Genomic DNA, 481,048 nt, shown 5'->3' with positions numbered 1-481,048 from the left:
AATCTGACTCCTCCTGCCACTTTACTTACTACTACACCAGTCAAAACTACCCTATTTTTCTCCTAATCTTGCTTCTGCTACCAACAGTCTGTTCTTACTCAATTGCCATAGTTAAATCGGGTCACTTCTTCAGTTAAAACTCCAGATGGCTTCCTTCTTTGTGCTGGTCAATAACGGAAGTCCTTTCTTTGACCTGCAAAACAACATACATTCTATCTCTCTCCCACCCCAACCTTCTTAACTCTCAAGCCTTATCTACTACTCTTCCTTTTTCACAACAGCCTCCTTGCTCATAGGAGTCCTACCTCAGGACCTTTGCATTTGCTATTTTCTCTGCATGGATTGTTCTTACCCTAGATACACCCACATGGCTCTCTTCCTCACATTCTGCATGTCTTGATGTACATATCACCTTTTTAAAAATTTTTTTTAGTTTATACATTTTTTACATCATTTTTCATTTTTACACAATGTATGCATTTTCATCTTGGTTATAGTCCCCATACAATTCCCACCCCCCTTGTTTTGATCCTACCCCCCCCCAGTGTGTCTGATTTATAGTTCCTTGTTGCTTTTGATTTTTACTTTATTATAATTAGGTTTCAGGTTTTTCTGCTATGAGTGAGACCATCTGGTATTTTTTTTTTTCTTTCTGGCTTATTTAGCTGAGCATGATCCCTTCCAGCTCCATCCATGTTGCTGCAAATTGCATGAGTTTATCTTTTTTGATTGCTGAGTAATATGGTATATATGTACCACATCTTCTTGATCCAGTCATTTATTTTTGGGCATTTGGGTTGTTTCCATAGCTTAGCTATTGTAAATAGTGCTGCTGTAAACATAGGGGTGCAGGTGCCCTTTTGAATTAATGTTTCTGTGTCCTTTGGGTAAATACCTTGGAATGGAATTGCTAGATCATATGAAAGCTCCATCTTTAGCAGGTTGAGGAGTCTCCACACAGCTTTCCATAGTGGTTGGACCAGTTTGCACTCCCACCAGCCATGCAGGAGAGTTCCTTTTTCTCCACATCCTCTCCAACATTTGTTATTGCTAGCTTTTTTAATATGTGCCATTCTCACTGTGTAAGATGGTATCTCATTGTAGTTTTGATTTGTATTTCCCTGATTACAAGTGATGTTGAACTTTTTTTCATATGCCTGTTGGTCATTTGCATTTCCTCTTTGGAGAAGTTTCATTTTAGCTCTTCTGCCCATTTTTTGACTGGATTACTTTGTTTTTGTTGAGTCTCATCAGCTCTTTGAGATTTTTGTGATGTCCTTTATCATTAGTGTTGTGTGCAAAAATTTTCTCCCAGCCGGTGGGGTGTCTCTTTGTTTTGGTAACTGTCTCTTTGGCTATACAGCAGCTCTTTAATTTGATGTAGCCCCAGCTGTTTATTTTTGCCTTCACTATCACTGCTTTGGGTGATGTGTCTTTAAAGATGTTACTGAGGTGTACGTCATGTAGTGTTTCGCCTATATTTCCTTCTATATATTTTATGGTTTCAGGTCTTATGTCTAGTTCTTTAATCCATTTTGAGCTGGGTTTTGTGAATGGTATGAGGTAGTAGTCAAGCTTCATTCTTTTGCATGTAGCGACCCAGTTTTCCCAGCACCATTTATTGAACAAACTTTCTTTGCTCCATTGCATATTCTTTGCTCCTTTGTCAAAGGTTAGTTGACCGTAAATCTGTGGGTTTATTTCTGGATTTTCTATTCGATTCCATTGGTCCGCATATCACCTTCTTGATATAACCTTTCCCTTAGCACTCTATTGAAAATTGCTGGCACTTACCACTAACATAGCACATGTTTTAATTCATTTGTCTGTCTACCTACTACATTACAATTTCATGAGTTTCATTCACTGCCATGTGCCTACACCTAAATAGTATCAGGCACACAGTATTCACTTTAATGTTTGAGTGAATAAATAGATTTTGAAGGCAAAATGGATTAAGTAGTAGAAATACAAATACTTTATATCTTTTGTGTCTCCTGCCTGTCTTGAGCCTCACTTGTTCACAACTTTGCTTTTCTACCTCTGTCCCCAAGACTGAGACAACAACCAGCATAGATGCCTATTGAAACACAAGTTTAAAAACAAGTATTGAATGCCTCCTTTGGTTAAGAATTCCCCTCTTTCAGTCTCTAATATAAGCCTGTGCATATAACACTCAAATATGTCAATTTTAAATTAAAAGAATATGATGAGGGCCTCCCCGGTGGCGCAGTGGTTGAGCGCTGGGTTGCGAAGCTGCCGGCGACCTCTGCGGCCCCGGTTCGATCCCAGGCTGCTCCCCAGCCACCAGAGGAGGGTCCCACATGGCGCGCAGAACTCTCCTGCCGCCCGCTGCTCCCCTCAGCAGTGTACTTCGGTCCTTCTGCCTGCTCTGCTCCCCGCTCTGGCTCTGGTGAATTCTCTCACCCTCCCGTGCTTCTGACTGTACCCAGTGCATGTATAAACAAAACAAACAAACAAACAAACAAATAAATAAAAAACATGCCTCTATTAAAAAAAAAAAAAAAGAATATGATGAGAGGGCCTCCCCAGTGGCGCAGCGGTTGAGCGCTGGGTTGCGAAGCTGCCCGCAGCCTCTGCAGCACCGGTTCAATCCCCGGCTGCTCCCGGCCACCAGAGGAGGGTCCCATATGGCGCGCAGACCTCTCCTGCCGCCCGCTGCTCCCCTCAGCAGTGTACTTCGGTCCTTCTGCCTGCTCTGCTCTCCGCTCTGGCTCTGGTGAATTCTCTCACCCTCCCGCGCTTCTGACTGTACCCAGTGCTTGAACAAATAAACAAACAAATTAATAAATAAATCTTTAAAAAAAAAGAATATGATGAGAATAGAGGATAAAAATAGTAACTTTCAAGTAGTTAAAACTTGCAGATATCATCCTAACCAAGTAACCAAGGCTAATATCACCTTTGATGTCATGATGCCATCATATACTCTGATATGATGCAACAAGAATGCACTTAACCTCTGTGGTCCTCTTCCCAAAACTCTAAACATGAGAAAAGACAAACCCAAACTGAGTTTCTACAAGGTACTCCTCAAAAGTGTTAAGGTCATAAAAAAAAAAGGGACTGTCACAGACCCAAGTAGATTAAGGAGACAGAATGACTAAATGTAATGTGGGAATCCTGGAACAGAAAAAGGACAGTAATGAAAAATAGGGGAAATTTGAATAAAGTCTGGGTTTAGTTAGTAATATACAAACTCTTAAATTTTCATATATGTATAATTATGTAAAATGCTAAGAGTGGGGAATCTGGGTGAAAGTACTATCCCTACTATCTTTGTAACTTTTCTGTTAATCTAAATTTATTCCAAAATAAAAGGACTTTTTTGAAAAAGTAAGTTGTGTTTTTCCACACCAGCAATATGTCATAAGCATTTTTCTCATGTTGCTTACTTTCCATTCATTTTTTTAAAAGGCTTTGAAGAGGTATGAACTGAAATGATCAGGGACCAAGCACTGCAAGTGACAGCAAAGTCTGCTCTCTTCTGTTTTGGAGGGAATGGGAAAGAATCGTGGGAACAATAGTGGCACTCATGCAGAAGCAGAGATGAGAGTTGAACGGGTTTTCATGAAGCACAAACTATGCCAGGTACTGTGGACGTTAGATGTTCTAGAATGAATGAATTCATTAATTTCAAATGCCATTCAATTTAATTTCTACATAATACATTTCCCTTCAGGAAGAGTGGTCTCGTGTACCTACAAATTACTTAAACTTTATACTTTTCCTCTTCTCATGGTTTAAACATATCTATATTACTTTCTTCACATTAACAAAACAGATCTCACTTTACTGCTTGCAAAGTATTTCAGCATCCTTTATCTGACTGAATTACCTTGTGCATCTTAGAACAGTATGGACTGTATGGACAGCTTACAGGGGATTGGAATAACACTCACTATATGTGATCTTGGACAAGACCTCTTGGTTTCCACAGCTTAAAAATAGGCCTAACTCATAGGGTATTATGAGATGATTAGGTAAGTGTGTTATGTGTGAAGTGCTTAGTCTAGGCCTTGGCACAAATAAATGGTGTGTTATATGTATTCTTTACTGTCTACATGAAGACTTAGAAAGTTCTAATTTTTCTCAATTATTCAACCAGCAATGCTAGTTCAAGAACTTAAACCATTTTTGTCTTTAAAACAAGGCTCTTTGTATTACACACGGTAGCATGGCAATAAATACCAAATAAAGAGAACAATTGGGAATCAGACAGAAAAATGCAAGAAGAAGAATAAAATTTCAGAATTCACGGACACTGACAAAATCACTAATAATCCTCTGCCCAATTCAAGACTTCTTTCCACATCTACCTAAGGAATTGACACACAGCCTCTGAATGTATTCAGCAAGACTCAACTGCCTCATGTGGTAATCACATTCCATTTTTTTGCCAACTCAGTTAAAAGTTTCCTCTTGTCTCCTGGTTACTAACACATTGTTTCTAGTTTTGTTTAAAAAGAGTAACTCTGATTCTAGTACTTTCTGCAATCAACTGCTCTTACCACTGAGCTACATAAGCAGTCTTGATTCTAGTACTTTCTGTTTAATATTTCACTTTATTTACGTTGGTGAATCATTCTGTTTGACGTTAAAATAGCAAAATTCCTGTCTAAGGAAATAGATGACACCTCAAAAGGATATGCAATGCCTCAAAAGAAAAATGCAGTAAGATCCCAGTCTTATTCTTCAGAATACATAGATCAGTATAAGTTAATTACCTGAGATAATATTTCAAAACGTGTTGTTCTTCTGATAAAGAATCCTCATGATCTGCAGAATGTATGCATTTCTTAAAGTTTTTAAGGCAAAGGCAAATCTTCCTTTGAATTTTGAATAATCACGTATTCACTTGACAAAGAACCATCTTATATGACAAATACTGGAAACACAAATATTGGCTAGATAGTTCTCGTCCAACTGTGTACAGAAGCCATTTTTTTTAGTATGGCTTAAATGGACCCAGTGTATAGATGCAGAAGTACTTTATTTTGTTGGCAGGTAAAATTGCTGAAATTTGCCTTTAACATAGTTAATTAAAAGTATCTTTTGGGTGAATGAATGCCTGTGATTTTTAAATGTAGCCTAGTGATACAATTCAGAATTTTATTCAAAGTTTCAAATTGTTGTTTCCTTCATTTTATAAATTTGGAAATTTAAAAGCATAAGAAATTAAAATTTTGGCTTTTGTCTCATAAAATTTTGGCTTTCATGTCATCTCTTAATACCATGTGTAAAGAAAGTTTACAAGATAGTGTCTTACCTCATGAATTACTTTCATTCAATACCTCATCATACACATTTTGAGAATAAAAATGTCCATCTTCATTTAGTGGAGTTTTAAATTTATATTTATTAGAGTATTGATTTTTATTTTGTATATTTTTATTCTTCCTTTAGGGGGCGAGTAGACAACTTTTAAGGTCCAACTTTAAATTATGCACTTGCATGAAAATAGAGTAAAATGAATCACTTTACAGTTAATAAATTCAGTATTTTGTTTGCAGACCAATTGTTAAAAATTACTGATATATTCTAGCAGAAGCAGTAAAGGTTATGTCAAATAACTACTAAAAAAATCATATTACATAATGTTAATGATGTTACCTTAACATACCAGCTTCAGGGGCTGCATAATTGTTTCTGCCAACCCATAAATTTTTGAGTAACAACAAAATTATTGTGATTTTTCTTACTAAATAATTCATACATTACAAAGCATGTATGTAACAAGGTCCATGAATCACTAAAGCACATAATGATCATATATCTAATGACATATCTCTTTTCATAAGATGAATTCAAATAGATTTATGTATTTAGGTTAACTAAAAAATACTGAGTTTATAAGGTTCATAATTCTATCATCAACAACAAAAAAACTTCAAATCTTCTTTAAGAAGTATAGCTTCCATGATTTGCTTTTAAAAACTGAAACCTTTTGTTTATCAAAATCCTTGTGTTTAAGCTACTTTTCATGAAGTTTTATAGCTTTTAAATTGATACTATAAATATCACTGAAGATAAATTAATAATATAATGGAGTAGTACAATGTTCATAAACTGTATTTAAAATGATATAAATGCAACTAAAATAGCTATAAGCAATACTATATAAAACCTCATACTAGTTGTAGCTGATATCCTTTATCCAGCAACTAGGATCTAAAAGAGGATATTTTCATTTACTAACACTTTACATGTTTTTCTATGGTTTTACCTTAAATAATCTAAAACCAAATATATCCTTTTTTAAATGCTACTGAAAATAATCCCAAATGAGATTTCATCTAATTAAAATTAGGTTTCATAACTAAAATTTCAAAACATTCTAAGACTGCAACATATAGAATGATGTTAATATGTTTTACCTATTTTAATCTCTAAAATGTTTTAAATTTAGTTGTATTCTATAAAAATCATGCACTTATATTTTATCAGTTATGTGGAATTCTTTACTTATAAAAAATGTATTTGTGGTGGAAGGTACATAATACCAAACTTACCATGTATACCATTTTTAAGTATATAGTTCAGTGGCATTAAGTACATTAATATTACTATATAATCAATACCACCCATCTCCAGAACTCTTTCCATCTTGCAAAACTGAAACTCAGCACGCATTGGACACTAAGTATCCATTCTCCCTCTCCTGTACTAATTTTTAAACAGCTTTATTGATAATTTACATGGCATATAGTTTTCCATTTAAAATGCACAATTCAGTGATTTGATTATAGTCACAGAGCTGTACAACCATCACAGTTAATTTCAGGACAGTTTCATCACCCCCAGAAAGAATCCTCATATCCATTAATAGTCATCCCCATTTTGTTCCAACTTCCCCAACTCTGGGCAATCAATCCACCACTGTCTCTAATTTGCCTATTCTGGACATTTGATATAAATAGAATCATACAATAAGTGGTCTTTTATGACTGGCTTCTTTAACTTAGCATGTTTCCAAACAATGTATCATTATTTCATTTCTTTTTTTTTCTGGGTACTATTTTATTGTGAAAATATATTTTATTTGTCCTTTCATCAATCCATGGGCATTTGTTTCTATTTTTTGTCTAGAATGAATATTACTATGAATATTTGTATATAAATATTCATGTGAACATGAATTTGTATACAAAAACATGTGAACATGTTTTCAATTCTCTAGGGTACATATATCCCTAGGAATAGAACACTAGATCATATGGTAACTCCATGTTTAACAGTCAGAGGAGCTGCCAAACCTTTCCAAAGTAGTCAATACCATCTTACAGCCCCACTCGCAATGTATGAGGGTTCTAATTTCTCCACATCGCCTGTCTTGTTATTACCTGTCTTTTTGAATATAGCTATCCTAGGGGATGTGAAGTGGTATCTCATTGTTTTAATTTTCATTTCACTAATGGTTAGTGCTGATCATCTTCTTGTGTGCATAGTAGTCATTTGTATACCTGACTTATTTGAAATGTCTGTTCAAATCTACTTAATGGGTTGTTAAGTTATAAGAGTTCTTTGTATATTCTGGCTTTAAGTTCCTTATCAGATACAGAATTTGAAAATATTTTCTCCTGTTGTATGGATTGTTTTTTCCATTTTAATGATAGTGTCCTTTGAAGTACAAAAATTTTTTTAACACTGATGAAGTGCAATTTATCTAATTTTTGTTGTTTGCCTTTACTAACTTTTATCTTACCTTTAAATAGAATTTTGTAGTAGATGCTATATGAAATCACAGTTTACATATTTAAAAGCTAACTAAACTTTTAGAAATCACTTACTAAAGACATGCGGAAAAAATGAAGCTAGACCAATCTCTCACACCATACATAAAAATTAACTCAAAATGGATTTGAAGACTTGAATGTTAATACGGCAAACCATAAAACACATAGAAGAAAACATAGGCAAGCTGCTTCATGACATTTGTTGTAGTAATATCTTTGAGGGCATGATTCCAACAGCAAGGAAAACAAAAGAAAAAATAAACAAATGGGGCTACATCAAATTAAGAAACTGTAAAGCAAAAGAAACTATCATTAAAATGAAAAGACAAACTACAAAGTGAGAGAAAATATTTGCACATCATATCTGACAAGGGGTTAATGTCCAAGATCTACTACGAACTTATATAACTCAACAAAAAGAAAGCAAAGAACCCAATTGAAAAAAATGGGCAGAACTAAATTGACATTTCTCTAAAGACATGGGAGGCCAACAGGCGCATGAAGAAATGTTTAACATCACTTATCAGGGATAGGCAAGTTAAAACCACAGTGTGAAGCCACCTCACTGCCATGAAAATGACCTGTAAAAAAACAAAAACTAAAACCCAGGCACAACAAATGTGGGCAAGGGTATGGGAAAAGGGGGCCCTCATGCACCATTGGTGCGAATGTCGGTGGTCTGACGCCTGTGGATAACAGTATGGAGGTTTTTAAAATACTAAAAATAGATCTGACATATTGATCCAGCAGTTCTACTCCTTGGTATCTACCCAAGGAATGTAAAAGTACTAATTCAATGGGATATATGCAGTCTTACGTTCATTGGTCATCCAGCTATTTCGCACATAACTGTTCTGTTAACTTAGCAACCTAAGTGCCCAATGACAGAGGAGTGGATTAAGAAGATGTGGTATATATAAACAATGGATTACTACTTAGCTATAAAAAAAAATTAGGGCAACTCTTGCCATTTGCAACAACATGGATGGAACGGGAAGTGATGATGCTCAGTGAAATAAATCAGAAGGAGGAAGACAAATACCAGATGACTTGACTCGTGTGGAATATAGAGAGACAAAACAAAGAAACTGACAAAACTGAAACAAACCCTAGATAGATGCCTGCAGAATTGAGACCACTAGGGTGGGGGGTGGGAGTGGGAACAGAGGGGAGGAGGGCCAGTGAACTATGGTAAAGGACTGTGGGTGCTCTGGGGGAGGGGGTGGGAGTGGGAACAGAGAGGAGGAGGGCTAGTGAACTATGGTAAAGGACTATGGGTGCTCTGGGGGTGGGCGTGGTGTGATATGCATTTGAGGTGTGAGTCTACTCTCCTAAATCATATAGTGTTATAAACCAGTGTAACGTTAATAAAAAAAATAATTTAAAAAAAAATCACAAAATAACCTATTTTTATCCCAGGTGTTTTAGTATTCTCAATTAGCAGAACAGAGATCTGAGAAATAGCTGGATGGCCATACTTGTGTCAGTGAAGACTCTTTTAGTCACATTTTCATTTAAGAAAAAAATCTCTCAATATCTGATCTCCACCTTATATTAGAGGAATACCCTGTAGATTGTGGTCACTACTAATAACACTTCTTATTGTTGGGAAAGCTCTTGTGAAACATTTGTCAAGCACATAAAATGGTATAAAAGTGAAATATAGTAATTAAGATTTGTGTTCTATTGATTGTGTAGCTAAAGTAATTTTTCATTACTAACATAAGATTTAATAAGTATAAGTAGTTAAAGATTCTGACTTGGCACTAGTCATTAGCATGTAATTGAACTAGTAAAAAAGATCAGTTAAAGCTGTGTTGATTACCACCTTATCTTTGAAAGGCAATTAAAGACCTCAATCATTGCAACAAGATTTGATTGTGCAGCCTTTATTGGACATTGATCTTTCAACAAAGTGCAGTTACATTTTCCATTAATTTACAGTAACACAGCTTAACTCTGATACCCTAGACTGTTGACCCAGGTAAGATGTAATGCTAAGTACTTGTTTAGGTTAAGATGCTCCAAACATCAGTACTATCTGAATAGTAAGTGTTGAAAAAAGTAGATACCCAATCCACTAGCTTTAGGATAAGGTTTCTGTTACCTGCATTAGCTTTTAAATGAAATGAAATCAAGAGCCTATCTTTATGTCATTCCACTCCTTTAAACATCATTCATTAACAGTTAAGAGATATATCATGAAGAATTATAGCTGTTCTGTCCTTAGTTTTGAATGAGTATAAATTTATAGCACAAAATAAAATTTTAAAAGAAATGCATACGGCTTTTAATAGTATCCATTTTTACTGATATCAAAACAGCAAAATTCTAGTGACCACATATGTATGATGAAAGAAACTGTAACAATTTGTACAATTTGCTATGTTAAGATTATTACCACTGAGAAACGAGGGATTTATGTATTTGCAACCTCTTTCATGCTCCCAAGTTACTGCATATTTATTATGGTGGTTCACAATTTACACAGGAACTCAGAATTCTGACTAGAAAATTCTTCAAGTACTTGGCAATTGATTTGTATAAAAATAAGAAAAGATGCAAAATTTATAGTAAAAACACTTTCATTTAAAAATGGTTTTTCCTGAATTAATTTAAAGACCAAGTTCCACTTGTCTCAACAGAAGTACAGGAAGAAAAGCTGCCATTGGTTGCTTCATCACCTAAGAAAATTCCTAATACCTGGAAGGGCAGGATCCACTTGGAATCATGCTTGCTGTGCTTGCTGGCATAGTGGGTATGTGCACAAACATTCACACAAGATGCCTTCAGTGTGTTTCTTTAAGGAATAAAGTATAAAAGCTTTATACTTTATTAGTCTTTAGAGTTCCAGCATTTATACTTTATTCCTCTTATGCCACAATGGAATATCCAACTTTAAAGAAAAGTCTTAAGCTATTATTGGTCAGTGGAGAGCACTTTTCAGACTAAAAGATTCACTACAAAATTTAATAAATCCAATGAATGATATTTTAATATGTGAACTATGCCCTCAGCCATCTTTGAGTTCATCCTTCATCATGATCAACTCTGTGAGAGCAAGAGGTCTATTGATTTTCATGTAATACAAGAAAATATTACATTTGCTTAATTGTTACACAGTGAGCACATCAGACAAGAAATCAAGGCTCTATTTAATGCTGCAAGCAGCAGAGAATTACAAAGATCAATAGGGTAGTTTGTCAAAGATGTTCTCCAAGGAGACTTACCTATCACCATATGGACAAGAAGTCACCCTGACTATAGCTATTGAAAAACAGGTAAGCAGAGTCAGCAGTACAAATTATCAGAAATCAAACAGACCAGTGTGAAAAGAAGTGCAACTCTACTGAAAAGCTGTATTTATAGTCTGGTAATTAAAACCCATTTTATCAGCCTTGTGTTGGGACCAAACCTTTACAGCAGATATTGACAAGAACGGCAGGAACGAATGAGCAGTATTTGACTTAAAACTTATGAGCTATAGTTATTTAACTTTGCCTATTACAGAGGAAATCAGTTCTAGCCTTCCTTGCAAAATGCTAATAGTCAGTTTTATTATTAATGAAGCTTAATGTAACACTATCTCCTTTGTGTAAGCCATTTATTTAACTAGTGTCAAGTATATTCTTCTGGACTAAATATATTGGCATAAGTACTTCTTTGATTAAAGTGTTATTTAGAATTGCTCTTAGACAAGTGAATACTACATATATTTGAAGAACAGTTCACTCTCTGTAGCTCATTTGAAATGACTACCTTTTAAGGAAGCCAGTTTGTCTTACTTCATTATTCTGGTGCTTTCACCTCAGTCACTTTCACTGACTTTCTCTATTGACTTACCAGAAGTAAGCAACCAAATGTTGGCTAGATTGAATTTTATAAAATATTTTGCTACAGAAATATGTAAACGTTGCAAGAGTATCACCAATACATTAACATAAGATGATATATAATGTATATTTGTAATTATGGAAGAGATCATAAATCTTAAACACCCATTGGTTTAGAAATTAAATAGTTCTACTTAGTTCTTTCTAAATTACTCTAAATTTCTGAAATTTAACATTCGTCTGGGTATTTTGTAACTACCCCCAAGGATAAATTTTTTTTAATGACTTTGCTTTCAAAAATGCAATTAACTTAATAAAATTCTAAAGCAAAACTGCCATCAGGTCTTTAAAATTTCAGCCCACTTCCCTTCTCCAATAAGTCTATGGATAGGACCATTTCAGCTAATTGCTTTTATAAACAGTTACTACATTCATTTTTCTCGGTCTTTCTGGATCTTAATTGTTCTTACAGCTTTATCAGCATGCTATTTTAACTTTTAATAAGTCTTAATTTCATTCATCTTGCCTTTTTTTAACATTAACCAGTTATTACATTTAAAAAACACACTATGATATTGGATTCTTAAGGCAATAAGAAGTTTCCACATTACATCAAACCTCTTATCCAGGTAAATAGCAAAAGGGTTTTAAAATATTACCATTTAAAATCCTGGCAGCTAAACAATTTAGATTTCAGATTGCAATTACAATTCTCATCAATTTTGGATTTGCCCATGATATATTTTCTCCATTAAAAAGCCTAAAAATGACTTTTTCCCCAATGTTATTTATTTTTCCCCTTTCCTTCTTTGTGTGGATAACTGTATTTTCTCTTCAAAGAGTTCATTTAAAGTAATAACTATAGAAACTATATAATGTATATACTTTATTATAATCACTTATATCTGTAGTTTAACTTAGTTCTCAGGAAAATTTGCATTAGGCTTCATATATTTGTAGTTCCTAATGGCTAAACATAGAGTATGAAATATATGTAACAATGTATGAAAAGCTTCCTCTCTTGAGGGCAATTATTCATCTTAACGAACCAGACACTATAGAAAGAAAAGAGTATTTGCAAAAGTTTTATTTTAAAGGTTCAAAAATAAATATTGCACTGTATACACACAAGAGAAAATTCATTGACATTTATATTCTCCAGTGCACACTTTCAATACATGGCACCTTCATCTTCTTTATTTAGAAAATAAACTGTTATTGGTCCATAACTGGTATGCACAGTCTCTGTGACTCTAGCAAATAACCAGGAGCCAAGTCCATATAATAAAGTTGGAATACCTAGAAAACAAACAAATATGTTATCTATGACCACCAGTACTTATTAATCAGGCACCCATATATGTGTCTTGGTACAATCACAAAGCATAATTCAGCAATGTTAACAAATCATAGTTATAAAAAATGTGAAAATAGGAATGAACACTAATTACCTAAGAGCTCAATTTCATCTATATTTTTGGAAATAGCAATAACTATGTGAGCCTAGAGATTTTTAAAACTATAGATAAGACTGGTATATTTAGTTCAAAGCATTTCACAAGCACTAATTTGTTACTGCCAAGAAATTATGAAGTAATTCTAAATACTTCTCACAAATAAGTAAACAAAATATTCATTAATTTACTTGTGGATGCTCCTGATTACTGGCTTTGAGCTTAAATTACTAGGTCAACTTTACTGTACTTTGAGTTAGACAGTAATGCTGATGGTTTTACAAGGAACTTTTTTGTACGACTTGAAAGTGGGTCAAGTAGTTGTCTTCAAAATGTAAAGCAAAATCTAACCATAAGAAAAATTTTTGTATAACAGGTGTAAAAAAGAAACACTCCCACTAGTATTTTTACAACTAATTTGAAAACAATCTTGTTTCAACCTATTTGAAGTAGATATGTAGTAGATTCCAACATGTTTCATCTTTGGAATATTTCCATTTAATAAGATTTTTCTGTTATATTTGAGATGAGTTGCCATTGGTGATACATGAAACTAAATGCATACCATACAGAGAGGTGAATTATGCATAGGACGCTATGTTGGACACAAAACAAACTTTTGCAATGCCTGTCTTTTTTGAAGGCACTTGTTTAACATCAGTGACTACTAACATATTAAAAACATGTATAAAGCCACAGGAACATGAATCAATAACAAATATTGTATACTGTACACAAGGATTAATTTTATTGCTCCCATATGGGAACCGGACAGAAAATAACAATTTAAAAGAAGAGCGGTACACCAGGAAAATCAGGTTCTAGTTAACAGGGAAATCAATACATGCTAAGGACTAATACTGCTATTCTTATTTTTCTACAAGAGTGTAATTGCTGTTATGCCCTTTTTGAGTGTAAAAGTGTGTCGGACTTCTTTATGCTTATTCTGGCCACTGTGATGCCCAAAATTAATTAGAAGGAGCATCACTAGCTGCTTCAGGTTGGCACTTCTCTATTTTTAGGAACATACTGGGTCACAGCTTGTCACTATCACAGGGTTGCCTTCTTTGCTTTGGTAATGCCCAAAAGAATCTCTAAATGCCTGGAGGGACTCACACAAAGCCTACAAATACAAGAACCACAAAGCTATTTATGAATCATTTAACCAAAAAATTAAAAATAGGAAGGCAAGTGGGGCATAAGTATGGGAGTGGACAAGAGAACAAAACGGGCAGAAGTGAGTGGAGAAGTAGAGGGAGCAAATCAAATAAAATTAAAATAGGGTATCAACTTTGAAAGTTCAGCAAGATAAAATAGGCATTAGAAATAATTACTGATTTTGTAAATATAATGAGAGTAAATAATGCCTTTTAAAGCAAAGCTAAGGATATGTAAACTTAAGGAATGCTGGTGACATTGAAAATTTTTTTTGTTTTATAATACTTATCAGATTTCAGTAAAATACTGACACTTTTTAAAAATTAAGTATATTTTTCAGTTAAAATGGAGGTCTAATCAAAGATTACTAGTTTAATACTACTACATTATCTGTTGCTGAGAAACAACTAGAAAATCATCATCAGTTATACTGTTTGATAAGAGGTGAAACTGTCATATTTTTTTTTATAGTCTGTTTAATGCAGTCAGTCCAATACACTAAATGGGAAGATTTGCCAGTTACATAATTTACAATTAAAAAGATCAAAATTATCTTTATCTGTAACATAGTATTTAAAGCCTATATGATTCCATGAAAAAAATGAAGTTTTTCCAGGCAGTCTGAAACATATAACATCAAAATGAATGTAAAAGTCAGTTCTTTGCATAATAATTCATTTTGAGTCAGCTGAACAGTAGGTAAACCACTGTCAAATTAAGCACTTTAAAAAAATTAGAACTTCATAGCAAGTCTCCGATTACCCATTCATTCCAATGGTAAGTTGCTTTTCTTAAATCTCAATCTACTTCCCAGCAGGATACCCACTCTGATAAACCATCAGTAAAATGTCAGCTTCTGCTGAAGGGAAGGCAGAGGAGAAAGGGAACAAATGGGTAAAAGAGAAATCTTTTTTATTTACAAAATGAAAAAAAAATTACTAATTTGGAAGGGGAAAAGAGAAATAAAATCCTAAGTAGTACTTTTATTAGAAGAGTATGTACTTGATGAACTATGGAGGCAATTGATGTACATCACAAAACTGAAAGAGCCCTGTTATCGAATTCACATTCCCTACCTTCAGACAAAAATACAAAATAAACCTTACCACGGTGAATATCCTGCTTCTTAAAAATTCACCAAAAAAAAAAATTTCCTTAATCAGTATAAGCTAATTTGCATTACAGCATGTAGTAGTTTTCCTTTTTGTTTAACTTAAAATTCTAATTTCCATTTAGGCAGGATTTTCAGAATTTCCGAGCCCATAAAGACTACAGAATCACTCCTAAAGTCATCTTTTCCACACTGTGAACTGTTTTCTTCCTCAAGAAGTTTTACTTTTCAATGGGAAGATATTCTTTGTATCTACTTTTCTTTGGATTTCTTTATACGTGGCAAAGAGAAGTCCCTAATTATTAGGGTATTCTTAAAGTGTTAGATTTTAAATGGTAAAGAACATTTTTAAAAAAGGTATACTGCTCAGAGTTTACTTATAACCCTCTGGTTATACTTTTCCTAACCTATTTCTCTTTACTGTTGGAAAGAATTACTTCTTATTCTAAAAATGCTAAAATAAACTTATTCTTCTTGAATCTAATCATCACTGCAGTGTTTCCAAATAATTTTCCAATGTATTTTTGAGGTCACTTCAGGCTCTAACTTTGCATCAACCTCAAAACTAGTGGCCATGCCAAATAAGACATATTTTTTTTAAGAATCACATATTGCTAAATAATTCTACTGGACTGAACCCATGACAGTCCCAGTAGAGCAATGGCTCAACAATCCCATGACTGCCACATGTGACATTATAAGCAAAAATATACAAACCATGTTTAAATTTAATGAGCTATCAAATTATATAATATTAGCACAGCTACCCAAGGGTTTAGCTTTCATTCTGGAATTTTAAAAACTGGTTGGGTAATGTGGTTTACGTCTGGATACGGAATTACTGAAATCTGGAATAATTTGGTATCAGCTAATAGGTTCAAAATATCTTGAGGCCTCTTTATTTTTCACTGGCCTATAAAAGATATACCTATATAATGTTCATGCTCCTTTTGTCATTAACTAATAGAAAAACATCCAGCAAGTGTAAATACTCTGAGAATTAGAATATTCCCATGAAATATTAAATACAAATATTTCTATATAAATATTAAAGCGGCATATCTCTTTTAGGCCTAGCACCCAAGAAGGCCAGTGTCACTGGTGAAAAACTCTAGTGCTCTTAGTAAAATAAACTTGCTAAGATTTCATGTAAAGAAAACAAACAAACTTAAAAAGTAGTTTTAGTTTTGATAGTACGAATGCACACCCGCAAGTAAGGTTCATGGCAATGAATCGGGACGCTTTCCAGTGGGGACGTTTCCTTTTACCATCCTTTTCAGGCCCAGGGTAGGGTCCCCTCAGTAGGATGGAATGAATGCCTCATCCCCAGGAGTGATGCAGGGTGATCCCCACTTTTTTTTCAGGGGCGGGGGGGGGGGGCATTCAGTAGTAACAACCTCGCCATGACAGGCACCTGCTGGGCGGGGAGGACAAAAGCCCGGAGTCAAGGCCTGTCCTAGACCGCTGCAGTGTGCCCGGGGAATGCGGGCAACGTGCGGGGACCCGACTGCAGGCGCGCGGCGTGGCGGGCGAGCGACTGCACCTGGGCAAGCCTGCGAGGGGCCGGTGCAGGGCATCCCCCGCGCCGCCTCGGTCTCACCCTGCGCCGGGGTCCCAACTTCGAGCGAGAACGTTTGTCAACGTGCTTTGCAAACTGTGGGGCCGTCGTCGGCGGGTAGTGCTTCACGGGCCCGGGCCACTCACCGAGGTTGACGACCTTGAGCGCAGTGAAGAAACGGTCCTGCCCGGCCAGGTCCTGCCAGGGGGCCTTGGAGCAGTGGTACTTGATGAAGGGGAAGCAGCCAGTGCGCAGGACGTGGTAGTTGGCGCCCTGCACCGGCCAGTTGAAGTGCGAGAGGCCGAACTGGTCGTTGTGGACGGCGCTGTAGGGCACGCAGAAGGAGGTCCAGTGCGGCAGGCGCCGCTGCAGCAGGTGCTGCGTCAGCACCTCCGAGGCGCGGGGCTTCGGGCGGGAGGCGGCGCCCGAGGCCCAGGGTCCGCACAGCACCAGCCGGAGCGCGGCCTCGTGGGCCCTCCGCAGGGCCTCCATGGCCGGCCTCGCCCGCGTCCCCCGCCCGGCGGTCGCCGGGGTGTGAGGTTGGAGGCGCGCGCCGCCGGGGGCGGGGCCGCCGGGGCTCGCGCGCGCGTCCCCTCCCCGGGCGCGTAGTGGGGACGCCGGAGCGGCGCCGCGCGGGTGCGCGAGAGCCCCGGGGAAGGGTGGCGCATGCGCACGGAGGGCCCGCGGCTTCCCGCCGAGCGAGCCGAAGGGAGAGCCCAGCGGGCAGGCTGAGTGGCCCGCGCGGGGTGAGAGACGTGGCGAAGAGAGGTAGTTAATCATTTCGTCGTGAGACTGTAGGGGTGGAATACGGGAGGTGTTATCAGTTTGGGTAAGAGGAAAACGAAGGCTTAAAATAAATAGTTTCACCACCCCAGAACTTCCACCACCATGACAGAACTGCAACCCCTCTCGCTCCCAGGCCTGGGGCTCCCGTGTCATTCATGGTGTTGAGGACGCCCCTGAGGTCGCTGTCCTGAGAGGAGTGAGTCAGAGACCAAACCCTAGATTTGCGTGGACTGTGTAAACTCGGGCAGCGCTTTTGTGTTTAAGTCCTGGCTTGTCTTATCAAAACAAGTCCCAGGTATTTAAACGTGTTGTTTTTTTTTTTCCATTTTTTTCATTGTATGTATTTTTTACATCATTTTTCATTTTTGCACAATGTATGCATTTTCATCTTGGTTATAGTCACCATAAAATTCCCACCCCCCCTTGTTTTGACCCTAATCCCTCCTCCCCCCCTCCCCGTAGTGTGTCTCTGGTTTATAGTTGCTTGCTGATTTTGATTTTTCCTTTATTATAATTAGTCTTTTTCCTGGTCCCTTATTTAGGTTTTCTAAATTCCTGCTATGAGTGAGACCATCCGGTATTTTTCTTTTTCTTTCTGGCTTATTTCGCTGCGCATGATCCCTTCCAGCTCCATCCATGTTTTGCTGCAAACTTCCTGAGTTTATCTTTTTTGATTGCTGAGTAATATTCCATTGTGTCACCTCTCTCCATGCGGTAGCCACTTACTGCAAAGAGGCACCATCACCTCCTCCCTGACAGCCCCGTGAGGAGGCTTTTAGTTGTAAACCTTTAAGATCCTTGCTTCCCCACCCCACCTTACCTATTTCTTCAGGAAAACCTTTCCAAACTTTGCAACCTTTTGAGGCAATAGTTTATATGCACCTCTTTCTAAAGAAGCTTTTCTTTTTATTTGGAGTAATGGTACATAAATCAGGTGATGTGTGAGGAAAGCACTGTATGTGAGGTCATTATGTGAAAGCGCCATATAACGGTTACTTTTATTGTCGAAAACTCAAGGCAACAAGGTTAGTTGTTACATTCTCCAGGGTTTTTTTGGATCATTCGACATATACTGAGCACCTGCTATCATGCGTTAAATCATGAGGGGTCTTGTAGTCGTGCAAATAATTTGAACTTTACCTTATTGGATTTCCTATTAGATAAGAAAAATTTTTAAGATTTTAGACGGAGCCGTGGTTAAATTTGCTCAGAAATAGTAGAAGGGAAGCTACAACAGAAATAAGTGAGGTGATTCTCTGTGATTTTCAAATTAAAATATAAAAAGTATTTTCAAACATCTGTCTCAGAATCCCAACATATAAAATAGATGGAAACTTAATTTTTTTTTAACTAAACATAAGTTCAGTTTTTTAAAACATTAACTTTATAGGTAAATAAAAAGGCAAATAATGAGGCTGTTTTGTTGTCTTAAGGGGAGAGGGGTGGTTATTTTGTTTTTAGCTGAAAAAGGAATTTACTGGACTGAAGTTGGGTAAAGCAACCAATAGGCAGTCTGGAGAACCAAGCTCAGGAATCAGGGAGAAACCAAGGGAATCTATATGGCAAAATACAGATAAGACCAATAACAACAAGTCTGGCTAGCATGCCTTGGTTCACCCCTGACCACTGAACTTGACTCTGCTATCTTATGTTAAATTTTGAGGGCCTCCCTGGTGGCACAGCTGTTGAGCGCTGGGTTGCGAGGCTGCCCACGGCCTCTGCGGTGCCGGTTCGATTCCCGGCTGCTCCCCGGCCACCGGAGGCGGGTCCCACATGGCACGCAGACCTCTCCTGCCGCCCGCTGCTCCCCTCAGCAGTGTACTTCGGTCCTTCTGCCTGCTCTGCTTCCTGCTCTGGCTCTGGTGAATTCTCTCACCCTCCCGCGCTTCTGACTGTACCCAGTGCTTGTATAAACAAAAACAAACAAACAAATAAATAAATAAACATGCCTCTAGAAAAAATTAAAAAAAAATTTTTTTGAAGTTGTATGTTATAGACAACAGTAGCAGTTAAAGCATCCTCAAGATGGTTGATTTCTTATTCTTCTGTTTTGGTTGTATACTATGTAGAAAATATGGGTGTTTTAAATGATTCACCTTGAAATCTTGGGCATGTGCTTTAATTACAAAAATAATAGGCAGAGATTAATTCTGAGATCTACACTGACGTGATTTAACCTCATATTAACTTTTAGCAGTTTGAGGTATGTTAAAATTTGGCATTATATCTTTTTTTGGCAATATAAAAGTATAATTAAAGGAATGAAATTTGAGTTAAACTTTTGTGAAACTCAGAAGTATGTCTGAGAAACCCAAAGTTCTGGAGCATATAGGTAAAAACCACTGATAAAGAGACCCAGATATTTAGGTACATTTCACTGATTTCTTTCATGAAGGCTGGGGAAATGAAGGACTTCTATTGGGAGATGCTCTCTTAGAGAAACCTCATCACCACCCAAGCTTCTTTGACTCTCTTTTTCTAAAGAAGGAAGTTCCTCCAGAGAGAGCTGATAGATGGTGGAGTACACCCATGTACTCAAGTGTCTGAATGAAATATTATTCAAAACTAAAGATTCAGGACTAGCAAATATGACATCTACATATCTCTTCTGACTTTAAAATTATAGAGTGCCACTTTCATAATTAAGATAATTTCTCAAACCCACAGCTTAGATGTTCGATTTTCTTTTCAGTTCCAATTTTTTTTTATTTATGTATTTATGCATATAAGAACTGAACCACAGGCCAGAGGTGTGGGTGGTGAGAGGATTCACTAGAGACATAGTGGGGAACAGAACAGGTAGATTGACTGAAATATACTCCTGAGGGGAGCAGCAGGCAAGTCAGGAGAGGTCTGAGCACCATACAAGTCAGGAGAGGCCAAGGAGAGGTCCTTGGCCAGGGATTGAACTCGTGTTGCAGTGGCTTCATAGGTTGCTTTTTAACCCCTTGCACCACCAGGGAGGCCCTCAGTTCCAATTCTTGATGGTCAGGAAACAAAGGGGTTTAGAAGTTGGCATTCAGAAGTATAAGCAGATATTTATAAAAACTTTATATCCAGTAATTAGAAATTAAATACAATTAGTACATGAATAGTTTTCTACCAACCATGGAAATGGCATATCCCTCAGAAGAAACCCCTTAAAAATTTTAAAATCAGTCAAACAAATGTTACTGATCTCTTCCTCCACCTCCCCTATGGAGGTGGCAGGGTTCTTCCCCTCAAACCCCATGTGACACTTGAGATGATCAAACCGAGGACCCATCCAATAGCATTCAAACCAGTATGTCAAAATTAAGCATAACTGGCAGAAACCTAGAGGCATTGACAGCAGGCCATGCCAGATCTGTAGACCCAACATTGGTTATGGGAGCAAGTAAACAAGGTACATACTGCCCAGTGATTTCTGGAAGTTCCTGATCCACAATGTCTAGGAGCTGGGAGTGCTGCTGATGTACAACAAATGTTGCTGTGTTGAGATTGCTCACAATATCTCCAAGAACTACAAAGCCATCAGGGAAAGAACAGCTCACCTGGCCATCACAATCACCAATACCAGTGTCAGGCTGCACAGCAGAGAAAATAAATAGACCTTTTGTATGCACATTTACTGTGTTAATGCAACCATGAAACTCTGAAGAAAAAAAAGAATGATACTGTGTGTAGCATTTAGCATGTGCATATCATGTTGCTCATAGAAAGAAGGGATTTATCTTCTTATCTTTCTTTTAAAGGCACCTGGGCCTACAGCTAACATCATTCTCAATGGTGAAAAACTGAAAGCCTTTCCAGTTAGATCTGAAATAAAACAAGAATATCCACTCTCGCTGTTTTTCAGTATAATACTAGAAGGCCTAACTAAAGCAATTAGGCAAGAGAAAGACATAAAAGGTATCAAAATAGATGATATGATAATAGAAAGAACCCTAAAAAATCTATGGAAAAATATATAGAAGAAAGAAAGAGGCAAAACACTACCTGACATAAATCTCAGAAACATCTTTGAGGACTCATCTCTACAAGCAAGGCAAACAAAGGAGAAGAAAAACAGCTGGGACTTTATAAAACTAAAAAGCTTCTTCATAGCAAAAGAGACAGCAACCAAAACAAAGAGACTCCCTACTGAATGGGAGAAAATATTTGCGCACCATATATCTTGGTATCAAAGATCTTCAAAGAGCTGACACAACTCAACAAAAACAAAGCATGTAACCCAATCAAAAAATGGGCAGCAGAACTAAAAATAACACTTCTCCGGGCCTCCCCGGTGGCGCAGCGGTTGAGCGCTGGGTTGCGAAGCTGCCCGCAGCCTCTGCAGCGCCGGTTCGATCCCCGGCTGCTCCCCGGCCACCAGAGGAGGGTCCCACATGGCACGCAGACCTCTCCTGCCGCCCGCTGCTCCCCTCAGCAGTGTGCTTCGGTCCTTCTGCCTGCTCTGCTCCCTGCTCTGGCTCTGGTGAATTCTCTCACCCTCCCGCGCTTCTGACTGTACCCAGTGCATGTATAAACGAACAAGCAAACAAACAAACAAATAAATAAATAAAACATGCCTCTATAAAAAAAATCTATAAAAAAAAATAAATAACACTTCTCCGAAATAGAAATGCAAATGGCCAACAGGCATATGAAAAAATGTTCAACATCACTTATTATCAGGGAAATGCAAATCAAAATCACAATGAGAGAAACCAGCTCACTCCATGGGAATGGCCCAAATTAAAATAAAATGAGAAACAACAAATGCTGGCAAGGATGTGGTAAAAAAGGAACCTTCTAACATTGCTGGTGGGAATATAAGCTGGTCCAGCTACTATGGAAAACTGTGTGGAGGTTCCTCAAAACAATAAAAATGGATCTACCATCTGATTCAGTGATTCCATGCCTAGGAATCTACCTAGAGTACACAAAAACACTAATTGGAAAGGAAATCTGCACTCTTGTGTTTATTGCACCACTATTTACAATAGCCAAGATATGAAAACAACCTAAATGCCCAAAATAGATGAATGGGTCAAGTAGATGTGGTATATATACACAGTGGAATGAAAAACTCAGCAATCAAAAGAAAGAAACTAATGACATTTGCAGCAACACGGATGGAGCTGGAAGGGATTATGCTAAGTGAATTAAGTCAGAAGGAAAAAGATAAATATTGGATAGTTTCACTTACATGGGGAATATAGAGAAACCAAACAAAGGGTCAGGAAAAAGACAAAACTTATAAGCTGACCATAGACCTGGGGCATATAGCAGGGAGGGAGAAGGGTAGAAGAGGGATCCAAACAGGTGAGAGAAGAGCACAGGGATGGTGGAGATGAATCGCGGGTGCTATGGTGGTGGGAGAAATATGGGAACTACACCTGAGGGGAGAAATCAAACCTTGTCCAAAAATGAACCCTGTAAGAAAATAAATTTAAGAAAAAAATTTAAAAAATAAAGTTACCTGGTATGTTGTAGGAGATCAAAACATCTTAAAATGAGTTTTACTAAATTGATACATATTTTTTAAAATATTTATTTATTCAAGAACTGGGGTACAGGTCAGAGGCGTGGGAGGGTGAGAGAATTCACCAGAGACAGAGCAGGGAGCAGAACAGGCAGACAGACCAAAGGCACTGCTGAGGGGAGCAGTGGGCGAGGCAGGAGAGATCTGCAGCACCATGTGGGTAGCTCCCTGGTCTGCCAAGAATCGAACCCGTGCTGCAGAGGCTGTGGACAGCTTCACAGAGTGGTGCTCAACCCGCTGCACCACTGGGGAGGCCCTGAATTGATATATTTTATATATTATAAATAAGAATTTCTGTTAATTAAAAATCACTATTAAGAGATTGAAAAGGTAATACACAGAGCAGGAGAAATATTTACAACACACGTATCTGACAAAGCATTTGCTATCCAGAAGAATCATTAAAGGCAATCCAGGGCCTCCCCGGTGGCACAGCAGTTGAGCGCTGGGTTGCGAAGCTGCCAGCAGCTTCTGCAGCGCCCCGTTTCCATCCCCGGCTGCTCCCCAGCTACCACAGGAGGGTCCCACATGGCGCGCAGACCTCTCCTGCCACCCGCTGCTCCCCTCAGCAGTGTACTTCGGTCCTTCTGCCTGCTCCTGCGCTTCTGACTGTAACCAATGCTTGTATAAATAAATAAATAAATCTTTAAAAAAAAAAAAAAAGGCAATCCAGTAGAAAGGTGGAAAAATACTTGCATGTATGTTTCATAAAGGAGAATATCCAATGTTCAAAAAATGTGAAAAGTGCTTAATTGCAATAATTTTTATCTGAGAAATGGAAATTAAAACTACAAGGTGATACCATTATACACCCAGCAGAGTGGCTAAAGTAGAGAAGGCTAATGTTGGTAGGATATAAAGCAATTAGAACTTTTATACTGTTGGCAACCACCTTGATCTTTATTTTTTTTGGTAGTATTTATTAGAACTGAATATACACATACTTTATGATCCAGCCATACCACTCCTAGGTATATATTTGTGTTAGAGTGCTCAGGCTGCCATAACAGAATACCACCCACTAGTGTCAGAACATAAATTTTTTTTCTCACAGTTCTAGAAACTGGGAAGTCCAAGATCAAGGTGCTTGCAAATTGTGTTCCTGATGAGAGTTCTCTTCCTGGCTTACAGAGAGCAAGCTCTGGTGTCTTATATCTTCCTCTTCTGGGAAAGATTCCAGTCCTATTCAGTTAGTGTCCCACCCTTATGACTTCATTTATTCTTCATCACCTCAAGATCCTAATTGAAGTCTTGTCATGCTGAGTATTAGGATTTCAACATAAGAATTTTGAGGGGGCACAAATGTTCAGTTCAAAGCAATAACCAACAGGAATTGTGTGCATATGTTGTTGTTTTTTTTGTTTTTTTTTTTTTTGTTTTGTGTGTGTGTGTGCATATGTTTTTGTTTTAAAGATTTATTCATTTATGCGTACAAGAACTGAAGCACAGGCCAAAGGTATAGAGGATGAGAGAATTCACCAGAGACAGAGTGGGGAACAGAACAGGCAGACTGACTGAAGTATACTGCTGAGGGGAGCAGCAAGGGAGTCAGGAGAGGTCTGCTGTGCCATGTGGGTAGCTTCCTGGCTGGGGATCGAACTCGTGCTGCAGTGGCTGCGGACAGCTTCATAGGCTGCATCTTAACCTCCTGCCCCACCAAAACCCTGTTCATATGTTTTCTAAAAAATATGTACTAGAGGGCCTCCCCGGTGGCGCAGCGGTTGAGCACTGGGTTGCGAAGCTGCCCGCAGCCTCTGCAGCGCCGGCTCGATCCCCGGCCACTGGGCAAGGGTCCCACATGGCACGCAGACCTCTCCTGCCGCCTGCTGCTCCCCTCAGCAGTGTACTTCGTCAGTCTGCCTGCTCTGCTCTCCACTCTGGCTCTGGTGAATTCTCTCACCCTCCTGCACTTCTGACTGTACCCAGTGCTTATATAAATAAACAAACAAACAAACAAATAAATAAATAAATAAATAAATAAATCTTTAAAAAAAAAATATGTACTAGAAAATCCATAGCAGCACTATCTCTGTAATACTCAATCTGGAAATTATTCAAATGCCTATCAGTAGACTAGATAGACAAATTTTGTCATATTCACATGATAGAAAGCCAGAAATGAGAAGGCATGATCTATAATCACATCACATCTATGAATTTCACAAACATAAGGTAAAGAGAAAGAAACCAAATGCTAAAGTGCTTACTGTAGGACTTTATTTATATAAGGTATAAAAACTGGCAAAAACTCATCCCTACTGATAGAAGGGGGATGGAAGGAAGGAGCCAGTAACTAGAAAGAGTATAAAGGGACTTACAGGGGACTGGGATTATTCTCCCTTTTAATTTTTTATCTCTATAGCTCTTATTTTTAAGACTGTTTTCAAAAGTAGTTTTAGGTTCACAGTAAAATTAAGATACAGAGATTTCCCATATACCTCCTTTCCCCATACATACACAGCCTCCCCCATTATCAGCATCCTGCACCAGAGTGATACTTTTGATAGAACCAATGATTCTATAAATTACTATCTTTCTTAATTAGGATACTAGTTAAATAGGTGCATTAAATGTGTGTAAATTATCTATTTATTTATTTATTTTAAAGATTTATTTATTTATTTATTTATACAAGCACTGGGTACAGTCAGAAGCACGGGAGGGTGAGAGAATTCACCAGAGCCAGAGCGGGGAGCAGAGCAGGCAGAAGGACTGAAGTACACTGCTGAGGGGAGCAGCGGGCGGCAGGAGAGGTCTGCGCGCCATGTGGGACCCTTGACCAGCGGGCGGGGATTGAACCGGCGCTACAGAGGCTGCAGGCAGCTTCGCAGCCCAGCGCTCAACCGCTGCGCCACCGGGGAGGCCCAAATGTGTGTAAATTATTTAAACAGACTACATGTGATAATGCACACGTCTCTCATTTCAACAAAAAAGTTTGAAAAAAAATGAGTTCTAGGGCTAGTATATATATTAACACTTCCTGTTATTCGTGCTACTGAGTAAGTGTATACAGAGAAATGTCATGGTGGATGTGACCTAAATGTGACCTTGTACACATATAGAATTTTAGCCTTACATTGTTTTTATAACTTCATAGATTTTGTTCTGCTTTACTCACATATTTCTAATAGTGTGATTTAAAAAAGTAGGGTAGACATGTAGATTGTAATTCACTGCTAATCTCAGAGGGAGAATTGTAGGCAAGATACTAGGTGCATAGGCCAGCCAGTTAGTAAAAGATAAAAGAAATATATAAAAGGGCTAGAAATGCTTACGTCTAGGATTTCATTTAAAATAAATCTTTAAAAAAAAATAAAATTACCAGTTTGGAACTTAAGGACTTTTGGTTCAGGGAAAGAAGGGCTGTTGAGATACTGCAGCCCGGATTGATAACTCCAATGTGCCTTGAAACTTAAAAACAGATACTCGGAAGAGCCAGTGACCCAGGTTTCCTAGGAGCCCAAATCTGCTTAATGGCTCAATGCCCTCTAAGCCAAGTTCAGCACCACAGGAGGTGGCAAGTTACCCCAACAGCTGGATAAATGCTAATTAATTCTCTCCTCACCTATCAAGGTGGCAAACATTGTTTGCTTCTCTATTCCCTCCTGTTTTTCCTTGTGTCTGTTATGGCAAGGACAATATCCATTGACTTGATGCAAAATTATCCTCATATAAGTACTGAGTTATGGCAGATATCCTTAGGAAAGGAAAGCACTCTTTCTAGATCTTCTTGAGTCCTGTGGAACTGATTGATGTTCTGAAAACCCTCAAGTTGATGGCAGCTTGGACGGCTGTTACCAATACTGGAAGAAGATTTAAACTCTGGTAAAACAGAGGTGCTTCCCAAAGCATCTCATGTCTAAACTACTCTCAAGTTCTCCCTTCACTGAAATGTAAACTTCCTAAAGTCAGGGATTTATGTCTTTTTTGTTACCTTTGTGATCCCAGCACCTAGGAGAGTACTTGGCATATAGTAGATACTCTGCTTATTGAGTAAATGGGGGTGGGGGGGTAGAGGGGGTAAAGTGAATACAATTATTATATTTGAGGGTGATAGAGAAAGGAAATTATGGCACATATGGTCAGTGGTTTTAATTAAATTTAAAATTTTGATGTAGTTAGAGAAATTAAACTACAGAATAGGTAAGAAACTAATCCAAGATCAGATATCAGAATCAAGAATCAAAATTCTGGCCTCCTAGTTTTCAGTGAACTTTTCATTAGGAAACATTTTTATTCCTGTCTCCTGCTGTGGGATGCTAATTTCTGGTGATAAAGAAATACAGTTGTGACTCTTTGAGACCTGATAAGGATTTATGCTGGTAGATAACACAATCCCTTTTATGGGCACGTCTCTAATAATACAAATCTTCATAATATGTAGTCAATGTTTGCAGAAGCATTTGAAAACATGGCCAAGTAAATTCACCTTGTCACATGAGTCATAGTTATTGTACCAGCTTGTTTCACTAACAGATACATTCGTGAGAAGCTTAGGACATTTTCGTAGCACAAATATTTTCATACTGAATTCCAAAGATGTTTTGGCTTTATTGCTGATCTTCAACAGACAGTGGCTTCTAGCACTTTAGCTGTAAGTCTCTAGGCCCCCTCCCCAGTCTCACTGTCAAGTAGTTAATGATCTATAAACAAATACTGAGATGCCCTAAGGGGGTTCTCCATTTAAAGGGGCCCTGAATCATTTTATAATAGAAATGCAGTGGTCCACCCACTGATTTATGATTTGTCAGTTTAGGTTTTTGAAGTGACAAGCTACTAGTATTTTTTATAAGGATCAGGTTTTAATTTACTGTATAATATAAAATTTAATCAGATTTTTCCCTTTAGGAAAAAAAATTTCAAAATTGCTAATCTATATTTGCAGTTTTCATGGTTTGAAATACCTTTTTATTTGCGTGCACATTTCAGTTTCTTCAGCTAAAAATGGCCACAAAGGGTATAATATAAACATATCTACCAGTTACTGAGAATTTATTATTTGTTGAGTAGTTTATACCTATTGTTTCATTTAAACAACACTACAAAATGGGGTTTCATTTTCAAGCTGAAGAAAATGAGTATCAGAAGTTAGAGAGGTTGAAATAGTTTCCTGCAGTCACAGAGTAGGCAGGTGGTGGAGCTGAGATTTGAACCTGCACTGGTAGGACTGAAAACTCTGTTTGACCACAGTTAAAAAGAGCCATGTGATGTCAGACTTCAGGAGTGAATGTAGCAAACATAATTAACATCGATTAGATGTTGCACTATCAGTATAGACACAGGAAATGTTGCCAAAAGTCTAACTCAAAGGAAATCTTAGGGCCTATAAAATGAATCCCCAAAATATTTTTTTTGCAGAATTTGATCAATTCAAAATCTGTTGTAAAACAAGTGTTTCTATGTATATTGAAAGTACCTTTAAAATATCTTTAAAACTGAGAGTCACATGCTAAGATTTTGGACACTCCCACCAAGTTCCCAACACTAAGCAAGCTCTCCAGTTCTAAAAGTTGGGTTTTATTTGGGGAACTTGAATGAAGAGTATATGGGAATTCTTTTGACTGTTCCTTACAGCTTTCTGTAAGTCTAAAATTTTATTCAAAGTAATAAGATAAGCTTTAAGAAGTTGAATTTTAATGGAGAGAGCATCTGGCCATGATTTGGGTGGGTATGAATAATACTGCTGCTGTGGATTATAGGCACATTCAGTCCAAACTAGAATTTCAGTGAACCACAACTTGTAGTTCAGCTCTTTCTTTTTATTCTTTATTGCTGTTTCTAATAAAGCAAGATGTTAAAGCTAACTACATGCTCTATTAATTATATGAAGGTGAACTTGAATCATATTTGTTACTGAAGATGATTAATAATTACCAGTTCTGCACACATTTCTGGTGCATTTCAGTAAATAAACAGGGTACATTGTTGGGTAGTAATTGATTAATTAGCACATTCATCCTACACAGCTCAATGGTCTAAGGATGCTGAGTTTGAGATATTGCTCATAATTATTACAAGAAACAAATCTGTTCTATTTCTCAGTTTATTCTTCTGTACGCTAAGTTTTTTTTTCTAAATCAAATGTTTAATGGTTCAAAACCATATAGGTTTTATTCAGATAAATCAACTCATGAAAAATTGCTAGTTATAATCTCAGAATCTTGTTTTTGTGTGAACGAGGGTGAAAACTTTTACAAGGCTAATTTTAACATTAGATCTTGCTGTTAAACTGGATCAAATACTGTAAATATAGGGCACTTCCCCACCATGCAGGAAATGCTCATTGAGCACCTATGCGCAACAGGGGCACTAGAATCTCATTTGCTTCCCAGCCACATCAAATAAGCTCAGGATTGCAAGTGTCATCAAGTTGGCACTTCGCAGCACCAAGCAAATACTGTGTAATCTTCAGAAAAGTATAATGGCATGGTTTTGTCGCCATTTTAACTATGCAGTAATTCAAGATATTTTTCTCCTAATTTATTGAGCCAGCATGTAGTTGAGACAGCTTTGGACAGAGTCAGAAGTCTTGGGTTCTACTCTATCTGTATTATTTCTTGAAGAACCAGGCACATCACTATCCCCTTCCCTAAGCATGGATCACTCATCTGTAAAATGAAGGTTCAGCCAGGGAGAATGAGTTACATGGAGGAGCCCAGGCTTCAGAGACAGATAAATCTAGGCTTACATCTCAACTTCCTATTACTGGTTTTATTATTTTAGGGAAATTATTTAAACTCTTTGAGTTTCTGCCCTGTTTACTTGAGTGTACTGTAAGAATCAAAGGAAATGTGAAAATACTTTGTTAAACTCTAAGGTACCATATGAATATAAGGTATTGCTAATATTAATTTTCTTACCTGGTTGATATTAATATAATATGTATTTGAAGGATATATAAAATGCCTATAGGGCCTCCCCGGTGGTGCAGCGGTTGAGCGCTGGGTTGCGAAGCTGCCCGCGGCCTCTGCAGCGCCGGTTCGATCCCCGGCTGCTCCCCGGCCACCGGAGGAGGGTCCCACATGGCGCGCAGACCTCTCCTGCCGCCCGCTGCTCCCCTCAGCAGTGTACTTCGGTCCTTCTGCCTGCTCTGCTCCCCGCTCTGGCTCTGGTGAATTCTCCCACCCTCCCGTGCTTCTGACTGTACCCAGTGCATGTATAAACAAAACAAACAAACAAATAAATAAATAAAAAAGCATGCCTCTATTAAAAAAAATAATAATAAAATAAAATAAAATGCCTATATACTGGTGTAGCAATGGGGGATTATTAATATTCTTTATGTTACTAAAATCACATTGGCTGTGAAATTTTATGTGTCTTCATAATTTATTGCTAATGGAAAAACACTCTGCAAACAGTATGTTTGGTATAATTCTATTAAGAGAGTTATATAAACAAAAGTAAAAGACTATATAGTAGAGGCACACTGTATATATGATAGAACAACAAATGCCATTGTATTAATTGAGCAACTCTTACTACTTATAAGAGTTCTATCCATAGAAGATGGGGACTGTATCTTTATAATTACAACCCATTGGGTGAGACAGATAATATAAAATCTCTTATGTAACATCTGATATTGTTAAGTGATTTTTTTTTTGCATTTTTTTTTTAAATAGAGGCATGTTTTATTTATTTATTTATTTGTTTGTTTGTTCATTTGTTTTGTTTATACATGCACTGGGTACAGTCAGAAGCGCGGGAGGGTGAGAGAATTCACCAGAGCCAGAGCGGGGAGCAGAGCAGGCAGAAGGACCGAAGTACACTGCTGAGGGGAGCAGCGGGCGGCAGGAGAGGTCTGCGCGCCATGTGGGACCCTCCTCTGGTGGCCGGGAGCAGCTGGGAATCGAACCGGTGCTGCAGAGGCTGTGGGCAGCTTCGCAACCCAGCGCTCAACCGCTGCGCCACCAGAGAGGCCCTATTGTTAAGTGATTTAAAGAAAAATAAAATTGGTTAAAGGAATAGAGAATAAGGATGGCCTTGCATTGGGGGGTGGAGGGGTCAGAGAGGGCCCTACTCTAGTGATGACTGAGCAGAGACTGAAAACACAAGAGTGTGAGTGAGTCATGCAAACTGCTGGGAGAAGCGTATGCCAGGCAGATGGAATGGCAAATGCAGGGCCCTAGGTCAGAATAGTAGCAGGCACACCTCAAGATCTTAACAGTATCTATCACCAGGTAATGAAATAATGATTTTTCTTTATATCTTCCTTGTACTTTCCTGTTTTTCAAGTTTTTGTTATTGCCCTCCCTGGTGGTGCAAGGGGTTAAGCACCACACTATGAAGCAATCTGCAGCCTCTGCAGCAGAGTTTGATCCATGGCCTGCCAGGGAGAAACCACATGGTGCAGCAGACCTCTCCTGGCTCCCCCACTGCTCCCCTCAGCAGTGTATTTCAGTCAGTCTCCCTGTTCTGTTCCCCACTCTGTCTCTGGTGAATCCTCTCACCCACCCCCATACCTCTGGCCTGTACCCTAGTTCTTGTATGCATAAATAAATAAATCTTTTTTAAAAAGTTTTATTTATTTATTTATTGAAGAAGCTATGTAATCCTGTTTCTTTTTTGTAATGAGCATGTTTTTGTAATTAGATTTTTTTTTAATTTACAGGAATACTGAAAAGCAATGTTAGCAAAAATATTCATAAGTAATTTTTGTTTTCATGGATTTAGTGCCAAGAATCTTTTCATTGATAATGAGAATAAAGGAAAGCAGAGAAATTTCTGCCTTGACAGTGAAGTTTGAAGAAGTGTTTGTTTTAGAAATAATATTTGGTCAATGTGAACAGTGTGGTTTTTATAATAGAGAGGTCTAGAAATATCCTACTTCCATGGAGCTCTCTGTTCAAGCCTTACCATAGGGTGGTCAAGAATGCTTCTTGGAAAGGCTGTGCCCACATACATGTAAATGTGGCTCAGGGAACAGTGCATTTTAGGAGGGCCTTAAAATATGGGATTAATGGTGCCAGATAAACTGTTTTCCTTGTTTTGTGTCTATTTATAGAGTTCACCAGGGGTGACATCTACTACATAGCAAAGTGAAATATTATAAAATACATCTTCCACACCTTTTCATCTTTTCTACTAGCCTTTTTGTTTTTTCTTGTCCAGGTACAAATGGAAGAAAAGCCCACAGAGGGCACTCAGCTCTTCAGGCTGTCCCTGCAAAGCAAATAGAAAAAGGATATATGCTTGGGTTTATAATGAAATTTTATTTTCATTATATCTCATTTATTTACACCACAAGCTTCTATTATTACTAGTAAACATTGTACTAGTTCAGATAAAAGTGCTTTCAAAATAAAATATTTCCATTACTTTAGATTATTAGCAATACCTAAGAACTCCCTGCAAGAAAGTGAAAACTCAAAAAATGAAACACATGATCCCTGTCTAAAGGATATATTTAGCTTGCTACTATCCTCCTTCAAAATGATTCCTTCCAAAAAAACTTTGCATAGCAATGAACTATTTTAAAAGGATAAAATATTTTGTAACCATTTACCTTTTGGTTAGTAGGTAGAGGGAGAATTTAAGAGGCAGTACAAAAGGCTGTATAAAATTGCAAAGTATTTTCATCCGTTATTCCCAATAAATGGAAAAGACAGCTAGAAAAAGAAATCACTTCTTTGTAAAGTATAAAATTTTTCCCTTTTGGTATTTTGATGACAATGATGGCATAGAATCATAGAACATTAGTACTAGGAAGGAGTTTAAATATCTGTTCAACTTTTTATTCCACACAGCAGAAAACTGAGGACTAAAGAGGAGAAATTGTCCTTTAAGGAAAGAGCTAGAACTAAAATTTAAATTTAAATCTAAAGCAGATCCTATATACATATTCACTGACCATTTAGAATAACTACAAATGCTACCTAATCTGTCCTTCCAAATGTTTGCATGTAAGCAGAAGCATATTCCCTTTTATATATTCTCTGCATGAGTAGGTATGGCACTAAAGTCATGATCTAGTGTGAATTCTAGAATATTCAGATTAAGGGTATTAAACTTAAAACATTCAATCTACTGTGCTAGGGGACATGCCATTAATGTCTAGTGGCTGCTTTGGGAGCTTAGAGAAGGTGGTTATAACATTACCAGTCCATGTCCTAAATTCATTATCACTTTGGATAGCAGAACTTATAATAAAGACATTCATATTTTTTTCACAACCTCCCCTAAATTAGATTTTTGTTTCATTTACCCCATTAATTAAAATAAGATCATTTAAAAAACCCGAAAATACAGAAAGAGAAAAAAACCCACCATTTAGAAGTAATAACTATTAAGGTTTTGGGGGTTATTTTTACAGGTGAGTGTGTGTACACATTTTTTTCAGATTCATATCTGGAGTCATAGTTTTTATGATGTTTCAGAGTATTTCCTTACTTGATAATAACCATATATTTCACTTTCTTCTTTTTAAAGAGATGGTAATTTGTTAATTTCGCTACTGATTAATGATATTGAGCTTATGGATTTATCAGCCATTCACATATAGTTGTTGTTTTTTTGTTTTTGTTTTTGTTTTTTGGTGGGACCCTAGCCGGTGGCCGGGGAACGAACCGGCGCTGCAGAAGCTGCGGGCAGCCTCACAGCCCAGGGCTCAACCGCGGCGCCACCAGGGGAGGCCCCATTCACATATAGTTTTTAGTGAGATAGCTATTTAAATCTTTTTTTTTTATTGAGATAAATTGACATACATTAGTTTCAGGTGTATAACATAATGATCCAATATTTGTATAGAAATGATCACTACAATGTACCTAGTTAACATTCATTATCATACATAAATTTTTTTTCTTGTGATGAAAACTTTTGATAGCTACTCTCTTAGAGATTTTTAGATATGCACTATAGTATTATTAACTATTGTCTTTGTGTTGTATATTACATCTCCAGACTTATAACTGGAAATCTGTACCGTTTGAACCGTTTCACACATTTGGTCTAGCCCCTTCATACCACACTCCTGATTCTGGCAACCACCAGTCTGTTCTCAGTATCTATGAGTTTGGTGTTTTTGTTTTTTAGATTCCACATACACATGAGATCACATAGTATTTCTTTTTTTCTGTCTGACTTATTTCACTAGCATAATGCTCACAAGATCTAAATTGTCACAAATGACAAATTTCCTTTTTAAATTTATGACTAAATAATATTCCCTTGTGTGTTTCTTTGCATGTATATTTCTTTATACATTTATATATATTAAAATTTATTTATCCATTTCTCCATTTATGGATACTTAGGTTATATCTTGCCTGTTATAAATATTACTGCAATCGACATGGGGATACATTTATCTTTTCAAGTTAGTGGTTTTGTTTTCTTTGATAAATACCCAGAAGTGGAACTGCTGGATCATATGCTAGTTTTATTTTTATTTTTTTTTGTAGTTTAAATAGTTTTTTATAGTAGTTTAATTTTTAATTTTTTGAAAATTTTTGAGGAACATCCATACTGTTTTCCACAGTATGCACCACATTCCACAGTATGCATTGGTTTACATTACTATTAATGCAACTGATCTAATATTTTGACTTAGGAATGTAGCTGTAGATATTTGACTTGAAAAATGTCCAAGAAAGTACAAAGTCACTGTAAAGGGAATCTGGAAATAAGAATGTATTATTAGATAATATTGAATTTTTGATTGCAAGGTAAATATTTTGTGTCCTCTGTTGGAAAGCAAAGTGACATGAATCTTTAATGAACAAAAATTTGATTTTGAAGTTTATTTTGTGACCCATGGAATGTCTGTTATCAAATTTATGAGACCATCATTTCACTATTACATTCCTTATAAATCTTTCAATAAATGTGTGTGTGGCCTTCTGGTTTTAGCTATCTGGTAAACTGTATTGTTAGTTTATTTTATACTTTAATATTTTGTTAAATAAAAAAATCCTAAAATGTACCATTTTACCCTTTTCTCCATAAATATACATACACATATGTGATACATATGTACATATTTGTATGTATATATAAATGATGACAATTGTGGAAGTAAAACAAAATGGTGAGAGAATGGTAAAGAAATACTTAGGCATAATAAATAATGCCACTGAGCACCAAAAGCACTATTTTATGCATAGATGTCAAAGCTATATTTTTCTGTGCTATGTTTAGGATCCTCTTATAACAAAACAAAAGTTGTTTTTACCAACAGATTTTTAAACAGCAGGGACATGCTTTTTATTTACTGTTTTGGTGTCTTTCCCTCATTTACATAAATACCCCAGAAACCAGCAGTTTAAAACTAATAAAAGCCGGGGCCCTCCATCAAGTGCAATAAAGTTTCACAACCATGAGTTAGACTGTTAGAGTGAAAAATAAACCTATATATGCAGTTATGAAGGGTTTTTTTTTGGAAAGTGTATAATCACATTTCAAAGTTAGAACTTCCATTTGAAGTAGCAGTGTAATAATAATACTTAAACATTTATGTAGAACTCTTCATCTTTTAAACACTCTCCCAACATTGGTCAATTAATCTCAACTGCTTCCCTAGGGAGCAGGTATTACTATCTGCTATTTTTCTAGTTAGAAAGTTAAGGAAGGTATACCAGCCCAGACAGAGGGAGGACTGGAGAGACAAATCTCTGGCTCTTATTATTGTGTGATTCCTTTGGGTGTAACCTTGAACAGAATGCATCAGGTTTCTGTTCCATGTTAATGCAATCATTAATAAAACAAAGATATAATTAGTAGCTTTTAGCTTTTAGAGATAGTCTTTACCTTCCCAGGCACACCTTCTGAAAAGGATGGGATACAGAAAAGATACAGATTTCATTTGCTCTGTGATAGATTGCACCAAACTTACAGTGAGAGAAGCAAAGTTAAATGCTTCCTCCCTCCCTGCAACCTCCACCCTCACATTATCTTGGCAACTTAATTTATAGTTTTCCAGATAAGATTTACTATGATTAGTACATTTAAAAATGAGTTGAACAAATTTGTTATGCACATTAAAGCCAGAGGAACAGTAAAATAAAACTAATGAACATTTACATTTTTGGAAATATAATTAATGTATGCTTGAGAAATTCTGAAAGATAAACATTTAAATGTTAAAATACTTATTACCTTCCCTACAGGGACAGTGTTGGGAATTAATGAGATAACAAATGTAAAGTGCTTTGAGCTCTTTAGAAGAAAGGTGCCAGATGAATACAAATTATTAATTGTTAAAGCTATCAGATGGTTACTAATATATTATTTATGATAAAATACATATTTTTATACTTGAAAAATAGGATTCTCAGAGTGATTTAGCTGAAATAATGCTCCCCAAAGTCCTCCATCTTATTGGAAGTCCTTCTGTAACCTTTCCCAAAATTCCTACTGTTTTCCTGACCTCAGAGGCATGACTCCCCAGCCTCCAAACTTTCCCCTGCCTTCCCATTGTCAGAAGTCCACCAAAGTCTTAGAGATTCATCACCATAGAAGAATTCCATGTTCTCTTCTGATTTTGATATATCATATAAATGTGATGCCTTACAATGCTGTCAATTGTACAGGTTTATTTTATTAGCAGGAAGTGTATGTATTTAAACTGTTCTTTGATACTTCAAGCAACATACTAGAATTTGTTTTAGTGAAACTGAACTTTCTACTTTACACAGTATGCTAGCATTTGTGTAAAAGAGTGTATGTCCCAAATTTCATTTAACTTGCACCTCACAAAATCTCAGTTTTCCCATACATAAAATGAGAACAGCAGTAGTATTTACCTGCATGGGGTTGTTGGAAAGATGCCATAAAATAATGTATTGAAAGCTTCTTACTATACACCTAACCCAAAATAAAAGGTAAATGTAAGTAGATAGTGGAAAGTAGGCAAGTAGATAATACACTTTGTCATTAAATATCATCCTTTTCATTTCCTTAAAATCAGTGTAAAGTGGGTAACACATAAAGGAAGATACTGATCATCATCCAAAAATGTATTTCTTACTGGTTAGAACAGTTTTCTCCTCAAACCTTGGCAAGTGTTCAATACTAAACAATGGGCCATTTTTCAAACAAAGATAGTTTTATTGTTAAGTGAGTGCTTCTCCCAACAACTTCCCGAAAAGTGGCACATCATTTACAAACACAAATAAATAAAAAAATCCTTATATCAACAAAGATTGATAGTCTCTATTTAGACTAGTAAAATCTCTGTAACCAATCGATTAATTTATATTTAGGAGACTTTCGACATTGGACACACACAAGTGATTTTTATTTTCAAGCTTACCTTTGTTTACCAACAGCACAGTACCTTTGCTACATAGATGTGCTAAACTAGATAGTGATAGTGGTCTGTGCTTCCTTGCAAATATCCTGTAATTAAAACATTTCATTAATTTAATCTGGTCCTCTGGCTTTTTCCATTTAATTAGTTGAAGTGATTTTTTTTTTATTAGAACAATTTTTTTCCTCTCCTTTTGGAACTAGGTAGGTTTTTAGGTAGAGAAACAGTCCAGTCACTTTCTAGTGAGACCCAAATGTGAATATAAGGCCTGGAATTAGAAATAGGTATTCTGTGGTGTACGCTAATGTAGATGCAAAGAAAGAAAGTGCATGTTTGAGAAGCCAATTGTGTGGATTAAAAAAACTAAAACAGGTACAGGAGAGTGAACTTGTTTTACTATTGCCAGCAGCTTGAGGCTCAAGCTAATCAAAATTCACATACAAAACTTCCTGTTAGATTTAACAGTTTTGTACTATTAAGAGGGGGTTCTCACCATGTGAAAGATCTACTGCTGTGCTGAACAAAACAGAGACAGTTTTCTTTTAAAGTCCAGAGCAGATGAGAGCCATAAGGAGACAGAGGGTTTCATTTACTCTCAGGACACGATTGTGCCAGTGAACTAATGAGTCTCTTGGACCTTATGTTGCTCTGGCTTCAATTGAGGCGCGACTCTAATGGGCATGTAGTACTTCCTATCCGTCAAGTGTCTGGACAATGGGCCTCTCATATGGATTAGAGCAATCTGGCAAGAAAAAGAGGTCATCCTAGTACCTAGCACAGGCAGGAAACCTGGCTAATTAGTGTATTTCCAACTATAGCAAAACAAAAGCTGACATACAAAAATGTTAATTTTATTGCAAAAACTCTTAGGTTGTGGCTGAGGCATAGTTTAAAAATTATTGCCATTCCATAGGTAAAAAATACCACTTCTGTGTGGTGTGATAACATACATCCGAAGAGGTGTGAATATATGCCCCTAAATCCTACACAGTGCTACAAACCAATGTTACCTCAATAAAAAAAAAAAAAAATACCAGTCCTTTCCCCAACACACTCAAATATTTTTAGAGATAAAGGTCTTTAAAACAACATGTGATTTGATATTGTGAGTTGCATATTTCACCCTTTGGTGAAGCTGCATGATGTAGAAATATTTTTGACAATTATAAAACAAATGCCGAGAATATCAGCTCTGCATAATTTTAACAGTTTGCCCTTTAAAAGGTACTGTTGGATTAAACTTGTAAAAATCCAACTGCTATATTAAATGGAGGACTAGACAATACAAAAGTTTATTCAAGCTAGAAAGCTCTAGTTACTTCTGAAACTAAGAGCAGATACTGCCACCTAGATAAATTCTGATGTTTTAGTTAACTAGATTTTGGCTTACCTTACTTTTTGAAAAATGGCAACAATAAACAATAATGACTTGGTACAATGAAAACACAATGAATGATAAAGAGCACTTAAAAATGTAATTTTATTGGGAAAAAAGAGGCAAATGTGTTTTGCTAAACAGCAGTTATTAAGCTTTTATTCAACTTTTTAAATGCAGAAGTAAATTACTATTGGAAATACAGGAAGAAAACTATAAAACAAAAACAAAAGCCTCATAATCCTGAAGTTTATGAAGAGGTAGATGCAGAAGTGATATCAGTGAGACATGTAACTTTCCTATTTTATCAGATTATTTCTTCTTGAGTTTGGGAACAGTAAGATTGTTCAGCATTCTCAGGTGAAAACATAAACAGTGTTTGGGATAGTAAGCAGAATTAATTAACAAGCATTTTTTTTTTAAAGAGCATTCATTACATTATAATATGTTCTGATATACTTCCTAGCAAGCAAAGCAAACTACCTTTCTTTCCCCACCTTTTATTTCTAACAGCATAAGGAATGTTGCCCCTTTTTGGCCTCAGATGGGCATCCAAAATCAGTAATGTATTCAGGAACATTCATTTATCAGGCTTAGAGAGGTTTTTATCATCTTTGGACTGAAGTTCTTCATATCTCATTTTGTTTTCCTCTGTTACTCCTAGAATGACTTCGATATCATTAATGATGGCCTGTAAGTGAACAATAAAAGCAGTGTTTATTATTTAAAGACCTCTTAGAACAGCCCATTTCAGTCCCTCAAGCCTTTGCTGCTTTTTGGAGTTAATTACGGTTTAGGCCAATTCTACTCAAAGTGTACTTTGTGAACCAGCACCCATTTGTAAATTGTTAGTTTTCAGTCTTGATAAAATAAGTGAACTGAAAGTAAGAGCTTGGGAAACTTTATAGAATTTTTAAGTCTGTTAAATCTAATAATGAAGCAAATAGGCTTCTATTTTGTATATCTTTAGGTTTTTCCATTTCACTCTATTAGTAGTTTATTTTGATATATTATACAACAGTATTGATTCATAGTAGGTCAGAAAAAACAAACATGTCCTTTACCATAAATAATTTGAGAAGTACTGGTGTAGTAACCCTAATGAGGGCTAAGAGGTTCTTGAGAATATTTCCATTGGTTTCTAGGAAGAAAAATTGTATTTTCCATTTTATGTTATCTAGTTATTTTTTATTCAGGTAGAATTCCCATATCATAATATTCACCCTTTATAGTGTACAATTCAGTGGTTTTCAGTATATTCACAAGCAACCATTACCTTTCTGTAATTACAGAACATTTTCAATCACCCCAAATGGAAACAGTACCCATTAGCAGCCATTCCACACTTCCCCTCTGCCTTAGTTCCTGGCAACCAATAATCAACTTTTTGGTCTATGGATTTCCTAAATCTGAAGATTTAATATGAGTGGAGTCATATAATATGGGCCTTTTGTGTCTGGCTTCTTTTGCTTAGCATGTTTTTGAGGTTCAATCCATGTTACAGCATGGATCATAACCTCATTTCCTTTCTATGACTAATACTCTGTTGTATCTCTTATCTGTGTTCACTTTGGTTGCTTGTGCTTTAGTTGACATATCTAGGATACCACTGCTAACCACAAAGTCATAAAGATTTGTACCTATGTATTCCATTGTATTGATTAATACCCATATAATGTAATTGAATTCATCCATTTATCAGTTGATGAACATTTGGGTTGCTTTTTTTTTTTTGATACTATGAAGACTACTTCTATAAACATTAATGTTTACATGTTTGTGTGCACATATATTTTCATATATACTCTTGGGTATATACCTAGATATAGATTTGCTGGATCATATGTCAATTTTATATTTAACTTCTTCAGGAGCTAACAAATTTTATACAGCAGTGATGCCAGCTTTACATTCATACCAGCAATGTTTCAGTTTCTCCATATCCTTGCTGACATGTGTTATCTGATTTTTTTTTTATTGCAGTTTTCTTCCTTACATGTGAAATGTAGATCATTGAGGTTTGATTTGCATTTTTCTGATGACTAAAGATGTTGAACATTTCTTCCTGTACTTACTGGCCATTTGTGTATATTCTTTGAAGAGATGTCTATTAAAATCCTTTTCTCACTTTTTAATTGGGTCATTTGTCTTTCTACTGTTGAGTTGTAAGAGTACTTTATATATTGTAGACAGTAGAGCCTTATCAGATACATGATTTGCAAATATTCCCCCCCATTATGAGGGTTGTCTTTTACTTTCTTGATAGCTTCCTTTGATGGACAAAGTTTTTTTAATTTTGATGAAGTTAGCTTACCTGTTTTAATTTGGTTGCTTGTACTTTTAGTATAACATCTATGAAACCATTGTTAACCACAAGGTCATAAAGACTGATAGGTATGTTTTCTTCTAAGAATTTTATGGTTTTATGTCTTACATTTAGATCTTTGATCCATTTTAACTTAATTTTTGTATATGGTGTGTGGTTGTGGTACAACTTCACTTTTTATGTGATGGATATCTAATCCATTCTCCCAACACCAGTTTTTTAAAAGATTATTCTTTTCCCATTGAATGTTTTGGTGTCTTTATTCTAAATCAATTGACTATAAATGGACTCTATTCTATTTTATTGGTCTTTATATTTGTTCATATACCACTACCACACTGTCTTGATTACTATAGCTGTGTAGTAAGTTTTAAAATTCAGAAGTTCTAGTTCTCTAATTTTATTCTTTTTTAGGGTAATTTTTGTCAATTTTTGCAAAAAAAAAAAATATCAGCTAGGAACTTGATATGAATTGCTGTGGATATTTAGATCAATTTGGGAAGTATTGTTAAATTAACAATATTAAGTCTCCCACTCCATGAACACAGATTATCTTTCCATTTATTTAGTTCTTCTTTCTCAAAATATTTTATAGTTTTCAGTGGACAGATCTTGCACTTCTGTTAATTTATTCCTAAGTATTTTATTCCTTTTGATGCTAATATTTTATTTTCTATTGTAATTTTGTTTTTGTTTTGTTTTTAAAGATTAATTAATTTATTTATTTATACAAGCACTGGGCACAGTCAGAAGTGCGGGAGGGCGAGAGAATTCACCAGAGTCAGAGCAGGGAACAGAACAGGCAGACTGACGAAGTACACTGCTGAGGGGAGCAGCGGGCGGCGGCAGGAGAGGTTTGTGCGCCATGTGGGAACCTCACCCAGTGGCCGGGGATCAAACCGGCACTGCAGAGGCTGTGTGCAGCTTTGCAACCAAGCACTCAACCGCTGTGCCACTGAGGAGGCCTGTAATTTTGTTTGTGAATTGTTCATTGCCAGTGTATAGAAATACAATTGATTTTCGTGTATTGATCTTGGGCCCTGCAAACTTGTTGAACTTATTATTAGTGCTAATATATGGCTTCTGGGTTCTTGAGGATTTTCTATGTACAAGATCATGTCTTCTATAATTAGAGATAGTTTTGCTTCTTTCTTTTCAAAGTGGCTACCTTTCATTTCTTTTTCTTGCTTGAATGCCCTGGCTAGAACCTCCTGTATGATAATAAATAGAACTGGTGAAGGTCAGCATCCTTGTCTTGCTCTTGATCTTAGGGACAAAGGCTTATAGTATAACTATGGTGTTAACTATGGGTTTTTCTTAAGTGCCTTTATCACGTTGAGGAAGTTACTTTCTATTCCTAGTTTGAGTACTTTTTATCAAGAAAGGGTGCAAATTTTGTTGAGTGCTTTTTTTCCATTTCTATACAAGCTGAATATAGTTATTAGTATGAGACTAGAGTAATAGAAAAGCTACAAAGATGAATCCATTCTACTTCTTTGTTTTTTTAAAATGAGTCTTGGTTGTTCTAAAGCTTTATTATTTATTTATTTATATATACATACAGGAACTGGGGTTCAGGTCAGAAGCATGGGAGGGTGAGAGGATTCACCAGAGACAGAGTGGGTAGCAGAACAGGCAGACGGACCAAAGACACTGCTGAGGGGAGCAGCAGGCGAGGCAGGAGAGTTCTGCTGCGCCATGTGGATTCCTCCCTGGCCTCCTCAGCACTGCAGAGGCTGCGGATAGCTTCACAGCGAGGCGCTCAACCGCTGTGCCACCTGGGAGGCCCCCATTCTACTTCTTGAGATTTATTATTATTTCTATTTTGTTAAGATCTAAAGTTTTTACTTTTATATCTTCCAATAGGAGTAAAAAATTCAAGACAATAATTCATCTGAGAAGACCTGAAATTTAAGAACTATTTTAAATTTAAAATATTTATAAACAATTCTAAAGCTACTTGAGAACATCTAACTTATGATAATTTTGAAAGTCAGCCTTTATCTTGTAGATGGTAATTGGCTCCGCCAACCTCAAGTCTAAGCTCAGAAACTACCAAACTAAGTCCATGTGATTTTTGGAATAAACCATTTCTCTTAGTTGCTTCAGTAGCTGAAACAAAATATCATTGATCTTGTAGCTTAAACAACAAAAATTTATTTCTCACAGTTCTAGAAGATAGGAAATCCAAGGGCAAGGTACTAGCTGATTCAGTTCCTTTTAAGAGTTCTCTTCTAGATTGCTGACAGCTGTCTTTCTTGCTATATTCATTTGGGAGGGGCGTTTGGAAGGAGGAGTGTAAGGGCATAATCCCCAGGGAAAGGGGAGGTTCCAGGTTACCTGCTCTATCCTAACGATGGGTGGAGTAGGCAGGAAGGAGAAGCTAGAGAAGATTGGGAGAAGTGGAGATGGGAATCAAGGAGACCAGGAGGTACATGGAACAGTAAGACATGTGAAGAAGCTGGTTGCTTCTAGGTCTTGGGTTTGTACCAGGAACTTGGGGAACATGGAAGGAAACACCTGAAGGAGACAAAGAGGTGGGAGAGAGACTCATGGGGAGGTTGGCAATGGCAGCCTTTACCTTGACTTGTATTTTGATTTTGCTCCATTGTCCCCAGACTTGCCTGGCCACTGCTGCCCCTTTCTTGTGGTTCCCCATCAGGAGGTGCCTTAGACATGTGGCAAGCTTTTGGTTCTTGGTGGCCCTGTTTTGGGTCAATCCTGTTTGACTGAGCATTTACCCACCAAAGGATAACTTTGGTGCTTCGTGGGGAAACTATTTTAACTATATTCTTTTTATTCTATAGATCACACACTAATTGTATTAAATACAATTTTCCATTGAAGGTCTTAACACTCTATGTTCTGTTTTGTCTTGATGTGGCAAATGGCAGAACCTATTTAGAGCCGGCAGGTTTGGGGATTCCAGGGTACCCCTCACCCTGCCCTGTAACAGGCAGAGAATGGAGAGGAGGAGGAAGCGGAGGAGGGAGGATAGTATGCACACTCTGGTCTCTTCTTACAAAGACACTACATACCATCATAAGGACCCGATCTCCATGACCTCATTTAAACATTACTCCCCATTTCCATATATCATTGAATTGGGGGTTAAGTTTTCAATACATGGATTTGGGGAGGGCACAATTCAACCCATAGTACTATCTGGTTCTGGGTATTAAGCTATTTTTGGACAGATTAAACTGATTACATGCAGGCAGGTTTAGAATTTTGTACATTATAGTAACAGGCAAAATGATGCTATCTGGCAGACATCTAGAAAATAAGTGATAAGCATAGAGCCTTTAGAACTAGTGAAATTTGATGTAACTGGGTAAATTTATTGTTGACTCTTTTCAGTCATGTAGGAAAAAAAATGGTCATCTTCCAACTCACAAAGTCACAATGAAGATTAAAGAATTGTCATTATTACGGTTACTAGAGAGACCAGGCTCTAGCTGAATGAAAAAAAAAGTATTAAAAAATTAATTTTTTATCAAGCTTTTGTTGGGCTTTCCATTTTTTTAAAAGATTTATTTATTTATATAAGCACTGGGCACAGTCAAAAGCATGGGAGGGTGAGAGAATTCACCAGAGCGGGGAACAGAAGAGGCAGACATGGCTGAGGGGAGCAGCAGGTGGCAGGAGAGGTCTGTTGCACCATGTGGGATCCTCTCTGGTGGCCGGGGATCGAACCAGCGCTGCAGAGGCTGCAGACAGCTTCACAACCCAGCACTCAACCGCTGCGCCACTGGGGGAGGCCAGGGCTTTCCGTTTTCTAAGAGAAAAATCACCTGTGGTTTGTGAGTCCTTTGAGCTACTTGAGCCATTCAAACACCATGAAGGCCCAGACTGGGAATCAGATGCAGATCTTGGGGGTCAATATGTTCTGTTTAGCTGGTGTTTTCAAATTTGTAGTACAGGTCTTGCTCCTGTCCAGAGTTTGGAGCCTTCTAGTCAATTACATATAACTGAATCTCTTGGACCAACATCTTTAAAGCCATTTTGTAAGCTCCAAAGGTTACTGGATGAAATATCTGCCCCATTTTGGTGAAACGAAGGCGTAGATGGCTCATACATATTCTGAGGTTTCTTTGCTTCTCTTTATCCCATATAGTTCTTGTGTTCTCAGAACTTCTCTGAATCTGAAAACATGTACTCCTCAGGATTCTCTAACCAGACATTATATTATCTGAAATAAGTAAAATATATTCAGGATTTTGCTTGTGACAGTCTTTCTGTTTTAGTTCCATTGTGATGTTTCAGTTTCACCTCCAACTTCAGAAAGCTCTTGTCTTGAAGCTTGGGTTCGGAATGGCAGCAACTTAAACAAGTCTGCTATATTTCAAAGAAAAAGTTTCAAGCTATTAAATTTAACTAACGGGTTCAGTGGGAACCTTACAATATTGACCCTGCACATTGTAAAATATGTACTGCTTACAATAAAAAAAAAAATGGTTTAGCACTTGTTTACAATACAGCATGAGGTATTTTCAGCCCTTGTATAGAAATTAACCAGGATCGTTAGTTAATTAACACCTCACCTTAAAATTGGTCTCGCCTTGCATATTAGGTGTTGATATTTCTTGATGGATGATGAAGAGATTGCGAGCAAAGGTCATGAGGACCCCCTGGAGATCCTCACCGATTGTTCTGTTAATGATATCCAAACAAATGAGTTTACCAACGATTCCCCTCACATGCTTAAAAACAATCACCCTCTCATTTGTGCCTGTCTGGTGATGGAATTTAATGAGTATTTTCAATCTCACAAGGTGGCAATCTTCAGGGAGATATGAAAGATGAGGCTCCATTTTAACTTGTCAACAAAAAGGATTTGTGTAATAAATATTTTTTATTAATCAACTTAGCAGAATATAGGAATAGGTTCAGTCATTCCTAGCAAAAGGCTACCACTGAGCTAGGGTAGTTGTATTAGCCCATTTAAAAAATTGTTTGAATTCATTTAAGATAATTGTCGCTAAGTATAATTCATGCCTAACAATTGCCTTGTCTATAGAGACATTTTAGCTCAGTATTCTGGAGACTCTTATCTAGGTTTATTTTCTATTTACATATATGAGTGATTTCTGCTACTTTTGGGTGCACCCTACCCTATTCATAAGTAAATATCCCCCCTTCAGGTACAGTTGTCTTTCATAAAGCTGAAGAAATACTTGAAGATTTCAGAGACATCTTGTAAACCAAAGATATAGAATTATATTGTGGTTGGTGAAAATTCCCACCAATTTTAACCTGGAAACAAAATTTCAGGGTATTTTTCTAGCTATTTTTGAACTTTTTTTTAATCAAAGGAAAAAATAGATTCAATGAATGGATTAATTAAAAAAATTGTTCTTTCCTGAGGGGGTAAAAGTAAAAGAGCTAGCTGCCCCTAGCTAGCTGTTAGCTGTGAAAAGCTTTGGGATTACTTTTTTCTCAGTTGTTACCTATAAAATAAGTCACCATAGAGCCTAAGGCTTAGACCTTTTTGGAATTACTGCCTCCTAGCCTGATGGGGTTTTCCCTTGGGTCAAGGTGGAAATGAAAGCTTCCCGAGTCAAAGACTGGAGACCAGGGCTCTTGTCCCTGCCGCTGACTTTGTAACTTCGAGTGTTACATATAAGCTTCCTGAGTCTTCATTTCTTAATCTCTGAAATGAAGGAAGTGAACTAGTTGTGTGTTTCCAAACCTTTTGATTTACATTCCCTAAATATATGCCGACCACATGCCTGCCACAATCATAACTACTTATAACTACTAAACATTATTATCTCTTCTATTAAGAGAATAAATAATAGCCATAGGCAACTTTAGAATCAATAATTTTAAAAAGTGATTTCTGTTTTATAACCACGTGGTCACTGTGTATCAGACCCTGGGTATTTTTTAAGAGGACAGATTCTTAGGCTCCACCCCAGATAACAAAATCAGAATCTTTGGGCCTGGGATCCAGGAATGTGTTGTTTCACCAACCCCCTACTCCATCCCCCCACCAGGTGATTCTTCTATATACTAAAGATTAAGACCCATACTTAAAAAAAAGTTATAGATGTATGTGCACATGTGTGCTTGTGTGTGTGTGTGTGTGTGTGTGTGAGTGTGTGTGATGCTGAGTCCACACATGAATTCATGCTCCTCATGCCATCCTTCCTCAGTCTCCTGGGGTCTTTGGTGCCCAGGCTGGGAATCAAGAGGCTACATGAATGATAAGTCCCCTTTCCTATTAATTAATTCACTTCTAGAATTTCCTTCATTTCCCCTTTTTTGATTTTTCTCAAATTTCAGTATTCCCAGAAATATCCCAGTATACATGTAGTCAGTATAATGTTATCCTTGCAAACCCTTGTCATGGTATTATCATCTGTAAGGTTATCCCCTCTTGTAGGTATCATCTCACCTCTTCTGAAGAGGTGACCAACTGGTGTTCTTCATCCAATGTGACCTGGTTGCAATAAATGCAAACAAAACCTAGCCATCTTGTGAAAAGTGTCTTTTTAAAGCTCCAGAGAAAATCAAGCAATACAAAGAAGAAAAGTTTATATTTGCTCATCTTTTCTATTTCAATATGAGTTATAGAAAATGTAGATTGTCTCCTGGTCATTTTCTATTAAATTATCTATTCTTCTTTTCTATTCTAACATTCTCTGGTTCTATGATTGCAGTAAGGTTTGAAAGTAAGATGGGATAGAAAGCAGTAGAAGGCTCTAGAGTTTGCAGGCAGCCATGTCAATATTGCCTTATCTGTAGGATATATGTGTAGCGATAACCCTCTAGAAGGTACACCAGTTGGACTATTTCTATATCACTGAAGCTAACCTGCAGGTCAAGACTTTCTTACCTGAAATCTCAGGTGAGGTGTAGACACAGCTGGGTGGTTCCTCTTGATTACAAATCTCATTACACATTCTGTAGGTTTCGGCATCAAATCAGCTAAATTCTTGGAGCATTTAATGATGGGGGTTTCCTTTTTTATATAACAGTTTATTTTTATATAACAGAATATTCTAAATTCTGTAATGATTTTCCTCTTGTTTGCTTACTCCATGCCTGAGCATCTTTCTGGATAAATCTTTCTGTGACCTATACCTCAGGAACTCTGCCTCTGCCCTGTTGACACTATCACTGTCTCATCTCATCAATTCTGTGATACAAGTCCTATCTCTGCATGTCAGCCTCTGCTGGGTTCTGTCACCTGCTGATGGGCTTTCTTCATGCCATCCTTTCTCTAGCTTGATAACCTCTGAGTTCCTATCATTCTGTGCCCCAACTTAGTCTTCAGGTTGTCCTTCTTTGTAACTAGAACTTTCCTGATGCTGTGAATTAGCTGCCTGTCAGAATGGCTCCAAGCACCTGAACTCCCAGTGTATGGGGCTTACTTGGCTACTCTTCTTTTCTTTCTGAAGGGCACATTCCCATCCATCCTCACCCCCCACACATGAGTGTTTGTCTAATACCAGTGCTGACCCAACTTCTCCTTCGTAGTTTACCCTTTATGTTAGCCAGTGTAAGGCGGAGTTTATCTCTTTGTGTATTGATTTCTAGTTCTTGTAGTTCATGTCTTTGAATTCCTGAGCTTAAAAATGTATTTCAGCCTTGAATCTTACCTGCTTAATTAGACTCATAACACTGGAAAATATAAATTTCTTATCCTTCAGCCTGCCAACTTAAAATCTATCTGACTGCTTGGTTCTCCTAGTTCCAGTAACTGCCTGATGGCCTCTGTCCTGCTACAAGCTGGACATCAAAGCGACATGTTAGGAGTGAGTGGAATAGGACATTGTTCATCTCTGGTGTTAATGGCTACCAAACTGCTGTTCCCCTCCCTGGATTGCCAGCAGTTGACATGCTAGTCCACATTTACTCATTTATATATTACTGACTATCCATCCCAACTCACTGTCAGTTTCATGAGGGCAGGGACTTGTCTTTTGGTTCACTGCTGTATATGTAACACTTAGTGCTGTCCCTGGCACAGTTGATTAAATGGCTTTGAATTTTCTGATAGATAAGGATAGGGTAGAGAGGCAGCTGAGAGATAGAAAGAACATCACAAGGGAGCAGAGGGCAGGTCCTTCCCTGAACATGCCAGAGGTGTCCCTGGCTGTTATCATTCTGGATATGAATCTGGGCAGAGAAGATGAATGTATTTTTATTGGAATGATATGAATTACAGTTTCATTTATGTTGCTATCACTGCTATATAACAAAAGGGTGGGCAGGAGAGAGCCTAAAATGAAGGGTGCAGCAATTCTCTTAACATGACCCATATTTATGGACTTTTGGGGAAAGGTTGGGACTGGACAGGACAGCTCAAATAGCCAGCTTCTCCTCCCAACTGATGAAAAGTGTTTAAGACTGTAAGTACTAGATTAAATTATAGCCACATGCTAATTCCAAAGGGAAGGAAACCAAAATATTTGCATAAATTTAAATGATCCATGAAGCTAAATATCACTGTGTTAATGATGGCCTGCTATAACTGATAATGCTTTGGTAAAACAAGGCATGTATTTTGGATAAGGGAGTTGAGACCTGTCCTGTGCACGTCTTTGCTACTTTAATATATACCTCTTGGGATCAGTGTCTAGGAGACTGACCACCTGGGGGGAAACTGAGGCTGCTTAGAAACATCAATACTTAGTAGAATAATTGACTCGTTCATTTTTCATGAGATTGATCTTAGTGCATATGTGTGTTCAATGAGAGGACATGATGTCTACACTGCTGTGGAAGTTGTAAGAAAAGGAAATATAGGGGACAATTTCCCAATATGTTAGAATTACTTAAAGGTACCAAATAGCCATATTCCAGGATATTAAATGGGACACAATTCAAAAGTTCTGAGTCCTAGATGGGGATACCACTTTGCTAGCTCTCCAAAATTCTCTGGAGAGAAATTTGCAGGAAACAAAGCACTGAGAAGCTTCCTGAGTATGGTCACTATGTCTCTTCTCAGCATACTCCTATCTTGAAAAGATTGCATCAGGGCTGAAACTAGAGCCAGAGATGGTCTACAGACCCTGCTTTTTAGGGGAGCATCTTACCAAGTTATGAGGACACATCTTAAGCATGCCCTAGTGGAAACTGCCTTCAACAACTGGGACATCTGAACTGGTTTTTCATCAGTCACATTTGCTGGGCTTTGTATGTGTATGTGTCAGAGTGTAATATGTTGTTAAAACTAGTCTCTTACCTATCCATTTTGGATAATTAATCAGTTATATTTATGAACCCCCATTGACATGTCTAAAGTCATTTTATGAAATACTTGAAGATCTAAATAAAACAAGATAGAGTTCCAATAAATCAGCATGCTGATTAAAATGCGTGAGAAGCACCATTCTTGTTGTTATAAGTCTGTTTTCTTAGCTTATTGCATCTCATAGACACATTTCATACTTACAGCATTCCCAGCTTATCTCTCTTCAGGTGTTCATATAATATAAAAACAGTTCCTTGTCTGCCCTATAAAATTTGAATGGGGAGAAAAAAAATAGTCTGTATCTTAGAAATGAAGTATAAGAAATGTGTTACGCTAAGACCGCAATTAGAAATCTGGAGCTACCTGCAACAATTGTGAGAAACCTGTTTAGAAAGACTACCTTTAGGAGAGGGTTTTGATTTGTTTGAGGATAGTGTTTTTTGAAGTGTGATTCTTAGAAGACCTGCATCAGAATCATCTTGTATGCTTAGTAAAAGGAATTTTCATGGGCATCATCAAAGCTCAGGCTCTGCCTTTTAAAGCTCACTTCCTGGGTGATTCTCATGCACATCAAAAATTGAAAACCACTATTTTAAATGGGTTGGGCAATGAGTAAAAAAATATACAGGGAAAGCAGTTTGTTGTGTAGAAACTAATTTGTAAATCAGTGGAAACCTGTGTTGTCTGCAGAATGTCTGATTGTCTTGATTTTATGGGAGATATTTTGCAACTCTACAAGTGGTAGGTGCTTCAGAAACAAGCAAGTTCTGATCAGTCTGTTTGAGGTTCCATAGATTTTCTTCCCTTTCACTCTTGTGGAGGAACCAGTTTTGCTTCTATTTGCATATTCATTTCAATATTCCTGACTTATATAGATATCTGGTGGGTATTTTTTTGGAGGGGGGAATTCTTTTTCGTACTGTTTGTGACATCTACCTAATTCTCTCATCAATACAATCTTTATCATTTATTTATTCTTTTTTCCTTATAAGAGGCATGGTTTTATTCTTTTTGGAAGATGATCTGTTAACACTTTTCTAATAACTAAAAATTAACACTGAAATTATACAGTAATGGAAATGGCTGCCTTGTGAAGTTGAGAAGTCCTTATCACTGAAAGTCCAAAAGAGAAAACCATATTTTTGAGATTGGGTGAAAGAATTTACATGTCAGCATTATGATTGTCCATTTTTATCAGAAAATGCAGGCATTAGGATAAACATTGCACTGGAACAGTGGCTCTCATTGCTGGCTGCATATTAGAGTCATCTGCATGCTTTAAAAAATATAATGCCTGGGCCTCCCTTGGTGGCGCAGCGGTTGAGCTCTGGGCTGCGAGGCTGCCCGCAGCCTCTGCAGCTCTGGTTCGTTCCCCAGCCACTGGCGAGGGTCCCACAAAAAAAAAAAAAAAAAAATAATGCCTGGTCCTTCCTCCAGAAATTCTGGTTTAATTGATCTGGAGTGGGCCCCAGATACAGGGCCACGCTGTGCTGTACTGGAGCTTGAGGCAAAGGGGAAAGATTCAGTATGTTTTTATTTAAAATTTTGATGTTTTGTTCTTCATGGGTTTATGCATAATATTTTTTAAATTATTTAAATTTTTTAAATATTGCATCATGATACTTATTTTACTGTTGAGTACTTTTTGTGCTCCTTTAAATTTTATGCTCTGAATAAGTGACTCACTTGATTCACCCTAATGCCTTTTAAAGCTCCTCTCTCAGGTCATTCTAATGCGTAGCCAGGGTTGAGAACTGACTGGTTGATCTGTAAGGTGTGTTGTATTTCCTCATGGCACTAATATGGTAGCTACTAACCATATGGGGCTACTGAGAACTTGAATTATAGGGAACTTAAATTGAAATTACCAAAAAATGAGAACATATCTCATTAATAATTTTTATATTGATTACATATTGAAATTATAATATTTTGGACCTACCATGTTAGGTAGAATATATCATTAAAATGAATTTCTCCTGTTTTGTTTACTTTTTCAAAATACCTCTCCCAGAAAAATTCTATCTGTGCCTCACATTTGTGATTTGCATTATATTTCTATCAGACCACTGTCTGGTATTCTAGGGCTCTATTGTTAATACAAGTATAGAAAGTAACTTTCAACAAGTAACTCCTATTTCAAAATTTTATATCTCCCTTTGTTAAAACAGTTCAGTATTGAAGGAGTGAATCATCTCCATAATCTCCATATCAGAACATGTTCATAGATATTTTATTCCTAGGTATCTGTGGACATTTATTGAATTTTTTTCCCTCTGGAACTAGAATTCTTGGCTGATAGGGTTGTAGTCATTGTTTTCTTATTTCAGTGCAGCAGGTCTATGGATAATGTTTCCTAATAATGTTGATGAGAACAAAACAATCCTGGCTGACCTTTAAGGAACCAACCAAAGTTATTCACTTTATGTTTCACTTAAGTTGCAGTTTCTGAGAACCTATCAATGATGTTAGGTGATACTACTTTAGTTTTTTTCTTTATAAATTATGTGTATTGAAGTAGATTTACATCTCTGTATCTGTTCCAGGGGTTACAGTTTCTATAAATGTGTACTTTCACACCCTGCCAACCACCAGTGCTCCAACAATCCTCCATCATGTTTCATTGCCCCCCTCCACCCGCTCCCACCTTGCCTGGGAGCCTAGTTGCCTCTATTTTGAGACACATATTGAGTTTATTTTATTTTTTTAAGATTTTATTTATTTATTTATACAAGAACCAGGGTACAGGCCAGATGTGTGGGAGGGTGAGAGGATTCACCAGAGACAGAGTGGGGAACAGAACAGGCAGTCTGACGAAATACACTGCTGAGGGGAGCAGCGGGTGAGACAGAAGAGGTCTGTTGTGCCTTGTGGGGCCCTCGCAGCCAGCTGGGATCAAACCCACGCTGCAGAGGCTGCAGACAGCTTCACAGCACGGCACTCAACCGCCTGCGCCACCAAGGGAGGACCATGTTGAGTTTATTATTGGTTTGGTTTTGACTGACCCTTTGTTATGTTTCTCTATATTCTACATATAAGTGAGATCATCCTGTATTTGTCTTTCCCCTTCTGGTTTATTTTGCTTAGCATTATCCTCTCCAGTTCTATCCATGTTGTATCAAACAGCAGGAGCTCATCCCTTTTTATAGTTGAGTAGGATTCCATTTTATATATATATATATATATATATATATATATATATATATGTATCACTTTTTTCAGATATACTCCTCTGTCCTTGGGCACTTCGGCTGTTTCCATAACATCTATTTTATGTGTAGGCTGCAAGGGATATAGGAGTACATATATCCCTTCAAATTTGTATTTTTATATTCTTCAAGAAGATACCTATGTGTGGAATTGCTGGGTAATATGGCAGATCCACTTTTAAGATTTTGAGAAACCTTCATTATATTTACTGCAGGGGCTGGACCAGTCTGCATTCCCACCAACAGTGTATGAGGGTTCCTTTCATTCCACAACCTCACCAACCTTTTGTTTCTGGTCTTTTTGATATGGGCCATATCATATGAGGTGGTATCTCTTAGTAGTTTTGATTCACATTTCTCTGATGATAAGTGATGATGAGCATTTTTTCATGTGCCTATCAGCCATCTGTATGTCTTCTTTGGAGAAATATCTGTTAGCTCTTCTGCCCATTTTTTGATTGAGTTAATTGTTTTCTTACTGTACTTTAAGATTGTGACCCCCATCTTCTAGTTTTCATAGATTCTGCTGAAAAATTGACTGTTAATGTTCCTGTGAAGGTGATGTGCCTTTTTTCCCCCTTGTAACTACTTTTAAGATTTTCCTTTTCTTTTTCGTATTTAGCTATATAACTATAGAATGTCCACATGTGATTTTACTTCTATATATCTTACCTGGGGTTTCTAGTACTTCTTGAGGCTATGTGTTTGTTGTCTTTTACCAATTTTAGAAAATTCTCAGCCAGTATTTATTTTAAAATGTCTTCTCTGTTCCTCCCAGGACAGTTTTTCCAATTATTTCTGGGACATCTTTACCAAATATTTCACGAATGTATAACATGGATCGTCACCCCTTAACAATTTCCATTAACAATTTCTTTGCCACTCATTGCCTGATCACTAAGCCAATACCAAAATTTAGGCTTCTGTTTTGGGAGCATCCTTTCCTTTGTACTAATTCCTGAATCAAGTAGGTAGGTTATGTTGCAGTAATTAAAAACAAAACAATTCTTAGTTGTTTATAACAACAAAAATATGCTTCTTGCTCATACTCCACTTCCCACATGGGTTGGCTGGTCACTGTTGGCTGGTTCACTCTGGAACTTAGGCTGAAGGAGGCTCTGTCTCAGAGTGCTTCGAGGATTTCCAAGCAGGAAAAAGGATGTGGTAACTCAAAAATGACTGTTTAAGGCTCCTGCATAGGAAGAACATATATCAGTACTGCTCATATTTCATTGGCCAAAGCAAGTTACATGGCCATGCCAAACTTCAGGGGAGTGCTGAGGGAGTATAATTCTGTTATGTGTCATGGCAATCCCCTGATCTGAGGAAATGAAGGCTGGTGGGGTGAAGCTATTTAGGAACATGGCACACTACCTATAAATATGTGAGACCAGCCTTGCCTCACACTGTTGTAGGCAATAAGCAAGACATCCTTCTCCATATGGCTTTCATTACAAGGTATTTCATTAGGAAATTAGTGGTATTTCTGGAGCATTACAGAAATACCAAGAATGAGACCCACCGAGTTGCTTACAAATTCAGCAATGTTTCCATCCAATATCCAGCAAGGAAATAATAAACTCATAGGGTGATCTCATTTCCCTATCTTTCCCATCTTCCCCCAAAATTTTGTATGAGAAATGTATTTTGAAATTTGGTAATGGCAATAGGAAAAAAAACTTCATATTGAGAATTAAAGACTTTTGAGGATTCTTTTTTAGGTCGCATTGATAATGATTTATTGTTAATGTTGCTTTATTCTGGAAGGAGCACTCACATTAAATTTGACCAAGAGTGGGATCATGTAGCAAGGTTACACTGGAATTAGGGTAAATAAGCTCCATTTTAGATGCAGCACAACTCAAGGAGGCAATAAAAGTTTAGGGAAATTAATTGTTAAGCAGATCTTTTTTTCCCCTATATAAGATAGTTGTGGGGGGGGGTGTTATGGAGAAGTTTATTTTCCTTCAGCTGTAAAATAGTTAAGGGATACCTAAATAGAATATTCTACTTGAAATCAATCTCAGAATTCTTGGGTTGGGTTGGTAATGTTTTAGAAATATGTGCAGTTAGTGGGAGATAGTTCTTAGATGGTGTCTGGGGAATGCCTTTGTATAAGAGAGAGAATCATGTTTGGCTTTATGGACAAATATGGATTCAAATGTCAGTTCTGCAAAGTGCCTGTGTGATCTTGGGAAACAGCTTTAACTCTTTGAGCCTAAGTCCCAGAAATAATAGCAGATATAATAGCTTCTTATAGGAGAGATATGAAGATTAAAGAGGAGAGGCAGTAACAGTGCTTAGCTCAGCACAGGCACATAGTAGGTATTCCATAAATGCTGGTTCATCAACCCCCTCTCCAAGAAAAGGCAATTTAAAGAACAACTGGAGTGTTATGTCCAGGGCTGGACCCCCAGGTTTGAAAAGATGAAAGCCCATCTCAACAAAAATAGAGTAAGGGTATTTTTGGAGAATTCCCAGTTTTCTTAAGTGATCACATGATTCCTGCTTCTGACCTCAGACTTTTATGATCCATTTTTTCTTCGATCTCTCTCTCTCATTCTATGCTTTTATTGCTTTTTTTCTTTGTTTATCCCCTCCTTTTTTTTTCAGGGTTCTTCCAGTCTCTGGATTTTAACCTCTTTCTCCTGTTCCTTTTTTTCATATTATTCCATCACTTCATTGCCACCCTAACCCATAATTGTCTTTCTCTGCCATTTTATCTCTCATCCTTTGTAAGTGGTGTAGCACAGGTGACCTGGAGGCAGTCTGGGAATCCATGCCGGCTCTCTTTGGTGCCTTTCCGTCTGCCCCTTTCTGTAGCCCTCCTCGTCCTCAGTGGAACCCCTCCTTTTACATCATCTGCTGTTTCCCTTGGGCAAGAGCAGTCTGTTGTCCATATTAAAATTTGTTTTTAGAAATGAATCCAATCAACCCTGAGCTACAAAGCTGTAAATAACTTAAAAATTCTGTGCTTTCTTTTCCCCAGAAATACTAGAACTTCAATGATGTACAGAACCTTTAGCCAAAGATTTTTAATAATTGTAGGCAAAAGAAAGTTATGAAGCAGGTTTTCTTTTGGGAAGGAAACTTTTCCCACCAATTATGCTGGTTCAGAGTTTTTTATGCTTTAATATTTTAGAATAAAATAAATAGATTTGGAAAAAAACTAGAGTTAGAGATAGCCACTTTCTGGTACATGGAAGTGTTTTAGCCTAATCAGTTTGGGGCTAAAAACTATTTAATTCTAAAGGGATTATGTCGAGCAGATGCAACAATTAATTTCTGGTAAATTGGTTTAATCTGTTTTTTTTTCAGTCTCTTTCTCTGTTTTACCAATTTTGATATAATTTGCAAGGGAATTTGAGCTCTATTATACATATTTGCAAACTGCATGAACCAATCTAACCAAAAGGCCTCATGTACCCTCACGGTGCCCTGCAGTGTGGTGGGGACTGCCAACTGTCAGTCAGGCCATTCTGTTCATTGTTGGCCCTGTACCCCGTACTATCTGCTTTTCAAGGGCCTCTAAAAAGATTTGATTCCTGAAAATTTCTTTTCTCAAGTGTGAAAAATAAAAATGAGCAAATGTAGAATCTGTTATCTACAAATCAAAATAGTCGGATTAATTGGTTATTGTTTAGTAGTTATGTTACTGCATATAAATTAAATTTAATGTGAGAGGTGAATATATTTTAATATATTTTTTTAAATATAGAAGCAATATTATTCACAACGGCCAAGATTATTATTATTATTATTATTATTTATTTATTTTATTTGTTTGTTTCTTTTGTTTATACAAGCACTGGGTACAGTCAGAAGCACGGGAGGGTGAGAGAATTCACCAGAGTGGGGAGCAGAGCAGGCAGAAGGACCGAAGTGCACTGCTGAGGGGAGCAGCGGGCGGCAGGAGAGGTCTGCACGCCATGTGGGACCCTCCTCTGGTGGCCGGGGAGCAGCTGGGGATCAAACCCCAGCTGCAGAGGCTGTGCGGGCAGCTTAGCAACCCAGCGCTCAACCGCTGTGCCACCCGGGAGGCCCTATTTTAATATTTTTGATGTGATGTGGATTGGGTCTTCCACAAGTAAGAATGCCTGGGGTCACTTCTTAAGATATCCCTGTAGGTCAGAGATTTGAGTAACTGAATCAAAGTGAAAAAAGACAAGAAACTATTTCCCTGAGTAACAATTCTCAAGGCACAATTAGAACTTCTAATTTAGGTAGGAGAAATTACACCCCAATTGTACTATTCAGCTACAGGGTGATCAATATTATTGGAAATAGACCAAAAATTGTGAAAACTTTTTACCAGAACTCCTGCTAGAAAGAGACTACTATATGTGGGTGGGAGGATGCTATGGACTGAATTGTGTTTTCCCAAATTCATATGTGGAAGCTCTAATGCCCCATGTGCATTGGGAATAGAGCCTTTAAGGTGATTAAGGTTAAATGGGGTCATAAATGTGGAGCCCTGCTTGGATAGAACTAATGTCTTTAGAAAAGATGTTACACAGACACCAGAGCTCTCTTTCTTTTCCCCTGCCCCTACCCCACATTAGGACATGGAGAAAAGGCAACTATCTGCAAGCCAGGAATAGCGCTCTCATCAGGAACTGAATTGACCGGCACCTTCACTTTGGACTTGCAGGTTCCAGAACTGTGAGAAACCACTATGGTATTTTGTTATGGCAGAATGAGACAGTTTGTTCACTGATAAGCAGCTCTGTGTGGGGTCAGTTGCTGAGGAAATGCTTAAGGATCAAGAGATGGGCCCCAAAATGTCCCCAAAGTTTGGTAGGGCTTTTGCTTTAACCAAGGTGGGGTGTGCAAGTTTGGGGACAGAGCTCAATTTCTGAGGAGTAAGTGCTATCTCCATGGAGCTGACTTTGTCCTTCCTCAAGCAGTACTCAGCTTTCCTCTAAATACATGTCAAGCTAATGTTTAACAAATATCTGTTTGAAAATCATTTTTTAGACTCTAAGACTAGTGGTTACCGTAAGGGAGGGGGGAATGGCTAAGTTGGGTAAAAGGGGTCCATTGTATGGTGAGGAAAAGAATTGAATTTTTAGTGGTGAACTTAATGTGCCATATATACATGTTGATTTTTAATGGTGCACCTGAAACTTGTATGTTACAGTGCAATGTTACTTCAATTAAAAAAATATTATCTTGAAGGGGCACCAAATTATTAGCTCCCTAGGTCACCCACATGCATATTTTTGGTCCATCCCTGACCAGCTGTCACTCTTCTTACCTCAATGTCATAGCCAATGCCATGCGCCTTACACATCTGGAGAAAAACATAGTGGAAAACCAGAGAGAGATTGCTGTGTTTCAGCTGGGTGGTCATCACTGCATAGCGACTGGTGGCCAACTAGAAAAGATTACAACTGAGTGTCAGACTTTTATCAAATGTTGAAATAACCTTAATATTAGAATAAAGTTGTGAAGATTATACAGTGAATTCCTGTATATCCCACCCAGTACCCCTATTGTCACAACTAAGGAACCAAGTTGCTACATTCTGATTAACTACAGTTCATAGTTTATTTGGATTTCGGTCGTTTTTCCCTAACTCCCCTTTTCTGTTCCAGGATCCTAGTCAGGATTATACATTATATTAGTCATCATGTTTCCTTAGTTTCTTTTAGGCTGCAAAAGATTCTCAGAATTTTATTTTTGATGATCTTGACAGTTTTGAGGAGTGCTGATTGGGTGTTTTGTAGAATGTCTCTCAGTTTCTTTTTCTCAGGATTAGACTGGGGTAGTGTTTTTGAGAGAAAGACTGTATAAGTAAATATTTCATAACCTGTGTCAAAAGTACATGTATTGGGTCTCCCCGGTGGCGCAGTGGTTGAGCGCTGGGTTGCGAAGCTGCCCGAAGCCTCCGCAGTGCCGGTTCGATCCCCGGTTGCTCCCCGGCCACCGGAGGAGGTTCCCACATGGCGCGCAGACCTCTCCTGCCACCCGCTGCTCCCCTCAGCAGTGTACCTCGGTCCCTCTGCCTGCTCTACTCCCTGCTCACCCTCCCGCGCTTCTGACTGTACTCAGTGCTTGTATAAATAAATAAATAAATCTTTAAAAAAAAAAAATACATGTATTAACATGACTTATCCCTGATGCCAAATGTGGTCCCCATGTTAAGATGACTTTACTGTAAAGATACTTTTCTTCCTTTCCATATTGTGCTTTTTTGAAGCAAGTAACTAAATATAGTCTACCTTCTTGAGGGGACCAATATCAGAATTTTTACTCTGTTTCTTCGTTTGAGAAATTGCTATTCTTTATCTTGCTTGCATATCAGTGGGAGTTATTCCAAAGGGATTCAGCATAGACCCAAAATATTTCAATTATAATATGTATATTAAAAAAAAACACCAAACACCATAACTTTAATGTGTACAAAAGAAAGCATTTGGATTCTAGCAGTTTTGTGACACATCCTTTGTGAGATGTGATATTTGTCTTGTTTGTCCTTGGATAACTAGAAATTTGGAGAATGCCATATAAGGTCATAGGGCATAGAAAACGAAGGTGCTTGACCCAGACTTTGAACTTTAGGGACCCTCAGGTGCTGGGCAACCTGGGGCCTGTACTTGTGAAGTCAGTTGGAACAGGAGGAGGACCAGAGCTGGTTGCAGGGATCAGAATGATCTGACATTATTGTCAGAGCTCAGACTCCATTTCTGCAATAACACAGGTGACCTAGGGCTGATTGAGTGAGGGCCTAGTGGGCAATGAACACCCTTTTTCTCCTGCATCACATATATGTACACACACACGCACACACACAGATAGACATGCACACATATACCCAGGCTTCATGTTCACCGTTTGTGAAATATGTTTTCTTTCAAGTACCAATTTGTATCAAGTACTATATCTGGTGGTCATGTTATCAGTATGATTAATTAAGCCTGCTTTTGCCACATGTAAGCAAGTCCACATCTACTAGAAATATTAGGCTCCCACAGGCCAATGTAGTTTGAGTTGTATATTTCCTAAGTGTTGTCTCATTTGTGGCATTGGGAATTTTGGTTTTGTAAAAGAAAAGCTATTGGACCCTCATCTGCCTCACAATTGTACTTAATCACCTTGGCCTATCAAGAGTTTTCCCTGGCTGCCTTTCTTACATGATTGGGGCTTTCTGAAAGCAGGTACTGTTTGGTTTCTGAATTCCCAGACTGGTCATTATGCTAGCACCAAACAGATATTCCAGTGTTTTTTGAATGAAAGAAAGAATGGATACATGAAATAGAGTAAGTGGATAACACTTGCCTCTGACTTAAATTAATTTTTAAAAATTCATGGGACTTCTAGTCAATTAATACTTTGAGGTAGAAATAAGTGTCTCATAAAGCACAGAGGATGGTCACACCATCTCTTGGGAATGACAACTCAAGGCAAACATTCCAGGCCTGGCCCCCTCATAGAGCACCTTTTGGAGCACAGTATGGTTCTGGTGGACTTGGCAGGAATTATTGGTGGGGTAACAGGAACAAGCTAAATGAAGTTCTGGCTCAGTTGATCAGTCAGTTTGGATGGACAAGGACACCAGCCTACTCATTCTGCCACACCAGACCATGCCATGTTCCAGCCTTTCCAACCAAGGCCGAGAAGCCTAAGCTTTGTATACAAAAGTGAACTGTAAATACTCTGGAATTACATTGTAGTTACTGAGCATCTAATTGCATGGTAATTACCATGAATTCACAAGATAATTCCAAGGTTATTTTTGTCCTCTAAACTTGTCTTATGCTGCTATCGTATATAAACAAGCAATACTAAGATCATGCTCCAGTCAGCGAGGGAAAGCAGAAGGCAGGCATTTGGCTCAATGCAGGATCTGGCTCAATGCTATGTAACTTGGCTTCAAAGCAAGGCAGAAGAGCTCACTCTCTATTCTTACTGGACAGCAAGTAAATGCAGGCTGCACTGAGGTTTATTCTTTTCTGTGGAGACAAACTGCATTTTCCCTCCTCCTAGACCTGGGCCTATGATTCATAAAGAATCTGAAAGAAAATCCAGAATATTTGTTAATATATCTCCAAACTGCCTCTTCTTTTCCATAACTATCACCATCCTAGTCCAGGCCTTTGTTGTCTAGATTTTTCTTTCCTACTTAGGAGGTGAGGAAGCAAGCAGAATTCAGCTGTGGAAAGCTTATATTGAGTCAGAAAGACTGAGATTCAAAACCTGACTGAGGCATTTACTATATGTAGGATTTTGAATATACTATTTAACTTCTCTGAAACTTCTGATTATTAAGAAAAATTAGCACAGCACCTGCACGTGAATAACCAGAAGCTACTATTTTTGTGATGGTTTCTTTGAAAGTATCTATAGGGCTGAAAAGCATCTGAAAGCATTTTTGGCCTACAACAGAATTTCCCATGCTGTTCCTTCCCCAACACCTTTCTGGGGTTCTGAACATTACCACCAGGTTAACTGTTTCTGGAACCCAGTTGGTCAATGCTTAGAACACTTCAATGATGTCTCCTTGCCCTCAGAATGATATTCAGACACATGGCATGGTGAGCAGATTTGCCTGAACTTGCTCAGTACACAGCTCCAACTCTTGTCCTACTCTCTCTCTCTCCCAGATTCTCTGCCCCAGCTCAATTGGTTCATTACATCACCTAATAGACCTGGGTTCTCTCCCTTCTGGTGGGGAAGAGCTCCCCCTCCTTGCTCTTTATTGACTGCCCGGATCTTTAAGACCAGACCAAACTCTGTGTTCTTGTTCAAGTCCCCTGGCTCTGCCAGCCACAGTTGTTTCTTCTAAGACTTTTAGCAGCAGGTTGAGGAGCTATCACTCAAATAACTGTGTGGTTTTTCCTTGTGAACATGCTGCTTATTTTATATTCCTTTTCAACTCCTTGAGGACAGGGACTTTATCAAATGTTTCTATATCCCTGATGCTTGGTGTTTTTCCTGACATACATGAAGTGTTTATTAAATGTGTTATAATAATGCTAATAAACATGAACCTGTAAGATACACCAACTTTTTTTTAGACTTAATTCTCATTTCTACAGGAAAAAAATCCTCACTATCTATGGTTGTCTTTCATCCAGTCCAACAGCACAGGTGATGATATTGTTGTGAGGATGACTACATAAAGATGTTGAAACAATGTCTAGCACAGAGTAAGTTCTTAAAAACGTTAGCTCTTATTAACATCTATTAAACTAAATAATTTCACAAATAAATATTTAAAATGAAAAATGATCAACCAACCATAAGTCATTACATCAGAAAGGGACAAAATCACAAGACCTGGGCCTTGCTGCTTAACTTTATGACCTTGGGCAGATCACCTTATTTTGCATTACCTCGGTTTCCTGATTTGTAAAATGGGTATGATAATCCCTATCTTATTTATTTCTTGAGGTTATCATAGGGATTAAATAATCTCATGCTTATTTTTTAAATGATTTATTCATTTATGCATTCAAGAATTGGGGTACAGTCCAGAGGTGCAGGGGTGAGAGGATTAACCAGGGACAGAGTGGGGAGCAGAACAGGTGGATGAGACAGGAGAGATCATCTCCCTGGCCGCTGGAGGATTGAACTCATGCTGCAGTGGCTGTAGATAGCTTCATAAATGCTGTAACTTAACCCCTTGTGCTACCAGTCAGGCTCTCTAATGCCTATTTAAAGTATTAATAGTATAAAGCATTATACAAATAGAAAATATCATTTTAAAAGGGTCGATTAGTGTAATTGACTCTTTTCTGATGCTGTAAAATCCATTTAATTTTCCCAAGGAAGTCATAACTGAAATGGGTTTTACATCATCAAAAGACTCCTCCACAACCATCTGGCCCATTCAGTGCTCACTGAGTCTCAGCCTAACACAGAGCAGATTCCATATGGTAATATGTCTGGAAACATATTAGGGCAAGGAGGCAGAGTCGTCACTGAAGTGTTCTGAGCATTGACCAACTGGGTTCCAGAAACAGTTAATCTGATGGACTTTCTCTGTGGCTTCAACTAGAGACTTTAGGTATGAGCCTAAGTTCCACTCTGGAGCTGGATCATTGATTTTCAGTCAACACAGACAGATTGGATAACACAGTGGCCAAACACAAGTTTTAAAGTTTGACACACCTAGGCTTAAATCCTGGCTTCCACACTTGCTTGCTGAGGGATTTCCTACAAGCTGCTTAACATTGCTTATCCTTTACCTAAAAATGAACATAATAACAGCACCTGCCTAATCTATTGGGATGTACAACAACAATATAAAGCACTTAGTGGAAGTGTCTGGCATGGAGAATAAATTTGATACATTTTGGGTATTCTTATCATATTATTATATGCATTATAGTAAGCGTCTGGCCTATCTGTGTCTGTTGATAAACTTGGAGTTCTTTGCTACTTATTCTTATACCTACTGTTCTTAGTAGAGTGCCTGACACAAAGTAGGTGTTGAGTAAATACTGCTGAATTTACTTCTAGTTGGCTATTATGGAAAGTATTATGATGGCAGATGAGGACTTGCTAAAAGAATCTATGAGCAAAAGATGTTCCCTTTCCTAGCACCCTACTGTACTTGAGGCTTCCTAGGCCAGGCTTGGTATAGAGTCCATTCTACGTCTCCATAAAATAAAATCCCTCAAGAGAACTTGAGGGTCATTTAGTACTCCCTCATTCTGCAAATGAGGAAACTGAGATCAACATTCACCACCTCTGATTTCTGGAACAATGCTCTTTACTCCAAATTCCTACTTGTCACATTTGGAATGTGTGGGAATCTCAAAAGTTATCCTTTTTTAGCAAAACAGAGGGGGAAAAAATAGAAGACAAAATATTATTGGGAGAAGTCTAGTCTTATTAAACTACCTTTCTAAATCACAATCTAACAAGAATGCTTCAAGTCAAATAAAGGAAGCTTGAAATACTCCTTTTCACTGGAGAATATAATTTTGCTTCTGCCACAATTTAAATTGATTTAGTTCTGAGCACCAGCACTTGAAGTGTGGAGCATATTCTATTTTCGCCATGATACTTGTTTTGACAGTGATGCATTTCAGTTGACATAGTTGAAATCCTTATGTAATAAATCTCTGCCTGAAAATTAATCATGTTTATAATATTCTGAGAATTAATAACACCCATTGCTCAAATCATTAACTTAAAAAAGGAGCTTCCAAAATCTGTTCTCGGCAGTAAGGGACCACAAATAAATGAATGTTTGATAAAATAATCCAAGTAGCAGTTTAACAAGCGTAAACTTGAATGTGGTTGCAATAACACAGAACTATTGTTTAAGGGTTGGCAGAGGCTGATGAGGTTCTTATTTCAGTTAGGAAGCAGGCATCCACATGCATAATGAACTGCTCTCTGAATTATTAATGTGTTGCTTATTTAGCCTCATCTGTCTAGAAGATAATGTATCCTAACTCTAATGAGTGATTGGTTTTGTACATAATTACAGTAGCAGCAGTAGCGGAAAAATGTGTGCCTTCAAAGAAGGAGTTCTAAAAATAAAGTCATCACATAAACTCTGTTGTTGCATTCTATCAAAATCAAACCCGAAGCATTTGAGAATTCATAATAAATTACAGGAGACAGAATCATTATTAACATCATAATTTAACACAAAAGGTTTTACTTAATCATTCATTACAGATCATGTGCTGTTAAAATGCTTATAAATTACTTGGGTTGTTGTAAGATGTTTGTGGAGATGTTCCTTTTTGGCCACTCACCAACCGTGATCGTGAGGGTCCATGAATAGAGATGAAGAGTAAAAATGAATAGAAAAGGGAACAATTTATGCCCATTCTGGTAGAATGTTAATTAAAAGTTAAAAAGTCATTAGGTGGCTCCTTTTTTGTCTTTAAAACATGCATGTTTGGGACTTAGTCCATCTTATTTCCACCTTCAAGTGGTTAATTGTGGAGGACACTGGGTCAGAAGCCCATGCATCTGGTATAACCAGGTAGAAATGATAGTTTGTTGCCACCTGTTTCTGACATGGGACAATAGCTCTCCTTACAGTTCACAAAAGTTTTTGCTTTCCTCCTTCATATCTTATTATTTAAAAGAATGGGCACTAACTGGGAGCATTTTATAGGGATTTGTTCTGAATGTGCCCTCATCACTGTGGTTTCATCTGTGCATTTCCTTTTTCTTTAGTCTTCAAAGGTACTGTCAACTGACTGATCATACATCTGCTGGCATCACAGTCTGTTCACACTTATTCAGGGAGCTTCAGTTTGGTTGAAAATTGTACTGTGTACAATGCTTCTTTTCAAAATTGCCTATCATGTGTACACATACATGGGAGCATGTGTGTGCACACACAGCAGCTTCAAATGAGAACATCCATTTGTCTTTCTAAAACCCAAAGCACTTTTAATTTATCCCTACATCAGAAATCCTGCCCAGCTTTTCCTCAGTGATTGTGGAGACATTTGAATTATTGAAGATTATAATGCTTCCCTTTTGTGTACAAGCAATTCCTAAAATTGTTTAAGACTCTTGATCACAGGAGAATTCCCATATGTTGCCTGCAGCTAGGATTGAAACCTATAGGCAAGATGAAGAAAAAATCTAATTCAAAGTACAACTTCTGCTTACAGCCTTCTGAAGCGACATACTTAAATGCAGCAAATTGTTTTTGTAAGTCTTGTGTTGAATACTAACTCAGCTTCTAGTTTCCTTTTAGAAATGGCATGAAGTTAGGGTCACTAAGCCAGAAGTTTTACCTCTGTTCCTACTCTAGCATCAAATGTAGGGTCCTATAGATCCCATTGGTGAGAGTGGAGGCCACGGGTGGGGGGGGGGGTTTGGACCTTGCAGATTCCCCGCAAGATCCTGGGACATAGTGAAAAGAAGTTTGTTTTTCCTGCCCAGTTCAAATCTGCTTCTCTTCTTAATGAATGAAGAGGTGGAAGGGATTCCTGTAAGAAAGGCCCTGTGCCACTACCTCATATTGTGTTGAGGAGGAGAATGAGGCCATTACCTGAGTCCCTCAAGACATCTGCCATCCTCTCCAGACTTCCAAGTTTACACCAAGTTCTTGTCAAGGAAGGTGACTAGGTGGACCTTTAGCTGAGTCAAACAAGGGTTCTTTAGATCCAGAGGCATCTCTTGGACCCAAAGAAGTTTAGCAAAGATGCAGAAGGTACTGCTTTGAAATGCATTAGGGCACCAATGTGGGGGTCCTGTCAACCACTGGAATTCCTGTTTTATTTGTCTGGTATAAGGCATCTCAAGTAGAACTTCATTAGCAAAAAGGGTATGAGAAGGAGAACATGGCAGCTATCGGGGCAGCTAGACAGAGGCCTGGTGTGCTGTCATATTCCACCTGTACTACAGACTATCTGGTCCTCTTGGTCTTTGTTCTCTTTCTCCATGACTGGTTTAGCCCACTGTCCCCACAGAAATTGACTTATCCTTTGTTACCCAGGGTTCTGAAGTTGGTAAACCTCATCCAGCCCCAGGATTCTGGCCCCAGCTGCCTTGGCTATATTGGGTTGTGATGGTTGGGGCTGTGGGGAGAGACAGATCATGATGAATATCATAAACCATGCTGGGAAAGTTGGGATTTTCCTGAAGATGACTGGAGTCACTTAAAAATAACCAGTAGGGGATCAACAAACTCAGATTTGCTTTTGCACCTTGACCATGTTGACTGTGTGTTTAGCTTGAGGGGAAAGAGAAAGGCAGAGAATCTTAGTGAGAAATGATGATACTAGTGTGAGATGATAAAAGCCAAAACGAAGGCAGTGTCTTCCAGAGGAAGTATAGGGGAAGAAAGATGATGAATGTAATTCTAGATAGTGATTGTACCTAGAAAAATAAGGATTTTATTTGAAAGAATTGAGAGGGGAACACCCAGACAGATGTACCCCAGGCATGTTCTTTCACCTGGCTACAGTCTCTTCCTATCTCTGGAATGCCCGCTACCCTTTCCTTTAACCAATATATCCATAAGCCAGAAGCCCACTTTGAATAATGTAAGTGAATTGCCCAAGATTCTTTCTCCTGCCTGTACCCAGAGAGCCTGGAATGTAACCAGGACTCAGTAAGTGGTGACTGAGTATTGCTGAACACTGGGGAGAAGTAGGATGTATCCACTGTTACCTGTGTGCAGCTCATTTTCTTCTTGTTCTCTGGAACAAAGAGGGGCACTCCAAAGGTGCTCAAACTGCAATCCAGATTGCCATTGGTCAGGTATAAGGCAAGCTGAGTCAGGGCCAGCTGGTCACTGTAGGAGAGGTTAAGACTTGTGGCCCACACCTGATAAAGACAGGAACAAAGAAATGATGATGGAAACAGTGACCTGGACAGAGAATGCAAACCACCCCTGGCCACCCTAATCGCAGCAGCCAACTAACCCTGTCAACACATGACTTAAGGGAATAGATATTTTGCTTCTGTTTCTATTTCATTTGACTGAAGGATAGAGCCTCCAGTCTGATCCTGTTCAGAAGAATCAAGGTTCTTGTGGGAAGTTACCACATGGAAACACCTGGCAAGATAACCTGATGGAGATGCCCAGTCCCTAGAAGTTCATGTGAATTTGGATTTTTCTGCCTGTGGTTTGCCTTTTCAATGTGATCAGTGCAATGTTTTCTACTGAGAAAATGAGGACAGAAGCTTCAGAGAATGGGGATTTAAAGAAGAGCAGACATAAGAGGTAGAGTGAGTAAATATTTTTTGCCTTGATTTTAGAAAAAGCAGAGCTGGCTTCTCTGGGAATGTCAATATTATATTTAAGTAAAACTTATGGTTTGCTTGTAAGCCTTGGCCCTACCACCATTTTATTAAGAGAGTGCAGTGATGTCACCATGATGTCACCATATCCTCTACTAGAAACCAGTGATGAACCCTACCCTTGACTCACAGGGTTGTTAGAAAAGCGCTGAGATGCAATAAAATTTCAAATGTTTTGAAAGACAGAAATATGTAGGCAATAGTTACTATAAACTGCTAGATAACTGAGTAATGTCCATAATTCCTTTAAGAGATATTTACTGAGCATCTACTATGTGCTTAAATTGGTGATGGCAAAGTGGGTGCTGTGCTACTTCTCTTGTGCCATAGAAGACCATCCTTAGTCACCCTGTCTTCTACCACCACTCTAAATCCAGAAGCACCCATAATCTTCCTCAGTTCAATGTCCAAGGCATATTATTTGTGCTAGTCAATGGCATGTAGGCACAGGTCCTGCCACTGAGAAGGGGGAGACAGGTACATGCATATTCAGTAAGTTTCAACACAATGTAATGTGTGCTATGATAAAGGGATGGGACAAAGTACCACTGAAGGGGACCTCCCTGGTGGCTCAGGGGTTTGGCTCAGCGCTATCACCTCCATGGCCTGAGTTCGATCCCCGGCCAGGGAGCTGACCCACATGGTGCAACAGACATCTCCTGCCTCTCCCGTTGCTCCCCTCAGCAGTATATTTCAGTAGATCTGCCTGTTCTGCTCCCCACTCTGTCTCTGGTGAATCCTCTCACCCCCCCCACACCTCTGGCCTGCACCCTAGTTCTTATATGCATAAATAAAAAAAAATAAATCTTTAAAAAACAAAAACAAAGTACCACTGAAGCAGAAATAAACTGAGTTTAATCTAGTTAAACTCAGGACTGCATCATTTGAAGGTGACATTTGAGCTTTAACAACACAGAACATGACTGTCTCCCATGTGTACCTATTGCATGCCAGTACCTATTGCATGCCAGGTACTTGATCTCAGATATTTATAGTAACTTAAAAAATTACAGCCCCCCGTCATAGATGAAGAAACAGGTTACAGCCCTCTGTCATGCATGAAGAAACCCACAGAGCAAGGTAGTGGTAGTGCTGAGATTTGAATCCAGTTCTGCTTGACTCCAAGTGTACCTCTTCCCATTGCCTGGGGAGAAGATGGCACCAATTCTGGCCCAGCCTGTCCTTCTCCTGTACCAGCTCCCAGTCAAATTAACAGCCGAAGTTGCAAAAGATCAAAACATGTTCTTGTTTAATATAATCCATGCCATGGAAATGTCTTGTGGAGAAAACATGAAGTATTATATTTCTGGAGTATACTGTAATTAGCAGTAATGCATTTTCACTGTAGGAAGTTGGAAACTAACACATTTTCATGAAGACTTGATTAAACATTTTTTCCTCTTAGAAAGCCTACATGTGCCCCACACACCAACTCGGTATGTTAAAATACATAATATATCTGCCCTAGAGTGGACTCCTCTCAAACAAATCTAGCAGTGAGTGACTTGAGTAAGCATTGAATGTAAATGGCATCATTATAAGGATATTAAGAGGTCAAGCTGTCAAGGCCCCTTGCTAAACTGAAGCTAATTTCAGGAGTCATATTCGCACAGTAATGCCCTTTTATAATAGCAGATAAATCACATTTGCAACAATTGTTAAAAACTAACTGCCAAGTATCTGTTGCAGTTGTAAATATCCTATTTGTCAACTTAAATATTTCCTGCTGTATGGCATAAAATGCAAATCAGATGGGGACAGCTACTTTTCCTTAATATGAGAAAGTGAACTTGCTGTTCTTGCATGTCAGACATTTTTAAATGCCTCTATTTTGAGGATTTAGTATCTGATCAAAGGGAAATGTATATAGAAAATACTACCAATATTTAATTATATTATTTATTTTAATAGTTATTAATTATATTAATGTTTTGGTGGCAGGGATTTTAATGGGAAGGCAGCCAGTGTAGAGGAGAGAGAGAACCAAGGTCAGAAAGCCTACATCTGGGACTCACAAATAGTGTAAACTTGAATGAGTTATTTAAGCTCTTTCAAACTCAGAGTCCTTAAGAAAAAAAGGAGCAAATACTAATACCAACACATGGGATTTTGAAAATTTTATAACTTTGTAAGTTCAATGCAAATGTATAGTTATGATTACTAAACATTTCCTTTTAAGAGGAGTAGGATCTTAGGAGACATATTTTTGGTTGTCTATATAGATGTGAGATTGCCCTATTCAATACTGTTTTCCCCATTCATAATCATTGTGTTCAACCTCAGCAATCCTGTAAGTACTGAGATTTGGGCAAGGTTGCTATTACCCTGTCTCCTTTTGACTTAGTATACTGAGATCAATAAACGGTTTCATGGTTTCTCTAAGATCGTAGAGGACAGACCAGAACTTTGGTCTTTCTGGAGCCAGAGTGCTTTTGCTTCCCCACGCTGCCCTAAATCCTTGGTTCACAGAGGAAATAGAACAAATTTCTTTAAGCCTTTTCCTCAACAGCAGGCTTGCCTGAATTGCTCAGATAATTGTTCTGTTCTCCATCTGGTTTTTCCATTGAAGACACCGCCTGAGGCATGCTTGTTTTGTGTACAGGGGTTCCTATCCCCCCCTCTAGACTGTCAGTCCTTTAGAGGAAGCTGCTGAAGCTTTGTCTTCTCACAACACCCCGTGTCGGGGCAGGGCTCAGCACGCAGCAGGGCATCAGCGCCTCAGTGATTCACTGACAACTCCTCTCCAACTTTTCAGGAACAGGGTCTAGGTGGCTATCTTGAAGCTGGTTTCAGATTCGAATGCAGCAAATACTCACCAAGCATGTCTGTGTCAGCTCTAAGCTTTCACACATACCTTATTTAATCCTAGCCTCGATTTTGGACTTCAGAACCTAATGTCTCTCTACATTAGTCTCAGCCCAGTTTAGATGTGCAATGCTGGTGGCCTATACAGAGGCATGGAGTGTGGATGGGGAGTAGACAGATTTTATTTTTTAATGTTTAGGAAGTGCTTTGACAGGACTTGCCTGCAATGGCCTGTAATGGCCAGCTAGACAGGTTAATTGATTGGGCATGAGGGTGAGGGAAAAGCATCATTCAAGTTTAGTGTTGGAAAGAACCTTGAAAAATCATCTACTACAGTGAGTTTACTGGTGTGAGAAGCCAGGTGGTGGTTTGCCCTAGGTTGTAGAGTCAGATAGCAAAGGTCTGGGATGAGAACCCAAGTTGTCTCAGCTCCCAGAGGAAATCACTTGTGGGTAGTTGTTGGATCAGTGAGCTTCAAATATCATTTTGTTAAAAATGGTTAGACTGCTAAGAGATTAACACTAAAGCCTTAAGCACAAGTAACAAAGCATTACTTCTAGTATTCAAAAATTGCAGCTGTCCAACTTTGGGCATTGGTGAAGAAGATTATGAAGATTATGATACATCCAAATGATGGGATATTATCATTAGAGATAATGATTGTGAATAACTTTTGATGATGTAGGAAGATATACAAAACAGCAAGAGGGGAATATTAAGTTGTGTAGGCAATATGACTTCAGCTTTGCAAAAATACTTTCCTGGAAATTCTAAATCAAATTATCTGGTAGCCACTGACACGAGCATCTGAAAAGTGATTGGTCATTGAGGTGTGCTATAAATGTACAGTACACATCAGATTTTGAAGACTGAGGAGATACAAAGGAATGTGAAGTGTCTCAGTAATATTTTATAATGATTACATGTTGAAATGATATTTTGGTTATCTTGGGTTAAATAACACTTGAAACTATTTTCATAGATTTTTTTGGTTATATTTTAAAATGAAAATTAATGTAACTTTCTATTTCTATTGGATTGGTTGTGAAAGAGCCCATTGCAAGGGGGAGGACTGTAAGGGTGGGGTGAAAGAGGGCTACAGAGGTCTCAGCTTCTACTGCCTTGACCTGGTGACCTGGGACGGAATGGGCAGAACAGAGGGCAGAAGGCAGCCAAGACACAGCAACAGCCTCATTGCTTTTAAACATGCATGTGAGAGCCAGAAGGCAGAGGTGAGCTTGCCCAGAGTTGTTCTGTTTTCAGGTTCTGGGTCCTGTTTGGACCACAAGCTTTGGAATGAAAAGAGAATAATATGCTTCTATGTGGGGAGGTATGGGAGAGAGGCCTGGTGTGGAGTCCTTTTTGCCTTAGGTGATCCAGGCAGATGGAGGCCGCCTGCTCACCCCTGCTGCTTCTGCCTCTTTCCTGTGACAGGCAGGATGGATGGGTGGTAGAGCATGCAGATGTGGGCAGATGTGCTCAGGCCCTGCATTCTGTGACTGTCTCCAACTGCAAAAAAAGTTCTTTGGTCTTGCCACCTCATGGAGAATTTTTTAAAAGGCAGATCCCCCAATGAAGGTGACTGAGAGATGCAGTGCTAGGAATCCACTCATCACAGAAATGCCATCAGGGCTTTTGAGCCATGCACAGCCCATCCTCCTTAGCAGCCTGTCTTGGCTGAGCATGTGTAGACTACCTCACTGCCCAGGTCTTAATTCACAGTCCCAATCTGACAGGAAATCCACCATTGGACTACTTGATTCTTCCTAGAATCAAGCCCTTAGTCAGACCGTGACTCCTTACAACTATGATTGAATTATGGAGGCCAGGCCACGTGCCCTGTGCCTCTGTTGCTGGCTGGGTAGCACAGCGACGGTAGGTCAAAGTACCCTCTGTCCTTGCAGAACCTAAGGCATATTTCCTACTTAACAATTGTGGAGGCCAGGAGTCCATTGGAGGGTGTTGAGCAGAGGATTAAAATGATCTAACTCATATTTTAAAATGGTACTCTGGTGGTGGTAAGAAGAACTGCTGGGGGCAAGGATGGAAATGGGGAGACTATTGCAGTGGACTGGCAATTAATTGCAGTGATCTGGGTGCGGGATGGTGGTATCTGGATGGCATGGTAATGGTTGGAAGGAGTGGTCATATTATAGATGTATTTCAAAACTAGAACTCTTGAAAGGTTGGATACAGGGTGTGAGAGTAAGAGAAATCAAGGGTGTCTTCAGAAATTTTGCCCTGAAAAATGGAAAGATGGAATTGATCATGTACTGAGTAGGCCAGACTGCTAGAGGAAGAGCTTTTTTCTTTTTTTTAAAGATTTATTTATGCATACAAGAATTGGGGTACAGGCCAGAGGTGTGGGGGGTGAGAAGATTCACTAGAGACAGAGTGAGGAACAGGACAGACAGACTGACTGAAATACACTGCTGAAGGGAGCAGTAGGTGAGTCAGGAGAGGTCTGCTGCACCATGTGGGTAGCTCCCTGGCCAGGGATCAAACTCATACTGCAATGGCTATGAATAGCTTCATAAGTTGTGTCTTAACCCCTTGCGCCACCAGGGAGGCCCTAGAGGAAGACTTTAAAGGGTGAAATCAAGAGCTTACATTTGGACACGTTAAGTGTGAGATGCCGTTGTTGAATGGTGGTCTAGAGAATGGGAGGAGATCTCCGACTCCTTTTCTCCTTTCTCAGTTGTAAACTCAGGAAGCTGAGCTTGGCTAGTTTGTAGGGATAAAGCAGAATCATTCCCTGGTAGGGAGGCATCTTTTTCTCTGGTCTCCTTAGTTGGAGACCTGAGGAATTCCTTAGAGGCAATGCCTCTCATTGTATATAGGCTAAGATGAAACAAGGTTGAGAGGATAAGAGCAGCTTGGCAGAGGAAAGGGAATATAGCAGTTTGAGGATAATGGGGACTGCAGAGGCCTGTGCCTTGATGGAGGCAGGTGGCCTGGCTGGATTGAGAAGAGCACTGGGCAGAGTTAGGACTTCACTGGGAGTGTTGGCTTTGCCATTTACCAAGTGTATGATCTTAATTTTCTCCTCCACTCTGAACTCAGCTTCCTTGTCTGTTGAAACAAGATATTGCTAATTGCTAATTCCTATTAACAGATCTGATGGTCTCTATTTCTGAGGGCTTACTTGACTACATGAGTAATCTAGTACTCAAGTGTGAATCTATTACTCAAGAGTGAATCTAGGACCTGGCAGATACAAATCTTTATGGTCCTGCCTACTTCCTGGTGTGATGACCAGGAGTAGAGTCAGGTCCAGGTGTAAGAACTCGCTTGTACTTACTTCAAGTACATATTTCTCCTTCTTAGAGTTGGGGAACACTTTTGCCTCATCTCAAATATTGTTTAAAAGTAGGCTCCAAAATCCCAGCCATCATGCAGAGAACATACTTTCTTAGGCAGCTACCAAATGACATCTCTTTCCATTTCGATCACTGAATCATACTGGGAAGTACTGAGCTTCATTGTGGTAAATATACTGATACTTAATATTATACTGATACTCAGTATTCAAGAAGTTGGCACACTGCATTGTAAGAATTTTTCAGTTAGTAAATTATTAATATGATTATGGTATTTGGAAAGAATCGTTTGTATTACATTAAAAAAAACACAATAGGCAGAGGAGACTGCAGCCTCTTATCATGTTGCCACCTAGTGGCTGCTTCTGGGATAGCCCAGTGTTTTGGAGAGGCGTAGGTGCTAGGTTATGGTTAGGAAGTTTCATGGTGAAGCAGTCATCTTGGGCCTTGATCAACACCTGAGACTCTCAACACTCATCTTGGAGGCCTTCTCTTCTGTCTTTATCAATCCAGTTTATTCTTTTGGGCACGATTTGAATTCATGAGGCCGTCTCTGAGCAACTAGTGCTTCCACTCTTTGTACTACCCACCCTGGATACCGCCTTATGTGGGTCTTTGGAGTCTGTAGGTACCCAAAGCAGCAAAAAAGTCTCCACCATTTCACTTAGCAGTCAGAGCTACCACCATGCCTAGGGCCTGAATGATTTCCTAAGGTTCTTGAAATATTTGGCTTCTGAAAAAGACATGACTCCCAAATATGAACAGAAAAATCTAAAACAATAATAAATGTTTTAAAAATATCAACACAATTGAGGTGTCTATTACATGCAACAGTTATTACACGTATTTGATTAATCATATCTCACAGGAGTGCATTTACTGCATTTGCTATAATGCAGGGGGATGGAATCTCTAAAACTGAAAATATTCAGAAGCCAGAGAGGCCCTAAACCCTGGCCCTGGCCAACCTAAATTGATGTTCAATTGTTCTCTCCTCTGAGAGGTGAACTTATTCGCTGAGGACCCTCCCTTGGGGAGAGAGCTGGAATAGAAACCCAGATTTCCTGATTCCTAGTCCAGCTCTTTCCATGACACCCAGTTACCAGTATTAATAGCTCAATTTCTTCATAGCACCAAAAGCATTTTTGTAAGTGGGAATTCTTTCAGGACATGCAGGAATTATATTCAAAATTAACTTGGGGATCCAAAATAAGAAGCATTGAAATTTAAAACTACATCATCAGCAATTGTGTTTTTCACTTTTGTAAAAAAAAAAAATCACAGATCTTTTAATAAACTCTTACCTTCTCTGCTTCCTTTTTCAATTCCATTTCTTCCACTATCTCTACAAATCTATGGTCTTCTCTATATTCCTTTCAAGAGTGATGGCCTAACTAAGATTATTTGTATTCTTAAGGTACAGAATTACATACTAGTTTCTTTTTAAGTATTTCCTCCTTCTTTTATTATTAATTTTTGGAAGACCACTTTATTTTGACATTAAGCACTATGCTATAATAAACACAAAAGCCCAATTTTTATAACCTATTACAGGTTCTAGGACTAGTAATTGTATATGCTTCTTCCATGGTAATTCAATACAATAATCACATGCTGTAGATAGTCATTCTTCTTTAATTTTCATGCTATAAATGTCAGGACTGGTGAATGATTTGCTGAGTTGAGAAGTGCTCTTTTTAAAGTTATAGAAATGAACTCCAAAAGGCTCTTACATAGATTTTCAAAGTGGGAAGCTCTTGTTCTATAGCTCAATGAGGGAGGGCTCCTGTGCCCAGTGAGATGAGGATGAACTTGCAGTACTGACCCTTCAGTGAGTTGGCAGCAGAGTTCACTTTCCCTTCTAGTTTTCTGGACATCTTCAGTAAGCCAGAATGTTTAAAAAGAACCACCTTAGTTGCAGAATATGTAGGTGAGAAACGGGAGCTATCAGAGCTATGGCCTTAGTGTTGGTCTTGTTCCCCTCCCCTCAAGCCCCAGACACGAGGGTCCAAGAAGGAAAAAGACCTGGTCAAAAGCACAGTTCAGACCAGAACTTAGAGCTCTGGATTTTAAGTCAAAGGTAAATTTGTTTATATTTGGAAAATTCACAGAGAGAATTGACCATGATCAGGGACTTCTATTACAATATGTTTTCAGCACCCTGCACAATACCTAGCAGAGCATATTAAATCTTTGTTGGATGATTCAATTAAGTAGCGCAAGTTAAAAATCTTTCCTTTAAAACAGAGACAGAAGAGATACTACTTTAAACCATAAGGATGGCTAAGAGAAAAAAAAATGTAACAAGTAGTGGCAAAGATATGGAGAACTGGAACCCTTACACATTGCAAGTGAAATTGTAAAATGGTAGAGCCACTTACAAAACCAGTGTGGCAGTTCCTCAAAGTGCTAAATTTTGACTTACCATATGATCCTTTGATTCTGCTCCTGAAGTATGTAACCAAGAGGAATGAAAATGTTTTCATACAAAAAGTTGTACGCAATGTTCACAGTAGAATCATTCACAACAGTCAAAATATGGAAGCAAACCAAATGTCCACCAACTGATGATTAAATAAACAAATTGTGGTCTATGCATATAATGTAGTATTATTCAGCCTGTTAAAGGAATGAAGCACTGATACATGCTACAACATGGTTGAACCTTGAAGACATTATTTTAACCTATTTTGTGATAAAACCTATCACAAAAAACTATCTATTATGATGCCATTTATATGAAATGTCCAGAATTGAGAAACCATAGAGGCAGCAATTGGTTTCCAATAGCTGGATGGAAGAGGGTATGGGGAGTGATTTCTGGTGGTACAGGGTTTCTTTTTGGGGTAAGGGAAATAGTCTAAAAATAGATAATGGTGATGACTGTATAATTATGAATATACTAAAAATCACTGAAGCATACTCTTTAAAAGGGTGAGTGTTATGTCATGTGGTATCTCAATAAAGATACACACACAGTCTCCAGGAGACCCATTCAAGGAAAGACAATACAATTTGTATGGCCACTTGTTTGGATCTAGTGGTGTGTATAACTACTGAATGAGGAAGCCTCATATAAGCCCCTTCAAATACCCCCACCCCTATACTGTTCTTTCAATTTATTCTAGGTACTTTCAAGTCTGTACTCTAAAAAGCTTTTCCATATTTGGTTAAAAAATATCTGCTACATACACTAAAGCAAATGAATGTCCAGCAAGAGTTAAAACCTGCAACTTAATAAGCAGTCCAGGGCTGGACAAAGGATAATGTATTAGCATCTGTCAAAAGATGCAATTAGTTGTGAAGATACAGTGTCACTTTTCTAAAAGCCAGTACAATTCCTCCTACTCCCTACCATAGGCCTTCATGTTATATCGGCAACTGGGCTGAGTGGGGCTGACATGGTCAAATCCAGAAGAGAGGCAGGACTGGTCAGGTAAGTAGGCATGTGACACAGGAAAGCTTATCCTAGACACTTCCACTTCCCTTCTTCTTTCCTGTTTGTTGCTCATTCTCCCCCTCCTCCAGCATCTCAGTTTGCCATCTATGCTTAGGGCACCCTACAAGCCTTATGCCTTCTCTAGGGACACTTCCTCATCTGCGTCAAGTTAACTTAGTACTCCATAAGTTTGGACTAATTTGGTGATGGTAAGAGTTGAGCCCTAGATAGTACATGTTTATCATAAAGGAAGCTTTGTTTTTGGTTATCTGAGAGATGGATCTAAATTTGTCTTTGTTGTCTATGGACTGGTATTTGATTCAGCACCTAACAATCCAATAGGGTCTTTTGAGATGGTAGCAATATCAAGAAAACTGCCTATTTGGCCACATGGAGGAAGGAAAAAGGAAGAGTAATTAATGTAAATCAAGGGTCTGTTATGTACAAGGTACCCTGGTATTTTTTCATGTCATCCTCCTAGCAATCTTGTGAGGTAGAGATTCACATCCCCATTTTATAGAAGTGGAAATGGAGACTGAAAGAACCCAGTAATGTGCCAGTTCCACAGCTAAGTTTTAGGCTAGAATGAAGATACAGGTTTGCCTAATACTGAAGTCTAGGTGTTTTCTGCTGTGTTTGAAAGCTCAGGGATGATTCTCTGCCTGGCCAGGAAGCAAATGCTTGGTAAAATGTGAGAGAGCACTGAGGTGCTGGCAGTAACATCCAGAAGCTCCACCAATTTCTCCATGGTTCTGAAGTCTATAATTTACTGAGGGACTTTTTTTTTTTTTAAGATTTATTTATTTATTCATACAAGCACTGGGTATAGTCAGAAGTGCGGGAGGGTGAGAGAATTCACCAGAGCCAGAGAGGGGAGCAGAACAGGCAGGCTGACAAAGAAATACACTGCTGAGGGGAGCAGTGGGCGGGGCAGGAGAAGTCTGCGCGCCATGTGGGACCCTCGCAGGTGGCAGGGGATGGAGCTTCGCAGCCCAGTGCTCAACCGCTGTGCCACCAGGGGAGGCCCCTGAAGGATTTTTGGCAAGTCACTGAACACCTTTCTACCATCTTCCCCCATTATTTGTAAAACACTTAGAGAGCCTATAATAAAATAGTTGTCTAAAAAGGAAGAAATATTGTCCTTTAGTGTAGGCAAAATGCCAAGGTTCCTACCTATGATCAATAAAAGTCCTGTGGCACTTTCCAGAAATGTATGGGTGGAGCTTTAAGGGCCCTTGGAAAAATTCCATTTGAGTAACTGCTGACTAAAATCATCCCTCAGTTTCACCTGAATAAGAGTTCTTCAGTTCTGGAAAACCTGTCAGACTCTGCTGCTATGTTAGGCCTCCCTTCTGTTGAGGTTTATTCCTTAGACTGCTTTTACTGACTGCCCTCTCTGATACCATTTGTCAGAAGGTCCAATTTCTAGTGAATGAAAGAATCAGCGTTAAAGAAGCTATTTTCTTTTTCCTTCCTTCCCCTTTTTCTCCCACTCTCTTCTAAAATTCAGTGCACTGTTTCTTTTTTTTTTTTAATAAATTTTATTGTTATATTCCCCATACAATTGCAGCCCCCCCATTCTGACCCCAATCCCTCCCCTCCCGCCCCCGCCCCCCTAAAAGTGTCTCTGGTTCATAGTTTTTTGTTGGTTTTGATTTTCACTTTCTTATATTCATTTTCCTGGTCCCTTATTTAAGTTTTCTAGATTCCTGCTATGAGTGAGACCATCCGGTATTTTTCTTTTTCTTTTTGGCTTATTTCGCTGAGCATGATCCCTTCCAGCGCCATCCATGTTGCTGCAAATTGCATGTGTTTATCTTTTTTGAATGCTGAGTAATATTCCATGGTATATATGTACCACATCTTCTTGATCCAGTCATCTATTTTTGGGCATTTGGGTTGTTTCCAAAGCTTAGCTATTGTAAACAGTGCTGCTATAAACATAGGGGTGCAGGTGCTCTTTGGAATTGATGTTTCTGTGTCCTTTGGGTAAATACCTAGGAGTGGAATTGCTGGATCATATGGAAGCTCTATGTTTAGTAGGTCCAGAAATCTCCACACAGCTTTCCACAGTGGTTGGACCAGTTTGCACTCCCACCAACAGAGTGCACTGTTTCTTAACATATAGTTTACTCTCAGGAGAACATACTAGGTGTTTTTTTTTTTTTTTAAGATTTATTTATTTATGCATACAAGAACCAGGGTACAGGCCAGAGGTAAGGGAGGATGAGAGGATTCACCAGAGACAGAGTGGGGAACAGAACAGGCACACTGACTGAAATACACTGCTGAGGGGAGCAGCAGGCGAGACAGGAGAGGTCTGCTGTGCCATGTGGGTATCTCCCTGGCTGGCAGGGATCAAACCCACACTGCAGAGGCTGCGGACAGCTTCACAGTGCTACGCTCAGCAGCCTGCACCACCAGGGAGGCCCTACTAGGTGGTTCTTAAGTGACAGCAGCACTACTTGTGTTTGATAAGCATTTAATGCAAATTCTTCATAGAAATTTGCAGAAAAGAATTGTGAAAATTCTTTATATTTCCTTCACCAACAAGTGAATAAAATACAAAATACATACAGTGATTTTCCTCCCTCCCCTAATCTGAGATAGCGTATTATTTGGTATGCCATAGGTCTTTAAGATGAATGGAAGTTTTATAGTTATTTCTTTGAAAGTTCTTGTTTATAGTGAGCCTCTTTAGAGATGTCCTCCTGTCTTACACACTTCTGTTTACAGAGGGCAAAGCACTTTGTGGCTGAGATGTGGGGTTCACGCCTGCTCCTTCCAGTTCAGGGAAGAGCTGAGGAGACTCTAAGTGTCCTCCTGGGTGGTAGCTGCCAATGTCAGAGGAACTCCGTGTTCCCATTGGAACCTCCTATAATGTCTCTGTAATTCCTCTCGATTTCCTGCCTGTGTTTCCCCTATGGGAGGTGTGTTTCCTTTTACTTGACCTTGTATATTGTATTGGTTTGTGGACTTAGCCATTGATCAAGTTTCAGTGGGTTGGTTTGATAACATTTACATATTAATACAGGTGTGAGGAAATTGAAAAAAGTTAAAAAAAAAGACATAAATAAGTAGGCTTTCTGGAGTGGACTAAGAAGGTGGTGTGGTAGCGGGAAATTGACTCCCTCCAGAAGCAAAACCATTTCATGTATTTATTTATAAGGACTTGGAATAATAGGCAGCAAAATGAATCTTATGTTTAAGAAAGCAAACTGTATGTTTGAAGGAATATACATATTGTTAAAACAGTTCTATTTATGCAAAAGATTCATGTAACTTTATAAAGGTTTTCAGGGATTTTAAAGGATTTTAAGTGCTGTGTTAGACTGTACTAGTAACAGATGTTCAACGGCATGTTTAAGTTTTTGTTTTACTGAAAAAGCAATGGATTACTTGATATTTTCTTTTTAAAAAATCATACCAAAGTCACAATATTGTAAGTATGGCTCAAATCCATTCTTTCTAAAATACACAAATGATTTAAAATAACATAAGGGCTTCTAAAAATAAATATAACTGTAGTGGTGCTAAAGATTTTGCTTGCTAAATATTTTCTTTAGAATCCCAGCCTTTTGTGTCACTTCTTGTTCTTTTTCTACGAAGACAGATGGTGTCAGTAATTGCCTATATATTTAATTAAGTTAAAAAGCTACATAGTAAGGTTTTGGCAAAAAGTAGGAAAATTTGTGCTATGAGCAAAGAAAGCAAAAGGAAGCAGAAATTAGCATAAGACACTATTCCTCATCAAACACACATTTTGATATCCATATGTGGTGGAATGTGCGATTATATTTCATCAATCTAATGATAAGAACAAAGGCATTTATACCAAAAGAGAAAGCCCCTCACAGAATCTAGACGGCACTTCTCTGCCACTTGTTACTGCTAGACAGGAATGAATGACTCTCCCTATTGTCCACATCACCTCCAACCTTGGCCCAATACTTAGTGGTTATTCTAAACTCCTCTGATAACCAGGTTTCCCCCAGGATTTCTCGCGAACAGGTTAATCATTGTGACATTATCTTGGGGGTGGGGGTAGGTGGGGAAGAGAAGTACTTGTAGAAAGAGAGTAGCTACTTGTAGAAAGTGGTTGGAAAACTGAGTCAAGCATTCTTGTGGTGTCTGTTTTCAATGTTCCCATCCCGTGAATCCACCTTCTGGCTTAATGGCAATATGGCACTCCCAGCTGTGGTGCTGTGTATGGGCTTGCTCATTTAAACTTTTAAAGCTTAAAAATGGCTACCACAACACTGATTTTATTCCATTTCGCTTAGTCATTAACATTTAATGATTACCTTATGTGCTGAGCACAAGGATAGAATATATTAAAAAAAATAGGAGATGTGTTTTCTGGCTTGAAGCTGTTCAGCTCAATTCAACAAGCATATTGGGGATATACAAAAGAAACATCGATTTTCTTTGGTGATGGTGGTTGAGGAGGGGGGAGAGACTTACAAAAAGAAGTCACCATAAATTCAGTGCTGTACCACAGTATCTGCTGTAAGAGAAAGAGCATAGGCTTGGTAGCTGACTAAGTCATGGCTGGATTCCTGGATTTGCCACTTCATAGCTATGTGACCTTGAACATGACATTCTAGCCTCAGTTTCTTCAAGAGGTTAATGATACCCTCTTTCCAGGGCATGTGGATTAGGAATACCACATGTAAAATATATATCATAGTTTCTGGTACTTGATAAAAATTCAATAAATAATATTATAATTAATAATTACTGTGGCCATCAATACTATATCTTAGCTCTGAGAGACTGAAATGAGGTGGGGGATTAATTTAGGTGGGTTTCCACAAAAAAATGGGATTTTGAAATATCTCAGAAGCAGGGAAATTGTATACTGACAGAAAAGAAAGGAAAGGAAATTTGTAGGAATGAAGATGGCATGTGGGAGGCAGGTTGTGAATGTGTTGTGGAATATGGGAGTCACCAGGCAGGCCAACTTGCTTGTCCTGAAGAGTACTTGGACATGATCAGTGTCACAAGCATTTGGTACCACATGATGGATGGGGCTGATTCAGGGCTGTTTTAAGAAGTAGGTAAGACCCAAAGAAAATTACCTGGTATTTTGTCACCCCAACATTATGGTACAGGAAAAATTACTGTAAAAATGAATGTTGACAACTTTGCTAGGGAAAATTTGTCACACAAAATGTCTTGACCACAGCTGAAAGCTAGAAGTAGGAAGGAGCCACTCAGTTATGTTTCTGTGGTGGTGGAGAATGAGCTATTAACCCAATGTATGCAGGGAATCGTCTGGCCTTTCTTTGCATTAGCGGGGAGTCTTTTCTTTCCCTCCTATCCACTGCCCTCCTTCGTCCTACAGAAATGTGGCACCTCCTGTAAAATAAAGGTTGTTGTGTGAGTGCCCAGATTTGCCCTATCCTGTTTATGGTGCTGGTGATGAAAGTTAAAGACCCCCAAAGTCCAGAGAGAAGTGCATGGGTTTCATTCAAGAGGAAGCAGTTATCTCCATGATGGGAGTGGGCATCTGAAGTCCTGTGTGGAATGACTGGATGTTAATAGAACTGGGTCTATTTTATGTAGACCAACTAAAGTTCTACCCAAGAGCTAATTAAGCTTGGACTTAATCTTTCTGAAGGTCAAGGTTTATAAGGTAAAGGGGGTTAACTGAACACTTAAGGACTGTCACATATGGTAACATGTAGAGGAAAGTTGCCCATTAGCTTACCTGCCCTTATCAGTGTTAAGAAACAGAACTGTAATTTTCACTGTAAAATTTATTGTCATCATTGCATTTGTGCTTATTCTAGAAGTCATCATCATCACTATCAACATTATTATTACTAGTATATTACCGGTCTCTTTCATTGACACAAAGATGTAGACCTTTTAAAGGGACAGGTCTTTTACTTTAATGCTCCAAAACCCTTTGGGATCTATTTTCCTTTCACTAGGTATTAACTTGTGATTAACAATGTGCCTATTGCAGCATTTAAAAACACTGAATAATAGGCACTTCTGTTTATACCAAAGACCTATTAAAGTTTAATTTAGATATACACTGTTAACCTTCTTATATATAAATAAAATACCTTCCCTAAAGAGAAAAAGCAAATCTCACTGAGCTCCTTTGGTGTTTTCCCTTGTATATCTTGAAAACAAAGATAGGGAGATCTTGCAAATGAGAGTACTAGAGGGGGACTCAGAACCAGTATTCATTCATTCATTTAATAAATATTTATTGTGGATCTATCCTATGCTAGACATGGTGCTAGGTGCTGAGAATATAGCAATGAATAAGAAGGAATTATGCTATTTTTGTAGATCATGTCCTTTTCCAGTCTCTGAAATAAATGTATTCATTTTTGAGGCTTATATCTCACTTTGAGATGATGATAATGTTCACTGACTTTTAAAAATAATGCTAATTCAATTCAGATTCCACTCACAGTTTGAGAACCTGCTGAGGGCTCGGGTGATAGTTTTACATGTGATTATGCCATTTGATTTAATAATAACAGTACCTTATTCCTGCTCAGCCTCTCAGAACATCCTCTGAGAAAGGACAGAATTCTACCATTTGTCAATGGAAAAACAAGGCACAGAGAGGTCCAGTGAATTGTCTGAAGATCACAGCTGGCTAGTGGAAAGATGGGTGCCAGAACCCGTTACCCAGCATGATGAACGTATTTTCACCTACCCCTTTCCTTCTGTTCTACCCAGATATATTTTGATTGAGAAACTCTTAGAAAAGGTTTTAGAACTGTTTCTTTTATATGCTCTGATATACATCAGGCTCTCCATTTTTGTCTTTCTCACAATTTGTACGTGTAACAAGTCTCATTTCCTTATGTATCTAGAGAGACCCATTGCTAGTTGTCTGCGGCCGTTTTTCATCTGCACTCTTTCCTTCCAGCTTGCATCTCCCTTTCTTAAAAAAAAAAAAAAATCATCTCTTGGTGCACGGGTGCATTGGGGAAGGAAATTCCATGGGGACTACACCTGATGGCGTGGGAGGAAGCAAATATTGTTTAAAAATGAACAACAATATAAAAATAAAAAAGTACATAAAAAAATCATCCATCAATGCTCATGACAGATACAGTTATTTCAAAAGTTCGCAACTGTGCTATCTAATAACAAAGACATTTTTAATTTGGGAACTGGGCAAAGACGGCCTCTTTGCCAAGATATTTATTTGGGGACTTTTATATAAAACATGATATATAAATGCATATTTATATGTGGCAAGTCAGATAGGATGTTTGCAAGACTTAATTTGCTGTTTTTATTGATAACTATTTCGCACTTTCTTACCACCATCCCTTCACTGCCTCTTTCCCACTTGAAATGTACTTTCTTACCTCCCTTAAAATCCTAATTATTTTTAAGTTCAAATCCCACCTACTCTGTAAAAATCTTTCTTGATTGCTCTAAGCAGAAGGGATCTCTCACTCATTTGAATTCACATAGCAAATCATTTGGAGGTTAAATTGATGTTACCTTTTTGATGTCTCTTTTATTGTTCTGTGTAGTTGCTACTTAAGCTTTTTCTTATAATTCATTTTCAAGTCTGTCTCTCCAAGGTCTCAAGTCTGTCTCTCTAAAGTCAGGCACTTCCATGTCTTTTGCATCTTTGGAACCTCTCTAGCATAATGACTTACACATAACAGCTATCCAATAAACATGTGCTTTCTTTTGGAATTTTCTAGAAGTAGATAAGTGCGCCATATCTGGATCATCCAGAAGTTCCAAAAGTCCATCAATTAATTGGCTGCCACGTGATTACCATTGTGCCAGACATCCCAAATGGGTAAAAGTTCAGTGTATTTTCTAGAGGATTTAAACATCTCACAGAGGTAGTATTTACATCTAAGAATAGTAAGTGTACAAAAACAAAGGTGTACGGGTGTATTAAGTAAAACTGGATGACAAATGTTAAATGAGCTTCTCATGACAGAGAATGTCAGCTTCTAACATAGGGCCAGCGTAGGCCCTTCAGAGGTATTTGGTCACTGAACATGTCAGTCTCTCTTTAAAGCCTCCGGTAGGTGCTTCTCGTTCACCCTGGAACCCACCTCACACTGTCCATGAAGGGTATGAGTCCAGGACCCATCTGGTTATGAAAATAGCTTCTGTTACTTTTTGTTTAAGGGCTAAATCCCTCCAGCACAATAGGAGGCAAAACTCCTCCCCTTACTGGGGAAAGACCAGATCTCCTGCATGGATGGATACCTGTTGCTTCATGTATCCTGCACGCAGAGTCTCTGCAAGCTTGGAATTTCCCCATTTCTAGGGTACTGGAATCTTGCACATAATTCCACTGGCAGGAGAGGTTTTGTACTATGCTTCTCCCAGTTCAGTTTCCTTGGGACTGACCCTTATCCATGTATTCTAAAGCAATCCTGTGTTCTTTTTGATATCCCCGATACTTATACTCTACATTTCCCAAACTGTTCCTCCATTCTGTTACCCTAGACCTCACTCTCATCTCCTTAAGTCTCATCTCCTTAAGTGTGGACAGGATATTCCACACTTATCTGGAGTTGATTCACAATTGTGGGCTTGTTCCTGGTGCACCACTCATATCTTTCTTTGGCTTTTGGTCCTCTTTGCTCTTACCATGCCAGCATGATTAGTAATGGGGGTCCCCTGGGACTAGAGAGCAAGAATTTGAGATTGATGCAGTCACCTCAGTTTTTTGCCTCCCATATCTATCATGAGACGTGTATGTGAGTTAGATCATGTATGTGAAAGTGCTTTTCACATCATAACATACTGTGTAAATTCATAATGATCATTAATCATATGCTTTCATTGCAAATATAATGTGTGCTTATTTTTGAAAATGCAAATGCAGAAAGCACAAAGCATTCTCTGTATTAACTTTCTATTACTTCTGTAATCAGTTGCTGTATACTTTGTGGCTTACTGGGTCGGAAGTGAGAAGTCTCACTGGGCTAAAATTAAGGTGTCAATAGGGCCTTTTTCCCCCTCCTGCAGGCCCCAGAGGAAATTTTGTTTCCTTGCCTTTTCTAGCTTCTAGAGGCTGTCCATATCCATTGGTTTGCCACTTCCTCCATTTTCAAAGCCAGCAGAACCCTTGTGATTACTTTAGACCACCTAGATAGTGTAGGATAATCTTCCCATCTAAAGATCCTTAAATTAATCACACATACATGTTGCCAATGTATGGGTTATATTCACAGGTTTCATGGATTAGGACATGGACATCTTTGGGGTGGTCATTACCCTGCCTATTACATCCTCAACCCTCCAATCCAGAAATAATGGTTATGATATTTTAGTATTTTTTAAGGTTCTTTTTGCTCTGAATATGAATATAAATAATTTTAAAATAAAATAGTCATCATAGTGCATATATTATCATATAATATATATTACCTTTCCACTGTTCTATGAACAGTTTCCTGTCAAATATTCTTCAGAAACTTGAGTTTTACTGTTTTCAAAGTATTTTATTCTTTGTATCTACCATAATTTGCTTTAAAAATTATATTATTGGAATTTAAGCTTTGTGAAATTTTTTTACTATTTTTGGTATTGTGATTAATATATGAGTACATAAATCTTTGTGACTATTTCCTTGTGATAATTGCTAAGAAGTAGATTCTTACTATTAAATTTTGAATAAAAAGTAAGCACTATGAAACTGTTATTGAAATAAAAAGTTTTTTAAATTGGAGATTTCCTCAGAAGTTAAGTAAGCTATGTTATCAGGGAAATGCAAATCAAAACCACAATGAGATTTCATGTCACAATGGTTCTAATGGATATTATCAAAAGTCAAGAAATAATAAATTTTGACAAGGACAGAATGGACAGAATGTAAACTCTTACAGCCACTCTGGAAAACAGTATTGAAATTCTGCAAATCACTGAAGATAGACTTTCCATGTGATCCAGTATCCTCATTTTTGGTATTTGCCCAAGCAATGTGAAAACACTAATTTAAAAAGATATGTGATGCACCCTATGTTCATTGCAGCACTCTTCACAGTAGCCAAGCTATACGAAAATGCCTAAAAATGGATGAATGGATTAAGAAGATGTGGTGTGTATATATACAAAGGAATGCTACTCAGTCGTAAAAAGCTGAAATATTGCTACTTGCAACAACTTGAATGGACCTTGAGGAGATTATGCTAAGTGAAATAGAAGGAGGAAGATAAATACTGTATGATTTCACTCATTTGTGAATTTTTTTTAAAAAAGAAGCAGTTGATCCAGCAAAACAAAAACAAATCCTTAGACTCTGGCAACATAATGGTGGTTACCAGAGTGGGTGCTGGAATAGGCAGAAGGAGGCAGATTGGGTGGTGTGGATGGTGACTGGACATTTGGTGGCAGGGGAGGTGTAACCAAATGCAGTTTCTGGGGTGAGAAACTGTACATTTGAAATCTATACAGTGTTGTGAACTCATGTTACTTCAATCAAAAGAAAAAGCTGGAGAGGGGGAGAAGTCAAGTAAGTTAATTTTGCAACTGGGAAAACTAAAGACAAGAAAGGAATAAGCTCCAGGTAATAGAGTAATTTAGAAAAAGACCTACATTTGACTATTTGAAAGTTCAGTATGATGAAGAGCATTACATATAGACTTAAAACACAAATGATAAGTTTCTGTCCAACTATCGGAGGCACAGGTGTGGCAGGTGTAGAAGAAGACTGCATGTAAGGAGATTGCTTACATTGAACAAATAAATAGATTAATCAAATAGGTAAATATGTTAAAGATAAAGAGACTAGGGTTTCTCACTGTTGGAGAAGGCATTTACTTTTAAGTGTGGAAAAGGGGAAATCTGGAAAGAATTTTGAGGTGTTAGGTTGGAATTAAGATATTGGCAGGAACTCATAGTTTCAAAATATACACATAGCTTCTTTCCATGCTGATAGTACTTTCGCAAACATGGTGAATGTTCCTAAAATCCACCAGACTTTCTGTAAGAAGGGTGGCAAGTACTAACCCCACAAAGTCCCACAGTACAAGAAGAGCAAGGAAAGCAATGTTAGGACAGGAAGCAGAGAGGCTAAGGTGGGCAGGTTAAGTAGATTTTCTGGAAAAAAGGATAAAACCACAAAGATTGTGAGACTTGAATATGTAGAGCCCAACTGCAAATCTAAGGAAATACTGGCTATAAAGAGATGCAAGCTCTTTGAACTTGGAGGCCATAAGGAAAAAAAGCACCAAGTAGGTAATCCAGTTCTGAGGTTATGCTCACTTCAGTCTCTCTCTCTCTCTCTCTCTCTCTCTCTCTCTCTCTCTCTCTCCCCCTTTCCCCCTCGCTCCCTCTTTCCCTCTCTCCCTTCCTTCCTTCCTCTCTCCCTCGCTTCCTCCCTCCCTCCATTCCTCCCTCCTTCTCTGTCTCTGATAGATATAGGAATAATTATAGATGCTTGCCTGTATAAGTTTATGTGGTTATTGTTCACATATAACACCCATATATCTAAGCTTTGTCCACTGAGAGAGACCAGAAGCAATGACACTCCAGCAACAATGTAGCAGTGGAACCCCCAGATCTTAATGCCATCCTTCACTAAAATGACCCAAGACTTCTGGGTTGATCCTAGGTGTGGGGCAGGAGAAGTGTAAGATGAACTTGGAACACCCTATGGTGGTAGAAAGTACATCAAAAGTACACAAAAGCCATTCTGAAGGGTCTCCATGCTACCCAAATAGGGACAACTTTAGCATCAAAACAATGAAATTATCAAACTATAACTTACTGAAATGAATAGAAACTTACAAATTCAAAGTGGCATACACACATGAATACATGCAAATAAACAATGGAGAAGAAAAAACTCTTCCTTGCCATAGACTGCCAGCTAATACATGTATAAAGAACAATGGTATAGAAAATGACACCTTGACAGGAAAGTTGGTAATGAGTGGTTTTGTGGTTAGAAATTGATGAGGGATAAGACATTGGTGTACTTTTGGAACACATTTCCACAAAATAGTACTAATCAATTACAAAGGAAAACATAGTAATTTTATAGTGAAAACAACAGCTATAAAAAAAGGAAAACTACCACAAATGATAATCTGGGAGAAGAAATTTGCAAAATGTATCAAATTGGTGTTACTTGCAAAATGGCTAAAAATTATGCCAGTGGTTTTTGCAAATAGTCTAATATAGTACAGAGAGCTAACAAACTTCTCTCCCAAAATATAGAAACACCCTTGATATGCTCACCAAGAACTTCTAATTTTTTAATTAAACATTGTGACACAAATGGCAGTATCCTCAAGTATTAACAGGAAGGGTCATAGTTTGATCCAATCAGAGAATCTTGGGTTAATATTTATCTCATCCATCCAATGTCTGAACTTCTCTAAAAGCTTTGGCACCGCCATCCAGCATCTACTGGAATATATCTATTGTTTTTTCACTACTTCTTACATCAAATATTTAAGGAATACTTTTGTGCCAGTGCAGAGATAGTGCTGAGAATTGAGTAGAGAGCAAAAAGAAACATAGTGCATCTCTTTGGGGAGGTTACAGACTATGGGGGGGGGGCAGCTTTAATCATATAATCACATAAATAAGTTTAAAACTAACTGAGATAAGTGAAGAAGTATATGATAATATGAGGACTGAACAGGGGGCAATTTGACTGTCAGGGAAGGCTTCCCTAAGAAAGTATAGCTTGAACTGAACTGTAATCAATGGGAATGGGGTTAACTTGGTAAAAAAGAAGAAGCAAGACCATTTTAGGCAGAGGGGCAGCATGTGAAAAGGCCCTGTGGCAGGAGATAGTAAAATGAGAAAGGGGGGGGTTTAGAGAAACCAAGGAGGTTGGAAATGATAGGAAAAAAGAGAGTGAGTTTGGATGAGGAAAGGCTGGTATGGCACATGGAACCAGTAAAGTGAAGGGTGGGACCTTTAGCCCAGGAGCCCGGAAGGGGGTAGGGATCAGACCGGTTCTGTTTGGAGAAGATCCCTGTCATTGCTGTGTGCAGTTCTTAGTTTGCCCAAACTCAAAGAAATAAAAACTACAAGGCAATAAAACACGGTCCCCATAGTGCCATCCTCCGTATTATCCCAGGGACAACAGATCTAATCCTTCTTTCTCATGACAAAACATTTGGGGAGGACGGCCTCCCCTGCGTTTACTCCCTCTACTTTTCTGCCACCTAGCTCTTTCACCAAAGGCCATTGTTTCTGTCCTCCCTCCACCCCAGGCATATTTTGGAATGCCATTCAGTTTGTCCTTTTCTCTCTCAACATGTGGGTCTGAAAAAGGAATGTAAAACTGATGGAGTGCCTAGGAAGACAAATGGAAAATGATTATTGAACAAGCTGAAAACTGCCCAAAACATAAACTCTCACTCTGAAACCATCATCTGACTGAAATGGAGAATCATAAAACTGAGAATAATGAATATCAAACAACTAAAGTATATTTTCAGCACTGGATGGCCAGAGAATATCAGGAGAGGGAAGGCAGGAGGCCATTTCATCCTTTAGACAGAGTTCTGGTGACCCAACACTAAATAGGAGGAAGTGAACATTTTAAAAATAAATCCTGTGAAGCAAATAGCGAGCTTAAACATTACACTTTGGGGGAGAAGAAGCAAAACAAAGAAAGGTTAAAAATTATTATCTAGCATATTGTGCATCAGAGCCACCTATGTGCCCATGTGTGCCCACAGATGAAGCATTGAATAAATGCAATTGTGGTTGAATAATAATATTTAGGATATTATAGTCTATAAAATGTTTAACAACATGCAAAAATAGAACTATATTTATTTATAGTTATTTAACTATATTTATTTATTAACTATATGTATTTGTTTATTTACTGCATCCATCTGCAGTAAAAGCATGAAGATATGGAAAGGAATAAAAGCCCCAAGTGTATGAAAAGAGCTACCTCTGGGAGGACGCTCATCCTAGAAGGCCTGGCAAGAAGTCCGTGGACTGGAGGCTGGATAGGCACCTCTGTACGTCCTCGGCTAGGTTTGGGCATGTGAAGTTCACTATATTATTATTTAGACCCTCTATTATTTATGAAATACTTCCCAGTACATCTTTTAGAAGAAAAAATTGACAACCTGAATTGCTGGTAAATACTAATAAGGAGCAGAAACAAAGACTCTTAACTTCTTTTTAGTTATTGACTTTCTACTTGAGGAACAGATTCTAGACAGGTTTGATGTCTGGATGGCATAAGATATTTTCACCATAAGACCTGGCAGAACACAAATGGGCAGAATTGAGCCCCATCCAACAGACTGATGAGAGATGAGGTGCAGTCACTTAAACTCCAACTGTACCCAAATTAGAAGACCCTAGTCCTGTATTATGTGTCTGGTCTTATGTGGCATGGAAGGTGTAAATGCTGAATTTACAGAGTCAGCTTGTCAGAGGAGCAGTGAATCTTAGAATCGTTCTCCTATTCCTTGTTGCACGGGCATGGACAGTATGGAATCTACATATTTCAGTAGTTTACAAGGCATGAAGTCAACTTACCTGCTGTTCCAAGGTGATTGGATCAATAAACGTCACTAGGTTTATAGAAAAGTAACCAATGACATTTCTCATTTTACAAGCTTTTCCAATTCGGAGGCATAAAGAACTGAGAACTTGGGGATCCACTGACGTCTGAGGCATGGTGGTACCAGAGGAGATGAAGGCATCTTTGGCATGAAACTGGTCCCCCGTGGACAGCACCCTTATTTCTCCATTGGGTTCTATCAGCATGTCCACCATCAAGCTGGTGATACTTTGTGCTGGCGGGTATGCTTCAATTACACCTCCTGGAGGGAGAAGCACAGAGAAGGTGAAAGGATGTGATCCCATGGGCTGCACCCAGTGAGAGAAGAAGGAAAGAGGCTGAGCTTTGGCAGATGGACTCAGGCCCAGATTCTGCATTGGCCATTTCTTGTAAGACTTTGAGCAAATAGCTTTAATTCTCTGAACTTCATTTTCCTTATCTGTAAAATGGGCCTAAAACCTCTACTTCACCAGATTTTTGTGAAGATTAGAGATACCACATGTATAGTATGTAGCCCAATACTTGGCAAATAGTGGAGATTAAGGAATGGTTGTTTTGATTCAGATCATAATTAGGTAGACACTGTGAAGACCATGAAAGCAATGCCCATTCATTACACAAACAATGAACTAAAGGACTAAAGGCAGATCCCTCAGGAGAAATTAACTGCCCATTGTCCAGAGTTTGTACCTTGATGACCCCTGTTCTTTCTTCTTGAACGGCTTTTTGAAGTTTTGACACATTAGGGTTTTTATCAGGCATGAGAGAATACTGACTATTGTGTCAGCAAAAGAATTCCTATACAAAGTCAGTAGTAAAACATTTGAACAAGTGTGCTACCTCCTTGTTAATAATGAGAGCTTTGTAATTGATCATATTTTCCTTTTATCCTGAAGGTCAAAAACTTTAGAGGCAAATTGCATGCTCAGTGACAGGGATGACATTAGTCCTGACTAATTTTGTGGGACAGCTCAGTGGTATCCACAAAAGTTACATGGCCTGGTTTTCTGTTTGTGGTTTAACATGTCTTACTGTCTATTCCTTTTATAGAAAAACATTCGAAGTATTACTTGTAAAGAATTTGATGATGTAATTTAAAAGTAAAAACAATTAAGTTTTCCCTAGATAAGATGCCTCTGGAATCTGACAATATATTGATAAACTTGGCATATTTTTTACACATTTGCTGGAAGGTGACCTTTGCCCATGGCTTTGAATGGCATAGATGGTGAAATCCTGGGATTTTAGCAATTCTCAAATGCAGCCATCAGTTTCTTTATACAAAAGGCACTTTCTTTAAATGTCTCTATATTTGGTTGGAGCAGGCCCCAAAGAAAACTGAGTTTTAGAAGGAAAACTGATTTATCTATTTGGTTGGTTTGAGATGTGCTTGTCTTCAAATGAGGCCTACTGGCATGTGCTACTCCTACTAAACACTAGTTGTTTGGATTTAGCAAGGTAAATGCAACAAAACAGCAGCAGCAAAATCCATCAAAAGCAAAAAAAACCTACTGAGTCTCTCTGATTCAGTTGACTTTGTGGTTTTAGCTGTCACCTACTTTTTGAAAGGTAGTGCTTCAGTGGAAACACATTATCTTTTATACTCAGAAGATTATTTTTACTTCAAAGTTTCTTATTTGTACCATTTTTCTCAGATTCATGACCATAATCTTTTCACTGTTATTTTCTTTCCTTTCAAAGCAATTAATTCCTTTTTTTTGAAAAAAAAAAAAAGTATTGCCTTTGAGACAACCCTATGACAATATAGGAATCAAATCTGTAGCACATTTTGTGGCTGTAAGCATACTTGGGAGAGGAGAAATGAAATGAAAGAGGCAATGGTGGGAGAGGGTGGAGAGAGTCAGGAAACCAGCTCAGGCAGGGAGCATTTCTGCACATTGTCCTGTACGCCCTGGGCTCTGTGCCAGGCAGAGGTTAGAGAACACATAACTTACTAGAACCCAACTGTTGATGTGCTAAAACTGTGGAAGGTAATTGTGTTCCCATTCACTACCTATGTGTCATGTGATTTTGCTCTAGTTACTTCCTCACTTTAAGCCTATTTTGCCCATTCATTATGAAATTGGCTTAATAAAGCTTCCTCTGCTTCCCAGATAAGAATTGAATTTACAATATGGTTGAAAGAAAGAATAGAGATGAACAGGAGGTCACAGCAAAGCCTACGCTGTGTTTATAGAACTCAGAGGAGATATGGCTGGGAAAGCCCTTCATAATTCACAAAGCTCACATGAAAATAGGTTAAAGGAAGGTTTATAGGCTGATCTTAGAGGATCTGGAAACTTCCTAACAGCCTATCTTGGATGAACCTGGAGATCTTCATGGTCTTTCTCTCATAACTTGAAAAAGCCCCTGTTGATGATTTTTTAATGTAGGTACCTTAGTTTCTTCCATTTAAGCATGGCATTGGTGCTTAGTTTTACTTTTCTATCAATGGGTGCATGTGGAATTTTGTAGAATCACAGAAATTTAGATTTAAGTGGACACTGGAGATCATGCAGCATAACTTCCCACCCCCTTCTCACTATGAAGAATCTCTTTTCAGCTTCTTGTTAGATGGCTCACCATCCAATCCCTTGATTAAACCATTGACAGAGTGTTTCCTCCACCCTCACCACACACCCTACCCACCCAGTATATCTCAACAATCAACAGCTCCTTCCTTTCTGACACTCTCTCATACACTGAGCTAAATATATGAGCCTTTTATTGACTCCACTGTGCATTAATGGAGTAATTTTTTGGGTCAAGTCACTTAATCTTCTGTACCTCAGTTTCCCCATCTATAAAACAGGTTGATAATGGCATTTACCTCATGGAATTGTTAGGAAGAGCAAATTAATTAATATCCATATACTTAGAATAGTGCCTGGTACAAAATTAACACTAGCTGTGCTTATGTCATACTCACTGTCATCTGTGTGCTGTTGCTGTCATCCAGCACAATATTAGTGTGATGTTATTATATGTTAATGTTAATAAAATAATATTATGACAACAGCAGGGGATAGAGTGGAAAGGCATCTTCTGTGGCCTGTTATCCTAACCTCATTGTATGGGTAAGCATACAAGGAGATCTGCCTTACACTGTAACCTTCTAGAGTGTGCAGGGCATGTATGAGTGTAGCCCTCTCACAGCGACCTCTACAACTGGAGACAAGTATCATCTTCTCTATTCATTCCCCTCATTTGCAGACCTCCTAACCTCCTTAGAAAATGAGAATGAGTTAGGAGGAGGAGGATGAAAAGAATGGAGCTTGGCTTTATTCCCAGGCAGTAAAGGATCCTTTTTAGGAACTACCTTTAAAATTAGAAATGAGGTCATTTCTGCTCTTCTAGAAAATGGCCGAGGAAACTAACATTTATTAAAGACCCATTTGAGTCAGGCTCTTTGGTGGAAACATATGTACCTATATTTCAGTGACTTCTCCCAACAACCCTGTAAAGTAGGCAAGTGGGGAAACTGAGCCTCTGAGGGTTTAAGAACCTCGCTCAAAGTCATGGATGAGATCCAGACCCACGTCATCTCATTCCAAAAGCAACCCTTCAGGAGAGGTTTTTGGTACAATAAAAGGGGGTTGGAGGTAGCCATAATCTTGAACTATGGATATCATGCTTGGTATGCTTGGTACCTATTTACTTAAGAGACTGAGTGCAAGATAAATATTTAGGCAAGGTTTAAAAGCAAATAAAATCTGCTTGTAAGAGAACTTTTCATAAACAACACAAGAGATGCAAGATATTTAAATTGGCCCCAAGTTGACCCAGAACTAAAATTCTAGGTTGTGTAGCCTAATCCTCAATAGAAACTTTACAGTCTTATTTACCTTGACTGAGAAATGTTTGGAGGAATTTCCTCCACGTCGGGAACCGTTTCTCATTGACTGGCTGTGCGTGCTGTGCTAAAATGCCCGCCAGCTCCTCGGAGATCTTCACCAAAGCTGGCTCCTGCAGAAACAAATTAAATAGAACCACAAGCAATTTTACTACAGAAATGAAAACTGCTTGTGGAGTGATTAAAAACCAGGCCTCCAACAGGCAAAAAAAATGTGGTTACTGTTTACCCAGAGTCAGAAAGCCATTTTCAAATTTTTCTCTATTTTTCCAGCCATATCAGTTTTCATATTTCAAAGTGATTTGGCCCCCGAAATATTGCTGACAATTGTGTTCTGTTGTCTCTGAAAGACAGCCTTTTGTGTGGGCATCAGGAAACCCCAGTTTCAGACCTACTGCCGCCTGACCAGCTGAGTGTCCTGGGGCAATGAGCCTTTCCACTCGGGACCTCAGTTTCCCTTTATGTAAAGAATAGGGCCATTGTATTCCTAAGATCCTTCAGACTTGAATATTTTTATCCTAATACCTTACTAGGGCTGACCATGGGAAAGATTATGGGGCTGGCAGTGTCTTTCTGTGGCACCTCCTTCTCTTTTATCTGTGCCCTTTTCCTCTTGTTGTTGGGCCCCTCCTACCCTATAATTTCATAAACTGTGGTTGACACTAAAGGTAGAATTTTAGGTGGGGCAGAATGCAAGATTTTAGGTGAGAAAGGGGTATTGGGCACCCTTAATCTACTTGACATACTCCTAGGATCATAGCCTCATCTGACTAGATATGAGGCTGATGCTCTATCATCATAAAACCACCTGAAACTTAGAGGCTCCATTTAAGATGAAAACAGTAGGAAACCCTTTAATGAACAAGAGACCTGGATTTTAGATAAAAAACAGCCTCGGTTTGCCAGGACAATTTTTTTGGTTAAAGTCTTAAAAATGTAGTCTCCAAAATTCTTTGGTTAAAGTTTTAAAGTCTTAAAAGTTTTCAAATAGAAGCCCCGCTCATTGGATCTTTTTCTGCCAGAGTTGGGCAGATGCAAGACCATTTGATAGACAGTATTTATATCTCCAATATGGGACATTGACAAAAAAAATTCAGGCTTGCTTTGGGCTGCTGGGAGACTTTCAAATCTGTGAGTGAGCACTCAGCAATTCAGAGAAATTGTAAAAAAATGGAAACTGTGAAAAATCTTAGAAATAATTTGTATACTCATTTATTTCCAGTTTCCCAACAAGGTAGGTCTGCCCTACCTCCCTTCCCCCCAGAACATCTGGTTCATTCTGGGTCCAGTGCCTTCTGAGGATTTACAATAGAAGGCAAATGTCTGGAAAGTATATTCTAGGCAGGTCCAAATAATCTGATTAATTTCTGAAATACCCAGAAAATCCTGGTAGGAGAGTTAGCTTAGTAAGTGCTTGACACACAAAACAAAAATGCCATGAGAAACAGAGAATGCCCCGGCCCTGCACTCAGTTCAGGATGACTCGCTGCACAGCTGGGGAGGTCTGCTAAGAAGGGCTGGGGAGGCAGCATGCAGCGAGCCTCTGCCTTGTGAGGTGGAGGCAGAGAAAACTGCTCTCAAAGCAGTGGGACTCTCCCCTGTCACATCCTGCACAGTGTACACATTTTTTCTGGTCTTTCCTATGCATTACCTCATCTCCCCAAAGCCCTGCATCTAAATCATCAACAAACACACAAAATTCCCAGTTCCAATAATGTGGACTCCTTTGTTCCTTCTGTGAGCACTGCGCTCCAAACCAATCTTTCTTCTTGCGTTGTACTTGTTTCAGTTAAAATCATTCTACGCTAGCACAGAAGACCAATTGTCTATGATTCATGAAGTGATTCTCATCTTGCTCTGGACAACCTAGTGTCGAGGCCACAAAACTTGAGGGCCAGCCCCTCAACCAGGATAGGGGAGGCTTCCTTGTTCTGCCTTGATTGAAGAGCCTTTTTTGCTCTGCTTCTGAAAGGCAGTAAACCATCTACTCAGTTATCTGCTATGTGGCCATTCATGGCAAGACAATATATTTCTCAAAAAGTACAGGTCCTCAGAATAGTTAAAATAGGGTCTCCCTGGTGGCTCAAGGGGTTAAGCACAGTACTGTGAAGCTATCTGCAGCCTCTGCAGCACAAGTTCGATCCCTGATCAGCTAGGGAGTTACCCACATGGTGCAGCAGACCTCTCCTGTCTCTCCTGCTGCTCCCCTCAGCAGTGTATATCAATCAGTCTGCCTGTTCTGCTCCTCACTCTGTCTCAGGTGAATCCTCTCACCCCCCCACCTCTGGCCTGTACCCCAGTTCTTGTGTGCCTAAATAAATAAATTTTTTTAAAGAATAGTTAAAATAACAGGGACCACAGGAAAGCAGAGGTTGGCAGGGGTTGGGGGAGGAAGGGGAGTTAGTGTTTACTGGGTACAGAGTTTCATATCCCAAGATGAAAAGAGGCATTGAGATGGGTGGTGGTGATGTCTGCACAACATTATGAAGGTATATAATACCATTGAAGTGTGCACTTAAAAATAGTTAAAAATAGTTAATAAACTAAATTTTACATTATGTATATTTTACCACAATTTAAAAAACAGGGAATAACTTACAGAATGTCAGGGCTTTTAAGTAGCCACACTAGCAAAACAAAACAAAAAAAAAAAACAATGTTTATGTATTTTGGAGGGTGAAGATGTGAAAGAGGTGAAAACCTTGCAACCCAAATCTTGAAGCTAAATCTCCATCAACTTGAGAATCAAGGAGAATGTCAGCATGACATGCAGAAGGCCATCTGCAACCTGATCTCTCTCCCTAGTGTAGCCTCATTTCTCTCTTTTTCAGTTCCCAGCCTTGCCCCAAACTGCCCTGGCTCAGTCTCTTTCCTCTGTCTTCCTTCTTCCTCTTTCTCCCTTTCTGAATTAGTTCCTGTCATTTTTTCCTCCAGGAAACCTTCCATGCACCCCTCATGGGATCTTATTTCAGCCAGAGTCAGGCAGATGCATCATCATTTCTTTGACCTCCTCAGTTCCTTGGGGGATTCTAAGTTCAGTAGCTTCGGGATCATTTCCCTGGTGCTTCCTCAGGGAATGTTTGTGAAATGCATCTTGGTAGTGGTAAACCCCAGGGTCCAGCCCTTAATAGCTAATATTATAGGAGAGAAAATGTGGAACTTGTCACCATGTTCCCTCCATGCTGTCAGGAGACACCTGGGGAAGGTGACCACTGAGGAACCACCAGTTCTTCTGGGGTGGATTTGATGGGATTGCCTCCTCCTGAGGGGCACTGGGAAGAAAAATGAGGTGGTACTTATGAAGCATCACTCAGTAGCAACTGCTTTGTGAGGACCAATAGTGATCTGTAAGACTGTGGCTCGTGTGAGGCATCCAGATGCTAGGCCAGGCCACTGCCACTGCCACTGCCTCTGCTTACAAAGCCAACCATTCTGTCTGACCCACAGCGTTTGTGCTGTGTATTAAGCCACAGCAAGGGGGGAGATTTCCTAGAGGAAAGTCTGCTGCAGGAATCTGGAGGCTGAATCATGTCCCATCATGAGAAGTACACAGCTGAAGGCATTGGCTGGATAATGCTGGGGCACACAGAGGCAGCTTGGGGCCACGATTAACTCCCTAAGAAAAAGACATGGAGAGGAATAATGGGAGGGGTGTTAATTGTTTGATTTATTTCTTTATTTTGCAAGTCTCTGATAGGAAATATAAGGATTATATTAAGAATGACCTTGCTATCATCCCTGCAAAAAGGGAACAGAGCAGAACCTGTAGCTCATATATTCAAAAAAGAGCAGAAAAATGACATTGTGTGTAAGAGCTTCATTTTATCGCTCCCCACCCCCAACCCCCATCACCCTCAACAGTTTCTGCTGGAGATTTGGAAGCTGCTTGTGAACTGATAGGTGAGGCCAGACCTCAGATCTTGGTGCAGAGGACTCCATCACAGCAGTGGAGTAACAAGCTAAGAACACTCTCTTCCTAATAAGGAACGAGGGCTTAGTTTCTCAGGGGGAGTTTCTGTTCTCTAGTGTTTGCCGGTGGCTTACTTCAAACATAAGTACCACAACTTTAAGGGCAGATGATAGAAAGGGACAATCTGTAGTTATTCAGGCTTATTCTGTCCAGAATAAACTTAGGTACACACATACACCACACACAGACATACAAAATTATGCCAGACAAATCCCTAAATTCATGTGAATCATCTTGCCATAGCAGGTTCACGTTCATGTTCTCATGTGGTCCTTTTAATACCACAAAGAGGTCAGCCTGTGCAGTGGTAATATTCTCCCACTTTATAGATGGGAAGTAGAGGCACCTAGAATGAAGAGGCATGTGTGAGATGACTTGCTGAGTGGTGAAATTCTTTTATTGGATGATTTTCCACATGTGACTGAAGACAGAAAAAAATGGAGTACGGGGAACCATTGCTAGTTTGCTTCCTTCACCTTTTCAACCTCTCTAATGTAGCCATAGCTGGAGATGGATAGCTGGCTAGCTGCCTGGCTGTCTATAATGTCCTTTATAAGCTGTCACCTGGGCACATCTTCTACTTACAAACTTGTGGAATGAACAGACAGAGAGTTCCTTGTCAGTGAGTCACAACAAGGTTATGGGCTATCAGTCAGTGCTTCTAAGATGCTATAATCTATATGGAGCAGAGAATTTAGAATGAAGGACTCTGGGGATAAGAAAAAGAAAGTATATATTTTGTGGATGGTAAATACATGTTAGAAAACTGCACTTTAATTTTTGAAAAAATTCAAAATTCCAGATTGTTATTCCATTGTGATCAGGCTGGCTCTGGCAATGCACATTAGCAGCTGGCCTTTGTGGCGCAGATACGCCCGAGCCCTTTCCATCCAGGTGAAACTTTGGCCCCATATGTGCCACTGCAAAGGCTTGTCATCTTTTCTTGGGTTCCTACATTTACCCCATAGTCTTAACCTTGGAAGCTTCCAAGACAGAAGGGGCCTCCATCAGCTCGACCAGTGCATCCTGGGATTCTTGCCTGTCACACATGGACATTGCCTCTCAGCTCTCTCTTTTTCTATCAAGAAAGCATAAATTTAAAGGAAGAGATATTTGACTGAAGGAAATTCAGGGTATCTCAGGGGAAACAGCTAGCATATCCAATTTAATACTGCCCTCAATGAGTAAGCTACTTCAAACTCCAGAGAGTTAACTTTCTCAAGTAAATTCTCTCTTTTTCTCTGTGTATGTGTGTGTTTGTGTGTTTGTGTGTGTGTGTGTGTGTGTACTGAGATGGAAGAGTAAGAAGGAATACAAATTAGAAAGCTCTAAATATCAATCCCATCAAAACTCATATTTTATTTTAGAAGCTCCTTTGCCAGATCTGCAGAGGTGAACTAAGTAAAATAACTCACTGAGCAAATTACCCCCAGTCTCCCACATCAGACATTGGTAGTGTTCAAAAGAGAAACCACGGTTCCTCCCTGGATGGTTCTGCTTTATAAAGACTTCTGATATTCCCAAACAGAGGAATGGAGAAATGAGGAAGATGGAGGTAGAGTGAAGACCTTGTGCTCACCTCCTCCAGGTGCTCACAACTAGATAGTAGCCAAACAATGCCAAAAGGCCCCTGAGGGAAGAAAGGGCAACTACAGCAAACACTAAGAGAAACAGTTGGGGGTTGGGGTGTAGAAAAAATTTTAAGTGAACTGTGTTTAAGTGACAGTGGGGCAGTACAACCCACAATAGGAGGACTACTGTGTGGAGACCCCCCGCAGGACTCTTAAGACTCAGCACTATAGGGGATGAGGGAGCATGAAGAGCTTGCGCCCAGGACAGAGAGTACACTGTTGGATGGCTGCCGGATTACAGCCAGAGCAAGAGCAGAATGCAGAGCAAGAAACGGAGGTTGGAATAAGGTCAAAAGGGCAAGATAATGACCTGAAAACTAAGCAAAACTGTGAGCAGTGAAAGGGACCATATGGACCATCTAAGACAAATGCCTCATGTAACAGAAGAGGGAATGGAACTTGTACAGTCATACGGTGAGACCGCAGGAGCGATCTGGCTGCCTTTTGACTCCTGGGGGAGCCTCTCACCACCCCTGCTGCCTCTTTCAGAGGGTAAAGTGTGGGGTGCCATGAATGGTGATCAGGATTTGAATTGCCTAGTGGCACAGAGATGGAGAGAAGGGGAGGGATTTCAAATATGCGAGTGAATTTAGACAGGTTTCTTTGCTGTGCCTGGGATACATTTTACATTGTCATTATTTTTTTTTTTTTTTGGTAAAATAATAACTCATTTCTTGGTAGCTTACCTTGGGCAGGCCTGTGGTGCTTGGGGGTTTATATATACATATTATATATATATATTTATGTATATATATATTTTAATCTCAGTTACTCTCCGATGTAACTATTATCATCTCCATTTCATGTCACAACACCATGAAGTAGCAAAAAGGACACAAATCCAGCAGCTACCAGTATACCACAGTGCAGTAGAGTCTGTGTCTGTAACTGCCATAGGGGTATCAATGGTCAGTCTGGGTCAGACTAGATGGTCCACGTGATGCTAAGTCTGTGCTGTCAAAGTTATGAGACATTGGTGGAGTGGACCTCTGTTGTTGACTGCTCAGCAACTTCAACCCCTCTTTCATGGTAATATTATGCCAAACTTCCTCTTAGGAACTGCCCCTACCCCATTACTAGCTGTGCAGATTAATTGAGAGTAACAGCAACCTCAGCACGAGGGTGGACTCTTGATTGGCAAAGCCATACCCTGACCACAGTGCTTGGTCCAGGACAGACACAGGATCCAATCAAACATCATGAAGCACTTGCTGGGGCCTTTTAAGAAAGAAGCTTTGTGCTTTTTCGAGAATGCTTCCTGGCAAGATAGTCTCTTTTCATATTGCTTGGCCCAGGACAAGCTCCAGGACCTCATGGCAGCCATACTGCCATCCTGAGGACAGCAACCTTAGGGTGGAATGAAGTACACACACTGAGAGGAGAGAGAAAGTCACTTCATCCTGGGAGATACTGAACCACTGGATTAAGGCTTTGTTGGAATCCAGATCAATCTTTGGATTTTCAGTTACCAAAGATAGTAAAATCTCTTTATTTTAAAGTCATTTTGAGTTGGATTTCCTGTTGCTTGAAGTTTAAACACTTTAAACTGATGCAAATGGGTGGGCCAAACCATGGACCCGCAATGCATGATGGACCTTAAGCCAGCAAATGCTCTGATCACTCTGTATGGTTACTCTCATTCTGCAGTCAGTCGTGAAGTTTTTGCTCCTTCTTTGCCATTTAGATCATTAGAAGTAGTCCCTTTTTAGAGTGCAAAAATATGCTGAAAGGGTGAAGAAAAAATGAAAATGTCTTCAGCAAGTCATAAACTACCTCCCACACCTACTTAAAGTTTAAGGACTGCTTTAATACTCCATGTTTAATTGTTAATTGAGAATTTAAAAATCAAAAATGCCAACTTTGCCTTCGATGAGATGGAAAATTATGCTGCTGTAGAAGGTAACATAATGTAAAACAGCCAACATTACCAAGGCACACAAATGTTTTTGGTATGTAAAATTGCTTTGTAAAATATTTGCTCCATCTGCTGAAAGCGGCAAAGACAATTTTCCCTTGATAGCTAATGGCCCATTTCGGCTGTGTGGCAAGTGATTCGCTGCGGTGGCGGCTCTCATTAAACAGAATGGTGAAAATGCGGTATATAATTCCATACTTATGTAGTATTATCCACTCGCTGCTTCTCAAGGAGTTGGTCCCTCATTATCCAGGCCTCCACCTTGCACCAACGTGCAGGCCTAGCAGTTGATTTGACTTGAGAAGCGTTTTGTCCAACTGAGGCACATATGTTGCAGCTCCATTCCAAAGCTCAGCACAACTGCTTCCCCCCCACCAGAAACAGTAGAGAGGTTCATTCCCTTTCAACTTTCCAGCACTTAAGCTGCTGTTTCTTTTTTCCCCTCACTGCAGGGGGTCATGGTTTTCTTTCTAGGCTCACCCTGTCGCACTGCATGCTGGGGGTTTCAATAGATAAAGATTAAGCGTTTCTTGGAAATGGGTAATGGGATTTTGCAGAAACACGAATGCAGGAAATATTTTCTCCAGGTCAAAACAGCCACCATCAAACCCTGACACTGTCCAGGGTTTGCAGTGTATGTGGCTGTCTACCGTCTCTCTCTTTAAAGGAGCTGTTTGCCCTGCACCCTGAATTGCTTCAACATCTGCTAAAGAAACAATTAAAAATAAATAATCATGGTGGTTTAAAAAAAGAAGAATATGTTCATGTTTGGGGAATGATATTAAAAAGTAGTTACAGCAGCAAGTGGCTGATTTTTACAAAATATTTTTAATGTAGAAGATGATCTTAAAGAAAACTATATTAAATATATGAGTGACATCAAGTAAATACATATGACTGTTTTAAAGATTACACAATATGTTAAAGCAGAAACCATGCAGTTTTAAAATCAACCATAAATGCAAGTAGCCATAATTATTATTATTGGTAATAGGTTTCTTTCCAGCTAGAGAAATATTACTATTTGAGAAAATTGCGTATGCTGACAAAGCTCTTTAACTAAAAATTAAATACAAAAGGAAACACATATGACCTTTGAACTTGTTTTTTCATTCAAGTAGTTGGTGAGAAGGATGGGTTTGTGGAATGAAATGAGAGACTATTAGGAGAATTTATGGTTTAATTTATACAAAAGAAATGGCTAGCATCTCCTCTTAAGCAAAGAGAAGAGCTGTGCCTTCTTTGGTATTTCCATATTTACAGATTCATGTACTTGATGAGGCTGTAATAGCATTATATATTTATTATTGTTTTTATTCTCGAGATCATGCTCATTAACATAACAGGCTAATAAATCAGTGAGTTCTAAAAGTGAGGATTTTGTTTGATCTAGCACCATTGTACCATTGTCCGCATCTTCTCAAGGGCATCCCTTTCTCATCAAGGGGCACAGAGGACAGATGACCAGAAGCAAATGGCAGAGTTGCCGGCAGAAGAGAGTAAAACTCATTCTGAATCTGTTCCAAATACCCAAGCCTGCTCTGTGGTTTTCAGCAGAGCGGACATTTCCAAAAGAACTCCAACAGGGACTTCCTGGATGTGAAAACACTAACCAATTCTCGTTCCTCTCATCTTTTGCTTTATTCCTTCCTTCCACGCTGTTATTGCGAAAAACTGGCAGTTAAATTCAATTGATTCAAAATATTCTGGATCCATATGGCTGCCAACCCTGGAGCTGAAGCGGCGATAGCGCCTCACTGCTGTTCTCAAGCATTTGCCTCTCCCCTAGTCCCCAGATGGTGGGAGTAACATTTAAACCTCCTTTTCTCTGCCTTGTACAATAGACCTTGGCACCATTTCAACTGTTTACTCCGGTAATTAACAGCTCTGATACCACAACAATTACAACTCCTACACTCTCACCACAATAATGCTATGAATTAGTGAGAGCTAATGGCTGGAAGGTAGAGTGTTTCCAGACTGTGAGATCTGTGCATTTTTAGAATAAAATAAAAGGTACAAACAGCACGCTTGCAGTAGACAATGATTACCTAGTAATTAGTTTACACAAAGCTTCCTATTTAATGGCAAAACGCTGTAATTAACGTGTGACAGAAAATCAAAGGGTACTTTGTAAGCATATGAAAAATTAACACTGCAGGCCCATAGCTTTATGTACTGATTAGAAGCATATTAAATCAATAGGACACACAAACCAACAGCTTGTATAGCTGATTATTATAGGTCCTCGGAAGGGGTACCCTGCTTTCATTTAACTTAGGGAGGCAATTTTCCTTCTCCTGTCATCTTCCTCTGGCACAGAGAAGCACCTCAAACCCTGGCAGCTTCATGAAAATAACCATTGAACTGGAAGAAAACATTCTAAGTCATTTTCAGAGATAAGAAAAAATATGTAAATGATTAAGACTTTCCAATGATTGTGGTGACGTGCTGTTACACTAATTAGAAAACACACCAACTGGAACCAGAAAATGAAGACACCCGGTCTCAATCTTTTGGTCAGAATGATCTCTACTTTATCAGGTCAGTGCCTCTTTACTCTACAGGCAGAAAGTTCAAATAACTGGAATTATTTTTCTGTTTTCAAATTGTAATAAACCAGGCTGCTCTTAAGATTTATTCTTTTAAAGGCATCTGGCTAAATCACTGCATCGACACAATTATGTCAGCATAAGGTATCGCCAACAATCATAATCATATATAGTGGTAATTGATGCGATATTGTGGAAGCCTACAAGGTCCTAAAGGACCAAAGAAAGATGAAATTATACCTGTATTTAATTGTAATGCAATTTTATGGTAATATTAATAAAAAAGGTAGAATTTCTGAGGATTTATTACATGCCAAGTACATTGTTAGACATTTCACCAGGGTTATCTCATTTAATTCTCACGTCTTCCCCACGAGGCAGGTACTAATATTGTCCCGATTTACAGATGAAGAGATGGAGATTTGGAGAGCTGAACTGATTTGTCCATGGTTCCCCACAGTAGCCTCTGTGTGCCTGCGCTATGGAATCCCACAAAGCCAGATCACCTCTGTTATCCCCAAATGTTCAATTATTCAGACTAGCCTATTCCAACACTCATTCTGCTTAAAAAGGCATTTAGCATGTCAAACCTGGAATAGGAGACTGAAAAAACAGAAACAAACTGAATACTTTGTTGCTTATCCAAAAAACGGGCTTTAAATGCTTGTCATCTTTTTAATGTTATCTGATTATGAGGACAGGCTATTCAAAGTTTGTAAGAATTTACAGATCAAAGGGTGCTATTTAAACTCATTCTCATCATCTATGCACATAAATAAGATGTGAGGAATGTGAGGCATTAGTTGTAAAGGCTAAATCCTAGGGAAGGGGACAAGGCTCCCGGTCCTCTGCTCTGCAGCTCTGAGGTGTAGATACAGACAGATGGTAGGTACCATCACCCTGCTCCCTGTCTTTCCGGAGGACAGCAGCACTGTCAACCAGGAAAGGGAAGAAATTTGAGGCCAGTGGCTGCTGAGTTACAGTGATGTTTACGTTTTCCACAAATCTGTGTAGGAAGCAGAAAACAAGGACAGAGGGTCACAGCAGCAGGGACCAAGGGGAAAACATTCAGGGATTTTTTAATAAGGGGTCTTTTAAATGGACTCAGCTCAGTGTGACAAGAACACTGGGCCAGGAGGAGTGGATGTGGTTCCAACTAGGCATGGTCATTTATTAATTATATGAACTTGGACAAGTCACTTGACTTCCCAAGCATGTTTCTCCATCTGTAAACAGAATAACAACAATACCTTCCTTAGCAAAGTGGTGTGAAAGTAATAAGAAGCTCAGGGATTTTCTAAGTGTGAATGAAACAGTTCACGTAAAATGTTTATCAGAAAGCCTGGCATCGAGCAGGTATTCTATCTTGCTATTTATTGTTGTTATTACTATTGAGAAATATGGGAAACTGTCAAGATGTAACAGTATATTAATGGATCTACAAAGTGCTTAATCTCTGGCCAATAGTCTGACAACTACTAAAATCATAAACCAAGAAGTCAAGACTTTAAGATAAAAAAACTCAAATATATATAAAAGAACAAATTAATAATCATTTATTTATATGTAGTTTAATGACTAGGGAAAATGATATCTTAGGTTTTCTAGATGCTGTGTTTTTTAGAGAAAAATATATAAAATATATATAATATAAAATATAAGCAATAAATGAAGACATGACAAAGGATATTACTTGCTAGTAATCAAATAACAATAATTATAAAATGCATGTTGACATCTAAATTAGAAGTGAAAACAGTTTATAACATCATGCCAGCAAGGTGGCAGTAAAGCTAGTATGTTTATTCTCTGCTAGTAGCTTTGAAAGTTGGGATGACTATAAGAGGATCCCTGTGGTGCCCAGAGGTCAAGGGGCAAGATGCCTCAGCCCACTGGCTGTGGATGTTCCACTACCCCTAGCCCCAGGATGGCTGACTCTGGCCCTGGCTCCCTGGAGCCAACAGGCGCACAAGCCTGCCCTGACCTGAGAGCAGACCAGGCTGGGCTTTTTCCTCTTTTATATCTGGCTCTAGGATTCTAAAATGGCCAATCAGGTGTGAGCTAAATAGACCAATCAAGTGTGAACTAAATAGGCCGATCAGGTTGAAGCTCACTTCTTTAGTTATTAGTATTAAAAAATGGAAAATGAATTGATTGGTGTTAAATGGCCCAGTCAGATGTTTAGAACTGAAAATAGTCTCATCAGGCTTGTCGGGTAGGGCACCCTGAAGTGGGGCAGAGCAAAAGCCATCTTGATTTATTCTGCTCCTGACCTTTGAAGAAGGAGTCTACAGCCAGCCTCCAAAGAGAGAAGGAGTTATTGGACCACCTTTGAAGAAAAATTCATTCTGCTCCTGACCTTTGAAGAACCAGCATTCTGCTCCCTGCCTCCAAAGAGAGAGGCCTTTCAGCAGATGGCCTCTGAAGAGAGAGAAGCATTGAGTTCCTTCATGGCATTCAGTGGACCTCTGTGGATTTCCAGAGTTCTAAACTTCCAGACCTCTGGATCGCCAGACCTCCATGGACCTTCCCAAAGATTCAGTTGCTGCACCTGCCTCTTACCCTACCTCTGACATTGCCTTCAAGGAGCACCACTGGGCTCTGCCCACTGTCGCAAAGGCTAATCACAGCCTCTGGTTCTCCAGCACACCTCCTGGTACTGTTGAGTCCATCACTGTCTGGTCTGGCATCCAGCTCAGCCTTTACGCTGCAGCTGTGGGCTACTGCCTTCTCACTTCATCTTCCATGAATGGCCTTTGTTTGGGACTTCTGGACACTGCAGACACTATTTGGGGTGAGATAGCTGACCACTTGTGTCCTAGGAAACTCTTTCCTTTTCCCCAATCTCCTGTTTGTTAAATAAACTCTGTTGTTGTTGGACCCTGAGCCTGAGTGCAATTGAATGGTCTTGCAATTGTGTGCATGGGTGAGACCCCACTGACAGTAACCTGATTCCCACCTTGGTCACTGTCCCTTAGCACTCTTTGGTACTTTTGAGCACTGTTTTTGTACTGTTTCACTAGTTATCTTCCTATGAAGTAATGTGGCAACATGGAACTAGAGACAAAATGCATTCCTGAGTGCCTCGCCCCACAAAAAATGGAGGAGGAAGAGAAAGCAGAAGAGAAAGAGAAGAAGGAGAAGGAGGAGGTGGAGGTATTAAGCAAGTTAGAAATAGCCTCCATTTCCAACTTAGTTGAAAGGTTTGCTATATTATAGTAAATCAGTGGGAAGGAATATGACACAGCCGTTAATTGTGAAGATGAAACATGGAGAATGCTTAAGATCTGATATTTAAATAGTATACACACTATTATGTAGGTATAAATATATCCCATATGGAAATTAATACATGAAAATGAAAACACCTATGTTTGGGAAAAGTGATTATGCATTTATTTGATTAAATACATCTTTAATCTTATAATATTCCATTTAAATTTTTCTAAAAATTTATGTGATTACAGGGCAATGTGCTTTGGGACCACATAAATTCCACATAAGGCACCAATCCTACAGTGGCTTTCATGACCTACTTATGAGGCCATCTGAATGGATGGGGGCTTCCCCATGGAGATGTGGTGTTCTAAGGCATTGATTGGGAGCTTCTCTTCTGTGATAGTGTGATTTGTTTGCTGACTCAGTTTTACAAGGAAGCAAAACAATGAATTTGGTTTATTTTTCTACTCTTGGGTACATTGAATTCATCTATCTATCTATCTATCTATCTATCTATCTATCTATCTATCTATCATCTTATCTATCTCCTTCCTACCTACCTATCATCTTATCTATCTTCCTTCCTACCTACCTCCTTCCCTGCCTGCCTACCTACCTATCTTCCCTTTGGTGATCCCCAAATTAATATCAAATGTCTAGCAAAATACACCAAAGAAGAAGCAAAAAAATGGCAATGTTATAATAGTAGCACTTAGGAGATACTTTTCTTTCCTTTCCAAAGTGGTAAAACTGACACCAAGATCTATACATCCTGTACTCTCCATCCAGAGTAACAAAGACCCAATGAAGGGCTGCATGACTCTTGTGAAGAAGTAAACTGGCTTAGATCTTTATGCAGAAAAGCTGTTTGACAAAGATCTTCTCTGGCAAAGCAGCGTCACAAATAGCATCACTGCTAACAAAACCAACAGTCCAGAATGGAGGAAGGAAGTTTTACCCATAAAACAGATAGAAAAAGCCACTAGGACAGGTAGACAGCAAATGTCTATCTAGCTCTCTCTACTCTGTCATTGGTGAGAATGTCCAGGAAGGTTGCTCCTCTCCAAATATGCCTTCCTTTGTGTGATCCTTTATTACTATTAAATGAAAAGAAATACCCCCACTGGGGAGTGAATAGTTTGGAGTGTGCACCAGTGTGGAGCTTCATTAAACTTCAATAAGTTGCTAAGTAAATGAGTTTATGGAAACTGTTGGGGGAAGTATGTTTTGTTAGTTGCTAGGATGAAGACGATAAGGTTGGTAACAACCCCCAAGAAAAAAATAAGAGTTTTGTTCAATTTTCACTATGGTCTTCGTGTAACATTCTGCTTCTCCTAAAATCACCTACATATCTATGCTGCTGATTTTCAAAATGTGATTATAGCTTTTCAGCATTTGCTCTCTCTATGGCTGTTTCAAGTCTCAACTGCAAGCAGTCAAATAAATTAGATAAGTAGAAAAAAAGATGATCCTTGAATCTACACGAATCACGCCTACATCTAAAACCAATATCTGTATAAGAATGCAGAAGAATCTCAAAACGGTTCAAACTCCCATAAACAGCACTGTTTTTAATCTGTTGCCTACTACATACCAATGAGAAAAATCATGGTATCGTGTCATAAACTGCTATGCAAATGATGCTATTTGTAAGTATTAACATAATTTAGTGCTTACAGTCATATTCTCATTTCTAATAATTCTCCCAGAATGGAGTCTTTCTCTGGACTCTTAGCCTGCAGGATAGTCTTTCATCAAGAAGCTGAAATTTTTAATAACCTGCCAGCATATGTTTTGTATGTGCCAGGCTAGGCTTGATGACACAACATCTTCATTATCAAAAGAAACAGGTCTACAAACTGTAATAGGACATTAAAACATGCCTGTGCTCATAAAGTAATGCTTTGATGTCTAAATGTGCACCATTATGATGGTCTTCTGGAACAAAGGAGAATTCTAATCCTAAATTCTCAATAGCTACATTCAATGGAGATTGCAGTTCACTTCCACTCTGAATATGATTTCACTTTGAAGGCAAAAGAATGTCAACAGTCTCTTACAAGAAATAAAAGCATCTCAGAAGTGCTTTTTAAATTTTATTTTTGGCTTCTAAGTATTCGTGGCCAAGCACAGGCCTCAGACTGGAAAAAAAATTCTGAATAATTATTTTTCCCTTGTTAAGTTTAAAAAAATGATTTAAGGTATTAATTATTCAAGAGTTTCACATTTAATAATATTAACAATAATGCCAAATGACAACTTAACACAGTATAGTTTAAAATAAATAATGTGCTGTCAAGCTTCTAAATGCAACACAGTCAAATGTCAATGTTTAAAATAGTTTTAAAATGTAAAGCCAAACATTTCAAATTTACTATAGTTTAAGTGTCAAGAGAATTCTTTAAAATTTTTTGCTTTGGAATATTGAAGCCAGCAAATACTTTGCACAATAACACTTATATTTTTTAAATTAAAAAATGTCATATTTTCATGGCTTAATCTAAATAGTTTTGCATTAAAAAGAAAATTTCATACAATATGAAATAAAACTAGTTCAAAGAGAACACAAGAGAAACCTCTAAGGGCCTCAAAATTAAATACATTTTCCTTGTTTTATTTTTTTCTAGAAGAGTAATTCATTTTGTTATCCTTTAAATAATATGTAAAAAGCTGGCCATGACAGGTACTGCAGTTAGTCTGTTCACTGATGGAGGGGGAAGAAAAGCCAAGAATAGATCATGGGGAGAACAGCAACATTTGTCAAAGGGAACTCTCTCTTCTGACTGTTCTCCAGATTTATTCATCATTTCACTTTCACAAGAATAATGTGGTTCCCTCTTGTGTGCCCCTCCTTTCTATCACTTGGGTCTTGATTCATCTACTTCTGTAGTGGGAAGCTCAAAGCAGATGCAAATCACTGCACAGCCCACCGCTAAGTACACTGGGAGGGAAGGAGTCAGTTAAGTGAATTTGCATCTGAATTTACCTAATCAGTTATGCTTTCACCAGGAGGTCAGCCAAAACAGAGATTTGGAATTAAGAGTAGACAGGCAAGTCTAAGGCTCTGAATGCAGTGAGGCCACTTTTAGAAGGACGGGTTTAATTTTTACATGAAACCATACTAAATTACTTTATTAAGTAAGTTTGAAATAGACAATAGTGTGCCATTTATCCTTCCACCAATATACGTAAAAAATCTATACACGTTCGTTCACTCAGATGCTAAGACGTCTTACCTATTGTGCAGCTTTTGCCAGGAGATTTTCTGGCTGAAATGTATTATTTTCTCAACATCTCACAGGGACCAGCAGTTACATAAATTTCCTTGAATTGTCTTCAAAAACATATGACTGCTGACAGAATGCTATTATACATTAGGTTCCAGGTGACAAGCATTCACTGATAGAAATTCTCTCTCATGATAAAATACAGCTAGCTTAATAACAACAGTTGTTAGAAGCATATGATCAAGACCTACCTGCAGCAAATGATGAGACTGCTGATGTTATTTGAATATGATAAAAACTGCTTCCTAATTATGATGATTATAATCACTATTATAATCAATGTGAAGACATGAATAAAGACTTTCAGGTTCCAAAGAAAGGACATTTAGAATAACCTGGTTAATTCCATTCACTTTATAAGCAAGAAGTAAGGCCCAAGAAAGTTAAATGACTTGCCTAGGGTCTCAGTACAGGCAGGTGATACAGCTGGGTCCAGAAGAAAATGCTTTCATCTCCTAACAGATCACACACTCACACTGGGTTTATGCCAACATTGAATACTCACATGTGCCCACTTCTTGCTCCAGCCTTCTCGGCCATATCTGCGACTTTCCTTTTGGATCCAGTGGTAGCACTTTAGGTGAGAAGGAACGTCACAAAATGCAGTCCCATTTCCTCCGCACTCAAAGTCCATTTTAAAGAGCCAGCGTTTGATTTCCAGGTGATCAACCACCAGCTGACTCAGCTGTTCTATCATCTGTGGGTACCAAGACACAGCAACACTTAATAATATAGCTAGCTCCCTGAATCCCTCCTTATTGTATTAATTTGCAGATGTACTTCTCATGTGTCTTTATTGCAAATGCTCTGTTCATCCATTTATCTTTTAGTTGTTGAGACAGATTAGAAGAAGTTTCAGGTAAAGTATATCTGATGGGAAGGAACCAATAAGATCAAAGACATATTGAAGTATAACCTTATTTATGAGTAATTCTGAAATGATCATTTTGCTGGCTTTGGAAGGCAAAAGAATCCTTGAATCTCTGTAATTGCATCGTTTCCTTTTTTTTTTCCAGAGTATTATGTGTTTACATATTGATTCTTCAAGTGATTTTTAAAAAGAGTTATCGTCTTGAAACTTGAAATATGGTGTTTTGCTAAACTTTCATTTATTGTTAACTAAACAACAACAACAAATATATCTCATTAATGTACCTGAGATATATTTATTTAGCTGGTCAACTGACCTAGTGTATTATATCGCATGTACTATGTGAACAAGAAAGATAAAGGAGATAAAGTGGTTATAGAAGCAACTTTTCTATAATACATACTGCCCTGTGTTTTACCAGAAACAATGTGCATTCCCTCATGAACTGGACATTACCACATGGAAGCTTAAGGGGTAGGAATACAAGCTTTAATATAAACATGATGATGACAGTGACAATGGTGATGATGGTGATGATGATGATGATGATGATGTTTAATATTGCTGAATTCTCAGTAGGAGCCACCAGGTCTTTAACTAAACTCTTTAAATGAGTTTTCACATATAATGCTCACAAAATGCCCTGTGGCAGGCACTATTATTTGCTCCATTTTATATATAAATAAAGGGAGACTCAGCAAATTTTAAGAACTTGCCCATGATCACACAGCATTGAGTGGCAGAGCAGTGACTCCACTCAGGTTGCTCTGACTCCAAAACTCATACTCATTCCCTCTCCACTGGGTTATCTATTTCAACCTGCAGAAAGATGGAGGAAAAGGGTGAGGCAGAGATAGGAGTCAGAAAAGAAGAAAGATATGCAACCTTCCTGATAGTCAATAAACCATTAGGGATAAGTCTGAGCAAAAGTCTATAGCAAGATTACTTCATTCTAAGTAGTATTGTCCTAGTAGAGCCTTGGAGAAAAAGAACTCGTCAGATTACAAAATGATTTTTTTTTGGTTTGGCCTTTTTATCAGACTTTCCAGTCTATACTTCCCCCAAAGAAATAAAACAATACTAAACATTCTCCCTTGGGGAGCCCACCCCATGTTCCTCCTGGCTATGGTCTTCTGTACTGAAGAAGGTCCCTGCAACACTCCTCTTCTGACAACCTTTTGCTCATCCAAGTAGATTTTTATTTATTTTTTGTTAACTAAACAGTATGAAAGGACTCAAGATTATAATTCTGCTGAAGTCTGGAGGTGGAAGATGAGAGTTTATTTTGATTAAAGGCACAATCTGCTCTCTTGAGTTGTGCCTTTCAGCAAATCTTTCTGGAGATGTTATAATATACAGCAGCATGGAAGTGATCTCAAAATGGGCACACTTGGGATTCCCAGCAGCCCCATGCAACCATGAGGTATTCAATTAGGGTGAAAATGGAATTGTCTTAGCTCCCTAATTATCAAGTGGTGTCTGGATAATTTGGGTGTTTAAATGACAAGTACTCTGGTCTATATACCATATGGCTATGAGCACAGCCTAGGAAGGTTTTTGAATGTGCCTTTTGACGTTACATGCATTTTCTTCTGAGGTTGTATTAAGAGCATAGATTCTATGCTTAATTGTATTTTACTGTGCTATGATCATATATTGCAGGAATAAAAATGCTCTTTGGCATGTTCATACCCAATAAAATTCTTTTTCCAATGTAAGGAAAGGTGTCTGGCATAACATTTTTCATTGTATATTTGGGTATATTGTATATTTGGAGGTTTCAACTGCTAACAGAATTATTATCAGTTTCTTCAAATCCTATTATTTGTTGCTTCTGAGAATCTTATAAATGGGTGTCTGTTGATGAATCCCCTACAGTAATGAAAAGGATCAATGCTATTATAAAGACTGCACCACTAGAAAGAATTATGTGCTATCTTTAAGTGAAAATTGAACAGTGCTTTAAAATAGCATTGCCATTTTTGATTATTTAACCAAAGCTGTCAATATTTCATATGGAGCACATGCCAGAAAAAGAACCTGTGTGGTTACTTTATGGCTCAAAACAGGAAATGCTCACTGCGCTCATGCTAGATTTTTTTAAAAAGTAAATTACTTAATCATAAACCTAATGACTTTATGCTATTTCCAAACATTTATCATTTTTTGTTTGAGTCTATTTGTTTAAAGATGTAATATATATTTTAATTGCCATTCATTTTATGTTGGTATAGAGCAGAAGTAGAAAAATGACTACTGCTAAAATCCAACTGATAGTCAGGAATATTTATTAACCTAAATTAAAATAATCACAGCTTTCTTTCACCAGCTTTAAGTTTATGATGCACATCGGTAAAAGTCAGTGTTATTGATTCATCACCATCTGCAAATTCAAAATGCTGACCCACTCAGATAGATTAGGTAGGGTAGTCACGATCTGGAGAAATCTCAGTGGAGTACTTCAATTCTTGATGACCGCAGATATATTTTTTCCAAACAGAGTAGTACTCGGTTATAACTTGGTTTATTGGGATGTAGTTTACACATGCCATAGGGGAAATGATATCCCTCAATTCTGATTTGTCTATAAGGAAGTTTTTAATCCTGCTTCTGAACACCAGCATTAGAGGGAGATTTGCTGCATTAAATGCTTCTGCATCTTTATATATACTAGTCCGATCAACATATATGCTCCTCATCAACATACAAAACTCTAAAATATCTCAAAGCAAAGACTGCCCGAGTTCTCATCATTGAAGATGAAAGCAAGATATAATATAAATACTGCACATACATTTTAAAGTTTTGAAGATTGTTTAATGCAATGTATACATGTGAAATTAACTGTATTTTAAAGAAATGCATTTCACTTGTATTAAGTCTTTGTATCTAGTGTTCTGCTGGGAAATAGAATCAAGCAATCTCCTTTGTTATCTTTAAATCCTGGTGGAGGCTAATGACAGAGAAGTGACACACCAACCCAGGGAGCTTCCTTCATCCACTCCTATTAAAATTGCCTGTGCCTTTTCAAAACCCTGCCACCTTTAAGATCTACTTCCTTCCTGAGCCCATGTATTGCCCAAGAACACTCTTTTAACAAGACTGAAACACGTTAGGGCAAGTGAATAAGCTAATTTTATCTTCCAACTAGTATCTAAAAAGTATGATTTGTTGAAAGGTTTGATTTGGGGTTTTAGTATCATTAACAGGCAACTGACAGAGAAGAGGATCCCTAAATATTGTCCCTCACAACTTGCTTCACATGCACTGTTCTTTAGATTCCAAAGTAGTGGGTAGCTGAGATTATTTGTATTTGGCTCAGAGTAATGGTCAAGAGATATACTGAAACAGAAGTTAGGATGTTAACAGCCATTTGTCTTTTTATTTTCTTTATTGTGAAAAAAGATAGCAGTTAAATGGGAGAACACCTGCCCAAGCTAACTCTAAGATCATTTCTACTATGTAAGGCCCTAACTATCTGCTAGAAGGATGCATAACCACAAACCTGGTGCAAGGCAAAATCCAGTTTTATGCCTGAAGCCATTTCACTTCCCTTTTCTAGGATTTCCCCCTTCCCTTTATGACTCCTTCCTGAGGAGCCAACACTCCTGGAGTTTTCTAAACCTGACTTGCACAATTCTTAGGGCCCTACAAAATGACTGGGTAGCTGGTATAATGAAGAACTGATCCATGTGAGTGCCATAAATATTGATAGCAGACTAGATATTCACAGGCTTTTCAATGACTTAATTCAAATCAGTAAATATTTTGAGAATTTCTATACAATAGGAAGATACTTTAAAACATGAAGTAGATTCCATCTACTTCAATTATTCTACATATTCTTCACTGTGTAGAGCTAGCTCCAGAAAGCCTGAAGTTCCTGTAAGGCGAAGAGAATGAAATATTTGAAGAGAGCCTTCTTTGTCTATCCAACATACCTGCTGTTGAGTATAGACGTCATATACTCCAGGAGGGACTGGCACGCTGGCACTTTCAAAGACCCGTTTACTTCCAGACTTGGTACTATAGAGATGAGCTAGTTCAGGCTCCGGACCCAGGATGGGTATATCTAACATATCTGCCACAGCCAAATCATCTCTGTGGAGGAGGCCGCTGACAATGTAGGCCTCTTTTCCGCAGATGAGATTTTTTATTCTTTTGATTGCCTTGGGACTGTACATCAGGAGAGTGGCCAGGCACATGTGCTGCTTCTGGAGGAAGATCATATTATTCTTGTTAAAAGGTGTTCTTTTTCTTGTCCATATACCTCATTTATAATGTTGTACACAATAAATGCATTATTAATAGCAGGCTGGGTTATGACCTATCCTGTTGTTTAGCAGTTTAAATTGATAAAAGCTGTTGGGGTGAGGCTCCATAATCGCTCACATCTTTAGTGTGTTGGAAATAGGCTCACTGGGAATAGAACTAATTACTACACATCTGTATTTATTTGATCCACGTGGAATTATCCTTCTGTCAGAAGGGAAAGAAGCTGGCGGCCTTTGGATAATAGTGATTCATCTCTGCAACACTTCTGGCATGGTTTAACACTAAAGCATCTGGAAAATCAATACAAAAAAATGAAGAAAAAAGTCCCATAGTATTTTTCACTGTACAGGACTCCTAATCTGGCAACTCTTTAAGTGAGTCCATGGAAAAAAGGGACTTGACTTGATGCCCTCTTTCCAAAGTTCTACCACAAAATCAGTTTCAGGGAACATATACTTTATAATGATTATTATGGTTCTTAACCAGCAACTCTGGACAGAATTCATGAATGAAAAATACTTGAAAATTTCATCAAGTCTGTAATTTACTTTCTAAGGAAAACTGTTTTATTTTTAAAATTTATTTATTTATACAAGGGCTGGGGTACAGGCCTGAGGCACGGGAGGGTGAGAGGATTCACCAGAGACAGAGTGGGGAGCTGAACAGGCTGATGGACCAAAAGCACTGCTGAGGGGAGCAGCGGGCGAAACAGGAAAGGTCTGCTGCACCACGTGGTCATCTCCCTGGTTGGGAATCGAACCAGCGCTGCAGAGGCTGTGGAGAGCTTCACAGCGCGGCGCTCTACCAGCTGTGCCACCGGGGAGGCCCTGTTTTTATTTTATACTATTTAGACCCAATTGGGCAATGCATTGCAACTGTCTCATTTAATGAGATAGGTAATTCTGGTGTGTCTAATAAAGGTAGAAGACAAAGTCAGATGGTCAGCACACAGCACAGTGAATACAACCATCTTTCAGCCTCCAAAATAGGGGGACACAGATGAGTACAGTTAACACATAACTAATACAAGGCAGAGAAGGGCCATAAAGAGCTACAGGGGGCCTCAGAGGCATGGAGGAGGGAGGCTGAGGTCACAGGCTGGTGGGGAGAGCTGAAAAAGCAAATGACTCATTTCCCTTTGGGACTCAGTCTCCTCATCTCTTAAATGAGTACAAGAGTACCCATCTCACAGGGTTGTTGTGAGGATTAAATGAGATAATACACATAAAGCTTTGGACATAAATAAGTACTTATGAATGTCAGTGAATATTATTATTATGAAAGAGATTATGGTTGAAGTGAATCTTGAAAGATATTTATCAGGTGAAAATGAGCATGGGAAAGACAGTGGCCAAAGACGGAGTATAAAAATTCCAAGCTTGTGTTCATTTCTACTGGAGAAGAGGACAGCATCATATATGAGAACATGCTGGGGCTTGGAAGTCAGTTCTGGCTTTGAATTCAACTTTATTGCTCACTCATATAAGCTGCCTGAACTTAGACAAATGACTTAGACATTTTGAGCCTAAGTTTCTCCATCTGTAGAATGGGAATAAAAATAGCCATTTGCTGGGTTGCTGTAAGGATGAAAAAAAGATCATGAATGTAAAACACCTATTAAATTGCATGACACTAAGGTGATATTCAATAATTATTACAGAGAAACCTTTTTAAAATAAAATCTTTTAGAAATATCATGGAAATAATATAATGCAAAGTGCCAGAGTCTTAAGGGAATGCAAAGGAATTTTCAGACTAGTGCCTCTTTTCCCAATTCTAGTCAAAATGGCATAAAAAATGTAGATAATGTTATGGGATTAAGTTGGCCCAGTCTGCAAACTGTTGGAGGGTGTGATTGCTGAATATGGGAGAAAGAGAGGGAGAAGAGCTCCTGGATTGCAATCCTACCTGAAACTGTAACTTGGAATGTGATTTAGAAAACTTGATCTTTCTGAAGCCCAGTTGCACATATTCAAATGAGAGGTTGGATTAGAAGTCTTAGGGTCCTTCCAGCTCTGAAATAATTTTCCCTTCAACACCAGAATTCTTTTGGACTTAGTGCATAATGGGTATAGAGTTTCTGCTTGGGATGTTGAAAAATTTTTGAAAGTAGAGATATTGTTGGAATATTTGCCCAACAATGTGAATGTAATTAATACCACTGAACTGTATACTTAAAATGGTTAAAATGGTAAATTCTATGTGATGCACATATTATCCCAACACAAATAGCTCCTCTAAGAATTTATATGATTTGTCCTACTGGGCCCTTTCTTCAGAGTAAGTGTTCTAGTCTTAGACTCCTGAGGTCATTGCAATATACCTTTTCTATCATATAATTTGAATCTATCTTTAAAACCTAGTCTAGGTTTCTAAAACCCCAGTGTCCTATTAGACAGTGGCCAGTAATAGCACCTCCTGAGTGTGTGTTCAGTGTGCTTGTTCACTGTCTTTCCTCCTTGTTTAGTTTACTCCTTTCCTCATAAATTATTACAGTAAGGAAATGGGAAAAAAAAATTAAATGTCTGGGCGACCTGGTGACTTGAGTGACAGCGTACATGGTGGGCTTTTCAAGGTACCTGAAAGAGGATTTCAAAGATGGTACTCTTCTGATGTTAAGTTTACAAGGTCAGAGCATTTTGGCATGCATTGTCCCATTTGATCCATTGAACACTGTACTAATGAACAGCCCCGTTTTTGCAGAGGAGGAAATGGGCCCAAGTGATTTGCCAAAAGTCACATAGGAGTAAAGAGCATAGGTTTCAGTATTTGTCCAGTAGGCACACTGCAGTTGCCACATTTTCTCTTATTTATAGATTGAGTTGTGAAGGTCTAGTGGGTTTAGGAGGTATGATGAGGGGACATCAGATGCTGCAGTAGGATCTATTGTTGAAGTTCTGAGTACATTTCCAGCTAGGATGGGTTACTTCCTTTGGAAGTACTCTACCTGACTCTTTAGCAATCTTGTGATACTTTATTTTCCAGGCAAGATGATATCATAGCACTTTGTCTAATAAAGATCAAATGTGAGTGAATGGTGGTAGAGGACATATTACTGACCACAGGTCTTGTATGATCATTTAGAGAAAATAAGTGTCATCAAATCCAAGCTTAACACAGATGACAAAAATCTAAAATGTTCCTAATTCCATAGCATTATAACTCCTTTTATAACCACAGGGTTTTTTTGTAGTTGTTGTTGATTTGAGACAAAAGGTAGTTACTTAGGATGTCTTCATAAACATTAAAGTATTCAAAAGTAGACAGGATGGCTTTATAACAGCACTTTTTACCATTACAAATTCAAGCATTCTATAGTAACTTGGAGAAATGTACCAAGAGATTTTTGGCATGCTTTAAAAAAATTTCCTCAAAGTCATCCATTTGAATGAAAATCAGCACTAATACAATCTCTCAATCATTAAAAAGAAATAAAGCAATAACTAAAAAGGAACAGGAACTGATTTGAAAGTGAGTTTATTTTTTATATTTTAAAAAGTTGATTGACTGGGAGTGATTAATTACTCAAATAATTTAAACTATGAGAAACATTAAATGCTTAAAATATTCCCTACTCGTTTCTACTCACAATGCAAACCTAAACTATGAATGTAATCCAGTGCTTCTATGAGTGCAAACCGCCTATCACTGCTTGAAAGTTGATGACTGGTAAGGGTACTTTTCTCAGGGAATAGGATTATACAGCTGGAAAGGACTTTGAAAGTACCATCACCTCATTTTAATGATGAAGAATAGAGGATCAGAGAGGTAAATGAACATGCCCGAGGTCACAAGGTCCTCCAAGAGCCAAGCAGTCATTCTGATTTATAATAATGTTCTGGGGTCAGACCTGTTTTGATACTCATTGTGGCCCCACTAGAAACTTTGGACTAGAATATGAGCCTTGATTTCCTGAACCATTGACGGAGATTGATAATTTCTGTTTTGTTGTGATGTGCTGAGGATCAAATGAGCAAATATTTGCCGAACATTTCATAAATGTTAGTCATTCACTTTTTTCCTCCCAATTTTAGGCCCCTCCCCCGATTCCATGCACCTCAGTGTATACGGGCATTTTGGGTGTGCAGAAACTCCTTATTAGAAGTTAGTAGAACTTCTGGGTAGAAGAAAGAAAAACCTAATTAATGACAATTCTCTGAGTAAAGTAGCAAAGTAAAAATGCTATAATAACCCTTCCCATTCCTGACAGACCTTTTCACAGTACCATCACTTCTCTCCACCTCTTTTTTTGGGGGGAGGGGTCAAATCATGGTGCATTTGAAGTGTTAATGGGTAGTGACACAGTACATCGATAATTCCTACTCCAGTGGGCAATCATTTTTCTGGCAACAGAGTTGACTTTGGTGTATCCCAGTTGTGAATGAAGAGGTGCTGTCTTTATCAGCAAATTCAGAACCAAAAAGTCTCTCTTAAAGCTGCATAGTCTATTGAGTTTTAAATGTTGATTGTTTAACATGGATAGTTTAAATTCTTGTTAAAATACAGAGAAATTCATTTCAAGTTATCCCTTGCACTGCCTTATTCAAGAACACTGTTGTCATGGATCCATGAATTTCCCAAACGTTCTTATCTCAGGATAGGATTCCACTCAGAATCGATCCCATTCATTAAAAATCACTACAGGTTAAAAAAAAAAAAAAGTGGAACCTTGTTGATGTTTTGAATGTGAGATGGAAAATTCTCCTGTGAGGGGAAAATCATGGAATAACAAAGAATACCAGAAACAGCAAAATCAGACAGGGGGCCCTGGGCTGGATTCTGTGCCTAACTAGCTTTGTGGCCAGAGGCAGAACCAGCCTTTTTCTGCTTTAGTGTCCTACACACAAAATTAAGAAAAAGGAGCCACAGATGTTATAAATCCACCTACTTGATGGTACCACCCAATAACTGCAATTAGGCTTCAGCTACAGAGAAACTGGGCAGGGGCAGCTCAACTAAGTCTGAAAGTTAAATTGGGATATTTATTTCCTACAGTCCAACTAGTAGTCTAATCAGTAAAGCTGTTAAACTTGCAATAATATTTCACTGATGTGTACTAGAGCATTGCAAGTTATAAAATTTCCAATTAAATTTTACTGCATCCCTGAAGCCATAGTAATTAGAAGACAAACTCACAGTGAAGAAGTTTACAGCTTCAGGGGTGATGATTTTGAACCTGTCCTGCAGGTCACTTCTGTCCTGAAGGTTTCCTGATTTGACAGCTGCCTGTAGACTCAAGATTTTATGGTAGTACAGCAGTAACTCTTCATTCATATGATGGGAACAGATGTAGATGACACTCACGTTGGCATCTAAAAACAACAGGCACAATGTTAATTACTGGTACAAAGGTAAATGACACTGTGAACTTAGGCACTGGATTAATGTTATGCAGTTTAAGATAAAAAGCATATCCAAAAAGTCACATCTGAAGTTAATTTAGATTGGTTTCATACAAATCTTAACAACTTAACCTGATTTTTGGCACTTTAGCATTTCTCTAAAGAAAAGACACCACCACCACTGAAAAAATAGACACAATGATTCCTTCAGAAGGAGGAATCATGTGAGGTACCATGAAGTGTACTTTCAAATAATACATAGGAATTTAGCCCCAGAACTCCCATTAACATCAATGGGAATTGCATACTGCTTTAAAAATTTATCCCATTAACTTCAGTAAATTATGAAACAGAGCTATTAACTTTAGAAAGCTGATGAAATTGCAATTTCTTATTCTGCCTGGACTTGGCGGGGCCAATTCAGAGAATGTCCTGTCCAAATAAATGGTCTGATTATGACCATAGTAATGTTTATTTCAAGAAACCAACCTTTTCCTTGCTCCATTCCCAAAGAAGACTATATCACTTAAATAGCACATCTAGTGACTCTTGGTTTAAAGGAAACACTGTCTTAATTTAACTGTTCTCTGTCTTAAGTTGTGCTTCTTATTATGTACATAGAAAGAAATCCTAATTAAATATCCCATCCAAAGGGAATAGTGAGATGAGATTACCCACTCCAGGCTGCAGAATATTTTAGCAAGTACCGACAGAAAATCAGCAGCCAATGGAGTCATTCATTCATTCATTCATTTGTGAAGTAACTAACTGATCAGTAGGGGCAAAACACTTGGCTAGACGTGGAGGGAAATACAGGCATCCAAGCAAATGAGAGCTGCCGGGAGGAGCAGCCGTTTCACATGCACAAATGGCCATAAAATGTGATGGTGAATAGTGGGCACCGTGAAGCATGCAGCCCAAGTGCCTTGGAAGGGTCAGAGGAGGGGGTCCTGTGAAATGTTGCTTCAGTCAGGTAGGGCTGAGAGCGGATTTTAAGACTCCTCTGTTCGGTTTGGCAGAGTATACAGAGCATAGACTTATTCAACTCTAGCTCAGCTGCCTCATGGCTCTGGGCACATTATTTTACCTTCCCAGGCATTAGTTTCTTCACCTATGTGATGGGGAGTAACTCACTTGGGGCACAGAATTTTGGGAGTAACTCACTTGGGGCACAGTATTAAATGAAAGAATATACATAAAGCAGTTTCTGGTACGTAGTAGGTGCTCAACAAATAGTACAGATCCACAAATATGCCCATGGCCCATCCTGATAAATGGTGACTCCCCTCCCAGCCACCCCCATTTGTGCTCCTTGTAACCAGTGCCTCAAGACTGAGCAGCATGAAACGTTGTCCTGAGTTGTTCCTGATCTTGTTTAGAATCTGTTATTCTTGTGCCTCCAAACTCCTTAAAGGCAAGGTGGATGCTCATTGTTATAGTCCCCCAAACCTCATATAACATAGAATATGCGGGGGCTACTCAATAATTACTTGTGGGTAGTTGGGAGGGAGGGAGTGATCTGAGAGAATGAATCCACCAGGGAAGTGGAAAGTCTCACAGAAGTAGTGAGATCCAGAAAGTGCAGGAGAACCCCTCCTCCCAAGACCAGCCTCTTGAGGCTAGAAGCAAGTACTCTGAGCTGGCTCAGAGTAGGTGCTCCAAAAATGCACACATTAAGTGCTTCCTTTTTAAAATTTTGAAATTAAATTGCCACCTTACAATAAATTAATGGGAGAGGCAGTAGTTAAATAACTTATGTTTGACTGCTGAATGATCAAATTAGCTATCGCAAGTCTTGTATTTTTAAGAAGAGACTAGTGTCTTACCAAACTAGTGGTTTTTAAGATCAAACTAATGTTTTTTAAATATAACAAAAAGGGACACATACACAAAACAATGAAAATAACTAAAGACTCCATAGTCAGGCCTCCCCTGGTGGTGCAGCGGTTGAGCGTTGGGCTGCGAGGCTGCCCGCAGCCTCTGCAGCGCCAGTTCATTTCCCAGCCGGAGAGTCCCACAAAAAAAAAAAAAAAAAAAGAAAGAAAGAAAACAAGACTCCATAGTCTTTACTATGGAGAAATAATATTTTTCTTGGGAGAAATTGCTAGGTTACAAATGGTAACAAATCATGTTAATTTTTCCCTTTCCTGTTCATTTTGGTAAACGGAACTTACATCACTGACATTAATATCCAGTTTCAGTGTGGTTTGGTCATGAATCTACAAAAGTTCAAAATTAATTGACAGGTATTTTTGGAAAGGAATTCATATCAAGATGAAGGTTGATTTGATTGCCAGTTAATAGTCAATGTCAGCTACTCTCCTTCTTCACTCATCTTGGAACTGAAAATCCTAGCCATGATGGTCTCCTCTGACACCCTGACTTCATTGTCAATATCTGGATGACAAGCCTCACCGACAAAATTGCATTCTCTTTGTTTTCTCTGGAAAAGTAGGAAAAGCAACAACTTTCCTACAAATTCAAGGGATTTAAAAAAAGACAATCATATATTCTTCCACAAGATAATTACTGGTTTTCCTAGTTTCTTCATGTATTTATTTTGTAAGTAAGTATTTTTCTGCTACTATTTCTAAACTTTCACCACTCCTCTTAAAGAATCTTTAGGATTGCATTGCTATATCCTGAGATATTGGACCAGGAAAAAGCATTTGATTCATAATTTCTGAGAGACATTCATGTTAGCAAAATTTTCCATTGCAGGTAGACATGCACTGAATTCTTGAATTATTTAAAATAGAAGGCTAACTCTTTCAAGTCTTTTCCAATAATGAGAATATTTTGTAAAAAAATTCTTTGGTGATGGTTTGTACTATATATAGAAGTGTATATAAAAAGCTGATGAAAAAAATTAATTCTAATAAATTAGAGCAAAGTCTGCCCTCTGCTGCACTTCAGTGGTTTCCACCCAGTCAGGTTTTTAGTTGAAATAGCTCAGCACTAACAAATCAATCTCAAGTCATTAAATTTTTTTTTGTAATGCTGAAAAACAATATTAGTGCCTAGATAATAGATTAAAGCAATTACACTATTATTATTTTAGGACACTGTAAATTTCTAGTACTGATGTATTTTTGTTACCAAATGGCATTTATAAAATAATAATGATGCTGAAATATATATGAATCATGTAAAGTATGTCATTCCAGGGATCCAGCTAAGTTGGTCATTGATAATTTAAAATTCTTCCTTGTTTAGCTTAAATAAGGGCCAAAGCAATTATATTTTAACAAAACAAAGATCTTCTTATTTGGTAACTAATAAAGATCTAGTTCTTGTTTAACCCTGAATATTTGGCCAGTTCCTCCCACATCAGTTTTGTATTATTGCTTAGCCTTTGCAACCTCCACTCTTTCAGCCTAACCTGACCCTTGCCTGAACAATAGCAACCCAAATTTTATTCTTGCATCTTTCTCTCCTGGCCCCAGAGGGGTGTCTGATTTGGAACTGACCAAAACAGTCCTAGAACGTGACTTTTATAAATCTCTATCGCTTAATGACTGGATTACTAAGAATTCTCTCCTGGCACCTCTTATTTCCTAATAACTAAATGATACATATTTGCATAAAAGCTTTTTAAAATCTTTTTTCATGAAAACTTGATGGTTTTCATTTTTAGCACTAAATTGTATTCATTCCTCAGAGAATAGACAATATTGACAAATAGAAAATGTTGACTTCACTCACGGCAAGAGTCAGTAAATTGAGAAGATTTGAGGCCATAGGAAAGAAATTCTTATTCAAACCTGCAGTAAGGAGAATTTAGAAAATGACCCAAATAAATTGGTTCAAAATGTCATTTAGAAAAATTGAAATTGACTTCACTATCAATCTCTCGTCTTTAAAACAAAGCATTCAATTGCCCTGCAAGTAGATTTAGAAATCCAGGCTTTTTCCTTGCAGAAGAAAAAAATTAGCATTTTAGCAACATCCTATTTCAAAAAGTCATTTGTGTGAAAGTGTTTACAGTACCTGAGATGTCACACAGTCTCCCCAGTTGCATGTTCTGCTGTGTGTTGAAGTCAGCAATATTTTTTCGCATTGGCTGGGCATATCCTAAAAGGTAAACAAGGTGTCAAGACCCCGAAAGAGCAAGTCAGTATGGCAAAATAGAACACTAGGATTTCAAAATGTCACAGTCCACCTTTCCAGGAAAGAATTTTCTCGGAAGCCTCTTGCAGAAACAATCTAACTCCTAAGAATGAGGTTCTTGCTTTGCAGGGGATTAATCATTATTCTGGAAGATGTGCTAAGCAGCATATTCTACAACAGAGAGGTTCATATCTTCAGCAGCCCTGCAACTGGGAATGAGGATCATGAAAACATGGGGAAATTTTCTGACACCTAACAGGTATGTTCACAAGCGCATATAAGAGAAAATTATGCTTAGGGTTAAAACAAACAAACAAACATGTTTTGGCCTTTTAACTTAAGTTTCCTATGTGGTATTTTGAAGATGTGTCTTAGAACCATTCTAAATTGACATACAGATTTCAAAGAAACCTCCTGTTGTCAGAAATATGTATTTAAATAATTTTGAATACTAAAGAAATATGCTTCCACTCACACAATCAAAAGAAGTTTTAGTTGTTAAAGAGCAATAAAGAGATTGCCGTGAATGCAGTACTTTATCGGTATTCACAAAAGCCCTGCCATTTGCCTTCATATCCTTTGGGAACAGAGCAGAAGGAAAACACACGTGGGTGACTATTGTCCAAAAATTTTCCACAAAAGAAATAACAGCAGCAACCCTTTCTGTTGATATTTCAGGGATTAACAATATATGTAAGTGGATTAAAGCATGAATTTAAAAGCCATACTCACAAGCAGGTACAATTGCTTATATGAAACTCAGCAACTGTAGATGCAACTTTTTTTTTTTAAATAAAATTGCTTTTCACATTTTGAAGAGATGCTTCAATGCCTCCTTGTGGTTAGTGAGCCCAAACACATGTTTCAAGTTAAACTGCTATAGACAAAGTGATTTTAAATACTACATCTTTGCAATGTGACACAGATTTCCTTTTCAGCAGAAGGAAAACTATAGCAATTCAGGCAACAGGGCTTCAGATCAAATGAACTCTGATAATTGGCTCTTTGCTTTGATGTCAGTGTTTAAACACTAGACAACGTCTGGAAATTAAATGAGTTTACAATTCATCTAAAAGTCTCCCCTTTGCTTTATGCAGATAAACTGAAGAACTAGAGATGCAGAAGGACAAATGGGTTGTTTAAATTATTTTTGAAAAACTATTGATTTCTAAAATAATTTGGGGAACCATTTCACATTGAAGGCTAATATAGACAGCAACAACAATCCCATCTTGATGTGGGGTTGCAATACTGTAACTCTTGGAATTTTTGCATATGTATATTTCTATTTTAGAAAGATGCATTGTGAATAACATATATCAAGACTACAAGAAGACAAGAAAAATGTCTAAAGGATAAAGTATGATTAAAAGTGCCTGAGAGCATTCCATGAACACATTTCCTTTCAAAAGTAAAGATAAAAGGCAGTGTGAGATGTCTCATTAAGATGATGTCCAATTTAAAATATAAAGGATGTCTGATCACTTTGTTGCCACATATGCAGCATGTGAGTGAATAAGTCTGTGTTTTAATCAAGTGCTTGAGATTGGTTTGCCAACAAATTACTTGGTACCTCTGTTACCACTGATCAAGAATGCATATGAAGTCTGTACAGAATTGTGATGAACTGTTTACTCAGTTAACCCTACAAATACACCCATTTTAAAGAACTGCATGTTAGCCATCTCAGGACACTGTTATAGAGGATCATATGAAATAACATACAAAAACATTTTGTAAACTCAAAAGTACTATATAAACATAAGGAATTTTAATGTTCTAAGGTATGTGTAATTCCAAAGCTCATACAACAACAACAAATTTTGTGATAAGTGACTGACCATGCTACATGGACAAGATGCAGTACCTTGCACATTGCCATCAGCTGGGAGACAGGTTTGTTTTTTTTTTAAGTCAGATTCCTTCATATGTTTTGTACATCCACAAAATAAATGTGTTGATACTGAGGTGAAAAGACCTCATCACTGCTGGCAGAATATGTTAAATACAAGAGTGACTTCCCCAATAAGGATATGTAGCTTTAGATTGCTCATTAGACATACCCAGTGTCAGTGAAATACCACACTTTGTAATATAATCTATAAGGACATGGATATTTCAAACATCAGAGTAGAAACACAGGGGACCTTCTAGTTTTTGTTTATTAGACTGTCTGCTTCAGCCCTGTCATGTTAAAAATAGGGAAGCTTGGGGTAAATGCCTTGTCTCTTGTCCAAGTTCACATAAAACTATTATTATATAGTTCAGATATTGCATATTTAACTCTTGTGACAAATATGATTACATAAAATAAGAACAAAGACAACATTCGAGTTGCAAAGTGTGATCAGAGAATTCCAGAAGGGGCAAAGAGCCTTCGCCTTTTTTCCCAGTTTTATTTTCAGTTGTGGTAGGCAGGATAATGGCCCTCCAAAGATGCTTGTGTCCTCATCCCTGAAGTCTGTGGACATATTAGTAACCTGAAAATATGGTAAAGGGAAAATAAAAATTGCAAATGAAATTAAAGTTGTTAATTGGCCAACTTTAAAACAAGGATATGATTCTGGACAATTTGGCTAGACCCAATGTCATCACAAGGGATGACATTCCCTTCAAAGTGGAGGGAAGAGGCAGGAGCATTGGTGAGAGGAGGAAAAGCAGAAGAAAAGTATAGAGAGATACAATGATGTGGCATACAAGATGGAGGAAGGGGCCAGGGCCTTTCCTCGCCCATTCCTAGAAGTGGGTGACTTCTAGAAGCTGCAAAGGGCAAGGAAATGGATTCTTCCCTAGAGCCTCCAGAAAAGAACACAGCCCTACTGACCCCTTGATAGTAGCCCCTTAGGGACTTCTGAACTACAGAACTGTAAAGTACATTTCTATGTCTAAGCCTGTGGCAACTTGTTACAGAGCTATAGAAAACAAATATGATTATCTACCTTCCCTTTGTCCCAGTGAGGACCACCCCTTTGAGACATTCTACTTTTTGATCTCTAACTGAAAGATGAGGGAGGGCCAACATCACTAAGCAGTCATGATAAGCACTCAATAAGTATTGTTACTATTATTATTTCTTTCTTAATCTCTGTTGAGCCAGTCCTTTCCTTATATTTAAAAGGAACTTCATTTAAATATGGGAAAATTGTTATTATTACATGCACAGAATTATTTGAGCTACCAAAGTATACACCTCTTCCAGCTTATACAGCTGATAGGCAGTAATCACTATCAGGAGTGTCTGCCGACTAGTCTAGAAAGGTTCTCATTCTCCCCACACTGTCATTCTCTTGCACCCTTTTCACACACTTTTCTCATTTTGTCATTACATTTTTTTGCATGCTTTTAAACTTATTTGTTGTCCATCTCTCCTTTCCCCTCTACTACTTTTGCTTTTGCAACCAATCTAAGTTCTGGCAATTCCCAGCCCAGTGAGTGAATGAAATGTGCCTGAAGACCCTACTCAAAGAATCTGTCTTTTAAATTCCTAGCCCTTTTTTCTGTGTGTTTTCACCATTCCTTCCTTTCAACTCGATAAAATTGGGCTCTCTGATCTGGAGAATTCAAAAAATTCAAAATAAATGGGATTTGTACCTTTTCCTATGTCCTCCCAGCAGAGACTAGAACAGCATTGGCCTAAAGGGGCACTCTTTCTTCTTCAGCACTGCAGAGGGGAACACAGCCTCTTTGCTCTGGCCATTTCCATTACCTACAAAATAGTCCTAGTTTCACAATGTTCCATCTGTTCTCAGTATATTATGCCTCTGCTGTACCTTAAGGAAAGGTATGTGAGAGTTGTCTCTCTGAAAATATCCAACCACTTTTGGTGCTCTATTGAACAAAGATGCTCATCAATGCTGACTGGTGATAATTTCTCCATCTTCATTTCTGCTGTCCTTTCTCATTGCCATCCCTGTTCACACTCAAACTTCAATCCAATGATGCCAGTTGCCTCTTTGCACCTCACTGACTCTGTTAGAACTGACTTTTGCCTTCAGAGCAACCACAGAAGCCCAAGAATATAAGCAAGGCATGTGCAGTGACTAGGCTTTCTCAGGACTGGAGTGGGCCTCTATGACAGACACCTACCATTGCCATAGACTCATGTGTTCTCAGACAGCCTGCATATAACTCTGTGATTGACTCCTACTTTCTTTTGTCTCCAAGTCCTATTCCTTACAATGCTATGCAAGAAAGAGAAGAGATTAGCAATAGACTTTCATTGATCAGGTAGTTGCCATTTATGTGATTACCAGGACCTAAGGTGATAGTCAAGCCCTCAGTTTGACAGACTGGAGCAATAGCTCTTAACCTTCCATTTTGAAACATATGATGGTGACATTCAAGCACATCATTTACTGCTGGTGGCATACATAGGGTTACAATAACAGTAGCAGATGCAAGCTGAGCAAGAATGACATTATTACAGAGATAATTCTGAATTGCTTCAATTTATAAAAAGTGAACCATTAGCCAACTTTGGTACTCTAATAGTAAAACTTTAGGGAAACATGTGACATACTTCACAAATGATTGCATACCAGCATATTGTAGTAATCTAGAGAAATGTGATCTAGACATGGTTATTACCCCCAGGTTTTAATTACTTGTGCAACTGTGAAAGCACAAGATACTGAGAGAAGAGATAACAAGAGAGAGGCCTATCTGGGCTCAGCATATGCAGTGCCAGTTTGATGAAAATAAAACTGAAATTTGTTTAGGGGTGGTTCCTAAGGGGCATTTGGGAATTTAGTCATGAAAACTTAGAAAACAGAGGAGGCAGGCAAATGTTTATTGTGTTTTGAAAACATTCTCAAACCAGACTGGTCATACGGATTTGTGTTCTGAAAGGCTTCCATTTGAAAGGGTGAGGTCTTTCTCTTTTTCAAACTTTTGTCAGCGGCTGGAACAGCATTGCATGCAACTAGAGTCAGAGATTCTCAAAGCAAGTTCCAGGGACCCTTTCAGGTGGTGTGGAATGTCAAAACTCTTTTCAAAAGAATACTAAGATGGATGATACTTACTTTTCAATCTTATTCTCTCAAGAAATACAAAAAATTAATTGATATGATTTCAGATTCCACATTGCAACTAACTCTAAAGAATTACCATTGTTGAATTTGGATAGAAAAATCAAAGATGAATATATACATTTATATGGAAAGGCTACAAAATATATAAAATATTCTTCCTTTCCTGTAAGGGACCAGGTTTTCTTCATATGCTTCAATTGAAACAATGTTGCAGCAGATTGAAGGCAGAAATAGATATGAGAATACAATTATGTTCTATTAAGAGATTGCAAATTTGTCAACCAGTATCACTTTTCCCATTACATTATTTTTCATTTTGAAAAATGAAAAATAACTTATTTATTTTAAATAATTTATTTAGGTTAACACTGGTAAAGGATTTATTATTTTTTTAAAAAATAAATAAAATATTTTGCAGTTTCTCAGTTTCTATTATCATAAATGTTGGTAGATAAAACGTGTTCTACCCAATGTTCTTTAGGGTCTTCAATAATCATTACAAGTGTAAGTGTGAGAATCACTGAACAAAATTTTTAACTTTTTTTTATGAGAGGAAGTGTGTTCATGACACACAGTTATGACAAAGATTATAGTGTATTTGTAGTTCATAATATCATTTATACTATAAATGCTCTTTTTAGAGCATATCCTAATGTTAATTTGTTTCCTGAAAAGACCAGGAACTGATGTCACTTGACATCCCATTCACTTCTATTACTGTAGTTCATGGTTCACCATCAGGTAGCTCAAGATCAATTGGAAAATGTAATATTGCAGGGTGATAGGCCAACTCTGATTTAACAGTGAATGAGTATTGATTTGGATCATTTTGGATGAACACAATATGGGTGAATCCAAATATGTTTTAATTTTAACTTGGGTGATAAATATCAAACTGTAAATGTATTTGGTTCCCACTTGCAAAAGATGTAGGTATTCTGGGAAATTCTGTCTGGGCGATCTTGGCAGTACATCTGTCACAAGCATCTAGTGTGGCAACACCATAGCTGAACTCTGGGTTCCATACTTCTTGCCATGTCAAAACCTGAAAATGTTATTGAAAGCCCTGATTTTCTAGCCGTAGGGAGGAAGGAACATCTTGACTGAGTGGTCGACTCAACAGTGAGAAAGTAGCAAAGTGCCATTGTGTTTGGAAGTACAGTAAAAATGTGATTTCAGATATAATACTCTTGACTGTGGCCCAGATGGGGATGAGCACAAATTTTATGTACTAGCGGAAGGAAGTGGAGTTAAAGAACAACTGTCTCAGGAACACTTGGGGCTATCTCACTTCAGTGTATGGGCAGTTGTGCGCAAAAATAAGTTTGTATCTTTGAGGCTTTTGTGACAATACAGTATAGCAGAAAAAATGTTTTTCATGGTAACAGGATCTACAATTTTATGGAATGGTGTATCTTCGAGAGAAGTAGTTTTGTTAGCCCCAAGGATAATTTGCCGAAACAATGCATAGAAGGGGGAAAATCAAGTTCAACAAGCATTCCTTCTAGACATTAACACAATTGACAATGAAATAAAAGATAACAGAGAAAAGAATATCCTACCTCAACATATTTCCTGTTTTTATTTTAAAGGAGGAAGAGATGCACGAGAGGAATCTTATCACAGGGGATGTAATTGGCTGTCAGTGGCCTCGTCTACCTGCTCACAGCATCAGAGCCCCATACTTGGCACATTTCTTTAATGTCAATATATTTAATAATGTAGCACCAAATAATACACTATAATAAAGCAGCATAAGGGTTAAATTAAAAGTGGAGGCAATAACTTGGCCAAAGAAATGGAAGCAATATTAGTTTGTTGGGTGTTTTAGGGCTCTGATTTTTCTAGAGGAATTAGGATTGTTTCAGTTCTTTCTTCTTTCTTGTTTGACTGATAATTTTACTTAAAATAGACCCTAGTATTCTATTCCTGCTATGAACCATAGTAGATTATTTTGTTATAATTATATTTCATTAATAAAAGTGATAAAAATAAGCAATATCCAATAAAGAGATCAGCCTATATAATCTGGAAAGGAAGACTTTCTTTTCATCATATTATAAAATTGCAAAGCTGATTGGTTTTTTTTTGATAATTAATCAACAGCATCCTACTTTTCCAGTTGGTTAAAAATAGCTAAAACTTTTTGTTATGTCTGGGAATGCTACCCAAAATATATAACCGTCAATCATGCTTTATTACTGCTTATTTCAGAGAAGTTACTCTGCAAGGTGTAATTGTCTTACGTTCATATTATCAAGCCATAGATTTAAAAATAGATGACAAATATTTTGTGGTCAAAAATGTTACTTGAAGGGCCATCCTCTCTGTGATTGTGAGTTTGGAGAATCCCATTATTCCTGTGTGTAAAACTACAGGAAGACATAAGCAAAGGCCTGCAATTACACTGTAGTATGCAGTCACCTGCTACTCAACTTGCATGTTTCGGGTTCAGACAAGTTAGTGCAGCCTACTGCACCTTATAACTAGTGGCCAATTGAGGCTGTGATAACTTGTAATTATTTCTAGGGCTAATTCTACACCAGAATTGATGGCAAATTTCCCACGGAAAGAGAAAAAGAAGACAAGATGTAAGTTGTGTTAATGCCTACCTGACCCTTACATGCCTACCAACTGGTTTTAATTAGTGAATTTCTCTCACCTCTGGAAGCAAAACTATAATACTACAGTCAATAGATTTTCCTTGCACATACTTAACAGAAGAAAAAAAAAAACTTGCTTCACTTTCATCTATTTCTGTTTTCATGAACTGTGTAGATAAGTCCCTGGTGCAGAAAACAAAGTAGCCATGTTGTGACTAGCAGAAATCTTTGAGAATTCCCAGGGGAAGTAGCACTCAAGAAAAAAGGTACTCCATACTTTTTTCCCCCTAAAGGGTAGGTTTGAAGATTATGCTGTTAGAATAGTACAATGATATTGTAGTGTTATTTAAATTTGACTGTCCACAAGTGATTTTATGAAACCTTAGGCATAGACTATAGAAACAAATACTATTTGATCAAAGAACAAATATTATTCTCTTGTGAAAATGTGTAATAGGGCTTTTAAAAGGCTCAGTTGAGAAAAATGTCTGAGCCTGTTCTTATTTCCTAGAAAATATCAAATTGACATTTTTTTTTCATTGAAATGGGTTATGTTGTTAAGAAAAATTACTTCAGTAGGGAAGACTTTCAGATTTGTTATGCATTGATTTAAACTGAATATGTATAATCTGGTACACATAGTATAAAATGGTAGAACTAGTTTTAATATTAGAATTCACACAATGTTTTCTAATTTTTGTTTTGACCAGGTTATTATTCTACTTAATTTCTATACAGCAAACCCTTTTGGAATTTTAAGACCCAGTTTAGATCAGTGACCACCACTTTCAAAATTTTAGTTCATTGGAAGCTCCTTTCATCATCCGGCCTCTCTCTAGGGCTGAGGGATGGGGGTGTTGTTGGGTCAGAGGGAGGGGAGAGGAGGGAAGAAGTTTGTGGAAAGTGTGTCGTCTATAATACCTTTGTATTTTTCAATAATGCAAACTGGGAGTATTGTTTCTTTCTGGTTTTGAATGGAGAACACAAAGCAAAACTTCCACATAATATCAGGCCAGGTCCACAATTAATTGCAGAAGCAAAAGGCTCCTTGTACCTTATTCTAAGGACTAATAATCAGTTGATTGGGTCTGCAATTAGCTTCTCTGGTCACAATCAATTACAAGTGCAATTTCTGTGTGTCAACTAATTTTGTGCAAAAGTAGTCCCACTGAAACAAAAGTCTGAGTTGGAATGAAATTCAGATCTTTCTTACCTCACTTACATCCTAAGAATTTCTTCTGTGCTGTTTGAGAAGACCGTGACTAAACAGTTTTGTCCAAAATTCCAGGTTTTTAAAACTTTTGTATAGGTTCTTAAGATGTAAGTACTTGAGAATCTAGGAAAGTTTGCTAAACTTTATTTACAATGAATATCTTACTAATTTAAAATAGAATCTTACTTATATGATAATTTTAATGATTTTAGTCTGCTTTTCATATTACTGTTGAAATGTGTTATGTTTCTACACTATACATAAATACACAAACACATGTACTCACACATGAGCCTAAATAAATTGCAATTTAGAATTCTGTTACAGTAGATAACCTAAGGCACCACTCTACTTACGAGGCCTTAACAAAGAGCTAATGTGTAATACAGAGATTCAGCGAGTTTTGCTCTTTGTCAAAACTCTACCAAATCAGCCTAGGAAATTTGGCATCGCCAAGGACATTTAACACAGTAGGTAGATAAATAGCAAAACAAAACAAGCAAGCCAGCCAACAAATCCCAAATATTTTGACAGCAGCACATGTTTTAAAAGAACTTCCAATGCAAATTTCTGAAATTCCCAATGTCATTTTGGCATACCTATTTTACCACTGTGTTGCAGACAACAGCTTTTAAGTTCCCCAATTCATAAATGTAATTAAATAATTACATTAGTGCTAATTAACATGAAACTGCAGATTATTTAAGCGCAAAAAACACTATTCAACTTCTTAATTATTCTTGTTCACACAGCATTTCCTTTTGCTCAGGCGCCCTAGGTGCAAATAAAGCATCCCATCTGCTCGTAATTAGAACTAAATAATTTCAGAGAATGTAGCTTATCATTTTGACTGCACATTTGATTAAAAACAGTGTACAAGCAATATCCTGGCTTATTGGCGTAACAGCAACAACACATACAAGCCTGTGTTCTTCTATCATTAAAGAAGATCGAAAACATTATCTGTTATTTCAGGGGGAAAAATACAACTTTTTAGTTCATTTCATACAGATGAAAGCGAATTACAGCAAATCACCTCTCCACTGAATAGCAGCCCCCACATAATGACTTTATTTGCTTAATCCCCAAATTAAACGCCGTTTCGAGCGAGGGCCCTGTGTTATTACTCTCATCATGTCGAGAACATTTTCCTGCCGAGACCAATTTGAATAAAACAAGGGGCCTTCCTTGAACTCAATCAAGGAGCCATAATGTGGTGGGTAATAGAGGTTGCTGATAGATTTGCAGGCAAAAGTGTTATACCTAATGATGGGATATGGATAATAGTCCTCCTGGAGGTCCTGATGCGATTCCAGTTGGCTGCCAGATGCTAAAAATCAAGAAGAGCATTGATCAGTGACAGGAAGCTGTAGTGGATTCATCTAGTCAAACTTCAGCTGTTTTTCCACTGTACAGTTAAGCCAGGCATAAATTATATTAATTGATTTAATTACATACTTAAAACATCTTCCCCAATTAATTTAATTAGGTGGCTACATGATGCTACTGGCAGGGGAAGATTAGAGGCAGCTCACTTAATTAACAGAATATGAATGAAAAAAAGAGAAAGCAAACATAAATGAAATTGTGAGCACTAATTAAAAGGCTGTCTGCAAACTTAAATACTTTCTGACAAAGTGGTGACAGCAATGTAGACGAGAGAGGATTTTTTTTTCCTAGCAAATTAAAGTGCCAGAAGGTATACATAAGGAGAAAAGGTAATGCAGTTAAAACATTGATTTTCTGACAGAACAACCATAGTCAAAGTGAAGGGACTTTTTTTCCATAGAAAAATTGCAACAGATTTTGCAGGCGCAAAAGTCAGTTTCCCTGTTAGGGGTAAAATATGACATACAAACAAATGGAGGGTTTGAACATCATATACTGAGGGGAGCGGAAGGCGAGGGAGGCTGAAAGGGGGGGGGTGATTGGAGAGATAAAAGGAAGATAAAGAGAGAATGTACTGGAATTGCTCAAGCAAGAAATGTTTAGAAAAAGAGGTCTGCCTTAACAGCTGGCAGCCTTGTGTACCTTGGCTCGAATGTGGAAATTCTCCAGGTGTCTCTGACGCGTTTCCATCAGGATCTTCTTCACTCGGGTCTTATGGCAATGTAAGAGCCACGAAATGGCAATCACACCGGACGCCCACTTTTGCTGGCGGTAAAGGAGGAAGAATTTCCTTGTCTTGTAGCATTTCCATGTCGCTTGGATCTTGTTGGCAGCCACTGACCTTCCGTCTTGGCCCTTGTACCTTTGCCCTGGAAGACTTAACAACTTTTGGATGGGCAGTGGGTTTTCTATCACTGAGAGGAGGTCGTATTTGGTAAGTTTATTCTTCAGCTCAAATTCTGGAAGGAGGGCTACCAATTGATTCCCTTTTATTTTGACTTCTGGTACTGCATAGTCCCTGAGAAACTTCTCGACATGTTCCAGGAGAGAAAAAATACTTCCCCAAGACAAACTAAAATGTTGCTTGAATGCTAAGAAATCTGGGGCTGTCTTGTCTATGATGCCATTACAAATTACAAAATCATGCTCCCATGGTAACTTCAAAGTTTTAGGTGTTGCAATTTTCATGCCCTGTGGAAGGAAAGTGTTGCCAGAGATGGAATATAATTGTGATCCATTTAAAATGACTCAAGACACACATGCTATCACTTTACCACGTATTCCTCAATAGTGGAAAGAAATGGATACTAGTTTTGATTCAATACTAGTTTTGACCAATTCAACGGTCTTAAAACACATTCCTAGAAGAATATTTTAGAGGTCACTCAGAGTTATTATCATTTTCATTAAAGTGTTCTAACATTTCTCAAGGGAACTGATCATATTAGAGATATGCATTTAATTCACTTTGATATGGTCTGCTCACCCTAGAATCTCTGTGATTTGCTTTTTACAATTGCATGGATAGAAGTATATTGCTACTTTCTTGCTCATAAGTCATCCACCAATCCCCAAAACAGGATGAAGCCTTTCTTTATGGTAACTTCAGATGTGCTCAAAGCCACCCTGTTTTGACATTCTGTCACTTGCTAAGATTTTAGAGTTCTTCTTCCACTTTCTCAACACCCAGGAGTGATTTTTACAAGGAGCATAATATTATCATGCTTGCCACTTTCTAGGCTCCCCTTGATGTGCGTTCTTTAATTCTCAAATCTGGTGTCTTCTGGGGACATTTCTGGAGCTGTGATGGATAGAATCTGAAATCTTATAATAACCATATTTGGTAAGTTTAAATAACTTTTTATTTGTTCTCACATGTACTGACTGAATTTTTTAATTCTTGAAAATCTACTGCTTTTATTTTTAAATGTCAAGAGGGGTTCTCTAAGAATGGGGTGATGGGCAGTTTTTTTTTTCCTTCTTTATATTTTTCTGTATAAAACAATCCCACAAATCCTAGGATAAGTGCCATTTTAAAAATAAAATCAGAAGAGGTTTGGATGACAATAGCAAGATGTGTCACACACATTTAAACAAAAGAAAAAACCAAAAGTTTGTTGTGTCTATGTCCAGTGTAAAAAGCACTACATTTCATTCTTGAAATCTGTTGCACTAGAAGAATAGATACTTGGCCCCCATGGTCTAAATGACACAGATAGATGTTTCAGGTCCTGCCTACTCCTCTCTTGCTTAGGGATTTGATGAACAGAGTTGTCTTTAATATGTCACTCTTTCTGATGTATAATCCCACCTTTATTAAATTATAGGATTATATTGTTCTCTGCATTTTAAAGAGTTTTCACAAAACTCAAGGAAAAAAAGACCCAGTTAATTTATTAATAACTATTATGTCTCAGCACTGTGTTGAATGTTACTAGGTTAGACTGTTCATGCTTTGTCTTTACTGAACAAATGTTAACTAACTTGTTAGTTAACAAATTTAAAGCAAAAAGCTATCTAGGAAAAAATTAAACCAAAAGTAAACAATGACAGCACATAAATAGACACATCTTTTAACAAACTTTCAAATTCTTTTTCTTCTTTTAGGTTCTGAACCATAAAATAACTAATTAGACTATGATCTCAAGTAAAAATGTTGAAATGCAATTGTGAAGTCCTACAGGAGTATCCCCTTGAACTTTAGACCTAAAATGACAGTGAACTTTGGTGTACTTTTTAACTTAAGAGTTGTTCTGGGTGTTAAAAATGATGGGGAAAGTCTTCTTGCCAAAACTCTAGCCCTTTCTGATCTAATTGAGGCACCAAGAGAGAATGCAAACTGTTTGGTAGGGGGAAATCAATTCCTTCTTCTTGGATGGGCAAGAGAGACTTGGAGAAGTCACGCCTCCTTTAGCAGACACCAGTGCTGGCAGGAGGAGCCGCAACTCCTGGAAGAAGACAAGTGGCACATGTTCCAACAGAAATGGCCCGTGGCTACATTTCTGCCTTCATTCAAGAATGGGCTCTGAGAGTGGGAGGGGAAGAATTCTGAGGAAAACGGCAGTGCTTTACAGTGGGAAACAGACACATAAAGCCACAGATGGACATGTATGGAACTGGTTGGTCTTGCCAGTCACATGTTCAATCCTGTCAACAAGACCCTGAGACTCTATAGAAACACAGCTATGAACGGGATATTTTCCAGGGAATCTGGTGTTCTCAGAAATGTTAAAATAGTTTGGTCCTTATCTTTGCAGAGAATTATGTGGCATTGGGACCATATATTAAAATGGAGCACCCGTGGGAGAATTTTAGAAAGAAAAAGACTCTTAAGTCTCTCTGGACAGTGCCTTTCCATGGGGTAAGCCTAGCATGTTTACATATATCAGCAAATGCATTTAAAACCTTTTGAAAAAATAGCTGTGGGATAGGAGAATTTACCAGTGGCTGTTTTAGAACAAAGGGATTATACCTCCTTACCTCCTTGGATGATATGCCAGTAAAGACCTGCTCTCAAAGGAAACATACTCTTGGACATCAAATAGACCACTCAGGCACAGGGAAGCTATGGGTTTGGAGTCAGCTAAAGCATAACTGTAGTACATCTGTCACAAGGAATGCCACACTTGGGAGCACTTTAGACTTAGAGCAAGAAAAGACATGTCTCTCAAGAGAAAGGCTTCCCAAATTAAAGCAGTGCATCAGCATTGTGAGATCCATTGAGCAGGTAAAGACAAAGCTGCTTCACAGCCTGCTAGGAATAAGAGCCCTGATTAAAGGTCATGCCGTGCTTTAGGTTCTGCTTCCTTCTGTTATTGTTCCTTTGCTATTTATCTCCATGAACTTGTCTCTTTCCTTCCTTCCTTCCTTCCTTCCTTCCTTCCTTCCTTCCTTCCTTCCTTCCTTCCTTCCTTCCTTCCTTCCTTCCTTCCTTCCTTCCCTTCTTTCTTCCCTCTTTTTTCTTCCTCCCACTCTTCCCCCTCCTACCCCTTTCCTTCTGTTCTACTATTTATTCTTCATTTACTATTTATCTCCATGAACTTGTCTACAATTCCTCAATCCTTCCTTCCTGCCTTCCTCCCTTCTTCTCTCCCTTCCCCCTCCCTCCCCCTTCCCTCCCTCCCTCTCTCTTGCTTTTTGTAGATGTACTATATTCCCAATGTGATGTTGCATACTCAATAGCCACATAATTTCTTTCTGGTGGAGGTGGCTTCTGTTGAGACATTCAAATTTTCACCTGGTCCTTCTTGAGACCCTGGCCACACTTTTTTGAGATGCCTGTGCTCCCTAATTGGCCCACACAGAGCCCAATCCTAGGGCCGTGGCCTAATTATTAGCATCCTGCTCTAACTAACCGAGTCAACTAGCTGGGAAATGCTTTTCTTCATTTGCAAAGTGTAATCACTAATTAGGTAACTTTGAGAGTTTCTGGAGCAGTTATTTAGGGAAAATTCTACGTCTGAAACAAAAAATAGGAAGACAAGATGGGAAACAGACACATAAAACCACAGATGGACATGTATGGAGCTGGCTTACAGACTCATTATATGTCTGTAAGTCACAGGCTTACACTGAGGCAGAAAAGACAAGCCCAGTATTATTTTCTAAAATTTTAAAACAACTGCCACAAAGAAAAATTCCCAAAAAGAAGCATGTATTTCTAAGATGACTGTCTTTATTAAAAAATTTCATTTCACACATGTGGATATAGGATTAAACTATAATTGAATATTCCTAAATTGGATGTAACAAAGATCTCTTGATGGTAAATGGTCACATATATGGGATAATCCAACATGGATACCATCTTCAGAGAATGCTATCTAGAAGGATACAGGAAAGTACTTTTGAACCTATGGTTAAATGTTCAGCTTCTCAAACACTGAAATATTTCAATTGGCCTAGGCAATTCTGTTGTGTTACAAAGAAAATTCTTCCTGCCATTATAGCTCTAAGTAAGAGCTTAGATTCAGAGTATGAGTGAAGTGACTCAGAGATTGAATCTTCATTATTTCCTGAAAATCAAGGATGCCATTTTTCCTACCTGTTCCTGTTAAAGGTCCACAGTGTGTTAAGTTCTATATGGAATAGACATCAAGATTTCAGTTTGCTAACGTTGTTTGAAATATATATACAATAATCAGAAAGAATAGCTGATCTAGTGTGGGTTCAGGGATTCAGCATAATCACAGTCCTGAATTTTAAAGTATGAGGGATCGTGAATGTCACCGATTTTGTTTTTCTACTTAGGAGGCTATTACAGGCCCAGAGAAATGAGTCTTGACCCTGAAGGTTGACCAACCTGGGTTCAAGTTCATGCTCTGCCACTATCTGCTATGTACTCCAAGTTACTATTTGCTATGAGTTGAATGTTTGCATTCATGAGGGTCATTAGGGCAGAGCCTTCATCATGAGATTAGTGCCCTTGTAAGAAGAGACAAAGGTGAAAATACAGCAAAAAGGTGGCCATCTGCAAACCAGGAAGAAGGTTATCACCAGAACTCAACCATACTGGTATCAGACTTCAGATTTCCAGACTGTGAAAATAAATGTTTGTTGTGTAAGCCACCCAGTCTATGGTATTCTGTTTTGCAGCCTGAGTAGATAAATATCTTCTCTGAACCTAAAGGCTTTCATCTGTAAAAGTGAGAAGTCCCTGTAGAGTTACTATGAAGATCATATGTGTAAAGAACCTTTCACAGGGCCTCACCTCTAATCTGTGTGGTTATTACCAAAGATGAGGAAAGAGGCTCAGAGAGCTTAAGTGATTTGCCCAAGATCACATAGCTAGTTTCTTTCCCTACCCCTATGCCACCATAGCCCTAGTTGTTCAGAACTGCCCATATGGCCCCTTACCTTGCCCATCCCTCCTTGGGCATCTCCTATATCTTTAAAGTAACCTTTAAAGTAACCATTAAAGTAATCTTTAAAGTAACCTCTAAAGTAACCATTAAAGTAATCTTTAAAGTAACCTCTATTAATGTGCTAATGAAAATATGGAATGTGGAAATGTGCTAGATTTGAATGAAAAGAACTGGAATCTAGCATGCGTCACCTTCCTCTGTGGCCTTGGGAAGTAACTTCTCCTGTGGGGTTTCAGTTTCCACTAGAGGATCACTCAGGGTACTTCTAATTTTGACACCTTTTGCCTCTTTGAAAGTATCACCCTATCAGATCAGAAGTACCTGCTTTCTAATAAATCCTGGAACTAGTAAAGCCATTATATCAAAAGCAAATATCTCTTCATAATGTCACTTTATCTTCCATGAAAAAGACTCAGGGATATTCTTTTCTGTTTTCTGAAGGGTTTTTGTTGTTGTTGTTGTTTTTGTATTTTTGGGTAGGAAGCTCTTTCTAGCAACTTACAACCATAACAGAGGAATAGCTGTCTATAACAAGTATGTGTTCAGGTCATCATAGGATGAGAATGACAGTGATATTCCAGGATTTCAAGTTCTGCAAATCAACGAAAGTTCTGAGTTCATGGGAGTGAGAAACTGTATAATTCTTAAGTGTCAATTAAAAGTGAGAGTAAAAGCCCTTAACCTTTATAAAGAGGATAAAAGGCAAAAATAAAGAACTCATTGAGTGGAGACATAAAAAGGAAGAGAATTGAGTATAAAGGCCACTCAGATCAGCAGCAATTTTCTAGGGATAATTTCTGCAATTGCTTTGAAAGGTATCTTTATTCAAATGAGTCTTCCTGAACAGAAAAAAAAAATCTCTGAGGTGCATCCTTACAGCATAAAAATTCACTGGATCCAGTTCTTGTTGAAGATCAAACAGAATAAGATCATTTGAAAATAGAAGGAATGTACTTTTTAGTCAAATGTAAACATCTCTCTTCCTATAGACACATTTCATTTTACTGCTGCATTGATTTCCTCTTTTCTGTTACCTTTCTAATATTCTAATTCTAATATGTAAGAATGTGACATCATTAAGGACCACTTGGGAAAATTATGATTGATGGGTGGAACCGCAGGGGTGTGCATGGGGAGCCTGGCAAAATGGGAATCAAAAGCATATGGATCCCCAGATCCTTGGGAAAAGACATAACCATTTTCTCTATAAGTAAATGGAAAACAAGAAGCCTCAAAAAAGATCTCTGTCTTCTATTAACACCAAAGTAAAACTCGACATTAGAATTTTCCTGAGGAGTAATGTGTGTATAGCCACTCCATTTATCACTAAAAAATCCTTGCAGAATTCTCATAATACTCCACCTTGGCACATTCTCTATACCTACATATGTCTTCTGCTTTATTTTAATTTGTATCACTTATCACTACCTGACATCATATTAACTGTCTTATTAACTATCTGTTTATCTTCTGCACCTCACTACAATAAAGTCCCAAGAGGGCAAAGGTGGTTTGTTTTATTCACTGCTGTGCCCCTAGTATCTGGTACACAGCCTGGTACATAGTAAAAGGTCAATAAAGTTTAGTTGAAGAAATGAGTAGTAAAATTTAAACTTGTAACCACATGGACTGGGTTTACATCATCACAAAGTTTTCTCTGATCACACAAGGTATTTGTAAACTCATGGCTTCAGTTTTACAGCACTACTAGAAAGGTTGGTTAGTTGGATCTGAAAATATCCATATCCTTTGACCAAGATTAAGATTTAACCCAAACACAAAGATTTATGTTTAAATATGGAAGAAGTCATGGAAGTTTTACTTGTAACAGAAAAACTGGAAGTGGTTTAATTATAATAAACAGTAATTATTAATAATTTGACACTTGTAATTTAATGTCAAACAATAGGATAATAGCTAAGAAAATTATGATATATATTATATAGAGTTTTAAATCATATATGTAAAAGCTTAGGATAAATTGCTAGGTAAAAAGAGTAAAATCACAGTTGACTCTATATAGAGTATGAAAACAACAGAGGAATATACCCAAGTTAAATAATACCAAAGTGTTGTAGTTTCCTGGAAAAAAAAAATTTTTTTTTTTTTTTGCCTACTTAGGCATTTTTTTTCTCCTTTCTGAACTCTCCGAATTTTCTGTGAATGATCTGGTGATAATTTTATAAATGACAGATAAGGAAAAAAAAACATTATGGTGAGGTTTACTGGTAATTTAACCTTTTTTCTGGTATATGTAAAATTGTTAATTATATGCAATGAAAACATACAGTTAGATGATACTATGAAGAGAAGTAAAAATTGTTTTATAAATTATTTTTCCCATCAATTACTTCTTTCAAGAAAAAAACTTTTCCGAATAAAACTCTATAAATTAAATTCACTTGAAATTCTTCATGACAAGCATGCATTTGTCAGCATGGCAATATCTAACATTAGAAAGCATGAAAAATGGTTTTAAAAGATTCCACAGCTTCTTGGACTTTGTAAAAATTTTCTTCTTCCTTTAACATGGCAAGTTAAGTGAGGTTTCATGAGAGAAAGAGAAAAATATAGCCTTGGACTTCTTTTGAATCTCATCTTATTTCCAGATTTCAGAGTTCTAATGCTTATCAAATACCAACTTGTTCTTTTTAACCCTTTAGGGCAAGACAAGAAAGAAAGTAAATACCCTGAAGTGCAGAACCGACCAGGAAGGCATGGATACTTCAAGAAGTAAGTTTATTCCCTGACTACATATGACAAGTTACAGCCAAAACTGTTGCTAGATGTCACCTAGAGATTTTATTTTATTTTTTTTTTAAGATAGATTTATTTATTTATTTATACAAGCACTGGGTACAGTCAGAAGTGCGGGAGGGCGAGAGAATTCACCAGAGCCAGAGCAGGGAGCAGAGCAGGCAGAAGGACCGAAGTACACTGCTGAGGGGAGCAGCGGGCGGCAGGAGAGGTCTGCGCGCCATGTGGGACCCTCCTCTGGTGGCCGGGGAGCAGCTGGGGATTGAACCGGTGCTGCAGAGGCTGCGGGCAGCTTCGCAACCCAGCGCTCAACCGCTGCGCCACCGGGGAGGCCCACATAGAGATTTTAAAAAAAGTGTTTTTTTATAAGCTTGGGACACTTTGTTCAAAAACGGTATAATTTGATGTTAAAACAGTTAATACAGCTTCTCTGGATGTGAGGGGCCTAGAGCCCCACCTATTGGGAAGTTAGTTTTTCTCCTTACCCTGGGGAAATGGATAGAGCTTTGTAGGGGATATAGAAACCCATTCAAACATGGATCTGGTCTTATCCCCACCTTAAACGGATCAGGGGAAATGTGACTAGATAGAAGTAGTGATACACTCAATGCCACACTTGTTGCTTTGTTAAAATATTTTAGCTCATAGTTTTCTAACAAGAAGATCAAAGGTAGGGAAAACACTAGAGAAAATAACAATAAAACAGAATAACTAAGAAGGGAGACCCCAAATTTGACAGTAAAATGTTCTCGCCCAAACTTTTTCTTTTTATATAAAAGGAAATTATGCAACAGAGATTTATTTATGGCTTAGGAAGTAGGATTTTCCTTGATTTTTGCTCCCTTAATTTAGAAAAAGTTGTGAAAATACAGAAAAGCTAGAATAATATAAAAACTACCAAGGGCACATGTTAATCTTTTATCTTCTTTGCTTCTTCTCTATCATATATATGTGTCTGTCAGTGGCTCATAATATCAATATAAGAAAGCAAGCTTCAAAGGTCTAACATCTTTAAACCAGGAGAATCTCCATGAGGGTGAACTGAATTATATTATACTGTGAGGTCCTAATGTTTTATAGTACAGAATCAATACATACATATACACACACATCTATGTCTGAAACAACAAAAACAACAAAAAATAAATGTTTATATTTGAAAAATGTAAAATAAAATATTTTGTCTTTATAGTTATTATCTATAATATAAAATTTAGTATTTAAATTTATATATATATATACACACATATATTTAAATAAAACAAACAACACATTAAGTGGAATTGAAGTCCTCACCATATTTCTTTTTGGCTCATTCCTCTCTCCTTGTCCTTTCCCAGAGGTGAACACATTCATATTTAGCCTGGACCCTTATATCCAATAAATATATTTGTTTGTTTGAACTCATAATAATAGATGTTTATTATCTAAATACTAGTTAACATTTAGTGGGTCTTAACATAGTGGTTATCATGCCTGTCTTGAAATAATACATTTATTTGCTGAGAGAGGCAATTTCAGCAACCTCAAACCTTTGAACAAGAGTCATGAAAATAAAGGCCTTGGATTTCTCAAAACAATTACTGTAAACTGTACTGTGGTTTATTATTTTATTCTTTGGATCCTTATGATCCTCACTGACTCAAACTCATTCAACTTCTTGAGTTTCAGTTATTTGGAAGACTGAAAAGGCTCTTAAAATCAGAGCCAGTAGAAGCAGACAGGATAGCAGAGGCAACAACTGCTGTCTTGAGTTTGAATGAATCCACAAGACCCCAGAAGTTGGTTACCCACATACATGACATTGCATAGAGAAATGTGAAGTTATATTAGGAAGGTACAGATACAGTGTCTTTTAGAAAGATTTCCTAAAAAATGATTGAGATTTTTAAAAATTGCTAATGCTCTGGGGCCTGACAGTCTGATTCTCTGTATCCCTGTAAAGTGGGAATAATAATACATGCATCTTCCACTTTTTGAAAGTTTGAGTCACACTACTTCAATTTTGCCAGACATCAGTACCTATTTTTGCTAACCAAAGGAAATCTAAAGAGTATTTTCATTTTTACAACAAAAGGTGAAAGTGAAATGGTGTTGAGCATTGAGTTTTGCAGCAGCTGTTATAGAGGCAAATGCACACTCTGAACAGAGTGCAGCCCCAGCAAGCTCCTTCCCAGGAAACTGCTTTCTATGGACTATGTATGTATCATCTCATTTATGCTTCTGCTGTGTGTTAGTGTGCTTTTTGGTTTTATTGGATATGATTTGGTAGGTTACTTTTTGGCTCTGGAATGTTCACAAAGTTCCATATGAATCAATGGTAGTTACTTCTTTGCTTTATGCCATTTCTACTCAAAAAAGATTTCATAGGAATGCTCTACTTTCAAATAGTGGCTGAAACCTGTAGTACCTACTGCATAAAATGCTGTGAAAATAAAATGAGAGGATCCGTGCTAAGCAGTAGAAATAGTACTAGCACAGAGTAAGCACACGGTAATGTTTGATACTAGTAGTAGTAGCAGCAGTTGTAGCAGTTGCAGCAGCAGTAACAGCAAGTAATAGTCTTAGCCACAGTAGTAAGTAATAGGTGTAGTAGTAGTTTTAGCAGCACTGGTAATATTTGGAAAACGAGCCGGTGTGGAAGAGTTCATAACCTCTGTATGTGGCTAGAGCACAAACTCTGGGGCCTCTCTTTACTATCTGGATCCTCTGCATCCCTTTGCCAGCTGTATAGACCTAGGGGCAATGACAGTACAAAGGACCCTGGGGGTGTGGTGAGCATTCAGTAGGGACTTAAAGTGCTAATGCATTGCTCTCAGAACACATTCAATGAACCTCAGCTATTATAAATACTCCAGATAAATACTATCTTGGTATTTTTAAAGCTCACCCAATTTTTAAAGTGCAAAAGCAAGCTCAGAATTTCCTTAGAGCAAGAAGTGAAGGGAATCCAGAGGGAGGATCTAATTACATTGATTAGTTTATCTAAGAGCAATTTGTTTGGGTTAAGAAGGACTATATGCAATCGTGGTTGTAAATACAGCCCTGTCTAGTCACAGCTCTGCAGGATTATAAGGAGACCAAAAGGTGAGTTCTTTTCTTCTGAAAAGGGGTTACTATCCTCCCTCTAAAATTCTTACTGAAAAAATCATTGTGAAAGAGAGCCCTAGAAGGGGCTCTAAAACCAGTGAATTACAATGACAAATGCTTTTTAGTTCCAAAGTACTTGCACACATACATAGTCAACTAATCTATGACAAAGGAGCAAATAATATGCACTGGAATAAGGACACTCTCTTCAATAAATGGTGCTGAGAAAACTGGACTGCCACTTGCAAAAGAATGAAACTGGTCTACTACATGACACCATACACAAAAACCAACTCAAAATGGATAAAAAGCCCCGAATATAAGACCTGAAACCATAAAATATATAAAGAAAACATAGGCAAAACACTCCATGACACACATCTCAGAAACATCTTTGAAGACTCATCACCCGAAGCAAAGAAAATGAAGGAAAAGATAAACAGCTGGGACTACATCAAACTGAAAAACTTTTGTACAGCAAAAGACACAAAATGAAGAGACACCCTGCAGACTGGGAGAAAATATATGCACTCTACACAACTGATAAGGGACTAATGTTAAAGATCTACAAAGTGCTTAACAGCTCAACAAAAACAAAATAAACAACCTAGTCAAAAAATGGGCAGAAGAGTTAAAGAGACACTTCTCCAAAGTGGAAATGCAGATGGCAAACAGGCATATGAAAAAATTGCTCAATATCACTTATAATCAGGGAAATGCAATTAACATCACAATGAAATACCACTGTACACCAGTAAGAATGGCCCATATTAAAAAAAAAAAAAAACTGATAACAACAAATGCCGGTGAGAAAGTGGAGAAAAAGGAACACTCTTACACTGCTGGTGGGAAAGCAACTGGTCCAACCACTATGGAAAGCTGTGTGGAGGACCCTCAAATTATTAAAAATGGGTCTACCATATGACACAGCAATTCCACTCCTAGGAATCTACCCAGGGGACTCAAAACATTAATTCAAAAGGAACATTAATTCAAATTAATTCACATTAATTCAAAAGGAACATTAATTCAAACATTAATTCAAAAACATTTAATTCATTTGTTTATTGTAGCACTATTTACAATAGCTAAGATACGGAAACAACCTAAATGCCCCAAAACAGATAAATGGATCAGAAGAAGATGTGAGATATATATATATATACAGTGTAATAATGCTCAGCAATCAAAAAAGATAAACTCATGCCATTCACGCAACATGGATGGGGTTGGAAGGTATTACGCTCAGTGAAATAAGTCAGAAGGAAAAAGAAAACTATTGAATGGTTTCACTTATAGGAAAATCAAACTTATGGGGAACAAGGGGTCAGGAAAAAAAAGACAAAATTAGCAGGCAAACTATAAATCTGAGACATATAGCAGGGAAGGGGCAGGGAGAGGGGTCAAAACAGGGGAGACTATGGTGACAATTTACGGTGATTTGGTGGTAGAAATTTTATGGGGATTACACCTGAGGGAAGAAATTAAACATTATACAAAAATGAACAGTGATGTAAAATAAATAAATTAATTAAATAATACAAATAATGATCTTAAAAAGACAGACAAACAAAAAACAACAAAGTACTTGCACACACATGAACCCGTCTAACCCTAATAGATATTTATGAGAAAGCCATTATTATCTCCATTTGTCAGAGGAGGAAAACTAGGTAGAGAGAACCGCTCAAAGTTTCTCAATTAGTAAAAGGAGAGTCCAGCTCTTTCCTGCTTCAAGTTCAGAACTTGCATTATCACGCATGGTGCCATGGAAGGTTCACTTGCTGGCATGTACTGCCACTGTGGGGACTGTTTCATTTCTCCAACTTTCTTGTTACCTTATTTATTTTATGCCTCTTGGCTCTAAATTCCATGCCCTTACCTTCTACATCATATATGCAGCGTGTGTGTGTGTGTGTGTGTGGCATGTGTGTACACACACACCCATGCACACACACACAAACAGATGCACACATGCTGGAGTAAAATTGATTTTTTTTCGCATTTTATTTTTTAAAATGTATACTTTTAAAAGATGAAAATATTAGATTGAAGCTAAAGACATGTGATTTCAGCCAAATTTTGAGTATAATTAACCACTTGTTTGGACTGAAGCTTGGGAGTAATTCATCTTCAACATGGGACCAAATGCTATTTTACTTTAAATGAACCCATTTTTTTTCCTTTCTGAAAACATAATCTAATTTCTTTTATTAAAAGAACAAAAAAACTTTTGTTGCCATCTCCAGCTGTCAATCCCGCCTCCCAGATTTTTGCCCTGAGGCAAAAGGAAGGGACATCAGGTGTCAGATCCCAAATTTCAACTAGTTACACAAATTACAGACCTTCCTGTCGTGATGTCCTCTTGACCTTCTGCTTTTCCCCTACAAAGAAGGATGCGACACAGTTTAAATCAAAATGACTCTCATGGGCAATTTTACAAAACAAATGAAAGGCATAGAATCTTGCCCCCTCCCTCCCTCTTTCCCCCACTTCCTCAGCTTCCCCTGCTGGGCCAGCCTGTTCCCTTTTTCCAGGCAGGCAGGAGCCAAAAATTAGAAAAGACCTCTCCTGCCCCAGACAATGATGCTCTGCTTGCCAAGAGCCCTGTTTGCTTTGAAGAAAGAGTTTGACAACGTAAATATTTACAAAAACAACTCTGGTCAACTGCCAAGTCCCATTTCTAGGGGAGACATGAAGTATTTAAAGAAAGGGTTTCTCTGTGTGGGACCACACTGCCCAGTGGTGGAGACTGATCCAAGGTCTGTCCTGGCCCTGTTATGTGGCCAGGCACATCACAGTCTTTCTCTCAGCCTTTAATTTCCATGCTAGGACACTTTTCACAGAGTTTATGAATAACTGTACTTACCACTGAAGAGTCAATTCAGAAATGTGCCGGTTTGGGATCACAAGAAAGAAGAATCTTTAAGTATTACTGCTACTAACAGTAGGAGAAAGCCTTGTGAAGTGGACGGAGAGGATATTAAAAGCAAGACCGACTAGCACTCAGAAAATATGTCATCAAAAAAAATTTGTTTTGAGGTAGACCACTTACTCCTTAAAACCTAGTCATATTGGTGTAACCTGTAGATCTGCTGTCTATAAAATGGTGGAACTTGAGAACTTAAACATGGTGAGAATCAAAACAGGTGCCCCTGCCTGTTCCCATTATGCACATTAGCGCGTGGCCTTCGCACAGTCTGTTAAACAGCTGAATTTGAAACAATAATGGTGCAGGCCAAACACTAGCCTGAAGGCCTGTCTGTCTTGGGATTTGGCCATTTACACTGATTTTTTTCTTACCCACATTTTTCATGAAACACAAATATTTGCCATGGCAACTGGGGTGTCACATGACCTGCTGCTACATAAACAGCCTGGCAATCTCTTAAGGGGAAATAGCCCACCAGTGCTGAAAATACAGTGACAACAGCTTGAAGATCTGGGCATTGAAAGGTCTGGGAAGAACAGGTAACAGTTTACTATGTAGATGCAGTAGGATTAATTTCTTCTCTGTCACTCTCCAATTTCTCTCTCTCTCTTTTTTAAATGGGAGCAGCTGTAAACATGACCACATAGTGTAAACCCAGAAAAAGATACTGCCAGCTGTCTCCTTTCTATGGTGAAAAGTTTCAATTATCAAGGCTGTCTGTGGCTCATAACCATGAGAAAGCAAACTGCAAACATCCAGCACCTTTCAACCAGGAGCATCTCCACAAGGGTGAATTATATTGTTTTGTGAGGTCCTAATGTTAGAGAATACAGAATTCCTTCCCCCATCCCATTGAGGTATCCTTGCCAAATTGGAAAACTTGCTTTTTTATCCTATGCTTAAAAACAAATGAAAGACAGTAATGCCCCACACTAGCATACCAATTACTACAATAATAGAGATTGAATCCCAGATTCCTGGACTCTAAACCAATTAGCTATATGGGTTGACCCAGTCATTTCATTAATCTTGAAATAATGAGAAATGATGAAGGTTTTTAGCTCTCACTTATAATGTCATGGTAAAGCTTACTTGTCTAACAACTCTTCCCCCTTTAATCAAAAGCATCCCAACAGCCGGTAAAACAGTATTTATTCCTATGTGAAAGGTACAACTCTATAGTGTTACCAAAAACCACACTGAAAATAGTGCAAATAAGAATGTTCTTGGTTAGTTATAGGAATACCTTTGATTTTCGTTTCTTGGAAGGGAACTTTTTCACTTCTTGGATCAGCTGTGGTTTCTGAGGTAAAGCGAAAGAAGCTGTGGATGGAAGTGATGAGTGTTACCTGGTTGTATCATTGGGTGGATGCTGTTGGGTTTACATCTTGAAATTCAAGTAGTTCTATCACTTACTGATTGTTCATTATCTTTTTTTTTCTGTACCAATTCAATGAAACATTTGTGATCATTGATTCCAAAAAGAAAGTCAAAAACTTAAGAGGGCAACAGATCAGCTCACCTTATGCAAACTGCCTGGATGAAAAGGCAAGATCTAAAAGCAGGCAATTTAGAGACTAACATTTGTCTTTTAAGATATTTCACTATAAGATTTCTATAGCCTTAGCTCCAAATTTATATAAAAGGTAAATTAATATAATACATATCATGGAACTATTTCATTGTATAGTCATTAAAAAGATGATTCTAAAGAACTTAAATGACTTGGGGGAAATAATATGAGTGAAAAACAGTCCATATTATTCTTGAAATTCATTCAGTCTTTAAGCAACAACTTATGGAGGACACATCTGACCCACTGGGGTGGGGGTAAGGCAGGCTGGTAGGCCTACATACTAGTCAAAACTTAGGAAAGAAATTACGTCTCTTCTTGTTTCCTGGTAGCAAAACTCAACTGCCCTTAACAAACAGCCCATGTCTGACATTCTCAGTGGGGGGGGGGGGGGGGACATTCCTTACACCACTCTTTCCAATAAAGAAAACAAATAATTTATTAAAATAGATGACTGAGTCAAGGAAGTGAGGTTTTTTGTTCCAACTTACCTTTTTAGTTCATCCCTTTCTGTCAATTCCATAACAACAGTCTTAGAAAGAATCAACAAATATGGATCAAATGCAGCAAACCTCAGCATACAATTTAGAATCCCACCTTAAGGTGTCAGTTTTCTTACATTACTTCAAGTGCCTACAAGGAGTATCTTAAGCCATCTCTGAAAAAGTTGTATCAGAGTCTTATTGCTAAAACATGCCTCCACAAAAAGGATTAGTATGTTGCATCTGACCAACCAAGACTGACCGCCATTTTAGTTTTCTTGCTTTCCAGCGAACCTTCCTGACTCTCCTCTCCCCTTCCCAAGCCTGGGCAGTTGGCAATAACCTATGAAGACTTCATTTTAAACCTATCGCAAGTTTTTGTTTTGACCTCTGTGCTCTTCTGGACCATTGCCTGCTTGGACTGTGCACTCCCACTGCTGAAGGCCAGTTCACACCCTGCATCCAGGCTGCTTTGAATCCACACATTCGTCCATTTCTGTTATCTGCAACTTTGGCACATTTTTTGTTTAACTTTTAGGTGTCTGCAGACAAGTAAGATTTACGACGAATTTCCATAGTAACCGAGAAGTTTTCAAGTGGTCATAGTTTTAAAAAAAATTTTGTAAAATTTTAAAGAAATTTGGCAGGCTAAAGATCTAAAAAATTTGTAATTTCACATGGATAATCCTGCTAATGGTATCTCTGAATTTTTTTAGTTTTTCTTAGTTACCTGCAGAAATTATGTCATTAAATTATAATTATGTATAGCCTTGGATTTTATGGCACACATCCATTTGAAGAATGTGTCTGCATCTTCAACAAAACTGTATCCTATGACACTTATTTGCTACTCAGGTTCCTGGAAAAATCTGTATGATAAATTTTTACAGAGTTTGTGTCGGGGGGAGAAAATCTTGCCTTTCTGGACCAACTCATATGCTTCTGTGGTAGTTACTGATAACATACTAGTGAGTAGCTATCTCCTTTTTCTTCTTTGCTAATTTTAGAACCACAATTATTTCACATTAATAATATACCCAGCTCCCAGGGCTGCCAGATTTAGCAGAAAACAAAAATAAAAAAGATATAAAAATATGCACCAAATATTAAATCTATTTAATATCCAAGAAAAGAGTAGAATTTTCATGAATTGATTGACCAAGCTTATTTGAAAAAGTATTAAAAGTATCACATCCCATCCTAACCCTAGCCTTATCCCTATCCCTGTCCGTGGGCATTCACTTTCCCAGTTTTGTAGCTAACAGTGGCCATGTGACCAGTGAGATGTAAGGGGTAGTCCATTCAAGGGCTTCTGTGAAGAGACTGGTACTTCTATTTTTCCCTCTTCCTGCCTAGAATGTAACATTAAGATCCAGATCTGCAGCAGCCATCTTAGAGCCATGAGGTGGCAAAGCTTGAAGATGAAATCAAACTTGCTAAAGAAGGTGAAGCAGCAGGAGCGCCATCGTGACCCTGAACAGCTTCACCAGCCCTAGACTACCTACTTCTTCATTTCTTTTGTTGAGACAAATGAACCTCATTTTTGAAGCCACTGGTAGGTAAGCTGCACTCATGTACATTCCTGACAGATAACTCTCTCTCCCTTCTTCTCACCATTCCTTCTTTGTCCTTTTGGGTTTGCTAAAGCATCAGGACAAAGTTTAATAGTGGTAGCAGTAATGGTTATCCTTGAATGATCTCCACTTTTAATGGAAAAAGAATGCTTCTAAAGTTTCACAAAAAGACATTGCTAGCTGTCTTCTTTCTATGGTGAAAAGTTTCAATTATCACAAGACTATTTTACTGTAGGGAAACTTTTCAAGGTGGCAATTTGGATAATTAACTGAAATCTTTCTTCTTTTCTAATGTAAGCATTTAATTTATAAATTTCCTTATAAACACTACTTTAGCAGCAGTCTACAATTTTTTTTTTTTTTTGTGAGACCCTCGCTGGTGGCCAGGGAAAGACCCGGCGCTGCAGAGGCTGCAGGCAGCCTCGAAGCCCAGCGCTCAAGCGCTGCGCCACCAGGGGAGGCCCAGCAGCCTACAAATTTTGACATATAATTTTCATTCAATTCAAAATATTTTTAAATATCTCTATGATTTCCTCTTTGACCCATGGGTTATTTAGAAGTGTGTTGTTTAATTAAAGTATCTGAGATCTTCAGATATTTTTCTATAATTGGTTTTCAATTTAGTTTTGTTATAGTCAAAGAACATACTTTGTATAGTTTCAATTCTTTTAAGCTTATTAAATGCAGAATATGGACTATCTTGGTCAATGGTCCATGTACATTTGAAATGAATGTGTGTTCTGCTATTGTGTTTTAATATTCTATAAATGTGTTAATGTTGGTTGATAGTGTTGATCAAGACTTCTATTTTGTTACTGGTTTTATTTGTCTCTTTGTTTACTAGTTCTATTGACTATTATGAGAAGATTGTTGAAATACCCAGCTAAAGTTGTGGATTTGTCTATTCTTTAAAGTTTTTTATGTTTGCTTTATGTTTTGAATCTGTTGTTAGGCACATAAACTTTCAGGATTATTATGTCTGATTACTGAATTGACCTTTTTATGATTGACATCTGTTTCTATCTGTGCTAATAATGTGTCTTGTTTGTTGATGTTGATGGATCCAATACATTTTTCTTTGATTATTTTTTGCATGGTATATAATTTTCACCCTTCTTCTTATTAATTTTTAATTTACATAAAAATATTATTGAGTGAAGCATGTGCATAAATGGAAGTGAGAAAATGTACCCCCAAAGTTATATAGATACATAAACAATTAATACATTAATTAAAAAATATTGTAGTATATTTGACATATAACAAGAAGTGTATTTCAGGCGTGCAACCTAATGATAGTTACAAAATCTTTTTCTTGTGATGATAACTTTTATGATTGTACTCTTAGCATTTCAAATATGAAATACAATATTGCCAACTAGATGGTCACAAAGCTATACATTATAATTCCTACCACTTATTTATTTATTGCAAATGTTTTCTCCCACTTTATTGGTTGACAAAAATAGACTTTTTAGAGCGGTTTTAAATTCACAGCAAAATCCATTAGAAAATACAATTTTTATACATCCATTGCCTTCCACCCCCACGTGCACACCCTCCCTATCAACATCCTTCTGTACCAGAGTGATATATTTGTTATAATTAATGAAACTATATTGACACATCATTGTCACAAACTCTATAGTTTACATTTGAGTTCACCCAATGTAGAGTTTTGTATATTCTATGGGTTTTGACAAATATTTAATGATAGGTAGCCCCCATTGTAGTACAATACAGAATAATTTCACTGCCCTAAAGATCCTCTGCACTCACCTTCCACCAATCTCTGGCAACCAGTGATCTTTTATTTATTTGTTTATTTTTATTTTTTTAAAGATGTATGTTTATTTATGCACCACTTATTTATTTTGTAACTGCCAAGCTTGTGCTTTTTGACTCCCTTTACCCATTTCGCCTACGTTCTTCAGCCCTCCACCTTTGGAAACTACATATTTGTTCTCTATACCAATGAGTCTGATTATTTTTTAAAATTCTGCATGTAAGTGGGATGATATGGTATTCATCTTTCTCTGACAAATTACTTTTAACTTACATTTAATTGATGACCTTTCCAATCATTTATTTTTGAGTTCCATCTCTGGCTCCAAAGTGATTGCCCATCACATCTGTATCCCAACTATCCAGAGAAGAAGGGAAAGAAAAGGGGAGGCCATGCTCCTTTCCTCTTAAGGACATAAACCAGAAGTTTCTCTTTCTACTCTGCTTTCATCCTCATTGTCCAAAACATGGTCGCATGGTCCACCTAGCTGAAAGGAAGCCTGGGAAATGTTGTCTTCAGTCTAGCTGACATGTGCCCAGCCACAACTCTATTACTGTGGAAGTAGGAAAGAATGAATATTGAGGACAACTTGCAGACTCTGTTCTAGCCCACATCATATGATCCTTGTCTACCTCTCCAGCCTTAATAGCCTAACCCTTCTACTCTCCCTTGCTCTTGGCCTCCCAGTCACAGTAACCTTCTTGCTCATTCCCTTCTTAGTCTTCAGAGTCTTTGTATCTGTGCTGTCCTATATTGGAATGCTCTTTGCTAGATATTTATATCACTGGCTCCTTTTCATCATTTGAATCATAACTCAAGCCTCATACATCTTCTGAAAGGCATTCCATGATCCTTCCCTTACAAAGTAACCATCTCCTATTTATATCTAATCCATTTTTAATAGTACTTATCACTAGCTTAAATTTTCATTTACTTACTTGTATATTATTCATGTCTTCTGCTAGAATATAAGCACCATGAGACCAGAAATGCTGTCTGATTTATTCTTTGTTGGATCCCAGCACTTAAATGCTATCTTAGATAAAGCAAGAATTCAACAAGTATTTGTTGAAAAGATGAATTAATTTAGCTAAAACCACTCGTAAGCAGGAAAGCTGGGGCCCAGAGAAAGTAAATGACTTGCCTGAGGTTCTACAACTAATTAGTAGATTCCCAGGTTGGTGCTTTTCTCAAACACCTTATTTCATCCAGATTCCTCTTTGAAACCTTCTATTATCTGATGCCCCATTAATCATTAGTCTGAACTCCTACAGCACTAAACTTTAATATCTATTTGGTTTTTAGTCCATTCTACTTTGTATTATTATTCATTTTTATTATATCTGTTTTGTTTGCCCAACTACACTGTACGTCCCTTGAAAATGCTGGCATGCCTTGTTTGCTGTACTTTGCTGCACTCAGTAGATACTGTACCTTTTACAAATTCAGACACCATGAATTGCACCTACATATATCATGGCAAACTTAATCTATAAATGGTGTGTGTATTCTCTCTGCTTCACTGGCCATTACCCAATCTCTCTCTCTCTTTCTCCCCCATACTCTTAAGCTTTCTTATTCCTTGAGACATAGCAATACTGACATTGGGTCATTTAATAATCCAACAATGGCCTCTAAGTGTACAAGTGAAAGGAAGAGTTACACATATATTACTTAAATCAAAAGCTACAAATGAGGAAGCAGAGTGAGGAAGACATGTCAAAACAAGGCAACACAGGTTGCATGGCCTTTTGCACTGAATAGTTAGCTAAGTTGTAAATGCAAAGAAAAATTTCTTGAAGTAAATTTAAAGTGTTACTTTAGTGAGCACATGAAATATAAAAAGTGAAACAGTCTTTTTGTTGATATGAATAAAGTTTTAGTGATCTGTATAGATCATATCAGTCACAGGATTTTCTTAAGCCAAAGTCTAATCCAGAACAAGACCCTAAATCTCTTCTACAAAGTCTGAGAAACTGTGGGGAAAAAAGTGAGGAAACTGTAGAAAAAAAAATTAAAGCCAGCAGAGGTTGGTTCATGTGGTTAAGGAAGGAAGCTATCTCCATAAAATCACCTGTGAAGCAGCAAGTGCTTATGTGGAAGTTGCAGCAAGTTGTCAAGATTTTTATTTTATAGAGGTATCTAAGTAACAGACTTTCATAGCTAGAGAGGAAAAGTCAGTGTACAACTTCAAAGCTTCAAAGGACAGGTTGATCCTTTTGCTAGGGGTTAATGGAGCTCGTGACTTTAGGTTGAAATCAATGATCATTTATCATTCTCAAATCCCAGACCCTGAAGAATCATGCTAAATCTACTTTGTGTTATGCAAATGAAACCATGAAGTCTGGATGATAACACATCTGTTAAAAACATGGCTTACAGAATATTTTAAGGCCACTTTTGAGAGGTACTGATCAGAAAAAAGAGAAAAAGATTTCTTTCAAAATATCACTGCTCATTGACTATGTACCTGGTCCCTCAAAAGCTCTAATGGAGTTGTACAAAGAACATAATGTTGTTTTCATGCCTGCTAACACAGCATCCATTCTGTGGTCTATAAGTCAAGGGGTCATTTCAAACTTCAAGCCTTATTATTTAAGAAATACATTTCATAAGGCTAAAGCTGCCATAGGTTATGATTCCTCTGGTGGGTCTGGGCAAAGTAAATTGAAAATGTTCTGGCAAGGGTTCACTATTCTAGATGCTATTAAATATATCAGTGATTCATGGGAGGAAGTCAAAGTATCAATATGCATGAACAGGAGTTTGGAATAAGTTGTTTCCAACTCTCATTGGATAACTCTGAGGGGTTTGAGACTTCAGTAGAAGTGATTGTAGATGTGGTAGAAAGAGAAAGGACTAGAAGAAAGAAATAGAATTAGATGTGGAATCTGAAGATGTGACTGAACTGCAGAAACCTCATGATCAGAGTTTAAGGAGTAAAAAGTTGCTTCTTATGGATGAGCAAGGAAATTGGTTTCTTGAAATAGAATCTACCCCTGGTGAAGATGCTGTGAACACTGTTGAAATGACAGCAAAGAATTTATAAATTACTTTTAAAACTAGTACAGGGTTTGAGAGGACTGACTTCAACTATAGTGCATAAAATGCTATGAAATGGCATTGTAAGCTATAGAGAAATCTTTTGTAAAAGGAAAAGACAAGAGTCATTGTTGTCTTACTTTAATAAATTACCATACCCACCCCAATCTTTAGCAACCACTATCCTGATCAGTCAGCACCTATTAATACTGAGGCCAGATCCTCCACCAGCAAATAGATTACAACTTGCCACTCAAATGATAGTTAACACTTTTTAGCAGTAAAATATTTTAAAATTAAAGTATGTACATTTTTGTAGACATAATGCTATTACACACTTGATAAACTGCAGTATATGTTAATGTAACTTTTACATATTCTGGGAAACAAAAAGCTAATTTGACTCACTTTGTTGTGATATTTGCTTTGTTTTGGTAGCCTGGAACTAAACTTGCAACATCTCTAGGTTTACCTGTACAACCTTTTAACATGGAAAAGTACAGACTCTAGAAAAATGTCTTATTAACTAATATTACTTTATTTGGTACAGTTAAATTCAGAATCATTACAACTTTCAATTTGTCCTGTTATTGAAGATAAAAGTTGAATACTAGAAGACTAAATTTTGGTGGGAAGTAATTTCTGTGTATCCCCAACCAACTTAGCATATAGTTGAGACTTGACTTACAGGAAGTTGGAATCGTAAGTGATTCATGAAAATTATGCAGAGGAGCAGCTCTGGGCAAAATGGGTGGATTTTGAAAGGTAATCTTTGCTGTTGGTGGAATCAATCCTCGTTCTATCATACTTAAAATCCCTAAAAAAGAAGGTTAGAAGAATATGAGTTTAACTCCAAACATTTCCATGAAGTCTGAGCTCTATGAATTTCGCAAGTGTAACTTACTCTATTTATCCTCGTATTTGTGAGAGTACATATAATGCCTTAATCCTTTGCCTGAAAAAATAGCTATAACACATGTTTATTTGAACCTCATATTCTAACCCAAGGGGAAAAAAAGGCATTTCAAATAGTGATATTATGAAATAACTTGTACCAAGATAGTTCATTTCATTGTAAGGTAGAAATATAATTTCAAGGCAAACTAAAATTTATTTATAATTATGATATTTTCAATTTCAATTATTGATCATATTCTTTTAAAAATTCAGAGAAATCAGGTGTGAAATCTTAACAATTAAGATCTTTTGTTCTTCAAGAAAGAAAATCAATGTGCTTGAAATCACTGTCCTATTGGTACAATGAATCATATTTTGTAGAGGAAAGTTATTTTTAGATGTTTCTCCTATCACAAGAAGATGTGAATGACCTAATAGGTTGTTTTAGTGTAACTGGACAATATGGTTAATTAATGCAACGATTTTACAATACTTAAAACTCATTCTGTGTCAGTATGGCAATAAGGTTTTGCCAATGCTTTTTAGGGACAGGATATACTGTTTTAAAAAAAGTAAACAAATGACTAAGTCAATGAATAATTGAACAAACTGCTGTCTGGACCAAAATCTTTCATTTAGGTAGATCTATTGTATTGAAACTAGAAACCCAGGAACTTGGGCAGTGCTTGACATAGCTTCTGATAGTGCTTTAGTTTCTTGGTGCTTTCATACAAAGAAGGAAAAGTAAAGAATTCTGGGTATACAAACTATGTGCCAAGACGGATTAAGTTTAAGAAGCTGGAAAACATTGTAACAGGGACAAATATTATTTCCATTTGCCTTCTGACCTCTAGTAAGTATATAATGTTATTAAGCAGGTTAGTCTAGTGTTCTAGGAATTCAGAGGAATGATCACTGAGGGATTAGAGAGCTGGCAGAGACCTCACTTGTAAAACAATGATTCCAAAAAGAAATCTTTAGTGTACTTACCACAGAATCATTTGGTGGGAGACTTTCTCATTAAAAATGGAGACTCCTGGGCCCCACACCAGGCTTTTGTGATTTCCTGAGGTCAGGATCTGGGAATCTGCATTATTCAGGCCTGACGAGATGCTTATACATGGTAAAGAACCTCTAGAATTGGAGCCTGCTAATCTATCTTTAAATAAGCATTCCATGTCAATCTTTGTTATTTTTTGACTTAGGAACTACTGATCCAGAGTATAACTCTTCAAAGCCTTTTTTTGAATTAATACTTCAGGTTTGATTTTTATAGTTACAGCTTTAAACTACTTTAAAATATTGACTAATTATTTGATCTCACAAATATTTCCACCTATAAATATCAAACCTCATTTCCAAGAATTACACATATTTTGCACTTGTGAGAAATAGAGCTCCTTCTAATTCAATATATTTCCATAATGTAATGGAAGAAAAATTTACTTCTACCCTTCTAGATTTTTTGGCTGGTCTAACAATTAGTTAGAGTCTCAGAGATTATCTGAAAGTAGTACTTGAGCAGTCAAAAGTAAAATCTTCACAACTCTGTAAAGATTAAGGTTGATTTATTTAAAAAACTGATTGTAATGAAAATAAGTCATTTGTAGATATGAAAATAATTTTTTCTGTTGAATGGACACTCTTCCTTCTCACAGAAAAGCCAATTTTGTATCAATTCACTGATTTATTTCAATATTCCTGATCTACAAGTATGTGTTCTTTGGATTTTCCTTTAAAACATTTGTAACATGTTTTGTATTTTTAACAGCTGTGACATCTTATAGACCCTCTCTTTCAACTGGCAGGTTAAATAAGCAAGATATTTTGACGTGTTCATTTTATATTGGCATGAGAGTCATGATTTTACCTGTTTTTGAAAATTATTTGTAATGCCATTGTGTCTTTAAATCTTCTGAACACTTATTTTCTTGTTGAATCAATTAGGAATTAGAAGTTTATTTATTCTGTCATTTCTTCAGCCTATATTTTTTAACTGCCTATTATGTGTCAGGAACTATGCTTGGATGCTGGGGATAGAGAGACATCAGGGACCCTCTAGTAGTATAGAGATGATATTAAATGAATTCACAAATAAATTATAATTACAAATTGTGATCATCTGTGAAGGAAAAACACAGATGCTTGAGAAGTGAGGCATTGTAAAAGCCTGATGTGTTTGCCCTAGTAAGGATAGAGAGAAGTGCCATTTGTCTGGAGTACAGAGAAAGCAGAGTGAGATGTCAATGGAGGTAAGGTCCAGGCCTTGTTTGTAAGTTTAGAGTCTATTCTATAATCAGAAAGAACAACTCTGAGGTCACATAAGGCCTGAACTGAAATTTAGTTTGTGTACTATAAGACTTATATTCATAACCATTGAAAAAGAATAGAATTGAAAGTTTTGGAGTTTTTTGAGAACTAGAAGGAGAAGAAAAAGCACTTGGAGTATGATCTACCTCCAATAGGAAAGGCAACATAAAAGATAATACATCTCCCAGAAGTGGAAAAGAGATGGGGAATAGAGAGCTTAAGAAATAGTAGAGGAAAACTTTCCCAAACTTGGGGAAAGAACTAAATATAGCCACCTAAATGTATATTTCCATGATGTAACGGAAGTCATTATAATAGTTACCGTAATGGTCACCTAAATGCATTGACGCCTAACCAAGACACATAGTAGTAAAACTACCAAGAGTTCAAGACAAAGAGGAATATTGAAGGTGGTTAAGAAAAATGTAGGTAATTTATAAAGGTGTTCACATCATGCTTTCATCAGATTTTCAGCAAATACTCTATAGACCAGGAGAAAATGGGATGATATATTCAAAATATTCAGAGATTAAAAATTGCCAGCCAAGAATACTATATTCTGCAAAACTCTCATTCAGATAGGAAGCATATGAAAAAAAAATAAATGCTTGCCAAGATAAACAAAGGACTTTGAAGGACATTGCCAACACTAGAGCTCCCCTACAAGGAATGTTGAAAGGAAGTTTCCTATATAAATCAACAAAAATGAAAGCAACAAAAAATTCAACAAGGAAATAAATAGAACCAGAAACTACACACAAAATGGCAGTAGTAAGCCCTCATATCAATGGTAAATAGACTTAACTCATCAATTAAAAGACACAGAGCAGCTAGTTGGATTAGAAAACAAAATGTAACTTTCTGCTATCTCCAGGACACTGTTTCTGAGCTCAAACAATAAACATAGGTTTGAAGTAAATGGTTTGAAAACATTCCTACAAGCAACTGGTGCCCCAAAAAAAGGGCAGGGTCAAACACACTTATATCAGATAAAATGGACTTCCAGCTGTAAAAGGTGACAAGAAATATGGATAAAGATTATCCAATGATTTATGGATCAATTATGATGAATCAGGAATGCATTCATCAACATATGAGGATCAAAATGTATAAAGCAACCATTAACAAACCTCAAAATAGAGATTGACAGCAAGATAATAGTAGGAGGAAACCTCAACAACCCTCTTACATCATGGACAGATGAACCAGTCAGAAAGTGAATAAAGAAACAGCAACTTAAAGCAAGGCATTAGATCAGATGGACTTAATAGACATCTACAGGGCATTGCATTCTGAGACAGCTGGCAACACATTCTTCTCAAATATGCATGGGACATTCTCGAGGATAGACCACATGTTGGGTCACATAGTAAATGTTAATAAATTAATGAAGAGTGAAATCACATTGTGACTTCTCTGACAACAATGGTATCAATCTAGAAATCAACCACAAAAATAAAGCAGGACAGGGCCTCCCTTGGTGGCGCAGCGGTTGAGCGCTGGGCTGCGAGGCTGCCCGCAGCCTTTGTAGCACTGGTTCGTTCCCTGGCCACCGGCGAGGGTCCCACCAAAAAAAAAAAAAAGGCAGGACAGACCTCAAACTTGTGGAAACCAAACATGCTACTGGTCAGAGTAGAATTTTAAAAATACCTGGAAACAAACAAAAATGAAAACACTAGCTAGTAGAACCTATTGGACACAGCAAAAGTAATACTAGGAGGGACATATATAGTAACACAGATCCATATCATGAAACAAGAAAGATCTCAAATAAATAATTTTCTACCTTAAGGAACTAGAAAAAGAAGAACAAGTGAAACCAAAAGCCACCAGAAATACAATAATAATAATAATTAGAGCACAAATAAATGAAATAGAAATTAAAAAAATGAATGTATGAGGCCAAATACTCGTTCTCTGAAAGATAAACAAAATAAACAAACCTCCAGGTTAGGCTCACTAAGAAAAAAAGGGAGAAAACTCTAATAGAATCAGAAACAAAAGAGAAGTTACCAGAGACAGCTCAGAAACAGGATCATAAGAAACTAGCATGAATTTCTTTATGCCAATATATTGGGCAACCAAGAAGAAATGGATAAATTTTTAGAGATATACAACCTTCAAAGAGTGAATCAAGAAGAAATAGAAAACCTGAACAGACCAGTTATAAGCAAGGAAATTGAAGCAGTGATCAAAAGTCTCCCAAAAAACAAAAGCCCAAGACCATATGCTTTCACTAATGTTTTCTACTACATGTTCAAAAATAAACTAGTATCTCTCCTTTTCAAACTCTTCCAAAAAAGCTGAGTGAGAAGAAATGCTTCAAACACATTTAATGAGGCCAACATTCCTCTGATATCAAAATCAGACAAAGACATTACAAAAAACCTCTAAACTAATACACTTGATGAATGTAGACACAAAAATCTTCAACAAAATCTTAATAAAACAAATTCAACAATACATTAAAAGGATCACATATCATGACAAAGTAGCATATTTATTCCAGAGATGCAATATGGTTCAACATATGCAAACTGGTCAATGCAAACTTATTACATCAACAAAAGAAAAAAAAAATCATATGACCATAGCAATAGATGTTAAGAAAACATTTGACAATAATGCACATCCTTTTATAATAAAAATTATCAGAAAAAGGAATAGAGAGGTACACCTGAAAATAATAAGGGCCATGTATGACAAATTCATAGCTAACATCACACTCAATGGTGAAAACTGAGTACTTTTCTTCAAAGATCAGGTACAAGATTATGATATCCACTTTCAACTCTATTTTTCAATATAGTACTGGAGGTCCTTGCTAGAGAAATATGGTAAGAGAAAGATATAAAAGGAAGCCCAAATTGTGAAAGAAGTAAAACTATTGCTCTTTGCAAACATGAGATATACATAGAAAACCCTAAAGAGTCCACAAAAAAAAAAAACTTTAAGAAATCATAAATCTGAAGTGGTAAGCCACAAAAATCTCTCACATTCCTAAACACAAACAACAGTCTCAAAGAGAAAGAAATGAAGAAAACAGTCCCATTTATAGTTGCATCAAAAAGAATTAAATACCTAGGAATAAATTTATCAAAGTGGATGAAAGACCTATACAATGAAAACTATAAGACATTATTAAAAGAAATAGATGACACCAAGAAATGAAAAGAGATTCCATGATGTCAGATTGGAAAAATTAACATTGTTAAAGTGGTCATCCTATCCAAAGCAAAACATAGATTCAATGGAATCCCTATCAAAGTTCCAATGTCATTCTTTAAAGTAATAGAGCAAATATTACTGAAATTTAGATGAAATCACAAAGGATCCCAAACAGTAAATCCTGATAAAAAAGAGCAGCGGTGTCACACTTCAGACTTCAAATTATACTATAAAGTATAGTAGCTGAAACAGTATGATAATTGGACTAAATATGGAGACACAAATGGTATTAAGTCCAGAAATATACTCACACTTATTTGGACAGTTAATTTATAACAAAGGAGCTAAGAATATACAATGCAGAAAGAAAATTCTCTTCCACAATTGGTGTTGGGAAAACTGGACAGTCACTTGCAAAAGAATGAAGGAGACCACTACCTCACACCATATAAAAAATTAAATAAAAATGAATTAAAGACTTTAATGTAAGACCTGAAACCATAAAATACTTAGAAGAAAACATAGACAAAACACTGTGATATCAGATTAAGAAGATGAAACTGACTCCAATGGCAAGGAAAACAAAAGCGAAAATATACAAATGGAACCACACATCAAATGAAAAAGATTTCTGCACAGCTAAAGAAACCATTATTAAAGTGAAAGGACACCCTACTGAATGGAAGAAAACATTTGCCCATCAAATATCTGACAAGGAGCTATATCCGAGATATACAAAAGAACTCATACAACTTAACAAAAAGAAAACCAGTGAAAAAGTGGGCAGAAGATCTGAGTGGACACTTCTCCAAAGAAGACATAGAGACGGCCATATGAAAAATGCTCATCATCACTTATCACGAGGAATTTTAAATCAAAACCACAATGAGATACTATCTAACATCCATGAGAATGATCCATATCAAAGAAGACCAGAAACAGAAAGTGTTGGTGAGGGTGTGGAGAAAAATGAACCTCTTACACTGTTGATGGGAATGCAGACTAGTCCAATCCCTGTGGAAAGCAGTATGGAAGTTTAAAAAAATATTTAAAATAGATCTACCAGATGATCCAGCAAATCCACTCTTATGTATTTATCTGAAGAATGCCAAAATATATGCACAACTATTTTCACTGCAGCACTATTTACAATAATCAAATTATGGAACAACAAAATGCCAAAGGACAGATGAGTAGGATAAGATGTGGTACATAATCACAATGGAAAACTACTCAACTTTAAAAAAAAAAAAAAGATTGAAACCTTGCCATCTGCAGCAACATAGTTTGAACTGGAGGGAATTAGCTAAGTGAAATAAGTCAGAAGGAAAAAGACAAATATTGGGTGACTCCACTCAGATGTGGAAATAAAAAGACATAACAAAGGAACAGACAAAAATCAAATATGACTGTAGAATTGAAGCTGCTAGCGGGGACTGGTGAAGGTACGGGTGAGGAGAAAAGGGCAGAGAGAATCCAATGGCCTCAGGTGGAGGATTATAGACATGATGTGGTAACATATATCTGATGAGGCGTGAAACTATACCCCTAAATGATACATGATGATATAAATCAGTGTTCCTTTGATAAAAATTAATTCAATTAAAAAAAAAAGCAAGAAATAGAAAACTTGCTGGAGTTACTTAATATTCCCAGGGAGTAAATATTATGTAAACTAACTGAAAGCATGTGTCATACAGATTTCTGAGCAACATTGGCTTATCAGTAGGAAAGTAATAGTTGTAGTTGTGGAAGCTTAACAGATTAAGAAACTTATATTGGGTTCTTTTGCATTTTGCCCTCTCTCTAACACCAGGTCAGCCGGCAAAGGATTACCCAAGTTGCAAGACGTAGATTTTGACTCTCCAGATGCCCAAAGAACCCTTGAGAACCAACTTTAAATTACTTCAGGCAAGAGATAGAAAGTGAGATAGGGATAATTAAAGACTATAACACTTGGTTATTTTTGCGATCCAAAAGAGGATCCACTTAAACATTCTTTAACACTTCAGACAGTTAAATTAAGCAGCAGGGATACATATGAGATTTACACTTAGGACTCTCAGTCCTTACTCATTCACTTTTCATTTATGTATTCATTCAACCAAATGTAGTATTTCCAAAATGTTTGATGTGGTTGTACACACTGGAGATACTGAAATAAAGATGATATGACCTTATCTTCTAGCTTTTAAAAACTAGAAATGCCTGATTTCTTTTTTTTAATTTTATGTTTATATTCCCCATACAATTGAGATCCCCTTATTTTGACCCCAATCTCTCCTCCCCCCCCCCATAGTGTATCTCTGGTTCATAGTTGTTTGGGGATTTTGATTTTTGATTTTTGATTTTGATTTTGATTTTTTCTTTCTTATAGTTATTCTTTTCCCTGGTCCCTTATTTAGGTTTCCTAGATTCCTGCTATGAGTGAGACCATCCGGTATTTTTCTTTTTCTTTCTGGCTTATTTCACTGAGCATGATCCCTTCCAGCTCCATCCATGTTGCTGCAAATTGCATATATTTATCTTTTTGAATGCTGAGTAATATTCCATTGTGTATATGTACCACATCTTCTTGATCCAGTCATCTATTTTTGGGCAAGAAATGCCAGATTTCTCAAAGACTGGAATTTACATGAAGATAAGCATGGTATAAATGCTAATTACATGAGTTCTGACTTTATATTTTTGCATAATAGCATATTGAAATAAAAATTTAAATGCTGCCAGAAATAGCATCAAACACTATCTTCTTAGATGCTTGAAAAATTCTAATATCACTTAAACACAATAATAATTTTAATATGTATCGCCAACATCTAAATCAATATTAAATCCATAGAATGATGGAAAGTAATGCTAGTTGGTCATCTAGTCCAAACTTCTGTTTTTCAAACGTGAGTCCTCAGGCAGACTGAGGATTTGACTTACCTGAGTTCACCAAGGAGAATTACTGGCTGAGCCAGAATTCAATTCTTCAGATTCAGGTCCCCAATCTCACTTTAATGCTCTTTCTCTTACATATTTAAACACACAAAATAAGTTATTGAATCACTAACCTTTATTGGCATCCACTCGTAGGACTGGTATGGGGCTGAAATAGGAATTTATTCGATGATAGGTTGGCGGAACTGTGAGTTTAGATATGGTGGACCCTTTGATTAACTTCTGAACCTTCACCTAGATTAGCAAAAAATTGTTTTCAGCAGACATTTTTGCCTTCACAATGAACACAGTTTCCTTCTTGTAAACAATAAATAAGATTATGAATGGTTTCATTAAGTTTTAATAAAGTAGCAATATCAGTTCCAATTTTATTGCTCATGAGTACCCGGTGCTATTGTCTACTGTCAGGAGTTGGTGTAATTTAAAATAGTTAATTAAATCCAATTAACATGTTGTGATTTCCACTATGCAGAATCCATATAGTAGTTCATAAAGGAACTATTAAGATTTTGTTCAATTTTAATGACTACAATATAAAAGTGCTAAATCTTGACAGAGGAGGTTTTGAATACAGTAAAGTTTTGTAAAGGCACATTTCCCAGGAAATAAATGTTATTTTTGAGGATAAAAACAAAACCTGAGAGAATTTAATGATAAATATACCAGTCAATATTAACAGGTTAAAGGTGAACTCTGAGTAGACTCTTGCAAATTCCAGAAATGGTTAAAGAATGATGTCTAGATCAGTTACAGTAGATGATTACTTTCTCTAAAGCCATAAAATACTTTTATTATAGTTGTGAAATATGAATTGTTTCTATTAAATGGTTTTAGATTTTAAAGATTATATGTATCGCACATAAATCACATTTAATTGTGTAGCCCAAGCACACTATTTTTACCTTTATTATATGAGGTTATGAATTACCTGGGCCCTCTCAGCAGGGAAGATGCAACTGTTTGGTATTTATAGACTGATTTAAATTCTCAAGTCATTTTCCAAACATTAATTAATTTGCATAACTTCCAAGGGAACTAGGTAATGGTGTGCTATTTAACTAATAAAGAAGCAAGACAGAAAGGTTTGTGGATTTGTTCCATGTCACATAGTAAACTCAGTCTACCCAGATTACTCAATTTTAAGGTTAATCTGATTTTACATTAGTGAAATTTGTCGCTGCACTTAGTTGTACCACATTTTATTGCTTATCAAGTTCATGGTAACCTTAAAGAAAAAGAAAGGGAAAGTGTCCTCAAGACTGGGAGGAGAAAATCACTTTGCAAAATAAATAGCTAAGAAAAGTCTGTCTGAACACTGTTACTGGGATCCCCACTACCAGGATGTGGTACTGAAGGGGAATTATAAACAGCTACCATCTCACCAACACGAACCCTTTGATGATATTTAGTGGAGTCAGTTTTACATGATTATAAGCAGGATTTTTACTGAGAAAGAGTAACTATAAGTGCAATCTGTGTTTCCTTCCAGATGAATGGGAAGGGGAAAAGGAAATGTGACTGGTCTTGTCTTAACAGGAACATCTCACACACATGGTATTTTCTGAAACTTGGGTCTCGTGCCTCCCCCAGGTCTCTTTTCCTCATCCTCAACTCTCCTTGCTCCACCTAAACTTCCAGCCATCAGTACCTTCAAGGACCTCCTCCTAGTCAGGGAGCTTGAGTTAATCACCCAAGGGACTATGCTCCAGAGAGGGCACAGACAAAGCTGAAGACATCCATTATCAAAAATGGTAGGTTCTCCTCCAGTGTGATTGATAGCAGGGACAGTGAGGCAAAAGTAAATTGGAGGAAGGAGGAAAGAAAGATTCAACTTAAATAAAATTGTCAAGTACTGTGAATGTATAAAATATAGGTTTGGCAGTTTCGCAGCACAGAGCATAATTTATCTGGATTTTCTGAAAGCCATTGACAAAGTACACCTGACAACCTGCTCTTGAAAGCCCAAGTAGTAGGATCAAACAGAAAAAACAATGTAAAGTGTGACACAGAGGAGAGGCCAGAAGGCAGATGATATCAGGATTCTGTTAGGCAGTCAACAGTTCATAAGGTTGGTTTATTTAATTCTTTAAATTGTACCAACCCCAATAATGTAAAAGCCAGACCCAAAGACTATGCTAAAAAGATAGTGAGGGTGTGTGTGTGTGTGTGTGTGTGTGTAGGGGACATGAAACATCAATCCATTCTGCTGCCACATTCCCATGGCAAGGCAGGCTAACCATTTCTGCACTCACAGATTGGTGAGAGGAGTATAACCCTCAGCATTTACTGAGCATTTACTATATAACACTAACTTTCATACAATAAGCATTAAATTTCATGAGCAATGGAAAAGCTAAAGGCTATGGGAATGCAGAAGAGGGAGTAATTAACTCTGCCTGCTGGTATCTCAGAAGGTTTTGCAATGACTTTCAACCCTGGCTGTATATTGGAATCACTCAGGGAGCTTTTTAAAAATACCGCTGCCTGGGCTCTGGCCCTGGGCAATTAAACCAGAATAACTGGACTGGAGCCTGGGCCTCAGTATTTTTATAAAACTCCCTAGGTGATTGTGATGTGCAGCCAAGGTTGAGATGGACTGCAGTAAGTGATATTTAAATTGCATCTTAAAGGAAGCATTGAATTATATCACGTGGAGAAGAGGATGCAATTATAGATGGAAAGAAGGGCGGCAGCAAAGTAAAATAGTTCCCCAATGCAGGAAGAGTTCATCAAAGGTAAGGGGCTCTTTATGGCTGGAGTATGAAGTGTGTATTGAAAGAGTAGGGTGAGGATGCACTGGAGAGGCAGGTTTAGGTTAATGCAAATTAAAGAAGCTTTCTGATTATGTTGATTGCCTAACAGAAGTCGAGTATTGCTCTTCTGATTTCTCCTTTATGTCATGCTTTATATTTTATGCTAGAAACATGCTTTGTAGCTTGTATAATATGATATGAAATATCATATTATAAATAAAGCAATATCCTTGATATCTGATACTTCATCGCTGTTTCCAAAACTGTTGCTTTATGCCTAAACTTTCTATAAGAGCTCAAAATTTTTTCAAATTAAAAAAAAAGGAAAAGCTTGAAGAAGAAAACAGCAATCATACTCCTGTCAGGCAGAATTAATCATTGTAAATGTATTGGTATATTTGCTTTCAGTGTTTTCCAATGGAAAAACCATTCTGTTTTAGTATTCTGGTAAAAATGTTATGTACTCATTATAAAGATTCCAAATAATGCAGAAAAACACATAGATGAAAGTTTAAGAAACCATACCAAATGTCATTAGGTTATTTATTATCCCTGACGTCTCTGGAATGATTGATATCTTGTTTTATAAAAATAAGATTTATATTACATTATTAAACCTAATTTGACATGAATCTAATAGGAGGGTAAAGGGAATTAAACTCAACAAATTATTAAACCTAAAATAAATAGTTCTTTGCCACAAGATTCTTGTGAGTTAAAAAAGATTATTCATCAAGGGTTGGTAAATATTTTCTTAAAGGCCCAGATACTAAATATTTTAGGCTGTTCAAGTCGGTTATTATAGCTGGTAAGTGATAAAAACAATATGTAAACAAATAAATGGGTGAAGCTGTGCTCCAAAGAAACTTTGTTTACAAAAGCATGCAGTTAGCCCTTGAGCAGTACTTTGTGGGCCCTGCTGCATAGTTAAATAAATGATTATGAAAAACATTAAGTTTTTTTAAAGCATGTTTTGTGTTGGATAACATATCCTAGCTTCAAAAGCCTAGAACATTAGAACTTACTTGCTACACCCATCTCCTGTCTCTTATTTCCCAATTTTTAAATTATATTATTATTTTTACATTGTCCAGATTTACAATATTCACATTCTATTTTGAAACAATAATTGCTATATTTAGTATCAATTCTACATGTAAACAGATCCAAAGTACATCAACAGTCCTTTTGTCATAATTTCTCTGTACCTGAGTTCTTTATTTTCATTGATTTCTTAATTGACTGGGTTTGGATATCAAGCATAATTTACTTCCCTCAGCCTTTATACTTAACTTACATCAGGATCATCCTCTCTTTTAACATTGTAGACTGTACTATTGTCTTCTACAATGAATGTTGTGAAATGTGAGCCAGTCAGACTTTTTGCCCCTGTAGGTGATTTTTCTTTCTGCCAGGGTGTCTGAAATAGTCTGCATCTTTAAGTTTGGTGTTTAACTAGGAAATACCTCTATGTTAAATTTTCTAAATCAAATTTTCCTAGAATTCAGTGTTTTCTTTCTACCTGCAGATATAGTTCTTTTTTACTCTATAGTGGGAAATGTTCATACATCATATCACTGAATATATCTTCTCTTTTAATTGCTGGATTCTCTGTTTCAGGGTTAACAAGTATCCTTAAAATTTAAATGTTGGTTCATCTTTATATTTCATATTGTGGTAGTTACTCATTTTCTCCTGATTTCTTTTAGAAAGGCACACCTTGAGTTTTAGCTGAACACATGGCTATCCAGCTAAAGACTACATTTCCCAGCATCTCCTTTGGCTAAACATGGACACGTGACTAAACTCAGGCCAGTAAGAGGTAAGTAGAAGTGGAATGTGTAACCACTGGGTCATCTTCTTAAGAGAGATTGCCCTGAATGATCTTTATCCCGATGGGCTGAAACGTGTATGGAGAAGAGTTAGCTTTGATCATAAGAATGGCAACATCCTAGGACCACAGGAATGAGAAGATGGAGTATCCAGATAGAAGGAAACATCTTAGATGACTTCATGGATCACAGCTGCCCTGCCAGCCTTGGACTTCTCCCCAGTGGACTGTTTTGTGAGTGGAAAATAATTTGTCTAAGGCATTATATTTTGGATTTATTTTTATAGCAGTTTAGCCTGTAACAAACTAATATGTATATTTACTAAATTCTAGTCAATTTCCTTTATCTTTTTCCTCTGCATTTACTTACTTACAGTCTTCTTCCATGGCAGTATTTCAGTATTCAGCAGTATCTATTCTTTCTATTTATAGTTTATTTATAGTTTCATAAAGTATTTTGGTATTTAGTTTGTTTACTTATGTCTGCAACCTCCTTTTTTAGCTCATCCTACGTTATCATCTCATGTTCCTGTAAAGCTTTACTATAACATGGAGAAACTTTGAGAAAATTCCTTATAATTTCTCTCTTCCTCTCTCCCTCCCCCTTTTGTTACCTGTAGGCAAAATACTGAATATGTATAATGAATTGTTATGGTGACCATAGTATTATTTTGTTTTCCCTTGCATGTACTTGGGCAGCTCTGTCCAGCTATTCTTCTTGCTCTGATATATCTCCTTGCCCATTATTCAGTACTAGGATGTTTTCTCTACCATGAAAATTGGGTATTCTGGCTTCCTTCATCTTTCTGTCACTGAAGGGCTAGGGTGGGACAAACCTCCATTTTAGGATGCATGCAGTCTTTGTTAAACTCTGTAGGTTCTCCTCTCCTGAGATTGGTGAATACCCTATATCAGGGTGAGGGTGAGGCTATCCCTCCCCAAGAGCTTTGGAACACTGCAGTGGAGTGCTAAAGACTTCACTTCTCCCAGACACATTATTTACTTCCAATTTTATTTGTTTCTTCCAAGTCTCCCTGCTAAAAGAGAAAAAAGATAAAGATGCTTGCTTGGTTGACTTCCTTCCAGATTTTGTAGTTCTTTTGAGAATCCCAGTATTTTGATAGTATATTGAAATGTTTCTGAGAGTTTAGAGGAGTTAGGATTAGAGCTAAGCTGCAGCCCTCTACTCTGCTCCAGAATCTTCTGATCCATGAATTTTTAAAAAATTTATGTGCATCCCACATGACCATATTCAGAAAACTTGACTCAATACTGTCCCACATATTATGGATGGAGAAAGTAAAGATCAGGAAGGAAAATTCTTAGAGTATAAATCTAATTAAAATGCAGGTCACTGATGGATGGACCTTGAATCTTTATAGCCAAACACAGCTCAAGTCATCAACTCTACCTTCATATCCTCAGACTAAAACCCTGTGTATCCCCTTTCTGCCTCCTTTCCAAGTATGATTTAATGTAGTTACAATAGGAGTCTTCCTTTCTCTCAGACTAAGGTTTACCAGTATTCTTTGGAATTGGAAGAAACAGTACCCCCACCCCGGACCCCCAGAGAGACATCTATAACATAAAAGCAAACATCCTGGAGTTGGAGCACTGGATTTTAGTTCTAGCTCTATCTTTAATTAGTAGTGTGCAGGGGCTAAGTCATTTAACTTCTCTAAGTCTCAATTTTATCCTTTGTAAAACAGGGCTATTATTATCTGTAGGACAGCTGAATTTTATGTAAAAATCTGTTCCTGAAAGCATTTCATTATTCTAAACTTACATAATTCAAGACAGGCAGACAAAGAATGGCAGGTATAGCATGGTATAGAATGGCAGGTATGGCTGGACTTTAATGTGCGAATGTCAGAAACTATGTTTCCCAGCCTTCCTTGTAGCTTCCTATGTCTTTGTGACAAGGTTTCTGGCCAGTGATATAGAAATCATAGTGATTCTACTTGGCTGAAATACAGACATAATGGTAAGAGCACAGCGGCCATCTTGGATCACAAGATTAAAAATTCTCTCTTCAAGAGGACAGATCAATAAGATACAAAGTGTGTAGGTACCTGACATTGTAGAATTGCCTTATCAGTCACAAAGAATTTATGCTCAAACTGTGATGTATAGGCTTCACAACAGAACAGTGTGCAGAAGAAAGGGTAGTGAACTTGGAGATCAACATATATTATCAAATCTGAAGAACATAAAGGAAAAATATTTTGAAAAGATTACATTTTCAGTGATTGTATAATTTATAATTGAAGTCCCAGAAGAGTGAGAGAAATATGGAAAAAGATATTTAAAGAAATAATGACCAAAATGTTACCCAATTTTATGCAAAATATAAATTTATAGATCCTAGAAGCTCAGTGAAGTCCAGGCAGGATAAACTTGAAGAAAACCACTCAGGATCATATCTTAAACAAATATCAGGTGGACAAAAACAATGAGAAAATATTGAAAACAATCATATAAAAAAAAGTCCCATTACATCCAGAAGATCAGTGAACTACATGATGACTGATTTCTCATCAGAAATATGGACCTTTAAAGCACGAATAAGAAGAAACCTAGTTACCTAAATTTCTTTATCAAGGCAATGTGAAGACTTTTTTTGACAAAAGAAGATAATGTATTGCCAACAGACGAATTACCAGAAATGCTTAAAGAAAATTCTTTAGGCTGACTGAAAATAATGCAAGATGAAAACTCAGATGTCAATGGTAAATATAAAAAACTACATATTTTTCTTAATTTTTCTCAAAGATAACTGATGGCTTAGTGCCAAAAAATTGTAACTTATTATATAGTTTATAATATATATAAATTGTAGACAACAATTATCACAGAGGTTGTGGAAGTAAATGGAGTTCTATAGTCTTAAGTTTCTTACATTTCTTGTGAACTGGTGCATTAACTCAATGAAATTCTAGTAAGTTAAGGATGCACATTGTAATCCCTAGAGCAACCATTAAAAATAATAAAAATGTGTAGCTTAAAATGGAATATTAAAATCTTTTTAAAATATCATGTAACCCTAGATGAGGCAGAAAAAAGAGAGAGAAATAGATGGGACAAATAGGAAACACAAAGAAAAAAAAAGTTGTCCTAAATCAAACCATGTCAACAATAAACATTAATGGAAGCGAACTAAACACTCTAATTAAAAAGCAGAGATAAATTAAAGGGTCAATTAGGCAAGAAAACGTAGCAATCATAAACATGAATGCCTTTAGCAACATTCTACGAAAAAAATTATCAGAACTAAAGGAAGAAATAGACAAATATTCCATCAGAATTGATTTTAAAACCCATCTCTAAGTAATTTGTAGAACAGCAGATTTTAAAAATTAGCAAGGATCTAGAAGATCTGAACAGCACCATCAACCACCTTAACCTAATAGGTATTTATAGAACACTATAACCAACTGTAAGATACATTTTCTTTTCAAATAACACATGTATCATTCACCAAAATATACCCTGAGTCATAAAATAAAGTCTCAATTGCAAAAGATTTAAATCTTACAGAGCATGTTCTGTGACCCCAGTGGAATTAAATTAGAATTCAATAACAAGAAAAAAATTAAAAACACAAATATTTAGAAATGACAACAAACTCCTAAGTAACCCATGAGTTAAAGAAATAAAATCACTAGGGGAATCTGAACTGAATGATTTGAACAGAATGATAATGAAAATACGAGTTGCAAAACTTTGTGGGATGCAGCTGAAACATTTCATAGAGGAGAATGTATTGGTCTAAATGCCTTATAGAAAATAATTGATCTAAATGTCTACCTTAATAAGCTTTTAAAAAGAGTAAAATAAACTTAAAATAGCTAGAATGAAGAGAATAAAGAATATAACCCCCCCCACCAGAGTGATCAAGAGAAAGAGAAATTATAAATTACCAACAGAAATAAAAGAAAATATTTAACTACATTTCAAGTAAATGTTAAAATGATAATAAGGGAATAATTTGACTGCATTTTTTGGCCAATAAATGCAACAACTTAGATGAAAAGAAAAAAAAAAACAACATATAGCCTACAAAAGGTCACAGAAGAAACAGAGAATCTGAAGAGCACTGTATCTTTTAAATGGAATGGCCAAGGCACAAAGTGGAATTACACAAAGATCAGTAAAGATGAGGCATTAGAAATAAGAAAGGAAATATGTTTATGAAAAGAAAGTCAAATGTAAAGCCTATAGGAATATCATTGTATAGAAACATAAATTAAAAAATGAGGATTTGAAAACTGTAAGTTAGAAATGCACCAGTATTTCCTAATTTTATGGAGCCACAAAACTCTCCTTTATAACATCCCAAGAAACAGACATGTTTTAGAATACATTCTAAATGTATTCTTTAGAATACATTCTTTAGAATACATTTTGGGAAAAAAAATTGATCTAAGGAGTAATACATAGCTAACAATTACATTATTATAATTTGTTAATATTAGACCATTCTGTAAAGTTAAAAGATACATGATAATTTGGGTTTACACAAAACTCTTCAATTCTGAACACAGTAGTCTCAGAAAGTTTTTGATGGAGTCAGGCTGACAAGTAGTAATCTAATTATTTCTTCTTACATTTTTTTCCCTCTGTATATTTACTTGTGGTATTCCAGTCAACATCTAAAAATTCTGGAAAAATAATCACTAGGGAATAATGAAGTACTGACCAATTTACCCACATCATTCCATCCCGGACAAGAAGGAAAAAAACAAGTTGTTTTCGCTTGTGATGTTTGAATACTGGTGAGTATCATAGCACATTCCCATTTAAACATCATCACAAGACATGGAAAAAGGAAAAGCAACTAGAGCACCTAGACTTTCTTGTGTAAACTTAGGGTTATATATTACAAACTGTTGCTTAGACAGAATCTACTGTCTTAACCTTTATTTAGGATACATGAGAGAAATGAGTTTAAATGGTACTTTCAGTTACAATCTCAGAAAGACTTTGTGAATGAGTTTATTGTTTATTATAATTATTTTTGCTATTGCTATTTATTCCCTTATTATAGAACAGCATGCCAGTCTCTAGGCATTTTTGCTTAAATACTGGCTAGGGTCACAAGTGAAATGAAGTTTGGTCCTCATTTACCTCATACCAGCAGTTGGGTTGGCATGCAGCAGCAGAACTGCTGGGGCTCTTTTTATTTAATTTGGCATCCCTTCCTGAGCAGTATTGAGACTTTTACTTCAATGGCTCCACTGGGCTTTGCCATAATTTCTATGCTGTATCAGTAAAGTCTACAGAAGGGATGCCTAAGCAACCTGAAAGAAAGCTAGGAGCACTGAGAGTTCAAGTATTTTTGCTTAATTTTATGAAGGAATTAACCCCAAATATAAATGAAGCCCATTTAAAAAAATACGCTACTCACTTAGTCAAGAAACTGATTTGTAAGCAACATTACATCATGTTACTATCATATGTGTGTGTAAGTGTTTTCGCCCTTTTGTACAATTTCTCTTGGAATAATTTTTCTACGCTAAATCAGACTATCAAAAGAAAATATAGGTCAAATTCTGTTTGAATTATATGACTTGGTCAAATTTCAGAACCTCTATGATCCTGAGTTTCCTATCTATAAATTAGGGGTGATAAACTCTCTGTCATGCTCTGAGTATTAAAAGTGATAACACACATAATAGGTACTCAACAAATGTGTACATGGAAAATAAAACTCATTCATACCAAATATGAATTGTATTTCCACAATCAGAGGAAAAAAACAGTTTCACCTGGTCTGCTTTTCTGTTTAACATGTCATGTGTTAGTGATCATAAATGGGAAAGGAAAGGAACCATGGGAAATGGGTTTTTCTCAGAATTATGAATTGTCAGAACTGGAAGAGCTCTTAGAGATGATTTTGATTCAATGCCTCAAATTTACGAATGTTCCAAGGCCCAAGCAATTTTTGATTTGCCCAAAAATTGCATAGAAGTTAATGACAGATCCAGGCATGAAGTCCAAGATAAACATGGACTTTTTTTGAAATGAGGAGTATTAGCATGTATGAAGTTACAGTGTTGTCAGTAAAGCTTCTTTAGAGTAATTTGAAAAATTGTTCTCTTTTTATGTTTTCTTTTTCTAACTTTTACCTTAATCCACCTGTAGTTTTCTTTGGTATAGAATGTTAGGTTAAGATCTGACTTAATCTGGGCCTCCCTGGTGGTGCAGCAGGTTGAGTGCAGCGCTGTGAAGCTGTCTGCAGCCTCTGCAGTGCGGGTTCGATTCCCAGCCGGCCAGGGAAAAACCCACGTGGCGTGGCAGACCTCTTCTGCCTCGCCCCTGCTCCCCTCAGCAGTGTTTTTGGTCCATCTGCCTGTTCTGCTCCCTGCTCTCTCTGGTGAATTCTCTCACCCTCCTGTACTCCAGTTCTTGTATAAATAAAATAAGTCTTAAAAAAAAAAAAAGATTTGACTTAATCTTCCCCCAAATGATCCAACAGCATTCATCTAACAAGGCTTCCCTTTCCGCCGACTTACAGTGCCACCTTTATTAATTCCAAGTTATTTTTTATACTAAGGTCAACATCAAAGCTCCATTTTTTTATTCCATTGATCTGTGTTAATTTTTCTACCTATAGAATGCCATTATAATGATTGTAATTATATGAAATTTTTTATATGAAATGTTTTAATGAATAGTAGGAATGAGTAGTAGGAAAGGTTAACCTTCATTAACCTTTAGGAAAACAATAAAGCCTTTGCCCATTTATTTTTCATGATAATGCATATTGGCAGATTGAAAAGAATTAATATTCCACACAAACCAAATAAAATCCATAAGAATTTTGATTGAAATTACAGTAGATATAAAAATTAGTTTGGGCCTTTTTATCAGTTTTGGTAAATTCTTCTTATCTCTATTAAGAATTTCTTGGAAAGTTACACCCTTCCTATTTAACTTAGGGAATGTTTACATAACTGACTCTAAATATTTCAAGAGAAAATCAATAGTGCTTACTATACATCTTTTCTCCAGGGGAAAAAATAGTGCTTTCTCAGTCCTTATTGTACTTTTTATTTTTGCACATCAATTTATTTTTATTTTTAATGATTTATTTTTATTTATTTATGCATACAAGAATTGGAGTGTAGGTCAGTGGTACGGGGGCAAAGGGAGTGAGAGATTCACAAGGGAAAGAGTGGGGAGCAGAACAGGAAGATTTAATGAAATACACTGTTAAGAGGTGCAGTGGGCAAGACAGGAGGGGTCTGATGCGCCATGTGTGGGTTAGTTCCCTGGCTGAGATGGAAAGCAGTCTGCAGCAGTGATAGTAGCACATCAATTTAAATATAAACTAGTATCAGTCTATATTGTCATGTACTTCAGTGTGTGGTGAGCTTATCTCCTTCACTCACTCTGAAAATCAAGATCTGTTCTAATTATTTCATATCTCACAAAAATGGAAATTACACTTAACAAATTTTTGTTAATGTTTATGCATCTGATGTGAGAATTTTCTCAATAGTCTTCTCTTTTAAGATTGATTAAAGTCTCTCTAAAAACAACAAAAAAGTTTAGTTTGGGAAAAAATGACATCCTTATTAGAATCAATTTTCCTATTCAGAAATGTCATTTTATTTGTTCAAGTGATCTTTAACATTGCTCAGTAAACTCAAGGCATAGCATGTAAAAGCTTTAAAAAACATACAATGATGTCTAGGAAAAGGGAAATTTATTCTACCTGAAGAGATCTGGAAAGGCATTTTTATGGCCAAAAAGAAGAATGTTTTGCAAATGTAGTCAAATGAGGTACAATAATATTTCATTATATAAATAAACTTGACATAGCTTAATTCAATTACTGAGATCCTTAATGAGTTGTTACTCAAAGTCATTAATCTCATGCACACAATCAACAGTACATTTATATTGGATTCTGACCAGTCTGGGCATTATGCTTGATGCTGGAGCTATGCCCTGGAAAAAAAGGGTTTACAGTCTAGCTAGGGAAATTTCCATCTTAAAAGTACTAGCTTTATGGTCCAACCACTATGGAGAGCTATGTGGGGATTTCTGGACCTACTAAACATAGAGCTTCCATATGACCCAGCAATTCCACTCCTAGGTATTTACCCAAAGGACACAGAAACATCAATTCCAAAGAGCACCTGCACCCCTATGATTATAGCAGCACTGTTTACAATAGCTAAGCTTTGGAAGCAACCCAAATGCCCAAAAATAGATGACTGGATCAAGAAGATGTGGTACATATACACCATGGAATATTACTCAGCATTCAAAAGAGATAAACACATGCAATTTGCAGCAACATGGATGGCGCTGGAAGGGATCATGCTCAGTGAAATAAGCCAGAAAGAAAAAGAAAAATACCGGATGGTCTCACTCATAGCAGGAATCTAGAAAACTTAAATAAGGGACCAGGAAAATGAATAACTATAAGAAAGTGAAAATCAAAATCAACAAAAAACTATGAACCAGAGACACTCTATGGGGAGTGAGGGGCGGGGGAGGGGAGGGATTGGGGTCAAAAATAAGGGGATTGTAATTGTATGGGGAATATAAAAATAAAATTTATTAAAAAAAAAGTACTAGCTTTAGAGTGTAGATAACAAATGTTCTTAAAATACAGCAAACAATTGTGTGAGGTGAGAGAAGTGTTAACCTAATTATGGCAATCATTGCACATTATATGCTGTGTATCAAATAACATTATACATTTTAAGCTTATACAATATTATGTGTCAATTATTTCTCAATAAAGTGGATGGGATGGGAGTGCCACCTTCTCTTATTGCTCTAATCCTTGAGTTAATGTAGCCTCTTACTAAGCAGTTTGATCTTTTACTTCTATTCCCAGACCAAGGCAGAGATATTTCTTCATCAAATTCCTTGGTCATCAAGAAAGCAATTTTTGGTTGGATCCCAAATCTACCTTTTGGATGTAAGTCAAAACTCTGAACCTCAAAGTCACTTGGAAGTTGTATAGAATAAGGATTAATAATGTTAACTTGGAAGTCAGACAGGCTGAGTTTGAATTATGACCCTTTGATCTCTAGTTGTGTTACTTAATCACTGTTGCCTCAGTTTCTCCAAATATAAACTAGAAGACTTAACTGGTAGGATTACTGTGAAGATTACCTGAAATAATGTATCACCCAAGAAATTCCCCAGGAATACTTTTCATTATGGACTGGTTTCCTCTCGCTTCTCTTTCTCCTGATGCATCTAGTTTCTTTTAGTCAAGGTTTCTTTCCTCCTCTGGGGAGTACAAGTACTTATATAAGAAGTACAGAGTGGTGACAAGAAAAAGACACCCCTGTTCCCATCTCTTCAGTATTAATCTGGAAAAGTAAATACATGATCAGTGTGATTGGCTCCGTGTAGAAGTTGATTTAAAAAAATGCAGCCCACATATTGGAATATCGTCTAATTAGTATTGTTAGAGAAACTAGATTTCAGCTGAAAGAAAGTGGTCTTTTGTAGGGGGAAATTAGTGTGAAGGAAGGCAGTGGTTCATAACACAGGCTCTCAGACCTGGGTTTGAAGTGGATGCTACCATTTACTGATTGTATGGCTTAATTTCTCTCAACTGCAATTTCTTTTTCAGTAAGATGGGGGTAACATCACTCATTTCACTGGGATGAATGTGATCATGATTAGAAAAAGCTCAATATCATACAACATAATCCACACAAACAACTCCAAGCAGATTGTACTACTTGTCATAAAAATTTGATTCAGAAAAGTCGAAATTTCTCAGTGTCTACAAAGCACTCATGTCAAGGGTGGTATTCATGTCTCTTTTGGCAGGAGAAGCTTCACAAATGGATGCATCCGACTATAAATATGTGACACTGCTCACCATGAAGATCATCCAACTAACTACCCATAGTCAGTTTTCTTGTTCACTAAGTAGTCTTCTAACTGGACATTCTACATGGCTTTCCAACAAGGATACAATATGCTCATCAGATCAGGCTGACTAGAACATCCAGGTCTGCTCGATCATTAATGTTCTCTTTAGAAAAAAGTGGCATTCCAGTTTATACATCAGTCTTTTGTGAGTTTGGCTGCATCCCACTCTCTTGTGAGAGGAGAAGGCCCAATTAACTTTGACAGAGTCAAATCCCTAATCCTATAAAGTCTAAGGTCATCCCCTGAGTTGCACTGAAGTGAGAGTACTGTAGGAACTTTTAGCTGCAAACTGCTGACCTTGGACTATACAGGGTTTATTAAATTATATAAGCAAACATTTAAAACAGGAGATTTCACCAAAATATGATTATAAGTTTCCAATTTCTTTGTAAAATTCAGACACAAGGCTAGAGCTAAGGCAGCTAGCTACCTCTTATGGGAGGGCTGTCTGTTCAGCATTTCACTGTAGACCTAGTCTTTCCACCCAGTTATTTCACTAAGTTATTGCAACAGGGTGGTCCCCAGGAAAGGGGGAGGTTCCCTGCCCCACCCAAGGGAGGGTGGAGCTGAGCAGGAAGAGGAGAAGCTGCAGAAGAGACTGAGGAAGGAAGCAGGATGGAGCCAGGAGACCTGGAGGAGGCGCATGGAGCCTAGAGACACGTGAAGAAACTGCACTTGTCTTTTGGTCGTGGACTGGGTGACACAGATGTGGGTGAGACCCGTGGGGAGGTGACAATGGCAGCTTTTATCTGGATGTTGATTTTGCTCTTTTCCTTCCGGGCTTGTCCGGTTGTTTGTGACCCTTTTCTGTGGGTCCCCACTGGAAGATGCTTTAGACTTGTGGCAGGCTTTGGGGCCTTGTTCTGGGCCGATCCCATTTGGATGGAGTTTTACCCACGAGGGGACGGGTAACTTTGGGTGCTTCATTTAGAAACTAGACTCTTTGCCTTACCTGTATTGTTTCCTAGTTTTATTAAAGTTCCTTCCCATTAAAGTCTCATATGTTTTGTGTTGATGCGGCGGATGACAGAACCCATTTAGAATAGGCAGGTTTGCGGGGTTTGGGCTGCCCCTCTCCCTGTCCTATAACATTATTACCAGCCCAATCCCAGCAGATTCACTTTCTTAATTCTTGTTCTAAATAAAAACACATTGGACATTTTAACTTCTTGCCATATGAAGGGGAAAGCCAGGAAGAAAAAAGCTTATCCCATAAATACCACTTTATTTTTCTCTCCCAATGATCTTAAATAGGTATGTTTGAAAAAGCACCCATATTTCAGGAATCTCATGGACTAAGGTAGTCTCCTGGCATTTATTTGTATGAGTAGATGGGATCACTGGGGGTTGGTGGGAAGTTGAGATTGGGGGAGGAGGCTGGTAACTGGCAATGAGGAAGGGGGTGATGTGGGGTGGGGAGGCAAGGAGAGGAGAAGGCTAAAAGTGTTAATGCCTCCTATTACCTACCCTTTGCTCTTGCATCCACACTCTTTGCCCTACAAGTCCTGCTTTTGACTAATGTTGGTGAGATGTGGGGCCTAGGGATAGAGTTACAGTAGACTCCTAGATGGCAGGGGTGTATTGAGCATGAGTACAGAAAGTAAGAGGGTTTAAGAGGAAATTACAGCCACCCAACTAGACTGACCAGTTCAGAGTGCCCATTCATATGCAAGGGACAGAGAGTCATATGTAAATGGTCAGGGACAGGTGCTGCCTCTAGCCAGTTTTAGTGAACATCTAACGAATTCAGGAGATAATGCCATTCAAGAAAACTTTATAGCTAAAGGAAAAGGAAATAAAGTTTAATAACCGGTGAGGATATCAAGGGAGAGAGGTCATTCAGAGAATTCTACAACTGCCCTTCAGTTAGAGCTTCTGAAGAAGTCATCTCATTTCAGAAACTGCCTGCCTTAAACCCTTCTTTTTATGCTCTGGACTGAGATGACACAATCAGATTTCAGTGACCCATTCAAGGCCATCCATCAATTGGCCCCTATACTTCCAACCACATCTTTCGGTTTTTCCCTTCATAAAAATTCGAGAGGATCAGGCAAAGCTCTAAGCCATCCTCCATTACTGTCATTATTCTTCACCTCTGTTTCTGCTTGTTTTGCTTTCAGTGCTTAAAGCATATGCTACTTCTCCTTTCAGCCATGTCCATCAGTTCCTCTAAGGCCTGTTTAAGGTTTGCCTCCATCCATCAGTTACACTGATCACAACTTCATCTCCACAAGTCTCCAAAAAGACATTAATCTGGGAGCCACACAATCAGGACTGTGGCCCAAAGGATGACTGAACAAGCCAATTTGTCTTCTTAGTGTATAGATGAGAAATCCCAGCCTGTAAGGACAGAGTGATGTGCCTATGATGACTTGACTTACTAGAGCAGCAGCAGACACAGGTGAGCACCCATGTCTTCTGACTCTTGTCTTGATCTATGGTTCTTTCCAATAAAGTGTGCATGGCTACTTTCAGATCCCTTAGTTGCCAACCACACAGATTCATTCTGGCTGTCACTGAAAGTAGAAGTGGAAACCAAAAGACTAGATAAATTGGGTATTTGGGGGCATATTGTTCCAACTTTATAGCCTAATGAATAAGATCTCCAAAAAAATATCTCCTGGGTTTATATTACACATTCTAATTCAGAGGTTATGCCTTTTTTTTTTAAGCATAGGGTAAACCACTTGAGTCTATGGGTACTTACTTCTAGTCTACCAAAGAGGTTTTAAAAGGTTAGGAATGTATTCTTGAATTCAAGTACAGTTTAAGGTACAATGGGTTAGGATATTGAAGAACACAGCAATAGTATTTATTCATCTCAAGTACCTCTCAGTAGATAATTAACCTAGGCTAAGAAGAAAACAACTCTATTAGACCCATTTCTCTTGTGGCTAATGCTATTGTGCTCTTTACTGTTGTATTTTCCTTTGCTTCATTTTAAACAGAACACTTAACTATAATATTGCAAGCATTACCACTTCTGTAGCTGTTTCATTTTCCTTCTTCTTCTTCTTTTTTTTTTTTTTTTTTTACTCAAGAAGATGTAATTCTTAGGAAAAATCTCATGTAAGTCTAGATATTTCCACTTTTTGGCAGGTTTCCTGGACCAACTACTAAGAGGGGATCTTTCCTCTATAAAGAATGAAGGATTTTTAGGCTACTACTCTATTCTAGTATATACTTTACCCAATACTGGATATTTGTGTGAAAGAATAGTTGTGTCATAGACTTCTAACTTTATGTGTGTATATGGGAGTTGGGGATGATCGTGGACTCCATTGACAGTGTGATGAAATCTATGGGCCACTTCTCAGAATAATTTGTTATAAATTCATAAAATAAAATACAGTGGAATCCGATTGTGTTGAAACGCAGTTCTAGTCACAGGCCTATTATACCATAAAGCTATCACAGAGCTCACTCAAGCTCCTCCATTTACCTAATTTTTGGCTCTCAGAGTGGAATTTTGAGATTAAAAACACATTCTTTTAGTATAGAGATAAAACAAACACCAAAACTCAAGTTCAAAACGCAAGTCACAAAGTGCAAAGGGTCTGGACCATATCAGGGAGTAGGCTAGCTAGTTAGCAAGTGGCTGCTGACCTGGGATGATTCCAGGGCAGTGCAAAACCTCTCTTCCTACATCGCCCAAATCCCTCTTCTCCTTGTCCACTCATGCTTGAAATCCCTTAATAGAGTCTAACTCCTTTGGTTTAATTAAATAGAGGATTTACTCTTGTTAAAAAGCAAAAACCCTAGGGAGAGGTAATACTCTATGCCAAAGATTTTCAAATTTATTTTCAGCAACCTAAAATATGCAACCTTAAATTGAATGCTGATATGTAAATAAATGTAAATTTTAAGACTTTAGTGTGGTTTAATATGTTGAATTATATATAAATAATACGAGTTTATATATATAACTTACATATACTTTCATGTATTTATATATAAATCAACACTGAAAATGATGAGACTATTTTGATGAAGGCAAATTATGAACTCCAGAATTATAGATAATAACTGCAGTCATACACCCATCACAGCATACAATTTATTTCTGTTATTTTGCCAACACAAGATGGAGAAAATTTTGATGTAAACAGATAATTTCAAATAGCTTACAACCTCAGGATTTCTTCAACTAAAAAGATCCAGAAGGCCTAAAGAATAGTACGACTTTTTTGTTTTGACTATAGAATCACTAACAGTATCTAAAACTGCTTTATGTTCCTTAGTAATTAAAGAATTGTCGGGTAAGTCCTCAATTTGGGGAAATTTGACAAGTAGATTCGATTTGTAAATAATTTGAATTCTAATTCTCTTACTTCATAACTTTAGGCATGTAGCTTAATCTTAGTTTCAGTTTCCTCCTGGGTAAATGGTTATAAAAACAGCATCTATTTTATAGGTATCAGAGTTGAATCAGAGAGTATTCATAAAGTACTGAACAGCGTCTGGTGCACTTAATAAACATGATTATTATTGATTAAAATTATTGATCAAAAGTACTTTTTTTTGGGCCTCCCACGTGGCGCAAGGGGTTAAGACACAGAACTATGAAGGTGACCGCAGCCACTGCAACACAAATTCGATCCCCAGCCAGGGAACAACCCACATGGCACAGCAGACCTCTCCTGACTTGCCCGCACACTGACTCGCCCACTGCTCCCCTCAGCAGTATATTTTAGTCAATCTGCCTGTTCTGCTCCCTACTCTGTCTCTGGTGGATCCTCTCACCCCCCACACCTCTGGCCTGTACCCCCATTCTTATATGCATAAATAAATCTTTTTTTTTTTAAAAGTACTTTTTAAGTGTGTCATGCAACATTTTAAGATGTTCCATCATCCCCATTTAAATTTCTTTTCAGAAACTCTTTTAGGCATTCACTCATAACTCAAAAAAGTTTCAAAAAAATCTAATATTTTTGTATGCTGAGTCTAAATATTAAGCTGATGATTCATTTTTTCTGCAGTTTTTTTTGTAAGCAAAGTAACATTGCAATCCTGCAATGCCAAATGAAGATTGCACAGCATATTCTGAATCAGGTAAGAACCAACCCCAACTTAAAATGAATAATGAAGCAATCTGTAATGTTATCAAAATGGAACATATATTATTATAATCATACAGTGGATGGGTATGTTCTGTGAAACATACGCACCAGAGAACTTGCCTGGCTTTGAATGGGTGGGAATACTCATGTGTTTTAATAGTAATACCACTTAACATTTATGAAATGCTTTACTAGAGGCCTGCACTGATTTAAAATCTTGACATGTATTAACTCATTTAATCTTCACTTACTTATTTTGTGTGATTATTATAGGAATGTGCATGGAAGAACTACATTTTGAAATATGACAGTACAAAGATACACCCTAACTAATAAAAACACCTTTATGAGAAATACAAATATGTGTACAAATACACACACACACACACACACACACACGCATGAGCACTCAGTTAACTTGATGTACAAATTAACCCATAGATGGTACCTACCCTGCCTTAAAATGTTGTATCTAACTTAGGAATGTATGTATTGTTCTTTATCACATTTTACAATAGCTTAATCATTTGTTGTAAAAATATAATATGAATTAATGCTAGAAACCTCCCTGAAACTCACTGAAAATCCTGTAACAATTTGAAAAACAGAGTATTAGGCCTTAACATTCATTTTACAGGAGTGTGAAAGGAGCCAAATCAGATCCTTTTCTGAAGCACAGGTATGAAAATGGAACAAAGGAGTATAAGATTTTTAATATTCATTGTTTTGAAAGACAAAAAAACTTATTAGGCTATTATTATCTAACTGTTAATTTTAAGTATTGTCTATAATCCTCAAAACACCCTTGCCTAGAAGACACCATTACCCTGATTTTATAGAAGAGGAAACTGAGGACCCAAACTGTTCATTTGTTATACCTTTTACAATTGTGCAGTTACAATTGTGTTGTAACTAAGGTTTTACAATTAGAAAATGGCAGATAGGACCCCAAACTCTGATCCACTCAACTCCAAACCCTTCTTTCCCTACCAGACTGCCTCCTATCTAGCCTCTCCAATTTATAAACCAGGTAAATGAGACTGAGCAAGGTAGAGTAACCTGCTCCTGGAAATAGCTAGTTAGTGGTAACAGGAATTCAGGAAAAAGGGTGTTTCACCAGGTAAATTCTATCAGATGCCCCAGTGGGAGGGTGCTCAATGCAAGAAGGCACCCCAGGGGCCAGAAAAATCATTACTTCACTTCTAGACTCAACACAGATTATGTAGCTTCAAGTGCAGAGACTGACTGGACTGATGAGAAGACAAATCAGTTGTCTCCTGGGTACCTATCACGTGAAAAGTATTGCTTGGTGCAGTGGAAGATTTGAAAAACAGGCAAGGTCCTTATCCTCATATCTGTGTGAGAAAGAAGATATAATCATATGAAATATTAAATAGAATCCCTGAAAGGGACCTAAGTAATAATCTGGCGCTCTCTTCTGACATCTGTGATAACTTAAGTTTTAGGTGACAGTTAAAACATGGCACAATACAACATATCAAAAACGGCCGATAATCATAGCTAAAATTTTCAGAGCGCTTCTTTGTATTCAAGACCTTTGCCAAGTGCTTTGGATTATCTCATGTAAATCTCAATACAATCCCATGAAATAATCTTATTATGGACATTTTTACACATGAGGAATTGGAGGCTGTTTCTTGGAGGCCCCTCATCTAGTAAGAATTCACACCAGGCAGTCTGACCCAGTATCCTCATGCTGAGAGCTGAAAGTTGCTTGAAGTGCAGCGTAGGGTTGGCTTGGGAATGCATACAGGATGTTAGCACAGAAACTCAAGTAACAGCTTCCTAAGGAAGTTAGAGAACTCTCTACAGCTAGGTTTTTTATGATGCCATGTAGCCACTCATCACTCCTACCCACTCCCAGAGGAGACAGCCAGATACTAACAGTGACCGTGGTCACATCACTTCTTTAGCTCTCTCTGTACTGCAAACCAACACAGAGCTGGAATTCTAAATAGCAACAACATACCAAGGCAGTGGACCACCACTCTGCCACCACCACCACTACCATATCAGTGGGCTACATTTTATAGGCAATGTATCAGGCAGAACATGAAAAGTGATTGTTTTCTTGAAAGCTCTTTGGAACAACCTGAAGAGAAAGTCTCTTTAGTGACAGGAGTGGGGATGAGACTTGCCATCGCAGTCCTTGGCTAATGACTGCGTGTCATAAATAGGATGTGGCGTTTCAGAATGTCTTTACAGCTATTTCCTTTTGTTCAACTAATTTAATTTACCAATGCTCCTGGGAAAAGGAGGGGGACCAAGATGCTGACTCCACATTTCCTGAAAAATCAACATTTTCTTTTTAAACTGCTCTCAAAGAAATTACATCTGATTGTTGTCTGCTGGCTCCCTCCAACTCTACCTCTGTCAAAATTCTGCCCTGGCAGGTGTGAGAAAGAATGGATGCAGAACTTGAGTGAATACCCACATCTGTTTTTGGAAAAAGGGAACAGAAGCAGCACAGAAGGAAGTAAAAGAGATAATTGCTGGCTTGAACTACGATACATTTTACTTGTGGGCAGAGGGCCAGCTTACAGCAGGCAGAATATGCAGGCCCATCTTATTGGAATTCAGGGGTGGGCCTCCATTCTTGTCCGGAGACAGCTGTAAACCAGCAGCCCATAGCATCACAATCAGGCACCGAGTTTTGTCAAGGAATGCTGATATGTACAGAAGCAGCTTTGTCTGCTTCCCCGGCACCCCTGCCTGGTGAAATGACAGTCAATCTCTGATTCCAGATGACAAGAACTGGATAAAAGCTTAAAACAAATGGCGACCTTTCAAAAGATTAATTTGTTTACCAACAAAATGTTCCCTCTTTGTCATCTGAGATGAGGGTGACCTTCACTTTCCCATATCTAGGCTGAAAGGATGCTGACTATAGTCATCTGTTAAGTTAACTCTATCTCAGCAATTATTCCCTTTTTTATTTTTAGTGACAAGAAGGGTTTATTAATTCACTCTGCTTCTTGTTATGGTTTATAAATGCAACAAGCTCATTCTGAATTACTGCAGTGTAACATCAATTTGTTTAAATCTAATTCTGCTACCGTTGCCAAATTATGTTGTGACTGTAATTGTGGCCATATGCATGGGCTTAAAACACAATCATGTTTTGAGATCGTCCTTCTTTTTCTCCCCCCTCCCTACCTCCACCCCTTACTTCTGGAGCTTCTTCTAATCATTTGACATTAACACAATTGCCTCACTTTCCATTACTTTATCATTTCAAAAATGAATGTGCTTTCAGTGGGAGAGATTACCATGTACACCCCAAGTGAAACAGTAAAGAATGAAACTATGATTTGTGAAGTGTGGTTGCTACCCAACTAAGTTAGTGAAAAACACTGCATAACATATGACTCATAAAATCTAGAAATCATAATAGTATTAAATTCAACCTCATGAATAAATAAAAGATTCTAAGTTTACATTGCATTATATATTTATTTATTTATTTGGAAAGTGGGACCAAAGAACTGGTATAATTCTACAGCAACTCATATCTTGCCAAAAAGAAAAATGTTTTTATGATTCTTTTCTAGGTCATAATAGTTATAATCAGAGTTATTTGTGTAGCAATTCAAAGCAATGTTTTGTTTGGCTATTTTGTTATGCATTCATAATCGTTCTTTTAAAATTCATGTTAACAGATACATGTTTCAGGCCTTTTAAGAAACCCTTTTTATTTAAAAAAAATAAATCAAAGTCAAATTTTCTGTAGAGCTTTGAAAGTGCTGCATAGAAAGTCTAACTGGAACTAAATGTCAGTAAGTTAATATGAATGTTGCCAGAGATTTCTCCTTGTCCCCCCATTCCCTATAAGATTCTACTCAAGAACATATTGGTTGGGGGGTTGTTTACTTGTTTGTTGCAGATTTAAGATCTTGCAATATTCATCAGTTTCACTTTTAATACTATTTTATAAATTGATTTTACATAACAGGATTACAGGATGTAAAACTCTCAGGGCAGTTTTGTGAGGGGGTAGGTGTATGTGGGGCATATGTGTTTTTGATGCAATAAAATCTTTGCATAAGACCCTTGTTATTAGGAGGAACACATCTCAATAAAATGGAGAAAATCCCAATTTTTAAAAACTAATAATGTAAATTAGCTACATATTCAAATTTGCTCTGTCAAAAATGTCTAAGATTATTTACAGGCTTTTGACAAGCTGTTCAACTTTCATAAGAAGTAAGGAAACACATGGCCCTCGGCAGCCAAATAATAATCCCCTTTGAGTGTTTAGAGTGGTTCTAAAAAGCGATTAGACTTGATGCTGCTTCTCTAATTAACGACACATCACAGCTTAGACACATCGCTTCAGTTTGGGTAAGTGCTTTCAAAAACCTTTTTATTAGTGGTAAATCACAACTGTGTTTATTCCCAAATGCTCTACATGAATGTTTAAAACCAAACATCTGAATATTTCTTTCACAGGATTTTTTTTGCATAATGCTTCTGTTTAATAAATCCAAACTGAAAATAATGTTTTTCAGTTAGCACTATCATACACATACATATAAAAACATATACATATATTATATATCAACATAAAATGATAGGGTCAACTGTTTGATTGAAATACCAATGGTCAGTTTGAGCAGAATGCACATGGTATACCTACACTTTAAAGTGTGATGGTGTTGCTTTTTATGGAGCAAGTTTCATGGGACGAAAAGGATTTTTAATACAATAAATGAATACACATGTATCTACATGTATATACACATGAATCTACATGTCATGCAAGCAAAGTGCTTTCCCAAATCCTCTGTGTTCAAAGTACATGGGCACAGTATCCAAGGCACTTAATCTATGTGCGAATTAGAAACAGATACAATAAGTGATTAATATCCTGTTCCCAATTTTGGATATAATTTAGAATTCCCTATTTACGTCTGCATCTTCCATCCAGATTCATTAAAACAAGGAATACTCCTTTCTAATTTGAGAGATGAGCCTTTTTAAACTTCAATACTCATCAGAAAAAAGTTTGCATGAAATGCAGCCGTTGCCTTGGGCTACAAAGCTCAGCACTTCACTAGCTAAGCCAATATTAATTCTAGATTGAAAGGGAAAACCAACAACAAAAGAGAAATCTGCTTCTGTCTGTACAGCCAGAGAAATAATATTTTTATTTCAAGGACTTTGGGCTCATGGGAAGCAGATAAAAACCCTTCGACATTATTCACAGTGACATTTTAAATAAAGTTTCAGCAGAAATAAAAATATCTAACTTTCTGGTTATTTCTTAGACTATAAAAGCATTTCTAAGATAAAGTGTTCTTAAGCAAAACCTGTTAGAATAACATAAAGCATACACAAAGAAACTAAATATTCATTCCAGGGTTACAGGAATGAAGTAGGCAGTTGAACATGGCTATGTAAGAAATTTGGAAGATTGAACAGATGGCACATTGTGCTAGTTAGAAATAATTTTTCAATTTAATTCTAAAATTAATATTGTTTTAAATTTTGATTTCACTAAAGTATACTTTTAAGAGCATTGGTGAGAAGACAACGGTTAAAAATGTATGTAAAAATGTATGGATGTCACCTCAGTAATTGCTTTCAGTACTAGAAATGATCTCAAATAAAATAATTTCCCAATTAAAATGAAACACTATTCTTAAATCTCCTGAGAAGACCCTCCAACACAGAAAGAGTACATTCTTTGCTTTGGGACCCTTAGCAGCAAGTCAATGGCAAAAATTAGGCACAGACTCTGAGATTCCCCTCATGCCAATATGATTATTGTTTCCTCTCATCATTTTGCTGCTTGCTTCAGATTTAGAGTAATAGTCTTAAATTTTTGTGTATTTTATGAGCGTACACCATTGAAGTTGATACCAGGCTGTTGCTTTTTTTAGATTTTCCAGGGGTAAGCCTACTGTCAAAGAAACAACATATTTAAAATGTCTCTATTAATTCTTTTTATTGTTGAGTTATTTTCCTTGTTAAAATTACAGCGGTGGATTATTTAGGAACATCAAATAAAACAGAGAAATTTGATTGTGCTATAAACAGACCTTTAAAAGATAGGTTTACATGTTTGTTCTTAAATGTTCCTAATTATAAACAGAATGAAAGTTACTCTAATTCATCTCTGAAAAATTCTAAGGACAAAGGATCGAAATCTTTGTGTAAAACATCATATCTTACACTACACTAAGAAATGACTTTTAATTCTCTAAAAATTAAGAGCTCATTAAAACAATTCATTACTTACACAAGCTTTTCTCTGATTAATACATGGCAAACTGATCCCATAGTTCGCATTTACAGCAGCTCTGTGGTGGATGTTTTCAGGATCCTGCATGATTTTTACATTCAACCCTATCTTTTCCTGAAACAAAGAAACAATGAAACTTTTATGCCAGATGAACAAAAATGCTTACTAACATTTTACATCCTCAGTGGAATACAAAGTTCTTTGAAAATAATTATTTTAATGTAATTCTCACTGGATACATATATATTTATATATATATTTAGCTGTTTTATTTAGTCTGCTAATTGGCCTCTTTCTTTCACAGAAAAGGAACTTTCTGCAGATTATCCTCCATGTATCCTATTGCTCATACAAATACATACTCGATCACCATTCACTTTATCAAAAATCATGTTGGAAGCCAATCAAAATAGACAAAGGACTACTAGAATACCTGGTCTCGATTTATTTTTAGCTTTCCAGGTCAAGGGTTTTTGCCAATGAAATCTATGCTACCAATACGCAGGTAGAGGGCTCCCTTGGTCTGTTAATGTGGCCACTTTTCTCAAGGGACATTTCCAGGTAAATCTCAGTTTGGACTTAGTAAATTTACCACAGATTCATCTACTCTTTCAAAGAGATTTTGCTATTTATAGGCAAAAGATATGCTTTCATCAAAACACGTTTAAAAAGCTTCTTGAGCCAGGTTTTCCTCATTTTAAATAATTTAATTTAGTTACAGCTGACCTGTTTAAATATAAAGCAGCAGAGCAGGCCACACAACGCTAGTAGAAAGGAATGCAGTGAGGCTTTCAGGGACCTACGTTGCAGTCTTGCTCCATCCTGGACATCCTGTGTGACACCCTGGGTAAGTCACTTCCCTTCTTTGGAAGTCAGTTTCTTTATTTGCAAAATGTGGCAGGCTTGATGGTCTCTTGAAGAACTAGTCACCTTTCCCTTCCCCTCCACTTCCCACCCTCCTTATAACTCCTCACCATACGTTCCTCCTCTGGGCCATTCTTTGGGCATTCTTTCATTTCACACTAAAGGTGAGTTGACCATTAAGGAATATGGTATTAACAACAGTTTCTGAAGTTTTATGACTCTACTTGTTGTGATAATTCACAACACAAAGGGTTAAATTCACCCTTTCAAAGGGCAGAATTTCGTGAGTTTTAGCAGATTCACACAGTTGTGCAACCATCAGCCCTACTCCCAGAACATTATCACCCCCAAAAGAAACCTCATACACACTAACAATCACTCCCCATTCCCTCCTCCAAATTCCTGGCGATTACTCATCTATTGATATTTTCTGTCTCTTGGATAGGGCCATTCTGGACATTTCATATAAATGGAATCATTCAATATGTGACCTTTGTGTCTTTTTAAAAAGGGAGTGTTGTAAGCAACTTAAACAACTGATTTCCTTTCAATTAAGTGTCTTTAGTTCTGAGCGTGATCTGATGCATTTGTTAAAATGGTTGTAAGAGCCAGGCAGATGAATTCATGATCCTGTTATTTCTTTGCTTGTAAACATTCAAAAATGGGTCTGTGCCTAAGGTCAAAGTGAAGGGGAAGGTTACAAAAATATCTATGGAATTCATGTTGTCTAGTTATGTTACTTCTTTCAAGTTCCAAACCATTCTTTAATGTTTTTTAATAGCAGTTTTTAAAACAAATCTCCAAATAACTGCACACAACTGTCCGTTTTATTTAACCCATGGAAGGACACAGGTTGCAAATAAGGCAGATTTGTTCTCTTTTCCTTACGGTACTGTGGTGACAAAAGTAATGAGTGTCTAATTATAAATGGCTTCCTTTCTGTGGATAACCCACACTCACAGCACTACTCCGTGTTTTTGCATGGAAGCTGAATGCCTCTGTTATTGAAATTAATACCTGAACATAATTTTTTCCTTCTTTAATTAAACTTTCAGAATAATTTCCACTCTACCAAGGATAGGGAAATTGCTAATATGTATTATATTGACTGGATGTGGTTTCTGTAATTAGGGTGTTTTAAAATGTGTATTCTGGATACAATTGATGGTAATAGCTTCATCTATCATGTCTAAGCTTTGTGAGAACTTTTTAATTCTGGGATCATTGGCTCAGTGGACCATAGCAGTTTTCTTAGTTTTATTATGCTTCATCAACTTGGTGTAGCTATAAGAATGGTGCAAGGGGGTGGAAGAAATGAGCAAATACAGAATCATTGTTAAAACTGGCATTAAAAAACAGTTGTTTTCTGCCCATTTTTACATTTCTGTGGCACTGCACATAAATATTTCTGGAAATAAATCAAAGCATAAATAAAAACATAACAGAAAATGATAGGTTGTAATAACAACTCTTGATCAGTTGACTTCTAAAGCAATGGGAAAAGTCCTTTTTAATGATCATTATTCTAATATTTACTATTTTGGCACCAAAGCGTATATATATATATATATATATATATACCAAAATAGCAATATATAACACACATGATTTAATATCCCATATAAAAACATATCAAGGATCTACCTTTAAATAATATCAACATATTAAATGGTTTCACTAAAAATTATGACCAGATACATTCAAACCCTAAATTTGTCTCACAAACTATCTACAGAGATGTATGAGAAAAATCCATATCTGCACAAGCTGTATTAGCAGATTCCATAATAAGAGTTCTCAAGAAAAACAATTATAGGTTTATAAAAAACAAAAATTAATTATTCCATTAAGCAGAAAAGCATGCTCTGGAAGATGATCATTTTTTACCAGCAGTAAGATAAATATCAGAAATAATTTCAGAAAATTTTCTTAAATTGTTCAAGAAAAGACAGCAATTTATTTAATCTATTTTGAGTCACTAAACAATCTAAACTTTGTATCCTCTCCTTTTGATAGTAATTACAAGCAGATATATCAAATGTGACTCTCATTTAGACTTTGGTTTGTAAGAACAAAAGTTATTATCAGAGCCAATTACTGTTTTACCTACATGGCTGCACAAAAGCAGGGAGCTCAATTTTCATCTCATCAGTGATTTTGTGGTATTTATTTTATTACTATGCCCACAAAGCTATATGAGGGAAATAGCTTATGCTATTAAAACTAGGGTTTGAATATAAGAGGCTAAGGTTTCTTTTAGAAGAAGTTCTGAATTAAAAACACTAGGCAGCATGTAATACCAACTCCCCAGACATGGGCAGACCATAAAATGACATACATCTGAGCAGTAGATCCCACACAGAGTAATCAAAATTGAAATGCTTCACAAACAAAGTTGAGACAAGCTATTTACCAAGTTACAGTATTATCAGTAGAACATTATTCTCCACAGTGTTTGCTACAAGTAATGCCTTCTAAAGTATATATTGCTTAATGTCATATTCCCACTGGTTAAAGACATCTGCTGTTTAATCTCAAAACCAGAAAAAAGGAAAAAATGTCCAGTTACCTTTAACGCTCTAATTCTTTCAGCCATTATTATATTTAATGGGAAAAACAATAGACACCAAGTCCTAGTTCAAGTCATATGACATAGATTTGTAAAACTGGGTTGCTTCTGAGGTTTAAATGACTCATATATGTTAAATATCTTGCAAATTACAAAGTGCTATTTAAGAGCCTACTGGCCAAAGAACAATGTCTACAAAGTATTGAAACACTTCAAATCTATAAAAGTCCACAAGTCCTTAGTAATATTTCCCCTTCCCCAAAAAAACCCTAATTGATAAATTAATATTTAAGTTGATAACTGAAAAATTAAGCATTTATCCTGCTTTTCCTGAAAATCTATTTTTCTCATTCAATATAGAGTTGCTAAGGGAAAGTTCTTCACAAAAGCTAATCAATGCAAAAGGAATAATGGAGTTATAGTTACCCCTTCTCAATCCCTAATGTATTAAGGTAAACATCAATGTTTGCTCTTACCAATAGGTGTAAATGATAAGTTGAGCTGGAAATAATTGGAATCACTGATCAATCTTAATGTCACTAAAAGAGAAAGAGGAACTTGCCTCTGATATGCTAAAAAAGGAAGTACACAGCACCACCTGTGAAATATTTCTGCCAAAAAGATGTTACCTGAATCTGGTCATGCTTCTACATGAAACTACCATTTTACGAGAACTACTAGGGACAGAGGAACAGGTAAAAATGACACCACTGGATTGCAATCCATCAAATCCAGGCTCTGGAAAAAGCCTCCATCATAAATGACCTGGTTTCTTCAACCAATAAATGTCATTATTATGATATTTATGACATTTATGAGGGAAAGTGGTAAAGAGCGAATGAGATATGACTACAATGTGTGAACCTTGTTTACATCCTCATTCAAGCAAAGCACATAGAAAGACAATTTTAAGGTATACAGGGGGAAATAAGCATGAACAGGGAATGAGATAACATTAATGCATTGTGGAAATTGTTAAATTCCTTATCAGAAGTATTTATAGGTAAGGTGACATGATGCCTGGGACTTTAAAAAACTTCAAAAAAATAGAGGGAATAAATGAATAAGCATAGTCTCTCAAAAGAGATGACAATTGTACTCAGATTTGAGTGAAAAAAAAATTAGCTAGTCATGCATAGACCTGGGAATGATTAAGGAGTGAGAAATTGATAATTAGTAAAAAGAAATAATGCAAAAGCTAACATCTTAGTAAGTGGCTGAACTTAACAAGGGGTGGGACTCTTCTTCCATTATGATAAGAAAAAAGAAATAAAATATAAATCCTAACATAGAAAAATTGATGAATTTGGTAATGAGATTGGGACTAAGTATGTATGTATATGACTGAAAACAGGAAGAATATTGCCTATGTAGGACAGAGTTTATTCCTCTCCTATATATGAAGTCTAAGGTAGGCTGTTCACCTTGCTTTGGAATTCCATGAAGTTGCTAGGAACCAGGTTCCTTCAAGGTTAGTGCTATCCCTAACACATGAGTCTCCTCATTCTGTTCTAAGAGGGCTGCTAGAGTTCCAGCTATCACAGTTTTCATGGTAGGCCACAGAATAGAGAAAGCTTAGGGAAGGGGTCGAAGGGCAATAAGACGGTTATCTTTCAAGGGCGTTTCCAGAAAACTGTCCACAATACTTCTCCTTACATTTCATTAGCCAGTATTTTAGTCATGTAACTATGTCCAACAGCAAACTGGGAAATGTAGTCTTCATAGTGGGTAACCATATTTCTAGCTAAAAATTAGTTGCTCAAAAAAAAATCTCACTAGAGCTCAATTTATTTCCCTCCTTCTGGTTCTGTCACCCTTGGTGTTGCCTTTTATCCTTATGCTGGCCATGGTTGCAAGATGATTGCTGTAGCTTCAGAAATTGTGTCTGTGTTCAAGGCAGAAAGAAAAGGGAAAGGGTAGAAGAGACATGCCAGTTATGACTCTATTCTTTTAACAGGAAAGAAAAACATTCCCTAGAACCAACCCCCACTAGACTGCTGGACAGAACTGGGACACATGGTCACACTTAGCAGCAAGAAAGGCTCAGAAAAGAGGAATCCTATTCTCTTGGCCTGACACCCTTCTGAACAAAGTTATAGTTCTGTAAACATTGCCAGTGGTGGGAATGGGATGTTGGGTAGAGAATTAACAATCTGCCATATAATCTAGCTAAGCAAGAAAAAGACAGTAAGACAATGATAAGTAGTAAAATCAGGAAAGACTGATGGATTGAAAGGCTTTACAGTGCTGAAAAACATACTCTGTGGGCTGACAAACTAGGGCATGGAGGTCAGAGATGGCTGTGCTTGATAACAGATTTTGGAGATGAAGCACTCACAGGTTGCAACAAAGCTGGGGCACTAGATATGCCCTACCAGGTCATTTTTTTTCCCCAAATGTCTATTATATCACTCCCTACTGTCTATAGAATGCCTGTCTACAGATTGTGAGCTCCTATAGATTTGCATCCCCACAAATGTGAGATTTGCATCTCACATTAAAATTAAAATATTTGAAGAAATGAACTAGCACACCAGTAATAAGACATTTATGAGTTTTGCTATATTTGTGTTATTCTTACAATATGCCATGGTGACACAATCATTGGCTTACAGTAACAGTGTGCCAAAGGTGACATTCTGTTCAATTTTGATGGCATATGGACCAATTATTAATTCCATGACCTCCCTTTGTTTGTTGCAACTATTTCTGAGAATTGGTGGCCAGGGAATGTTTTTTTTTCTGCATGCCCAGAATTTAGTTTCTCTGGGTAAGTCATTGAGAAAGGCATAAGAAATTTGGGATGCCACCTTTCAAATGTTTCTGAACCATGGAATGTCATATAGCAAAATTCAGGCAGTCTTTGCAGTTATAGTACATAGCTTATGTTTCTGGAAAAGGTGCTATGAATCAAAAATATGTAGCTAATTGAATCTTCCCACAGAAACAATGTTATTAGAAGACAAATCCTGAGGGCCTATTTTTGATGCCTATTTTTAATAGAAATAATCCCAGTGCTTAATCATCTGTTCCTTTAGCTATAACTTATATATACTATAAAGTGCAAACCTCTTTAAAATTAGATGTAAGCCAATTGAATAGTAACCATGAGAGTAAAACAGTATTGCATATTGTATTGTGATATAATCTATGTAATGGCCAAATTAGAAGTTAAAACATCATTTTTATCAGGAGTGTTGCATTGAGAAGTTTCTTTGGGCAAGTTTAGAGATATAAATCTGAGAAAAGTTCTGGTTATAGTTAGAGCCATTTATGGACAAAATCAGGAATTTTTTTCTTTCAATTGTAAATTTCCCTTTGGTAAACACAGGAAGAAGAGTTCAAGTTTTTCTGTTTTGAACAGAGGTGAGGAAAAGCCAGACTTTGAGGTTGAAAAAGACCTGTGTTGGAATCCCAGTTCTGCTATTTCTTAGTGGCTTTTTTCAGTATTGAAATATAATATTATTGTACTTTGAAGTATATAACATTGTTTAGTTTCATGTGTATGGCCTTTTAAATTAACATCTGTATATATTACACCTTATGTTCACCAGCAGAATTCTGGTTTCCATCCCTTACCATACAGCCATTTCTTAGCTCTAAATTTCTATCATCTCTCACCTGCAGTTTCCTCATCTGTAAAAAGGGTAATAATATTTCCTTTTCTCAAAATGTTGGGAGGCTGAGATATGATTGCTTCACAGCTGACAGAGGCTCCTAAGTGATACCTCCTCTGCCCTTGCTCTGTGACATCATATTCTCAACAAGACAGCCAGAATGACCCTTCAGATCACAAGTTAGCTCATGTCAATCCTGTGGTCAAAAACAAAGGGCTTCCCATTTTACTCAGGGTAATATACAAAATCCTCACAGTGGTCTACAAGATCTGGGCCCCTGACTGCTTTTCCTAGTTGTCACCACCTTAACTTCCTTCCACCTTACACATCCCTCTTCAGCTTCCTTGCTGGTCACATTCCTAATTTAGGGCCATTACATATTTTCTTCCCACTGCCTGGAATGATCTTTCTCCAAGTGGTCAAATGACTTGCTCTTTCAAGTCCATCGGATTTCTGCTCACTTATCAGCTTACCAGTAAAACATCCCAACTTTCTCGAGCTTTTCTGACCAACTAACAGACTGTACCAACTGAGAGTTGTTTAATGATGGGGCTACATCCTGAGAAATATATCATTAGATGATTTCTTCATTGTATTGAGTGTCATAGAGTGTAATGACATAAGCCTAGATGATTAGCCTATATACACCGAGACTGTGTATAGGGACCACTATGTCTGGGTGGTCTGCCATTGACCAGCATGTCATTACGTGCCGCAAGGCTGTATTTACTTTTCACAGCATTTTTTTTTTCTTAATGCCTACATCACACCAACTACAATGTAAGCGTCATAAGAGCTGAGAATTTTGCTTAGTGCCTAAAACAGTGCTTGGCACATATTAGGTACATTATAGGGATTGACCAGCATTTATCAACAAATAGTAAGAATTTACAATTATTTAACATTAACTCTACCCTGAGGCACTGTTTAGCATCTACTTATATTAACTCATTTACCCTTCCAACAGCGCTATGAGGCAGGTATTATCATTATGCCCATTTTGCAGAAGAGGAACTGAGAGGTTAAGTGATGTGCCAAGTTTCAACAGTTGATTGGTGGAGTCAGGATGTGAACCCATACTTCTAACCACTTGCTGTCATCTGGTAAGAGCCTGCTCTAGGCTGGGCAGTCTGTAGTCTCAGAGAGGAGTTGAGCTAGTGTTGATTTGGAGTGAAGATACACTGTAAAGGAAAGCCATCAGAATATGGCTCAGAAATGACAGAAGAAAGTGAAAGGAAAAGCAAAGGTCTGATTGAGCAGCCTGGGGAAGGCACAGCCCATGATTGGTAGTGAAGACCCAGGACTCAAGTCCAACTCTAGCTTAGTATCTGACTGACACTGGACGTACCACCTCCCATCTCTGGGCCATCATTTCTCGGTCCATCAAGGGAACTGAATCAGCTTTATCTAAGGTCCTAGGTGACCTTAGGAACCTTAGGTTTTGGGGACAAGTCCCAGAGTCTGAGAGGGAAGCTGATTTAAATGAATATTACTGCGATGTTATCTCCTAGTTCCATGATCTAAAACAAATGCAGATTATGTATCTCTTCTGTGACTAGAAGTAACCAGTGGTGCCTTAGCAATGAGCCTAAAAACTTCCCAGGTCTGAAAAGTGCACAGGGAAATCTGTTCCTTTTTAGTGACAGCTCTTTGTCATTAGTATCTACAACAAAGCCTTGCTGAAGATCAAATTGAAAGCATTCAAATATTAGATATTGGGTTGAATTAGATGACTTAAAGTTCCCTTACAAGTCTGAGGTTCTAAGAGATTCCAGAATTAGATTAATAATCATAATAATGCATGAAGATGAGCATTTTACTGCATGGTAGGTATGGTGCTATTGGGGAGACTAGGCATTTATTCCAACTTTCAGAACCCAACTTTTTGGACTGCTATCAGGGCCTATGTCACATTCTTTAGGAGAGCTTCATCCTTTGTCTTTTTCCTAAAAAGCATTCTGAGTGACATCTACTAATGAAGAAGGTAGGAGGTCAAGCAGAGCAATAGATATATATTGTCTAGCATGATACAGTAATGACAGAAATATTGTGTCCCTTCCTTGGTAGTTAGTCTAGTCATGAACAACTGTGTCTTCTACAATGTTGCTCGCTATGGATTCTATTGATATTCTGAGAGGTATGGTTTTTCCTGTATAGATTGCAGTAACTTTCGCATTCTGGCCCAATAAAGGCCAGCAGTACTCCCAAGGCATTGTGACAACCCCAGTGCCCCCCTCCCCCGCATTCCCCAGTGCTCCTGAGGAGGGCAATTTAATATCATCTAATATAATCCCATGCAAAAAGAGATCATGCCTGAATCAAGTCTCTCTGTATCCCAGAACCTGAAACTGTGAATAGCAAGCACATAAGCAGCACTCAATATTTGTTCAATAAACTGCATTAATGTCTTCTGAACTGCCCAATGAATTATAATACATAAGAAAATGTCCACAAATGCTTTATTTATACTCTAAATTATTTTAAATTTAAATCTATTTATGATTTTTGCTGTATTTTTTTCTATTCAAAGACACACGTGTTTTCAGTTTTCAGCATTTCTGAAATCAGTCTTTCTTATATTTGATATCTAAAGAACATTGCCAGTTACTGCTCACAGTGGTAAGCTGTGACACAATTGTGCAGCTCAAAATTAAGCCATGCATAAGAACCAGTCCATATGATCATTAGCAGAATTGAGTTTTGTGTTCTAGAACTGGTTTAATTTGCAGCTAAATTGGGTCACTAATTTTTGCTTAAAATGCTTTTTAAATAAGGACTTTTTTATTAGTGGATACCAAAAGGGAAGAAGAAGGAGGGTGCATGAATCAGGTAAAAGGGGTGAATTGTACGGTGAAAGGTAGAACTAGGCTTTTAGTAGATGTACAGATGTTTACTTATAATGATCATTCCTGAAATTTACAAAATATTATAATGTAATGTTCCATCAATTTTTTAATTTTAAAAAAGATTTCATTTTGATATAGCACTAAGACAAAGAGTGACTGCAGAGGTAGAATTTGTATGTTACAAACCAGCCTATCAAATCTTTGGGAAGAGATGCTAAGATTTCCCAAGAAATGGACACCAATGGTGTCCCTAGTCTGCACCACCACTCCGGTCCTGAATAGCTGGCTCTCTGATAGACATCTTACATTCACTTTTAAAGAGGTTGTGTTTAACTTTCAGGGATGGGTAATTCAAGTGTGAAAAAAAATATGAAACTATTAATGCAACCAAATAAGACATTGATAAGAAGCCCTACTATTTTTTTATTATGCCTCAAAATTATATTCTGAGTCTAAAGAGGAGGAAAGATTCAACTTCATAAGTCAGGGTTGTAAAAAACGGCTTGTTATCTCCATGCTGCTCAGAACATCAAACTACCAAAAGTGATTTGAAAGAATCTTTAGTCTACAAATAAAAAAAGTTTGCCTTACACTTTGCAATATGAAAGTGTGTTATGCATATTTTCAGGTTTTTTTAATTACACTGAATACATTTTTAACCTGAAAAGCTTACAATTTAATGTCAATTCATGATTTGTGGTATCTTAGACTCAAAGAAAAAGGAAATTGTCAATGACAACACTCTTGTCATTTCACCTGGTGATTTCTTCACACCTCTCCCTGGCTCTGGCTTGAACAACTTCATGAATATTGATCACAGAAAATCTATAGATTATTGTATTTATTATTCTTTATTATTCACATAATTCTTCTATACTCCATTTAAATAGGGGTACATCAGGCATTTCCTTTTAGAGATCCCATAAGTACCCCAGAATTAACATGGTCAGGAACTGAAATGAACCTTATACCCCAGGATGCTCTGGCCATCATCCCAACATGTCTGCCCTTCTCCTGTATCTCCCATCTCAATGAGTGTCATCACTAAATCCAACCCCCAAGCCAGATACTGGATTGCCTTTGAGTACCCCAGCTCTCTTTAATCCTCCAATCAATTGCCAAGTCCTGTCAGTTCTACCTCTTTAATCACAATGGACTTGAGAATCAGTCCTTTTCTCTTTAAACCACAATAATTTAACTCTTCATCATCTCTCATCCAGATTACCACAATGGTTGATGATGTTTCTAAACTCTGCCTCCAACTTCTATAATTTTTAAAACCCTAATGCCCATGTAATTAATGACCAGGCTTAATTGTTTATATGAAAACCCAATTTCCCCTATCTTGTATGATTTCATATAATAATAAGCCCAAATAGAAACAGAAGTATATAATATAGTCTACATTCCCTATTTTGGAAAATAACACAAGATTTTTTCTGGAGCCAAAATCTTCACATCATCCTTGAATTTTCCCTCTTATCCTCAAATACTTGTCTGATTCAACTTCTTGATTTCTCTTCATTCAATCTTATACCTTCCATCCGTTCACAAACACTCTTGCTAACACCATCATCTCTTGCTTATATTATTGCAGTTGCCTTCTAATTATTTTGATCCCTCTAATACTTTCATCACACCACAAAGTGATTTTAGAAAGTAAATATAAAAAGATAATTTTATATATTTGTTTAAATAAACTTTTCCTGCTGAAAAGGTAATTATGTCTATTACTTGGGACTTGATACAAGCTCAAACTCTTTATCTAAACCCACAGGAACATTTACCCATCTAAACCACATCCTTTAGTCTCCTTACTGACATAATGTTTCAAACTTAGGAACTCTCTGCTCATCCTCCCCAATCTTCCCACCATTATTCTGGCTAAGCCCACTGATTTTCTAGTTTCATCTAAGAAACCTCTTAATATTATTTCTAAATATGAGTTGAGTTGGGTGTCCTATATGTTCCAATAAGATCCTATACTTTTCCCATTATAGTATTTTTCACTATATTTACTAGCTATCTTTTAAGGTATTTTTCTATGTGTACATGCAAACCTATGTGCAGTTACAAAAATAGGAATTTACTATTTTAAATCTGTTTTCACTTAAGATATCATGAACCTTTTCCCATGTTATAGTCTAAGCTAAGTAGTATCATGATATATGGAGACAGCGTACATATTTTAACCATTTCTTATCAAGCATGTAGGTTGTTTCCATTTTTTTTTGGTTAATATAAACAAACTATAACAAATATTTGTACTATGCTTTCATAGTCTAATAATTTTTTAGGATATACTTTAGGATACATTTTTAGATCTTTTAAACATTTTGTCAAATTCACTTCCTAGTTAAGTGTCACCATTAGTGTATACAGGCCACCTTTCCCCCCACACACACTTCCACCAATTCTCTCATTATAGTATCTTTCTCAGTCGTATAATTGTGTGCTATTTGGCTATCTTCCACTAAATTGCCCCCAGTGAGTATAGGAATAGAATGTGCAACACACAGAAGGGCATCAATAGACATTTGATGAGTGAATAAATCAATGCTATACAATCCTCTGCTAGGAATATATGGTAGTGTGCTGGGGTCCTCTAACACACATAAACAATATGAGGCACATTCCTGGGGTATCAGTTTGACCTGAATATTTTGGTGGTAAAATCTGCTAATTCTATATTGAAGTGTGTGTGTGTGTGTATGTGTGTGTGTGCGCGCTTGCGCATGTGCACATGTTTGTGCATGCGCAGTAGAGGTCTCTATAATGGAGTGGAATGTAAAATTCATGTTTCATATATATTTCTTTGTGTGATAAATATGAGATATCAAAGATTTTCCCACTTCACCTTGGGTTCTCTCTTCAGACTCAATCCTAGCGTGTAAAGGGTTCACACTTTCCCTCCTTTATCGTCAGGGACATTCCATAGAAAAGGCTCTGAAATATATCACAATATCCTATGCTGTATTTTGTACCATAGTTGTTTAATTTTAAAATAGAAGATGTTTTGTGCAGATATTTGTATGAGCATAATTTTCATAAATAAAACATTTTAAAAGGCTTTTATTTTTCACAATTCAAAATGTCCTCTGTTTCAATAAAAACAAAAGAAGTTCCCAACTATCCGAAAGCTTAAAATATGTGCTCATATTGTATATGTGTTAGGAACAAAGAAAAATGTGTGGAAGGGTCTAAACCAGGCTATTACCATTGGCTAGTTCATGGGGGATTAGACAGTTGGTGTAGAGCAGGGGTGAACAGTTAGCTTTGTCTTTTACACCTTCATAGTGTGTTTTTCAGCTAGTTATAACAAGTACTTATTAACTTTAAATTTGGGGGGAAAAGTCAAACAAGTAAACACAGTCACTGTTAACTTTGTCCACAGTTATCTGCAAATCCCAAAGAAAGACTTTAGTCCACTTCTATCTGCTACTTTTAAAAAATAAAAATCCCTCAAAAAGTGAGACTAGTATAAATGTACTTGCTTAAATTATGGTTCTGAGTGTGCTTTTTGAAATACAAAAGATTAGTAAACAATAATTATGATTCTTATTTATAATTTATAATTGAACAGTTTCTAATTGTTTATCATCTAAGTTTCTTGTGAAATGGAATTTCAAAAACAGTTATCCACTTTTGGAGAAAGAGAACTTAAGGAAACAACTGGGGTTTTACCTTAGTTTAATATGTGGGAGTGAGCAATTAAAGGTGGTAGTATCCCAGTTGGATTTCACTACTGTTTAATAATACCAGCTTTTGAGTTGGTGTGGAAAGCTTTCAGAACAGCTGGCGAAACAGCACTGTTTATCATTGACTTTACAAAGCAAAATCAGGGCTATCTTTTGTGTCAGTGGTTATGTATTTTTAAACAGATATCACTGATATTAGAAATAAAACAGCTGTAGGGATCCAGGCCCTGGAGGTAAGTCAAGGTGGGAAATAGCCTATGCCCCTTTCTAAATGAAGCTCACCCACGCTCACAGCATTTGAAAGAACACAAAATTAGGCTGAGCACATATGATTTCTTATCTTTATAAGATAAGAATGTTGGGCCTCCCCGGTGGCACAATGGGTTGAGCGCAGTGCTGTGAAGCTGTCTGCAGCCTCTGCATCGCTGGTTCGATTCCAGGCTGGCCAGGGAGAATGCCACGTGGTGGGGCATACCTCTCCTGTCTCGCCTGCTGCTCCCTCAGTAGTGCTTTTGGTCCATCTGCCTTTTCTGCTCCCCACTCTGTCTCTGGTGAATCCTCTCACCCTCCTGTGACTCTGTCCTGTACCCCAGCTCTTGTATAAATAAAATAAATCTTTAAAAAAAAAAAGGAATTTTGAGGAAATTCATTTTAGCAAATACATTTCTGGCCATAGGTTTGTTTTTTTTTTTTTTTAATTTCTGGAATAAGAATAGTAACTGTATTTTCTACCATTGTCCTAATTTCACAGATTTTATTGTATTGTCCTTATAGAGCAGAGATCTATGATCTTCCATTGTAGACCAACAGTGGGCCTCCTAGAGTTTTGACAAAATTTTAAAATTTATCTGAAAGCAGATATTTAATAATAAAGAAGATGAGAAGTTTCAGCTTCCTTTATTACAGCGTTGTTTCATTTTCTTCAAAACCTTTCTTATTATCTGGTATTTCTTATCCATGGTCTGTCTTCCCCCCACTAGAACGTAAGCTCCCTGGGAGCAGGCAGCTCGTCTGAATTGTTAATGCCAAAATGCCGCCAGCAGGCCTTGGCACACAGTAAGAACCTATAGAGAGGGTCTGAACAAAGTATGATAACAGTATGATGACAAAAGGAGGAGTGGGCTGATTTGTGGGTGCAGAAGAGCCCAGATTGATATTTTACATGAGGATGAACACCTCCTGAGAGGTCACTGTAGTGGTTTCGTTTATTTATTCAGCAAACATTTATTGAGAGTCCTCTTATATAGCAATGCATAAACTGATGTGGATCCTGCCCTCGGTAGACTTATAATCCAGAGGGAAGATGGACATCAAAAAAAAAAAAGATTATATAACTCAGTATCTAAATACAAATTGTGGCAAGTGTGATGAAGGAAAAGTACAGGCTAATATAGTTGTGAGAGGGTATCAGGTGTTGGCTGCACAACACCTGAGTGATGTGAGTATACTAAAAACCACTGAATTAACACTTTAAAAAGGTGAATTTTATGGTATGCAAATTCTATCTCAATAAATCCATTTTATTAAAAAGGGGCACCACAGTGGCTCAGAGCCCAGCCCAGGATTCCTACATTTTGGGTTCATAATCCTGTAATCCTGGTTCTGACATTCACTAGCTGTGTTCTGAGCAATTTATTTATCATTTCTGTATCTTGGATTCTTCACCAATAAAATGAAGATTATATTAACACCTGCTTCTAAAATTGTTTTGAAGGCTAACAAGTCAGTCCCAAAGCACTGATGACAGTGCCTGATACCCTAACAAGGGATGCTACTATTACTTTGGGGGAGCTGGGGAGGGAACAGGAACCAAACTGAAAGAACATGTAGTAGAGGCAAAGTCAGAAACATCTTGATCTCCATCCCTTGTCAACTAGAAGCTTTGCTTCTAGGCCTGTGTTCAAAAATTTGAAAGCATTCTGTTTTGACTTACTTTTCTTTCTGGAAAAAGCTCTTTTGTCACAGAAATTGACCATGCCACGACCATAACTGACTGAACAATGGCATGTTTTCTCATTTATAACACAAAGCAAATTTCCTAACTTCACTCTTCATTTTTTTCCCTAACAGTTTTATTGAGATAGAGCTCACATACCTTAAAATTCCCCCTTTCAAAGCACGATTCAGAGTATTTAGTATATTCACAGGGTGATATAGTCATCACTCCTTATTTCAGAACATTTTCATCATCCTCAAAAGAAACTTGATGACCCTTCAAAGTGTTTGCCAACCTCCCTCCTCCCAGCCTCTGATAATCACTAACCCTCATTCTACTTCTAATGGTTTCTCTGTTCCTACCTTTATTCTTGAAAAGGCGTGTGGGAATGATTTGTGCTGTTTTGGTGGTTGCCAAAGTTTACCCTCAGATTCCATAGGGAAAATAAATGTCTTCTGATCAAGTACAGTTGGAAGGTACCTAAATTAAAAAAAAAAAAAACAAACAAACCCAAGTTTGCTGTCTTAAAAACTTGATAAATTATAATTAAAAAACAATGCTTTCTAGCTCAATTACATTTTGTAGGAAATATTCAATTGGTAATTGCAATAAATTAGACCAATCTTTAGCATTTTTACCACTATAAAATTGCAGTTGTTTATTAAGCAGAAGAACTTCCGAGTCTGATAAAGACCATTATAGCATGAATAAAAAGTGCTGTCTCTGGCTGAGTTTATATGATTCACAAATGACAGAATTACTACACTATAAAACATTTCTTGGTAAAGAAAAATACATAATGCTCTATTTTGTTTAATAAAATCAAATCACAGTATAGTGGTAAGTATATTCAAAATGCTGATCCCTAAGCAAGCTATACTTACATTCTTGAACCCTCTGCTATTTTACATAATTACAGACTTAAGGAGCAAAGGGGGTTATTAAGCAGTGGGCAGTTCCATGGGAGAACAATGTAAAAGCAAAATAAAGCCATAAGAATAAGCACGTGTGTGTAATATTATGTCTTAAAAATTCTAATTTCAAAGCCAGTTCCAGTTCCCTAAAATTGTCAGCATAATTAAGATCAATAAAACTCGACTACCAATGACTTGATTTTTTTGATTATACTGTGATGCCTACTTTTGTAAAATAATTTAAGAAGCAACTTTTGTATGTCTGATTTCATTCCAACATGTAAAGAAGTTATTGTTCCCAACCTCACAATAAGCAAAAAGCTGGATAAACGGAAAGACAACTCTTTTTAGATTCTTCGGAGAATTAGAATCTCTGGGTAAACTGTTGCCCAAAAAACTGGAGAGAGAGGTGGAAAAAGTCTGAGAGGGGAAGACTTCTGCTTGAGCTAGTGCTGGCATGGACACTTACATGCTGACAGTTGCAGGAGGCTCAATGTGGATTAGCTTGAGAATCAAAACTCTGAGGGGCCAAGTTTGAGGTGGGTAGCATGCTTTTGTGAATTTTACCTCTCCCCCCATGTCTCACTGTGAAGATCAGAAAAAAATTGTCCTCTGCATCTGGTAGGGGAAAGAAGAGATTCCTACAGAGATTTGTTCTTCTGTCCTCTGTATTGAAGGCCATCTCTCAAGGAAAATTATTTTACTGAAGCATTCTCTTACCGGAAGAAAGGCAATTAGCAAACTCTAGTTCCCTCTGTTTTTTTTTTTTTTTTTTTTTCTGTCTCACCTAAGGAGGGAAAACACTGAGAATGGCCTGTAAAGCTAACAGTCAAGGGGCACATCCCAACTAAAAAACTGATACTTAATCATAGGATTATTGAATGTTTCTTCCCAATACACACTTTACCACTGCATCTACAGAGCATATGGACAACTGAGGATTGCAGAGACTGCAAGGCTCAGACCCTGTTGGACAAAGAGTTTCTAGGGAAATCCAAAGATAACAGGGAAGATAAAAACAAAGACAGTGGAGGAACTTGAAGCCTCAGACACCTACAGTTACAGCAAATAGCAAACAAGTATAACTCTAGCTAAAACAAAGTTCTGCTTATCTCTGTTCCTATTACTCATTACATCATGTCCCATTTTTAACAAAAAGTTACAAGGTGGTTAAAAGGCAAGAAAAAGCAGTCTGATGAGACAAAGCAAAATTCAGAATTAGATTCAGACATAAAGGAGATGTGGTGATTATTAGACTAGGAAATTAAAATAACTGATTAATATGCTAAAGGCTCTAATGGAAAAAGTGGACAATATGCAAGAACAGATGGGTAAGCAGAGGTCAAAACTCTTAGAAAGAATCAAAATGAAGTGTTAGAAATCAATTACACTGAAAAAACAAATTCCTTTCATGGACTTATCAATAGACTGGACACAGCAAAAGAAAGAATGAGTGAGCTTGAAGAAATGTCCAAATAAACTCTGAAACTGAAATGCAAAGAGAAGGAACAGAATAGAATATCCAAGAACCATTGTACAATCACAAAAAGTGTAACATACACAAAATGAGATTGTCAGAAAAAGAAGAAAGAAAGGAACAGAAAAAATATTTGAGTAATAGGGACTGAAAAATTTCCAAAATGAATGGCAGACACCAAACCACAGATGCTGGAAGCTCTGAGAAAAACCAAGCAGAATGAATACCCAAAAAACTACTGCTAGGCCTATGGTATTCAAGCTATGGAAAACCAGTAACAAAGAGAAAATTGTGAAAGGAGGCAAAGAAAAAATATCTACAGAGAAAGAAGCATAAAAATTATACCAGATTTCTCTTCATAAACCATGCAAACATGAAGTGAATATTTGAAGTGTGGAAAGAAAAACCCCACCAACCAGGTATTGTACATCCTGTGAAGTTATTCATCAAAGTGAAGGAAAAATGAAGATATGCTCAGACAAAAATGAAGGGAATTGGTTGTAAAAGACCTGTCTTGCAATAAATGTTAAAAGAATTTTTCAGAGAAGGAAATTTATGCAGGTCAGATAGGTGATGTATGAGGAAAAAAGAAAATGCACAAATCTAGTCACCTTGTACTTCTTTTTGTCCCAAGGTCCCTAAAGGATTTGCCTGCCTCTCTTAACTGTTCAAATTCTTAAGTTCACTTATATATAATGGCCAGTGTTCTTAGATTGTACGTAGTAGAAGGAATAAGGGATAGTGTCTTGACACCATCTTCCTAGAATTGAAAGCCTCTTTGTGTATTTCTTATTAATCCTTTTACCTCAGTGAATTAGAACTGAATTTAAGTTGTGATGCATACTGTATTCTGCTTCTTTTCTGTTCAACATATAGTTTGAGAATTCTTTCACATAATTTCACTGTCATTTCTTAGACAATATCAATTTTAATAGCTATATATATACGTATAGATGTGTTACATATTTCATTATTCTACTATTAACATTTAAGGTATCTCTAAATTTATTGCTATTAACTATAACTCTGTTGAAATGAACAGAGATTTAGAGATTTACATATACATCTCCTTATTCCTAGGATACATTCCTAGAGGTTCCTATCAAATTAAAAAATAATAACTTTAAAATCTCACATATGTTGAAAAGATACCTCTAAGAACTCTGTGCTATTTATATAACCATCAGTGTAAAAGGATGCCCATCCTGTTGTCGCCTCACAGCACTGATGCAATCAGGGTGGTTTAAATAATCTGTTTTGGTAACTTTTAAAGAAAAATAGTAAAGTGTGTTCAATTGAATTTCTCCAGTTTACCAGTGAGATGAAACACTTTCCACATTTACTGGTTATTTGCATTTCTATCTCTGTGAGTAGTCTGTTCATGTCCTTTTGTCTATGTCAAGATTTGTTTGTTTTTTTAATTGGCAAGAGCTCTTTGTTTTAAGACTATTAGTAATTTTTGGTATAATATCTTGCAACTGTTTTTTCCAGTTTATTATTTTTTAATTTATGATGCTTTAAATATTTTTTGTTTTTAAATTTCAGACCCACAGAAAAATTGAAAGAACAGTGAACATCCACCTAGATTACCTAGTGTTAACATCTTCAGTTACCTGTGCTTCACTTTTCTCTCTGATTAAAACATAGTCATAGTATATAGAAGTGAGATTTGTGTATTTAAAAATCCAGAAAATTCAATATTCAAAGGATAATGTACCTCTTAATCTACACTCACCAATTAACAGAAGGCTCTTCTTTCCCTCTTGGTTTTTCACTGTTATTTATTTGCTTTGTTCTTGTCAAACCTCCCCTCCCCAACACTAACACAACAGAGTACAAAATGAAGATTTCTGTGCAGTTCTGATAATGCTGGTACAGATGGTAGTCACCCTCCTAGTGTCAATAAGCAAAGTGTGGTCATTAAGAACAGTGTGAGCAGATATCACAGGCAATAAAATTCGTGAAAGCCAGCAATGATAAGAGGAAAACCACACTTTGACATAGAAGAAGAAACATTGCCAAAGTGGGGATAATAGTGAAACCTATTTTGAACATAATACAAAAGCACTTTGAGCTCTTTGGAGAAAATATGCCACTTTGGATAATGTCCTTAATATTGTTTTCTGAATGACAGCTAGGAAAATCTTGCATTTGCTGGCACCCATTATTATTATTTTGTGTACCTACTGTTTTTTGCCTCTACTAGACAAAGCTACCAGATTTTCCTTTCAAAAATACTTGCTAAAAAGGACAATGATCTTTTGTGCAAATTGTAATTCTGGTTTTCAGGTGATTATAAAGTAGAACAGTACTACATTAAAGACATTTGGCTAGATTGAATCTGGACTTCACCAACCTGTGTGACCTGGAACTGGTATAAGTCTCAGTTTGCTCATCTTTAAAAGGAAAGCATAATTACCTATAGTTTTTTGGTAAAGCCCTTTGCAAACTGCCCAGTGTTAAGAAAATATTGATAAAATTCAAGAGAATGAGGACAATTATTGTATACCTGCCCTAAGCAATTGTTAAGAGTATACCAGGAATGAACTCCTGGTTTCCTGGGTTTCCATAGAAAGAATGAAGCCCAGATATCTGAACAATTGTTGGTTCTCAGTTACTTGTAGGAACTGTGCTCTACTGTCAAAGAAATGACAGAGATCTGTTATAATATGCCACGTCTATCAGAATAGGTTGTTGTCCTGAGATTTTGGCTTCTGACACTCCAACAGACTTATAGCTCGAGAGACAATGACTGTCCTACCAGCCTGACAGCCAGGCCCCACTCCTGGCTTAATCCCAGTGCATGGAGCTTACTCCAACCTTTATAGCAATAGGGTAACAGAATTTCTAGCACCAATTTCTTCACCAAACAAAGGCAGGTGCCCCCTGAGGCCCAAAGAATATCGACTCCAGAGAACCATGTGGATCCCAGGGATTACAAAAACAGTCTGCATTAGGAACACCAAGAAAATTTGTTATATGCAGATTCCTCTATCCGAGGAGCCAGTGAAAGGACTGTAAATTAAAGTTTGAGACTTGTGGTCTCTTAAATAGAATGCTCACATCCCAGGTGATACATAAGACAATGCCACTGGTCATGTGAAGAGAATCTAAAGACTTCTATTTACATAAGATAAGGAATCATTTATACTACTGTTTAATATTCAGTTTGTCACTGGATCCCCCACAAGGTCATGTCATCTGCAACTGTGGAGACCTCCTGCGAGTAGGAGTTGTACCGCACAAAGACATGGATACTGGAGCCAGCTTTGGCACATCTGCTTTCAGGGCTTTACAGTATACTGCAGTGGGTTTATGGATTCTGCTATTTAGTTTGAACTAAACCTGAAAAAATGGACAGGTATCTTCAAAAGACTGTAAAAATGTGGCATTGTAAACACACCTATACCCCCAAATTACATACAATGTTGTAAACCATTGCCAACAAGGATAATATAATAAAAAACAAAGTAAAACTAATGATTTAAGCATCAGTGCACAATAAGAAAGTAGAATTTTACTCCTAGTGTGAGCTTTTTAAGCCACATTTGAAAGTAAAAATGATGATAATCCAGTTGAATTTATAGTTAGCCAAAAAGCAAAAATAAAAAAACTTAAAAATTATCCAAAAGATGGGTAGAAATATGGATTTATATGCAAATATCCAACCAGCATCCATGCTGATTCTCACCTAAATATAGAGTATGTTTTAGAATATAAGCAACAGCAAGTACGAAGCATCATTATTAACAAGATTAAACAACAAAAACATTATAATTAACAAGCTTTTTTAAGCAAGAGAAGTTTTTTTTCAGGCCTCCCTGGTGGCACAAGGGGTTAAGCACCGCACTAGGAAGCAATCCACAACCTCTGCAGCATGAGTTTGATCCCTGGCCGGCCAAGGAGAAACCCACAAGGTGAAACAGACTTCTCCTGTCTCGCCCGCTGCTCCCCTCAGCAGTGTATTTCAGTCAGTCTGTCTGTTCTGTTCCCCACTCTGTCTCTGGTGGATCCTCTCATCCCCCGTGTCTCTGGCCTGTACCCCAGCTCATGTACGCATAAATAAATCAATCTTTAAGAAAAAGAGAGAGAGAAGTTTTTTCTATTAATAGAGAAGAAATTTTTAAATGCTTATTTCACCTTTATCTCATTTAAAATTCTGTTCATATATTGGGTTGCCAGAAAAGTCATGATACATTTTTGCATAGTAAAATAGAAAAAATATGTCATGACTGTTCCAACAACCCACTGTTTTAGAATATATTTACTCTGTGATAATAAGCATATAATTTATTACTAAATAAACATACCTATATTGTGGGTACATGCCCATATTCTTTGGCTGATAACCATGTGGTTATCATAAAAAGTTCTGTCCCAACTCAAAACTTTCATGACTAAGTCTTCCTTCTGACCTGAATCAATGTTGACACTAGTAGCCTGTTCCTCCATGAGTTTTACCATCAATAATGAAAAAGCACCCTATCTTATCAGGGAACATCAGAAGAAAAATGCAATGAATTGGCCAGTCTGACTTCTTCTAGGTATGAGAACCCAAAGGAATTCTGGGTTTTGCAACCTGCTTTGCATAAAAGTCCCTGTAGGCCACAGGACAGTCTGAAGTCAAGTCTATTCATGGGGTATTCCTGCAAGGGCAGGACCCTCTGTGATATTCTACCAGGGGTCCTTATCCCCTGGGTATCCCATTTTCTATTTATGGCTGATGATTTTCTTCTCCCTTGAGCCACTTCCTGGGACTCACACTTTGACTCCCAGGGCTTGCTTAATTTTGAAGACCCACTTTAGACTTTACTCCAGTTTTTGCCCTTGGCTCACCTCACTTCCTTTTCAAATTGCATGCCACTTTAGCACCACCCACAGCTATGACTGAGATGCTGCTGCATCCTTCCCATGCTTGTGTGCTCAAACAAACCAAAAGGCTCCCATCTCTTAACAGGAAGCCAGTGATTATAATTTTTTTTTAAACTTTTTTTTTATAGAGGCATGTTTTATTTATTTGTTTGTTTGTTTTATTTACAAGCACTGGGTACAGTCAGAAGCGCGGGAGGGTGAGAGAATTCACCAGAGCCAGAGCGGGGAGCAGAGCAGGCAGAAGGACTGAAGTACACTGCTGAGGGGAGCAGCGGGCGGCAGGAGAGGTCTGCGCGCCATGTGGGACCCTCCTTCGGTGGCCAGGGAGCAACTGGGTATCGAACCGGCACCACAGAGGCTGCGGGCAGCTTCGCAACCCAGCGCTCAACCGCTGCGCCACCGGGGAGGCCCCAGTGATTATAATTTTAGGTTGAATAGGAAAGAAAGTATCCAAGGGCCACATTTGGGAACCAAATCCATGCCCCAACATCTTCCTTCACTTTTCTGGGCTCTGATAGAGGGTCAGGACACTGCTTGTCAAGGGAGAAGAACTGTAAGAAAAGGTCTCTACCAGAAACTTACTGCTTGGTTCTTTGTGGCTGCCATTGCTACCATGTTTGCTCTTTTCAGTTATCCTACCCTGCAAATCTACAGCCCAGACTGTCCTTTTTCAAGATAAGGGGACAATTAGAAAGCTGGAAAGAGGAGACAGAACTTTCATTAGAGATGGAGACAAAATCTCTTCTCTAGTTTGCTTCCTCACCTCTTCTGTCTGAGGCTCTCTTCTTTGCCGTATGTATGCTCAGTCATAGGCCACATATTTTGGCCACCTATACAGATCCCCTAGCTGCCATCTCTACTGGCTTCCCTCTCCAGGGTTCCCTTGATTTTGAGCAAGGAGTCAATGTAAGTTGGTCATGTAACTTCCAATATTTTCTTCTCCAAGAATTCCTTTTATTGTTTTCCCTACAGATTTCTTGTTTTTAAAGATTGTGTATATTAACTTATTTGCATATCATATTTGTATTCCTTAATTAAAAATCAAAGATATAAATGACAGAAGGGTTGGCTCTATCAAGGGATGATGGATGCCTATGGCACCACCACCTTCAAGTCAGGGACAGGGAGACAGGTACAACAGACACCCAGAGGCTCCACTGCTCATTACCCAGAGCTGGAACTTGCCTCTGTCTATAGGTTTCCATGATTCCTTGGGCTTTTTCTGAAACTTGACCTCACTGTCTGGTATTATTCACTTATGCTTGGTATATTTGCAATGCAAATAAGGGCCACAGGGTTTAAAAGCTGAGTGCAAAACCTTAAACTACATTCACTCAAATTCAGGAGGTCTATAATAAGAAGGTCCAAGGTAAGGCAAGGTCAATTCTCTTCAACTCAATTCTAATTTTAACAAATCATCTCTTGGGATGTATAACATAATGAATATTTCAAGCAAGTTTTTATTTTTGTTTTGCTTACCCAATAAAATACCTATGCTAGGTTAAAAGTTGCAAAGAAAATACCAAGAGATTGGAATAATTTAAAAATTGATTTTCAGTAAGATAATTCCTCTAGTAGTTGAATATTCAATACTTTTCAATAAAACTTAAAAAGAGTGAAAACTATGACCCTGAAGTAATTGTCATGGGATCAAGCATTTTAACTCAATAAAAGTAACCCAGAATAAACTTTATTAAAGTACAAATTCTGTCATTTATTTCTTATACAAAACTTATACTGAAATTAGTAGAAGGTATATGAACAAAAACAAGAAAATTTTATCTTTACAGTCATCTGACCTGAGTGAGAAAAGTTTTTTTTGTTTGTTTGTTTTTATTGTACTTACTTAGAACCCTGAAATACCTATTTTACTTACCATTTGGAAGGCTGAGAAGAATACAAGTGGCCATCCTCAAGAGGAGTCATTAACACGTGATGGTTTACAACATTTAAATACTTCTCAATGTGAATCTGTTACAGAAAAGTTAAAGTTTAGGCCATTATGGTGGACTTAAGATACTCAGCTAATTAACTCCATTTCATTAGGTTAACACTCTGAATCGTGTAATTAAGCCAAAAGACACAACATGCTATTCATTTATTACACGCCTAAGGTACCATTAGGCATCTCAAGACCAAATTACTTTCACTATTCCAAAAAGCATCATAAACAACTGAGACTCAAAGCTTGAGTGACCGGTAGCACTCTCCACACATGAAACTATGCACAATAGTTAGGAAATTGCTTAGCCAGATAAATTTACTAGGCAATATGGACATGGAGTAATGGCTTTCTCTTAAGAGATTTCAAGCCAGCATCAAGGAAAGAATTTGGCCTTTAGGTAACAGATTATTTAAAATGGCCAACCCAAGACTCCAGCTGGGTCCAGCCCTCTCACCATCAGGTAATATAGGACAATGGTGTGCTAGTTTGATGAGGTTACAATGTATACTTCATCTCCCACAGCCTCAGGAGCTGAGAAACAAAGCGGATAACAAGTAAGTAAAGTCTGAAGCAAGAGCTGAGACTGACAATTATAGGTCTAGAAGATGGAGATGATCCTCATTTGGATCCATGTGCTAATTTATAAAAATTTAAATTAAATTTAGGATCAAACCACATTTGAGGGGTAATCACTGCATGGTCTTACATTAGTACCATCATTTCTTTGTGCAATGTGAATGGTTGTAAATCGATCACTTATTAATCATTATTTAAAAAATAAAGGAAAATGTTGAGAAAGTTGATATCTATCCCACATCTATCTCTGTTACAGATTTACATAAGGGTTATGTGAGGACAGGAATTCTGTTCTAGAGGAATCTTTGTCTCATTACAGTATTTTATTTAATATCTAAAGCTCTATTACTCTTAATCCCATTTCAGTCCTTTTGATTGCTGCTTCGAGATCCTGAATGTCTAGAGTCCTTCCATTTTCTTCATGTGGGAAATTTGTTAATTTCTCCTTTAGTTCATAAAGGTCATCATGAACCTGATGGTACAAAAATACAAAATATTGAAGAGTACATATGTAGGTCATTAAAGTAGTTATCTATGTTAAAAGCTTGCAGTTTGCTTAAAATATTAAAGACAATAAAATTGACTTCATGGTGTTTATTGACAAGAACTGTGTTTATGGTTCTAGGATATACCTTATGACAATGTACCATCATTGCTTTTCAATTTTCCTTCAATTTTCTATTTTTCTTCCTTCATTAGAAGCAGATCCAAGACAAAGCTACAACTCAAGAGTTTTGCCTTCTTGGGTAAGAAAACAATTGAGCCTGACCAAGATGATGCCAGACAAATTTCAACTAATTGGTTAAGAGGTAAGCTCAGATGGTCTCACTCATAGCAGGAATCTAGAAAACTTAAATAAGGGACCAGGAAAATGAATAACTATAAGAAAGTGAAAATCAAAATCAACAAAAAACTATGAACCAGAGACACCTTTAGGGGGGCGGGGGCGGGAGGGGAGGGATTGGGGTCAGAATGGGGGGCTGCAATTGTATGGGGAATATAACAATAAAATTTATAAAAAAAAAAAAAAAGAAAAAAAAAAAGGAAAAAAAAAAAAATAAAACTATAGCGCAATAAAAAAAAAAAAAAAAAAAAAAAAAAAAAGAGGTAAGCTCAGGAAAATCCCAGTGAAGCGAGGTTCTGGTGGAAGCAGTGCCTTTCAAAAGAGTATTGTAAATATGTTATCAGGGCCTGTTGGTTTTCATTTCTAGCTGGATCTTCCCCACCTACTCTGAAGAAGCAGTTCCGTAGGTGTGGCCTTGATTTTGTTTTATGTAGTCAGAAAATGACCCATAAGGAAAAAGCAACATATGTTATTACTTTTTACATTTTCCTTCCATTTGGATTTTCCTTGGAAATGAACTTCTCTCCAATGTCAAGCACCCGTGGACTAAAATGGTGGCTATGAAATTATTCTCTGCATTCATCTTAGAAACCAAACTCGAACAGATAAATACAGATGGCACCAATTATTGTATGGGCTGCTGCCACAAGAAAAACATTTTGTTATGCAAATTTATGAATCCAACACCTGTTTCAGCAAGAGTCACACCAATAACAATCTGCAGACTGGGTTGCTAAAGGCATTTTGAAACGGTTACCTTTTCTCTGTTAGCTTAACTGAACTTATACATTGATCCAGGCTATGTTATCAATTACTCTTGAATATCCCCATGGAGCCCAGTATTCAAAGGCTCAGGCTTTGTCTCTTTTCACTGATGGGCATCACAGTCTGGCAGGCACATCTGGTCATTTGTACTCAGCACAAATTGTCATGTAAAGCCTTCAGGGCTCACAGATTGAAATTTGAACACACCTACTGTTTCCTTGTAGGAACTAAAGATGAAGATGTACTTCTTTTGATTGTTTTGTCCAAATTACTGCTGTAAGCTAATTTATAGTCTACTGTCTAAGGAGAGTTGGCAAGTATAAAGAGGCAGTTCAAGGGCAAGACCACTTCCAGGCCCATGTTTTTTGGTTCATACGTTGAATGCACTGGGTTCCCTTCTTGTAGCACCAGTATTTGTACTATTTGTGGCCTCATATATCATTCAGTAATTATGCCTGTCAGTTGCTGGAGGGATACTTACTGGGAATTAAAGGTCTGGTTTCTTCATCTGCCTTGTGTGGACAATTGTACTTCTTTATTAAGTTGTGAGATAATATGTAATAGACCAAGTACATAGGAAGAACTCAGTAAAATGCAGGTGAACATAATTCCTAGTCCTATCATTTGCTAGTCATGCGATCCCCATACCATCCCAATTGTCACCAAAAAAAAGTTACTCTATTTCATTAAATTTTTAAAAAAGATTTATTTATTTATACAAGAACTGGGGTACAGGCCAGATGTGCAAGAGTGTGAGAGGATTCACCAGAGACAGAGCAGGGAACAGAACAGGCAGCTGACGAAATACACTGCTGAGGGGAGCAGTGGGCGAGACAGGAGAGGTCTGTCGCACCATGTGGGCATCTCCGCGGCCAGCCAGGAACCAACCAGCACTGCAGAGGCTGCGGACAGCTTCGCAGCGCTGCGCTCAACCATCTGCGCCACTATGGAGACCCCTGTTTCATTAAATATTTGACTGAAAATGAGAAATTGTGTGAAAATGAATGAAGATAGGCTTTGGAACCAGACAGATATGTACTGGAATCCTAGTTCCTCTACTAAATTGAGCTTGACAAATTGACTTGGTCTCTTAGTGCCTTAGTGTTCTCATCTGTACAGTGGTGATAAATAGCTATCTCTCAGAATAGTGACAAGAATAAAATTCGTTAATGTATGTACAGTGCTTTGTATAGGACTATCTACATAGGAGGGGATGGAACAAATGTTATTTCTCTCCTGAAATGTAAAATCTAGTGAAATCTTCATACACAACTGGCACTTAGTAAGTGTTCCTAGATTTGAATTGTTTTCAATCTTGCTTAAGAACTTTTTACTTTTCTTTTCAGATATTTTCTTCTCCCCTCATAATAACCACACATCTGTTTGTATAATTGTAATAGAGACAAGTACTGTAGGAAATGTTTCACCAGACATGGGTAGGCAAAGAGATTAAATTCTAACTCTCTGTTCCTTCTTCAAATAAATCCAATCTACCATGGTTAAATTATGCCTGTCACTGATCATCTCTGTGATCATCAAATGCATGGCTTTGCACAAATTTCCTACTTGGAGGGAGATGATTATTTTGATAGTTTAGGGTTAAAATAAGGGCTTGAATAGAAAGCCCTTGAAAGCACTAATGCAGCAAAGATTTACCTTAGAATTTTAAAGAGCCATGCAATTAGAGTCCATATTGTCAAAAGCAGTCTCATAATTCCATTTTATTTATTTCTGATATAGTTTGGCTAAGTTGTTCTCTTCCCTTCCCCATTCATTTTTTGTTGTTGTTGTATGCTCTTGGCAAGCCAGACACAGGAAATGAAATGAGACAGTGATCAAGCTGTCAAATAACTAATATTTCCAAGGTTGGTATCAACATGCAGCTGTTGGGTCTTTGAAATATGATTTCCAAACTAATTAAAAAGATAATTTTGATTGCAAGATTAGGTGGTCCTTGTTGCATAAACATTAGGTCAAACCAGCATTTATATATGTTAAAAAGATACCACATATCACATTATCATTAGTCAAATATAAAAACAAAACTTCTAAAGTACCCAGTAGAAGAAAGCATGTATGACACATTCCAGAGTCTCCCCCACACTTCTTCAAGGTTGTGCTATAATCTTTGAAGAATGGATACACACTGGATTTATCTTTATCTCTGAGCAAGTTATTTTACCTTTTTGTACCTTAGTTTCTTCTTTTGAAAACTGGTAAAAATAAGATCTCCCTAATAGAACTTTTTTGATAGGATTTGAAATAATCAAAAGCTCTCAGCATAGTGTCTGGCTCTCAGTGAGTGTTGGCCACTATTTTAATTGTAATAGTCATAATTATCACTATAGTAAAACACCACTATTCTGATTATTTGAGGGAAACATTGTACAAAGTCTGAATCTATAATTCAGAGTTGATTGGAAGTGACAGAAGTTAAGTAGTTAACAAAACACTGCCTAGTAGAAGTCTATATGGAAGTGATAATCACATTTTCTGGACCTCAAAAAATGAAAACAGACTTTGACACATGATCTGATGATGGGACAGAATATTCACAACCAAAACTCTCCTGGAAAATCCAAACACTAAAGCACATGTTTTCATTAAAATTCATACAGAGTTTAGACCACTAATTATTTCTATATTAATATTTTCTCTTATTTCAGACATTTAATCACAATATTACTTTTGCTATTTTACCTTTTTATTTAGTAATTAATACTTTCTATGATTTACTATTTATACCTTTTATTATCTTTTCTAGAGAGTAGAAAATGTTAGTCCAACTTTACTGATATTTGAATAGTTCATAAATTATTGGAGACTGAATAAAAGAGTAAATCATAACAGTCACCCAGGATCTGTTGACCTAGTCCTGTACTAGGTAAAATGGGATAGCCAAAAACCAGCCTGTAACAGAGAAATAAGGTTTGTTTGCCAAATAGCAGCACCCAGAAAGTTCTAGTTAAGAATGGAGTAGTCCTGGTTAGAAAAACAGGTTAAAATTAATTTTTCTTTCTCCTTTAGGAACTTTGAGTAAAAGGCAAACTAATACACACAAAACTAAATAATATTAAAGGCAAGAGACCAGCTCTAATAATAATACCTACTGAATGGTATGCCTTATGTATTATCCTATACTTTAATCCTTACAAGAATCCTAAGAGGGAATTCATATTATTATCTTCATTTTATACTTGAGGGAATGTGACGTACGAAGAGGCTGTTACCTGTGCAAGGTAAACAGCTACTTAATTGGTGTAAGTCATTAACAGTATATACCTAATATCTATAAATATACAATTATGTATTTGTAAATATGTAGAGCTAGAGATTGGTGAAAATTTTGTGGATAAGACAGGATTTAAATATCTAGACCAGCAAAATGAGGCAAGGGAAAACTTTTTTTTTTATAACCAAGAGTGATGGATTGAAAAGATTTAAGAATGCTTTTATTTTCTAAATACAACGTATGAGTCTGCCATAACACTCATCTTTGGTCAATTTCTTTTTCATAATGTGAAGATAATAGTAATACTTACTGGATAGCTTTGTTGTAAGGTTTAAATGAGTTAAAATAGCCACAGTATTTAGAATTATGCATGAGACCTGGTAAATACTATGTGAGCTATGATTATTGTGATTTTTTTCCTTTGAAATTATGTTACAGTTGATATTTCACAATATGATCTATAGTAACTTAGATCTACTATAGCTAAAGTAGTAACTTTCAAACTTTAATGTGCCTCAGTATTATTTGAAAGCCTTGATTTAATAGGTTTGGACTGATAATTTACATTTCTTACAAGTTCGCAACTGGTGTTCATGATGCCAGTCCTGGAACCATTGTCAGAACCACTGGTCTAAAGAGTTACTTAATGTATCTGATTGAGATGCAAACCCAATATCCATATTAGAATGAAGTTACTGAGATTTGAAGTAACTCTACTTTTTTGTCCTCTCTCTCACTGTCTCTCTCTTACACACACACACACACACACACACACACGGAGTTATTTATAAATTGATAGAAAGAATTTAATTGCTTAGGATAACAGACAAGGAAGTCTACTTTATAATAAAAAGAAATCTAAATACATGTAGCTGTGGGCAAATTGGGTTAATTTAGAGTCAGAAGTAGAGCTAATCCAAGCTGTGCATATTACAGAAAACTCAGGCCCAGAAATGTAAAGTGACTAACACAAAGTCAGTCACCTGGAAGAATATCACTACCAGGGTCAGACTTTAGTATCATGACTCCCATCAAGAGTTCTTTCCATTAGATCTGTTGCTTATTGGTCGCCTGTTTGAAGGAAATAAATCACAGCCTCAGGCAGAAGTGGAATTGATGTTGCATGTCTGGAAGTGCTGCTGTATGCTCACAAATGCTTAGGACTCAGTGGGAAAGTAGGGAAGATCTTCTCATATATCTCTGTATATCTCTAGGGATAATTTTAACTCTATTTAGCTATCAGCCTCAATAATAAGGTTAACACGAAGGCTTTCTTTCTCTGCAAAGCCCTGACCACTTTGTGTTCCAGGATAACCTTTTTAAGCAAGTGGGGATGCTGATCAGCAAGGATATGACATTCTTAGTTGTTCTGTTCATTTTTAAAAATTCATTGTTACCGATACTGATACTGTAATGTTGTATCCTGAATTGATACACCATAAAGATCAGTCTGTATCTCAATCAGATACATTAAGCTACCTTGTCATCCCACTTTGAAGTGAAAAGTCTTTTCAGTCAACACACTATTCTACAATATTCTAAACCATAAAGTGAGTAGCTCTGAGAAATAGAATTATCTCCAGGGAAAGTGTGAAATTATAGGTGAGAATTATTTCTGGTCTCTTTTCTAGAGATATTCCATGTCTGGAGAAATAGAAAAAACCAAAGATAAATTTAATTGTCCTGTTGTCAACATGAAGCATACCATGGGGTAGAATTAGCTGTTTCCGTGTAGGATTCACTGTTAGTGTTCGTGTGTAGTGAACCTTGCCCAAAGAGATGCCCTTTGCGCTTGGATATAGGGAGGTGACTTCCAGATCCTTCAAGTGTCCTGCTTGGTAAGAGTGTCTTTGGGGGCTTTGACTACCAGCAGCCTAATGGAGTGACTTTTTATGGGGTTTTGAACAATGCTGTATCAGTTCAAAACAGTTCAAAACAATGCTGTATCAGTTCAAAAAAATATTAGTCTGACTTCCAGGAAGAACTGAAGATAAATGGTCAGTATGTGATCAAGTCCCAGTAAAAATTCTGAACATTGAAGTGTTTGGTATGCTTCCTTAGTTAGCAGTAGTCTGCCTAGTGTCACGTGTGGAAGGTGGGAGAAATGCCATCCATGGCTTCCTGGGGAGAGGATGGCTTGAAGCTCCATTTGGAACCCTGCTGGAGTCTGCCCTATGCATCTCTTCCCTTGGCTGATTTAATTTGTATCCTGTCCCTAAAACAACACCATAATGGAAAGCAGAGCATTTTCCTGAGATATGTGAGCTCTAGCAAATTAGGCAATGTGAGGGTGGCCAATCTGTAGACAGCTGGCCTGAGTGATGGTGGTTATGGGGACTCCTGAACTGGCGGTTGGTGTAAAGTCTTCTGGGGACTGATCCCTCAGAATTTGCAGTTTGGCCAAACTCATTCTATGGTGATGACGAAAGAGAGGTTAAAAAATGTAAACTAAAAAGATTTAGGTATGAGTCATAATGTGCAATCCTATGAAATAGATGAGTTTAGGGGGTTGTATTTTGGAAAATGTAAATTTAAAGAAGTATCTCCCAGATAGGAGTAAGAGACCAAAATCCTGGCAGAAAGAAAAATATGACCCATTGCAGATCTGAGTGAGATTCTTATAGAGTGACTTTAAGTAAATTACTTCAAGTCTTAGTCAGGTGGAGCTAAATATAGGCGCTAAAAAGTGCCAATATATGTGGAAACGTTTTAAAATTACCACATATAAATAAGAAAAAAAAAAAAACCACAAACTGCTTTTGCCATTTCAGAAAAATCTGAGGGTAACTGTCACAAACTGGGTTATACTGGAGAAGTTAAACCTTTTTTGATATATTTCCCCCCTCAGACTTGAAAAGGTTATTTTTCTGATTTTTTGAATTTGTCACATTACTATATTAAAAAATTTAAGTTGATTTGAATTCCAAGTTATTTTATATATTTTCTTATCTGTGTATTCCCAAACAGGGGACTTATTTTATTTAATTATTTTTTATTTTATTGAGATATAACATTATACTAGTTTCAGGTATATAACATTACAACATGACTCAGTGTTTGTGTACAATGATATGATCACCAAATAGCTACAATTTTTTTTTTCTTGTAAGGGGAACTTTTACTATCTACTCCTTAGTAACTTTTAAATATACAATATAATATTATTAACTTTAATCACCATGCTGCACATTACATCACCAGGACTTATTTTATTTGCAAGGGGCTTTTAAAGCTAGAGAATTGGGGTGCTTAAGAAAAGCGATTCACATGTATCAATTTCTCCCCACATCTTTTATCATCTCCTCAATGTGTCTGATTTGTATCTACCCTACTCTCCCACAACGTTGGTTCACATTTTCCAGAAACATTTTAAATGTGCTCCCCACCTCCCTCGCCCTCCCACACCCCCCAAGTAAAAGTTCTCAGCTGAGGTGTGCGGTCTTGGAGTGTTACCAGAGGCAGAACAGTCATGCTACTGGAGGTGTGTCAGGTGTGTCAGGCTCGGGGGTTAGGTCTGGGTGGGTATATCTGAGAATTCTCTGCGGGCCGTGCCCCTCGCAGGTTGGAGGCTATGTGGGGTCCCTTCTCCAAATGGGTGGGCGCGAGGGGGATCAGCACAGCTAGGTCTCGCTTAGAAGTCTTAGCTGGGCAGGGCCGGGAGAGCCCATTTCCCACCTGGATTAAGATGGTTCCAATGGGGTCGTAGCTCTCGGCCGGCTGTGCCATGGTTAGGCCTGGGAGAGCTACCACCAGCACCACGGCGCGGAAAGCTTAGGTGAAGGCGCTGTCTCCATGGCAACACCACGCAGTCCGGCCGGTCCTACGCCGGAAGCGGAAGAGGGGGGAGAAGGGCGGAGTCAGGGCAGCGGGTATATACAGACAATGCGCCCTTCCGAGTGCGGCCCCCCCGCGCGTGGTTAGCATTGGTACAGCCCGAGGCGGAAGCGGCGCCCGGGAAGAAGCGGCTGGACAGCGCAGCTATGGCTGCCGGGGTTCCCAGCGCGCTGGTCACTAGCTGCTCTCCCACCTTCAGCGGAGACCGGCTAGTTCAACGTGAGTAGTATGGTCGGCGGCCGCCCTCCAAGTTTCCCGAGCCTCGGGGGGCGACGGCCTCAGGACCCCGCCTGCCCGCTGGGCCTTGGTCCCCGGGCTTTGCCTCCCCAACTTGGTGGTCCGAGATCCCTCCCGGGCCCACTCGGTCGAAGTCCCCAGCCCTCTCTGGTGTCTGCCCCCACCTCTGACACGGCTTGATTTTCTGGTGACCCGGCTTTTGCGTTGCTTCCAGCTTTTTCTGTAAAGAGGGACTAATCCTTGCGCCGCCCAGCCCATGGGCTCTTGTGGGACATTCTTGTTGAGCAGAAAGGCTCTCTGGAAATGGGGCTGAGTTACGGCGAGTGTGGGGTGCAGGGGTGGTGATTTTTGTTGCTCGCCCTGCTCCTGAGTAGTATGTTCCCTCTGTGCTACCTTCATGTGTGCTGTGTAAGACTTGTGCGCCTTCTCCTCTCCACTCTTCAGTTACTCACTGCCCTGCCTTCCTTCTCAGCCAGCAGTCCTTGGTGGCTGTTACCGGGTCTAGTCCCTTTGCCTCTGGACCTTCATAGTGGCTTTCAAACTTAATCAACTCTTAAAAGAAGCCATAGGCAAGAGACAGGTGGGGGGGGGGGAGAGAGAGAGAGAGAGAGAGAGAGAGTAATTCCATCATATATTTACAAGATTGTTAAGATTTTTGGTGTATTTAACTTTCCGAAAGAATTATATGCATTTGGGTTTCTTTTGCTGATATATAAACGTCCTTTCAAAGCCAGTCTCAAATATTTTGTGAAGTATTCTGATGATTAGTATTTTCATGTGCTTTAAGGATCAGAATTGGCAGGTGTGGTCATTTTCTTGGAACTGATTACCTCTAGTTAGTGAACAGAACATGGCACTTCTTTAAAATAGGTTAGTATCATTGAGAGTAAGTTAATTTTGTAAAGTAATGCACTTTATTTCTGTATGTAAAATACTTCTTTGATAATTCAAAAGCCAACCTTTATGTTGCTTAAACTTAGGTGGCCTTTACTTTGTGATTATAATAATGTTATGTAGTAAAAATACAAACAGCTAAGTGAAGCAATTGATTGAAGTACAGAAAAGGGTAACTGTGGAGAACATTAGAATGAAGTATTTGATGAGCATTCACTGTTTTGGGATAAGATAGAGACTACTATAATGAAATAATTTTTTAGGTGTTCAGTGATATTAGGCCATACATAATATGATTATGGATTGCTCTGACTCAAAGCCAGGCACTTAAAACAGGTGTCTTGAGTTATAATCAACTGCATAGCATGGAACTTTAAGTAGAAAGTTGAGTCTCTCACCCAGACCTATGCTCTCTCTATTCCACTGGTCTCGCTGCCTGTGGTTTCTTTTAAGAGTTAAGTTTGAAGGCCACTGTGAAGGTCCAGATGCAAAGGGACTAGCCCCAGTAATAGTCACCAATGAATGCTGGAGGACAGCTGACGCTTGAGGAGGAAGCTGAGGCAGTGAATATAGAGTGGAGGAGATTGATTTTGGATCTGAGTTATTTTGGACAGGTCTGGTTTCATTTCACCAGGAAGAGGAACCTTTAGGGTTTCTCCAGTTTCTCTTTCCTTCCACATTTGATCTATTTTTACCGATTTTAACCAATAAATGGGAAATATTTCATGGCCAAATAGCCAAGTTTGTTATAAAAACAGGAAATAAAAATCACTAGATCTCTGCTATAGTAAAGTGCATAGATCAACTTTGTGAGAAACTTTGTTTTGATTTGTCCCTCAAGGGCCTTTTTTTGTGCAATATTCTGGCTGGTTGTCTGATGTGGGATTAAAACAGCATTATAGACTGACAAATAGACCTTTAAAATGTACTGAAGGCTCTAGGGGCTTGATAGACTTCTGCAAGACTGTATGTGGTGTGCTGGCAGTCATTGGTGTAGGGTCAGACCTTTCTATCTTGTGTATTTATGTGAACATTTTATTTTTTTTGGAAAAGCTTATTCTGATACAAAACTGAGAGCTAGTCTGCTAATTACTGTACCTAAAATGATGACTAAGATACTGTTCCTGCACTTAAGAGGGACATAGTGAAAGGGTGTGCTCTGCCTGTGAAAATATTAAAATGTAGATTATATATCTGTTTTAACATCTTGCTCTATTTTCTTAAAAGGAACTTTAGATAGAAGAGTTCCCAGAGACTGACTTAAAGTATGTCATGCCAACTTAGCAACTATTAATATAAGCCACTCAGATTTTACATTTGAGTATTTGGAGCAAAAAAAAATTTTAGTGAAATGTGGGCATTTGAAGATGTTGTAATCACAATAACCACTTATTATATGTATATTAGTAGTCTTCCCAAACATGTTTTCACATAATTTGTTTTTTGTGTTCCTGTGAAGTCATAAAGTCAGGGTCTGCATTTTAGAAGTGAAGAAACAGTGTCTTGGGGGCACTTGTCCAAGACCCTTGGGGTGACTTGTCCAAAATGCTGTGGTAGTACTAGAGCATATATTCACAGTCAGGATTTTTATGCCTAGAATTTGTGAATGAAATGTCTTAGAAGTCCTTAGCAGTCAGAACCATTTAAGTTTAAGATGGTAGGCGTTGGTGTAAGAAATGTTAGAGAAGACTAACCCCTAAAAGAAGGTTTAGATAGGCTCGCATTTCCACTTAAGATGGTTGAAATCTTAACACTGGGTAGAGAATAAAAATCTTTGCTCAGTGGAACTGTTTTTAAAAGGAGCATTATGCATGCCTGATAGTCGTTAACAGTATCTGAATTTTTGTTTTCTCAATTGAGTGAACCTAAAGTAGAGACATTATGAATTAGTCACGCCTATGTAGAATTAGCATTGAAAAAGAAATCCCAGAAGTGGGGTTACTAGGTCATATTTTTAATTTTCTGAGGAACCTCCATACTGTTTTCTGTATGGCTGTACCAGTATATATTCCCACCATTGGAAAAGGATTCCTTTTCCTCCATATCCTCCAGCATTTATTGTTTGACTTTTTAAAAAATATATAATTCTTACATCATTTTTCATTTTTGCATAATGTATGCATTTTCATTTTGTTTATATTCCCCATACAATTGCACCCCCCCCCTTATTTTGACCTTAGTCCTTCCTCTTCCCCGCCCCCAGCCCCACCCAGTGTGTCTCTGCTTTATAGTTGCTTGTTGATTTTGATTTTTTACTTTGTATTAATTAGTCTTTTTCCTGGTCTCTTATTTAGGTTTTCTAAATTCCTGCTATGAGTGAGACCATCCGGTATTTTTCTTTTTCTTTCTCACTTGTTTCGCTGAGCATGATCCCTTCTCGCTCCATCCATGTTGCTACAAACTGCATGTGTTTATCTTTTTTGATTGCTGAGTAATATTCCATTGTATGTATAGATGTACCACATTTTCTTGATCCAGTCATCTATTTTTGTGCATTTGGGTTGTTTCCATAGCTTAGCTATTGTAAATAGTGATGCTATAAACATAGGGATGCAGGTGTCCTTTGGAATTAATGTTTCTGTGTCATTTGGGTAAATACCTGTTTCTTGACTTTTTAATAATAGCATCATTCCAACTGATGGGTGAAATCTCACTGTGGCTTTGATTTGCATTTCCCTAATGATAAACTATGTGGAACATCTTTTCATATATCAGTTGGCCATCTGTATGTCTTTTCTGAAATACCTGTGCCCATTTTTTAATCAGGTTATATGTTTTTTTGTTGAGGTGTATATGTATTTTGGACATTAACCCCTTGTCTCATATATGGTATGCAAATATCTACTCCCATTCAGCAGGCTGCCTTTTCATTTTAATGATGTGCAGAAGCTTCTTAGTTTGATGTAATCCCATTTGCTTATATTCTCTTTCTTTGCTGTTGGCGGTGTATCCATAAAGACATCACCAAGGAAATGTCAAATTGCTTATTACCTATGTTTTTGTCTATATGTTATATGGTTTCAGAGATTAAATTCCATTTTGAATTAATTTTAGTATATGGTGTAAGATAATCTTCTAGTTTCATACTTTTGCTTATGACTGTCCAGTTTTCCCAAGACCATTTACTGAAGAGACTTTTATTTCGCCACTTTATGCTTTTGGCTTCTTTGTCTTAAATTAGTTGTCCATATATATGAGTTTATTTCTTAGCTCATAATTCCATTCCATTGCTCTGTGAGCTTATTTTTGTGCCAGTACCATACTGTTTTGATTATTGTAGTTTTGTAGTATAGCTTGAAGCCAGGAAGCATGATCTTCCCCCTAACCATCCCCCTCTTTCTTCTTTTTTTTCTTTGGCTTATTTTGGCTCTTTGTTAATGCTAGCATTCTTAAATTTTGTGTGTTTGTGTCTTGATAAATGAAGAATCAAACCCCATTTTAGAGTTGAATAAACATCCCACTTGTGGCATACAGAATTTGACTCTTGGTATCAGGAAATCAGATACATTTACCCATAGAAACAATCCTCTGGGCCTCAAGTTTCCAAAAGTTCAGATAGCTCAACTATATGATAAACTAGATTTCGGGGGCTTTTACACAGGTAAAACCAGCTATCTATGGCATCACTTCTTTAGAAACCATTCATTCTTCTGCAAGACTGGGGTATTTGTAGTAGGGAATTTGTAAGTATAGGTCTATCCCTATACTTACAAAAGGATTTTGTAGTGGTTTACTAAGGACAACATTCTTGTTTTAAAGATAGGGGCCATTGTACAGTTTAACCAACATTATTCAATAACAGAATAGGAATAAGAGCTTGGATCTTCTAATTTGCTTTTTTCCTGTAGTTACCTGAGGTATTCTGAGTAGAGCATTTTGGTTTACTCCAGGAATTTCACTTTTGTAAATTTGTTTATTTTGTTCTGGGAGGAGGATCCTGCCTTTAATTGGATTGTATAGTTCTCTTTCTTTTCTTCAAAGAAAGATTGGGACAGCAAGATCTACCACAGGGCCTATTGTTGTCATCACAGAGTGATTTCATTAGGTGGGAATTTAAAATTTTTATTTTATTTTAAAGATTTATTTATGCATACAAGAACTGGGGTAAAGGCCAGAGGCACGGGGGTGGGGGTGGGGTGGATGAGAGGATTCACCAGAGACAAGAGTGGGGAATAGAACAGGCAGACTGACTGAAATACACTGCTTAGGGGAGTAGTGGGCGAGAGACAAGAGAGGTCCACTGCACCATGTGGGCTAACTCCCTGGCTGGGGATGGAACTTGTGCAGCAGTGGCTGTGGATAGCTTCATAGCACTGAGACTTAAGCCCCTTGCGCTAGCCGGGAGGCCCAGTGGTCAATTTTTTAAAGCCGTGATTTCAGCTGGTATTGAGGGTAGGGGAACTTTACTATGTTTTAGCTATGATACTTAATATAGTTAAAAATTTTCAATTACCGTTAAAATAGCTTCCATGAATTTTTAGCATTTTAATTGGGGGCATGATTTAAAATCCACCTGTTTTAAATGTAGAACATTTCCATCATCCTAGAAGGAAACCTATTTGCAGTCACTCCTTATTCACACTCCCAGCTCTATGCAACCACTAATGTACTGTCTTTCTATGAGAGGAATCATATGAGGTCTCTTGTATCTGGTTTCTTTTACTTAGCTTAATGTTTTTGAGATTCATCTGTGTTAAAGCCATACTTCTTATTCCATAGTATGGATAGACCACATTCTTGATAAATGTTTACTCATCAGCTTGTTTACTCATCAGCTGATGTACATTTGGATTTCCAATTTTTGGCTATTATGAATAATGTTACAGTGGATATTTTAAGAAACAGTTGTACTATTTTATGAACTCCTAGATGTCTCCATAGTGGCTGCACCACTTTACATTTCCATCATGTTTTTGACCACATTTGTTATTATCTATATTTTTTATAATTGCCATTCTGGTGTGTGTGAGGTAGTATCTCACTATGGTTTTGATTTGCATTTCTCTAATTAATGGTATTGAGAATCTTTTCATGAGCATATAGACCATTCTTTTGTCTTTTTAAAATCATTTATTGGTTTATTTTGTCTCTACAAAATACATTAGTTTTTCATCATTTTAAATATTTGACTTCATAAGAAAGTATTTTAACACTTTGTGCTCTTCCTGCCAGAGAAATACAGTAAGTAATTTGCTTAGAAAAAAACCCCCAAAACCCAAACTATCAAACAGTGTTCTGGTTTCCTCTTACCCACCTAATATGTACCTCAGTGATAACAGTTTATGAATCAGTAAGACTGAGTTTCAAATGAGCTTTCACTTAAGGAAGCTGATCCCTGTCTCCATCTCCACATCCTATGTATGCACAGCTGATACCACTGATCTAGAACTCATTTGATGGTGCTGGACACTATTATTAATTGAAATAAATGCAAATAAAATACTTTTCACATTTTATTCAGAAAAATACGTAAGCCTCGGGGCCCCCAGTAATTTGGAGTATTGAACTAGATAACCACTCTAAAGACACTGCTGGCAAAAATGACACATGACTTAGAGAGGTTTCCAAAGTTGCTGTTAGAACCAAAGTTTCTGTGGACAACACTGGTATCAGTCATTGCTCACAGTTTTGCTCTTCAGACAGTCTTTTGCCATTGGTCGGCTTGAACTATGCCGGAGTCCAGCAGGAAAGTGCACGGTGCACCCGGAATCACCAGCTCTTATGTTGCTGTTGTTTCCTTTACTGAAAGATTGTACTGAGCCAGGTTTTACCCATGATAACCAACAACATGAACACTTTTATTGTGCTGTTCTTCAGGCTTCCTTTTTTTGTTGTTGTTGTTGAAGATTTATTTATTTATGCATACAAGAGCTGGGGCACAGGCCAGAGATACGGGGTGTGAGAGGATTCACCAGAGACAGAGTGGGGAGCAGAACAGGCAGACTAACTGAAAAACACTGCTGAGGGGAGCAGCGGGCGAGTCAGGAGAAGTCTGCTGCGCCATGTGGGTTGCTCCCTGGCTGGCTGGGGATCGAACTCATGCTGCAGAGGCTTCGGATTGCTTCATAGTGTGGTGTTTAACCCCTTGCACGACCACAGAGACTCATTCAGCCTTCTTTTTCGGAGTCAGCATCTCCTCTCTGGATTCAAGTCCTGAAGGATTCCAGGGGTGTTCAATTTTAGGTTGGTCAGACAGATGAACAGTTCATATCTTAAGACTGTTAACCACTTTACTTTTAAAAAGCTGAACATCTTTTTCATATAGTGCTGCATCATCTGTGTTTAAGGGGTTTGCTGTATCAATCTTGTAGAAAGCTCTCCTTACATTAATACTTGGGAAAAGTGATTATGGGTCTGCCTTCACTTTGCAAATGCTCTCTTCACATCCAGTTCCCCTGAGGTAGGATCATCTAGCGGGTGGAAAGTGGGAATATCAAACACCAAGCATGGACAGTCACCATCTGGGTAGTTGTCAGAGATGTAAATCTAAACTTAAGTACACCATCTTGATGAAGTCCATGCTGTATGAACATTGCTCCAAACCACAATGCTGAAAGATAAGTGGCTGCACAAAGATGCCCTAACTTCTGCTCACAAAGTAAATTCAGAAGAGGGTGTTCCAGGTAGATAGGTCCATAAGAAGCACGTGTGCCATTTGTTGGCTGTGGTGCTGGAGCAGGAGATGTAGCTAAGTTATGGGCAAAGCATTTTTGGGAATAGAAGGCAGCCGTTTTCTTTGGAACGGTGCGCAGAAGCCTGGTTTTGGCGTCCCCTGTTAATGGCTTCTCTTCACCGTCAGATCATTTGTGTCCAGAGCTTGTAGACCTGTTCCAGAATGGCTTCATAACTTTTGCTCCAAAGAAATTCAGTAGTCTGTGTCATCAAATTCTTCTGTCCTCAGTATTCACTTTACCTTGGTGCCTTCAATGCAGTGCTCCTGGCTACTTAGTGCCCTCACGGCCTGACAGCATCTGCAGCCACAGCACCAGGCCAGCCTGCCAGTCTTTTATCATCTTAGGTGAAATGTCTGTTAGAATCTTTTGCCCATTTTTATTTTTTAAAATTTTTAAAAAGATTTATTTATGCATACAAGAGCTGGGTGCAGGCTAGAGGTGCAGGGGTAGGGGTGGGGGCAGGTGGTGGTGAGAGGATCACCAGAGACAGAGAAGGGAGCAGAACAGCTGGTCTGTTGAGGATCTGCTGAGGGGAGCAGTGGTGAGACAGGAGAGGTCTGCTGTGCCATGTGGGTAACTCCCTGCCTGGGGATTGAACTCGTGCTGCAGTGGCTGTGGATAGCTTCAAAGTGCTGAGACTTAACTCTTTGCGCCACCAGGAGTCCCCCTTTTGCTCATTTTTAAATTGACTTTTTTGTCTTCTTATTCATGGGCTTTAAGAGTATACTGGATATAAGTCACTTATCACTTCTTATAAATATTTTCTCCCACTCTGTGGATTGTCTTTTGTTTTAATGATGGTATCTTTTGAAATACGAAAGTTTTAAATTTTGATGAAGTCCAACTTATTCCTCCCCCACGTCCCTTGATTCTTTGTGTGTTGCCAGATCTTGATTTTACCCTTCTTGTGGAATATTTGGATACTGGGATTTTGGATCTGTTAGCTTTATGTTTTTCAATAGACTGAGCTTATTTTCAATATTTAAATACAGAGGCTACAGAGTTAATGCTCTTCATTAAATATATTCTGTTTTGAAAAATTCATCTCAGAGACATTACCTCCTTTTAGAGTAAGTTAGCATCTGCTGCACACTCTGTTGTCATCCTGAGCAGACATTGACTTTTTTTTTTTGTGAAATTTTATTGCTTGATGCTGATTTGTTTATGAAAAATTGCCATATGAATATAAAAATGATTCTCATCTTGTAACTGTTTTATTTCAGATTGCATATCCTTTCTTGCAGGAAAATCTCCATTCATAAATTATTTTCAGAGCATCTAAGATTAATTGCCAGATAACTTTTATGGTTAAAATCATTAAAGAAGACACTTGGGATAGATTTTATTAAAGATAGAGTTTATTGGATACAAAGGAAAGACATTTGTATTTGTGGTGGCAGCTTTTGATGCCTGGCTGTAAAAACTAGCTTCAGCTTTTTAAGAAAGAATAGGCCAGCTTTGCATTCCAGAACCTTTATTTTGTTTCAATTACACATGTTCCTTTGCTTTAGATCAGGATGTTTCAACCTTAGTGTTGTTCACATTCTGGGCCAGGTTGTTTTGTAGGGTGTTTAGTATTCTTGGTGCCTGTTGTTTAGATGCCAGTAGTATCTCCCACTTGTGACAACCAGAAATGTCTCCAGATGTTGCTATCTGCCCCCTAAGGAATAAAACCTCTGCCCTCCCTCTGCAAAAAACAAGTACTTTATACGTATATCTAGAACTATGATTTTGGATGTCATAGTAATGTAATTCAAAGAAAACCTCTTCCCCATACAACTCACCTTCCTGCTAGCTTCTTTACTTCTCGTGTGTATGTTTGTCCTCAGTGATTTGTGAGGTCTTCTAAGGGCAAGCAGAGACCATGTGATCCCTGCCCCCCACAATCAATTTAAGATGAAGCTGTGGTGGTGACCAATTCCATTGAGCTATTGGGAGAAAACTTGTGAAAGAGAAGGACTGAGTTGGATTTTCTCTACTACAACGTTTAAAACTTTCCCTCCGTGTTATAAAAAGCTCCAAAGCATGTGGAACTATGAATTTAGAGTGTGACCAAAGAGGACCGTGTGAGGAAAGGTAGTTGTGTTGTAAGCAAATCTAAAGTGCGGCACTATTGGTAAAGCAGTGGTGTGTTGCTTCAACTCAATCTAGTTATTCTCCCTCAGCAATTTTATACTGTTTCGGTGATTGATCTGTCATATAGACTGAAACAGATATTGCATAGACTTGCACCAGGAGGCTCCAGTATGATGATTCAGATTGTCACAGATATAAATTTCCTAATGTTTGTGTGATGTCCCAATTCTAACTGCACACAGTTTTAACTTTAAAATGCCACATGGCATCAGAGCAGTATGAGCTACTGCTAAAACTTAGGGAATAATTCAGTAATAATGCCACAAAATATTTGGCGGCGGCACCTGCCTTGTGTGACATTCTTGTGAAATTATAGCTGGTTGCAACAATATAGAGCTGTTATGACTTTTAGAGGTCTTTCTTTGCCTTGCTTGCTGATTAAGGAAAACTCTGACTTTCATATTTTCCCCCAATCATCTTTTGCTCAATTCTTTTCTTTCATAATGGCTACTTTCCCTTTCAATTGATGTCACACTGTGCTGCAGCTTATAATTTTCCTAATTCCTTTTCTTCTGTCTCATTCTGTGCCTTAACAATGGAAAAGAAACATTTAGAAGGCTTGTTTTGGCAAGGGAGGGTCCAGAACAGCTTAAAGGAGATGTTTATTTCCCAGTTGCAATGTTTCTTACTAATTGTCTCTAATAACCATCCTCTTGTCAGGAGTGCTGTCATAATCACAAAACCAGAACTGGGAAGGAGGACATGGACCTTTAAGTAGGGCCTACTCTGTGCCTAGCACTGCGTATATATTCTTAATATGTTGTATCATTTAATCTTCAAGAAGCCATTTTGAGGATTGTTTTTGTCCCCACGTTCAGAAGAGGAAATGAGGTGAATTGACTATTCTCACAGCACCGACATTCAAATGCAGATCTCTCTGACTAGGTCTCTGCTGTCTCTACTTTTTGGCCTTTTTAGTCTGGTGGTTATTACTGCCACTTCAAATGGGAGGGAGAGGAACTGTGGATCCGCAGGAAAGAGGATACCATGAAAGACATTTGCTTCTGGGGGTGAGAGGTTATAATGTCTGGCTGTAAGGTCAGTTTCAGTTCCATGAGAGAGACTAAAACAAACTGTATTCTCAGAAGAGTGCTGATTTCTGGAAGGATCATCTTGATTTGAGGTGGCAGCTGTCACTTTTCTCAGGACGTAGACAATATGGTTTAACCACTGGGTAAACTTTTTACCACAAAGAATGTCATGGTTAGTTAAGCATACATTTTACACTGATATAAAAAAAATAGTCCTTAATTATACCACTGAAGGAGATCTGATTAGTTCAAAATAGTATCAGTGCACTTAGTTTAGAATGTACTTATTTTGTCTTTTTTCACTGGAGTAGATAGTTGAGGGGGGGGTGTGAGAGAGAGAGGGGGTAGGGAGGGGGAGAGGGAGTTACCTTAGAACTTTAGTTGACTTCCTAAATTGTGCTCAAGAGAGTAGCACCTCTTTCTGATTCTGAACTGTGGAAGGCTAGCTGCCTCCTTTCATTTGATCACTTACCAAATTTACACCCTTTCTAGGGGCAAGAACATTAGAATAGGCAAGGAGCGATATAAAGCAGGGCTAGAAGAAGAGAGAGTTGTGCAGTTACTGAACTGAAAAGCTTCCTTAGCATACAGCTGTCTTAGTTGAATCTTTTGAATAACTTGTCATGTGGGACTGTAGAGGAAGTAAGTTCAAGAAGTGAGAAAGTAGACAGGAGTTTGTGAACACTGATGGCTATGTAAAACAGTTTCTCAAATAGGGAAAGACACTGGAAACTGGGGGAAAGGTTTATACTTGCTGCTGGAACTGGGTTGACATTTAACATGCCATCTGCAGACAATCCAGATAATTTCAAGTTATGAAACCAAGTTTGTAGTAGTGGAATCAGCTAGAGTTCATCTCTTTAAAAATGATGTATTACAGCTCCACCAGGTGGCTGCCAACAGTGTGGATGAGACAGGCTTACATCCACCCGGAGGAGGGGGAAGCTACTCTTGATTTTATTTGTGTATCATTTTGAGTACATCAAAATTTATTTTAGTAAAGGGCAAAGAAGGGAGACCATTGCAGGTTTTTCTAGGAAGTTTGGTGAAAAAAACTCCACTGGATCACTATGACTCACTTTTGACATATAAATACCACAACCCCTAGACAGTTTCCTGATGGGTTAATTTTGCTGTGGGCTCCTATTCTGGTTCCCTCTTTGTTATTTTTGACATTACTAAAAGGGCAGAAGGTACTTGTGATGGTTAGACACTTGAGTGAGCTAGCTCAGATGCTAATAAGTACCGTAATGTGTAATGCATCGCATTACATAAAGATTGCTGATGACCTGGATTCTGTTTTAGGCTCTGCTCCTGGTAGGCAAGTGGCGTCTTTTGGCTGGCCCTCAATTTTCTCAACAATGAAATAAGTGAATTGTACTGAACTCCAGAAACTCCTAGCCAAGTGCACAATTGAGTGATTTTTTTTTTTTTGCTTTAATTTGGGAAAGAATAAGCGGTTACACATTTAAAACAAAAGAAAAGATGAGGGAGAAAAATCTATGTTTAGTCTAGACACTTACATTTTAAAAATTAAACTCTATGATGCTGGATAGGAAGAACTAGAATGAGGTCATTTTCACTATGTTCTCCGTAGTTCCAACTACTGTACAGATGTGATAATAAAGTTCATGGGCAGTCACACTGAAAATATCTGGTTAGATATTTTAAAGGAAAAAAAAAAAACATGAGAAATAAATTGAGCCATCAAATTCTTTTAGGCAACACAAAATATTTTTTTTTAAAAAAGCACCCAGCTGCAGTAACATTGAAAGGTGAAATTCATTTTTCCATCTTATTGCTTCTGTTCTTTTCCAGGTTTAGGAAAAGAGGAAGAAATAGCTTCTTGAGTGTGTACTAAGGAAATAAATATCTTAATCATTGAAAATCAAAGGGAGGATAAAATTGAATTTTTAAGAACTGAGAGTAACACACATTGGTTTGTTCTCTTGTATTCCAAACATTGATTAATAAAGTGAACCAACCATAATGAATCTAAGTATTCTGAATTATATGGATAGTAAGTATTTGGTATTTTAATTTGATTTTATTTCTTCATGTTAGTTGAAGACACTGATCGGAAAAAAAGCATAACCCAAATTCCATTTCAGTTTTTAATCATGCAGCCAGTTAGGAAAAGAGCTGTGGTGATGGTGGTAGTATATCCTGTGCTCCTTGTACTTCCTCCCTTACCAAATGGATTCATTATTTTACTCTTTGGGCTTACCCCTTTAAAAATATTGTTAATACTTCTCTGTTTAAAAAAAATTACCCAGTAAGGAAGACTGAATCTCTTTGATGACTCTTCATTCCCTTTAAAAATATGAACTTTTTGCTCTTTGGTTTAGTTTGCTGTCTTCCACGTGTGTTTCGTCCACGTATTCAGTTGTGTGTTGACTGTGCAGTATTCAGCTTTTCCAAACAGCTACATATTGCTGTTTCACCTGGTTGAAGGAGGGAGTATTAGCTTTGAATGTTTTGAATAATAATAGAGGCTTTGATGTAGTTTTTTTCCCCCCACTGAGACATTTACATGATAACAGAATCTTTGATTTTAATAACTTACCTATTCTTCCTGGTTATTTCCTACCCTGAATTTGTCTTAATGCTCCATCAGGGATATTGCAGCTGGTTTCTATGGAACTTGATTGGTATTTACTAAGGTATTATGACTTTTGCTAGAAATTAAGCAGAAAGAACTCTGATTTCTTAAAGAGACAAGGTAAACTCAGATTTTTATATTTTGGCATAGGTCTTCTGTTAATTTAAAAGTAACAGTTTTGGTTTTGGTAAAAGAGATTCAATTAAGGATAGTTTTATAGTGTTTATGTCAAAGGTAAAGTCTTAAATTTATTAAAGAGTTTCCCTTTTCAGCAGACCAGTCCTCCTAATAACCACATGACAAAAGTTTACAAACAAAAAGAGTACATGTGCACCTTTTATATGGTACATTATCTTTTGGACTGAATTATTTCCTGTCTTTTTGTTTAGCAAAAAATATGGCAATACTCCAAATACATAATCTTAGCTCTAGAATATAAAATTAACCTCTGGTTTTCTGGATCCAGCTAATTGTGTTTGAGGAGTATTTCGTATGTACCGAGAAAGAGTTTGTGGCTATTTTATGTATATTCTTATAATAACTGGTTGGTGGACTGTGATTTTACTTCTCTAAGCTCATTTCCCACATCTATAAAATGGAGGTTGAGGGTGTGGACATGAAAGATGAGTTCGGGTTAGAACAATTTCTAATGTTTCTAAATAATTGTATTACATGGAAGCCTGTAGTTCCATGACCATATCTTTACTTGTTCATTTTTCAAGTTATACTCATGTTGCATGTGGGTTTCTGAAAGATTTAGTTATAATCTAGGTCATATAACTTGCTTAGCTATTCTGTATTTAAAATTTACCGGAAGTGTCTTTGTCTAAGAGGAAATGGAATTGGGATCATTCATCAGTATCATTTCTTTTATTTCATTAATTGATAATGTAAGGTTTTGGCCCAAAGCATATGTGTGGCTCCTCTATTCCATTAATGGTTTAGCCTTAGTGCTCTCTTCCTGTTAGCTTGCAATAAGTACAAATAAGTTATAGATTTTTAAAATTATTATAATCTCTCTCTCATGAAGTATGTAAGCTTTGAAATAAATGAAGTGGTCATTTTCTCTTCTACTTGCTCTCTTCTGGGTATTTGGTTAGGTGACAGTTTTACTGTGTACTATTATCTAATTTAGCCACAAATATTTTTTTGTGTTCTGAAAGAAGCCAATTAGTTATACTATGTCATATGCTCAAAGAACAAAATTTCCTAGTGAGGCTCTTTGAAATCTTTGCATAAGGTGACTCTGTCAAAATACCATGTTGATATGGTATCCTCCTGAGAAATTGACCAGTGTATATTGGTTTTGCTTTTTTGTGGTAATGATATGTCATTTATTTAGATATCCTTGGAACAGAAGATGTTATTGTGGAAGCGACTGCCAGTGATGCTGTGAGATATTATCCTTGGACCATTGATAATAAATACTATTCAGCAGATATCAATCTATGTGTGGTACCAAACAAATACCTCGTCACTGCAGAAATTGCGGAATCTGTCCAAGCATTTGTGGTTTATTTTGACAGCACACAGGTAAGATTTATTTTTCATGGAGGCTTGAGTAAGAAATTACCTTGTATTCCTCGCCCTTCCCCCCGACCCCCTCAACATTTTCTGGGAATTTTCTTGATGTCTCTTTTCCAGCTTTTGTTTATTTTTTCTCCCTTCTAGAAATCTGGTCTTGATAGTGTCTCCTCTTGGCTTCCACTCGCAGAAGCATGGTTACCTGAGGTGATGATCCTGGTTTGTGACCGAGTGTCTGAAAGTGGTAAGGCACCCCCATGGGCTGGTAGTTGGTACATACATTTGCATTCCTTGGTAAACAATTTTCATCTCTTGCATTTTTTGCTTTTTATTTTTTTAAGAATGGACACTTAAGTATGAGAAATCATTCTTTTTATACTACGTTATAAGTTGGATGTATTTAGATTAATGCTGACAGGGTAACACTGAGATTTGTGAAAAGTGTTACAGCAATATTCCAGTTTTATTTTTACTTTTCAAGATTCTTTTGCATTTGATTTTAGGTGTTAACAGACAAAAAGCTCAAGAATGGTGTATCAAACATGGCTTTGAATTGGTAGAACTTAGTCCAGAAGAGTTGCCTGAGGAGGATGGTAAGTATTTTATGTGTCGGGAGGAAACATAGTGCTTAGGTTCGGATATGAGAGATTATATCATTCAAGGAAGAAGAATCAAAGCATTTCCTCCTAGTTGTTTGAAAAGATTTGTGCAAAATCCACGGATGTGGTTGTTTATTTATTAAATAAACCATGAGCTTGATTTCACCAGCATTTTAGGACTTTTGGAATGTTGTCTTTCTTTTGGATAAAGGTAGAGGATTTCTACCTTAAGTCTTAGTTATTTCCCCACTCTATATTACTCCATTGCCAAAGGAGGAGGGTTTGACTTGTATGCAAAAATTGTTTTTTGTTTTTTTTTTAAATTCCTAGTAACTTGGGATCAGGAACCTTAGGTTGCATATCAGCCCCTGTCTTTTGGACATTTGAAACCAAAAATCAACCCAGAATGCACTCCTCGAGGCTAGCTCTCATTCAGCTGCTTCCTGCTACATTCTGCACCTTCTATTTTCCCCTTCTCCATTGTCTTCTCGTTTTTCTCCTTCTGAGTTTACCTTTGCTGCCTGTGGTGGGATCAACCAACCAAGATAAGATGGTTTTGACCTGTCAAAGACTTGTAATCTGGTATAAGATTAAAACATATTATTCCTCCCTGGTGGCACAAGGGGTTAGGCGCAGCGCTGTGAAGCAATCCACAGCCTCTGCAGCAGAGTTCCATCGCCGGCTGGTCAGGGAGCCGCCCACATGGCACAGCAGACCTCTCCTGTCTTGTCCGCTGCTCCCCTCAGCAGTGTATTTCGGTCAATCTGCCTGTTCTGTTCTCCAGTGTGTCTCTGGTGAATCCTTTCACACCCCCCCCTACCCCCATCCCATGTGCCTCTGGCCTGTGCCCCAGCTCTTGTATGCATAAATAAATAAATCTTTAAAAAATATATATATATATACAAATATTTGAATTACCAAGCTGAATGTCACAATGTTATAAAAAATAATTGACATTGTGATACTCAGTGATGGGAGAGTATTTCTCTTTAGAAGTCCTAGGCATGCATTAGTACCATGGACTCTTACATATCAGCTGTTCCATGGGGACAGAAATGGAAACCATATTGGACTTGTTAGAGGACTGGTTGGGAGGTGGCATTGAGAAGATGCCAGTCATTCTAAAAGATGAACTAAGCAGGAACAGTGAAATTGAATTAAAGTAGATAGATAGGATATAAGTTATTACTGCAAATCTATATACTTTTAGGGATTCAGAAATATCTTTTTATTTTCTGGCATATTTAGAAATTTTCCAAAATGTTACTACATTTGGGAAACTAACCCTGCCAGAAAGGAAGACATAGATGAATTAAAAAGGCTGTTTTCTTCCTGTACATTTTTAAGAATATTGAAAATTAGCAACTAGTTTCTCTTGCCATGTTTTTCTAGGTTCCCTGAAACTTGTGCCCTGCTTTGTGTGTGCAGTCATCTCGTGTGGTTGGCTTCTTTCTGGCACTAGAATTTTCTTTTCCTGCTTCCCTTAAGAGTCAACAATAGAGTCTATTTCATTTTGGAGTCTTTGTTCCCTTATACCAATATACTGCTCCTTGCCCCTTGTCTGTGCTGTTCTTGTATTAATTCAGCTTTATCTTCAAATAGGTTCTTGATATTTTTAGGTAAAGTAACTAAAACCTTCCTTGAATTATTTTATAGTTTCCAAACCATGTACCCTTATGCTTTATTTCAATGTATTATTCAAATATCAATCACTATGACATTTTATGCTTGTTTCTATTTTCGTTTTACTGGTTCTACCTCTTTATTTCAGACCATATTTTGGTTCCTGTTTATATTATCTGATCTGTTAGTTATTCTTCTAAAAATTGAGTCATTTACAGCGAAGATGAACATTTCTTCATTTAAACATTGATGGTGATAAACTCATTAGAGTATTTTCAGTTTAATCTTCACCATATTTATATTAGGTTGGTATTTAAATGATTCATCAATCCTTGAGTGCCTGCTGTGTTTCAGGCACCATGTTAGGCTGTGGGAATACCTAACATGATTCCTGAACATGATTCCTACCTCAAAGAGTTTGCAGTCTATATAGGACGTTTATACCAGTAAATCATCAGTTCCAGTGCATCTTTCTGTTAAGAGTGGGTTTCACAGAGTAGTATCATCCCACATCCCAAGGGCATAAATTATTTGCTCTTGATCAAATAGCAAAGAAGTTACAGAGGCTGGATTCAAATTCAGATCTTTTGACTTCTAATTCTGTCCTTCTTAAACCAGGATCACAAAAGCCACTAGAGATAGGTTCTATGTGGAATGTGCATTATAAACTCTTAAGAGACTTTTCTCTTTCAATTACATGAAAGTTATTTCTGCCACTTTCCATGTCCAGATTTACAGTATTCATTGTCTTAGGATATCCATTTCCTTTGAGCACACTCATACCTACATTGCAGCTGAGAATACCGCCTTACTATTGGTATACTAGCTAGGATACTGCCCTGTTACTTGGAACAGTACCAGTTAAATTTCAGAAGCAGGATAGTACCAATGCTGAAATAAATTTTTTTTTTTGCTTTTTATGATTCCTTGCCTGTCTTATAGTAATTTATTTCTCATTCTTAATCTTTGTTTCTCTGATGAAGTGATTCTCTAGGTATCTACCATGGGGAATCATTATTCTATGGCTTGTGAAAGAAAATAGGGCATTTTATAGGATTTTATAGCATACTAAGATGACCGTTCTTGCCTTCAGGAAACTCATTCACTATAAGTAACCAAGATTGTTATTGCTAGTCCTATCCCAGGGTTGTGTAATTAATAGACACTAACATTTTCAGGAAAATATGAGTGGTTTCCATTGACAAGGCAGTAGGGGTGGCTTTATAATCCTCTTACATTGTGTGTTTATTTCATTTGTTTCTAGAATATTCTTCTCAGGAGTTTTAATTTTTTTCTTACTGCATGACTAATGTGACTAACAATGTGAAATAACAAATAGGCAAATGAATTGAGTCAGTTTTTTAAAAATATGACTTGGGATATATATAAAAATAAATGTGTATGTAAGTGTATATAAATATATATACACACACACATATCTTTCCACCTCTCTGATTAGATGACTTCCCAGAATCTACAGGAGTAAAGCGAATTGTTCAAGCCTTGAATGCCAATGTCTGGTCCAATGTCGTGATGAAGAATGGTAAGTAAGTTGGGACTAAAAGTCATTTATTTTTTTCTTGTTCCATGTGAACTTTAAATTATCCGGATATATGTGAAACCTTTAGGAGTATATGACATTTGTAGGGTTTTTTTTTTTTTTTTTCAATTTTAAGTCTTTATTGAAGAAAAAGCTATGTATAATAGTTAATTCAGTAAAAATTTAGAGCTTCCCTGTACTGTGTCTATCACTGTCCTTGGCATTGAGAAATAACCTCCAGATTTGATTCCAGCTGTGAAATCAGTGGGCACATTTAAAAGGCCAGGTAACCATGCCAGGCAGTCTGAGATGAATGTAGAGTGACTGATAGCAGGATTGCATAGAGGTCAGAGATAGAGCCTTGTCTGTGAACTTTAGTATATAGAGAGGGCTAAGAGGAGGAAAGGAGACTAAGCAGTAGTTTTCATGGATCAAGATTTAGATTGGTGAAGGACAAGGGTGACAAGCAGGGGAGGAGGCATGGCATCAAGAATAATGATTGTATGTTCTAAGATGTTGCACAGCAGTTGGAAATAGCTTAGAAAAGAGAGGCCTGAATGCTAGACAGGAGAATCTGGACTTTTTCCTATGAGAATTGGTGAGCTACTAGAAATTGTTTTTTAACAAGAGAGCAATGCAAAGAGGTTGGCATCTCTTAAAGGTTGATGTCATGGTGGTGTGCAGGTGGGTTTGGCAGCTGAGGAAGGTAAGAAAGAGTCTGAAGTGAGGAAGACCAGACAGCTTTTGCAGATTAAGAGTAAGGTGTTGGTGCCTGGACTAATGTGACAGTAGTCATGGGGTGCAGGATTGGATCTGATATGCTATTTAAAGAGCATAGGCTAGTTGGTACACGTTGGCCTCTTATTTTCTGCATTAGTTTTCTGGGGATGCAGTAACAATGTGCCACATACTGGATGGCTTAGAACAACAGGAGTTTATTGTCTCCTAGTTGTAAGTGCCAGAAGTTTGAAATCAAGATGTCAGCAGGGCCATGCCTCCTCGGAAGGTCCTAGTGAAGGCTGTCTTCCACTCTCCAGCTTTGGGTACTTCCTTGACTTATGCAGCATAACTCCAATCTTCATAGTCTCCCTGAGTACCTGTCTGTATTCCAATTTCTTATATTTGTAAGGACAATAATCATTCAGTTAAAGACCCACCTTACTCAAGTAATTACCCCATCATAACCAATCACATCATCAAAGACCCTGTTTTCAATTAAGGTCATATTCTGAAGTTTTGGGGGCCAGTGCATAGTCCAATTGTCCGATAACAGCCCATCACATGGTCCTTAGGAATTGCTCCTGTGTATTGTTTTTCTCTCTTGTAGTACCGGACTGTCTCAAAAAGGGTGTTAAACGAACGTGCAAAACTGCAGAAGGGAATGAAAAAGTCATATTTACAATGAGCTTACCTCATCTTTCTTAAGATAGAGGGTCAAGTAGATCAGTTTTATTGAAGTAGATAGACTATTTCATTTTAATTTTTGATTGAAACTTGTGTTAAAGTGAGATTGGGACCCTTTAGCTTGCTTGAGCTCTGATGTAATCTTTGTCACCATTGGAGAAGCTCTGTCTGGCATAGTCAGGTACTCCTTCCTCCCCTTTCTTCTCTTCTCACTTTCCTGCTTCCCACTCTATTCTTCCTAGGGGGAGTCTAATGTGTCTGTTGTATTGAATTGCAAAGATACTAGATTTTATTCTATAGTAGTAACAATCAAAATAAGACCCTGTTAGATCTAGAAGGAATAAGGAGATTTTATCCTATGTTATCATCTCCCTGTTACCAAAACAAACTCAAGTGGAGGTCTGGTACTTATTCATTCAGCAAATCCTTTCTGAGCACTTACAATGAAGCATTGTTGTAGTCTGTCATGATAAAAAATGTTTAAGGTATAGTAAATAAACTGGATCCGTTTGGATTAACACTATTTGGTATTTGTTATGTTTATGAGAAGTATTTTTAGAAGAGCTTAATTGACTTCAATCGCTTTTTGAAAAATCTCTCTCCTAAGCTATACAATAAGGAAATCCTGTTTTGTAATTTACATTCATGACTATAAAGTTAGAAGCTGGACTGAATTCAAAGGTATTTTCTGGGGGAAAAAAGCCATTCTGCTTGTTTTAGACACTAAACAATAATTTTAAGAGAACTGCAAAGTAGAGAGGTACTCAGGACATTTCATGGTTCTTTGCACTGAGGTCTCTTTGTTTTCTTTTTTCTACAATATTGGTACACTAGTTTGCCATTAACCAAAACCCAAAATAGTGCCATCACCTTAATTCGATGTTTAAGAGGATTCTGGCCTCTGTGGTGGGAAGGAAACTTAACTTTTTTCTCTAGGAGGAGCCCTGGCTCTGGAAATACAGTGACATTTGCCCCACATCTTAGATTTGAGATAAAACTCTGTATGAATATATAGTAGGTCATATTACTCTTCAGGGTCACCTACCTCCTGTGCTTTCTTGCAGAGCTTTGCTTTGCTGGTGATCTGGCTGAAGGCCCAGGGAAATGTACCTTTCTCTTAGTAGGCTTTTCTGGAATATTGTCTGCCAAGCAGCTGCTCTGATTTACTTGTTTTGGGAGTCTCTATCTTCTGCACTTCTTTTTCTCTTTAATTTCTTCCCCCTTTTTTCTCTTTTCCTTCTCTTCTATTCTCTGTCTTCTTTTCCTCTTAAGACTTTAAAAAGTTGGGCCTCCCTGGTGGCGCAGTGGTTGAACACTGGGTTGTGAAGCTGCCCGCAGCCTCTGTAGCGCTGGTTCGATTCCTGCGCTGCTCCCCGGCTACCGGAGGAGGTTCCCACATGGCGCACAGACGTCTCCTGCCACCCTCCTGCCACACGCAGCTCCCCTCAGCAGTGTACTTTGGTCCTTCTGCCTGTTCTGCTCCCTGCTCTGGCTCTGGTGAATTCTCTCCCACCCTCCCGCACTTTTGACTGTACCCAGTGCTTGCATAAATAAATAAATCTTTAAAAAAAAAATAATTGTTTCAGGAGTGAAACACTTTAAAAAAAAAAAGACTTTCAAAAGTTGTGGTTAAATATACATAATGTAAAGTTTCTCTTTTTAACCATTTTCTTTTAAAGATTTATTTATATAAGAACTGGAGTACAGTCAGAGGCGCAGGAGGGTGAGAGAATTCACCAGAGACAGAGCCAGGAGCAGAACAGGCAGATGCACTGAAAACACTGCTGAGAGGAGCAGCGGGCAAGACAGGATAGGTCTGCCAGGATAGGTCTGCCGTGCCATGTAGATATCTCCCTCGCCGGCTGGGAATTGAACCCGTGCTGCGAGGCTGCAGACAGCCTCACAGCACTGTGCTCAACCCGATGTGCCACCGGGGAGGTCCTTTTTTAACCATTTTTATGAAATTCAATTCAGAAGTAAATGAAGTAAATTCACATTTTAAGCTTTATAAACTTGTTTTTATCAAAAAGCTGGTTGATAAAGATATTAGAGCAGTATTAGATATCTTTTCAGGACCCTAATTACTAGGGGTTTTTTGTTAGAAAAATTACTGTAATCATGATGGATTCTTTGGGATAGTATATTTAGTAATTATTGAGCAGTTATAAAGCATTGAGGTTATATCATGCTACTCTAATTTTGTGCAGTTTTAGAAAAATTATTAGTTTGAAGCTTTTAAAGATGCATTGGAATGTGCTCAGTTTGAAAAAACAATTCCAAGACTATAAGGACTATGGAAATTTAGCTTTTGCAACAAATACCACTAAAAATATATAGATCTGATAGGGATTTTATTTCTTTGCAATTTGTTGGCCATTTGGCATCCAAAGTCAAGTACTTAGTCTAAATAATCAGTTTATCAAGAACTTAGAAATAAGTAATTTCCTTCCTACTTTCCATCAAAATAAAATAGATGTGTTTCCTAAGTGGAAATTTATGATTTAAATGAGTGGCCAATTCAGTTCTCTGCTTATTACAAATCTGAATCATTTGTCTTTAATATAGGATATTCTCACAACATTTTATCTCTAATTTCTTCCTTAAAAAATTAATACACCACCAACCAAAGAAAAGACAGACTGCTGAATTTCACCAAAATGAAAAATGTTTATACCCAAATGACATACTCAAGAAGGTAAAGAAAGAGATAACCCTCAGAATGGAAGAAAATATTTGTAAACTGTATATCTATAAGGGTCTAGTATCTAGAAAGTGTTAGGAACTCCTACAACTCAATAATAAAAAGACAACCCAATTTTAAAATGGTAAGGGAATCGAATAGACATTTTCAAAGAAGCTACAAAACTGGCCACTATGCACATCACAAGATACTCTTCAGGGAAATGGAAGTCATGACCACAGGGAGACACAACCAGGATCATCTGTATACACATTGAACTAAGAATTCAGATAGTAGTATTTGAGAAAATGCCAGTATAGTTAAAAGTATGACTATATCAGGGGGAATGACTGGGCGTGGGGAGCCAGAGGTGGTCTGTTGGATGGTCGCAGCAAAGTGTCACAGACATTTGCCTTCAAATAGATATTGTGTGTATGAAAATATGAATAGGCTTTTATGTTCAGAGGAGATTTTAGGAGTAACTTAGTGATTCTTTCCTGAGACCCACTGAGGATGAGTGTGTGCATATCAAATGCTTCATACATCTTTCAAGATAGTTGCCTGGCTCGCACTGGCAACCACTTTAGTAAACCAGATATTACTAATGGGTGGATGGGATATCATATCTTGCAACTGCATAAAAAAACTGTTAGGAACTTTTGTGCTAATCTATCCAGTACAGGAATGACTTTTATAGCATAGAGGATCACCCCTCCTCTTTGGTTGGTTGCTTCAAAGAACAGCTGCCTCAGTACTTTGTGAAGCAGTCCTAGAAGCAATTCATTACATAGAGCTATCAAAGAACTGTCGTGTTCATTCTCAGCAAATAGAATATCTTTTAATGCTGGTAGTTTGAGTGAAAGGATATTTATTTTACTTGGTGTCATAGAGCTAAGAACAGTGGGAAAATTTTCTCTCAGTGATTACTTTCAAACCTTGCTTCTCCCTGTCACTGGCTTTCATCTGGCTTTGATCACTCTATCTCTGTGAGGGGTGAAGAAAGTTCCAGCAGAACTGGAAAAGATTTAACTCAGTGCTACTGAAGGGGTCAAGGGGATAGGGAGAATGGAGATTGTCTGATATAATAATACATTTGGAAAAACAAAACTGAGAAAGGATTTAATTGAAATCTGTAGTATAGAGTATATATAGGATAAAGATAGGCTTAATTCCTAAACCCCGACTGCTATATGTCTCAGGGACGGTCCCTGAAGCTTAAAATGTTTTAAAATGTTATAAATAAAATGAAGGCCTTATCGTACACAGCAGTAAGTAATTTGTGGAGTACATTACCCTAAGATGATCCTGGCAGAAAGTAGATAAAATTGAAAAGGGAGTTATAATGAATTTCCATGAATGACAATTTTCCCTAATTCAAGTTAGGAAGGTATTTGGCCTGAACTTCTTCTAGGCTGTTGTCTTGGTGAGCAGTCACGTTTTTCATCCAGTATTTTCTGTGCAGTGTTTTCGCTACCAAGTCTTGTAGTGGCCAGGTTGACCCAGTTTACTTGTTCTTGGATTTTACAGAATTTAATAAGGGGCTTTGTTTTGCTTGATAGTATGTGTGAATTAGCCAGGTGAAGGCATTTAGAAAAGAATTGACATGTCTGCAGCTTTTTACTAATGGGGATAATGAGGCCCCAGGAAGGAGAGGGGACTTGTCCATGTTCATAGTGAGTTAGTAGCTAAGATGGATCTCCTGGTCAGAAGTATTGTGTTTTACCATTACCGTGAGTTGATTTACATTATTGACTGGGTAGGAAATGAACACAGACCAGTTATATAATTTACCCACACTGCATGGGAAATTATTGGCAGAGCCAAGATGTGTTCATTCCCTTTAAGATTCCCTTAGCCTAGGTGGTCTGGCATGAGTAAGATTTTAGTGACTGATTGGAAGTCATGGTAATATCTGAAATTTTGCACTTTTTTGCTTCTTGTCTATAATTAATTTTCAAGATTGTCAGAATAGTGTTGATACTGACTATCCCATTGTTTTGTACTTCATCCAAAGTATACATAAGGTTCTTGCCTAGTTGATACTTAAGCTTTTAAGTGATAGTTTACTTAAAATTATTTTACTTAGATTCATAGCAGGTTATTTGCTTTGGTTTAAAACTCTTATTTATATAATGTTTTATTTATGTCTTATTTATATAAATATTTTAGTATATATAAAGTAGTTATATACAGTAGTCCTTGTGTTAATTAATTTCAGATTACAGAAGCAAACAGGTTGTATAGTATCACAGTTGTTTATAAATCTTCCTAATATAGAGATATAACTTGCAATAACCTAGTTTTGTATTCTTGGCTTTACTAATGTCTTATACAAATTAAAGCATCAGTTCTTAATGGGGCATTGCCCAGATGGGTGGGAATGAATTCTTGGGGGTGAAAAAATTACTTTTCATGTATAGAACACAGATTCACATGTAGTACATAAATATATATAGTATATATGTGATATTAATATTCTAATGCGGATGGTGTGCCATGATTAGGAAAAAAAGTCTGAAAATACCCTCGGGGGAGTATGTCCCCAATTCTTGGCACAGAGTTTCTACAGCGATACAAAAGATTAATATTTGGTTTTAGTTTGGCCTCCTGAAATAGCTCCAGAGCAATAAGGTAAATGAAACCTCTGTTATTATTCATAAGGAGCCCCTCCCCCACCTTTTTTTTTTTTTTAAAACCATCCCCAGGTTTATGTTAATGAAATGACTACTGGAAAGCCCTTAAGGGTGTGGGGACCCAGGTTGCCAGAGGCAGCAACTATGTGATTACTTTCAGTCCCATTGTTCTCTTCTCCAGGGAGGGAAGAGGGACTGGAGGTCCAGCTAATCACCAGTGGCCAATGATTTAATCACTCATGCTTAGTGGTGGACCCTCCATAAGAGCCTTAAACCATAAGGTACAGAGTTTCCAAATTGGTGAACACATCGAGGCGCTGGGAGGATGACGTGCTCTGATACTCACCATACACGTTTCCTCCATCCAGCTCTTTTTTGTACTACATTGGTAATCTAGTAAGTAGATTGTTTTACTAAGTTTTGTGAACTGTTCTAGTGAATTATTGACCTTGAAGAAGTTATGTGGGTACCCTCATTTTATAATCAATTGGTCAGAAGTATTGTGACGTTTCTGGGCTTGCAGTTGATATCTGAAGTAGGGGTTGGGCAGCCTTGTGGGACTGAGCTGTTACCTGCTGAGCCAGCACTAACTCTGGGCAATTAGTATCAGAATTAAGTTAAATTGTAGTTGATGTCCTCCAAGAATCAGAATTGTTGGGCCTCCCCGGTGGCACAGAGGTTGAGCACTGGGCTACGAAGCTGCCTGCAGCCTCTGCAGTGCTGGTTCGATCCCCGGCTGCTCCAGGCCCCCGGAGGAGGGTCCCACATGGCGCGCAGACCTCTCCTGCCGCCCGCTGCTCCCCTCAGCAGTGTACTTCAGTCCTTCTGCCTGCTCTGCTCCCCGCTCTGGCTCTGGTGATTCTCTCACCCTCCTGCGCTTCTGACTGTACCCAGTGCATGTATAAACAAAACAAACAAACAAACAAATAAATAAATAAAAACATGCCTCTATAAAAAAAAAATCTTTAAAAAAAAAAAAAAGAATCAGAATTGTTTGGTGTGGAAAAACCCACACATTGAATATCAAAAGTATTGATTATGAATAGGGAGCAAAATGGAAATTTTTCCTGTAGGTGCCGTGATAAAAACAGTCTAGAAACATTGAGTTGAAGGATCTGGTGTATATATACGAAGTTCTACCTTAGAGGAAATCCCCCAGTGAATATCACTGTATTCATTGCAAAGGTCAAGCTTCTGTGCATTAAATGTGACTCCACATGGTCCAGGAAATGAGTGGTTAGAACTACTTTTATAATTGTGCTGTGCTTTTTACATATCTCTATCCACATCAGTTTGCTCATTGTATGTAAATTTGAAAGTGATGTAAGAAAAGGGATGTGGATAAAATCTCAGCTGCCTACTTGAGTTCCCCTCAGTCTTAGCCAGGTTTATGACTGTGGCACCTACCCCTTGGGTCTCTAATAATTTGGTAATGTCTCTTTATCACCATCATGAGAGGAGAGACTGGATCAGTGCTTTACACCAAATGTAACAAATTTTAGTGGTTGATTGGCAACTCCCAAACACTTTTTTGGTCTTCAGTGAGATTTCCTTCTCTTTCCATTGGTCTGGTATATCAAAAAGCCAAGTTGCAATGCACTTTGTTGTCTGTAAATGATCTAGGCATCATGCACTACCAAGAACTTGAGAGATTCTTGGTAAATAAGACTTGTTTTTAAGGTTTAAGGGAAACATGATGGTTAGTTGAAGCCTGGTGATTTTGCTTAGCTTTTCATATGAGGTTGTCACTGATCATTTCACATAGGAAGGTAGTATTTGTAAGTAGGGTCCTTGCTTAAACTGCCAGTCTCATGTTACCGCAAGGCTCTGATGAGTGCCCTCATGGTTTAAAAATGTTTGTACTTGTGGTATTTGGGTGTTCAGTGGGTCTTTTTACAAACACCAACACTGAGTGAAGGGCAAGAAACAGAAATTTTGTGATATTTCTAGTTGGTGACAGAGGTGGGATTGTGATGCCAGTGTGCGGTCTTACTGTCAACATAGCTGCTGTTGCTGCCTCTTTTCACTCTGGTGATCCCCACAAGTTCTTGTCTGGTAGAGCTGTAACAACGAATTCACGTAAGACTTTTCAGATAAGTATGCAGAGAGAAGCAAGCTTTGTCTCAGAGAGTAAAGAAAGGTTTATTTAGGGAAAAAGGACAAAGATCAAAGGCTCCCAGATATAAAGTACCTGGGAGGGGCAAAGAAAGCTGTTATGGAGTCTTGCTTCAGGAATATATACGTCCTTTCGTTATTATTCTAAAGTTCCATTAGTCTCTCTGTGATGGTTAGTTTTCTGTGGTCTCAGTCTGCTACTGTATTTGGGATCTTCCTACATCACACCCCTTGTCTTTTATCTTCCTTCATCCAGAATGTCCTTGTTGCCCTGATCTCTGGGTCTTCCCTTATTCCTCTTGTTGCCCTAATCTCCGGAGCTTCTTTAACTCCCCTGAAGTCCCTACCTACACTGTCCCTAAAGCTACCTGATTATCCTAACTTGCCCTTACTCAGTTGGACAAAGCAAATGGTAGATTTGTGACATTGATTCCCCAGTATAAGCAATAATTGTAGAGATTGGATTTCAGAAATCCAGAGTTTATTTTTTAGTTTATCTGTTATAGTATAAACTCAGTGTTGCAGGTAGGTAAGGATTAAGTGGAATTTTCATGGTAGAAATGAGAGTTTTTTTATATGGTAGTTTTCTCATTATAAATGAAGCGAGTTGAACATCTACAAATGTATGTCCCCCCGAATTTACTTGATAATAAGATACCAGATTCCATCTTAAGGAATTATTTACAACTGATATATAGAGAAGTGGAAAGAAATAAGTATTAAAAACACGAGGTCTACAGGCTACCTGTTAACTGAGCAGACCACTCTCCTGATAAAGTAGATTGTTTTAGCCTGTAATATAAAATTTGAGAGAGAGAGAAAAAAAAGGATGATTAAATAAAAAGTCCAATATTACAGAAAATACAAACAACATCAGCCTAGTCAGAGGAAGGAACTGTTAATGAAGAGGGTATTTGTGGGATGTTTCCACCTGTGTATGGGGAAAAGACTTGGACCCCAAGTTTCCTAATCTCTAGGATAGAGTAGAATTATAATATTGGAGTTTGTGGAACTCAATTCAGTGAGGCACCACGAGTTGCTTTTTATCCCAGCACTTCTAATATTGTGTAAATGACACACACAGGCTTAATTTGGTGGAGGAGATTGTGTTGTTAAGAGCAAAGGGAAGTGGGAGTTATGAAAAATCAGAGAGAGAGAGTAAATGTATAAATAAAATAGTGAGACTTTCTTTTAAAAAATCACCCCTGGATTATCCATAAGCATATGAATGATGGGCAATCTCTTTGAATTAGTTACTGTGGAGGCATTGAAGACCACCTTCTGTGACCACCTTGCAAAAACATTTTTGGAATTATTTTTAGAGTTACTTATGAACCACACAAGAAAAACCATCTTTTTCTTCAGTGGGAAAAACTGTTTCATTGCTGTCATTATTCCTAACACTTAGTTCTGAATGATTTTTGACTTGATCTTAAACATTCCTTTGAGGATTTTTAAGAGTATGCTTCAGGCTCTGGAGGAAGGACTTAACAGCAGAACCATTATCAGAGTTCGTGTAAAACCTTCTTTTTCAACTTTGGAAGATAATGCTCGTTCTCATGTTCAGTTTATTAAGAATTTATGTGTAAATGCATTAAAAAAAAAGGATATATACCAGAGTATTCATTGGCATCTTTGTTCAGTGATTTCATTTTCATTTTTACTTCTGTTTTCCACAGTGAATATATAGTTTGCATGCAGGAGAAAGAAGACATATAGTCTGATTACTTTGTGGTCATGTGCATTAAATGTTCAAGTGTTAGCAGAAGCTGTTGACTTGTGAGCAGGTGACTTGGGTGTCATAGGTAGAGCATAGACTCCTGAATGCAAAGCCAGTCATGTGGCCAGATTTGATGCAGAAGTCTCTCTGTAAGCACAGTTTTTAATACTGTTACTTAAAACTTTTGCCCTTTTCAAGTAGTAATTTTAGTAAAAGTAATCAATTTTTGTAATTCTTTCCTGATTTCAAAACATTTCAATTTGTCAGATAGAAGTGGAATATGATATAAAAGTGGCAGTTTATTTCTGTAATAATTAGTGATTTCTGATGGAGTACTTGTTTAAATAGTTTTTCATGCAAATAGTGTGATTGATTTAAAAATATTAAAAATAGGTACACCTGTGTAAATTGAAATATCTTAGTTATGATTATGATTTTATCTTATGGGTGAAAGTATTTTGTGAGGAGAGGATATGAATAATTAAGAAAACTTAAAATATGAGGCAGTTTGAACTTCTTTAGATGATACCAAATAATTGTTGCTTTAAAGGAATGAAAGCTGAAATATGAACACACAAAATATGTAACAGGTAATCTACAGCATTTTGGGGGTGCAGTCATGAAAATTCTTAACATTGTGAGCAGTATATATAAATTTGAAGTAGCATCATCTGTTTAATGTTTACAGCTTCTGTCTGACAGTTGTAATAGACTGTCAGTGAATGTATCAGCATGTCCCTTGTACACTCAGTAGTAGGAGCTGTGGAAGGCAGGAACCATTAGTGCTTGTCTACATCTGCAAGGAGTTTAAAATACAGTTGAGGGTGACAGACTCCAGATAGTTATTAATTCTAGCATGTTCTTTAAAGGGCTAATTGGACAGTAAGGACAACAAAGGGAAATGTCACTGAGGCAGCTAAAGATTATGAGCTGAATTCATCCAGAGAAGTTTCCCAGGAGTAAGAGGAGGGTATTTTGAATTCTAATAGGAGGTAGAGATGGTAAGTATTTTTACTCTTCATTGAAAGTCTTTTCAAGAAATTGGGCCTCCCCGGTGGCGCAGCGGTTGAGCGCTGGGTTGCGAAGCTGCTCTGCGGCCTCTGCGGCGCCGGTTCGATCCCCGGCTGCTCCCCGGCCAGCGGAGGAGGATCCCACATGGTGCGCAGACCTCTCCTGCCACCCGCTGCTCCCCTCAGCAGTGTACTTCGGTCCTTCTGCCTGCTCTGCTCCCCACTCTGGCTCTGGTGAATTCTCTCACCCTCCCGCGCTTCTGACTATACCCAGTGCATGTATAAACAAAACAAACAAACAAATATAATAAATAAATAAATAAAAACATGCCTCTATAAAAAAAAAAAAAAAAAAAAAAAAGAAATGACTTAAAACTTGAGACATATTCCTGTCCAGGTTATTAACTCTGTATCAGCAGCTGTTTTTTATTTATTTAAATTTATTTTTAACTAAGGTAACATTTGATACCCCCATCAGATATTGCTGCCATAGTGCACCCACCACCAAATCCCCCCTAGTCCACCACCATAGTCCATTGTGCTTCCTTCCCTCTTTCTCTCACCCCCATGCTTACCTCCTCCGCCCTCTGGAAGCTTCAGACCTGCAGTCAGCTTTCAAGGATTAGTTTTAAGTTTGTCTTTATTTGACTTAGTTTAGTTACTCTGTATTCATCATATTAGTGTTACCCTCTGGTATTTCTCTCTCCTCCTGATTTATTTCATTTAGCATTATCCCTTCCAGCTCCGTCAATATTGCCATATGGCATGAGTTTATCTTTTTGATAAACTGAGTAGTATTCCATTGTGTATCTATACCACATCTTCTTGATCCACTTATCTGTTTGGGGGCGTTTCAGTTGATTCCATAATTCAGCTATAGTAAATAACACTGCAATAAACATAAGAGTGCAAGTTTCCTTTCAAATGAGTGTTTTTTAATTTTTTAGTTAGGTGCCTCGCAGTGAAATTACTGGGTCATATGACAGGTCCATTCTGAATGTTTTGAGACACCTCCTTACAGCTTTCCACTAGGGCTGGGCCAATCTATATTCCCACCAGCAGTGGAGGGGCGTTCCCTTTCCTCCACATCCTCCTTGTGCCTGTTGTTTCTGGCCTTTTGGATATGCCCCATTCTTGCAGGTGTGAGGTGGTATTTCATCCTAGTTTTCATTTGCATTTCCGTAATGATAAGTAATGATGAACAGTTTTTTCATGTGCCTCTTTGCAGTCTGTCTCTGGAGAACTGTTTAGTTCTCATTTTTTGAGCGAGTCATTTGTTTTGTATGAGTTATTTCTTTGCAGATCTTTTCAAAGTGTTTCTTTTCTTACTAGTTTTTTTTCTTCTCTACCCCGATTCTTTGTACATTTGCATCTTTGAGTACACTGACTTGCTTTTCTATTTGATCTAGTCTACTTCCATTTCTCCTGAGTTTTTCATCTCCTGTATTTCTTTTTATATCCTTAAAACCCCGTTGTCCACTTATTTAGAGGTTCATTTCCTATCTTAAGTTCATTGATTTTATTTCAAAGGACATTCATTTGTTTTTCTGAGTTTTCTTTCATTTCTTTGAATTTCTTTATCATTGCAACTTTATGCTTTGTATCTAATTGGAAGAACATATCTTTCACGTCTTAAATATTGGGTTCTGGAGATTTTTCTCTCTCTGTGTTGTACTATTTCCTTGAGGACTCTGTTAGGTGTTGTTGGGTTTTTCCTTGTCCCCATTACTTGCTTGAGGACCCAGCTGCTGTAGGTGGGGCTTCCTCTGGGCATGCCTCCTCCCTTCTCCATGGTCAGGGGTCTCACCACTGTGGGTGGCTGTAGTGAAGTTTTGTGGATGTCATGGGGCTCCAGACCACTCTGTCACCTCCCCTGGCATGGGTGTGGCATCTCACCAGTGAGGGCAGGCACTGGTGGTGTCTCATAGAAGGTTATGAGGTGTCTGGCCACTCTGGCACCTCCCCTGGCCATTAGCACTTCTGGCTTTTGTCTCCCAGAGGATATTGTGCAGTGCTGGAGGCATTGGGTAGATAGAGGCTAGGTAGATGGCAGAATGCACAGGGCCATCTCCTAAACACCCACCCTCCATTGCCCCTGCCCTGTCCCATACACAGCAAAGATTTATCTAGCCTTATCTGTCCATAGCACTGAGACTGAGAAAGCCTTGTCTACATGTACTTGAGGGACATTGAAGAACAGCGGGGCCTAGCTGCCTTTCTGCCACTACTTTTGGGGACCAGTGCCCTCAGGATTTACGAGACTGGGATCAGTTAATAGTGGCATGTGATTAATGTTTCAGTTCTGACCTGTTTAGTGTCATTTAATCAGTCTAAGTCAGTGCTATTAAGAAGGATTAGTGACAAAGTGGAGCTATATGTGAATAAAAAGACATCTTTTTGCATTTGACCCAAGTTTGTGTCATAGCCAGTGTTTGTATATCAAGCATTGACTGAACTGTACATATTACCTCTGGGCTTAATGGACAAAGTATGGAATTTAGATTCACAGCATTCAGGTTCCAGTTATGTGACTTTGGACAATCTGAGTTTTTGTTTGCTGTGTAAAGGAGAATAGTAAAATAAATTGTTTGTAAAAGAAGATAAGCTATATGTTGATTTCTGTGTATGTGTAGAAGTCATACTTTGGTTGCTGTGAGGATAAAAGAAGCATTGTGTGTTCAGTGCTTAGAATGTTACCAGGCACATATTTGGCATCCAGTAAATGTTAGCTTTTAGTATTAACCTTTACAGTAGCTCTGTAAAGCTACTGAAGAAACTGTGGTAAAGAGGGGCCATAACCTGTATAAGATCACACAGTAAGTAGTAGAACTGGATTCAAATCCATCCCTTGATCTGTCTTAAGATTCATATGCTTATCCTGTTACTACCAGAAGTAGGAGAAGAGCAGGAAAACTAGAAGGGGAAAAAATACTGTATTTTGTTTCTATATTAGCACATGCCTTTAGTTTGTAAAGAAGTATCCAAAATGTTTTCATATATTTCAACTTTTCTTATAACTTATCACAGATGTATAAATACATAAAAGCTTATCCCCAAGGTGACACTTTTCTCTTTCATGTTATTCTGTAGCCTATAGTTTTGTTTCATACACTTGCTAGGTTCTAGAATACTATGCTGCTCACTGGTACCACTAGAGTTTTTTCATGATACTATCATTTTTATCTTTTCCACTGGTGCTAACTTATTAATTAACCAAAACTGCACTAGATGTTTTTAGGACCAGAGCTTGATATACTTACGCCTTCCATAGTAATTTATTTTGTATTATCACTTAATTTCCCCTTTCTGCGGTTCTAAAATTCCGGAAGAATCAGTTGAGTGGGTTGATTGATTTATTCCTTCCTAGTCTAGTGTTTTGTGGCATCCATAAAACCAGATATGCGAAAGCCAATTTCAACAACTACCTACTGAAAGAATAAATCCTCCGATAGGAATGACATTTCCATGTCCTAAATCCTGGGGAGAAAAATCTGGCAAACATGGAAAGATTAATCCTTTTCTGTGAAGGGAATAGTTTCGCAGTGGGTGACCATGGGCAAAATTTTGCTGAACATTGAACTGGGTACAACCGAGTTTCTTTAAAATCATGGGTGTGCAATATAATCATTTAAGCTTTTTCAGGAACATAAATGTACAAGTAATCTGCCTTAGGTAAACAAAAATGAAATTTTTTTGATGGTGTAATTTGTTTCTAACTTCTGAACATATAAGCAATAGTAAACAAACTTGCTTACTAGTTGACTAAATTCTCCACTGTTACAATATTGAGCAAAAGTCTTTCCAACTTAGTTGATCAGCTTGAAACCTCATCATAAACTCATAGTCATCTATGAATGTTAAGATTCTGAAATTTAAGGTTCTTATTTTTCTATTAAGTGATTTTTAAAAATACTTCAACCCAGCTAATTCATTTACTGTCAAGATGCCAAAGAATTCCTTTTTACTTCATGAAATCACAAATTTAACCAATCAGAAAATTGACGCACAGAAAGGAGGATTAATTTTCTAAGATTATTGGTAACCAGAGTCAGGAATAAAATCCAGGCTTTCTCATTACTAGCCAGTTCTCTTTCACTATTCTGATTTTTTTCACAATTTTATCCACTTTTAGAATTGAGGTTTTCAGTTTATCCACTTTTACCCAAATTTTTAATTGGGTAAAATATGCATAGCATATAATCATAAAATCTCTTACTAGAGAAACACTTGAGCAGGGATAAAAATCAAAGGTATACAGAGGCTTGTAGTATACAGTATGGTTCTCTGTAACTTCTGTCCATCCCATGTCCCTGCTTTGGGGGCAACCACTGCAAAGAATGAGGCATTTAAAACAGACTCTTTTGGTCTGACAGCATGCAGTGTTCTGTTTTCCAATTTCCCTGGTCCTAAGAATTTTCTGAAGTGCTTGCTTAAAGTTCAGGTTACTTGACCTCTAAAGTCCCAGAGTTTCAGCCTCAATCTGAGGTCAGTTTCCTGAATACTGGGGTGGTTATACGTAAGTGCCTGGTGACTTGGTAGACACCGTTGGATCAGGGCTGGTGTTTGTACTTTCCTTAGTTCTAGATATTCTGTTTCAGGTTTGTCCTTTATTGTGAATAGAAATATCAAGAGTATTGGGCACCTTAACTGCAGATGACCCATTTATATAACAATTAGGGCATGCATGATCCTTTTTACCTGATAATAAAGTAGTAGTGTTGAATTTTCAAAATGTTTTTGATTGTTTAAGACAGAATATTAGTTCATAGTGACTATAAAAATCAGTGTTAATTTATGCAAACAAAACTGCTGAGCACCCTTTTGTTTATTGTTGTAGTCTTGTCACTGTATTTGACTTGGTCTAATATTTTACGATTTTTAAGAATTGAGGCAGTATGATAATTGAATAGTAACTGTTTCTTACAGTTAAGACTTACTGTGATGATGAAATAGCCATTATTTTTTCATAGTCATTTCAGCAATTTAAAATGTAAATTAAAAAATTCAGTAGTTGTATTTTTTCTTTTCAGATAGGAACCAAGGCTTTAACCTTCTCAGCTCACTGACTGGGGCAAACCATAGCATTGCGTTAGCAGAGAACTGTCACTCAGAGGTAACAATTTTCTTTGGTTTGGCTTTAATCTCTCCTTTTTACACCATTTATCATTTTTTCCTTTTAAGATCTGGTAGAGAATATTAGAAGTAGATAAAAGGAAAATCTAAACCCTCCTTTTCACTTTACCTACAACATTGCAGAATAGGGAGGTTTTGCTAAGCCTCTCCCCTAAATACAACTATAGGAAAACTAAATTTTGCTCTCAGGAAAGTTCACCAGTTATTTCTCAGCAACAGGGACTTGAGTATATACCTCTAAGGTTGGTGACTCCTTTTTGGGTTGGAGACCGTAAGGGAGATGTGATTAGTGCAGCAATTATAGCAGTCAGGCTAACACGCAGGGGACCTGGCACAGGCTGAGCTGGTACATAGACTGTATGCGGGGAATTTTTTTTCCTCAGGGATGGGGAGTGCAAACTAGCTTGTGCATGGGTCCTGGGACTGTTGATTCCCTTGCAAAACACCTAACTGCCTGTAGGGAGGGCAGCAGAGACCCCTCCCATCTCCTTGCTGATAGAGCTGAGAGACTGGCTGTATGCTGCACACAGAGAGGAGAGGCTTAGAGGCAGGGCGTTGGGATTTGGGGTTCATGAAGCACTGAATAGGATTTGCTTTGCAAAGCAAAGGAATAAGCAGCAGTATAAGCCTCTCTGTCTGGAATAACCCTCGCTCCCCATCAAAACTAATACCAACTCTTTGGATTCCAGCATTCCTTCTCTCCCTCACCTGCTGCCAAGTTAAACAAAGAACATAAACAAAATTATAGCCACAGTGCCCCAAGTGGTAGAAAGCAATAAGGCAACACACATGCCTAGAAGGCAAGGACATCTGAACACAAGATGGAAAAGCTGAAGAGGATAGAAATCCAGAAATCTACATAAAGGTCACAGAATTCTAGGACCTAACAAAGATGTTAGAATAACAATATTTTAAAAACTCAAAATGAGTTCTAGTAGTTCAATCACATAGGAAGGCAGGTGCAGGATATTAGAAAAGAGATCCAGGAACAAAGAGTCCTTCACTGAAGAGATTGAAGATATTTAAAAAAAACAACACATACACAAAAAGAGATGCTGAATGAAATGAGGCCAGACATGGAAAGCATAGTAAATAAGCATAAGCTTACAGAAGAAAGAAATTGTCAGTTGAAGATAGAAATGTCCCAGTGACCCAGGTGAAAGAAGATTTAGAAAAAATGAACCTCTACAAAAATAGAGACTGCATTAGAAGAGGAAGCATGAGGGTATAATGGTTTTCCAGAAAGGAGAGCGAGAGAACGTGAGTGAACGTGAGGGCAAGAGCGAAGGGAGCAGAGACACCATTCAAAGACATGATAGCTCAGAACTTAGGAAAGAATTAAACATATTGATGTCCTGGGAGCTAAAAGAACACCCAGATTTCTAAATGCAAATGGTCATCACCAAGCTACATCATTGTTTAGTTATCAAAAGTCAACAATAAAGAAAAATATTACAGGCTGTTGGGGGGAAAAATGTAGCATACATAGGCACCTCAGTCAGACTTTATCGGGTTTCTCAGCAGATACACTCAAGGCTAGAAGAATGTGGAATAACATATTTACAATTCTAAAAGGTAAAATCTGCCAGCCAAGAATACTCTATTCTGCAAAATCATCGTTCAAATGTGATGGCAAAATAAAGGCTTTCTCAGACAAAAGCTAATGGGGTTTTCTACCATCGGACTTTCCTACAAGAAATGTTGAGTTCTTACACATGAAAGAAAAAAAAACCAAAACACACAAACCTTGAGCAAGGTGATAAGTAGTAACATGACATCAGAGTTGCAAACAAGAATAATTTGAGACATTGGAACATTAAAAGGGAGGAAGGAAAGGACAGAATTTGTATACTCAAATGATTACAAGTTGATACCAGCATAAAACAGATAGTTTTAGATACAGAATGTTTGATGCAATACTCATGGTAACCACAAAACAAAAACCTGGAATAGAGACACTTAAAAGAATAAATGAATAATATCAGAGAAGAACCTGGGAAAGCCATCCAAATGAAAAAGCAGATAGAAACATAAGGACCGAAAAAAAACCCACAGAAAGATGAAACAACGAAAAGAAAAAATGGCAGTAACAAGATTCATCTAGCACTAATCACCTTAAAAGTGAATGGTCTGAATTCATCAATTAAGACATAGAATGACCCAGATATTGTATTCAAGACTCTTCCCATCTAAAGACAAATACAGACTTAAAGTGAAAGACTTGAATATTTCAAACCAATAATAGAAAAAACAGAAACTACTATTCTGATACCTGATAAATTAGCCTTCAGCCAAAAAAAAAGGTAATTAGGGACAAAGGAGAGCACTACATAATGATGAAGGGGACAATTCATCTAGAAAATATAATTGTCATAAATATTTACATACCCAACAGTTTTACCATACAGAGAACAACTATTTTTTTTAATATATAAGATATATAATTCTTAGCATCATTTTTCATTTTTGCACAATGTATATATTTTCATTTTGGTTATATTCCCCATACAATTGCACTCCCCCTTATTTTGACCCTAATCCTTCCTCTCTCTGCCTCCTCCTTCCCCCTCAGTGTGTCTCTGATCCATAGTTGCTTGTTGATTTGTTGATTTTGATTTTTACTTTGTATTAATTAGTCTTTTTCCTGGTCCCTTATTTAGGTTTTCTAAATTCCTGCTATGAGTGAGACCATCCGGTATTTTTCTTTTTCTTTCTGACTTATTTCGCTAAGCGTGATCCCTTCTAGCTTCATCCATGTTGCTGCAAACTGCATGTGTTTATATTTTTTGATTGCTGAGTAATATTCCATTGTGTATATGTACCACATCTTCTTGATCCAGTCATCTATTTTTGGGCATTTGGGCTGTTTCCATAGCTTAGCTATTGTAAATAGTGCTGCCATAAACATAGGGGTGCAGGTGTCCTTTGGAATTGATGTTTCTGTGTCCTTTGGGTAAATACCTAGGAGTGGAATTGCTGGATCATATGGAAGCTCTATGTTTAGTTGGTCAAGAAATCTCCACACAGCTCTCCATGGTGGTTGGACCAGTTTGCACTCCCACCAGCAATGCAGGAGAGTTCCTTTTTCTCCACAACCTCGCCAACGTTTGTTGTTACTAGTTTTTTTACAACTATTAACAGAACTAAAATAACACATTGACAGCAACACAATATTAGTAGGAAAGCACAATACATTCTTTACACCATGTATCATCAAACAAAAATTAGACAAGGAAATAATGCCCTTCAATGAACCCATGGATCAGATGGACTTATTGGAATAGAGGTAAAATTAAAACAGATGCCACAGAAATAGAGAGGTTCCTAAGAGACTACTATGAGCATCTATATGTGTACAAACTGGACAATCTAGAATAAATGGACAGACTTTTATAATCATACAACCTTTTAGCACTGACCAGGATGAAATAGATTAAATAGACCAAACACATACACGAAAATCACAAGTGTAATCAAAAGTGCCCCAAAAATGAAAGCTCAGGACCAGATGGCTTCACTAGTGAATTCCACCCAAACTTTCAAGAGTGTCTAATACCTATCTTTAAATGCTTCAAAAAAATTGAAAACGAGGGAAAGCTTCCAAACACGTATCACTTCAAGATCCACCCATTTTTTCCCAAGAGGCACTGTTTCATCTTTTTAAGTAGCTGCATAGTATTCCATTGAGTATATATTCCATAATTTCTTTATTCATTCATCTGTCAGTGGGTATTTTAGGTTGGGTCCATGACTTGACTATTGTTACTGTTGTTATGACCATAGGAGTGCATAAATCTTTTCATATTAGTGTTTTTATATTCTTTGGGCAAAGACCTAGCAGTGATATTGCTGGATCATATGGTATTTCTATTTTTATTTTTTTTTAAAGGAAACTCCATACTGTTTTCCATAGAGGTTGCACCAAACTGTTTGCCCACCAACAAGGAATCTTCCTTTTTCTCCACATCCTTGCCAAAATTGCTTCCAGTCTTTTTGATTTAGGCCATTCTCACATAGGTGAGGTATATCTCACTGTGTTTTAATTTGCATTTTTCTTATTATAGGTGATACTGAGCTTTCCCTCCCCCATGTACCTGCAGGCAATCTGCATGTCTTGAGAAATGTCTAAGTCTGTTTTTTTTTTTTTTAGAGTGAGGTGTTTTTTTTTGTTTCGTTCTTTATGTGTTTTGGAAATTAACTCCTTGTAGAATGTGTGATGTGCAGATATCTTCTGCCACTCTATAGGTTGCTTTTTTGTTTTTGTGGTGGTTTATTTTGTGATACAAAAGCTTTTTAGTTTGATGTAGTTCCCCCTTGTTTAATTTTGTTTTTACTTCCCTTGCCATTGGAGTTATATCCCTAGACACATCTCTGTGGTTGATGTCCAGGAGTGTCTTCTATGATTTCTTTAATGTATTTTATGGTTTCAGGTCTTATGTCCAAGTCTTTAATCCAAATTGATTTAGATTTTATGTCTGGAGTCAAGTAAGGATTTAGTTTCATTTTGTTTTTTATGAAGCAAGTTCCCCAACACCATTTGTTAGAAGCTTTTCTTTATTACTGTGGCTTCTTTTGTCAAAGATTAACTGGCGGTGTTTGGGTAGTTTTACTTCTGGGTTCTTCACTTTATGTTCCATTTTTATTCCAATACCATAATGTTTTAATTACTATCCCTATATAGTATAGCAAATGTGATACCTCCATCTTTCCTCCTTTCCCTCAGGATTGCTTTGGCTGTCTAGGGTCTTTTGTGTTTCCATAGAAATTTTACAGTTGTTCTATTTCCTTGAAGAATGTCATCAGGATTTTGATAGCTCATACACTGAATCTGTAAATCGCTTCAGGTAATATAGCCATTCTAAAAACTGTTTTTCTTATAATCCATGAACATGGGCTGTCTTTCCATTTTTTTTTTTTGGTATCTTCTTTTATATCTTTTGACAGTGTTTATAGTTTTCAGTGTATAGCTCCTTCATCTTCTTTGTTAGGTTTAGTCCCAGGCAATTCATTGCATATAGAAATGCAACCGACTTTTGTGTATTGATGTGATCTAGCACTATCACTACTAGGTATTTGTCTAAAGAATATGAAAACACTAATATGAAAAGATTTATGTACTCCTATGGTCAAAGCAATATTAGTCACAATAGTGAAGTTGTGGAGCCAATCTAAAATCTAAAATACCCATTGACAGCTGATAAAGAAATTATGGACTATATATTCAATGGAATACTACTCAGCTATTTAAAAAGATGAAACAGTACCTCTTGGAACAAAATGAATGGATCTTGAGGTGACTGTGTTAAGTGAAATAAGAAAGTGAAGGGTAGTTGCCAGATGGTTTCACTCATTTTTGGAATATAAATAATTAAAGAAAACAACTGGGAAAGCACCAGGAATAGTGTCTGGGGTCTATAAAAAATAAGCTGTTTACCAGAGAGCATGGGAGGAGGAGGAGAGGAAGGGGGTAGAAAGGGAAGGTGACAGGGTTGTGGCACTGAAGACTTGGAGGGTGAGTGAGTCATGTATACATGAAGTGTAAATTGTATTCTCAGAATTACATAGTCCTGTAAACTAGTGGCAATCAATAAAATGTGAAGAGGAAAAAAACCCAACAGCCTGGTACCCATCGAGAAAAGGCTAGTTTAGCACTAAAGCAGGAAGCTCTTTTAGGATGCTTGCCATTTGGTCTATTCCATGGTTTTTTGGTTTTTTGTGTGTTGTTTTTTTTTTTTTGCTAGAGTGGTTTTAAAAAAATGCTAGAATTTCCTTGAGGTTTAAACTTGCCTCCAGATCCAGTTGATGGTTCTTTTCGGTATTTCTGGTGTACAATGCCCTGTACAAATCTGAAGTACAAAAATAAGCTGAGTGGGTTCACATCAACCTTCTATCCTCACTGACTTTGGTCCAAGTTTACCTTGATCAGCATGCTGGAACCAAGCAAATTGTACAGAGACACACTGTCTTTCCAGGCAGCTTTTTCTCTGAACTGTTGTGATACAGTTGTATTCATTTTCACATTTTAATAAAACATGGATCTTAAACCAACCACAAACTATTTGTTTTAATAGTAAAATCACAGCTCTTTCAAATTTTCGCAAGGGAGAGTATTCTTGAGTCAGTGAATTGTTAGCCTTTTATTTTTCAATGTGGCATTGATCCTTCTCTCTCTCCCCTTGTCTCTAGTCCCTATTACTGCTTCTCTAAAGCCAACCAGGGAGTGAAAGTGTCAGCCTTCTTGGATTTAGTTCTGAAATAGCCTACTGTTAAATTATTGCTTGTGTGTATTTTCTTCAACAGCAGCCTTGTTTGCCAGCAGCAGATAGGACTGAATCCCTCTTGGATCATCAAGGAGGTGCATCTAATACAACAGACACTCAGGTTGATAGTACTGTGGGTAAGTTCCTCCTTTGATTGCCGAGGGACAACTCTGTGCTACTTGGAGTAGGCATCAGGATATAAATCATGGACAGGAAAATTGACTTTATACATGAGTGAGGGAAGAAAATAGTGTGCCCCAAATGAATATGAGCCATGTGGATGGCTGTCAGGAAAAAGGAGAATAAATACATAACAAGTTTGGGTTTTCTCTCTGATCCTCTTGGCAGGATCTTGCTTCAGATCATCTTAGTTAAAACAGACAGAACCAGGTGGTGAAACAGCTTTAAATCTCCATATTCCACAGTTTTTCATAGTATTTAACAGTAGTCAGAATTGATGGTGACAAGAATAATACAATTTTATAAGTCCTTTAACGACCTTTAAGTCCACTTTTTCATTTGGTAATGAAGTTTGGCAGAGAAGCTATTTTACAGACATGAAACTAAGGCCCAGAGCAATTTAATAACTTGCCCATGGGCATCTAACAAGAAGGTCCTGGAGCTGAAACCAGAATTGAATCTGTTGTCCAAAAGCCAGCAGGCCATGGAGCTTAGTTGACAATAACTGTAGATGTTCTTTTGTTGGGGAACTACTGCTGTCTCTTTGTGCCACAGAAATTCTCTGTGCGGTAATAAATTTTAAAAAATTTCTTTATGATTCAAGTAGAAAACTCAAGTGATTTGATTGTAGGAACATAGTAAGAAAAAATAGCATAACCTTTTTTCTCTAGTTTATTCAGCCTTATTCTCTCAACTGAATCCTCCTTATTGATTTTTTAAACCTGCAAATATTTCTGCCTTGAAAACAAACCATTCACCACACTGAAGAAGGACGTTGAGGGATGGGGGAACAAGAGCTTATAACCTAAGTAACTTGGGAAAACTGACCAGATACCACTAGGCTAAAAACAAAGAGAACTGAACATAATTATTGAACTCTACTTAATAAATTTGGTTCTCAAAGGGCTATAGGTTAGAAACTCTGAAATTTTATATATATTCATATGTATACAGTTTAAGAAAATAGAGTTGATAGCTAGGTTTCTCACTGTTGGGAGTTGCAAAGGACAGGAACAGAGGAGGCTGGGGTGAACTCTGGTATTAATCTGGAATTGAGGGTATCAGTGTATAGCATGATTTTTAACTATGTAGAGTGATAGAGAAATAAATATAGCTATATGTATGCATGTGTAGTATGTATTTTTGACTCTTGAAATACTGAGAGGGCCTAGAAGCACCAGCACTCCATAGCAGTGGATACATGTAATGCTTAGATCTGGGATTCTGAATACTGTTCCCCAATAAAAGGAACTAGGGCTACTTGGAGAAGTGATTGATTCCAGGAATGGAGCAGAAAAAATGCAGGATGAACCTGGAGCATCTCATGATGCCAAACAATAGAAGTGCTAAAAGGTACTTACTGAAAGGGCATAGGAATCAAGCCGAAAGAGCTTCCAGTAGCTAACGCTGGAACAGTTTGATCAGGAAAATAATATAGCATTGATTGGGCTCTCATTCATAGAATAAAATAAATATCCATGAATCCATATTAATCTAACTAGGAAAGAAAGGGCTGTTACTCCTTAAGAATTCCAGTGAATAAATACAGAGGGACTGTTCAAGGGCAATAGAAAACTCAGCATTATCCTCACAGCACAGTAATAGTTACATAGGGAAGATCCACTGATAGACATTAAAATTAGAAGGTTTGAGAAGATGCATGGCATTTGAATGGTCTAAAGGTATCTTTCCCAAGATACTTAATTATTACAAAGGGGAAAATAGTAACTTTATACTGGAGAAACCCAACAGATGCTACTTTAGGTTAACACCAGCAATAAGACATATTAACACTGACCCCCACCCTACCCAATATAATGCACCAAGGCCATAGCACTTCTGTGGTGTTCTTGCCAAAGGCATGTAACCTCATTCTACTAATACGAGAACATCAGAAAATCCAGATTGAGGAACTTCATACAAAAATTACGAAATCATTCTTGTCTTCAAGGAACTTAGTGTTTACAACCCAGTAATATAATAATTAATGTGGATGGGCTTGGAGACCTGGACAACTGGGTTCAAGTGATGCCTCTACTTGAAGTGAGAGTGCCTTGAGTATGTCATTTAACCTGCGTGGGTAACAAATCTTTCCTCAGGATTGTTGCAGAAATAGAATCCTGTAAATTAAAGGTCTTAGTGCTGCAGACACAAAGTAAACTCCTGCTGAAGTAGTAGTTGCGATGTTACTAGGAGAAATGTCAATACAAAGTGGCATTCCAGTGCCAAGACAGTTCTGTAAACACCAAGATGGAATGAATTCTAAGGAAGGAGACCAACCCAGGATGGTCAGAGAGGATACCCTAGAGGTAGATGTTCAGTGGAGCATGAATAAAAATTTTGATTAAAAGCAAACTTAGATAAAGAGGCCACGTGCTGAGATAAAAGTAAAGAATTTGTAATATGGTAGGAACTTAACTCTACCTCTCAATAGCTGTAATTTTAGGTGAATTCGATTTTAAACCTGGATTGCTTCATGAAGTGGTATCTGTCCTAACCTTTTCAAATTGTTGTTAGTAATAGATGTAAAAATATATGTTGTACAATAGAATATGGTATAAATGTCAAGCATTTATTATTGAATCAATACCTTAGTGGAGAGTGTGGCCTGAAAGAGTTGGAAACATAAGTCTGAGTCTAAAGTCACATTTACTAGTCATTTTAGCTCAGTTTTAATTTCCTCATCTCAAAAACAAAATAATATTCCTTGTCTCATTACAACATTTTAAAGATAAATTACTGTTCATTGGTGAGGTCTGCTAGCAGCCAAGCAGAGTTGAAGCACTGAGCTGTGAAGCTGATACACACTGGGGCCTCGATCAGTGGTGACTTTCATCAAAGCTAAAAATGATAGCCTTTGGATGCTGTATATTTAGCACATACATAATGTGTGACAAGCAATGCGACATATGCTTTTTTCAGATCCCATGTTAGATCTGGATATTCAAGAACTAGCCAGTCTTACTACTGGTGGAGGAGATTTGGAGAATTTTGAAAGACTATTTTCCAAGTTAAAGGAAATGAAAGGTAATCTGATCCATTATGTCTAATGTGTTCCCATACTGATGCTCATCTGTTTTATGTAGTAGGGTTTTATTTTGTAACTGCTCATTGGATTCCATCTTCTGCTTTCAGCTGTCTTGAGAAACTTAGCTGCTGGGGAACTGTGCTGTCCTTTGTGGGTAAAAATACCCTGGGGAAAATTTTCCATTTCTCTTTCCTCTTCCTTTCCCTCCTTCTCTTGCCTCCCTCTGTTTCTCTCAATGTGTCCCATTAACATGGAAACTATAAGGTACCTACCACATTACTCACATCACTCTTATCTGGAAAATGTGAAGACTTAAACTTTCTGACAGCTGTAATATCGGCACCATAAACGTGATTTTGAACTCCATCTCCCATCTTCGAGTGTTAAAATAATCATACTCCAGAATTTCCTGTACTAATTAGATGAATTTCTTAAACAATTATTTTCCCCCTAGACAAAGCTGCGACGCTTCCTCATGAACAAAGAAAAGTTCATGCAGAAAAGGTGAGCCACCTGCCAGGTATTTATTAAATAACCTATAAAAGGCCAGTGCTACTAGAATTATGTGTCATCCTTGTTTATTTCTGTAGTCTTAATGTGTGAGCTTTGCACTGGATATTAACTTAAACTAGTTGAGTATTTAATATAGTTGGTGCAGTCAATGCAGTGTTTCCAAATGTATATTGAGTGACATGAAACCTTCATTGTGACTCTAGATGTTTGTCTTCCTTACTGTTGGGCCGGGCAACTTACTTTTTGTTGTTAATACCAATGCAACACATGTTTGTTCTTGGCAGGAAATGTACATGGTTTAAGGTATTCCATTGTATGAGTGTTTTTTACTTTATTTGATTTCCTTTTGAACATTTAGGACATGCATTTTTTGCTTCAGTAAAAAGTTAAGTTGTGGATAGCCATACATATCACCTTTGTTTACAGTTCTGATTGTATCCTGAGTATAAATTTTTAGAAGTTGAGATCCTGAGTCAGGGTATTCAAAGATTTTGATATATTGCCAGACGGCTGGGGGAGAGCAATGTAGACTCTAGATCTTAATTCAAAATATGACATGAACTGAGCTGAAAAGAAGCTGTTGCTGAAATTTTTTCTTTTTTTTAAATTTTAATTTTGGAGTTACATTTTTGCTTTTTCATGTGTACACATGTTCACTCACCCTCCACCAACTATCCATGCCAATACCCCATCTGCCACCCTCCCCTGGTCCCTCCTCCCTCTCTCCTATTCCCTCTGGTTATCATTAAATTCTTTTACTAAGTCCAAGATTTATTCCTGCTGTATTTTGCCTGTATATATTTTCTGGATGTTTATATTCCGAGAGAAGTCAAACCATTCAACATCTGTCTTTCGCACTTATTTCACTTAACATCATCACCTTGAGCTCTACCCATTTTGTTTCAGAAAAACCCACTGTTTCATCTTTTTAACAGCTGTGTAATATTCCATGGTCTCTCTATCCATTGTCTGTTGGAAGGCACATAGGTTGGTTCCATGACTTGGCAATTGAGGACAATGTTGCTGTGTACATAGTGTTGCCTAAAATTTGTTACTTGCATCTTTCTACAGGTGGCCAAAGCATTCTGGATGGCAATTGGGGGAGACAGAGATGAAATTGAAGGCCTTTCATCTGATGAAGAACACTAAATTATTCATACTAGGCTTTGACTAACAGATTCTCACTCTCTCTACGTGAGCTGCTACCCTGTTCACCTTGTTATAGTTTGCTGAAATTTCCATTATGTTGGGCGCCTGACTTATTTATAGGGTTCCCTTAATTTTTGTTGTTAGTGGGGTGATGATGGAGAAATCTTTTCTCTCTTCATACATTGTGAGGGAGTAAGGAATATAAAAGACAATACAGAGTGAGAATATTTCAAATACACTTTTTTGTTCTTGGAACAGGAGTCAAATGAACAGGAGTCTGTGTGATTTTCCCAAGTGAGAGAAGAAGAAGAGCACCAAGCCATTCCTTGTCAGTCATTTAAATAGCATTTCCTGCATCCACGCTTGATTACTACACATCAGGAGTTTGTGTCCCCTTTCTGTATGTCCTGGATTTTTTTTTTTTCAAGGCGCTTGCTGCGCTGCACTCTGATGTGCTTCACGGGAAGAAAGGTCAGATGCGGATTTGGTTTGTGCTGTAGTGTGGGGGTGAAAGGAGTCAAATCAGTGGTCCGCTAGTTAATCTCTAGCTAAACAACTGCTTTGCAGCATTTTATTGAAAATACAGTGTCTGAGCTCATGCTAGAGAGCATTAAGAAACCAGTGTGAATTTTTAGACTACAATATGATGCAAAGGTTTCCTGCTCTGGTAGGGATAATTTGCAAGTTGTGGGGGGTTTTGTGTGTGTAAGAGGGAGATCCTTAAGGAATTCCCTTTGTGGGCCATGGCAGCAGCAGAATGTGATGACATACTGAGATAGGTGGGTAATATTACCATGAAGAGACTCTTTAGTCACTAGAGTCCCCTCCTGCTACTTGCGATGTCACAGCTGTGTTGTCACACTTTATTCCCTCAGAACTATGCCCCCTCTTTGCTCTGAAAGCCAAACTGAGGTCACTGCTTAAATAGTAATACCAGGAGTAGCCGAGGTGAGAAGGGATGTCAAACATTAGGCAATGAATCCCTGAGTGACTGGTGATAACTCCAGGGTTGGTAGCTCCTCCAAGGCCGAGTGGGTCAACTCCAGGGGAACTGATCACCACAGGGAAAATTTTCGAAGGAAGCATGGAAAATACAGCAAATAAAAATCCTTATTTCTGTTTTTATAGACACTTTGTAATGCATGTCATTAACCTTCACTGCGGCAAGTCGTCACCATTGCTCTCAGTTGGCACAGGGCACCGGGTTGCTTGGACTGTCCTAGCACGCAGACTGCTTCTGAGCTGTGAGCCCCTTTGGTTCCCCGGCAGAAACACATTCCAGGCCCCTTTGTGCACCACCTTCTAAACACTGAAAAGCCAGCAGAGGAATGAAATGCCCCGGGTGCTGGGTCAGAGCCACTCTGGGAGGGAAGGGGTCAGCGACTAGAACATTCAGGAAGTGCCATTCAGGGCATGTTGGAGGTTATCTTGCTTGATGGTATTTTTTCCCTCCCTCCTCACCTTTTTCAAAGCTATTCTAAAGGTCTTTAAGACTTTTGAGACTCCATCAGTATTTCCTTGAGGTGATGTCGTTCACTTTGATTAGGAATGTAGGAAAACTGGCTCTGGGGTTGCAAAATGGAAGGTGGAGCACATTTTTCTTAAAATATGAAAGGTTTTAGAAAATATATGAGGTCACATGGTTAGGGAAAACAGACTAGAAAAGACTGAACTTGATTGTGTGTATTAAAAAACATGATTAAAATATGATTGATTTATAAATTTGGAGTATCCATATGATGATTTGTTTTTTAATAGGGGATGTGGGAAGCCTTAGATCTTTCACTGGATTAGGCATAAATAGTGAATAATCTAAGAGTTCGTCACACTCTGTTTTGGACTCCATCCTGCAGATGTATAATATCAACTGTTTTCAAGACCTCAGCTCTCTGGGGGTCTCGGCCCTTTGTAGGGGACGTGTGGGATAAAGTATCCACTGATATGTGCTAAAGACCCTGTTGAGAACAGTGATCCCAATACTAATACTGGAGTAAAGGCTGCAGTTTAGAGTGACCTTCATGCTGCCACAAGGTTTCGTGAACTGTCCATCTGGGATTTAAAATGTGAGATGGTTTTTTTGTCTTCTTGAACATTTCTTTGTGTGATACAGTGTCTGGCACATAACAGGCTCTTAATTGTGGTTTGGGCCTATATGTTTAATAATTTGCTGAATATGATCACATAGTTTGAAAGTCTGTAAGTGTTGGAAGGTAGGGAGAGATAAGAATAAACTTATCCCTGAGAAAATCATGTTATGTAATAATTTTAGAGTGATGAGGACATCGCGATTTTTATAATTTTAAAATATGTTTTCCTGCCAGAGTATAAGATTGACAGAACCAGTTTGTTCTCTATTTATAGAACTTGGCCACATCTAATTGAAAGAAGCTAGAGATTCAGGGGAGCTAGACTAGATGGCTGAGTAATATGGGATGTGGTTCAAACACCATAGAGCATGTCAGGCCATCACTGCAAACTACTTTTAACAGGTGAAATGTGATATATGGATAATTTCATGTTCCCACGGTGGAGAGATGGGGCTAAACATTTTTACCATGACTGATCCCCTTAACCTTCAGCCAGTGTCTTGACAATGGCCATCGAGAGAACACGTGGAATGCTCCTTGCCCTTCCTTGGCCTGTGTGGAAAAACAGTCTTAGAAGAATCACTGTCTAAGGGTAAGATGAGAGCTCACAAACTATTCTGAGCTTGAGTGTTTGCTGATGCGGAGCTAAACTTAGCAAACATGTGTCTAGTGTGGTCAGAGGTTCTGATTCATTGAACGTTCTGATTGATGGAGACAGATTTCCAGAGACTGCTATAATGAGTTAGTTGCCCTTCACTCCCCGAAATTTTAAAGTAGATAGTTCAGCTATCGCGTTCTATCATTTAATGCCAACTCTTATTAGAGGACTGTAGGTAAAGAAAGTGCAAAAAAATCCAGTCACATGGACTCAACTCAGGAGCTCCTTACTACAGGATCATTTTACAAACAACACCCTATTAACTTTCCCATAATTTGTGTGACTTCTAAAGGTAGAATGCTGACTTGGGCAGGGCATATTCCAGTTTATTTAGATTCCCCTTGGGGCTTAGTGTAGTGATCCATCCTGGCACTTCTTATATGTAAGTTCTTGAAGAAAGGGTCTTAGAAATTTCCAGTGTTTCACATTTGGGGGATTACTTATGCCTGTTATTAACATCTTAATTCATGCAGATCCCTGTATTCTGAATTACCTGTGCTGCATTATGGTTCCTCCTGCATCAGAGTGTCTTTCTCGATTTCTGAGGTGTTTCTCTGATTTGCCGAATGAAGAATTAAGAAGAGGGGTAATAGCAACAGCGTGGGCTTTTTGTTGAAACCCCGCAGAGCCCCACTCCAGCTGTTAATATTTACAGTTCTACTTAGTTTCCTGTTGGAAAAGTATTGATTCAAAATCTGGACCTAATGGTTATTATTGCATCTTTGGAACACAGGTTTGGAAAGAAATTTTCCTTTGAGACCTTTTTCTCTCTGTCCATCTGTTTATAGGCTCAGACCCCCTCCACAACTACACACACAACTGTTTGACCAGCCCCGCTCATTTTCTCCTTTGAAGGATGTGACCAATCATTTGCTTTTTCCCCTTTCTTTTTAGCAACCAGGTGGCTTTATGCTACAAAAATGTGGGCTAACGCAGCCTCTGCAGTGCCAGTTCGATCCCCGGCCACCAGCGAGGGTCCCACCAAAAAAAAAAAAAAAAAAAAAAAATGTGGGCTAAGTGAGGCCTGGGGTAGGAATTTTATGGAAACAGCAATGCAATTTAGCAGAGAGAAGATTCTCTTCACCTGAAGCTCAAGGCTGTGGTCTAAACCAATCCCCAGGATGCCGTTAATGGTGTTAGAAGTCCTCAAATGAAATTGAGAAAATGCAGCTGTAATCACTTCCATTACCTTGGTGAGAGCTGAAGCAAGGATTCAGGGTCCAACCAACACTGACTGAACCCTCATGGTGCCAGACTGTGCCAGGTGTGGCAGAGGCTGCAGACTTGGGTAAGGATGTGGGTTCTGTTCTCTAGTTTCTCAGCCAACTCATGTGGGAATAGGGGGTGAGCAGGACAGGGCCACAAAAGGTAGTGGGCTAAGCAGAATGTCAAGAGTGCTGTGCCCAAGTTTAATGGCTATGGGAAGGAGAGAACAGAATGGGTTGGGCAGGGCAAAAAGTGCGTCTTGGAATACTTTCTCAACCCAGAGTCCACCCCAGAGTTTTCTGACTCAGTAGGTCTGGGTGCTGCCCCAGGAAATGTATTTCTAGTCTCAGATGATCCTGATGCTGCTGGCCAGGGACCACACTTTGGGATCCACTGACTTAGAGGAAGTAATACTTGAACTAGAAGGGGAAAAACATGGGCAGGTGGGTGGAGGCAGCAAAATTCATAGTAGAAGTTACAGTATGAGCAAAGGCAGGAGGTCAGAGAGCAAGGGGTTATATAGGAAACGGCGGTAGAGAAGGGTGATGTTGAAGAGAACCTCAAAGTACTATTCTGTGGAGGCTGTGTTTACTCTGGAGGTAATTGGGAGGCAAAGGGTTTTACAGCAGAAGACATCTAACCATAGTTACATTCCAGGAGACTCTGGCAGCAGCATTAGCCAGCACTATCTGCCTGGACATCGAGTACGAGGCTGAGAATGGACCCAGTACTGCGGTTAGTGGTTTTCACCGTGTATAGATAATAGTGGTAACTTGGCCTTATAGTGCCATCTCTGGACCACAGGAAGACCAATATTGGAAAAGCTGTGATAAAAGGTAATGAGGATCTGCCTTTTGGCGGCTTTCCTTCAGCCATATGTAAGGACTCACTGCGGGAGAGCACAGGATCAGCTGCAGTGGAAATGGATGCAAATGATATTAAGGTAGAATCTTCTAGACACGGGCACTTGTTGATTTACTTAGTAAAACTATGTGGCAGCAAAAGAAGCCAGGGATACAAGAATGCGATGTAAATATTGCTCTCAAGGAGCACACAGGCTAGACGGGGAAGACAGACACAGTTCACGCGTTGCCGAGACTGTGGTGATAAATGCACGAAGGCTCCCTGGAGATGGAGGTGTCTAAACCGAGTCAAAGTGTTAGCCAGGTGAACTGTGGCGTGTTAGAAGGCACCAGGGCCAGGTATGTCGACTAGGGAAGAGGGTCCACATTGTAAGCAGAGAGGTCATTGGAGACAGGTCTATGGGTTACAAAGTGGAAAGCAGCCTGCCGGGGAGCTAGGTTAGGGCCAGACGATGTGGGTAAGTGTTCCATGTTAAAGACCTTTGAGTATGCCACGGACTGGGAGAGCCATAGGTCACACGAGCAGTGTGCGTGATGTGTTTATGGGAAGGCAGGCTGGAGGCTAGGGGGGTAGAGGAGAGTAGTTTGGAAGCTGGGGTGCTTGTCCAGATACTAAAGAGTCTGAAGTATGGATAATGAGGGGAGAAACAGGACTGGCCGGCTGTGGGAGGGAATGGTAGATGACTGACAAGCGCCGATTTTCATGGCTACAGGGTGGTACGGGTCATAAAGGCAATGATGAATTCTGTTTTTAAATTGAGCTCGAAGTACTTGTGGCACCTCCACATACCAATAGCCAGCAGGCTGCGAGATAGGAGTCTGAAGCTCAGGATTGATGTCTGGGTTATAAATACTGATTTGGGAGTTGTTAGCATTTATGTGGCTTGAAATCATGCCGGTGGATGAGATCACTAGGGGAAGAATGTCAAGAACACCAGCATGGAGGGAGCAGGCAGAAGGAAGCGCATGCCCAGGAAAGAGATGACAAGGCTGAGGAGAATTGGCATGTTCAGGGGTGGGCCTTTCCAAAAGGGAGGTTCGGTCAGCAGGATCAGCTGCAGCAGAGCTGATGGAGACCCAAGAAGACATGCACTTACCTCAGGACTTGAAGAATAGGGGAGTCAGAAAGGAGAGAATGCTTGAGTGAGGTGGAAGGTGATTTAGTTTTTTTTTTTTTTTTTGAAGCATGTTAACAGGCAGCAAGAGTTTGAAGATGTGGAGCTTAAGAAATGGGTTAGAGGTGTGGATTGGAGAGTCATTTGCTGAGGAATACAGACTAGATAAAACCTGGGGAAGTTTAAGTGTCCTAAGGAGAGGAAACTGGCCAAAGAATGACAAAAGTAAGAATTTGATGCCATTCATGGAGGCAAATCCATAGGCCCAGCGGTGCCTGGATTGTGGTGATGTCCTCAAGTAGGAATACTGCTTGTAGAAATGGCCCCGTTAAAGGATTACATTCCTGCACATTTTGCCTTCCTCCTCCCCCAAACCAAATAGCATTTTGCATTTTAATCCTGTTTCTTAATCCACATCTGGGGTCAATGTAAGATTCAGCCAAGGAAGCAACTCTGAAGTCTTTTGCTCCGTGGGAGCTAACAAAGCAATGTGAGCTGCAAAGTGTGAAAGCCCTCTTATCTATGACTCTAAAACAACCTTGGCCTGTGGACGGGTGAATTTGGTGGCACTTAGGACTCGGTGACAGTATGGAAGAGACAGGCCTGGAAAGGACGGTGATGGTCCATCATTCGCTAACAGCCATCAAGGGCAGAGGAGGTGAGGGCCACACGACAGCGCAGAGACATCAGCAGCGGGACTTGTGCAGTGGCTGGACATGGTGAGCAAGCAACACACCATTTAGGAGACCAGGACCCCTGCTCTCGTGTAAGGACTGGCTGGCACTGCGTGTTGCCCTTGGTGAGTAAATAAGGGCAGCAGGGCATCCTAGGAGGTTGTGGGGCCTGGCATGTGCTGGGTTTGTAGACATTTTCCTCTGGGCGCCCTTTCAAATGTTTTCCCCAACCAGATGTGGCAGCAAGAATGAGACTGAGCTCCTGGCACAGGAGCTTTTCAATGAAAAGTTTATTAGAAGGGCACTTACAGTGGGAAGAGGAGAGGACACAGATTCTTAACAATAGGGGGTACAATGCTTAAACAGGTGCTCTTAAGATACAAAAGTTAGAAAAATCTAAAACACTATAAATACATGCTTTTTACAAAGGTATTAAAAGGTCAGGCTGGCTGAGAAGTGAAGGTCATCGACCTCCTCCACCGTCTATCCCCCACCCAAACACACCAGAACGAGTCCAGAGCAGCCCTCTTGTGACAGCAGCAGTGGCGGTGAATGACCGCCGGGGTGAAGGTAGGTCCCTCCCTCTGTAAAGTTCTCACCTGAGGCAGGGGCTTGGGTCAGAGGACGGGCCTACCTTGCGCTGCCTGTTCTTACATGCTCTACCTGGTTGTAGCCAGTCTGGGTTGGGGGTTTCTAGATGTTGAGTCAAAAAGCCAAGGTCCCCTCAACCAATATTCAGAACTGGCATGCCCCCCAACTCCTCCTAGCCTCTGTCTGTGGGAGGAGAGAACTTTCCAGCTTTCTGCAAAAAAATTTAAATATCTGTCTTGAATGGTTTTAAGAAATTATTACATAAATATAAAAACACCAGAATGCTAGAGTATACATTACTTCAGCATAAAAAAAAAAAAGTCACAGAATGTCTCAATCCAGTTTACACGACAGGCAAATTATTTGATAGCTGTGTTTCTGAAAAGTTGCCCATGTATCAAGTCAGCTCATTGACTCCCTTCCACCGACAGGCCTCACCTGATCCGGATCTTTCTGTGCACATTTGTCTGCTCTTCTCACCCACTGGCGAAGCAGCTGAGCTTACAAGGGTGAGGTACATTGTGAAGGGAACACTTATGCCACACAAAGGAAAAGGAAAAGGGTTGCCACTGAGCCGTGTTGGGCTTTTCTTGTAGTAGAGCAAGGACATGTGTAGATGGTGAGAAAACTCCCAACTCTGCCATCTACAGTCACCCACCAGAAACAGGCTCCAGAACGTAAACTGCCCTCTCTTGCTACTGGTCACCCCTCCTGAAATCCCACAAGCTGCCTGCAGGTTCCTTTTCTTCCTCCTCCTCCTCCTCCTCTTAATGACACGGGAGCCTGGCCTAACGTGGCTCTGCAGGGCACCTCAGAAATGGCAGCCAGGCTAAGAATGAAATCAGGTATTTGCTTTCACCCCAGCCTACTCACATACATGCGTGACATGCACACTACCCAGAACTCCTCTTTTGTGGTTTCAGTAAAAGCATTTAGCCCTGGAATATTCCAAAACTCGAGGAAAGATGGAGAAAAATGAAAACTAAGCACAAGACCTGTGCTATAGCTCATTCCAATACATTTACAACGATTTAAAAAAAAATCACCACCATCAATGAAAGGCTGGAACCAGGCAACGTGAGGATAATGGAGACGTCTGCCAGCGGCCATGCCTGCGTGTGCTCCTCCTCAGGTAAGCGTCATCAAGGCCCAGCTCCTGGCCCTAGGCCTCTTTTAAAATGTCAGGTCTCCAGCAGCCTGCCAGGAAGGTGGCCAACTGAGATGATGTTCCAGCACAGGCCTGTAACCCGAACCTGCTGGGGGCAGCTACCTACCTTTTATGCTGGAAGGATCTGAGTTTCTAAATAAAGTCAGGAAGGAGGAGGGTAGGGAGGAGCGAAAAAGGGAATGAAAGTTGGCTCCTGGGGGAGGTGCTGAGGTGAAGGCCCTGCCTGGCAGGGAGCCTGGAACAACGCACGCATGGAGCGTTGCCTGGTCAGCACACCATTCAAATCCTGCTGTCCTCTTGCCCCTTTCGACTAGCCTTTTTAAAAGTTTTTAATGTATAAATGCCATCCAGACAAGAGGCTTTTGTAACTAAAAGGAAGGACACTACTATTAATGTGGCCGAAGCACCTACCTACGCAGCCTCTATGGTTGCAGTGGCCCCAACCTTCAGGTTTGAGCGCATTTATTTTCATTGGCACCAGAGGTGGGCTTGCCTACAATTCCTCACGCATCCTCCTCCAGCAGTCTAGTCCGTAAAGAAAAAAAGAAAAAAAGGCCAAGCTTTTGGAAAAACCCAAAACTAAAATTTCACTCCCCTTGGAAGTAGCCTTCAGCTCTGAGCCTTGAGGGGGCTTAGAAGCCATCCAGCTATAACCAAGCAGGACTCCTGGCGCAGCTGCACCTGGAGGACGGCTGTGTGCAGGGCACGTGCCTATTGGGGATCATGTGGCAGGTGACTAGGCCCTCAAGACCACTGCCCAGGAGGCCCTGTATTGCTCATTAGTCGGAGCTGAAATTCATAGCTGATGTCAGACCTGACCTCGAGCATGATGAACACATGTCCCGAAGGTTCAGGTAGCTTCCTGCAGCTACGAGAAGCTGCCCACAGAGTGCACCAGGCCCCAGCTTCAGACCTGCCATGTAGTGTCCCTCTCAGGTGGCGTAAGGGGTTTCTGTGTTGTCTGTGGGTTCTGTGCCAAGATCCCGTGTGAGAAGACCTAGCTCTGGTCTGAAAGTGCTCCTCTGTCTCTTCCTGTGTCCTCAGGATGCCTGGAGAACAGCCCTCCTACCTGGAAAGCTCAAGGCTAGAGCTTCAGAAGCACAGGATCCTGCAGGTGAGGCACCAGGGAGCTCCCCAAATCTCCACGTAGCATCAGAAATGTCCTCACATTTGAGATTTATACCTGCCAAAAGTATACTCTGTCCTCTCCACCTGGAATAAGACAGGACTTCCATAGGAAATCCCTTTCTTTTTCCTCATAGAAATTCCATGCAAAAATACGGGATAACTCATACAAACACAGCAGCAAAGAATAAAGTACCAATTACAATTGGCAATTTTGTCTGCTGTGTTCTGCAAAAGGCCAGTCTAAGAAAAGGGCTTTTTTCCAGTTGAAATAATTTATAATAGTTTTTCTCACTAATTGCTACTGGGAGCAGTACTTACTATATTATACAATATAACTGCCAGAGCTGTCACTGATGCTCCTCTGCCGTGAGCTAGATAATCATATATCCCAGGGGAAAGATGACAGACCTCTTTGCACCAAGCCTGTAATTTTCAAAGGTGTAAAAAAATTTTAATAGCCCTTTTCACTTGCCTGTGTTGGCCTGAGATTTTTCCCTTCTGGTGAATTTGTCTCTGTTAATTCCAGCTTCTGAAAACTGCTGGCAGGTGTCTTCTCAACAAAACCTGGAAAAGCTTCACCTTGGGAGAGACGTTGCTGGGTCCCAACTCTGGTTTCCCAGTCAATGTGCCAACCAGGGATTTTTAAAAATATATAAAACAAACATTTAAAAGAGCATATGATAAAGTTCATTTAATTAATGCAACTGACTACATAAACCAATATAGCCGAATGCATGAGAATATGGAGAATGACCGGAGACCCTCGCAGTGTAGTGCTGCCTTGGCCCAGACCCCCGTCACGGCCGCGTGCTCCCGGGAGCACTTCAGAGTTCAAATCTGAGATTAACGTGGGAATGGAAACCATACCATGCGTATGTACCGAGCCTCAGCAGGTCTCTCCTACCGTTCAGCGTGAGAAAGGACAAACATAATCAGGTTTTTAAAGAGGTGTCTGTCACCAACTTTTCCTACTGTCCTCCCCTGCACACCAGGCAGCATGCTCCGTGAGGGGAGGGGGACACGCCCCCACCTCAATCCAGGATCTGCAGAGCGCTGGGCCCAGGAAAGCTCAATCGAGGAGGTGTCAAAGCGCTGGAGGGCTGAGTGCGAGGTTTGCTAGAGACCCTGTAGGCGTTTCCCTACAGAGAATAGCCTTCCACGGTGACTTCCACGCTCCAGCTGAACAGAGGGTCATTTCCTGTTGGGCAGTGACAACCCAGGTGCTGCTGTTAAGGAAGAGGCTGGGGTGAGGGGGCGGATGGTGAAATACTACCTGTGTGCTCAGGGCATCAGAGCAGTAGCCAAGGGGCAACTATGTCCAGCAGACGTGGCTGTTCATAAAATCCGTCTCTGGTTTTGCTTCTGTTTCCGAAACCAGGTTGGAGCCACTTTGGTGGAGAACAGTTTCTTCTTGGTAACGGTGAGCTGAGTTCCAATTTTCTTCTCCACCTCCTCCAAGGCCATTTTCCCCAAGCCCACTCTCCCTGCCCTCACCCACTGTCTCTAAGACACGCTGGAACAGCGGATGCTTGGGGATCCCATCTGGGTGAGCACCTTGTCAAGCCACTGCAAGGGCCCATTCAGGTGCAGCTCGATCCAGCAGGGGGTGCTGGTCACTGTCTGTCTCCTGTAAGACAGGGAGAGAAGATGGCATAGGAACTTAAAAGATGTCCGAAAAGACCCACAGGTCAGAATACCAATCCCTGCGCGGGTGATGGTCCTCCTCCCAGAGCCGGCCTGCTAGTCCCTGCCTCGAGGAGATAACTTGCCGGAGAACTTTTGACTAAATCAGGTTCTCTTGACGGGGAAGGAGGTGGCCCTTGAAAAGTTAAAGGCAAGGTGCAAGGCACCCCACAGGCCCATCCGTTGCTATGACAGGCCCCCAACAGCGCTCCTCCAGCCTGGGCAAAGGTCTCTGGATTCCATATGTCCGGAGTGGGCACCACAACTCCCCCGTCTCCAGGCCCCAGAGGCCTTGATGACGCGTGTCTGTCTGATTGAGGGGTGTTTTTTACAAAGTGCCGACAGAGTCCACATGCCGCTGGTTCCCAGTGTGCTGATATAATTCCCATCTACGGCCTTATTTTGGAAAATCTTACAAGCAGAGCAAGCCATGGAACAATTACTGGAAAAAAACAAGGCACACCACACGTTTCTTTTCCCCAAAGCACTTTGTCTAAATTCAGGCTGGTCGATGACGTAGCTTGCAGGCGAGCTCCCAAAGGCCTCCCCTGAGCAAAGGCTATCTGCTGAGGCCGAAGGCACCGGTGCCAGCTGTGGGTGAGAGGCCCGGGCCCTGCTCACAGCCACCTCACAGAAGGGATGAAACCTTACTCTCCTTGGCCCAGGAGTGGGAGGAGGGCAGACTGTTCTGGGAAGGGGCCGCGCCCGCCCGTTAGGCCACGCAGCACTGCCAGGTGGCAGTGACATGCTGGGCCGCACAGGACTAGGCAGTGTGTCCTGCATGGTGATGCGGTGGGCCAGGGGAAGGCTTCTGCCACCATGACCCTCTTCACACCCCTCCGAGCTGCAGGGGTCTGGTGCAGAGCCAGGCAGAGGGGTGCTGGCTCGAGGGCACCACCCTCTGTGCTTGGTCTATGCTTTAAAAATAGACATGCACACTCAGTCTTGGGGTGGCTGCCTGATCTGGGGTGCTGGAAGGTGGCCCCCTGGACTGAACTCCAAGTATATAGCAAGTGAATCTCTCCCGGTTCATCTTTAAATGTTTTCCTTCCCCACTGAAAGAAAATTCATCTTCTAACCTTTCAAGTCTTCTCCTAAATGATTGCAGCCAGGCCCAAGAGGTGAGCTGAAACGTCTGTGGGGCTGGACCTTTGGGCCTGGGCTGATTTCCTCAGGTGAGAATAACTGGGTTTACAGTCTCCTGAGGGCTGACCACTTTGTGTGCACTAATGGCTCACTCATCCTGGATTTCAGAAAGACCCCCGAGACCAAGGTGCTGTGTTCTGTGGCACTGGGAGAGACAGGGGGAACAGCAGCTAAAATACGGTAAATGGAAGAGGATTTTACGGACCGAAATCCTCTAATGAGAATCTGACTTTCCATAAGTCATGCTCATCTGGATTTCATTATAAACAGTGGCCCAGCGCCAATATTGAAATGGGTTTGGCCTGGGTGCAGAATGACTGCAAAACAAAATGGATTCCAAACATCTGGAAAAATGAAGAGAAGGGGAGAGTAACTTGCAAGGCGCTGGCTCCAGCTGACGTGTGGGTACCTCCGTCTGCTGCAGGAGCTGCGGCTGGGAAGGGGGAGCAGAAAAGGCCACACAGCCCTGCCTCATGCCTGTCCATGTGTGGAAAGAAAAGGGACTGGAATCTCTAAACCCAACCCAGAGTGGTCAGAGAATGAAGAGCAGGCCACGTTTAAACCAATATCTGAAATTCTGGAAAAGCTGTTTCATTCCTGAGCAAGTAAATTTCGTTCCTTCATGACTACCCAACTCTCTTCCCTGTTTCTCAGGTTTAATAACCCACATCTTCAGGGCCATTGGAGTCCCCAAGACAGAGACGGCGCCTCACAGGGGATAGGAAGGATGAGATGAAGACAACTCCCTGGCAAGGGCTGACCCAAATCGTCTGCCCAGAGGAAGGGGAAGCAGCTGAGGGCACAGGTCTAGACAGTCCCTACAGGCTGCTTCCCCTCTGTGGGCCTGCCTTCTCTCAGCCACACAGCACCCTCGCCCAGGGTTGTGGGGAGCAGTGTGTGTTTACAACACTTGAGAAACTGAAGTGCCGGCGAACACTATTCCATATCTTGCCGGACTCGGCCTTTCCCATGAAGCTGCATGTCCCTGCTCACAAGGGTGAGGGCAGGCCTGGCTCATCTCTACACTCTGCTCTGGCCATGGGGCCCCAGACCTGACCTGTATTCCGCGCCCCAGCCTTTGACGAAGCTCATGCGGATGGTGCACATTCGTGTCAGCTGGTAGACGGCCTCGAAGCCCTGGTTGACAGACTGAGCCAGGAGGGCGGCAAACTCCTGGTTGTTGAAGATCTTCAGGTTGCATCCTGCCAACAAAACAAAAAGTGCTCTTGTGGGGATGGAAGGATGGACAAGTCAGATGCTACCCTTCTGGCTAAAGGCATCCCTGGACCACCCGGAACGTGACGATGCGCACGGCTGGGGTGACACGGTGGTGGGCTACGCTGGCCACAAACTGCATCCCCAGCACCATGATGAGGATGGGGAGATGGGGGTGTTAAATGCTGGCCTGTAGGCACCAACTCCTAGAGCGGTCGAGTGCTGAAAAGACTAAAGTGGTTCCTGAGAACAAAGAGGCCAAGGCACGATATGAGGGGACAGGGAGAAGGGCCCCCCCCCCAGCACCATCCACCCAGGCTCTGCCAGAAGTGTGCTGGGGCCAGGAGGAGGGAGAGCTGGGCCACATTTTGGCCTCTGGGCACAAAGCTGGGTCGGTATGACTTTCAGCGCAAACTGAAGGTGTGTCTAATTCTCTAGGCAGTAAAACTGGAGACAGGCACAAATAAAGTTTAGAATAAATCCCATATGAAGCTCTACCACCTGAGTGCCAGGAATGTGTCAACCAGAAAAATAAAGACAAAAGCACATGCCAGAAATGCCCCAAAGGTGAGCTGAGGTGACACAGACCCACACTGGGATCTGCTCTTGCTGTACGATTCTGGCGTGGTTGGCCACTTCCTCTTCATAAGCCTCTGTCTCCATAAAAATGAGAGGCTGGCCTCCCAGGTCCTCCTGGCTCTGACTTTGAGCTCAAACCACCACAGCCAGCTCGGTCCTCACCAGAAAGATGGGGGAGGGTCAGGAAAGGAGCAGGCAGAATGCCAAGGTGGCAACTGAGTTTCTGCTTCTCGTTTTCTCTAAGGGGAAGTGTGGTGAGGCTGGGCCACAGTGGGTTTGGCCCCCAGCAGAACCAAAAAGCAGAGGCGCACTCGATTCCAGGGTTTCAGTCAGGCCTAGTGGCTTACCCTGGCTCAGCCACTTGCCACTTATTAGCTATGTGTCTGTGGGCAGGTGGCTTACCCTCTCAACTTGTCTCAGCATGCCCCCTCACCTGGAGAGCCAGAATAAGAGAAGAGGACTGAGTGAGCAGAGCTATAAATGTACTCTGAATGCAACCCTGCCATGCTCTGAAAGGTCAAGCACTATTACTTCAGACTTCTGCACTCTAAGTTGACTGCGCCGTGGACCATTGTTCCACCATCCTCTGCGAGGGCAGGAAAGGACATGTCTCACGGGTTCACTGGCTTGACCCGAGCGCCCCTCTATCAGCCAGTCTCAGTTCATGTTCTGGACTGCACACCCGGTGGCTGCAGGCCACGTGAGCAGGCTGTGGCTGGGACATTCTGCCTCGTTTTTTTTTAAAATATTAAATTTTTATTGGTCTCCTTGGACTACACCTGTGTATTCTGTAGGGTTATAGGTCCAGTATAGGTCACGGGGCTCCCTCGCTTTGGTCTCTACACCCCCCCCCACCCCACCCCCGTCATTGTATGTACATTCAAGGAAAGTTCATGTTTGCCAATTTCAAGTTATGGCAATTCAAAGAGGTGTCTCGGATTCATGGAAAATACTTCACGGGACGTGGAGACTGTATTTCCCAAACTAGGCCTCAGCAAGTATTTGGAAAGCGTTATGCACCCGGTGCTGTGATCTACGGCCCGAAGTAGCCTAAAGTGGGAGTGACGGGTCAGTGAAATGCGCTCATGGGTCCGTTTAGCTGATTCGGTACAGGTGGGCTTGAAGACCTTGTTTCAGGTCCTGCCCATCTTTCTCCTCTTGCTTCAGCTGCAAGCTCCTTAATAGGCAGCCTGAACCACTCCAGGTTAGCGGCCTCCCTGGTGGCGCAGGGGCGTAAGGCTCAGTGCAGTCAATGCACGGGCCTAGAATTCGTGCACCGGCCGGGGAGCCTAGCGCAGGTATTAGGTGCAGCAGCCCTGTAGTGTATCCGCTGCCGCGCGTGCGCGTGTGCATGTGCATTGGCGGGGGGGGGGGGGGGAGAGGGGGTGGTCGTCGTCAATATGAAACTGAAACAAAAGGTTTATTGCTCACTAATCCCGAGTCTCATTTCCAGAGACTCTATTCTGACACATCAGTGGGAAGTGTGGTCAACTCATCATCTCTGATGCGCTCCCAAATTCTTCTGGTCTTGTCACATGACCAGATCTGAGCAGTCGGGAGCTTCCTGTGCAGTGTGAATGAGGATTTGGACTCCAGTAGAAACTAAGGGGGGGGGGAGGAGAGGGGAGTGTAAATGTTCACAGTTCTGCCTAGATCTTCAGGCCAAAATGTCTCAAGACACTGAAAAGGGAGAGGGGGGTTTTAGACATTTTTCAAACTCTGAAGTGGTCATGTTTTTCTGAGCTAAACACGGGACCCAGAGCTCGCTCCGAGCATCGTAGGTGCGTAGGTGCTCAGGTGCTCGTGCCCTGCGGGGAAGCCACTCCCGAGGCCCTGTGAGCTGCCTCGGTTTTTTAAGAAGCCTGAGCTGGGATCAGCCTCCAACCTTCTGCCCAGCCTCACCCTGTCCAAACCAGGTACACGTGGGATTCACCAGCTCTGCTCTGAAAACCCTCAGCATGTCCCCAGAATGAGAGCAATGCTTTTTCATGTCCTTCCATGGCCTGACCCTCCACCACCTCTGGGCCTCTTTGCCTGAAATGCTGCCTCAGTCCCCACCACTCTGTACATAATACCTACCCATCCTTCAAGGCCCAGGTACCCTTCCCTCCATGCCAGGTCCTGATCCATCCCCAAAGACACATACTTCTCCCCTGCATCCCAAGCACCTCATCTGTGCTGCTCATGGGTACTTAGCGCTCTCCCTTCCAAGTCCTGTCTGTACACTGCCGGTCTATGAGATCTGAGGGCGCAGGAGCGGAGCCTTCTGCATCCCTTCATCCCCAAGAGCACCTCGCACAGACAGTGCCCTACATCTTTGTGTTTATGGAATGAAGGAAGCAGGCACACGCCTGAGTATCCATGCACATCGGGCAACAAGCAGGTGCTCATGGTCAAAGGAATTCCTGCCAGGTTCTGCTCCCTGGGGGTCCTGGGAGGGCGCATTAAGATAGTAAGGCACAGAGAAACCTACGCAAAGCACCTCCAGGTTGGCGATGCAAACACCGAGGAGGAGGAGGAGGAGAAAAAGCGACAGGAGAAATGTCTCCAGCATCCCAGGCATGCCCTGGGGGATGCGCGGGACCTCAGGGCAGGGTGGGGATGGCTTTACCTGGGGGGATCTTGCAGACGGTAGCGGGGTGCCAGCCATAGCGCTGGTTGCAGTTGGGGGACTGGACGAAGATGGCGCTGTCGCTGAGGCACTCCGCGAAGACCTCCCCACCGATGTAGTAGAGCCGCACGCCTCGCCCTACGGAGATGAGTGTCAGACTGGACCAGGGTGCCTTGACCCCACACAGGCCACGTGGCCACGATGCCTAGGAAGGGGCAGAGCTGCTCCAAGTGACTGGCTCTTTGCCAGCCGCACCGGGCAGACAGGCCCCAAGCTTAAACCCACACACGAAATGATGGGTGTTGCTGGGATGGTAGAAATCTGGGGAGGCAGAGGACAGGAGGAGAGCACGAGATAAGCTTCTGTGACAGCCTCTGCCACTGACTGGCCAAGGGCCCGGGTCAAGTTACTCATTTCCCAGGGCCTGGGTTTGTAAACCGGGGTGGCCACGCCCACCTGAGGGGAGTGGCGAGTCAGCTGCTGCTCTAGGCCCCTCCCACTCCACCACGCAGGAATTCATTCAGGAAACCCGCAGGGACAGCTCAGTGCCACCCCCCCAGACCTTTACGTTCTGTAGCTTGTATCATTTACATTCCCTTCACCTCGTAAATCTACTCCAGATGGACAGAAATCATTTTTAAGTTGGCTCTGCAATTCAGCAGTTTTGTAAACACTCCGGCCGTGAGCTCTCTCTTGCCCAGGGGATGTTCCCCTTTCCTGCCCGGAAAAGTCTGCCCCTGGTCCTGCTCCTGGGGTAGCTGCCCAGAGGCCCGGAAAACAGCCAGATTTTACAGGCACGAGTCAGGTGGGATGGAAACCAGGTGACCATCTGAGCTCTGCGGGCCAGCGGGGACCAGCTGCTGCCTCCCCCCACTGTCTGCTTGCCGCGGGGCTGGGGTCTGGCAGAGGGGCCGCACCGTCAGTCACGAGCTGGAGGCAGAGGGGAAGATGCAGACCAAAGGGACTAACCCATTTGTCTTGCTTGAGAGGACAAGCAGACACTGTATGTGCCACCTAGAATCAGTCGCTTACACCAGAGCCGGTCTGGGAAGGACACGGGCTCAGTGCAGGGGCCGTTAAGTCACCGACTAACAGTGGCGGCAGGGCTCACCCCTCCGGACAGCAGGTTATTCCCTGGAGAATGAGCACACCAGCCTTGACTCCTAGCTTCCAGGTTTCTCTTTACTATAAAATCCTCGAATCACCTGTGAACAGCCAAGATAAAGCGCAGACAAGAGCAGGGGCGCTCAGGTTCCCCTGGGGTCAGACCCGCTGCTCTCCCCAGCGCCCGAGTTCACCAGGAGCTCCTTACAGCCCTGGGGCTCCAGGATGATGTGGGGTCACAGCCCTTCCAAGGCACCCTGCGCTGCAAGGTTGTGACTATCCCTAGCAGGACAATGTGAGCCAAAGCAAGTGACACATGCCACGGTTTCCTCTCCTCTCAACCAACAAAGCGTTTGGTTGCTACATTCTGGGAGCAGGACATTAGCAAGTGGTGCTCCCACAGCGGGCAGCGCGCATCTTCCTGAGTCTTTCCTAGAATCGTGAAATTAACGAATAAAAGATCACTCAAGGCTGACTCCCTGCTTACCCTCCGATCTGTACTCAGAGCATATTGTTACTAGGATTGCTCGTGTGGCTTTCCTCACAGATTGCCCTTTCTCGTGCAGTATTCGCCTCTGTGGCTCTCCAGTGTTGAGATGATCCGTGGCACTGAATGAGAATGGCCGAGCAACACAAACTCTACCATCTGCCCCTGACCCCTGAGCAAGGAGTACAGAATTTGGGGTGAGGATGAGGTGTGAGTCCTCTCCCCAGTTCTCAGCAGGAGGTGCCACATGGGGGTGGGGTCGGGGTGGGGGGGGGATGCAGAGGCTGCCCGGGTGGGTGGGGTAGGTCCCTCACCTATGTGCCTCCTGGTGAGCTCCACGGCAGCATTCCTGTTGACGTTTGAGAGCAGCCCCAGGCAGAAGCGCTCCGAGTTGGAGGGGTCGGTGAAGCCATCCACCGTCATGGAGGGCTGCGAGGCATGGAACGTCTCCCCGACGCGCTGGTTCAGCTCGTAGTAGGAGATGGAGCACCAGAAGGCCGGCTCGCAGTAGGTGACAGGCTGCAGGTCTGAAGAGACAGGCCAGGGTCAGTGGAATATATATGATGGGATCCCCTGGATGCTCTGGGAGACTCCCCACCTTTCAGAGGGTATTACTAATCCTGCTGCCCTCACAGCTTTTAGTGTATAAAACATGTCGGATCCAAGAGGGCAAAAGGCTTAGGTGAGTGCAGAAGCATTCCACCTGCCCCTGCCACATGGGTGTGAAGAACCATGGGTTTCACTTGGTTTTAGCCCAGAAAAGCCCCGCCTGGCCTGGGATTGAAGCTGCCTTTAATGAGTGCGGGGCCAAACCAGGAGCAGGCAGCCCCTGGGCAAAGCTGCTGGATGCCCTTGCTGTGGTGGGGCTGCACCACCGCGGCGATCCCCTCCCTGCCTCTCTCCCAAGGCCTCCAAAGTCATCTGTGCTGATGGCTCCCCAGCCCTGGGCTCTGCTTGGTCTTTGCTAAAGCCACTGAACTGCAGCGTCCAAGCCTATTAAATGACCAGGCTGACCAGCCGAGGTTCCATGCTGTGCCCCAGGTCACAAACCCCACAGGTAGCAGGTGCTGTCTGCAGAGTGACCCAGGCCCATGTCTCTTATAACAAACTTCTCCCACAGGTATCCAGATGCCGTCCGTCTGTTGGGATGGCTGACCCAACCCCCCCCCCCCGCCCCAAAAGAAACTGAATTTGTCTTGGTTGTTAGTCTGAAGCAACCCAAAGCAAAACTGCCACTTCACTGGTTTTCTTAGAAGAGCCAGGGGACCCCTGAGATAGAGCCTGCCCCTCACACGACTGCCTGTCATCTTTCCTGTGGCTCCTCAGCCCTCCCGGTCACCTCCGGGGATTCTGAGTTCCACCCTGCTATGCGCCTGCCCTCCTGCCCCTCCCTGCGTTCTCACGGGGGCAGGACCAGCCTCCCAGCCCTCACCTGCGCCAGGGCCACAGCATTCCAACCCCCAGCGCTCCAGTCTAGCCCCTCCAGCTGCAGAGTTCTCTGCTCTGTGCGTGCCCCTAAGCTGGGAGCACCACATCCTGCTCCCCGCCTGCTGGAATTCTGCCCGTTAGCTGGAGCATCACCAAGTGTCCAGCTCATTCCCCCTCCTCCATTCGGGGCCCCCATTCTGGATCACGAACGCTGGTTATTAAGTGTATATGGAGCTGTTTGGTGACTTGGTGCATTTTTGGGGAGCTGGGGAGAGGGACAGGAAGTCATGCCAAGCCAAGTCTCAGCCCTGCTCTGAGACCCCTGCTTGCTGTCTACCAGGTAACTTAGAGGGGTAAGAAGCCACCAGGAACCCCAGCTCACCAGGCCTCTGACGGTGGATGAAGCCAGGCATGCGCATGTGGAGGGGCACACGTGCAGTGGCAGGTGAGGTGCGTGCCAAAGAGCAATGTCAGAAGCTTGGGGGGAGAGCACTGGGTGCCCCCTCAGGGCCAAATGGCCCTGATCTTCTTTTAGGGTTTAAGTTCTCTAAGGATAGGAAGTGGCCACCAGGAGATGCAGAGAGCGACCATCCTGCCCTCAACATATGTCCAGAAAGGCTCCCTGGACACCTAAATCCAGTTTCTCAATCTTGGAAATATTGGCATTTGGAGCCAGATAATTCTTTGTTCAGAGAGGGGAGGACATTCAGGAGCACCCCTGGTCTCTACCTACTAGATGCCAGTAGCACCCTCCAGCTCCCCCCCCGGCTGTGACAGCAGACAGTGTCTCTAGATGTCTTTTGGGGGCAAAACAGCCCCCAGCTGAACACCACCGCGCTAGATGTTTAGCCAGGCACAGAACGCGAGCTCTAGAACTACGTGGCCCAGCAGTGCACTCCGCTGTGTGGCTGCGAGCAAAGCCGAGGCCCGCCCCGCGGGAGTGCGCGCTCTGCGGATGGACTGAGATGAAGCAACACCGTGCAGGGCGTGCATCAAGCACCCACGAAATGGTGTTTCTAGCAATTAGAACAACTTGATTATATGAAGTCGAGAACCGCCTGGGCCTGGCCTGGCCTGCACTGTGAAGGGGCAGGGTGTCCCTTCTCGCCTCTTCCCAGGTGGTGCAAGGGAAGAAGAGGAAAAGAGGGGGCCTCAGCTCCTGAATGGGGAGCAGGGAGACAGGGCAGGAGTGCCTGCAGCCTATGCTCCCGAAGTTGGGGTGAGCCGTGTCAGCCACATCAGCTCTGGCTTACTTGATGGTTTGACATTCCAGCGAGATAAGCTGTATTCTAGACAATGTGGTCACTAAAACGTGAGCTATGTTGCTTTGGAAACCTAAAAAAAAAAGCCCAATGCAATGCAAGCATTCGAAGTGGTCAGACGACATGTCAAGCCAAGAGGTGCTGGGCAGGGCTGCTGGCCGTCACTGCCAGGGGCAGGCACTACTGACCTTGCCGTGTGACCTTCAGGACACGACTCGTCTCTGGTCTGGTGGTGACTGCAGTATACCGAAGACATCTAAAGCTGACCCCTGGGTCACTGCTGCATGCATGGGTCCGCGTGAGAGGCAGCCCCGATGTTCTTCTCAAAGTGCAGAACAGAATCCTCACCCCCAAATTACAAAGCTTTGTGCACTGCTGGGGCTCATTCCAGATAGGAGAGAACAAGCTAGGCTCCAGGGAACACTGACATAGTCCACCCATCAAAAGAAGAAAAGCTGGCAAGCTACCCATTGGGTAGCAAGATGCCAGGATCATACTCTGGCTAAGTGGGGGTTTCAAGGCATCTTAGAATCAGAGAGGGGCTTGGGGTCCACCCCCAGGAGGCCCTCCCAAGCTGATCTGAGCCCTTATCCAAACATTGTGGCAAACTCGCAGACACACTGGACAGTGTTGTGGAAAACACTGGATGCAGGAGCCTGACACGTAATTAAAATGATGCTGCCTTAGGGGAGCAGAGCGATCAGGCCAAGGCAGAGTCTGAAGGCTGCCATTTCAGACAGTGCTGCTTGGACGAGCTGAAGCAGAGCAGCAGCACTAGCCGTGCATTTACAATTCCCTGCAGACTACTGCAAGCCAGCCCTGCCTCTCACCTCCCTCTCTGCCATCACCTCAGCTGCTTCCTCTAGGTACTATAACAGAAGCTGCAGACCAAAGAATAAGGTCCCCACCTGCGGGCTCTGCTTTGAACGGCACTCAGATAGTAAAACTTCATCTATGACCTCATTTCTTTTCCACCAAAGGGCTTACCCACATCATGGTGAAGTACAAGAGAAACCTAAAGGACGCTGGCAAGGAGAAAACTTAATGGGATAATAAGAGGTTATAGTTACTGAAAGAACACTCGGTTTGGCTCTGAGCTTCCTAGCAGACAAGGCAAAAAGGGAGCATAATATGCTACCTGGTCTGGTTGAAGCGCAGACAATGCTTTCTAGTTCCACAGGGGAAAGAAAGCTGGTCCTGGCACTAAATCTTAAAAGAAATCTGGCAGGAGGCAACCTTGCCCCATATCAATCAAGACAGCCAGCCAGCCAGCCGTGCTATGTTGGGTTCCGAACAAATGCAAAAATGATTGTACATATGTTTGTTTCTTAACATGCCATTCAAAGGCTCCCCTGGGAGGACGACGCTACAGGGGTAAGGTGACTCCCCCCACTGAAGACTGGTTTGGCTTCTACAGATCCAGGACACACACTAATGGAATGGTGGACTGTGGCCCATGCCCAAGGCCTTCTCTTCGCACAGCCCAGCTGTGGGCCAGACTGCTGAGTCTGTGCTAATCTCTCTCCCTGGAGCAGAGGTGTTAGAGACGCAGGAACCTCCAGCTCCAGCCGTTCTTGGGCCCCCGCCCCCACCAGTGCAGTGTCGGCCAGACTTCTCGAGTGGCATGGGGCACTTAATTCATGACTGGCTCTCTGCCAGCCTACGCATTGGCTGGCTTCAGTTTCAAGCGCTATTCCAAGCTGGCATAGTCTTTCTGTTTTGTTTAAGGAAAAGAAAACAGAATAAAACCCAGAAGGCAACACTTGGATTAAGGGAAGCCTATTAAAAACATGTGCAAGGGATCCAAATCCGGTAAAGGAAAATGGGAGAGGCCCAAGGGGGGGGCAAATTAACGTTCTACTATAAACTGAAAGCAAGGGGCGGGCAAAAGCCAGGAACACTGATGCTGCAAGGCTAAAGGTCAAAACTGAAAAGGACTGGCTTCCTTTGGGCCCTCCTCCCTGGGGAGGGCAGGTAGTTCCCGCTCATTCCAGCCCGCCTGCACCCACACACCGCTGCAGCCCAGTCCCTGCTCTGCCTGGGCCACCGCCCTGCTCACCTGTGCACTCGACCTTAAGGCCCAGCTCACGTGGCTGTGGAGCACTCTCTCACTGCTCCATGCGGTGTCACCCCCGTACTCAAGGCCCCTGCACTAATGGGTAGTGCCTAGGGTCCGGGCCAGCTGTGTCCCAACATCTGGGGCACTAATTCCAGCCTAAAAATCAGAGCAACAAGCCAGGAGGTACAAGAAAGCACCCTAGGGCCTCAGCCTCAGGCCAGTTTACTGCGAGCAAGAATGGTGGCCACTTCTAACAGCAGACCCCGGGGGGTGTGAGGCACCGGGGCAGACAGCTGATTTCCTGTCATTAGGATGCCTGCCTGCGATTTTCCAGGCTTGTTGAAGATGAGAGTTTGTCAAGTTTTTAAAGAGCCTGGTGCAGTCTCCTGAGGACACCTGGAACCTGGGCCCCATCCTCTCTGGGGCACGGCCTTCCCGGCCGGCCCTGTCCCTCTTGCCTGGCAGGAGAGGAAGGCTCCCTCCACAGAGGTGGCGCGCTGGGAAACGGGCTTCCGTGAACCCCAGGGGCACTCCCTGTCACCTGGTCTCCCTTAGCCAAGGCTGCTCCCTACGGGCGCACCGCATGGCTTACTCAGCACGGGCTCCAGCCCTTATCTTTGCCTCTCTCCACCTTCTGCCTCCTTTAACCCCAATCCTGGCTTCCGTGCTTAGGAAATTCCAGGTGACTCAGCCAGCACCATGTGTCATAACAGGAACATCACCTGCTCCCTTCTCTGCAAAACAAGGCCCCGGGGTTGCCCGAGAGCCAGCCCCTGGCAAGAAGCTGGGCCCAGGCTCAGTCACTCTTGGGGCTCCTCCTCAGGTACCAGAAGTGGCTTCACTGCGGCAGGAGGGGCCATCTCCTCACCGGGAGTGGGGAAGAAGTGAAGCAGGAGCTAGATGTCCTAAGCTCTGTTTCCGCCTGGGGAAGCATTCCTTCACAAGAAGTGTCTCCACGGCCTGAGACTGCCTATCTTTCTCCTGTGAGGGCTCGCCGTGTGCCAGCCGCCGCCGCCCCTGGGGCCCCGCCCTCTGCCTGCATCGCCCGCTGCTCAGCGACCTCACCCCCACCGCTCCCCACAGCTGCTCTCCGAAGGATGTTCCTCAACTCCTCATGTCAAGCCCCGGGTCTCCCCGACCACTCACCGTGCATCCTGCCCCCTGCCCACGCCTGCCGTCCTGCACCCTCCCCTCTGGCTGCGGGCCAGCCTCTACCTGACCTCAGCCTCTTCCCAACCCTCCTGGGGGAGGCCCCGCAGTGTGGCTTCGGCCCTCTTTCCTTCCTGGGCTGGGTCTCCCTCTTTACCGAGTTTATCCGCTCCCACAACTTTGGCCTGACTTTCCTGGGTGCTTCCACGGTGAGATCTAGGGGGTGACTGATGGGGATGTAAGAAGCTGTGCCCTGCAGTGCTCAGATCTGGGAGAGAAATGCTGACTCCACACGCCGCTTTTCTGCAGGTCTGTGCCGGTGCCCTGCGCCCAGGCCCAAGTACAGGACAGGCTTCCCAAGCTCATTCACCAATAAACGCCAACCCCATCTGGGAAAGGCTGCCCACCTGCTAACAGCTTCCAAATCCGCAGAGGCCCGCAGAAGGGGTGACAGGGAGGGAGAACTGTGTCAGCAGGACACTGTCTCGGGACCAATTTCAGAACCTGCCCGGCCCCCCTCCTGATTGTCCTACTTCTTCCAGGCCGCAGTGAAGCACTGGTCATCTTCCAACCCTAATCCATCCCACTGAGGTGTCCCGCCCCCATTAGAGGCCTCAACACCTTCCCAGCTAAGGCTGCCTGAGGAAACTTGCTGGGCTAGGCCTATGAATCTCCAATGCCCTCTCTAGCCCCACCAGTGCTCTAAAGTGTCAGCCTGCTTCAGTGTATCAGCATCCTAAGTGGGTTTTTGTGGTTTGGGGGGCGGGGGAGGGAGGGTGGCTACCAATAATTTCCCCTAGAATTTAAATCCCATAGTGGGCAGATGAATCTTTAAGGAGCTGTCATCAGATACCAATCCCTCCCCCCAAAAAACCCACTGACCTTTCTCTGCAGACGAGAGGGACTACTCATCAAGGCACTCAGGGCGCTTCTCCGCGCCCCCACGGTCCTCCTGACTTGCCAACCATGCCAGCTGTGCTCATGGCCAACTCTAGAAGGGCTCTTCTGGCCCCTGCAGACCACTCCTCATCTGAATGTCCATCCGACCATCTCTGCCTCATAGGAGCCCCGCTTGGCTTTCAGGGTCCAGCTCACGCAAGTCACAACTTGGGCTCTACCTCCCTGCCCACCACTCTCCTCCTCAGCAGGTGCCGATTCCTCTGGGCCTGCTCCCTGGGCACCTGCACAGTGTATGGCAGGTAGGCACCCTGTGGGAGGCCACCAGCTGCTCCAGACTGAGGATGCCCAAGCGCCCCCCGCTGCTCTGCACCACCCATCAGCACAGACCAGGAACTCAGCAAAGCTGGCTGAATGCACACAGTCCCTGGCAGTCTCGGGACACTGCTGTCCCCACTGGAATGCCATCTTGCCTCCTTCAAAGGCTCAGGGTATTGTACCTGCTTCTTGCTCTCTTCTGAAATATAGCCCTGCCTTATCTAGCCCAACAGAGCATAAGCTCCTTGATTTGCGTGGGGGTCTGGGGGACAGGATTCCTCTTTTAATCACCCCATCTGGACCAGACTGGCCACCACTGGCCAGGCAGGAAATGATGATAAAGAAGCACAGAAAGCAGGCAGGGCTCCCAACGGGGACCACACAGGACACCAGGGTCCTCAACCTGACTAAAGGCTAGCAGGTGCCCTCCTTGAGCCTGGCCTGAGTGAGGAGGGGGAGTTGTTGTAAATGACCCAGCAGGCAGGGCCCTGCTGCAGCTGGAGTACGTGGTCTGAGTTCAAAGCCAATGCTCCCGTTCACTAGTTGTGCGACCCGGGATGAGTTAGTTCCTCAGTTTCCAAATGTGTAAAACTGAAACTCACAACAGTGCCACCTTGTACACTTGGCATAAAGGCTGAGTGAACACACTCGAAGCCTGTGAACAACATTCATAAGTTCTCTCAAGAAATGTTGGCTGTCGTCACCACCATCATGCCGGGAGCACATGAGATTTTATGGATAGGGGTGAGGCTGGTGAGCTGGGAAAGGTGTGGGTGCAAGGGCTTGTCACGCAGAGAGGAAGCCGGGCCTGTCACGGTCATATCTCATCGTGAATGTGGAGCTGACTCGTCCCCCCACTCAGATCTTCCCAGCAGAGAAGGCCCCCCAACTCTGCCCGCAAGGCTCAAGCACTGTGCCCTCTTTTGAAAGAAATGCCCCCAGGGTTCCTGAGCCTTAGATTAGAGCCTGGGAAGGAGTCAAGAGGATGCTGTGCCTCAGGTTCACATTCAAGCACCAGCCTGTCCTCCCAGTTCACGCGATCCGGAGGGGAACTCACAGGAAACCACCATGGGGACAATTCCAGCCACATCCACTAGTCAGGCAGCACGTGTGTCCAGATCGCCACTGACTCTATCAACTTCAAGTGCCACCTTGGCCCTGGTGGGGTAAAGTGACTCAGAAATTAAACCTAAGTCAGCCACCCTCAAAAACTGAAAGTAAGAGTCAAGTTCACGATGAGGGCCTTTAGTTTCTCAAGTGCTGACCGAGCTTCCAGCCACCAGAGTTTGTTTTCAACAACTCAATCAGTCCTTTCACAGCAGGAATTTGACCTTCCCCTGCAAAAGTCCAACACGCACAGGGCTATTTTACAATGGTGAAAGGGATCCCCCAGTCTCGTGTCCCATGCCCACTGGCCAGCCACTACCACGGGGTTCCCGTCATCCTTCCAACGTTGCGAAGGATGACTTTCTTCACCGGGTGCCACCACCCAAGGGCCGGAAACAGACGGGAACCAAAGCCAGGCCAATCCACTCTGCCTCCCCAAGAACGGACATTAACTATTTCTTCCTTGAGCGACAGGGTGAGTCCCAGCGAGAAAGGCCAAAACATAAGCTAACGCCTGTTGTTTGAAAACCACCAGACCAGGACATCAAAAAGTCCCTTCAATAAAAGCAGGGCGAGTATTCCATTTGTTTTGAGCCCTTCGGCGGCCCCACGCTGGAGCTGAAGGACACGCCTGGGGCAGGAAAGCAAATCTTGGAAAAACAAACCCAGAAGTGCAACCACCATGGGGAGGCCACGTTGCTGATGGCCCAACTGCTCTAAGACATTCTCAGATAATGTAGGGTGATCACCGAGGCATCTGTGGAGGGAAATGTGTTTCCAGAATAATGGAAGAACGAGCAAGTGGACACGCACCCGCTCTTTGGCAAGGCACACGCACGGGCCTGATCCACACACAGGACTGTGCGGGAACAGAGCAGCGCGCCGGCGGCGGCCATCACGGGCAATTCCTTTCCTCACATTTCTTATATGTTGTTGCTTTAAACAAAGAGCACGCAGCTGTAAGATGAAACGCTCAGAGAAGTAAGTGCACTGGGATGAGGCTATGAGGGCGGGGGGCCGAGTCTGCACTGCTGCCCGTGGCTTTGCAGCAAACCACACACATATGCGCGCCGACCACAGGCCCTCATCTTTTGAGCACAAGGTTTGGGGGATTTTCATTCACTCACGACTAACCGCCACCCCAGGGAAAATTAAAAACTCGGCATGTGGCTGCCTTTCCTGCCACCACTGTTCTCAGTTTCCGGGTTCTGTGGGTGACCCTGACATCATGGTAACCAGAAACCCCACAGGTGGGGGTGGGAAGAGAGCCTCACTCTCAGGGCCCCTCTTCACGATGGCCCCCAGCCAGGGTGGCAGCTCAAGGGGTGACAATCACAGGGAGGAGTTACTTACCCAGGGTACTGTGTGCTGGGGACATCGGATTCGGGGACAGGTTTGGAGAACCTGCGAGGTGAGACACAGTTGTGAGACTTCATCGACATTCTCGGTCTGGAGAGCCAAGGTATTAAATGGGGTAGCTCAACGCAGCAGGAAGAAAACCTGGGGTTGAGGCTCCAAGGCCCAGGAGAAGGGCTAATCCCATGTCCTTGCCAGGCTTCCCTCCCTGATCCTAACTGCTTCATCTCTGGACTGAACGGAGGCGTGAATGATCCCAGAGGTTCTTTCACAACCAGACAGTTTGAGGATCCCAATCAAGACCCACAGCACAAGGCTGCCAAGTTCTTTTGTTAACTCTGCCCCCAGGAAATAAGGGGCAAGGCCTTTGCCCTTGTTGCTCAAAGAATCAAGCAGCAAAAGCAAGTCTGGCAGAGGTGGGGCCCGTGGCTGACGAGACATCATTGATCACGGTTCTCAGTGGCTCAGGCACCTAGTCCTATCCCCAGGTTCAAGACACTCGGCAAGCTGCCTCAGAAATCCCCCGGCTCAGAGACCAGACTGACATTCATGCAAGACGTGACATCACATGTGGGAAGAGTCCAAACCTTCCCAGCTCTTATGTTATCACCTTCCCTCCATCCTCACTCTCAGGTAAAAAAAAAACAACCAAAAAAACCACCAGCCACATGGCAGCAGCCTTCCAAAACACCAAGTGACGGCTTTTCCAGAGCAACAGACACACCGGCCACCCACCTGTCCCCGCGGCCCAGCAGCTAGGGAGAGGTACTCATTCATTAACAGCCCTGCGGCGCCGGCCCCACCCCTGCAATCTGCATCCTTGCGGCAGTTACAGCTGCACTGGGGGTCTATCCCTGCTCCCCAATGCAGCTGAAACTGCTGTAAGGACAAGGGTTGAGGCCTGGGTTTCTTACCCTTCCTGCTTCAATTCATGAAGGGGTGAGGAAGAGTCAAGGAAGAAGCAAGAGGCCGCGAGTCAGTCGTGGGATCGAACGTGCCGTCACCCATCAGTGGTGGGACTTTGGCAAGGGGGTTTAATCTTTCTGAGTCTTGATGTTTCCCATGAGGTATGAAATGGGGATAATACCACCGATCGCGTGATTTGTGGAAACAGATGGTGCGTGTAGCCAGGCCCCCACCGTGACTGGCACGGAGTAGGCGCTACACAGATGTGGTTTCCTATTCTGGGGTGACCTAAATCATGGAAATCCAGGAAGGACACGGGCCTCCACACAGGTCTGAAGGGCCTGAGTGGGTATCAGGGAGACACAGGGTCCCAGCTGAAGCTCAACCACACCTCAGCTGGCAGAGAAGCTCCATGAGTAGCTGGACTGGTTTCAAAGTGGGTAACTGTGAGCACAGAACAGGAAATCAATAGGAGATAGCAGCGTCCGTTTTCAATAAACCACTCATGCTGACGGCAGGCCGTGAGGGCACACTTCTGGGAGGGGAGAACAGGGGCTGCAAGGAGAGAGGGCGGGGAAGGAGAGCCGGGGGTGAAAAGGCCTCTGCTCGTCCCACATCCAGAGCCTCTCCTGTGGTCCATTTTCTTTTGTGACAGCAGTCCACGGAGAGGAAGAACAGCAAAGAGGGGCGAGAGGCGGGAGAGGGAGAGACACGCAGCATCTGAGAGACGCTGCTCGCTGGCCTGCTTCCCGGGCCAGCATGTAATAGCTGCAAGTGTGCATCTCCGTCCCTTGGCACTGAACCCAGGAAGGTCTGCCACGCATTCCAGCTGGGTTCACACTCTCAGCCGCTCATGGGGGTGGGGGGCTTGTGGGGTTATAAACCCCCAAGTGCCAGGGTGTCCAGGCTAGATATTAAGTAACTTGGTTTACAAGGAACATGCCAGTTCTCTTTTGTCCTTTCAGGAACGCCACACTCCTTTGGCGGGGGTGGGGGGTGGGGGGGGTGGGGGGGGCTCCCTGCGCCTGGCAGCTCCGCGTGCACCAGGCAGGTCAGAGTGGAGTCCGCTTGGCTCCCTCCTCCTCGCCAACCACACACAACATGGCACACTTTCTAGGTGGCAGCTGAGGTTCAATTCAAGAAGTGACTGGTTTAGGGCCAATTTGGTCGTGTGACAAATGATGTGGGAACATCTGGAGATGCGGTTGGAGACAAGCCAGGTCCTCATGGCAGGAGCACACAGCTCACATGTGGCCACCACCCCAGAGCAGATGCTCCAGGGGTCTCCTCTAGCTCGTGGCAAAGCCCCAGCCTCCGCGCAGGCTGCCCCGAGCTCCCTCCGGTGACCGAGCCCACGCTACCTACCATAAGCAACACTCCCTTACTCCCTTAAGGATAGACCCTACTGAGGCCTGCAGCAGCACCCCATGAGCTCCCCGAGTGAGCCCTCCCCACCACTGTTTCTTTTCCCTTTGCACTGAGGCCTCACTGTCCTCCAGAAGCACCAGGCTCGCCTGCCCATGCCCCTACAACTCCACTTGGCACACGCTTTGCCCACCGCGACAGCTTGGCCAACACCCACAAGCTCCAAGATTCAACTTAAGAAAAACCCACACCGTGGTGAAGTACTGCCTGCCCCAACACCTCCTTCCCAGGCTGGGTCAGGTGGCCCCTGATGTCCAGCAGGGTCTTCGTCAGGTGGACCTGCGGCAGCAGGGCAACCACCAGAGGTCTTCAGTCTCCCTCCAAACTGACAAGGTGGGGGTTCCTCTTCTGCCCCCAACACCTGGTATAGTACCTGGCACCCACTGGTCGCTCTAGAAATACTGGATAGAAGGTGGAGGGCAGGCCCCCCATTAGGGTTGAGAGCACATCACCAGAGGTTCTGACCTGCATCCATACTGTGGTTCATCTGGTGGTCACTGGTCTCTCCATCTTCACTCAGGTAGCCAGGGGGTGGGGTTTCTGGGAATCAGAAAGAAGGTGGGTCATTAAATTGCCGCCAGGGTTTGGCACCCTTGAAACACCATCTGCAAACTCATCACATGTGCACACAGTGAGGCCAGGAGCAGGTGCTGGAGGAACCCTTGCCTGGAGTGAGGGCACCTGCTCCTGGCTCCTGTGGATCTCACACCCACCCCCTCCTGGCAGCCTATCTGAATGGCTACCACCTTTGTAGTGTCTGACTGCCAAATCTGAAATATCTGTTTCAAGGGCCTCTGCCAGGCTAACTTCTCCCCAGGCTTCCTGCTCAGGTTTGAGTTCACCCTTGTCTCAGCCTGGCCCATCTCTGTCCTCTGAAGGGTGCTCTTCTTTTGGCTCTACTACCTATTGTGTCAATCCTGTACTGTTATTATTTGTTCTCTCTTTAGGAGATGTCTCAGCTTCCCAAGTAGCCTGCAAGTTCAGTGATGCCAGAGCTTGATTTTGTCCTCCGAATTCCCTCAGACCCTGATGTGGCTAAGGTCTGTGAATGAACAGCGTGGGTAACATGTCCTTGAGACCAGCACTACCCAGGAAGGATCTGCAAGTCGGTCTCTCCTTCCTCCTGGGACCCAAGCGCACATGCCTGGGTCACCTCAGCATAGTAAACTCACTGGGAGCAGAAGCTCAATCAAACAACACCATTTACAGCTCCCAAAAGAAAGGCAGGGGGACCACAGCCCTGTGCCCACAGTTGTCTGACCAGCCCAAGTGCTGCCAGGTGTTTCTTCTGGACACAGAAGGGGATGGGGATCCATATTATTTACATACAATGAGGCCTTCTCAAAATACCGGCACCTCTGACACAGGAGCCCACTTTTCCCTTTAGAGTGAAAACTCTGGTTCTGATCTCAATTCCCACCCGGACGGTAACCCCTCATCGGCTCGCTCCCAGGGCCGTGCTCTGCTCTCCCTGCCTCTACCTTCGCCAGGCCCTCGGGATGCTGCCTGCACTCCGCGGGCCCCAGGGGCGGCTAGAGAAACACAGGGCCGCTATTTCCGCTTCCAAAATAAATGACTGCATCGAGTCCGAGCGGAAGGGTCACGAAGCCGGTCCCCCGTGCCAAGAAAAGCATCATTAGCGAGTGGGGAGCCAAGGCCACAGGGCCTCTCCCAATAGGGAGGGGGTTCTCTGAGTCTGGGCCTGCAGGCCGGCGCTGGAGTGAGTGGATGGGGGTGACAGGGACGGAGAAGGGGGGCTGAAAGCGAGGCACTGTCCTGGGCCCCTACCCCTGAGTAGCCCTGTGCCTACCTGGAATATTGCTCTGGGGCTCGATGCCCGCAGGGAAGTTAGTGTTCTCGGGGATGGAATGGCTGTAGTCGTCCAGCGGGGGGAACTCGGCCGGGATCTCTGTGTGGCGCGGCACCAATACAGGAGGTAGAACTGTGCAGGGGAGGCAGAGCAGAGTGGATCAGCAGTGGGTTCAGGCTGGCCCCAAAGCCCCCATACCCTCCCCTGGGGGAGGGGAGCACCACAGAGCCCTAGATGGTGGCCTACCTGGGGTTTCTACCCTCTGATAGTGGTAGGGGTTCACGCAGACCTCGTCCTTCTTCATGTTGAAGGCGAACTCACACAGCTCCATGGCCCGCAGCTCGTGGTGGCTGTGCAGGTCGGGCCATCGCCACAGGCGGCAGTAGATGACGTGGGGCAGCCCTTTCCGATGAGACACCTGCAACCGGCCATCCAGGGACCTGCCAGGACACCAAGAGACAGGGAGAGGATTTAGTGGGCCTTCTCCAAAGCCAGCCTCCTGTAGGCCCTGATGAGCAGGCAAGGACTCCAAGCTCTCCCCGCCCCTCATTTCTCTCCAGGCAAAGGGCAGGAGATCAGAGAATCCCTGTTAGTGCTGGCAGGGATCCCAGAAGAACACACAGGCCTCCAGGGAAGGCCGGGCCCCCTGGCTGGCAGAGCGGACCTTCACACCAGCAGGACCTGGGGCGAGCCGGCCAATGTTGCCCCCATCCCCACAGAGCCACAAGCCACGACCTGGTCCTTGCCTGGGGGGAGGGGCGGAGGGGGACAGGAACCAGGAAGCAAACCAGATCCTAGGTATGATGTGCGGCCCACAGTGACACTGGACACCAGTGGCTGGCGGCGTGTAGACCTTCTCTAATCCCCGCAAACTCCTCCCGTTCCTGCCATACCCAACGGCACACGAGAAAGGGCCCCTTTCCCTTTTATAGTTGGTGTCTGTGATGAGGCAAGAAGGGGAACTTAAAATGGTTAAAGTCTATACTACAGGCCTCTCAGGGGCCCCATTCTGGTTTGAGGGTTGTTTGCAGCTGGCGTACCAGGGCCTCTACCCTCTGGTAGTAGTTGGGGTGCCCCAGGTGCCACCATGCACAAGGCTGTCCTAATACAGAGTGAGGGTGTGAGAGCGAGCAGCAGCGGGACGTGGGGCTCCACACTAGGTTCAGTTCTGCAATTGCCTCGGCCTGGCTGGGCCACACCCGCCCCCGGTGGCACCCGGTCCCTGTACAAGCAACATCTGCTGGGCCTGGGCCTCCAAGCAGCTGTGACTCAGGCCAGGCCTGTGTGGTCCCTGGACGTGCTGGACCAGGGTCCAGGAGCTTGCTAAAAATGTGGAACCTCAGTACCTACCCCAACTTATTATTGGGTTGTTGGAAAAGTCATGACATATTTCTTCTATATTTTTCAAGCGAAAATGCATCATGACTTTTCTGACAACCCAATAAATCAGAGCCTTCTCTATAAAATCCCCAGGCAGTCTGCATGACGGGAACATGCCAGCAGGGCAGCCAGGATGCTCAGGCAGCAGAGGTGTGCCAGCCAGGCACAGGAAGAAGGACGTGAAATTGAGCATGATGGCCAGTATTAGGTGAAGAGATTCTTATTCACGCAGAGAGCTTTATTTAACCAACGCCGGACGAGCCCCTGCAGCACGTGGCACTGGGGATTCCGGGTAAGGAAAGAGACGGCCCAGCGATCCCTAAACCTGGGAGCGTCCTGTCCAGCGGGCCAGACCAACGTGAATAAACACAGACAGAGACAAGCTGTGATGTATTCTGACGGAGAAGTGCCGGGCACCACAGAGTGCATGACCTGGAGTCCCTTCTTGGCTGCAGGCCTGGACGGGGCAGCCTTGAGGAGGTGATGAAAGGGAAGCGAGAACGAAGCAGACAAAGGGGCGAGAGAGGAGCCTCTTCCTCATGGAGGGGAGGGCCAGTGCCAAGGCGCCAAGAAGAGTGGAGAGTAATGAGGGGAGAAGAGGGGGCAGGCTGGAATGACTAGAGAGCAGAGACGGGGCCCTGGGGATAGGACGAGCAAGCAGGGCATGACTGCAAGGCCTGGGAGCCTTTTTTTCTAAAAGCCATAGACCTCCAAGATATTGACGCCGGCTGTGTGAGCATGTACAAGAGACAGGCCCCTGACAATTCTGGCTGCAAGGGACAAGCAAATGGGGGGCCGCAGGGGGTATGGAGAGTTGCAGTGGGTGGGATGGGTGCTCCTGAATGAAGAAGACGGCAGCACTGCTGTCTACAGGAAGACCGCCCCAGGGCCTCACAGCCTGTGGGCACCACTCTTTTAACAGCTGGGTGTGGTTGGTGAGAGGCTTTTGCAAGTTCTCCTTCCCTGCCCCCTATGACTAAGGGCACCTATTTGCCCGAATAAACAGAATTTATGGGCATTCTGTGAGGGAGGGGCTCGCTGGAAGCCACAGAAAGCATCAACCAAAGAAAGAAATAGAGAAGTCTGATCAGACACTCCAGGCCCCTCACCTGAAAATGGGGCAGGACAGACAAAGGTCAGGGCTTGGCCGGGTCCCAGAAATTGACCAGGAACTGCTGACTGAGGACATCTCCCTCCTGTGGGGCCCCAAATCAAGGAACCCCTATAGCCCCCAAGTAGTAATTACCAGGCAGAGAGGATGGCTGGGACTCGCCTGGGAAACAGAAGGAAGACACCAGATGTGCAGCCACACGTCCTGGGGTCAAGATGGGCCTCTGCTCTCCTAGCTGTGAGACACGGGACACATCATGAGATCTCTGGGCCTCCTGTCACTTCATCTGTAAAATGGGAACATTCTGCCCCCCTCAACCCTGGATAAATGGGGGTGGTTATGGGATTGAGAAAGAGAGAAAGGGAGTGGCGATAGCTGAATGGGGAGGGTGCTGAGTTATACAGTTGTCCCGATTCTCTTGCAAAGCCATCCAAGTGCCCACGGGTCAGGGAAGTGCCTTCTTCACCCTTTGACGCTGGACAAGCCCCAGGAGAAAGCCAGCTGGATATTCCTAGCTGTCTCTGTCAGTGCACCCCCAACCTACCTTGCTGATAGAATGGGGTGGCCCTCTTGTTTTAGGATAATACAGGGCAGGAGGAGGGGCGGTGGACAACACAAGGGAAGAGCCTCAGCCTCATGGGGTACAGAGCTGAAGACAGTGGGTGAAGAAAGGTGAAGCTCCTATAAGCCCTCCAAACAGGCCTGAGCCTTCAGAAAGAGAAGGTGGGGGGACAGGATGTGCTGAGCCTCCTGATGGGGAGGGATGCTCCACACAGTCCTGACACCCCCAGAACCTGACACCAGAGCCTGCCAGGGCCCTCTTGCTCAGGGGCCTGCAAGGCAAAAAGACACAGGGAACAGGCCAACATGGGACACCCAGGTGAGGTTCGGGGCTCTGGCGGGATGCATGGGGCTGAGGTTGCACAAACCCCGCATAAGGGGGTTTGTGACGTGGGCATTCTGGGCTGAGGAATGCTGAGGAGTGGGAAGGCGTCAAGCAGGACTGAAGGCGTATCACATCTGCAGGTACTTCAGTTTCCCAGCTCTTCATCCAATCCCTTCTAGATCACCTGGGCTGCTCCCTCTCAGGCCTGAAGAGGATTATGGCACCAAAACTTCCAGGCAAAGGAGGTGGGCGAGAAAGGGGAGTAAGTGGGGAGGGGCTCTGAGGAGCAGGGGAGCGGGTCAGGAATGCACGGGTGTGGGAGTGGGAAGAAGAGGCGGGGAGAGAAGGGGGGAGGCTGGGGAGGGCACGGGAAGGGAAGGGAATAGAGCAAACTGAATGGACGCATTTATCTCCGTTTTACCCAACACAAGGGGCGGGAAGGAAAGAGCAGACACACGTGGAAAGAAGATGGCCAAATGGGAACAGACTTAGAGTGAGGCGGAACCAAGCCCCTTTCACAGAAAGCCAACAGAAATGATTCCATTTGTGCCCCAGCACCTGGGCAAGACTCAGGAACTGGAGGGACCACACACTTCTCAAGATGAAGCCAAAAACAGCAGGACGGGTTATGAGTCTATAAAAGAGGCGGTCAGACCCAGCTCCTCTCCCCAAGCCCCTGCAAACAGGCCCTGCCCGTCTTGTGACAGACAGGTTTGTTCTCACAGAAAAGGAAGCAGAGAACAGGGCTCTGGACTGGGCCACCAGGGCACAGCCTGGGGAGAAGGTCAGACAAGGGCTGGGGCAGGATTTCATAAAGGCTCCCTAGATCACTCAGTACCTGGGACAGGGACAGCCAGGCCCTTGGCCCAGCCCATTGCGTGGTAAAATTGAACCCATAATACTGCATCTGTGGATCCCCCAACAAAATGACCACATACCTGCCAATTAACCCTACAGGTTAGTCCCCTGCCCACAAACCCCTGCATCACCATACGCAGAGCACTTAATCAGCTAGTTGCTCCTTAGATATGTACACTCTCCAGAATACCCAGCTATTAAAAAAAAAAAAAATCTAACAAGACTAACAGGAGGCATGCAGAGCCCCAAGGGGGAAAGGGAAGTCTGAGATGATGCAGGGAACAGAAGAAAACAGCCACACAAAAGAAAAGAATAACTTATCAGGGAGAGAAACTAACACACTCTTAAAATAGGAACTTCTACTATTAAAAAAATCTGGAAATTAAAAGAACTAAAAATTTGAGAGAGAATGAAGTCAAGACTTGAGTTTTTAAACTATGCACGTGAGTTATTTTGATAATATAATCACATTTTTAAAAAGCAAGGGAGTCACAGAATCAAGGCTGTCTGGTAATAGCAAAAAGATGAATAAACTGGTGGTAGGACGTGAGAGTGAGTCCAGAAACAGTCACACATAAATGAACACTGATTTTCAGCAAAGGTCCAAAGATAAATTAGTGGTGCCTGGACAAGTGATATCCATAAGCCCCCCAAAACAGAACTTCAATTCACACTTTGCACCCATACAAAAAATTGAAGTGACTCATAAAACCTAAGCCTATAAACTTCTAGAATAAAACAAAGGAGAGAACCTTTCTGAGAACGTTGGGCTAGGCAAAGATTGCTTACTACCAAACCAGAAGCATATTCCATTGAAAAAAATTAATAAATTAGACTTCATCGATTGTTTTTGGTCTTTGAAAAACACTGTTAAGAGAATAGAAAGACAAGTCACCAACGAGGGGGAAATACTTGCAAAGCATGTATCTGATGAAGTCCCTAGTTCCACAGCATATAAAGAGCTCTCAAGATTCAATATTAAAAAAACAAACATGTCCACTTCTTAAAAAAAAAAAAAGTAAACGATTTGAGCAGACATTACACAAAAAGATGGCACATAAGCACAGGCAAACAAACCTGTCATGATGAGCCATTAGAGAAGCTCATATTACAGCGAGATACCTCTACATAATTATTCGAGTGGTTAAAATTAAAAAGATTGCACCCCATCTTGGCAAATATGTGGAGCAACTAAAACTTGATACATTGCTGATGGAAAACATAAAATGGTATAAATACTTTGGAAAGCAGTTGGAAGTTTCGTAAGTTAAAATCAAAGCTACCTCAAGATGCGCTCACTCCTAACGAAAGCAGCTGTCCACGTGAAGATTTGTACACGAACATGCGTAGCAGCCGCTTTATTTGCAATTGCCCCAAATTGGAAATGACCCAATGTTTATCGACAGGTGAATGGATACAGAGATGTGACACAGCCAAACCAAGGGCCAATAAAAAGACACGGACTGTGTAAACACACAACACGTAAGAATCTACACTGCTGAGTGAAAGAAGCCAGACCTGAGTGTTTATGTACAATTACAGAGCAAAGGAAAAACGCAAACTAGTGTGGAGAGAGCACTGCAGATGTTGCCTGGGGATGGAGAGGTGGGAGGGGGCTTCAAGGGCACATTAATCATCTTGACTGTGGTGGTGGTTTCCAAAGTGTACACATATATCAAAATGTATCAAATGTACACTTTAAATATGTGAAGTGTGGATGTGTCTATTTTACTGCAACTCAAAGAAGAAAATACAGGCGGGAGTTATGGGGATACAGACTTTGGCCATGGATGTATGGACGTGGCTTCAAATACTAACTCTGGGTTCAGTGACTGTATAAAGTTGATCAAATTGTTCAGTGTCTCGGTGTAAAATGTTTCCATGTGAAATATAAGCCCCTTTATTGGATTGCTAGGAGGGCAAACTGACATTCTGTGCAGAAAGTTTTTGGCATGTAATTAAAGACAATAAATAACAAGAATCTACTGCTATTACTATCTATTACTATCATAATCAGGACAGTGCCTGGCAAAGTAGGGTACACAGCAGATGCCCCAAAGCCCCAGTCCTTTCCCATCCTTTGACCATTTAGGTGCACAATCAGGCTGGTCACAAAGAGGGCTCAGTCCACCTAGTGCTTTCAATTTTTTAAGGCTTATGTGTTCCATATCTCAGAACAGCCCCCCACTCCGCCCTCCCCAAGCTGTGTGGGTAACCAGGCATGTCCCACCTCACTGAGCACCCACTATGTCCAAAAGGGAAAGCTCCGGTCCTGGGATCAACCAGAATTCTCCACCCGGCCAGCTCAAAGCATGTGACTGCCAGTCTGCCTCGGCAGCCTTTTCCAGGAGTCAGCCAGCCCGTGGCCCTGCTTCCGGGCCATACAATTTCCAAAGTCACAACAGGGAGGACATCTCATATACTCCTTATACTTCAGCAACAACTCCTTTTGGTTTGGAGTGTGGGCTGCCCAGAGCCAGGCTTGGTAATATTCTGTCTTTCTCCATCTGTCCCACTCAAAACACTCAAAACATTGCTTCTATAAAGCAATAATAGTGGATTGGGAGTTTCAGCTGCTGGATTTAATTTAGTGGATGTGTCCAGTACACACCCTCCTAAGCCTTACAGGGCACCAGGCCCATTTTGAGAAATCCAATAAATAGGTCTTAGTTCCGAGTTGATGTGACCATAGGCATGCTTGGTTGCAGAAAAGGGTTTGTTTATGACCACTCCTCTCTGACCCAGCCCTTCCTTGTAGCCCAAGACCAGCTTCAGGGTTTGAGAGTAGCAGCCCAGTACCCTGCCTTTGGGCCTCCACCCAATTGATGACTGCAATCTCTTCCCATGCCCAATGGCTTCCTGGTGAGAGACCCTCAAAAGTCTTTCTCCCGCAACCCTCTCGAACTCCTTTGACAGAGATTTTAATCCTTAAATATATTCTTCACCAGCCGAACCATTTCCTGTGGCAGGAAATTAGGTTTCCTCCCATTGGCTCCAAGTGGGACCCATAAAGTGTCTCAAAATGGTGGTGGGAGCCACAGCCAAGGACGCGAATATGCCAGAGTCCAGAGCCCATGTGCTCCTGGGGCATGGGCGGGGCACCTCCTGCCACACACCACTGTGCCCTCTGCTGCCAGGGGTGGCCTGCCCATAGCCATCTTGGAGCCAGTGTGAACACCAGTGGTTTTGGACATGGGGGTTGGAGAGAAGACGGAGCAGAACACATATTCCAAAAACCTGCCAGCAGCCATTCAGTCAGCACAGACTCTGTGCCAGGCACGTGACTGCTACCTGAAAATATGAAAAGGGCAAAACCCGAGTAGAAGTTGCCTTCCCCTAGCTCAGGAATCACGGGCAAGCTCAGGGTCATGTGTACAAGGCAGAGTCAGAATTCAGACCCAGAACCAACACAAGTGGGGAAGACTGAGCCCCAACCTGCAGCCAGAAGCTGAGCCCAGGTGGCTCAGACACCCAAGAAAACGACCATCAACTATGGTTGTTTGGTTTGTTACTCAGCGCTAGCTGGCTGGTACAGAGCCCACTGCTGGCTCACGACAACTTTGCAGTAAACTTGCAAGTACCATGTCTTCATAGACTAAGGGAGAATCAGGGTGCGGGGAAGGGAACACAGTTAGGACGCAGAGTTAATAAAAGCACAGCCAGCGTGACTCACTTTTCCTTCACTCTAAATGGGGCGCGACACTTTCCTGGCCCCGAATGCGATGCAAAGATAGGATTTAACCATTTCAGAAGGCTTTAGTTTTTGTTTATGGAGACCAGCCTACTTAGAGGTTTGCAGAATTGGCATAAAATATGAACTTACCCAAAATACTCAATGAAGGTTAATTTTTAAGATTATTTATTTATACAAGCACTGGGCACAGTCAGAAGCGCGGGAGGGTGAGAGAATTCACCAGAGCCAGAGCGGGGAACAGAATAGGCAGACTGACAAAGTACCCTGGTGAGGGGTGCAGCGGGCGTGGCAGGAGAGATCTGCGTGGCATGTGGGACCCTCGCTGGCGACCGGGGATCAAACCGGTGCTGCAGAGGCTATGTGCCCGCAGCCCAGTGCTCAACTGCTGTGCCACCAGGAGAGGCCCTGAAGGTTACTTTTTGAAGCGGCCCAAGCAGCACATGAGTAACTCAAAAACCAAACCTCTGCCACTCTTTTCAAACCATTTTTTTTTTTTTTTTTTGTATCTTTGCATTTCCCGCCTAATATCTGCTGTGCTGGAGTGTAAGAAAGAGGGTTTATTTCCCATCTTGAAATTGCCAATTAAAACCACAAACCCAACCTGATACACTTATTTCCTCAAACATACATGCTGCAGCCACAAGGCCATCTGCTGAGTGCATACCACATGCCGCCCCACCCCACAGGGAATCACCTCTCTCCCTTTAACAGTCCATTCACCCCACTAGCCCGTGTTCGTTCACCTACAAGAAAAGTCTTTACACTCCCCTCTTTCTGAGCACTGTGTAGCAGGTTTGAGCAAAAGCAAGGTCTGAGTGGCTTCAAGTTTGAGCTAGGTTCTCACTCATCAGACCTTCTAGGAAGGTACAAAAATCTGTGCTGGAGACTTTGCAAGGCCCCTGGCATGTGTTCCATTTGGCTTTCTGAAGCCGAGATTTCTCCTTTTCTGCTTCCCCTTAATGAACATGCACGTGTCAGATTCAGAGCTCTCTCCCCCATTCCACCGATAGCCCAGGAAAACTAATGGTATAGCAAATATGAATATGAAGGCCCTAAAAACACTACTGCTGAAAGGGCCATCTGATTTTGGGGTTCACCCTGCTTCCACTCCCTTTGGTAAACACAGCCAAACCCACTGCACACATGGTTCACAGCAGGTCCCCTGGGTAAGGGTGAAAACAATCACAAGAGCATAAAGTTCAGAGGACAAAGTATCCTGGGCAGTGATGTTCTGGCTAACCAAATGCCCACCTGGGCCTTCACTCCGGAGATGCAGACAGCTGGCACCTGGGAACTGTGACAGCATCTTGTCTAATCCCTTGATTCTGTGGTCGAGGAAACTGAGATTGATTCAGTAGTGCCTTGCTCAAGGTCATCCAGCCAATCAGAGAACAAGGCGGCAGCCCCCCAACTGCCATTTAACTCCAGCCAGACTGACATCATAAACCTCACTGCTGACAAAAGTCTACAAACTGTCTGAGTCCCCCTTGAGTACAATGAAACCTGATTTCTTCTTTGTTGTACTGAATTATTTTTTCTTTGTTGTAGCAAGCTGCCTGAGGCCTTACTCTTCAGGATGACAAACGTTTTTGAAAAAATGGGACCAAAAAGTGGCAGCTTGGGGTGAAAGCCACGTACTGTAATTCCTGTCCTATCAATACAACTTTCTGAAGCTTCAAATTATATTAAAAAATTTTAAATGGAGCTGAAAACTAAATACACTATTCCCATATACTTTCTAAGTTTTTTTTTTTTTTAAATCTTGGTGGTTGTATTTGAACTCCATTTCCAATAACAGCCTGTTTTTTGTCACTTAGCACCAAGGAGGAGAAATCTGGCTAGGTGACACTCGCTGGGAGTGGGTGAGGTGAGGGGTGGTGCAGGTTCTGGATGACTGAGATTTCATTGTCAATTCTGCCCAAGTGACATATGCGCTACCCTAGTTTCCTAAGTGTTCTCAGCAAGTGCTCTAAGTATGCTTAGCATATATTTCTTTTCAATGTTTAGATTCACGGGCCTACGAATCACTGAAACACTGAAACACTTCCATCAAGAACAGCTCCCTTTCTACATGAACTTGCAAAAGGACAGTAACCATTGCACCAGGCTGCTAAATTTAAGGAATCACCCAATAAAATGCCAGGCAACAGCCCCCTGTGCTGGTCCAGAGCATGAGCTAATTCATTCCCTACTCGGCCACCCTGCCCCTACTCTTTCTGTCTCCGCCTCCCCTGCTGGTTTACCAGAGCACCCACTCAGGTCCAGGACAAGTGCCCAGGCAGAGGGGGCCGGAGGACAAGTCACAAAGGTTGCAGGAGCCTCCTCGCTAGACCCTCAAAGGAGGAAATCAAGGAACACCTTGTCCTGCCCTCTGCTGGCCTAGAACCCACAAAGACTAAAACACACAAAGACTGTCTGGACCTTGGGGGCTTCCATCGTCCCAAGAGGCCAGGAGTGGGCAGAGTGTGTATTTTCTAGAAAAGGAGACTGATTTATTGAGACAGTTCAGCTTAATTATAATCATCTGTAAAGTACACGTACACTGAGAACTTCGCAACACCGGCAATGAGTAAGGCAAGCCCCACTGTTTCTCAACCTCAGCTGTCCTGATGTTTGGGGTCAGAGAGCCCTTTGTCAGTTGTGGGGTTTGTCCCACACACTGTAGGATGTTTAGTAGCATCTCTTTCCCCCGCACAATAGATGTCAGTAGCACTGTTAACACCCGAAAAGTCTCCAGAAATGCCAAGTGTCCCCTGAAGGGGACATCTGCTCCCCTGGGGGCACTGAGAGCCCATGGGGCAAAGAGATGCTCCGGGTGGGCACAGGTCCTGGAAAACAGATGCAATTCACACCTCCCAGCGGATGTTTACCTGCTCGCTGTGAGGAGACTGGGGCCCGACTGGGGCCCTGCAGGATGGGGGGCATCACTCTCACTTTGCAGATGAAACATTCACAGAACATTGGGTGACTTGCCCAAAGCCACCCAGAACAGCAAGAAGCAGGGTCTGGTCTCGAACCTGGGTGTTACACCCCGGACACCTTCCTGTGCCTACGAACCACACAGCGGGCACTGTGCCAGAACCAGCAGGTTCTCTGCCCTTGTCCCCTGCCCTTCCGCATGCAAAGTGGATGAATGTTGAAGGAGAAAGGGGGGAAGAGAGTGTTTCATTTGAAAACTTTCTATTCCACAGCTTTGGTTTTTGCAAACTTTTGGTTTTTGTTCTCCAAGCAGAACCTGATGGGGTTTCAAGTCACAAACGGAAGATGCCAGAGAGATCTGCGTTGGTCTCCGGTTACTGGAAAGGAGAAAGAAGAGTCAACAGACTTCACAGAACTTTCTGGATGGCAACTTTACTCTGCCAGTTAACATTCACTGGGAGTGGAATTAAGCCTGAAGATCACTTATTTGTTTAAGAGATCTGCGGTGGAAATTCAAGATACTCAGCCTTCAGCAATGTTCTGATGGGCTTAAGGCAAAAAGCCCACTTGACAACCCAGCTTTTATTACAGCTCCTACCCACAAAGCTCACATCAAATACAGGGAGTTGGAGATGGACCCATGAATCCAGCTGTGCCAGTTACTGCTTCTCATTCAACTAGATGATTCAGGGGTCTGGCTGGGCGGCGGGGCTGTTCACATACCTGCCACTTAGAGGCCCTGTTTCCAAACCACTTTTGGGAAGTGGATAAATGGATTAATCTGTTTTTTCAATTTGGAAGGGAAACAAAATAAAAAGCCAGGCAGAAGCCCACAGGACAGAGAGGATTCCTTCTATGACAGGGTGGTGACGCTCCATGTGGGAAAACAAAAATGAGCAGTCAGAGAAAGATATCAGCCTCAAAAATTGGAACTTTGGGGGAAAAAAAGGTAAGAGTAAGAGAAGAGAGGGAGAGAGTGATTGGAGACCATTACCTAATGATCTCCCCTTTGACCCTGAGGCTTAGAGAGGATGAAGGGGCTAGAAATACAGATCCCCACCTTCCACTAATAAATGCCTCAGACTGAGAAATTATCTTTGTTAGCTTAAAAAATAAAAAAGGCAAGGCCCCGAAAAGTCACCTCCCCATAACAACTGCAATTTTTCATGTCTTATCTGCCAGAGAACTTCAAATATTAGCTCACTTCACTAAACAAACAATTCTTATTACAGGACTCTTAGTCATTCTGTTTTTCACTTTCTTCCACAAAGCAGAAACCATTAAGGTCTGAGTATCCTCCCCCGGCGTCTTTTCCCAGGCCCGGTTCCCAGCCTCCCACCTCCTGCCCCCGGCAGGTTTGCATGCACTGAGCACCGTGAATCACTTCCTGTGGACAGAAGGCACGTTTGGGGTGGGATTTTCTTTCTTCTTTTTTCTGAAGAAGATTCTCACGGACTTTGGGGGTGAAACAAGTGGAATCTGGCAATGACGATAAACTGGCTGCCTTGTCCTATCAAAACAAATCTTCAAGTTTCCAAAGACTCACGGAACATGGGGCATTCATGACTCGGGGAGTGGGGGGGCGGGGGAGAGGTAAAGAGGGCAAATGAGGAGGTTTTGTGTTAATGGCACAGTTGTGACTTCCTTAATTATGAGTCACTGGCAAGAGAGATAAAACAGTGTCACAAGTGCTATATAGACATGCAAGGGCAAACAGGGCAGCACTGGGACACTTGGGGGGCAGGGGGTGCTTCTCAACAAGTGTTCCCTCCACTCCAATTTTACAATTGCTAGCAAAACACCACACACAATGGGCTGGGGAAGAGACATGCCTGCATTTCAGCCTTAACCACATTTACAACTTTTTCCCTATTTTAAAAAGTGGCCCCAAAGCCTTTAGGATCCTCAAACCTTTCAGTTTGGCCTCTGGTGGGCGGGGGTTGGGGGAGCTGGAAGGAAGGGAGGGTGGGAAAGAACCACATTTCTAGAAAAAGTTAGTTTAAGGCCCATGAAGTTAAATAGCCTACCTTTGTCGGCAGAAAATACCGCCTTCGCAGGACACCAAGCTCTAACATTCCACACACACTCTGTTTCTTTCTGGACCAAGGTTTTACAAGCTTACATAAGCCGCTTCCATCTACAGGGTAACAAAGAATGGACGTCCTGTGTATTCTGGGCATTGGTGTGAGGACACTTAAGCAGCCAATTAACATTCCTTTCAGTCTAAGGGGACAGACCTCCTATTGTCCTAAACAAAGGGTTCTGGTTCATTGGGGGCAATTTCACCTAAGACAGCAGCGAACCCCTATGGGCAGGAAGACGGGAATTCCAAATAAACAAGAAGGGAGAACCTGAGAGAAAGAAGTCAGGGGCCCTCACTCTGCTGCCTTCATCAGCTAAATGGCTCTGGGCTAAAAGCTGTACCCCAAAGCAGCCCCAACCAGCAGCCAGACAGGCTTCCAGGTGAGGTTCCCTCCCACTGGGTCCAGGACACTTACAGTGCCCTCGTACCCAGCCCAGATTCACACAGTACCCACCTCCCCACCACCTTCCCAGACAGCAAACAGATGTTTCAAGACCTGATTTATGGGGACAGAAATTGCAGGCGCTTAGCTTGCTGGGGCAGAAGAGAGCGCACGCTGCGGCCGTGACATCTGAAGTGGAGCTTCTGCACCTCTAGTCAGAGAGTCAGCTCGGGGCGAGATGCTGAGATGACACATAGGTACCCAGGCTCTGGTCAGCCCTGTGACAGGCCCAATTATGCCTCCAGCTCAAAGGTCTCCCATTCTGTGGCTCTTCCTCCTAGAATGACCTCTCCCTGCCCTCCCCTTTCTCAAAGCCCCCAGTGTCCTGCACCTGCCAAACTCATCACTTAGCACCAAGGCCTGGTAGGGTGTATGTGTCTTCCCTTCCAAACTAAGACAGGCACTCCCTAGAGCAAGGATGTTCCCTGGGCCCTGGATGGAGGAGTGTGGGATTAGAATGTCACATTTGGTCACAAATAGGTGAGAAAATGGAATTATTCCTCTATGCACCAATAATCAGAGGATGCAGAAGACAGACAAAACCTCAGGCTGCACCCCAGCCTTGTGAACCCAACTTAAGAGGCCAAGTCTTGCAGCAAAGGCGGGTAGAGGCACACATTTCTGCCAGATACGCCACCCCCCAGAAAGTTTTTTTTTTTTTTTTTTCAAACAACCAGCTGGTCTTGAGAGGTGCAATTAAAAACAGCAGGGGCCTGACAACCAGGGTACCAGGTAGTTTTGCTAAAGCAGCCAGTAGGGAAGTGAGTGCTGGAAGCCAAGATGCTTCTCAATGAGGAAGTTCCCCCCACTTCACCTGCCATACCAAGAGAGACAGTCATCAGAGGCTATGGTTGTCCAGCAGACACTAGATAAAAGGCTTTGCAATAAATCTGCTCCACAAATATTTGTTGAGTGGAGATTTTATCAGGGTTGGATTTACCAGAAGAAAAGGCATGTAGACACCTGGGGCTCCAGGGGGAGTGACCGTCTGTGTCCTCATCCTGGCTGTGAATAAAACGGTCGGAGGGACTCATATGGGTCATCGTCCCAGCTACAAAATGACCAGTTCAGCCCCTCTCTCATGCCCCCTCCCCCATCTACCTCTAGCACGACATCCCACGGACCCCTGAAACACACTAATGGGCAGTGAAAAGTAGCTTGAAGTTGGCTATCTCTGCACTTCCCACTCCTTTATTGCCTTTGGGTCTCTAGAGCCTTGGGGAAAACAACCCTGAATTATCAACAGCAGGAGAGCAAATCCAAGAGTGTGGACTACCAGCACAATTCCCTCCTCTGCTCTAAACGAACAACAGACAGGGTGAGAGAGAGGACTTGAGAATGTTGACTCTTGCTGCAGGTTCGAATATTCGTGAACAAACAAAAGCCCTAAGCCTAAGAGTAGCAAGCAAAACAGTGGCAGTCACAGCTGGGATGTGACCCGCAGGCATGAATGGATATCAAAGAACTTCCTCAGGGTGAAGCTGCATCCTAACCCGAGAGGGAGGGAAGCGGCAGAAGGGCTGACTCCAGACCAGAGGGCTCGAGGCCCTCTGCACAGAGTGCTCCCAGGCAGGGGAAGTGGACACAGAGGCCCTCCTGTGGCACTTTCTAGGTTCAGACTCCCAGGACTCTGGAGCTGGAGGCGCGGGGCTCTAAACATCAGCCATTTCACTGGCCCCTGTTTGATCCTCACACACAGGCCGGGCAGGGAGGAGTTGCATTACCCAAACATCATCTGCATGAACTGTAGCACTCCCTTTCCTACTCCAGGAATCCATGATCCCCAAGCTACCTGGGGTCCACAACAGAGAATCCAGCTGGCAGCTGACAAAGAAGTGACCACCACCACAGAGGGCAGGGGCTGCCACCACCGCAGAATACCAGCTCCGCTGCTGGGCAGAGTGGCTGCCTTCTGGAATCTACCAGCTTCCACACACCCTGCTGCTGGGCTCCAGTGCCCTTTCAAAAAGCCCTGCTCTGTAACAGCTGGGCTGCCTCCTCCTTGCTTCACCAGAACTCCCAGGAGCCAGGGCCTGGGCTGTTTGGGAACAATGAAGGGGACATCAAACCAGGGCCGAAGGAGGGAAGTTTTATCACTGAATTCTCACACAGGATCCTTGGAAGTGGCAGAGAGTTGGGGGGAAGGGACCATGCAGGCTGCCTACAGGCCTGGTATGGTGGGAGGGTGGGTTTCTGGGTGCTCCCTTCTCACCCCACAGTAGGATGCCCTTCAAATCCTGCCTAGCTGTGAGTAGGGAGCCACTTCATGCATTCGGCAAGATCAAGTTCCTGAATGACCTGCCACTTCTCGGGTTATTCTGAGAGTGTTCACTGTTCCCTGCATCAAGCAGGACGAGGGGGAGGTGGAGGAGCACTTCTTCTCCAAACTCTTGCCCAACTTTGTCCGAATACCCCTTAAAAAGTCTGAACCTGGGGCCTCCCCCGGTGGCGCAGTGGTTGAGCGCTGGGCTGCGAGGCTGCCCGCAGCCTCTGAAGCACTGGTTTGTTCCCCGGCCATGGGCGAGGGTCCCACCAAAAAAAAAAAAAAAAAAGTCTGAACCTGAAACAACGCGGCTACTGGTTGTCCTGCCAGAAGAATGAGCTCAGTCTCCCATCTCTTTGTCTAAAGCATCAATTACTTAAATGGAGATGGCCTAGAAAACACACGCGCGCACACAGAAGCGTGCATGCAGGGACAATGGCTGGCCATCACTGGTGATTGCATCAAAGTATCAGAAAGGAAGCCCCTTCCTTGCCCACCCTCACTCTGCACTGAACCCCCTGCCCCCAGTCCTGGTGTCACGGAACAGCCACCTCCAGCCCCAGCTCTCCCCTCTACCGACTGACCACCTGCCCTGGACCTGAATATCACCTGCAACATCTGGGCTCCACCAGGACTTGGTCCTGTTTGCGTGTTGGGGGCAGGGGAGGGAAAGCAGGCAACATGCTCTGCTGCTCGAAGTACCTGTGGGGAGAGCACCTGCTCAGACAGGTATTCACCGAGGACTACTATGTGCAAAGCACCTGGTGAGCACCTCAGTTTCTTAACTTTGCACAGGGTCAAGGGCAAATGGATCAAACCAGGAAACACTTAACATTCTGTGTGCAAGAAGAGCAGGGCCACGGGCACCCAGAGTCTGCATATCTATTCTAATTTTTGCTTCACAGGCTCTCTTTCCAGAACGAGCTTTTCCCATACCTGCCTCACCTTTATTAAAGAGATAACATCAACCAGTTGCTTTCTATAAGCAAAGTTTTTGCTAAGCACTGTAGATACTCTAATCCTGCCTTTTCCAAAGGCCAAGGAAGCTCAGAGAGGTTAAGAGTCTTCCATGAGGTCACATGGTGGACAGGAGAGCAGAATACAACCCTGAACTGCAAACACAAAGCCCAGGCTCTCCCCCGTGTCATGCTTTTCTCTCCACACCCACCAACTCAGGGAAAACACAGTGGAAATTAGATGAGACTGAACTGGGACCTGGATTCCAACTCTTACTCCCCTCTCCTTGCTACTTAGTGACCTGAGGGGCGATGTCCAATCTCCAGGGATTCTCTGGGAACATGGTCAAGGGTTCAAGGGAACAAGTCCAGGAAAGGCCCTCGTACACTAAGAAGCAGGACACCAACATCAAGTGTCACCTCTCACCTTTCACTCAAGTGCCAGAAAACAGTGGCCAACCAAGTGGATCATCCACCCCTGAATTTCTGAGTTATTTTTGGAACAAGTCAGTGACAAGGTCAGGAGACGGATATGTGAGAACATTCTAGAAACATCATCTGAGGACGAAGTTCCTTCTGTTTTTCTTAATGTAAAGCAAGGGTTGAGAGCTGAATCATTTTCTTCTGAAGTTTATCAAGCCGAAATTTGCTGTGCTTCTGTGTGCCGCCCTCACAGATGATAAGAGCCACCGCTGAAACCCCGCCCAGCATTCCTAAGTCATCCTAACTGCACGAGTTACTTTCACTCTCCCAGTCTCAGCTTCCTCAGCTGTGAAATCGGCAGACTGGACCAGATATGTCCAAACCCCCTTCTCCAACAACCTGTGGCTATTATCCAGGGGCTCCTGGTTTCTCCCTCACACAGACTTCTTTCAGGAGAATTTCACTGAACAATGGAAAGGGGCACATTTCCAGGCCCCCAGAAACACCATTCCTTGCTGGCGTCTGCCAGGGAATGCCCAAATACGGGTACAAAATCCTCATGGTAAACTGGATTTACCATGCTCGCTGTGCACATGGCTCGGTGAGGGTGAGGGTGAGGGTATCCATGAGGCCAGCTTCCTGGTGCACTCCAGCCCCTGTCACGCCGGCTCCAAGCAGGAATCACAGAACTCGCACCACAATGCTGAGAGGTCATCCCCAGGCCCAGCCACAGGAGACTCAAGGGCAGAGAAGGCACATGTGTTGACATTCCGCAGAGGGGATAACAGCGCCAGGCCCAAGAAGGCTTTTGCAAAGAAGACACAGATCTGTGTAAAAGGCATGGCGGCTCCGCCACCGGGAGGGCGTATGGGGGAGGGGGCGTCGCCTCTAACCACTGAGGGAACCTCAGCAGCGAATCAATTGCTGGTTGCAAAGTGTAGTCCCACCAAGTAGACACTGAGTGCTTCCTGGCTGAATCCATAATTATGTGAAAATTTGGGGTTCCATGAGTTCTAAACAAATGGTCATTCAAAGCCTATTTTCCAAAGAAAGCAATCCTCTTAAAAACTTTGAAAACAAAAGAAAACACAAGTGTGTAAGTTCCCCACTAACATAATATTTTACATGGATCACTGACTTCTGATAGTCTCAGCTAAAATTCCTTGATTAAAACCTTAAGATCAAAACTCCTGTGTTTATAGCCATATAATGAAATAGTACCCAGCCATAAAAAGGATTTCATGATTGAAATCTGCAAAAACATGGAGGAATCTGAAAATAATTATGCTATGTAAAAGAAACCAGACCAGCAAAAATAAATAAATGTATGATTCCATTCATATAAAACTTGAGGAAATTCAAGCTAATGTGCAGTGGCAGAAAGCAGATAGCAGCTGCCTGGAAACTGGGGGACAGCAGGTAAACAAACTGCAGGAGGAATTACAGAGGGACAGGAGGAAACGTGGGGGTGATGGACACTCTCACTGTGGTGACAGCCTCGTGAATGTGCGCATATGTCAAACTCAAATTGTACATTTATTTATACCTCAAATGTGTGTTTCCTTTTTGAAACAACTCCCTAAACTCATGGGGAAGTTATCAAAAGTCTGATTTTAAAATGCAGCCAAGCAAGCCCAGGCTCAGATAGACATCGCTGCAACAGGCTGAGTCAAAGGCACCCTCCTTTGCCCGCTGCAGATGAACTCTGGCATGAGCCAATACTGACACAGGAATGGCTCCTTGTGTTCTAGAAAGTGTGGCAGATACACATACTAAAGATTTTGCTGAAGAAGTAGTCGCAACCTATCTGTTACATTAAAGGCCGAGCTGCTGAGTTAGTCACGTAAAAACATGCCAAGCATTTCACGCAGAGCACCACCCCAGGCCCATGCTGCTCACACAGCTGTTCATCAAGGGAGTCCTGAGGGAGCTTTGCAAAGCACCCTAAGTGGCCACCAAATTTCAAGATGGCATTAGGGGACAAATTATGCAAAGACCCCCACCCCACTGGCATGAGTGGGCTGGGGCACAGGACTCTGGCTGTCCTGCCGCAGGTCTGGCCTGGCTGGGGAGGACTAGGAGCAAAGAGCCATGCTGGGGTGAGCTAGGGGCTGCCCGGGCACTGGACAGAGTGATGGGTGCACCAGGCTCACTCTTGCATGTGGGTTCATGGCCCTGAGTCCAACAGCATCGCGGCCCCACCGACGAACGACGTGGGCCCTGTCATGAGCATCCCAAGGCTGTTTCATAAGGTCTTCTCTTAGCTCCCTTCAGTTCCGAGGTCACGATAGCATCACCGTTATTTAACACACTCGTTTGCAAATTATCTTAAGATGCCGGCAGCATCTACAGATCCCCCCACCATCCCTACTCTGCCTATGTGTGCCCCTATTCTAGCCTCTAATTCAAAACAAACCTGAAGCCAATTCTCTGTCCAGCAAGAAGCCTGAGATTTTTGGGGTGGGGGGGGACATATCTGGGGACATCACTCAAAACCTCGGGTCTCAGACACCGAGCAGAAAAAGCACCTCATACACTTAAGATTGACACTGGGAGAAGAAAGGTGGGGCAGCTCAGATAAGGTGAAAAATTATTTCACCATTCCTTAAGGAAATTATTTCCAACCCGTTGGTGATTTGTCCTCAAAAGTTCTGTGGAAAGACCGAGTTTATTGCCAAGCCAGCCCCGGGGTCGAGTGTTTCTAGTACAATTCCACGCAAACCATGGAGGTTCAGTGAACATTCACAGATGGTGATGAATTCCTACTTCTGGCCAAGTGTACAGGGGAAAAAACCCAACCCAGTAAATAAACATTTGCATGCTGGTAGCCCTGAAACAATGGGGAGGTGCAGAAGACGCATGGAAGAATGAACACACTAAAGGAAAGGAAAACTCCAAAAGTCAGCAGAGCGGTAAGAAGGGAGGAGGCAAAACTACCTGGCCCAGAACCTGGCTGGCTCCTAATGCCGGCTCCAGGGCTTGAGCAAGTGACTTAAGCTCTCTGTGCCTCAGTTGCCTCCAACCATCTGTGGGTGGGCATTCTTATCTTCCGCTTTTAGTTCATACTGCAGGGGCCAGAAACTGTAAGTGACACTTCACAGCCTCAAGAGCAGACTATTAAAGAGCTATTCCCACCCCACCTCACCCCCGGGTAAACTGAGTCTGTTATAATCAGACTCTTTACTGGGGTACCTGACCCCTAAGTTCAGCCCCCAGAGGGTTATAAATAAGTCCATGCCAGCTGGGAGCCCATCAGAAACAAGAGCCATGAACCAGAGAGGGTTTGAGGCCCAGGGGTCTAGTGGGGGCACAGGAGTCTGACTCCAGGTACAGACCTTCTGGATAATAAGACCAGCTTAGAGATCATTAACCCAACTATAGAGGCACACAAAACAGTGTTAGAAAGTTCCTCCATTGACCGAGCTGAAGACAGTCTGTTCATCAGTGACCTTTGCCTCCAGGACCTAGAATGACCTTCAGGGACCTCACAAAACAAGTGTCCTGGCTGGGCACCCTCTGTCCCAGCTCCCACATCCTCAGGTACTTCCTCAGACGAGGACCATCTCCTAGGGACTTCTACTGTATTAAGCAGATGTCCTGTAACTTTTCAGGGCCTGAGCATGACTCTAGGTCCTCCCTTCTTGTGTCCCCTCTTTGATTCCTTCCTCTGCATCCCTTCTCATGATGATCCCAGGGGATGGGCATGAACCCACACAGCCCCTGATATAAAGGGTCCATTGGCATGAGTGAGACACAGCACATCCCCAGAGGGTAAACAGAAAACAAAGCTCAACAGAGAAAGCGCTTTGAACATAACAGGTGCTCAATAAATATTTATTGGGCAAACGAACACTTCCTCGAAGCCAAGTCAAGCTTCTCTTTCCTCTTCCCACCTCACTCATGGTCAATCTGGGCAATTTCCATAAGAAACTTCCCGTGGCCGGAATTCGGAGACACAGAAGACAGCCATCAATTAATAGGTCTGGGCCAGAGGTCGAAAACAGGCAGCGGCCCACAGATGTTATGCTTGGCCCACACAGTGTTTTTTGAATTTTTAAATTATTTGCCAAATTTTAAAAGCTGGGAGATCTCATACGTAAATCTAGATTGTTGACTTCTTTTGAAAAAAGTTCAGATCTGGCAAGACAGGGTCAGTGGCTGATGCCGAGTGGCTGGTGTCCCTTCACTGGATCTTCCCTCACGCCAGGCCCCATCCAGCATTGCGCCCATCCCCATGAGCACAGAGTCTGCTACTCTAGCCTCGCTTCCAACAAGGAGGGACCGAGTCTCTACTCATAAAACAAAAAGGACCCTGGAGGGACAGGAAACTCATCTTTGTCAGACAACCACCCACCTGTTTGTTTAGGACAGTGTGATTCATACCTATTGTCCTTCTGTCATTGCTTTAAAAAAAAAAAAAAGATTTTTTATTTATTTATGCATACAAGAACTTGGGTACAGGCCAGAGGTGTGGAGGGGGGTGTGAGAAAGATTCACCAGAGACAGAGCGGGGAACAGAACAGGTAGATCTCCTGAAATACACTGCTGAGGGGGGCAGCGGGCAAGACAGGAGAGGTCTGCTGCGCCATGTGGGTCAGCTCCCTGGCCAGGATGGAACTCATGTCGCAGTAGCTGGTGATAGCGCTGAGATCTTAATCCCAGCGCCACCAGGGAGGTCCTCCTTCTGTCATTGTTAATGGCAGCCCCCCTCGCTCCAAGGATCCCGGTTTGGTTAACAGAAGTATGGCTGCCCTAGCCTCTGCCAACTCTAGACCTGCCAGGCTCACCCCAAGGACTCTGCATCAGAACCCTCACGAGAGGACCACTGTTCCCTGCACAGCCTCCCTCCCCACCAGAAGAGCTCAGACTCCCAGCAGAGTTCACTCCAGGAAGAGCTCTTCACACACCTACAGAGTCTAGGGGGGCTTTCTGAAGGCCGTTGCAATGGCCAGCCCCAGACGGCCTGAAGGGCTGAGAGCCGAGAGAGGCTGGGAAGGGATGCCCAGGACTACAGAGTGCACTTGTGGGAGAGAGAGGTCTAGAGAGAAAGAACAAAATAAGACTGAGAGAAAAAGCAATCTAATTGCCCCACCTCCTGCTGCTGCCATTTCTCTTGCCTGAAGCCAAAGAGGGAACTAAGGTCACTCCACCCATCATCCCCACTTTCACTGGGGACTAGGGAAGAAGAGAGCAGCAGCTTTTAAGAGAAGACAAGTCATCAATTTGTACTACTTTCTCTTCCAGAACCTTGCACCCTCTTGGATCAAACACATTCACTTGTCCGGGCCAGAGGCACAGTTTCCATCCAAGCCTTCCGACAGACTTACCAAAGCTTTAAGTGAGGGAAGCTGGGTCAAGTTAAAAAATAAAATCTAGTTAGTGAACATTTGGGGCTGAGGGGCTTTCAGCTTAGCCAGGGCAGTATCTTGCTTTAGAGGGGGTGCTGGGAGGAGAAGGCACAGCTCTGGGGAAGGAGAGCAGTAATGCGAGCCGCTTCTCACACCAAACATAACTCGAGGGCAGCCCCAGGCCCCATCAGGGCTGCTGCCTGCAACAAAGTCCTCATACGCCGATTCCAGACAAGGCCAGTAGGGAAGCTTTCTAGTTAAGAAGAAACAATCCCCTTCCCTTCTTTAAAGGGTTAAAGGCCAGGGAGAGAATAATTTCACTGAGGGAGCAGGGTAGGCCTCCTCACCCAATAAAAATCCTGGGAAGAACAGGGGAATGGTCTCTTGACATTTTATAAGAAAAACCGACGTCACTGGGTATCCTAGGGCATCTGAGACTTATTTGTTCTCCTAACGTGAGCAAACAAAAAAATTCCACATCTTCAATCCTCCAAGTCCAAGTGTACTTAAATCCCTCACCCTGGCCTTTTCCAGAGCGAGCACGCGGTGCGAGAATCACTGCTGTCAGATTCGGGTTTAAGTTTCCTTTGGTGGCTGCTTCGAATACACCCAAGCCCACTTGATTGGGCATCGGAGAGTTAACATCAAGAACAGTCTGTGTCTAAATGGGTTTCCAACACTTCAGTCTCTCCAAGGTAATTTTGCAAATAGGCACAGTGAAGAGTTTCTGCTTTGAAGTGGGCAAGGAATCAGCTACAGTTGCTTAAACACTGATCAAATTCCACAGAAAGGATAAAGAAAAACACATCAAAAGAAGTTATATTTTACATCTCCCCTGATCCAGTCACCCAACAGCTTTGGGTTTGGAGGGTTCATGGAATGGAGTTTTAGCATCTGGTGGGGAGGCGGGGAGTTGGAGGGTATTCATACATGTCAGCTGGCCTTTGGCCAGGGCTGCTTTTATTGATCTAGACATACACAAATTATGATGCGTGACATGACTTGTATATACAAATAGCCATCTGAAAACAGTCACAGGCTTAATTGAAGGAGACAGCAAGAAATCAAAGGCAGGAGGATGGAGGAACAAACACTGCCCAGACCCACAGAGCCCAGAGCAGAGTCCCAGCTGCCTGGAGAGGCTGAGCAGGGGCTTTCCTTTGAGGGAGGTGGATGTTTACTTACACAGATGAGTTTGGCTCCCCCTGGGTGCAATTGTCCCGGGGAGTCACTAAGTGCAACTGATGACTGGGGAGAAGGACCAGCCACCCCTGCCAGGAGGCTGTGCCGAGGTCCTGCGGGGGAGCAGGGTCCCAGCACCGGAACTGAGCAGAGGACCATGAGTAACCCCTCTGCTTCACCCACGCAGGGAGTTTCCTACAGGAACAGTGGTTTCCTGACACCCGAAGTGTCCACATCCTCCCCAGAGGAGAAGAAAGCCCAAGGAACTTCGACAGCCCTATGGCCAGCAACCATGTAGATCAGTGCGGTGACCAGCCCAAAGAGGAGAGGGGATCTGCCACCATGGGGGGTTCTGACCCTCCAGCCACTGCTTCCTCACCCACCAGCCTGGAACTGCCTCTTTGGACATCTGCCCGGGATGGGGGCTCCAAGAGTTCATGGACTTCAAGGTCCCAGGGCCTCTGATGGTAGAGACAACACAGCCTTTCTTTCTTAGAGGACTGCTACCTGCCTCATTTCTCTGTTGCTAAGACACCCAGGTGACATTCTGGGTGTCCTGGTGTCACCCAGGAAGGAGAAATCCAAAGAGAATGCCACTTCACAACTCCTTCCAAATTCCTCTGGGCCTGTCACGCTGACCTGATGGGTGTTCTGATCAGATTACCAGGAGAAATCAGACATGAGAGACCTACCAACCCAAACAACGCTGCAGTGGTTAACCCCCACTTGCAAATGTGAAGAAAAAAGGGGACCAACGACTCCCCTCAGGGTAACACTGAAAAACTGCAAAGGGAAAAAAACCTCAGAAAAAAAGTCAACACAAAATAAACACAAAATCAAAAAGCAGCTACAACAGCAGCAATGAAAGCCTCACCAACTCAAAATTGCTGAAAGAATCCAGTAACTCAGATATGCAGAATTTTACCCAGGAAAACTGGTGTGGTAGAAATAAAGGCACAAAAGAAAATTCCAAAATGACAGAAGGCAAAATCAGTACCAAGAGACACAAACAAAATCAGAAGCAAACTTTGTTGTAAAAGGTACATAGAAAAGAACTGATCTGAATGAAAATAATTTCAGTCCAAAAAGCAAAAATCACGCAGGAAATGGCTGAGGTGTGAAACTGACTGGCAGCGCTGACAGAATTTGGTTCAAGCGTTTTTTATTAATGAATCAAACAAGGACATCTACTGGGTCAAAATGGTAAAAATGAAAATGGTGGACTTTTCCAGACAAGTGATCAAAGATCGAGCCGGGGACTCCACAGAAGCAGACTGGTCTGTCAATAGACCTCACAGCTTCTCTGAAGAGGGAGGGGACCCCTCCCCTGGAGACACTCGTGCCTAGATCAGGACTGGGTGCCTAGATCAGGACAGGGCACCACAGAAGGTGGTGGCGAGAACAGACCTGGTGGGGCACAAAGGAGATGGGGGTGAGGAGCAGGAAATACCCTGTGGGGAAGGAGGCCCTGGGAGGGCAGTGAGTGATTCCAATCTTCACTGCTCTGCATGTTCCAAGTTCTCGACAATAAGCATGCATTACAGTTATGATCAAGGGGAAGAAAGCACTGAAGAAAGAAGCCCAAACACCTGCTCTCGGAATAACTGGCTCCGGAATGTATTTACTCACATGAAAGGTCCAGATGACCCTGGGGGCTCAGATGGCACAATCTCGAATTTATTTTGCAATTAAGCCTAGGGGCAGAGTCAGGTTTGAAGTCAAAGGCAATGGATTTATAATTCTGGAATTTCAATTTGGGAGTGGGAGGGTTTGCTTTCTCTCTGAAGTCACTCCCCTGGCCTTGGGTATTCAGGCCTCTGCCCCCAACGGCTGATCATTTGCTTTGATGGTTCAAACACATTCCAGCAGGGTTGGCTGGCTTTGCAAACAATACAGCACAAAATCCAGGCTGGGAGGGACACACACACACACCAATGTCAAGAGACAAAGTACCTGTGGAGAGGGAGGGAGAAGAATGGGAAGTGGGTGGAGCTAACAGAAGGCCTTCAACAGAATATTTCTATTTTTTGAAGCAAAGAAATAAGACATGACCAATACGTAAAGTGAACATGGGACAATGGTCCCATTCGATAAATCCGGTGGAAGGCACACAGGCAAGTTACAATTTACCTACAACACACAACAGCACGCAGGCCCGGCAGGGACTTGCTCCTGGTGTGCAGGAGAGGGCATCTGAGTCAGCACAGAGCCATCTGAGAAACCGGAGTTCAAAGTCCTTTGGTATGTAAACACTTGGGGAATTCTTGGCCTGAGAGTATATACAACGATATGTTAACTTGTCTCTCTTCTAAACTTTTTGTTATGGGGGTGGGGGGGCGGGGAGGTTTTTAAACAAATGAGTGGGAAGGAGAATGAGAACTATCATTTTGAGAGGGCGGACTTGGGACCAGGTACTTTGTAAGAAGTTTCAGGTATCAGCTCATTTAACCTTCCTGATGAAGGAGGGTGTTATGACCCCATCCTTCCCCCTGGAGAGAAAAGTCCAAGGAGCAGAGCCACTAGCCCAAGGTTCACAGCTGGAGGGGGTGGGGGCAGTGAGAGGAACTGGTTAGGCTGCGGTGTCTCCTGAATTTCCGGCACAGGGAGGGGCCAGGGACTCACTGGTCCATCCTTATTACTCCCTGTTGGGGTTACCCTGGGTGGAGCCACCCTCTCTCCCCTACCAACCCATCTTTCACCCTCTGCCCAGAACCCAGATTGCCAACTCCTAAGACACACAAGAAACCTCAAAACACAGCCCTCCCTACCATCCCATGTCCTGGCACTCCCAAACCAGGCCAGCCCCAGCCCCAGCCCTGCCCAGCACCCTCACAGCTCTCCTGCGATAGCGGCCAGGACACGTCTCCCCCAACAGGACACCGGGAGGAGCGAAGGGTGGGCGGCTGGCATCCCTCCCAGGCTCATTAAACGTCACCTCTTTAGACCTCAGTTTCCTTTTCTGTAAAATAAAGGTCTCGGTGGTGGCCGGACATCTTTGGTGCAATAAGACATCTACAGTTTTTAGGGCCAGGCCTGGCACTGGTCGCACGCAAATATTTGTCAACCCGATAATGGTGTCTTATCACCCTCAACAATCCATGCAGTTTCTCTCAGTACCTGGACTTCAGATCCTTTGAGAGCAGGAGTCGTGTCTGTAGTAATTTCATACCCCACAGCAGCTGGTATGTTGTGGGGGCTGTGGGGGACCCAAGAGGCTAGGTGGGGTCGCGTTCACCCAGGGAGAAGAGCTATGACACAGGAAGGAGGGGTCTCTCTGAGCCCTTTAAGGTACCCCGTTAGTAAGGAGAATAGGGACGGAACTCTCAGCAGTGGCTATCCTTGGGGCTATTCTGCCAACCTGTGGTCTGTGTGTCTGCCCACGCGGGATGGAGGTGGGGTAGGGTATGACATCACAGGGCCTCACCCCCAAGGGTGGGAGGAACAGCAGTGCTGAAGGCCTCTGAGGGTTCAGTGACCTCGCAAGCCCCAGTTCATGTGAGTGGAGGAAGTCCCAGGGAGCGCTCCTTCTGCAAACAGCTAAACACTGACACACTTCCACTGCTAAGTGACCACAGGCTGACTTCACTCAGCCAACAGCCACTCTAACACGCAGTGCGGGACGTGGCTTGGGATGAGGTCTGGAAAGAACCGAACTTCAAGGGAGGGAGAAACACCGTTTTCTCCTTCTAACCAGCTTGACACACAGTGTGCACCAGCTGCTGACCAGTGTGCACGCAGGCGTGTGCAGAAGAGGGTGACTGACCGGATGCTTCCATGCTTCCAGGCTAAGCCAGAGCATATTACAGGCGTAAGTCAGTGTCGAGTGCTAAACAGGGGCATGGGCAGAGAGCACCCGTAGGCAGGGGCTGTGCTGGCTGCGGAGCTGGAGGGCGGGCCTAGGTCCCAGCGCTGCCCTACCTGGCTGTGTGACTTCGGGCAAGTGGCTTGCCCCCCTAGAATCTGTTGCCTCATTCAAAAAGTAATAAGGTTAGAACAGATCATTCCAAAGATCCCTGCCAGTTTTTAAATAGATGGGAAAGTGCTCTCTTCTTGGGAATCTGTTTTCCCAAAGTCAGACTTGAGTGAAAACCGAAGCAACTCTTGGGTGCACCCCCACCACCACCCATCTGCTTCCACTAGAGTTTTGTGTGTCGGTCCCTGAAAATCCCTCCCAACCCTTTTCTAATTTGTAGTTAATTACAAGGAACTGCACTTACATTCATTTTTGGGCTCACAAATGGAAAATACTAATGACTTTGTAAATTAATTTCAGATTTGGCTCCATAATTTCTGGCAATAAGATCCTACTTTGTTTTCCTTCTCATTGTTTTTACAGGCAAATGGAAACACAGCCCACCCCCCAAAAAATGCATTAAAATTCCAATTAAGTTTTCTAAAAAACCCAGCAATGTAATATTGGCATCTGGGGCAAGCTTATGTGACAGTGAGGAGTATCTAGGCTCGAGGCCTGAACGTGCCCAAATGGGCCCAAGGGACATGGCTTTCCTCTGACAAGAAGAGAGATAAGAGGTCTGGGAGGGCTGCCCCCCACCTCCAGCAGCTCTGCAAGAGCCACTGAGCTCACCCTACCATCCAGTCAGATGGTCACAGCGCCTGCCTGGAGAGGAGGCACAGACCCCACGCCAGGGAGGCCATGATCCGAGTGACTTGGGCTGGGCAAGCACATCCTGTCCTGGGTGTGACTGGATGGGCCATTAAACCTCCTTGTCCAACTTGTCTAGGAGGAGCGACCAGGAGAGTGAGGGGCGCAAACATGGGTGAGAGGGGGGTGAGCAGAGATGGCTCCACAGGCAGGAGAGAGCGCAAAGACTACGCAGAATGTCCCAAAGCACAGAAGGCTGCCCTAAGGGGTGGAGACATTAGAGGCGACCCTTGTCTGCTCAACTTGAGAATGAGTTTATGAGGGGAGGAAAAATGACGGCAATCTCAGGGTGACGAGCGGAGAGGGTCATAGCTCGCTGACCGTGGAAGAGCCAGTCTCACAATGAAGCTTTCTTTCCGGGTATCCGGTACCGCATCCAGCGCCACCCCATGTGGTGCACGCCCCTGTGCTGCCCGGGCAGCGGCCCAAGCCTGTCTGTGAGTTCATCCTCCTCGGTAGGGGACCCGGGAGAGAGAAGTGCTGCTGGGCCCCAAGTCAGGAGCGGGGACCTGAGCCCAGTGCTCTATTGAGTGCTCTCCCCCCCTCCCCCAAGTCATCCAGAGCCCTGGCCCCTTAGGGTCCAGCCTGGACCAGCTCCGTCTTGCCCATGGAGGGGCAAGCAGATTCACAAGGGGCCCAAACACTGTGCCATGAGAACACCCCTTCATTTTCCAACTCAGTAAGGTTGTTCCTCTCCCAGCCCTGGTAGGGACAGTGGGGACAGAATCACTCCCCCAGCCCATGTTCAATTCTCAGCCTCTACGTCTGGTAACACGCTGTGAGGGGCAGGCCGAGGAGCCAGCATGCAAGCTTGCAGACCACACAGCGAGATGAGACGTACTCTTGAATATTACAAGGCAAAGTCTAGGACTCGGCTCCCCCTCTAGAAAGTGGACCATTCGCCATTATGCTGCAGGATACCTTCCTGTCATGAAGCACCGTGTCTCCACAGCAGGGGCCTCTCAGATGGCCCGCAGTGTGGACTAGGATCCCTGCAAGTGAGCATGGGCTGTCGTTTCCTTGGGAGATGACAACCCAGGGTGCTCCCGACCTTGGCAGGACCACCCCGCGCCTGCCCTGGGTAATGAGGGAAGAGGGGCAGGAGGGAGGAACAAAGAAATGACTTGACAGCACACGCACACTCCATGTCTCTCGTAATGGACTCTAAGCCAGGCAGTATTTGAAAGCAGCATCAGCTCCCGGGAAGCTGTTTCTAAAGAAGGTGGACTGGCTGCCTCTGTCCTCTTTTACATGTGGCTGGGCTTCCTTTTCGAGCTAGATCCTGGTCACAGCTCAGTCGGGGCTCTGGAGATACCAGTCAGGATGGAAATCCACATGCCACTGAGTTGTGTGACCTCAATGACATGTCCCTGCGCCTCATTTCCTCCTCTTTACAACAGGACAGGGAGGAATCTACAGGAAGCAGGCAGCGAACAGCACCCCTGCAGTGCTAGGCACGCAACAAAATGTCAGCCACTACTCAACATCCGACAGCATTGTGATTGCTCTTAAAATATAAAATTAATATACTGAAAACAAAAACAAAAAACCAGATCATAGCTCAACACCAAGCAGGCAAGCTCAAAGGAAAGTAGAAGGAGCTCAAGGACGGACTGCTGGCTAGACAGACAGACAAATGAGACAAAACCCCTCAGTCTGAGTTCCTAATCTCCCATTTTTTACAAGTCATTGACCTCTTGCAAGAGGCACCCACGCTGAGTGTGAGCTTCCTGTGCGGCACTGAGGAAAAGGCGAGACCTGGGGAGGGTCACGGTGAGGGCTGACCAAGCACATGAGCAGGCTCCACAGAGTCAACAGGCAACCTCACACAGGACAGAATAACACCCAATAACTCTTTCCCAAAGCACGTAGTCAATAAATATTTGGTGAGTGAGTGAGTGCATGAATGCACGCATGCGTTCGAGAACTTGCTCAATCCCAGCTGCCTCGAATTCTTGGGGGTTCCCCAAGCAGACAGTCTCAGCTGCAGGGGTCCTGGGATGTGTACAGCATTCTCCCCCATGCAGGGGGAGCAGGGCCTAGCTCACTGGCCTCTAGAATTGCTCCCCATCCCCTGCTCCCCACAACCACCTAGTCACATCCCCCAATGTGATAAGCTGTGTTTCTGATGCTGTTTAGAAGGAATGCTGCTAGAACACAGACATCACCTCAACCCAGGCAGGTCCCGACCTTCTGGATTGGTGTCCTGAAGCCCTTGCTGAAAGGCCCAGTCACAGTGCCCCTTCTGTGCCCTGCAGCTTTTCCTGAGTACTCGACTTAAGCATCGTGTTGTGTGCAAATTTTCTTTCTCTGTGTAGGAAGAAGAGGAGAGGGGAATATTAGACTCTAAAGTCAGCAGGCCCTGGTCCAAATTCCAAGCCTACCTCTGAATGTGTGGCCTTGGGTAAACTGCTTGACCCTTCGGAGCCTCCGTTCCCTCATAAGTGAAATGTACATGATGTTCATCTACCTCACAAGGCTGCTGTGAGAATTCAATGGAAAAAACAGTTTAGGTCTAGCACAGCACCTGGGAAACGGTAGACACTCATCAAGGAAAGCTTCCCTCCCTTGCCCCTTAGTGGAGAGAAGACCCCGTCTCCATCCCCCTTCTGCTCCTTCCTGGCTGTGGAATCCAAGCAAGTCAGAGTCACTTGAGGCAATGATTCCCCTTCAAGACGCAGGCATTAGTTTGCCTAACATAAATAAGTTCCAGAGCTATGTTGTCCTCAATGACATGTCCAGCACTGTGTAGCTATGGAGCACTTGACATCTGGCCAGTTCAAAACTGAGATGTGCTGGAAATGTAAAGATTTCAAAGATTCGGGATGATTAAAAACAGAAAAAAAAAACTTTTACGCTTAGAGCATCCTAAAATGATTGTGTTTCTGGATATATTCTGTTAAATAAAATACATTATTTAAAATAAATTTCACCTCTTTCTTTTTAAATTTTAATCTGGCCAGATTTCAAATTATATACATGGCTCATATTATATTTCTATCAGACAGCACTGCTCTAGGATACCTAACAATGATTCATTATTGCTATGGGTAAAAGCCTCTCCCCATAGAGCCCGCAGATCCTTCTGCAGAGAAGGACCCTATTAGTTCTTACATTATTTTCCCCATAGCACTTAACCCACAGTGCACACCAAAATACTCCTAGGGAGCCCATAAATAAAATCTTAGACTTTAGAAATGACATAACATTTCCATGTTGGTAGATAAAAACAAAGCTGACTTTGTTTTTACTTAATCCAGTAAAGTAACCCTAGCTTACTTAATCCTTACGAGAAAAGAAGAGGGTAAATTTCACTCCCCAGATTTCATAGCTAAGGAAACAAACTCAGAAAGGTTGAACAACTTGCCCAAGGTAACAAGACGGTCAGGGGCAATAGCTGGGATCCAAACCCAGGCTGTTCTGACTCCAAGTCCAGGCTCCTCCCCACTGCCTATAAGACAAAGCACACCGCCCACATGCCTTGTTTTCATAAAGCCTCCCAACCATATATCCTAGGACACCAGCCCCAGCGATACTCTGCTTCCTGCCCCAACCCCACCAACACTACATCAAAGGGATTCCCAGAAAGTCAGAAATGATACACTGAAAACAGAGTACGTGCTTAAGGGTAGGATCCATGCGGGCTCTGCCCCGTCAGCTCACAGTTAGTCACATTTTAAAAGGCATGAGTGATAGGAAAGGTGGATTCCACTTTGTTGCCCATAAACTTCCTGGCCAGGGTGCAGGCAGGAATCTGGAAATAAATAACCATTGGACAGCAAAGGGTCTGATGAGATAATTTCTCAGAGGCGCTCACTAGCCAGGCTGAGCAAGCCCAAATTCAGTTCCTGCTGACTCCATTAAAAAGTGCCACCCCTAGCCCATGATGTCCTCTGGGTACCGGCTGTTCACTCTGGTCTTACACATGGACGTCACAGTAACTTTTGGGAAAGGCCTGAGCTGGACACAGGCTAACCAAAAATGAGTGTGTGTGTGTTGGATGGGTGGGCAAGGAGATGGATGAACAAATAAATCCATAAAGGAACAGAAAACATAGGTTTGGATCCTAAGGAACTCGCAAGAGATTGACAAAGGATATATAATATGAAAGGACAACAAGAAGTGCACATATTTAGCTGCCAAATGACTACTGTCTGCAAAGGGGAGGAAGAGATAGAGGTTGAGTCACGGATCCCCCCTTTTGTCTACCTAACCCATCCACAGTGGTGGACAAAAGTCTGCCTGTAGGTTGCAGCTCAGTGAAGCATAAGGTCAGGGTGAGCCAGTCAATCTGAGAAGGCATCCAGGAGGAGGAGGACGTGACTGCAGGAGGAGCAAGATTCAGACAGAACTGGAGAAGCTTCAGATGATTTGCATGTCAAGTCAGTTACTTAACTTCTCATCCTTTTGGTTTCCTTTTTTTAAAAGGAGGAGGGACTGCAGGCATAGAGGGAGGAGAAAAACAAAACACCTGGCAGACAGTTCACATTCGACCTCAGACAGGGTAAATATTTATTCATCCATTCGTGAGCCTGGCTCTGGTGTGCACCCTAAGTTTGGGTCACCTGGGTTTATGCCGGTGTCTGGTCTTGATTTGAGACCCAAGGCAGTCCATGTTTAGCCCATGGCACAGAGTCCAGCCCTATACCTTGTCTGGCTGCAAGCTAAATAGATCCCACTTGATGGCAGTGTTAAAAATGACTGTCACATTGACCCCACTGCTCATGCCAAGACACCAGGGTATTGCAGTTCCAGGTGCTTCTACCAAGTGCCCACCACCTGAGGTGGAACATCCCATGTATGTGCCAGTGTGGAGATGATTTCACCAGAAGGGTTAAGAGTGGAAGTTGGCTCCATGCCACAGATGAGGAAACTGAGACCCAGCAAGGTCACAATTTATACAAAGTTCTACATAAGAGGATCCTAAACAAGACCTGCTGGTTCTATCATCTGAGCTATTCCACTCTCACCATGAGGGTGAGGAAAGTGACCATTCATCCAACAATCATTTACTGATGCCCTACTGTGCACCAGGCACTGTCCAAGGTGCTGGAGAGACATCCATGGACAGGACCAGGAAGGTCCTGTCCTCCAGGAACAAGCGTTCCATGGCAGAAGACTGGCAATAAACACAGAATACAAAATCGACGTAAGTTCAGTGGGAGATACAGATACACTGGGCCGCTTTAAAGTGAAGGTCTGTAAGAACCACCTTGAAGCATGTTTGAAATGCATGTTCCCCAGGGAGCCTATTAGAAGTCTAGGAAGATGCCAAGAAATCCACATCTTTTAGCAGAAGACTAGGAGAATGGAGGCATGCATTCCCAGACTGGCAGTCCGGGGCCTGGCACAGTGCTCTGGTCGCCAGTGAGTGACCCCACACTCACAAAGGGATGTCTCCATTTCCTCATCTGTAAAATGAGCATCAGAAACCCCTAGCCTGACCTACTTTGCAAAGGGGTGCTGAGACACAGAGGCAACCATGCCGGCAAACTGTCAAGGGCCAGAAAATAGGAGTTATGTACATCCTTAAACCAGACTGAGGAAAAAAAGAAAAAAAAGAAAGAAAACCAAGCAACCCCCTTGGGACCCAGTGGCTGTCCATCAAAGACACAGCTGCTCAGTGACAAACGCCCCCACACGTCACCCACTCTGCCAGATAAGAGAACGCTTACTCAAGCGCGGTTGCTCAATGCGGGCCATGTGTGGGTTTCCATGCAGTTGCCCCATCCTGTGGGAACCCAGCGTGTGGGGCTCCTGGTTAGGCGAGTGGTTGCAATAAATTTCCCCATTGCTGGCGGCTCCAGCCCACATGTTGCTCTTATGGTCAGTGCGCTGCAGGTCCACAGTGACCTTACCCCAGTGCTCGGTCCATCCCCAGCAGCCTCTGCCGATACCCTCCTCCAGCAAGTTACAGCTCACTTTTCAGGCCATTTGCTCCCCTGGGCATGACTCAGACAGTCAGTTGTCTTTAAAAAAAAAAAAATGCTTTTCATATTTCAAATCAAAAATAAATACCACGCACTCTGGATACAAGCCATCACAGATGTCTCTGTTGAGCTATTAAAGTAAAAAGGCCTGAGGAAGTCAGAAAAATGGTTAACTCCTATCATCCTGTCCCTCTCACCTTAATCTATGTTGGGTTGGAAGCGTGGGCCTGAGGCCAAGTCACAGGACCGATTTCTGGCTTGTGCTGTAGGAGGTCAGGAGTGCACACATTCATTGGGATCAGAGGAGGTGGAAAGTAAACGCGCTGCAGGGCAATCCCAGTGGAAGACCTCGGGGAGCTAGGTGGAGAGAGGCCATCAAATACACTCCCTGGACACAGACCGAAGCGGGTCTTAATACCTACAGAAAGGAAGCAGGGGGTCAGCAACAGCAGCTGCAAGGGTGAGAGGGCAGCAGCCACAAGCAGTCAGCTGTCCAGTAGGGCCAGCAGCAGGAGGACAGCCCACAGCACAGGGGTCACCCAGCCATCAGAGCTGCAAGCTATTCAACTCATTTGCGTCCTACGATTTCCTCCTCCCCTTCTCCTGACCCACCCACGCCTCTGACCATTCAGCTTCCTGGGTGGGGTGCCCACATGGAGAGAACGCCCTGGTTATAACCTCACAGTGGTTATACTTTTCAAATAAACGGATGGCTTGATTTGTGCTTAGCTTCTTGCTAGTTAGTGGGAGTCAGCAGTTTGGCTCCGGGCAGGTCTGACAAAACGAGGTTTCTGAATTAGGAAGGCCAGGTCCAGCTTCGAGGTAAATTCACCAAGGTCAGGGTCATCTTCTGGCCAATAGCCTTCCCCTGGCTGCCTTGTGTCCCATTTTGTCTCCCACCCCTCCAAACTGTGCCCTCATTTGTGGCCAAAGCTGCAAGGTGTTGCAATGTGCTCCAAGGTCACACCTAGAGGCACACCTCTGAAAGCTAAAACTTCACCTTCAGCCATCCTTACACCTATTCAAATGTGGAATCAGGAGAGACCCTAATCAAATGATGTTTGTAATGAGGCCCTTTGATTCACAAATATTCTCATTAACCAAAGATCACCAGATGTTTTTCTTTTTCCAATTTCCTTTGAAAATATTTCCAGAAAGTGTTTACTTATCCAGGCCTCTTCTTCAATGAGCCCATTTTCTCCAAAAGATAGTACTCTTTTTCCAAAGACTGAGGATCCCTGCATTCCCTCAGACCCAGACTATGCAGCGAATTCTCACTGTAGACATACATCTGTGTAAGTCTGCAGAGGTGCACAGTCAGTGGGTCACCTAGACACCCCAGGCTAGCCACCAACGATGTCTTCTTTCAAGGGAGCAAAAGTCTTCAAATCAACCACCACCTATATTCTAGTGGTTTGTTTCAGTGCTATTCTACAGACTATCCGAAAAGTTGGAAAATGGGATTATGCTGTTTCTCCACTTTATGGACACTCTAGAATGTAATACCATGCTTTTCCAAATTAGCAGCTGGACCCACCACCTTAAATTGAAAGGGTCTCCACCTGAAATGAAGTCCAAGGGTTACAGAAAACCATTGAGCATATTTTGGAATATAACTAGAAGATAATTTCAAAATAAGTTATGAACCTTTTTCCTTAACTTTGGAGCCTCCTGTATGTGAGCAACTTAGAGGCCGGACCTTGTGCAACATAACTGCAGCGCAGGGAGGGGTGAAAATGCCATCACAGTATTAATGGCTACATCTAAGGAGCCTTTACAATATGCCAGGAAATATAAATCTTATACTGTCACAAAAAACAAGTCTGGTAAGTGATTTTATCCCTATTTTACAGATGAAGAAACCAACGCTGAGAAAGATTAAGTGAGTCCTCATCTGAAATTTCATAACTTCCAAGTGGTAGGGTCAGGACTTGAACCCTGGTCTGCATGACTCCACCGCCCCATTCTCCCCATCCACTGTGCCGCATCCCAGACCACAACGAACGTCACTGCAGCGGTTTTCTCTCCATGAGAAAACTACCCTCGTCCATGGAATGATTACTTTAAGACTATCAGAAAAGTCCTGACTTGAAAACAAACACGTAGGAACCAGCTTGGTTCAGCTCCTAGCTGGCTCTGTGACCAAGTCCCCCTCTTTTCTGGACCTCAGTTTCTTTGGTTATGAAATTAAGACATACTTCCTAAGAGGTCCTTTGGTTCTAACAAAAGGAAGGGGAAAAAATCCTGAAGGGATCACCAAAATCCCTAAATCCCCAGAGGAAAAAGGCCAAGGAGTAAGTTTGCCACTCTAGTGGCAGCACTCTGACCCCCAGCCACCCAGCTGGGTGGCGCCCATGGCAAGGGCCCAGGAGCAGACCCTCACTGCACCCCAGGCTACCCAGAGAGTCCCCCAAGCTCACAGATGGAGTTCTCTAAGGAAAAAAAACAAACATCTGTAGCCTTCTGTTTCCTTATTTGTAAAATAAAAGTGTCTCATTTGCATATGCAACAAAGCATTGGGATGTGAATCCACAATAATACTTATCATAAACATTGTTTGAGGAAAAAAAAGAGTATGGAGATTTTGGAATAAAGCAGGGTTTGGAATAAGGTTCTGCCGATTACTAACTGGTCAGCTGAACTTCAACGGGACTCAGCTTCCACCTCTATAAATTCAGACCTTAGGCCAGTGCTGGAAGTTTCTGTAATGGTGAAAATGTGCTTTGTGTTGTCTGCTGTGGGGCCACAAGTGGCTATTGAGAACCTGTAATGTGGCTTGTGCGACTGAGGAACAGAATTCTAAGTTTTATCTAATTTTAGTTACCTGAAATTTACACAACTGCAGGAGGGCAGTTTCTATTACGTAACACAACCTTCGCCTGTGGAGATAAGAACTAAGTAAGAGAACACTTGTGAGCCGGCTGGTGCAGCACTACACAGCAAGTTCTGGAGGGAAAATGCATGAATATGTGGAGGTCCTCTCAGTGGAGAAGTTTCTTTTAAAACTATAACAATTCTCAGATGGACAAATGGAGGCCTGAGAAGCAGATAAAGACAGGTATTTGAGAAAGCAGATAATATTACAGGAATCATTCCCTAAAGTGTGTCCACGGAGTGGGTGAAAGTCAGCTCTTGTTTTCTTCACAAATGTTCTCGTCAGCAGATAATAACGAGTGACATTTTAGGTGACCCCAGGTTTTTATAACCCTGAAGTTGGCCCAGTACATGCTGCCCCCAGAGCAAGCTCTCAGACCTCAACAAAGTCCTCCAACCTGTTAAGCAGCCACCCCTGGCCTCAGGCAGCACCCAGCTGAGAGTGATGGCAGACACCCCCACCCTGCCCCTGGGGACACACCCACAGTGGCCTGAGAGCCACCCACAGTACCTCAGGGTTCACCAGGTGGTGGGCTGGTAACCTGGGTCGGGAGTGCCCAGGCCGCCTGCTGGCAGCCAGCCTGAGTCAGCGCCTGACAGGAAACGAGGAGAAGACAACACGGGCCTCGTGGAAATCCCCACTGGGCTCCATGCCAGAGGGTGATTCAGTGGGACCGACCAGCAACCAGCCCTCCCACCCCACAGCCAGGACTCAGAGGGCTGGGCTGCACAGCACAGCCCCTCCACATGGACCAGGACACCAGAGTTCTTAAATAATATTATTAACAACCTTACAGACACAATGGTGTCCTGCCTGAAAATATGCCAGAGTCCCAACAGAGCGTGTGGGGATTACAGGCCCTTTAACAGCAGCAAAATGTACTTTCTCTAAGTCTGGACGCTACCACTAAGCCTGAGAAACCCATTTGGCATTTCCAGGCCCAACTCCTTAACTGGAAGATAAAGGGGTACACCCAGATCCCTTCTTGTCCAGGCAGTACTCCCAGCCTACCCCATTCTATAGCACCTCTTTCAGTCCAGCTACCTGCCCTTTCTACCCGCTGCCCGGTGACTAGTCTTAGCCCTGCTACATGACTCATCCCGAACATGGACATTTGCCAGGCCTTCCCTGCAGATACTAATGGCACCCGGACAGAGACCATGCCTCATACCTGCAAAATAAGTATGATACATATAGGAGTCTCCAAAGCTCACTCTGGCACTGTTCCAAGGAGAAAGTGTGGAAGGCTCATAAGCCTTGATAACCTGGCAACCCCGTCTAACTGTCCAGGTGATGGCAGGTGTAACAGAGGCTCGGCCACCTCCCATCTTCATTTTCACATTAAGCAGCTCAGGGTAATGCCTTTTTCTTTTTCTTGCTCCTTTTTCATTTTCCTATAAAGCATCCAGAGTACTCCACAGGCTCAGGATTAGTACTAAGCAAAAGGAAGCAACTAAGTGAAAACAAAGCATTCCTAATGACATGCCAGAGGCTTACTAAATCCAAAGTCCTTTGCCCTTTGGAGTGACTAGGAAAATTCAACCTGTGTTATTTCACTTTAATAATAACAACTTGCCCTGATTTTTTACTTTCAGAAGCTCTCTTAAGTGATTTTACCTTTGGTCTATAAACTCCTTACAAAATCCTCTGTTTTTCCCATTCATTCCCGTGTGTGTTGGTTTGAATTTTATGGACGCCTTTGGCAAGTCTGAGAAAGACCCAGCCAGTTGGCCCAGGGAGTGCTCAAGCCCCTCCACAAGGCATGGGTCACTCTTACCATGTCCCTCTCTGGCTGCTCCCTGCACAGACGGGCCACCAGCGGGAATAACTCAGGCCTTCTCTTTCCACTCCCCCCATCCACTGTGGGGCTCACTACACGGGCTCTGGCCCCCAGCACTGCATGGGGACCACTCTGACTGAGGTCACTAGACCTCAAGGTTACAAAACCCAAAACAGGTGCTTTTCACACCAGATCATTCTGGATTCTTTGTTTTGTCCAGCACTGATGTTCACTTCCTATTGCTTGCCACGCCTGAGGTCAGCATAAGTGTGTGCTCCCTGCTTCTCTCTCCTCTCCCATCCTCCAGATGTGGCTGTTCCAGAACTGCCTGTCCACCCTCACATGCACCCAACCTGGCCTCACATGCGTGATTATAAAACACTCCAATGTAGGTTTCAGCTCAGACCCCAGCCCCCACATGCATCTACCCAGCTGCCTGTGTGCGCTGGGCACTGAACAAGGACCTACTGTGTGCAGGCTCTGTGGTAGGCACAACAGATTTGGGTGGGCTCTAGGGGACACAAAGATGAAATGCTACAGAATCTCAGAGAAGGGTCAGAAGACCATCTGTCCAGGGCTGCTGAAGAAGTTAGCACTGAAACAGGAGCAGCCAGGTTGTCTTGAAAGACGGTCAGGAAAGCAGCACGTACCCCACGCAATGAGGCTTGGAGTCAGTGTGTCACACTGAGAACACGCAGCCTTACCCGGCTATTTTCAAAGAGTGTTTTACACCCCCCCAAGATGTTCCACTTCCCCTCCCAAATTCTAATCTAGTATAAAAGTGACACACCTTTGAAGCAGAGCTTTCTGGGCTCAGTTCCAACAACAGGATGTGATGGTTTTGGCAAATATCAAAGACCATCAGAAATCAAACAGATAAGGATTGCCATTTTGAACAGAAAATACATGAGGTTCGTTTTACTTTAATCCTGATAAGGCGCATGCCAAAGAGGACAGCTCGATCTACATTGTCACTCGCGCTCCTAACCTTTGCAGGTCCCCTCACTGGGTAGGACAGCCTCTCACCGGTTTTCCCCAGGCTATTTCCATACTGGACAAATGACACAGGATTCTCCCAGGCCTGGGGCTACAAGGCATCAGGCACATGCGGGCCTGTGCCCAGCACCCACCATGAGCGTGCGGAAAGAATGACTTTCAGCCTCTTGATCGGGAGTTCTGAGTCTAAATCATCCCGGTTATGCTTTGCTTTCTATTGTTCACCAAACCTCACCGATTGCTCGTGTTTCTAGGCATTTTCAACTAAAAAAACTCTAAAACATCCAAAAGCCTGTGCTTGAGAAGCCACCTCTCTTTTATGCAGGGGTTCCCAGCAGGAAGGGAAACATCCTCACATCCACCCAAGTCTCCAGCCCCCTACCCGCTACCTGCACAAACCCCGCTTGTGGACCTGGGAAGTTCCTAATGATCTGTGTGGTGAGGGCAGCACGGACTGGGCCTTGGGGGCTGGAACCAGAGGGCCAGCTGCACCACCTTTCTGTTCTGGGGCGTGTGGCCTCCTCCTCTGGAGAAGGAGTTGGACTTGAGAGCTGAGCCCCTCACACTGGCTCTCTCTCCCTCCCTGGTCTGACTGAACAGAAGCATACAACCTAGTTCCTGGGGGCAGAATCCAGGGCCGGCACCTGCGTGAGGCCAGCGCAGTGGGCAAGCACCTGGATTTGACCTGCGTTTGTGTCCTAATCAGCATCTGCAGCCTGTGAACCTCCACAAACTGTATGTGTTCAAAATGGGGTACTCCTCTTCCCAAGAGCTCCACTGCACAGACAAGGCCGTGGTGCCCCAGGCTTCAACAAGCCACCCCCCCCAAAGGGGAGGCAAAGACGTCCACATGGGTGTTTGCTGGATAGATGGAGGGCCCAGGAGTCCTGGGTAAAGTAGCCCAGAACAAGCTACTTTCTCAAGTAGCTTGAGAAAGCGAGCTTGCGAATTTCCAAGTAGTTGACAACTTTGTTCAACAAAAAGTATTTATGGGCCTCCCCCGGTGGCGCAGCAGTTGAGCACTGGGCTGCGAGGCTGTCCACAGCCTCTGCAGCGCCGGTTGTTCCCTGGCCGCCAGCGAGGGTCCCACAAAAAAAAAAAAAAAAAGTATTTATTTGCTTTCTCACCTCCTGACCACCTTCCAAATCAGACATGCCATGCGCTCTAGTCACAAGACTGTCTTATAACCATCAAGTAGGACATTGGCTGGGTCGTTTCGCCATGGCTAAGTCACCTGTCCAGCAACCTGAGCACGCGTCCATTTCTCCCATGCTTCATGGATACCTCGACACCAAAGGTCTTCCTCATTACCTGCTGCTTGGCTCTTCTGACTCCACCCGGGAGCCTCTACCTAGAAGCCCTCTTCCCAGCATTCCAGCCTGAGGGGATCGGAGAGCACTCCCAGCGCCAGCTATCTCTCCTCCTTCAACTTCCCTAGGCACTTACTTTCAAGCTAATAGCAGGACTTCTATGAGTACTGACCAGCTTTTAATTGTGCACTTTTCCATCCAGGCACTTGGCCAACACACCACATCTATGTTCCCAGCAATGTCTGGGAAGATGGGTGCCACACTGATCCCCACTGGACCAGGAGTGAGCCAAGATACAAAAACTGAAGCCCCCTGCCTGAGTGAGGCTGCATGCTGTGAGGCTCTCTAAGACACCTTGCAGAGCTAGGTATGGGTCTGCACCAAAGAACAGTGATGCCCAGGGGGCCTTTCTCCCCATTCTGAGCCAGGCCCCATGGATGTGGAGATATGGACTAGGCCTCCCAGGTTTTCACTTTGCCCACCTTGACCTGATTTATCAAGGAGCTACGCTGCACTTGCCTTCCCCTCTGCCCAGGGTGCTCATTACCCATTTATCCCTTGGAACTTCAGCTCAACTGTCACTTCCTTAGGGAAGCCTTCCCTGACCACCACTCCCTTCCCCAAGCAGAATAAAGTCTCTCTGCTCTCAGGCTCCCTGGCCTCATTCATGGCCTTATTCATGAGGCCTCAGTCATCCACAGCCTGCAATGAGACATTTATCACTGGTCAGTTCCCAAGACTGCAGCATTTTGCTTCAAGGCAGGCACTGGTTTAGTTGACCATTGAATCCAGAGCCTGGCAGAATGTGAGCTGTCATAAGATGTGTTGAGTGAATGGACAAATGTGTTCCTGTTGTCAGTCTTATTTCAGCCACACCATCCCTCTGGGAAGGAGGCTAACCAGACCTCATCACCTCCACCTTACTCATGAGGAAATCATGACTCAAGAGGTCATGACTCTCACCTGGGGTCAGGGGCATGGTCCAGACTATGACAAAAGTGCCCCCAAAGGGGCCATGACTTTTCTTGTTGGACTCTTTGGCCATGAGCACACTGTATCGCAAGCAAATGACCACCAGGGTGGAGCCAATCAACTTCTTGTTTAGCATCAAATTTCCATGAGAGCAGAGTCTGGAGGGAGCCCACATTCTGTTTGCAAGTAGATTCTACCCCGCCTGCTCCATTCTGAGAACATAGCTCAGTGCTGGAGTGATGCAAATAAACCTGCAGTGTGGGTGAGAGCTCACTTCCGTGGGAGAAAAGAAGACTTTCCTATTGTCTCATCGCGTAGGTTCTGAAGTGGGAAGGTGCCCCTGCATGCACTCACTGGTGTTTCAGGAATTCAGGTTTGTTGGTGGAACTAAGCTGCCTCTTTGTTCAAGGGTTGGGGCAGATGACTAGGCCAGGAGTGGAGACCTGGCTTCTCAGCCTGCCTCTGACCCGGACCATCAGGGCAGTTCTATGTCCCTGTGGGCATAGGGGGTTGGTTAACAGCACCCACTGTGCCCCTTTCCAGGGCTGTGCAGGCTTAAATGAGGTAGCAGGTATGAAATGTTCTTCGTAAGCTACAGGCAGATCAGACTTCTCTAATTATCATTTTTACTACAAGGTCATTCCTAGCCCAGGGCCACTGGCAGAAGGTCATCCCTAATTATGGACAGCACCCTCCCTCAGGAGGTAAACGTAACTTTAAGGGTCCAAAGGCGCTCACTGCAAAAAGCATGCTGGCTTCCCACACCACCTGAATTAGATAAAGACTGGGACCACCAGGGAGAAAGGAAGGCAGGGATGACGTCAAAGCCAGGATCCCCTGAATTAGAGTCTTATTTTCACATGTCACTAAGTGTGTGACTTAGAGTAAGTGGCTTATATACTCTGAGTCTCCATTTCCTCCTCTCTAAATTGTGAAGCTATAATAACCTCCTCTAGAGGCTGGTGTTCAGATCTCCTCTTCAAAAAAAGGCCAGCACCAAAAAATAGGAAAGCCCTTTACTGGGGATGGGATTGATGGGGCCACCCAACATGACACATGTAGTCAGCTAAAGGTAGCTTGCTCCTGACCCCTGGAAGGGAGCCTGTCTGGGCTCCCTTGTAGTGTCCTTTGTAGAGTGCCCATCCCTGTGCCAAACACAACCATAGGTGGCAGTTGTCCTAATTCTCTGAGAAGCTATCCAGTTTGGACCAGGACCTCCCTCACAAATGCTGGATTTTTCCATCAGGCAGGAAAGCTGGAAGGTAAGTCTGAGAAAGGGCCCTCCAGCCCTGGGGACATGAAAAGGTGGATGGGCTCCAAGGTGGTACTTAAAAGGCTCCAAGGTGGGAGAAGCAATGCTGTCTCCCTTCTCTTCAAAGAAACTGCCATCTCTCCAAGCAAAGACATACACACCCCCGTCTGCCCGATGTTTACCGCTGCTCAGCCAGCTCACAAGTTGCTGAACACAAGAAACAGCTTATAAAATGCAGCCAGAGGGACAACCACTGCTACTTCTCTGCCTCCAAATTAGTCCCAACTAACCTCAACTTAGTGGTAGAAATGTTATCAAAGGTTGCGATAACATTCTGAATTTTAGAAAGAATTCACTCAAGATTTTTTTTTAAGTACCTCCATGGGGTGTGGGAGGGGTTGAAAACAAGGCAGTTCCCAACTTCAAATAGTTATTAGTTGGAGACAGAACCAACAAAAAAGAAATAATCATATGCTTGAGTGGCTCTAGATCCCAGGACCCACAGAAGAACTTCTCTCACTTATGGTTCAGTCCCTGAAAACAGTGGGTTTTGCCCTAAAAAATGTTGAGTTTTTTTTTTTTATCTGTTTATCTTACGGACATAGGATAACCTTGTAAAAGGTCATATTTCCATCTTACCTTTGGCTGCTAGGAAGCCCAGAGCCAAAATTTCAAGCTACATCTAATAATCCCACAAAACTTTATAATATGCAATACTGTGCACTAACATTACCCTGAATCTTATTGTCTTATTCTCCTTTTCTCTCCCAGTTTCCTTGTCTCTATCCTTTTTTGTTCTCTGTAGTTCTGAGATATCTCAAGTTCTTTCTTTGGAACAAGTTAAATTAGAAAAAAAATTAATTAATTCTACAAAGTTAGAGTAATCAGGACTGGCACAAGGATGTAAATGAATATCTATCTATCTATCTATATCAGTGGAATAGACTTAATGCCCAGAAGTGTACCATTGCATTTATAATAATTTATTTTGACAAGGGTAGCAAGACAATTCAGTAGGGAAAGAACAGTCTCCAAACAGGGCTTGAAGAACTAGATATCCATATATAAAGGAATGAAGTTGGATCCCTATCTCATATCATATATAAAAATTAAATCAAAATGGATCAAAGACCTAAATATAAGAGCTAAAATTTTAAAACTCTCAGAAGAAAACAAGGGAATGCATTTTTGTGACCTCAGGCTAGGCAATGGTTTCTTAGCTGTGGCACCAAAAGCTAGAGCAACAAAAATTTTCAAGTAGCTTCCATCAAAATTTAAAACTTCTAAATAAAGAGCTTAAACTAAATGATGAAACAACCAACTCAATCAAAAAGTGGGCAACAGACCTAAAAAAACACTTCCCAAAGATATTTAGAAGGCCTATAGGCACATGAAAAAAAAAAAAACCAGTTAACATCACTTATCAAAAGGGAGATGTAACTAAAAACCACAATGAAGTATCACCTTACCCTGTGAGAATGGCCCATATCAAAAAGCATGGAAACAACAGATGTTGGTGAGGATGCAGAGAAAAAGAAACACCCACAGTAATTTGGTGTAGTTCTATAGAAAATGGTGTGGAGACACCTTAACGAAATAAAAATACCATATGATCCGGAAATATCACTGCTAGGTATTTACTGAAAGAAAATGAAAACCCTAATAGTCAAAGATTTACTCACAGCAGCATTATTTACCATGGCCAAGTCATGGAAGCAATGACAGACGACTAGATAAAGAATTGTGCACAACAGACTCAATGGAATACTTCTCAGCCATTAAGAAAGAGGAATTAGGACCTTCTGGGACAAAGTGGATGAATCTTGAAGTGATTATGCTAAGTGAAATGTCAGAAAGTGAAGGGCAGGAACCGGTTGGTTTCACTTGTTTTGTGACTACAAAAAACCAAAGGAAACAAGCTGACAAGGCACTGCAAAAATAATTCTTAGACTCTGTGGAAAATATACTGGTTGTAAGAAGAAAAAGAGCACGGGGGAGGGGTCAGGGGAAGGGAGGGGATGGACATCGACACTGGAGGTTTGGTGGAGGCTGAGTGAAGCATTCGCTCATATGGAGGTATGAAAATGTACCCAAAAATGATACTGCTATATAAATGACTGACAAATTAATAAATTGAGAGGGGAAATTAAACTTTCGTGTTTCAAAGGACACCATTAAGAAAGTGAAAAGACAATTCACAGAATGAGAAAATCTTTGCAAATCATATCTGACAAGGGAACTATCTCTGGAATATAGAAGGATCGCTTTCTATCGTGGAACTGAAAGACAAACCAATTAAAAAATGGGCAAAGCTCTGAAGAGGCATTTCTCTAAAGGAGATACATAAATGGTCAACAAGCACAGGAACAGAGTGCTCAAAATCCTTAACCATTAGGAAATGCAAATCAAAACCACAATGAGGTATCACTTCACACCTACCAGGACAACTAAAATAAGAGACAGGCAATAACAAGTATTAGCAAGTGTGTGGAGAAGCTGGAACCCTCATACATCACTGGAGGGATGTACCACAGAGGTATCAAATGATCTAGCAAGTCTACCCGTAGCTATCTACCCAAGAGAAATGAAAAGATATGACCACATAAAATCTTGTCCTCAAAAGCTCACAGCAGCATTATTACAGTAGAATATTCCTATTATAGCCAAAATTGGAAACAAATCCAAATGTCCGTCAATCGATGAAAGGATAAATAAAACGCGATCTCCGCGTACAATGCCCTGTTATTTGCCCATGTGGAGGGATGGAGTTCTGACACATCTGCAACACTAACCTCGAAAACATTATGTTAAGTGAAAGGAGCCAGTCATAACAGGACCTCTATTGTATGACTCCATTTATAGGACAGTCCGAAAGAGGCAAATCCATTGAGACAAAGTAGATTAGGTTTCCAGGGCTAGGGGAGATGGACAGGGAATGGCTGCTGATGGGGATGAGGTTTCTTTTTGGGAGTGATGAGTATGTTCTAAAATTAGATAGTAGTAAGGGTTGCAGATCTCTGTTAATATGCTAAAATCCACTAACATCTATGCCTTAAAAAATGACAGTTATTGGCCTCCCTGGTGGCGCAGGCAGTCGAGCACAGTGCGGTGAAGCTGTTCACACGCAGCCTCTGCAGTGTGGGTTCAATCCCGGCCAGCCGGGGAGCTACCCACATGGCATGGCAGACCTCTCCTGTCTTGCCCACTGCTCCCCTCAGCAGTGTATTTCAGTCGATCTGCCTGTTCTGTTTCCCGCTCTGTCTCTGGTGAATCTTCTCACCCTGCCACACATCTGGCCTGTACCCCGGTTCTTGTATACATGAATAAATCTTTTTTTAAAAAAGTGACTGTTATGGTTTATGAATTATATGCCAAGAAAGCTACTATACATTAAAAGGTTGCTTAAGTTGAGTCTGGGGCCGTATTAACAGCAATATATGATGTGTTTCTTAATTTTAACAACATACTGTGGTAACAAAAGATGTTAGCCTTAGGGAAATCTGGGTGAGAGGTACACTAGAACTATGTTATCTGAAATTTTCTGAAAATCTGCTATTATTTCAGGATAAAGTTGATGTAAGGAAAAGGCTGGTCATACAGAATTAATTATCCTGCAATTATTTAGTAGACTCGTGTGACTGTAGAGTACCTCCCCTCTGGACAGCACTGCTTGAGGGCAGGCAGCCACTCAGATCTGTTCACCAGACCCTGGCTGAGGGACTGAACTAAAAATAATGAACCTGGGCCTTTGTTCTCTTGCTACCTCCTGCAGCCTTACTACACTGTGAGGACAGCCCGCGGTGCTGCAGCATCCTATTACCTGACCACCACCTCGCTGTACAGACACACTTTCATTTTGCCAAAACCATCTTCCTCTAAACACAAACCTTTGGACTTAACCAAACTATGAGCTGGGGTCCTGGGAAACTTAGCCAGGCCTTTCTTGGCCATCCCTCAGGAGTCGGAGGTGGTAACATTCATTCCCATTCTCTCTCTGCCTCTCTCTGCCTCTCTCTGCCTTTCTCTGCCTCTCTCGTGTTCCCGGATTCCACACATACCTTACTTGGAGCCCCAAGGCTGCATGTTTGTGAGTCTTGTGTGCACAAAACTCCAAGGACAGAGATAATATTTATTTCTATAGCCTCCAGGTCTTATACACATATACCCAGGCAATGAATGAGGGCATCCAATTCATTCATTACCTAATGACCTAGAAGAGTTTAGAAGCACAAGCTTCAAGGAAATCTGCTGGTTTCAGAAAATGCTTTAAGAGCAAAACTCCTCCTTGGCCTTTTCTTACACAAACATCACTAATGGGTGGGGGTTTTGTTGTCTGAGAAACACTGGTTTTCCACTGACTAGCCTGGGAGCGATAACTTGTATCAGGAGACACGGGTGGGTGGCAACTGGGCCACAAGGGCAAGAGGTTTCCCATGATCCACCACACCAATGGCCCTGCTTCCTGTGGGGCCTCGGCCGCTGACATCACAGAGAGACCGGCCATGTGCAGGGGCCATGCAGTGTCGCAACTGCAGGCGGCACACAGGGTCATGTGGAGTTCAGCTCTGGGCTGTCTCAGCCCATTGGGTTTTACTCATCCCCTGTCCATTAAGCGTGTTTCTCCCCGCCTCGCTTTTCTTTGTGTGCGTGTGTGTGTTAATTATCCCATGGCTCTTGGCTTGCTTTCCTAACCCCACATTAACATTTCTCTCTGCTACTGAGACACTAGGCATCCCACCCACTGGAGAGCAGTCAAAGAGGCCAGGAAGAATTCCAGCTCTGTGCGGAGCCCTTGGGGAGACGTCGTGTCCAATCGCAGAAGAGGACATGAGAATTACACATGGCCCGAGGGATGAAGGCTCTCAGAAGCCACACGGCTCTCTCCGACCTCCACTCATTTTGCACACGAGGGCCACCGTCCCGGAGGATCCTGACTTGCCCAAGGTCACCCAACCTCACTCAGCCAGAGCAAGATGACTCCATCTTTCAAAAGTACTACCACAAAACATTTTTCAATCCAGGCAAGCACCACCCACAACGCGCACACACACAATCCCCCACACAAAGAATTTACAATGGAAATCATGCCCTAAAAAAATAACAAGCCATGGGAATTTTCTAATCACCAAGCACTAAAAATACCACAATGCATATTCATCCCATGCATTCATTCAGCATTTCTTCAGTGACCACTGCCAGCACCGTGCTAGCATCAGAGGACATGAAGGTGAATCAGCCTTCAAGGAGAACTCAAATGTGGGAAAAAAGACCAGCAGCCATTTCCAACTTGCCTTGATTTATACAACACTCATGAGTAACATCTCTCTGACGGTGATTTTTATCTTAACCTCGAGATCAGTGAAAATTCTAGATATCCACTGTTTTTCTTTCTAACCCAATGAAAATAAAGCACAACTATCTATTTCAATGCATTAAGTCATAAACCACAAGACAGACCCAGGGGCCAAAACTCAGTTTAAATGCAGCCCAGCCCAGAGAACAGAGCTCACACAAGGCAGGGACTGCCCTTGGTGGCCTAGTGTCACACCCTGCCAGCCTCTGACCTGGGGCTCGGCCCCACAGAGCTCACTGTGGGACTCAGACCCAGAAACAGATGGTATTCACATCTCAGAGTATGTGAGACAACCTCGGGGTGCTCTGCAGTTGTAGGGGCACAAGAAACAGACACCTGGGACATGTTGAGGTGCTGGGAGGAAGGAAGTGTAGAAAGGCTGCTTCCTGGATGAGGGAGCATGTTAAATGGGCCTGGGATATCCAGGCTGGGGATGAGGTAAAGCAAGGGGGCAAGCAATGGCCAGGGTGGGGGGGGGCAGTAGGCTAGGGAAGTCTTGTGGGAGATTTAAAGCAGGGAGGTGCCAGGGCAAGATGTGTCCGTTAGAGAGTCAACCATGGTCATGTGGGGGAGCAGATCCAAGTTGGCAGGAGGGGAGGCTACAGGGAAAGTGCTAGGGTCTTAGTCTTCCAGGCGACAGAGGTGACTTTTCATACCTGATATCAATGTCATGGAAGCCTCACACCCCAGACAATCCTCCCTTCCAAAAATTAAACTAAATCCAAGTCATCCACTCATTTTCAGCTACAGTTGCCATGTCTTTGTATCCAACATGAAAAAAAAAAAAATCAAAAAGGATTTTCTTAAAACAAAACCTAATGGTGTAGCTTTCTCAGACCACACCCCTGCTGGGGGAAAGGGGACATGATAGTGGGGCAGGGGTTGGAGCAGAGGGACCAGGGCCCTGTCAATGTTATAACCACAGCCAGATGGGCAATGATGAGGCTGAGCACACCAAAGTGGTCTTGGCAGGCCTGGGAGGCTGCTCTCCCATGAGGGGTACCTGCAGCCTCTGCATCTTAATTGTCCTCGGAGTCCCACAGTGCTCACAAACCACACACAGTAGGTGAGGGGGGTGTGGTGACATGACTCCCCCCTCCTCTGGCACTTAGGAAAGCAGAGTGACAGCATCCTGGGCAGGACAGATTGCTTAAGTGATGTGATCAGTGGAGTATCTGGGTAGAGATCTGGAATTAGGGGCTCTGAAGGGTCATCCTCCCCTCTATGCAGACAAAGCAGTCTCTCCTGGTCTCCCTGCATACTGCAGGTCACTATGCTGGAAGGCCCACCATTTGCCATGCCTCTGGCATCCAAGGTCCAGACTCACTGGGCTAAAACTCTGGCTAAAGCCCAGGTCTTTTAAATTCACATAGAAAAATTTACTGAGGGTCTGCCCATGTCAGGTACAGGCTGTGTGCTGGGAGGGAGAGAGGTAGATGACTAAGGTTTGGGCACCCAACGCTGGATAAGTAGAGAGAAGTCAAGTCCTGCTGATGGGGCCCTGTAAACCTGGCTAAGAAGATGAGGTTCTACTTGGACTCACTGGGAAGTTACCACCACCAGGGAATGATATGTTTTGATACCATCATTTTGCATCCCCTAGGGTAATAAACACTATGTCATTAGCACCATTAACACCTTAGTGTGAATTAGGTAATCAGAGGAAGTGTCACCTTGCAAAAGACTGAGATGTGGAACTGATAAGTTTTGGTGCCAGAGGAAGTGAAGCCAGGAGAACAGTGCCTGTGAGGCCACTGAGTGGGGTTCAAGAGCCGGGGACAGACCCCAACGGAACCAGAACAGCAGCACAGGCAAACACATCCTCCTGTTATGATTCATGCCAGCAAATATTTACTGATTCCTCAGTCCTGGGCCCTGGGCAGAGTGGTGAACAAAAGAAATGGCTGCTGCCCTGGAAGGGAAGACAGTCGGGAAACAAATAATTGCTTAGATGTGCAACTACAAGCTGGGGACAGGGCTCTGCAGACACAGAATGTGTCAAGGCATAGAATTTAGATGGAAAGGGCAGCCAGGGAGGCCTCTCTTGAGAGATATCTAAGCTGAGACCTGATTCATATTAGCCAGCTGAGAACTATAGGCAGAAGCAGCAGCATGTACAAAGGCCCTAAGGAAGGAAATATAAGAAACCAGAGTGGGGCTAGGGCCCAGCTGGGGGTGGAGGCTGGACAGGCAGACCAGGCAGATCCCATGGGCTCATCAGAGATTTGGACCTTTACCCTCAAGGCCACAGGACGCCCCTGAACAATTTTCAGTAGATGTGCCAGATGGACATTTTTTACTGATCACTCTGGTAGTTGGCAGTGAACGGGCCCCTGTGCAGGGAGAGAGCAGTTGGGAAGGCAGCTTGGCCAGAGAGGTCCCGATTTGGATGAGGGAGCTACAGTCCAGGTAGGGGAGCAGATGAAGAAGATATTGTAGAAGCAGAACTGGCAGGATTTGTTGACAGGCTGGATGACCAGGGAGGGGGGAGAAGGTGACAGGGATGGCTTCCTGAAGTCTGGCTCAGGCATCTGGGGGTTTGGTGGTGCCTTGCACTGGCAGGGAAGACTGAGGAGACTGAAAAACACCAGAAGGGTGGGGGGAGAGGAGGGCAGATCAAGGCTTAGATTTGGGACAAGTTTAATAAGGCTCAGAGGGAGGCCAGCAGAGCCGTCTGCAGGGGGCATTAACAGGCCCTATGCAGCGTCAGGAAATCCCACGGGACCTCCAGCCAGGGAATCGGGGTAAGAGAATTTCTTGGCACCTGAGCCCATAGAGACACATTCCGATTTTCCCTCCTGGGCCCTGTCAGGGAGGAAGGCCTTCCCTTTTCTGGAAGTGTCAAAAATGCAGCACAGGAAACTCCTTCAGCTGCCAGGGTGACTAATATTTATCACTTGTATATACAGTAGCCATTCTTCAAGGCCATGAAATTCTGCCCACAGTTACAGCCACAAACCTCTCTGCTGCCCTGCCCAAGCTCAGCCATGCCTCTGCATTCCACAGGGCTGAGTAATACCACTCACCCATGCTTCCTGTAGGGGCTCTGCCTACCAGACACCCCAGTCTAGTGACTTCTCAGCATTCAGGGTGTCCTCTATGACCCAACATGGCCCTCCAACCTGAGTTGCCAGGGCAGGGCAGAGAAGCAGTGACTCCTCGAGGAAGGACACAGAAGGCAGGGACACTGGAGAGCGACCCAGTCAATCTTCACTTTTTGAGGAGCAAATAGGCTCAGAGAGATCAAGCATCTTGCCCAAGGTCAACCAGCGTTGCTGAGCCAAAAGCTCCAGGCCAGGGTCCTGACCACAGGGTAAAGACGGTAAGGCTGGGGTCATGAAATGGAGCCTCAGGCAGCTTTTGATGCGGAGACCCCTGGGGAAAGGCAGGAAGCAAATCAGGAAGAGCAGCCACCGGGACACGCGCAAGGTCAAATGTGCCAAGAATTTTGCAAAGGCGATGCACAGAATCTGTCCTGCCTGTCTCCCAAGTGAGGAACAAGTCCCAGTACTAAAAGGGGGGAGGGGAAAACTGGACTTGAGATGACAGAGGAAAGGTTCCTGTGGACTTGGGGGCTTCTCAGAGGTGGCGTTACACAAGACCTCAGTTCTTAACAGAAATGGCTTCATTCATACATTGTAGTTGATGAATTGATCTGTGCCCAAAGGTCTCTGTGAAGGGAAGCCCACAGAGGAAGTACTTTCTCGTGTGACAACGATCATCGAGGAAACGAGATAACAAGATAGCAGAGACTATGGCAATCCAATCCGAGCGCTGCCAGTTGTGCCAGGGCCTGTGCCAAGGTTATATCCCTACAGCCACCTGCCAGAGCAGAGGGGGCTGGTTGAAAATCAACAGGAAAAGGGTTCCGCCCATAGTTAGCAAGAGTACTTATTACTCACTGGGTGCAGAGCATAACCACGTCCCTACTGGGCGCTAGGTAAAGAAGATACCTATTCCCTTCCAATCATAGATGTTCCTGAATTCAAGAGTGATGAAGGGGGACCACAGCATGCAGGACAGGGAACAGAGAAGATAGTTTCAAAAGGCAGCCCTTCCTCCTTGGAAGCTCCGTCTTCTACAATCAGACATGAGCAGACACAATCAGTATTTAACCCATCAAATCTGTTACGAACCATAACTTTATGTATACATTGACACCCCACTGTTGTGATGAGAACTGTGAGCCCATCCACTCTTCATTCAGCATGCTGAAATTCTAGACACGGGGGTTATAAAAGCTGGAAAAAAAAAAAAAAAAAAAAAAAAAAAAACCTCAGTCTCTACCCACCTGCCCTGAAAGAGCTCTTAGCCATCGCTGGGATAGGGAGGATATGTTAAAATGCTGAAACCTGATTCCAGATTTCTTCATACCTTTGAACACACCACAACAGAACCAGGGAAGCAGGCACTTTTGAAAGTAGGGGCCTGTTACATATATCTTCGCAGCTACTGGCCCCTGCCTTTCCTCCAGGCTTCCTGCCTCCCCTTCTGGACATCATTCCCAACCACTCTTAAATGTCAAAACCTCCAGAAAAGAGAAAATAAAGATGCCGCTTTAAACAGCATAGCCACTGCCATCAAGCAAGTGTTTGTGGAGATGTAGCAATAAGTTATACACAAAGAAAGATCTGGGAGAGCTGGTCAAAGCTGCAGAGGCCAACCTGAAGGCACTAACTGCTGCAAGAGTGGGGAGTCCACACCCACCATCCCCTCCCCATGCAGCACCACAACCACCAGGGTCAGAGCTGAAAGGGTAAATTGAAGAAACTGAGGCTGAGCAAGGCAGAGCCTTGCCCAGGAGTCCTGGACTGGAGGTCAGTGGCATAGCCATCTCTCCTTCCTACCTGAGGGGGACCCAGCATTGATGTCAGGTCATAGTCAATGATAGCCTATACCCAAGACCATTCATTGCTCAGGTCTGACAATACTGTGAGGTTTCCAGAACTCTCCTCCATCCCATACTCTCTTCTGACCATCAGGTAGCCTTCCATATAGGAAGAGTAGCTCCTATCATCCCCACTGTGATACAGAGTAAGCTTCTGGGAGGGCTGTGCCTTGTCTGAAGCCACATGCAACCGGGAGAAGCACCCAGGCCTTGCAAGACCTTGCCTTCCCCTCTTCCACTAGGGTGGTGAGAGGCTGGGTGAGTGTTAAAACAAGCCTCAGACATAACTCCTGCACAAGGGAAGTCGGTGATTCAGTGATCATCCTTGGGTGGATGAATGACACACAGACAAGTTACCTGTTCTGGAGAAGGGCCAAATACATACACTGAAAAAATATTCATTGGGTATATACTATGTGCCAGACCCAGGATGTGATTCAGGAGACCATTCAGAGAAAAGTAGAGGTGGGTCAGAATGAGCTGGGATAATCAAGAAAAACTCGTCAAGGAAGTGGGACTCACTCCGGGTTTTTAAGACAGAAAGGTACAGAAAATACCCAGAACAGCTTCCCAGCATGAACATATGGGCGAGTGGGTGTGGAGCGAGCAGGCTGAGGCGGAGCCGTGACGCGGTTTGTCTGGCAGGAGCAGAGGGTCCCTACAGAAGGCAAATCCACAAAGTGGTCAGGTCTGGAGGATTTTAAATACCAAGTTAAGGAGCAGTGCGCCTAGCCTAGAAAAATGGGGTGTGTCCAGTCTCCCTAGCCTGTCATTGTCTGCTACAGATCAACCAGGACACCAAGAGGGTCTGAATTCTACCTGTTTGACAGAATTCCTGGGCTCTTGCTCCCAGCACACGCAGCCCACATCCAGGCCCTCACACAAGTCAGCCTGGGCTGGCCCTGAACTAGCAGCTCCTGCAGACCAGGAGAGAAAGGCACAGTCACATACCCATTCCTGCTCAAGGAATGTGGGTGTAAGGCACACTTTCAAAAGGGCCGCATTTCACACATTTGAAGTAGTTTTCACACATTTCTGAGCAAGTGCCTGTCTGCTCTGTGTATGTGTGCGTATGTGCACATAACGAGTTGCAAAAGGGGGAAAAACAGTGGATAAATCTGACTCATCCTACTCTGCTGGTTTTTTCTCCCTCTTGACACAAATTCACACATGCACACACCCCTTCCCCCAATGTACGTATGTGTACGCGCGCGCATACACACACACACACACACACACACACACACACACACACACACACACACACACACACACACACCTACCTCTGCCCCCCCCCTCCCCCCCAGCATTTCCTCCAGGACTCTGATTTAAATAGCATGGTGCCTGGGGCCATAGGATTCAGGGGCTGGATGGCTCGTTATCAAGTGCTTCTTCCAGGTGATCCGTGGAAACACAATTAAACTGTGAACTCCTGGAGGGTAGGAGCTGGGTTTTCCTCACATGGACACACAGAGCAGGTGCCTCCAGACCTGCTGACTTCATGGCCGAAATCAATATCCCTGCATTCCTGGTTGTGCGCCCCACAGCTAAGACTCCTGTGAAAATGAAGTCAAACCAGCGCAAACCGGTTTTCTTTCTTTCTTCTTTCTTTCTTAAATCACCTCAGCAAGAGCCTTACAGCTAATGAATCACTTGACTGTTCAGCCCTCACTCAAATGCTCACACCAGGAGAGACCAGGGGTATCACTCACACCTAAAAGAGGAGGAAAGGCCTCCCTGGTGGCGCAAGGGGTTAAGTCTCAGCACTATGAAGCTATCCGCAGCCTCTGCAGCACAAGCTGGATCCCAGGCCTGCCAGGGAGCTACTCACATGGCACAGCAAACCTCTCCTGTCTCGCCCTCTGCTCCCCTCAGCAGTGTATTTCAGCCAGTCTGCCTGTTCTGTTCCCCGCTCTGTCTCTGGTGAATCCTCACCCCCCCCCCAACACCTCTGGCCTGTACCCCAGTTCTTGTATGCATAAATAAATAAATCTTTTAAAAATTAAAAAAAAAATTAAAGGAGGAGGAAGCCAGGGCTTAGAAATTTTTGGCCACTTTGCTAAGAAAACCAAATCCTGTCATTCCCTGTCCATGGAGCTTACCTCAGTTACCAAGAATATAAGTAAACTTCCAAGATCCTAAAAGCATTTGCCTTCTCCTAAGGATTAAATGTAAGTGTGATCCACTTAGATTTAGACACCATTGTCATCATCGCTGTCACTACATGGCCGCCCGTGGACAGCATGCTAGAGAGAAGACAGGCCTAGCGACTACAGACCAGAGCAGGGGAGAGCCGGGGGGCTTGCTGAATTTGAAAGCTTTTCTGACATCCAAGCATTTAGACAGCTCATTGACTCCCATACATAAATATTACTATAAGCTACAGTTTCATTTACACTGTGCTGGGGCCAAGATGGTTTGAAAGTAGAATGAGCACAAATTAGGTACTGGAAAGTTTCTTGTTTCCTGTAGTGTCAGATGTTCATAGTCAAAAAGAAAAGAAGAAGCAGTGTCACATGATAAGCCTTCCATCAAACACCAAACGTATGTGTTTATACAAAATCGGTTCCTTTTGCTAAAAGAGAAATTGAGAAGCATAACTGGAACTGTTCTAGATGCTTGCACAGGGACACAGCCCAGCTCCTCGGCCTTCGCTACCAAGTCTCCTGACAACTGAGTTAACCGGGGCTGTTTCAGCAGCCTTGGACAGATGGTCCCCAGGTACCCAACATGGGCACAAAACACCAAATGGGACAGACTGACTTGGAACTCAGAGTTTACCCAGGGACATGAAGGAGCCAAAGAACTCCACTTTTCCACTGATGTTCCCAATGGAAAGTGAGGTTAGAAACCAAATCCCAACTCTGACCCCACGCTCTGTGTCCTTGGGCAAGCCTTCTCTGGGTCTGATTCCTGATAAAGGTTGAGTCTGAATCTGAAACTCCAGGCTTGCTCAGTCACACAATGATCCCTCCCTTCTCTCCACTCAGCACAACATTCTAGAAGCTAAGCCAGTGAGAGGGGTGCCAAGAGAGATCACTTCTTGTGTCGTGACTAAATACACCTAACATAAAAGTTTACCATCTTAACCACTTTTCATGGCACCATGTGGTGCATCCATCACATTTATTTCGTTCCAGAACATTTTCTTCTTTCCTAAAGGAAACCCTGTGCCCACTAATTATCAGGCCTCATTTCCCCCTCCTTCCTCAACTCCTCGCAACCACTAATCTGCTTCCTGTCTCTATGAATCTGCCTTTTCTGGACATTTCATGTAAATGGAATCATACAATTCATGGCCTTCTGTGCTTGGTTCTTTCATTGAGCATGATGTTTGTAAGGTTCATCCATGTTGGGGCATTTTTCTTGGCCAAAAATTATTCCATTATATAGAGGAATATATAATGGGATATAGAGAATTAACTGGCAAATAAATCATTCACGAACTTCTGTGATTTACTAGTACTCCTTACATAAAGATCATCTCTTAGATCTCAGGCACCTTAGATCTAACTAACTAGATCATCACTAACATTCTATCATCACACTAAGTTTCTCATATCACCCCTCACTGGTAAATCACTGGCCTGGTGCCCCCCAAGGCCACACTAAGGCCCACCTTCTCCGAATATGTGATCAAAACATTCTGCACGCACACAGTATATCATCCCCTGTTTCTCCAGCATGGGTAAACCCCTTCTGAGCACCTAAGGAGTAAACCATCCTTATGCAGTAAAAATCATAAGCTAGCAAAACAGTGGGACCCCTCTTTTAAGCAATCTTGCCACATGAAATTTACCAAAATAGCAAGTTGTTGGGGAGATAGTGTAATTCTTCATTTTTCAAAATGACTCACAACAGGATTCCTTTAAATGGTTTTCCTGGTATGCTGAAAGCATAATTCAATTTACACGATCAATGTTTCAGCAATGTACCTTCTCCATAAAACAGTATGGGGCTGCTGGAGTTGGACTGCCATCCTGGAGGCCGGGATGGCTGTAAGACAGTAGGAATTGATGTTTGCCTTCCCCTCCACGTAATTAGCATGCTTGGTCTGGAGACAAAGGTCCCAAGTCCTTTTCCCACTTTCCAAGCCCAAAACCCTGAACCAGAACAGTCACCTCTCGGAGTGGAGGTTAACTCCTAGGGAAGATAGAAGACACACCACTTCCCTAAGGCTGGCGCAAGAATCACAAATGCACCATTACAGCGCTAACTCTCAGGATATGTGCTCTGTGATGACAGAGCAACTACGGACAAAGTCCCACATTTTGAAGCATTTCAAAACACCATTCCAATCCCTCGCAAACAGATCACCCTCCCAGCCTACATCAGCCCACCCTATCCAGGCCTCCCAGCTAGGAAATAGGGGTCTCAGAACTCTCATGGGGGATGTGTGGGGCCCCCAAGGCCACTTCCACCTGTCTTTCAGGGGCTCTAGGGGCCTCCACAGCCCAAGCAATTCTCCCAAGTGCTCTGTGGCCAGCTTACTCTCTCTCCAACTCCCAAAGCTTGTTTTCTTTAATTAGTTCACTGTGGCAGGAGAAAAACGCAGCCCCACCCTTGAAATGAGCAGATCTGGGCCTCCGATGTACTCTGTGGTTTGCCTCTGTGCTGCCAAGCTGTTAGCCAGGGTTATGAGCTACCAGGGCTTAGGAGGCAGGGGGTGACAAGAAACCCCTGTGACATTGGGACAGGCCCTGTCGTTTCTCAACCCCAAGGCAGGGCTGTACCTCTTCCTGAGTCCTGAAATCTGCGATGTGGTTCCATTTGGGGAAAGTCCCAAATTGTGCTGCTTTTCTTTTCTTTCTCTCCCTTTCCTTTCTTCCCTCTCTTTCCTGCTTCCTTCTTTCCTAACCTGCTCGTGGGGCAGTTTATGTCCGGTCCTCTAATCTTACAGATGAAGAACCAAGTTCCAAGCAAAGGAACTGCTTCTCAGCCTCTCTAACAATAGGGAGCAAGAGCTCAATACTAAAGATTAACCATAGAATACTTGCTAGCACCAGCACCGTGAATGTAAGGAAATGAGAGATTTCTCCAAGGCAAGCAGACCCAGCGACACTCCATTTCATAGAGGAAGAGAAGGGTAAGGAAGAGCCTGTCAAAGGTCACACAACTGAGGGTGGCGGTGGATGTGAGGCCAAGGACCTAGATCTTCAAACTGAAGCACTGTGATTTTTGTTCCAGTAACTTCTGAAGCACTGAGAAGGCTTAGTGATTGCTTAGCGGCCCGAGGCCGAGGCTCCCCAAGCACTCACAGTCGTAGTCTCTGTAAAGTGAGGCTGGGGTGCCCAGATGATAACACTTTAGCCCTAACCCCCCTAGTGATTGTTTCTCTACCAGCATGACTGTTGCTACCATCTATTCAACACCATGCACCATACACTATGTTAACTCCTTCCCCTGGATTTCCCTAATACCCTAAGAGGTAGTTACCAACATTCCCATGTTACAGATGGGGAAACCCAGGTTCCCACAACATGCCAAGGTCCAATAACTTAGGGGTGTAAATGGGATTTGACCCAAGAATCTGCTTCCAACTTGTTCACACTCTTAACATTACAACTTGAGGATCACCTGGCGAGGAAACCCATCCAGGCAGAAACGACTTGCCTGAGGAAACCAAGCCAGAGCTAGGAATCAAACCAAAGCCTTTCTCTCAGCCCACTGCTAGCTCATACCCCTACACTAGGCTGTTCCAACATGCACATGGGGAATGCACAGGAGACCCCCAAAATACCTCCAACAAGGGTATGTTTTTAGCCTCTGAAATTCCTTGACTCTGATCTCTATCAACAGCCCAGTGTCCTCTGGGACTGCCAGGGATCTTCACAGCAAGTGCCAATGCTCACTTGTCTGTATGTTGTTACTTGGCTTTGCAACCCAGAAGACAGCATTAGAAGTTCAGGGATCTGGCAAAGGACCTGCCTGTGCAGACCAGCCTGAGACCACCATCCTAGGATGCCAGCCGGGGCCGGGTACATATTCTGTGGAGCCCAGTGCAAATGAAAATGTGGGACCCTTTCAGCAAAAAAGCAGGAGGGAAAGGTATTTAAATGTAAAACACTTCCACTTTCTTCAGTCTCTTGATTTCTTACAGTGGTTTTATTTGCTGTTTAATCTCATTCTAGGAAAAATTTAGATTTTTAAATCATTAGCATAAATTTCACCATTCATGTTTATGTTGAGCAATACTGGTTTTAAATAAACATGAGAGCATTCTACTAGTATATGAAGTGCTGAAATTACACAATTTGAATTGTGTAGCATGTTCACACACATACATTGTGCGACTTATCAGAACAGGAGCAATACTACATTTTCACTTGACTTATTGGTATGAGCACATTCTACCAACCCTCCCTACCTTCTGCTTGCCGATGAATAACAAAGGCCTGAAAGGCAAAGGTACTATGGGTCGCTTTATCACACCTTCGCCTTGTATGTCATCATATGCAGTGAGTGGTTGGCCACACCCGGAAATAACAGGAATAAGGAAGGATGTGAGATTCCTGGGTCATGATATTTCTTAGAATACTTTCTGCATCCCCAACAAATTCTGTCAAATACAAAGTGTCAGGATGGTCAGGGCCCTCCTACTCAGTTGTAGATGTCTTACCTTACCTTCTCTTCGACTCTCTCTCAATGCCCACTCACTGTGAGTCTACTAGAATTCTCTGCTCAGGGGCATTGCAAACACGGCATGTGTACAAGGCAGGAAGGTACAGGGTGGGTATTCTCCCCTGTGCATGCTCCAACGTCTCATCAGACTCTACTTACAAAACTCTAGCTCCAAGAAAATCAAGAATTTCAAGATGGCGACAATAGATGCTAAACTAAGGACAGGGCCCTCCTGAGCCAGAAGCTCTGTATGACCACACATGTCCATGCTCATGAAACTGGCCTTGATACCAAGCCACACCTGCATCAAAGACAGACTCAACACACCTCCCACAGCTGTCCTCTCCTTTGCTGACTGGGAGGTCTAAAACTAAACTAGCGCAAGTTCCCACAGTGTAGAGGCCCTGGATCCCAGATATTTTGGCTCAAGTCTCCAGTGCTGAAATGTTAGCAGGATATGCATTAAGATGCTTACCCACCTCAGCACCTGATGAAATGGAAGGCTTTGCTGGCACTTTTTTAGCTTTTCAGAAGCTGCCCTGCTGTGTGAGTGGTTTCTTTATCAACACAGTAAAAGCAGATTAAGTGAGCAGCCATTCATTTTTGGCTAACACTAAGAGGAGAGAGGAAGGGGTCAACCACACTTGCCAGCAAAGTGACAAGACAAGCTTTGAACGTGCACTGATTCAACCTTACAACAACCCCAAGAGGCAGCTTTTTCCCCCATTTTACTACTGGAGAAACTGAGGCAACTTGACCAAGACTGACCCAGTTAGCCGAGGTTGGCTTCTCTGAACTTATCACCACTCCCATGGAGGCCACTTGTGAGCTTGTAATTTATAATAAGAAATATGTATTTGGTCTCTTTCCATGGTTTCTGGCACATAACTCCTAAAACCCTTGTCATTTCCTATATAAAAGCCATAGGGGCATCTTCTGTTACATTTAGTTTTACTCCTGGCTCCTGAAATAGCTCCAGAACAATAAAGGTGAAATGGGTATTATTCATAACAAGTTTCTTTTTTTTTTTTTTTAAAGAGTAAATTAATTTTATTGACTGATGAAAAACTAAAGTGATAAGAAGTATGGACGGCAAACAATAATCATTTAGTTCTGCTGGAATTCTATTTCTCTTTTCACTTCAAGCCAAAATAACATAAAATTATAGACTGTTAGTGAGCCAAATGTTTTAAATTTCTTCAACAAAAACTGCATAGTTTAGCAGTTGCACAGCATTTTATATATACATTTTTGCAAAACCCTGAAAATTTAGAATTTTCAGGCGAATGTAATCACCTACACTGGTCAGATTCAGAGTTTCTTTTCCCTTTTCTGCCACCCTGGTATTTGGCTAACTCGGCTTGTAATACTTTCACTTTAGATCTTTCTTGTTCTAATGCAGCATGAAGTGAGGACACCTGTATAGTTAGCTCATTTTTGATACTCTGTGATTCATCAACTTGTAGAAGTATTTCTGCTTTATCTTTCATTTCACCTTCTTGAAGCATTTTCAGTAACTGTGCATTTCTTGCTTTTACTTCTTTATATTTTGCCTCCCATTGAGTGATCACATTTTTCAGCTTCTGGATTTCAGCATCTTTCCTTTCAAGTTCTAACTTTAATCTTTCAATTCTTCCATCTTTCAGAACTACTTCCTGGTTGTGTTCGTGAGGTGCACAATTATCTGTTCCATTATATTCTGAAAGCTGTTCTCTTCTTTTTTCTCTAATAAGTATTTTATGAACATCATCTTCCAGTCTATTGAAGAATCCTCCATCAGATGATAAAGTCTGGGAAGAACTCAAGTCCTCAGTCTTTTTACTAATGTGATCTTCCGATTGAAAATCTTTTAGAGATACTGTAAGAGGTCTGTCTTTTCCCTGATGGTTCTTTCTTTTATCTTTTTTATTCATAACCTTTGACTGAGTTGAAGCATTTTCAATATGTTCATACTCCTTCTTGTGTTCTTCATATTCTAATTTACTTAGCAACAATGCCTTCTCAAGATCTGCTTCGAACATTTCGGATGTAAGCTGCTCATCTCTTTGCCTCCACTCTTGCCAATTTTCTTCTCGTGAATCCTTCTGTACTGGGTTTGACAATGAAAGTTCGTGTTGCGTGTTGCAAATTGCATGGGAGGACTTCTGGGGTATTTTCTTAAAAGCAAGATTCCTAAGCTCATTTGCTTCACTCTGTTGTTGTTCTTTCTTTTTTCTCCTTTTCTCTCTCTTTTTCTCATTTGTAGTTGATTTGCTTGTTTGAGACTTTCCAGTATTCTGACCTTTGCCTTTTCCAGGCTCAGAATCAGAACCACTGCCACTATCCACTTGCAACAGGGCAAAACGAGAAGCAGTAGTGGGAACAGAACTAAGCACTGCTGAAGCCATTGTTAAGAATTCTCTTTTACAAGACTTCTTTCAAGAATAATCCCTTGTTCATGAATGAAAGCAGAATTTCACCCAGAGGCTGGGAACCGAATCTCCAAAACTTATCCGCACAAAGTACACCGAGCAAGAAATCGGGCCGGACAAGACCCAACTCGGGCGGCGAAGCGGCTTCCAGACCTGTCACCGGCGGCCCGGCGCCCCCGGGAGCCCCCAGCCCTCTCCGGGTGTCAGGGGGCGCCGCGGGGCCCGGGCGCCGGGGCCTGGGGCGGGCGCAGGGCTCTCTCCCCTCAGCCCCGCAGCGAGCGCCGGGCGTCCGGGCCGCGGCCCGGCCCGAGGAGCGTCTCGCCCGCGCCCTCTGCCCCGCGGCTCCGGCCCGCGGGGCCCGTCGCCTCCGGCCCATAACAAGTTTCTATCAACCACACCTGAGCTCATGTTACTAAGGGGACCTCTGAAAAGCCTCTAAGGATGGAGGACTGGTTGTCAGGGCAACCATCCGAGTGAGCCTAACATTGGAACTTTCAGCTGCATGTCCCCCAACACACACCTCCTGTAAGGGGAGAGGAACTGAAGGTTGAATCTAATCAGCAATGACCAATGATTTAATCAATAGTGCCTACGTAATGAAGCCTCAAAAAAAAAAAAAAAAAAAAAAAGCCAGGACAGGATTAGAGAGCCTCTGGGTTGGTGAACGAGTAGATTCTTGGAGCTATTGCTCAGAGTACAGAACCTTGCCACCCCTTTCCATATACCTCGCCCCACATCTTTTTTCTGGCCGTCCCTGAGTTATATGCTTTTATAACAAACTGTCCATCTAGTAAGAAAACTGCTTTCCTGAGTTCTAGGAACCTCTGATTTCTAGCTCATGGGTCAAAAGCACAGGGTACAATCTGGACTTTTGGGGACATGTGAAGTGGCGTGGGGAGGAGTCCTACAGGGCTGACCGCTAACCTGTGGGGTCCAATGCACTCTCGGGATACTGTCAGAACTGACTTCAATTATGTCTAGGACCCCCAGCTGTCTTCCAGAGACTCACAGAATTGCTCGGTGTGGGATATTCTGTCCCTCTGCCCCACCCCCACCCCCCCACACACACTTGATGACCAGAAGTTTGAAAGAGAAATACTCTGTAAGGATTGAGAGTTGAGGAGACACGGGCAATAGTTTGCTCCACACCCTTCCACACAGTGTGCCATGACCTACAGCTATGGTTGAGCTGGGTTAAAACTCAGGCTAATTTAAGCCCAGGAAAGAAAAAGGACTCCAAAAGTTCTGGCACATCAAATCAGTTGCAACCTGCAGGGCTGAAGTAAAGGATAAATCGAGGGCTTCTCCGAGACACCTGTTAGATGTACGTGACCATATCCTCACCTGCTAAGTGCAGCCCCTCATGTTTCCTTAAATGCCTGTAAAGCAGATCTTGGCAATTATGACACTCAGATCACGCCTGGCTGCATTAGAAATAATGTATATTTATTGAGTTAAAAGCTGGGGTCCTGCCTCCAACACAGTTATTTACTATCATTAGGACCTGCCCCAGCAGGCCCTGAGCTCCATGTCAAGACACCCTGCCCTGTCCTGCCACGGCCTTCTCCCCAGGGTAGCAATTTTGAGCAGAGCTTCAACAATAAGATTATTTTGTGCTGAGTCTACCTTAGAAGGCGCCAGGAAACGCCCTCACCTCAGCCCTGCCCAAGAGGAACCACTGAGTGGGATGATGGCCTCCAAACCCCAGGGGGTTAAAGGAGCAGCTGGTGCTCTGGTCCTAGAAGCTTTGCCCTGTCTCATGTCTCTTCGAGCTGCAGCCCAAGTAGGAGGATAATGTGCGTTGGCAAGAGGGTGACACCTTGTGACTGGGCCGAGGCTCAGGTTGACTTCACTGGACTTGTCCCACCTCAGACAGTCCTACTGCCCACGCTGAGGACTCCCACGGGATGGGCGGAGGGCTTGGAAAACCTGTGTAACCTCAGGTAAACCAAGTGACTTCTGGAGTCTCTGCTTCCACAGCCATGAAACGGGGAGGGGTGGCGATTACTCTTCCCACTGGCCCCAGAGGCTTCTCTCAGGCACTGGCCAGAGGCAGGAAGACTGGAGCCAGAGGCTGCCTTTGTTTCTTTCAGGTAACCAGCCTCCTCATCAGCTTCAACCGGCTCCTCTAGTCCGCCCACAGGACTCGGGGCTCAATCTATCACCCTAAGCCAGCAAGGGCATTCATCCAGTTCCTCTTCCCATCTCAGTGGTGGCAACCTAGGGGATGGCGCTCAGGCAAAGTGAGCCTCTGCCTGTGCCCTCGGCACTGGGTCTGCTCACCTCCTTCCCCTTCAGCAGCTGAGCCTCAGTCTCTTCTTGTTAGACCCCCTATTTGATAGGATTGCTGGGAAGTTTTTTTTTTCAAAGATTTAAAAGAACTAGGGTACAGGTCAGAGGCGCTGGAGGGTGAGAGAATTCACCAGAGACAGAGTGGGGAGCAGAACAGGCAGACGGACTGAAGACACTACTGAGGGTAGCAGCGGGCAAGACAGGAGAGGTCTGCCGCACCATGTGGGTATTGCCCTGGCCGATCGGGAATCAAACCAGCACTGCAGAGGCTGCGAACAGCTTCACAGTGTGGTGCTCAACCAGCTGTGCCATCGGGAAGGCCCACTAGGAAGATTTAAGGAGACAGAAGTGAGGAAGCCCCCCAGCCGGTCCCCTCCTGTAGTCGCCATTAATGACAATCATAAGGCCAGGTTGGTGGCTCTACTCAAAAGAGGGTGGTGAGGGGAAGCTTGCTGCCAACATCCAACTCTCAGTCCAAGATTCCTGGTGACTTCAAACACATTCATCCGCCTCCTAAACCTTTATCACTGAATTTCTGAGCATGCCCCTCAGGTACTGGCACCAAGGCCAATTTCCCAGGACCAGAAACTGGCAGAAACTGCCACCCTTCCTTCCCCAAAGCACCACATATGGGGACATCATCTTCACACCATCAACAGGGTTTGATATTTTCAGCTGTTTAACAAAAAGGGAAAGAATTCCAGGAGATTAAGGGTCAAGGGCAGGACCTACCCTAGAGCATCCAGCCCTGGAGTCAAGGCCTTCTCCGCTCCACCACACTGCTGAGTGGACTCCTGCCCCCCAGCCTCAGTGAGGTGCAGCACCACCTGGGCAGTGGTCCTCAGACTTTAAGAATGTACATCATCATGCCTCAGAGGGGTGTGCAAACACAGCGGGCCCAACTCCCAGGATTTCTGATTCAGGCGACCTGGGGTGGGGCCTGGGACTCTGCATTTTTAACAAATTTCCCCGTGATGCTGATGCTGCTGGTTGGGGCCACCAGCAGCACTGAGAACTGGTGATTTATCATTTTAAGCCTTCGCCCGGCAGCTAAGGAACGGTTTGGTTAACTGTGATACGTCCATTGAGATAACACATGTGAATCTACAGACCATGTGAAAACATGGGGAAATGCTCAAAGTGGAACTGCAGGCGTGTAGCCTGTGCTGGTCTGGGCCCTTCTTGCCCTCCTGCCCATCCTCGTCTTCCTGTGCTCTGCTCTGTCCCTCCACCTCCACCTGCCGGAGCTGACCGTAATTTTCTAGCTGTACATCAGGGGGTACTTGGCAGGGCCTGGATGAGCAGGAACTCCCCAGAAAGCAGATGGCAGGAGGAAGAGGCCAGGTTGCTCCTCTCCTCACTCCTGTTCTGCCCATCACCGGCATTTTAACAAGCAGCTGCATCTACTCTAAATAGGCCCACCAGTGACCCTGCCCCTGGGCCATGGGCACACCACTTCGTCCCTTTGCACCTCCAGCCCAAAGGTGCAATAGCTTCCTGCCACTAAGTCTGGGTCACCGTGCCTTCCCATGTTTGGTTTCTGGGCTCCTTTACTGCCTGTGTCACCAAGGCCCCGTATTAAATTCCCTTTGTGGTAAATAAAGCGGTTCCTGCCTTCCTGGTTAGACTGATGCACTCTGATTACAGCTATATGAAAAGGCATATGCAAACAGACAATTCTAGAAAACAATACGGAAAAGTCACACGAGATAAAAATGTAGTTTTCCCCCCAAAATGTTAGATGTGTTGTTTGTTTATTCGTAATATGTAAAACAAGCAGAAGACTTAAGAGCAAACAAGGTGAGTCTTTCTGAGGTAAATGTTGGGGATTCATGAGTCCATGACAACAAATCGAAGGAAATCATCCCTGTACTTTCGTTTCTAAAAACACCTTATTTTGGAGGAACCATGGTCATAGCCACAATGATACCAGCAGTTCCCCCTGAAAGTACCAGTGGTTATCTGGGGGTGAGTGGTGACTCACTGGTTGAAGAGGTTATGCAGTATGTCACCACAAGGCTAGATGGCCAGCCTCTGGGGCAGGGCAGGCCCCTGGGTGACCCTCAGCTTACTTAGGAGGCAGCTCCCATCTCAGCTTAGGTGCTGGCCTAGACCCCATCCAGAAAATCCCCTTCGAGCAAACAGTGCCCTGGAGAGTGCAGGGAAGTAGGAATAATGTTCAAAACCAGGGAGGGTTCCAAGCAGCAGTGTGTGTGCCTGGGGTACTGGGGGGGGGGGGTCAAGGGGGATCTTATTTTTCCACCATTTTTAGGGTTTTTCCTTTCCAGGGGGCACAATTAAAATCAAAAGAAACAGACTCCATGAAACCAGATGGTAACAATACAGAAATTAGGCTGGATTCCTGTGCTGGGACTTGAAAGTCTCCTCCACTGAACTCAAGACTGAACACTGGGCAGATAATCAAGTGCTCAAGTGGGGAAGGAGGTGCTTGGTCTTGGGCCAAACACAGTTTGGTGGTCTGTTTATAGTATTTTAGCCTGACAATGTTGTACGAAGTGGATAGGGAGGCTTACCAGTGTCCTGGGTTACTTTCAACCCCCAAGCCAAAGATGATTTAAAGCTCTAGAGGTATGCGGGTTAGGGAATGCAGTGGAGAGAAACATTGAGGGCTCTAAGAAATACGGGTCTACTTTCCAAAATCTGGAGTTCGGATCTCAGCATCTGAACCACGGCTTACTATACCTGCCAGGATATTTGGAAAACTAGATTTAGGATGCAAGCACCAGAAAGTGTTTACAGTCCACCCCCAAATCTTACCCACTTTCCTCTCCCCAAGCATTTGAATTCAGAAGTCTCAAAATTTCACTCCTGGATGCTAGCTGACTTGACCTCAAGAGACAGCTAACTTTGTGGGGAGATGGCAATGTGCCAGGGTGTGGACTAATTCATGCAAAGCATGAAAACCAACAGAACACCCAAGCATGGCATCAAAAGACCAGGTCGTCCTCACTCTTGCTCACTGCCACTGATTCACATGACCCTGAGCAAGTCACTGTATCTCTAAGGGACTCAGCTTTCCGTGTCAATAAGAGGGCAGGATTAGAAGAACTGTCAAATCACTTCTGACCAGAAGAGTGACTGTTACAGGCCCAGACTGCAGCAAGGACCCCATTTACTGCTCATAGTTCCTGAAGGGCATACAGAGTACCCTCAATTGGAGGTCCAACCACCCCAAGAGCCCACAGTGACTAAGTGGTAGAGGGCTACCTGGTCTGCCCCTACACCAGGAGCGGCGCCATGAGTGAAGTACACACTCCTTCTTTCAAAATGAGCGGGGCATACCCCGATTCTAGCCACTCTCACCCAGTTTTCCAGCACACCTTTGGGGTGGCCCACCCCTTGACCTGGCTGTGTGGCTTCCTCACACACTGATCAACTTCAACTCAGGGCATAAGAAGGCCCCATGGGGGATGGTCACCCTCAGGAATGGGAACCCACATGGCTTCAGAGGCAAGAACAGCAAAACCCAACACCTCTGGCCGAGTCACCGGGTCTCCATTCCCAACCATGGCATCCAGGGTGTTTCCCACCTACCAGCCATCACTTCCCAGCTGGGGCCAAGTCACTCAGCATCTGCAGGTCTCCATCTGTTCATCTAAACTAGCATCCACTTGCAGGGATTGTCACGGAGATGAAACGAATCACGTGCTTTGTAAGCCACAAACTACCGCGCGTAGGAAAGGGCACAATGACAATTCCTTCCCGGTGACAGCAGCAGAAAAGAATCTGTAATCTTCTGAGGATTATAGTGAGGACACACGTGTATGTGCACACGCATACACATGCCAAGTGTTTATTTTTGAGGCAATATAGCATAGTAAAAAGATATTCCGTCAAAGTGTTGGAATAGCCTCCCTCCCTACATCCCATAAACATATTCATTGTCCTGGCCACCGACAAAGTAGGGGTAAAGACCACTTAACCCTGCCTGTACCCAGAGCTGCTGTAAAAATAGAACAATGGGAAACTGCCCTACACTCCCTGGCAAAAAAATTAAGCTGCCAAATGCTCACCTCAGGATGGTTTGCTGTCAAAGGTTTATTATCTGGGGTCTCCCAGGACATCTGCAGGTCAGAGTGCAAAGGGCCCAGGAAAGGGCTCTTCCTCAGCTCACTGGGCTCTCTTTGCCCAGAGAAACATCAACCCTGACAAAGGGACAAGGTCAGTCCTGCCCCTACACATGCTCCTGGGCACTGAGGGACTCCCGGCATCAATTGCTGCAGGAAGCGCCCCACTCAGAGCCCCGCACCCCTCTTCCAGCACCCACTCAGAGCCCCGCACCCCTCTTCCAGCAGCTGCTGCCTGTGTTCAGTGAGGGAATTCTGAAATAGCCTTCGAGCAGCACTGAACTAAAAGCAGTTAAAAAAGCAGCAAAATACGGCCGTGTTTCCTCCACCACCGCCCCCACTGCACGGGCCTGGACAGCTTGGTTGCTTTTGCGGGTTTTCCTCCCCCAGCTTTTCCTGCTGGCCTCCCTCCCCTCCAGTTTTCACCCTCACGGACACACTCCACTTGGCTGGGCCCCAGCGTTCCTACCGTAGCGTTCCCCAGCCCCTGCCCAGCCCATCGTGGCAACAAGTGAAGCTAATAAAGAACAGGGCCAGCACCCAACTCCACCAGGAGAGACCACTTAACCCAGTATGTGCCTAGGATCCAAGCCACAGTTACGGGGAATCAGGTTCAGGTTAGAGGCTCCAGGCAGCTGTGACCCCCAGAGCAGAGGCATCAACACAGGCAGATGGGGAGACAGAAAACCAACCCAGACCAGAACGACACACAGATGATTCCTCCTGAGACAAAGTGACAAATGGGGAACGCACTGAGACATGTTATGTCCCCTCCCCCCTTCAAGCTCAAGGTTTTTATTTTTATTCTCCTGGTGAAGGTCCAGTAATCATGTCTGAGTTGTCACTCAGCCCGGCCAGAGTAGCCCTAAGAACTCTGATCTAACCATGGCCTCCAAAGGGCCGAGCTGGCTCCGCCTTTTTCAGGCTGGGCTGGCATCACAGCAAAGCAATTTCAAAGCACAGAGACCATAAACACAAAATTAAAAGGTAAAGTAAAAAGGGAGGAGATGTTTACTGGAAACTTAAGGTCTGCTGCCCAGAAACTATAGGTCTTTTTTTAAAAACACACACACACACACACACACACAAATATGCCTCTGGCCGCCCACCTTAAGAAATACGTACTTTGCTCTATATATGGCTTTCTTATCTGCCCCTGATTACACTCAGCTCGTGACCGTGAAGCCTGGAATAATTACCCACAGAGAAATAACAGCCTTGGCCACAGTCAGGGCCTAACAAAGCCAGTCCTGCATTTAGTGATGATCACACAACTTGCTCGCAGGACAAACCTGAGTTTTCTGATGCACAGATAATCATTCCCATCCATACCTGAAATGCAGCCACTGCTGAGAGGATGCCAGGTGGCTACTGGCACCAAGAAGAATCCTATTATGTATTTCTGGGTCCAGGAAGAAAAGACGTTCCAACTGAAACTATGCAGGAAATTAAGGTGGGCAGATGGTAATCTTCAAAGCAGGGGTCTGGCAGAGACCACCCGCCCTCGTAAGAAAAGGAAAAAGCTAGAGGGAAATTTGCTCCTGAAAGCAGAGAACTGCGATGGGGACAAGAACATAAGGTCACTCCTGCAGCAATGGGGTATGCCCCGGGACTGCTGTCCACAGACAGCCAACAGCAGGATAGAAGGGAGAAGAGTGGCACAATCCCACGGCGGGGCCACGGATCTCCCTCTCACCAGCTCAGGGCCACGGTCCTTCATGCATCAGTCCCAGACTGCCTCTTTCCTGGCCCCTAGGTACTCACCATGTGATAGCAGCACAGAAGGCCTTTGCTACTCTCTTGCCATACTTGTGTGTTCAAACCCCTGTTAGCTCTTTGAGGGCAGGGGCCATAGTTTCTACCTGAGTGCCTTGCTCAGCTTCATAAATACTTGTTGACTAATAGATTCTTCATTCCTCTCCAAAACACCACCTACCTCTGGCATGTGCCTCTACACCTGCAACTGTTTTAAAAGCTCCCTAAACCCCTTCCACCTGTGAAACCCTTGGGATAGATCAGGATTAACGAGCTCTGTCCTACCCCAGCTCATTTCATACCATCAGAGTATTTGCCTTCACCTGCCTCCACCTCTACAGTAAGCCTCTGCCCTCCACTCTACTAGAAAGATGTGGTGGATGGGGTCGCCCTCTCCTGTAACAGCTGATCCCAGCAGCTGCACCCCATCAGATTCCTCACTGTAGGGATGAAGCCCCACAGAGAACCACGAACAACTGGGCACAAACCAGCAATGTCCAGATGCTACAGCCGAAGAAGTGGGGGGCGGCTCTCCACTAAAGGCAGGGGCACTTTCACCCGGGCACAGTGAACGGTATGTGTATTTTCACAGCCCCTTCAGCCCCGTGGGCACTGCCAAGGATCTGACACTAAGGTATCCAGCACTGGCTGAGACCTCTTAGTTCCATGAAAAAAGTGTGGGTGTGTGCAATGGCCTGTTTAATTCATTCCTGTCCCAACCCTACCCTTGCTCCACCCCATCTCCCCACTTAAACTCTTGAGTTTCCTGAGCAGAAATAACCAACTACAGATGGTTCCACTACTTCAGAGATGTTGAGAAACCAATGACCCAGAGATAGGGGCTCCAAACCTCAGGGCAACTATTTGCCAGCAACAGCTGCAATTACCAAGTCAACACGCTTCTAGGATCTGCAACTGGTTTCTTTCTGTGTGCGCACACTTTTTATTTTTATTATTTTTTAATCCAGTGTAGGGTAAAGAAAATGCCAGGCTTTTCTGCCCTTCCGCCATCAGGATATATGATGGATCCTTGTCCTGAATGCATGCCTGATGGCGGGCACCTGGAGTAGGGTGTGGGCATAGGTAGATGGGATTCAGCTGAGCTAAGACTGTGCTTTTTAAGGGCGGCATCACGGGGACGCCAGTAGCAGCAGTAGAAGCCGAAGCAGAAGCCTAAAGAGAAGCCGAGAAGTAGCAGAACGAACGCTAGAGAGCCCAGATAGAGTGAAGACTTGCTGGGGGCTGGGAGGCTGGCAGGCCTGCCAGCCTCCCAGCCCCCCAGCCAGCACCCCTGCCTGCCATATGCCTGGTGAACCCCAATAAAAAAAACCTGCAAAACTACTGAGGACTCTGACTCCTCCTTTACCCGGTCTGCATGGGATCAGAAAACCTGCACTGTGTCCAGTCCTGGCCTTTACATCCAGCCACTATTACTTTTCTCCCAGAACAGATGCCCATAAGACTGAACCACAGCATATATAAGATCTAAGGCTGTGGTTCTCAGTCTTGGCTGTACACCAGAATCACCTGGAGAACTTTAAAAAATACTATTTCCCCACCTCAAACCCCTGAAACTGAATTATTTGGTCTGAGGTATGATCGGGACATTAGCATTTTTATAAGCAGCCAAGGTTGAGAACCTTCTATGGTGAGCCCGACAAGTAAATGTGAATCATTAGAAGGTTAAGAGTTCCATCTACTACCCATTACCTTGTACCTCAAACCTCCTTCCATCCTGTCTTCAACTGTGGGCCCCAACTTCTAACCCCCGGAGTGATTTACAGTGATCCTGAAACTATCTGAATGAGCAACACAGTTAGCCATTTCTTTGAATGCAACTAACTCAAGAATTAGATTTTCAAAGTGGAAGAAACTTTAAAATGCTGCCGAGCAAACACATTTGGGTTTGTAGAGGAGGAAACCAGGACAAAATGACTCACCCAAGATTGCAAAGCTGCTTCCCAATGACCCCAGCCTGGCACCCAGGGCTTTCACCTCTGCTTCTCTCCCCTGCACCCACTCAGGTGCCCCTTTGGTGACAACTCCCGACAACAGCAGTGCAAAAGGCAGGGCCGCTGGGTACCTGCAGTGTGATTTCAAAATCCAGCCTGCCATGCCTTCACCCCCTCGAGGCTCCTCTCCTCCCAGGCTGTAGAAGAGCTGAAGGCAAAGATGGTGTTTCTCTTTAAAGCAGCCTGAGCACACAGGTCAAATGGGAATCCTCGAAGAACATACTTGCTGCTGGCTGAAGTTCATGGAGAATGCCATTAGCAAACGGAGTCTACTCAGCTTTGAAAGGGAGCTCTGTTGTGCCTCGGGTTTGAGAGACGGAAAGCTAGCAGCGGATTCTGGTTTCTTGTGGATAAGAGAGAGGCGATTGTTGGTTTCAAAATCTCTAACCAACCTGTGAACACGTTTCTCTTCCTTCCTGCATTTTAATGGCACCACGTTACTGAAAGCAGCTGCAGCTGAGAAGCATGAGAAACCTGTGCTGTGGCTAAATGAGAATTCTTCTTGGCCTGCAGGCTGATTTCCCCAAGCCAGGGAACAGGGGCCAGAGTCGCATCAGGTAAGCATCCTTTCCACACGCGCCTGGAAGCTCCAGGAAGGCACACAGAACTTCCAAATCAGCGGGGTGTTTACAGCTCCCGGAGGACCCAACGTCTGCGGCAGCTCCCCCAGCAACCCAAAATCCCCAGTAAATATCTGTGAAGAGTTGAACAATGGCTTTAACAGACTGACCTCTACCAGAGGACGAGCCACCTCTGAAAGTAGAGCATCAGGTGAAAATGCAGTTGGAGCCCCAGGAAAACATGTGCCTCAAGAACACAGCGAGAAAAGGCAGGAAGTCAAGGATGACAGGAGTCCTGACGTATGAGAGCTGCTATAGACCTGATACTCTCTCGAGATTAGTCCCAAAGTCAAGCAACCGGTCTCCGCCAGCGTGGCCAGGCGCCTCAGTCTCAGCGAGAACGGGAAGCAGGGACAGCAGCTGCTTGGTGTGTGTATCTGTCCGCTCACTTGCTGACTCAACCCTTTACTCAGCCCGGGGGCTCTGGCCATGATGAAGATGAAGACCCATGTAGGGCGGGGGAGGAGGGTAGGAAGAAATGGCACAAGATCAGCTCCAGGTGTTGCTGGGCTGCTCAGGCGCAATGGCCGGAACGCAGGCCACGCCGCGGGGCCCCCGCTGTGAGAGCCACAGAGCTGGGAGGCGCTCACTGCTAAGCCCGGCGAGAGGAAAAGTGGTTTGAACTACAATTTTGATTCAGCCCAGCAGGGCAGAAAGAGGTCTAGCATGTGGTTCAATTTTCTCATCACTGAAGTTTAGGCCGACGGGCAAAAAAATAAAAATAAAAAACACAGAGGCCAAAAGATGACATTCGAAAAGGCCCTTGGATCAAAGTCCCTTTGTGAGTGCTGTTATTTCACCCTCCTCCTAACGGTAACCACTTCCCACATGAGCCCCGGCAGGCAACCGTGCAGCCCACAAAAGAGATAGAAATATGACCACACTTCCCTCTTATAAACAGGCGAAGGTAAACATCTGAGGCCACTGGTCCACAGCCGTGGTTAAACAAAGAGTCAGGGGCACCCTCGCCCCACGCGCTGACTCCTCTGTGAGTGGTGAAGCTGGGCCATTAACTCCAGACCCGGAGCTGATCGAGCAGAGCCAGCCTCACCACCAGGACCGCTTAGCTGGGTTTCACACCCAGGCTCCCCTGGTCACTGCTGCTGGAAACAAGCATTTTCAACAAGTATTTTCAAGGAATGTAGCTGCCTGGGTTTCAAGCCTCACTTGCTCAGAGGAGCCTCTCTGTGGGGGACCATTCAGCAGGGCAAGAGGACAAATCAGAGTTTACTGGAGAGTGTCAAACCCTCAGCCCTCACTTCTGGTGAGAGATTCCTTTTTTTTTTTTTTTTTTTTAATAATTAAAACAAAAACTACAACTCTTTTCAATTAAGTGAGAAAAACAGATAAAATATCTTTAGTTAGCTCTGAGATGTTCTGGGGTCCCAAGTTATCCCTGTTCCTGGATCAATAAGAAAATAAATTAGTGGGGTTGGGACAGGCTCTGTTTTTCCTGAAACGGAGTGAAGAAGCCACAGACCTGAAGTCAGTGATGAGCTAGCTGACTGCCACAGGAAGATTCCAGGGTATTCTGTCTGCAGAAAGTTCCATCAGAAAACAACAAAAAAGTTATAGGAATCGGCCAACACTTTGTTTTTAACCACTAAACATTTATAGAATTCTTATTTCTTCATCTATATGCTTTCAGAGAAAGTTTCCAGCAGTTTCAAAGCAAGTGAGACACACAAAGACACTAAACATGCAATTAAATTGCATATGGTTTTGAAGCCAGTACACCGCAAAAACCTTCTGAAAATTTCCCCTGGGGGCAGGAGGCGCTTAGCCCCATACCCTGCCCCCACTCCATACTCAGAGCAAGTTTTTATCTTCATTTTGTCAACAGGAAAACAAGACTGGTGGAGGGGTGGAGACAGAAATCTGAACAGCCTGAAAAGACCTAACTTAGGTCACAAAATCTTTCATCCTCCTGCACAGATTTCAGAGGCCCCAAGAGCATCCTCTGTGAGTCTGACTTCCATGTGTCCTCCTGCACCCCGGCTGTACACTTCTTCCGAAGCTACCCCACAGCAGAGAGCTACAATCTACCCCAAGAGATGCTCCAAACACAGTTACATGGTCACTTTATCTCTCTCGACTTCAAGCTCCATGAGGGCAGGAACATGTCTCTAACTGATTTACAGCCATAACCTCCTGAATTAGCAAGACATCAGACAAATGTTCAGGAGAATACTCGGAAGAGAAGGGAAACGGCAGGCAACGGTATTAATTAAAAAGCACAAAGTGCCTGGCACTGAACTAAGTACCATAACGAGTCAGAGGAACGACCTGGGTACCTGACTTATTCGATTCCATTATTTCTGCCACCTGAAATACCAGGGAGCTTCTGAAAAAGTTTTTTTCCTGGATAAAGAGATCCACAAGGAGAAGCAGGCCTTACTGCCCCTGGATGCAACTGGGTAAAGGGAGTAACAACTGCAGCAGCTGTGGCTACCAAGAACCAGGAGGGCTCAAGCTTGATGCTAAAAACTGTCAGGCTGAAGACGGCAGCAGAGCTCTGGAGTCTGCAGTACCTGCCACCTCCCTGCCTCCAGGGAGGGCAGTGATCAGCCCCCACACTGTTGAAGTTGGCAGTTGAGTTTCAAGTTACTTGCATCCTAACACAATGAGTTTATGGGATGGAGTAGAGAGAAGAAACCAACTGGCCTACTGCAGTGTCCAGGCATTAGAACCCAGCGCCTCCACAAAGAGGACAGAGGGACAGCGGTGAGGAGAGCTGGAACTCCAGAGACACCAAAGCAGATTCCAGCCCTACCCCTAAATGGTGGCGTCATTTTCATGAAGGGCCCAGCTCCCACGATGACTAGCTGATGAACTGGAACATAAATAATTAAAACTCCCCGCCCATACTCACCCACACACATGCTTCCTTGTGTCTGTGGGGTAAAAAAGAAAGGGGAAATGCATCTTGTTCTATTTATAGGACACATCATAGTCACAAAGGATGAGGACCAGGGCCCTGCCGTAGCAGCTGAAGTTCTCCAACCACATGCCAAGTTTGCTTTGAATTTACATTTGGCTTTTCTCAGCCTGTAAGTGGCCCTGTCACTCCAGCTGCTCTCCCTGGAGCTCAGCAAACAGGGCTCTGCCCCAGCAAAGGTCGGGTTGTATAGCAGACTCAAGTCCCTCTCCCAGATTCCAACAAATTATTTGGTGCAAAAGGAGGACAAGGCTAGGATGATGCCAGAAACAGGGGGTGAGAACACTAAGCAGGAGGGAAACAGGGCAGTCTTTCCATGTTCGCCACAGAATTCCATTGGCACAGGGGGTTATTAGGGTCTACAGGCCCCATGGCAGCCTGGAGCATTCTGTGCATTTACCACAATCAAAGAGAGAGAAAAGGCACACTGGCTGTTATTTTTAATTCCTTCCTCAATCACTTTCAAAATTCTTCAGCTAAAGGATTATCCACTGAACTCTCACTAGCTCCCAGGCAATAGTGTCTTTGAGGCCTCAGCTAAAATGAAACAGAGCAGCAGGAGAGGCCTGCTAACAGAGTCTCTGCTCCTGGTCACTAAATGGCATCCAAGTTGCTTTTGGGTGTCCTGGCTTTCAAAGGGACATGGCCTAGGCAATGCCCCTCTACTCCCTCCACCCCCTGAAACACCACACCACACCTTCCATTTCTGTCCCCTTCCCCTTGAGAGTAGCCATTAGCAGAGCCAAAAGTACGCTGACTCTGGCTCCAGTTAAGTAAGCACCAGCACTAACCTGGCTGGGTTTGATAATCTCCACGGTCTCATTCAGCTTACAGGTGTTATGTTACCAGTTTGTGTGAACTTGGGCAAGTCACTTTACTTAGAATAGCAGGAAATAATTCAGGCAGTACCTGACACATAGGCGGTAGCATATGCTGGCTGATCCAGTCCTCCCACTTACCTTGCTCAAGTATTGTGACCACTGGCACAGAGGACAGGTAACTCAGTGACTATTTTCTTAGGTCTGCCTGGACAGTCCGGAGATATGCCCACTTTCTGGCCATAATTAATAATAGCACTGTCTCCTTTCACTCTTTGAAATGTCCTGATTTTCTCAATAAATTATATATAGTCATCCTAGATTCTAGACGAGGTAGAGCTTCAGAGGCCAACCCACCTCCATCTCTTATCACAAGGCCTACAACAACTTACCAGTGTCATGGATTTTCTCATGAGGGTGAGAATGGTAGCCCTCTGTGGGTGAGAGGGTGGGGAGTGGAGGGAGCACATGGGGCAAAGAAACCAAGGTCAAGAACCAGAGACCTAAACTCAGATTATTCTCCTGACCTCATCCCTCAAAGCCTTGGCCTCCTCTGTAAATATGGACACCCATCCATCCCAGAGTACTGCAGATGGGGAAAGAAGTTCAACCAGTTGGTGGATGGCCCACCTGGTGCCTGGCATACAACTGGCACTGGATCACAGGTGCCAGGATCACTCAAATGAGAGCGCCCAGGTGACCTGCTAAAGGCGATCAGCCAAATCCCCACGCAAGGCCAAGCCTAAGCTTCAAGCACCAGCCCTGGCGCGTGCATGCCCAGACTCACACTCCTGTAGGAAGGTGTGTATTATTTATGCTTTTCTCCAAGACCTCTGAATATCTGAGTGTGACCCTCGAAACCCTTACATATCCCTGTCAGAAGGGTTTTTAGCAATGCCAGAGAGCTAGCTGTGCCTCATAAACAAATAGGAAGTGTAGGAAATAGGATGCTGTGTAATATTTTATAGTCTGCAAAGCACCTTTAATGCATAACTCATAAATAAATAATTTCAATAATCCTCTGGAGGGAAGGGTTCTTTTTCCCATGTTTACTTCTGAGAAAATGGAAGCCCAAAGAAGCTAATTGACCCAAATACAGTATCACCAAAACAGTGCATGGAGGAGCAGGGGTTTGAACTCAGGTCTCCTGAATGCAGGTCTGGGCTCCCCAAGCTGGCGCACAGTCCCCTTGTCTCACCTTCAGCTGCAGGTCTCTATCGATAGTTTCAAAAATGGTCTGTGAACTAGAATCAGTGCGTGGACATAAAACCTGATATTCTAAAAACCTAGAAACTTAACAGCAACAACAAAAGCTCACTTGAAACTGATAAGGTAAATGGCATCTAATCTCTAATGGTCAACAGGATTTGTTTGCTCTCCTAAACTCAGGGATAGAATACATGAACAACATGGATTTAAGTAAATGCTTTTACTCTCCTATTAAGAGTCATAATCTGTTTTTAATACATGCTGTGAGTCTGCAGTAGAGAATGTAGGTATTTCTGCTGACTGCAGGAAGCCCGGCCTAGATGACCATCAATGAAGAAAGTGAAAACAGCAACCAGAGACATTCCACATAAAGGCTGTGGGCCAGGCCCAGGGGAGACCCAGAAAGGCCGAGGGCTGCTCCCAAGGCCTTTGCATGGGGAGACCAGGCCTCTGTAAATATGACATAACATTCCTATTAATTTCCCAAGGAGCCCGTGTCAAGAGGCGGCATGACTCACTGGCTAATTACCTGAACACTTGGGCTCCCAGAGCTCTCCTGGCTGTACAACTCGTCTTCACTCCTGACGGTGAACAAAACACTATTTTCACCCTAGTCCAGACATAGCCTAAAGCTGTCCACATGGTGGTGTAAGGGATTATGACTCTGACCTGGATAACTCAGGCAGAAAACCTGCTGTTACTGGCCACGGCGAGGGAGGAAATGAAAGCCAACAGAAGGGTGGCTTTAGCCATGCCACACCCCTAAATTTAAAACCTCCTGGGTGCTTAAAGAGCAAGGTCTAAATGCCGAGCCTGGCAGACCAAAGCCCTTGGCAACATCCTCCGACTCCCCTCTCCAGCCACTCCTCCTTCATGCTCTGGCCACCCTGACTGTCTGCCCAGATGTTGGGCCGTCCACGCGCTGTCTCGCCAGGATCCACGTAGCCTTCACCTCACTCCCACGCTCCTACCCATCCTTCAAGGACCTGCGGGAGCACCACTTCCTCTGTGAAGCCCTCTGGCTCCCTCAGAAAGAGAGGTGGTCTTCCTCTGGGCTCACTTTTCCCAGAGCAGCTCTCGCATGAGCTTGCCGTACCTGTGGTTGCTGTTCCTTTATGCCCTGCACAGACAGGACTTCATCTGTACAGCCCTGTAGCCCTGAGCCCATCTCAAAGTCAGTGCCCAAAAAATGTATACAACAAATGGATGCACTCAGTGGGCCAGCTCCCTGCTCCACCCCCTGGATGAGCAGTCATAATATGTTATCACCTTTGCCCCATCAGTATTTAATTCACTCTGATCTGGGTTCAAAGTGAGGGAAATTGTTCCCTATGGATGTCCCCACAGTCCTGTGCATATACTGGTGCCACCTGGGCTGGGCCTCACTGTGGCCACACACTGAGAGGTTGGTGCTGAAAACAGGGCCCACCAGGCCCCTAGCACTAGTGGGTCCTGGAATAAGAGAGCAAGGAAGGCCCACCTGCCATGTGTCAGTTTACAAGAGAGAAATCAAGGTAACAAGCTGTTAAGCAGAACGTGTGCCATCCTCCTTCCTCCACAAACACCTTCATACAAACTGAAAGACCAAGTTTGAATTTACAAGTTCTCTGATGCCTTGGTCACAACACAAATGTGGACGCTCAGAAAGAACAGGTCCCGAATCCCATCCCATACTCAGAGGGGCTTCATGCTCTCCCTGTACCTCTTGCCAGCCCTGGGGCCTATGGGTGCACACCCCACGGTTGATGTAGTCTGCCCTCAGGCAGATGGGCAAGGAAGAGGCCCACACAGGGTGAGACAGCAGACTCGAGAGTACTGGAGTATGGTCTGGAAAGAGGGGGTGAGGGTCCCAGATGGGCACCCAGTGGGCCTACCATTGTGCATATGTAAATGGACATAACCTGCAGAGAGGACCCAGAGAAGGCCAGCGCCTGGCCCGCTCATGCACATGTCTCAGGGCTCCAGGGTGCCACCACCACATCCAGGTCATCCTGAAACCTCGAGTTTCCTGCACTGACTCTTCTCACTTGACAGCCAAGCCAACTGCGGAGATGGGACTTCAGGGAGAGCCGGAACTGCCTTCCAACTGGGCTCCAAAAACCCCAGCAACAATAAACACCACACACTTCTACACACTTCTGAGCAGCTACGGGTGACAAATGCATGAGTCACCAAGTTTCTTCTTCAGGACCTTACCCATCCCCCGCCCCAGAAGCACTGATTCATCAAAGTTTGTTTTCTATATTATTATTTTTAGTCAGCCAAACAGTTTTTTAAAAGATGATAGGGAAGCGGAGGGAGAGGGCAGAACCACCTAGAAATATGAATTCTTTCTTTTTAATCTCCTGCCAAGCTCTACATTGACAAGAGGCATGGCTGTGCGCTCTTGGCCAACGTGTGTTGGAAGCAGAATTTTTCACTACATAAACCGGGGTTCTTCAAATGGTGAATTCTGAAAGCACAAGATGGGGTCCCCTACTGGAATCAATGGACACATCAATGCCCCTGCCCTTGAAAGGGAAATAAGTGTTTACTGAGTACTCACTGTGTGCTGGGAACTTACTAGCCGAGGGCTTGATCTGTCTTACCTCATTTGGGTTCATTTACCCAATTGGTGGTCCGATTTCCATTTTACAGATGAAGAAATTGAAGGTCAAATAAACTGAAGCAAATGTACCCAAGGTTGCCATGGCCCTTTTCGGCTTTGGTCCTACTATGCTCTTTCTGCACATCCTGATTCCCCGGAGAATATTTTAGCAATCTATCTGGGTAGAGATAAATGGCTTCATGTAAAGGGGCAGCAGAACAAACTAATTCATCCTGCCATGCCAAGCACCCAGAGAAATAAAGATTCACCTTTAGCCTGAATCCCATGAGGGTGAGAGAAAGCTTACAATGGGATGATCTGAACCAAAAGGAAATGCCAATTTCCCTCATCAGCGCCTGCTTTCAGCCACTTGTAACTACTCAAAAAGTCCTTTCTGGATCCATTACCCCACATTTGGGTCTAGCCCAGAGGTGATTTTTTAAGGAAAAAATGCCTTTTGGCATTTTTGAGTTGTGACAGCGTAAAAACAGACCTTTAAAAAAAAACACACCCAAAAAGCATTACTATTTTCGAAAGTCCAGTCTAAAGGAAAGAAAAAAAAAAAAAAGAAGAAGAAATGGTGACACCTCAGAGCTACAACTTGGCTTAGCAGTTTGTGATGCAACATTTAGCAGCAAAAATGACCAGATTTATAACTCTGTAGATTTCAACGGCAAAGCCTTCCACAGTGTTTCCTAAACATTACTCTACTCCTAAACTCCCACAAAGCATTCAGAAGAAAAGGTTGCCAGATGTAAGCAGGCAGAGTCATGGGATACAGAAAAAGTGCTATTTTGGGGGAAATTCACTTTTCCTTTCCTAGCTGGGGTTTAAACTCGTAACCACCAAGCGCATGCTTACACAATCAAGTATAGCCTTTCTTTATATAGATGCTTGAAAATAAATAAAGGAAGCTTCCCGGGTAAACTCTGACATATGAGCAAACATTTTCCACAGGTATCCTGTATAATGCCTACCTCTTAAATTTAACCATTTTTAGGCATTTGTGGTCATTAGTTTAAGTAAACTTCCTGCTCTGAGAATAGCCAAAAATAGGAACAAAGGAAGAAAAATTGCTGAAAACACGCAGTCTCCATGTCCTTATCCTAGCATTCAGTTCTTTTTATACTCCTTTGTAGTTAAATTTCACTGATTTAGACTCATGGGGGTAAAGGAAAGGCAGGGAGAAGAAGGAAGAAATTACCAAAATTAATATTCATTACTTTCACTTAGACAAACTGACACCGGTCTTCAGGTATTAATAATTACGAAAGATGTGTGATTCATTGATCAACTGGATGCTTGCAAACAAAAGCTTCTAAAATGTTTGCATGCACACCACTACAGCTATAGAATGGCCTTCTAGTAGAGCTTAGCTATCCTACTTTCCAGTTGAGAACATCTGAGGCCCAGAAATGTTTAGCGATTTGCCTGGGGTCACACAGCTAATCAGAGACAGAGCTAAGTCTAGAACCTACTCAGCTCTCTTGACTCCTGCCTCCAAAGTGACCCCCAAAACTTTGTTTATAACTGTTTTATTTGACAGCATTTACAGGGAGAGAAATCCTGCTAAACAAATGTTAGCTAATTCAGAATTAGCCAAACTTCTTAATTAATAGGCTTCCACCATGTTTTGATTTTAAACTGAGTCTCTGTGTCAAAACGTTCTGCAGTAGTGTGCCACTGTGGCGGGCTGCTGCGTACAGCAGAGGCCTCATATACCCAACAGTGGAGAGTATAACTTGGTCTACAGATTTGTTATTTCTAAAACTGTTAATTAAGTCAAAACAAAGAAGAATGTTACGCACACACTCAGTTACCCTTGTCAGGAGTCAAACTGTGGAACTTAGGGGATTTGATCCTCTGGCCTCAAGAAAACAGTATTTACAAATAAATGAGAGTGAGCACTTAGACCATTACTACAAATTTCAAAAAACACACCCTTGGCACCTACTGGACTAGCAGCTCCAGGAGGGCAGGGACAGTGTCTGCCTTGCTTACTATTTTGTCCCTAATAACAGCACAGGCTTTGGTGCCTGAATAGCCAGAGCGCTGAAGGAAAGCATGGAAATGAATTGGGCTGGACAAGTTCTTTTAAGATCTTTATTCTAAAACTTGGAATAGAGTAAAATGAGAATTCGCATTTCTGCAGGGTGAGGTTCATATGACAACTTCCAAGTGTTTCCAGGAACCATTATGCTTAAAGATGGGAAGACGGGTAAATGGGAGGCTCCATTGCTCAGGAACCTGCCCAGTGGTCAAAAGCTATTCCCAGCCCTTCCGGGGAGCAGCTAGTCCCATTCAACACCCCACCAGTCATTTGTGTCTGCAAAAGGCAGGTAACCCTCCCAGCTTCCTGCAGTAGGCTGCCTTCACCTGTGGGGACAGTTCTCTTCCCAGCCAAACAATACTATCAGATGTGGACTGGAGAGGGGGGGTGGTATTGGGTAGGGAATTTTTTTACTAGGTGAATACATCAAAAGAGACAAGGACAAAAGTTAATTGGGACTATTCATAAGCCTTGTTAAGCTGCATTCTACCTTAGAGAACTTAATTGCACTTATAGGAGGCTGGGGGAGTGGTGGATAAACAAGGTGGGAGAATCAGGTCATAGGGAAAAAGTCTGACTTCAATTTAAAGCAAGCCCTGCTTGGCCCTATTTATTTCATGAAGGAGCTTACGCAGAATAATGGCTGCATTGTACATTAAATGGCATTAAAATTTCCTAATAAATTAATAAGTGAAAATTAATGGTCGCTCAGTCCATTAAATCATGTTAATTTTATTTCCATTATAATAATTCAGCAATTACAAGTTTACATTATTAAACCAATATTTATTTTTTTAAAAGTCATTTTAATTGGAACCCTGATGTGATAAGCTTGAGCCAAATTCTTTCAGTTTCATCAACTTCTTGCATTTCTCATCAGAACTAAAATAACTACTGTATTCATTGACTTTTTTTCTATTATTAGACTTGCCATTTAAAACTTCATGCTCTTGCAAAGACTTAAGTATATATTACTAACAGCTCTTATGTCCATTCAGAAACTTGGGTTTAAGGGATTTATTGTTAGCCTTGATAAGCATTAACCAGAGAAATTAAAAGGTAGGTCAGTCCACAACTCTGAAATTCTAAGCATCCACAGCCACCTTCAAGTTATCGTCCACTTTTTATCAATTCTGTTATATTCTGAGCTAATATATCTAAAGTCCTTGTTCCCACCAATGAAACCTGAATTTCAGGTTTGCAATCCTAAATTACTTTTTACTTCAAAGAGAACATTTTACAGTGGAGTAAAATAAGGCACACAGGTTCACAAGCCCTTTGCAGCAAGCTATAAAATAACACGTTCATTGCCGCACTCAGCTTAGTAGAAGGTAAAAGATAAAGATGTCCTCACTTTTGTACCAATGATCACCCCATGAAAGCTGGCCATGGGGTGGGAGGAAGGAAGGGTAAGTGGGCAGGAAGAGCACAGTGGCTACTGTGGAGGATTCTGGGTGCTTAGGAGGTAGGAGAGTTCCAGGGACTACACCTGAGGGGGGACTCCTACACTGTTAAAACCCTGACAAGAATGTGAAACGATGATACTTCAGCTAAAAAACAAAGTTCACATGATCTTACACCAGGCCCAAAAACTTCCTTCAAATGAAGACTGCTCACCCACCTTGGTTTTCCACCTCACACTGGTCCGTGTCCTCCAATACCCACCTCCTCCCATGTAATGGTCTGCTCCCCCATGTCCCTGGGCACTTCGTAAGTCCTGATTTCATGCCCTGTGACTTTGCGCAAGTCTGTCTCCCACTCTAGACAGAGCGCTCCTTGAGAACCAGTGCCTGGCTAGCTCACCTCGGAGATAATTATTAAGTGGCTACATAAATCAATAATAAATGAACAATACAGACAGAGGGCTACACAGCATTTAACATCTGTCAAACTCTGGTTTCAAAACCCCTCCCCAGGTCTTATTTTGTCCTGATTTTACAGGTGCAGACATGAAGACTTCTAGACACACATCCAGGAGGAAAATGGCAAGATGTACAACCCGAATGCTGTGCTTTTTCTGGAGAAAACCAGGCAGCTGTCATTCTTCTGTTTTCTAACATAGTGACTTCTACAATATTTAAATGACAAGTCTAGCCCCCCCCACACACAAAAAAATCACCCCATATGATATCTCAAGTCTTCTTACAGATAGGAATAAGAAACCAACATCAGTTAGACCCTCGAATATTGCCCGGTTCATGTTACCCGTATTCAAGCGTAAGCTCCTTACAGGCAGGAACCATCTCAAACTGATCTCTGCATTCTTCCCCATTGCCTGGAACACTGACTCACATGGGAGGGTACCAATAAACATCAGTGAGTCAAACAAACAGAACCCTGTGATACCGATAAGGGACTGGGAACAGGGGTTGTCTGCAAGGTACATTGACCCCCAACATTCAATTCCTGGGTACAAGTGGCAATTTCCAAGGTACCAAACAAGGGGACATCAAGTGGCTCCCAGGTTCGGCCACAACTCAATTCAAGCACCCAGTCAACTCCCTGCTGTCCAATGGGGACCCCTCTTCTTCCCAGCCCCTCCATGGTGCTCCCCTCATCAAGGTCAATGAGAGAGAGGGGAGGGTGGGTTTCCTTCCTGGCAGCTGGAAGTAAGCTTGCTTCCAAGGAGTCACAAAGAAAGGTGTGCTGAGCAGCCACTGGGAGAAGAGGGAGGACAGGCGTGTGGAGCTGCAGAGGGTATAAAAGAGGCCATTCCTGCAGCCAGGTAACATCTCTGTCCCCAGAAGTCTGTGAAAGGACTGTCCAAGATGAGGATCTTTTTCCTTTCTCCCTTGGGTGAGAGTGGGCTGGCAAAGTCCAGGCAGATAACAGGAGGCCATGGGGTAAGAACAGATGCACAGAGAGGAAGGAGACGGTGTGGGTCAGACCTGGCGTTTCCTTCAACTCCCATTTTCCTCTGGATTTGGTTCAGTGACACAAGCAAGCCCAGACCCCCTTCCAAACAAACTAGGCCTCAAGCTGGATCCAGTTTTCAGGAACCTGGACCAAGACACCAGTCCCACCTGCGGAAGCCCAAGTGCTCGGTGGCAATGTGAACAGTCATTTCTAGGCGCGCCTGTGTCTTATTAGTGACATAAACACACACCTCTCCGACTCTTGGTGGCCAGTGCTATGATTCCGTTCTTATAAACTGGCCAGAAAGATACCTGCAGCTCTATTCAGGTCTCAAGTAGGTGAAGAGTGAGCTGCTGTTATACAATCTGTCTAAACTGCCCACCGTGCCAGACCTCAGAGTACCCTGATAGCTTGCCTGTCGGTGTATCTAAATCAGGCTCTTACCACTTCCTTGGCACCAGTCTCTCTTACATTCTTGATATCAGTGAGCCTGTATCACTCCTGATCATTGAGACGGGTCAGAGCTGGTGAAACCGAGAAGCAGGCATGCGGTCTGGAAGGCCCTGGCATACAGCTATTATTGCCAAGAGTTGCTGGTACTGTTCATGATAACATATCAGCCAAGACATGCTTGTCAAAACCTCCTGAGACTGAGGGCTCCTCAAATTCCAGGGTCCAGATCTCACCAAGAACCATTAAGTGCCCAGGACCCCACCCTGCACACACAATATGAAACTAGGTTCAACATTTCCCTAGTTATAAAAGGCAGAGTAGAGAGAGAAATTTGACAAGCAACACCACAATCTAGGGGCTTGATGGTCAAGTTGCTATCCCTAGTGTAAGGCCACCTCCCCCTCCCCAAGACCTGGCCTTTAGTTTTCTGCCCATAACCAACACAGCAGTAGCTGTTACCGAAGGAGACGAGGAGACCCAGAGGCGTGGGCACAAAATCTAGGAATGGAAATCTATTTTGTGGTCTGGATCCACCCAAGCAAGTGGGTTTCCTAAAGATGAAAAAATAATCTGCTTGGCATTAGGTCCTTGCCAGGCAGGTAGATGATGCTCCAATCCCAACAGAGTCAAGAGAAGGCCAGGGGACAAGAGAACTTGACATCTCAGAAGATTCCAGATGGTCCATGTGCCTCAGATTGCGGAAGATATGAAAAGAGGAAAAGGCAAGCTGTAGCTACACTCTCCAGAGGACAAGCTTTTACCAAGGCCAGGGAAGCAAGGCCTCTCCTTCACCAGCCCAAAGACTGGACATTAGCAACAGCCAGCACAAGGTCCATATTGCCTACTCCTCCCCATGCCAACTCATCGTCAACTAACAGCACTTTTTCAGTCAGCAAAGAACTTTCAAAGTGAAGAGCAGCCTGGGACAGAAGGAGCTTATTTGGTCAGAATTCCATGTCTACTCTGTCAAGCCTTTTCCCCTCTCCTCCAAAGTCCTCTCACCTTGAAAAATGAGATGTCGTAAGCCTAACTACCTTATCTATTTTACATGAATTTCTTTCTTGATCTCATAAAACCATGTGAAAGTGGTTTGAAAGCTAAAACCATTTATACAGCTGCCTGTTTTATAGCTGGTATCCCCTCCACCCCCTTTCAAGGCACAAAGGCTTGATGAACCAGGCAGGTTAGAAGGCAAGTTTTATAAACCCATCCCTGGGCAGAAGTACACCACTCACTCACCCCTTTCACCACCACCCCTCAAAGGAATAAGGAAAAATTAAGAACCTCAGCTAGGACCAGTACCCAGGGTAAGTGACTGTCACATCACACCACCTCCTCTGAAGTCAATTCTGGCTCCCGATCACATGCCCAGAGCACGCTTCCCAGACAGCACAACGCCTTCCCTCCCTTTTATTGACTGGATCCACCCATTTTAAAAAAATTATTATTTTTCAAGTCAGTGCTCCCACCATATGTGGCATTTATTTCCAGAGGAGGCCTGCCCTGATTCCCGTGGACAGATGTTGCTTTGTGCCTGCCTGACACGGCTGGCAGCCCTGTACAGCTGCCCTGAGCAGGTGGCCAAGGATGAAGTTCACTCCATCCAGGCCTTGGGGACCCTCTGTTGTAGGGGAACCCTCTACTCATTCCTCTGCAGCCTCAGGCCTAAGACTGTTCCCCCATCATATACACACACAAGCACATGTGCACGCAGGCGCGCACACACACACACACACACACACTCTCTTGGTGCAGAATCAGACTTTAAATGGGGCTGAGAGGGAGGTACAGGAGGGAGGTCAAGGTGTGCCCCCCATACCCCAATTCCCAACCAGACGCCATTAAATTAAGCGAAGGCCCTGGGGAGTGGAGAGAAGTCACTGACCCCTTCTATCAGCCATCTGTGAGCTCCTGCCTGACCTAGCTAAGCGATGTGGAGCATAAAGGAGGTCCAGACAGATGGCAAAGCGCTTTGGAAGGAGGGCTCTGCAGGAATGCAAGCGCCGATGCGAGGCCCACATTGGGGTGCGTTTGTGATCTGATGGGTTCTAAACCTTCACTATTCTGCATCAACCTGAAATCTGACTGAAAGGATGGCCAAAAAAAAAAAAAAAAAACCCACAAAAAACAAAACACCAAAAACAAACAACAAAAAAAGCAGAAGACCCTGCTCTCTGCCACTTGTCTCATTTGAAAGTCAGAGCGTTGCACTGCAACTAAAGTGCGTGTGTGCGGAGGGGGCGGGAGGCTGGCACAACCGAGTCTAAAAATACTCGATAAAAATGCTAATCCCCAAGGCAAAGAGAGAACGAAGAAGAAGGAATCTGTCAATCACGAGGCTCCCGCTCCTCACCCACAGCCCCAGCTGTACGGACTGCATTCCTGTCGAGGAGGGAAGTGGGGGGACAGGACTGAAGCAAAGAAAGGGAAAGACACCACCACCTCCACGAGCGCGGGCCGCGGGGGCGGGAGCCGGCGGCGGAGGAGGGGCTCCAGCCCGCGGAGCGAACAAAGCGGGCCTCAACTTCTAGCCCGCAGCAGCCCGGGGTGGGGAGGCGGTCAGCTCCAGCAGCACCCCCACTTCTGGGGCATGAAAAGCGAGCGTGAGGTCCGGCGGCAAGAGAGCCGCGTGGAAGCCTCAGGCTCTGAATCTTTGCAAACCCAGAGGTTTTATTTGGGGTCCCCCCACTTCTCAGACACACACACACACACACACACACACCCCGCCTCCCGCTCCCGTCGCGTGGTCTCCGGGCCTGGGCAGGAGCCCCCGCCCCGGCTCCGGCCCCCACCTGGGGATGGTGATGCACTTGGTGTTGACGTTCTGCGTGGTGATGGCCTTCTCCAGCTCGTCCAGCTGCCCCGTCTTCTTGAGCTTCTTGACCAAACTCTTGACCGCCTTCTCGCACCACTTCTCCTCCTGCCCGTTCTGCTCGCCCTTCTTCCAGCCCAGCAGGCGCTTCACGATCGGGGGAGTGAAGGGCAGGATGGACGACATGGCTGGGGCCGGCGCGCGCGCGGCGAGGGGCGCCCCCGGCGGGGCTGGGCTCGGAGGAACGCCGGGGGCGCAGAAGGGCGCTCGGCCGGGGCTGGCCGGGCCGCCCAAACTTCGCCCAACTCTCAGCGAACTTGCCGGTGCTCCGGGCCGGGCCGCGGCGCTGCGGCCGGCCGGGCTCGGCGCGCGGCCCTGCGCCCCAGCGGCGCCCACGGCGCGGAGAAGGGCAGCGGGGCGCGCGGGCGGGCGCGCAGACGGGCCGGAGCGGCGCGGCTCGGGCAGGCCCGGACCGCGGGGCGGAGGCGCTGGCCGCGAGACTCGGAGTGGCAGAAGAAAGTTTGGGTTTCCGCACCGGGTAGCTGCTCTGTTTGGGTGCCGCCTCCAGGAAGGAAAGGCCAGCCCCCAGCCAAACTTTGCTCGCTCGCTCGCTTTGAAGCGCAGATCCCTCCGCCTCGGCGGCCTCGCCTCCCCGCGGCCCTCCTCCTCCTCCCCGGCGCGCTCGCCCGCTCCCTCGGCCGGCCCGGGGCGTGCGCCGCGCTCCCGCCCGCTCCTCGTCTGCGTTTCATGCAAATCCGCGTGCAGCCTCCTTCCCAAGCGCTGTCACCGCCCCCCGGCCGCCGGGGCTCCCCGCCTCCTCCCCCGCGCCCCGCCGCCGCCTCCCGCGGGCGCCCTGCCCGCCCCCCGCCTCCGGGAGGGCGCCCGGCCTTCCCCCCGCCCGGCTCGGCGCGCGCCCACGTGGGCGCCCGGCCCCGCGGCGGCCCCGGCGGAGCGCGCAGGACCCCGCGCGGCCCCGGCCTGAAGCCGGCGGGCGCCGGGAGGAAGTCGTGGGAAAGGAGCCGCGAGAGGGGCCCGAGCGGGAGGGCTGGGCTGGGCTCGGGCCGGGGCGTAGCTCCCGGAACCCACACTCGGGCCGCCGAGTTGGAGCTGCGGCCTGGAGAGAGTCAGGCTCGCGGTGAGGGGGCGCCGTCAGGACGAAAGCTGGCGGTGCACCCCTAGAAGAACCCCGGTCCGAGGGAGGGCGCACGGAAGGCTGGCGCCCAGGAAGTCCGGGCCACACTTGAATGCGCCTCCGGATCCCGGTCAGGGGCCTCGATCCGCGCCGGCGCTCGGGGAACTGCTTTTATTCTCTCAACCGTGAGGTCACCCCGGCTGAGAGCCCTGAAGCTATGTGCGGAGGGAAACAGGAGGCGGGAGAAGCGGGCTCTCTGAAGCGGAGATTTGGGGACCCCAGTGACTCCCGGGGCTGAAGCCAGACACGCTCGGGCCTTGTGAACTAAGTGCAGGGACTCAAGGACATCCGTCCAGTTCATGACGGAATGGATGAGGGGCGCTTTAGAATTTGAGGGGGATGATTCACTGCAGTGTGTTGTGGGATCTTATAACACAGAAAGACCCGAAATCCCATACTCAGTAGATAGGAGAGAGAACTTTGTTTCCAAAACTGTGCACTAGCAGAAAGTGGGACAAACGGGAATATGCTGGAGGTTTATGTATTCAGTAAGCCTTGGTGGGAAGCAAAGAAACACTGGGATATTGGGGAGCTCTGGGGCTTTTCTCCCCAGCAGCAGATCTGGGGCACCCGCTCACAAGTCCTCTCAGCTGCTTTCAGGACTTACCCGGGCGCTCTGCTGCTGCCTCCCCTTCCAGGCCTCTAGCCTGGTGTCTAAGGCCTTTGTTTGTTTTTAACAGCAGGAATCCCCCCTCCCCCCATGGTGAGAAAGAAGTTATCTGCAAACCCTCCAGGGTGGGGAGTTACAGAGCCCTGTGAGGGGTGGTGGAATCCACAAAATCAGCCCAGAAGCTGCAGGGGTCCCTGCCTAATAGGAGAGAATGGCCTCCAACAGGCCTGTCAGCTGCTGCTGAACTCTTTCTCTCCTCTCGGAACTGCCCTATTTGGACCTTAAAGGAGAAGCCCTGAACCCTAACTGGGATTTCATGTTCCTGGCTGGTCCTCCAGCCACTGTAGTCTTTAGGTTTCTCTCCTTTCTTCCTAGTCTCCATCAAAACACACACCCACCAGTTACTGATTGCTTTCTTCATTCCAGGTCACCTAAGTGCTGCCTCTGGTTTAGTCTTCACAGCGCCCTTGAGGTAGATGTCCCTTCGTCTTCCACTTACAGAAGAGCAGCAGAACTGGGGTCTGAACCAAGTACTGAGCCCACATCCTTGCCACTACACCCAGCTGCAGCTATGGAAGGCAGGGATGAATCATGATGGGGCTCTCGACAAAACAAAAGTTCCTTACATGGGTACACTGTTGGGCACTACAAGAAATGTTTGCTTACCTGTAAAACGGGGCTGGAAACAGCTTTCCTCTCAACCTCCTAGGGTGGTTGTGTGACTCTAATGTGAAAGGCTTTGCCGGCAGGCAAGTACTGTCAAAGGAAAGGCGCAGAACCTACCTCAGGCCTTGCCAGCGCCCCAGAGAGTGGTGGGGCTGAAGGAACCCAGTTCAGGTGAGACACACGGTGGAGCGCCTCTGTGTTGCAGTCCCCTACTTGGTTTTGGGGGTGACGAAATAAGAGATGAAAGTCCCTGACCTCAAAGAGTTCACAGCCTAGAGACTAGCCAAGGGGTGGGAGGTAGGTGCCTGGGAGAAAGGGCCCTGAAGTCCTTATCTCCTTCATTTTAACCTAGACATCAAATCAAGCAGGTCCAACTGTTGAGAGGCAGCTAGATATGCTAAAAGGACCTCAAGCTCCATCAGTGACTGATAGGCTCTCACCCCTGGCTCTCGCTCTCCCTTTACCTCACTGAGCACCTGTTCTCTCAGTTGTAAGAATGGCAGACAGTTCTTACAGGGAGTGGTTACTCTCCTGCAATACAGGCCCTTCATTTTACACAGACAGAAAGCAATGTTTGGTGTAGGGAGGGGATTTGCACTATAATGTAAGGGATGTAAGGATTAGACTGGGGGGGAGGGAGGCTCTAAACTCCTGGCTTTGGAAGGGGTCCTTGTTCAACCTTCTCGTTTCCCAGTCAGTCAGCACAGCTGAGCCATGCTGTCCCGGGCTTCCTTCACTGCCGACAGCCCCGTGATAGAACAGCTGGGCCTGCACAAGGACAGTGCCGGGCACATGTGTGAGTCCAGCAGTGGCCATATCTGGGCTAGTTCTTTCTCCTTTGGCCTTAGTTTCTCCATGACAAGAGTGGAGGAAATAGGCCCAGTTCCACAAAGGAGTGAGGAGGGGTGTGGGACGGCTTGCTGAGAGGTCCTGGAGTGCTCCCTTCACTCTGGGAGGTGAATGGGCAGGTGCTCCAGATGGCTAAGAACTCTGTTCTGGGGTCTCACCTCCTGGGGCCCAGCCAGCCTGTTTGTACAGAGGCTGTCCTTGGAAGGAAACATTAGCCCAGTTAATTTTTCATCACAGTAAGTACAAAGTTCAGGAGACAGGCGGGGGCCAGAGGCAGCCACTGTGTTTCCCTGGGAATAGTTAGTCCTGTCAGGGAGGCCCTTGCATTTCCATGTATTTGGAGCAGCTCCCAGGTGGAATACTGGAAAGAAATAAACACCTGACTTCAAGTCTGATTATTTTTCCATGCGCTAAAGGGTATTTAATCAACAAGTGGTGGATTTAGAAAAGGCATCAAAGTTGTTCTGCCTTCATTTTTACACAGACAGGAAGTGACGTGGGTGAAGGGAGGTGACCTGCAATGGAGACAAGGCAGGACTAGAACTCACCTAAAAAGAGGCTCTGTCTCTCGGGTCGTGTGACGCCCTCTAACATGTGAGTTCCCCCATGGCACCAGATACAGCAAGCAGGTTAAATTTCTGGTTGTGTGACTTTGGGCAAATTACTTAACTCTCTGTATCAGTTTCCTCATTTATATGATGGGACTAATAATAACGCCTACCTCTTAGGATTACTGTAGGGATCAATAAGCCACACAGAGAGCATAGCACAAGCACACAGTAGGGTCTCCATATACACAGATATGTTCCCCATAGACTACCATGCAAAGGTTAGAAGTGGGGAATTCTGTGTGCAGAACACAAATGGATGATCTTAAAGAGTCCAAGTGAAAATGGTAACATACAGAATGAAATAAATAACATAACGCTATTTGTGTAAAAAAAATTACATATACATAAAATAACTGTATCCATGTGGAAAGCAGTCATGCGAACAAAGAGATGCATATTGAACCACTTTACACCCATGAGGATGGCTATTATCCAAAATACAGAACACTGCAAGTGTTGGAGAGTATGTAGAGAAATTGGAACCCTGTGCATTCCTGGTGAGAATGTAAAATAGTACAGCCACTGTGGACAACCGTATGGTAGTTCCTTGAAAAATGAAACACAGAACTACGACTTGATAAAAAAAAAAAAATTCCACTTCTGGGTATATACACAAAAGAAGCGACAACAGGACTTGAACAAATATTTGCACACCCATGTTTAGTGCAGCATTATTCCAGATAGGCAAAAGGTAGAAGCAATTCTAATGTCTATTGATAGATGAATGGATTTTTTAAATGTGGTTTATAGAAACAAGACTATCACTCAGCCTTGAAAAGGAGCTATACAGCAGGGGAGGGGGAGGGAGAGGAGCCAAAACAGGAGGGAAGAACACAAGGGACTGTGGTGATGGAGTACGGGTATGTGGTGGTGGGAGAACTATCGGGACTACACTGGGAGGAAGAAACTCAAATACTGTATAAAAATGAACAATGTGAGAAAATAAAAAATAAAAAGAATGAATTCTGATCAGCTACAACAAGAATGAGGCTTGAAGACACTACTAAGTAAAGTAAGTCAGTCACAAAGAAGAAATACTAATCGGCTCCACTCTATGATATGCCTAAAATAGTCAAATTCTTTTTTTAAAAGGTTTATTTTATTTATTTATTTATTTATTTATTTATTTATTTATTTATGCATCCAAGAATTGGGTGTAGGGCAGAGGTGCGAGGGTGGGGGTTGAGAGGATTCACCAGAGACAGAGCGGGGAGCAGAACAGGTGGATTGACTGAAATACTTTGCTGAGGGGAGCAGCGGGAGAGAGAGGAGAGGTCTGCTGCGCCATGTGGGTCAGCTCCCTGGCTGGGGATCAAACTCATGCTGCAGTGGCTGAAGAGGTTTCATAGTGCTGAGACTTAACCCCTTGTGCCACCAGGGAGGCGCCCTAAGATAGTCAAATTCTTAAAGACAGAAAGTAGACTGGTAGCCGGGGGAGGGAAGAATGGGGAGCTAGTGGTTAATAGAGTTTCAGGTAGAGAAGGTGAAAAAAGTTCTGCAGATGGATGGTGGGAGGGCTGTACAACCGGGTAAATGTACTTAATGCCATCGAACTAATTGTACACTTAAAAACTGTTCAAATGGTAAATTTTATGTGATACCTATTTTATCACAATAAAAATATACATGGGGGAAATACACATAGAACACAACAGAGCAGGTGTTTGAGGGTGGGCATATGGGGCTGGGGAAAAGGGTAGGATAAACATATGAGTTCATGGGCCTATAATGAAGAACTGTGTACTGAGAAGTATGACTACCTCATCCTCTGCTCCAGATCCAGAGACCTCACATTTAGGGAACTTAGGCAACACTTTTGTTAATGCCTGCCTCATGGCAACCCCTGGGGACATGCAGGTTTAGGGGGTGACCCCAATGGACAGCTTGGGGACCTAAGAGCCAGGAGATTAATGTCATTTGTGGATCTGCTCTCTGCCAGGCGCTAGACCAAGGACAGGGGCTTGTTTTGAAGTTGTCACGGTGCCCACCAGATGCTGCTGGTGTCATTGTTTTTTTTTTAAGATTTGTTTTATTTATGCATACAAGAACTAGGGAATAGGCCAGAGGTGTGGCGGTGAGAGGAATCACCAGAGACAGAGTGGGGAACAGAACAGGCAGACTGACTGAAATACACTACTGAGGGGAGCAGCAGGCAAGACAGGAGAGGTCTGCTGTGCCATGTGGGTAGCAACCTGGCCGGCCAGGGATTGAACCTGTGTTGTAGTGACCGGCAGTAGCTTGATAATGCTGTCTTTAACCCCTGTGCCACCAGGGAGGCCCCTGGTGTCATTGTTTTACAGAGCAGGGGGCACAGAAGGGAGCTGTTGTCCAAACTGTACTGGCCATGGACTATTGACCCCTGATTGTCAGGCCAGTGTGAGGAACCTCTGTCCCCAGAATCCCCCAGCAGGGTTTCTCTTATAGACTACAGAACGTCCCTAGGAGAAGGGTGCTATCGCACAAGTTGCTGGGTGTGTGCACTGTCCAACAAAAGCATTAAGGGAGCCCATAGCTAATTCACAAGGTTTGAGACAGGGGACTGGACCTGGGGCCACACGAAGCCACCCATGACTGTGTGCAGGCCTGGACTTTGTGGGGAGGGCAGGATGGGCCTGTGAACAGGCAGTTATAACCCAGGGCAGGAATCATAGAGCTATTCTGAGCTCTCAGGCAGGAGGTCCTTCCCAGCATTCAGAAGTTGCAGGTCTTATAGTCAGGGACCAGGAGAGGATCTTAGTAGGGATCTCCAACCCCCTACTAGGATGTGTGTGTTTGTGTGGGGGCGGGGGGAGGGAGGGGGAGAAGGGGGGGGGGAGAGAGAGAGAGAGAGAGAGAGAGAGAGAGAGAATGCATATCTGGTTGCTAATGCCGCTAAGATTTGGCTTGTTCAGATTTCATTACTTCACAGAATCTAGCCCTATGTGTTTAACTAAAGTGGGTACAAGTTGTGCGAGTTGTGAGTTTTCTCCTTGGGCTTATGGGGTTTCTTCCCCTTTGTTTTTTGTCTTTGCCTCTTGTGGGGAGGTACAAACATTTGTAGAAGTCACTGCGTTTTGCCTTTCTGTTTTCTGCAATTGTAAGAGTCACAAACACAGCTGCGGCTCAGGCCCAGGATCTCCCTCAGTCCAGGGTTCAGTTTGTGATGTGGACCTAAAAAGGAGGAGTTGCAAAATTGTTGTTCCTTATAATTGCACTTATTTTTAAAAGCACGTGTGCATATGGACAGCAACCAAAGAATGCTGTGCTGAAATGTAAATATAATTCTATGAAGGCTGCAAGTTATTATGCCTTGAGGTTATTTTTAAAGTTGGCAATCTGCTTTTACATTAAAAATGAACAGTGTATTATATATAAGAGTAAACCTCAATTAAAAATATATTTTAAAGCAACAGAGAAAACAATGTGCAGAGTGCAAGTAGAGGTGGGTCTCCTCAGGGCCAGGCACAGGGCTTTTGGGGCAGGAGAGGGTGAAGCAGCAGGCAGTGGCTATATGGGCCGTCTGGTCAGTTCTGGGAGTTGCTGATGCTCCTGGGCCCCATGAGTGCCCCTGTGCAGCCAGACACTGGGTGTGTGAAGGAGAAGAGGGAGTTCTCACCTCTCAGAAAAACATACCCATCTAGAATACTCTGCACCTCATATTCCAACCAGCATCTGGAAACAAACATCCTGAGGTTGACTCAGACTTAGAAGGACTGAAATAAAAGTTAAACAAGGGAAAGCTGTCCCTCTCGTAAGTGATTCAACCTGACCATCAGGAAGGGGAGAAGCCAGCTCAAAGACATATGAGTTTTCAAGTTGTTATTTTGTTATAAAAATAAAAAGTTTTCAGGCCTCCCTGGTGGCACAAGGGGTTAAGTCTCAGCACTATGAAGCTATCAGCAGCATTGCAGCATGAGTTCAATCCCCGGTCAGGGAGCTACCCACATGGCACAGCAGACCTCTCCTGTCTTGCCTGCTGCTCCCCTCAGCAGTTTATTTCAGTAGATCTGCCTGTTGTGCTCCCCACACTGTCTCTGGTAAATCCTTTCACCCTCCCGCACCCCTGGCCTACACCCCAACTCTTCTATGCATAAATAAATCTTAAAAAAATTTAAAAAAATTAAAAATTAAACATAATATTTTCACTGAAGGGACATTTTTTAAAGGCTATAATGATCATGATGATAAAGGTTATTTGTAATAAAAAAGAAATGAAGTGCAGTTGACCCTTAAATAACATGATTTGAGCTTCTTGGGTCCACTTATATGCAGATTTATAAAAATAGAGTACACTACTCTAAATGCATTTTCTCTTTCTTGTGACTTTCTTAAGAACATTTTTTTTCTCTGGCTTACTTTAACAACACAGTATATAATACAGATAACATACAAAATATGTGTCCATGGCTTTTTCTCAGTAAGACTTTCTTTCAAGAACAGGCTACTAAGAGTTATGTTTTGGGAGCATCAAAAGTTATACATTCCCTTAATCCCCACAGCCAACCCTCCCACTGGAAGACACCTCCTCAGCCAGGACAGGGTCAGGGCATCACCCCCTTCGTGAAGTATTTCTTCTCTGACTCCCAGGGTAGAACATCCCTACTCCACCTGCTCAGACCTCACTGCTAACACCGAAAGCCCATCATGACTTTATCTGCTTGCTTAACTGAGCCACTAAACAGCCTTTAGGCCCCTGAAGTCCAAGCACCTTGTCTTGATTTTCTGTCCCCAACACCTGTGTCCAAGCTCATTGCAGGGGCTTAATAAAGGTTTGGTAGATGAATGAGTGAATAATTTGCAAAGTGGAGCCCAGAAAGGTTAAGTAAGCCACTCAAGATCTCATGATGAAAGCATCCTGCCTTCTTCTGCAGGTTCTCAGCCCACTGGGGTGCTGGGAGAGAGGGTGTCAGGAAGCCTGACCTTCAATGTATGGTGGAAGGGCTGGTGTGATGATTGGTTTGCGGTGCTGATGGCTAAAATCCAGGCAACCTGGACACCAGCCTGTTTCTTGCTATGAATCAGCTTTAGCTGCTCTGTGTTTACTGCCCTCAAATAATCACCAGGAAACAACAGAGACCAAAAGAAACATGGGTGCCTGCCTGGTCCTCACTGACACACAGGTCTCCATCAGGCTGACCTCACTCACATGTAAAGAGGAGACAGCAGCTGTGACTTGGGGAGGAATTTCCTCTGAAGTGCTTGAAGGCTGATTAAATGTCAGAAGTCACCAAACAGAGTGGGGGGAGCAATCAATAGACCTGCTTCTATCAATAGACCTGTTCCTACTTGCGCGTTATTTACACTCCCAGTCTTAGTTTCCTCATCTGTAAAATTAAGAGACTGAACTGACCTTGGAAACTACAAATCTAACTGTGGAGTCCCCTCCTTTGCATTTGTGGTGGCAGACAGCCCAAGTGGATAACCGAACTCTCCCCTGCCTTGGAATCTTTCAAACTCTGCCTCAGATTTGTCATTCTTCCAGTCAGAGCCTGTTTGCCTTTGTACTTCTTCTAGCTCTGTCAGAACCTTCTCATTCCATTGATAGAGACTCATATCCCCCCCCCCCCCCCCCCCAGCGCTCTCTCTGGGAATCCCCTAACTAGATGCAAATGCCTGTGGGAGAGTAACACCTTTAGTCTTGTCAGCTTTTATCAACAGCTAAACTCTCAGGGCTGATCCTGCCAAGGCCACCCAGGAGGCCTCGGACAGACGATGAGGCCAGGAGGTGGTGGAAGGAAAGGGAGAGCAGCGCCCACCGGGGAATGGGGACACACCATTCAGTGTCATTTGTGAGCACGTTGGGCCCACTGCCTGAGCATCCTTTGTGGGCACACTTGTTCAGAAAAGCCAGAGAAGAGGCTGGCCTCCTGCCCTGGGGTAGCGCGCAGTTTAATTCAGGAGCCAGAAAATAAGAGCTCTGTTCCCACTGACTTGAATAAACAGAGCAGGAACTCATCTGTCTAATTAATGGATATGTCACCAAGTGTCCAGGACAGTGCCTGGCACAAAGCAGTCTCTCCAAAAATATTTGAATAAATGAATGAAAAACGAACATCCACACGCACCAAAAGAGGAACACTCCACCCTTGGAGCTTAGTGGGGTGGGGTGGAATTGAGCTCCCAGACAGCATGGACTCATATTTTCAAAGTCCCCTTTTTCTTCCCCTCAGATTTTTCCAAGGGAGGCCATGTTAGCTTAACTTAGTGTCTAAAACACACACAATGATTAAACTCAAACCCCACTTTCCTGTTTGCCTTTGTGGTCGGTTTTTTTTTTTTTTTTTTTTTTTGCCAATGTTGTTATTTTTTAAGTAGATTTGAAGCAGGGTGGTTTTAGGGAGGAAGGCATTACCCATACAATGCATGTGCTTGAGCTGCATCAGGAAATCCTAAATTCCTTCATGGAATTGCATCTTCTGTGAAGTGGTGGGTTCCAGGTCCAGCCCTCCAGATATTTGGCTCAGGGCTAGGAGCCAATCCTTCTGTGGGAAATTTGTCCACAGGGTCGGTCAACATCAGGGGTCAATCCACACCTGGCCAGATGTGGAAACTCCAAACATGGATATTAATTATGAGAGGAAATAACATGTTTTTATTTTGCTGTCCATTAAATTGGAACTGAGGAAGGTTGCCGAGCCCCAAACCCATGCATGTGTGTATGTGTGTGTGTGTGTGTGTGCGCACGCACTCGCACATTAGCACATGTGCTAGGTTGGGCCACACACCTCCCCACCCCATAGCACTTTTAGATTTCATTCTCTTACAGAAAGTAGGTACCCCTCATTCAATTTAGCTGATGCGAGCTGAGCCCCCATTATGTGTAAGGCCCCCTTGGCAGACCTGGTCACCCAGGGAGCAAAGCAAGAAGGAGTGAGGCCAAAGGTAAAGTCACTTCCCCCTTCTGCCCTACTCTCAGTCCAAGGGGAAAAAAATTCAGCTTCTTTGCACTCCTCCAGGTTTTTCGATCAGAATCTCGAAAAGGAGGCTATTTCAAGTTCAGCACACATGGATGGGGAGTGCTCTTCAGGTCTGGAGCAGTTTTTATCTGGATTTCCTGAGGAGATAGCTCAGGGTCTTGTAGGGTCTTATCCCAGCCCTGTCCTAGTGCCTGTCTCTGCAGGAATTCAGAAATGACTCAGATAAGGTCTCCAAGGGAGACGGATGCCATGCAGTCCCCACAGCTGTTCCAAGCACCACTGCCTCACTCTAAAGCTGTAAAGAGGAGTAAGCTAGGTGAGCCCTATGAGCACCCAGCCCTGGCACAGCAGCTCCAGAGCCTTGGACAGAAGCCACATGCTATACCCGTGTCCCAGGGACCACCAAAGTGCCCAGGGACTAGAGGCGAACATCCTGGAAACATTCTGTGGAGACCTGAGTCCGTGGTGCCAGAGCGGGGACTCTGCCAGGCGCTGGACTCTTGCGTCCGGGAGTCCTTTGTGAATGCAAACCCACTTTCCATGGTTTATGATCAACTCCCCACTGCCCCCTCGAGGGCACACAGAGCTTCTCCGTGAGTCAGGCCCTCACCATAAAACTAGGCAGTAAACACACCTGAGCAGTTCGACGCGCCAGCATTTGAGAAGCGACGTGGTGGTGGGCCAGGATAAACTGCTTTCAACATCATCTCTCTTTCCCACCACATACCTAACTCAGTAACAATAACAACTGTAATAACAACCACATGAAGCCAAACACTGAGCTACGTATACGTAGCCTCATTTATATAACAGCTCCTTAGCCACTCCCATGATCCCAGCACCTCCTTGAAGGACCCAACTCCAGAAGCTGGGGGACTTTAGTTAAATGGGAAAGGACCAGGTGCTGATTCATTCTACAAAAGGTTCGAGGGCGAAGCAGAAGCCCGTCCTCCATGGGTGTGTCCTCCTCTTTTCTCAAGAGGACCACTGGGGAGACAGAGGTCATAGAAAAGCAAGTCCTGCTCACCCTCTCCCCAGGTACAGGTGGGCTCTGTGACCGAGGCAAAATGCTCCTGAGGTATGAGATGGACAGTTGGGTGTCAAGAAAAGAAATTTGGGGTGTTGCTGAGCCAGGTTAAAATTTCTCCTTCCCCGTTTGTTTGACCAGGTTGAAACACGGTGCACCAGAGTGAACTAATTTCCCCATCTCTGGGCTCTGCTGTGGCAAATAGCTTACACATGAGTAATGTGGCCATGTTTGTGCAGAGTTTATTTAGATAAGGAAAACAACCCCAGGCCTTATGGGAGGGGCTGCTCAGCACTGGGGAGCCAACCCCATTTCCTGGACCGAAGAGAGGTGGACTTGGAGGACTGCAAAAAGCCTCCCTGCCCCCAGACCTCTGAAGCCCAGCTAGTAGTGGGGAGGGGTGTAGAGAGGGGGACACTGGGAGTAGGATGATGAGTGCAGCTGTCACTCCTCAGCTGTGTGACCTTGCGAAAGACACTCCCACCCCCTAAGCACTAGTTTCCCCTCTTTGAAAAGTGGTGAGTTGGGGGATGATGATAGTAACATCTACCCCACACAAGGGTTGCGGAGAGTGAAAGGATCTTGTGAGGGGAGGCCCTTTGTGGGCTGCAGAGGGCACACACAGGTTATGCGTTCGTGTCTGGATGCAGGCCATCCATTGGGCCATACGTACCAGTGGAAGGGACAAAGTGCTGGGTGGGTCCAGGTCCCGAATCCCCCACCTATCAGCCACATGACCTGGATTCTCTTCCTCTCTCTGAGCCTCCATAACCTCCTCTGAAGTGGAAATAGTCAATCCTCCTCTGGATAGCCCTCAAGGCTCTGACTGGGCTGGACTGAAGAGCAAGAAAGATAGGAAAGTGGTTTGTGAAATGCATAACCTGCACATGTGTGATGACTACAGGGCCAAGTTATTCAAAAGGTTATAATCGATCATTCCATCAACAAAAGCTTATTGAGCCAGACACTGAGGATACAGAAATAAAGGGTCTAGCTGGAGAAAATCAGAAGGAGCTCTGCACGTGAAGGATTTGCTACCACACACAGGAGCGAGATGAGCAGATGGGGCTGGGGCTGAGGGTGAGTCACTCACTGCCTCCCAGTCCTATTTTACCTATAACACTTTGTGAGCAATGCCTTGACTCAGTTGTTTTCAAGAAAAAAACAAAAACAAAACAGTAGTACCCATTTTTCAAACAAAGAGTTAAACAAAACCCCAGGTCTTAACGTGCAGAAGCAAATCTACTGGGGCTAAAGTAGGTAGGGGGCTGAGTCAGGGCTACCCAGCACCTGCACCCTCAACTGTCTGTTTCTCTCCCCAATCCTGCTTCTCAGCAGCCCTGAGGCGCCTCCTCCCAGTGCTGAGTTTCTGCAGTTCTAAAACCACAGCCTAGTCTGGGAGGCAAGCACCCACAGACTCTCACAAGGAGCTACCTGCCTGGTATGCAGAGAAGTATTATCTGTAAAGATGAAAACTGGAGACAGCCTAATGTCCATCAGCAGGGGAAAGGATAAATAGGTGGTGTTACATGTATACTGTGTAATTAACTTGCTCCAGTGAAAGTGAGTAAACCAGAGCTGCACATCAAAAATTACAATCTCATAAATTACTAGTGAGCACCAAAGCAAGTAGAACACTGTTATTATGTTACTATACTATGAATGTTAGTGTGTATTATTTGTACAAAATCTAAAAATATACAAAATGATATTCTATATGCTATATGATACATGTAGTTAGACTATGCAGATGTACATGAGAAATAATAAAGCTTCTACAGGACAATAGAATAGCTTCAAGACTGGGGGTAAGCAAGAGATTTCTTCAACAGGGCACACAAAATAATTTACCATTAGAAACTGGTAAATTAGGCTCATTAAAATGAAAAACTGCTCATAAAAGAGATAATGGAAAGATATCTAAAAGCAACACAGATAGTAGGAAAAGACATTTGCAACATATACACACACACACACACACACACACACACACACACACACAGAGACTTATCTGAAACATGCAACAAACTCCTACAGAGAAAAAGATGGTTCAATTTTCTTTAAATCATACTTGAACATTTTATAAAAGAGCATATCCAAAGTCATTAAGCATATAAAAAGGTGTTCGACATCATAGATGATCAGGAAAATGCAAATTAAAACATAATGCCATTATAGTGACTAAAATTTTAAAGACTGACACCACCCAATACTAACAAGAATGTAGATCAATCAGCAATCCCATACTTTGCTGGTGGGAACATAAACTGGTGATGCCACTCTGGAAATGTATTCGATAGAGCTATTAACTATATCTAAACATCCCCTAGAAATTCCATTCCTGGTGATACACCCAACAGAAATGAGTGATTAAGTCCATTCAAAGACATGTACAGAAATGTTTATTTACTCATGTTATCCTCAAACTGGAAAGAATCCAACGTCCATCATCAGTGGAATAAAATATGGTGTACCCACATAGTGGACTACTACACAACAATGAAAAAGAATGAACTACTATTACACAGAACAATCTAATAAGTGAATCCCATGGGTGAAATAAAACAGATACATAACAGAACACTACATGACATTAGTCACCTGAAGGCTAAAGCCAGCAAAACCTGTAACAGAAGTCAGACTAGTGATACTTTGGGAAGGTATTGAATACAAAGAAGCATGAAACTGTCATCAGGATTCTAGAAATGTTCTGTATCTTGATCCAAGTGTTGGTTGCTGGTATATTCATTTGTAAAATTCATCAAGCTGTTTGCTTAAGAGCTGTTCACCTAAAGCAAGTGATACACTGACTAACAACTTACAGAACCAAGAGATGTGTATGGGAATGAAATGACTAAATTCAGGGTAAGGGCTATATTCACAAGTGTTTACCAGGCAGGAAGAGATAAATCACCCTGTACAGCTTTTAATACAAAATACAGATTGGGGTGCAGTTATTCTGGGAACACAGACTGGGCAGAAAGCAAGCACAAGGAATACTTAGGGGACAGAGAAAAAGCACTGTGGTTAAAGCAGAGCACTCAACCAAGTTGGAGAGGAGGCAGAACAACAACACTGCATGATGGGAAGAGGTCAGGCTTGGGTTTGGGTTCAAATCCTAACTCTATTTCCAAAAAGCTCATGATCTTGGAGATAGTCACTTAACCTCTCTGAATCTCAGTTTCTCCTTTTACACAGTGGGAATTGCTATGAAATTACGCATGTAAGCTGCCCTGTAGAGTGACGGACGTATAGTACTCCAGTCATTACACAAGGGAACTCTTCCTAAGATGCTACTTTGGGGTGCTTGCTATCTTTATCTCAGCTGACATCCCCAAGGCATGAAATAATACAACAGATGCCAAGAACTCCCATATCATATAGCAAGGGCCTGGGCCATTTGTGTGGAATAAACTAAAAGACTCAAACATTCTACCAGGAGCTCCAGGGTAACAAAGAGTAGAATTAAAAGGGGACAGTTGTGAGAAATTATTTGAAGAGAGTTATATATCACATGTTCCCCAGATGTGCAAGAAGAGGGAAGAGGGATTTCAAGATTGATATGTGCCCTCCAGAGTTTGCGGGACACAGAGACTTATGTCTGACATATGTGCAAGAGAGCTAAAGATGAGAAACTGGTAAGACAGACTGGAGCAGGGAGAGAGCAGGTGCTTTGGAAGGAAGCCTCCCAGTCCAGGAAGCCCACCAGGATCTCCTCAATCCATTTCATTGCAGATGACACCAGGAAGAGGGAGGAGCAGAGGGGTCATAAGCAGCAGAGGAGAGAGAAGCATGGTCCACAGTGGGGGTCACCACACCAGCACGTGAGGCCTTTTCTGCCCTTACCTCTCCACTCCTGTGCCAGAAATTTGGCCCTGCAGGGGCCAAAGCAGCAATCTTGGGACAGAGGTAGAGTCAAGAAAGGCGAAGAGTGGGCAAGGTTTCTACTGCCATATGTTAAACCTAGAGTGGGCTTGAGCTAGAGGAGGAAAAATGCTTTAATTAGACAAGAGCTTGGCATTTTGATATTAAACTAGATTAGATTTTCTATTTATTGAAGTGAGACTGTCTTGAAGACTGAAAGGGCCCAGAAAAGCTACCAGACCTGCCTGGGATTTAATTTAGGGATGGGAAAAAGAGAGCAGTCTAGAAAGAAAGGATAGGGGAAAAATAGAAAAAAGTTGACTTCTGTGTGCATGTTGAACCCAGCAGGAATCATAAAATGGTTTGTAGGTCTGTGAAAAGTGCTTACAACGTGTGAGGGGCACCTATTGTTGCCCTGAGCCCAGGGAGAAACTGCTCCCCAGGTCCTCTTGGCCCTGCTCCAAGCCCCAGAAGTGCTGCCCACTCCCAGGAAGACCTGGCCTGAGGTTGGAGGCTGTAGGAGTGGGGGTGGGGGGAGCTCCTCTGCAAAATGTTGCTTCAGCCTCTGGAATTTACACTTGTCCCACTGCCCTCTGCTGAACATTCCTGCCTGAAATTCCAGGAATCTTGAAACAACTGCTCCATGAAGGCCTGGGACTGGTAGGGGCTGGCAGGCCTCTCCTAACTTCCGAATTGCCGGTGGAGGCTGTGACCTCACTTCCTTAGCCTGTTCCAGCATGGGGCTCCCAGGGGCCTGAGTGCTGTGTGGACAGGAGGGCTCAGACTACCATGGGCCAACAGGCAGGGCTTGCTTAGGCCACTGCGTTGCTCATTCACTGCTTTGGAGAGTCAAACGCCTGTGTCCTTCAGAGTAAAAGGTGAAGAGAAAACTCCCTTTCCAGGGAGTTGGGGGAAGTGGGTTTTCTTCTGTTCAGCCTCCTGATTAAGTAAAAGAAAGGAAAGGAGCTTCATTTATTGAGTGCTCACTGTATACCTGGCCCTGTGCTAGGCCTTTGCATGGATTTCTTAGATTCCTGAGAACATCACATTTTACAGATGGGAGTGAGGGACACCTAAGGAGTTAGAAAGCTAGCACTGGTGTGGGGCAGAACTTTCTATGTGTCTTTTCCTCAACACTGTACTACTCTGGGTATGGTAACATTCTTACATTAATAGCCCCTCAGCAGTTATAAGCCCAGCCTTTTCTTTTCTTTTCTTTTTTTTCCTGGCATATGCTACTGAATGGAGTACTACAGACAAGGGCTGGGGCTGGCCTGTCTGGGTTCCGCTTATGATCTTTGTGCCCACAGAAGTGATTTGACTTCTCTGAACCTCAGTTTCCCTATCTGCAAGGAATGATGATAATGATGGCAATGACAATAATAATATCATCATCCTTTCCACAGCTTTGTGAGATGACCTGATCATGCGTAGGAAGCATTAAGTCCAGAACTCGGAGTGCGTCTATGCTTATAAATTAATCCTCATGATTACCCTGATCATAACCTAGTGAAGGGATGGGACAGACTATGGCTACCCCATGTTCACAGATGATTTAGATTCTGAGGTTCAAGTTTAGATGATATCCAAGATCACACAAGGTCACTGAAATGTCCCCAGTCTGCAGCTCATGTCCCCACAGCTGGCAGGGTGCAGGCAGCAGCTCTCAGGGTCCCCTCTCACTGCTGGTGTCCTCCCATGGGTCTCTGAGCACCTGCCAACACACTGTCCCCTGACAGCCCACATCTAGAGGGGAGCATTGAGCCCTTTGCAAAGATGGAGAAGGATGTGTAGGTGGCTAGTGCTATGGGCTAGCAGAGAATGCTGGTTCTATGTACTCAACTCTGGGAAGCAGTTTGCAGGGGTGGGAAGAGGTGGCTGCTTGGAATAGACAAAAAGTACAGAAGGTTCCTTAGGCAAAAGTTCTCCCCCACTTCTCTGCTCCAAGCCCTGGGAGCTTCTCTCTGCCCAAAGTATCAAGTCCTCAGCATAGCTTGCTGTCATGTTAAATTTTTTCCTCACTCCTTCCCAATTTGATCCTTTCAAGCATCACACCGAGCTTCTCCATCCTTTTTCATTTTTTTAAAAGATTTATTTATTGAATCATACAAGAGCTGGGGCACAGGCCAGAGATGTGCGGGGTGAGCAGATTCACCAGAGACAGAACAGGGAACAGAACAGGCAGATTGACTGAAATACACTGCTGAGGGGAACAGCAGGCGAGTCAGGAGAGGTCTGCTGTGCCATGTGGGTCACCTCCCTGGCCAGGGATCGAACTCATGCTGCAGTGGCTGCAGGTTGCTTCATAGGTTACATCTTAACCCCTTGAGCCACCAAGGAGGCCCCCTTTTTTCATTTTCTTAAAGATTTATTTATTTATGCATACAAGAACTGGGGTATAGGCCAGAGATGTGTGGGGTGAGAGGATTCACCAGAGACAGAGTGGGGAGCAGAACAGGTAGATTGACTGAAATACACTGCTGAGGGGAGCAGTGGGAGAGACAGGAGAGGTCTGCTGTGCCACGTGGGTAGCTCTCTGGTGGGGGAATCAAACTCGTGCTGCAGTGGCTGCAGATAGCTTCATAGTGCTGTGACTTAACCCACTGCACCAACAGGGAGGCCCTCCCCATCCTTTTTTCTCTGACCACCCCCTAAACAGACTCATAAGTACTCCTACTTGCATGCTGCAAGCTCAGTCCTCCCAGGTTAGGCTGGGGGCCCTCCTCTTAACCTCAAATGGAAACCAGCACATCTCTGGGCATCTGGACAATTGCTGGCCTGAGAACAATAGCAAATCTACAAGCCAGCAAAGGAATCTGGCTCATTCTGAGTAAAAATAACCTGTCAAATCAATTACAGTGGCAGAACCAATTAGGGTGACCGCAGGGGAATAAATATGCAGTGTTTAACTTAATCATCTTTCTGTTCCAACGGCACTCCGGCAGGGCTGCATGACTAAGGCAAATGACAATTATATAACTGATATTTTTATTCTTTGCCCCTGCTCTTTAGAAAGAGAAGCCGTTAAATTTCATTTTTCTTCACAGTGGAACAAAAGACAGAGGAACAACAATTATCTCTGAACATGCACAAGTGCCCCCTCCAGGTAAATAATTACATGTAAAGCTATTCATGAGTTATGTGACCTTAGGCAAGTCACACTTGTTCCATGGCTCCCTATCTGTGAAGGAAAGGATCTGCACTTAGACCATCCTGACAAATTCCGACTTCTTATTACCTGTGGTCACTCTGACTCTCAAAGTCACACGGCCACAATGACAGCTTATTTTAGAATAACAATTTTCTCTGTAGACCCAGGTGCTAATACTTGGTGTCCTGAATCAATCAGGCTTTATTTCAACATCTCCTGTCCCTTGGACACTTGCCAGGTGCTTCAGGACAGCCAGTCAAATGGTGGAAAGAAGAATGTCTCCCTTTGAGGGAGGCTAGGTGTGTCTCTGAGAAATGCTAGTCATGTGTGATAGGGTTACAGGTGGGTCATAGGCAATGGATGCTCAGAGAAGAGGGAGATTTCTAACCCAAGGCTGGTCATGAAGCACTTCCAGGAGAAGGTGAAATTTGGGTTGGGCCTTGAATTCTGACAGATTAATGAAAGACACTCCAAAGGTATCTGTAGGAATGGCTTGCATACAAGTAGGGAGGCAGAAAGCCTAACAGTCAAAGAGGTTTGGGATGGAAAGCAAAAGGAAAATAGGATATTTGGAAATCAGACTCTGTAAAGTTTTGGGAGCTGTATGAGGAAGGGTATTTTAATATCCTGGCTTCAGTGGTGTAGGTAGGTGGGATGGGTATATAAGAATGTCTCCATCTCTGGCCAGGGAGGGCTCTCCCCATTCTGAATGGATATGAACTCTGGTACCCACTTCTGGGAATAGTCTAGAGGCCTGGGAGCATGGGGAAGAGAGTGGGGGGGGGGGTCATCGTTGATTATAGAAGATGCAGTCTGTTTACTGTGCATGTCATACCAAAGCCCTAAATTTACCTACTTCACTCAAGTGGACACTCAAAGCATTTCAGAGTTGGAGGAGATTTAAAGGTTAATTATGAAAACAGAGTCTGTCAGTGCCTTCTCTTTCTCTCCTCAGCACTCACCCCATTTTCAATCCCCATGAGCATGGCGGGCCAGAGCAGGGCAAAGCCCCAAGTGCCCAAGAGTTAATACTTCTGGAATCAGCTCTCTAGTAATGAGGGATTTGGTGGATATAGCTCCAGCTTCCCTACTCATTGGGCAGGATAATTCTGAGGTGTGCTCTCGCTCTATCTCCTGGAGTACCCCCATGAGACTGAACTCCAGTTGTCCACAGTAGCAAACTGATCTAAAACATACCTTGTATTGGCTTCCTTCCCTGTTTCTCTTCCACACTCCCTGACATGGCTTTCACTCTCAAATGAACTACTTACACTTGAAACCTTTGATTCAAGATCGCTTTTGCAGAAACCCAAACCAAGACAATTAATGAACCCTCCTTGTTGTATAGCTGGGTAAACTGAGGCCCAGAGAGAAGGTGATTTGCCTATGGTCATCAAATAGCTGGTTGAGTCCAGGTACACAACTGGGCCTGCAGGTCCTCCCTACTTAGATCTGATGGGTCTTAGATTCGTGCTCTTTCCACTTGGCTCTGCCAAGTCAGAAGTCAGCAGCAGAAACCATTCTTCTTCCACTTCTATTTGAACAGAAAGCAAGAGGCCTCGGCAAGGGGGAAGGGGTGAGGGTCTGAGACTCCCAGATGTGGCTCTCATTATCTCGAAAAGCCCGCTTTTGTCTGTGTGGTAACCAGGGCAGCCACCCCATTTATCTGATTTCAGCAAAGCAGCCCCATCCTTTGCTTCCAACTGCTAGGGCTTAAATGGCATGTTTGCAAAATGGAGTTATTAGCCCTTAAAAAAAAAGGGAGGGTGGGGTTTTATTTTTCCAGTAAAGGGGCATAAAGCTTGGGATCTTTCCATAACATTAAAGAAATTCACAAAAGCAACTTTAAGAGCGCCAAGAACAATTTCACATCAAGACAGCAACCAGAAATGGAGTTTAGATGGATGGAGGGATGTACTTTTAAAAGCAAGCAAATAGTCTTATGATGGTGAAGCTGTTTACTGTCAGTGAAAGGAATCCAAGGGGAATATCACTGAGGAACAAAGACATTTTCTGTCTCTTTAAATAACTCAAGGCAGCTTGACATCTTAGTCAACAGAGGGAACAAAGATATTGTGTGTTCAAGAAAAGGAAACTATTTTTCTCTTGAAAAGAAAGCAGATGTTATCACCTAGCTTTGGAGAAGTTTGAGGAACCTAAGCACAATTTAACACTTTTTCAGGTTCAATAAACACTGCTTTGATGTGCTAACCACCCCTAATGAAGCTGGTCAGTTAAATAAGCCAAACTAGGCTAGTAATAGATTGTTTTGACACTTTTCCTTTCTCTGTATGAAATGTTATAAACTGTGGACCCTTTGAGCAAAACATTCTGTTCCTGCTTTTCCATGTAGTATTTGTGAGGGGCTAATTTCACATTCCCTCATTCATTCATGTATCCATTCTTTCATTCATAAAATTCATTCTTTGTGGCAACTTTCTGCCTGCCTGTGACTATATAGGTGCCTCTTTTTTCTTCCTCTTCTTATTAATAAACTTACTTTTAAAATGTAAGAAAAAAATCATTCTTCTGATCATATGATTAAAGAAAGATGCAGATGATAAGTAGGTTGGCCACACATAATTATTGAAGGTCAAAAAAGTGCCCTTGAGCATCTGTGCTGCGGGCAGGGCAGTATCACTAGAGCAGAGGGAAGAAATGGAAGGGTTTCAGTGAGACTGACAATCTAGTTCTCTGGCTCTCATAGGTTTGAGGAAGAATCTGAATAAATAGGTGGCAAGGTAGCCAAGGTCAAAGCCAAGGCAGCTCAGCTGGGTCAGATTGTATATTATGTGAAGTCACTGAAGATGAAGCTGGTCCCAATTTGTAGGACCTAGACTTTATGAATAAGTGTAAACTTTTTCCTAAATGCATCAGGGAGCTACTGAATACTCACGGTCTTATTGGGGAGGAAAACTGAGCTCCAGATGGTTGCCTACTTACTGCAAAGGGCCACAGATGATATCCCTGCTATGGTGTTGATGTTTGGGTTAGTTCTGAAGTGCAAATATATGGGTAGTTTTGGGACAAGAGGCAAGAGAGAGGAAAGGAGTCTTAGAGATTTCAAATTACAAAGTGAAAAAAGATTTCTCAATTAGGTCAGACAGCAAGGATACTCTTGCCTTGCTGGGAACCAAAACTTAGCTGCTACCCAGGTTTGACACAAACCTTGGAATTATACCAGTTGTAAGCTGCTTGTTAACATTCTGCTGGGTTTCCCACGCTAAACCCCTTCCACACTTAACATATAGATAGCTCATCCACAAACTTGCTTCAGGCTGGACTTCAGCCTGTTATTTGCTTAATTAATTGGTTTTTCCAACATTCCTCCAAAACCTATCATAGGGAATAAAACTTTAACAAAGTCTCCTGCATTTCTGCAAGAGGTCTCTGCATTTCTGAATTATTAGGGTTTTCCCCCTTCCACTCCTCTGAGACCAGAATTTGGAAAGGTATGTTTCAATCAATACTCTATTAAGCAGAAAGCTCAGGGAGTGGGGAAGCAGGTTAATGAAATTTTCTGGGTAATGGAGCGATCTGTTGGTAAAACTCAATTTGTTTCAGTCTTTTTTTGTGGCTGCTAGTTATTAAAAAAATGTCTGAGTCCACTTTTCCTGCCCTCCGATTGTGAATAAATAGATCCCTGCTGAAGAGCGTTCGTGCAGGCCACAGAGGAGGTGCGGTCATCAATAACCTCAGGCCAGGGATAGAGAAGGGAATGGAAAGGAGTGGGACACAGGTCAACCTCCACAACCCATGTGGCTGCGGGCACCGCAGGCACTGGGGCCTGCTGCCGCCACCTCTTCTCTCCTCCCACCATGCACCTCCTCCCCTCACATAACCCAGCAGAGGAAGCAGGGTCAGAATGGTGACACAATCTTTTGCTCTTGCCTAATCTTCACTGACTTTCACAAGGAAAAGACAGATGTTGGAGGAAACCCCATTAAGGGGATTTGTTTTAAATGGCAAGTTCCAGGGAAGGTCCTAAGGGTCTGGACACCCTGGGTCAAATAGAGTATTAGGGAGAACACCAGAAGCTTTCATTTCATGTCCTGGCTCTGCTATTCATTACCTGTGTGGCCTTGGGCAAGTGGCTTCTCCTCTCTGGGCCTCATTATCTGCCTCTCTAAAGGGAGGGGGTTGGGTTGTGGTCTGCAGGGTCCCTTCCCTGCAGCTGCAAAATTGGGATAACAAGGCTCTTTCCTGCTCACCTCAAGGAGGTGCAAAGAGATTTAAATTTTAAATGTGATTGGAAAATGGGGTAAGTCGGGTAAGTCGGTAAGTCGTAAAGCCCTATGTAAGTGGGAGAAGTAAGTTTCTATGACAGGCTCCCCTAAGCAATCAGAAACTTCTTGATTCAAACCATGTGTTGGTGTGATCAGATTAGAAGGAAGGGGGCCAGGGAGACCCATGGCTTGAGGGAAGGCGGGGGAAGGGCGTAAAGTGGGCAGTCTGGCCTCCCAGGTCAACAGGTCTCCCTTCAGGCAGGCTCCCCATTCCACTCTCTGTACCTCCTCCTGTCTTTGGCCCTGGGCATGCTCTGTTAGGCCATTATGCTCCACTACCCTCTGTGCATACAAGGTGCCCACTGCTCCAGTGATTCTTTCTCCTGGAGCCTCAGAACATCCCCATCAAGGAAACAACAGGTACCTCCTGGTGCCCCTGCCCAGATAAGAAACTGAGCCATCTCCAAGAGAGACTTTAGGCGATGGCACCTAGTCCCCTGGCAAATCAGAGTCCTAAATAGACCCTGGGCTATAGGCCAGCAGGGAAAGGAGGGGTTCTGAAGGCTGGGCTTGGAATCCCTGCTGGGCCAGACCCCTCTCATTGGCTGTGTGACCTATTTAACTTCTCTGAACCTCATTTCCATACAAATCTGGGAATTGTTAGCTCCCTGGCCAGGACCGAACTCATGTTGCAGTGACTGGCTGCAGTGGCTGGCAATCCATCACTTGATAGCACTGTGTCTACAACCCTTGTGCCACTAGGGAGGCCTTGGACTTCTGTAATTTCTTAGGAAGTTCAAGCTAAATTGAGGCCCTTCTTTGCCCACAACAGTGAATTCAACACTACCCCCTTATATTGGAGAATGCCTAGTACCGGAGAGGCACTTTCTAATGCCAGATATAGCTGAAGCTGTGAAGTGGTACACTGTTTTCTAGATGGCTTCCTTCTAAGCTCTGGAAAAAACTCTTCCTCCCCCTCACCCACACCAGCAGATCCTTTCTGTAAAACCCAGGCCTCGCACAAGTCCACTCCGACTTCCACACAGTTTCTCTTCACTTCCCAGGTTTGACCTTAAGGCTCAGGGGTTCTCATGAGAGGCCTGGGGCAGATCCACAACTCTGGGACACCAACCTTGCTCAAAGGTGCAAGGAAGTAGACTAGGAGAGAGCTTTAATTTGGCCAAGAGGGTTGTGGTTTGGTCCCTTGAGTTTGGGGTTTAACTGAACCTTAAGACACACTTGGCATCTGTGTGAAATCTCTGCTCTGTGTTCCCAGCTGCAGGACAATGGGGGCCATTTATAACTTTACACATGGAATGAGAACATCTGGTTCAAATCACACACACACACACACACACACACACACACACCCCACCCCCAACAGGAATATATTACAATGCAGACAATCATTCCTAATCTGAATCAATTCAGAGACCATGGGAAACAATAAGACATAATCCCTATCCTGAATGAAAGGTTGTGATCATTTTATCTACAATGCTCACTCCAAGTTAGGAAATCTGAGATGGTGAGTAATTGCTCTAAGGTCACACAACTAGTGAGTGACGACAATGGGACAGGAATCCGAGTGGCTCAACTTCCAGATTAGAGCTTTGCCGGGGTTCTGTATGCTTGTACTTCCCCGCCCCAGGGAGAAGCAAGAGGCACCTCTGCCCTTTTGAATCTTGTGTATAGAGGGAGGTGCCCTCTCCCACCAAGAGGTCAGCGGGTTCATGGCCCCTAGCCAACAAACGGCCTTCTGTCACATACATCAAGGGCATCTAAGCTACCAGTACTAACACTGCAGCCAAAAGTGAGATTGCACAGTCACGGAATCTGCAGCTGGCTTTATGACCTATCAGGTGGGGGGTCACAAAACCCAAGGTGCTCACTGTCCTCCCAGGGCAGTGCCGGCGAGTATAGTGGGGACGGGGCTCCCAGATTCACATGCCCAATGCTGGTCTCCCCTCGGCACCACACAGCCTCTTTCTGGACTGCGTGCTTCCTCCTGTGGAAAACACTGCAGAAGTCAGATTGCTTTTCTCCCGCTATTTTGTCTTCCTTCTTGATTTCTCTGGTTCTCCCTGTGTTTGGGGTCCCTCCATTAGGATTCTATGGCCTTGGATTCTCCCCCACGACTGCACAAGCCAAGGTGTGAGACCTCAACTCACTGAGGAATCAGTGATTTCCGAGGCCCTGATGGGAGAGAAATACCCCTCCATATACCCTTTTCCTGTCTTCTGGATGACTGCCTGTGATCTCATGGAGGACACCTTTAAAACTGAGCACACTGCAGCAAGCAGAGGAAGGCTGGAGATGGGCTATGTGAGCTCCAGAGGAACCAAGACCTATGCCTCCACTGACTGGGACTGGTGGTGGGGCGCAGTGTTGCCATTAACTTGTGATGGGGAAGATGTGGGTGGCACAGGTTGGGGTGGCAAAGATCAGGAGATATATTTTGGACATATTTTGTTTGTGCTCCCAATTTGCCATTCAAGTGAGACTTTTCAGAAGGCAGCTGGAACTGGATGAGACCAGTCAGGGACTGTTGTTTTCCCTCTTCTCTGACATGGGGTAACGAGAGAATTTTCCTCATAGGATTGTTGTGGGGACAGAATGGATTAATGAATGTTAGGTGTTTAACCTGACAGGTTTAGGTGCCTGTGGCCCAATGTTTAGCTATTACAAATGGTTACAGGTTGTTCAGGGAGGGCAGTGTGAGAAGCAGGAAAGACCTTGAGGAAGAGATTTCACTTAGATTATTAATGGTAGAACCTAGCCCAAGCCTTGTAGACCAGGTTCACGCGCTCTACAGAGATCAGATTCCCAGGTCACCCTCTGGTCCCTGAGCCTTTAATCCAGGCTTTCTTTAATCCATGCAGCCAGCACCCAGCTGGAGGGAGGTCTGGACTTCACAGCCCTGTCAAGAGAAAACCCAGGCCCTACTAGCCTCATGCTCACCTTGCTCCAGTTACACTCTGATGGACCCCTTGTTCCTGAGCACTTGGAGTTTTCTGTTTCCCCACCTGACATGCTCCCATTGGACCTGGCCCTAGGTCTGATCTGTCTTCCTGCCCCCTGTAGCACCCCATTCTATCCCTACAACAATCCTATGAAGATGATTCTCTTGTTACCCCACTTCAGAGGACAGGGAAAATGACAACACTTACTCCTAGGTCATCTCATTCAGTCCCATGGCTTTGAGCATCACCAAAACCAAACTAAACTCCTTCATGTTTCTCTTCTGTGAGCCCTACGCTTCAACTCTTAATGCATATCTAACTCCTTTCTTGGTTCTGTAGGAAAAAAAATCTGGTTACCTCATTGTCTCCCCTGGAGGCATTATTTTTTTCCCCATTAGAATGTAAGAACTGGAAAAGATCCCAGCGGCCATCTGGTCAACTTCTTCCGTTTTTTTACAGATGAGGAAACTGAGTCCCAGGAGAGGAAGCGACTTGCCTAAAGTCACACTGAGGATTAAGCATCAGGTTCCATGTGCTGTCCACAATGTCACAGCTGCTTTTTGGAAAATAAGGGAGAACAGTACTCAACTCAGACACTCCATCTCTATGTTGTGAGTCTGACCTCACTGCCCTCCTGTTTGAAATCTTTCAGTCACTCCCACTGGCCTCAGCATGCTAAAGTCTCAATTCCTTAAAAGGACAGAAAAGGACCTTCACCAGCTGCATCTCCAACACTGCCACTCCTACCACACCCACACCATGTCACTAGCGGGACCCCGAAAAGGCCCTGGTATTCCACACTTCCACACCCTCACTCAGGTTCTTATCTCTGCCTAAATACTTTTCCGCTTTCTTTACTTGAGAAAGTACAGTTCTTACTCATCCTCCACTTCCGCTTATATGTTCCATTTTTCAAGAAGCTGCCCCTCAGTCTAGATTAGGTATCCCCCTCAGACTACCCTCTCAATGCCACAGGGCATGGGCGTGCCTATTTTTTTTTAACTTCTCTCTAGATTTGATAAAGTTCATGGCATAAAGAACAAAGGCTAAGACAGGACAAATAAGTGTTTTAGGATCAAACCTGTAAAGACAGTGCCCCACTCCACCCTCACCCCGACTCTCACAGAGGACTTTGGAGAAACAAGTTTGGAATCAAGTGGGCCTGGCCTCCAATCCCAGTTCAGCCAGTGTGATTCATCATTTGTTAGTGGTCAAAGGAGTTAATCATCATACCATTTCATGGGATTATTGTGAGAATTAGTTCAGGCCAATCCTAGAACAGAGTGAGGTTTAAAAGATGATAGAATGAGTTGCTGTTATTTGTGATCAACCCGTTTCTCTTTGGGAAAAAAAACAAAAATTACAGCAGCAATTGTAGAGCAAATATAATGGAATGCAGGGGTGCTGGAAGAGAGGGAAGAGCGAGTGGGAAGGTCAGGCTTTGTTTGCACAAGGTTCAAATTACCAAGCATTTCCTCCGAAGGGCAGTGACATTACTTTCCAGCACACAACCCAAACCCGAACCAGTAAAGCTTTGACGAGCAGGGTCTGGAGAACAGACTTGAGGAAGAAGTGATACTGACTTCTCAGAGAGACTCGATTGCAAATAAACAACTGCTTCCAATATGCCTTTCTGCATCCATTTTTTGAACTCTCTTTTGGTCACTGTGCCTCCATCTTTCACATACATCTTGACTCACCTTTAGCTTTTGGCTCCCTGAAATGTTTATTTTTTTAAAGATTTATTTATGTATGCATACAAGAACTGAAGTACAGGCTAGAGGTGGGTGTATGTGTGAGAGAATCCACCAGAGACAGAGTGGGGAGCAGAACAGGCAGACTGACTGAAATACACTGCTGAGGGGAGCAGCAGGTGAGACAGGAGAGGTCTGCTGAGCCATGTGGGTCAGCTCCCTGGCCAGAGATCAAGCTTATGCTGCGGTGGCTGTGGACTGATTCAAAGTGCTGAGACTTAACCCCTGTGCCACCAGGGAGGCCCCCTGGAATATTTCTCTTTACCTCACCTGGAGACTTGAGTTATCATAAAGGCTGGTGAGGGCCACCCACTCCTGCAGGGGTGGGGCCTTTCCTTTCAGGGAAGAGGCCTGTGGCTATGGGAGGGAGGTGCCCTCAGGGATCTTCCCACATTCCCAGGTCCCCACACCTGGCCTTCAGGCTTAACACTTGCTGAGTAGGGGACCTCTGGATCAGACCCAATGTCTTCCTCACTCTAATTTGGCATCTCTTGGTTGGAGCTCAACTTTAACACTAGCTATCTCTAGTTGGACCTGGGTCTTCAGCCTCTTCTCCTGCATAAATAACCCAAACCCAACACCACTCCTTCTTCCGTAGTCTGAACTGGGAGCTGATGCAGGGACCCAAACTGTCATCGCTGGCCTGAAGTAGGACAGGTCTCCTCCACCAGTCACTTCTTCTGTGAAGACTTATCAGACTCTTGAATCCTCATTGAACCCCCTTCTTTGAACTCTTAAAATCTTGCCCTTTTCTGTCCAAACTACAATTGGCACTCATCATTTCAGTCTTTCGTTATAGACTTTAGAAATCAATCACTTGTGCATAGTGTGGTGAAAAAGGCGGCGTTCTTTAGCATCGCCACATCCTGGCTATGCTGAGGGTCTGGGGCAAATGACTTCACTTCTCTGTGCCACAGTTTCTGCATCTGTAAGATGGGATAATAATAACCTTTTGTATGTGGATCAGGATGGTAAGGATTCAACCGATGATCACTTCAATTCCCTTGCTCAGAACTGGCCACACAGTAAGTGACTAATAATTGGCAGTGTGGTTTTCAGGGAGGCAGAGGTACAGTGTGTAAGTGCCAAGGCCAGACTGCTTCCTTTCAGTGTGCTCCACAACTTACTAGCCCTGACATTTGGGACAAATTTCTTAACCTCGTTGAACTTTCCTCATCTGTAAAATGGGACTACTGATGTGTGTTTTTAAAGGTGAGGAAACCAAGGCACAGCTAACCCAGATTACATAGCTACCAGATGTAAATACAGGATATGAAAGCTCAAGAGGCTTCTACTTGACCGCTACCGCAAGATGACATGAGTGACACACAGAGCCCCACAAGGAGGAAGTGGAGGGGTTGGACCCATCATTTTTGCTGGGGGTGTGGTGGTGGGAGGTGGGGAGTGGGGTGGGTATAGTTTTAAGCGGAAGGTGAGAACTGCTCTATACTAGAATGACAGAAGTGTGTGGCTAAGAATGAGGTTAGAAAGTTATCCCAGATGGTTACAACAATGTGAATGTGCTAACTAACACCAACTATACAGTTGAAGTGGTCACAAATTTAAAATTTTAAGTTAAAAATAAAACTTAGGACTATCTTTAGAAGAAAACTTGCGATATATATTATTTGTGAACATTCGGGAAATAGAACTCACCAAGAAAAAACCAAAACAAAATTATTAAGTAGTCCGCCATTTTGATAAGTTATTTTAACAGGTAACTCTCTGGGGTTGTTTTTCATTTATTTGTTTCATTTACTAGAGATAGAAGCGTATTGTATTTCTATACATGTAGCTTTGTAACTGATTTTCCCACTCACTAAATTATAAGAATTCTATGCCATGAAATTTTTTAAAAATTACGAAAATTTCCATGTCATGAAGTTTTAAAACAAGGAAAAGAAAGTCACCCCAGGCTAGAGGACTGAAATGAGCAAAGGCATAGCAGGATAACAATGCAAAGCAAGTATAAAAGAAAAGTGAAAAATCGAATCAAAGCAAAAATTACAATGGGAAGAAAACCCAGATTGGTTGCTTGGATCCAGAGACTAGAGGACCTTAAATGAAAACAATTATTATGCCAGATAACCTGGGCTGAAGCATGATCACAAAACACAGTGAGGCTCATCACAAACACAGTGAGGCTCCTAGTAGCCGAAGCAAAAAGAGAAACACAAAGAGGAAATGAACTTTCCTTGCACAAAGGAATTAAAAGCAGACTCTCTACAGCCTGACTCCCAGGATTAGAGTCCTTGCTCTGCCACAGATGAGCTATTTTGCTTTGGCAAATTAGTTTGCTTCACTGTGATTCAGTTCTTCTGCTTATAAAACAGGATGAACAGTGTGTAACTTCATATGGTGGCTGTGAGAATTAAATGAGCCAGTACTGTAAAGCACTTAGAAAGGAGCCTGACACATTATAAACTCTCAATGAAAGCCAGAAATAATTGTTATTAGTATTATTTGACTGAATTCTAAGATGAATTTATTTTGAGGTCACCTTATGCACAGACCTCTGAATAGCCTGGCTGCATCCTTAGCAAGGCTGTGTCTCATATCTCCAAGGAAGAAGCTAAGAGCAAGCAAAGGATGTAAGGTAAAGCCAGCACTCACATCCAGTCCTAGAGTTTCCGGACTGCGTGACATGCGCCAGGAGAGTGCTCGGGAAACACTGGAAAGGAAGGATTTTCACTCTTCCCACTTGCCTTCCCTCCCTCTGCTCAGGTCATCCTCTCAGCCTAGTTTGCTGTCCAAGCTGTTTCCTGTTTCCTGAACATTTATCTCCTGCATATTCATACTTTTTTTTTTTTTTCATATCATCCCCTTGCCTGGGATACTTCTTCCTTCCAGAATTCTTCTGGCAAACAGCTACATGTTGCTCAAAACTCACTTCAGGAATAATCTTTCCTTTCTCTTGTATTACCTGACTTTGCAAGTTCTCTGCTCCTGGAAGACTCTGCCTCCCTCTCTCATTCGTGATGTCTAATGATGGTGACAAATATGAGGATAAAGGTGCTGGTGGTGATGGTGAATGAGGATGGTGGTGGTGGTGATGAGGATGGTGGTGGCAAGGATGGTGATGGCGGCAATTAGCATGATAGTATGAGGGAGAGTAGTGAGGAGGATGAGATGGTGTGATGGCACTTAGGCGATATCTGCCTCTGTTCAGCCTGGCATTTCAGTTTCTCTGAAATAGTCAAGGCTTGCTTGAAAGGCCCTGTCTTCCTATGGGCCCTCCCAAGCGCCTAGTCAGATGAGGGTGCTCCTTTCATTGAGCCCCCTATGTCTTTGTGCTTCTCCAAGGTCTTGGTTCTGCACACACACATGCACACACACATGCACACACACAGAGAATTATTCCAGAGTGTGCAGGAGTGGCAGTCATGATAAAGTCTTACTATGTGCTAACCAGCATGTAGTGTGTGCATGTGCGGGGGAGAGGTTTGCAGCTTTTACATCACTTAAGCCTCTTGCATTTAATGAAGTGGACATTGCCATCCCCACTCCACAGACAAGGAAACTGAAGTTCTGAGCTGGTAAAGGACCATCCGAGGGTTTGACTCCATTGCTCTCTGGCTCCAAAACCCAGTCATGCTTCCTTCCACACTTTCTCATAGTGTTTCTCTGGCCTTCCCACTCCCAAATTCCTAGCACAGAACATGGCACACAGTAGGCCTCCAAGGAATGTTTGCTGAATTGAAATGAACTGAATGAGGGTGGCCAAGAAAAATGTGCCACGACTCAGGCATTTCAAGTGAAGAGCATAGTTTCCAAACCCAAGTATGGAGGAGCCCGCTATTTTTGGATGGCCTTGCACAAATGTTGTGTGGGCTTCCTTTTTGCTACTAAATGTCACTGCATTAGTTTCCTAGTTTCATCCTCCTGCCTGGGCTGGGGAGGATTATGCAACCAGAGCCTAGGAATGAGTCATCGCTGGCTCAGCTGCCAAACTGTCCACAATTGCCATGATATGGTACAGTCGGTTTTTTTTTTTCCCCAAGCTATTTGTGGGTGGTTTTATTGAACTTTTACAGACTCTCTTTCCTTCTAATTTTGCTTCTCCCCATCTTTTTCTTTGAGGGATTGGACTAGGGGTACTAAAGGCCTTCAAAACTCTGGCCCCTCTGTCAGCAAGTTCAAGTCATCTATCCTCTATGAAATCCACATGGGGAAGAACACCCTTCCGGTGGTGACATTACGGGGCGCTGACCTGCAAAGAGGGTGGACGATCTCTTCAGGGCAGATGGAGATTTCCCTTTCCTGAGCCTGCTGGGAAACAAGCAGAATTGGGCTTCAGCACCCCCAAAATGTGACGGTGCCCTTCACACTGCTTATGCAAGTCTGTTTCGGGATTTGTGGAGGTCGGCTGTTTACATGCAGCAGGACCCAGTGGCCTTGAGCCAGGCAGCTCTGGGGCCAGCCCCCTGTCCTCACAGGACAAGTCAGGCTGACCTGCTTCGAGGGCCAGTGCTGTGAGCCAAACAAGAGGGCCAGGCCAGTGCTCAAGGCAGCTAATAGGTACATGGCACTTCCTGTGTCAGGTACAGTGCTGAGCATAAAGGGTGAGCTGGTAACGGCGCTTCCTTATACAGGCTGATTGGTCTGTGAACTGGAGCAATCTTGGACCTGTTGGCAAACCCAGTGGGTGCCCTGCAAGGTGGGCAAGGCAGAAGCAGGAGCTGATGCTGGAACCTTCTGAGATGAGAAACAGCTGCCAAGGGTGCTCACCCCAACTCAAATGGAGGACTACCAGGGAATAAGGACCTGGGTTCGGGAGCAATCAACAGGTGCTTCTTAATTAGTCCCCATGACGTGCAATCCTTGACCATTTTCAGGGTGTTTTCCCTGTGTGCTCTCAAAGGCTGCTGTAGAACAGGTACCCAGCACTCCCAACTGAAGCAGAACCAGCCCTATCTGCCCCTTCCCCAGCCCTCACAGGCAGGAGCAAAGGGAACTGGATTAGAGAGCCCAAGATTAGAAAGTAGGGGAGTGGGGCTTAGGGTCCTCCAGCTCAAGCTGTGGGCACACAGGCAACTCCTCTTAACCTTGCTGAACCTGTTTGTCATCTTTAAGAATGTGATAATAATACAGTTGAAAATGACATAGTGGTAGATTACAACATTTGTGGTGCATTCTTCTGCCTAACATTCTCTGGCTTCCCAAAGGGTTTGCCCTGCTCCAGGAGACCTTGTGTGATCTGTCCCGCTCCCCACTATTCTGACTGGTTTCCCACCCCTGCCCTGCTCCAACCTTGGCTTTCCAAATGCACTAGGCTCAGCAAGTCTTTCCTTGCAAGTCTTCCTCAGTCATCAACATCTCAGCCAGGACTCTCCTTCCCACACACTATGCCTCTCCTCTATTTTATTTTTATTGCCCAGTCTTACTACCACCACAGACTATCTCTCCTGTGTTACTTAATGTCTCCTCCCACTAAAAATATTTGCTCTATGAGGGCAAGAATTCTCTTTTGTTCCTTCCTGCAACCCCAGGGCCCAGAATAGAGCCTGGGGGCACATCACAGATGCTCAGTAAATATTCCCTAAGTAGATGCAGTAGCACATGAAAGGAGTCTTTAGTGCTATGTCCTAGCATCATGACCCCATGAAGACCAAGGTCTTCCGGGCCTTCAAAGTCGTGAATTCATAGGAGAAGCTGCCACCTTTTCTTTCTCACAGGCATTCTGAAACCTCAGTGTGATGAAGCAGAGCACCAGGCTGTCATGGCGGATGGCTGCATCTTGAACATCATGTTAATAGCTTGCTAGTGAGAAAACAGGCACTTAACCTGTCATAGAATCAAACAGGGTGAGAGAAGCTTCCCAATTTCCTAAAGAGAGGAACAATCAGTTTGCAAGAAACAGATGGGTCTTTTATGACAGGTGGGGGTGGCAAGCCCAGTCAGCCTTCTGTCTGTCTGTCGAATGGAGGTGCAGGTTTGGAGCAGGATGACGCCTCACTCCTTAAGACTGACCACCAAGCACTCCCTAACGCAGCACGCTGGGAGAAGGCTGCTGGCCCCTCTGATTGATGGTGAGCCGCCCCCCCCCCATTCTTTTTAAAGCCAATTGCTCTCTAAATGATAGTGCATTTTCACCTTTCCCTTTGAAGACAGCTCTTTTTCCTTAAAAGGAAGGTTAGTTAATTCTCCCATGAAAGTATTGGTTTTCCTCTTACATAAATTCTAGATTTTTAAATTTTCTCTCTCCCTGCCTCCCCTATGAACCCTGCTACCTAAGTGATTCAAGCACATTTCAGGGGGTGGGGTGACAAGGAGTGTATTTTGATAACCAATACATTTCATCACAGGGCCTCCCCAGTGGCGCGGTGGGTTGAGCACAGCACTGTGAAGCAGTCCACAGCCTCTGCAGCACCGGTTCGATTCCCGGCCGGCCAGGGAGCGACCCACATGGCATGGCAGACTTCTTCTGCCTCACCCGCTGCTCCCCTCAGCAGTGTTTTTAGTCCGTCTGCCTGTTCTGCTCCCCACTCTGTCTCTGGTGAGTTCTCTCACCCTCCTGCGCTTCTGGCCTGTACCCCAGTTCTTGTATAAATAAATAAATCTTAAAAAAATTTTTTCACCACAATGCTTTTTCATATACCTAGAAAGCTGAATATATTTTTAATTCATACATTTTAAAATGCCTGTCATCGTTCTTCTCATCCTCACAAATTTCCATCACTGCTATCTTTGTTGGATATTTTCAAGATTCCAGATCTAACTCAGTTATCCCTAAAAACTAAAAAAAAAAAAAGGTACTACTTCCCAATGTTTACTAGTGCCCTCGCTGGACAGAAAGCCAGCTGAGGCCCCACAGGCTGCCAGCATCAATACTGGGGTGAGCTGAGGCCGGAGCGCCAGCCGGAGTGGGCAGGGAGCCCAGACCTAGTCCTCCAGCAAAAGTTAAGTTGGAGCAGCCTGGGACTTGGCCAGGAGGGAGGGGGAGCTCAGGCAGATTTGGGATCTGAATCTGGAGAGGTGGCGGACGCCAGCCCAGAAGGTGAGGTGCTGCTGCCCAGGTGGAGGGCTTGCTTCACCAGCTGAGGCTCAGCTCTGTGACCCCTAGAATCAGCAATTGGGATCCAGAGAGAGAGTTGGCAGCTGTGAGAGGCCAAGCTCACAGGGTGGCACAGGACTTCCTGGCCGTGCACTTGTGTGTATATTGTGGGTCAGCAGCCGTGCTGTTTGGAAAAGCAGCACAGTTAAGACCCCTAATGATTGCACCATTGGTAACAGGAAAAACACTTTCTTGAATGCTTTACTGTGTATCAAGCACACCCAGGTACTTCACTTGAATTAGATCATGTATTCTTTACAAATGCCCCATAGGCATAAACACTAAACCCATTTAGAGCAAATAGGAGGTGAGGGCTTTGCTCCAGGTAGAGCTGGGCTATGAAGCCAAACAGACTGACTTAACAGTGAGGGTTCTCATCTTGGCACCATTGACTCTTTGGGACAGGTTATTCAGACCACGCCTTGTGGGAAGGCTGTCCTGGGCATTGAAGGAGGTTTATCGGCACCCCTGACCTCTGCCCACTAAATAATGGTGCTACCTCCACCCCTATCCACGATGTGACAACCCAAAGTGTCCTCAGATACTGCCAGGAGCTCCCCATTGAGGCCAGTGAGGTAGGTGGGTCTGGTGATTGGTTTGGCCCAAGACAAAAAGGACTGCTGGTCCCTAATTCTGCCATGTTCCTCCCATCCCATGCTACCCTATGAGCAGCCTGCACCCCTTGTTTCAAAACAGACTGGGCAGGAATTGGTCTTTCCTAAGTCACACAGATGACAAAACAAGGACAAAATCCTGGGTTTCTGGATCACCCTCTTCCACCCCATCATGGTGGTTCTTCTTGGACTGTTGAAGAAAGGGGTCTCCAGAACCTGATTCTAACCTCCCTGAAGGGTCAAGTCACACATACTTATTGAAGGCCCACTCTCTGTCAGGCCCTGTGAGGGATGATGATAGGTACAATTCATAAATGCTGCCTTTGGGGATACCACTGTCTAGTTAGGGAGAAGAGGCTGAATGTAATGAATTAGTCTCCAGATAAAATGAGGGTTGGATGGAAGGGAGGGCGGTGCCATGGGCGGTCCCAATGGGTTTGGTGCTTTGTGCACAGGTAGATGGGGGCCAGGAGGTGATGACTCCATGTGACAGGCCCATGGGATGTCCTAGAGAAGGCCAGGTGGCCTGACTTGAAACTGATAAAGTTCTGGACCTGAGGGAGAGACTGGGGGCTGTTTTCGTGGTAGAGGGTAAGATGGTGCAGAAGGATGAGTTGCCAGGGAAGGAGAAGCTGCAGGGATAACTGACCTGGACAAGACGTAGCAAAGACAAAGTGGGCAGTGAGCCCAAAGTCAGAGTGTCTTCCCAGGAGGCTTGGCATGGTGGTGAGAGGACTAACTGCCATTAACAAGGAGACACTCAAGACCTCTCAAAAACAAGTTTAGTGGGTACAGGGGGCAGAAGCTAGAATGTGCAGGTGGGGGGAGGTGCATAAGGACACCCCCCCACCAAGAAGCTCAACTATGAAGGAAAGGTTGGCACTTGAGGGAAAGGCAGACTCTCCCTTTCAAATTCCTGCCATTTTGACCTTCAGAGGAACTGGAAGATGGGGAAGCCCCAAGACATTTCCCCACAGAGCTGCCAGAGGCTGCTTCCTCCAGTGGTGACTTCCACTCTGCTGCTACTGTGGCCACCATTTATGCACACAGGGCCCCTAATTTGGTGCCCACCTCTCGCCTGGCTTGGCTGTCCTATGCACAGTGAAGAGGTGGATCCAATAAGAAATGAAAGATGTCCTGGGGTCTCTGGAGGACACACGGATCCAAAGCTCTGTGGTCTCAGAACTGGAACATTTTGCCAAAACTTAGTCCAAAGCATCTCAAATCTTTCCAATAAAGAATCCAGACTGGCACATGGGAACCAGAGCACATGGGAGCCCAGAGGTCAGGGGTCAAAATGAGTCCTGAGCTACCTCAGGCCCAGTGTTTCTTGAGTTTTGCTAAAGCCTCATGTTTTAGTTTAAAAATTCATGCAATTTTGCATTTTTCTCTGATATACTTGTGCTTTGGAATTTTACAACTTCTACATTGCTTCTCTTCACGTGAAACTGATACTCAGCATAGATGAGCCAGTTTTGTCCTATGGGTGGGGTACCTGATAGAGGGGCAGTCTGACCCCCTGCCTCCACCGCCCCACATCTGAGCCGCACACCCAGAGACAGACTCACACATTTATTAGTTGAAGACACTGAGGCTCAGAGAGGGCAGGACACATGCCCAGGGTTGCACAGCAAGTGCATAAACTAGAACTGAAATACATTAACTCCCTAGCCACCTACGTCTATTGTCAAGAGAAAGCGCAGTTTTATTGGGAGATCTGGGATTTCAACTTTGATGTTGGCAGATGAAATCAGAAATGGGGAGCAAAGATTTATAGTTGAAAATAAGCAATGTAATTATTTGCACTACACAACTAGAATCTGATGCTTTTAAGATGTGACACTATTGTTCGAATTAACAGCCACGCTCCAGGGAGGGCCTGACAGGTTCTAAGAAGGCTTTTCTGCTCCAAATTATCTTCTATACTTTGGCTGTCTTTTCTTGAGTTGATGTTAAAAGATTTGAAATCTACCTTTCACCTGCAGCACTTGCCTTCTCCCCACAGGACTGAATTGTGCTCCCCCCCCCCCAACCAATAGATTGAAGTCCTAAGCCCCCCACCTCAGAACATGATCCTAATTGAAAATGGGGTCTTTGTAGGGATAATCAAGTTAAAATGAGGTGGTTGGGGTGGGCTCTAAGCCTGTATCACCCAAGTCCTGATTTGGAGCAGAGATGCACTTAGCAGTCAAGTGCATCAAGGTCAGTCAAGCAGAGAGGCCTGGAACAGACTGACCCTCACAGCCCTCAGTGAGAAGCAGCACTGCCCACACCTAGATAGCGCATTTCTAGCCACCAGTCTGGGAAACAATACATATCTCTTGTTTAAGCCAGTAGGAGGGTCCTGACATTGGAAGGAAAGCACAGCTGGATTCCATCAGCGGAAAAGCATGATACTCCTCTAGCAAAGGGAAGCTTCTGTTTTGGAGTGAGACCCTTGCTAGGTGCCTCATATAGGCATTTAATTTCCTTTGTCACTGGAGACGTACTAGTCATCTTTGCTGAGCATCTACTATGTATGGAAGCAGTTTTTACTGCTTTACATTTAACACCCCCTGCCTTCCATGAGGAGGTGGGAGGCACTAGTATGCCCAGTTAGTAAATCAGGACTTGAAGTCACAGTGAGGTCTGCTGCCTATCCCAGGGGGATCAGCTAACAATCAGTGGCTGAACCAGAATTAGAATCCACTTTCCACTCACTTTTCTATCTACTTTCAGGATGAATGAGCTTTTCCAGAGCTTGCCTCCTGAGTGGAGGGATGGAGAGCAGACCCCAGATGCAGCTGGTTAATGGGGGAAGAAGTCGAAGGAGGGGACTGCCACCTGGTGCTGAGATCCTGCACTTCCTGACCCGCGGGCGGTCCTCCCTTAGGCCCCCTGCAGGTCTGATGGGCTTGGCAGGAGCGAGCTGACGTCAGCCTGCTGGAAATTCCTCTGCCTTTCATCAAGGCTTGCAGAACAAAAGCTCTCACTGCAGGAAAAAACTTCCTGCTCAGCCCCCAGTGACAGGACTCAGGTTTCAACCACACAGCTGGTGAAGTCATGGGTCTCAGGCAGCCAGCGGAGGGGCTCGGGAGGGCCTGGCAGCACCGGGTGGGAGGCCTTGAGTTCGCTTTCCCCCCTTCCCTCACCTCGCCCCCCCTCTACAGGGGCCTGCCCAGCAGGATGACTGTGCTTCCAGTCCTTGCGTCACACTCATATCCATATCCATTTGTCAAGGAAGAAACTGAGGCCCAGAGAGGTGAAATCAACGGTTTAATACTATTCAGCAAATTAGACTTGGAGTGGAAGGTCTTGAACCCAGTCCTTGATCCTGACCTGAAATTCTTAACAGGAGCTGAGCTCCTGGGCCTTTGGATACTTAGCAAAGGGGAAGATAAAGGTCCTCTAATGAAGATCTGGGAGAGAAGACAAATTCCAAAAAATGTCCTTCTCCAGCCATCCATGGTGCCCCCAGAGGTGGGTTGAGGGCTGGGTGGAGGATATCCCTCATTCATTGATTTACTCATTCAGCATGTCTGGTGCCCACCATGTGTGGGCCGGGCAGTGAGTGGTGGCAAGCCAGTCCAAGCACCACATGAGCCCAACTAACTTACTGAAGTCAACTCAACAAGGTGAGGCCGAAGTAACCGAGAAAAGGGATAGACATAAGTAACTGGAGACACTAGACATTTACAATGTGCTCCCTTACAGTCAAGCAGTGGCTGTGAATAGTGAAGTGCAGGGCTCCGTCTTCATTTACGAGGCTCTATTCCAGCTACTGCCCAGGGAATTTCATTTAATCTTCATGAGCACCCTATGAGGCTGTGAACACTGATATCCCCAAGACCCCTCTCTTTGAGACCTGGGCTCCTCCAGCATCCACCCTGCGAGGCCCTGAGGCCATGTTTATATCTCTGCCCCATGGCATAAGTGATTGGATTAGGAGTGGACATGTGACCCAAGTCAGGCCAATCATATTCTCTTTCTTGAGAATACATAATTAGGAGATTAAATCAACTGAGACTCCTAGGAATAGGTCTGGGAGGAAAGAGTAGAGAGAGAAAATGAATAATTCAGCTGGTATGCTGAGGCAGTAGCTTACTTGGTGATTTTGCAGTCTGACTGCTTTCTACCCTGGGTCCCCAAACTCGCCTGCCTCCTTATAATGCATCTGTTCATGCCTAAACTGGTTTCAGCAGTTTCTGTCACTGGCTTCCACCAAGGAGTCCCAAGCAGATGGCGAGTTCCACGGTGGTGAGGACCAGGTTTGTTCACCAGTGTGGCCCTGGGGTCCAGCATGAATAAAGAGCTCTGTAAGTATTTATTTGTTGAATTGATGAAAAGTGGAAGTTCAGAGAAGTTAATTGATTTGGACCCAACTCACACAGTTAAGTACCAGCTGGCATTAGAACTGGGTCCTCCAGCTTTTGAGCATGTTCTTTTTCTACTATGCTACTGCCTGTTACAAATAATTATTATTGTTGCTATACTAAAACCACAGGCAGGCAAAGCTAAAGTAGATCTGAAGGAGTAGTAAGTCTGACTTCTTTGTTTTGTAGATGGAAAAGGAGGGCCAACACAGGGAGAGAAAGTGGTAGAAGTCTCTTGATCTCCTGATCTCCTTGCAACCTCCTAACGGTGCTGGTTGTTGAAATATTGAACTTCCTTTCATACCTGGCTGCCTGAAGCCCCCAGGAACCCTTCTCTCCATACTCCTTTCTTTCAGGGTCTTCCATTAACCACAAGCAAAGAGGCGATGCATCCCCCTGAATAGGTCTTCAGGCCCATGGTCATGACTCACACTGTCAGTTAAATATTTTTAATATCAGCCCTGCATGGTCCTAGTGCGATCAGGGGAATTCTGGTCACTCTGTCTCTCCATCAAAGAGATCCTCCCCCACTGCCTCCATCACAGTCAGAGATTGTTGCTATATCCATTCACTCTCTCATTCACAAATATTTACTGAGTGCCCTTCTGTGCCAGGCTTTCAGTCCCCAGGAGCTCTTGCGCCCCACTACCTAAAATGCAAACATCCCTGTGGAGGGAGAAATCTGAAGTCATTACAGCCCCATGTCACAGGGATGATTTGGCAGCAGGCCAGGATCACCCGATAGGCTGGCTAAGCCTCCCCCAAAAAGGCCAGCAAAAAAGGGGCACCAAAAAAAACAAGCAAGAATGAAAGACTAAATACAGGAATAAATTATTGTAGGTGCGACCCACATATAAGTTTTGGGGCACACTGAAACACTGATTTTTATTTTATAGGTTGGTGATGTTATTTTGATTTACATATTTGGAGGCAAGGTGAGTTTCAGGGTTTGGGGCCCTAATGATCCTGACCTGGTCAAGCTGGAGGGCAGCTAAGAGCCAACTCCATGACCACAGATGTGGGCTGGGCACCAGGCGAGGCTGAAGTGGAAGAGGAGGAAGAGCAAGAGATATAGTACGAAGGACTTCTACCTGCCAGGCTCCAGCCTGGGTGCTTATTGCGCAGTATTTCATTACACTTCAAGCCACATTAAGCAGTGGATTTGGTTATTTTGTTTTACAGATGAAGGAAACTGAGATTCAGTATTGCAAAGCAGTTTTCTCAAGGTGACATCACTAATAATTCATGGAACTGGGGTTTTCTCCTGGATCTGTAAATATCTGTTGAAGGAATGACCTTTGGGTTCCAAAGTCCATTTTCTTTCTCATATATTTGAGAGAAAGTAATGGGAAAGATACCCCTTCACTAAATAATAACAGCTAAGATTTCTGCAGCACTTCCTAAGTGCTAGGCACAACTGATGGACTCATTGAAGCCTTGTTTGATAGGAAACCCAGGCACAGAGAAAATAAGTGGCTTGCTGAAGGTCTCAGAAGTGGCATGTGGTGAAGCCAATGTTCCATCCAGCAGCCTGGCTCCAGAGTCCCCATATTATCCTGCTATTTCCCACAGCTCCACCAATAGAGGGTTTTGCAACTTTATGTTGACTAGTTCGATAAGCATGTACTGATACCTCAGAGCTGGTTGGTTTGCATCTCTCTCGTTGCTGGTACAGTTATGTACTTTCTCGTGTTTTGATTAACCATCTGTACTTCCTGTGTAAACTGTTCATCTCCTTTGCTGCCTTACTAAGTGGAATATGGGCCCTGATTTTTAACTTTTCATAAACAAGCAAAAATTAATATATTTTACCTGTATTGTGGTTTATTTTTTCTAGGTTATTTTCATCTTGTGATAGTCCTATATTTTATTCAATAAAAGATGATTACTATCCTTTAACTTGAAAATCTCTTTTGCTTCCAGGGAAGGATTCTCTTCCACTATGATAAATGTGGAATTGCAAGTTCTTTTCTTTTTTATGGTTTGCTTTTCAGATAGGCACAAAATCTCATCTGATAACTTATGCAGAAAAAAGTAAAGAGTATAACTTTTCTCTGTATTAATTATAGTTGTCTCCAAATATTTATAACAGTTCTTTCCTCTTTGTTGGATTGTTTCTAGTTTTACTATATATTAAATTAATTTTGGATTGTTTAATCTCTTCCGCTGATCACTTTTTTCATTGTTACCATATGGCTTGGATAATTGTCACTTTGTAATATGTTACAAAATCTGGTAGGTTAAATTTACTATCATACCCTTTAAAAAGGCAGCTTTGGTCTTTTTAACCATTTCATCTGGTAACTGAACATTATCATTCATTTATCAAGCTCCTATAAAGTACCTCTTGGGAGCCTTAACAGGGAGTACATTGAATCTACATAAAAACTCAAAAACAGTGTTGCCTTTGCTATTTCTAATCTTCTATAGCCTGGAGTGGATGGATTTCTCCATTTATTTTCATCTTCCTTTATTCTTCCCACTAGGGTTCTATAACCTTCTCTGAAGAAATCTTATAACTAAAGTAAATGAATGTCCACGTCCAGAATGTTTGATGTCACATGAAGGTAACACCCTCCCCTGGGTATTTTCTATCTGTGTACTGTGTCTCTGTGTGTGTGTGTGTCTGTTAGAATGGGGGCTCTGGTTCATGTGGGGGTTTCAATGACTTAGCAAGTAGGCACCCACCTTGGAGTATGGCAGGAGCCTGATACCTGCAGGCAATGGAGGGAAGTTCCGTGGGTGTGGGAACTGAGGTTAGGCAGATCCTTGGGGTGTGTGGGAGTCCTGGAAGAGGGAGGTACACACTGAGAAGTGAGACCATATGTATGGGCATAGCCAGTCTCATGGGGCCCACACAGAGAAATGGGGTGGGGAGCTGAAAGGCTATTTGGTTCAGGCTTCGAATTTAAAATCTTGACACTAACTCTAGAGGATATTATTTACAGTCAGTGGATCCTTCCAAGAAGGGACGGTTATAACATCCTCTAGATCTCTATTATGCTCGCCAGTGTCTGAAAGATTGCTTCAGGAGGAGGCAGGCATCTATAACTACATTCTGTAAATGTCTAGCATACATACCAAAACCTGTGTTTGATACACATAAAGACAGAATCACTATCTTGTTTAATCCTCAGTGAAGCCCAATGAAGTAAATATCATTATAGCCATTTTGATATGAGGAAACTAAAGCAGCAAAAGCTTAAGTGTGAAGCCCAAAGGCATGCAAACAAGTAAGTTTCAGACTTTGCATTTGAACTGTTTGCCTTCAAAGCCCATAGTCTTTCCATTTACTACTCTGTTTTTTCATTGTGCAGGGGCTCAATGAGTGGCTTTGTCACTTGGGAAGGACCGAAACACACGCAAATCCCAAATCTAGGCCAGGTCATTCATTAATTCGCTCATTAATCCAGCAAGTGTTTGTCAAGTGTCAATTATGCACTCCACTTCTCCCAGGGTGAGATCATCCACACCATGGTTTCAAACACCAACTTGCTGAAGACTCTCATATCTATCCTTCCAGGCTTGACTTCTTTCATAAATTTCACACTTAAAAACCACCAACTTCCTGTTGGTAAATCGAGCAGGATGTCTTGTGTCTCAACATGTCAGAACAGAACTAGCCGTTTCTCCATCTCCCAAATCCGTTCTCCTGTTTTCTTTCTCAGTGAAGACCATCTACCCTCTTTCTTAAGCATTCTGTAGAGCCAGTGCTTCACAGATTTTCTTCTTCAGTATACCTGAATCTGCCTTTCTGCCATAGCAGCCACCTCCAGATTGAATTCTGCCCATTTAGTGTGAGTCTGCCCCTTGGCTTCTTCCCCAGAGCTGGACCTTGGCTTTGACACCTTGCTAGGCTAAGCAATGCAAATCCAATTGCGGTGCAAAACCTCTGAATCGAGCTTTTGTGTCAGTTATATCAACCAGGGCACTTTCCTCTTAGTTTTAGGTCCCTTCCAAAGGGAACTGGCCCACTGTTAGCCCCTCTCAAAGCACAGTTGCATTTTGGTCCATGACAGCTGACTGACTGAAGCAGCAGGAGCCACCTGGTCCAAAGGCAGTAGGGTGATTGGCCAGCCAGGAAAATGTGATGTGGTGTGAAAGCATGTCAGGGTGATCAGATTCTCTGATGGAAATGCGAGCAAAGAAATATTGAGATGATGCAGCTGTTAGGAGCAGAAATTGAGACTGAAAAGTCACAAAACAGGGCTGGGACTGAGAAGCCACTGCTAGAGCTTTGTGCAGTAGAGTCAGTACTGAAGAGGAAGCTGGTGAATGCAGAGAGGAGGATGGAGCTAACACCACACAGGGGCCAGGAAAAGGAAGCTGAACATCAGAAACAGATTATAGCTTTAGGGTTTTAGCTCTAGGAAGACAGTTCCACATTGTCCTTCTTTTCTTGTTTTGCTACAGACCAGTAAAGAGCAGTGGAGTGTTTGGGGTCCCCCAGTCTGGCTCACATCAAACAAGTCCTCTGTCAGACAGGGGGCTTGACAGAGGCGGCAGAAGCAGAGAAACAGCCTCAGATCTTCCCCCGGGGGAATCCAGACAATAGCAACTGTCGGCATTTTTTTCCACTGAAATATCAGCACTGCGTGGTAAGGCACGGATGCCCCACTTCAATATTTAGACTTCAGTGCTGTGGAAGTCAGTGGTGTTTGTTATTCTGGTGGCTGGTGTTTGGAGAAGCACATTGTCTCCACCACATTGCCTGGTGCTCACAAGTTCGGCCATTGTCCTGAAGCCTCACCAGCAGGAGATCACAGGGCTGGTCTGGCACATGCTCTTTTTGATAAAGCCCCAGGAGGTTTGGGGTTGTTCTAATACCCTGAGGGAACCCGGTTTTCTGACTCTGGGAGGTCAGCTCCTCTGACTCTGCAGGGGTCAGGATGGGATGCAGGGCCTGGGTGAAGGCCGGGTCCTCAGACTTTGGGCACAGCCATGCTGGTGTCTAGAGAAGAAGTCCAGACATGGGCTTTGGAGTCAGACCTTCTAGATTTGCAAACTGGGTCCCTCACAACAGCTATGTGACCTTTTGATAAGTCACTTAATCTCTCTGTGCCTCAGTTTCCATGTGTAAAATAAAGATAACAATAGTGTGTACTTTACAGAGTTTTGTCATGATTAAATAATGTATTAGGTTCACCTACATGAAATGGTCATTTTTATTGGTCAAAAATGCTTTAATACATGCTTTTAAAATGCTAGCTTAATAAATGCTAGCAAAAAGTATAAAAAGTTCTAGTAGCATTCATTATGCCCTTCTCTGATGGGCACACGGGATATTTGTGACCAGGCCTTGCCCAGACTGGTAAGGACAGGGATGCAGTGGTGTCCTTCTGTGTGCAGACACCAGAAAACTGTGGGGTCCTGAGTCTTTGGCCCAGGTCTGCCACTAATAGTGTGTGGCTTCCCCTCCATACTTCTTCCTCTGACAAAACTGATATTGGATGAGCTCGTAAAAATCCCTCCTGGCTCTGATTTTGTTCTAAATATTCTCAGATCCTGCCAATCTCTTTCCTTTTCACTTCTTAGCTCTCTCTGTGTGCCACTCATTGGCCACTTGCAAATAAACAGCTCTAGGACCTAGTCTCATCTTGCTCCTGTTTAGATAACTAAGATGGTCTTTATTGTGGGGGACAATGAATTAAGGTTATGGCTTCCTTTGTTACCCAAATTATAGCTTAAGTCACATTCAGCTTTACTATAAAAATACAGGTTTTTTTTTTCCTTTTTTTTCTCAATTAGTTTTTTATTTTTTATATCATTGTTCATTTTTAAACAATATTTGCTTTCTCCTACCCCCACAGGTGTAATCCCTATAAAGTTTCCTTCCCCAATGCACCTGTGCACCATCATCTCAGTGCCCTGTGCTCCTCCCTCCCTCCCTCTGATCCCTCTCCCTCCTCCTCCCCTGCAGCATGTCTCTGATTTATAATTGTCTGTTTTTGCTTTGTTGTGTTTTTACACTGATGTTGTACTTGGTTGGTTCCCCTAAAAAAAAAAATACAGGTTTTTTTCATGTCACCTTCCTACATCATAACAACAACAACATAACAACAACAACAGTTCCCGCCTAGTTATCACAGTCTATATATGAGGTATTGTTTTAACTGCTTACATGTATTAAGCCATTTACCCTCACAACTTCATAAGGTATGTGTTAATGATCCCATTGTACTGGGGAGGAAATTGAGGAATAAAGTACCTTGGCCAAGGCAACGCAGCCATCGAGTGGCAGAACTGATTTCCAAATCTATAAAATTATAATAATCAAGACAGTGTGACAAGATAGACAATGGTGACAAGATAGACAAATAGCACAATGGAACAGAATGGAATGGAATTATATAACATGTGGTCACTTGTGACTGACTTGTTTCACTTTATGTAATTTTTTAAATGTTCATCCATCTTACAGTACATATCAGTACTTCATTGCTTTTTATTGCCTAGTAATGTTCCATCACATGGATATACTACATTTTACTTATCAGTTCGTCCCTGATGGATATTTGGATTATTTCTACTTTGGGGCTATTATGAATAATGCTACTGTGAACATTCAGGTACATATTTTTGTATGGATATGTTTTCCTTTAATACTAGGAATATACCTAGGAATAGAATTGCTGGGTCATATGGTAACTCTATAGTAAAGCATAGGGAACAAAAAATCTTAGCAACCTTGTGCTAAGGAAAGTACAAACTATAAAAGTAAAAACTGATAAGCTGAACTTCATATATATCTCTAAGTATCAACTACCACATTGCGTATCTTAAATATTCAGTTGACTTGAACAAAACAGGTTTGAATCGTGTGGGTTCATTTATATGTGATTTTTGTGTAAAGAGATGGCATAACCTTATGGTATAAATACAGTCTAGTACTATAAACCTTTTTTTCCTCAGGATTTTCTTAACATCTTCTTTACTTACTTTATTCTAAGAATACAACACATAATACATATGACACTGAAACTGTGTGTTAACTGACTGTTGATGTCATCAATAAAATTCCAGGTCAACAGCAGCTGTTAATAAAGTATTTGGGGGAGTCAAAAGTTACATGCAGATTTTTGACTGCTCAGGGGATCATTACCCTAAACCTCCACATGTTCAAGATCCAACAGTAAACAACTGCTATTTAAAAACAAAAGAAAATAATTTTAAAAACTAGTTCACAGTGAAATGGTGCAGGGGTAGCTAAACCCACAACTACTATCTAGTCCATTTAGTCCACTCCTGGGTGTCTACCCAAGGAAAACCAAACATGTATCTACACATAAAATATTACAAACATAAGTTATGTCATGGAATATATTTGAAAAGCACTTAGTAAGGTTGTTCAAAAATAATATCCTTTCTAGGCATTTGTGCTTCAATGGCTCCTTAACGTAATATGACTGTTTTATTCAACCTATGATTGCTAGATGAGACTCACAGTGGCATTGAAGTATTATTTGAACAAAACAATATAACCACACTAAGAGAAATCGAAATGAAATGAAAAATTCAATCATGATCCACTTTTTTTTTTTGACAAATCATTTGTTTTTCCTTGTTCCCATCTGGAACTCGTCTGCATGCATAAAACATTCCTACATAGTTGTTAAACTCTAGTTTTGCATACAGTTTTTGTAAAACAATTGTAATGCTGTAAACTGTTTTCCATGTTGCTACTTAGCCTCCACAATTGTTTTTAATGACTATATTGTTTATTTTGAGGATCTAGCACTTTAACACTTTCCCTATTGCTGGACATCTACACATTTAAGGAAAAATGTTCTACTGCAAAATATGTCGTGGTTTTACACCAAGTGTAATATATGTTTCATACCAAGTGTAAAACATTTTCTTTCTTTTGTACTACTTGCATGGGATAGATTCCTAGAAGTGGAATTATTGGATCAAAATAATAGAACACTTTCATAACTTTCAAAATTTATTGCTAACGGATTTCTGTCCATTCATTCATTCATTCACCAACTATTTATTCTTTCAGCACTTTCTTCTCGCCAGGCATTAAGCGATGGGGTTACAATGGTGAGGAAGAGCATACAATCTAGGCACATAGGCCCAACCATCTTGTTGACGGAAGACATGATCAGGTCATCACACAGATGGATAACATTACTGCCGTGCTAAGCATTACTAAGGAGAAAGACATGGAACTATAAAAAGTATTTCTTGGTGGAGCCCTGCTTTCCCTGATGGTTAATGGGAGGATTTCCTAAGGAAAAAGTGATTGAGCTGGGGACTTAAGGATGACTAGGAGCTGATTATAAGAGAGAGGGAAAGAACAGCACTGTGGACTTGGGGAGCAGCATACACAAATGTCTTCTGTCAGAGCTCAGAAGGCCACAATAGCTAGAGTACAAAGAGCTGGAGAACCTCTGGTAACACCAGGCAGGGACTGTGTCAAGATGGGCTTTGGTTTTCATCCTGAGAACAGTGGGTTCTACTCACCAGATATGTACTTTGAAACACTCACTCTGGCTACACTATGTAGAGGAAGGGAGTTGGAGCAGGAGTACAGGGGACCAATGGCAGCTGTCGCAGTGGTCCAGATCAATGATGATAGTAGGGAGGCATCTGGGTGCCTTTAGGAAATACTAAGGAGGTAAAATTGGGAAGACTTGGTGTGGATTTAAGATGTGGTGAGGAAGGAGAGGAGGGAGAAGGAAATATAAAAGATAGTTGATAGACTTCTGGTGTAAGAAACAGGATGAATGGTAGCGCCATTCACAAAGATAGGAAATGCTGACAGAGGACTGGGGTGAGGTGTGTCAGGTGGGCACTGTGGGACTGAACCACAGAGCAGAGTTTGGGTTAGAGTCATGAACTTATGAGTCATCAGTGTACAGATGGTAGCAAAAGCCATATGCATTAGGAGCTTGTCTAAGGACAGAAGTTGGGTGAATAGAGTCTAGACCAGGAAGACACCTGGCCAAAGAGACTGGGAAGAAAACCAGGAGGATATGCTTTCATGGAAGGGAAGAGTGTTCACAGGAAGGAGAGAGTGGTCGCCAGTGTGGAATGTGGTCAAGAGGTCCCAGCAAATAGATTTAGATCAATAGTGACCTTAGTGAGACTTAATGATATAGAGGCAGGCAGCATGGAGAAATGAATGAGAAATAAGGACACAGAGATGGCATGTCTATACTGTCCATTCCAGAAGAAAGGCTGAGATGGGGAAGTAGGAAGATATGGAGAAGGTGGGGTGAGAGCTTGAGGGAAAGTTTTTGACTTTTTCAAAAAGGACAACTGACATAAATGTTAAATGCTGATGGGAAGAAAACTAGGGTCAAAATGAGAACATCAAAGAAAAGTGATAATCAAAATAAGGTCCTTCTTGAAATTCTCGGGATACAAGGAACATACCTCAACATCATAAAGGCCATATATGACAAGCCCACAGCCAATATCATTCTCAATGGTGAAAAGTTGAAAGAATTTCCATTAAGATCTGGAACAAGACAAGGATAAGGATGTCCACTCTCACCACCGCTTTTCAATATAATACTGGAAATCCTAGCCAGAGCAATAAGACAAGAGAAAGACATACAAGGAATCCAAATAGGGAAGGAAGAAGTAAAACTATCAATATTCGCAGATGATAATATACATAGAGAACCCCAAAAACTCCACAGAAAAACTAATCAAGCTAATCAATCAGTTTAGTAAAGTAGCAGGATACAAAATCAACACAAAAATCAGTAGCCTTCCTATACACAAACAATAAATCTGAAGAAGAAGAAATCAAGAAAACCATCCCTTTCATTGTTGAAACAAACAAAAAAAAAATCAAATACTTGGGAATAAACCTAACAAAAGAGGTAAAGGACCTGTACAAAGAAAACTATAAATTTATTTTTATTTTTTTTATAGAGGCATGTTTTATTTATTTATTTATTTGTTTGTTTGATGGTTTGTTTATACATGCACTGGGTACAGTCAGAAGCACGGGAGGGTGAGAGAATTCACCAGAGCCAGAGCAGGGAGCAGAGCAGGCAGAAGGACCGAAGTACACTGCTTGATTACTGCCTCACACCATGCACAAAAACCAATTCAAAATGGATTAAAGAACTAGACTTAAGACCTGAAACCATAAAATATATAGAAGGAAATATAGGCGAAACACTACATGACATACACCTCAGTAACATCTTTAAAGACACATCACCCAAAGCAGTGATAGTGAAGGCAAAGATAAACAGCTAGGACTACATTAAATTAAAGAGCTTCTGTACAACCACTATGGAGACAGTAACCAAAACAAAGAGACATCCCACTGATAGGGAGAAAATTTTTGCACACAACACTGATGATAAAGGAATGGTCACAAAAATCTACAAAGGGCTGATGAGACTCAACAAAAACAAAGTAAATAACCCAGTCAAAAAATGGGCAGAAGAGCTAAAAAGAAACATCTCCAAAGAGGAAATGCAAATAGCCAACAGGCATATGAAAACATGTTCAGCATCACTTGTAATCAGGGAAATGCAAATCAAAACTACAATGAGATACCATCTTACACCAGTGAGAATGGCACATATTAAAAAAACTAACAACAACAAATGTTGGCGAGGTTGTGGAGAAGGAGGAACTCTCCTGCATTGTTGGTGGGAGTGCAAACTGGTCCAACCACTATGGAGAGCTGTGTGGAGATTTCTGGAACTACTAAACATAGAGCTTCCATATGATCCAGCAATTCCACTCCTAGGTATTTACACAAAGGACACAGAAACATTAATTCAAAAGGGCACCAGCACCCCTATGTTTATAGCAGCACTATTTACAATAGCTAAGCTATGGAAACAACCCAAATGCCCAAAAATAGATGACTGGATCAAGAAGATGTGGTACATATATACCATGGAATATTACTCAGCATTCAAAAAAGATAAACACATGCAATTTGCAGCAACATGGATGGAGCAAGAAGGGATCATGCTCAGTGAAATAAGCCAAAAAGAAAAAGAAGAATACCGGATGGTCTCACTCATAGCAGGAATTTAGAAGACCTTAGTAAGGGGCCAGGAAAAAGACTAATTATAATACAGTAAAAATCAAAATCAACAAACAACTATAAACCAGAGACAACTACGGGGTGGGGTGGGGGGAGAAGGGAGCAGGATCAAAACAAGGGGGAGTAGGAATTATTTGGAGACTATAACCAAGATGAAAATGCATACATTGTGCAAAAGTAAGAAATGATGTAAAAATATATAAAATAAATTTTAAAAAATAAAGAAAAACATTAAAAAGAAATAAGGTTCTTGAGCAGGTGGGCAGGGATGATGTGAGAAACATAGGTAAAGGGATCAACTTTGGGTAGAAGGCTTACCTCCTCTCCTTTAACAGGGCTATGTTCATTTATATGACCTCCAATGAGGACACTGACGAGCCCAGCATTTGGTCTAATGCTTTGCTTCTGGTGTCTTGAAATTCTTAATAATGTTGAAACAAGAGACCCCACATTTTCAGTTTGCACTGAGCCCTGCAGATAATGTAGCTGGTCCTGCCTTCAGTGCTGGAACTGTTACTTTCCCCCAGACCTCACCAGGATGGAATACAATCATCTAGACCTTTTTGCTATGGTTGTTAATTTAATAGGTGGAAATGTGCACCTCAGTTATTTTAATTTGCATTTCTTTGATTACTGGCCAGGCTGGCTGTGCTTCCTCATGTCTGTTTACTAACTGCATTTCCTTTTGTACGAACTGCCTGTATCCTTAGCCCATTTACGTTTTCAAGTGCCCCAAACCAGTTTCCTCTGAGGGAATGAATCACCAAGTTGTTGAAATGTATAGTGTTTTCTGCAGAAAAAGTATGGGGTTCCAGGAAGGAAGTCCCAGACGGGGGGTGCCGAGGGAAGCAGAGAACTTTCACATGGTTGGAGCCCCACTGGCACACGTGCATGTGCCTGACACCTTCACCTCAAGGTGGGCCTTTAATCCTCCTTCCAAAGTGAGACTCACCTGTCTGTGCTTTGCCTCAGCTACTCTTCCTTCCTGCCTTTCCCCCTTGACTTGACTTCCCTGTGACCAGACTCACAGCATTCTAGTCATGCTCAGACTTAAGTTAAAGATGTGATTTATAAGACATAACATATAAGTCTTATAACACACATGTACAATTATATGCACACATACAGATGCCTATAACGTTTCACTGTCATTGATTTCACATGTTTCCCCACATACTGCTGACTATATCCTTTCCCTCTCACTCGTTTTTCCCCCTCTCTCACTCACTTTTGCTCTTGCTCTTTCTCTCTCCATCCTCAGTGCCTCACGTGGTCTCTGCACATACCAAGTGCTCAACCTCTGTTGACGAGCAAATGAAATCAACTGAGGAGGGATTCTCACATGAGGCTCTGCTACACCTCCCACGTAATTCTTTGACCCTTGACCACATTTGAGTGGCAACGTCCTGTTTGGGATGCTAACTTTAGGGCATCAGGTCCTTAGAGAGCAAAGGAGCTGAGACACTGTCATCTGATATTTGAAAGGCGGTTGTTCCTCCTCATGGTGGAGGACAGGTGGGGAGAGCCAGTGGGGCCAGATCTGTGCTCAAATCCTGCTCTCCCACAAGCTGCGTAACTGGTGCAAGTGGCTTAACTCCCAAGTTTCTGTAGCCATTGAAAGGGACTTATTTCACAAGATGTGGGAATGAAATGGGGTAAACCACGCAAATGCATACAGCCCAGTGCTGGATACATAGTAGGTGCAGTCAGTTTGGAAAATTGCCCTATAGATACCTCTACTTAGCACCAGAAGCAATGAGTGGAATATATGAGGAAAAAATGTTAGCTAGAACATTCCAACAGTCAGGGTTGACCAGTGATGGAATGAGCTTCTTGGAAGCTCCTGAAATTGACACTTCTGAAATTGACTGAAAATTTCAGAAGTGTCAGCTTCAGGCAAGGCTTGATCTAGTGGCTCATTTATGTTACTGAGAATCCAACTTGGAAAGTTCCCTGTCAGTAGAGGTTTAAATGTATAAACTGGGATATTATAAGGGGATTCAAGCAGATTGGACTAAGTGAACTTTAGGGTCCCGTCCAGCTTTAGATTCAGTGACCGACAGTAGAAAATCTACTCTAGTAGACATTCTCCTTCTTCTTTCCCAAAAGACTGGTCTCATTACCAAGCCTATTAGTTTATCTTATTCTTCAGTCACAGAAATTGCTTTAGAAACAGACATTTCAGACCAAGAAGATACAAAAAGGTGTTTGCTGAAGATCTGGGGAAAGAACAGGCCTCTCTCATCTGTAGGAGCTGCCAAATAAAGAGAAAGGTAAGGTAGAAAGAAGAGTAAGATAGAAAGCACTAGTCTTAAGACAGGGTTGTCAGAAAACACAAGACACCCTGTAAAACTTGAATTTCATAGACAATTATTAGTATAAATATGTCCAAAACTTAGCATGTAGTATGAGACTTATTTATACTAAAATAAATTACATTGTTAACCTGAAATTTCAATTTAACTAGACATCCTCTATGTCTTTCTTGCTACATCTGACAATTCAATCAGTCCATGGAGGTCAGAGAGAGACAGAAAGAAACTGGATTCTCAGTAACATAAATGAGCCACTAGATCAAGCCTTGCCTGAAGCTGACACTTCTGAAATTTTCAGTCAATTTCAGAAGTGTCAGCTTCAATTCTCCTTATTGATCAATCTAGAATTAAGGCTAGTTTTCAGCTCCTCACAACCTTCCTTATCCTAACATATTTTTCAGAAACTGAAGGTTTTGATCTTATTGGAATGCAGACCTCGTTAGAAGGCTCCCTTTGCACTCTTTTCTTAATCTGGCTTCCCTTGTCAGGAACCTTTGCCTGGTTCTATCACTTCTTGTGACGAATGATTTGTCAATTTGACTAGGCCATGGGGTACTCAAACATTTTGTTAACATTATTCTGGGTGTGTCTGTGAGGCTGTTTCTAAAGGAGATAAACCTTTGAATCAGTAGACTAAGGGAAGAAGATCACCCTCCCCTATGGATGGACCTCATCTAATCCACTGGAGGCCTAAAAAGAACAAAAAGGTAGAGTCAAGGAAATTTTGCTCTCTTTGTCCATCTTGAAGTTGGACACAGGTCTTCTCCTGTATTTGGACTTGGACTCAGAATGGTGCTTACACCGTAGGCTCTCCTGGGTTCCAACTTGCTGACTGCAGATTGTGGGACTTTGCAGCTTCCACACTGCATGAACCAATTCCTTAGTGTGTGTGTGTGTGTGTGTGTGTGTGTGTGTGTGTGTGTGTGTGTATTGCTTGATCTATCTGTATACATCTGCATCTATACACGTATGTGCACATCTATGCATACCTACATAGTACATACAAATATCTCTGATTGGATGTTTCTCTGGAGAACTCAAAATAAAACACTTCTCTACTCGGACAAGCATCCCTTCAGGCTCACTAGGCTAACTCTGTCTCTATTTTTAGAATGAGGCCTTTACGAGAAGGGCAGTTTTGTCTTCAGCTTCCTCTCCCCTCACCTGGAGCGGTCTGAGCCCAGGCCAGCTCCCTCCGAGAAGTCATTACCGCACAGTGGGTGCCGTGGCCTCAGCCCTGCATACAGACTGGCCAGTGTCTGTTGGCTCCAGGGCACTGGGTAGTTGCTTGGGACCAACAGAAAATTGACTGGCTTGTTTTTCCTTGGGACCAGAGGAAACCAGCTCCTTTTAATTCTCAGTGGCCAGGCGTGGACATCTAGCTTGCCAGAGGAGCAGGAGAGAAGCAGTCTTGTAGGCAGGCTCTCTCTGGCCGGAGCCCTGAAAAGGCAGGATTTGCTGGAAATTGTGTTCCCTGGCCAAGACCAGGTGGAAAGATCAATGTGGGCTTTATGAATTAGTCCCTTCATTTTTCTGGGTCTGCTTTTCTTCATTTGTAAAACAGGTTGGGCCATCAGGCTGTGAGCAGATATCAATCAGAGCCCCGAGTCCAGTGGGATGGCATGGAATCCCAGTTCCTGAGCCCAGGCATGAGGCAGGGGCTGGGTCCAAGTCAAGTGGTAAAAGCCAGATGTAAGGCAGGCCTGAGGGCAAGTGCAATGGCCCCCACCTTGGAGTCAGCTCAACTCATGAAAACAGGCTGGCAATGCTGCACCGCTTTCAACAGCCCCGGCAATCCAGTTCCCTCTACTTCTGACCTTACTTTGCCCAGATCGAAATCCTCAACTCTGTTTGCACCCCACAGATCTTGCCTTTTCTGTTTAGGCAACACATCTTGGACACTGATTTAGAACTGCTTTTCTGGCTCTTCCTGCTCTGGTCCCCCTGAGTCAGGACCCCTCTCTGTGTGTAGTACTGCTGCTGAGAAAAGGAGACCCAACATACAATGGATTAACATGATGGAAGATTATTTTTGGCCTCAACTACCAGTCCAGGGCCATTCTAGATAGGGACTCAAGGGTGGCAAATGTGAGGGCCTCCTTCTCCATGCAGGCAGCCAGACACTGGGCTGATGGCAGCCATCCTATCTTTAAAATGGTTTCCAAAGTCACATGGTGAGGATCACCATGAGTTAACCAGGAGAAAGTGTATGGAAGGGGCTCTGGCCTGGAAAGTTCTTCTATCTATCACTTCTCATTTATTAGAACCATGTTGCAGGGCCATGCTAGCTATATGCCCAGGAAGAAGCAGCAGCAGGTTGGGAGAACAACTCACCTCTGCTAAGACCGACTTCAGCCCAGCAGCCTTTCTGGCAGTTGAGGCTCATGGGTCACCCTAGCTAGGATGCCAGGCCACATAACTAGGGTTCCTGAAAGTCCTCTGACTGGGAATGGGAGTGGTCTGGGATTTGAATAAGTGCCATTTTTAACTCCGATGAATTCAGTGAAAGGGTGCAAAGCAGTGAGCCAAGGCAGACATGGCACCGCCAGCCCCACCGTCACTAATCACAATCATTAACTATGTGCCCTGCAGGAGGAGTGAATCTGCCGTTGCATCACCAAGGGAGAAGAGCAGTGAAGACCAGTGAGGATCAGTTAGGGAGCTGATCAGGACCTCAGGAGGTGGTCTCAGCCCCATGGCTCTGACAGTTCCCAGGAAATGCGTGTGCGTGTGTGTGTAGACAGCCACACAAAATAATCACAGCAGTGCTGAGAGATAGTAATATATTACTGTCCCTACTTTAGATGAGAAAACTGGGGCTCAGAGAAACTGTGACTTGTCTTGGTGTAAACTAAGCCAGGGCTTCGAAACAGGTCTGACCTCTGTCCTATCTGGTTCATTCCTCCTTCTTTCATCTGTCATTCAGTCAATTCAAATGTCACATCCCCAAAAAGCCCACTGCTCCTGCCTCAGAGTGCCCATTGTCCTCTGGTCTTTGTTAAGTCAGCCTGTGATAGGATTTTGTCTGTCTCGTTCCCCTGTAAGCCTCTTGAGGGCAGAGACCATGCTGAATTTCCCTCTGAGCCTCTCCCTCCTAAAAGCAACTTACATATAAATATCCATTCAGTGAATGAATACCTTAGTCAGAGAATTCTTGAATTCAGTTAAATGGAAAATCTAAGCCAACCATGAAAGAAAGATCAAAGAACAATTTATAGTAAGCTACCCACTCAGTCCGGTATTTTTTCTTCACACCCTGTTCCCTTCTCTCGTCTCCTGGTTTTCCCAGGCAGGCTTCCATGGGGCTTGGCTTATTCACTCCGGCTAGAGAACTTCCTAATATTTTGTTTATTATTAGTAGTAGTAGCAATAGTACTATTACTATCATGAATTACTGTCATTTAGAGAGCCCCTAAGTGGTAACCCCTTGACGTGCAGGGCCTGTGTAGCCCTTAAACTACAGCAGAGATCTGACCTACTGTATATTTTCAATGTGTATTTTTTGGATAAATGAATATCTCTGTTTGGTGCTAGGCATTAGGCCAGACTCTCCAAATACATTACCTTTGATTTTCAAAACTACCTGGGAGGAACTCATTATAATCATTACTTTACAGATGAGGAAACTGAGGCTCAGTGAGGTTAAGTGATTTGTCCAAAGCCACCAGCCCAGATATAAATTAAGGACTTCAAGTTTAGGGTGCGCCATCTTGTAATCAAAAAACATTACTTCCTGGCCTCTTTGCCTATTGCATCTCTCCCCTCACTTTTCTTTACCTATTCACTCACTTTTAACTTCTACTTGGATAATGCCGCATAGGGATGAACAGAGCAACAGATGAATAGTTTTTGCCCTAATGGAGCACATGGCCCAGTGGTCAGGACAATTATTAAACAAGCGAATGTCTAATTAAATAGTCACTAACAAAAATGCGAAGTGCCATGAGGGGGATAAGGAGAATGACATGGGGACTGTCAGCTCCAGTGGTCAGCGAAGGCCTCTCTGAAGCTTGGACTTGAAGATAAAGAGTCAGACCAGAGAGATGAGGATACTGTAGAAGAGGAAACTATGTGGGGGTAGGTTCTGAGGCGGGAGGGAGGTAGGAACCGAGAGGCATGGAGAAAGCCAGTGTGTACTTTGCAGAGAGGCTGTGAATGTAGGTGAGCCATAGGCAGTGGGCAGATGGCAGGGTCACTGGGTAAGGAGCCCAGATTTTATTCTGAGTGCAGTGGTAGACCAGTTGCAATTGGCTAGAGACCAGCATGGAATGAGGAAGCAGGCAAGGAGAAGAGGTGACTTGAACCAGGAAGAGGCAGTGAGGTGGAGAGTAAGGGACAGATTGGCAATGGAATTAACAGGGCTCAGCAGTGGAGCCTTTCTTTACAGAAGACTCGAGATTCCCACACACTGCTGGGGTTGAGCCTAATCTAATCCATTTAAACAGGGAGGCCATGTTTTAGGTTTTTCAAGAACTTCTGGTGGAGAGGCTCAAGTTTATCCCATCAAGTCAAAGCAGCTAAGTCTTTGTTTTGAGTCTACTCATCTATGACCAATCAGTATTTGAGTGGTTCTGCTATGAAGTGTTACTGAGTGAAGGCATGACTCTGAGATGGGTAAGGCCACCATGTCCCATGACAAGAAAAGACAAGTTGGTGGGCCAGACCCCACAGAGCTACTTGGCTTAGGATGAGCTGGATCAAGATGAAGCATTGGAAGAAGGTATTTTTTTTCCCCTGACTGAGGCAAGGGGTCCAGATGTCCAAGTAGCTTGGCCATGTATCAGAAAGCAAGCTGTGCCACGATGTGGAGTTAGGTAGAGCAGGGACAGATAGTTCAGCCTAGGGTGAAGGACGGAATGTGGTGCAGATGGTACTGACTAGAACCTAAGGAAAGAGGACGGGTTCCAGGATTCATTTCACAACTTGAGAAAGACTGAAGGCTACTCTCCCCTCTGCCTTCTTTCCCAGAAATTCTCCAGTGGATTCCCCAAATGCCAGATATATTTATGGAAGGACTTGTTTGGAAAGCCTCCATTTATTTTCTGGGGTAAGCCAATTAACTGGATTTGCCTGGTTGCTGGGTAAGGTTGGCTTTCTGTGGCTTGGTAGTCAACTTGGGTTCCAGTTCAATGAAAATACTGGGAGCCCTTTAATTAAAGTCTGCCTTCAACCTTCCTCTGCTCCTCACCACTATGCTGCACTCTGACTGGCTACACCCACCATCCCAGCTCTAGGGGTTCTCCCTGCTAAGTTCCTTCCCAACCCAGCCCTGCCCCACCATCCCACCAGAGGAAGGTCTGGATACCCACCACACCATTCTGAATCCTCCAAGGTCCAGATGGCAGGTCCCACCACCCACACCCTCTCTCCTGAGGAAGCCAGGCCCTTTGAGCAAACCAGCAATGGGCCACATATTTCCCTCTCCTTTTAAAAATAAGCACTCTTGTGGCCCAAGTTGGCCCTCACCCTGACTAGATGAGTCCCTTCCAAAAACCTATGTCAGAGCATCCTTTGTAACACTTGGGGAAGAGAGAAGGTGGGAAAAAAGCCTCTATTTATCCGGATGTTTGACATCCAGAGAAGGAATATTATTGTTTTTCCAGTCAAATACTGGGGTTCCACTGAAAAATATTTTCAATCTGCCAGGCTCTAGTCCAGTGTCTTTGTGAACCTTGCCAACACATGCAGGCCCAGGCTGCCACATTACTGCCAAGTGCTGTGAATATGGCGTAACTGGTCTTGGCCATGGAGGCCACAGAGGCTACTGCGACACCCTCCTCTCCTATCAGGGAGTAGTTGGGCAATTCTCTCCCTCTCTCTGCCACCACAAGCCCAGCATCCTGGAGGCTGCCTGGGTAGGGATAAAACAATGCCAAGGAAGGGCCATGACCTAGAAGTCACAAAGTGATGTGGCTGAAATCTCCCTCCCATTAGGCAGTATCCCCCCCAGATGAGGGGGAAGCCTGCCTGGATGGGGGCTGCAGAACTCAGTCTCTCTCTCTCCATTAAAAACATGGGCTTGTGTGGGACTTTACTTTTTTTTTAACAGTCAAAATGCAGTATGTAGCCATTAAAACAAATACGTACAAACAAAAGGAGAAAATGAAAATCACCCAATTTCCATTTCCCAGAGAGAATAGCTATTATTATCTGATCAAGATAATAATAATTATTGTTATTTTTGTAAAAAAAAAATGCTAGCAATTGGTATCCTTGATTAAGCAGTAAGTGAATATAGTTACACTGTATTTGATGTCATTCAAGCACTAGTTTTATGCATAATGTATATTGTTTAAAAAGACTAAAATGACATGTTATCGTATATAGTGTTACATAATTTGCTTTCTTCATCTAAGAGTGTGGCATGAATTTCTCTATTTTATTAAATATTCTTGTAAGACATTAATAGCCACATAGCATTTTTTTAAACCGATGCATCATGAGTTTTAGACAATACTCAAACTGGTTAGTTTAGCTAGTTTCTAATTTTTTACTATTATAAACAACACTATCATGAACATCCATGTAGTCTACTTTTGGGGATACCTGTAATTATTTATCAAGAGTGATAATAGCTACCATATTTCTAGCACGCATTATATTTGATGTGGAAACACAGATCCAGCTTGCCCAATGTCCACAACTGTATGTGTGAGAGGCAAAATTCATGGCCAGGTTTGTCTGGCTATAAATCCAGATCTCCAAATGGCCATTCCCTGGTTCTATCAGGTTGATGCTTTAGAAGAGCAGGAAGCATGGTAGGACCAGAGAATCCCATAAGTAGCCCACTGATGCGCTTCATTAGCTGTAAAACGAGTTCCCTAGTCAGAAGCAATGCTGCGCGAAATACCATGACAGTAAATAAGATCTTCTCTGAGAGCTTGGATAGCAATGTGGGAAGGAGTATTGTGGGCAGGGAGGACACATAGAATTCCCACCTATTCCAGTGGGAAAAATAAAAGTGCTTCCAAAATGGAAGAGGTCCAATGTCATCAATGTGCCAGCAGGTATCTGGCTGGTCTTGCTAGAGAATGGTGCCATATTGGGAGCTCTGTGTTGGTCTCTGCTACTGTTAAGTAGGTTGGATATCCTCAATGACTAGCCAGATTGGCCTTAGTGTGTGGGAATCCTCATAGCTGTGCCAGTGTAAAACCTTTCTCCATGTTGCCATGGCTGCTTTGGTTATGAGCCTATAAAGAATGGGTCATCTTGTCAACCTGTTTAAGATTAGCCTATGCTGAGATTGCTCCTTGACAGCCATTCACTTGAGATACAAATACCTTTACCTCTGAGCCCACTTGGAGAGGCTCATGCAAATACCTCTTTGCCTGACCCCCTTATCATTCCATGTCCAGTTTTATTTCTTCCAAGTCCCTGACAAAACCATTAGCCATATCCTTGAATGAACACAGATCCAATCCTCTAGTCATAGTTTGTTCCAGTCAAGAAGGAAATCCAGGTGTCTGTTCCAAGTTCTCATTTTTGGAGGATTTCCCTTTACCACTGCCCTTCAGGGGCATCCCTGAGCAGAGCCATCATGCCAGAAACTTCCACCAGTGGTCTCCACATAGCTCTTATGTCCCTTATCCAAGGATCTCTCTCCACATGTCCTCACAGTGGGGTTCCTAATGAACTCCCTACTGGTAATGATAATGCTTCAGAACTCTTTTATAGCAAGTACTCAAATCCCTCACATTTGTATCTGGGAACACTGGGCTGCTTTCTTAGCTTCATCTTAGTGGTCCCTAGACTCAGACCTCTACTGACCACCTTTACCTAAAAATGAGCAGTTTTTCCTCCAGAGGATGCTCCCCGAGGGTGGCAGGGACAATCTCCTTGTACTGGTTATGTCCAATTTCTAACACCCAGAGTGTTCCACCCAAAGCTGGAGCTCCCCTCTACATGTCCTTCTTCCTAGAGGACAGCTTGTATATACATCAAGCCTGTGAGTATGAAGGGCCACAGCCAAGACTCCACTAACCTCAAGGTAAAGGGTTGTTTGGGGTAATGGATGGAGAAGTTGTTCAGATACTTCAAATTTTCTTGATTCTAAGCACAAATCCCACCCATCCCTCTCTTTAACAATTCTGACAATAAGGTATGGTTTTATAATCAATGTCTGCATTTACTATAGGTTTCCTTCCCAAAAAAACAAAACAAAGCTATTAAATCAATAAATCAATGGTGTATCTTCCAGTTAATGGTTATCTTTCATTAAGCTATTAGAGGCATTAGATTAAGATATTACAGAAGATGATAACCAAAGCCATGGGAATGAGTGAAATTACCTAAGGAAAAGATGTGGGGAAGGAAGGGAAAAGAACTAAAAAATAAAATAAAAAATTATTAGTATTATAATATTCAACAATCATTGACTGCTTACTGTGTGCTAGGCACTGTTCTAAGAGCTTTGCATATATTAACTACATTAATTCTGATTATAATCTTCTGAGCTAGTCATTGTTATGATCATCAACATCCCAAATTTACAGATAGGGAAATTGAGGCAAGTTGCCCAGAGCACATAGCTAGTCAGTGGTGAAGGTGCAACCTCAAGTCTGGCAGCTCTGGCTCCAGAGCCATCCCTCTTCATTGCCATTCTATGCTGATCTCAGGAGTGAGCACTTAATCAAGCATTTTTCAGGTTGAGTTTAAAAAGCACCAAGTAACAAAAACTGACTTATATTTTTTAGAAGGAGTGGGATTCATTAAGAGGCTACTGATAGAGGCATCAATTAGCAGCATCTGCTAAATCCATAAGGAGAGACATGACAATATCTCAATCCCTAATCAATCTCAGCACCATGAACGGAGGGATGTCTAGACATGTGTGTGTCCTGGTGTGATGCACCACCTATTCTTGCCAAAATAATGAACCTGAATCTCATGTAACTATGAGTTTCTAGGAAACAGAGGCCAGATGGCATATTAAACAAACAAAACTATGAGACAGCAATCAGTCACGACTAGAAGGTGGAAAATTCTCTAGGAAATATTACCCAAAGTCTTCAGGAAATAAAAGACACAAGACCCAAAAAAAGACAGGAAACTTTTATAGATGGAAAGACATTTAAGATCAAATTAGCCAAGTACACTGGGTAGATATCATTTGGATCTTGCTTTGAACAAACCAACCATAGAAATGCTTTTTTCCAGACAATTAGGGAAATATGAACAGGATCTGGATATTAAATGATATTAAAGAATTATCAGTAATGAAACTGGTGGCACAGCAATGACGTAGCTCTATGTATGGCTTTTTAAGCCCATATCTGTTAGAGAGTATTTATGAGTAAATTGATCGGATGGCTAGAAGTTACATAAATTATGTAAAAATAAATAAAATGATGTGGCTAGGCCAACCTTAAGGAGGAACACAATATTCTACTCCTTAAATTTGGGCTGTGCACAGTGACTTCCTCCTGAAGACAATGGCATGGAAAGGGAGAAAAGAGCAACTTTAATGCAGAGAAATACTATCTGTCAGGTGATCAAGGTCAACATCAACAATAAATCCTATAAGTGGCACATACCCTTAATATGGTGTGATGAGGTCTTTTGATTTGTTCCACCCTAGGGGATATAGTAAAAATGAAACCAGAAGCCCTGGGGAACATCGATAAACAACCAACATGGGGTGATGAGGTCCTCAAGATTTCATCTAAGATGATGGACTAGTAGGAGCCTGGAGTCATTTCTTCTTCCATGAACATAGCAGACCAGCATCAGCAAGGCAGCAAGGGCACTTGGAAGAGAACTGAGGACTTGAGAGTTAATCAAGAAGGTGAGAATGATAAATGGAAAGGGTAGGAGTGCCTGAGAAATGGGCCTTTCAGGAATGATACTGGGGACTCAGAGAGATACTCAACCCTACCCTTCCCAGACTCCAGGGGCTTCCACTGCAGCCAGGCAAGTGTTGCCTTCCTGAAAGAACACTGACTTTTGGGTGGGTAAAGCTGACAAACCTAGGGCTACTGGTGAATACTTTGGTGGTTCCAAGAGGCATTCACCCCTTCCCCACCCAGATACCCAGTGCTCTCCACAACTCTCAGCTTACTGCACAGGCACAAGTATATGCTTCCCCAAAAGATCACAGATTTCTGGATGGGCAATGAACTAACAGCATTTGGGACTGCTGGCAGATAGCTTAGTGGCCCCAAGAAGCACTAGTCCCTCCCTGGTGGGTATGGGCTTGGCAGGCATCTAACAAGTAACCTAACTACTCTGCAATCTATAACTTCTCATGGTGACTGTGTGGCTGAAGCCCAAAGCCCCCTGGATACTCTGTTCTTGCCTGAGGTTCAAGGGAATGGCCTGGCTAGCAAAACCTGCTGAAATGAGAACCGGGCCAAAGCTCGAAGGTCAGTTGCGGTGTGGAGCTTTTGGGATATACTGCTCTGGTCTGCTTTGATAAGATGTTGGTTGAAGATCCCTTTCACTTCAAGCAGCTGCAGCACTTAAGGGAGCTTGTGCTTTTGGCAATCTTCTGTAGCAACCTCCACCATTCCCACATCTCCATCCTTCACCCTGAATTCAACTACATTTTAAAAGGATCATATCTCATGACCAAGAGGGATTTATTCCAGGGATTCAAGGATGGTTCAACACCTACAATTCAATTAGTGTAATTAACCACATTCACATATGATAAAAATCATAGTCACATGAATAGAAGCAGAGAAAACATTTGAAAAATCCAACATTCATTTATGATAAAAACTCTTAATAAAAGGGGAACAGAAGTAGAATTTATCAACATAGTAAAGGCAATATATGACAAAACCACAGCTAACACAATGCTCAGTGGTGAAAAACTAATGCTTTTCCTCTGTGATCAGGTACCAGACAAGAAATACCTACTTCCACCAGCACTATTCAACCTAGTATTGGAAGACCTAGCTAGAACTATTAGGCTAGAGAAAGAAATAAAATAGTACAAATTGGAAGAGAAGGAATAAAACTCTCATTATTTGCAGATGACATGATATAAAACATAGAAAACCCTCAATAAAAAAGTATTAGAAACAATAAATCAGCACAGTAAAATGGCAGGTTACAAAATCAATATTCAAAAGTCTATTTTATTCTGATAAATACAACAAACTAATAGAGAAAGAAATAAAGAAAACAATCTCATTTAAAGTCACATTAAGAAGAATTAAGTACCCAGGAATTAACAAAGGAAGTGAAAGACCTGCACAATAAAAACTAAGACTTGAAAGAAATTAGACACAAGGAAATAAAAGCCTATTTCAAGCTCATGGATTGGAAGACTTAACATTGTTTGAATGGCCATTTTACAGACAGCAATATACAGTTTTAATGCAATCCCTACCAAAATTCCAATGGCATGCTTCAGGAAATAGAACAATTTGTATGGAACCCTTAATGGATCCCAAATAACCAAAGCAACCCTGACAAAAAAAAAAAAAAAACAGAGGTATTATGCTACTAGATTTCAAATTGTACTAAAAAGCAATAATAATCAAAAGAGTAAGGCATTAGAATACAGACACACAGATCAATGGAATAGAATTGAGAGTACAGAAATAAGTCCACACTTATACAGTTAATTTATAACACAGGAGTTAATAACATATAATAGAGAAAGGAAAGTCTATTCAACAAATGGTGTTGGGAAAATTGGACAACCATATGCAAAAGAATGATATACAAAAATTAATCCAAATGAATCAAAGGCTTGGATATAAGACCAGAGATATGAAAATGCATAGAAGAAGATACAAGCAAATTGGCTTCAGAGAGTCTTTAGGGACTCCAACAGTAAGGGAAACAAGCAAAACTAAACAAGTGGACTACATCAAATTGAAAGGCTCCTGTACAGCAAAGAAAAAGACCATTAAAACAAAGAGAAATGTACATCACACATCCAACAAGGGGCTAATATCCACAATCTACAAAGAATCCAAACAACTCAATAACAAGAAACAACCTAATCACAAAGTGGGCAGAAGATTTATATAGACACTTCTTCAAAGAAGATACACAAATGGCCAATAAGCATATGGAAAAAATTCTCACCATCACTTATAATCAGGGAAATACATATCAAAACCACAATGAGATACCATCTCTCACCTTTGAGAATGGTCCATCTAAAAAAAAAAAAAAAAAAAAACCCAAAACAACAAAAGTGTCTTCATACATCATTTGTGGGAATGTAAACTAGTTGCAGCTTTCTCAAACCATTACAAATAGAACTACCTTATGGTCCAGGAATCCCTCTCCTAGATGTCTACTAGAGGAATGCAAAAACACTAATTCAGAAGGATACATGCACTCCCATGGTCATTGCAGCACTATTACATGAGTCAAGCTATGGAAACAACCTAAGTGCTCAACAACAGAGGAGTGGATCAAGGAAATGTAGCTATATATGCAATGGAATACTACTTAGCTATTAAAAAAAAACATGAAATCTTGCATTTGTGACAACATGAATGGAAATAAAGGGATTATGCTAAGCAAAATAAATAAGAAAGACAAATATTGGATGAGTTTACTCATGCATTGAATGGAAAGAAAAAAAGCAATGAAACAAGCCAAAATAAATCCCTGAAATCTGCAGAACTGAGGCTACAAAGAGGGAGGGTGGTGGAGTTGGAACAACGAGGGATGAGCCCTCCTTGCTCTACAGTGAGGGATTACGGCTGCTTTGGTAGTGATAACATACATTTGTGTGACCTTGTACCCCCAAAACGTACAGGGTTGTAAACCAGCATCACCTCCATGTGTACAATACTATTTCAAAAGTGGTATGATGAAAATAGCACTTTATCTCTGCGGTCTTCCTCCCCAAACCCGAACCCTGGTCGACTCATGACAAAGAGAGTAGATAAATTCCTACAGCATGGCATCTGACAGGACACCTAACCACACTGCAAAGCTGCCCAGATCATCAGAAATAAGGAAAATTTGTGAAAGAAAAACAGTGTTTCTGTACTCACAACACTTTTGACACCAAATATGTACATTTTCCACAGCAAGCAATTCTCCAGTGTTCGGTGGATACTGTCTTACAAATTAATTCACTTGTGACACTAACATCCCAGAGATAATGCAGAACCCACAGGTTAAAGGCTCAGTCCTATAAGACCATCCCCCCCACCCTCCTACATAGACGCCAATCATAAGTAGTGACTTCTCTCCAGGATGTCCCTGAGCCAGGACACCTGTGAGTGCCGCTTCTACAGATGGACCTGATAGCTACCAAGATAATCCCAGAACAGAGGTCTTCAGAATTGGTCACCAATCCCACCCACCCCCATCTTACAGATGGGGCCACTGAGGGTTGGTGGGAGTCCTCAGGCTCCTCAAGACCCTTCTAAAAGCCTCAGCACCAGTGCATGGCAGATGCTTGCCTCCCCACTCTCTCCAGAGAAGGCAGGGTCTGCATGGAAATCTCCAGGTGAGTCATGAGCCAGGCTTCCCAAAGTGGGACCTGATGGATGGGCCTCTTTGTGCAGTGACCTAGACCTAGGCTGAGGCAGTGACCTTGACCTAGGCTGAGAAATGATCAAATTAAAGACCATTTACCCACCTCCCTCCTTGCAGAGTGTGGGCAGAGAATATCAGAGGGGGGATTCCCCACAAGGCACACAGTCAGCAGGATGCAGCACCCCCTCGCTAAGAGGCAAGATCATTTCCACAATCAGATCTCATTCATCTGTTTTCTGGGCACTTCTCAGGAGCCAGGCATGTGTTAGGCTCAGAGGATAGGGCAAAGTCTCCACACACCCCAGCTGTCACAGCTCAGGGGGGTGAGGCCATGACAGCAATGTGTTGGCCCCAGCATGGATCCCGTTTCTGTGTTTGGGAGTTAGCCCCCGTAGAGGGTTTTGGTTGAAGGTTGATCTCTGCTTCTACTATAGAAGCTGGAAAGGCCAGTTACCCATCATGTCAATCTCCTTTGAGGCATGTGGCTGAGGTTTAACTGGAAGGGTCAGGTCATGGGTGCTCTGTGCTCAGGGCCTATGGTCAGTCTGAGACTGGCCCTTCTGGCCCAGGGACCCAACTCTGTGGGAGTGTAGGCCCACTAGCGTGCATGATACATTCTGTCTCTCCAGGGGGAGGGAGCCTCTGAGAGAGGAGCGGATCCTGAACATAAATCAAATGAGGCGTAAAATTGTTCTGAGCTACGCTTCGTAAAGCTGCTGCAACATGTCATTAAGAGCAGCCCAGAGCTGGGGACACACGGGCGGGTACCTGGTGCATGGGTGGGGTGGCAATTAGCCCAGGAGTGATGACAGGGGCTCATGACTCATCTAGGGGTGTTGCTGACCCACCCTAGCCTTTATTACCCCTAGGTAGGACCGGAGGACAGGGGCAGGGGGGGACATGCTAAGGCCTGCCTGTCCTCACAGTCCCTTCTCCTTAAAGGGCCCTCGTGGTCACTTCCACCTAGTCACAAAGGTGACTGGCACCCCAAGAAGAGCATTCAGTAAGCCATGGCTGCCCCAGAATGACCTGTTCCAGGTGTCCAGCTGATCTGCTAGGCCAAGGGCAACAGTTTGCTAACCCCCATGATCAAGCACAGCAGGTAGCCCCCTGAGGTGACTGGGGACCTGTCAGTGGTACCCAGATCTAGTTTCTAGGGTACAGTACTCCTTTTGTTTGCTCTTTTGCCAAGTAAAGACATTTTGAAAAAAACAACTACTTATATTCTGCAATCAGCATTATGTAGTCATTTTAGTAGCAAAAATTAGAAGCATAATCACTTGCCTAAAATTCAGTATCACTCCAACTTTTTCATTTCATCATGAGTTGTGAAAATTCCACTGCCACCAGCAGAGGCAGTGGTTTTTCCAGTGGCCTAAGCTCTTGGATCACCAAGAATCACTTCATTGCAGTGCACAACATTCACTGGTGAGGGTCCCTAAGTAGGAGTCTTCTAGAAAGAATGTGAGTTAAGGCTTATCGCCCTTCTCACCTTTCATACTGCATTTTATCCTTCCCTGAAACTCTAACAAACCTTACTTGGAAAGCCTCCTTCCAAAGAGAACTGTATTCCAGATTTATAGGAATCCACGCCAGTGTTAAGAGGTCTATTGTGAGGCGCTGAGTGCAGCCTGTTCTGCATGACAGTCATGTCAGCAAGGTAAATTCTGTCACCATTATATGGACTTTGCAGGTTGGGTTCCACAAAAATGGCCAGACATGAAGTCTGGGGTGCAAGATGTTTATGAGGGATCAATGTGTTCGAGGAAGAATGAGACAGGAAGACAAGTTCAACGGAAATACAGGTCTTAATCAGTGCCCGTCACACTGTCTCATGGGGCCCCACATGGATGGGCCTTTATGCCTGGCCTGAGAACCCATGTAGGCTGCTCCCAGGAGAGCATGACCTTAGAGGCGGTGGGTCTCTGCCATTGACGGGGTGACAGTGGCCATCAGCCTGGTGACCATACTTCTAGAAGCATCCCACAGAGGGAAGTGAGCAGTCACCCTGTGTCCACCACAAGTTAGTTTTCAAAGAACGTTCACATCTCTGAATTCTTACAGCCACCTTGGGAAGTACACAGAGCAGAGGTACTTACCCCCACTTTACAGGTGGGCAAACTGAGGCCACAGGTCAAGTGAGACAGCGTGGAACAAGTACTCCAGATCAGGTGCTCAGACTCTTCATCTAGTGCCTCTGATCAAGATAATAATAATTATTGTCATTTTTGTGGAAAATGCTAGCAATTGGTATCAGTGATTAAGCATTAAGTGAACAGCTAACACTATGCCATGTATGCATATTAGTTCACTTATGCTTCCCAGCAATCCTATGAGATGAGTACTATATCACTTCCAGTTTGAGTTCAAGTAATCTGAGACTCAGAGAGGTGAAGGCTCCTGGCCCAAGGTTGCACAGCTACTAAAGCAACATCATAGACTTGATCTGTTTTCAGAGTCTGCAGGACCTGTCTTAAAGACCATGGGGATCCCAGCCCTCAGGCTCCCAGGAGCATGTTGAGAGGTGTCAGACTGGGGGTCCACATGGGGCAAGGTGGATAGAAGATCCCCAGAGACAGACATCTTGCATGGAGCGGGGCGGTGTTCTGGAGGCCTGAGCAGTTTCCTGTCCTGGTTGTGTGGCCTGGAATAAGTCACTCCCATGCAGGAGCTCAGGGGAAAATGAGGGTCCAGCCTAAAAGCAGTCTAAAGGCTTGTCCCTAGAATTTCTCACCATCTGGGTTTCTACTTTGGGCTCATATCTAGAGCCACACTGGCTTTTGTAGGCATACTTCTGTATGAGATCATTGGGTGGGTGGCCCCCCTCTGCTCCTGGTTGGTTCCCTGCCCGCACCAGGCTGGCCTGAACTATGGGGAATTTATCTGGACCTGGATAGCAACAAGTTGGTCTTAGTGTTCTGCCACCTCCCTTCTCCATCACATTTGCCATCTACAAAGGACACTGGGTCTTGCTCTCCTAAGAGTGGATGAGTGCAGAAAACACCACCTCTCCCACTCCCTCCTCCAAGGACTGGGAAGATACAGTGGAGACCCCAGGAGAGCCAATGCTCAGGGGTGAGGAGGAGGGGAGGCTAGGATGGAATACGATGTAGGATGTGTGTGGAGGGGGGTCGTTTCAGGGAGGGTGGTTCCAGGGAAGCCACATTCCTCAGGGAACCTCCTCCAAGAAATTTCATGCTCCAGTGAGAACTCATAAAATCAAAGATGTGCTTCCATATGCAATAATTTACTCAGAACAAGTGATGAAAGTTTCCCTCCCATTAATCACTGGGCAAGAGACTAATTGACTTACAGGCGTGTGGTCTGTGCGGTGCCCCGGAGGGCTCCGTGCGGTGTGAACGTGGCTGTGATACACTCTCCAGCTGGGTGTTCAAGGCCCCTCCCCCCTGGGCTCAATACCCCCACCTGCCTACTCCACTTCTCCACATTGTCCCACTACACAACTTGTCCCAACTTTTTACTTGATCTTAAAGTGCCTGAAGTGTTCTAAAACCAAGAGATTTTTTTCCAGAGGGGATGACCAGACCAGACTGGTTTTGGCTGCTTCAAACCAGTCACAACAGGCTCTAACTGCCTCTAACCCGTCCACATTTTAGCTAATTTTAGTTCTGACCAGATTGGGATGTTAACTGACACTAACATGAACTGACTAGATCACACCAGTTTAGACCTTTTAAAACAGATTCTAGCTAACTCTAACTGGATCAAACCAGCACAAAGCCATGCTGTTGGAGGGCATCAGGCTCTTTCCAACATGGCTGCTGTTGCTGCTCTGGAACCTCCCATAGACAACTAGCCCCTTCCTTGACTGCCTCTAGGAAGGTGGGGGCCCTGTGGACTGCACCTGAAGGAAAGAGGGTTGGTCATGTGTCTAGTTCTGAGACAGTCAGACAGGGAGAGTGTGCTTTTATTACTCGCTCATGCGTATGCACAGGTTCATTTACCCCCACAAGACACAGCTGACCCAGGGATTTGTATCTTGTCCGCATTGGGTTGAGAGGTGGGTTCCAGAACCTCACACCTCCACTTACCAGCTTCATGGCTTTGGTTTCCCCACACTGAGCCTCAGTGTCCTCCTTTGTGAAATGGGGTGGTAATCATGTCTTCATGGCTGCAGTAAGGATTGAGAGAGAAAAGCAAAGTATTAGAACAGTGCTGTGACCGCAGCAAGTACACAATGAGTGGCCGATCCTTTTTCTTTTTCCTTTTTGTTTTTTAAAGATTTATTTATTTATGCATACGAGAATGGGGGTACAGGCCAGAGGTATGGGAGGGTGAGAGGATTCACCAGAGACAGAGTGGGGAGCAGAACAGGCAGACTGACTGAAATACACTGCTGAGGGGAGCAGTGGGCGAGACAGGAGAGGTCTGCTGCATCATGTGGGTTTCTCCACGGCCATGCAGGATTGAACCAGCACTGCAGAGGCTGCGGACAGCTTCACAGCACTGCGCTCAACCACCTGCACCACCAGGGGAGGCCCTCCTTTTCCTTAATATTATGACTATTGTTGCTCCTGTGTCATTATCACTGTCATCATGCAAACAGGAAATGACCTTGTCTCTTCTGGCTTTCAGCCTCACTTGAACCCTAAACCTGCCTCGAGCTCAATCTCCCAGCTGCCAATCCTGAGGGCCTCCTAGAAGTTTTTTAAAATTAATTTATTGTTATTATTTTTAATTTTATATATTTTTTACATCATTTTTCATTTTTGCACAATGTATTCATTTTCATCTTAGTTTTAGTCCCCATACAATTCCCACCCCCCTTGTTTTGATCCTACTCCCGCCCCCCCCCCCATAGTATGTCTCTGGTTTATAGTTGCTTGTTGATTTTGATTTTTACTTTATTATAATTAGTCTTTTTCCTCGTCCCTTATTTAGGTTTTCTAGATTCCTGCTATGAGTGAGACCATCCAGTATTTTTCTTTTTCTTTCTGGCTTATTTCGCTGAGCATGATCCCTTCCAGCTCCATCCATGTTGCTGCAAATTGCATGAGTTAATCTTTCTTGATTGCTCAGTAATATTCCATTGCATAAATGTGACAGCGTGCTGCCTAGCCCCACCTGCCAGGTGAACCCCAGGCTCGGTTTTCAAAACTGCTCCTGGGAATTTGTCACTTCTAAATTGCTTTTTGACAACTGTCAAAGATTCCCTCTGCAATGAGAGCTTCCTATGGTTGAGCAACCACTCCTGGGACAGAGGAAATGGAGTGAGCTTGTAAGTTACATCTGGCAGAGAGGACAGCATCAAAGACCCCAAGTGAGTGTGGGCCATGGGGCCTGAGGGCCTTCCTTGGTCTTAGGAGAGGGCCACAGGCTAAAGATTCTGGCCCTGGGGCTTTCCTGCTCCCTCCAGGCCTCTGTTCAAGAAGGGAGGACTGAGGGGGTAGGGCTCTCTGGGGGCTCCCCAGGGCTTCCCAGAGCTGCGTCTTTGGGCTTTCTGGTCAAGCTCTGACAGGGGTGGTGGCTGAGACCAGGGGAGACCAGAGTGTGAAAGGCACCTCTCCGAGGTAGGGTGACAACTCCTGAGGTTACAACTGGGCCCCGGCTCTTCCCTCTCTCAAAAACAAATTATACACACACCACTAAACACTCAAAAACTAACAATTTATATAAATTACCATTTGTCAAGGATTTACAATGTCCTGTCATCTACTATCACAGCCTATAAAGGGGGTGCTATTCTCATGGGCCATTCACAGAGAAAGAAACCCACTCAGAGAAGTGGGCAAGATAACACCCCCAGTGTTTGCCCTTAAGCCAGCACTGTCCTTTCCACCTCTGTCCTCCCCTCCTCACCATCCCTCTCCTGGGGCTTCAGGGGCCTGAGACATATTAAGATGTAAAATGTGATAGTTTGTCACCTGTCTTGACCCCACCAGAAGCTCCTGCAGGAGCAGAGCTGGGTCCTGGGGACAGGCAGAGCTGGACTCGAGCACTGTCACTTAAGATGGCAGGACAGAGAAAGACAGGTTGGGCTTGGAAACCACTCAAATCCTTGGTTGAGAAGGGAGCTCGGAAGCCACCTCTCCAGCAGCACATAGCTGAACCCGCCCTGCTTGCACATCATCTCTCCTGAGGTCTCACTACCTCACGTCTCACAGAGTCCGGCCACCCAGAAGCAGTTCCTGGGGCCACAGTGTCATCAAACACACACCACAGCTTCAGCCACAGAGACGCTCTGCTTAGCAAAGGGACAGGGAGGAAGTGTCCTTTCCACACCACACACTGTACAGAGTGACTGACCACATCGTCTCCTTTAATTCTTACCACCTGGTGAAGAGCTCTTACTAGCCCTTTTTTCAGACTAATTTTTTTAACTATGGGACAGTACACATAACGTAAAATGTGCCACTATAACCATCTTTAAGAGGACAGTTCAACAGTGTTAAGTGCATTTACACCGCCTTGTGCCCAATCTCCAGAACTCTTTTTATTGCAAAACTGAAACTCTGCACTCAGTAAACACCAGCTCTCTACCCCTCCCCCAGCCTGGCGCCCACCCTCCACTTTCTCTGAATTTGACTCCTGAAAGGAGTCAGATAAGAGGAATCATACAGCATAAGACAACTAGCTCCATTTAAAGCAAGGAAACAGACGCGGGCAGACTAGGCCCCTTACCTACTGCCATCAGCCAGTAAGTGACACGGCCAGGACTGAACCCACAGTTGCCTTTTCCTGCACCAGCCAGCACAGCCTTCTCATGTAGCTGGCGTCTTCACGGGCCATTCCCATGCCAGGTGGTACAGGTGAAGCCCTTGGGTGTCACAGGTGAAGGCAGTTGTGGGGAAGCACAGACGCCTGGCTCCAGGCCTAGCAAGAGCTCAGGGAGGTTTTGGTTTGTATCACGTTCAGCCAGGGGCAAGGGAGGGTGCCCAAAACTTTCTCTGCTGCTCCCTGCAGCTTAATTTGATGTTCTAGCCCCTTTTCTTTAGGAGGATTAGGAAGCTCCTCAGAATAGGGCATCTGGAGACTTATTCTCCCAAGTTTCCACATAATGACAGAGGCTTATTATTCAACTCAGCAACAGAGTTTATGGGTATGCACCTGTGATTATGTCTAGGACCACGAGAGACAGGGAGGGCTAAGAAACAGAATTTTACCTCTAAAGACTTCCCTGGACCTGAGCACAATGACTGCAGAGGAGATGGGGCTAGAAGAACTTAAGGGAGTCTGTCAGCAGAGGAAATTTCCAGGTGGAGCAATCAAGGAGGTCATCTTGGAGGAGGTGGTACTGACCTGGGAGGAACTAAACAGGGGTGGAGGGAGGGATTAAAAGTGTGATTCGAATGGTGGAAACAGCCTTGAGCACAGACAATAGGTCTTGCGTGTCTGTCAACCTTATTCCTAAAATTGGGGCAGGGACCAGCTCCTCCCTGTCTCAGGAAGTGCTTAGCATATGCATAGATAATAAGATTCCTGGAGAGGAGGAAGGTGCAGCCTTATCCTCTGACTGGCCTCAGTCTTCTAGTCCCTCTCCCCACACTCACTAGAGCATAGACCTTGCAAATGCAGGCCCTTTTCAGAACTGAAGTCACCTCTCTAATACCTGCACCCCTCCTGAGGGAGAAAGAACAACAGGTGGGCCCTCAGGACCGCCACATAGGTCTCAGAAAATGCCTTCAGTGTCACTCCTATCTGGAAGGAAGGGGCAGAACAGGTGTTGCTCAGCTTGCTGCAGAGAGGGCTGGCTGTGAGTCACCTGGAATTTCCTAAATCAGTCAGAAGGTTGAGGGAACGGCAGGGATAGCGTGTGGAAAGAGAAAAGAGTAAAGTGATGCACTAAATTTAGAGGTGGGAGAGAGCACCCCCTACTGAGGGGAGTCTGCAGTGTCATCAAGGAGGTGGTAGCATTTGCTAAGATGGCCTTTGGAGACAGGTTTTGAGAAGCAGCAATGGAGAGGGGTGGGAAGGCAGGCACCCCCACCAGAGAAACTGCAAAAGCAGAGGCCCAGGGGGTGGGCAGTGTGGGTCACACTCAGGGCTGAACATGTTTGCTTTGGCTGAAACTTAAGGTAAGTGAGTGGGAATCTGGGAAATGACTTTGGAGATGAGCAGAAGGGCCCAGATCATGAAGCTCTGCACTGGGCTGCCTCAGGAAGGCAGCGGAAAGCCTTTGAAAGGTCTTGAGTGGAGAGCTTTAGGAAAAACAGGCTGGCACAGAGAGAGACCACCACTGGGCCCATGCAAGACAGAGCTACGACAGTACTAAAGGGAGCAAAGAAGGAAGAGACAGGATTGTCAACAGGCCATTCCACAGGACCTCTAGCTCATTTCCCTATATTTTATTTTTTTTCAACTTTAATTCTCTCATTTATTCCCTAGATTAATTATTTTTAAAAATCAATTGGATATTTATTTTTTTATTTAAATATTTTATTTTATATAATTCTGACATCTTTTTTCATCTTTGCACAATGTATGCATTTTCATTTTGGTTATATTCCCCATACAATTGCACCCCCTCTTATTTTGACCCTAATCCTTCCTCTCCCCGCCTTCCCCATCCCCCCCAGTGTGTCTCCATAGTTGCTTATTGATTTTTTGATTTTGATTTTTATTTTGTATTAATTAGTCTTTTTCCTGGTCTCTTATTTAGGTTTTCTAAATTCCTGCTATGAGTGAGACCATCCAGTATTTTTCATCTCCCTATATTTTATTTTTTTTTATTTTTTTTTTTTTATTTTTTTTTTTTTAGAGGCATGTTTTATTTATTTATTTATTTGTTTGTTTGTTTTTGTTTATACATGCACTAGGTACAGTCAGAAGTGCGGGAGGGTGAGAGAATTCACCAGAGCCAGAGCGGGGAGCAGAGTAGGCAGAAGGACCGAAGTACACTGCTGAGGGGAGCAGCGGGCGCTGCAGGAGAGGTCTGCGCGCCATTTGGGACCCTCCTCTGGTGGCCGGGGAGCAGCCAGGGATCGAACCGGCGCCGCGGAGGCTGCGGGCAGCATCGCAACCCAGCGCTCAACCGCTGCGCCACCTGGGAGGCCCTCCCTATATTTTAGATGGGAAAACTGACAAGAATTGCCCAGGTCACCCTGAGAGTTAGATAATTGACCTCCATTCACTACCAGGGATGACGATCCTCAATTGATTGGTAGGGGCTACTAAAAGTCTGTATGGAGAGATTTCCAACACTCCTGTTGATTAGTGATGTCTGCCGTGAGCATGGGCATGGAGAACAGTGGACAGTGCTGCCCGGTAGCCATCTCTGCATTTGTAAGTCCACTCTAGCTCACAAAATAGCTTCAGGGATCAAGAAAATCATGTGTACAAAAATATTTTGAAGACTGTCAAGACTGCAGGAGTAGGAGGGGTGTTCCTATGGTTATGCATGCCTAACTTAGTCACCCTGATCCCAGTGCCAGAAAAAACACACAGCCCCCCAACATCCTCGACAGCTTTCACCCACCAAATGTCCCCAGCGTTTTGACTTGCTTGTTGACTAAGGCAGGCTTAGTCACAGGTGGCTGCACAGGGACTGAGCTTGGGGAGCATATGGAGGGATGACATATGTAACAACCACAGACCACAGGCATGGTGAGTCACCAGCTCCTTGGCACATAGAATTGAGGGCAAGGCCCCTTTCACAATCCCAAAGCCCTGAGCCTGCTGGAAGGGGCAGTCAAGTCAGGATGGATGGAAGCACATCCTCTTCCTTCTGATTCTGGGCGATGTCACCTCACTGCTCATTTGCTCCAAGCCCAGAGGAACCTAAGGGCTGAATCAATCCTTTCCAGCAGGGAGGAATCTACAGGGATTTTCTCCCCTGGGGAATTCTGCAGACAAGTGGCTTGGTAAAGCAGAAAGTAGATTCAGACTTCCTGGACTGTGGCCCCAGTTCTGCCACTGGCTGCTTGTGGGACCTTGTGAAAGTCACATAACTCTCTGTGCCTCAGTTTCCTCACCTATAAAATGGGGATAAAATTGGCTGTTCTACCCAGTTTTCAGGAGTATGCTTTAACTCTGAAATAAACTTACATTCTTAAAGGACCACCATGTCCTGAAAGGCCTCTCATACCAACTTTCATATCTGAGCTTCATGGGCCTCTCGTGAGTAGTAGGCAGTGCAAGTGTTTCCACCATCCCCATGGTGCAGATGAGAAAAGCAAAGCCCAGGGTCACATGTCCAGTTAATGGTGGAGCATGGACTTAACTCCAGGTCCCTGTGCTCTGCCCACAGTGAGGTAACGAGGTGGAGAGATGGGGGAATGTGGCTGCGGGTGGAAAAGGGCCTTACAGAGACAAGGAGGCACATGAATGGAAAGTGGAACTAAGGGAAGGCATCAGCCCATGTCCCTTGGGAGAGGAATGGTGGGGATACCCCCTCATGTGCCCCAGATCAAGTGCTGAGACACCTGCCACTCCCTGAAAGGGGACAACCACCCACCTGCCCAGCACTGACTCCTGCTGAGAGACCTGCCCAGCGGTCCCCACAACCTGCCCGCGTCCTCCCTATCTCTGCGCCCATCCCTTTCTTGGTCCTCCCGCCAGGAGTGCCTTCCCTCTGCCCATCCAGCAACCCCATGAGCATCACTCTTCCTCCCAGGGATGAGCTGGTAAATACCATCGCTCTCAGCTCCAACCTCATCTCTGTTATCACCTACATGTCTGGTCCCCTGGTGACGTGCAGATACCCTGGCCTTGGCTACAGGGCCAGGCACACAGGATCAGGTCAAGAAAGATTTGTGCAACTGAACTGAACTGAGGAAACTTCTCTCCTCCTGAGCCTCAGTTTCCACCTGTGCAGGAGATATGCACACTACAAATGAGCCCAAGGAGAATCAGACTTTTCAGACTGACAAGTAGTGAGTAGATTCTAGGTTGTTCTCCCCTAGGCATAGCTCCTGTTTAGCTATCACCTCTGCAGTCCCCCCATATCCAAACCAAGACTAACATTCCCATGGGCCACTATTTCCCCAGGTGGTGGGTTTTCCTCTCACTCCTAGAATGTAAGCTGCCCGGGGCAGGACTGGGGTTCTGTGGCCACTCAGCACTGGTGGCTCCTACAGGAAGCCTTTCTGAGGCCACATGGGGCAGGGTCATGGTCAGCTACATTACCTTTGGGCTTTCCCACTCGGACCCTGAAGCTCTGAAGGTGCAGACAATGTGTGACTGTGTGCGCAGATGCAGGCACTCCTCACAAAAGAGGCCCAAATGCTGTCATGGGAGTCTCTGAGGGCCCAGCATCCCCAACAAATTAGAACAATGGTCCTGTCCTCCTATCTCCTGTCTCATGACATGAGATGGTCATTCAGTCTTCTGCCTCCATCAGACCGAGGTTCCCTGTCTACATCATGAGCACTGACCAGGTCTGAACAGCAGTTGAGCCTAGCTCTGAGTTGGCAGCTGAATAAATGTGCATTCATTTGCCTGAGGCTGGTCATGTTGACCCCCTCAGTGACCTATGACTCCTGTGTGTGGATGTAGAACAGGTAGTCTGATTCACATCCCCCTAAGGTCCCCTTGAGGTACCAAGAGATCACATGCATTTTGTCCCTGCTGAGTGCCCCACAGAGGCCTGTGATGTACACATATGGTACCAACAAATCTTCACAATTCTATAAAGCGACCAGTCAGAGAAGCTAGGTTATGCTGCAGTAACAAAGAGCCCTCACATTTCCACGTCCTACACCAGGTTAGTCTCTCACTTAAGACTTTGCAGGTTGGCTGGGGCTTCTGGTCCACATCATTCTTGTTCTCATTCTAAGATGTAGACTGATGGAGCAGCTACCACCTGCACCCTGCTGACCACAAAGGGAAGAGGATTTTCTGAGGGTCTTGCTCAGTGATTTCATAATCAAGTCAGAAATTACAAATATTTTCTTTGCTCCATAAAGCATCAACCAGAACAATCACATGGCTTCACCTACCATTCAGGTGCTGAGAAGCACCTGCAAGCAGGGGGAGACCAGCACACCTCTTCCCTATCCTATATTTGCAGGCCTGGCAGTTAGAACCTTCCCACAGAAATGCAAGGCAGTGGCGGCTGGGAGCTGGTGGAGTCATGACCTCCCCAAAGTCAGGCCCATTCTCTGGTACCATCCTGCCCCTGAGAGGGGCTGCCCAGGGCCCAGAAGCAGCCTTCAGCTAGTTGAAGGAACTCTAGGGACCAGGATGAGTTCAACAGAGTGTGGGGTCATATTCTGTGAGGCCATTCTAATTTGCGGAGTGTTGAATGAGTGACAGGTGGCAAGATGTCACAGACCCCCTCCTGGCCAGATCCTTGGCAGAAAAGACCTATTTGTTCATCAAAGGTATACTGAGTTTCTTCCAGCTGTCCAGGTAGAGCCGGAATGAGCCAGATAACAACCAAAAGGTGAGTCTGTCATAGAAGCTAAAGAGTGGAATGAGTCAAGATGGCAGATTAGACACCCCCATCTATTCTTACTGCCTCCTCAGTCTTCACCACAGAAACTGCAAAGAGAGACTTAAAAATACATAAAGAGGAGAAACAATGGCAAAAAAAAAAAAAAAACATTGCAAGAAAGAAAAATCGAGAAAATGAAATACTCTCCTAGCAGAAGGCAAAGCCAGCAAGTCAATCCAGCTAATCTGGCAGGGTCTTTACAAGTCTTGGGAACCAAAGGTTCCAGCGCCTCTGGAGGGGACAGCAAAGAGAGGGGCTAAAACAGGGAGAATTGATGGAAAATCTAGTGAAGCAGCAGCAGCTTAGCTTCTCCATCTCTAAACAGTGAGGTGTCGGGTGTCTATTTCTGTGACCCACCCCCAAAACAGATTGGGGTTATTTTGTTGGGGTAACATAAGAGGGTCATTGATGTGTGGGCACCAGTAAGAGCTGAGGGCAGGGGTACATGTCACCCACTGAAGGACAGAGTGAGTATATCACATGAATGCCAACCACCCCCACCCTGCCCTCTTCTCCCTTACAGCCCCTCAGCCCTGGCAGCCAGGGTTACTCCTCCTGGCAGAGAATGAAGAATCTGAGCAGCTCGAGAAGAGTGGCTGAAAAGGGCCATGACATCAAGGACTTCCCAGCTAAATGACACAGGCTGCTCACCCATGCGGACTCTTGCAACTGATCAGCACCAGCAAGCTCTCAGAATCCCCATCAGCTGACCAGTTCCTTACCAAGACATGTGAGCCAGTGTCCAGGAATTCCCAGACAACAGAGAGAGTCTCTCACTTGAAAGATCTCTACCAAACAAACACAGCAGCAATTTGGAGAGATTACACTCTTCAGGGAGAAGAAATTGTTAAACACATAAGCAAACACTACCATACCCTCAGAAACATACAAAATGAGGTTACAATCATGAAACAAGAACTGGACACTATAAAAATGTTAATTAGGTATAAAAACAGTTCTTCCTCTTTGTCTTCCTTTCTTCTCCCCCTCCTCAACAATTCAAAACCATTAGATGGCACTGCCCACCAAGTGTCCTCTTGGGCTGGGGGTGGGGGGCCGGAGTGGCCAGAGAGAAGGTCTGCAACATGTGTGGGGCGAGAAGAGCACCCTCACTGAGGGTCAGCCTGGTGAGCAGGGGAGGACAGAATCCTTGAGGGAAAGGAAGTTACAGTGGCCTTGGAGGGCTGTCACAGGCTTTGCGGGGCCAGGGCGGGGGGGCTGGTGTAGGAGGGGGAGACTGCTAGATACAGGAGGACTGATCAGATGAATGAACATATTAAAGCTGACAAGAGGTGGGTTCCTCAGTGTCAGAGAAGGAAATGACAAAAATGGAAAGGGAGACAAGATGAACTAGAATTGGAAGTTTTATATGAAGCTCATGGTTTTCAAGCTAGAGAGGTAGAAAGATAACAGAGGAATAGATGACAGCTAGGGAGGGCATGTATTGATGCAGACATGTACATGTGTGTAAATATACATATATTCCCCATCTCTAGCCACTGGCACCCTAGTCACCCCTAGTGCCCGCTTTGTGACTTCTCAATATTTTCTTCCACTTTGGGAACAAGGGCTCCTTGGAGAAATGGCTGATTCCGGAACTAAAGCAGAGAAAGCAGATGATGAACCTGAGATATCCTGCAGTGCCAGAAAGCCAGATGGGTGCAAAGAATAATGGGAATGTCAAAAGAGCACAGGGGCCACCCTGACGGGCCCCCACCGGGCAGATCTGTGGCAGTTTGAGCACCAAAATATATAACCCATGGGGCAGACTGAGAAACCCTGAGTCCATACTCATATGAATAAATAGATAAATTGAACAGGATCATTATACCTGGTGTCAAAGTACATCCCAGAGAATACTCATGGATTACAGAGGGCAAAAGAATAATGTTGCAGTGGAGAAGTCATCCCCTTAATCAAGTGATCAGGTGACGCCCTCAGAACCTGGGTGAGGATTCCTGCCTGCGACACAGGGCCTGAAAATCTGGCCATGAGAGATCTCGGCACCCCCAAATTGAGGGACCTTCTGCAACAGCAGGGGTCATAAAAGTCACAGAAATACCCAAGAACTGCTCCAGCTTGAAGGAGACTAAAGAAACTTCTGACAATTAAGAGTATTTCTAATGTGGATAGTTTTGCGACAACGAACAGCATGAAGAAAATTGGCAGAGCGTGAAGAGGGGCTGCAGATTAGGTGGCAGTGCTGTTTCAATGTTCATTTTCTGACTGACGGTTGTGTGTGTTTGGAGTATGCCCCTGTTTATAGGAAATATATACTGAAGAATTTGGTGAACTTGGGAATCATTTCAGGAACTTTTAATATCCAGAGGAAAAACAACTAGTACTTGTAACTTTTCCGCATGTGACATTGTTTCAACAAGAAAAAGAAAACAAACGTGTTTTTAAAAAGTGAAAGGCCTTCTTGCCTGGCAGGTTTGGGAGAACTGGTCAAGGCACCTGTCTTTGTCGGTGTGAGGGCGCCCTCTTGTGGTAGTCATGGCACAATGCAGCACCCAGCACCAAGTTGGATCTGGGACTTGACCATTCTTGCCCAGCTGAGGTCCTCAGAGGTCATTTCACCCAGGGTGAAATGCATTGGGCCAGGTTTTCTCAAGTAGACTATAAAGACATTGTGTCTTCTCTTGTCATAGTTCCAGAAGTGTCCATTTCTGGCCCTGATGCTGGGAACTGCTCTGAAGATGGATCCCTTGTAGATTCTCTAGACAGACAAGTGAGCCATTAATCAGCGAGATGAGGGGCTGGGCCACTGACAAGAGCTGCAGAGGACAGAGCCCATCTGGAAGGCCCCCAACAGTCTGCTGGCCCTGGGCACACCACCTCCCTGCTCTCAGCCTCAGTTTCATCATTTCTACATCAGAGATCATGAAACTTGCCTAGACCATCACAGGAACTAAGGAAATAAAACTAATAGATCCCAGGCCCCAGTTAATGGATGACCACATGTCCAAGGCTGCCTGGGGAAAACCTGGTCTACACCTGCTGCCCACATACTAATGACCCCTTTCTCAGAACATCCCGGTCAGGATGACAGATCATTTGGTCACTAGCAAGTAAGTATAGATAATCCTATCAAGTGGATGATAAATTATCAGCCACTTACCACCTGTGGGCTCACTTTCTAATGGATATTTGAAAGCCCTCAGGATTCTGAGCCTTTATTTCCTCCCACCCCTTCCACTTTGGATGTGATGCTTATAGGAGTAATAGGTGCAAATTCATTTTAGTGTCCCCTTAGCAGCTCATGAGAGTACAGATCTGGGCCTCAGTGCAAGCTAAGCCCACCTGAGGTCCTGGGCATTTAGTGGCTGGCTATTCAGGAGCCTGGGGATGGGCCCGGGGGCCTGAGCAGTTAGATTACAGGTAACTTTTTGAATTATATATTTTTGTGGAGGAGAAAAATGGAAGCCTCTCCCAGAGAAGGGGAGTCAGGCATTTCATTCCAGGACTGAAAAGAGGTGGGCAGACTCAATGCCTTTGTATGTTTCAGGAGCTGTCGCCAGGTTTGGACCATTCTGGGGGTGGATCTGACTTTTCCAGGGGGCTAGTGGGAGCCTGGGGGCCAGGGTTCCTTGAGGGCCAGAGAGATGGTCACCCAGTACCTGGCAGGCTGTGGGTACCTCTAAACACTCCACTGCAAACAGACTGAGGTGGAGTCCTATCTGTTCCTTTAGGTGGGCAGGCCCTTGATGGGCTGGAGATGGATCAGGGGACTGGACGGGGGTCTTTGATGGCCCTGGGTGCAGACAGCAGAGTAGGGGACCTCCATAGCCAGCCCATGCAGCAGAGAACAAGGAGAAACACCAAGTCCACATGGCTGTCCTGAAGGAAGTGGCCAATGTTTGCAGCCTAGACTCTGGGCCAAGCCTACATCATGTCCCCAAACACCCTGTGACCAGACTTTCCACAGGATCTCAAAAGGTGGCAGGAAATAGGGTAGTGCAGAAACACCTGATAAATTGGGTACAAGAGGCCCATGGATTTTGGTTGAGCTTGATTTTAAAAAGTAAAGAATGGTGACATTTCTTAGACCCAAATGTAGAGGTGACTTCAGACCAGTCACAGAAACAGAGTGAGCTCCTCAGAGGAGGACCAGACTATTAGGAAGCTGGGGTGGCTGCAGCAGACATTTGGAATTAAAGTTTCTGTTGTCTTTATCATTATTTTAAAAATGCACATTCTAGGACATTCTAGAAAACAAGTACAGGTTACTCTTGAACAACATGGGGGCTCAGGGTGCTGACCCCCAAACAGTTTAAAATCTCCCTATAACTTTGGTATTTGATTGGTTTCAGGACCCTTCACACACACACACTCACCTGGATACAAAATCTAAGGATGCGCAAGTCCTTGTAGAGGCCCTT

The 481,048-nt window shown here is 42.1% G+C and overlaps 5 protein-coding genes and 1 pseudogene across 10 annotated transcripts; 1 reads left to right on the top strand and 5 right to left on the bottom strand.

Annotated features, from left to right (window-relative positions):
* Nucleotides 1-12,761: 12,761 nt before the first annotated feature.
* LOC311175756 (uncharacterized protein C15orf61 homolog) lies at nucleotides 12,762-17,363 on the bottom strand (the record flags this gene model as incomplete). The annotated part of the gene is made up of 2 exons (XM_084240846.1): nucleotides 12,762-12,889; nucleotides 17,018-17,363. The coding sequence occupies 2 exons, from the start codon at nucleotides 17,361-17,363 to the stop codon at nucleotides 12,762-12,764; spliced, it is 474 nt and encodes a 157-aa protein (XP_084096972.1).
* Nucleotides 17,364-39,369: 22,006 nt separating this feature from the next.
* IQCH (IQ motif containing H) lies at nucleotides 39,370-229,727 on the bottom strand (the record flags this gene model as incomplete). Its single annotated transcript, XM_084241286.1, has 22 exons — nucleotides 39,370-39,480; nucleotides 45,660-45,768; nucleotides 50,522-50,583; nucleotides 58,787-58,906; nucleotides 67,627-67,788; nucleotides 92,317-92,603; nucleotides 96,187-96,307; nucleotides 113,274-113,465; nucleotides 117,581-117,853; nucleotides 123,051-123,226; nucleotides 127,247-127,330; nucleotides 137,476-137,542; nucleotides 138,244-138,792; nucleotides 151,658-151,696; nucleotides 153,491-153,567; nucleotides 161,390-161,518; nucleotides 170,136-170,256; nucleotides 195,844-195,960; nucleotides 211,739-211,856; nucleotides 220,516-220,610; nucleotides 221,510-221,632; nucleotides 229,677-229,727. The coding sequence occupies 22 exons, from the start codon at nucleotides 229,725-229,727 to the stop codon at nucleotides 39,370-39,372; spliced, it is 3,183 nt and encodes a 1,060-aa protein (XP_084097412.1).
* A 239-nt stretch (nucleotides 229,728-229,966) lies between these two features.
* On the top strand, nucleotides 229,967-276,520 carry AAGAB (alpha and gamma adaptin binding protein; the record flags this gene model as incomplete). Of its 2 annotated transcripts, none has more annotated exons than XM_084241146.1 (10): nucleotides 229,967-230,054; nucleotides 244,752-244,942; nucleotides 245,081-245,177; nucleotides 245,437-245,526; nucleotides 248,615-248,698; nucleotides 265,288-265,370; nucleotides 271,691-271,787; nucleotides 274,753-274,857; nucleotides 275,313-275,362; nucleotides 276,443-276,520. In XM_084241146.1, 10 exons carry the CDS (start codon nucleotides 229,982-229,984, stop codon nucleotides 276,518-276,520), a joined length of 948 nt encoding a protein of 315 aa, XP_084097272.1. The 2 variants fall into 2 exon arrangements, with proteins under 2 accessions (XP_084097272.1, XP_084097271.1); XM_084241145.1 differs by having other exon boundaries at nucleotides 229,982-230,054; nucleotides 271,694-271,787.
* Nucleotides 237,172-237,811, bottom strand: LOC311176088 (AKT-interacting protein-like; annotated as a pseudogene). Its single transcript has one exon. The product of its transcript is annotated as an AKT-interacting protein-like (transcript).
* A 10,993-nt stretch (nucleotides 276,521-287,513) lies between the features above and the next one.
* On the bottom strand, nucleotides 287,514-397,824 carry SMAD3 (SMAD family member 3; the record flags this gene model as incomplete). Of its 3 annotated transcripts, XM_084241232.1 has the most annotated exons (9): nucleotides 287,514-287,637; nucleotides 289,897-290,041; nucleotides 293,245-293,382; nucleotides 295,150-295,362; nucleotides 304,409-304,459; nucleotides 307,208-307,282; nucleotides 308,553-308,684; nucleotides 308,799-308,992; nucleotides 397,619-397,824. In XM_084241232.1, the coding sequence occupies 9 exons, from the start codon at nucleotides 397,822-397,824 to the stop codon at nucleotides 287,514-287,516; spliced, it is 1,278 nt and encodes a 425-aa protein (XP_084097358.1). The 3 variants fall into 3 exon arrangements, with proteins under 3 accessions (XP_084097358.1, XP_084097360.1, XP_084097359.1); XM_084241234.1 differs by lacking the exon at nucleotides 293,245-293,382; XM_084241233.1 differs by lacking the exon at nucleotides 308,553-308,684.
* Nucleotides 369,628-371,124, bottom strand: LOC311175972 (G kinase-anchoring protein 1; the record flags this gene model as incomplete). 2 transcript variants are annotated; one of them, XM_084241236.1, is made up of 2 exons in its annotated part: nucleotides 369,628-370,385; nucleotides 370,539-371,124. In XM_084241236.1, 2 exons carry the CDS (start codon nucleotides 371,122-371,124, stop codon nucleotides 370,030-370,032), a joined length of 942 nt encoding a protein of 313 aa, XP_084097362.1. In that variant the 3' UTR covers nucleotides 369,628-370,029. The 2 variants fall into 2 exon arrangements, with proteins under 2 accessions (XP_084097362.1, XP_084097361.1); XM_084241235.1 differs by having other exon boundaries at nucleotides 369,628-371,124.
* Nucleotides 397,825-481,048: the final 83,224 nt, after the last annotated feature.

This window comes from Talpa europaea (assembly GCF_964194135.1).
Source record: "Talpa europaea genome assembly, chromosome: 8".
NCBI classification, from domain to species: domain Eukaryota; kingdom Metazoa; phylum Chordata; class Mammalia; order Eulipotyphla; family Talpidae; genus Talpa; species Talpa europaea.
This window is presented reverse-complemented; position numbering and strand designations above follow the sequence as displayed.